Below are 526,285 nucleotides of genomic sequence, written 5' to 3'. Positions count from 1 at the left end.
TAAGGTGCATCCAAACTCAGAGGAAGGCCATGATAAACCACCTCTGAATACCTCTTACCACAAAAACCCTATGAACAGAGTATCCAAAATGCAACACGAGATAGTGCTGGAAGATGAGACCCCCAGGTCAGAAGGCACTCACCAAGTTACTGGGGAAAAACAAAGGACAAGTACAAGTAGCACTGTGACTAATGACGCAGCTGGGTCAAAGCCGAAAGGAAGCCCAGAGGCTGATGCACACAGATGTGAAAGGAGAGTCCAGAGTTGTATGACACACACAACGGGAACATGGAATGTGAGAAGCATGAACTGGGGAAAGTTAGAAATTATCAAGAAAGAAATGGAATGCATCAACATTATAATACTTGACGTGAGTGAATTAAAATGGATAGGAATGGAACATTTTCAATCAGGCAACTACAAAATATTTTATGCAGGAAATGAGAAATTAAGAAGAAATGGGGTTGCTTTAATAGTGGGAAGTGATGTAGCAAAAGCAATTAGGAGCTATAACGCAAGGTCTGAGTGAGTGATATCAATGAGATTAAATGGGAAACCTATTAACATAACCGTCATCCAAATCTATGCTCCAACCTCAAACGCAGAAGAAGAGGAACTGGAGAGATTTTACGCAGAAGTACAGGAAGTAATTGATCAAACACCAAAACAAGATGTCCTGATAATCATGGGGGACTGGAATGCAAAAGTAGGGAACAGAGAAGAACTAGGAATTGTGGGGAAATGGGGCTTAGGAGACAGAAATGAAGCAGGAGAAAGACTTACTGAATTCTGTGAAGCCAATAATTTGTTTCTTGTGAACACATTTTTTGAGCAACCAAAAAGACGACTGTACACGTGGACATCATCAAATGGTCAATATAGGAATCAAATTGATTATATAATTGGTAGCAGAAGGTGGAAGGTAGCAGAAGGTGGAAGGTTGGTAGCAGAACATTTGCAGGAAGGGATTCTGAGGAACTGAGACAAATAGTGGTAATGAGAGAGGAAGTTCTAAGCTTAATGGACGATATAAAAACTGACAAATCACCGGGCCCGGATGGCATCCACCCGAGAGTTCTCAAAGAACTCAAATGTGAAATTGCTGATCTGCTAACTAAAATATGTAACTTGTCCCTCGGGTCCTCCTCCATGCCTGAGGACTGGAAAGTGGCAAATGTAACACCAATATTCAAAAAGGGATCCAGAGGGGATCCCGGAAATTACAGGCCAGTTAGCTTAACTTCTGTCCCTGGAAAACTGGTAGAAAGTATAATTAAAGCTAGATTAACTAAGCACATAGAAGAACAAGCCTTGCTGAAGCAGAGCCAGCATGGCTTCTGCAAGGGAAAGTCCTGTCTCAGTAACCTATTAGAATTCTTTGAGAGTGTCAACAAGCATATAGATAGAGGTGATCCAGTGGACATAGTGTACTTAGACTTTCAAAAAGCGTTTGACAATGTACCTCACCAAAGACTTCTGAGGAAGCTTAGCAGTCATGGAATAAGAGGAGAGGTCCTCTTGTGGATAAGGAATTGGTTAAGAAGCAGAAAGCAGAGAGTAGGAATAAATGGACAGTTCTCCCAATGGAGGGCTGTAGAAAGTGGAGTCTCTCAAGGATCGGTATTGGGACCTGTACTTTTCAACTTGTTCATTAATGACCTAGAATTAGGTGTGAGCAGTGAAGTGGCCAAGTTTGCTGACGACACTAAATTGTTCAGGGTTGTTAAAACAAAAAGGGATTGTGAAGAGCTCCAAAAAGATCTCTCCAAACTGAGTGAATGGGCGGAAAAATGGCAAATGCAATTCAATATAAACAAGTGTAAAATTATGCATATTGGAGCAAAAAATCTTAATTTCACATATACGCTCATGGGGTCTGAACTGGCGGTGACCGACCAGGAGAGAGACCTCAGGGTTGTAGTGGACAGCACGATGAAAATGTCGACCCAGTGTGCGGCAGCTGTGAAAAAGGCAAATTCCATGCTAGCGATAATTAGGAAAGGTATTGAAAATAAAACAGCCGATATCATAATGCCGTTGTATAAATCTATGGTGCGGCCGCATTTGGAATACTGTGTACAGTTCTGGTCGCCTCATCTCAAAAAGGATATTATAGAGTTGGAAAAGGTTCAGAAGAGGGCAACCAGAATGATCAAGGGGATGGAGGGACTCCCTTACGAGGAAAGGTTGCAGCATTTGGGGCTTTTTAGTTTAGAGAAAAGGCGGGTCAGAGGAGACATGATAGAAGTGTATAAAATTATGCATGGCATTGAGAAAGTGGATAGAGAAAAGTTCTTCTCCCTCTCTCATAATACTAGAACTCGTGGACATTCAAAGAAGCTGAATGTTGGAAGATTCAGGACAGACAAAAGGAAGTACTTCTTTACTCAGCGCATAGTTAAACTATGGAATTTGCTCCCACAAGATGCAGTAATGGCCACCAGCTTGGACGGATTTAAAAGAAGATTAGAGAAATTCATGGAGGACAGGGCTATCAATGGCTACTAGCTGTGATGGCTGTGCTGTGCCACCCTAGTCAGAGGCAGCATGCTTCTGAAAACCAGTTGCCGGAAGCCTCAGGAGGGGAGAGTGTTCTTGCACTCGGGTCCTGCTTGCGGGCTTCCCCCAGGCACCTGGTTGGCCACTGTGAGAACAGGATGCTGGACTAGATGGGCCACTGGCCTGATCCAGCAGGCTCTTCTTATGTTCTTATGTGGAGAAGTTCAATACTTTCTGCAAAAACAAAAATACAAAATAATAGTCAAGAAATCAGAAGGCGGCTAGGACTGGGGAGGGCAGCTTTGAGGGAACTAGAAAAGGTTCTCAAATGCAAAGATGTATCACTGAACACTAAAGTCAGGATCATTCAGACCATGGCATTCCCGATACCTATGTATGGATGTGAAAGTTGGAGAGTGAAAAAAGCGGATAAGAGAAAAATCAACTCATTTGAAATGTGGTGTTGGAGGAGAGCTCTGCACATATCATGGACTGCGAAAAAGACAAATAATTGGGTGTTAGAACAAATTAAACCAGAACTATCTTTAGAAGCTAAAATGATGAAACTGAGGTTATCATACTTTGGACACATCTTGAGAAGACATGATTCACTAGAAAAGACAATAATGCTGGGAAAAACAGAAAGGAGTAGAAAAAGAGGAAGGCCAAACATGCGGTGGATTGGTTCCATAAAGGAAGCCACAGACCTGAACTTACAAGATCTGAACAGTGTCGTTCATGACAGATGCTCTTGGAGGTTGCTGATTCATAGGGTCACCATAAGTCGTAGTCGATTTGAAGGCACATAACAACAACAATCACAGGAACGTCTCAAGTGTTTTGCTGCTCTCAGTACAATGTATAGAGAGCAAACAACAATAAACAATGCACTTAAAATATAGTTATAAGCATAAATACTTGTTTTTGGTTGGCAGGTTGCAAACTTGCTTTGGATATAGAGCAGAATATGTTTGTGAGATGGAACAGCACCTACAGTCCCTGGCCTGAATGTGTGTGTATGTGTGTCAGTGTGTGTATGTGTGTGTATGTGTTGCCAGATTACAGATGTGGAATCAAGGGCGGCACCAGAGGTGGCCAGATCAGGCCCTGGCCAAGGGCCCCTGGAGTTCGAGGGGTCCCTGAAGGGCCCCTCTTTAGGGTGGGTGGGTAGCGCTGACTTCCGCAGCAGCATCGGCTCCTGACCACAGCTTGGAAAAGTTACTTTTTTGAACTACAACTTCCATCAGCCCAATCCAGTGGCCATGCTGGATGGGGCTGATGGGAGTTGTAGTTCAAAAAAGTAACTTTTCCAAGCTCTGCTCCTGACCCTGTCGCGGATTGCAGAGAGGGAGCTCCCAGGCACCCCCCTACTACTGCACAGACCTGCAATTTCTGCCTGCATGTCCCACCAACCTTTCCCTTGAAGTAAATGCTAGCTGCACTGTGGGCACATGCCTGCCATCAACCAAGATGGCAGTCGAGGCTTCCCTAAGGGGCTGATGCCCCTGCCACCATCTTGGTTGATGGCAGGTACGTGCACACAGTGCGGCCAGCATTCACTTCAAGGGAAAGGGAGGTAGGGCATGCGGGCGGGTGCCGGGGCCCGGGGCAGGCTGGTGCCCAAGGGCCCCAGCATGCCTGGCACTGGCCATGTGTGGAACCCTTCTACCAGAGCCTCAAAGTTCTCATGTTTTTCAAAGAGAACTTTTGTACTGAAAGAAGACGAGAAAAATGCCAAGCGTAGTCTGATCCTGAACCCTTTCCTCATAGCAGTGCTGTAAGTTCCTTGACCTTAACAAAGTGTCTTGAAGGAACACTGTTGCTATGTTTCTCAACATTTCTTCGCCTCAGCAGCTGTGAACCCAAACATCTCAGAGCTTGGAAAAGTTACTTTTTTGAACTACAACTCCCATCAGCCCATTCCAGTGGCCATGCTGGCTGGGGCTGATGGGAGTTGTAGTTCAAAAAAGTAACTTTTCCAAGCTCTCACCTAACCTAATTTAAGAAGGTGCAGTGTTCCCCTTCTCTGCTTGTTTTGCAGAAATTTTAGCATCTCTCATTTTTCTTCCCCAGCAGCCCTGCATGAGAAAAGTACCCACAATTTACTTAGGCTAGAGATAGGCAATCTGGTGCCCTCCAGACATTCTGGACTACAATCCCACTAGCCTAATCCAGCAGACCCATTTATCAGGAAAGATGGAAGTTGTAGTTCAGAACACCTAGAGGGCACCAGGTTGTTTATCCCTCACGTTAGACACACAAAGAGAAGAAATCCCTTTCTGCCAGAGCCTGCTGCCATTGCTGTAGGGGCAGATGCTTCTCTCATGGCTAGAGAGTGTGGGACTCATAACACACATGTACAGCTGGGGAAACAACAGTACCAGAGAAGGGGGAAAAAACCATCCCCTCTCCAGCCATCCAGCACACTGTCCCACTCAGACCTTGTGATTTGCTGGCTCTGCTAGGAAGTGTAATAACTTTTATCTCCCAAAATCTGTTGGCACCAATATTAGCACTGCACTGACTGACTTAATTCTCATATATTTGAATATGAGAGTGCAGAAGGCTTCATACACCTAAAGAGGCCACCAGATTCTCCTACATATATCAGACACAAGCACAGCTGGCACCAGACTGCAGCAGCGCCTTGAAGGTGGCAGCACTATTGCTGCTGCTAAGGGCTTAAATATGCCCAGCTGCATCAGTGCATTAGCGTGCTGCACGCACATGCCTGCCATCACCCAAGATGAAGTCTGTGTGAGGGGGTATTGACTGGGAAGGTGGCTCCTACTCTGTGATCCGTGCCAACATTGGGTCATGGGGCGTACACTCCGTGACTCAATGCTAGCACGGATTGGGAGCTGCACCTGCCCTAGCAACAGGGGCCCTTCTTATTCACAGGGGCTGCCCACTGGTGCCGGACATGAACACAAGTAACTTTTGTCTGGAAACACTGTTAATTGAAAAAAAGGGTGACAAGACTGAAATAATGCAACTATAATGTAGAATGCTTGAATTTAACATCCTACCATGGGGCAGTGCTGCTGAAAAAAGCAGTAATGTACAATTATTACCCACTAAGGATGGGTGAGAAATTCAATTCAGTTTGCATTTCAGGTGAAATCTATTAAATCCACACTTTCTGAAACACAGAATTGAGAATTGAAACACAGTCATCCCTCAAAATTCACACTTATTCAAATTTTGTGATGAATTTTGCCAAACAAATAATGTTTAAAATGCATTTATTAGAGGAAAGTCTTCATAAAAATGAATATATAAGTGAAAATAACATACAAAATTGATTATATGATGAAAAATTGCTTGCAAAAATGTGTACAGGAGTCAAAAATGTGTTTATTAGGAGAAATTCACACTAAAATGCTGGAGAATCTTCATGAGGATTTTTTTTTAATTGCAGTTTGCTGCAGAAATGTGGAAAACTGTATTTAAGGTTGGAAAAATGAGAAATTGAGAAAACTTAAACTGGCAGATCTTTCCATCCCTATTACCCACCCTTGTAGAGTTACTGCCACACCATACATTAAAACACATGTATACCACTTTAACAGTCATGAGTTTCCTCAAAGTATCCTAGGGACTGTAGTTTACCCCTCACAGAGCTACATTTCCCAGCTTCCTTAAAAAACTATAGTTCCCAAGAATTTTGGAGAGAAGCTATGTGCTTTAAATATGCTTTAAATGTATGGTGTGGTGTGGATGTGTCTGTAATAGTATGGGCTAAAAATAATAATAATAAAACCTTCATAAGTCCACACAGCAATTGTGGCAACAACTGCATTAGAGAAGATAAATGTCAATATACACAGGGAAGCATGCAGAGGACTACAACCTCAAATGATAAGGAACTTCACTCACCCAACCCAAAATTCAGAATCATGCCATTTTAAGCTGTTTTGCAGCTGTTTCATATTTGTTTTATTGGATTTTAGATGGATTTATTTCTTGTTATAAGCTGCCTTGGTTTCCAACCCTACTTCACAGGCTTGTTGGAAAAAATCCATATACACACGCACTGGAGATGTAAAAATACATACACCGTTTATAATAGTTTATTGTCAAAACCAGTTGGTCATTGCAGAACTTTTTTTTTTTAAATCAGTATTAGTTTCCTACCAAATAAAAGCATTGACCTTTGGGTGAAGGGTGGGTAATAAATTCTAATTCTAATAATAATTCTAAGTAAGCCCTGCCTAGTTACTAAAAAAAGGATTGGAGAGGGAGAGAAAGATCCTTTGCTAGGTTCACTCAAAAGTCCCATGGATTTACAGCACAACCCTAACCATGTCTACTCAAAAGTAAGCCCCACTGAATTCAGTGGGGTTTACTCCCAGGTATGTGGGATTAGCATTGCAGCTTTACTCCCAGGAAAGTGGGTAATGGATTAAAATTTTGTATTGGGAAGATTTTCAAAACAGGCTATGAATTAGACAAATAAACTGCCGTCTTCAATAGTCCAGTAAAATTTAAACTTGTTTGACTCCTTATAATTGGAAAAGTGTAACATATTGTACACTCACTCAACTTCTGATGTGCAGAAAAACAGGAAAAGAAAACTGTTTTCAAGATTTGCATTGGGTTCTAGCTCTTGCCTGGGGGTCAGCAAATCTCTTGTCAATCACAACCCTGACTTCACTTATTGGCTAAAAATCTGAAAGGGCGGAGGTTAGAGCTGCCAGCTTCTAACAGAAAGTTTCTAACAGAAGGCCCCAGCTGACATTTTGGTGTATATTTCTTGAACCAGACCACCTATACATTTAATTCTTTAAAAAATGAAAGCTACGAGTCTGGAGATTAAGGTGACTCACCTGGAGACCCAGAGAAGGCCCCCATAAACCAGAGTCTCCAGGCAAAAACTGGAGACCTGGCAACCCTATGAGAAACTGAGAATGAGGCAGTGGCCAGCCTCATAAGTATATCTTGAGATGACCTGACAGACTAGGCCCCTGTGGTTTAAGCCCTTTGTCTCACCTCACATTATTTTATGTAAACACTAGCATTGCCAATTTCCAATAGTCAACATGCAGGACAAAATTACTTAAAATGCTCGATGCCCCATTCACAATTACATAAATGACCCTCATGGACAAATAGGCTGTCTCCTCCTCCTCCAGGTTGCCCATATACTTGTGAGAAACATATATGTCCTGGAGAAGGCAGGTCTTCCCACAGCAGTTACACATGCCTTGGTTACATCCAGATTAGACATTTCAAAAAAAGTGTGCAGAAGATTCCATTTGCACAAAATGCTGCTGTTAGACTACTGATAGGAGTCCAAGTCTCTGATCATACAATGCCAATATTATATCAACTTTGCTAGCTCATGTTTTGTTTTCAGACTCAATCAGTAGTGTAGTGGCAAATTCAGAAGTGCAGGGTCCTTTCATGATAATCACACCACACTCCCTCACAGCCATACCCCCAGGATTCACCATCTCTTCTGCAATTACAGAATTATAGAACCTATAATGTGCATAGGCTTCTCCCCATTCAGTCTCTCTCTTTCTGGGGGCTAAATATTGCCAGAAAAATTTTGATTTTAAGAATTCTGAAATGAAGCCAAGTGTGGGACTTGAATTTGGAAGGCCAAGGTACTTTGCCTTGAATCTCACTCCTGACTTATCCTAGGAGCCAAGCAGCATGAAAGGGGAGGTGTGTGTTAGCTACTGAGAAGAGTTTTCTCAGTGACTGACTCACCTCCTTTCACTCTGATTGGCTCCAATCAGCATGAGAGGACAAGGAAGCATGTTGTTAACCAAGTGAGAAGACTCTTCTCAGTGGCTAAATGCTGACTGGCTCATACACTAGAACTCTGCTCCCCCAAAAGTAAGGGATCTATGATCCCCCATAACCCCAGATGGGTGGACCCCTGGGCTCAATGCAAAGTTCTGGTTTTGACCTTTAAAGTCATAAATGATTTGGGGATCAGGATACTTAAAGGACTGCCTCCTCTCATATGTACCTCTCTGTGTGCTTTGGTCTTCAGGAGAGGCTCTGCTCTGTGTTCCTTCACCATCTAAGGTATAACAGATGATGGGTATGCAGGATACAACTTCCTTGAAGGTGGCATCCAGATTATGAAACCCCCTGCCGCAGGAGAGAAGGGTTCCTTCCTATCTTTGAACTTTCATATAAAAATGATATTGTTTAGAGTCACCTGTCAATAGAGCACTCTCTGAGAATGTGATAACTTCTTATAAATTTATTATAAGGAGCAAATGTATTGCTCTTGTTGTTTATTTGGTCAATCTTTTATTGTTTATGTTGTTTTATTGGTATCTTATTTATGATGGTTGTTCAGGGTTTCATTAGAGATAGAAAGTGGGAACTAAATATATTAATATTTTAATAAAATATACATAAATACTCCTCAGAAGAATTGTTGTTTCAGCTTCTAGTGCATTTGTTAGGCTGGGCCCATAGAGAACAGTTCCGGTGAAGGATAACCTTTTGCTTCATTTAAGCAAATTGTATTATTCTTTCTCATGCCTTTTTGCATCCAGTGATACTGATGAGGGAAATACCCACCTATTTTGCACTACCTGCCTAGTCCATCTTGACAGAAATTATCAATGCAGAGTGGAGCCAGTGAAGATACTTCCCACGTCACAGTTGTCGTATGAAGCAGACCTCAACCAAATCAAACGAGGGTTTTATAGTATATTCCTCTTGCCGTGGCCTAGGCAAGTCTCCTGGAAGGCTGCACATAGCCATTATTATCAGTGAGGGCACAGTGTGAGAAACCTTGCTGAAACTAAAGAAATTTGGTATGATTTGTGATTGTGTACGCTGCCTTGAGTTCCCTCATGGAATATAGGCACGATATAAATGTAATATATTTATTTTTAAATTGCAGTGGCACCTAAAATACTAGTGTCCTGAAAGAGGCCTTTCTTTCTTCAGGACAGCAGCACTGAATGGAAAAATTCTCAACAGTCATTAAGCCAAGTGAGCACATGGAATCCACAAGCTGGTTCTACAACAAGAAGCTTTCACCAAGCCCATTCCCCTTAGAGATATTCAAGGAAACAAACAAGCACTATCTTACAGATTCCAGAGAAGCATACATTATAAATAACAGTACATTCTGCAGTTCTACCAGATGAGTGAATTCTTTAGGTTTCAGTTCTATTTCATTTCCCATCTTGTCATCTCTAATTTGGTCTTTTGAGACCTGATGTTAACCATTGCTTCAAAATGCTTGCATGGTACCAAAGGTCAGGTCTAACATATTGCCGGCTGATGATTCAACAGGGTGTGTGCAGATTATCTGTAAAGAAGTATGGATTTGACTACAGATTTTAGTAGTTGTCTTCAGAAAAGTGTCTATACATGACTAAGTAGCATAGCAATTATTTCAATTGACTTTTGAACCGGCTCCTCGTATGGTCAATGTAAGCACACAAACAATAAAGAGCACTGTTTAAAGCTGGAAATGAGAGAAATGTCCACAATGACTCATGCATAATTCCCTCAGATTAATTTGTAAAACATGCCGTTCCCAGTCCCCTGGAGCTGGAGGAGGGGGTGAAACTGTCAAAACACAGGGAATGAATGCACTAATCTGTGTGACCAAGTTTTGCACATGACTTGCTTACAAACTTTGTTTCCTTATTTTGAAGTTGTTTTGATAGACCCAATAGCTGCCTGCTGGAGTTTTAAGCAATTGATGGATCCACAACCATCACACTGTTTTAAGGCAAACTTTGAATACCAGAGGAACTGCAGTCTGAGGAGCTCTTGAGTCTGTACTTCAGTTATATCCACTGTTGCCTGAAAGCGCACAGAGTTCTAGGCTGTGTAAAATGAACATTATCCAACTAGCTGTGTGATTATTAAGACTTGATACGCAAGTTAAATTCATGAACTTGTAGCTGCAGAAGAGACACATGGCATGAATGCTGATCAGCATAATTATCACCTTGTGGAAGCAACAGCACTACCCATGTAACTGAGGTCAACCAGGAATCATGCCTGCACAGTCCAGTCCCCTGGTATAGTCAAAATTAGCTATATTACACTAGTGCTGCTTCATACACAGGAGGCTAGTTGGGTGCTTTGGCAGTTGACACCCAAGCTTTTTGCCACTGAGAAGCCAAACATAGTATGAAGAGCTTCTGATTTAGACTATAGATAGATAGATAGATAGATAGATAGATAGATAGATAGATAGATAGATAGATAGATAGATAGATAGATAGATAGATAGATAGATAGATAGATAGATAGATAGATAGATAGATCTGCTAAAATATATACAGAAATAAAATGCAACTTTATTCGTACAAGAAGTATGAACATATAATAAACATATGAATGAAATTTCTAAATTCCAGTTATTAGGGAACTCAGTTATCCAAAATGGAGCCTTAACATCAAGGCGATGTTACAAGCAATCAATAGTTTAATGCTAGAGACCAAATATATTTCAATATTCAAGGGGTGTTCCTCAATGGTCAATGAATTTCTCACACACAATGTTGTCACCAGACATTAGTGACAACAGCTGATCAATATAGATAAGGGGAGCTGACCAATCATTTCCTCCAGATTTCTGAGCATAGATGTCAGCTATCCACCACCTGCCATGTGTGCACAGTAATCTCATGGAAATGACTGGTCAGCTCATCTTATCTATATTGATCAGGCAAGTGACTTAACTTCTGGTGACAACACTGTATGTGAGAAATTCATCAACCACTGAGGAACACCCCTTGGGTGTATAAATTTGTTTGGTCTTTAGCATTGAACCATTCATTGTTTGTCACATCAGCTTGATGTTAAGGCTCTGTTTTGGACAACTGAGTTCATAACCACTGTATTTTTAGAAATTCCATTCATATATTTATTGTTTGTTCATATTTCTTTTAAGATTAAAGTTGTATTTTATTTTTGCATAAATGTAAATGTAAATTAGTGTAAATACACAAACATATATACACTACCCAATTTGGTACCCAAGTCCATCTTTTGAGATTGGGATTTGCATATCCTTTTTGTATGAATTTTGCTGGTTTGCAGGAGCTTCTGAATTGGGCCAAAGTTTGTACTTCATGGCATGACATCTAAGACTGCTTTCTTTAAAATCTGGATCTAGTGACCAAAGAATCAAGACACCTTGACTGACATGTTTCTTATTCATGTGTGAATATGGAAGAATCTGTCAACTAAACAACCAAGACAACTTATACCTGTATTAACATATAAAGCTTTGCCCCCGCACCCAGAAAGAACTCAGGACACAGACATTTGAAATAATATTTATTTAAGTATAACATATTTTGGAGAACATGCAGGCCAAATCAACCAAATAGAGTTTGAATTGGGTTAACCCAATTCAAACTCTCTGGGCAGGTGAAGTTTTGACTGACTCTGGTGAGGAAATCTTCCCCCTCCTCCCCCTGGACATGTAACCAGCCATAGGCTGGTGCTCCCCAATCAAGGATGAGGAAAACCCTCCTTGCTAGGTGAGCCTTGGGTATGCACTAGGGTTGCCAGCTTCAGGGCCTGAGGCTGATCATGTATCTTTAGGAGAAGAGAAAGTCAGCAACCAGCAACCAAGAGGTCTTCTGTATCTTTAAAAGTTGTGCAGGGGGAAGGGAGAATTCCACCTTGTGGTTTTTCCCATTACAATGTTGCAAAAACACTTGCACTTGGCTGACTTTCTCTTCTCCTAAAGATACAGGATCAGGCCTTGAACCTGACAACCTTATCGAGTAGGCAAAACAAAAGGGATCAAACTGTACATTTCCCCCCCAAAAATCCTACTCAGCCCCTATATGGAGACTAGCAAAGCTCATACTGAAAGGGTGGGAGGGTGGATGCAAAAAGGCGAAGAGGGAGATTTGGGGGTGGGGCTGGCTTTGAAGCCCTGTCCCACGCCCCCTCGCCAGGATTGGCCAGGAGGCCCATGTGACATCCCCTCCCCTCTGGAAGAAACCACTCTATGGGGAGGGGTGGAAGCAAATGCACCCCCACATAGAGGGGGACAATATTATCTGGGCAACAATACATTAATTGGGGGGGGGGAAATCACCATAACTGCCTACTAAGATTCAAACGTGCATTAAAACATTTGGAAATGGCTGTGTAAACCATGAGTCAAAGTTTTTTCACTGGGGAGTTTTACAGGATGAAAGTGTGTTCTGATGGGACTACATGTGACTAACCATAAGAAGCTATCGTCTTACCTTTGCTTCCTAAAAAGGAAATGAAACCACAAAACTTACAGTAAAACATTACAGTCATGCCATTGTAGATATTCCTCCTCTGGTATGCTGCCTCCAGCAGTAGTTAAATACCAGACAATTCAAAGCACAGAGAACAGAAAACATATAACACCTGACCAGTTTTTGATGGATGTTTCACATATTTCATATTATGGTGGTGGGGAAAAATGCCTTCTTAGTCCACTTGGCTAGTTCGTTTAAACCTAAAGTAAAAGCCTCAGATGTTGGATTTCTTTGTCAGTCTGGAACAGCTGCATAAATTACTGTTGTGTATAATCTGATTTGAAACCTGGTAGGGTCTGACTCAAAGCCCAAATACTGGAAAAACCAAACTGGAGGTCTATACTAATGTTTAATCTTGTGCTTGGATGCTGAAGATACTACCATTACTTAATATTTAACACCCTGTGACAGGTTCTGTCCTTGCAGGGAGGATCACAATGTACACTGGGCAGAGGGACAGGAGGGAGCAATCAAGGATTGATAAATTATTTCCTGGACTAAGGTAGAAAAGAAGCAGATGGCTCTGAAGGGGCAGGCATGGTGGGTTTGAGAATGTTTTGCTAAAATACTGGATCTTAAGGAGGAAAGGCAAGGAGGGGGGGATCTATATTCGGGATGGGCGAGAAATTCAGTTCAGTTTGCATTTCAGGCTGAATCTATCAAACTTACACATTCCAAAACAATGTGAGAACCAAAACACAGTCATCCTTTGAAATTCATATTTATTCAAATTTTGCAATGCAGTTCGCCAAACAATGTTTACAAAAACGCATAGGGTAAAAAGGGGAATAAAAATGAATATATAAGTGAAAATAACATACAAAAATGCATTATATTATGAGAAACTGCTTGGAAAAATGTGTATATTAATCAAAACTGCCTATAAAAATATGAAATTCACACTAAAAAAGGGAGAATTTTCATGAGGATTTTTTATTTTAAAAATTGCAAATTTTTGCAGAAATGTGAACTGAATTTAACATTGGAAAAATTAGAAACTGAGAGAACCAAGACTGACGTAACTTTCCATCCTTGCTCTCTACTATCCCAAGTATAAGAAGTGCACTGTCACAGAAACCGGAATAAGAAAATGAGACAGTAGCAACTCATAGTAGCTGAGCTTTTCTGGGACAGAGGGAGGAAGAAGGGTTAAAAGCAGGGACTAGCAGGAAGTCAGAAACAGAGAGGTGGATAGATTTAAAGATAAGCTCTTCTTTACATGCAATGCTTGTCAAGAGGTTGGGACTGGCTGATGCTCTGTAAATAAAAGGACACTCAGCGGAAAATCTGAGTTTGCTGCTACATAATGAGCGAAACAGTACAAAGCTAGGGTCTGGAGCTTGAAACAGATATGGAGTGTGATAGGAAGCCAGTGAGGAGATCTGAGGAGAAGAATGACTTGAATTAAATAAACGATTCTTTAGTAGGTGATAAGTGAGAGATTCAGCAAGAGATCAATAATGCAGACTAGGCAAAGGCAAGCAGTCAGTGCATGGGGAAAGATGTAGCAATGAGTGGATGGATGGAAAAGCAGAATCCTGGAGCTCTGTAAGAGAAAGAAGTGGCAGGATTTGGACAGAGGTGGGGAACTCAGAATTGGGGGCTAAATGTGGCCCTCCAGGTCTCTATAACTGGTCCTCAGGGCTTTGCCCAGGCCATGGCCCCTTTCCAGGTTATGCCCCTCACATCAGCCCTGCTATACACCCTCTTTCTTTCTGTCTTTCCTGGATGGAGAGATGCGTGTGTTTCATGGAAAACTTTGACTTTTACATGGCTATAATATGGTCTACAGCAGGCATTCCCAACTTTTGGGTCCCCAGATTTTGGTGGACTACAACTCCCATCAGCCCCAGCCAGTATGGTCAACGGTCAGGAATGATGTGAATTGTAGTCCAGCAACATCTGGTGACCCAAAGGCAGTGGTGGTGATGATGATGATTTCAATTTATATCTCACCCTTCCTCCCAGAAGGATCCCAGGGTGGCAAAGAAAAACACTAAAAGCATTCTAAACCATCTTAAAAACAAAAGACTTTGCAACATATTAAAACAAAACATCTTAAAAAACACATTAAATCATAACATCTTAACAACATACTTTTTAAAAGAAAAAGCTTTAAAAACATCTTAAAGAGCAATTCCAACACGGACACAGACTGGGATAAGGTCTCTGCATAAAAGGCTTGTTGAAAGAGGAAGTCTTTCAGTAGGTACCAAAAAATAACAGAGATGGTGCCTGGCTAATATTTAATTGGAGGGAATCCCAAAGGGTAGGTGCCATAACACTAAAGGTCTGCTTCCTATGTTGTGTGGAGTGGACCTCCTAATAAGATGGTATCTGCAGAAGGTCCTCACCTACAGAGAACAGTGATCAATTGGATTGATAAGGGATAAGATAATAGCGCTTTGTACACCAAAACCAGAACCTTTAACTTGGCTCAGTAGCTAATGTGCAGCCAATGCAATTCTTTCAGTAGTGGGGAAACATGTTGGCGAGACCCTGCCCCACTGAGCTGTTACCAGATCAATGTCAAGGGCAGCCTCTCATAGAACACATTACAGTAAAGGCTGTCTACAGGCTGGTCTACAGTACACAGGTGAAAATCACATCTGTTGCTCCGCTCACTTTTTGCCTCTGGCCCTGCCCACCACAGGCATGTGGCTGCAGGAAGGTTGTCCACTTGGACTGAAAAATATTCCCCACCCAGATTTAAGACCATTTTGACATGAAAGGAGAAAGCATATAAGAAATCTTGCCTGAATATCACTGTGACTGGTGGAGGTAACAGTTACCACCCAACCGTGACAGAAAAGTGCAGATGGAAAAATTATGAATTCTGTCCACATGATAGTTATCTTCATTAGATAACACCTTGGATGTCATCCTCAGTGTTATAGCGTTTCCTTTCCCCAAATCCTCTGCTTTCTGTGCCCTGTGGCAATCTGTCTTCCGAATGTTCTTCTCTGGTCCTCCTCTTTGCAGTTTCCTCTCCCCTTTAATTAGGCAGACAGTACAGTAACTGATGTGGCCTGAAGGCTGAGTGGCTGACCCATTTTCCAGAAAGTGGCTGTTTTCAGGGCTAGCTGAACAAGATGCAAGGACATTCAAATATCATAAAAGCAGAAGGAATACATGTGTGATGTTTGAAAGTATAAAGTGATGTTTCAAGAGGTGGCTGGACAGCCACCTATTGCGTATCCTTTAAGATGGATTTCTGCATTGAGCAGAGGGTTGCACTTCTACTATTCTTCTGTGACTATGTAGCTCATTCTGAAGGAAAATTGTCTGCCTTCCACAACAGAAACACTGATGTTTCTGTACAATCCAGGCTCCTTCTCAGTTCATCCATACAGGACACACAATGTGAACTCACAACTGCTTGATGTTGATAAAATAACATGAGCAGGGCTGCATGTAGTCCCAGGCTATGGTCCGAAGGCACAGGAAGCCACCACCTTGGTGAGGCTAAGCAAGTTTGGGTTTGACTGTTGCCTGGATGGGAGACTGCCTGGGAACATGCATGCCGCCTTGGGTTCCATGGTGAAAGAAAGGTGGGGTATAAATGTAATATATAAATGTATAAGGGTACAAGTTCAACTACTGGTATCTCCAAAAATAAAGGATCACAATAGAAGCGCTGTGAAAGAGTTTTGGCTACCTTAAGACTTTACACCAGTACCGGTCAGAGAGACAGGATTGGGCTAGATGGCATTAAGTAGCCCTGTAACCTTGAACCTTTTACATATTGTAAGTTAGATTTAGATTTATGGTTAGAATTCATACTTTGGGATACACTCAATCCATGCCTGTGATGAATACTCAACTATCTTTTTCAATAAATAAATATTTATGATGCAGACATGTGACCAAGGAGTTATTAAAGCATGCAGGATAAATCAGCTGGTTTCCTGGTAGTTTGCTTTGTGTTGTGCTGCTGCTGATAGGTGTCCACATAAGTTATGTTCTGAAGTTTATTCAATAAATTTCCACCAGGTTTATCTGTGAGCAAAACATCAGCCATTTAAAGTCCCCCTCTCCCTAAAATAAGGACAACTGGAAATCTGCTTTCTAAAAGTTAGTACTGCAATTGACCTCAGACAGTAAGCCTGCAAGGCAGGGACAAGACAACATTTTATTTATTGTGAAGTGCTTAGCTATACATTAAGTGCTCTAGAAACAAAAATAACAAAGGTTGCTTCTACATTAGTTTTTGGATTGCAAGTGCCACCCTTTCTTCACTCACTTTTAATGGACAATCCATACATTAGTTCTAAATTGTTGCATTCTGGTGTTTTTCTGGTGATTTCTGTGTTGCCCTTCCACTTCCCCCAACCTGATTTATTAGAAATTATGAAAACAAAATTTAAAAAGTTGCCATATCAGGAAGTTCAGTGTGGACAGGTAAACACTACTGAGAATTTTCAGGGCTTACATGCCTTTAATTGAAACCTTTCTGCTTTCAGATTCTGCCCCCTTTTTATTGTTTTTTATTGGCAGTGGGATAACAGATGAATAGCCTATTAGTTGTTCCTGGCATCACCTTTCTTAACTACCCATAAGTCTGTTCCTGCTCATGGGGGGTGGGGTTTAATTTCCTCTCATTTGTATATAACAAAGTAGAACTATTTTACCGGATAACGTTTAAAAGGAAAAAATGGTGGGAAACACGCAATGAAGGCTTCACGCCCATGTGAATAAGGACACAAAACAGAAACTGAGGCATTCAAGGGACAATTCACAAGCTGCACATTATGAATCCTCCTGCAGCACTTAACAGAGGGAAAGAAAGGGAGAGGAACTGCAACATGGAGCTTCTGATTAATGTCAGAAGTGGGGGACTTCTGAAGAAAGATGATTGAAGGATAGCTTTCATTAAAAAAAGTTTCTAGGTGGTCTGGTTCCTGAGATATACACCAAAATGTCAGCTACCCCCCTGCAACTTCAGTTAAATGAGCTCCTATCTGGCTGCTCAAACCCCACCCTTTCAGGTTTGTAGCCAATAAGTGAAGTCAGGGTTGTGATTGACAAGGCAGTAACTAGAACCCTTTGCAAATCAGAAAACTCCCCCCCCCGCTTTACTGAAAATCTTATCAATTGAGTAAGTATATACCTTTCAGTCTTTTTCTCTCATGTGTGCAGGAGTCAAACAAGTTTAAATTTTCCTGGGCAGTTGAAGAGGGCACTGTTTTGAAAACCTTCCCAATATGAAGCTTTAATCCACTACTTGCTTTTCTGAGAGTAAAGCTGCAATGCTAATCCCACATAACTGGAGTAAACCCCATTGAATTCAATAGGAGTTACTTTTGAGTAGACATGGTTAGGATTGTGCTGTAAATTGATGGGACTTTTGAGTGAACATAGCGAAGAATTGTGTTTGTGTTGTAAATCTTTCTCTCCCTCTCCAGTCCTATTTTTTAAACCAATTAGGCAGGGCTTACATAGGTATCACTGATTTTATTATGTAGGAAACTAATACTGATTTTTTTCTAAATGTTCTTCAATGACCAACTGGTTATGACAATAAACTATTATATGGGGTGTATGTATATTTACATCTCTACTGTGTGTATATATGGATTTTTTCCAACAACCCTGTGAGGTAGGGTTGCAAATTGGAAACCAAGGCACCTCACAATAAGAAATAAATCCCTTTAAAATCCAATAACCATAAAAATAAGTATAAACAGTTGCAAAACAGCTTAAAGTGGCATTCTGAATTTTGGGCTGGGTGAATGAAGTTCCTTATCACTTGAGGTTGCAGTTCTCTGCATGTTTTTCTGTTTGAGTAAGCCCCACTGAATACATTGGGACTTGCTTCTGAGTAAACAAACATAGGATTGCACTATAAATATCTTTACAGGTTGTGTACATAATAAACATATTTGATAGACATGCTTATATAAATATTTCTTCATACTGTGTCCTTATAAGGATCTGATATCACACTATGGTTGTACCGTATTACTTCCTCTACATTTTCAGTGTGCCCTTCTTCCTTGGGGTGTTCATGGTTCCCCTCTGTTGTTTTCATCCTGAGGAGCAGATTAGGCTGAGAGATGATGAGTACACATGGTCACCAAGTAAACATTATAGCTCATTTCCATGTTTAAAAATTAATTAAAACAATTTACATGCAGGCAAAGTGAATTAAGTAGATCCACACAATATGTTTATTTGTTTGTTTGTTTATTATTTGATTAATATCCCACCCTTCCTCCCAGCAGGAGCCCATATCCATTTAAAGCATATGCAACTTGCATTTAAAGTGCATGACTTCCCCTAAAGAATCCTGGGAAGTGTACTTTCCCCCTCACAATTATAGTTCCCACCACCCTTAACAAATCACAGCTCCCATGATTCTGTGGTGGGATTCATGTGCTTCAAATATGTGTTGAATGTTCTTTAAATGACTGGCGTGGATCTGCACTAGGTATGATGTGCATTTAGTAAAGAATTGAAAAGAACAATTCTACAAGATATATTTTTAAACAGAGAAGGGTTGTAGCTCAGTGGTAGGGCACATGCTTTGCATGCAAAGGTCCAAAATTCAACTTCTGGAAATGACTATTGTCTGGAATTCTGGAGAGTCAATGCTAGTCCATGTCATCAGTACTCAGCTAGATGGCACCAAATGGCCTCAGCGGTATAAGGCAGATTCCTTTCTTCTTAAAAATGGAAAGAGACCCAAGGGCTACAGTAACTCTAAAATTTATTTATGTATTTTAATGACAACATTTATATACCACTTTATTGTAAAAAATCTCAAAGCAGTTTACAGAAAGAATTCAAACAATAAAATTATTGGCAAAAAGAGTTAAAGACAAATATTTAAAACTATTCAAAATAATAAAACCCACAATGCGTTAAGAACAGATAAAAACATAATCGCTTCTACATGCCTGGGTAGGCTTGCCTAAACAAAAATGTTTTAGCAGGTGCCAAAAAGAGTACAATGAAGGCAGCTGCTAATGTCAATAGGCAGGGAGTAACATGGAAAGCACACTTTGAACTTGGCCTGGTAGTAAATCAGCAACCAGTGCAGATTTCAGAGCAGAGGTATTATGTGCTGATAGGGTCTCACTCATGTCAGCAATCATGCCATAGCATAATAATAATAATAATAATAATAATAATAATAATAATAATAATTTAATTTGTGGGTCGCCTATCTGGCCAATGGCCACTCTCGGCGACGTACAATTTAACAACAATACATTACATCATAATAAAATACATTCTGCAGCCCCCGGTTCAGGTTATGTTGCCTGAGGATTTCTGTGACTGTGGCTGACTGGCTGCCAGGATTTTGGTTTTTCGTTAGGAATCTTGACTGGTTGTGGGATGCTGAGTTTTCTGCCTTACTCATAGGAATCTTGTTGTGGCTGGTATGGTATTGCATTTAGGAAATCATCACTGTCTTTTTTTCTATTTGCATTTCATTTAGCTTTATCCTCACTCCCTTTCATCCATAGAAGCAACAAAAGTGGTTCCATGTGCTCTGCTCAACCCCCTTAAACCCACTGATTATGCACCTTGTTGTTTGCATGGTGGTTTGTTTCATGCCCAATAGTGGTAAAAGAGAATTCACATACTGGGCAGCATGGCTGCAATTGTTGTTCTCAAGCTGCTGCCTATGAAGGTAGATAGACCAAACCATGTGTGTTTTCTCCCTGTCGATTATTATTCACTGGAATTGGGTTGGCTGTCAAAGTGAGTTTATAGCAGCCCACAGGGAGACAGAAAAGTGTAGAGAATCTTCTTACTCTAACTCATTTCTCAGACCTCTTTATGAAATGACGGGTCAAATCTGTAAAGAAATTTGGAGCAGCCATGTTAAAATGTAGGGGCAGGGCATTCTAGGCAGGGAATTGCCAACCCTACTTGGACATAGATATGTTTGCAGAGGATCCCCAGTCAAGCTTTATCAACAGCACAATCAAAACCATATCTACTCAGAAATAAGTCCTATTGAGTTCTATGGAGCTTAATAAATGTTTACAATTGCAGCCTTCAGGGGCATCCATCTTTACTCCTGAGTGCTCCCATCTAACATCTTCACAACACTAGGCTCTTTTTTGCCTACAATGGCCTTCTGGTGACTGGCCTGGCCTGGGGGCACTTAAATCCTTTTAGCCAGAAGCAAGTTGGCTAGATTATATGTTCCCTACCCAGGCTCCATCTTTTAGCTAAGATTTCTATCTTATTTTCCAATCAGATGTTTTTGTTTGAATTGTATGTGCTTAATGTATCATGCTTTATGACATCACTCGGGCCCGCCCATGACATCACTCAGACCTGCCCCTGTGACATCACTTGGGCTGGCCTGCATGACATCACTTAGGCATGCCCCTATGACATCACTAGGACCCATCCCCAAAACCTCAGGGTTTGGGATACTTCCGACCTGGCAACCCTAGTTGGGCAGAAAGACATTGATGGATAATTGAGTACTATGTAAATGCATTGTGGTACTTCTTCAATCTTTCAGCTGACTGCACCAACACAACGCCTCAGCAATGTCACAGGGCCTAGTGTAGAAGGTACTATAAGAAGTCCCATAGGATTATGGTTTGTACCTGACTAGGTCTATGGACATTTGCTCCTTTTTTCCATAAAAAGTATGTTTTAAGGAGATGTGTGCAGTCTGCCATCCCACTCACGTATGAATTGTTTGTATCCAGTTGGAATACTAGACATCTAGTCAACAGGTGGGTTCACACATGCTCATTTATCACTTGGCTACAATATCCACTGTGGACTTGCATGTGTGAAACATCAGCTCAAACACAGATTTCATATCACTGGATATTACCTAGATTACAGTATTTCTCAGTGAGGACGGTGTACAAACTCACATGTGAGCTACAGCATATCAAGTAACTGAATTATGAGATATGAAGTGATGTAGACATTAGCTGCCCATTAGCTACTGGGCCAAGTTCAAGTTCATGGTTTTAGTGTACAAAACCCTATGCAGCTTGGGACCAGGATACCTGAAATATTGTCTTACCCCTTATATACCCAGTCAATCACTACACTTTGCAGGTAAGTCTGTTCCACACAACATAGGAAGCAGACCTTTAGTGTAGTGGCACCTACCCTTTGAAATTCCCTGCCCTTAGACAGGCGCCATCTCTGTTATCTTTTCAGCACCTACTGAAGACACTCCTCTTTCAACAAGCTTCTAAGCAGAGACCTTATCCCAGTCTGCATCTGTGTTGGAATTGCTTTTTAAGATGTTTTTAAAGCTTTTGAAGTCTATTTTTAAGATATTTTAGAGTGTTTTTAGTGTTTGTTTGCTGTCCTGGGCTCCTTCTGGGAGGAAGGGTGGGATATAAATTTAATAAATAAAAAATAGCAATAATACACCAATTCAGAACTAAGAGTACTACTGCAGTTTCAATAATGACAATGGAACTATAATATTTGGGTGAAATAGTCAGTGACATACTGGATAAGCACTTTAATATGTGTGCCAACAGGGCAGAGTCAACTATTTTATTTATTTATTTAAAATATTTAAACAAAGCCACCCTTCATCCTATTGAGGATTTCGGGCCATTGTACAATCAATTACATAACAGTGCAAATACAATAATAACATTCTTAGCACTACAAACAGCAGCTTGTGAACAAAAATTGTCATTATTGTTGTCAACGTTGCTTGAGCTTCTCCCTATCTCCATCCCTGCAAGGATGCAAAAAGGAGTTCATCAGCCTTTTGTTTTTACTTAACTAGTTTGCCATGTTGTCTGAAATGCTTAGCTGTAGTTAATGTTAACTATGGTTTGCTTGAAACCTGCCAGCTTGAAATCAAACTTTCTCAGAGAAGGAGACAGGAGTGAGGGTAGTATGTAGCCCAAAGTTAACAGCAGAACGTTTATGTCATGCCATATGACTTCTGAATGGGATACAATCTTGTTTGACATCCCATTCTCAATGAGAAATTATTTTTTGGGTGAAAAGAAAAAAAATTGCAATAACACTGATTTATCTGGTAGAAAGACATTCTTTCGTAAATGTAAGCTTACCCAACTTATTAGCAGAAATATCACTGTTTGATTGACTCTGATAAATAAATTCTGGCTATTAAATGATTGTTTGTTGTCAATAGTTTCTAAACATTAGCCAATAAATAGAAATTGACTGAATGCTCCAAGTATTTGGAGACTAGCAATTAATGTGTTTTTCTTTCTTTCTATGTATATGCAAGAAACCTTTTGCTCCATATACAGTAGGCAGATTATGAGGGAAGAATACATAAAGGAGGCTGTCAATTTCTTCTTATTCACAGGGGGATTGTTCTACCAAGAAGTTTTTACTTCTTCATGCTGACAAAAGTGTGAGATGAGTGGGAGAAGCAAACTGAAGACCCACTAATGGAAATAGAAATTTTCATCCAGTTTCTTTACCTCACAGGGGTGCTCTAAGCTTGATTTTATTATCTTCTCCATAGCACTTTTAGATCATTAGATACAAGTTGCTAAAATTTAAAACTATTGCATAAAAAAGTTACCATGCCAGAATATACAATGTGTCTTTAGGAAATCATCATTCTTTTGCATAGGAAAAGTTGTTTGACAAAACTCTAAATTATTTTCCTGGGAATATTTTCTGGCTTGGATGTGTTTATTCCTTTGTGGCATGCTACATCATGCTTGCATTTGTTGCCTATTAATAACTAGTGAACACAACAGTTTATTTGATTCCTTTATGAACTGTAGATGTTTCAGAGTTTTGACCCCATATAACATCAACAGGATAGGGAAAGGGGGATATGGCAAGAAGCCCAGTAAAAGGCAAGTTAAGTAGGACTGGGAATTGGACACAAAGACAATAAGCCTTCAAGCCAGTCTTCATTAAGTACTTTAAATCCATTGGAGAAAGATTTATGTTGTAATGAATGAATGAATGATTTTTTATTATACGGTCACAGACCCATCGTACAAAGAATTTAACAAACAGTATAAAAGGAATAAAAGCGTACCGTATTAAAATAACAATATTATCAGAAAGTCACATTAAAAGGGAACATTCTTTCGCATTACCTGGGCTAAATTAAGAAATTTAGCAACAGTTTCTGTCGTCTTATCGGCATCAGACATAAGAAATTGTAGATACCAATCAATGGATCTTCCAGGAAAGCGATTAATTATAGGGAAGATAAATCTAAAACGTTCAGCATGATAAATATTACAGAAGAAAAAGATATGGGTCAGTGAGTCAACTTCAGTGGATGAACAAGGGCAAACACGATTCACATAAGGGATACCTTGAAAGTGGCCCTCAAGGATCGCAGGGGGAAAACAGTTTAATCTCGCTCTGGAAAACAAAAGGCTATATTTTGGAATAGACAAATTTACGAGGTAGGCAGCATGGGCAGGGAATGAAAATTGCAAACCAAAAAACATAGGAGAGCAAGTGTTACAGGCCCTAGATCTAGAATATTGAAGATCAATATCTTTAATGCGTTGCTCAATGATGCGTTTGGCTGAACCGGAGCCCAATGAGGACAAGAGATCTATTGAGAGGCCAAGCATCTTTAGTTTGTCCTGAAAGTTTTTTATCCATGAGCTGGTATACGAATCTTTCCATAGCAGGTTTAAGTAGCCCATATCAGGATTGGTATAGGCTACTTTAATCCAGAATCTGAAGGCCAAAAGCCAGGTGGCGCATTCAGTAGAAAAAAGCCCTGCCTCCAGATGGAGGCTGGCAACTGATGCACAGCGAGGCATGCCAAAAATTGTTCTGGGGAAAGAAGATAGGACAGATTCAACCTTAGCATTAAAGCACGGAGCCCAAATTGGAACCCCATAAAGGAGTTGAGAAAGAATTTTAAATTTAAACACTTGAATCACTGCTGGGATATACTGCCAGCCCTTAGTAAAGAAAAAGCGAAGTATAGCCTTAGTAGTATTAGACACAGATTGCACCACAGAGAGGAAATGAGAAGACCAGGAAAGAGTTGCCTGAAATAAAACCCCCAAGTATCTGAACTGCTTAACTTGTTCAATTGTCTGACCCTTAACATTCCATGGGTGAACGGACAGGTGCTGGGAGAATACCATGATCTTTGACTTACTAAAATTAATAGCGGCGGCACGATTGATTAAGAATAGCCGCCGGCGGGATCACATCACCCCAGTGCTTGAAGATCTGCACTGGCTACCAGTTGTTTACCGAGCCCAATTCAAGGTGTTGGTGTTAACCTTTAAAGCCCTACACGGTTTTGGTCCAGTGTATCTAAAGGAGCGCCTCCAGCATCACCAAGTATGCCGCCTGACGAGATCAGCCTCTCAAGACCTTCTCTCGGTCCCACCAGCTAGAACAGCTAGACTGGTGCGGACCAGAGAGAGGGCATTCTTGGTTGTGGCCCCCACCCTCTGGAACTCTCTGCCATATGACCTACGCCATGTTCCCTCCTTGGTAGGCTTCCGCCAAGGACTAAAAACATGGCTGTTTCAGCGGGCATACAGAATCACTAGTTAATTTTAATTCTATAGTGTACAGATGTGGGTAAATTGAATATGTTATGATTGTATTTATATGTGTATTTTAAATTTTTTTGTGTGTGTAATAATTTTTTTATTATTCAAATTTTCACAAAACAAAATTTGGGTGAAGAATTTATTTTGGCAGGATCTAAAAAAAAATGGTGTTGTTCTTTATATTAACTCACAGTTGTCTCCTAAATTTATATTATTGGATGATAGTGGCAGATTTGTGGGAGTTGAAATCACCATACAGGGTACAAAAATTTTGATAGTGGGCATTTATGCCCCTAATGAAGATAAAACAAGGTTTTATACAGGACTCATGGAAAAATTATCAGAGTTTGCATATGATCATTGGTGTGTCATGGGTGATTGGAATGGGGTAATTTCACCAAAAATGGATAGACTTTCTGAGAAAAATATTAAAGAGACACAGGGCAAACTGCTGAAGATCTGCTTTGAATTGATGGAAAATTTAGAATTGGTGGATGCTTGGAGATATATAAATGACAATGCAAAGGAATTTACTTACTTTTCAGAAAGACATAAAACATTTTCGAGGATTGATGTGATTTGGATGTCTAAAAATTTAGTGAAAGACATTTCCAAGATGGATGTATTACCAAAAACTTTTTTGGATCATAACCCTGTGATACTGACTTTTAAAAAAAAAAATCTTGGATTTAGATGGAGACTAAATGAATCTTTATTACAGAATGATAAAGTAGTGCAAGAATGTAAGAAGAAATTAAAAGAGTTTTTTGAACACAATTTATACAAAGGAACAGATGAAAATATTGTTTGGGATACAAGTAAAGCATTTATGAGGGGATATTTTATTAAATGTAATTCTGAACTAAAAAAGAAGAAACAACAGAAAATGCAATTAATTTTGGAAGAAATAAAACAGAAAGAGGAAGAATTGAAAAAGAATCCAACTAAAGTTTTCATTATAAATCAAATTAAAATGTTACAGAAACAAGTGTCAATGTTGACAGTTAGAGAAATTGAAAGGAAATTAAATTTTGCTAAACAAAGGACTTTTGAATTTGCAAATAAACCGGGGAAATGGTTGGCATATAAATTAAGAAAAGAACGACAAAAAATCTCATTTTAAAGATACAAGAAGGAGAAGAGATGTTGACAGACAATGTAAAAATCCAAAAAGCTTTTCATCAATATTATTCAATGTTGTACAAATGTCAGGAAATTCCTTCTGAAAAAATAGAAGAGTATATATCTAAGCAGAATTTGCCTAAAATCACAGATTTCCAGAGACAAGCTATTAATGGTCCTATTACGTTAAGAGAAATATCTGATGCAATAAGTAAAATTAAACTAGGAAAGGCACCAGGACCGGATGGATTATCGGCAGCGTACTATAAGTGTATTTTAAATTTTAATTATGTACGCCGCCTAGAGTGGCTGTTTATTCAGCCAGATAGGCGGCCTAAAAATAAAATTTTATTATTATTATTATTATTACTACAATAATTCATAAAAGCATGTAAGAGGGGTTTTAGACCTATATTTGATAAGGACATTAAAACTGCATCATCAGCGTACAAAAGAAGAGGGCATTCGGCCCCTGCCAATTTAGGGGGATGGAAATTATTGGATGAGCAGCTATTTCTCAAATCGTTAAGAAAAAGGTTAAATAGAATAGGGGCCAAAATACATCCCTGGCGAACCCCGCTGGAGGCTGGGATGGAACTTGTCAGGCTGCCATCGGCGTCGCAGCGAACACGAAGAGTGGTATGTTGATAGAGGCGACTAATAAGAAAAAGCAGTCTCTTATCAATTGTGGAACGAGATAACGTAGACCAAAGTTTGGCCCTTGAAACAGAGTCAAAGGCCACTTTAAGGTCCATGAAAGCAACTGACAAGCTGTTGCCATGACAGCTTGTATACTTCTCGGCCAGATGAAATAATATTAGACAGTGATCCATGGGAGATTTTCCCTTTCTAAAACCTGCTTGCTCTCTGCCCAGAATGTTTTCCTCCTCAATCCATGACAGCAGCCTAGCGTTGAGGAAGCTGGCATATAGCTTACCCACGATTGATAAGAGGCTAATAGGCCTGTAATTAGAGGGGTCGCCCCTGTCCCCTTTCTTAAAAACTGGGATAATTACTGCCTCTAGCCAGGATATAGGGAATTGCCCTGAGTAATTAATATGGGAAAACAAATTGGCTAATAAGGGAGCCCACCAATCAATATGGAACTTTAGCAGTTCAGGTGGTAAGGCATCAATGCTCGGAGCCTTGCCAGGTTTTAGATTTCTTATCAATGAGGCTATTTCCGACAACACTACGGGAGGCCAAATAGGCAAAGGGGAGGAGTCCACATGGGTCAAAGGACTGAGCAACCGACTCCCGTCATCAGAGAACAGAGCAGCAAAGTGGCGTTCCCAGATTGCAGATAGGATATTGCATTGAGAAGAGTTAGACAAACCTAAGGCATCAGTCACTAAAGCCCAGAAAAGTTTCAAATTTTTATTTAGGGAAGCACCTATCAAGGCCTTCCATTGATTTTGTACTGCTAATCTCTTTTTAATAGAGATTAGTTGCTTATATTTCTTTTAAATAGTAAAATATTCAGGTGGTAATACATGAGCCTTGTTATCCCGATAGTGCTTATAGACCATTCTCAGTTGGTTCTTAGCCTCAAGGCAGTCCTTATCAAACCAGTAAGAGAAAAGCAATCAGGAAGAGGAACTAAAGGGATGCGGCTTGGGCCTTAAGGCCTCATATAGAGCAGAGGATAAAAGTGAATAATAATCTAAAACAGCAGAAACATCAGAAACATCGGGGGAGGCCTCAAGATGAGCATTCACAATTCGAGATCTAAGGGCCATACCCTGGGAAGAAGCAAGAAAATGGGCAGCCTTGTTAGAGGACTCAATAGACCAGCAAAACCTCTTGTAGCTAGAGCGAGGGTCCTTATCTGCATGTTGCGGGTAAGAGACCAAATGACCATGTTCACTAAGTGTAAATGTAAAATTTAAAGGAAAATGGTCACTATCAAGTTTGTCGACTCTGGCAAAATTAGAAATCTGTGCAAACAAAGATTGGGAGGTTAAAACATAATCGATCACGCTGCTGCCTTGGGTAGACGCATATGTGAATTCAGCACTGTTGGCTAATTCTACATGGCCGTTCAGGATCATCCAATTGAGGCGAGCAGCCAATTGTATCAAACAAATTCCGGCATAATTTACCTTTGGATCTTTAGAGATCCTTTCATGGCTAGGGATATAATTCACTGGGTTGACCTTGCCCCAAAGGGGAGAGGAAGAAAGAACGTTATTGTTGGAACCAATTCTTGCATTAAAGACACAGAGGATAATAAGGTATGCCCTTGGATGTGAAAATATCAGATCTAATATGAATCTCTCCAACTTATCCCAGATCAATTCTATATTCCTCTTAGAAGCAGCAGGAGGTATATATATATTAACCAACAGAAGAGATGTAGATGTAAATTGCAATAGACCCGCGAGGGCAATATTATCACACGAACCGACAGCCGTAAAATTTGCCCGGACGAGGTAGATATCAGAATCGACAAACCGGCCTTAGGTCTACCTCTGCCTTTGGTGGGCATGGCTAATAGGTCAGTTGTAGAAAAACCATTCAAATGGATGTTTTTGTTAGACCATGTTTCCTGTAGGCAGACTAGCTCGTAGTTTCCTAGAAAATCCAAGAATCCCAGGGAGAAATTTTTTGAAGGCCATCCGGCAATGTTCCACGGAAGTAACTTAAGTGAATCATTAGACATAGCTACCCTTCCCTGGGCAACCCTTGAGGAAGCAACACAGTACTCAGAGGTGAGGCCAACAGAGGGGACTATATAAATAGGGATTTGTCATTCTAAAGGAGTGATCTGGTTTAACTCTCCCACCTTGTCAATAAATACCGGGCCAATTCCACTCATAGGCTTACCCACCATCGGATGCGTAGGCACAGGAGGGGGAACCTTATTAGGATAATGGCCCAGTTCCTCGGGATCAAGATATCTAGAGTGAAGCCACTGAGGGCCCGATGTTAGGGCCGATGGTGGGACCTTAGAATAATAATAATAATAATAATAATAATGATAATAATAATAAATTTAATTTCTTCGTCACCTATCTGACCGATGGCCAGTCTAGGCGACTTACAAAATTGTTAAAATACAATTGATAAAATACAATAATACAATATAAAAACAATACATCTGCAGCAACAATATTAAAACTGGGCAGGATGGTTCTTAATAGATGTCGGGGAGACACAGGGACTATTAAATGGTTTCTGTTGGCGCATACAGGAGGCAGAGGAGGCATGGTTTTTGGGGAAAGAAAGAGAGTTAACAGAGGAAATTATCTGATTATGTTGATAGGTCTTGTATACCCTGTATCAGTATGTTAGTCCAGCAAGCTATAACAGCCTTAAGCTAATCAATATAGTCAGGATATAGTTGTGATTTGCCTGGAGGCTTGTATTCTCCTTTCAGGCCCCAGCATCCTTGGGTATGTCAGATCACCTCATAACCACCTGGAACCTTATCTAGGTGTTCTAATGAGGATATGATGGCTTGCCCAGTATGATGCTGGGCATGTATCTCGTTAGTTCAAAGGCATCAAAGGAGCCCAATGAGGCATATATTCAAGTATATGTTTATCAGTGGGTATTTCATAGTTGGCTTAAATCTAAGTTATACTCCAAAGGCAGGTGGATAAGTCAAAGGATGGTCAATGAGCAGATAGTGCAGCAGTTGCTTGTTAGTGCAGGCAGAAGGATGAGTCAAGTAACGGTCAAGAGAAAGATAGTATAGCAACTGCTTGTTAGCAGAGATAGAGAGAAAGATACAGTCGACATATAGTATGCCAAGGAAGGATGCCAGGGTGTTTCCAGTGAAGATAATATAGTTTTCTAGCAATTAGTCTGCTTTTGAAGGCGTTCTGTGAAAAGGTCAGAATAGCCAATTATAGGCAATAGGTGCCATTATGTAATCTTTGATACCTTAAAGTCATCATTTATGTATGTATTCATGCCAATATTGTATGTAATCCTACCAATGTTATATGCCAATTTTCATGCTATAAAAGTGTTTCTTGTGCCCAGTATGGGTGTTCAGTCTGACCCAGCTACTGCAGAGCTGTGAGACTGTTCCACTTTTATTGGGATACTTGGCTGTATGCTTGTAAGTTACTCAATAAATTTTAACTCTTTGTAAGCAAATTTCTTGTCTGCATCTCATCTCTGGTAACCCAAAACAACCTGGAGGTACACAGGTCTCCAACCCCGCCTCATGGGACTTAGGATTGGGTATTACATGGTCATTAATCAAGACTTGAGGCTGGAGCGGGATGGTCTTGTTATGAGAAAGGGCTTGGGTAAGAGTGTCACTTAGGGACGCAAGCCTAGCAATAATTTCCTGTTGGGATTGAAGTGGCAAGGACTGAAAGGATTGTAGTAATTCTGTTTCTTCTGGAACAAAAGCAAGTTTAGAAGCAATAGAATGGTCAGAATGGGAGCATATCAGATGCTGTCCAGAAGAGTTAGGATGCGGGGAAGCTTTAGAGTCACCCAGCTGAATAAGAGAATTGCAAGTATTCACCATTTGGGAGCAGCATGGGGTTTTATAGAATAAAGCTATAAGATTTTGATTCACAAACAGTCTAGATATTACAATATTTGCGTTAGAAAATAAATCTTTCCGCTTATATAAAAGAGATGCAGATGTCGAAGACATAAATGTAACTATAGCACGGGCATGTTGATAATCATAGAACAGGTACACAATCTCAGAGATATCATTAATCAGACCACATTGGGGAGCAATCTTGCCCACCAAATTCAGGAAGTGAGCCTTGCGTTGGTGAAAAGGGAGCCAGCCTTTAGGTTTAGGAAAATTTGAGAAAACTAATTTTTGACTGTTAAGAGACAGTTTCCACTTTTGCTGAGATGTGGGAAGCGGAGAATAACGCGGCACCACTTGAGCAGAGGGATCGGCCTCAAGGATGTGTTGCCAGGGGTCTTGTATTCCAGCAGTGATCGTCCTAGGAACAGAAGTAGCATTTAAAGAAGGCACTTCAGGCGAAAGATTGTCAAATTTCAAGTCAGGGGGAAGGGGTAAATCAGGAGCGGAGTGTAGACCATCGGTAGAGGAGTTCGACGCGTGAGACTGGCAGAGAGCCTTCTTTTTTTATGCTTTTAGGAGCAGTAGATAGTTGAGGGGGATCAAGTAGGTTAAAAAGTTTTTTAAAATTCATTCCTTTAAGTCGTTTTACATTCTTTGACCTGGATCCCCGAGACTTAATATTTTTTGACTTAGGTAGAGGAAGCACTTTATGCTTTACCTTGTGGGTGGCATGTTTTGGTGGTTTCTTGGGGGTTCTGAGAAGTAGACCATTCTTCCCCGGGGGATTTTTTTGATTCGTTAACCCCCTTCGAATAGCTAGAGGTCTTTGCGCAAGGATGGGGTTTATGAAATTCGGTTATCACCACCAATAAATCGTAACATTTAGATAAGAATTTTTTGACCAAGCCCAACTCTCTAATGAGTAAAAGCCAGGAAGCCTCCAATTTAGGAGAATCGAGAACGATGAGGCTCATCATCACTGATAGTTTTGATGGGGCAGGTTGAAGAGTAGGGTCTAGTGTGTTGTTAGATCGAGGAGAGGATGTAGGTGTCATATCTGTAGGTTGTGGCTGGATTGTTTCAGAAGAGAACGATCGACCAAATAAAGAAGGGGGGTCATAACTCTTATGAGAAGGAGATGAAGCAGACAGAGAAGTATGAGGGCTGAGAGGCCTCGCAAAGGGGGAGGGGTTGAGGCCCCCACTGAGGCAAGTTCGGATGTCAAGTCAGTCCCCCAGGAGGACCTTTCTGGGAGGTGCGGCCCACTCTTGGTATAATCCACTGACCAATCAAGGCAGAGAGGCTCCTGGAAGATCGTTGAAGCATCTTTATCATCCGGTATCCAAGAGCGTCTTCCCTCTCCCTCATCCACTCCCAGATGGCCCTCTTTAGAGGAAAAGTATGAAGAGATTTTAGTTTGTTTCTTACTTTTCTTTTCCTTCTTTCCCTTCTTCAAAGGGGTTAGGGCGGGGAGTAAAGATTCCCCTGACGCCTTGCTAGCTTGTCGAGTAACAACCATGGCTGCCGTCTATTAGGTGATTTACAGCAGAGGTATATTCCGGGGCAAAGCCCAATTAAGCTTACAGACTCATTGGGGAGAAAATAGGACAAAGGTTGGCGGTATCTTATTGTCCTGACCCTTTGTTCTGCTCCTGTAGTAATAATTCTTCAGCATCAGAGATGTAAGATGGACACGGGGGAGAGCTCTCAAGAATTTCAGGGACACAACAGTCAAAACCAGAACACCAGATCAAAAAGCAGGAAAAGCCAGTACAGCCAAGTTGTTTGCTTTCTCCAATCGCAGCCAAAGAGCCAGAGATAAGATATAATTAGTTTTATCAACGTCAAGGTAGTAGCAAAAATTCAGCATTCGGCGGCATTCGGCAGCAGCACACCCACCTCTCAGGGCGCCATCTCCCCCCCCCCCTTATGTTGTAATACATGCCACATGGAGACTTATGGATGTTAAAAGGAGTATTATATAGTCATATAAATCTATGGTGTGACCATATTCAGATTATTCTGTACAGTATCTGGTCACCATCTCAAAAAAAGATATTGCAATAAAAAGCAAGGTATATAAGAAAAATAGAAATGGACTGCCTTCAAGTCGATTCCAACTTATGGTGACCCTATGAATAGGGTTTTCATGGTAAGCGGTATTTAGAATTGGTTTACCATTTCCGTCCTCTGAGGCTGAGAGGTAGTGACTGGCCCAAGGTCACCCAGCGAGCTTCATGGCTGTGTGGGGATTTGAACCCTGGTCTCCCAGGTCGTAGTCCAACACTCTAACCACTACACCACACTGGCTCTCAAGATCTATAAAAGGGCAATGAAAATTATAATGGCTTGGATCATTTCCAGTTTGAAGAAAGGCTGAAGAACAAAAAACCTTTTCGTTAAAAAAAGTAGGCATTTTGTAGAATCATGAATGTTAGGGAAACTGAAAAGAGAGACATTATTTTCTCTCCACACAATAGACCTTGCCACAAGAAGTAGCCCTAGGTACGAGGTGTAGCTTCTGCCACAATGTGATGCTTCCATAAGTAGCATTTAAAAAATGGATAAAAGTTCATTGTGCATAAATCTATTGGTGGCTGTTAGTTATGATAACAAATATGAGTGGAAGCTCTATGTTCACACATGGAACAGTGGGGTTTTGAAAGAGGATAATCTGTGGGTGGATTCTTAAAGGTGCAGAGGTAGCTATTTGGAACCTCATCTGGAAAGCTGAAAAGTATAAAAACTGAGCTTCAGACCAGCACCTTTCTATGAGATAAGCATCTACTGCATAGCTCCCAGTAGTCTGCATTCACCCAGAGAAACCTCAGTTTTGAACACCTAAGCAAAGCTGTTTTGCCTATGTATCTGTGCAGGATAAGCCACCCTGACATCTTGATGTCTTTTGCTGTTCTCAGCAAAAACATTGGAAGCTACTCTGTAAACAAAATTTGATATCCAATCATTTGGGGTGTGTGTGTGTTGCTTTTTAACAATGTAACTTACTTGACACATTATATTGTGTGGCAATACTTAAGCCTCTTTTATTTTTTTAAAAGTTTCTATTTTGTGAAACAATTTTCAGGAAGATTTCTTAATTTGCACATGTCTATGGTGACAATATTTCTCTAGGTCTTCTGTGGATGTATGGTAAGCATTATTTTTATGGGCCAAGAAAGATGCTGCATGTTTACAAACCACACATGTCCAATCTACCAATAACACTATGAAAAAGGAACACTTTGAAGCAAACTCTGGTTTGAAATAAGCCTAATAACCAATTGGTTCCCCATCTGAAAAGGTGCGAGACGGGTGCATTTTATCACTCTACTTGTTTAATCTACACACAAGAAAGGAAAGTGGGATTGGACCAAGATGAAGGAAGTGTGAAAATTGGAGGGAGAAATATCAATAACTTAAGATATGCAGACGATACCATACTACTAGCAGAAACCAGTAATGATTCGAAACGAATGGTGATGAAAATTGAAAAGGAAAGCACAAAAGCAGGACTATAGCTGAATGTCAGGAAGACTAAAGTAATGACAACAGAAGATTTATGTAACTTTTAAGTTGACAACGAGGATATTCAACTTGTCAAAGATTATCAATACATTGGCACAGTCATTAACCAAAATGGAGACAATAGTCAAGAAATCAGAAGAAGGCTGAGAGAACTAGTAAAGGTCCTCAAATGCAAAGATGTATCACTAAACACTAAAGTCAGGATACATTCAGACCGTGGTATTCCCAATCTCTATGTATGCATGTGAAAGTTGGACAGTGAAAAAATGGGTAAGAGAAAAATCAACTCATTTGAACTGTGGTGTTGGATGAGAGCTTTGAGCATACTATGGACTGTGAAAAAGACAAATAATTGGGTGTTAGAACAAATTAAACCAGAACTATCACTAGAAGCAATTCAGTGACTACTAGGAGCCAACATGGATTTATGAAGAACAAATCCTGCCAAATTAATCTCATCACATTTTTTGATCAGGTAACCTCCCTTGTAGACTGTGGACATAATATATCTTGACTTCAGCAAAGCTTTTGACAAAGTGCCCCATGATATTCTGATTAGCAAGCTAGCTAAATGTGGGCTGGATGGAACAACTATTAGATGGATCCACAGTTGACTCCAGAATCGTACTCAAAGAGTGCTTATCAATGGTTCCTTCTCAAACTGGGTGGAAGTAACGAGTAGGGTACCACAGAGCTCGGTCCTGGGCCCAGTGCTCTTTAACATTTTTATTAACGACTTGGATGAGGAGGTACAAAGCATGCTTATCAAATTTGCAGATGATACAAAATTGGGGGGGCATACCGTGGAAGACAGAAACAAAATTCAAAGGGACCTTGATAGGCTGGAGCATTGGGCTGAAAACAACAGAATGAAATTCAACAGGGATAAATGCACTGTTCTACACTTAGGAAAAAGAAACCAAATGCACAGTTATAAGACAGGGGATACTTGGCTCAGCAATACAACATGTGAGAAGGATCTTGGAATTGTCGTTGATCACAAACTGAATATGAGCCAACAGTGTGATGTGGCTGCAAAAAAGGCAAATGCTATATTAGGCTACATTAACAGAACTATAGTTTTCAAATAGCGTGAAGTATTAGTTCCCCTCTATTCAGCACTGGTTAGGCCTCATCTTGAATACTGCATTCAGTTCTGGTCCTAGCCCTATGAGGAGAGACTGAAAGAACTGGGCATGTTTAGCCTGGAGAAGAGAAGACTGAGGGGAGATATGATAGCACTCTTCAAGTACATGAAAGGTTGTCACATAGAGGAGGGCCGGGATCTCTTCTCGATCATCCCAGAGTGCAGGACACGGAATAATGGGCTCAAGTTGCAGGAAGCCAGATTTCGACTGGACATCAGGAAAAACTTCCTGTTAGAGCCATACGACAATGGAACCAATTACCTAGAGAGGTAGTGGGCTCTCCGACACTGGAGGCATTCAAGAGGCAGCTGGACAGCCACCTGTCGGGAATGCTTGATTTGGATTCCTGCATTGAGCAGGGGGTTGGACTCGATGGCCTTGTAGGCCCCTTCCAACCATACTATTCTATAATTCTATGGTTCTATGATTCTATGAAGCTAAAATGATCAAACTGAGGCTATCATACTTTGGACACATAATGAGAAGACTTATTATTATTATTATTATTATTTATTACATTTGTATACCGCCCCATAGCTCTCTGGGTTTACAACAATTAAAAGCATTAAAAACAAATATACAAATATACAAATTTAAAAACACATGCTAAAATGCCCGGGAGAAGAGGAAGACCAAATAAGAGATGGATTGATTCCAGAAAGGAATTGTAATTGTAATTGTAAATTGTAATTCCCGTATATCACTGAATGTGATAGTGCGCACGCGCGCGCGCGCACCCACACCCACACACACACCCACACACACACACACACACAGATCCAGCTGTGGGATCATCACACAAACAACCTAGAACATTTTTCCCTTTCACAAGGACATGCAAAAGATTGAACCCAGGACCTTCTCCATGCAAAGCACATGCTCAGCCTACCACTGAGATATAGGGTAGAAAAGCACTCACTGTTCTGCTGGCCTGGGGATAATTCTGAGCGCCAGTGGGAGCCATAGATGTGGTGGGAGGCAGGGAGAAGTGAGTGGGCAAAGAGTGCAGGTGCAATGCCAAGGTGCCGTCTCAGCAAAACTGACGCCAGTCCTAGTGGGTAAGCCCCATTCAACAGGGTGGGATTTACTTCTGAGTAAACATGCACAGGATTGCAAGGTGGGGGGGGAGCAGCAAATCCCCCCTCCCTCAACCTCAGCTTAGCCCTTCCCTACTTGAAAGTTGACAATGAGGACACTGAACTTGTCAAGGATTATCAGTACCTTGGCACAGTCATTAACCAAAATGGAGACAGTCAAGAAATTAGGCTAGGACTGGGGACGGCAGCTATTGGAGAACTCACATGCAAATATGTATCACTGAACACTAAAGTCAGGATCATTCAGACCATGGTATTCCCCATCTCTATGTATGGATGTGAAAATTGAACAGTGAAAAAAATGGATAAGAGAAAAATCAGCTTATTTGAAATGTGGTGTTGGAGAACTTTGCACATACCATGGACTGTGAAAAAGACAAATAATTGGGTGTTAGAACAAATTAAACCAGAACTATCACTAGAGGCTAAAATGATGAAACTGAGGTTATCATACTTTGGACACATAATGAGAAGACATGATTCCTGCCTGCAGGAAGAGGAACATTGCGCTGCCAGGGAGGGACAGCCCCTCGTCATCTGCTGCTGCTGTGCTGCTTCCCCGGCTGTCACCACCACCACCCTTCCTGCTGGACTGCTGCTATTAACAGCCGCCATGCCCTGCAGGACCAGGTCCCAGCCTATTTCATCATGGCCGCTGCACTGCGCGAGGAGAGTCTTCGGCGTGGGACATTGTCGCTGGATGTATGCTGTGTGGTGTGAATGAGATTGGTGTGTGTATGTATGTGAGTCTTTGCTTGTTTTAACTACACTTTAATTGTATTTTATTGTATTTTAATGCTATTTAATTATTTGTTCTGTTGAGTTTGCTATTTATTTCTATGTTTTTGTATTTTATGTTGCTGTTTTACTCTTATGTACACTGCCCAGAGAGCCTTTTGGCTTTGGGCGGTATAGAAATTAAATAAAATAAATAAATAAAATAAAAGACAATAATGCTGGGAAAAACAGAAGGGAGTAGAAAAAGAGGAAGAACAAACAAGAGATGGATTGATTTCATAAAGGAAGCCACATACCTGAACTTACAAGATCTGAACAGGGCGGTTTACAACAGATTTTACTTGAGGTTGCTTATTCATAGGGTTGCCATAAGTCATAATCGACTAGAAGGCACATAACAACAAAAACCTTGAAACTCAGGAAGCTGCTTTAGACTGAGGATCATTGGTTCATCTAGTTCAGTATTGTCTATCCTGATTGGCAGCAGCTCTCCAAGATTTCAGGCAGGGGGTCTTTCCCAGAAATGTTGGCAATCGAACCTGGGCCCTTCTGCATCCAAGGAGGTGCTCTTCTAATGAGCTTTGTTTTGTTCCCCAAATGGTGAGCCCCCATTCAAAAGAGCCACCACCTGTCCACTGCTGAAGTGTATCCAGGGGGTGGAAGGTGGTGAGCAGCCTCGATGTCAAAGCAGGGGCAGAGAAAGGGCGGGCCTTGGCCTTGTTGGAGGCAGGTGTTCGTGGGGGCCATTACCGGCCCTGGGCTTACAGCCCCCCAAAAGTCTGGTGCCAGCCCTAGACCAACCCCTCTCATAACATCAGAGGAGCCTGGCTGCTGGGTCAGGCCAAGAGCCCAGCATCGTGTCCTCAGTGGCCAACCAGAGGCCCCACTGGGAAGCCTGAAAGCAGGCCTTGAGGGCAACAGCAACACTCACCCCCAAATGACATTCCCAGCAACTGGTATTCAGAGACATTTCCTGTCTCCAACAGCGAAGGGAGCAACAGAGCCATCATGGTCAGCAGCCATTGAGCCTCCAGAAACATGTGCAACCCGCTTTGAAAGCCATCCAAGTTGGCGGGCATAGAATCATAGAATAGTAGAGTTGGAAGGGGCCTATAAGGCCATCAAATCCAACCCTCTTTGGCATCCCAAAGTGCAGCCGCTGTTCCCACCCGCCCCATGCAAGGCGGCTTACTCTCCACCAGGACAGCCCCTTTCCCCCCAAAAATCTGGAGGTTGCAAGAAAACCAGGCAATGGAAGCAATGGAGTTTGGGCTCTGTTTTGCATGACATTGGACTGGAGTTGATTGCACGGAGAAGCCCTCAGGTTCTTAAAAGGGGTGGAGCCTGGGAGTTTATTCCCCCCCTCCTCCGTCCCCGCTTTCCCCACCTTCTTTGCGAAGGAAACTGACCAGGCCGGAACAGGGAGCTGCAATGACCAGAGACTCAGAAAACTGGTGGAAGACATGCAGCCTTCCGGTCCTCATTCAGAGGCTGGAACTGGTTTCATTGCCGTCATACCTCTTTCATCCCCCCTCCTTGTGTTTCTTTGGACCAGCACCCTTCCGCATTGCTGCTCTCGTTTGGGAACTGGAAGTGTTTCAGAATCTAAGGACCACCCTACCCCTTTGGCCCATTAACCATTAGAGTTCCATTGACCTTTTCCTCCACCGGAGGAGCCGCTTGCTCTCACATTCGTCACTCAATTTGAGAGCAAATCTAGCTCGAGGGAGTGCGAAGGAGCCAGCCTGTGAGGCGGCAGGGCGGGCGCTGAGGGAAGAGGGCAGTCGCTGCACTCGCTCCTGATCTTTCTCTCTCTCTCTCTCCTCCTTGGCTGCACCTGCTGCTTCCCAGCGGCGGTGCCTAGGGCGTGGGGGGGGGCAGCGGCTCGTGGTGTCACCCGGCGCGACCCGCACCCGCCGCACAAAGAACCTGCCCTCCTCCCCTGCATGCGCTGCGCGATACAGGTTTCCCAAGCCCTGTCTCCGAGGCTCTAGGCATGCTGGGTAGCGTTCCATGGTTACCGTTGCTATGAGGGGCCTAGCGCCCCCTCGCTGTCCTATCGCCAGGAGAAAGTTTAAGGAGATGGTGAAACAAACGATCCAGATCTATGCTCGGGTGAAACCCCTCGGCAAAAGGCAGCCGCCGGGGGTAGGTGCAGAAAAGAACCAACTGAGGGGGAGGGGGGGTGAGCAGAGAAAGTCCAAAGCCTGAGGCAGCGTGTTGTAAAGTTCCTGAGAGAAAGAATTAATACGCAGAGCTTGTGTGCAGCAGGGCGGGGAGGGGTGTATGTTAGGGTAGACCTTGAGACGGAGGGAACTCTGTTGTGGAGAGGAGCTGAAAGAAGACAGGGCGATCTGCTGAATTGTGCTTTGTACTGGTATACTACTGCTCCATGAAAGGATGTAGATGTGGCTGCTGCCTAGAAACTGAGTGTGTAAACAGCAGTTGGAGACGTGTTGCTGGTGACTTCAGGCAGCCCTGCCCTTCATGTGATTTTCATAAATTCTGGTGAATTGAAACTCTCATCAGAGAACTAATTTCTCGGTACCATTCTAAAAGAGAAAGCTTTCAATGGGATCTAAGCTATTATGGGAGGAAGCCAGTCGCATCATAGACTCTTATTTTGACATTAAGTGGTATATAAAATAAATAATAACATAAAATATCGGCATAAGAATGGGTTGTTGGTTACACGTGAACTGGGATTTCGATCATGACGTTCAGAATGCTGTTGTAAGATGATGATGTTGCTTTTTCCAAAGCAATTTTGAATGCAGTGATTATAATATATTTTTAAGGAATAGCAACCAATGAAATTATTCTTTGCTTGGGTTATCTCTAACAGTTATTGGGCAGGCAGCTTTGCAACTGAAACCCTTTTTCCTTACCCCCTTCCACCCACCATGATTAATTGGAAAAGCTTTACCTGCTATCATGTAGCTTTTCAACGTGCAAAAACCTTGCCAGAAAAAGCCATGACATCTGTCTGCACTTGGAAGGCCCCCCACCCCTTGCTGTATGGCCTCACTTTGTGGCATTCAGGTTTCTTAGCAGTCTACCTGCAAGGCTTCAGCTACTATTTATGGCTGGTCCTATGTTTGAGAGCTGTGGTTTCACTAGACTGAACGGATTCATTAAGACTGGAATCTTGTTCATACTTGATTGGAAGTAAGAACCATTAAACCAATTGGGGCTTATATCTGAGTTGGTATGCATAGGTCTGGACTGAATGGGTGGTTAAGATATGACTTCTAGCAAGTACATGAAATGCCCTGTCTTTATAACACTATAAACTACAAGTGAAAGGGATACATGTTTTTCCTACAAAGATATTTTCTTTATTATATTTGACCATAACTTGCAATCCAATGTGAATATAATCTCTTATTGACATTGCTGTTTTTATTACTGGAATTCCTTGTAGATGTAACCCAACCCCAACCCCCCCCCCCCAAATTTAAAGGCTTACTAGAAGTTGTCTTTAGAGTGTACAGTTTTTGGTATAATAATAATGTATGCTGTGTTCTGAATAAAACTGAGTTAGAATAATTTCACCAATACAAATAACATCTTCAGATACTTCATATATATATATATCATAGATATATTCAGTTGATCAAGCTGAGACGTCAGCATTCAGTTTGGAGATCATTGTACCACGTGATTTGGCAGATGGATTCGTCAATAACAAACGTGAAAGCTACAAATTTAAGTAAGTTAATTTAGGGTTGTTATTTTTGGAATTTTATATGTTCAAACATTTCAAATGGCAAAACGCTGAGATGCCTTCTGATAATGTTTCATTATGTTAACGTATCGCTTGTAACCTTTTCCTCCTCCCACTGAACCCTGTGCTGAAAAGAGGGTTATTACAGGGGATGTTCTAGGGTGGAAGTTTGAGAGGTTGTTGCAGCTCCCTAGTTTCTCCCAGATTGTTTGGGATTTTTAAATTATATCCTAGACTTCCCAGACTTTCAGTGCCTCTTTTAGTTTCAGCTCTACCCTGGTTACAAAGTTGGGGACCCATCAAATCATACAAAACCAAGCTTAGAGAGTATGAAGTTTATACACTCTTCTCATGTTCTCCATGGCAAGAAAATAAGGTGAATTGGATGTCAGTTTCCTTCTTCCCATATTAATAATGTTTCTAATACTGCTGTCAGAAAAAAACCCTCGTAACCATCTATGCTTTAATTTTTACTTCTGAATGACTGAAATTGCACAGTCATAAAATATAATCAAAGGTCATCTAGTCTAACCTCCTGGCAGTGCAGGAAAGTTGCTGTTATAGCATCTCTGATAGGAGATCATCCACCTCTGACAAAGGAGAGTCTATCATAAGAAGAGCCTGCTGGATCAGGCCAGTGGCCCATCTAGTCCAGCATCCTGTTCTCACAGTGGCCAACCAGGTGCCTGGGGGAAGCCCGCAAGTCGAACCCAAGTGCAAGAACACTCTCCCCTCCTGAGGCTTCTGGCAACTGGTTTTCAGAAGCATACTGCCTCTGACTAGGGTGGCAGAGCACAGCCATCATGGCTAGTAGCCATTGATAGCCCTGTCCTCCATGAATTTATCTAATCTTCTTTTAAAGCCATCCAAGCTGGTGGCCATTACTGCATCTTGTGGGAGCAAATTCCATAGTTTAACTATGCGCTGAGTAAAGAAGTACTTCCTTTTGTCTGTCCTGAATCTTCCAACATTCAGCTTCGTTGAATGTCCATGAGTTCTAGTATTATGAGAGAGGGAGAAGAACTTTTCTCTATCCACTTTCTCAATATCACTTATCACTTATGAGGCAGTCTGTTTCACTGTTGAACAACTCACATTAGGAAGGTCTCGTATTTAGCTGAAATACCTTTTTTTAATTTGAACCTCTTGGTTTGGATCCTATCTTCAGGAGCAACAGGAAAAAATGCTCCATCATTTATGTAAACAGCCTTCAAATATTTGAAAATGGTTATAATACCACTCTTTAATAATCCCTTCAGCTAAATCAGTCTTCTCCAACATAGTGCCCTCCAGATCTGTTCCCCACTCCTCTCTTAGGGCCCGATTATATTTTATGTTAATAGCATTGTTTTCAGTCATGCCAGAGGATTTTAAAAATGTTTTCATCAGGACTGAATTTGCAAGGAGGGGAAGTTTAATCCTTCCCTTCCAACTGTGATCCTGATGATAATTGCTCCCTTTGCTACAATTAGTCATAGGAGAAAACTTTCCATTGCCTCCTAATGGAAGGTTTTTTCACTACCATTAATTGCAGCCAGGGGGGCAATTTTTGTATTTCCATGTACTGTGCTCAATTATCTTGGTGGACAATTGCCCTCTGCACCTAGGATTAATTTTTTTAATACCCTGATGTGGCACAAGTCACGGTATTAATATAGCCCTGATAGTACCTAACACACTTCTTCCAAAGTTTACATTACTGTAAGATAAATTCTTACAATAGTTTATGTTATGTGAGTAAATCTGCTCCAGTGGTACCCACACTTTTAAAAGGGATTAAGGCCCACATATGTAGCATGCTCCTGTGGCACACTAGTCACAGGAGTTTAAAAGAGTGAGGTCCCCAGACATGTTCCGAAGATACATGATGTAGACTTTGGTGAAGGCAACCAGGATTAGGTCTGATGAGTGCCATGATAGGGGACTGCCTGCGAACCCTGCATATGCTGTCTTGAATTCCATGAAGCAAATACAGGATGTAAATATAACAAAAAAGCAATGATTAAGCTAAAGTTAACAATTCTGAGAACAAGCATTTAAACATTTTTTAATTTCATTGGGACTTTCCCTTTTTTCTGTGTTAGCCATATGTTTTCTTGGTACTGTTCAAGATCATATCAACAACTAAGTTAGATGAATTAGTACTGCGGATAACTTTACAAAACTCACTTTTGTAAAAGATGCTGTTAACTTTCTTCAGTGCTTCCATGCCTGAACTACAGTGCATGGTGACCTTCAATAAAGGGCAAACATTGTGACACTTAAATTTTTTATTTCAATAATCTGAAATAAAAGTAAGCATACACACCAAAGAACTGAGGCATGCTAGTCAGCTTCTGTGTTTTCTTTAAAACTCACTTCTTTAATGTGAATAGCTCTGTATTTCCATCCAGAAAGTGAGTGAAATCAAAGGAAGTGCATGGTTTGGGATCCTGATTTCCACCCTTTATATTGGGGGTAGGCAGTTGGCAAAATCATGGTCTAGAAGTACTCTTTTCCTTTCTTTTTTTCCAAGACTGCATACCTAGGTTGCAGTATGGATACTTATCTGAATAAATCCCACTTAATTCCGCTAAATTTATTTCTGAGTAAATGTGCTTAAGATTGCATTTTAAAGCAAGATTTCTGTCTGTTCTGTTTGGGAATGAGTAGATGGTTATTGATATTCATGGAAGATGCCATTTCTCATAACCATGCTCAAAGAATGCCTTTGTTAATTATTCTGCTATTAAGCACTAAAGCTTAGTGACTAAGTAGTAGCTTTTAGTATTGTGGTTTTAGATTTTAATTTTAGTTATTCTGTAGTACAAATAACATTAACTGTTGTATGCTGAAGTGAATTGTTATGAGAACCAGAACTCTAAAGAAGGCTTCCATGATATTTGAATTAGAACAAAATGGGATAATTCAGAATAGTGTGTATTAGAGAAGCAAAATATGTATTTGACAGAAGTGTTCTATAGAGCAATGTTCTCCTACCAGGAGTTCACTTGTCCAGAGGCTGCTGTAATCTTTAAATAGAGCTTATTGTAAGTATAGGATGGCTGGTATAGCACAGTGGGGAGGAGAGCCGGGCTGGGAGTCCAGAGTCCAGAGCACTGGCTGGGGCTGATGGGAGTTGTAGTTCAAAAAAGTAATGTTTCCAAGCTCTGCCTGGGCATAAAGGGCCAGCTAAAGATCACCCCCACAGTGAGTGGCTCAGGGGTTATGTGCCCTGCCACCTGTGCAGCCATGGGCAAGCTGCATAGTCCCAAGGAGCCCAGTTGCCCCCCCAGCTGGCAGTTGCGGACAAGGAAGGGGCTAGCTTGTACAGCTGTGGCAAGCTCAGTAGGCCCTAGCCAGCTGGGGAGGACTAGCCTCAGACGGAGGCAATGGTAAACCCCCTCTGAATACCGCTTACCATGAACACCCTATACATAGGGTAGCCATAAGTCGGGATCGACTTGAAGGCAGTCCATTCCCATTTTTATTGTAAGTATGATGCCACATTAAGATACTAAAACTTTAGATATTTAGTTGTATTGGATGTTTGAAATAGGGCACAATTCTTTTGAAGGATTTGATCTGCTAGAATAACTTCCTTAATGACTGGAAAGAATCTGCACTGTTTATATGGTCTATTTGATTCAAGTGTTGCTTATACAAGTTCCTCTGTGAGGCCATTTCAAAACACTGATCCCCATGACAGTAGTAAAATACAGTTTGCTTTTTTCTAAGCAGTATAATTTTATCAGAGGGTTTTATAAAGGGAGAGTTTATCAAAGCAGCAGTGTTTACAGTCTTTCGTGGATACAATAGCACAACAGCATAGTGTGGTAAAGACTACAGGGAAAACATTATACTGGTTATGTAAGTCCAGTGATGTAAACATTGACATAGTTTGAAACACTTTTAAAAAATAAAATAAAATCAAGTACTGTTTTACGTTTTGTGTGACCAATTGTTTACAATTTGCAGATTTCAGAAGGTTTTTGATCAGGAATCAAAACAAGATGAAATTTTTGAAGCCATTGCTAAGCCAGTTGCAGAATGGTAAGTTTGATTCTTTTAACAGATATGTGTAAGTTTTTTCATTAATTAAATCAAGGTCTGATAATCACCTGTGTTGCTTTTAAATGGGGTTATACATGGTTTTTGTTGTTCCCAGAGGTAATTTGAGAACAAAGGGTAAATGTGGCTCTTCAGTGTAGGTAGGTGCAAAGTGTTGCACACTGGGATAAAACAGACGGATCACATTTATGTTGATAGTTTCTAAAGAAAGTTCTCTGATAATTTCAGCTCTATGCAGCGGCAGTTGAAAAGGCAAATTCAGTGTTAAGTGTTAGTGAGAAACTCAGCCCGGCTGCTATTTTAAATATCATCCTAAGTGCCTATGCCTTGATTCCAAAACTCAGCAGCGCAACAGAAGCTCCATGAGAGAAGGAAGCTCCATTGAGAAGCAATGGGAAATTTACTGGTCAACGTATTAGAGGTGTTTAATTAGACATCAGCACTCCCTAGCATCACCCACCTCCATGTTTCCCTTTGCTTCCCGAGTTCTCCTTCCCCACCTACTTTTTTATTACTTTGTATTTAGTCTTAGAGAGCCAGTGTGGTATAGTGGTTGGAGTGTTGGACTATGACCTGGGAGACCAGGGTTCAAATCCCCACACAGCCATGAAGTTCACTGGGTGACTTTGGGCCAGTCACAGCCTCAGGGGAAAGCAATGGTAAACCACCTCCGAATACTGCTTACCATGAAAACCCTATTCATAGGGTCACCATAAGTCGGAATCGACTTGAAGGCAGTCCATTTCATTTTCATTCAGTCTTATTGGGTCTATGACCATAACTTAATAAACGAACGACCTCAGTCTAGTCAGGAGAACATCCATCTTCACAGTGCTCATGTTCTCTCATCTAGAAACTTAACACTAGCTCAAGGGTTAGTGCAGTGGGATTCCTCCCTCTGCTCCCCCCCCCACGCATGTCCCATGCCACCCCCAAATCTGCTCTGGAGGATTGGGGGAAACTCCAGAACAGATTTAGGGGTGTTTGGGGAGAGGAGAGGGTGAGACTGTTCTGTTGTGGAAGGAGAAGTCCTTATGCTGACAGAACAATCTGTCTAGTGCTATATTGAATACAAACCCAAGTCTCCACCCATATAACACTACTCTGAGATCCTTTGAAACACAGCAGCAGAGCTGAGCTGGTGTTTCTGCCAGTGTATTTCCATGATGCTGCCCACAATCCCACCTTTCTTCTCTTCCTCCCAATAAGCAGCAGCGATTCGCCTGCCAGGAGATCAGGTAAGCATCTCTGCCCCACCACGCTGTCTGCCACTGGCGAAGACATATTTCTGTTTTGACTATCATGTTACCACAGGCCTCATCTACATGTGTAAACAGATGTAGACATGTACCTGACCAACATGTATTTTGGTCTTTAGCTGAGAGTGATGAAGTGCCACAGCACACTTTAAATTTATACAATGGGGGATTAGTAATGATGCGATAAACCATAGCTGAGCATAAGAGAATGTGCAGTTAAGTACAAAATAGAAGGACCAGTTAGTTACAAAGGCAGCATTAAGTACTGGGTGAGCAATTCTTTGATTAAACGTAAGGGGCATTAGACATGAGGGCCCTAATGCCAGGTATGGGGAAGGGGAGCTTTGGCTGCTATTTTTAATTTAGATTTTCAAAGAAAATGTTACTAGCTTCTTGCATGCAGAGATAAATTTGCTGCAAGTTTCACATGTTGGTCTCTTACTTAAAAATTCACAATGGATAAAATCTGCGTATTGTTTTGTTACATTTCATAAATATTGGAATAAACTGCTGCTGTAACAAATCACCAATAGTTTCATATGTTATTAGATTTTAATTGCATCAAGGATAGCCTAGGGAGCTAACTAAAATTTATTAAAGTGTCTGTTCAAGATGAACAGGTGCCAGTTAGTAAGCAAATTCTTATAGCTGTACACTCCTTCGTTCCTTCCCTTAACCTGAATAATTGGGTTAGTAGCATTTTTATTATTAATTACATTTTTAATTTGTGTGAAGCAAAGATGCCCCCAAAAGTAGTGGGGGGGTACGGCTTTGGATTAAGTTTCAGGGGTAGGTTTAGCACTTAGCATTTACCTTAACTTTACACAGGGGCCAAGGATTTTTTAAATCTTGCTTTAAACATTTTTTTTAACCCTTGCACCCTCTTGTAGAAGTGTGAGGCTCTTTCCTGCCTCATAAGAACATAAGAAGAGCCTGCTGGATCAGGCCAGTGGCCCATCTAGTCCAGCATCCTGTTCTCACAGTGGCCAACCAGGTGCCCAGGGGAAGCCCGCAAGCAGGACCCGAGTGCAAGAACACTCTCCCCTCCTGAGGCTTCCGGCAACTGGTTTTCAGAAGCATGCTGCCTCTGACTAGGGTGGCAGAGCACAGCCATCATGGCTAGTAGCCATTGATAGCCCTGTCCTCCATGAATTTGCCTAATCTTCTTTTAAAGCATCCAGCTCCAGCACTTCCTGGGAAGCTTATGGGACTATGTTTCATCATGTTTTTATTTATATTTTGAAGTTGGCTTGTTTAGTAACTAACCTTTGTTGTAAGGGATGACTGCTGGTTTGCATATAACACTAAGCTGAGATCTTTTGAAACTGAAAGTAAACATGGCAGAATTACCAGTCACATGGGAGGTGGATCGGGGGGGTGGGGTGGGTGGCCTCAATGCTTTGCTCAGTGCTTTGCTCGAGCTTGCTTAGGCTTATCCATGTGGCACTAAACCATAGTTTTAGTGTTGCATGCAAGCCAGCTCTATGAGTGGGCCAAGTCTCATGTTATGATTTAGCATAATTTCTGGTCTATGACCATAATAAAGTTGTTGTTGTTGTTGATTTAGCATCTGAATCCTCCTTAGTTTTTAACTGACTGTCCTAGACATTTTTTTAAAAAAAATGTGTTCTTATTTTGGAATTTAAGGCTCATGTTCTGTCTATTTCCCCCCCCCCCCAATATGGCTTCACACACTTTTTGGAGAAATAACAAAATATATGAATTAAATTTGTCAATCAACAGGCAGCAGAATACGTTCTTACAGTGTTTGTATTCTTTTTTAAATTTGTTGTAATTTAGCCCATTGTTATATTGCTTGTTTCCAAATAGCTGAGTAACACTTTTGTTCTGTTTTTGTTTATAAAACTGCAGGATGTTTTCACTTGCTGGTAACTGCAGTTTTCTTGCAACATAGCTCATCTTTTGTACTATGCTTTGTAAGTGCAGTTAAAAAAACTTCTGTAATGCATAATGTTATTTTTCAAGTATATATTTACAAATGTGTACATATTCTGCAATATTCTTCTCCTTCCTGCATTGAGCAGGGAGTTGGACTTGATGGCCTTATTGGCCCCTTCCAACTCTACTATTCTATGATTCTATGAATAGTGCTTCAGCTGCTTTTATTCATTCTATAATTGAGTATGCCAAAATTCCTTTATAGGTTGTTAGAATTAGATTAATTGTTGCTATTTTGATATTGTGTGATTCTTTATAATGAATTTTGGTTTTATTATCTTAAACACACATACACACACACACACACACACAAACATAAAGATTTGTATGCCAGTTTGGCAGATCCATTTTCTGAAAGCTCAGACAAACCTGTTTCTGAAGAGAAAAGCATACCAGTAGTGAAGGAGCAGCTTTACTGATATGTTTCTAGGAAAGTAACACAACAGAAATCTCAGTGAAGTTTTTCAGCAGCATTCCAAGGTTGTTTGTCATATGATCACAGGGAAACTAAATTCACAACAGAATAAATCCAGAACAATGTCAAAAAATAATAAAAGGAGAAGACATGCATGATGCTAATTAGAGGTTTCCAGTGTCTTGCTGGCAAGATGAAAAGTTGATTTTTTTTCTTTCTATTTTTTTCTTTCTTTAAACTTCCCTCCTTCAAACTCCTTGTTGTAATATTACATTTTTTAAAATGTTTTTAAGACTGTAATCCTGTCCACATTCACTTGAGAGCAGGCCCCACTGAACTCAGTGAGATTTACTTCTGACCAGTCTGCATAGGATTGGGCTTTTAATCTTCTGATTTCCCTAGATCACATGGACTTCTTTAGGCTCATTTGAAATACTGTTTTACCTAAGCCTTTCCTAACCTGGTACCCTCCTGATGTTTTAGACTGTAACTCCTATTGTTGGATTCAGACTCCGACTCACTTGTGTGTTTTTCTTCGTTATGTTTAATGTGAAATCTCATTTTAGAGTGTTTCATAGATCAGCTTACAGATTATACAGGACCCTGAGTCTCTCTACACAGCATAACTAGGCATGGCTACTTAAGCTAAAGCATTGTTGCAGCAATTAGACACGTCTTTTGAGACCATTTAAATAGGCTTGGGGCAGGCTTTCTATTTGCGTGGGGAAGGTGTCTTTCTCCTCCTTCCCCTCGCCTCTCCGTTCCTCCAATCCTGCCCTCTTCCTTCTTCCTCCTCCCCTGCCCAGCCCTCCTTCCCTCCCCCCAGTCAGTTTTACCTATCCTAAGCATGATTGCATGGGAGCAAATCCCACTGAATTCAATAAACATGCAAATGATTAAACCTGTCCTCCCTCCCCTTCCTTCCCTCTGCTTTTCCTCCCCTCCCTCCTCCTCCTCCTCCCCTCCCCATCTCCTGTGGTCAGTTTCACCTATCCGAAGCATGATTGCAGGGAAGTAAATCCCACTGAACTCAATAAGCATGCAAATGATCAATGCATTCTCAGCAAACTTGCACAGGATCTCTTTTCTTACCTTCTGGATTAAAAAGCAGATGAATTCGCTAATAGGCAAAAACCCTTGCGGTTTAAGAATGTACCTATAGCCCAAAGATATTTCTATCAAACTTTAAAAAGCAGGGAAATCAGGCAGCTATAGTGAAGGGACCAGGGGAGCAGAAGACGTGACCTCCTCTCTGAGATATTGTACTGCCCTACAAATTTGTCAAAATGCAAACACAATTTGTGTTGGTCTTTCACAGTCCAATCCACTTGCTGTGTAGAATTTGGTAACATGCGCCTCTGAGCATATGGTGAGTAGTGGCAACACCTGCAATCAGCCCAAATAATAGAAAGAAGACATGTGCCATGCTGATCTTGTTTTAGCAGGAAGGAAGCAACAATATTAAGATACAGTTGATAAAGTTCAGATAGTCACTTTAAATATGTCTGATTTACTTTGCAATTTTAATGAAGTTTCCTATAGGAAATCATTTTCTTTTGCTTCTGTTTCTGGGAATATGCGAAGTACAGCAACACTTTGCAAAATTTACACTAAAAAAAAGTCCAAAAATAATTGTGGAATAATGGCACTGACTATTCTGCCAAATAGTCTCCAGTAGACATCAGGAGTGTCTCAGTTTGCACAAGATGAAACAGTGGAAGGTGAAATATATTCTAGCAAAATTCTAGGTGTGCTCTGTGTTTTATATTGACCGTGCCCACCTTGCCTTAAATGAAGTGGTTTAAACATAGCAGACTAAAAACATGCATCTTGGGCAGGCTGTTTTTCCAACAGCTAGGGTCACTCCTGAAGTAGCAACATATTGTAATCAGTCTGATTTTACATCAGACTTCAGTTTCAGATTCAGCTGTTAATGCACCCAAAATAGAAATAGGACATAACCTCCAATTTGAAACACAAAAGGCTGTCTTCACCATCATATGACACTGACCAATAAATGTGTAATGCCTTCAAGTCGATTCCGACTTATGGCAATCCTATGAACAGGGTTTTCACGGTAAGTGGTATTCAGAGGTGGTTTACCATTGCCTCCCTCTGAGGCTGAAAGGCAGTGACTGGCCCAAGGTCACCCAGTGAGCTTCGTGGCTGTGTGGTCTCCCAGGTCATAGTCCAACACCTTAACCACTACACCACACTGGCTCTCTGACCAATAAAAAGGCTTTGAAATTAATAAAAATAAATTTGGCACAGGTTTCTAGGATGAATAATGAGAGAAATAAAATTTTCTACATTAGATTCTCTCTAGAAACAATAGTAATACAGAAATGAACCAAAGTAAGAACACCAACATACAAAAATGTAATTCTCCTTCTTTGGAGATGGCAGGTATTGCCACCACTCACCATATGCTCAGAGGCACATGTTACCAAATTCTTCCAAGCTACAAAGGAAGTGGATTGGAATGTGAAAGACCAACCCAAATTGTGTTTGCATTTTGACAACTTTGTAGGGCAGTCCAATATCTCAGAGAGGAGGTCAGGTCTCCTGCTACCCTGGTGCATTCACTATAGCTGCCCAATTTCCTTGCTTTTTAAAGTTTGATAGAAAGATATGTGGGCTATAGGTACATTCTTAAACTGCAAGGTTTTTTGTCTATTAGCAAATATAATATTACATTCTGATCTGGTTCAGAAGTAACAGTGCTGCTCCAGAAAACCATGGCTTAGTGGAGCAGGAACAAGCTACAAGCTTGAGCATTCCCTCCTTTTCTTCTCACACGCTCTACTTGAGATCGACTTCCTGGTTTGGTAAATCACAGATTCCCTTGACGTCCAAAGTAGGAAATGGTTTAAGTGTAACTTAAAATCCTCGTATAAGAATCAGAATGAAAATATGGTTTGCAATGTTGGTTTTAGTTGGCACTCTGAACCACATTTATGAATGTAGAGCACCTAATAGCTTGATACAGCAATGAGAGAAGAACCATGTAATGATTCTCTGTCTTATTTAAAATATTAAATATGTAAAATTGCTCTGGAGAATGACAGCATGTCATCAAGACCCACCACTCCTAGTGGGACTTACTATAACAAGATGTGCCATGGCAACAGCCCTATGCACTAGCTAGCTGCTTGTAGGCATCTGAATTTAATTTGAAGTCACTGCATGCATCAAACACACAGTGGGCTGCGGGTGGGGATCCAGTACTGAATTTATTAAGCAGGTGTTGTTGTGTGGTCTGGATGGTCTCTCAGATGTGTTAAAGCAGTTATATTAAATAGCAGTAAGATTAAAATGAAAATATCTCAAAATTAAGAAAGTTTCTTATGGCTGGATGCAGATGTTCCCAGTTTCCTAATTATGGTTAGGAAATTGAGAATATGCTGTGGATTTGTTTGTGCATGTGAATTCTTCCCTCACTTCCATGGCTTTCTTTAGTGACGGGGGCTTACATGTACATTTCTCACTAACTAGGACTGCCCCGTGATGAGGGATGAAACCACATTTTCTGGTTTATAATAGCAGTCCTGGTTAACCATATTTAATGCTAATGCATGCATAAATCAAACGATGGAAGAGAGGATGAATTCGTGCACGCGAGGACAGTAGGGTGGAAGAGTGAATCTTCAGCCTCCTCCCATCCTTGCAACTATGATTAGGAGATTGGGACTATTACATTTGTGTCAGTTTGAAATATATTTTAAAACAGACAATATGTTCTTACTTGGCATCTACATCTAATGAAACACAGACTTTCACATTTTAGATATTCAAATATTGCATGAATTTGTTGCTTTCGCATGTTATGTAGGAGAATATGTGTCACTCTTCATTGCTTTTCCCCACAAAGAACAGATATCGCCCATTATTCTTTGTTCATTGTCCCAGCCATTCAGCTGTGGTGTAGCATATCACATTTTTCGTCCTCTTGAGCTTGTTTTGTGGCTCGATTGAGTGCAGCTGCAGCAGGTTGATTCTGGACATGTAGGTGATCTTTGGTGGTACAGTAGGTTGCCTTGCAATTTAACTGGCAAGACAAAATGGTTTCCAACACAGTGGCTACATGAAGAAAAGGCTTAAAAAACTTATTTATATTACCCTAATACTGAAAAGAAAGATATTGTCAGTTTTCCAGTTATAGATCATTTAATGCTTCTGGTATTTTAGACTGTAAATTCTTTGGAACAAGACTTGGTCATTTAGTTTTATGTTTATACAGCATCTGGAACAGCACGTTCCTAACCTGGCTAAGTGCACTCTGTCTCATATATTCAACCAGAAAATTTATTATTGGAGTTTGCAGAGTTTTGTGTTATTGTAGCTTACTTTAAAGAATGCTTAACCACAGTAAATTGTTGTAACACAAGTTTGTCTTCTTTTGAAATCACAACTTAAAGTGCAAATGCCAGACATCTTTTTTGTGGGTCTAAGTGATACATTGATTAACTTGAGTCCTGGATCAGTACCTTAAAAATGTTACGCACATATTCCTAGGATCCTGGTCAGCAACTAGTTTTATGGGAGAACAATTTTGAGGAAAGGGTGGAGATTGGTGGGCAAGCCAGGAAGCCCTGATGCCACAGCCTCCAGCAATAGTGTAGTGGCAAATTCAGCAGTGCAGGGTCCCTTCATGATAGTCACAGCCATGCCCCGCCCTTTTGCTGCTGGGTTGAGAATGCGATCCTTGTTCATGCCTTTTTCCACAACAACAGATGTCCCTAGGAGCCAATATGCATGAAAGGGAGTATTAGCTACTGAAAAGAGTTTTCTCAGTGGCTGCCTCACCTCCTTTTACTCTGATTGGGTCCTATCAACAAGAAAGGAAAAGGAAGCATGTTAGAAGATTCTTCTCAGTGACTAACACACTACCATTTCATGCTGATTGGCTCATAGGACGTTGGAGACATAGGGACCTGGCTGGGACCACTTCCCCAAAAGTAAGGGGTCTGATACCCCCTGAGGCCCTGGACGACTATACCGCTGTTCTCCAGTATCTCCGTGTACTTTTCTTGCCAACTGGCATTTGTCAAGGGTTTAAATTTGGCCATGGATGTAGTAGCCCTGATCTCTTGTCCAGGAGCTTTTTCTTTCCTTGTTAGTGCTCCAAAATATTGAGGACTTCAGACCAAAAGTCTGCTATCCAAATAGTCTACTTTCTTTGAACTCTGATTATTGCAGCATGAAATCTAAGTATTAAATGTGAATAAATAATAGTAAATAAATAATGTAAAAAGCCTGTGTTCAGTGGAATTAAAACTTCTGATAACAGTACTGTACATGGAGGAAGTACTCTGGGATGAGTTGGAGGGCTCCACTGTTTGTGCTGTGAACCACTAAGTCCCTGACTGTCTGTCCCCTCACCTGCTTCTGTGCTGAACCCTGCCCTACACAACAGCTGTGCAGGTGGGCATGCAAGAGGATGTAATGGTAACAGAAAATGACCCTGGAGCCGTTGCAGATTCTGGTGGAAACGAACAGATTCTGCAGTGCCACTGCTAATTTCCTAGTTATCACCGTTGACACTTCCTTCTCTTGCATGCCTGCTTGCCTGAAGCTGAGTAACACTGACAAGGTACTCCATGACTCAGTGGCTAGCTGCACATAAAGTGGAATAGGAGGTACCCAGACTAGTTGCTTTATTATTTTGCTAGGAAGTCAGAAGTATCCTGCCTCTTTCAAGATATGTGTATGTGTGCAGTCTTATTCTGAAGGATTACATCTCACATCAACAACCACATCTATGAACTATGGGAGAAAAAAGATCTGGAATATGAACTTGGGATTGGTAAATCAACATAAATGTCTCTCCCACTTGGGGCTCAGTAGGAAGATCTAAAACTAGTTCTAGGCAATGGCTTGGTGGTTGAGAAGCAATGATATACTGGAAGGAATTATCTTTTTATATCTCTTGGTAAGCAGTGGTGAAGCTATATAATAGACAAACATGTATCACATCCTTATTCTTATTAGTGTAGGTGGTTTGACACAGAGTTCTGTAGAATCTATTTGCAGCATGGTGGGGGAGGAAAATAATGCCCTTTTTGAATACCAGTTTGACATGATTATAGGGTTTTTATTTAGCATGTTTTGGGTTTGTTTTCTTTTCTCCTTTTTACCTCTTGCTAAAAAATGAAGTGTCAAAACTACAGTAATTAAAGTGTCTTCTTAAAAGACTTTTAGCTATGGGGCCACAGATTTGAATATGTATCAAGGATTGCTAAGTTGTCATCAAACTGATATAGCATAGTATCTTTTAAAATTTATTTTGACACAAATTGCAGGGCCCAACCATTCAAGCTGCTATAGATTATAGCAGGACATAAGAACATAAGAGCTTGCTGGATCAGGCTGGTGGCCCATCTAGTGCAGCGTCTGGTTCTTACAGTGGCCAACCAGATGCCTTTGGGGAACCCACAAGCAGGACCTGAGTACAACAACAGTGTCACCTCCTGCAATTTCCATCAACTGGTATTCAAAAGCATACTGTCTCCAACTGTGGAGACAGAGCATAACCACTGGGAAAAAAATCTATGATTTTTTTTAAATACAAAGATCAGATTTTTTATTTAAATCGGATTTCAAAATTTTCTTAAAACAGTTAGTAAAAGTCAAAGATATCATGAATACTAATTATACAACTAATTATATTCTGTGAATATGTTAACAGCAGTTTATGGAGATGGGAGATCATGTGCCCTGTAGGACTGATCAGGTTGTGTACATGAACTGCTTTCTCTTCTCAGCTTTGCCTCTCTCTTAAATACAAAAATAGAGAAGGTCAATGAATAGAGAATTTGGAGAGATGGAGTAGATCTGAACAAGGAGGAGACTACTGAAATGATAATCCAGCTCTTAACAGCAGTAGCTTCTACTGCAGGTGTAGATATACTTTTTTCTTCCTCTGGACTAATTCATTCTAAGTTGAGAAGTAAGTTGGGAACTGAAAAATCAGGAAAGGTTGTATTTCTTTTCCAGACAATCAACAAGGAAGACAAAGGTGGAAGAAGACTGAGTTAACTGTACCACCCAGCATTTTAAGTCTCTCATGTTGCCTTGGTTGAAATTGCATACATTTTATTTTTTAAAGAACTTCACATTTATATAAAAACTGAAATAGTTAACCATTTAAAAATCCATGTGAATGTTTTATTAATGTTGTTGTTTATTTAGTTTTCTGGTTAGTTTTCTTCTTCAACAATCTTATTAGTACAATTTAAAAGCCTGGTGGTTGTGATTCTGGCACATCATGACAAAAATAACATATTTAATTGAACAGTTGGAGCTGGTTCATCTCCTGAATGACTTCACAAGTTCATTCTGCTGTAGTACTAAAATGACCAAGTTATCCATTTTTTGAGGAAAATTAATCTGACAATTCAGGGAGCGCTATTTCCACCTGCCTTGCCCCACCCTCCAGTCCTGGAAGCCTTCAAAAGGGAGTTGCCTTCAGGAGAAGGACTATGAAGGGAGAGAGACTCAGTTTGTCATCAGGGGAGGGCTATTTCCACCTTCCTTGCCCCACCCTCTGGCCCTGGAAGCCTTCCAGTGCAGCTTCTTTCAGAAGACTTTCTGGCACTTTGGGTTGAGCTATGGGGGTTTGGGGGATGGAAGAGATTTTTGTAAGCTTGGGGGTTAGTTTTTAAATATTTTTGCTTTGGCTTTGTTGTTGAGTTTTATGCTCATTTATGCTTTGATGTATATATTTTTTTCTTAATGTAGTGATTATACTTTTTATTATGTGTTGTGCTATTGCATTTGGACTATTTGTGTGAACCTCTTTGAGCACATGTGTATTTGTGGAAAATGTGGTATATAAATAAATTTAACAACAACAACAACAACAATAGTAATAATAATTGCTTAGTGTGGACTTGCCTAATGAAACCTACATCTCTGAATATGTATTAAGGTTATATTAAACAATAATGTGCTTCTGCTAAAAATGGTGATTAAATAGAATCTTCCTCACTAGTGCTTTAAACTGTGATTTAAATCATTAAAATTGAGTCCTTCAGAGAAGCAATTTAAATCATGATTTAAATAGTGGTAGCCATTATTAGCCTTGCCTGCCATTAATTTGTTTAATCCTTTTTTAAACCATCCAAGTTGGTGGTATTATTACTATTATTATTATTATTATTATTATTATTATTATTATTATTATTTCCCACCCTTCTTCCAAGGAGCCCACAACTATATGCTGTGTAAAGAAGTACTTTCTTTTGTCTGTCCTGAATCTTCCAACAAATGCCAGATGTCCAAGCTGGATTAAGAAAGGGAAGAGGTACCAGAGATCATATTGCAAATATACATTGGATAATGGAATGGACCAAGGAATTTCAGAAGGAAATCACCCTGTGCTTTATAGATTACAGCAAAGCCTTTGACTGTGTAGATCATATTCTAGATTTGGTTTTTGCAACTGGACATGGAGTTGGTGATCTGAATGTGGGGGGCCTTACATCAGTCCCTCTCTCATGGACAGATCACTACTTGCTGAAGTTTAGACTTACAGTGGCTTTTCCCCTCTGCAAGGGTGGGGGACCTATTAAGTTGGTCCGCCCCCAGAGACTAATGCATCCAGATGGTTTCCAAAGGGCTCTGGGGAGTTTTCCGGCTGATAGGGCTGGTGCTCCTGTCGAAACCCTGCTTGAACTGTGGAATAGAGAAATGACCCGGGCGGTTGACATGATTCCTCCTGAGCGCCCTCTCCTGTGTAGAGCTCGTACGGCTCCATGGTATACCCCATAGATGAGAGCGATGAAACAATATAAGAGACGGCTTGAGTGCAGATACAGATGAACTCCTAGTGGATGCAATTATACACTGGTAAGTGCCTATGGTAAGCTGTATTTAGGGGCAGTGAGGGCAGCAAAAAAACAATATTTTGCTGCCACTATCAAATCATCACCCTGCCACCCAGCGGAGCTCTTCAGAATTGTCTGGGGGCTGTTACACTCTGGCCCCAGGGACATAGTAGAACCATCTGAGGCCCGCTGTAATGAATTTGCTAGGCACTTCCAGGATAAAATCTTTAGCATCCGCCAGGACTTAGACTCCAGTGTTATAGCAGGTAAATCAAGCGAGGTATCCAGAGCACAGCCTTGTCCCGATTCTTGGATGAGTTTCAGTTGGTACAGCTTGAGGATGTTGACAAGGTGGTTGGACAGGTTCGTGCAACCACTTCTGTGCTGGATCGTTGCCCTTCTTGGCTAATAAAAGCTACCAGGGATGGAACAGCCGGCTGGGCCAGGGAAGTGATTAATGCCTCTCTGCGAGAGGGGGTGGTCCCTGGCCTCCTGAAAGAGGCGGTACTAAGACCACTCCTGAAGAGACCCTCCCTGGACCCAGAAAATCTTAATAACTATAGGCCGGTAGCAAATGTTCCATTCCTGGGCAAGGTCCTTGAACGAGTGGTTGCGGGCCAGCTCCAGACACTCTTGGATGAGACTGATTATCTGGATCCATTTCAGTCGGGTTTCAGGCCTTATTTTGGCACGGAAACAGCCTTGGTCGCCCTGTATGATGATCTTTGTCAGGAGAGAGACAGGGGGAGTGTGACTCTGTTGATTCTTCTTGATCTCTCAGCAGCTTTCGATACCATCGACCATGGTATCCTTCTGGGGCGACTGGCTGAGTTGGGAGTGGGAGGGACTGCATGGCGGTGGTTCTGCTCCTACTTGGCGGGTCGCCTCCAGCAGGTGGTACTTGGGAAACATTGCTTGGCACCCTGGACTCTCCAGTATGGGGTTCCGCAGGGGTCAGTTCTGTCCCCCATGCTGTTCAACATCTACATGAAACCGTTGGGTGTGGTCATCTGGAGCTTTGGAGTGTGTGGCCATCAGTATGCTGATGACACGCAGCTCTATTTCTCCCTTTCATCTTCTTCAGGTGAGGCTGTCAATGTGCTGAACCGGTGCCTGGCTGCCACAATGGACTGGATGAGGACTAATAAACTGAGGCTCAATCCAGACAAGACTGAGATGCTGCTAGTGGGTGGTTCTTCTGACCGGATGGTGGATGTCCAACCTGTCCTGGATGGGGTTCCACTCCCCCTGAAGGAGCATGTCTGTAGCTTGGGGGTTCTCCTAGAACCATCTCTGTCAATTGAGACTCAGGTAGCCTTGGTGGCATGGAGTGCCTTCTACCAGCTTCGGTTGGTGGCCCAACTACATCCCTATCTGGACAGGGATAAGCTGGCTTCAGTTGTCCATGCTCTGGTAACCTCCAAATTAGATCACTGCAATGCACTCTACATGGGGCTGCCTTTGAAGACGATTTGGAAACTGCAGCTTGTGTAAAATGCAGCAGCCAGATTGGTAACAGGGACCAGACGGTTTGAACATATAAAACCGATTCTGGCCCGCTTGCATTGGCTGCCTGTATGTTTCCGAGCTCGATTCAAGGTGTTGGTTTTAACCTATAAAGCCTTACATGGCTTGGGACCACAATACCTGATGGAACGCCTCTCCTGATATGAACCCACCCGTACACTATGCTCAACATCCAAGGCCCTCCTCTGGGTGCCTCCTCCAAGGGAAGCTGGGAGGGTGGCAACAAGGGAGAGGGCCTTCTCAGTGATGGCCTCCAAATTATGGAATGATCTTCCTGACGAGGTGCACCTGGCACCCACACTGTTATCTTTTCGGTGCCAGGTCAAGACTTTCCTCTTCTCCCAGACATATTAGCATGTGTTTTAAATTGTGTTTTAAGTTGTTTTTAAAAGATGTGTTTTTAAATTTGTATATTTGTTTTAATATTTTTAGTTATTGTAAACCACCCAGAGAGCTTTGGCTATGTGGTGGTATATAAATACAATAAATAAATCATGAAAAACTATGGAATGCTTTAAAAGAAATGAGGGTGCCACAGCATCGGATTGTCCTGATGTGCAACCTATACTCTGGACAAGAGGCTAGTGTAAGGACAGAAGATGGAGAAACTGATTGGTTCCCCATCGGAAAAGGTGTGAGATGGTGTATTTTATCATCCTATTTGTTTCATCTATATGGAGAACATATAATACCGAAAGGGGATTGGACCAAGATGGAGGTATGAAAATTGGAGGGAGAAATATCAATACTTTAAGATACAGTAGGGCCCCACTCATATGGCGGGTCACGTTCCAGACCCCCACCTAAAAGTGAAACCTGCCGAAAAGCGGAACTCCATCAATAAAATGGTGCCCGACGCCCAAAAAATGCCGTAAAAGCAGGACAAGCGCTGTATGAGTGCGGCCTTACTCTAATTACTCTAATTGAAAGCCACCATTTTAGCAGAAGGCAGAAAAGCGGGCTGCCGAAAAGCAGGGCCCTACTGTATAGAGGCAATACCATACTACTAGCAGAAACCAGTAATGATTTGAAATGAATGCTGATGAAAGTTGAAGAGGAAAGCATAATAGCAGGACTACAGCTGAATGTCAAGAAGACTAAAATAATGACAACAGAAGATTTATGTAACTTTAAAGCTGACAAGGACATTGAAGTTGTCAAAGATTATCAATACCTTGGCACAGTCATTAACCAAAATGGAGACAATAGTCATAGAATCATAGAGTTGGAAAGGGCCTACAAGGCCATCGAGTCCAGCCCCCTGCTCAATGCAGGAATCCAAATCAAAGCATTCCCCATAGATGGCTGTCCAGCTGCCTCTTAAAGGCCTCCAGTGTTGGAGAGCCCACTACATCTCTAGGTAATTGGTTCCTTTGTCATATGGCTCTAACAGTTAGGAAGTTTTTCCTGATGTCCAGTCAAAATCTGGCTTCCTTTAACTTGAGCCCATTATTCCGTGTCCTGCACTCTGCTACGATCGAGAAGAGATCCCGGCCCTCTATGTGACAACCTTTCATGTACTCGAAGAGTGCTATCATATCTCCCCTCAGTCTTCTCCAGGCTAAACATGCCCAGTTGTTTCAGTCTCTCCTCATAGGGCTTTGTTTCCAGTCCCCTGATCATCTTTGTTGCCCTCCTCTGAACCCGTTCCAGTTTGTCTGCATCCTTCTTGAAGTGCGGAGAGCAGAACTGGATGCAGTATTCAATATGAGGCCTAACCAGTGCTGAATAGAAGGGAACTAGTACTTCACGCGATTTGGAAACTATACTTCTGTTAATGCAGCCTAATATAGCATTTGCCTTTTTTGCAGCCACATCACACTGTTGGCTCATATTCAGCTTGTGACCAATGACATTCCAAGATCCTTCTCACATGTCATACTGCTGAGCCAAGTATCCCCCATCTTATAACTGTGCATTTGATTTCTTTTTCCTAAGTGTAGAACTTTGCATTTATCCCTGTTGAATTTCATTCTGTTGTTTTCAGCCCAATGCTCTAGCCTATCAAGGTCCTTTTGAATTTTGTTTCTGTCTTCCACGGTATTAGCCATGCCCCCCAACTTTGTATCATCTGTATCACCGGAAAGGGCGACTGTGGGGAGGGTGGGAAGCCACAATATTAAGAGGCTAGGCGGCAGATGTTGGAAAGGCGTTAGTGGCAGGCCACGCCAGTTTAGGGGAACAAGGGATAGATGCATAATATCCGTTCCCTGTTCCGGGCCTGTTCATATGCAGAAGACAACTGGGGGAAGTGCGACTCCATCCAGCCTTCGACTGCTGTTGTGTAATGCCAGGTCTGTGGTACAAAAAACATCACTCATCCATGATATGATCGTGGATGAGAACGCAGACCTGATGTGCATTACAGAAACCTGGCTGGATGAGGCCTCGGCTCCTGTACTTGAGGCCATGTGTCCAGCCGGTTTCCAGTACGCGCAGCAGCCGAGGGTTGGTAGGCGGGGAGTGGGAGTGGCGGTAATCTATCGGGAGTCTTTGATTTTTGCCAGACCCCCTCTCCACGAGACCAAGCTTGTTGACTGCATGTACTGGAGGTTGGGCCCAAAGGGCAGTTTAGGGATTCTGCTTGTGTACCGCCCACCCCGCTGCACGGCAGACTCCCTGACCGAGATGCTCGAGGTTGTCTCGAGCGTGTGGGTACTCTCCCCCAACCTATTGGTTTTGGGGGACTTTAACCTGCACGCCGAGATGGCTCTCATAGGAGCTCCTCGGATTTCATGGAAACCATGACTTCCTGGGAACTGCACCTTAGTAATACTGAGCCCACCCATGTAGCCGGTCATGCTCTTGACCTTGTGTTTGTCTTGGGAGGGGGAGGGAGTGTTCTGAAAATGGGGACTGTTTCTTTTAACCCCGTGTCATGGTCAGATCACTATCTGGTAAACATGGACTTCTCAATGCTGCACACCCTCCGCAGGGGACAGGGACCTACTAGGAAGGTCCGCCCCAGACGCATGATGGAGCCTAAGGGATTCCTGAATGCGCTGGGGGATTTGGAGTTGCCTGAAGGTCGCCCGGTCGACACCCTGGTGATGGAGTGGAATAGGAAGGTCACCGGGGCAATAGACCGGGTGGCTCTGAAACATCCTCTCCCCCTGAATAGAACTCAGATTGCACCCTGGTATACACCACGGTTGCGGGGTCTGAGACAGGAGGTGAGACGACTAGAGCGCCGGTGGCGGAAATCTCGCTCCGAAGACGATTGGACACTGGTTAGAGCAGCAATAGCGGCCTACCAAGTGGCAACAAAGAGGGATTTCTTTGCTGCCTCTATTGCGTCGGCAGAGTGTTGTCCCAGGAGGTTGTTCCAAGTGGTCCGCAGCCTGGTCGGTCCAGTTGCGCAGGAACCCATGGAACATTCTAAAGCCTCCTGTGACGCATTTGCTAAACACTTTGCTGATAAAATTGAGCGCCTGAAGAGCACGATTCCGTATGCCGTGGATACAGGAAGTGGGCCAGAGTCGGCCAGTTGCTTTCTGGTCTGGTGGGATTGGTTTCAGCCTCTTCCCTCTGAGGAAGTGGACAAGGTGCTCTCTACTGTGAGGCCGACCACTTGTTTATTTGATCCTTGCCCCACATGGCTCATTATGAGCTGTAAAGAGAAACTGAGTGAAGGGATCATGGCAGTGGTGAATGCTTCCTTGGAAGAGGGAGCAATGCCATCAGCCCTCAAGGAGGCGGTAATAAAGCCCATTCTGAAAAAGCCCTCCTTGGATCCCCAAGAGTTGAACAACTTTCGCCCAGTTTCCAATTTACCATTCTTGGGCAAGGTGATAGAGCGAGTGGTGGCCAAACAGTTACAGACACACTTGGATGAAGCAGATTATTTAGATCCATTCCAATCGGGGTTCCGGACTGGACATGGAACTGAAACAGCCTTGGTCGCACTGGTGGATGATTTAAGAAGGGCGTTGGATAGGGGAGAATATGCATTCCTCGTCCTCCTGGATCTCTCAGCGGCTTTTGATACCGTTGACCACGGTATCCTTCTGGATCGCCTGGAGGGAATGGGAATAGGAGGCACTGTTTTACGGTGGTTCCGTTCCTATCTCTCAGACAGGCATCAGCGGGTGGCATTGGGGGATGAGGTTTCAGACCCTTGGCCTCTCAATTGTGGTGTGCCACAGAGTTCTATCCTCTCCCCCATGCTGTTTAACATCTATGTAAAGCCGCTGGGAGCCATCATCAGGAGATTTGGGCTGCGGTGTCACCAATATGCGGATGACACCCAGCTCTATCTCTCGTTCAAGTCCTCACCAGAGTTGGCTGTGGATACCATTTCCAAGTGCCTGAAGTCCGTAAGTGAATGGATGGGAGGAAATAGGCTGAAGCTAAATCCTGACAAGACCGAGGTGCTGCTCGTGGGTGACAAGAGAAGGTTAGGAGATATAGACCTGGTGCTTGATGGGGTGAAATTGCCCTTGAAGGACCAGGTCCGTAGCCTCGGGGTCATTCTTGACTCCCAGCTGTCCATGGAGGCTCAGGTTTTGGCAGTGAGCCGGGCAGCTTGGTATCAGTTACATCTAATACAGAGGCTGCAACCCTACCTTCCTGCCCACCTTCTCCCACAGGTGGTACATGCCCTGGTCTCCTCTCGCTTAGACTACTGCAATGCGCTCTACGTTGGGTTACCCTTGAAAACGGTCCGGAAATTACAGCTGGTACGTTTGATTAAGAACAGCCGTCGCCGTGATCACATCACTCCGGTGTTAGAAGATCTACACTGGCTATCAGTTGTTTACCGGGCCCAATTCAAGGTGTTGGTATTAACCTTTAAAGCCCTATATGGTTTCGGCCCAGTTTATCTAAAGGAGCACCTCCAGCATCACCAAACATGCCGCCTGACGAGATCTGCCACTCAAGACCTCCTCTCGGTCCCACCAGTTAAAACAGCTAGGCTGGTGCGGACCAGAGAGAGGGCATTTTCGATTGTGGCCCCCACCCTCTGGAATTCTTTGCCCTATGATCTTCGCCATGCCCCCTCCCTGCCAAGTTTCCGTCAAGCCTTGAAGACCTGGCTATTCAGGCAGGCCTACAAGATCCCGGGAGTAGATTAATTTTATCTTGCTACAGCTGTGGATGGTTTTAGATTAATTTTAGATTGAAGCTTGATTACCATGTTGTATTTTATATGTTGTATCTTATTCTAGTTTGTACGTCGCCTAGAGTGGCCGCTGACCCGGCCAGATAGGTGACCCAGAAATAAAATTTATTATTATTATATTATTATGATAGGCATGCTTTGTACCTCCTCATCCAAGTCGTGAATAAAAATGTTAAAGAGCACTGGGCTCAGGACCGAGCCCTGTGGTACCCCACTTGTTACTTCCGCCCAGTTTGAGAAGAAACCATTGATAACACGCTTTGAGTATGATTCTGGAGCCAACTGTGGATCCATCTAATAGTTGTTCCATCCAGCCCACATTTAGCTAGCTTGCTAATCAGAATATCATGGGGCACTTTGTCAAAAGCTTTGCTGAAGTCGAGATATATTATGTCCACAGCATTCCCACAGTCTACAAGGGAGGTTACCTGATCAAACAATGAGATAAGATTAGTATGGCAGGATTTGTTCCTCATAATTCCATGTTGGCTCCTAGTAATCACTGCATTGTTTTCAAGGTGCTTACAGACTGACTGCTTTATAATCTGCTCCAGAGTTTTTCCAGGGATTGATGTTAGGCTGACTGGTCTGTAGTTCCCCGGTTCCTCCTTCTTGCCCTTTTTGAAGGTAGGGACAACATTAGCTCTCCTCTCCTCTCCTCTGGCACTTCACCAGTCCTCCATGATTTCGCGAAGATAATAGACAGCGGTTCTGAGAGTTCTTCAGCCAGTTCCTTCAATTCTCTAGGATGCAGTTTATTGGGCCCTGCCAATTTGAACTCGTTCAAAGTGATTAGGTATTCTTGATCATTTGTCTATCAATCTCAAGCTCCAATCCTGCCCCTTCTACTTCATGTTTCCCAGGAGGGTCATAGGCCCTTTTTTGGGAGAAGACTGAGTCAAAGTAGGAATTGAGCACTTCTGCTGTTTCTTTGTCATCTGTTATCATGTTGCCATCCTCATTGAGTAGCTGTGCCACCATTTCTTTTCTCTGTCTTTTACTATGGACATACCTGAAGAAAGCTTTTTTGTTGCTTTTAGCATCCCTCACTAGCCTCAGCTCATTCTCAGCTTTAGCCTTCCTGACACCATCCCGGCAATTCCGTGATACCTGCCTGTACTCTTCCTTTGTGGCCTGGCCTTCTTTCCACTTCCTGTATGTGTCCTTTTTTGTTTTCAGGTCCTCTCTAAGCTTTTTGTGAAGCCACATTGGCTTCTGCTGTTTCCCCCCTTTTTTCCTTGTTGGAATTGCTTGCCATTGAGCTTTTAGAATTTCCTTTTTTAGAAACTCCCACCCATCTTGGACTCCTTTTCTCATTAGGGTGGCTTGCCATGGAACCATACTTATAATTGTTCTGAGTTTATTAAAATCAGTTTTCCTGATGTCCAGGGTATGCGTATGGCTACTCCCAGCATTTGCTTCTGTTAAAATCAAGAATTCAAGTATGGTGTAGTCACTTTCTCCCAGAGTTCCCGTAACTGCCACTTCATCCACCAAATCTATTGGTTAGAATCAAGTCCAGGATAGCTGATCCTCTGGTTGCTTCCTCCACTTTCTGTAGGAGGAAGTTATCTGCAACACAAGTCAAAAATTTGTTGCAGGGGCCCTGTTTGGCAGAACTTGTCTCCCAACAGATATCAAGCAATCAGAAGAAGGCTAGGACTAGGGAGGGCAGCTATGAGAGAAAAGATCCTCAAATGCAAAGGTGTATCACTGAACACTGAAGTCAGGATCATTCAGACCATGGTATTCCCAATCTCTATGTATGGATGTGAAAGCTGGACAGTAAAAAAAGTGGATAAGAGAAAAATCAACTCATTTGAAATGTGTTGGAGGAGAGCTTTGCTCATACCATGGACTGCGAAAAAGACAAATAATTGGGTGTTAGATCAAACTAAACCAGAACTGTCCCTAGAAGCTAAAATGATGAAACTGAAGTGATCATACTTTGGACACATAATGAGAAGACATGATTCACTAGAAAATACAATAATGCTGAGAAAAACAGAAGTGAGTAGAAAAAGAGGAAGGCCAAACAAGAGATGGGTTGAGTCTATAAAGGAAGCCACATACCTGAACTTACAAGATCTGAATGGGGTAGTTTATAACAGATGCTATTGGAGGTTACTGATTCATAGGTTCGCCATAAGTCGTAATCAGCTTGAAGGCATATAACCACAACATAGATGTCCCTGAGGTCTAGTGTTGAGAGAGAGAGAGAGAAATTTCTACTTCCCACTGGGCTTACTCAGGAGTCTTTGGTGAGGTACTTTGTTGAACGGTTTTTGAAAGTCCAAGTACACTAGTTCAACTGAATCACCTCTATCTATATGGGCTTATCCCCATGGGACCATTTTTCGTCATAGTAAAGGTACTGCTTTTACCTCCATTGTTTATTTGCACTGTCCTCAGTGCATGCTCAATGTTAGCCATAGCCACAAATACAGTGTTTTCCATTTACATAAGTACCTGTTCTTCCATGAAGGATCAATCATGCTGTTTCCTAATGACCTCACCCTCTAACTTTTATACTTCTACTTCCTCCGGTTGCTAGGGGACTTGGCATGGACTCTTATTTTTATTTTTTTTACTAGTGGCAGTAGGTTCCTTAGGTGCCAGAAGAGAAGCATCCCAAACCCTGAGATTTCAGGGGCAGGCCCTAGTGATGTCATGGGGGCAGGGCCTAGTGATGTCATTCAGCATGATACATTAAGCATCAACCACAGTTGCTTGGAGCATACTACTCAAACAAAAAATTTGTCTGATTAGAAATTAAGATAGAAATCTTAGCTAAATGAGGTGTTTCCAGGTCCAGCTGATGGGATCATTCCTTCTCACCTGCCTAGAGAAGCTGGGTAAGGAACATTTAATCTAGTTTACTTACTTCTGACAAGTGCCCTCAGGCCAGGCCAGTCAACACAAGGCCATTGTAGGAAGAAGGGAACCTAGTGTTGTGGAGATGTTAGATGGGAGCACTCAGGAGTAAAGATGGATGCCCTGAAGGCTGCAATTCTAAACACACTTACTAAGGGACTAAGCCCCATAGAACTCAACAGGACTTACTTCTGAGTAGATATTGTTAGGATTGTGCTTGACTAGGGATCCTCTGCAACAATACCCATATCAAATCAGGGTTGCCAACCCCCTGTCTGGAATGCCTTGCCTGTCTTTTAATGTGGCTGCTCCAAACTTCTTGACAGATTTGACACTTCACTGCAGAGAGAGGTTTGAGAAATTAGTAAGAGTTAAGAAGATTCTCTACTCTTTTCTGCCTATTCTGTGGGCTGCTATAAACTCACTTTGAGAGCCAACCCAATTCCAGTGAGTAATAATTGACAGAAGACACACATGGTGTAGTCTACCTTCACTGGTTGTAGCTTGGGAAAAACAGCAATTGAAGCCCCACTTCCCAATATGTGAATTCTCTTTTACCACTATTGGGCAAGAAACAAACCATCATGCAAATAACAAGGTGCATCATCAGTGGGTTTAAAGGGGTTGAGCTTACCACGTGGAACCACTGTTGTTGCTTCTATGGATATAAGGGAGTAAGGTCAGAGGTAAATGAAATGCAGATAGAAAAAGAAAAACAAAAGACGGTGAAGATTTCCTATATCTAATACCATACCAACCACAACAAGATTCGTATAGGACAGAAAATTCAGCATCCCACAACCAGACAGAGTTCCTAACCAAAACTAAAAAAATCCTGGCAACCAGTTAGCCAAGGTCACAGAAATCCCCAGGCGGCACAACCTGACCTGAGGGCTGCAGTTAGTGCAAAATTCTGCAGCACGATTGCTGACATGAGTGAGACCCTATCAGCACATAATATTTATTCTATTTATTTATTATTTGATTTATATCCCACCCTTCCTCCCAGCAGGAGCCCAGGGCAGTAAATAATACCTCTGCTCTGAAATCTGCAGTGGTTGCTGGTTTGCTACCAGGCCAAGTTCAAGGTGTGCTTTCGATGTTACGGGTTCCACATAGTACTTGTGGGGCAGTACTGACACTTTGGAACTACCTGCCTATTTACATTAGGCAGGCACTTCATTGTATTCTTTTTGGCATCTGCTAAAAACATTGTTTGATTAGACAGCTCTACCCAGGCATGTAGAAGCTATTATATTTTTTATCTCTTTCAACTCATTGTTGGTTTTATTATTTTGAATATTTTTAAATACCTGTCTTTGTTTTTGCTAATAATTTTATAATAATTATATAATTTTATATAATAATATATAATTTTAGCTATAAACCGCTTTGAGGTTTCCCCCCCAATATATAAATGTTGTAAATAAAATACATAAATAAATTTCAAAGTCACTGTGGCCCTTGGGTCTCTTTCCTTTTTTATACTGAATCAGGCGATTTGGTAACATCTAGCTCAGTAATGATGGCATAGACCAGCGTTGGCTCTCTAGGATTCCAGGCAATAGTCTTCTAGAGATTGAATTTTGGACCTTTGCATGCCAAGCATGTGCCCTACCACTGAGCTACAGTCCTGTTTAAATAAGTATCTTTTAAAATTGTTCTTTTCAATTCACTATTGATTGCATGGCATACTAGGGCAGATCCACATCATGCATTTAAAGCACATTCAACATACATTTGCACATGAATCCCACCACAGAATCCTGTGTACTTGGTTAAGGGTGGTGAGCACTATAACTGAGCGGGAAACCACACTTCCCAGGATTCTTTGGGGGAAGTCATGAGCTTTATATGTGAGTTGGATGAGCTTTAAATGTATTATGTAGATCTGCATTACTTCATAAACATTGCCTGCATATAAAACATTTTAATTAAATTTTAAAATGGAAATAAACTACAAAGTTTACTTGATGACTATGGGCTATGCACCATTTCTCAGTCTAATCTGCTCCTCAGGGTGGAGACAACAGAGGGGGACCATGAGCACCCTAAGAATGAAGGGCACATTTAAAATGTAGAGGAAATAATAATTTGTAAATAATAATTTACAACCGTAGTGTGAAATCAGATACATATCAAAACATAGTATGAAGAAATATTTATATATGTATGAATGTCAAAGATGTTTATTATTTGCACAACCTGTAAAGATATGTATAGTGCAATCTTATGCATGTTTACTCAGAAGTAAGTCCCAATGTATTCAATGGGGCTTACTCAAACAGGGAAGCATGCACAGGACTGCAATTCAGTGATAAGGAACTTCACTCACCCAATCCAAAATTCAAAATCATGCCACTTTAAGCTGTTTTGCAACTGTTTTATACTTGTTTTATGGTTATTGGATTTCAAATGGCTTTATTTCTTATTGTGAGCTGCCTTGGTTTCCAGCCCTACCTCACAGAGTTGTTGGGAAAATTCCATATACACACACACTGGAGATGTAAAAGTACATACACCCCATATAATAGTTTATTGTCAAAACCAGTTGGCCATTGCAGAACATTTTTTAAAGTATTATTTTCCTGCCAAAGAAAAGCAGTGACACCTAAAAATGTCCTGTCTAACTGTTCAAAAAAGAAAAAAAAAGAATCAGAGGGGGAGAGAAAAATTTACAACACAATCCTTTTCTATGTTCACTCAAAAGTCCCATTGATTTTTAGCACAATCCTAACCATGTCTACTCAAAAGTAAGTCCTACTGAATCTAATGGGGTCAACTCCCAGTATGTGGAATTAGCATTGCAGCTTTACTCCCAGACATGCTTCATATTGGGAAGGTTTTGAAGTTATGAATAAGACAAATAAACTGCCCTCTTCAACAGTCCAGTAAAATTTAAACTTGTTTGTCTCCTTAATTAGAAAAGTGTAATACTGCAGCATGCACACTTTTAAAAACTTCTGTTCAAAAATTACTCGAAAGATAAAATATATAATATGCCATTGTTGTAAGTAATTAAAAACCTGCATGTACACTTTTATTATAATTATAACTAAAATTGTTTGCTGTGTATGCCCACCAGGATCCTACTGTGATATTCTGTTGTAGTGCAATCCTATACATGTTTGCTCAGAAGCAAGTCCCAATCCTGTACAGGGAAAATACTCTTTATGCTGCTGAAAGCTATATTTACTGTGAGATAATCAGGAAAAGGAAACTGTTCTCAGAACTTGAGATGGGGTTTAGGTTTTGCCTGGGGGTCAACAAATTTTGTCAATCACAAACCTGACTTCACATACTGGCTAAAAACCTGAAAGGGCAGGGATTAGAGCAGCCGGTACTAACAGAAGTTGCAGGGTGGGCAGCTGACATTTTGGTTTATATTGTTTGAACCAGACCACCTAGAATTTTTTTTTTAAATGAAAGCTAAGAGTCCGGAGATTAGGTGACTCACCCAGAGACTCAGAGAGGGCCCCCCAAAACCGGAGTCCTGGGCGAAAACCAGACACCTGGCAACCCTATTCCACTCCTCCATTAGCTAGGTCACTGGTCAGGCACAAATTTCTGTATTTCTGCAAAACAGGGACAACATAGAGAACAGAATGTTTAGGCAAGGGTGGCACCCACAGTTTTTATCAATTCTTATCTGTCTCTCTTTGCCCCTACAATCCTGTTGATTGCTCTAGAAATCCACCCCTCTTTCCAGTAGTCTGTTAGGAGAATGCATGAAGTTGTGCAGTTAAAAAGAATTGGTGTATTCCTGCCCCCACCTCTTCTTCCTGGTAACTATCCATCATTATTTGGAAAACTTTGCTACTATCTTGGCTTTTGGTTTTAGACAACTGCATGTGAAAAATGAATATAGTTGGGAGGAACTCATGTAAGAAGAATGCTGCAAAACATAATACGCCACTGAAGAAGGTGATTCTGTTGAAATGCATTTGGCAACCACAGTCATTCAGAGATCTGTACCACAAAAAACATCTTACGACATTTCAGTCTTTTTCAAAAATCTATTTGAAGAAAATCATGAGATAGCCTGTGGTACATAGATATTTCCTTCTGGTTAGATCTTCATTAGGCTTTTCATATGTTGATGTTATATTCATGTGATACGGTTACTTTATGAATTTATTTGTCTCAGTTGTACTAGAGTGTTTGTTTAATTAATTGTTTTTGGATGTCTTGCTTTTTAATGTTAATATATAGAACTTCATTTTCATGTAATACATTTTTGCAACACTGCTTGTGGTATTCTGTATACATATTTTGATTATATTTATCTAAGGTTGTTATCCTTCACTTTTTTAGTTTATACAGTATTAATGTTTCATCAGTCAGGGATATTTTTCTCTTTGCTGTTTGCATTGAGACAAATGTTTGAACCAGTGACACAGAAATGTGGCCACCGGGACCACAGAACATACCTGTGGTTCTGGTTGCCATATGTCTGAACCACAAAGTTGTGCAGTGCACCGCAAGTTTGCATACACCACTTTAAAATTCCCAGTGGGGTAGGTGGATCACTTAATGGTTTTTCTTCCTGTTTTACCAATTGTAATATGCTGTGCTTGATGCTGTATATTGTATCTTTTTCAACTTTCAAGTCCACAAAAGCTACTTCATTGCCCCAGCCAGGTGAGGGGGGAGGGCTAGTCTACTGAATCATCACAAGAAACACATCTTTCTTTGCATGGGTTAAATTGGGTAATGAATAGGTCAGTTAACATAACAAAGATACCCACTGGACAAGTGCAGCAAGGTTTCTCTACTGTAGATCATAACTCTACTCCCAGATACAAGATTGCTGGCTTTACTGGACCAACAGACATAATCCAAACCCCCAAATCTATAACACTACCCCTTGAAAAAAGTCTATCTTATGTCTACAAGCAGACAACATATTAACACCTTTCCCTGTAGAGAAATAACAATGAAAGTTTTGAGGTTTTACAATGAATCCTCAAAAATTGCTGGGCCCGGCCTCCAAGAGGTCTTCTGTATCTTTAAAAGTTGTGCAGGGGGAAGGGAGAATTTCACCTTGTGGTTTTCCCCATTACAGTATTGCAAGAACACCTGCACTTGGCTGAATTTTCTCTTATCTTAAAGATACAGAATCATTCTCAGGCCCTGAGCCTGGCAATCCTAATGGGTGGGGATGTCACTATTTGGTTTTTTTTAAAAAACATATTGAATTGTTGGGGTGTCTTTACAGGCCACCCAGAACCTCTTGGTGGGCTGTATGTTGGCTGTGGGTTATGTGAACGCATTTACTGGATATAAGTATATTTAAGGTAACTTAGACTTAGTGCTTTAGGGTTCAAGCTCTAGTCCTATACTTGAGGCTTGTCGGAGTTTTCCGGTAGTGAATAATGTAGTGTTTTTTTTTTATGGCAGCAGGCTGATTGCTGAACTGTCTCTCAAGAGTGGTTAGACTGGCCCATTGACTGATGATTTTTAGGGGGACAGCTAAGGCCTCCTTCTGCTGAGTTTTCTGTGTGACTGAGTGTAATTAAACAAATATTGTTCTAATAGCACTTCTAAGTTTCTTCTTTCTAAGCCTTCCGTAAGGCTTTTAGTTTTAATTCCCCTCCCTCCTTGTAGTTCATGTATTATGTTCTCTGGTCTTGCTTTATTTGGTTCCAATTGTATTTCTATTTCTCTGATTTTAGCTTTGGTTTCTCTTACGATGTTCTTTTATTCTGCTTGTGCATTTTCTATCATTCTTAATTTATGATGGGCATGTTTGTTTTACCCTCTTTTTCTCATTGATTTTTCACTGATGATTTTATTTATTAATTTATTATTTATTTTATTATTTAATTTATATCCCAACCTTCCTCCCAGCAGAAGCCCAGGGCAGCAAACAAAAACACTAAAAACACTTTAAAACATCATAAAAATAACAGACTTTAAAATACATTAAAACAAAACATCTTTAAAAACATTTTTTAAAAGCTTTGAAGACATCTTAAAAAGAAAAAAAGGTTAAAAACATAATGTTTTTTTAAAACAGTTTACAAACATATTAAAAAGCAATTCCAACACAGACGCAGACTGGGATATGGTCTCAACTTAAAAGGCTTGTTGAAGTAGGAAGGTCTTCAATAGGCGCCGAAAAGATAACAGATATGGCACCTGTCTAATATTTAAGGGTAGGGAATTCCACAGGGTAGGTGCTGCCACACTAAAGGTCCATTTCCTATGTATTGCCGAACAGACCTCCTGATACGATGGTATCTGCAGGAGGCCCTCATCTGCAGAGCGCAGTGGTTGACTGGGTATATAAGTGATAAGACGGTCTTTGGGGTATCCTGGTCCCAAGCTGTATAGGACTTTGTACATCAAAACTAGAACCTTGAACTTGGCCCAATAGCAAATGGGCAGCCAGTGCTTTCAGCAGCGAGATGACATGTTGGCAATACCCTGCCCCCATGAGCAGTCTTGCCACCACATTTTGCACCAGCTGCAACTTCCGGACCAACCTCAAGGGCAGCCCCACATAGAGCGCATTACAGTAATCCAGCCTGGAGGTTACCAGTGCATGGACAACAGTGGTCAGGCTATCCCAGTCCAGAAATGGTTGCAGCTGTCTTACCAGCCAAAGCTGGTAAAAGGCACTCCTAGACACTGAGGTCACCTGGGCTTCTAGTGAGAAAGATGGATCCAGGAGAACCCCCAGACTATGGACCTGCTCTTTCAGAGGGAATACGACCCCATCCAAAGCAGGCAACTGACCAATTATCTGAACTCGGGAACCACCAACCCACAGTGCCTCTGTATTGCTAGGATTCAGACTCAGTTTATTGGCCCTCACTCAGCCCACCACAGAGTCCAGGCAGTGGTTCAGGACTTGCACGGCGTCTCCCGATTCAGATATTACAGAGAAATAGAGCTGGGTATCGTCAGCATACTGCTACACCTTGCCCCAAATCCCTGATGACTGCTCCCAAGGGCTTCATATAGATGTTAAACAGCATGGGGGACAAGATGGTACCCTGCGGCACCCCACAGCACAACTGCCAGGGGGCCGAAAGATAGTCACCCAATGCTATTCTCTGAGAGTGACCCTGGAGATAGGATTGGAACCACTGTAAAACAGTGCCTCCAATACCCGTCTCACCAAGTTGGCCCAGAAGGATACCATGGTCAATGGTATCAAAAGCCGCTGAGAGATCAAGTAAGAGTAACAGGGTCGCACTCCCCCTGTCCTCCTGATAAAGGTCATCCATCAGGATGACCAAGGCCGATTCAGTCCCATAACCGGGCCTGAACGCAGACTAGAATGTGTCAAGATAATCTATTTCATCCAAGAGTACTTGCAATTGCGCCACAACCCTCTCAATCACCTTCCCTAAAAAGGGGGTATTTGCGACCGGTCAGTAATTGTTGCAGACCAATGGGTCCAGGCTGGGCTTTTTCAGGAGCACTTGGATCACTGCCTCTTTCAAGGCAGCTGGAACCACTCCCTCCTGCAATAATGCGTTGGCCACATCCTGGATCCCCTTAGTCAAACCCCCTCGCCAAGCTTTAATAAGCCAGGAAGGGCAATGGTCAAGAGGACACATTGCTGGCTGCATCATCTACGTCATCAGGCTGCATCAACTGAAACCATTCCCAAGAAGTTGCAGCAGACATTGCACTGGACACCTCATTGGGAACTACAGTAGATGTGGATGGGGCATCAAGACTGCTATGGAGATGAGCAACTTTACCCTCAAAGTGCCTTGCAAACAATTAACAGTGGGCCTTCGAAGGGTCTAAAACTCCATTTCCTCAGTTGATGTCAACAGACCCCTGACAATGCGGAAAAGCTCCACTGGACAGATACTTGAGGATGCGATAGAGGCAGAGAAGTGGGCCTTCTTCGCTGCCCTCACCACCACACAGCAGCCACAGTTAGATGTTTTACTCATGCCCGATTAGCCTCACAGCATGTCTTTCACCATTGCGCTCTAGCTGTTGTCCAGCCTGTTTCATTGACCTTATCTCACTGGTGTACCAAGGTGCAAGCCAGGCTCCACAGTGCTAGAGAGGGCGCTCGGGGGCAACCATGTCAAGAGCCCGATGCTCCTCACTGTTCCACAGTGTGACAAGGGCTTCAAAAGGTTCGCCTGCTCTATCTACTGGGAACTCCCCCAGTACATAGAGCATGTTTTTTTAAGGACATAATGTTTTTTAAGAACATAAGTTGTGTTTTTTTAAGAACATAAGAGCCTGCTGGATCAGGCCACTAACCCATTTAGTCCAGCATCCTCTTCTCACAGTCGCTAACCAGATGCCCATGGGAAGCCTACAAGCAGGGCCTGAGTACAAGAGCACGCTCTCCAGCAACTGGTTTTCAGAAGCATACTGCATCTGACTATGGTGGCAGAGCATAGCCATCATGGCTAGTAGCCATTGATAGCCTTATCTTCCATGAATCTCTCTAATCTTCTTTTAAATCCATCCAAATGGGTGGGCATTATTGCTTCTTGAGGGAGCAAATTCCATAGTTTAACTATGCACTGTGTGAAGAAGTATTTTCTTTTGTCTGTCCTGAATCTTCCAACTTTCGGCTTCGTTACATGTCTACAAGTTTAAGTGTTATGAGAGAGGGAGAAAAACTTTTCTATATCTACTTGTTCCATGCCCTGCATAATTTTATACACTCTATTATGTCACCTCTGACTCGCCTTTTCTTGAAACTAAAAAGCCCTAAATGCTTCAAACTTTCCTCATAGGGGAGTTGGTCCATCCCCTTGATCATTCTGGTTGCCATTTTCTGAAACTTTCCCAACTCTACAGTATCCTTTTTGAGGTGAGGTGTCCAGAACTGTACACAGTATCCCAAATGCTGCAGCACCATAGATTTACACAACGGCATTATGATATCAGCCGTTTCATTTTCAGTACCTTTCCAAATGACCCTTAGCATGGAATTTGCCTTTTTCATGGCTGCCACACACTGGGTCGACATCTTAATTGAGCTATCCACTACAACTCCAAGGTTTTGTTCCTGGTCAGTCACCTCCAGTTCAGACCCCATGAGCGCATATGTGAAATTAAGATTTTTTGCTCCAATATGCATAACTTTACACTTGTTTACGTTGAATTGCATTTGTCAATTTACTGCCCCTTCACTCAGTTTGGAGAGGTCCTTTTAGAGCTCTTTGTAATCCCTTTTTGTTTTAACAACCCTGAACAATTTAGTATCTTCAGCAAACCTGGCCAACTCACTGCTCACCTCTAGTGCTAGATTGTTCACGAACAAGTTAAAAAGCACAGGTTCTAATACAGATCCTTGGGGGACTCCACTTTCTGCACTCTTCCATTGGGAGAACTGTCCATTTATTCCTATTCTCTGCTTCTTGCTACTTAACCAGATCCTAATCCACGAGATGACCTCTCCTCTTATTCCATGACTGCTAAGCTCACTCAGTAGTGTTTGGTGAGGTAACTTGTTGAAAACGTTTTGAAAGTCTAAGTACACTATGTCCACTGGATCACCTATTTTATTTTGAAACAAACTCAAACTCAATTATTGTAAGGTGACATTGGTTTGATGTTGGGAAATGTTTGTAAGAAACATAAAAAACTGAAAGATGTTGCTTACATAAGTATTCAACCCTCACACATTCATATTTGGTAGAGCCACCTTTCGCTGCAATAACAGCTTTAAGTCTTTTGGGGTAGGTATGTACCAGCTTTGCACACAGCGTCAGAGGAATTTTGGCCCATTCTTCTTGGCAGATTCGTTCCAGGTCGTTCTGGTTGGTTGGATGTCGCTTGTGCGCCACAATTTTCAAAGAGCGCCACAGATTCTTAATGGGATTGAGATCAGGACTTTGACTGGGCCACTGCAGGACATTCACCTTTTTGTTCTTGAACCACTCCAGTGTTGCTTTGGCCTTGTGCTTGGGATCATTGTCCTGCTGAAAAAGTGAATTTCCTCCCAAGCTTCAGTTTTTAGTAGACTGAAGCAGGTTCTCTTGCAGTATTTTGCTGTATTTTGCTCCATCCATTCTTTCTTCAATTTGAACAAGATGTCCAATCCCTGCTGATGAGAAGCATCACCACTGCATGATTCTGCCACCACCATACTTCACTGTAGAGATGGTGTGTCTTGAGGCATGGGCAGTGTTAGGTTTGCAACACACATAGCACTTTGAGTTTGGGCCAAAAAGCTCTATCTTGGTGTTATCTGACCACAAAACCTTTTCCCACATGGCAGCTGGGGCACTCTCCTGCTTTCTGGCAAACTCCAGACGTGCTTTCAGATGGTACTTTTTGAGTAATGGCTTCTTTCTTGCCACCTTCCCATACAGGCCAGTGTTATACAGAGGTCTTGATATGGTTCACTGGTGGACCATTACTCTACTCCCAGCCACTAAACTCTGTAGCTCCTTCAAAGTAACTGTTGGCCTCTCTGTGGCTTCTCTCACAAGTCTCTTTCTTGTTCAAGCACTGAGTTTTGAGGGACAGCCTTTTCTTGACAGTGCCTGGGTGGTGTGATGCAGCTTCCATTTCCTGATTATTGATCCAACTGTGCTCACTGGGATATCCAAACTCTTGGATATTATTTTGTACCCTTTTCCTAATCTATGCATTTGTATTACATTATCTCTCACTTCTGTAGAATGCTCTTTGGCCTTGAATTTCCTTCAGATACACAGCCTGACCAATGATCCTTCAACAGTGGAGTTTTTATCCTAACAATGTGGCAGCAACTTTAATGGTTCACAGGTGGAGGCCAATGATAAGGCGATTGTGTTCTCGATAGGGCAATTTCTTTCATCTGTGTAAACTGGGAGCTTCCACAGCACAGAGCTTGAATACTTATGCAAGCAACATGTTTCAGTTTTTTATTATTTATTTATTTAGTTAGTTAGTTATTAGATTTGTATCCCACCCTTTCTCCCAGTAGTTTTTTATGTTTCTTACAACCATTTCCCAACATAAAACCAATGTCACCTTACAATAATTGATTATGGGTTTCAGTGTTTCAAAATAAACTGTCATACAAAACGAAATTACAATGTACCATTTATAATTCAGTAATATGAGAGCATTGGTCAGGGGTCTGATTACTTTCGCAAGGCACTGTATATGTTGACTGTCTCAGAGAATTCTAATAGGTTAGTGAGAGAGGACTTTCCATTACAGAAGCCATGCTGGCTCTGCTTCAACAGGATTTGTTCTTCTATGTGCTTGCTTAATTTGTCTTTAATGATATTTTTTACCAGTTTTCCCAGGACAGATATTAAGCTAACCAGCCTGTAATTTCCAGGATCCCCCCTAGATCCCTTTTTAAATATTGACATTACACTTTCCAGTCCTCAGGTATGGAGGCTGATCTGAGGGACAAGTTTCATATATATATTGGAAGATCAGCAATTTCATATTTGATTTCTTTGAGAACTCTTGGGTGGATGCAATCTGGACCTGGCAATTTGTCAGTTTTTATTTTGTCTATTAAGCCTAGAACTTAATCTCTCATCACCACTATTTGCCTCAATTCCTCAGACTCCCTTCCTGCAAATGTTAGTTCAGGTTCAGGGATCTGCCCTATATCCTCTACTGTGAAGAGAGGTGCAAAAAATTCATTTAGCTTCTCTGCAATCTTCTTATCCTGCTCTAGCACACCTTTGACTCCCTTGTCATTCAAGGGTCCAATCTCCTAGACGGTCTCTTGCTTTGAATGTAGTTAAATATTTTTTTGTTGGTGGTTTTTATGTTCTTAGCAATGTGCTCCTCAAATTCTTTTTTGGCATCCCTTATTGTCTTCTTGCATTTCTTTTGCCAGAGCCCTTTTTATTTTCCTCATCTGGACAAGACTTCCATTTTTTGAAGGAAACCTTCTTGCCTCTAATAGCTTTTTTGACTCTGTTCATTAGCCATGCCAGCATCTTTTTGGCCCTGGTGGTACCTTTCCTAATCTGTGGTATACACTCCAGTTGAGCTTCTATTAGTGTGATTTTAAACAACTCCCGAGCATTTTGGAGTGATTTGACTCTTTGTACTTTATCTTTCAACTTTCTTTTTACCAATCTCCTCATTTTTGGGAAGTTCCCTCTTCAAATGTGATCATGTTGGATTTTCTTGGCAATTGGTCATTTACATGTATGTGTAATTTAATAGCATTATGGTCACTGTTCCTGATTGATACGACAACACTTACATCTTGCACCAGGTCCTGGGTGCCATTTAAGATTAAGTCCAGGGTCACTGTCCCTCTGGTCAGTTTCCAGGACCAGCTGTTCTGGGGCACAGTTACTTAGGGTATGTACAAATTTTGCTTCTTTGTTGTGACTGGAATACATATGTAACCAGTCTATGTCAGGATAATTTGAAGTCACCCATTACTACATTTCCTAGTTTGGATGCTTCCTCGATTTCATTTCTCATCTCAAGATCTCCCTCAGCATTTTGATTGGAGAGTTGATAGCACATGCCTAGGGTGCGGTATCATCACCCACAATGATTCTGTGGAGGAGTCTGATTTTTTTGGGATTTCTAGCTTGCTGTATTTAATGCACTCTTTCATGTACAGAGCTGCACCACCTCCAATACATCTTTCCCTGTCCTTCTGATACAGTTTATATCCAGGGATAACTGTGTCCCACTGGTTTTCTCCATTTCACCAGGTTTCTGTTATGCTCACCATATCAGTGCTGACCTCTAAGACCATGCACTCCAGTTCTCCCATCTGGGTTCAGAGGCTTCTAGCATTAGCATATAGACACTTGTATACAGTGTCTCTCAAGTGTCTTTGGCATTTTTGCTTTGGCCTGTGGCAATTTTACCTTTCTGAATTGCTATCCTGTGTCCCTGCACTCACAGTGCCTAGTTTTCGGCCTACTGCATTTAAGTTTTCATTACCTTTTTGTCTTTATCCCGGCAGAGATTTATTCCAATCTGGACCCTTTTCAGCTGCTGTTGGCTTTCCTCCCTCAATCAGTTTGAAAGCTGTTCTGCTACCTTTTTTGATTTCAAGTGCCAGCAGTATGGTTCCATTCAGGTTCAAGTGGCGAAGACCCCTTTTGTCCAGGCCTGGCGTGTCCCAAAATGTTCCCCAGTGCCTAACAAATCCAAATCCCCCCTCCACCCCACCACCGTCTCATCTATGCATTGAGACTACAAAGCTGTGCCTATGAGGCCAGCTCTGCACGTGGAACTGGTAGCATTTCAGAGAAAGCCAACTTGGAGGTCCTGGCTTTTAGCATCCTACCTAACAACCTAAATTTTGCTTACAGGATCTCACAGCTACATTTCCCTATGTCCTTGGTGCCAATATGCACCACGACCACTGACTCCTCCCCAGCATTATCTATCAAGCTGTCTAAATGACAGGCAACATCAGCAACCTTCGTGCCAGGTCTGCATGGCCATCATATACCCCACTATCTATGTTCCTAATGATCAAATCACCCAATACGAGGATCCCTCCACCTGCCAGAGAAGCGTCCTCAGCATGAGAGGATAGCTGCTCATCCACCAATGAATGGGTTCCTTCTGAGGGATTGTTTCCCTGTTCCTCGGGTAGACACTCTCCTTCCCTGAGACCCTCATTCTCCATGATAGCAGGAGAGCTATCATCCTTGGAGTGGGATACAGCTATAACATCCCTGAAGGCCTCATCCACTAAGCTCTCTGCTTCTCTCAGCCTCTCCAGCTCACCCCTTGGCCTCAAGGAAGTGAACATGTTCCCGGAGGGCCAGGAGCTCATTGCACCAAGGCCACACCCATGACTTCTGTCCAACAGATAGTTAGTCGTACATGTAACAGACAGTGCAAAACACTGGAAAGCCACCATGCCCCTGCTGGCTTCCTACATGCATAATTGTTTTTGTAGTTTTTTGAGTTAATTTATTGAAAATGAAGGTTTTGTTCAGGTCAAGGGACAGACAGGCAGAGTGGGGTGCCCTGGCCTCCTTGCCCTGCTGCATAACTCTCCGTGACACTTTGTCAGCTGGGGCCTTGATGCTTCGTCAGCTGGGTTCCCCTCTAGCTTCTGGAGCAGGCTACTTTTGTAATTGTTTTTGTAATGTCAGGTGGTCTTGTTCTACTTTTATGTCTAAGTCATTAATTAAACTGTTGAGTATTTTGTCCTGTTGCTTCATCCAACATTCTGTGTTTTTTCCCTTTGAGCCAGAGTCGTTCTTTCTTCAAATAGTTTTATTTCTCTGGAAAATGCTTGTTAGATATTAGGTAGGGGTAGTATATTTTGTTTCCCATTCTCATCTTCATTTGAGCCTTGCCCTTTTGAATGTTTCCTGGTACCCATTTTACTCAAAAACTCTGCTATCTTAACTTGATTTTCTGGCTTCTTTTTTTATGGGTGGCTATTCTGATAGAGCACTGTTGCATTTTCCCATGTAGAATTGTATTCCCATGTAGAACTATTGGGAAACCAACTACAGTGTCATTCAGTAGGTATACAAATGAATCTTCTTAGTGTTTTCTTCATATAATAATTCAATAATTAATTAGAGCAACAAAAGTGGAAAAGAAAAGGAATAAATTCCTTAACTAGTTCATTGATTTGTGATCAATTTCAAAGCAGTTCCTTAAAAAACAACAAATAGTTCATTCGATTTCCCCTTCAAACTTTTAAGTTAAATAGTTCATGTGAAAATAAAATCCAAATCCAACTAAATACAGTGATCATTTTCCAGTATGTGATTTATACTTCACAAAGCAATTTCATTCGGGTGCATTTATAAGCATTTTATTATTCCCAGTCTAAACGTTTATATAACCAATTTAATGCAATTTATTATGCACCTTCTATTATATGCTTTCCAGATTAGTTTTGAATTTTAGCAAAAATGACTCTTAATTTCAACAGTGGGAATTCTTTATTATTATTCAGCAACTTTATCGATGTCGTTCATTAATTTATCATATTTGATCCCCACACAATAATAAAATTGGTCCCCCCTCAAGCATTTAAAACATTTAATGTATTCAAGTTATAATTAAATTCATTCAGATCCAATAGCTTTTATCATCTGCTCTACTTAAAACCCCACAGCAGGTCAGTACCACAACAGTAAATTAAGTCTTCCATTGCAAGTCTTTAAATATTTAAGTCAGGTCCCAATTTGTTCTTTTGAAATAGTCACATGCCACCTATGTCCAAAAGCTAGTATCATTCAAATTATCCAACAAGTCCAAGTCTGCTAAAATCCTAGCTCCAGCCAGTTCCAAGGTCATATCAAGGAGGTGCCAAGGTTAATATCAGTCATCAATCCATCCAAAATATGACCATCAGCTAGTTCAAATTGTAATTCAAACAAAGTGATTAACAACCTTGTACACTATAGTTCATGGGCTCTACTACTTTTAAAAAGTAACAGCGTTGACTCACTCTTGCTTAAGTGGCTTGCCAAAGTGGCAAATCCCTGTGGCTGCACCCCTCCCACAGCACAGCAGACGCTGCACTCCAGTGCTGCACCTCACAAAGGAGGGGTCAGTGAATAGGATACGGCTCGATACCCTGCTAGCTCCCCCACTCTCAAGTTTTCCCAGCACTGCATAGGTCTCTTATTACAATGCTGGATCCTCGTCCACTAGCCAGGTGTCTGCAACAAAAACCTTGTCCTCAGTCTCACAGGTTCTGTGGGAGATTTTTTCCTTCTGCTGAGGTTTGGAGGGTAGCGTTCCATGTCCATGGAGCAGGTGTCGGTAGATAGGACCTGACTCAATCCCTGCTAGCTCCCACTGCTCTCTTTTTATCCTTTTAAATTCCTGCTTGCTTGTGGATTTCTTTTATTAGCTTGTCTTAATGATTTCTGGGTTTTATCATCTAATTGTTATGTTCATATTGTAAACTTCAGTTAGGACTGTTTGGGGGCTGAAAGGCTGTACATACATTATTTTATAAATGTTAGAGATTTCCAATATGAACCTAGGACCTGGGGAGTTAACCCTGTTGAGAGCATCACGTTTTCACATAAAGATTTGTATAGTTCCATGTACTTTATAGTACTTATTTAGGTATATATTTCTAAAAGAAGACTCCTTTCCAGAATCTTGGGGAAAATGTAACAAACAATCATTTGCATATCTGCATAGCATCCTACTCTGTCCCAAATTCATAAACAGCTTAATATGAAACTTTATAGCATTGCAAAAACTTGCAACAGTTTGTACAGCAAGGCCACTTTTTTGGATTATGGATTATCTTTGATGTGTTTTTGTTTGAAGTACAGAGATAATTAAGTAAATAAAGCAATTATGTAACCATGTTTAAACTCAACTGCTTCAGATAAAACATTTAGGTTTCTAGTCACATTGTGACACTGTTACTGTCAGAAAGGGGGTCTACTGAACAAGTGGTACTCTGGAGCTGGGCTTCTCTGCCCGTCTCTGCTCTTGCTAGTTCCTTCACTCTTTCTTCTCATAATGAACATCTCCTTGTGATGGAAATTGGCTGGATTTTTAAGTTTTGCCAGCATAACTAGATAAGTACCATTTTTAAAAAACAAGAAAGTCTTCCTACTCCTAATCTCAAAACAGTTTCTTAGTATTGTTCTATATCCTGTGGAAGGACTCTTGTATCACACACGTGTCAGATGTGTATTTTAGGTTACAGCTTAATGAAGTCACTCCCCTTCTATATTGACATGGTATGTGGACACCTTACTTGCATACTATTGTAGAATTGGTTAGTTTTCAGTTCTTTAATTGACTGATAAAACACCTTGTACTAATTTATTTTACTTATTTATTCATTGCATTTATATTCCACCTTTTTCTCCAAGGAGCTGAAGGTGACATACATGATTCTCCTTCTCCTCATTTAATCCCCACAAAAACCCTGTGAGGTAGGTCAGGTGGGGATTTGAACCCTGGTCTCCTAGGTCCTAGTCCAATACTCTAACCATTACACAACACTGGCTGTCTAACTGATAATTAAATAAAATAAATGTTCAGCCCTGTGACGGATTCAAACACATGGTCTTATCAGAGTGAAAGGGTTTCCTCGCTTGGTATAGAAATGGCTCTTTTGTCAGGCTATTCCAGTTTGGGAGTTTGTAACCTTCCAGCTTCTTTTCTTCTGAGGGTACATATGTGTCCTTGCTCCCAACCAGAAAAGCAGATTTAGGACTTGAAGACTGGGTTTTGCAAAAAAGCTTTATTCCAGGAGTCAGTACAGGAATGTAGCATCAGACATTCTAGGCATGAACCAGGTTACAGGCACAGAAGCAACATTGGAATGTTGTCACAACAATCTATCTATCTATCTATCTATCTATCTATCTATCTATCTATCTATCTATCTATCTATCTATCTATCTATCTATCTATCTATCTATCTATCTATCTATCTATCTATCTATCTATCTATCTATCTATCTATCTATCTATCTATCTATCTATCTATCTATCTATCTATCTATCTATCTATCTATCTATCTATCTATCTATCTATCTATCTATCTATCTATCTATCTATCTATCTATCTATCTATCTATCTATCTATCTATCTATCTATCTATCTATCTATCTATCTATCTATCTATCTATCTATCTATCTATCTATCTATCTATCTATCTATCTATCTATCTATCTATCTATCTATCTATCTATCTATCTATCTATCTATCTATCTATCTATCTATCTATCTATCTATCTATCTATCTATCTATCTATCTATCTATCTATCTATCTATCTATCTATCTATCTATCTATCTATCTATCTATCTATCTATCTATCTATCTATCTATCTATCTATCTATCTATCTATCTATCTATCTATCTATCTATCTATCTATCTATCTATCTATCTATCTATCTATCTATCTATCTATCTATCTATCTATCTATCTATCTATCTATCTATCTATCTATCTATCTATCTATCTATCTATCTATCTATCTATCTATCTATCTATCTATCTATCTATCTATGAATGAGAGGTGGGCGGGAACTTTACTTGCACAGGCCAACGGTAGCATTTTCTACCCTTTGCAGCAAGGTGGTGACTCCTTCTGGGGAGAGATTATGATTTTTTTAGCTGAAGCCTCCTTTTATCTATTCTACATGACCTTGGCTCCAACAGTTCCACTCTGTATCTGGAAGAGTTCAGTCTGTTCATTAGGGTTTATCTGTTCAGTAGCTAGCTCTGGACTGGGTGCCAGTGGGGATTCCTTTCTCTCTGTAGTAGATGAAAGGGGGTTGCTGACATCAATTAACTCACTAGACACAGACCTGCTAGAGGTTTCTAGAAGCATTTCTTCTGTGATTTCCTCAGCCACCTTCACAAAATATGTAACCCACTCTTGATTCTCCCAGTCCTGCCAAAGTTTCTCCATGAGGCCCTTGACAATGTGGCTAACACCATTTTAAAATGGAGTAAGCAACAGTTGGAATTCGTTTAACTTTTTATAGTACTTTACTAATCATAGTATGCAAATGGCACTTCAATCCCATTTCCATAATCTGATCCTAGGGAGGAAGTGGGTTCTAAATTGGTGTTTGGGGGCAATTTGGACTGTATGAAGGTGAATAAACAGAAGCTTAATCCAGGCAAGATTAAACTTGATAGAAAAATAAATGTGCAATTTGTTCTGTGCAGGTGAAACAGCAGGTGTACAAGTTGGGGGTATTCCTGGGTCCATTTCTGCTCTTGGATGCTCAAATAGCAGCACTGTCCAGGATAATCTTTTACCAGCTTCATTTGATGTGCAATTTGTGCTCTTTTCTAGACAAGTTGCACCTATCCTCAGTCTAGTCACTTCCAGACTGGAATTATTGTAATGCATTTTGGAGCTTCTTTGAAGACAGTCCAGAAACCTCAGTGGTACAGATTGGGACTGTAGGATTCATATGCTGGTTTGTAAACTGAGATTAAATCACAGTTTACCACTTTGGATGCAACAGGAAACTGTGGTTTAATAAATCCTCACAGTATTGAATTCCAGCAAAGTAGAAGTAGTAGTTGTGGGAATGTAAGGACACAAGATTCATTCTTGATCTGATGAACAATGACTTATTAGACCAAGATTGTTATATCTGAACTGGGCCTCCAAGATCCACTTCTCAGGCTGAGAAAAACTGCAAAGGCTTGCTTTGTCCTTCAACTATACTATCAAGTCCAAGGAGCTGACCATTCAAAGAATTGCTCAGTTTCAATGCAATGCCACAAAGTCCAAAAATGCAATGTTCAGCTAATCCTAAAGTTAACAAACAACTGTTTCAGAGCTTGGAAGTAACTAGTTACAAGCAACGAATTACTTGTAATTCTTTACTTTTTTGAGTAACGAGTGGGTAATTCCTTTACATTTTGATTGTAACAGAACTAGGAGTAATTTTACTACTTTTGTAGAGTAATTGTAAAGTTTCCAGAATTACTTTTGGGCATTACTTGGGGGGTGGGAGCTGGGGAAGTCTTCTGCTCCTTTGATTTGTGGATGAAAATCATGTGCCTCAAACTGGGCTTCTGTGCAGTGTCGCTCTTTCCTCATGCTCTGTGGATGGGTAGGAGGTGACAAGGGAGGAGGCGGAGAGTGAGACGGGGTGGAGTGGAGAAAACAATTATTTAAAAAAACAGATAGTGGTGGTGAAGAATGGAGTGGAGGGAAAAAGGATCTGGAGGTCAAGAACATGGATAAAGGAGGAGGAGGCAGCAGCAGCAGAATGGAGATAAAGAACTGTGGAGGTGAAAGATGATAACGCGTGTGTGCGTGAGTGAATACTTTGTTTGCACTTGGCACACAAAGTGGCCTGCACCACCCTCTCTGGCTACTGTGCTGCATTTGCAGTATTTTAACTTTTTTGCATCTCAGGGGAAAATGTTTGCTTGAGTGTATGTCCCTTAGTTGGTGGCAGGGCAGGGTCTGGGAGACAGAGATTATGCTGGCTGGCTGAATGGGGGGGTTGCACTTTGTTTGACATGCAAAGATCTGAGTACTGGCCTCAGCCTCCCTCCCCACCACTCTTACCAGCGGAGAGACCACCATTGCTATCTTATGAATAAAAATAATTATTCTACTACCTCTGTATGTGTTTGTTTATTTTTAATGTTGTTTTAGGCTACTTAGATGTGCAGCAGCCAAGGCCAGCACCTTGTAGGCATTTCTTTAAAGTAACTGAAATGTAATTGTAGTGATTACTTTCGAGGAAAAGTAAAGTAATCAGTTACTTTCAGAGCCATTGTAATTGTAACGGTAATTACTACTTTTTTGGGCCATGTAACTGTAACTGTAATTTATTACTTTTTAAAAGTAATCTTCCAAGCTCTGAACTGTTTCATTCTAACAACATGTATAACAAACAAACATGGCTTATTTTGCAAACTGTGGTAGAATATCTGCCTAATAACCAGGCAGAAAACAAATACTTCTGACAATTCTGCTATTTTTGTTGTGAGCAGATCCTGGCTTTCTTTGGCATTTTATTGTGTTCTTTTCTTTGACATTTTGCTATTGTAGATTATGCTGAGCCATCTGGCAAATGCTTAGGCTTCCAGATAAATGAGTTGGAAGCCCTTTGCCTCTCTCATGGCACCAAACTAGCTGTTGACCTGCACATGGTCCCATCTTCCTAGAGATGAAGAGAAAGGTTTTGCTTTTTTTTAGCTTAACTTATTTATAACTTTACTCATAAACAGAGAGTACATAAATATTGCTCCCCCTTTTACATAGCATATGTTGGATCTTTGAGCTGAACAAATCCATTACAATCTTTTTTGTCTAGTAAATCTTATCAAGAAAATAATTCTTCTTTGATTATGAAATGTTTGAAATGTTTCCATTGATACAATGTCAGGGGGATGACAGAATTATAGGAAAATTATAGGGTATATTTCTGCAACCTACAGCTGCGTTTGCATTGAGCTCTGTCTTTTGCATTTAGACGTTATGCTTTTTTGAGAAATCAGAAATGACAACTGGTTTGTTCTGAAATAGTGTACTCAAAACTCAGTATAGAATTAGAACTGTGCAAACATCTCCCTCAACTTCTTGGACCATTCTCTCCCCCTAATGACAGTGGTGGTGGGAATTTTTCATTGATGTTTATCAGGTGGAAGAAAGTATTTTGACTTTCAGAGGAAGAAGGAATCAATTATGAGGTGACCAGAGGAGTTTTTTCTTCCATTTTCTTCTTTTGAAAACTTTAAATCTTCTCCAAGGTGACGGGGGCAGCCTTCTTTTTTCCATACAGTACGCTACTCCTAGAAATGACACTGCATTGCCACACAGCATTCTTCCCGGGAACACCTATCCAGCCACATCACCTGGGTCCAAAAGGTGTCTTCCTGGCTAAGTGTCACTCAGTCCATTGGTTGAACAGGGCAGCTTGTTACCCAAGGTCACCTGAAGGCAAGCATCATAAATATGGAAGATAGTGCCCATATTCCTTTCTCCCCAATTTCGACAATGGAATGATCCTGCATGCTAAATCTACATTGATTACCTTCCTGTGTGGGTATTGGAACTATCTCCAATAGTCTTCTATAGATTAGCTAATTCTTTAATGTTTGATTATTTTCTTAAAGAACCATTCCACTGTCCATTTTCATTTCCGTGAAATGCTTCTTGTGTCCAAGGGGAAATAGAAGGAAAACAAGCTTCCCGTGCCCCCCCTTCCGAAGACAGGAGGGTGCTAGCAAGGGACGGAAAGATCTGTCAGTTTCAGTTCTCTCTGTTTCTCATTTTTCCAGTCTTAAATTCAGTTCTCCACATTTCTATAGCAATTTGTGAATTTTTTTTAATGCTCATGAGAATCCTTCAGCATTTTAGTGTGAATTCCTCCTCTAAACACATTTTTAAGCTGTTTTGATTAATGCAGACGTTTTTGCAAGCAATTTATTGCAATATAAAATGTTTTTGTATGTTATTTTCACTAATATATTCATCGTTATACACATTTTCCACAATACATGCAGTTTTGTAAACACTGGTTGGTTGGAGAACTGCAATGCAAAATTGGAATAAGTGTAAATTTTGAAGGATGGCTGTGTTTCAGTTTTCATATACGTTTCAGAAAGCATGGATTTGATAAATTCCAGAGCTTGGAAAAGTTACTTTTTTGAACTACAAAGCCCATCAGCCCAATCCAGTGGCCATGCTGGCTGGGGCTGATGGGAGTTGTAGTTCAAAAAAGTAACTTTTCCAAGCTCTGATAAATTCTATTTTAAATGCAAACTGAATTGAATTCTCCCCTATCCCTAGTGCTAGCTGGTGCTGTGTTGCCCAGACAGTTATCTGGCTCACAGTTCTGGATTCCCTTCCTTGCCAGAGAGGAAAAAAGATGGTGGCATGAATAGGAATGCCGCTTGTATAACTCATAGTTTCCTTTCCAAGGCAGTTGTGGGCAAGATGATTGCTTTGGACTCTTTTAGAACTGAACATATGGAGACTTTCCAGAAATACAGTAAAGTTTATTCCAAACACAGCTTTAGAAGCAGATTAGAATCTCCATAAAAATTAATAATGTACAATAGTATACATTAGACATTTGCTTATGCTTACTGCATTGAATACAGAGTACATCAGATTAATTTTATAACATGTATCAGAGCTATTTTAACAGTTTGATGGGACAAACAATGATAATTATGCTGATTTTGTGTAATGGAGCCACAGATTAAAGGTTTGAAGAAAAATTTCTTGTGGTCAGTCACACGTACCTTTTCAGTGAATTAATGTAGCCAGAATTAATTTAGTTCAATGAATAATTATTAAAAGCTGCAGAAACTACATTTTAGGAAACCTAAGCAATTTATTTGTAAGCACCAAGAAAAAGATGTATAGCAGCAGAATTAATTCACAAATTAGGGAATAATTCTTGGAATGCTGAGAGATTAATGACTATTATGGCTTTTTGGTGAGTTTACTTTGGGGGTGCCAATGCGCCCACGTAGGCCTTCATTTGCACCTGCAGTGTTTTTTCTCCCCACTGAAATTAAGCTTGAAAGAAGCATTCTATTTTTGCCAATAGAATAGGTTGCAGTGTATGCTTGGTTGCATGGTGTGTGGGTGGAGTGCCAGTGCCAGTTTATTTGATTTGCAAATTCATCCATAAAACCAAAATGGTTGGCAACTCTTTGTAAAGAAGCTAATTTTGGGATTTACATAACCCATTTTATACAGTTTGAGAAGGTAACAGTGGATAGTCAGGATCCTAAATATGGATGATTATCCCCATGCCATTACTATGATCCTCTTTGGAACTCTGTCTGATTATATACAATACCTATCGGATTGCTTTGCCTTATATTGTCTGTTACTAATTACTAAGATCTTCAGAGGAGTCCTTGCTGGCAATATACATGATCAATGGAATGCCACGTTATGACGTCTAGGAATCAGAAGAAGGCTAGGACTGGGGAGGGCTGCTATGAGAGAACTAGAAAAGGTCCTCAAATGCAATGATGTATCACTGAACACTAAAGTCAGGATCATTCAGACCACGGTATTCCCGATCTCTATGTATGAATGTGAAAGTTGGACAGTGAAAAAAGCGGATAAGAGAAAAAATAACTTATTTGAAATGTGGTGTTGGAGGAGAGCTTGTGCATACCATGGTCTGCAAAAAAGACAAATAATTGGGTGTTAGAACAAATTAAACTACAACTATCAATAGAAGTTAAAATGATGAAATTGAGGTTATCATACTTTGGACACGTAATGAGAAGATTCACTAGAAAAGACAATAATGCTGGGAAAAACAGAAGGGAGTAGAAAAAGAGGAAGGCCAAACAAGGGATGGGTTGACTCCATAAAGGAAGCCACAGACCTGAACTTACAAGATCTGAACAGAGTGGTTTATAACAGATGCTATTGGAGGTTGCTGATTCATAGGGTCGCCATAAGTCGTAATCGACTTGAAGGCATATAACAGCAACAACAACCAAACCCTCTGGAATACCCTCGCATGTGCAATTCAGGAGGTGGAAACAGTAGTTACTTTTAAATGCCTCCTGAAAAAGCACCTTTTTATGCAAGCTTTCCCTGGATATAAAGTTTTATTCATAATTCTGTTTTTATTGATGTGTATTAATGGTTTTATTTATTTATTTATTTATTTTGTGATTGGCATTTATATTTTGGTATAATCTGCTTAGAGATCATGTATATTGATTGGTATAAATATTATTAATAAAAAAATAATAAAATATTATTAATTGAAAATGTATTTATATACTGGAAGTCACAAACTGATACATGTGGGGTATGCGTGATATTTAATTGTAGAATATCAAAATTATATGTTTTTGTATGGTTCAAGAAAATGTAGATGTTCCTTTTTATCTTAAAAATGTAAGGAATATCCAGTCATGTCAATAAAGATTTCCATGGCTATACTAATCATAGAGTGAAGGTTTATAAACTGACATTTGTTATCCATAGATAACATATGATATACTTATTTATTCCTCCACTTTCAGTGCTCTAGCTGGCTATAATGGCACCATATTTGCTTATGGACAGACAGGCAGTGGTAAGACATTTACCATAACAGGAGGAGCAGAGCGTTACAGTGATCGGGGCATAATTCCACGGACACTATCTTATATTTTTCAGCAGTTGCAAAAGGTACATTCTCTCTGCTCATTTTTCTTTAAAAAATTAATTAAGTAATATAATTATATAGATAAGGAAAGAAATACTAATTTTATGATGCTTTAAAGCTTGAAATTCTTAACTGTTTGGGTATGTTATGTGATTGTTTTTAGATGTTCTTAATTATTTAGTATTTTAACTGCGTTTAATTGATTTTAATGTTTTAAGTATGTTTTTATTTTATTTTTAATTGCATTGCTTTCACTTTTTGGTGTTTGCCACCTTGGGCTCCTTTGAGACTAGTGGTGAGATATTAAATAAATAAAGACTCTTCATCGTGACAGAGATATAAGGTCCTGGAGCAAGGACAGGGTCAGTGCCAGAGGGTGGCCAGATCGGACCCTGGCCAAGGCCCCTGGGGCCCAGAGTGGCCCATGAAGGTAGTGCTCCAGTTCCACAATCTGCAGCAGTGTTGGCTCCTGACCCTGCCGCCAATCATGGAGAGGAAGCTCCCAGGTGCCCCATACAGTCAGCATGGACTTCAATAAGCTGGCACGCATGCCCTATCTACTTCTCCCGTACCTGTGAATGATGTGTGTGCTACGCATGCATGCCTACCATCAATCAAGATGGTGGTGGGGGCTTCCCTAAAGGTCTGATACCCCTGCTGTCATCTTGGTTGATGGCAGACATGCATATGCAGTGTGCATGTCATTCACAGGGACAGAAGAGGTAGATGGGATGCGCGGGCGGGTGGGTGTATGAACTCCATGCCACGTGTAGGGTGGTTGGGCTATGGCGCTGCAGGCCTGGGGCAGGCTGGTGCCCAAAGGCCCAGTCATGCCTGGCACTGGCTCTGAGTGAGGGGTAATGGGAGACCCTGTACATGAATATTTTCAAACCTTTCACAATAAACTGATTAAGATTCTGAAGAGGGCTGGTTGACAACCAGATACACAGTCCATCTTGAACCTGTATTAAAGTACTATTGCTGAACTGTATGCTTTCCCAGAATTGTCCAAGTTCTCTCTTATTTTTGTGGGCCCTTTCTTTACTGTGAAATCAGAATTTGAAATACTTGGTGCAGAGTGGTAAGCGGCGGTAACGCAGCCGAAAGCTCTGCTCACGGCCGGAGTTCGATTCCAACGTAAGGAGGAAGTCGAATCTCTGGTAAAAAGGGTCGAGGTCCACTCAGCCTTCCATCCATCCGTGGTCGGTAAAATGAGTACCTGGCATATGCTGGGGGGTAAAGAAAGGCCGGGGAAGGAACTGGCAATCCCACCCCATATATACGATTTGCCTAGTAAACGTCACAAGACGTCACCCTAAGAGTCGGAAACGACTCGCACTACAAGTGCAGGGACACCTTTACCTTTACCTTTACAAATGACAAGAAGTTGATTCACTGACTCTATCAGAGCCAAAAAGAAATAGGCAATTAGTTTTGTATAGCTGCACCTGCAGAACACATGAAACAGGTAAATCTGTAAACAGTAAAAATGTAATTAAAGTATTTTGTCCAGAATGCATTTTTCTCCAGAGACCCTTTTCCATCTGTTTTTAAGATCTGTTAAAAATGGTATCTGAATCGAAAGGACGAGTTAACAAGTTCCTATAGAAGAATTTGAAGGGTAAATTGCATTCATAGGGCAGAGTTTTACAGCTGCTCCACAGCTGCTAGTGAATTTGTTGGTCCAATGGTTACAGACATGGCTGAATTATGAGATACAGTGTTCTGTATTAAGATAGCTAACATTGTGTTCATAAATCCTTCAAAACTGAAATAAATCCTATTATTCATAATATGATCCTGAAAATGGAAATGGACTGCCTTCAAGTCAATTCCAACTTATGGCGACCCTATGAATAGGGTTTTCATGGTAAGTGATATTCAGAAGGGGTTTACCATTGCCTTCCTCTTAGGCTGAGAGGCAATGCCTGGCCTAAGGTCACCCAGTGAGCTTCATGGCTATGTGGGGATTTGAACCCTGGTCTCCCAGGTCATAGTCCAACACCTTAACCACTACACCACACTGACTCTCTAATATGATCCTATGCCCATATTAATGTATTTAGGATAATCCAAATCTACGCTCCAACAATAGACACAGAAGGAGAGGAATTGGAGAGATTTTACTCAGACGAACAGGAAGAAATTGATCACACACCAAAACAAGATGGGGGACTGGAATGCAAAAGCAGGGAACAGAGAAGAACTAGGAATTGTGGGGAAATGGGGCTTAGGAGACAGAAATGAAGCAGGAGAAAGACTTATTGAATTCTGTGAAGCCAATAATTTGTTTCTTGTGAACACATTTTTTGAGCAACCAAAAAGACGACTGTACACGTGGACATCACCAAATGGTCAATATAGGAATCAAATTGATTATATAATTGGTAGCAGAAGATGGAGACCTTTCTGTGAAAACAAGACCAGGAGCCTGTGGTACAGATCATGAACGGGTTATACTGAAAATCAAAGTAAAGCTAAAGAACAACAACAAATCAATCATAATGCCAAAATACAATTTAAATAGCATCCGAGAAGAATATAAAGATCAAATAAGGAACAGATTTTAGGCTTTAAACTTAGTTGACAGAGAACCAGAAGAACTGTGGAGTGAAGCAAGAGACATTATCAGGGAAGAATGCAAAAAGAGAATACCTCTAGTTAAAAAGAAAGACCTCAATGGATGACTGAAGGAACTCTTAAAATGGTTAAAGAGAGAAGGAAAGCAAAAGCAAAAGGAGACAGAAACACAGTTAGAACCCTAAATGCAACAATACAGCAACTAGTACGTAGGGACAAAGAGAACTATTACAATAGTTATTGTATAGAAATGACAACAAAAAGGGTAGAACAAGAGCCCTATTCCAAAAGGTTAGAGAAATGAAGGGGAAATTTAAACCAAGAGTAGGGATGTTGAATAATCAACAGGAGAACACACTGACTGACGGAGATAAAATAAAAGGAAGATGGAAGTAATACACTGAAGAACTGTATAAAAGAGATGCAAGGATGACAGATTCATTCATGGAGGAACCGTATGGTGAAGAACCAGAAATTTTGAGCAGTGGATAATATACAAGCAGATTGGTTGAGCCATCATTGTGAAGCCAGGAGAGTGGAAGCTCCATAAGGACATCTTCAAGCAGCTTTGGTGCGAGTTTGGGAAGATGGATGTGAATCTGTTTGCATCAGATCTGAATTATCAGCTTCAGAGGTATTTCACAAGGTTTCCATCTCTGAGAGTAGAAAGCACAGAAGCCGTGAATTCTCCTTGGCCAGCCGGGAACCTTTACATCTTTCCTCCAATTCCAATATTGTCTCAAGTCTTGAAGAACGTGTGGTTGGAGAAAGCTAGTGTCATAGTTTCCAAATCACATGAAGTATTAGTTCCCCTCTATTTGGCACTGGTTAGGACTCATCTTGAGTACTGCATCCAGTTCTGGACACTGCACTTTAAAAAGGGTGCAGATAAAGTGGAACAGGTTCAGAGGAGGGCAGCAAGGATGATCAGGGGATTGGAAACAAAGCCCTGTGAGGACAGAATGAAAGAACTGGGCATGTTTAGGCTGCAGAAGAGAAGACCGAGGGGAGATATGATAGCACTCTTCAAGTACTTGAAAGGTTGCCACACAGAGGAGGGCCAGGATCTCTTTTCGATCATCCCAGAGTGCAGGACACGAAACAATGGCTTCAAGCTTCAGGAAGCCAGATTTCAAATGAACATGAGGAAAAACCTCCTAACTGTTAGAGAGGTACAAGCATGGAACCAGTTACCTAGGGAGGTGGTGGGCTCTCCAACACTGGAGGCATTCAAGAGGCAGCTGGATAGCCAACTGTTGGGTGTGCTTTAATTTGGACTCCTGCATTGAGCAGGGGGTTGGACTCGATGGACTTATAGGCCCCTTCCAACTCTAGTATTCTATTATTCTATCGTTCTGCTGGCCCTATATTGGCCAAGATAACTGTGATTTTTGAAGGTGGTGAATTTAGCTTGGAGCCACTACGGACTCAGATCTGCTATTGTAGGCCCCTCTAGTTCATCCAGATCCAGAATGGGTGAACCTAACCGCTTGGAGGCTGAATAGAGAAAGTTGTTGAGAGCAGGTTTACCACCAGAGATCATCCATACAATTTTGGCCTTGTGTTGTCTGTCAGTGATAAGGAATTAATCAGTTTACTTGCAGCTTTTTTGCACTGGTGAGACAGGAGTCATTGCGTCTTGTAAGGCAGGGATAGATGAACTTCTGTCTTTTCTGCAGCATGGGCTGAAGCAAGGTTTGAGGCCAAATAGACTGCAGAGACAGCCTTCAGCTTTATCGTCAGTTCTATTGAAGTCACCATCTGAATCTCTTGGCACTCATTAAACAATTAAAACAATTTCTGAGAGGGACAGTGTTATCCAGTTCTCCTGTTCAGCACTGATTCCCAACATGGGACTTGCATAAAGTTCTATCTGTGCTCCAGAAACCATCTTTTGAGCCATCAAAGTCTGCTTCTTCATGGACTCTTTTTAGTTGCTGTAAAATCAGCAAGAAGGATATCAGAGCTAGGAGTAGTGTCTATTGCAAAACATTTTTGTGTATTTCACAAAGAGTAGTATTTAGAACTGATCTCACCTTTACTGTAAGTAAATACAGCTTTTCACCCACAGCAGGAGTTGGTGCTTTCCACTTTCTGTCCGTTCCTGGTCATCCTATCAATTATTGTAAGGTGAGTTTCAGTGTTTCAAAAAAAATACAATACGGCGCGGGACCTCAATATCTGTCGGAACGCCTCTCCCGCTATGAACCGGCTCGTACACTACGGTCTGCTACGAAGGCCCTCCTCCGGGTCCCGACTCATAGGGAGGCCCGGAGGGCAGTGACAAGATCAAGGGCCTTCTCAGTGGTGGCCCCCGAACTATGGAATAGTCTCCCCGAGGAGGTTCGCCTGGCGCCGACACTATCATCCTTTCGGCGCCAGGTTAAAACCTTTCTCTACTCCGAGGCATTTTAATTTTTTGTTAATGATTGTAATGTTTGTAATTTGATTTTAGCCTTTGCTGTTTTTAGATTGTGAAATTTGATTTTAGACTGATGTTTTTGTATTATATTGTATTTTATTGTATCTATGTTCACCGCCCAGAGAGATATTGCTAGTCGGGCGGTATATAAGTTTTAAAAAATAAATAAATAAATAATACAGAATGAAATTTCAGTGTACCATTTGTAATTCAGTAGTATGAGGGTATTGCTCACGGGTCTGATTACTTTTGCAAGGCACTGTATTCTTTCACTCTCACGGCTTAATTGGTCCAAGCTGCAACTGAGTTAAACCTTGTTGGTTTATAAGCCTTGGTGAATGCCTCTGTGTGGCAAAAAGGTGGCATAACACTATTCTGAATGCCTAAGTCCATTAAAATTTGATAATTTTAAAATAAGAACATTTTCATTTACTGGATAACTTCTGTTTACTGGAATACTTCATCGTGGTCTCGGTTTAGTCCCACATATGGTATGTGCAGAGCTAGATTCAGAATATTCTTGAAAGTTAGATTGTGAGCTGGCACCCATCTCTTCCTGAAAGGACAGGTTCTAGGATATGAGCATGACCTTAGAGGTGGAGTGAGCACCTTCCAACTCAGTGTTCTTCTAACTCCTGTATTGGCAACAACTAGTGGAAAACGTATCATTGTTAATTTACAGAAACATGTTGATTATCTTGAAGGAACAATATATTAAAGTCAAGGTGGTCAAAGTGCAAGCTCAGACTGAAGAGACTTAAAGAATCACTAAGAGGGGTACACAGTCCTCTTTTACACCTCCAAGCCCAGGTCTTGTGTATGATTTGAGTAATCTTTGCAGAAATACCATGCACAAGGCATTTTGGGGCATGGAAGTAGGGAGAAAGGGTATTAGATTACTTTTTGACACCAACTGAAAACATACTTTTTTCATCCGGGCTTTTGATTTCTTGGTCTATTGTGCTCTGCAGTTTACTTGTTGCATTCTGTTTCTGTGTTTTGGATTGGCTATTTAACACAAGTTCCCCAGCACCATGGACCCCAAACTGAAAATTAGCCATTTAAAAAGCTGCAGTACATAAGTACACATCTCCTGTCATTGCATCTAGTTTGAACTCCAAATAGAATGTGCAATTAGAAAATGGTCATTAGCAGCATGATTAGCAGCATGATTAGCAGCATCTTTAATGATGGCTTCAGACTGTGAAGGGAATTAATTCACTTTTTCCTTGTAGATCACGACTTCACAGTTCATTATTGTGAAATTTATATTGTTTGAATTTGCCTTGTAAGGAAGAGAAAATCCTGACTTCAGAAATCCCGTTCCGTGCCCGGGACTTATCGGCAAAGGGGCGTGTTTGCGGCCGCAGCCGATGTTCCGGCCGCCATGTTGGGGCTGTGCGTGCACACGGCGCGCTGGTGCGCCGGCGTGTGACGCAGCTAGGGGGCGGGGCAGCCAAAGGCCATTTAGGGCCACCCTGCCAGCTTCCTGCCGTCTGTTTGAATTCCGGCGGCAGCAGCAAGGCCTCAGCGGCGCAGCACGGCTCCTTTTGCGGCGCACGTGGCCTTGGGAGGCTTTGTCTCGGCTGGCCCGGGTGCTCAGCGCCGAGCCTCTCCAGCCTCATCGGGAGATCCAGAAGTCAGCAGCGCGGGATCGGCAGCGAGGCGGGGCTCAGCGAGGCTTGGCGGCATCTGTGGCATCGGGGCTTACGGGGCTCATGAGGCCCTGCGGTTCCGGCAGCGGCAGCAGCAGCGGATCCCAGGAAGCCTCAGTGGAGGCCTGTGGTGCAGCTGGGGTCTCGCGCCGGAAGAGGACCTATTGGCAGCAGACCCGGCGCCTCTGTGGCAGCACGAGATCGGGGCCAACGGCAGCGAGGACCACAGGCTAGGCGGCCTTTGGGCTGCAATTTTATTTGGGGCATCTTCAGGGAAGGGCGGATAAAGGGGTGCGGGGGTAACATAGTATAAGCAGGCCAGCCCCCCCCTCAATTTCTGGACAGGGCTGGGCCAGGGATACAAAACCGCTAGAGATGCCACCCCAAAAAGGGCAAGGGGGGCCAAAAGGGAAAGGAAAGGCCCCCAAAGGAGGGGGAAAATGCCCACCCCCAGCGGTAGTGGCTGCTAGGAGCGAGGAGGGGCCACCATGGGCTGCCATACTGGCTAGGCTGGAGGCCCTCGAGCATGACCCATGCCAGCCTAGTGCACCTAGGGCCCCACCTGCGAGGGGGAAAACAAAGGAGCCAGCACCCAAACATTATAGGGGAAAGCGCAGCAGCCAGTGAACAGGGCTGACGCAGGGGATGTTGCCTCCATCTTAGCAAGACTGGACGCACTGGAGGCCGGGCCCAGGGCAGAGGCAAGGATGCCTAGCATGGAGACAGAAGCAGCGCCCACCTGGCAAGCAGCCCCAACAATGCAGCCCACACAGGAACCTTCAGCAGACAGCACTCAGGGTGAGTCACCTATTGCGCCTCGCCAACAAGGGCAGTAGCAGTAGAGCTGGCCCCCATGGGGGTTCCCCTACTGGCCCTTTTCCCCACCAGCGGGAACCGAGGGATATGGACAGGCAGGGACCCTCGCAGGGGGGGGAGTGTTTATGCAGCATCCCCTAAGGGAGGCTTGCGAGCAGGTCTGGCACCCCGCTGCTGGGACGGCAGCGGAAGGGGGGAATCAGCCCTCCCTGTCTGCCAACCCCCCTGCAGAGACATCCGACCCCCTGGGATCAGTCAGAGAGGGGGCCATACCCTTTGGGGAGACATCGGCCCCACTAGGTTTTCACCTGCTGCCGGCTACAAAGAGAATATGGAAAGGGGAGTATGTCGACGTATTCTCACTCCTGTACAGGGAGCCAGTTGGGAAGGACAAGGATAAAGGGGAACAGGCAGAGCCTGATAGGCCCAAGAGGCGACGCACGGAGCGCTCTTGGGCTAACTGGCTGCCCGCATTCCTTACATACATGGGGGTGGTAATACAGAGGCAGCCTCATAGGGCCTCAGTACTGATCAAATACCTGGACATCATATATAGGGGCTACTCTGAGTTCCAGGGAACGGCATGGCTGGACTATGACCAGGCATTCCGTATGAGGGCGGCCTTTGACACCTCCCTTCCCTGGGATAAAAAAGAACCTGACCTGTGGCTGTAATTCATGTCACATTCCAAGCCCATGGCAGGCGATAGGGCAGACAGTGGCCATCTCTTGGTTCGGCAGGTGTCAGCAGCTCATTCCCGCAGGCCTGCGGGGCAGGGGGTTCAACCCCGCCTGCTTTGCTGGGAGTTCAGCTCACGCGGGCACTGCGGTCGAAGCCCATGCAGGTTCAGACATGAATGTGCCCTATGTGGGGGCCCCCACTCCTGTACTAGCTGCCCCAGAGGCCGCCCCTTCAGGGGTGGGAACAGGGACCCGCCTGGGGCAAGGAAGCCAGGAGCTGCAGGCGCAGCTCAAGGAAAGGGGCCCCAGCCCAATTAAACTCTCCGAGCTCCAACATTTACTCAGCCTCTACCCCAAAGTGCAAGACGCCCAGTTTTTAATCAAAGGTTTTACAGTGGGTTTTCGAATCCCCCATTTGGGTCCCAGGCGGCCTTTCATGTCCCGCAACCTTAAGTCAGCGGTGGGCAGGGAAGCAGTGGTTAGAGAGAAAATTATGAAGGAAGTCATGGCCGGCCGGGTATTGGGCCCCTTTGCGGCACCACCCATCCCCTCACTCAGAGTGTCCCCTCTGGGCCTCGTCCCCAAGAAAGCAGCTGGGGAATTTTGCCTCATACACCACCTGTCCTTTCCGAGGGGGGAGTCAGTCAACGACTTTATCCCAGCGGAGCTGTGCTCTGTCCGCTACACATCATTTGACAGTGCGGTACGGATGGTTAGGGATTGCGGGCCAAGGGCCCTTATCCCAGCGGAGCTGTGCTCTGTCCCCTACACATCATTTGACAGTGCGGTACGGATGCTTAGGGATTGCGGGCCAAGGGCCCGTCCACCCGCAGGACTTCGAGCTGTTGGGCTTGGCTTTTGCGGGTGAATATTACGTGGACAGGGCATTGCCTATGGGCTGCTCTATCTCATGCTCTGTTTTTGAGCGCTTCAGCTCTTTCTTGGAGTGGGCAGTCAAGAAGCGTGCAGGCTCGCAATCAGTGGTGCACTATTTGGACGACTATCTGTTTGCGGGTCCTGCGGACTCGGTTGCCTGTAGGGCCCTTATGGCGCATTTCGTAGGGCTAGTGGGGAAATTGGGCGTCCCCCTCGCGGCCGAGAAAACTGAGGGCCCGTCTACCACTCTCGCTTTTCTGGGCATCGAGATAGATACGGTGGCACAATGCTGCCGGCTCCCTCGAGATAAGTTGACGTCCCTGAAGAAAAAAATCTTAGAGGTGGCCGGGTCTAATAAGGTGACATTAGCCACGCTCCAACAGCTGGCAGGCCACCTGAACTTTGCATGCAGGGTGGTAGCGCCCGGGCGCGCTTTCATGCGGCGCATATATGAGGCCATGTCTGGCCTAACAAGCTCCCACCACCGCACACGGGTGACAGCGGCTCTTAGGGCCGACCTGTCGGTGTGGTCCACCTTCCTGCAGGAATTTAATGGGGTCTTCCTATGGAGAAAGGATCGCCTATTGGAGGCAGAGCTGCAGGTGCACTCTGATGCCTCAGGTTCCTTCGGTTTTGGGGTCATTCTCCAGGAATCATGGTGCCACGGCCGCTGGCCGCAGGGCTGGGTGCAGGCTGGCCTTACCAGGGACCTCACCTTTTTAGAGTTCTTCCCCATTGTCGTAGCAGTACACCTCTGGCCGGACAAGCTGGGTAATTCCTCAGTCCACTTTTGGTGTGACAACCTCCCCACTGTGCATGTCATTAACACCCTCTCTTCTAGAAACCCCAACGTCATGTGTTTGGTGCGAGCATTCGTGCTCCAATGCCTTCGCTATAATATCCAGTTCCTGGCGCGACATGTTCCGGGTATTAACAATAGTATTTCTGATGCTCTATCACGGAACCAGATGGAGAGGTTTCGCCAGCTGGCACCGTGGGCAAAGGCTCTGCCGGACGCGGTCCCCCCAGCACTATGGGAGATTGGAGGATTGAAGCAGAAAGGGCCATAAGCCTTTCCGTGGCGCCCAGCACTTTGGCCAGCTACCAGGGGGCAGGTAGGGATCTATCAGACTTCAGAGAGTCCAGGGGCTACGCCCAGGAGTGGCCCATCCCCGTGGAGCATCTTATGGAGTTCTGTGTGGAGGGGAAATGCAGGGGCCTTGCAGTCAGGACCATCAAAGGTAAGCTCTCAGGCCTCGCTTTCCTAGCGAAAGCGCAGGGCTTTCAGGATTACACGGGTGACTTTAGAGGGTTGGTCCCGCGAACGCCCACGCCCCCCAGATGCCCGCCTTCCCTTTTCCCCAGAGCTACTGTTTGGCCTGCAGGGACAGTGGAGGCACTTGTGTTCTTCTCCTTTTGAGGCTCTGCTATACCACGCTGCGGCTCTCACCCTGTTTTTCGGTGCCTTTCGAATTGGGGAGGTGGTGGCGGCTTCTAAGACCGATGACTCCCTCCGGGCTTTTCTAGTTTCAGACCTCAGCACTGTAAAGGCCGCCTGGTGGTATTAGCCCCATGCCAGCAGCGAGAACTCTGCCCGGTGACTGCCCTGCGTGCCTTTATGGTAGCAAGGGGACCGCAGTCTGGGTACCTATTCATACACGGGAACTCCCAGCCCCTTACCAAGTACCAGTTCTGGTCCGTGGCAAGGGCTGCTCTGCGGAACTTAGGTATGGACCACAGTAAGTTCGGTACACACTCCTTCCGGATAGGTGCGGCGTCCACAGCAGCCCTCTTGGGCTTCTCCAAGGACAGGCTTCAGGCAGTGGGCGGGTGGTCATCAGACGCATACAAGGCTTACGTTAGACCACTTGCTGGCATGCATGACGCCGGCACTCAGATGTCGCCTCCCCACTCACCCTAATGTCGTTGTTGTTTCAACAGACTGCTGGACAAGATCGGAGCAGCCATGCATCCTCCTCTGCGGCCACAGCATGGTTTTCTGGGCCGGCCGCAGGGCGGCGAAATCTCGCTTCGGCACACAACTGGGGCTCAGTCAATGTGCCTCGGTGCGGTGGCTGGGACGTCGGGGGATGCGTTGGGACGGGCTTTTGCCGGCCCTGTTTCAGCCGGCTGTGGAACTGGCGGTGCCCCAGGTGCTGGTCATCCACCTTGGGGGGAATGACTTGGGTCTGCTGAAGGGCAAGGCCCTAATTGAACAGGCATGCGGTGACCTCCGGGCCATTGCACGTCGCTGGCCGGGGGTGCACCTAGTATGGTCAGACATCCTGCCACGCAGGAAGTGGAATTGTACCGGTGACCCGCGTGGGATGGACAGGGCCCGGAAAAAGGTGAACAGGCAAATTCATAGCGCCCTCTGTGACTTGGGGGACTCCGTCATCCACCACCCAGAGGTTGGCCACGACAGGCTGGAGTTGTTTCGGCCAGACGGCATCCATTTGACTGACATGGGCAATGACATCTTTCTTGGGGACCTGCAGAGGGGCTTACACCATATTCTTATCGGGTGTGGGGTAAAGGGAGACTAAGCAGAGGCTTGCCCCCCTTTTGTGGCGTAGAAGTGCAGGGAAAGGTTAAAGGGAAAGGGCAGCTAGGTGACACCTTTAGGCACCTTTGGGGTGACAGGCGGTCTGGAGGCCTGCAGCTCAGGGCTACACGGCCCGGGGGCGGGGTACAGGCCGCCTTTGGGGCCAACGTGCCTCATCCGCTCGGAGTTTCAGGGCTCTGAGGGGCGGTGATGCGGGTTGGACCCCCTACACATCTTCAGGGTGTGGCTGGAGCCGGGGGCTGCCACAGGGCAACCCCGGGCACAGGCAGGGTCTGTTCGCCCGATAGCTGCAAGGAGGCTTTTCACCAGAATACTCCCGCACTTTATTTGCCTTTCTGCAGGTTCATTATTCAATTGTTCCTGTTTAAATAAAGTGGCCCATTATTTAACCCAAGAAATGGTGTCGGTGTTTTATTTCGGCAATAGGCCGCAAACAGTTGGGTTATGTTACATTCTGGCAGTGCTGAAGAGAAAGTGAACTTGCAGGGTATAGCTGATAGCATATCCTGGGTTTGAGCATTTTGATTTTTTTAAAAAGTAGAATGAAATAACATGCAAGAGTCATTCTAATTGAAGTACAACTTTGAAATATTTTAAGGATAGATTGTGAAGGTTTACATCATTATAGTAACATCCTTTATATAAAATGTATTATGCAATTTGGCAACCAGATGCATTCTGAGTGTACTGGGTAGAAATATAGAAATGTTTCTATAATATAGGAATATAAAAATGTTTCTATAAAAATGGGCTGTGGTTGAGTGGGTGGATGAGTGCTACCCCGTAAGTTTCCTTCCCCAACAGTCTTTGTCCTGCTTTTCTTTCACTTGGGCTCTTAGAGCACATGCTTTTTATAAAGACGCTCCCAAACTCAATCCTTGGTGTTTCCAGGAAGGGCTAAGAAAGACTCTTGTCTGAAACCTTGAAGAGTCACTGCTCATCAGTGTCAACAAAACTAAGTTTGAAGGACCAATACTCTGACTTAGTATAAGGCAGCTTCCCATGTTCCTTGGGACCTCATATCCTTGCTTCTTCAAGTCCTATAGTGCCATTTGTGGTGCTTCCATATTGCACTTCATTGTTGATTCAGTGCTGCTCATTCATGCAATTTTTGTGCAATGCCCATATCATTGTCTTCATCAAAATTATTTGTTATCATATTATCTTTCCATTTAATCTATATTTATTATTTCCATGGAAAATTTGATAAATAGATAAACTTGTGGAAATGGTAAATCCAGATTAAATGAGGAGAAAATATGGTAAGGCATTTTGATGCGTATGACATCATGTGAACCCTGGAAAAAACTTGCATGTATGAGCAGCACTAAGTCCATAATAAACTGCTGTGTGGAAGTTCCCTTAGTTGAGTTTCCAGACAGAAGCTGGGCTGCTTGTTGCTCATCTGTGTAAGCTCACATTAGTTGTTGACCCTTTGCTTTCAGACCTACTAACCATGGCAATTTTTCACCATTTCCTTAGTATAAAGTATGGTGGTTAGTGTTGGCTTGTGTGCGTTGTTGTGTGAAACAGCATATATTATGTTGGAGTTAAGTTGAGCAAGAAGACTTCTTCAGAGCATTTAAATCATGTAAGAGTCTTTATTGAAAGACATTAAGGCCAGAGGCTTAAGAGTAAATACATATAGAGATTCTTCAGTCACCCCCCCTTCTGGTACATCTCTCTCCATAGATGAACACAAAAGACAGCCTCTCAGCTCAGAGGCATAATTCAGAAGAGCACAACACATAGTCTCTGTTAGAACTTTCCCAGTCGTTATCAGATGGCTACCATAGCAACGACCCTGGCAGTCCGTTCCCAGACAGATCATAGACATAACTCCTCCTTAACCACAGTTACGTCTTCACACTTGCAGGCTTCATGGAAAACTACTAGAGACAGTAATGCCAACTGGTCACCAGCCCAACAGCCCCCCTTTTTCCCATAAAGACTGCAAAATACACATGAAATACATCTCCATAATACATAGTCATACTGTCATACATTTCTACAATACCTCTTGCAATACATTTCAGTACATTGCAAACTTACATCTCAGTACAGTTCAAAACTTGATTTCAGTACATAGCAGTACATTTCAGAACTTTATTCACTCAAACTTTGGTTCATTCCAAGCCTTGTCACCAGTTTGCCAAATTTCTCCTCACACAAAGGCTTGGTCATTATGTCAGCCACCATGTTGTTAGTGTCACAAAATTTTAGGTTAACAAACCCCTGCTGCACACAATCCCTTACGTGAAAGTATCTGACACTAATATGTTTTGTTCTCTTGGTATGAGCTTCTGATGTGGCTATCTTAATGCAGGTCTGATTGTCTTCATATACAGTAATCGGAAATTGCATATCAATGCCTATCTCCTGCATGAGCATTGCGAACCACTGTAGCTCATTACAGGCCTGTGACAGGGCCACATACTCGGCTTCTGCACTTGATGTTGCAACCACATTTTGTTTCTTGCTACTCCAGTCAATGCATGACCCGTGCCACATCACAACTATGCCAGAGGTTGACTTACGACTGCTCAGCTCCCCTGCATGATCTGCATCCACAAAACATTCAAGACCTCCTGTCTTTGCTCCTGACAAAACCAGACCCTTTGTCTTCGTGCCTTTCAGATAACGCACTATCCTTTTAATCCCTTGCCAGTCAGCCTCTGAAGGATGCTCTACCTTCCGGCTTAAAATACTGACTGCATTACATATGTCTGGGCGAGACACCTTCACCAAATATTGCAATTTCCCTATTATGCGCCTGTACTTCTCAGGATCTGTACAAGGCGTCTCCTGCACATTCTGTTGGAAAGCCACAACCATTGGAGTCTTCACAACATTGCATTCTGTCATGTTGCATTCTTCTATGATCTGATTTATTTTACTTTCCTGACTCAATGTTATGCTTCCGTCTTCTGCACGCACAATATCCGTGCCTAAATAGTGTGTGGCAGGCCCCAAATTCTTTGTGTCCACCTGCCTGCCCAGTTTCTCATTAAATTCTTGTTCCTCTTGCTGCTCATGATAAAGGTACATGATGTCATCAACGTAAACTGCACAGAACATGGTTTTCATCCCCTGTCTCTTTATATACACACATGGATCTGCCTTGCATCTTTGGAATCCTATTCCATGCAACACTCTGTCCAATTTCTCATTCCAGCAGGGTGCACTTTGCCGCAGTCCATATATTGATTTATGCAGTTTACACACGAACCCTTCCTTTGACACAGAACCCGGAGGCAGTTCCATATATATCTCCTCTCTTAAATCACCATGTAGGAATGCCGTCCCTATATCGTAGTGATTTACACTCATGTTCTGCATCGCTGCCAGCTTCAGCAGCACACGAATGGACTCATGTTTCACAACCGGGGCAAAAACAGCATCATAATCTGTCCCATGCTGCTGGGTGAATCCCTTGGCAACCAAACGTGCCCTGTACCTCTGTATTTCCCTGGAACTTGCTTTCTTCTTCTTAAACACCCATCTGCAACCTATGGCCTTTTTACCCATGGGTAACTTTACTAATGTCCATGTGCCATTCTTTTGCATGGCTTGTAATTCTTCCTGCATGGCCTGCTGCCATTTGTGCTGCTCTGCTTCAGGCATCAGCCTGATTGCTTGAAATGATGATGGCTCTTCTAGTTCTCTGTGAACTTCCTCCATCTGGGCAGTGAATACCGATGGCATGCCTTTTATGGTTGTCTGTTTACAGCCCTGACCGTCATTCCCTTTCCGCCCCATTGAACTCAAGGCATCTGCACACTTCACACCCATGGACATTTTAAACTGTGAATCATTAAGGCTTCCTTGCATGCACACTTCAGCCCCCCTCATTATAAAGCATTGGTCTTTGTGGAACAAAATTGAATAATTACAACTTACCAGTTTGCTAACTGATAAAACATTATGAGCCAATTCCGGAACGAACAAACAGTTTGTCATAATGCCAAGCTTGTCAAATTTAATCAGACCACGTGCTTTCACGGATTTCCGTGATCCATCAGCAAGTAAAACAAAATCCTGCTCATTTGTAGACGTGTAAAACAGACTCCTGTCTTTAATTAGTATATGGCTTGCTCCGCTGTCGACAATAAAGTTAATTTGTTCCAAGTCTTTAGACTTCTGTTTACAAACAAAGTTCACACTTCCCTGCTTCAAGCCTCCGTCCCTGGAGTTTCGCTTGACTGGACAATCTTTACGGAGATGTCCACGGGCCAAACAGGCAAAACAAGACTTCAGCCGCTGCTGCTCCCGCTTGTTTTCCTGTCTGCTTTCGGCAGCCTGCTCCGGTTCGGCACATTTCTCCACCTTGCTTCTGACAGCTCCCACCGGCTGGGCTCTCAGCGCCTCCTGCCTCCGCTGCCATTCCTGGGACAATTCCTGCAACGCGTCCCACATCTTTTTAGCTGACGGCTCATCTCTCACACACATCAGTAGAGAATCCGATAGAGCCAAGATTATAAACGCCTGCGCCCTCTGGTCTCGACGCTTCCAGGCCGCGGTCAATACCGCCGGGGTTTTTTCCTCAATCACGTCCCATAAATCCTCTGTTATCAGCAAAGCCCTCATCCTCGGCTTCCAGCTGGCAAAATTCTTCTCATTAAGTCGTTCCATCGGCAAGCCTCCCCCAGACAGGTTTACAGCCATGTTGCTCACCTCCGTCTGGTTCAATCACGCTGCCCTCCCTGGAACTCCGTCTGCCGTTCAGACCAGCAACTTACTCCCGTGTAATGCGCTGTGGAGCGTAACCATCCTCTGCTACCACTGTTGGCTTGTGTGCGTTGTTGTGTGAAACAGCATACATTACGTTGGAGTTAAGTTGAGCAAGAAGACTTCTTCAGAGCATCAGATGGCTACCATAGCAACGACCCAGACAGATCATAGACATAACTCCCCCTTAACCACAGTTACGTCTTCACACTTGCAGGCTTCATGGAAAACTACTAGAGACAGTAATGCCAACTGGTCACTAGCCCAACAGTTAGTAGGCATGCAACTACAGTAGGGCCCCACTCATACGGCGGGTTACGTTCCGGACCCTTGCCGAAAAGAGAAAAACGCTGAAAAGCGGAACCCATTGAATAGAATGGTACATGACACCCAAAAACCACCGTAAAAGTAGAACAAGCGCCATATGAGTGGGGCTTTAGTCTAATTGCATCTAATTGAGACTGCTGCATTAGCGAAACACCATAAAGTGAAGCGCCTTAAAGCGGGGTCTTACTGTAGTTCAGAGATGCAGATTGGGATTAGAGGACTGGTGGCTGATGTCATAAATATACTGCTGCCTATCTAAAGCAGTGAGAAATTATACTGTTCCCCATGTGGGTCCTAAAGAGAAGGTGCCTTTGTTGGGTTCTCTCCCAAATGAGATTGCAGGTTCTAATCAGCCTATTATTTTCCACTCCCCCTCATTTTTGAGACAGCCCCTGTACTGTCTGAGCCAACCAATTCAAGAAGAGAAGACAAAGAGATTTACTCAGAGACATGGAACATATTGTTATGAGCATGGGGTTGGAATGGATGATCCCTGTGGGTCCCCTTTCCAGCTTCTGATTTGGAATCCTATGCCTTGGGGTGAGGGGCTGGCTCTGCTGGAGTTTCTTTTGTTAAGCTAATAGAGTGGCCAAGTAGGAGAATGGGTCTATCAGTTGCCCAGCAACTGGTGAATGGGCCAGGAAGACCCTTTTGTCATTGAAACTCTTCAGGAGAGCCTTTCCCCCCCCTTCCTGGTGGCTAGCAGAAGTTTGTGCTTGGAGTGTTTTTTAGAATTGTCTAGAGAATGGCTGGGGACTGGAGGCAGACAGAGAGGCTGGCTCTCTGCCTCATGGCTATAGGATGCCTCCTGTAACACTGATGGAAAAGCTGGATATTGGACTGCTGATGCCTTGAACCCCTCCATCCTAAACTCAGGTTGGAATGTGTGTAAATAAATAATCCATATTTCATAAAGACACCACAGTCTCCGCTGACCTTCCCAAAGGAAACCAAACACTGGATGAGTGCAGGGACCCCGGAAATCTCACCGCTCAGAGATTGGGGAGGCATGCAACAATATATATATTTACAAATATGGAACCATTAAATAGGTGCAATAACATATTTTGAGGAAGGTTAGCAAGCACCATACATGACCGTAAAAGCCCTAATTGAGGGCATTTTCCATTCATTTTTGGTCTATAGCTCTTTTTCTTTTATGATGGTCTTACTATGTTCTGTTCTTTATTTTATTACTGTTTTTCTCATTTGATTATGAAAAGGCAGAATGCCAAAATGTTTATAATGGAAAATTATTAATTGAAACTGAAAATAATACTTAAAATAGTGCATGTAGGTCTTCAAAGAAAGCCACATTTCAGTAACAAAAGGGAGAGATTTCAAATATAACTTGTATTGAAATTATATTCAGAGAATGAGATATAGTAAGAAGGCAATTAGCACAGTATCTGTACTGGTAATCTAGGTTTTTAGGCAGCTATTGATGTCATCTTTTTATTTTTCTTCCAATTTAGGATAGCAGCAAAGTATACACAACACATATTTCCTACTTAGAAATTTATAACGAGTGTGGTTACGATCTGCTGGACCCACGGCATGAAGCCTCCAGATTAGAAGACTTGCCGTGAGTGACATGTTTAAAAAATCACAAATCTTTTCCCTGCTCCAAAAAAATCCAGCCCTCATTAGATGCCCTACTACATTGTTCTTTTTTAAAGCCCACAATTGCTTTCAGATGTATGTGTAATTATTCTTAATGTGTTTCCTTTCCCATACATTTTAGAAAGTAAATGTGCCAGCACAGCATTATATCAGATTAAATTCATTTATTGGGAACAAGTGAGTTAAACTCTTGATTTCATTGGGGTTGTGCAGTAGATTCTGACAAGAGTTCTGAATTGACAGAGATCTGACAATTTTACTGTATGAATACAAATGCTATTTGTATAATGGCTTTGCTGGTTTTGTGCATGGTCTTTTTCCTTCAGGAGTCTTAAATCTGTGGAATAACTCATAAAGAAATAGGTCTCAGCAATCTCAGAAATACAATATAGTTTTTCTGGCTAGGTAATCAAAGTAGGACTGGATCTGCATCAACCCGACCCCCCGCATATGCAAGACAGTGCTGTCCTTTTCACAAATGCAATTGCTGCTCATGTGGCACATTGTATGTAATACCACATTGTTTGCCCCTTATTTATAATGAGAGCCTGTGCTACATGCCACTGGCTAGCGCATAATAAGTGGAAAGATTGATTTTTCCCTCAGGTCCATGTATGGACATATGCACACTTGTGTGGATAGCTGTGCTGAAACAGTGGGTGTCTTATTCCCACACACAGTGTTTTCTCGTACCTGCTGAGTTTCAAAAATACATTACTTGTCCTTTTTTAAAAAAACTGGGCTTTCATACGAGCTCTATCATAGCAGCCAGCAGAGCTATTTTTACCTTATGCAGTCATCACCATACGTTAGTCAGTGGGAAGCATCTGGTTTACAGCTGACCCCAGCCCCAAAGGTCCCTAAGGAGAACCCCCCAACCCCTGTCAAGGCACACAACATGAACTCCTCACTAAACTCAGTTACCATAATGGAACTGAAATGGTCATGGGAGAATAAGGGGGATGGTGTGTGTGAGAGAGAGGGAGAGGGAGAATGGTAAAGACATTACCAGAGACAGCCAGCTCTGAGATGTGTTTGGTGCCTCCTTTACAAGCATTGTTCCCCATATCCCTTGCCATCAGGTGGCTGATTCACCACTTCCCAGTATTTGTTACACTGCCAGTGGCTTCCCTTTTCCTCCTCTTCCTCCATGTTTATATTTCCCCTTAGCTGTGCCATTCCCAGGAGGGTGAGCAGTCCAGCCTGCACCTTGCATCTGTTCAAAAGCCTCATGGATAGCATTGATTGAAAACCTATATTTGGAGCAGTGCAAATGCACAGGTGTGCATTGAGAAGAAGCATTCCCCCCACCCCAAAAAAGATTAATTTGATCACTGTTAATATTACTGTTTGGTCAGTGGAAATAAAATGGAAGATAAAACTTCTTTCCCACAGATTCACACGTCAAAAATGGAGCAGGGGAGGGAGGGAAGGAACAGGCTGCTTTTACCAAAAGACACTCTCACCAAAATTGTAATAAAACTGTGCTGCTTGTTCACATGACAGGAACAGGGCTAGTAAATGCTTAAAACTTGTCTGAGAAATTCCAGAATAAAGGGTCAGAAGTTGTCTCCATAGAAGTGGGACTGAGCATCATGTGCGCCATGAGGAGGCGAGCAGCGGTAATATCTGTTTTTAAAAAACCTTATGTGAATCAGTCCCACATTTTCTACAGATACTTTTAAAACAAACAGTTAGCATATGTGAATTGAAAAGTGCTGCAAAAATCCAGGTTTCTGGTAGCTCTAAGAGAATTAGACCTGACAAATGCTTCTACTCGACACTTGGATTTTTCACACTGCTATCTTGTTCTGACTTTTTTTACCAATAGATACAACTTCTTCCAAAGTGGCAGAAATATACACTAGTTTATTTAGATAGTATGGTCTATCACGTCCATGGTCTCCCGTGTCAAACTGTCTCCTTCCCACCCTGCCCCCCCAAAAAGTGACAGAGGAAACTAGTAGTACTGCTCAGTATCTTCTCATAATTCCAGTTGTTATTGCTATAGAAGTTGTTATATCTATAGAAGTTGTATCCATTTCAACACAGGTAAAAAGGTCTGAAATACATAGGAATTAGTCCTAACTTGGACCTTGATATGGAAAAGTACTGCTAAGTTATCCATAATGATGGAGAGGAGGCAGAAGCAGGGTTTTTGTTTTCTCTATAAACAAGGAATGTTTTCCATTTGGCAAAGTAGATGGAATTTGTAGACTCCTTTAAAGCTGGGTGGAATATACATAAAACAGTATTAGCCAAGATGTACTGTACAAAATCTTTAGTTGCATCAGCCAAGCTGTAAAACTAGTAAAAAAACTTAACATCTGAGTGGCCTGTTCTTGTAAAACAAACAAACACAAACACACACACACACACACACATGGTCTAGATGAGCCCTGAGACCATCAACCCCCAACCAGCAGTTGTCGTCTTTTCTGGTTTTCAGGAGTCTGCCTCTAGCTACTCTGAGATTGAAGTAACCTCCTCTTAGAGTTTGGTAGCCTGGTGCATATTCCTTGGGAATCTCTAATGCACATTCAGTCCTACAAGGCACATGAGAAGAATTAGGAAAGAAATTCAACTTCTGTACAGATGGATCATCCCAAAGAACTCACTGTCTATAGTCTTTATAAGCACCCTCCCTTTTCTTTACTGTGTCTGGGCTCCCTCTTTATGTCCCAGTGATTGCGGCCTATTGCCGAAATAAAACACAGACACCATTGCTTGGGTAAATAATGGGCCACTTTATTTAAACAGAATCAATTGAATAATGAACCTGCAGAAGGGAGATTAAGGGCGGGGCATTCTGGTGATCCAGGCAAAGCCTGTTAGCAGCTATCGGGCGACCATGCCCTGCCTGAGCCTGGGGCTGCCCTGTGCCAGCCCTCCAGCTCCAGCCACACCCTGAAGATGTGTAGGGGATCCAACCCGCATCACCGCCCCTCGGAGCCCTGAAACTCCGAGCGGATGAGGCACGTTGGCCCCAAAGGCGGCCCGTACCCTGTCCCCGGGCCGTGTAGCCCTGAGCTGCAGGCCTCCGGACCGCTTGTCACCCCCAAAGGTGCCTAAAGGTGTCACCTAGCTGCCCTTTCCCTTTAACCTTTCCCCGCACTTCTTCGCCACAGAAGGGGGACAAGCCTCTGCTTAGTCCCCCTTTACCCCACACCCGATAAGAATCTGGTGTAAACCCTTCTGCAGGTCCCTTAGAAAGATGTCGTTGCCCGTGTCCGTCAAATGGACGCCGTCAGGCCGAAACAGCTCAAGCTTGTTGTGGCCCACCTCAGGGTGGTGGATGACAGAACCTCCCAAGTCCCTAAGGGCCCTCTGAATTTGCCTGTTCACCTTTTTCCGTGCCCTGTCCATCCCTCGTGGGTCACCGGCACAATTCCACCTCCTGCGCGGCAGGATGTCTGACCACACTAAGTGCACCCCCGGCCAGCGACGTGCAATGGCCCGGAGGTCACCGCATGCCTGTTCAATTAGGGCCTTGCCCTTTAACAGACCCAAGTCGTTGCCCCCGAGGTGGATGACCAGCACCTGGGGCACTGCCACTTCCACAGCCGGTTGAAACAAGGCTGGCAGGAGCCCGTCCCAACGCATCCCCCGACGTCCCAGCCACCGCACTGCGTGCCAAAGCGAGACTTCGCCGCCCTGCGGCCCGCCCAGAACATCATACTGTGGCCACATAGGAGGATGTGTGGCTGCTCCGATCTTGTCCAGCGATCTGTTGAAACAACAACGACATTGGGTAACAATGGGGGGGGCCCTGGGGGGGCCAACATCTAGCCGCTGGCATCGTGTGTGTCAGCAAGTGGTCTAACGTAGGCCTTGTACGCGTCCGAGGACCACCCGCCCACAGCCTGAAGCCTGTCTTTAGAGAAGCCCAATAGGGCCGCCGTGGAGGCCGCGCCTATCCGGAAGGAGTGTGTCCCGAACTTACTGGGGTCCACGCCTAAATTCCCCAGTGCGGCCTTCGCCACGGACCAGAACTGGTATCTGGTAAGGGGCTGGGAGTTCCTATGTATGAATAGGTACCCTGACTGCGACCCCCTCGCTGCCACAAAACCGCGCAGGGCTGTTACTGGGCAGAGTTCTTGCTGCCGGCATGGGGCTAATACCACCAGGCACCCCTTACCATGCTGGTCCGTTTTAGACCGCCTGAGCCGCAGGAGGGCCCGCTCTGCCCTCCAGCTGAGGTCGGAGACTAGCAGAGCTCGGAGGGAGTTATCCATCTTAGAAGCCGCCACCACCTCCCCAATTCGGAAGGCCCCAAAAAACAGAGTGAGGGCCGCAGCATGATATAGCAGGGCCTCAAAAGGGGAAGAACACAAGTGCTTCCACTGTCCCTGCAGGCCAAACAATAGCTCCGGGGAAAAGGGGAGGCGTGCATCCGGGGGGCAAGGGCGCTCGCGGGACCAACCCTCCAGCATCCGGCGCACCCTAAAGTCACCCGTGTAGTCCTGAAAGCCCCATGCCTTCGCTAGGAAAGCGAGGCCTGAGAGCTTACCTTTGATGGTCCTGAAAGGCCTCTCCGTTTCCCCTCCATGCAGAACTCCATAAGCTGCTCGACCGGGATGGGCCACTCCTGGGCGTAACCCCTGGACTCTCTGAAGTTTGATAGATCCCTACCTGCCCCCTGGTAGCTGGCCAAAGTGCTGGGCGCCACAGAAAGGCTTATGGCCCTTTCTGATTCAATCCTCCAATCTCCCATAGCGCTGGGGGGAACGCCTCCGGCAGAGCCCTTGCCCACGGTGCCAGCTGGCGAAACTTCTCCATCTGGTTCCGTGATAGAGCATCAGCAATACTATTGTCAATACCCGGAACGTGGCGCGCCAGGAACTGAATATTATAGCGAAGACATTGGAGCACGAATGCTCGCACCAGAAGCATAACGTTGGGGTTTCTAGAGGACAGGGTGTTAATAACGTGCACTGTGGGGAGGTTGTCGCACCAAAAGTGGACTGAGGAATTACACAACTTGTCGGGCCAGAGGTGTACGGCCACGACAATGGGGAAGAACTCCAAGAACGTCAGGTCTCTGGTCAGGCCAGCCAGTGTCCAGCCCTGCGGCCAGCTGCCGTGGCACCATGAGTCATGAAGAATGACCCCAAAACCGAAGGCACCCGAGGCATCGGAGTGCACCTGTAGCTCAGCCTCCAACAGGCGATCCCTTCTCCATAGGGAGACCCCATTAAATTCCCGCAAGAAGGTGGACCACACTGTCAGGTCAGCCCTAAGAGCGGCTGTCACCCGTGTGCGGTGGTAGGATCGTGATAGGCCAGCCATGGCGTCATATACGCACCGCAGGAAGGCACGGCCGGGCGCTACAACCCTGCAGGCAAAGTTCAGATGGCCTGCCAGCCGTTGGAGAGTGGCTAATGTCACCTTATTAGAACTGACCACTTCTGAGATCTTCTCCCTGAGGGCCCCCAACTTGTCATGAGGGAGCCTGCAGCATTGGGCCACCGTATCTATCTCGATGCCCAGAAACGTGATAGCGGTGGATGGGCCCTCAGTTTTCTCGGCCGCGAGGGGGACGCCCAGCTCCCCAGCCAGCCCCGCGAAATGTGCCATGAACGCCCTACAGGTGCCTGAGTCCGCAGGGCCCGCAAACAGGTAGTCATCCAAATAGTGTACCACTGATTGCAAGCCTGCGCGCCTCTTGACCGCCCACTCCAAGAAGGAGCTGAAGCGCTCGAAAACAGAGCATGATATAGAGCAGCCCATAGGCAATGCCCTGTCCACGTAATATTCACCCTCAAAAGCCAAGCCCAACAGCTCGAAGTCCTGTGGGTGGACCGGGAGGAGGCGGAAAGCAGACTTGATGTCACACTTTCCCATAAGGGCCCCAACCCCGCAGTCCCTGACCATTCGCACAGCACAGTCGAATGATGTGTAGCGGACTGAGCACAGCTCCGCTGGGATGAAGTCATTGACTGACTCACCCTGTGGAAAGGACAGGTGGTGTATCAGGCGAAATTCGCCTGGTGCCCTCTTGGGGACGAGGCCCAACGGGGAAACTCTGAGTGAGGGGATGGGTGGTGCAGCAAAGGGGCCCAAAACCCGGCCGGCTACTACTTCCTTCCTAATTTTTTCTCTCAGAACTGATTCCATGCCTTCCACTGACTTAAGGTTGCGAGACATGAAAGGTCGCCTGGGACCCAAATAGGGGATCCGAAAACCCACTGTGAAGCCTTCGAGTAAAAACTGGGCATCTTGGACTAGGGGGTAAAGGTGGAGTAAGTGTTGGAGCTCGGCAATTTTAATTGGGCTGGGGCCCCTTTCCCTGAGCTGCGCCTGCAGCCCCTGTCTTCCTTGCGCCAGCCGAATCCCTGTTTCCACCCCTGAAGGGGCGGCCCCTGGGGCAGCTAGTGCAGGCGTGGGGGCCCCCACATATGGCACATTCATGTCTGAACCTGCACGGGCTCCGACCGCAAAGGCCACGCGAGCTGAACTCCCAGCAAAGCAGGCGGGGTTGAACCCCCTGCCCCGCAGGCCCGCGGGAAGCAGTTGCTGATGCCTGGCGCGCCAAGAGATGGCCGCTGTCCGCCCTATCACCTGCCATGGGTCTAGAATGTGCCATAAATTGCAGCCACAGGTCAGCCTCCTTTTTGTCCCAGGGGAGGGATGTATCAAAAGCCGCCCTCATACGGAACGCCTGGTCGTAGTCCAGCCATGCCGTCCCTTGAAACTCAGAGTAGCCCCGGTATATGATATCGAGGTATTTGATCAGTACCGAGGCCCTATGAGGCTGCCTCTGTATTACCACCCCCATGTACGTAAGGAATGCAGGCAGCCAGTTAGACCAAGAGCGCTCTACCCGTCGGCGCTTGGGCCTATCGGGCTCTGCATGTTCCCCTTTATCCTTATCCTTCCCAGCCGGCTCCCTGTACAAGAGCGAGAATAGGTCCACATACTCTCCCCTCCATATTCTGTCCTTCGTAGCAGGCAGAAGATGAAAACCCAGTGGGGCAGACGTTTCCCCAAAAGGTATGGCCCCCTCTCTGACTGATCCCAGGGGGTCGGATATCTCTGCAGGGGGGTTGGCAGACAGGGCGGGCTGATGCCCTCCTTCCGTCGCCGTCCCAGCAGCGAGGTGCCAGACCTGCTCGCAGGCCTCCCTTAGGGGATGCTGCTGCTGTGGTGTAACCTCCCCCCCGCCGGCGAGGGTCCCTGCCTGCCCATATCCCTCGGTTACCGCTGGTGGGGAAAAGGGCCAGTAGGGGTGCCCCCAGGGGGCCCAGCTCCACTGCCGCTGCCCTTGTTGTTGTGGCATGATAGAGGACTCACCCTGTGTGCTTTCCGCCGAAGGGCCGAAAAAAAAAAAAAAAAAAGCCGAGCCGAAGCTGCTGCTGCTGCGGCCGCCGAAATTTGAATTGGATGGCGGGAAGCAAGCGGGGCGGCCTTAAATAGCCTTCAGCCGCCCCGCCTCCCTGCCGCGTCACACGACGGCGCGCCAGCACGCCGTGTGTGCACGCATCCCTTCCAAGATGGCGGCCGGGACATCGACAGCGGCCGCAAGCTCGTCCCTCTGCCCGGTAGGTCCCGGGCACGGAACGGGATTATAGTTCCACATTCATGGACCATTCTGACTGCTCAAGAGCCTAATCAGTTAAGAGTGGTCTGTTGAGATCTGTTACCACAGACTAAGCTGTAGCTGGTTGCTATTATATCCAATCATACATGGTCACACTTACCTTTGATATCAGCATAAGCATTTCACTGGGTGGGATGGAGCCATTACACAAACTTCTTGACAGGTGGGATGCTGTTGCTTACCAGGATGGATGAGGCAGTGAGGAAGCTGGCAAGGTACTAATGCATCAGTAAGAGCACTGGATTGGCTCCAGTGGTGCATTTGTACTGTGTTGCCTTGCCCCACCCTTTCCCTACTGGTAAGTAATAGCAACCTACCTGCCAGGAAGCTAGTGTAGTGGTTCCACCCCACCCAGTGATCCACTTCTGGATATCTGGACTTTATCTTTAGTTTGGATCCTCAAGTGGCCACTACTGCAGTATTTCTGTTCTTCACATCACTGTCATTAGAGATACCAGAACAATAATAAACAGAATCATAATATCTCATGGTTATTTTGGTCTTCACAGTGAGTCAATGAATAAACTGGCTTGCCCATTCTGAGAGTTTATTTATATTGGACTTCCTGGCTACTAAAACCCTTATTATGTGCTGTTTCAACTTCTGTGGCAAGTTCTTTTGTCTGTCTGTGTGTGTGTGTGTGTGTGTGTGTGTGTGTCTGTCTGTCTGTCTGTCTGTCTGTCTGTCAGAACTTCATTTCTATGTATCCAGGATGATCACTGAAGTGGGGCTCTTCCATATGTCAAGCTGTACACTCCAGCATTTCATAGTACAAATCCACTTTCTGAAAATATTGGATTTTATAGATATTATGGGTAATAGACTGAGTGAGCTGGGGTAGGAAGTAAATAAGCATTATTTTTTGAAATACTACTTTGTTCTCCATACCATTATATGATCACCCTAAAACTTACTTTTTGATCTGGTACTCCAGTAGAAAAGAAATGTCATAATGCTGAGAAGTTATTCTATTAATAACTGGACTTTATAGTAATCTTTAGTATTCTTTAAAAATACTTTTATTCCTTGCCACCAACCTCGCTTAAAAATGTCAAAGCTTTATTTATTTATTTATTACATTTGTATACCGCCCCATAGCTGAAGCTCTCTGCACGGTTTATAACAAGCTTTGAAACATATAACTAGGTCAGTAATAGGATTACAGGTACTCTGTGAACATGGCTGATTTTTAATTAATTTCAACAAATTATGAGAACTGTGACAGAAAAAAGTCCAGCAGAAGTCTGGATTTGTTTACTTGTGTTTTAGACTTTGATCTCTGAATTCTCTGTTTTGTGTATCGCCATGAAAACTTAGGGTTGTTAAGCAAGCGTTTCTGAGTTCAGGACTATAGGTTTTGTAAGATTTTGTTTTGAAATGAGTTTATGGGAAGCAGCAGAATGGCATGGGGGTATTTTCAATTTAACATGGGGGAATATGAAAAATCCATGTTGGCTATAGTATACAGCCACTCTCATGCCTGTATAAACAAACATTGAAATTGGTTTCTTTTATGAAAGGAAGAGACGTTTTTCCCATTTGGTGATGGTATTGTTTCTAAAAAAGGGGAACAAAATCTTGGCAACTATATCTATTTGTTGTTTTAAAAGCTACTTGTTCACTTGCATCTTCTAATTGAATGTCACCATCCATATTGTTGATATATCAGTTATATAGAAACCACTTTCTTACATTCTCTCTGTGTTATACTGATTGTGACTAAGAAACATTGGGTGAGGGAGAGGCAATTCCTCAAAACTGAATTTCCTGTTTCCCTCCACCCCAAATGGAATCTACTTTGTGCACAGGATATGATTGGGGCTGATGTGTTTCCCATATTCCTGACTAAAACTTATATCTTATGTTTTGCTGTAACATCTATATAAAGCCACTGGGAAAAATAATCAGGGGCATTGGAATAATGTGTCACCAATATGTGGGTGACACTCAGCTCTCTTTCTCCCTGTCATCTGAATTAGGTGAGGCTGTGCAGGTCCTGGACTGATGCCTGGAGGCAGTAATGGGTTGAATGAGAGCCAAGAAACTGAGGTTGAATCCCAATAAGATGGAGATTGATATAAGCAGCAATGTGGCACTACTGTGTTTTGGTAGTGCTGTTGTGAACACCTGGAAAATCCTTTCTCACCAGGAGAGCAACCCCTGGGAGCTGGTTTCTGAAACCACAGGCTAAGATAGTTGGGTGGTGGGAAGGAAAGATAAATTACCATAGGTCACCAGATGCCTGGTGACATTACAAAACACCTTTTCTGTTTCTTTACCATGCTCAGACTAGGGGCAAGTTATGTAAAAGGTAAGGTAGAAGACCCGTTGCTCCCTACCCTGATTCCAAAGAACCTTAATTCTTGGAGAGATTATCTAGAGATCCAGGAAAGTTCATGATGGAGTGAATTTACATTTCTACAGCTGCTTTAGCCATTGCTGTCTCTTGGCCTCTACAGTGGCTCTATTACAGGGAGAGAAGAGCTCCCTTTGCTCATTGAAACTTTCGAATGGACAATGAATGGAAGGGAAGAAAATTCCTTTACTCTCCCACTCATCTCCCTAATAATTCTATCACTACTGCTATAAGCATCAGCAGGTTATGGATGCTACTGTTTTTGTATTTTTAATCTTGAACAATTCATGCCAGCAGTTTCCACACTTTGAGGAAGTGGAACAAGTCATTTTGAAGCACACATTTCATTAACTGGGAATGTTTGCCATTAATAGTCAAAGCTGTACAGTTGCATACTCTTGTTTAAAATGTGTTTAGAAAGAAAATACAAACCACAATGTACATTTATTAACAAAATATATTCTGAATTTTTAATAAAGCCTGTTATATAGTTGTGGCCAAAATACCAAAATTAAGTTTTACTCAGACTCTTATGTTTTTAATTTTCTTATAGAAAGGTGACAATAATGGAAGATCCTGACCAGAACATTCATCTGAAACATCTGTCTTTGCAGCAAGCAACCAGTGAAGAGGAAGCCCTGAACCTTCTTTTCTTAGGAGACACCAACAGGATGATTGCAGAGGTGAGAATCTTTAGCCAGTAACAATTCAATTTTTCTCTTGTCAACCTCAGAATGTTGTTGTTGTTATGTGCCTCCAAATCGACCACGACTTATGGCAACCCTATGAATCAGCAACCTCCAAGAGCATCTGTCATGAACCAACCTGTTCAGATCTTGTAAGTTCAGGTCTGTGGTTTCCTTTATGGAATCAATCCATCTCTTGTTTGGCCTTCCTCTTTTTCTACTCCCTTCTGTTTTTCCCAGCATTATATTTTCTAGTGAATCATGTCTTCTCATTATGTGTCCCGAGTATGATAACCTCAGTTTCATCATGTTAGCTTCCAGTGACAGTTCTGGTTTAATTTGTTCTAACGCCCAATTATTTGTCTTTTTCAAAGTCCATGATATCTGCAAAGCTCTCCTCCAACACCACATTTCAAACGAGTTGATTTTTCTCTTATCTATTTTTTTCACTGTCCAACTTTCACATCCATACATAGAGATTGGGAATACCATGGTCTGAATGATCCTGACTTTAGTGATCATGTTCAGTGATACATCTTTGCATATGAGGACCTTTTCTAGTTCTCTCATAGCTGCCCTCCCCAGTCCCAGCCTTCTTTTGATTTCTTGACTATTCTGTCCATACAGTAGCCTCTTGTCCAGAGTATAGGTTGCGCATCAGGACAATCAGATGCTGTGGCACCCCCATTTCTTTTAAAGCATTCCATAGTTTTTCATGAACTACACAATCAAAGGCTTTGCTCTAATCTATGAAGCAAAGGTTGATTTTCTTCTAAAATTCCTTGGTCCGTCCCATTATCCAACATATGTTTCCTATATGATCTCAGGTGCCTCTTCCCTTTCTAAATCCAGCTTGTGTTCATGCGTATATTACCAGAAGATAAATGCTTGAAAGATTATCACAGTTAATCATGCCAGACACAATTTCTCCAGTTTAATTTATTCAAGGCATCAGCAATTCTGAAGATTCCTTTAAATGTCTAAATGGTAATAAATCTGAATTAATTTGATATTGCTTGAGATCCAAGCAAACTCTGTTTGAAAACTGAGGGCATGCTCACATCATAGACCAATGTGAATTGGGCAAACATGATTTTGAAACTTGAGATGATCTGAGCAGACCTCAAACCCCTTGAAGAAATGAATTTCTATATGGGTATTACCACATAGTAATGCTGTCGGAAACTACCTTGTGATAGAAGAAAAGCTGTTTGTGAAGCCAGGAAGTGAGGGACAAAGTAACAAGATCACATGTTCATATCAAGTGTACTTTCTGTGATATGAATATGACCATGATGGATCTTCATGGCATGATGCGTATATCCACAAAGGCTCAGACAAGACTTCTAAAAACAATAATGGCTATTACTAAATAGTCTGAAACCTTTCTATTTTGCAGTGAGAAGAGCTCTTTCCCTTAAATCTATGAGTTCAGAACAGCAAAAACCATTTTAATGGCAAATTTTCAAATTCAAGGCAAAAAGATTTCTGATTTCTGGCACCTGGAAAGCAAAATTTTTTGGCACATTTGAAGCACTTATTTTGGCATGTGCAAAATGTCATGGTCTGGCTTTTTAAGAGTATGTGTATGTTAATATTTACTCTGAATATCTGGTTATGTTATCATCCAAACAAGAAAAATAGTTTTTTGTTTTTAACTGGTCAGTATTATTCCTGATGAAGTAGTGTACTACAAGATTGACTCTTGTCACTTTTTAATATGAGGTTACTAACTTCATATTGATAGAGACAAATTCAGAAGCTACTATGGTAACAGGAAAACATCTGCAAAACATAGTTTCTAGGCCTGGTGTACATAGTCAAGTTCTTATGGCTCATTTTCATGTCCTTACAGCAAAGCCAACATTTTCAGGAAAAGTTATTAAGAACGTTACATGCTTTTAAAATCGGAACACTAGAAGCAATCTCAAAACTTCAGCCAGCATTATAGCTTTCTTAAGAACATAAGAAGAGCCTGCTGGATAAGGCCAATGGCCCATTTAGTCCAGCATCCTGTTCTCACAGTGCCAACCACTTGCTCATGGGAAAACCGCAAGCAGGATAAGAAGAGCATGCTTCTTGAAGTTAGTAATAAGAATTGCACTTTAATTAGTGATTCTGAACTCATAATTCTAGATAAAAGAACCAGATTTGTTTGTAATTCTTTTGGGGTGAAGGTTGGTAGAATTACCCTTTGCTAAATCTTTTTTTTTTCATGGAAATGTATATTTTATAGGGCTGTGCAACCAATTTGTCTGAATCAGAAACCAAATCAGGCTAATTGTGCTGACTCCAGATTAGGTTAAGGCAGCTGAAAATCACTACAGAGAGGGTTGGATGAACCTGAATCAATTTGTAGTGATTTGTGCCAGTCTGGAACTAAACATCAGACAGACTGTCTCCAAAATGCTGCAGTTCTTAATTACTACACCATATAAGAAGAACACTAGAGTGGGGAGAGGGGGAAGGGGAGAGGGAGGAGCAGAGCTGGACTTTGCTCATTGAGAGCTCTAGTTTCCAATCCAGGAGTAGAATGTCACCCAACATTCTCCAATCACAGTGCTTGTGGGGAGGAATGGCAGACGTCTTAGAATGCAGCAAACTCATACTGCCTTCACTCTTTTGCAAGTTCTGTTTCTTAGAAAGAGTTTGGAGTTTGGCATTTGTTCAGCTTGTGTTTTGTTTCCTTCACAGTACCCTTACCCAGCCTTATATTTGTTTGTGTTCCATCCATTCTCAATCAATCCTATTCCCATCCTTATACAAAAAATAAAAGTGTTTCTTGTTTGTGTCTTAATTACTTAGGAAATGTCATTTTCCTTATCTCCCCACCCCCCTCCAATTTTGCCCTTAGGTTTTTAGGTTAGGTTTGCATTTTATTTATAGTCATGTTCTGTTTTCTGTGACTGTCTTTATTAGTACTTTGGTGTGTGTGTGTGCATGTGTACGTTTTGTGAGAACATTGTACACAGCCCAGTACTGTACAATCAGTACACAATCAGCACACATAAAGTGTAATATTATGTATATCAGTGCAGTACAGTCTTTTTAAAAACCTTTTTAACTTTTTGGAAAAAAGGAAACTTTAAAGGTGGCTAGCACAAAATCCCGGGAGTTACCTGTCTGATTTTGGCAGAGTTAATCACCTCTTGAGGGGCTACCATTTCTCCAGATTTCGTGCACCCATGTGAAAAAACAAAGTTAAGGCCATATTTGTTTCCTAATGCAAGTCAATGGGATTTCCAAAATAATTCTTTTTTCCAGGGATTGGGCTGGGTCTGGATTGTCCTGGGTTGGAACCAATCTGAATTGGTGCCCAAATTGGATTGGGGGGGGGGATAAATAGCCCTAATATTTTGCTGCTGTTTGAAGCATACATGTGATAGTGTGAAATTAAAACCATTATATTTTAAAATCTATGTTCATTAATTCCCAGTAATTATTTTTCTTCAGGAAACTTGTATGGCATTCTAACACTAGCATAGTTACTCTGGGACATGATGCAAAGATGCATTATGTTATAATTTGTGCACCTGAGGCAGAGCCATGTGCATAGTCTGAGTTTTGTGATGTTGGCACCACAGCTGCCAGATGTTCTCACCGCTTTAAAAATTATTTGTCTCTTTGGTAGTAAGAACTGCTCGATGTATGCATATTGGTTCTTCATACCGTGGCCATGCATTTCAGCTGTGAGCCTTGAAGTAGCTTTTTGATAACAAATTTCATTTTCATAGACAATTGGAAAATTGTCATAATTGAATTAATTTGGTGTAAAGCATACATGTAGTTTTTGAGCTGGAGTTTAGAGGGAAGAACTTCTGTTGTAGTTGTCTTGATTTTGTCTTTGTGCATTTGGCCTTTCCTAACCACCTATGCCTGAAAGAGCATATAGTATAACCCTCTTGGGCCAAATGCACTTGGGGGGTGGTATAGGTGAATGCTCCCCTGTCTAAATTTTGTGCTCCTGGAAAGCTAGCATGTTGAAAAGAGAGGTCCTAGTCTGATGTGAGAGTCCATTAAACAATCCTCTGCTTGTGTCCTGAAGTGACAGGGTCCCAGGAGACGTGTGTCATATGCTTTTTCTGAACGTATAAATGGTCTATTATATATTTATGGTTAAATGTTTAGCTCTCAAGCCTAGAATACCCATGTGATCTAAATTTCATGGGGAGCAGGAATGTTTTAGATCAGCCTTTCCCAACCTTTGGGTCCTCAGATATTGCTGGACTACAACTCCCATCTGCCCCAGGCAGTATGACCAGGAATTATGGGAACTGTAGTCCAGCAGCATTTGGGAACCCAAAGGTTGGGAAAGGCTGTTTTAGGTAAATCAGGTGGTTTAAGAAATTGCTGGACAATGCTACTGTTAGGTGGATTTGCAGCTGGTTGATGACTGTACCCAAAGAGTGCTCATTAATGGCTCCTTGTCAACCTAGAGAGAAGTTACAAGTGGAGGTTGGCAGGGTTCTGTTCTGGGCCCATTGTTGTTGAGCATCTTTTTAAATGACTTAGATTAAAGAGTAGAGGGATACTCATCAAATCTGCAGAGACAGAGATAGCTAATACATTAGAAGATGGAAACAGGATTCAAAATGATCAGGATGGAAAACTGGCCAAAAGTCACAAAACTTAATAGAAGTAAATGTAAAGTTCTGCATTCAGGTAGGAAAAACAAGGTGCACAAATATAGGATGGCTGACACCAGACTTGACAACAGTACATGTAAAAAGGGGCTAGGGATTTTAGTGGACCATAAGCTAATGAGTCAACAGTGTGATGTGGTGGCTAAAAAGGTAAATGCAATTCTAGGCTATATCAACAGATCACAAGAAATAATGGTGCCTCTCTATTTTGGTTGTTCAGACCTAATCTGAAGTGTCATATCAAGTCCTGGTCACCAAACCTTAAGATACCAGCAAACTAGAACATGTTTCAAGAAGGGTGTTGAACATGGTGAGGGGTCTGAAATCATGACCTATGAGGAAAGGTTGAAGGAGTTGGATATGTTTAGCTTGAAGAAGAGATAATTAATAGCCATCTTCAAATATTTGGAGGTCTTCCTGTCGCATAAATGGTGAAGCAAATTTGTTTTTTCTTGCTTCAAAGGGTAGGATCCAAACCAAAAGTTTCAAATTAGAAGAAAAGGGAATTAAATTGAATGCTAGGAGGAACCTCCTGACAGTACAAGCTGTTGGACAATGGAAGAAACTGCCTTGGTAGGTAATGGGCTGTCTTGCATTAGAGGTTTTTAAGCAGAGGCTGATAGCCATCTATCAAGGATGCTACAGCAGTGGATTTCCTGCATTATCAGGGGCTTGGACTTGATGACCATTAATGTCCATCCAACTCTATGATTCTATTTCAACAAAGTTTCCACAGGATTCAAGATAGCAAGACATAATGAAGCTACAGCTCATTCTTTACTAAGAAATATAATCAGGAAAGGAGTTGTGCTCATTTATCTGGCTTAGAGGCAACTTTTAAGGACTGTAGTCTTCCTGCTGTCACTTCACAACTTGGCAATTGCTTGACACAGAAATGACCAGTGGTGGATTTTCGAGTGGATTTCACTTTCTTTTTGCCATATAGCCAACACAAATGAAATGGATCTAAACTAAAGAGTGTGGTTTCTATTTACAGTGCATTCAAAATTATGTAGGCCTTTCAAGCTGAAAAAGGCTTTATGGTCTGTGTAGTTCTTTGCAAGATTTTATTATTCAACAAAAGAAGTAGAAATAATGATTCATAGCACGCACATACTTCAGAAATCTCAAACCTTGATTTGTTAGGAAGCTGGTTCAAAGTGGGCATGCAAATCTGTCTCCAACTCGGTGTTCAGTTTTCCTTTTTTCCTTAATACAAACGTAGCCTATTTTAATGAGAAAGGAAATATTTCAATACAGGATTTTATTGTTCTACTCTGTAGCCTCAATTTGGGAGCAGTGCATTTAGGAGTGCCTAGAGCAGAGTTTTGGCAGCATTCACATATGTTGTTTCAATGGAAAGTAAAGATTTTAAATATTTGAAGATGACTGTGGAGACTTATTCTTGAGATTTGTATTGGAGTTACTCTCTTTTAGATACTATTGTAAGTATTAGTTACTATTGTAGCTAGTATTTTTATTTTTTGCGAGTGCACATTTTAAAGGGCCATTGTAGTATTTTTTAATTGAAACACTAAAACAGATTTCCTTAGAGACAATCTGGCATTTTTAGAAAAGCTGATATATAATCCTTTTCCTATTGTCATTCCAAATTTTCAATAGACTTTTGTTCTTCCCCAGAATCTCCTTTATTGATCTTTTTTCACTACTAAAATGCTGATAATATATTGTTGCTGCTACAGAAAGACAGAATCAGCTTGAATTCTGTGAATGATTTTTGCATGTGTATCCTACTTGTTCATACGAAAGGAAGACATAATACACAGTGGCACTACAGAGGCATAGGGCGTAGGGCTGAGCCCCAACACCCCTCCTCCCCATGACAGTTCCACAGTGACAACTTCTTTTCTTTAAAAAATATTTTTACATGGCTCTTGGGTCCAGAGACACTTTGAGAAGTGAAGATGGTAGGAATGACTGTCTGGAGCTCTGGTCTGACTGCAGCAGCACATCTGCTGTGTAAAAAGTTAAAATAAAAGCCATTGTGCGGATTTTCTTGCCCTCCACACCACATGGTAATCAAGGGAAAGAAAAAGTAAGACTGACAGATTGACCTGGGAAGGGAATTAATGACATCTTTTCTCAAATCTTCTTTTGAAACTTTTTATACAGGTTGTTAGGCATACATGTGTACATTAATGAAACCTGTATAATTGGAGCATGTGCAAAAGCTGTCAAAAGAGTTTTTGAAAATTCACATACAGCATAAGGGCATGCCTGGGAGCTGCTTGTGCTTCTAGTTCACTGTTTTAGTGCTCAACTAGAAGAACAGAAATTGCCTGTTCAAAAAACTATATGGCATCAGAGAACTCTGCCTTGACATATTCCATTGGTCATCCAAACCATAACTTCTGTGTAATCCCATGAGCTAAACTTGAGTTAAAACTTGCCAAGCAGGCAACTTATTCTAAGTGCTTATGCACCAACGTTAGATGCTGATGAAGACATCAAGGAAAAAAATTATAACCAGCTGGACACTTATCAGAAATACATGAGGAGGATAAAATTATTCTCTTTGGTGATTTCAATGCAAGAGTTGGGCATGATTTCGATTTATGGCCAGAAACCACTGGGAAAGGAGTTGGCAATAGCAACCTGAATGGAATTCTACTTCTGACTAAATGTGCAGAGCATAATCTTGTTATTTACAAACACACTCTTTCATCAGAAAAATAAATTTAAAACATCATGGAAGCACCTCGGTCAAAACACTGGCATCTCCTGGATTATGTAGTTGTCCGTGCCAGAGATAGTCGTGATGTACTCCTCACTAGGGACATGACAAGCGCTGGTGACTGCTGGACAGATCACCGATTAATTCGATCCACTATGGCCATTATTATTGTTCCTCAACGTAGGCTCCAAGGAAGAAAACAAAGGTGTAAAATAAACATCTATGCCCTTCAAGGTCCTATTAAGCGAGCCTGGTTTCAAACAGCTCTCAAGAAACATCTACCTACGGAACTCCCTGAAAATGTTGAGGAACACTGGATTAAACTGAAGACATCCATTATTGCAGCATGTGACCAAACTATTGGATACCAAACTAAGAAACATCAGGATTGGTTTGATGAGAATGATAGTGAGATTGAACATATCATTGACAGGAAAAGGAAAGCCTTCCAGATATGGCAGAAACTGTGCTGCTAAGAAAAAAATCTATGCCAGTGCAAAGGCTGAGGTCCAAAGAAGAACTAGAGAACTTAAGAACGCCTGGTGGATAAAGAAAGCTCAAGAAATCCAGCATTTTGCAGATGCTCACGATGCACGGGGCTTTTTTAATGCCACAAAGGCCATCTATGGACCAACAAATTACAGTACAAATCCCTTACATTCAATGGATGGTAGCAAACTTCTTAAGGATAAAGAGTCTATTGCACTGTGCTGGAAAGAGCATTACCATGACCTCCTTAATCGTAGCTCTATTGTGTCTGGTGAGGTCTTCTCCACAACAAACTAGAGACGAGCTTCCACAACAAACTAGAGACGAGCTTGCAGTATCCCCTAATTTGGATGAAATCAGTAAAGCCATCAATCAAATGAAGAACAACAAAGCTAGTGGACCTGATGGGATTCCTGCTGAAGTCTTTAAAGAAGGTGAGCCTGAACTTACACAAGTTCATAAGCTCATAAAAAAAATCTGGATGAGGGAGGAGATCCCAGATGACTTTAGGGACACCATAATTATCACCCTTTTTAAGAAGGTGATAGAACAGATTGTGGGAACTATTGAGGTATGCGTGTTCTTGCTACCGCAGGTAAAATTCTTGCAAGGATCCTTGCAAATCGCCTCCTACCAATCTCAGAGGATGTCCTCTCTGAATCTCAAAATGGTTTCCACCCTTCCAGGGGGACAGTGGACATGATCTTCACTGCACAACAGCTTCAAGAAAAATGCAGGGAGCATGATCGACCTTTATATATGGCATTTATTGATCTGACTAAGGCCTTTGATACTGTGAATCGAACTGCTCTCTGGACCATCCTTCTGAAAACTGGATGCCCTGATAAATTTATGAATATTTTGCGACTCCTTCATGACAACATGACAGCAACAATTTTGGATAACAATGGCTTTCAGAGCCAGCCATTCAGAGTCAGATCAGGCATAAAACAGGGATGTGTCATTGCTCCTATCTTACTTGCTATCTTTATTGCTATGATTCAACACCTTACTGAGGGGAAACTTCCTACTGGTGTGGAAATCATATATCGAACAGATGGAAAGCTTTTTAATCTCAGTAGGCTGAAAGCAGAAAGTCATAGAACTCTGTCGTAGAAATTCAATATGCCGATGATAATGTAGTCTCCGCACATTCAGAGAAAGATCTTCAAACTATCCTGAATGTCTTTGCAGAAGCATATGAAAAGCTTGGCCTCTCGCTTAACATCAAAAAACCCAAAGTGCTTAATCAGCAAGTGCGAACCAATCCCTCTGTAGCACCATCAATCCAGCTGAATGGTGTGACACTGGAGAACGTTGATCACTTTCCCTATCTTGGCAGCCATCTCTCTGTAAAAGCTGACATGGATACTGAAATTCAACATCGTCTGAGCTCTGTGAGTCCCTCATTCTCTTGAATGAAGTGTAGAGTGTTTGAGGATTGGGATATTTGCAGGGAGACCAAAATGTTTATTTACAAAGCCATTGTACTACTGACCTTACTGTACGTCTGTGAAACATGGGCCATTTATAAACGCCACTCCCAACTACTTGAAAGATTCCATCAATGCTGCCTCCGGAAAATTTTGCAAATTACTTGGGAAGACAGACAGACTACTGTTAGCATTTTGGAAGAAGCAAAGATGACCAGTGTTGAAACAATGATCCTCCAACATCGAGTTTGGTGGCCGGCCATGTTGTTTGAATGCCTGATCACCATCTTCCAAAGCAGCTACTGTACTCCCAACTAAAGTATGGAAAACGGAATATCGCTGAACAGCAAAAGAGGTCTAAAGATGTTCTTAAAGCAAATCTAAAAAAATTTAACATGAGCATCGAGAACTGGGAAGTCTTGGCCCATAAACGTCCCAAATGGAGGTCGGCTAAAGGTGCTATGGACTTTGAAGCAGCACAAATGGGAATGGGACAAATGGATTTGAATCAGTGCACCCGTTCATCTAAAAAAAAAAAATGTAAATATTTTCTAAGAAGTACAGGAATAGTTTGAACTTTGTTTATTAAGTTTTGAGGCCAAGACAATGGGGGATAACTGATTGTGTCAATGTATAAGCCTAACAGTCATCCTTGTACAAAGGGACTTATTATTGTTCTTGCCCCTTATTGTTCACTGTCTGGAGAGCTGGATTTTGGGGGATGCATGAGAGGAGGAGAGGAAGGGGAAGTTCCATTGCATGAGCAGAAGTCTGCTATATTGGAAGCAGTTTGCCTCTTCAGTTCACTTGGCCCATATTGCTCGAAATACATTTAATAAAATGAGCAATAAGCCATGCAGTTTCTCCAGATTTTATGTGGATCCACATAGTGTGGATGGTAATTTTTCATGTGACCACAGTGATAAATGTGTTACTGCCTAAATTTATTGGCTGCCATTGTAAATGTTTGAATCTAGTATCTATCTTGTTTTAATTTTGGCAAAGGTGCATAGTTTCATAATTCCCCAATACTAGAAATATAAGGGGAGGGGAATCTGAAATAGCTCTGCAGCATTTTTTTACTGGACTCTGATATATTGAATATTGTTCAAAGCTACAAGTCTTATTATATCCAGACATTAAATAATGAAGAAGGGTTGACCTAGCGTGAACCACACTGGGTATTTTGAGATGGTATATGATAGAAATGAACCTATTTTGCCATGTAATAGCTGAAAGATATGCAGTTGCCGTTATGTTGTTCTGGGGGATGGGGGAGTGTAATGGTTGTCATTCTGGAACATAAAGCAGCCAATACAAGCTGGAGTTGTTTGAACTGAATAAAATGTGCCCCTTGTGTTCCTCTCATGATGTCAAGAACAATTGAATGATGGAATCCCTTTATACAAAAAGTTATTTGCAAGTCACTGGAATCCATCTATTTTTTCTAGATATAGATCTGCAGCAAAATCCATCTGTAATGAAATTGACCCATTCTGTAATCCCTTTTCATCTTAATGACTGTAGACACATATGTCTGGGAAGTTTTTAACAAGACCAACACAGTTTTGAAATCATCAGAAAATCTTTGTAGTGGGCTCTTAACGCCTTATTAAATATTTGTTTTTGTTTTTAATTTCAAGTTGTCCAAACAGTTGCAGAGTATATGCAGTGAAATTTCATTTGGAAGATGCACAAAAGGAACAATGTTTTTTTTTTCATTTAGTGGCAGTATTGACAAATGATTTTCTATTTCTGTCGCTTTGTGCCAAGTTATCTATGTGTATGGTATGAGCAAAAAAATCAAAGGCATGAAGCTACATTACAGTTATATCAATGTTCCATTATCATTAATTGTTTACATTTTTACTGGCTTATACACTTTGATGTTTTCTCTTTTGAGAATATATACCTACTAGAATTGCATCATAGAGTAGATAGCATATGATAAGGGAAAGCATCAAGTTAAATCTTGCTAATATAATTTAAGGATTTTTTATTTTTTTAAAAAACCTTGTTGTGTTCCAGTGCTTTTTATGGCAGAAATGCTTAGTTTACAAATAGCGGGGGGGGGGGGGTGTGGAGGAAAAAAACTCCATGTAGCCTAGGCATCCTAGGAAGCAGAGTTCCAATCTTTCTAACACAATACAGTAGGGCCCCGCTTTACAGCACTTTGCTTTACAGTGCTTCACTAATGTGGCGGTCTCAATTACACGCAATTAGACTAAAGTCCCACTCATACAGCGCTTGTTCCACTTTTACAGTGGTTTTCAGGCATCGCGCGCCATTCTATTCAATGAGTTCTGCTTTTCAGTGGTTTTCACTTTTCAGCGGGGGTCTGGAACGTAACCTGCCGTATGAGTGGAGCCCTACTATACTTCTACTATGAATAGAAATTCTGTAAGCCAGAATAGATCTCTCAGGAAATTCTTCAGTACTTGTTTGCCATTGGCCAATGTTTGTTTGCGAAATCCATAACACTGTAACTTACCATGGGCGGTATCCATAATGGAACTCCCCCCTCTTTTTCTCCACCACCCCCTAAATTTATTCTAGGGGTTCCCCCAGCCCTCTAGAGCAGATTTGGGGAAGGTGGAGAGAACGTTCTGTTGTGGAAGCATAAATCACTGCACTAATGGGACACAGTATTTGGATAGCACCCGACATCTGCAAGGTCACATTTATTTGCATATCCCATATACCTGCTATGATATTGTGTCAAAATTTGTACCATGTTGTAGATAGGTAAATTTTCCCTCTTAACTTTAGCAAAAGTTATTTAGGTAAATCCTTCTAAATTGTCTTGGCACAAAAAAGTGATGTAGCATTCATTGTGTTTGTCTTCTTAAATGTGCTTGATGGAAAAGCATAACATTGTATATGGAATATAACATTTGACAAGAATTGTACATACATGGGAGGGATCAAGAGAGATGAAGGCAACTGAACCAAAGAGTCGCTTTGGCCCAGAATAACCCAAGTAACAAAGTGCTCAGGGTGTGAGTCTAATAGAGGAAGACTGGAAATGGGCAGATGCCCGAATACAAATGTGTGGATATTTTATGGAAATATGTGGAGTAACTCAGTGGTTTGAGCTGCATGTGCCAGTGTGTATTTACCTAAGAAGCAGTTTTTTACCCTGCATTTAAATCACTGAGACTTAAGACGTAGTAAAATAAGAAAAAGCCACTTTATTTATAGAAATACATAGTAGATAGGAAAGGCATACTTAGTTCTAACTAACTAACTAAGTTGGAGGCGCAATGCCCAGACTTGAGTATTGCCTTCATGATTCAGGAGAGACAACAAAGACAGAGATGTCTCCTCTTTCCTTGGACAGTCGAAGAAGAAGACAAAGGAAGGAGAGGCAGATAAGCTTCTCTGAGCATATCAGTCTACAACAGAAGGAAGTTATGTACAGAAGAGCACAGTTAGAGGTAGACAAGCCTAGCCAGCTGGAGGACCCTAACTCTGTCTTCCTTCTGGAATACAAACAAAAGAACCCAAACAAGAGTTGCTCTTGCCCCACTCCCAACATGATAAACAGTAGGAAGCCATGAGCCAAGGTGATCTGCAGTGCAGATATGGCCCGTTTTTGCCTTGTTTTGTTTTGTGTTATTGTTTTATTTTGCTTTTAGCAACTCATTTTGCACTGATAAAAGAGTTATCACCATCACCACCATCACAATTTAAAACATATATTACCTACTTGAGTTAAATAAAAAAACTCCATTTGAATATATATGTCCGGGCTTCTTAGGCTAAGTTATTGGCCTTTGTCATATTAATTGGCTACCTCAGAGGATTTGTAATATTTAAAAAGCTAATTATTGTGCATTGTAAAAAATGAAATATATAAAGTGATTAATAATATACATGTATTTATTTAGCACATTTTACCCCCCTGCCCCTGCACAGAAAAGGCTCCCCAAACAGCTTATATTGGATCAACAAAAAGAAGATAGTTCCTTCCCACAGGCTTGCAATCTAAAATACATGACAGAAAGGAAAAAGGAATGAGGAGGGAAGAGGTAAATGAGCAAACTCAGGCACCAGTTCTTAAAGTTACATTGTAGTGACTTATGTAAGGTTGAAGGATTTGGGGTTTTCAGTTTATATAAAAAAATGCTAATGCTCTCCTGATGGAGATTTATAAAATTATGAATTGTGGAGAGAGTAGACAGAGAGAACTTTTCTCCCACTCCCAAAATGGTAAAATTTGGGGTTACCCAATGAAACTGATTGATTGTAGATTAAGAAAATACTTTTTTGCACAACACAGTAATTTATGGACTTTTCTACTGGTGATGGCTGTCAGCACAGATTGCTTTAGTAGGGAATTAGACAAATCAATGGAAGATAGGTGTGTCAACAGCTATGTATTAACCATGATAGCTCAACAGACCATGTTCAAAGTCAATTTGGACTGAATTCCAGATGCTGGGGGAAATAGCATTGGAGGGCTATTGTATTCATATCCTCCTAGCTTCTTGGAGGCCTTTAGTTGGCACTGTGGAAATGGCTGGACTAGATGGAACCTTGGTCTGATCCAGTAGATTTTTATGCAAGAGCCAGTGTGGTGTAGATTAGAGTGTTGCACTGGGACCTGGGCGACCAGGTTTACATCCCCACTCGGCCATGAAGCTCACTGGGTGACCCTGGGCCAGTCGCTGTCTCTCAGCCTAACCTACCATACAGGGTTGTTGTGAGGGTTAAATCTTGGGGGAGGGGAAGAACTATGTTTGTGTGCTCCCTTGAGCCACTTGGAGGAAAGGTAAGATATAAATGTAATAAATAAAATAATAACACACGTGTTCATAATATGTTTAAATGCATCTTCATGACCTGTGTTTTTAACTACACATTTATGTTTTCTATATGATCAGCAGATAAATCTCCCCCTTCCTTTGCAAGCCTTTGAGTTGGTACTATTGAGTTTATGAATTGTTTCCTTCACAGACTCCAATGAATCAAGCCTCCACTCGTTCACACTGCATTTTCACCATTCATATCTTAAGCAAAGAACCAGGTTCTGCAACTGTTCGACGCTCCAAACTACATTTAGTGGATCTAGCTGGTTCAGAGCGTGTTGCAAAAACTGGAGTTGGAGGCCAGTTGCTGACAGAAGCCAAATATATCAATCTGTCGTTACATTACTTGGAACAGGTAAAATTGACAGCAATTCATTTTACTATTACTTTGTAATGGTAGCTTGCTTTTAGAATGTTCATTTTCTGTTGAATTTGGAATCATGGCTATTCACTTTGATTCATACAAAGTATATAATGGGCCTCAGTGTGGTTTATCTTAGGTAGCAGCATGATAAATGTAATTTTCCTTATGCTATTTTACTATACTATATTTAAGATAACTTCCTGTTTGTTTGTTTGTTTGTCTGTTTCCCGTCCTTTCTCCCAGTAGGAGCCCAGGTCAACAAACACTAAAAACACCGAAATATCATGAAAACACTTTAAAATATATTAAAACAAAACATCTTTAAATACATCTTTTAAAAAAACTTTAGAAACATCTTAAAAAGCAGTTCCAACACAGATGCAGACTGGCATAAGGTCTCTACTTAAAAGGCTTGTTAAAGAGGAAGGTCAGTAAGTGCCAAAAAGATAACAGAGATGGGGCCTGTCTAATATTTAAGGGGAGGGAATTCCAAAGGGTAGGTGCCACTACACTAAAGGTCCGCTTCCTATGTTGTACGGAACGGACCTCCTGATAAGATGGTATCTTCAGGAGGCCCTCACCTGCTGAGTGCAGTGATTGACTGGGTGTCAGGCCCAGGATGGGACTCAGGAATCAGACTCGTGGTTGAAAGCAATTCAGTTTTTATTAAGGTAATATCCAAACAGAGACTGTGCCTTCTCATGAAGCAACACAGAGTTACAGGTCCTGCGACTTAGAGAGTTGACAGAGCAAGGAACTGCTTTCCCGCCTGTCTCTTAAGAAGGGGGCAAACGGGCGCGAAGCCTTTCACTCCTCCTTAACGGACCCTCAGTCACCGCCCTCCTTCCCCCTCTCCTTTCTTGTCTTTTCAACTGTCTTCGAGTACGCGGCGACGGGGGAAGTACAGGCCCCTCCTCTTCTGAAGTCTCCGACTCCGGTATGGGGGAAAGGGGGGGCAGTTTTAAAACTGTCTTGCGGCTTTTCTGTCTTGGGCAGCCCTCCCTCTTCCCCCGCCTGTTCTGAGCTTCGGAGCAGAGGAGGCGTGGGAACTTCAAGGGAAGACTCTGAAGCTGTAAAGCCTTCAAGGTCCCCATTGCTAGGTAACGCTATCTCTGGAATTTCCTCTGCTTCATCTTCGCTCCACTCTGGCGATGTGACCCCCTCCCCCCTCTCCGGTTCTTCTGAATCCAGTTCTGATGAATCCCCAGGACCCCAACCCTGCCCCTGGACATCATCCCCTCTCCCAGGCTCAGCCCCCCCCCTGACTGGCTTGGGGCGATGGGGAAAACGTTGGTGAAAAAGTTTTACCAAATCTGGAGCATGCACGTCAGTTTCAGCTTCCCAAGATCTATCTGCTGGCCCATAGCCCTTCCAATGAATCAAATACTGCAATTTGTTACGCCTTATTCTGGAGTCCAGGATTTCCTCAACTTCAAACTCAGTCTGATCATTTATCAGGAGTGGAGCCCCTGGAGGCTCCTCTGGCCGTAACTCACTGGGAGGGCTGCTTTCGTTAGCAGAGATCGATGAAACACAGGGTGCATTTTAAACGTGTCTGGTAACTTCAGTCGGTACGCCACGGGATTGATTTGAGCCTCTATTTCAAAAGGCCCCACCCTCTTGTCTTGTAATTTCCTACATTTGCCTGGCATCTGAAGGAAACGGGTGGACAGCCATACCTGGTCTCCTGGTTGGAGGGGGGGGGCTCTCTTCTGTGCTGATCAGCAACTCTCTTGTACTCCGTCTTGGCTTCGTTTAGCTGCTGTTTCAATGTCTGTTGCGCAGCCTGTAATTCCTTCAGAAAGTCTCCTGCAGCGGGCACCAACACCCCTTCTGAGCTGCTTGGGAAGGCTTTAGGATGAAATCCATAATTAGCGAAGAACGGGGTTTGCTTAGTGCTGGAGTGTAAGGAGTTGTTATAGGCAAACTCTGCAAAATGTAAATATGACACCCAGTCAGTCTGTTGGTAGGACACATAACAACGTAAATATCTTTCCAAAACAGCGTTCAGTCGTTCCGTCTGACCGTCTGTCAAGGGATGATGAGCTGAAGAGAGTTTTAGCTCCATCTGCAGCTGTTTCCACATTGCTCTCCAAAACTTAGCTGTGAACTGAGTTCCTCGATCCGAGACTAGACTGTTTGGCAATCCATGCAACCGGTAGATTTCCTTGATGAATAACTTGGCTGTCTCTTTTGCCTCTAAGGCCCCTGAACAAGGAAGAAAATGCGCCATTTTGGTGAGTAAATCTACCACTACTAGGATGGCCGTCATTCCTTGTGACTTTGGTAGATCAGTTATAAAATCCATGGAAAGGTCCTTCCAGGGTTCGTTTGGGACAGGTAGCGGTTGTAACAGCCCTGCTGGTTTTCCTGTTTGTGTTTTCGCTCGCATACAGACAGAACAGGATTTTACGTAGTCTTTAATATCCCGACGCATTTTAGGCCACCAAAAGTCCTTGGCCACGTTCTGAATGGTTTTGTAAATACCAAAGTGCCCCGCGGTGATGGAGTCATGGCATTGACGTAGGACTCTGAGTCTTAATTCCCCTTCTGGCACATACCTGGCTGCTTTAAACCATAACAGTCCATCCCGCCAGTGGAAACTTACTTCTGGGTCTTGATCCTGTCCCGCCTCCTGAATGTATCGTTGCATGCCTGCGTCTTCCTGTTGGGCCCTTTTGAGTTCTTCCCATGAAGGCTGACATGATCCCAACATTAATTTCTCTGGTGGGATCACGTACTGAGGCTGGTCCTCGGACTCGCTTCCTTTGAATTGTGGCTGTCTGGATAAGGCATCTGCTCTCTGGTTTTTGGCTTGGGCATGATAAGTAATCTTGAAGTTGAACCTAGTGAAGAACTGGGACCATCTTATCTGTCTCTGGTTCAGCTTTCTGGCTGTTTGTAGGCTTTCTAGGTTCTTGTGGTCGGAGCGCACTTCTATCTGATGAGTGGCCCCCTCCAAATATTGTCTCCAGTTCTCAAAAGAATCCTTGATGGCTAGTAGTTCCTTCTCCTATACTGTATAGTTCTTCTCTGCAGGCTTTAACTTTCTAGAGAAGTACGCGCAGGGGTGCAGTTCCTTCCCTTCTTGGTCTAATTGAAGAAGGACCCCCCGATGGCAAAATCCGAAGCATCTGCTTCCACGATGAAAGGGCGAGTTGGATCGGCAAAACGCAGAATGGGCTCAGTAGCGAATCTTCTTTTCAGCTCCTCAAAGGCGTTTGTAGCGTTCTCTGTCCATTGAAATTTCTTCTTTCCCCTTAAACAGTCAGTCAGAGGAGCTGTTAATTTGGAAAACCCTGGGATGAACTTTCTGTAATAATTGGCAAACCCTAGAAAACGTTGTACATCCTTTTTGGTAACAGGTTGGCCCCAGTCCAATATGCAACTCACTTTCCCTGGGTCCATCTCCACTCCCCCTGCTGAGATTCAGTACCCAAGGAAGTCCAAAGACTGGAGGTCAAATCCACATTTCTCTAGCTTAGCATACAGATGATTCTCTCTCAGTCTCTTCAACACAGTTTTCACATGCTGATCATGGTCTTCTTGATTCTTTGAGAACACCAGGATATCATCTAAGTAACAAATTACATACGTGTCCAACAGGTCTCTAAACACGTTGTTCATGAACTTTTGAAACACGCCTGGGCTCCCCGAAAGCCCGAACGGCATGACCAAATATTCAAACTGTCTGTAAGAAGTCAGAAATCCTGTTTTCCATTCATGTCCCTCCTTCATCCTGATCAGATTGTACGCTCCTCTTAAGTCTAGCTTCGTGAAGATTTTTGCTGAGCGCAGTCGGTCTAGCAGCTCTGAAATCAGGGGCAGTGGGTAACTGTTAGGGATGGTGATCTGGTTCAATGCACGGTAGTCGTTACAAGGTCTGAGCTCCCCCCCTTCTTCTTCACAAACAACAGGGGCGCTCCAGCGGGGGACTGTGAGGGACGTATGAATCCTCGCTTCAGGTTCTTTTCCAGAAATTCCTTCAGGGCCTCCCTCTGAATCTCTGTGAGAGAGTAAATTCTTCCCGATGGAATGCTGGCTCCTGGCACGAGATCAATCGCACAGTCGTAAGGGCGGTGGGGGGGGTAAAGTCTCTGCCTCTTTTTCATCGAATACATCTTTGAATTCCTTGTACTTCAAGGGGAGGATCACTTGCTCGATCTCTTGCACCGCCCCCGCTAAGGTGTTCTTGATTCCTTCTGGTTGACAGTTTTCCTGACAATACTGAGAGGTGAACCACACCACCGCCTCCTTCCAACTTATTTTGGGTTCGTGCTTTGCTAGCCAGGGCATTCCCAGAATCACCTCAAACTTCGAGAGATCTGACATGTACAGCGAAATGAACTCTTCATGCCCAGGAATTTGAAGTTTCAATTCCTCCGTGGCTTGTGTCACTCCTCCTGACTTCAGGGGTCTCCCATCGATGGTCTCCACAGATAGGGGAGCGTCCAGTTTCCACCTAGAAATTCCATAACGCTTGGCTAACTTTGCATCAATAAAATTTGTGGAGGCCCCACTGTCAATTAATGCAGTAGAATTAAACACCACTCCTTGGGAAGTTGTAATCCGAATAGGTAGAACCAACACTCCTTTAGAGGGAGGTTGGATCATTGGAGGGCCTTTATACAACGCTGCCCCCAGTCCACCGGCCTGCACGTGAACTGGGTATTTTAGTTTCCCGACGGCTCTGCTTTCCCCCCTTTCAGTCCACAGTCTCTGGCCACATGGCCCGGTCTCGAACAATAAAAGCATAGACGTTCTCGATGTCGTCTCTCCTTTTCTTCTTCTGACAGTTTTGGTCGAGCCCCTCCCTGTCCCTCGGTTGCATTACCTGCCGTTCCTGAAGTGGAAAGGGCCTTGCTGCGGGATGCCGAGGCTGAATATCTCGGGACCTCCTGTTTCTTTTCCAGGCGCCTTCCTTCCAGCCGGTGATCGATCTGCAGGCACAGCCGGATTAGCCCTGGCAGGTCAGTGGGGGGTGGTGGTCCTGGCCAGCTCATCCAGGATTTCAGCATTTAGTCCACTCCGGTACATAAACATCAAGGCTGCATCATTATAACCAGTTTCCTGGGACAAAATTTTAAAAGCGTTAGTGTACTCGGAAACAGTCCCTTTTGCTTGTTTCAGAGCGCCTAGCTGCCGCGCTACTGTTTCAGCTCTTTGCGGGTCTTGAAACATCTCGGTCATTTCTTGTATAAATCCTCTGTATCTTCCTAGGAGGGCATCCTTTCTCACCAGATACGGAGTCACCCATTTTGCAGCTTCTCCCTCCAGGAGGCTGATCACGAAAGCCACTTTAGCCCCATCACCCGGAAATTCTGCATTCCTGACATCCAAGTATAACTCACATTGAGCCACGAAAGTTGCCAACTGATCACTCTGCCCCGCATACTTTGGGGGTAATCCAATGGGAACCTTTACCACAGCGGCTGGAGGGGCTGCCCGCATCCGATCGATCGTGGCGTTCAAGGCCTGATTATCCATATTCAGCGCCTTGACTGCTGCCGGCAAGGTTTGAACGTCCGTCTGCAAATCAGCCACATTAGTCCTCAAAAGTCTCACTTCTTCCGTCTCAGAAGTGGGATTCGTTCCCCCCGCCGCTCCCTTTTCCATCTTGTCACGGTCAAGTGGAGAGAGCGTTGAGGGTGATTTAGGTGGCTCTGTCAAGCTGTCCGGCCCAGGATGGGACTCAGGAATCAGACTGGTGTTGAAAGCAATTCAGTTTTTATTAAGGTAATATCCAAACAGAGACTGCGCCTTCTCATGAAGCAACACAGAGTTACAGGTCCTGCGACGTAGAAAGAGAGTTGACAGAGCAAGGAACTGCTTTCCCGCCTGTCTCTTAAGAAGGGGGCAAACGGGCGCGAAGCCTTTCACTCCTCCTTAACGGACCCTCAGTCACCGCCCTCCTTCCCCCTCTCCTTTCTTGTCTTTTCAACTGTCTTCGAGTACGCGGCGACGGGGGAAGTACGGGCCCCTCCTCTTCTGAAGTCTCCGACTCCGGTATGGGGGAAAGGGGGGGCAGTTTTAAAACTGTCTTGCGGCTTTTCTGTCTTGGGCAGCCCTCCCTCTTCCCCCGCCTGTTCTGAGCTTCGGGGCAGAGGAGGCGTGGGAACTTCAAGGGAAGACTCTGAAGCTGTAAAGCCTTCAAGGTCCCCGTTGCTAGGTAACTCTATCTCTGGAATTTCCTCTGCTTCGTCTTCGCTCCACTCTGGCGATGTGACCCCCTCCCCCCTCTCCGGTTCTTCTGAATCCAGTTCTGATGAATCCCCGGGACCCCAACCCTGCCCCTGGACACTGGGTATATAACGGGTAAGACGGTCTTTCAGGTGTCCTGGTCCCAAGCTGTATAGGACTTTCTACATCAAAACCAGCACCTTCAACTTAGCCTGGTAGCTAATAGGTAACCAGTGCAGTTCTTTCAGCAGTGGGGTAACACGTTGGTGATACCCTGCCCCAGTGAGCAGTCTCGCCGCCACATTTTGCACCAGCTGCAGCTTCTAGACCAACCTCAAGGGCAGCCCCACATAGAGCACATTACAGCCATTCAGCCTGGAGGGTACCAGTGCATGGACAACAGTGGTCAGACTATCTGGTCCAGAAACGGCCACAGGTGTCTTACCAGTCGAAGCTGGTAAAAGGCACTCATATCCACTGAGGTCACCTGGGCCTCTAGCAACAAAGATGGATCCAGGAGCACCCCCAGGCTAAGAACCCGCTGTTTCAGAGGAAGTACTACCCTGTCCAAAGCCGGTAACTGACCAATTATTCGAACTCGGGAACCACCAACCCACAGCACCTCCATCTTGCTATGATTCAAACTTGGTTTATTGGCCCTCATCCAGCCCACCACCGAGTCCAGGGAGCGATACAGGACTTGCACAGCCTCTCCTGATTCAGATGTAACAGGAACATAGAGCTGGGTATCATCAGCATACTGCTGACACCTCACCCCAAATCTGCTGATGACCATTCCAAAGGCTTCATATAGATGTTAAACACCATGGGGGACAAGGTAGTACCCTGTGGCACCCCACAGCACAAGTGCCAGGGGGCCAAAAGACAATCACCCAATGCTATTCTCTGAAAACAACTCTGAAGATAGGATCAGAACCACTGTAAAATAGTGCCTCTGATACCCATTTCACTAAGTCGGCTCAGAAGGATACTATGGTCAATGGTATTAAAAGCTGCTGAGAGATCAACAGGGTCACACTCCCCCTGTCCTTCTCCTGATAAAGGTTATCCATCAGGGTGAACAAGGCTGATTCAATCCAATAACCAGTCCTGAACCCAGATTGGAATGGGTCAAGACGATCTGTTTCATCCAAGAGTACTTGCAATTGCTGCGCCATAACCCTCTCAGTCACCTGCCCTAAAAAGGGGGTATTTGCAATCAGGCGGTAGTTGTCATAAACCAATGTGTCCAGGGTGGGTTTTTTCAGGAGCCGTCAGACCACTGCCTGTTTCAAGGCGGCTGGAACCATTCCCTCCCGCAATGATGCATTGACCATATCCTGGATCCACTTAGTCAAAGCCCCTCAGCGAGCTTTAATAAGCCAAGAAGGGCAAGGATCGAGAGGACATGTTGCTGGCCGCGTCACCGCAAGCACCTTGTCTGTGTCATCAGGATGCATCATCTAAAACCAATCTGAAGAAGTTGCAGCAGACGTTGCACTGGACGCCACACTGTAGACTACAGTACATATAGATAGGGCATCAAGATTGCTATGAAGGTGAGCAATTTTACCCTCAAAGTACCTTGCAAACAATTCACAGTGGGGTTCCAATGGGTCTAAAACTCTGTTTCCTGGGGTTGATGTCAACAGACCCCTGACCATATGGAAAAGCTCCAATGGACAGCTACTTGAGGATGCGATGGTGGTAGAGGTGGGTCTTCTTCACCACCCACACCGCCACACAGTAGGCACGGTTATGATGTTTTAATCGTGCCCAATCAGCCTCACAGCACGTCTTTCGCTACTTACACTCTAGCCGTCATCCAGCCTGTTTCATTGCCCATAGCTCACTGGTGTATCAAGGTGCAAACTGGGCTCCGCAATGCCAGAGAAGGCGCTCAGGGACAACCATGTGAAGAGCCTGATGCTCCTCGCTGTTCCACAGTGTGACAAGGGCTTCAACAGGATCACCTCTGTATCTACTGGGAACTCCCAAGGGCATTCAGGAATCCTGTGGATACGATTAGTCTCCTGGGGCAGACTATCTTAGTCTGTCCACCACCCCTGCAGTGGAGGATTGCAGCCATAAGTCTAATCTTCATCAGGAAGTGGTCGATCATGACAGTGGGGTGATATCCACACACACCCTGTATCCACAACACCCCTTCCGCCATCTGGAGCAAAAACCAAGTGGAGGGTGTGCTCTGCCCTGTGTCAGGCCGGTGACAACTTGAGACAGCCCCATGGTTGTCATGGAGGCCATGAAGTCCCAAGCCAGAACACTAGAGACAGCCTCAGCATGGACATTGAAATCACCCAGCATTATCGTTCTGGCCTCCTCCAGTACTATAGCCAAGATGGCCTCTGCCAACTCAGTCAGAGAAGCTGCCAGGTAGCAGGGTGGACAGTACACCAACAACAACCCTAGTTTACTTTCTCCTTGGCCGGACACCAGGTGCAGACCCTCACAGCCAGCTCCAAGACAGGGTGGTTTCCTGGTGACAGAGATGGAAGTTCTGTAAACCTCAGCAAATCCTCCTCCCTTCCTGTATCTGCAGCCTGTGCTAGTGTTGCACCGAGTATCCCGGTGGGCAAAGCTGGGTCAGATCAACTCCTCCCAGCTCACCCATGCAGGTCTCGGTAATGCATACCAAATTGGCACCATCATCTATGATCAAATTATGGATGAGTGTGATCTTAATGTTTATCGATCTGGCATTTAAAGACAATCTCAGTGGCAGCTGTTTATTTTTTATTATTTTTTTAAAATTATTTTTCATTTTTCCATGACCGAAGGAGGGCAGTTGTATTTCATGGAAGGCCTAACAAAGATTTTATCCCAACTATTTCCTGCTCAGTCATAATACAATGACACCATGCCAATCCCTTATAAAAATGTAGATTCAGTTTCCTTTCAAGACTTACAGTGTTGAATTATACAACCAACATATACACTTTTCCACTTTAGTATTTCACTTTTTTGGTACTAATATTTCCCTATCATGAAGTTTGTTACACTTTTTCTTTGTTCCACAAATCTAAGATCTCTACCTTGAAGCACAGAAGAGTTGTATTAAAAATCCGTGAATAAATTATTACTACTGTGTGTATATTACTACTGTATTAAAATAGCTTGAAGAACATTATCCATTTGCCCATGTGTTCTGCTAAAAGAAGAAAACATATCTGCTAGAGGACAGATTTTTGAAGATTTGAATAAAGAGTATTGTTTCATAGCCCTGTAAATATTAATATCAGTGGAAGGCTTCTGTTGATTTTGGAGTGCTCATGAACAGTGTTTTCTCCCAAAAAGATTCTTTAAGGTATTTGTAAGCCACAGAAACTGAGTACATGTCAGACATTCAAGGAGAAAAGGATACAAAAATGAAAAAAATGTAGTGTGTTTAGTTTAACTATGTGCCACACACCTTTTCCTCCTTGGGCATATGGGAGTTTAAAGTAGTACATTTAGATTTGCTGTAACTGAGAAGTCTTTGCAAATAGTTTATTTTGTCTTTTGTAGCTAAATTGTTGCTCTTGGACTAACCACATATTGAATAAACATCCCCAATCGTAATGATTCTACCAGCATATCTTTCATTGTTAGATAGCTACAACATAAGTGTGGTGTCTGGAGTGTGTGATGAATCAGATGAAGGCAAAGAACCTGAAGATCAATTCAGATTAAAAAGTGATGTTGATAGCTGGATGTCCACTTGACTTGGAAGATGTTGACTTGTCTCTTCTCTTGCCCTGAAAAAGCAATTTCAAATCTTGAGGAGAAACATTTCTAATTCAGAATTATTTTCTTTTGCTGTGCATGGTCCCCAGGGTGATTAGCCATCTCAGGGCAGCTGGGCATGTTGCATTTCCATAGCTGGATGATCAGATGTTTGTAGGTCCTTTAGAGCAGTGGATCCGGGGTTGTAGTTGTCCACGCTCATGGAGGGTTGTTTAACTTTTTTGGGAGCAGAGTCCCAGCCAGGTACCTATGAATGTGCCAATCAGCATGAAAAGGCAGCAGTCAGACATTGACAAGAGTTCTTGTCCTTTTGTGCTGATTGGAGCCAATCAGAAAGAAGGAAGCTGAGTCAGCCACTGAGAAGACTTTTCTCAGCAGTTAACACATAGCCTCCCCTTTCATGCTGACTGACTCCTAGGGACATCTGTTTATTTATTTTTTTATTTAATTTATTATATTTATCTCCCACCGTTTCTCCCAGTAGGAGCCCAGGGCAGCATCTGTTGTAGTGGAGTGTGGGCTTGGAAGATGACAGTGAGAGCATGGGAAATGAGGGAAAGTGGAAAGGGGGCGTGGCTGTGACCATCATGAAGGAACCCTGCATATCTGAATTTGCCGCTATACTACTAAGTGGATCCCAAACTTCTGTTCCCATGGACCACTTGAAAACTACTGAGAGTTTTGGGAGACTATTTAATGATTTTCCTGCCTGTTGTAGCAATTGTAATGTGCTGTAAGAGATGCTGTGATTTTTGATTGTATTTTATTTCTTCATTTATTTCTTATATTGTATTTAATTATATTACAATTTGAATTCCATAGAATTCATATTGTCATATTGTAGGTGTTCTTCACAGACATTTCATGGACCACCTGAATGAAGCTCATGGACTGCTTATGGTCCGCAGACCACAGTTTGGGAACCTCTGCTTTAGAGGAATATTTGCTGTTCACCGTCAAAACTCCTGTGAAATTCCTGCAGAAGTTGGACTTAGCTATAAATTTGAAGCAATCAGCCATTGTTGCTACTCAAAAGTTAGCATATGTAGGGATTGCTTTCTGTGACTTCCAAAACATACTGGCAAGTGATTAGCAACAATCAGATGCTCACCAGTTTCCATCTATGAAATTCAACAACAACTAGGAACTATGGGCTTTACCTGGTCAGTAGTTCCATTGGCAACACTCAGCTTCAGGCCACTTAAGTTATTATCTGTCCAGGCATTCAGTTCTGGTGTCTCTCTAATGTGCAGTTGGACAATGTGCATTTTGCTTTCTGTCTCCTTTAGAGACAGTAATAACAAATAGGTCACTGTAGAAATGATATGCTCAAGTGGCAGTTAATCAGAAGGAGAATTAGCCCTTAATATCAATGTACTAGAATTGAGAATGGTCAGAAGAGCATTGGAAACCTTCATTCTATTGTTCCAGTGCAGTAGATTTACGTTGCAACCAACACCACCACAAGAACATTTTATATGAACAAATAAAGTGGAACAGGTAAAAAAGGCTATTTTAAGAAGTCATTGAGTTAACGTATTGGTGCATGGTGTCCAACACATTTCTAGGGGTGATCCATTTAGCAGGCAAAGACAATTTGTTACTGAAAATTCTCAGTAAAGAGGATATGTTAATAAATGAATGGTCTCTGAGTGAGACATCAACACACTTTCTGTTCTACTTATGGTGGACTCCAATTTATTATCCTCTTTGTAATGAGACATAATAAGAACTGTGTTTGGTTTTGTAGAAGTAAGTGCTGAGGGTCATTTTACAAAACAAGTGGTCACAAAGGCGTCAGCCCTTCAGGGTGGCCCTGTTGTATTTTATTATTTGGTAGGAGAAAGTGAGTGATGTATTATTAGGTGGTAACTGGAATGTTGTATGTTTATTTTTTGCTGCCTCTAGTGAGAGTCTGGGTTGTAACATTTTTGAGTGTTCTAAAGTTGCTTAATACCACTCTGTGTGAGAGACTGAACTGGTATAGAGGGGCAGAACAATCCGAATGCCAGGAAGCTGGTGGAGGAGGGATTGGCAGAGGAGGAGCCAGCAGAAAGCTCCACAGGATCCTCCTCCTGCTCGGGAGCCACTGCCCTGGCTGCATGCAAACTCTGTTCCGAGTCATGTGCACAAGCTAGTTGGGAAGGGCTTGCTCCAACAAACAGGCCTCCTGGGATGTAAGTGCTCCCCATAGGCCACAATGGGATATAATTATTGAAATTATTTTTACTGTGCTGCCCTTTTGGCCGGCAGAGTTTGCAGGGAGATCGGGACCCAGGGGGAGGGCTCTGAACGCAAGGAGGATCTTGCACAAGTCTCCCTGTGGCTCCTCCCACACACATCCCCAGAACGCCTCATTTTCGAGGCTTCCACCAGCTTTTGCCAGGCTGGTCCTGGTAGTAGCTCAGCTCAGCTCAGCTGCAGTGCAGGGCAGCTGCTGGCAGAAGCCAGTGCAGCTGGAAGCCTGCTGGCACAGCCCAGGCTCTGCAGCATCCAACTCACCCGGTGGAGCCTGGTGGAAAGGTGAGTTGGATTGTGCACCCTAAGGCTCTACCTGGGTAGGAGATGGGGAGGGAGGGATTATGTTGTTGCTGTTTGTGTGACGCTGTATTGTCCTAGATGGAGGTGGGTATTTTCATTTGTAATGTTTTCTTTTTTAATGTTTAAGAGAATATTTTGTCTTTCTCTTAATTATGCTGCTTCAAATGTGGATTATTATTGTATTTGTAACTAATTCTCATTTGTAGCATTTGTAATGTTCTGTTTGATTATTTAAGACAGTTTGTAAACTTTTTAGAGACTTCTTTGTTCATGTGAAGAGGCATAGAAATGATGATGATGAAGATTATTAATAATATTATATATAAAACAACCTTTTTTTTTGGATTTGAGCCCAACCCTTTAATGGTGAGAACCTTGGTCAAGTGAAAAACAAAGGCATGTGTAGCAGCAGTCTTATAACATGAATAATTTTCAATCTGTCCATGTTGACTGTAGAGTTTACAGCACATTTTGAATACCTTCTTTGATGAGTGAAGGTTTGGCACAATCTTCAATAAAAGTGCACTTAATAGCGGATTGGGGAATAATGTTATGTCCTGATTAACGTTTAACTTTGAAACCACTTTAAGCATAAACTCCAAAATCAGCTTACTTCATATTTTGTTAATGTCCACAGAGCTCTTAGTTTCTGTTTGCACCATAAATCTTAATTAGGGAACACTGCTCTTTTGCACTGCTACTCTGTAAGGGAAAACAAGAGGCTTCATGCTACTTCTCATATAATTTCTTGGTGGATCATAACTTCAGTCTGTTTCTGTTATGCAGCAGAAAAATGACAATGCTATTTGCTAATCCAGTTTCATTTTACAATTTTCATGCTCAAGCATCTTCAGCAGCACTAGATAGTGGGGAGTTTGTGTCAGATGCCGGCCAGCTGCTATGTAGTCCTGTTCACTAACCTTTGTCAAACATTATACTGTGAATGTTATGGAAAAAATCTGATATGGGTAAGGCAGAAGTGCAGAATATTTCTCAATACTGGAGATTCTACTCCTGAGTAAGAGCACTATACCATCCAATTTATAGGACTACACAGAGGCCACAAAGAAGAAAACATTTTACTTACCTGCAATCACTTGTGTACAGCATTCAGAGGAAACTCATCCAATCCCTTTGCTGATGCATTTGGAACCAGAAGCACTGGTCAAAGGCAAGGAAAAAAGGGGTAATGCTCCAAAGCTCTAGAAGAGTCCATGGTCTGGCCTAGGGGTAGCCAACATAAGACCCTCCAGATGTTGTAGGACTCTAGCTCCCATCAGCCCAAGCCATCGTGGCCAATGGTCAGGGATTATGGGATTATTTATTTATTAAATTTAAATCTTCCCCTTTCTCCCAGAAGGAGCCCAGGGCAACAACAGTCATAACACTAAAAGTATCATTAAAATCATATTAAAAACAAAGCATCCGCATTTTTTTGAAAAAATCTTTAAAATCTTTTAAAAAAACTTTTTTAAAAAAAAATATTTAAAACCAGTTTAGAATACAGATACAGGCTTGGATAAGGTATCTACTTAAAAGACATATTAGGAGGAAGGTCGTCAGTACGTGCCCAAAAGCAACAGAGATGGCACCTGAAGTCCAGCAACATCCAGAGGGCAGCATGCTGGCTACCCCTGGTCTAGCCTGTGCTGACACACATTCCATTTGTGTGACTTTACAGAGAGCTGCTCAAAGAACAGCAAGTAAGTGCATGGTTATTTTTTTATTGACTAATATGCCAGTATAATTGTTTATGTAATTTTTAAGCCTTGGCAGCTTCTTTGGTGCCAAAAGGTAGAGTAAAAAAAATTAATAAACTAATAGCATCACAGTTGGTACCACTGCAATAGTGTAGATGTTGGTACACTAGCAGAGTGAGTCTTGGGGAGCCAAAGTGTGTTATGTTTGCTAATATATTCCAATCAGAGCTTGAAAAAGTTACTTTTCCAAGCTCTGATTCCAATATTAAAGTCAACAAAAATGCTCAGTTTTAAAGTAAGAGTTTCTAATATTAGAATGTCTAAATAGTCACGAGCAAAATCATTGAGTTTTAAAATTTCCATTGCTGTTTTTATTGCAGGTGATCATTGCTCTGTCGGAAAAGAATAGATCTCATATTCCCTACAGGAATTCTATGATGACCTCAGTGCTAAGAGATAGCCTAGGAGGAAACTGCATGACCACAATGATTGCAACACTCTCAATAGAAAAAAGGAACATAGATGTATGTCCTCTCATTTCTTATTATACTTTGCTGTCCAAGAGTTAATGTTTTTAATTTATCAACTTAATTTCATTCTAATATATTTCAAAGCATAACACTGATGGAATTTTAGCCTAAATCCCTAGTTTGTGGTGACATGACACTGCCAGAGTATGAATCTTACATAGTGCTGGCTTGCAAACTATGACTTAGTGTGAGTGTGCAGTGTCCCAGAGAGGTCTTAGTGGCTGCTTTGCTCCTCTTACGGTGCTGCTGAGCTGCTGTGATCTAAGCAGTAGTTTGACTTACCATGTTGTCTAAACCTGAGCTCATGGTATGTCTCACTGGTGACAAACCATGAGCTGTAATCAAGGATTCCTTGTTGTTGTTTTTATAGCTAGTGGTTTGTCTGGAGGAGAATAAATTATGAGCCTAGATTCAGACGACACACTAATCCAACCATGGCTTAGTAACAAGGGGGCCGGGGGAGGAATGCTAAGCATTTTTAGGATGTCAGCTTACTTGCCATTGCCTTTCCTTCCGTATTTTATCATCAGGAGGATGGTGACCTGTGCATAATGGGAAAATCATAATGCTTAGCAGCTGTATAGTATTGTTTAGTGTCCAAAATACTGGATATTCCATAAAAGAAAGCTGTAAGTGTAGCCATCCACATATTGCTGATGGGGGAGACATTGAGAATAGTTGTTAAAGACTCAGGTTCCAGAGCTGAGGCTTCCCTACTCTGTCACAGTAGGAGATTACTGGAGAAGCCTGGGTTCCTTTCAGTAAAGCAACACCTTGCAGTACAATGAGGACTAACAATGAGGCTGCACCTGCTGTTACTATATAAGGGCACAGTTTCAGTTTGTTCCTTGCTGGAACAACTTCAGAGCATCACCTGAACTCTGCCTTGCCTTGTGTCCTGCTTGAATTCTTCCTCCTCAGCTTGACTTGTGGCCTGAACTTTGCCTTTCCTCACCTCAGAGCAAGACAAAAAATTTCCAGGGAGTTTGTTGTAGGGGTGAGATTTGAACTAGGGATTTTCCCTTCTATAACTCCTACACTACACCTCACAGGAGGAAATGCAAGTTTTTGCACAGATGTTTTAAATCTAATAAATGTTATCAAAATAATTATAGTCAGTACATGAAAATAAACAGAATGCAGATTATTTACAATTGTTATGGCAAAATACACAGCATAGTTCTATTTACAAGTCATGTTCACTACGTAGAGGTAGGGTTGTTACTAAATTCTGCTGTGCTGCTGGGGTAGGAACAATAAAGTGGTGGAGTGAGTTCATGTTACTGTGGTGCCACTGTTATATTATTGGTATGTCCTGTTGGTGGTACAGTTCATCTATGAGCAGGTTGCTAGCAGTGCAAGGAAGAAACATGGTTAGAGTTGGAGGATAGGAAGAAAATGATGGAGGGAATCTGCAGAAACAAGAGAGGGAACCTCAAAGATGCACTTAAGCGACTCTGAGACAATATGGAAGACTTCTTGTTTAATCAGGGCTCCTGAAGAAGAGTTGCTATAACATAAAATGTAGTTAAGCCTAAACACCACCTCCAGTTACACAGTTAGCATGTCTGTTGGTCTTTGTTGTTGATATTAGCTGGGCAGGGAGGAAACTTGCTGCAGTACTGAACCTGCCAGCAAGGGCTGGCGCACCAGTGTTACTCAGCTGACTTTCCAGTGCCTTGCTACCAGTTACCAAGAGGGGGAAAGGAAAAGCATGGGGAGCTTGATGCAGACACAGCAGCAGGAGCATCAGACTCACTTTGTCTCTGTGCCTGTGTTCCTCACCTCACACTGAGCTCCCCGTCTCTCCCCCTCTTCCTCTTGGGAAGCAGCAACGACAGTTGGCATTGGGAAGCCAGGTGAGCAATACCTGCCAGTGCAGCCCCACTGACTGCTATTGCAATCTGCTATTGATGCAAAAAGTAGCAGCTGGGCGGGCTTCGCTGAAATTGTGATGTGTTCCCACACACTATGGTTCCAATCCTGATCAGCCAACCCCTGCAACAGCAAAATTTAAAAAACCAAACAGTCAGACACACACATTTAATGTAATGTGTAGTTTGGCCCTTGATAAAATATATTTGGTCTATCTTTCTGTATGGGTTTATTCTGGTAGTGTGTACAGGGCTATATCAAAAATTAAAAAGAAAAAAATCGGCCCAATAAATTTCTGCTGGAATCTAAAGTAGTTGGTGTCAATGCACTTATTCTCAAGGAAGTATACATGAAACTGCAGCTTTAGTTTGGGACATGTGCCCCAAATGAAATTAAAATGTCATTTTTTAATTTTTGGCTATTAATGTTTATCAAAATGACTCTTTGGATAATTCAGTGCCCCACCAAATCCCCCTCAACCCCTTCTGTGCACTGCTCTGTGTGCAACCCTCCCAGACATCAAGAGAACATAAGAACATAAGAAGAGCCTGCTGGATCAGGCCAGTGGCCCATCTAGTCCAGCATCCTGTTCTCACAGTGGCCAACCAGGTGCCTGGGTGAAGCCTGCAAGCAGGACCCGAGTGCAAGAACACTCTCCCCTCCTGAGGCTTCCGGCAACTGGTTTTCAGAAGCATGCTGCCTCTGACTAGGGTGGCACAGCACAGCCATCACGGCTAGTAGCCATTGATAGCCCTGTCCTCCATGAATTTGTCTAATCTTCTTTTAAAGCCATCCAAGCTGGCCATTACTGCATCTTGTGGGAGCAAATTCCATAGTTTAACTATGCGCTGAGTAAAGAAGTACTTCCTTTTGTCTGTCCTGAATCTTCCAACATTCAGTTTCTTTGAATGTCCACGAGTTCTAGTACTATGAGAGAGGGAGAAGAACTTTTCTCTATCCACTTTCTCAATGCCATGCATAATTTTATACACTTCTATCATGTCTCCTCTGACCCGCCTCTTCTCCAAACTAAAAAGCCCCAAATGCTGCAACCTTTCCTCGTAAGGGAGTCGCTCCATCCCCTTGATCATCCTGGTTGCCCTTTTCTGAACCTTTTCCAACTCTATAATATCCTTTTTGAGATGAGGCGACCAGAACTGTACACAGTATTCCAAATGCGGCCGCACCATAGATTTATACAACGGCATTATGATATCGGCTGTTTTATTTTCAATACCTTTCCTAATTATCGCTAGCATGGAATTTGCCTTTTTCACAGCTGCCGCACACTGGGTCGACATTTTCATCGTGCTGTCCACTACAACCCCGAGGTCTCTCTCCTGGTCGGTCACCGCCAGTTCAGACCCCATGAGCGTATATGTGAAATTCAGATTTTTTGCTCCAATATGCATAATTTCATCCCCCACCCCACCCCACCCCAACTGCCAGGTTTCCCTAGCAATATACTGATTTTGCACATCACAGAATTGGTCTCCTAAGTTAGGTTCCATTTGCGGAGAAAAGCGTGGCAACCTTGGTTGCGAGCCGGAACTGTTCTTTAGTTACACCAGCTACAGCTCAGTGGTGAAGCACACACTATGCATGCTGCAGGGCTTTAACTCCAGTCCCCAGCATTTCTGGTTAAATGCTCACTTCATAAGTAGGCCAGCCTTCCCCAACCTGGGCTCCCTCTCAGACGTTTGGACTACAACTCCCATCAGCCCCAATATCATATGGGGGGAGCCCCAGGTTGGGGAAGGCCCTTCTCTGCCAGAAACCCAGGAGAGCCACTTATAGGCAGAGTAGGCTAGGCAAACCAATACCTTGACTCCGTGTCGGGCAAAACTTCCTTTATCCAGGAGTCAAACATTGTGAAGAATTCCAAATGACACCACGTGTAGTATCAATTAAGCCAATTAGTTTCTATTTTTTCAATGCCCACGTGGTAAGTCTGATATTGCAAGATCTTAAGCGATTACTGAACCGCCGCCAGGATTCTTCCAAGTCACTCCCAAATTTAAAAGATGATTGTGTTAAAGTCCCACAATTTGTCCCCGTTTGGAAGCAAAATTCTTAGTTGCATTTTATTACTGAGGACAGAACCAGGTAGCCGTTGCTCCAGACTTGATTTAAGGCAAAATTGCTTGCTTTGAAAGGCAATTCCCTTCCCCCAAGGAGGCACCCTGCACGCCAGGGCGAGGGACCCGCATCCGAGCTTCTGGCTCCTAGCCTCCGCCTCGGGGGCTGCAGCCGAGTTTTGACAGACCGCCTGGAACAGGTGAGCAAGACCACCAGCACCCGGGGCGGGGGGAGGAGAGGCGTTTGTTCTCCTCGGCGCATCCAGTGTCGGCGCTGGCCGCGGGGGTGATGGGACCAGCCCCCCCCGCACTATAAGTGGGTTGCGGAGGAGCGGAGCGGAGGTGCCTCGCCGTGACTCAGCAAGGGGTGCGCCAAGCGGCGCGGCCCACAAGGCCACTCTGTCCAGCAACCGTGGGTGTGCCGGCCCGCATGTAGCGCGTTGCAAGGAGGAGTCAAGGGCAAGCAGGACAATTGCAGCAGCACCTCCACCTGCGCGGCCAGAGGAGTGAGCTGCAGCCGGGCCCGGGCGTGCGCCTTGCCCCTGCAAAGGCTGGCCACCAGCGGCTCCCTCCCTACAGGCATGCATAGGCTCTGTGTTATTAATTTATTATTATTATTTTATGTAATCATTTTGTACTGGTTTATCTGCTGCAATTTGTGTCATTTCCACATGTAGTTTTCAGCCATAAATTTATTAATTCTTTATGGGTCCTCATAAATATGAAGAGCTTCTCAAAGCTATAGCTATGCCTTTCTGTTGTTCCTTCTGAGCTTGGTTCCCAGCCAGATCACCAAAATGTATCTTTGAAAAATAAATAAACCTCTCAGGCTTGTAACAATCTTATTTCATTTCATGATTGCAAGTGAATTGATATGCCATCAAATGGGGGTTTGTTACTGAAAGCAGAAGTCCCACATTCAGTTCATCCTCTCTTTTCTCTCTCTCTAATGTTTAGCTGCTGGAATGCACAACATGATGTGAACATGTCCGTTTTTCTGCTCCCTCTTATAGCACTCAGTGTGGAGCAGAGATGCAATTACCATATTGCCACATCATGCATTTCAGGAACTAAACTTTATGGGGGAAGCGGAGGAACTGGATGTGAGGCTGCTGGTTTTGGTGGAAAATCATATTTAGCCCAATCTAGTTCAGTTTAGATTTAGTAGACTATGTAGAGAATTTAAAAGTGTTTCTTTTTCTGCTACTGTACAATTCTGTTGCCATTGATTCTGAAGGGACTATATCAAGTCTGTAAACTGTTTTATAGATCACTGCTTTAGTTCATTAATTATAACACACGTACTTGTTCACATGATTGCATGTTAAGAAGATATTTTACACATTTAGGAATCGATATCGACTTGTAGATTTGCTCAGCGAGTTGCCCTTATTAAGAATGAAGCCATTCTGAATGAAGAAATTGACCCTAGACTGGTAAGAACTTGCAATGTTTATTAACTAGTTAACTAGCAGCCTTGTACCCAGTGTTGCTTGGGAATTCGAAGAAACAAAAAAATCAGTGGTTAAAGTCAGTGCAGTTTTAAAAGTGAAAAATCTTCTCCTTGATCTTAGGAGCTATCAAGCAGAATTCGGTTATGATATATTAAGAGGTGTTCAAATGCATAGCGAACAGACAATAGATAAAAACATAACAGATATTTTCATACTGAAAGTTTCATATCCTCATGGGCATGAGTTGGAGGTCACAGTTATCTCAAATTATATTCTGCCTGCCTTTCTTTCATGAAACTCTAGGAAGCATACATATAGTATTCCCAAGAAGTCTCCCCTCCAGGTGCCTTCTTGCCTTTTGCAAAGTATTGCTGTAGTAAAACTGGTTTGTCTGTGTATTTGTATGGATGAATCCACTTAGTTTTAAGTTTCAGTAGTATTTTGCCAACAATTTTAATGTGTGTTTGGACATATACAGAACTTCCAGATCTTTTATCCCATCTCTACTCACTATGTCAAAGCTTGTTTCAGGAACAAATAATGTCCATGTATTACTACTCACTACCTTCACATGTTAAAAGTGAACTTTTTGTTGGTTGGCTAGAATGCTCTTGCAGTTTATAGATGGGGAAAGAGAACACCTAGGTATTTGGGTTCCTTCACCTACTACATTTGCCTACCTAACAAAGCTCCCCTATATAAATTTAAATGTACTGCCTTATAAGTTGGAATCAACTATGAACAGGGTTTTCATGAGGCTGAGAGGCAGTGACTGGCCCAAGGTCACCCAGTGAGCTTCATGGCTATGTGGGGATTCGAACCCTGGTCTCCCATCGTAGTCCAACACCTTAACCCCTCTAAAAGGACACTCGAAAAAGAATTAGGAAAAGAACAAGCATTTCACTCTTCATTATACAGGTAATTCTCTTGCTGTAGCCTAAGCCTCACTTGCTGAATAACTTCTTCCAAGTTTCCAGTTAGCTGCACTTTACAATCCTTCCACCTGAGAGATTGAGAGGTTGGAGGGAAGGATGAGGGTCATTTCCATAAATAGGAGAAAATTGTAAGTTGGAACCCTGTATTTCCTTGGCTAACACTGTTAGCCTTTGTCTTATCAAAACCCTCAGATGTAGAGAATGACAGCAAAGCTGGCCTTCTGCCAGCACATCTGCAGTGGGATCCCCAAACCAGTAGTATAAGAACAAAACTAGATGTGACATCGGGATATCTCCTGCAGTTCATCCAAAATACATTTGCTAAATAGAATTTCCCAACAGAAACACATCTCTTTCCAGTTCTCAGATAACTTCACTGCAGCTGGACTGTTTCTGAGCACAATTAAAAGTGCTGGTACTTCCTTTTTAAGATTGTCTTTTGTGGTCTTTTTCTGGGACCTTGTAATCGAGGGAGGAGGCAACCAAAGAGGGACTTTTTGGTGTGGTGATCTCCCTTTAGAATGCCTTCCCCACATAGACTTGCCCAGTGTTACTGTTTTTTCTATGACCAGCAAAGACTCTTATTTTTCTAGTTTTTCTTTAAATCCCTGGCTGAATAGCTATGTAATGTTCTGCTTCTTCTCTTATTTCATTGTTTTATTAATTGATACGTGTTTTTATTTTTTATAAGGTCTTCATTTTTAATGACCTGTTAGCTGCCCTGAGAATAGCAATATCAAAGGTGTGTGATATATATTTTGAAATAAAAATAAATAAAATCTTATTTATTTCATTTATTAGTCATCTCATACCCAGTAGTCTCTAGGCAACTTACAACAGATTTAAAAACATACAATATAAAAAGTTAAAACTCAAACAAAAAGGTATAATTAAATGGCACACATCACAGGCCAAAGGCTTGAGTGAAAAGGAAGGTCTTTGCTTGGTGGCAAAATATAGATAAAGAAGACACCAGGTGTGCCTCTGTGGGGAGGGCCACCACTGAAAAGGTCTGTTCTTGTGTTGCCACCCTCTAATCCTTCCATGGAGGGCAACACGAAGAAGGGCCGCTGATGACGTACGCAGGATCTGGGTCAGTTCATATTGGGAGAGGTGGTTCTTGAGATACTGAGGTCTGAGCCACATAAGGCTTTATAGGTCAAAACGAGCACTTTGAATTGAGCCCAGAGGCTAACCAGTAGCCAGTGCAGCCATGCCACAATTGGTGTTGTATGTGCAGACAGATTTATTCTGGTCAACAATCTTGAGTTTTCTGTGTCTGAATGTGCATGTGTTGCATCAGGATTACACTCTGGCCTGGCTCACACATCACATTAAACCATAGTCTGTTTTAAACTGCAGTTTAATATGAACAAACACCGTGCTGGTGGATGGTGCTTGGAAATTCCCATGGCATTCCTCCTCTGCTCCTTTTGTCCTAATCCTGTTCACCTGCTCAAGAAAGCCTGGCACTCTCTTAACGTCTGCTGAGTCCTCAAGGTTTACCTTCACAGTACCCAAGACATACGGCTAACGGAATCCCTATTTGTATCTTTTCACCCGAGAACCTAGGGAAGAAAGTGGCAAAATCCACTTTATCTTGTTGGTTGTGCACCTGCATTACCCTGGCCTATGAGTCACATAAGCTTCCGGTGCCTCACAATATCACAGCGAATTCTACCAGATCTGCAGCTACCACAGCTGTGTTCGCAACAAATGCACCTCTTGCAGAGATTTGTAGAGTGGCGGTATGGTCTACTCCATACTCATTCATCAGACACTATAAGATAGACCATTATGCCTCTGCTGATGCTTCTTTCTGGAGGCGTGTTCTGCAACAGGTTGTTTCTCATGCTTAGGCAGCGGGTAGTCCCTCCTTACTAGGGCTGCTTTGGTACATCCCATGTGATAGCATGCTACCTGGGGAAAATGGACCATTGGTCTTACCTGAAAGGTGGTTTCCCCGGGTATCATACCGTCATGGCCCTCCCTAACAGAGGCTGCCTGGGTGTGTTACACTGTATGATTTTTTCATACACGTTGTTAGTAGTAAGGTTACAATTTCAATACGTTTATAATGTGTGAATGAGTCAAAACCTTTTTGTATATGTTTTGGCTGTTGCTGCTCTTTCTTTTGGGCAGTTGCCCTTTTCTGTGCTGGTCTACCTGTTCTGTGTATGTCTGCTGTTCAGAGGTATCACTTTGACCTCATCACGAATGAACTGGGGTGGGGCTGGAAGGAGCAGCCCTGGTCTTGACTCCTGTGCAGTCTTGCCTTCGGACACTAGATGGCGCTATAACCCACGTGATGGTATAATACCTGGGAGAACCATCTTTCAGGTGAGATCAACGGTCCATTTTGTCTGCAGCGCAGCAGAAGCAGGGAAGGAGCTCTCTTGTTTGTGTTAAACTATGGTGTAATGTGACATGCAAATAGGGACTCTGATACCAAACTCAGCTGGGAGAAGTTGTATTCTGTAGGACTTGGGTAGCAAGAACAGACATTGATGAACCTAATTGACTCCTCTCCAAGATCCCTTTTCATACAGAAATACAAAGGTCTAAGAACAAAGTCAAATACTGAAAGTTAACTTTAGTGTTTATACAATATTTATAACACCAACATGGAATATAAGAACTCACCTGTCCTTGTCATTTCTAGCTACTTCTTAGGAGGTTGATATGTGTTGTGACAATAGAGGTCATTCTTCCTGGGGCATAAAAACTTGATGAATTGCATACAAAGGCACAATAGTACCATGTCACTGTTTCTAGCCCAAGGTATCTTGCTTTTAGTGTCTTAACCCTTAATAATGTCTATTAGCAGCATTTATTGGCTTATTTGATTAGTTTAAATAAATAATCATTCAATTTACATTCTGATCTTCAGTTTAAAAATATTCCCAGGGTGGCTTACAACATAAATCTAAACAAAAAACAACAATAAATCAACAAGATATATATATATAATTAATAACAGTGTAACATCATCAGTGTATTTACGTGCTAGTTTTCCATGGTAGACCATGCCCAGTTTGGTTCACAACAGCAACAGAATAGAATATGACAGTAAAGTAAATATATCACAGATTAAAAGCCTAGGAAAATAAATCAGTCTTCCTTTGGCACCAAAAAGACAAATATATACATTACAAATGAGGCTCTAGTGGAGTGAATATTCCACAGTTAGGGTACTGCAACTGGAAATACCTTCTCTCCAGTTGCCATCCTCCTCATTTCTGATGGTGAGAGCATCTGGAGGTAGATCTCTGGAGGTCATTTAGAATGCTCTTACCCGTTGGCTTGTTTTTTTTAAAAAAAGTATCTTAATGCCTATTGGGTAAAATTCAATACTTGGTAGAAGTCAGTGTAAGTAAAATACATGGAAACTGGAAGTTCCACTGACTATTTTTGAAAGATACCTTTTCTTGAAAGTCCTAAATCAGTTAACACTTTGTTTCTACGGACCCCTCCAGTCTGGTGTTTTATTGTGAGTGTATTCTGCAACATGTCTTTGACACAATAATAGTGTATCAGTGGTGGATTTGTTCTGTAATGCTTCCCCAATGCTACCATATTATTTCTGTTCAGAGGGGCTATATCACATCAAAAGAGGAACAAATAATAAACCAGAATATCTCTGGTATCAAAAAGTTACAGGATTTCAGCAGGAAGTTACAGGATATACGCTGACTGAAAATGAAGCTGTGTGACTTTCCCAAAACCTTTGCAGGCACAAATAGTATTGAAAGCTACATTGTGTGTGACCACCCCAATAGTATCATGAGCATAAATCATCATGAAACATGCCATAAAAAGTATACCTGGGGGGGGCATATTACATTAGGGCAAGTTTCATTAGTTTGTGAGAATTAGTTTAGATAAGTACCAAAAACATAAGATTCATTCTGAGAAAAAAATTAATTGGATTTAACAAATCAGTTTTCATCTCATTAATAAAACTGTTGATGGCCATGGAGAAATTGGATCTGCCACTGACAATGTTTTCCTTACACAGTGGTTTGTTTTCATAATCTTAAAGATAATGTTCTAACCTAAATGTGTTAAAGTACTTTCCTGAATCTGTTTAACAGAACTAAGATGTACTTAATGTAACATTTTGACATGAGCCTGCTACTGAAAGATAATGCATCTAACACCTTGATTCACTACATGTTTAAAGGGGTCTGTGTGGGGAAGGTTACATAAATTTGTCTACATTTCAAAAACCTGGATATAGGTATAGCTTACAGACTAATTTTATGGAAATTGTGGGGTGGGCCAGAACAGTTTTCATGCTAGCCAGGGTGGAAGGCTTGTTTGTGTGTGGTTTTTAAAATTCCCCTCTCTCATACTTCCTTGTTCTTTAAAATTTTTCTCTCCCATTGGTTTTAATGAGAGGGAAAGTAGCTATGCCAGCTCCAGGGCTGGCTTTTATTCTGCTTTTTTCCTCCCCCTTTTATAACCCCCCTTTGTTCCCCAGTGCTAGAATCTTCTATCCCCTGTGCTTGCAAAAATTGGTTGAAGGCCTCATGGTACCTTGCATCATGTATTTAGCTGCTACTACACAGATATTTGCATAAAATGTCTTTGTAAGTGTCTGGGTAGAAGATAAAGTCTCCCCAAAAGATGGAACGAAGCCATGATCTACTTTTCTAATACTGTTGACCATTCAGTTTGAATATCTCTACACACTAATCTCTTGACCTTTCCCACACACACATCACACTTTCACATTCTGCCAACTCTGCATGGCCTTTCTCAGTTTAGTTCCTATATCAGCTCATGAGGTTTCTTATCCAGACATGATGTTGTATATTCAGTGTAGTGCTAAGTCTCTCATTCTGTCAGCGCAGTGGAATGTTCTCCTCTCCTCCCTCCATGCACCTTCTAAATCTGTTCTATGGTTCCTCCAACCCTTTGGAGCAGACTTGGAGAGGGCAGAAGTCTTGTTGTACAAGTGGAAAGCCTTGCACTGACTAGACATAGTAGTTCATATTTATATCAACTTTATATCCATGGAGATTCAGAATAAAAGCTTTGCTCATGTTGACTTAACCCAAGCCTTAACTCAAGCTTTTTAATTTCTGACTAGCGGCTTCTTTCTCCCCAGAATCATGCTTCTTATTTGACTTCCAAAGCATGCAATTTATTTAACTCATACTACTTTCTATTCCTGTTGAAGAAAAAAAGTCTGTGGATGTTTGACAAAATATAAACATGAGAAGTTGTACAAGGCCAGAGAGGAACCCCAACAAAGTTCTAAATCATGACTTTGCTATCAGGCGATAAGTGACACCTGTTTTATTGTTGCAGATAATAGTGCGATTAAAGAAAGAAATTCAAGAGCTAAAAAATGAGCTGGCCATGGTGACTGGAGAACAAAGACCGGAAGAGCTCACACAGGAAGAGCTACAACAGTAATGTTTTGGCCTTGTTTGCTTTCTCTTCTCTTCCTTTGAAATGTTTGTTCTGTGACATAATAAGAATCAGTTCAGTTCCTAGCATGCTCATTTTAACATCCATTGATTTCAGTAGAACTTACTTTCATATAATATATTTGAGACTGGGATATCAATATTTAGCTCCTGTGAAACAATGGCAAACTACAGTAAGGGTCAGATTAGAGTGATTGCTTGTAATGGAATGCAGTTAAGGGAATGTGAAGACTGGGAATGTTGTCGTACTTATTATTATCATAATTAATTAATTAATTAATATCCCACCCTTCCTTCCAGTAGGAGCTCATTATGGGAAACTTGCCTGAGGGTCTTCTTGACACTGGAGACTCTATTGTCTGATAATGCACCTGAAATTCCAGGTAGTCACAGGCTTGAGATGTGGTTGGCAGGGGAAGAATGAGAACTAGCGGATGTCTGGCATGCACTTCTATTGGCTATAAGGGACTGATGGGAAGAGGAGCAAGCAGAGAGGATGAGTGGGGTTGGAGCAACAGCGCTGGTTGGGGATGTTCTTGCAGGGTGGTAAGCTGTATCTCTCTGTGAGGAGAGAGGTAGGTAATGGTAATACCCTTCTTGCTGGTCTGAATTCCTGCAGTTCTTCTGGGGGAAGGCTGAGATTCCTGTTGGGAACAAAAGTATTATATTAGTTAAGGAGAAATTTTCAATTGTAATAGTTCACATCTCAAAAAGCATTCAAGAAATGTTCTTTGTGTTGTGAAGTGTTACAGAAATAATTTCTTGTGGGCCAAAATAAGCTTGAACTTATACGTGATGCCATGCCCAGATGTTTACTATTGTGGCTCAACTTTGTATAAGCAGAATATTCTTGGCAGCATTTGTGAAACATATGGATTTGTAGACTTAAGCATGCATTTCCATGATAGCAGGCTGCAATTTTTTTTTCATGAACAGCTGACTTAGTCCTCATGAGGGAATAAATTCTGTAAGTCTCAAATAATATGTAGGCTACAGCTTGGCCATCACTCCCCCAATCATAAGTATCCCTCTGCAACAAGGATGGCTAACCTGTGGTTCTCTAGATGATTTCAGTTCCTATCAGCCCAGCCTCCATGGCTGATGGTCAGAGATGGTAGAAGTTGTAGTCCAAAGACATCAGGAACACCACAGCTCTACCATAGCAGTCCCACCTGCTCATTCAGAATTTTAGCAAGTCTGTTATTAAGAAGTAGTGAAGGGGCCCAAACCCTGTGTGTTTTGTGCTTAGGCCTGGATCTCCTGACCCCCCCTTTAAAAAGCAACGCTTTGCTTAAAGGACAGTTGAGCACACTGCAAAGTATAGCTCTGATGAGACCCACAACCACCTGCCATCTTAACTTGCCCAGAGACTCACGCAATGGCTGATGTCATGATCCAAGGCTCTGACTCTCCATCCTTGGGGGAAGATGCCAGGGATTCAGAGGGCATCTCAGATTGGGAGGAGGTTTTACCCTCAGGACCAGCCTGTGATAGTTCTGATTCCTCAAAAGTCCCAGGACCAGAGAAGCCCATGATGCCAGTGCCTCTCCAGCCTGAAGCGGCCACATTGCCTTCTTTATACTCTGAGGACTCCAGCTCAGAAGTCATAATGGAAGCCCAGCCTCACCCAGATTGCTGGAGTTAACAGTTTCTAAAACCTCATATATCTGATTCCAGATACCTCTGCAGAAATGCCAAAAGTTGACGTATTGTCTTTGTGTGTGGTCCTACAACCTACTCCTAACTGCTAAACCATGGTTAAGAAATTCAGAGCATTATGTCTGCACAGGGCCAATGAAAGCTACACTGACTTTAAACAACAGTACATACAGCTGTAGGAAGAGGGCCTTCGCCAGGTATGGTAGGTAATTAATTTCCCAAATATGAGACTACACAGAGAGTATAAAAAAATGAACCCCAAGCTACTATATTTTGACTGAACAGGAAGAGCTACTCATTCATCTTTCCAGTCTTTTCTATTGTAGCAGAGCACACAGAGTTTATAAAGCTTATGAAATAAGGGGATGTATTAATATACTGTATGTACCTAGTTATTGCTAACTTATTTTATCTGTAGAAGTGCTGAAGAATTAACTTGTGGTTTTAAAGAGTGTACTTTAGATCTACCATACTGGCTGGTGCTAACAGTAGTTAGAGTCAACATCTGGAGGCCCATACATTCCTCATTCCTGTTTTAACACAACCTGGAAATCAGGGATCTGGATCAGATGTTTGATACAAGTCAAGATCTGCTCAAATAGTGAACCAGGAAGTTGGGATAGTTGGAAGAGATCATTGGTTATCCTATTCTGCCACCAGGAATAACAGGATTCCCTGGTTTTGCATTATACCTGAGAGATGATATATAGTATTTTCTAAAAACCTCCAGGAAATAAGATTTCATAATTTTTGGGACAACTTCTTCCATTGACCAGTAGTTAGGAAAGAGTTCCTGATACTTCTTACCTTTTATTTAACCTTTTAGTTATTTTTAACTGTGATCATTGTACCCTTGGGATATTTCATACAGGAGGCATAAAGGAACTCTTCAGTTTAGTTTGTCATGTGAATTTAAAACCCACATTGGTCAAAATGCTTGTCTGCATTACAAATGCCTCCTTGCCTTCTCCTGGTGACATAGGAAGCTGTCTTTTGGTTTAAGACACAATTGGTTCATCTGATTCACTATTGTTGGTATTGACAGGCAGGGGCTCTGCTCTGATGATAATAGCAACAGATGTTATCATAAACTGAGTAGAGAGGCTCAAAGGCAATCTAAATATGATGTATGAAAAAGGCCCTTATCTTTTCCCCGTTGTTAGTTTATGCTTTCTGTGCCATTTCATTATACTTGGTCTTCTCTAAATTATTATAATTTATTGTTATTTTGTTTAATGTGTGGTGATCTAAGCTGGGCACGGTTTGCTAACAGACACAAACTATGGTAAACAAAGCAGCAGAATTATTTCCTCTGTGTTGCATACACTGGCGTTATTCACTCAAATCCAAATTTCATTTGCCTAAATTGCAACTGCATCACATTTTGTCTCATACATAGACTTAAATATACTTGTAACATGATCTAGGAGATCAGGATCTTGTTAGGAGCTGACATGTGTGAACTGTCAACAGGTCAAGGAGCCAAGCTGAGGCTGTTGCTGGGGAATTTAGTGCTGAATCAGGAAGCAAAAGCTGATGTGGAAAACCAGCAAGAGTGAGGCAGGAGTCGAGGTCAGGTAGCCTCTGTGGAAGGCAGCCGATAGAAATGGGAACAAATCTAGCAGATAGGAGAAGCAAATCAGAAGCAATTATCTGGATCTCACATAGTTAAGAGTGTGATTCATTCAAGTACCTGCCTACAAGTGGTGACAGCAAAATGATGGTTTAGTAGTATATGACAGATTTTAGATTTTTTGTGTTAAATTAATTCAGATGACTACATACAAATCTAAATTAAACTAATTTTATAGGATAGGGAAAGGCTTATTACATAATGTAGAACTGACATATTGTATGCAGAATGATAGCATTGCTGCTATTTATTAAGCATACCTGGGGCACTTCACATCTCACACAGAAATGAATCCATGGGTTTATTCAACTAAGTCCTGCTCCGAATAAACCTATTGAAATGAATGTTCCTAAGTTAATCAAGTTTATTAACATGTGGGCCTACTCTGAGTTGGATTAGCATTGGATACCATCCCATGCGTGTACACTCAGTTAATTATGATTTCCTGATCAGTGTACCTGTGTGTGCAAATATTGTTGGATTCACACTTCAGGTATACACACAAAACATGAGACGCACATATCTAAAACCACAATGTATTAAGTGGTCCTAGCAATAATTGCTTCCAGAGAAACAACAAATAAATAAACGAATAATCAGTGGTCCGATAATGTTTTGAATAGAGAGTCTGAGGAGGAGGAGGTCTGAATTCAATTCCTTGTCAGCAGTGAAACTTGCTAGGTAGCCTTAAGTGAAGCTAACCACTATCACAGCCTAACCTATTTCACAAGACTGGAGAAATCTAATGTATGGTGTGTCCACCAGTGTGGTGTAGTGGTTAAGGTGTTGGACTATGACCTGGGAGACCAGGGTTCGAATCCCCACACAGCCATGAAGCTCACTGGGTGACCTTGGTCCAGTCACTGCCTCTCATCCTCAGAGGAAGGCAAAGGTAAACCCCCTCTGAATACCGCTTACCATGAAAACCCTATTCATAGGGTCGCCATAAGTCGGGATCGACTTGAAGGCAGTCCATTTCCATTTCATCATTCTGATCTCCTTGAAGGAAGAGTGCGATGCAAAGTGTCATATATTGGTAAAATTGAAACTATTCACATTTTCTTAAGAACATTAAAAAGTGTTCTGATGAATTAGAACAAAGGGCTGTATAGTGTAGCATCCTGTTCCACACAGTAGCTAACTTGCTGTCTCTGTGAAGCCCACAAGCAGGACTCAGGAACAATAGCTCTCTCTCCCTCTGTTGTTCCCCAGCAGAACTATAATCAGCTGTGGAGTACAAATACGTTTTGTAAAATTCACATTTAGAAAAATCTTCTATTTTTATTTTTTAAATACTTTGTATTTTTTAACTTGCCAGTATTTTAACTATTTTTTAATTTGTCAGTACTTATTTCTCAGTGTAGTATTAATGGTGGAAGAAAAATCCAGCATATTTTCAATTCTCTTAGGTCAAAATTTCTTAGAAAGAAAATAAATCTTCCTTTAGTTAATTAGAATAGTCTATTTAATATATAATTTATCCTGGAAGACATTGACAACACGTTAGACCAGCAGATTGTTACTTGTACACTGCTTCAGTGTCTTGTGCTATGAAGTGGGCTATAAGTTCGTTAAATTTTAATAAATGATGTCCAGCAGCATACAATAATAAAATTCTGGCTTCAAAGTGTTGTGTTTCTGTGTGACACACAAATTCTAGGAACACCAGAACAAAATTGGACCATAAAGAGTGTTACTGTATAATTATACTGGAATACTGGGGAACAATACTTCAAAGCAACAAGTGAACACAAAGGAATTGTGTCAAAATAGTGATGGGGACACCTCCCCTCTCCCTTGTCCTGCTCATAAACCTGGATAAAATACCTAGACATCCATTCAGCTAACCCCAACTGTTTATATTGTCTTTCATGACATTTGCAATGGAATGAAAACCAAATGTTCTGATTGTTTTTAGAGAATGGATCTGCTTACAAAACGTAAATAAGCTGTCGTAAATAAAGTTGCAACCTCTGTAAAATCTTAACTTCAGTTTCTGCTTTGATTAATTATGTTATGTGCATCCCATGTGAGATATATTCCTAAGTGTGTTTAGTATTGGAGTTGTGTAGCCAGGCTTGGTGCTAGCGGGTGGCCATGTGGGGCACTGGCTGAGGGCCCAGGACTGCAGGGAGTCCACAGCGCCTCATGCCCAACACTGCCACTTCCACTCCTCTCTAACCACCCAGAAGCAGCAAGGCTGCTGAGTGAGCAAGGAGCAGAGCAAAAAGCTCCAGTTGCTGCCAGGAAGAATGAGCTCTCCATGAAACTTCCGCCTCTCCCCAGGCTGCATTCTGCCTGCCAGGAGGGGGCCCTCCAGTAGAACAAGCTTCAGACAATTAAAAGCAATGATTTACAAGAGGGGGGAAATACAGGTCCTGCCGAGCAGTGGGCAGGCGCACACCATGCAAGCAGGCAGATGTTGTAGCAGCAAGCAGTCTGGGTCCTACAGAGCAGCCCCTTCCAGTTTGCTTACTTGCCCTTCCTTCCTTTGCAACAACCAGGATGTGTCTTTGTCTGAGGCAGTTACTCCCTGGAAGTTATTTTGTGCAAATAGCACTGCACAGTGTATGGGTGAATGTTAAAGAATCCCCCACCCCATGGCAAATGCCAAGAATTGCAAACAGGCTCAAGTCTAGGTACTTGTTAAAACTCATTGTATAGTTCAATTACAATACAATAGGTACATGTCTACTCAGAAGTAAGTCTCTTTGTTTAATGGTGCTTACTCCCAGGTAAATCAAATTTCGTATAGGGTTGCACTTACTAGCCCAGATGAGGACTGGAAGAAACCTTGAAACTGTACTAATTTGCAAGGATGGAGAAAAATATGGCCCTTTATAGTAGAAAGATGCATCACACTGGTTAAGACAAGTAAATTTTGATGTCTATAATACAAAGACTAAGGCTGCAATCCAGTACATTTCTACTCAGAAGTAAGCTTCATTGGGTTCAATGGGACTTACTTCCAGGTAAGTGTGTATTGGATTGCAGCCGTAGTCTCCTTTTGCAGCCATTTTAATTCTGCCTTCTGTATCTTCACAACAGCGATGTGAAGTAGGTTTAGATTGAGAGATAGTGACTGTAAAAGGCAGTCAATGAGCAAAAACAATGAGTAAAAAATTAAAATGTGAACATGCTCATTCTCAAGAGTATTTTTGTTGCTTTATGTCAAGGCTTTGTGTGTGTGTTTATGTCTAGGGTCTCATCACTTCTTTTTGCCTGTTATATTTTATACAGTTATAGACATTCTTTTTTAAAAATACTAAAATATATTTTCAAATTGTCCAAATTCTGTGATGGTTATTTTTCTTTTAACTTGAGTTCTTTGCATGGTTTAAGGTTGGCATTGCAGGAGAGCAAGCCTTTTCTAGAATGGGGAGAGTTTCACCAGTTAACGTTTTGTCTGTCAGACAGCTATTACTTGTGTGTGCCCCCCCAGATTTACTTTTGATTTGTGAATGTAGTGTACATTACCCTTCCCTCCCTCTTTTATCTTTGCTGCAACCCTGTGAGGCAGCTGAGGCTGAGGCAATACATGTACATAAGCAGCAGTTGGTTGTTGTCGTTGGTAGAGCATTAATAAAGTGCAGCTCCTGAAATTGTGGTGGAGTCCAGTCCTATACATGTGTTAGGTCCAAACCCAACACGCGAGCCGTCACTGTCTACCCCAGCTCACATCCACCCGGGAAGGGTGCGGAGTTGAGTGCAATTAACCCACTATCAGAGATCATTCAAGTCAAACACAATTCCTTTGCAAAGGGGAACCCGATACTTACAAGCCAAGGGCCGTTCAGAATGGGAACCCCGTTTATTGATAGGGCAGAGAATATATAGCCTTTCCCCGAAGGTTACAATGTTGGGGAGCAGCGTCATAAACAAAAGAAACATTTGATTGACACTATAACCTAAAGATATGTAAAAGGAGGTGAAGGGGTACAGAGGAAGAACATAAGTAGAAACATCAGAATATCTTTCAGACTATGGGTCTGCATATTTCGCATGTCCTTGAGATAAGCGCTCTGCGACTAGAAACAAAGAGAGATACAGTGAAGGGGCCCCAGCTGCAACCGGGCGCCCCCTTCAGTGGCGACAGAATTAATATTGCTAGTCTTGCATTACAAAGGGTTTTACATGTCAAGGTTTATAGGGCAATAGGGAAACTTTAACATTTCTTTTCATGTTATGCTTGCAACTATGAGCGAGGCAATAAGCTTGAATGTGATACAGAAATACAGGAGGAGGGGAGGTTTCCAGCTTAAACCGGCTTTTATTATGCGAGCCACTGGAAGGTTGAAAAGGGGTCAGGTCACCAGGAAATAAACCGTTGTTTTATATCAAAAGTCATCCATGGGTCATCTTGGATTTGATCTTAACACTGTTTGTGTTAATATATGGACAAGGTGTAAAGCAAAACTATAGTGTTTAAGCCAATTCAAATTTCAACCCAACACATGTCTGCTCAGAATTAACCATTGAGTTAAATGAGTAAACGTCTAGGATTGCAGATTAATTTCTCCCTCTGAAAGGAACATGCTATCAGACACAGAAATTAAGAGAGACACTTTTCTTGATAGTGTTGTGAGTTTGGGGGGTTGAGATGGATTATTCCTATGAGTCCCCTTCCAGCCTCTGCGGCTGGGGGGTGAGAAACCCGCTCTGCTGGTCAGATGAGTTTCTTTTGTTAATCTAATAGAGTGCCCAGGTGGGGTAATGGGTCTATCAGGTGCCCATCAACTGGTGAATGGGCCAGAGAGACCCTTTTGTCATTGAAACTCTTCGAGAGAGCGTTCCCCCCTCCTTCTGGGGCCAAGGAGAGGCTTGTGTTTTGAGTTGTGTCTGAGAAAGGCTGGGAACTGGAGGCAGGCAGGGAGACTAGCTCTCTGCACCATGGCTTTAAGATGCTTCCTGTAACCCTGATGGAAAAGCTGGATATTGGACTGCTGATGCCTTGAATCCCTCCATCCTAAGCTCAGGTTGGAATGTGTGTAAATAAATAAACCATATTTCATAAAGACACCACAGTCTCCGCTGACCTTCTTCCCAAGGAAACCAAACCCGGGGCGAGCGCAGGGACCTGTGGAAATCTCACTGCTTGGGCAACAATATGTTTGAAACCAATGTAGGTGGGTAGGGAGTTGTGTTAAATCTAATTGTGTAGTCTATAACAGGGGTAGTCAACATGGTGCCATCCAGATGTTGTTGGACTACAACTCCCATCAATCTCAGACAGCATAACCAATTATCAGGGATGATGGAAATTGTAGTCCAACAACATCTGGAGGGTCCCATGTTGGCTATCCCTGGTTTTTAAAGCCTCACAAGTAAATTTTCTTCTTTGTTGCAAAACATACAAGAACATAAGAAGAGCCTACTAGATCAGGCCAGTGGCCCATCTAGTCCAGCACCCTGTTCTCACAGTGGTAACCAGATGCTCCTGGGAAGCCCACAAGAAAGACCTGAGCGCAACAGCACTCTCCCCACTTGTGATTCTGAGCAACTGATATTCAGAAGCATACTGTCTCAGACAGTGGAGGTAGAACATAGCTATTGTGGCTAGTAGCCACTGATAGCTTTATCCTTCATGAGTTTGTTTAATCCTCTTTTAAAGCCATCCAAGTTGGTGCCCATCACTGCCTCTTGTGGGAGGGAATTCCATAGTTTAATTATAAACTGTGCAAGAAGTAAGACTACATAACTTTTGATATGTACATTTTCTGTTTACTTAAGTTATATCTGTTAAGTTCTGCCTCTGACAGTTCAATCATGCATCTGCATCTGCTCAGAAATAAGCCCCAATGAGTTCAATGGGACTTACTCCCAGGTAAGTATGTACGGGACTGAATTACCTCTAAGTTACCTGTTGACAAAAAAGTTATGAAGATACTAACGTTTGCATTTTTTTTTTTACAATTGGGGGTTGCACTGTTGATCAAAATGTGTTTTAGTTGAAAGTGGTAGAGCCAAAAGGAAGGAGTGTAGTTTGAAGAGGAAAGGACGGGGCCAAGGGCCCCACTCTAACCTGTGCCACAGGGCCCCCAGAAATCTGGAGCCGGTCCTGAGTGCAGCTCAGTCCTATGCATATTTCCTACAGAATAACTTCCACTTTTCAGTGGGACTTTAAAGTAAGTATATATAGGATTACAGCCTTGGGTATATATTTTGTGTAACTCCCTAAAGATTGTTATTTATTTTTAAAAGGTTTTTACTTTTAAAAAATGTATTGACCATGTAAGTACTTTATAAAACAATTCCAGGATTTTGAATTACTGCCTTTGGATGCCATTGTCAGACTCCTTTCTTAATATGAAGCTGATCTATAAATGTTCATTTAAACTAGTGTTCCTTGTTTCGTAATAGCTGCCAGCAACTGTGCACATTTGAGAAATAGCAACATGCATCCTGTCTAAAGGAGATACTGCTATATACTTAGAGGCTTCTGTATTACAGGGTTTTTAACACTGGATTGAAATGGAATATTTTTCCTTTTTACATTTTATGAGGAGCATGCCAGAAGTAAAGGGAGAGGCCTTTTTTGTTTGGACAATGTTGGTGTAAGTTCTTCCGCCAGATGAGCTCACTAGCGAGTTTGTCCAGAAAGTCAGGATTTCAAATCAAAACTGCTGTGTTCCATAGCACCCACGTTTCCAGAATCTATGCCAGTTGGAACTCTTTAAGGCACAGATTAGAAGTGCTGGCTTAGCGTTTTAGTTTATTAATATCTTTACCTTACTACTTTTGTTTTGTCAAACAGAATATAAATAGTGTTACGAATCCATAAGTTAATGTATCTTCTACAAGCTTTGGGCTCTATACCAAGTAGGTTAGATGGAACCTGAAAATAGGATTAGGAGGGTTCATAACAGGCTGATTTAAACATCAACTTTGTTTTATTTGTTTATTATATTTATACATTGCCTTTCCTCTCAGGAGCTCAAGACAACTTACATGATTCGCCCCCTACCATATTTTATCCTTACACCACCACCACAAGATATCATTACCCATTCTTCACCCAAACGCCCCAAGGCGGGTTACAACAATTTTTAAAAATACAACATTAAAAATAATTTAAAAACAACTTACAATCACAAAATAGGGTGGGTTCTAAAAATACATATCTCAAGTGTCAAAAGAGATAGGGTTAGGCCAAGTGAGAATGACTGGCCTCAGGTCACCTAGTGAGATTTTAATCACAATTACAAAAGTACACAAAAAGAATGATGAAATCCACTTTTCAGTGTTGCTGCAGCCAGTAGTTAAACACTATAGGCATTACATATTATTATTATTGTTAGATTTTTATCCTGCCCTTCCTTCTAAATGAGCCTTGGGCAGCAAACAACAAAACAGTAAAAAAAATTTCAAATATCCTCACAGCTAAATAATTTCAAGATTGCCTGGAACAATATATTTCAGCCATCAAAAGCCTGTGTGAACAGAAATGTTTTAAAATTGTTCCTAAATGTTAATAATGAGGGGGGCAGGTGCATCTCACCAAGGAGGGAACTTTGTAAGTGGGGAACTACTACCAATAAGAACCTTTTTCTTAGACATGTTCAGAAAAAAAAGTTGAGGATCTGTTGGCTGTGCATTGAAAATAGGATGTCCAGCATCATGGCTGAGATTGACACATGTATACCTTCCAATCTTTAAGAGTATATTACTAAAATAAAATGTAGCAATACATTATTATTATTATTAGTAGTAGTAGTAGTAGTAGTAGTAGTAGTAGTAGTAGTAGTAGTTATTCCTCACTTCCGTGAAAAGTGGTTTAGAGATAGTTGACTGAAAGTCATTAAAACTAATGACAAGAAAAGAGATTATATTAATTATACATAAGGGCAGAGCTTGGAAAAGTTACTTTTTTGAACTACAACTCCCATCAGCCCCAGCCAAGCATGGCCACTGGATTGGGCTGATGGGAGTTGTAGTTCAAAAAAGTAACTTTTCCAAGTTTCATTTCTTGAGGCATTATGCTATCATGTCATGTGGCTTAAAAGCATCCTTTAGCCTTTGTTTAAAAACTATTTATACCACATAATGATTAGCATGTGTATAATTTTTAAAGTTCAGAGCCCACTCAGGAATGTATTTTAATGAAAATGTGACTTAGAAATACAACTTGCTGAAATTAATACACCATTTTTCTCAGTGCGATCAATTAACTGAGTTGTAATTTTTGGACACATCTGTCAGTCCCCTCTTCTAATACTAATCTCCATTAGTCTGTTGTGCTGCATTGCTTCCAGTAGTACTACTAGAATGTTGAAAATGGATATGGACCGCCTTCAAGTCGATCCTGACTTATGGTGACCCTATGAATAGGGTGTTCATGGTAAGCGGTATTCAGAGGAGGGCTACCATTGCCTCCCTCTGAGGCTAGTCCTCCCGAGCTGGCTAGGGCCTACTCAGCTTGCCACAGCTGCACAAGCCAGCCCCTTCCTTGTCTGCAACTGCCAGCTGGGCTGGGCTCCTTTGGACTATGCAGTTTGCCCACGGCTGCACAGGTGGCAGGGCACATAACCCGGGCAGCTCACTGTGGAGGTGATCTTTAGCTGGCCCTTGACACCCAGGAGACACGAGCGGAGATTTGAACTCACAGACTCTGGACTCCCAGCCAGGCTTTCCTCCCCACTGTGCGATGAGTTTATTATCACCATCAGTCAGTGGTGCTGTGCAGGGTCAATGTGTTCATTTTGCATAAGTTTAATCTCTTAACTGTATTATCACTTTACTCAGCAACGTTAAGCTTTTTGTGTTATTGCTAATTAATGCTGCTGTAAAGGGTCATTTTGCATACATTTACTTGAATTGTCACATACAGTATTTCTACATTCCATTGCCATTTAATTCCATTTTTACATTTTTTCTCCTTATATATACCTGACATGTAAGAATTGCATTCACTGATAAAGTGGGCTATAAAGCTTGTGCCATAATAAAATTAATTTTTAAGGTTCCACAAGACCCTTTGTTGTTTTTGCTGGAATTCTAGCAATTCTTCCACAAGAAGAAAGACTTGCATGACCTGCCACACAGTCTTGAGCTATCAGTGGAAATCTCTAATATGAAGATTTACACAACAGAATATGAATTAGCAAAAATGTGCTGCTGTTAGCTTTTGAAAAAAGGAATTCAGCTCCCTATAACAATGTTCACTGTTGAGAGTACGACTATTGCGGGACCAACCTATAAGATAGCGTTTTGCTGCTTTTATTTAGCAACATGAATGGTTCTACATATGCAAAAGTAGTAGAAAATGACAACTGTACAGTAGGGCCCCACTCATATGGCAGGTTACGTTCCGGATCCCCGCCAAAAAGCAGAACTCATTGAATAGAAGGGCGTGCGACACTCGAAAACCACGGTAAAAGCAGAACAAGCTCTGTATGAGTGGGGCTTTAGTTTAATTGTGTCTAATTGAGACTGCCGCATTAGCGAAATGCCATAAAGCGAAGCACCGTAAAGCGGGGCCCTACTGTAAAGCACAATTACTTTGCCTAAAATTAAGACAGCAATATCTTTCTTAGACTGTAATCTTTTGGGGGGAGTTACTCATTCTTAATATTTTTATGTATAGTGACTTACTAATTGCACCATACTTGAGATTGATTGATGGTTAACCCTTCACTCCTGAGCTGCAACTCTCCCAAACACCCACACACTTTTAAAAAGCCTTCTGTTGATGCCAAGTCTAATTGGACTGGGGGGAGGAGTTTTTGGTCAAAGGTTCACAATGCAAAGGGAGGGAAGGCTTAACCTTTCCTTAGTTGCAACTCCCCCATCACCCCTATGTGGCAATTAGGTTCACAAAAAATCTATTGTCTCCAGTAAAAGGTTTTTTTTCAAACCTAAAACCTTTGGGGAGTGGGGCAAGGAAGGAGTAGTGAAGACTGGATAGGAGAGTCCAATGGGTCACATCTAGTCCAGGGTTGCCAGTTCCCCACCCCTAACCTAGGAAAAAATACTCATTCTTTTCTCAATAAATTGTCTATTTAGAATCCCCACATGTTATGTTCTACTGCTTCTCACAGGACTTATATGGAAACCCCTTTTTTTACAATTACAGTTGTGTTTCAGTCCCTCACGTAGGTAAATTAGACCTTTAGTCTTTGTAGTGAAATTTAATCAAAAACTTTATGAAATGTTTATTTTTGAGTTCATGGTTTCAAAATTCATGAGGGGGAGTTGTGGTAGTGGTGGTTTTTTAAAAAGAATATCTTGCCCTGCCTGCTACAATTGATTGAAGAGCATTAAAAAGAAAGGAATGCATGCTGTACTGAGCAAATCAAGACTTCCTTATCTGTCCAGTAGATTTTGAGAAAACATCTACATACTTAAATATATTAGAAAAGCTGCTTTTGCTGGCAACTGTTTTTAGGAAATGTTGTGTTACCAAGTCCTTAGTTGATGATGTTAATAGGGAGTCATTAAGTAATCTTTACTTCTGCACATGATATATCGGGGTTCATTGTAAAAGGCAAGAACAACTATAAATGAATCACATTTTACAAATAAGGTGAAAGTGCGGGCTTCCAAAATTCCTTTTTGCATTGAAGACTCTTCTCTTGAGTCTCATGGCCCTTCACTCTACATATTATTGAACATTTTAAGTGCAACCCTCCTGCACTTGTAAAAAGCAGTTACAGTAGGGCCCCACTCATATGGCGGGTTACGTTCCAGACCCCCACCTAAAAGTGAAACCCACCGAAAAGCGGAACTCATTCCATAGAATGGTGCCCGACGCCTGAAAAATGCCATAAAAGCGGAACAAGTGCCGTATGAGTGGGGCCTTACTCTAATTGAAAGCCGCAGTATTAGTGGAATGCTGCAAAGTGGGCCGCCGAAAAGCGGAGCCCTACTGTATTAATCCGATATTGGATGTAATGGTTTTTTGAAAAAGTACTTTTTTTGTTTCCAGTGTACTATAAAAATATGAAATGTTATAAAGCATTGTTGAACATAGTACTCGGGTACAGTTTTAAATTCAGAAACAAGTTAAACATTCAATATTTTGTTTTTAACACATTATTTTAAGCTATGATGTCATAAAATTAGAGTTTTATCCATGTTGGGGTGATTTAGATTGTGTTAGGAGTGCTCTGGCTAACCTCCACTTTGGTTCATTTGGAGTCAAAGGGATGGCAAAGCTCTGGAGTATTCTGGACTACATTTCCCATCCTACACCTCCTATTTTCTCACTTGTGCCTAAGTACTGTGAAATGAGGACAAGAAGCAAGAACTATCTTTTGGCACTTTTGGAGGAACATGCAGATGGTGAATTAAATATTATCTCATTTCTCAGCCGATTTCCCTCATGCCCAGCAAAACGATCCCATTGTTCAATGATAGCATTAGAAAGCAGAACTAGTTTTTCTCAGAGAGTGAGCAAGAAACACACATACAGCATGAGATCACCCCATACCCCAACCCCTCCTTTTTCCAAATTGCTTGGTAAGAGGAAAAAAAGGGTATTTTAAGAGCGGGTTTTGAATCCCAAGATGGCAGACTGAGTTCAAACATGTGTAACTATCCTCTCAAAGAACACAGTGCAGGACTGCAGGCCACAGAATGGGAAGGGAGTCTGTGCCTCAGTGCAAACTAGGGATGGAATCCTTTCCTTTTTTACATTCCATTTGTAAATGTGCCCCCCAATGGTTTTTAATGATCTGGTTCCCTTTTCCTCTGACATCTTTTCATTTTTCTGATCTCCTCTGATATTTTTTTTGGTTTGCAGAGAATTATTGATATTGTAATAGCTATTTATTCATGAGTCTCCACTGGTATCAATCTTTATTCTGAGCTCTGTAATTATTGCCTGTTTATATTCCTTTTCAAGTGCATTTGCAGAGCAGATTAAGGCAGATAATCAAGTCAGTGTCCCCCTCTGCTGTTTACAGTCAACACTTCATTCCCTCTGCTGCTTTCTATCAGTTATAATCAACACTTCATTAACATCAGTGACAGGGAATACACATTTGAAGAGCTCACATAGACAGTAGATCGATAAAAGTATCACTCACACTATCGATGATTTCAAAGCGAAGAATAAATCCCAAACCAGGCATGGAGAGTTGCACTTCATAATTCTCTCTGCAAAAATAGAGAATATCAGAAGTAATAATTAGAAAATTTGGTTATTGCAGAAACAGAGCCCATCACTTGAGGCAAAGAGATTCCTTCCTGACTTTTTGGTCAGAGCTCCTTTGCATCACTTCAGCTGTATTCCACTGCCCACTCCTTGGGACTAGGATAGGTAATCTCTGCTACCTGTCATTCCTTATAGCAGTAGGGGCCTTTTATCTCTTTAGTAAATGGGTTAGTGTACTAATGATAAATGCTGCCATGCACCCAGTAATTTTGTATCACTATTCTGTTTTCTCTCAATAAAAGAAAGCTTTGCTTTACTCTGGTTTGGACCTGCATGGCAATATAGACTCTATTTAGGCACATTTCAGGGTAAAGAGCTTGGTTTATCCCTAGCAAAAGATTTCCATTGGCTTAAGGAGGTGTGTTTAATGGGACATGTTGGTGGCTGGTTCACACACTCAGGTTCCCAATAGCCACGTGTATTAACAATGGCTGATACCTGGATGTTCATTACTTCATTTTCTACCACTCACTTTAGTTGCAGACTTCGTGTCCTGTTGCTTGATGCTTTCACTAATAATAGCAATTTATTATTGATCCCTTGTGTGTAGAACTATCTATACCAGCAGTATAGTATATGAGGAGGTACAGGCTAGGGGAAAAAGTTCTACATATTTTTAACATCCCTGGAGTAGAACATCCATTATGACTGCAAATTCATAGGAGGGTTATTTATTTATTTATTTATTTATTAAACTTATATAAAATGGTATACAAAGTACTGGACTGCATAGTTATGCTTTGTTATGTTTCATGTATGCTATTCTTAATCATAAGAACATTTTGGACTGACATTGTTTGTAAGGTATGATTAATTTATGGCTGCTGTTCTTTTTTATCACAGTCCACTGCTATATCATAGTGTGCAAAACTGAGGAAACAACTATTCATTTTTGCTTCCATGTTAAGTCAGTACACTTCCCTTTTTCTAAAACATTTCCCAATACCAATTTTTGTCCCTTCCCTGGCAAGGTCTTTCCCATACCAGAGGAAGTTTAATTTTCTGACATTGTAAACCTTTTCATCAGTTCTGAATTAGAATATCAGTGATGCAAAGGTAGCTATGTTGGTCCATAAGAAAAAACTCATAACCCGCACATGGTCAGTACCTTTATTGGAACCAACCAAAATTTTGACTGTGCTGTTCATATGCTAAGACTCCTTTTCTCCTTAATGTGGGGTAAGTATCCTACATGTGCCACCCTGGGCTCCTACTGGGAGGAAGGGCAGGATATAAATAAATAAATAAATGGTGCTGTGCACATCAGTGTCTCAATCCAGATAAAGAAGACTGTGTGGAAGTTAGGGATGGGACACATCTTTTGGTTTCTCAGTTTCTCGTTTTTCCAATCCTAAGTTCAGTTCTCTATATTTTCCACATCAGTTTTTGTGATTTTTTTTAGTCCTCATGAAAATTATCAGCATTTAGTGCAACTTTGTCCTAATACACACATGTATATTTTATATGTAATTTTTCCCAATATACACATTTTTGCAAAGCAATTTCCCCTAATACTAGAACACATTTTTATACACACTTTACCCTTATTATACAATAATATTATTGTGCTATGAAAACAGTTCTTACTTACTTACAAGCGGGTAGCAAGTTCAATTTCAGGACAGTATATGTTTGCCTTATTTAAAACAAAAAGCTTATAACTTTTTTAAAAATCAAAACTTATTTTTGTAAAAATATTTTTTTAATAGAAAACCTTCACTTTGGGTGTATTGGAAATAAACTTGCTCTCAGTCTGATATGCCTGTTTCTTTTTATCTTCTGAAGATTATATTTTCTTAAAAGTTATTTACTCTCTTTTTTGTGTATTTAGAGTAGGCGACCAGATTAAAAGTTTTTTGGAAGATACGGATCCTGAGAGCACTTTAGAGTTTGGAGCTGATATGCGGAAGATTAAACATTGTTTCAGCCATTTAAAGGTATGCTTCATTGGCTGCCATTTGCAAGGGTGAGGAAGGCTTCAACACAGTAACAACATGCCATGTGTTTTGATTTACTAGGCATTCCTGGGAGAGAGGGAGAAGGAAATAAAAACCCCAAATCAAAACTCCATAAAGCCATACAATGAAGCACTAAATACATTGTGCATTCCTCACAGGAGAAAAGAAACTGCTTTTGGTATGCAAATTGTAATCTAAAAAACCTGAGTTTAAGAGGGCTGGTTTGAATGTAAAGGTCCTGGATTAATAAACCATGGTTTATTAAGCTGGGAATGAGCAACATGCCCATGCATTCCTACTTCCTCTCCTCGTGCATCTCCTCATGCTTTGGTCATGGCTTCTTCAAACCATTATGTCTTAGACGGGCTACTGTGGCTTAATGTCCTTTTCCTAATTGTGATCTGAAACCATGGTGTAAACTGGGGATCATTAAGCCAGACGATGAGCTTTCATTTGTTTAAACAAAGTAAGTCTGTAGCCCTCCTAGAAATAAAATTATGTAGCAAAACGTGCAGATACCCAGCCTGGCTGCTTCTGCTGTCAGTATTTTTAGTCAACAAGCAGTAGTGACTAGTGAGGTGGTGCAGGTGGAGCTCTGTCGGTCTCTTGGCTTCCCAACACCATGGGGTCGCTGCCGATCACTGAGAGGGAGAGGTGCAAGGTGCAGGAAGCTCAGTGCGGTGTGGCACACTGCAGCAGGAGCGGCAGCTTGGCTTTGCTGCCTTTTGCCAAGCTTCATCCCTCTCCCTCTCAGTCAGTGGCAGCGATCCACAGTGTTGGGAAACTGGGAGAGCAATGGAGCCCCACCTTCACTGCCCCACAAGCTGCTACTGCCAATAAGTGAAAACAGAGCTGTGATTGAAAAGTGTGTTATTTGGACACCAAGCAATACGAATGCCAAGGGTCCTAAAGAGCTGGTGATTTCTCTTCCCCTTTAGGGCACTTTTCCTGCTTTCTTATTTTCTAGCAGTCCTGTAGTTTGCCCTTCCTTTTTACCTAGCAAGCAGGATGCATCTTTCCTGTGGTGTGTCCATCTGAGAGCAGGTACCCCCTAGAAATTATTTTCTGCCAGTACTACTACACAATAAGTGTGGTGGATGCTAAATAATTCCTGTCCCCCCAAATGGCAAATGCAAAATGTGAGAACTTTGCGAAGAGGCTTAGGCATGTCTCCTGCTATGCAGGAGATAATGTCCAGGTACTCATTAAGAATTTACTGTATAGTTAACTTAGAGTACTATAGTAAAAATGTATACTTCAGAAGTAAGCCTCTTTCTATTTAATGGGACTTACTCCCAGGTTAGTGGATACAGGATGGCAGCCTAACCTGTGATTTGGGGAAAAATAGATTCTTCTGCCCTTAACTGCTGTATCTCCACAATGAGGACCAGCAGGACATAGTTGGTTTCCCATAGTAAGCATCATGTTGTCAGGGGAGAAACAGCAAAGACTGTTTGTTGTTATGTGCCTTCAAGTCGATTACGACTTATGGCGACCCTATGAATCAGTGACCTCCAAGAGCATCTGTCATGAACCACCCTGTTCAGATCTTGTAAGTTCAGGTCTGTGGCTTCCTTTATGGAATCAATCCATCTCTTGTTTGGCCTTCCTCTTTTTCTACTCCCTTCTGTTTTTTCCCAGCATTATTGTCTTTTCTAGTGAATCATGTCTTCTCATGATGTGTCCAAAGTGTGATAACCTCAGTTTCATCATTTTATCTTCTAGTGACAGTACTGGTTTAATTTGTTCTAACACCCAATTATTTGTCTTTTTTGCAGTCCATAGTATGTGCAAAGCTCTCCTACTACACCACATTTCAAATCAGTTGATCTTTCTCTTATCTGCCATGCTGTCAATGGCAGCCATTTTGTTACTGGTGCCCTCAGCATTCTTAAAAGTCAAACTGTGCCCCTGGTGACCCCTGGTTTAAATTGTGGTTTTAAGAAACTATTATTCATGTGCCAAAGCCAGTGCATTAGGAAGACAGTAAAAGCAGGGAGTGAGCTCAGTTTTAATTCCTGGCTTAAGCAGTTAGGACTTGGTGTGCTGCCACCATTCTTTGGTGGTTCCTCCGTCCCCCAGCTACCACCACAGGGGCTTCTGATGTATCATTTTGTCTTTAAGGGGCAGAGACAACAACCAAAAACAGCATGTTCAAGATAAACCGTAGTTTGCCTTTTCTTTATTCATTGTAAAGAATTTAGTTGATAATTATTGCTTTAATATTATATAAACCGCTTTGAGGGGTCCATCTGAAAAGCAATATATAAATATCTTAAACGGACAGACAGACCATGGTTTATTAAGCCGGGAACCATATGCCCATACTGACCCATAGTTGACTAGACATTTTACTAATGGGAAGTCTTCCAGAAATACAAGGCATGAAGGTGTGTGTAGAAGAAGGGGGTCAGTGGTAAAGGAAATTATGTGTAACAGAGAAGCAGGAAATAAGCTGAGATGAGAGAAGAGATGACACTAGGAACTGAGAGTTTTAAACGTATGAGAAACTGTTTTTGAGAGGAAACAACAGAGAGCAAAACCTTGAGAAAAAGGATGACATGATCAAGCCAAAAGAGGATGAAATTAGCAGAAACATTCAGAACTGACTGAAGGAGAGAGAGATGGCGGGTGTGAGGGCCATACTGGAAGTCATTGCAGTAGTTAGCAGTGGTAGCATTTGCCTTTTACCTAGATTAAAAAAAATTGTACAATTTGCTTCTTACTGAAAAATCAAGAAATAAGAAAAGAGTAACAGAATGTCAAATCAAAATAACCCAAAATTGTTTTTGTTCCATTTAATAGAAATTGATTAATGATGCAAGGCTACCTGACAACCATCTGTTTGCATCAGACATACCTGGTGACAAAGGTGCTAATAATTCTATTGGAAATGAAGAGTTGAAGAAACTGAAGGATCTTCTGCAGCAACGAGACAATGAAATCAGTATCCTTGTAGGCTATAAGAAGATGGACAACAGTGTTCAAGTAAAATGGCCATAACTTTAATTGTTCATGTCACTTCAAAAATGTGATGTGACTAAAATTGGGGGTGGGGTGGGGATAAGCTTCTTATTAACCCAAGATACTGGCCTGGCTTTCCATGCTGGACTTGTGCTCAGATGGACTGCACATGCCTGAGCACCCTGCCTAGGGGAATACTTGGTACAGGTTCCACCATCAAAGGCCACTTCTGCAGTTGCCCAAAATCTCAGGTAACCTTTCCCTGGTTAGACCTGTTCATGTCAAGGAGCATAGGACAGTCACTTCCCTAAACCCAAGATGGGCCATCATCTCCCTCATTATCACCATTCCTTCTGTCATAGGGAGAGGGCAGCTCTACCTGACTCCCCTCCCTCGCCCAACCAATATCTTCACCTCCTTCCTAATGCCCAGACTTATGTTTTGCAGGTACTGGTCATATCTTGTGGGAGAGAGTTAAATGCTGTCCCCTGGAAGTGGACATTCTCTTTGACTATGCATGGCTGCCTCAAGCTCAGATGGCAATGTCACCTCCTGTCTCCTTTCCCACTGATCCATATTAGACCTTTGGATGTGAATACAAAGCAGTTCTAACCCCCAGAAAATGTCATCTGGGGCTAGAGCCTTGCCTATAGCATCCCCATGTGACTTCTTAGAGCTGTGAAAAATGCTAGCAAAAAGGCTGCTCTAAAGAGTGTGCTCTCATAGGGTAAAGAGCAGACAGCTGGCAATGCCTCAAGCATTGCTGTTAATACTGCAGGGGAAACTGGTATTCTGTACTAATTGTACCTTCTCAAGACCAACCTTCAAGAGTCGTATGTGCCCTGAAGTCAGCACAGGAGTCCAGAAAACCCATGGCCCTTATATGGAATGACAAAGCTGTGAACTTGCCATTGCTAGTTCTGGGATACGGCATACCTTAGCATATCAGAAAGCTGCACAGGCCAAGACAATGTGGCCCCATGCTATTGAAACTCCCAGCAAGTCCACAGACTCCTGGCATAGGCAGCCTGCATAGAAAGAATGAGGGACAGGTTAATGGCCATGTTGGCCTCTACATCCCAATACTCCAGAGCTTGTAAAGCGTTCTCACTAGATCTTTGTTGGCCTCTAGTGCCATACCCCAGAATCTGTGGAAATTAAATTAAATTAAAGCATTCTTCATTCTCCACCCTTGGCACATGCCTTGTTGTAAACAGGATATTGTATTCAGAGCATCTCAAAACTAAATTCTGTACTAGTTTAATTACTCTGCCTGACTTGTAAGACTAAGCATTTAGTTCCTGGACCACTGCTCTTGTCACACCAAAATAGGAGTGATCTGTTTTGAAACTCACTACCACATATGCAACAGCAGCAGCAATAACAGGGAAGAGCTCCAAACATGCCAAATCCTGTATCACTCCACTATCCACCCATAGCCATGTCTTAGCACACCACTGGCCTTGCCAAAATATGCTCATGCCCATTCTCCCTGCCATTTCAGATTGCACCTTAAGTTGTACCTCCCTTCGGAAGAAGACACCATTATAACGGCTCCCTCCAGAAAGAGATGCCATTATTATTTTAGAAGATCTGCCATATCACCAAATCATTGCATATGCCCTTTTTTACTCCTATGATGTGACCAGAGGTCTTGACTTGCCTTGTCACTGCATATAAGTGGTTAAAGAATACCTTGCACATTTCTACTACCCAACAAGCAAATTTCAGGTGTCCTCACAGAGCCTGGGAATTCCTGAGGGTGTCCTACTTATGCACTGTGGACTTGACCAAGTTCCTTAACATTTGCAATGTGTCATGTGGCAGACAAGAAACCCCTGCTACAGAGTTTAGCTCCACCTCTGGGAAGATCAGTCTGATTACATGGCCCTCAATCTTTTCAATGCTGTGGGCACACATCTAACTCTTCTGCTTACTGATGAAAGGTCGCTGATGTGTTTGGACATGCCCTAACCCTTGGCCCTGAACACCCACTCCCCGGCAACTAGCCTTATTTGTAGACAGGGCAGCCTAGCTCCTTCATAAATCCAAATGTGGCTGTCCAACACTGGAGGCATTCAAGAGGCAGCTGGACAGCCATCTGTCGGGAATGCTTTGATTTGGATTCCTGCATTGGGCAGGGGGTTGGTCTTGATGGCCTTATAGGCTCCTTCCAACTCTACTATTCTGTGATTCTATGATTCTATGTCCTGAGCTTGAGCAGCTCAGAAATAGCAGGTAGAAGCAGGGCCGGTTCTAAAGGGCGGCCAGATTGGGCACTGGCCTGACGGCCCCTGGAGCTACAGGGGCCCCCTCAGCTGCCCCTCTGCTCCCCTTCCACAATCTGCAGCCCTCCCACACCCCCATCTACCTGTCTGCTGTCTTTTACCATTGCCCTTAACGAAGATGGCAGCCGTGATTTCCCTAAGGTACTGAAGCCCCTGCCGTCATCTTAGTTGATGGCAGAGATGAGCGCGCATAGCACACACATGTGCCATCAGCAAAGATGGTGGTGGAGACGTCATCCCCTTAAGGAAACTGCAGCTGCCATCTTCGTTAAGGGCAATGGTAAAAGACAGCATACAGGTAGGTGGAGGGGCGTGCGTGCGTGCGCACACACATGCCGAGGCCCAGGGCAAGCTGATGCCCAAGGGTCCCGGCATTCCTGGAGCCGGCCCTGGGTAGAAGGCTCCGAGAGGCTAGGAAATGTTGAAAGTTCAGGTCAGCCCTAATAAAACGCTTAAGATAAATAAGTTCCCCAATTAAGTAAAATAAAAACATGTCATTCTGTAGTGCATAGTCAATCAAAGCCTTTTCCGTAAACAAAAGGGCTTTGAGAAACCTGAGGAGCAGCTTTGGCTATCAGGTAGGCTGGAGAAGTGTTTTTTGCGTGTATTTGGGATGTGTGTGAGAGAAGGGCTTCTCTGGGTGTTTCGAGGGCTTGGGGGGCTGTGGAGGGCTGGTCCCAACACAGTTTCAAGTTTGTTTGTTGTTAATGTTAATCAGCTTGTCATTTCATACAAAATAAACTGCAATTAAGCAAAAGCAGAAACTTCTGAACTCCTATGTATGGAAGGAGAAGGGAGGGCTGAGTACACAAACCCAAAGCTTGTCTAGGCTCATTCATGTCACATTAAACTATGCTTTTGCATGACATCTAAATGCAACCTGTGAGAGTTTGTAGAATGTATTCATTGCTTACATGGTGCAAAGAATAAACTGGTGCCTTAGCTTGCAGTTTCCATGCTTTTTTGTATGTGGGTCAATTTGTTAGCAGCTTAACACTTCTCTTGAATATTAAAATTTCTGTATGATCAATATTGGTATATTTTATGCAAGTTTGGAATAGGATGCATGGCACAAATACCTTGGATATAGTTAGACTGTAGAGGATGTAAGAATGAATCTTTCCCTGTAAGCCTGGATAGGATACCGTCTGAGAACCACATGTAACCTGTGTGAGCTCTTCGAAAGATGAGCAGGGCATAAGGTGAAATACATAAAAGTAAAAGATATAAAATAATCTTGCTTTCTATTGTTTCTTGTCACAAAGTAGCTTCAGGAACCTTCCTTAAAAAGAACATTAAGATATATTAGTAAATATGTTAAAGAAGGAAAAAAAGAAAGCACAAGATGCCCTTCTGCAGCTCAGTACTTCTTCTAAGGAGATACCAACCTCAGAAAGTTCCTTGCCTTTGAAAAATGTGGAAAATGAGCAGATCTTTTCTGTCACTTTGGAAAATAAATCCGGTTTTCTTCACAGGAGCACAGGTTAGTGATTTCATTGTATTCTCAAGTATTTCATTACCATGTGCCATCCCTTGAGATGCTGTGCTTAAGTTTAGAATATAATAAAGGCTGGAAGTAGAATTTCTACATCACTTCTCCATTCTTTTGCTTCTGCTTGATATATGCAGAAAGTTTGTTTGCCCTACCTGTCACAAGTAACTTTTACTCTCTGGAAAATATTTTTTAATAAAAGTCCTGAACCAGTGCCTGGACTCATTAATGGGCCAGATGAGAGTCAATAAACTGAAACAAGCAAAGGCCCTGTGGATGAGTGATTCACAGCTCAGGGAAATAGGTCAGTTGCCTGTACTGGACGGGGTTGCACTCCCTCTGAAAGAACAGGTGCGTAGCCTGGGGATACTCCTTGAACCAGCATTGTTACTGGACGCTCAAGTGACCTCAGGGTCTAGGAGTGCCTTTTACCACCTTTGGCTGGTACACCAGGTACAACAATTCCTGGAGTAGCTTGGCAACAGTATTCCATGCATTGGTAACATCTAGAGTTGATTGCTGTAATGCACTTTAATGTGGGTCTGCTTTTGAATTTGGTCTGAAAGATGCAGTTAGTGCAAAACACTACTGCACAGTTGCTCTCTGAGGCAACCTGTTGACAACATGTGACACCCCTGTTGAAGCATGGCATTGGTTGCCAATTTGCTACAGAGCTAGAGTCAAGCTAGATTACCACTACTGTATGTATAAAGCCCTAATACAGTTCTGCACCAGGGTATCTGAGAAGCTGCCTCTCCTCCTACATCCCACCCCGTTCACTTAGATCTGTGGATGAAGATCTGTTGATGGTGCCACACACCCCTGCATTAAAGCAGGTTGAGACCTGAGCACATGCTTTTAAATGTTGTGGCACCAGTTCTCTGGAAGTCTCTTACAAGTGAAACAAGCCCCAACGTTATGTTTTTGACATTTGTTGTTGTCTTTGCTCCCAAGCCTTCCCAAATCAGTTTTTTTTAAAAAAAAAACAACCTCAATTTTGTATTTCTTGTTGATTATTGTGTTTCGATACTGTCTGATGATCTGTCTTATGTTTTACCATTCTGGTATCTGAATGTAGAGTGGTTTGTTGTTGTTGTTGTTATATGCCTTCAAGTCGATTACGACTTATGAATCATTTTTGGATATATTCATAGGGTTTTCATGAATAGAGGTCTTCAGAGGTGGTTCACCATTGCCTTCCTCTAAGCCTATGGCACCCAGTATTCCGAGCTGGTCTCCCATCCAAGTACTAACCAGGCCTGACCCTGCTTAGCTTCCGAGATCAGACAAGATCAGGCGGGTCCAGGGTAGTATGGCCATAGGTGAGGTAGAGTGGTTTAAAAATTCTGAAATAAATAAATGAATCTCAGAGCTTTAATAAACCAAAATGTACTCAGGATGGCTGTTCAGTATACGGCTTACACTATTTATGAAAACAAGCAGCTGACTGAAACCGGATACAAGTTAAGAATTCTTTCTGAAAGAAAGAATGTTTATTTAGACATTGTGGCTGCACTCACACATAGTGCTACGGTAACCACGGCTTAGCATTATGAAGCTAAGCTGCAGCAAACCTGAGCATAGTATTTGGCCCACATGCTTCTGCCTTCCTTCCCATGCGGTCAAGAGAAGAACTTACGCAGGGATTAGTTTGTTGTCACACAAACTAGAAAACCTGGTAAAAAAACAAAAAACACCTCTGTTTAGTTTAAGAAACCAACTTCATCACACATGGTTTGAAGTTGGCTTCTTTTGAAACCTCTCAGATTTTACTTTAAGTAAGTTGTTGAGTCAGGGCTATAAGAAGGAAAGTCAGTTATTCTCTTTTACTGGCATTTAGTGGAATCATTGGAACAAGACGCCCAGTCATGTATGTCCTATTTATGCACATTAAAAGGCACTAAGTTCATAAACATGCTTGATCAGTTACTTTGCCTGCAAAGTCATTTTTTATGTAATACTGTTTGTCATTAGTGCGCTGCCAAAGATTCCTATGGCTGTTACAGGGGTTGTTGATTTGTTTTTATGGTACAATATATTTATTCTTGTTTTTAACATTGTTGTAAGTCACTTAAAGACCTTCAGGCAGCAAGCAATTTAATAATAACAACAACGACAAACAATAGGCCAAAATTTCAATGATAAATTGGTATTTAGGGCTGCATCTGCACTACAAATGAATTTGATTCTGTTCTATGTAGTATTAGTTTAAGACATTGATTTGATTCACAGTACCAGGTGCTGGTTTTGGTGTTGTTTCCAATTACTTAGTTCTGCCTTTATAGTTGGTCCCTTCGAATTAGTTACTGTCAACCCAGATCCCAACTATAAGGGCGAAGTAATATTTCTACAATATAACTTATTTTATTTTATTTATTTTATTTTATTTTATTATACTTGTATACCGCCCCATAGCCGAAGCTCTCTGGGCGGTTTACAGTAACTAAAAACATTAAAACAAATACAATTTAAAACAGATCTTATAAAAACAATTTAAAACACAATTTAAAAATTTAAACAATATAAAACACATGCTAAAATGCCTGGGAGAAGAGGAAAGTCTTGACCTGGCGCCGAAAAGATAACAGTGTTGGCGCCAGGCGCACCTTGTCAGGCACATCATTCCATAATTTGGGGGCCACCACTGAGAAGGCCCTCTCCCTTGTTGCCATCCTCTGAGCTTCCTTGGAGTAGGCACCCGGAGGAAGGCCTTTGATCTTGAACGTAGTGTATGGGTGGGTTTGTATCGGGACAGGTGTTCCATCAGGTATTGTGGTCCCAAGCCGTGTAAGGCTTTATAGGTCAAAACCAGCACCTTGAATCGAGCTCGGAAACATACAGGCAGCCAGTGCAAGCGGGCCAGAATCGGTTTTATATGTTCGGACCGTCTGGTCCCTGTTACCAATCTGGCCGCTGCATTTTGCACAAGCTGCAGTTTCCGAACCGTCTTCAAAGGCTGCCCCACGTAGAGTGCATTGCAATAATCTAATTTGGAGGTTACCAGAGCATGGACAACTGAAGCCAGCTTATCCCTGTCCAGATAGGGATGTAGTTGGGCCACCAACCGAAGTTGGTAGAAAGCACTCCGTGCCACCGAGGCTACCTGAGCCTCAAGTGACAGAGATGATTCTAGGAGAACCCCCAAGCTACGAACCTGCTCTTTCAGGGGGAGTGCAACCCCATCCAGGACAGGTTGGACATCCACCATCCGGTCAGAAGAACCACCCACTAGCAGCATCTCAGTCTTGTCTGGATTGAGCTTCAGTTTATTAGCCCTCATCCAGTCCACTGTCGCAGCCAGACACCGGTTCAGCACATTGACAGCCTCACCTGAAGAAGGTGAAAAGGAGAAATAGAGCTTCGTGTCATCAGCATACTGATGGCAACGCACTCCAAAGCTCCGGATGACCGCACTGAATGGTTTCATGTAGATGTTGAACAGCATGGGGGACAGAACTGACCCCTGCGGAACCCCATACTGGAGAGTCCAGGGTGCCGAATAATGTTCCTCAAGCACCGCCTTCTGGAGGCGACCTGCCAAGTAGGAGCGGAACCACTGCAATGCAGTACCTCCCACTCCCAACTCAGCCAGTCGCCCCAGAAGGATACCATGGTGGATGGTATCGAAAGCCGCTGAGAGATCAAGGAGAATCAGCAGAGTCACACTCCCCCTATCTCTCTCCCGACAAAGATCATCATACAGGGCGACCAAGGCTGTTTCTGTGCCAAAACCAGGCCTGAAACCCAACTGAAATGGATCCAGTTAATCAGTCTCATCCAAGAGTGTCTGGAGCTGGCCCGCAACCACTCGTTCAAGGACCTTGCCCAGGAATGGAACATTTGCTACCGGCCTATAGTTATTAAGATTTTCTGGGTCCAGGGAGGGTCTCTTCAGGAGTGGTCTCACTACTGCCTCTTTCAGGCAGCCAGGGACCACCCCCTCTCGCAGAGAGGCATTAATCACTTCCCTGGCCCAGCCGGCTGTTCCATCCCTGGTAGCTTTTATTAGCCAAGAAGGGCAAGGATCCAGCACAGAAGTGGTTGCACGAACCTGTCCAACCACCTTGTCAATGTCCTCAAGCTGTACCAACTGAAACTCATCCAAGAAATTGGGACAAGGCTGTGCTCTGGATACCTCGCTTGATTTACCTGCTATAACACTGGAGTCTAAGTCCTGGCGGATGCTAAAGATTTTATCCTGGAAGTGCCTAGCAAATTCATTACAGCGGGCCTCAGATGGTTCTACCTTGTCCCTGAGGCCAGCATGTAATAGCCCCCGGACAATTCTGAAGAGCTCCGCTGGGCAGCAGAGTGATGATTCGATAGTGGCAGCAAAATATTGTTTTTTTTGCTGCCCTCACTGCTCCTACATACAGCTTACCATAGGCACTTACCAGTGTATAATTGCATCCACCAGGAGTTCGTCTCCATCTGCACTCAAGCCGTCTCCGATATTGTTTCATCGCTCTCAGCTCTGGGGTATACCATGGAGCCGTACGAGCTCTACGCAGGAGAGGGCGCTCAGGAGCAACCATGTCAACCGCCCGGGTCATTTCTGTATTCCACAGTTCAACCAGGGTTTCGACAGGAAAGTTAGCCCTATCAGCCGGAAAACTCCCCAGAGCCCTTTGGAAACCATCTGGATCCATTAGCCTCTGTTGGCGGACCAACTTAATAGGTCCCCTACCCTTGAAGAGGGGAAAAGTTGCTGTGAGTCTAAACTTCAGCAAGCAGTGATCTGTCCATGACAGAGGGACTGATGTAAGGCCCCCCACATTCAGATCACCAACTCCATGTCCAGTTGCAAAAACCAAGTCTAGAGTATGCCCTGCTACATGTGTTAGGCCAATGGCATATTGGGACAGTCCCATGGTTGTCATGGAGACCATGAAATCCTGAGCTGCCCCGGATAAGGTGGCCTCGGCATGAATGTTGATATCCCCCAGAACCAACAGTCTGGGGGATCTCAACAGTACACCCGAGACCACCTCCGTCAGCTCAGCTAGGGAGTCTTTTGGGCAGTGGGGTGGGCAGTAGACCAACAGAATCCCCAGTCTGTCTCGCTGACCCAACACAAGGTGCAAACACTCCAGACCAGTAGTCACTTGGACAGGGTGCTTGCAGAGGGAGATGGAGCTCCTATAGACCACAGCAACCTCCCTACCTGACCCTCAGGTCTATCCTGATGCTGGACCAGGTACCCTGGTGGACATAGCTGGGAGACACTGATTCCTCCCTGCTCACCCACCCAGGTCTTGGTTATACATGCCAGATCGGCTGCCTCATCCACAATTAAATCGTGAATGAGGGAGATCTTATTATGCACCAATCTGGCGTTTAGGAGCAGCATCCGGAGGCCTGAGAGCTGGCTGATAGGGCAACCAACAAACCTGCAGGTGTGGGGAGGACCGGAATAAGGCAAGCCATTAATGGCCTGGGCTGCGTTCCCCTTACCTGGCAAGTCTTTCTCAGAACGCCATATCTCCCTCTACCCATCACTACACTAATTGGGGGCCCCTCAAGTCTCCCCACTTGGCTCTGAATCCTCTCTCCCAGGCACATGATTCAAGACCCACAAAAAGGCAAACAAAGCAGGAGCCACCTCAGCTGGCTTACGTATCCCCTCCGAGGAAGGGACAGGTGGAACAGTATCGGCCACAGCTGGCTGAGTACCTGGGGCCTGGTCCTGCAAGGTGCCAACCTGCAGAGCAGAAGCCCAAGAGGGAGAGAGCGGTGATGATAGCCAAGCAGCACAAGCAGGCAGATGGCTCTCCCTCCCTGGGCGGTGATGGTCCTCTTCCCCCTGCAGGCACTTAGCTATTGCTTCAAATAATGTTTTCTGCTGTAGTAAAAGACAGTAAATTTTAAATAAATGCAAACTTTAAGACTATTTACAGTTCATTTAGAAACTCAAAATATATAATAACCTACCACACAAGTCATATAATTTTAATTGGCTGTAGAAGAAATCTGAATATTATAAAGGTGTAAATATTCTTTATCAAGAAACAAGATATAAAACACCATTTTCTTTGTTAAATTTCATGGTTTCTTTGTAAAATTGTTGTGTGAAGTGAAATGAAATGATGTGGACGGTTCACTAGAGAACTTTCTTAGGGTACAAACATTTAAAGAGTCTGTTAAACTAAATAAATTTTGGGGAGAAGGGCAGGGTCTAAAACCTTCCTGTATTTTACTGAAGTGTTGGGAAAGCCTGAAATCTAAATGCCAGTATTGAAAAAGACCATCTTGTTCTCTTTAAAATAGCAGTGGTCTTAGTGTGTTTATGTTGTTTGGGCATGTGTTCTAAATAGTCACCTGGAACTATTCAATGCTCCAGAAGTCCACACATGACTCATTGTACCCTTTAACCATTTGAGATTCAAAACAAAAGCATGAGTGCTGAAAGGCATATGAGTTAGAAATTTTCATTAAAAAACCCTGTAGGATTAAGATACTTCCACCATAAATAACATTGTGGGTTTCTTAAGGCGCCATCAAGTATTAAATGGAGAGCCAGTGTGGTGTAGTGGTTAAGGTGCTGGACTATGACCTGGGAGACCAGGGTTCGAATCCCTACACAGCCATGAAGCTCACTGGGTGACCTTGGGCCAGTCACTGCCTCTCAGCCTCAGAGGAAGGCAATGATAAACCCCCTCTGAATACCGCTTACCATAAAAACCCTATCCATAGGGTCACCATAAGTCGGAATCGACTTGAAGGCAGTTCATTAAAAAAAAAAGTATTAGATGAGGAAATAAAGTTCTGTATTGAGCTGAGTTGGATCCCAAAGGATCCTAAGACAAACAGAAGAGGGGAAACTGTCATTTATGTGACATATTTACATTTTTGGAAGTTGTAGTCAGTTCAGAGCAAAATGACAAAAATGTACTATGGAAAAGAAAAACTGAGTTGGTAAAAAAATTAAGTTATGAGGTTGGACCTAGAAACTCCTATTACTAAAACTAAGTGGTTAATAAGTATTCTCAAAAAGGAAGAACTTCTAATAGGCAATGATAGCTCATGAGGTGGAGCAATGGAAAGGAAGAGCTGAGTGGCAACCAAGGGGAAAACAGAATCTCCATATCCTTAGCAGGAGGAGGTGCAAGATGGCTAAAGAGTGTAGCAAAAATGCATTGGATAATTAAAGACATGAAGCTAGACCTTCTCAAAGTGTGAGTTGCAACCCACAGATGTGTCCCAATATTTCTGGTTGAGATACATAATGAGGGCCTTTTTTCATGTCATGGAGTAGAAGGTACCCCAAAGGTCATTTAGTCAAACTCCCTGCAAATGCAGGAATCATTCATTCAGCATCCATGGTAACCTCTTGGCCTACTGTTTGACAGCACACCATTACTCATGTGTGACTCTTTTAAGAGAGAGGCTTGGTTTCTTCCTTTATGTGTTATGCTTAAATTCTGTTCAAATAGTTACTGCCTATATTATACACCCAAGAGTGGCTGTATATTATAGCCGGCATAGATTCTTCACATTCCACCATATTAAATTGAAAATACCCCCCATGCCATTCTGCTGCTTCCCATAAGCTCATTTCAAAACAAAATCTAACAAACGTTTTCATGGAGATACACAAAACACTCGGAGAATCCAGATTTTAAAGTCAGAAACATGAGTAAAAAGATCCATACCCCTGTTGGACTTTTTTCTGTGAGTTCTCAAAATTTGTTGAAATTAATTAAAAATCAGTCATGTTCACAGAGTACCTGTAACCTTATTACTGATGTTGCTGCACAGTCTGACCTTCATCTTCTGCAGTTTAAAAGTTAAAATAATGCATGGCTGATTTTTAATTAATTTAAAAAAATTAAGATTGAAGCCTATGATAGGGCAGGCATGCTCAGTAAGAACCAACTTCTAAAAGCCAGAAGTCTAAAAGCCAGACTAACAGCTGTTTAGCTTGGCTGGGGGCCACACCTACGCTGGACATTTATTCCACTTTAAACAGTCATGGCTTCCCTCAAGAATCTTGGGAAGTGTATTTTGTGAACGGTGCTGAGAATTGTTAGTAGACTCCTATTCCTCTGACAGAGGTCCAGTGGTCAGAGCGGTTTAACAGTCAACCCCTTGTCCCAGAGAATTCTGGTAACTGTAGCTGTGTGAGGGGAATAGGACATCTTCTAGCAACTCTCAGCATCCTTCACAAACTACACTTCCCAGATTCTTGGGGGAAGCCATGACTGTCTAAAGTGAAATAAAAGTCTGGTGTGGATGTGGCCAGGGACAGCTTTGGTTTAAATTTGAATGGGAGACTACATGTGCCTGCTGTAGAATAAAAAGGTGGAAGAAACCCCCCAAAATAGTTTATTTATTATTTATTTTATTTATTACATTTATATCCCACCCTTCCTCACAGAAGGAGCCCAGGGTGACAAACAAAAATACTAAAAGGACTTTATAACATCTTAAAAGCCTTGAAACATATTAAAACACAACATCTTAAAAACAACTTTAAAAAGCAATTCCTGCACAGATGCAGACTGAGATAAGGTTTCTACTTAAAAGTTTGTTGAAAGAGGAAGGTCTTCAATAGGTGCTGAAAAGATAACAGATGGCACCTATCTAATATTTAAGGGGAGGAAATTCCAAAGGGTAGGTGCCACAACACTAAAGGTCTGCTTCTTACGTTGTGTGGAATGGACCTCCTGATAAGATGGTATCTGCAGGTGGCCCTCACCTGCAGAGCGCAGTGACTGACTGACTATATAAGGGATAAGATCATATTTCAGGAAAAATAATGATACTGTTAACAATGTTTGTTTTCAAAAGGAAAGGAGTTTCCCTCTGTCCAGTGACCTACCCAATCTCCTCCCCTCCCCCCACTCCCCCCCACTCCTCCCTAACCCTACCATTCCTTCCCTCATCCTCCCCTCCCTCCCCCTTCCCCAGTTCAGTTTCACCTATCCTAAGCATGATTGCACAGTAATAATTCCCATTGAATTCAGTAAGCACGCAAATGATCAAACCTGCTCTCCTCTTCCTCCTTTCTCCTGTCCCTTCCCTCTTGCCCCTTCCCTCTCCCTTCCTATTACCAAATTTTCCAAGCTACACAGGAGTGGATTGGACTGTGAAAGAGCAACCCAAATTGTGTTTGCATGTTTACAAATTTGTATGGTAGTACAATATCTCAGAGATGAGGTCAGGTCTCCTGTTCCCCTGGTGCCTTCACTGTAGCTGCCCAATTTCCCTGCTTTTTGAAGTTTGATAGAAATATCTGTTGGCTATAGGTACTTTCTTGAACGGCAAGGTGTTTTTTTTTCTTATTAGTGTTAACTACTGATGTGACTTTTTTGTGCTTTCTGTTGGCTCTCACTTCAAAACAACTGAGAAGCACTGATTGTTAAATAGTCAGAATACAGCAATTTTACTCTTACTAGTAGAATCATAGAATAGTAGAGTTAGAAGGGGCCTATAAGGCTATCAAGTCCAACCCTCTGCTCAATGCAAGAATCCAAATCAAAGCATTCCCAACAGATGGCTGTCCAGCTGCCTCTTGAATGCCTCCAGTGTTGGAGAGCGCACTACCTCTCTAGGTAATTGGTTCCATTGTCGTATGGCTCTAACAGTTAGGAAGTTTTTCCTGATGTCCAGTAGAAATCTGGCTTCCTGCAACTTGAGCCCATTATTCAGTGTCCTGCACTCTGGGATGATTGAGAAGAGATCATGGCCCTCCTCTGTGTGACAACCTTTCATGTACTTGAAGAGTGCTATCATATCTCCCCTCAGTCTTCTCTTCTCCAGGCTAAACATGCCCAGTTCTTTCAGCCTCTCTTCATAGGACTTTGTTTCCAGTCCCTTGATCATCCTTGTTGCCCTCCTCTGAACCTGTTCCAGTTTGTCTGCATCCTCTTGAAATGCGCAGACCAGAACTCTACGCAGTATTCAAGATGAGGCCTAACCAGTGCTGAATAAAGGTGAACTAATACTTCATGCGATTTGGAAACTAGTTCTGTTAATGCAGCCTAATATAGTGTTTGCCTTTTTTGCAGCCACATCACACTGTTGACTGTTGTGATATTGAGCTTGTGATCAATGACAATTCCAAGATCCTTCTCACATGCTGTACTGCTGAGCCAAGTATCCCCCATCTTATAACTGTGCATTTGGTTTCTTTTTCCTAAGTGCAGAACTCTGCATTTATCCCTGTTGAATTTCATTCTGTTGTTTTCAGCCCCAAACAGCATTAAGAGCCAATAATGGGTGCTCCTAGGCAGTCAGCAGTCACACCTATGCACAGTGGTTACTTTAGATGCCCTCTGCCTCCACAACCTCTCCACATCTCCCACCAGTAAGTATATGGGGCTCCTCAACCAAGAGGATCTAATGGAGATGGGTTACCTAGTAGCAGCAGCCTATTTCTACTTCTTCCTATCCATTGCAGTACCTCATTAGGCAGCACTGTTAGTAAGAGCAAAATTGCTGTATTCTATTTCTTTAGCAGTAAGTGTACTTTGTTATATACTTGCAGTTTCATTACCTTTTTTATTGTGAAACATTTGTTAAGCATGATATGTATGTGCATGAAGAAAGTGGTTAACCATATATTATGCATTCTTAATGAAGTCTTACCAGTTCTGAGATACTTCTGAAGTAGCCAGAGGATGTGTAGGCATAGTGTTGAGACACTTACCACACAATTTTTCACCCCCACCCCAGATCCCACTGATTTTGCCAGCATTGGCAAAAAGCAAAATATTAAAGTAGACACAATATTAGGCTGAGCGGAGAGGTTTACACCTCTCAGCTGAGCCCAGTGTCCTGATGAGGATGTAAACTGAGTCCACCCCAATGGTCATTGGATAGATCATTTGATGAGCAGGGAAGGGGCAATAACCCTCATTTCATCTACACAGATCAGCTCAGGAGGGGTCTATGCATGTGTGTGCGCCTGAGTGTGTGCATCTCTGTGTATGTGCATGCAAGACCTTGGGTATGCCACACTGCGTTTTGACCCACACACACACACACTAGTATGCAGTCCCCAGGGAGTTGGCCATGGGTGAATGCAGCCCTTGGGCCAAAAATAGCTTAGCCACCACTGCCATTTATACAGACTTGGTCTATGTAGATATGTCCTGCTGTCTCAAAGCCTGGTTCTATATTCCACAAATTGCCAGAGGTTTTCCTTTAAAAGTAAAATAACTGCTATGGTTCTTTGCAGAAGGTCTGCATTGATCCCTTTCCTTCTCAATCTCTCTCTTGTGATAGACTGAGAGGATATTTCCTCTTCTCCACAGCCCAGGAGCTATCTTCAAAAGAAGATGGAGACAGAATGCTTCCCTTCCCCATGGTGTGAAATCTGGAGCCACTCAGGGCAAAGTTTTGTTTCCACCACAACATTGGTCATAAATGCAACCTTTGGCTTTTCTACAAAAGAAGTGAATGGCAGCTATTCACTTGTATAGGAAAAAGTAAAAAGGGACATATAGGGACACCATTGGGGTGGGAGCAAATCAAGCCCCTTGGCGACTCCAGATATCCAATCTGTTCCTTCTTTCTACAGTCCTAAACTGGATTGTTTCTTGGAGTGACAGAATGTTAGGTGTGTGAGATGAAATGTTGGGAACTGGTGGCTATATATCATTTTAACACGCAGTAGGCTAACCTGGGAAACCTTTTAATGTATCTCATCAATCCCTTTCATTTTCAAAGGCCCAGTTCGGACATAACATTAAGCCAAAACATGGCTTAATGCAAATGAACAAATGTGTGGGTGCCCAGAGAGGAGACTGTGGCTGCTTTGTTCCTCCCTGCTCAATTTGCTACTGCATTGCACTAAGCTACATCATGTTTTGGCTTAGTGTGTTGTCTGAATCTGGGCTTGTAATTTAGGATTCTCCACACAAGGTACCAGCTGTAACCAAGGTTTGTTCTATGGTTTACAGCTCATGATTTATCTGGGAGAGCTATACCACAAGCTTAGGTTCAGATGACACACCAAGCCAAACCACAGCTTAGCTCACCACAGCAGCAAAATGACCAAGGAGAAGCAAAATGGCTGCAGTCTCCTCTCTGGGAGTCCACTTATTTGCTCTAAGCCATGGTTTGGCTTAGTATTAAGTGCAAACAATGACAGAGTTAGAATTCAAAATGTAAGACCCACATTTAAGTTCACCATGATACTACTTGAATTAGGACCATGTGACTAAGGCTGCAGTCTTAAACATACTTACTAAGAAGTGAGCCCATTAAATATACTGTAGTAAGAATTACTTTTGAATAAACACAGAGGATTGCATTGTCTGTTGTGCTGTTTTAAGAAAGCTCCTGGTCAAGGCCTCTCCTCTCATGCTTCATTATTGATCGATATTACGGTTTTGATCAAGAGTAGCTTGGTTCTGAGCCACTAGTACAGAATACCCAAGTAGACATTGTATGATATTAAAGGTAAGATTTTATATAAAATCTTACCTTTAATATCATACAATGTCTACTTGGGTATATATATAAATAATTTCCACATTTCACTTATTTTATGATTCCAGTTTACAATCCAGGAGATATTTCTATGTTATTAAAATGTTTCTTCCTAATTTTTCATTTTATGGCATATAATGTTTCCATTTATATTTGTCTCCAATTTGAAATAATAAATTGTCAGAAGGTGCTTTTTTCCATCGTAATAATTTTTTGCTTTCAGATTAGAATGGTATAAACCAACGTGAGGAACCTGCAGCCCTCTGGAAGGTGGTGGTGGGGTTGAGGGGGAGATTTGGTGACAGAGAGAGAGAGGAAGCTACTCAGTACACAGTGGTGGCTGGTGCCTACTGGACCTGGTGGGGTTGCTAAGAGGTCACAGGGGCATGGCCAGTGAGAGGTCACAGGGGTGTGGCCAAGTTGTTCTGGTTTCCTCCCCATCCTCTCTTGCAAATATATTGTACATACTTAAGCACTGCTATTTTACAAATACATAGCACCTAACTAAACTGAAAAATGTCTTACTTTGGTTCAGAAGGGGTCCCTGCTGCCATAGTTACTTCTCTGCTGGCAGAAAAGCTGTGTGGCCCCCACCCTATCCTCCTCCTCTGCAAAGAAACAGTAGATGCTTAAACATTGCAGTTTTATTAATATGCACATAAGTGTTGGTTCAAAAGCAGTCCCTGCTGCCACAATTTTTAGTGTGGATTTGTGTAAACCCCCAGTGAATTCCATGGGGATTGCTCCCTAGTAAGTATGTGTGGGATTGCAGCCTGAACTGGTTAGTCTTAAAGGTGTCCTACAGGACAGTTAACAAGGGACCCCATACATTTCAAAAGACCTATGAGAAAATACTATGTTCCCCCTTCCCCAGCTTATTCATTTCTACAATGTAGAATAAAATACAGGAAAATTAAGTGGACTTGGACCTTGGAGACTACAGTTTAAATTAAATTACCACTCAGCCATGAAACTCACTGTGGGACCTTGGGTCAGTCACTATCTCTCAGGGTTGTGAGGATAACATACAGAAAATGAGATCCATGAATGCCACCTTGAGCTCCTTGGAGGAAAGGTGGATTGGATATAAACATAATACTGATAAATAAGGAATAAACAAAACAAAACGTTTCTCTCCATCCTGCCTGCCTCCGATTTTGAATTGAAGGAAGGTACCCAGGTTTGGAATCATGAAAAAAACTTAACCTAAATCAAAGAAAAAAGAAGCTGGAACACAACCAGGACATTCAGGCCTACAAACATTGGAGTTTACATGTAGGTCCTTGGTAAATCCAATGCCCGGCTATCTGCTAGGACAAGCTTGCCTAGGTGGGATGTGCAAGCAGGGTGCAATCCATGATCTCATACTACATAAAGGCTCTGCACACTGAGTTCTTCTCTGCACCATCCTACTTTTTGTAATAACATTTTAAGTTTGCCAAAGTGTTTTATATTCTTTTTATCCTCACAATAACCCTGTAAAGTAGATCATAGTGCAATTTTAGCAAAAACACAAGAACAGCACTAGCACTTTAAAGATCCAAAAAATGTATTATGGTATAAGCTGGTGGGGGAGCTAAAGTCCATTTCATCGGATGCATAATTTTTGGTAATCTATGAAATCTTATGGGATAATATTTTTGCTAGTCTATAAAGTGCTATTTAATTTCTTGTTTAATTTCTTCTATAAGTCATGGCTAGCTGGCTACCCCTTTGATTGAAAGGATACCAGAGTAATGTATCCAACAAGAGCCAATGACAGATAGGAGGATTTTTAAGTTAAGTCTCAAAATCCTCTGGTGTGCTTGTTTTTCAAAGATATAAAGACAAGGAGATTCTTGCCAATTGGCGTACTGAGGTGGTGGCAATATTTTACCGAATCAAAGTGTGATGCAGCCTAAAGGGTTTAAGCACCACCATCTCCTTGCAAACCACAACTTTGTCTCACAGACTTGAGTAGAGGAGACATGATTAGGAACTATAAACCTCAGAAATAAATGACATGAGCATGCATAGAGTGCACTCACGAGTGAGGAACCTCTGTTTATATTTAGTAAGGTGATCCCACAACAGGCATCCTTTGTATAATCTGTTCAGTATTATAAAAATACACACAGAAATAGGAACTAATTTGGTTGGTCCTATTTCTTAGCAGAGTTGTAAAAATACAAGCAGCAGAATGAGAATATAAACGAGCCCCACCTTTCTCTATATAAATAACAACAGACACAATCCTTTAGGTAAAAGAAAAAAACGTTTACTCACAAATTCTTCATATGTTCAGAAACATAGGTTCTAGCTTAGATGAAAGAAAATAGTCTCAGTCCATCTTAGTCTTCGGTATGGATGCTCTCAGAGAGAGCATCTGTGCCATGCAGCCTCTCTCAATGGTGGATAGATCAGCAATGGAGAATATTCAAAAATCCACCAGGACAAAGGAGGAGGAAGTCAGGTAAGTAAACCACACCCATTAGGAAGTTACATCATGGTAAAACAGGTACATGGAATATTTCCCAAATATCCCTTAAAGTGACCATGCAATATTTGTTTACTCTAACATAATCCCCACAGTAGAAGAGCCTGCTGGATCAGGCCAGAAGCCCATCTAGTCCAGCATCCTGTTCTCACAGTAGCCAGCCAAACACACCACATTCTTAAACCTAAAGAAAAAGAAATGCAACAGTTCCATACTTCTAAAAGACACACACACACATTTATATCTGCATTTCCAAACATGAATACAACACACAGAGCATTATTTTAAAACCTAAAGAAAATCAGAAATGCAAAACCTTCTCTCAAACCTAGAGATCCACACAAACCTCACAGTTCCAACACACGTGTTAAAAGTTGCAGCACACACAAAAGCCATCCACCATTTCTCTTTCCAATCCTTCTCCCCATTCATGTAAATAAATGCAAATGATTAAGTAAAAATAGATTTACTTTATTTATACAGTAGGGCCCTGCTTATATGGCGTGTTCTGTGACAATCAACACATTGAATTGAACTTGGAAATGAATCAACAGCCCAATCCTGTCCTGCACACCCAATTTCAGTAATAGACAGCCACTCAGAACCTGGAGATTGCTGAACTGAACGGGGGAATTGGCAACTTAATGTCTTAAAAATGGACAACTTTAGTGCCTAGTATAGCACAGTGGGGAGGAGAGCCTAGCTAGGAGGCCAGAGTCTGTGAGTTAAAATCCTCGCTCGTGTCTCCTGGGTGAGTGGCTCGGGTTACGTGCCCTGCCACCTGTGCATCTATGGGCAAGCTGCATAGTCCCAAGGAGCCCAGCTGCACCCCAGCTGGCAGTTGCGGAAAGGGAAGGAGCTAGCTTGTGCAGTTGTGGCAAGCTGAGCAGGCCCTAGCCAGCTGGGATAGAGTAGCCTCAGAGGGAGGCAATGGTAAACCCCCTCTGAATACTGCTTACCATGAAATCCCTATTCATAGGGTCGCCACAAGTCGGGACTGACTTGAGGGCCGTCCATTTCCATTTTTTTTAATGCCTGGTATTCAGAGATAAAAACATCTGCTTGCTGCCTTCTGTCTAGTCAGTCCTGCAAGCTACTGGCAACATATACAAAACTCACAGATCATTACAAATGTAAACCAGTAAACAATATTAAATTTAAATGCCTTTATAACATATATCTGTCAAGCAAGTGATAGCTGACTGGTTTGACTGGAATGTAGAGAAAACCTTTATATCCTTACGAATTCTTCCTTTGGCAAATAGAAGAGCGATCTGTTACTGATTTAATTTGTGCTGCTCTCTTTCCCACTTGGTTAATTCTTTTCACTCTCTTATCTATTTCCAATTGACTCATAAAAAGAGAGGCTGGGTAATACAGGAAAAGTCAAATGAACTCATAGACTCCATTTGATGGCAAAAACCTCCTCTTGGAGCAAAGCATTGAAAACACTGGAGACATCCTTCTCCAGATGAGTTGAATGTGTTATTCTGGAATCCAAACAAGAAGGCTGGAAAAACATGACCTTTAAATCTTATAATACATTCATTGAGATCTGATTACACATGTTGATTAGAAATAAATACACAGAGGAGGTCAGACAAAGTAGCCAATAGCAACCTCTCCAACATTCATAAAACACTAAATGAGGACCACCTATCTTTATAATCTGTTGACTTTGGCCTAAATTTTATCTGCCTTTTTAAAAAATAGCTTTACTGTCTTCATTCCGCTTCTCTATCATTGGGTGTGTTTGTGTTTATGGAATATCCACTATTTCCAATGAAAAAAATGATCTAAACAAGAAGTAGAGGACCTTTCTTGTTCTTTTACGTAGGCAAATGCTACGGGAAGGTACAGCAATTGCTTATTGCAGAATTTATGCTGCATATTCCTCATATGGGGAACTCATATGTTCAGTGTGTCCTGGAAACAGCTGATTTCCCTGCTGCAGTGCAGATTGACAAAGCAATACTATACATGTTTACCCTCAAGTAAGTTCCGTGTTTCTAATGGAACCTAGTCACTAACAAGTATGTTTAGGATTGCAGCTTCAAGTTTAAGAGTGGATAATGTACAAATACTGAATTGTACGTTTTTGTAGGAGAACATTTTTTCTAGACTCCTCCCCCATAAAGGCCCAGCCTCAGCAGTCAGCATGGTTATGTATAGTCCAGGATCTGTGGTTTCAGCAGCGGCTGCTGTGGTGTGATGGAATCTCCTTCCTGAGATTGCCATCATCACAGCTTACCCGGACGGGGCTGGGTGATGACAAAATTGGGGCTCTGTGGACTGACAAGCAGAGTCAATGCAGCTCCTGCTGGTGTGTCTGCACAGCTCCAACCTTGCTGCTGTCCTGTTCCATGGCTGCTCATTCCAGGTAAGCCGCAGTGATGCCGGTGTTGGAAGAGCGACTTCGCAGCTCCCCCCCCCCCAATCTCACTGGCCACTACTGGTTATTCTTGGGGGAAAATTACTGAGAGTTTTTTTTCCCCAGATGGGAACTTTAGTGGAAATAAATATTTATTCCTCAGTCTACTTTGGGGGTGGGGTTTAGGCTGACATCTTATTTAATAATTGTAGTTCAATTGTTTTTCATATTTAATAAATTTGTGTATTGCCAGATGGTCTGAATTTTTTTTCTGTCAGCCTCTAGATGTCCTTGTAGTAGTGGCAAACACCTGGGTGATGCTTTATAAGCTAGCTCTGATCCCTCTTCTTGCAGGCTATGTTCGTGGTATCTGTGGCAGTTGAGCTCATGGTAAATTTTGATATTAGCTCAATACTAGTAGAAAAGCCACAACTTAAAACTCCACACAGCAAGAATTTAGCTGGCAGAAATATAAAGGATGAAGAAAGCCAGTGTGGTTAAAAATCTAACATGAATTGATTCCTTTTTATTCAAATCATACATCTTTAATTGGCACAATACTGTATCACAAAGACACAAATACCAATAGTGTGAAAATAAGCAAATAATAAAGATAAAGAGCTGGTATTCATTTCAACAGTTTTCAAATCAATCCATTATTATACAATTTTATAAAAAGAGCAATTTCAATTTTGCCTAATCAACATGGTCAGACATCTGCTGGATCCCACTGCAAACCAGATTTCCCAAACTCATCTCTGACCAGGACTTAGCTGAGCTAGAGAAAGACTGCTTTGTCACCTTGTCTTTCTTTTTCGACTGTTGAGGGCCACTACCCACTTTTAGTCTATCACTGCAGAGACCTCCAAGACACAGCAGCAAGGAGAAAAAGACTACTGGTCATCAGCAGAAGCACTGGGGAAAGAGTGAGTGGACCTGAACCTAGCTAGCCAGTTCAGTCCATATGTGTATATATACGGGGGGGGGGCACCTGGAGCTTCTTACCCTGGGCCCTCATGGAGTTTCACATGCAGTTCTCCTAATTTATTACTCATAATTTATTTTATTTGTATTTTACCTGTCCTCCAAGAAGTTCTGGTGTGACATACATCGGCTATCCCATTTTTGTCCTCACAACCACGCTGTGGTAGGTTAGAGTGAGAGAGAATGACTTGCCCAGCACCCAATGAACTCCATAGCTAAGCACAGACTTGTGATTTATCAGAATATTCACAAAACAATCCATCTCAGAGGTACATAGAGCAGAATCCTTAAAACTTGGGCCCCCGGATGTTGTTGGGCTAGAAGCTTCATAATCCCTAGCCAGTTTAGCCAGTGGTCAGGGATGGTGGGATTTGTAGTCCAACAACATCTGTGGACCTAAATTTGAAGAAGGCTGCAATAGACAAAGTCATGCCCATTAAACTACTACAAAGACGATTTAACTTTGGAGTATAAACATTCCTAAAGAATAAAGATTGGTGATTTCTTTGGTTAGTGGTTGCTTTACTTTGTGTAGTGATGCTCATATAGTGAGCATCACATCCTGAAATTATCTCCTTAATCTTGGCAGAGAGGGGACTTGTCCTAGATTTAAAAGTTCTGCTACATTGTGAAAGGGACCTATTGCTGAAATCAATGGCAAATCCCCAGTTAATTTTTAAAAAGCCAGATTTCATTCAACTGACCAATAAAAATAGAAGCATTAAGAAAATAACTCCCTTTAGGATGCACACCTTAACATGGTGAGGAGGGTTGAGTGTGTTGAAGAAGCTGAGAGCAATGCCGTCAGGAGTCTAGATCAAGAGGCTAAACTCCTAGCAGGGGCACCCAAGGCAGAATGGTCAAAGCTGAGACACTAGACTAAGATGCATCCAAACTCAGAGGAAGGCAATGGTAAACCACCTCTGAATACCTCTTACCATGAAAACCCTCTGAACAGAGAATCCAAAATGCAACATGAGATAGTGCTGGAAGATGAGACCCCCAGGTCAGAAGGCACTCACCAGGCTACTGGGGAAGAACAAAGGACAAGTACGAGTAGCACTGTGACTAATGACACAGCTGGGTCAAAGCCAAAAGGAAGCCCAGAGGCTGATGCACACAGATGGGAAAGGAGAGTCTGGAGTTGTACGATGCACACAATAGGAACATGGAATGTGAGAAGCATGAACCAGGGTAAGTTAGAAATTGTCAAGCAAGAAATGGAACGTATCAACATTAAAATACTTTGTGTGAGTGAATTAAAATGGACAGGAATGGAACATTTTCAATCAGGCAACTACAAAATATTTTATGCAGGAAATGAGAAATTAAGAAGAAATGGGGTTGCTTTAATAGTGGGAAGTGATGTAGCAAAAGCAATTAGGAGCTACAACGCAAGGTCTGAGCAAGTGATATCAATGAGATTAAATGGGAAACCTATTAACATAACCATCATCCAAGTCTATGCTCCAACAGCAAACGCAGAAGAAAAGGAATTGGAGAGATTTTATGCAGAAGTACAGGAAGAAATTGGTCACACACCAAAACAAGATGTGCTGATAATCATGGGGGGCTGGAATACAAAAGTAGGGAACAGAGAAGAACTAGGAATTGTGAGGAAATGGGGCTTAGGAGACAGAAATGAAGCAGGAGAAAGACTTACTGAATTCTGTGAAGCCAATAATTTGTTTCTTGCGAACACATTTTTTGAGCAACCAAAAAGACGACTGTACACGTGGACATCACCAAATGGTCAATATAGGAATGAAATTAATTATATAATTGGTAGCAGCAGATGAAGAAGTTCAATAATTTCTGCGAAAACAAGACCAGGAGCAGACTGCAGTACAGATCATGAACTGGTCATATCGAAAATGAGAGTAAAGCTAAAGAAGACCAACAAAGCAATCATAATGCCAGAATACAATTTAAATATCATCCCAGAAGAATATAAAGATCAAATAAGGAACAGATTTGAGGCTTTAAACTTAGTTGACAGAGAACCAGAAGAACTATGGATTGAAGTCAAGGGAGAATGCAAAAAGACAATACCTCTAGTTCAAAAAAGAGAAAGACCTCAATGGATGACTGAAGAAACTCTTAAAATGGTTAAAGAGAGAAGGGAAGCAAAAGCAAAAGGAGATAGAAACATGGTCAGAACCCTAAATACAATAATACAGCGACTAGTATGTAGGGACAAAGAGAACTATGCAAAGATGTATCACTGAACACTAAAGTCAGGATCATTCAGACCATGGTATTCCCAATCTCTATGTATGGATGTGAAAGTTGGACAGTGAAAAAAGCGGATAAGAGAAAAATCAACTCATTTGAAATGTGGTGTTGGAGGAGAGCTTTGCGCATACCGTGGACTGCGAAAAAGACAAATAATTGGGTGTTAGAATAAATTAAACTAGAACTGTCACTAGAAGCTAAAATGATGATACTGAGGTTATCTTACTTTGGACACATCATGAGAAGACATGATTCACTAGAAAAGACCATAATGCTGAGAAAAACAGAAGGGAGTAGAAAAAGAGAAAGGCCAAACAAGAGATGAATTGATTCCATAAAGGAAGCCACAGACCTGAATTTACAAGAACTGAACAGGGTGGTTCACGACAGATGCTCTTGGACGTCACTGATTCATAGGGTCGCCATAAGTCGTAATCGAATTGAAGGCACATAACAACAACAAAGAAAATAAATTGCTCAGCAGTGTCATATATCACAGACAGGGAATCCTGATAAGTTTCTTTTACAGAAGAAAACTGAAATTTTCATAACCATGATATTCAGGTCTAGAAAAAATTCTTAGTTATGAACAAAAATTGAAAACAGAACTTCAGAGCTCTATCCTGATATATATTGAAGGATTTTATCATTTTGAGGCAAGTTGGTTAACTAATATTTACCTTTTGTTTGAAATTCTTCGTAGAAGATTTTGGTGTTCCTTTATTCTTAATAGAAGTGCTGTAAACTGAAAATTATTGGGAAAGAGTTTTGATTTGTATGTGCATGTTTCCTAATTTGCAGAGGCTTTCCTCATCAAGACTCACTGCAGACATAATGTTCCCAAATTCCCAAGTTCCCAAAATTCTAACCATGGCTTGCATGTTTTCTCTCTCATTCACTCACTCACTCACTCTCCCTTCTGCTGGATGAATATTCCCCTGCTTAACCAAAATTACCCTCATAAGCATAATTTTAAAGCAGGGTTTTGAAGTCCTGCAGCCCCCATATTACTAGGAAACCTCTTTGTGGGGCAAAGCCAACTGGAGCTGAGGAGGGTCCAGTTTGGAACAAATTTCCATCCTGGGATGAAGATTTTTTAAAAATCACTACTGCTATTGGCAATCTGCCCCCATATGTCTTTTTTATCTTCCTTGGAAAAAGTGGACGTTAAAGTTGGCTTGCATGAAAACCCATGGAGCTACTTCACCTTAAATTTGGCCAGGTTAATACCCTCTATAGGAGCTACCATGTCACCAAATTTCATGTCCCTGTGTGACAACAAAACTGTTATGTCTGTTTTAATTGAAAACCCCTGGAGCTATCCACCTGCAACATGGCAGATTAAATCTCCTATATAGCAGTTACCATGTTTCCAAATGTTACGTCTCTAGGTTGTAAAACAAGGAAGTTGTGGCTGCTTTGGTTTTGCAATGTAAGTCAATGGGATTTCTGGAGAGTTGTAATATTCAGATTGGATCCGGATTCAGATCCAAATTATGACTGTGCACTGTCTCCACAGTTGGAACAGTATGCTTCTGAATACCACTTGCTGGAAACTGCAGAAGGGGAGAGTACTCTTGTGCTCAGATCCTGCTTTCGAGCTAGATGGGCCATTAACGTGATCCAGCAGGCTCTTCTTGTGTTCTTATGTAACCCGATTAGTGTTAACAAATCGATTAGCTAGGGCTGATGTGGATATCATGCCACATCATGGAAGGGAAAGGAGAATGCATGAAGAGCAAGCGAGGCTGTTGTGAGCTCCCAGGCTCTTAATCATGGTCAGGAATTTTTAAATATATATACATGAGGTCTACATTTCAAATATTTGATCATTGACAGGCCCAGTATCTGTATGCAGCATACTCAGGCAGTTGCTGGGGTCCATGTATTTCCCTACAGTCCACTGGGACTGGCACCTGCCTTCCTGCTGCCATTGGTCCCCACCCAGCATTGTCACCATCATTTTGGGCAGTATAGCAGCACCATAGTTGCCAGTAACACCCGCCCCAGATGTCCTCACTTGGTGGTGTGTTTCAAAATGGGAGCCAAGCAGATGTCATGTCGTATTTCAGAAAAAGCAATGTTTGACATCAGGTCTTGCTGTCTGGTGCTGATAGGAGCCACGATGAAAAGTGCCACCGCCAGGTTGGACATCCAGGGTGAGGAGTGACTAGCAGCTGCAGTGCTGACAGTGGAAGATTGCCAGGCTGAGGGGAAGTTTAGTGCTGAGGGGCCTCTCAACACACAATGCCAAGGGCCTACTCAAGCTTGGTACTGGCCCTGATAATTGATTCTTACCAGATTGCTTTGGGAATCTGAAGGACTCTTTACCTTCGGTGATTATTATTTCTTTCTATGCTATAGTGTGTGTTATTATTTGATTTGGTGATGCAATGGGCACAGATCCATCATTTACATGAATAAGAGTTGTGCAAAATCATAGTTGCTCTTTTGTACTCAAATCCATTCCAAAGAGATGTAAGCAGGAGAAGTAGAAAGGGGGTAGAATATCATGCTGAGAGCAGTGAGCTATGCTACAGATGATCTCTCCAACAATAAAAACTGTGGGATGGAAAAGAAACTGGATGCAAAACTTAACTGTCATTACAAACAAACTTTTTAAAACCAGAAGTGGAATGTCCTAAGTTTCTGTTGGGAATATAAATGTTTCTCTGAATTTGGAAATACTGAAAAGAGATATCGGAGTTGGGGTTTTCTAGGCAGACATCATTTTCTGTTTAAGCAGGTTTCTTTAATTAACTAGATTCTGGTACAGAATTGTTTACAGCTGTAGGATCTATCGCAGCATGCTGCATGTTGAAATAGGATAGTATGACAAGTAGTTTCCATAATGTATCATAACTTTTTATGTTACTAGAAATAGGCAACTTAAAAGTATCAGACAACTATGCAGGTGCTTTGGAATAATTATTATATTTTATTAGCAAGGCTGTAAGACAGTAGAACAACCTGGTCGTCTGTATCCTTTTTTTGTCCAAGAGAGGCTTCATTCCCACTTCTTGCAAGAAGTGTATAAAAGTGCCTTCAAAGTGCATGCTTGTCTAAGGCGTTTGCCAAAAGAGCCTCAAGAGCAGCCTTACTTTGTACTTCTCCCTGACAGATGCATATATCCAGAGTAACAAGGAAACCAAAATAGTCATTCACATTGCTATACATACTTTTCCCGCAACATGAATGTGAGTCTTTGTCTTAGGGATAGTTCATACACTAGTGGGCCAGAGATTTGTGTGTGCAAGTCAGACTATAAGCATCCAATGAACTGCACATGTGACTTGTGGCATATATACGTACATCCATATTTACAGATATGTGTTTTCTGTCAAGTGGGGAAAGAGTAATCAGAAGTATAGATATGTTCATGGTCACATATTAGGGTGTACAGGAGGAGATGCACAGTCCTAATGCCCCACCACACCTAAATAATTTATTAGAATGTTTATGAGAATGACCCCTTAGAAATGTAATATGTGACATGGACCTAAATAACTGAAAATTAGTATGTGTAAAACATGTCATGATTCATTTTTTAAACTTTAGGGGCTGTAGGAGCAAGCCACTTAATGTTTGAAGTCCAATTGATTTTAATAGCAGTAACACCCTAACAGTTTTTTGTTTGGGAACCCAGTTTGTTTACTTTAACAATTGACATGGGAAATAGCTTGAATAGAATACACTTCTGTTTGTGCAAGGAAAATCTTGAATTTACACTGATGCACTCTTCCCAGGGCAATCCTTCCATCCTATGTGTCACATACCATACTGTTCCAGAGGGTTCCCTGACTCTCAGGAATATTTTTTTGTGGAGATGCAAGTGCTACAGCAGAAGGGTGGAAGGTAGGGATTAACAAATATGTCAATTTCGCTTTTTCTCAGTTCTCATGTTTTCAGTCTTCAGTTCAGTTCTCTCGTTTCCACATCAGTCTCTTTCAGTTCAGTTCGCTCCATTTCCATATGTCTGTGACTTTATTTTTTATAAAAGTCCTCATGATTTATTATTTCACCTAATATATCCATTTTGTACACGTATTATGCCCAGTGTGTGCATTCTTGCAAAACATTTCCCCCTACTATGATGAAAGTTTTACCATTTATAACACAAATTCCCTAATATAATAATTTTTGTGTACACTTTCCCCTAATATATTTTTTTTGTATGCATTTTTGGTCAGAGAACTACATCACAAAATTCAGAGAAGTGCAAGTTTATAAGGATATCTACATCTTGCTTCATGTATTGGTTGGGGAATTGCAAATTAGTTAGATTTGCATGAAAATGAGAACTGAATTAATGTCTCCACCATCTCTACTGGAGGGCCCCAATCTGTAAATGAAACTCAGCCTTTAGTTCTGTAAATCTAAGCAATTATAAGTTCCACTTCTCAAGAAGTTGTAATGTCAGGGAGATGTGTTATATATTTGAGAACTTTAACTTTTTCTTCGTTGCAGCAATTGCATAAAGTGGAGAAAGATCTGGGTTTTGGTAAGCAGCTGTGCCTTTGTACTTGGGACTGTAAGGGCTTCCATGTCTGCAAGTCTTCTCTCTTTTGGAGGGAGTGGGGATTTAGAGCACAGATGGGGAAATGTGGCCATCAACTCCAGCCAGCATGGCAAGAATGACCAATATAAGGTCTATCTAGACAGACAAAATGTGTACCAAACACACACAAACCATGTGTGCTACCTGACCAACATTGACTCTGTAGCCCTGAAGTAAAGAAGAGCTCATTTCAAAATGTAAAAATCCTTTCCGTTAAAAGTCACTCCTATTCATGCCCCCATCTGAAACGTACCTGTTATTTTTGTTTGGCTTTGGTCAATGTTTTGAACATTTATTGCTACATTTTCACTATGGCATTGTAGTCCTAAACTGGCATAGCATTACAGCCTTGGTAGCATAATGTCAAATATGCAATGTTGACTGGCATAACTCTTCAGAGTTGTTGTTGTTGTTAGGTGCCTTCAAGTCAATTATGACTTATGGCGACCCTATGAATCAGCGACCTCCAATAGCATCTGTTATAAACCACTCTGTTCAGTTCTTGTAAATTCAGGTCTGTGGCATCCTTTATGGAATCAATCCACTTCTTGTTTGGTCTTCCTCTTTTTCTACTCCCTTCTGTTTTCCCCAGCATTATTGTCTTTTCTAGTGAATCATGTCTTCTCATTATGTGTCCGAAGTATCATAATCTCAGTTTGATCATTTTAGCTTCTAACAATAGTTGTGGTTTAATTTGTTCTATGACCCAATTATTTGACTTTTTCGTGGTCCATAGTATTTGCAAAGCTCTCCTCCAACACGACATTTCAAATGAGTTGATTTTTCTCTTATCTGCCTTTTTCACTGTCCAACTTTCACATCCATACGTGGAGATTGGGAATACCATGGTCTGAATGATCCTGACTTTAGAGTTCAGTGATACATCTTTGCATTTGAGGACCTTTTCTAGTTCTCTCATAGATGCTGATGGTGGCAGTTCTTGCGTGACACAGCATACGTTACTTTGGAGTTAAGTTGAGCAAGAAACTTCTCAGATGCATTAGATCAGGTTAAGAGTCTTTATTAAGACATTAGGGCCAACAGGCTTAAGAGTAAATACATGTAGAGTTTCTTCAGTCACCCCCCCTTCTGGTAAACACAGAAGACAACCTCTCAGTTCAGAGACAATATACAGAAGACACAACTTACAGACTCTGTTAGAACTTTCCCAGTTGCTATCTCACGTTACCATGACAACCGCTGGCCTTGGATGTCTGCTCACTCTCAGGCCAGGAGATAACAGTTACTTCTCCAAACTTGCAGGCTTTATGGAAAACAACTAGAGACAGTAATGCCTATGGGTCACAGCCCAACATATCCCCCTTTTTCCATTAAGACTGCAATACTTTCCATTGCATCTATAACTTTTCCATTTCAGCAATAAATTTCTACAATACAAAAGCAATACATTTCAATACATTGCATCATACAGATCCATATTACATCTCAGTACATTGCAGTACATTTCAGAACATCTCTGTACATTTAGCTAGAACTTTATTCAATCAAATTTCAACTCATTCCAAGGCTTGTCACCAGTTTGCCAAATTTCTCCTGACACAACGGCTTGGTCATGATGTCAGCCACCATGTTGTTAGTGTCACAGAATGTCAGGTTAACGAACCCCTGCTGCACACAATCCCTCATGTGAAAGTATCTGACACTAATATGTTTTGTTCTTTTGGTATGAGCTTCTGATGTGGCTATCTTGATGCAGGTCTGATTGTCTTCATGTACAGTGATTGGTAGTTGTATCTCCATGCCTAAATCCTGCATGAGCATTGTGAACCATTGCAACTCATTACAGGCCTGGGATAGGGCCACATACTCTGCTTCTGCACTTGATGTTGCAACCACAGTTTGTTTCTTGCTACTCCAATCAATGCAAGATCCGTGCCACATCATAACTATGCCAGAGGTTGACTTACGACTGCTCAGCTCCCCTGCATGATCTGCATCCACAAAACATTCAAGACCTCCTGTCTTTGCTCCTGACAAAACCAGACTTTTTGTCTTTGTGCCTTTCAGATAACGCACTACCCTTTTAATTCCCTGCCGGTCAGCCTCTGAAGGATGCTCTACCTTCCGGCTTAAAATGCTGACTGCATTACATATGTCTGGGCGAGACACCTTCACCAAATATTGCAATTTCCCTATTATGCGCCTGTACTTCTCAGGTTCTGTACAGGGCGTCTCCTGCACATTCTGTTGGAAAGCCACAACCATTGGAGTCTTCACAACATTGCATTCTGTCATGTTGCATTCTTCTATGATCTGATTTATTTTACTTTCCTGACTCAATGTTATGCTTCCGTCTTCTGCACGCTCAATATCCGTGCCTAAATAGTGTGTGACAGGCCCCAAATTCTTTGTGTCCACCTGCCTGCCCAGTTGCTCCCTGAATTCCCTTTCCTCTTGCTGATCATGATACATGTACATGATGTCATCCACATAAACAGCACAGATATTGGTTTGTGTTCCATTTCTCTGGACATATACACATGGATCTGCCTTGCACCTTTGAAATCCCATCCCTTGTAACACACTGTCCAATTTCTCGTTCCAGCAGCGTGCACTCTGCCGCAATCCATAGATAGACTTATGTAACTTACACACAAACCCTTCCTGTGATACAGACCCCGGAGGCAGCTCCATGTATATCTCCTCCTTTAAATCACCATGGAGGAATGCCGTCCCTATATCATAGTGATTAATGTGCATTTTCTGCATCGCTGCTAGTTTCAGCAGAACAAGAATAAACTCATGTTTCACAACCGGGGCGAAAACAGCATCGAAATCTGTTCCATGTTGCTGGGTGAATCCCTTGGCTACCAAACGTGCCCTGTACCGCTGTACTTCCCCGGAACTTGCTTTCTTTTTCTTAAACACCCATCTGCAACCTATGGCCTTTTTACCCATGGGTAACTTTACTACTGTCCACGTGCCATTCTTTTGCATGGCTTGTAATTCTTCCTGCATGGTCTGCTGCCATTTGTGCTGCTCTGCCTCAGGCATCAGCCTGATTGCTTGAAATGATGATGGCTCTTCTAGTTCTCTGTGAACCTCCTCCATCTGGGCAGTGAATACCGACGGCATGCCTTTTACGGCTGTCTGTTTACAGCCCTGACCGTCATTCCCTTTCCGCCCCATTAAACTCAAGGCATCAGCACACTTCACACCTATGGTCATTTTAAACTGCCCCTGTGTCATGAATCCCTGGGAGACAACTTTGTCTCTTCTCTGCACAAAACATTTTCCTCTTTCAAACAAGACTGAAAATTGACAACTCACCAGTTTTCTGACTGACAATACGTTATGAGCCAATTCTGGTACAAATAAACATTCTGACAGTATTCCAAGCTTATCAAATCTCACCAGTCCTCGAGCCTCCACATTCTTCTGCGATCCATCCGCAAGTAAAACAAAGTCCTGCACATCTTCTGAAGTGTAAAACAAACTCCTGTCTTTGATTAATATATGGCTTGCCCCGCTGTCAAGAATCCAGTTAACAGGTCCTAAATCTTGAGACTTCTGTTTACAAACAAAGTTCACACTTCCCTGCTTCAAGCCTCCTTCCCTGGAGTTTCGCTTGACTGCACAGTCTCTTTGAAGATGCCCACGAGCCCCACAGGCATAACATGATTTCAGCCGCTGTTCCTGCTTGCTTCCGGCTGCCTCCTTCGGCACGGCACTTTTCGCCTCCTTGCTTCTGACAGCTTCCATCAGCTCGGCTCTCTGCGCCTTCTGCCTCCGCTGCCATTCCTGGGACAAATCCTGCAACGCGTCCATCATCTGTTTAGCTGACGGCTCATCTCTCACACACATCAGTTGAGAATCTGATAGAGCCAAGATTATAAACGCCTGCGCCCTCTGGTCTCGACGCTTCCAGGCCGCGGTCGGTACCGCCGGGGGGTTTCCATCGATAACGTCCCATAAATCCTCCTTTACTAGGAAAGCATGCATCCTTGGCCTCCAACTGCCATAATTCTTTTCATTAAGTCGTTCCATTGGCAAGCCTCCAGACATGTTAACAGCAGCCATCCTGCTCACCTCTGTCTGGCACAATCAATCACGCTGCCCTCTCTGGAACTCCGTCTGCCATTCAGACCAGCAACTTACTCTTGTGTAATGCGCTGTGGATCTGGGCCCATAACCCTGTTGATGGTGGCGGTTCTTGCGTGACACAGCATACGTTACTTTGGAGTTAAGTTGAGCAAGAAACTTCTCAGATGCATTAGATCAGGTTAAGAGTCTTTATTAAGACATTAGGGCCAACAGGCTTAAGAGTAAATACATGTAGATTTTCTTCAGTCACCCCCCCTTCTGGTAAACACAGAAGACGACCTCTCAGTTCAGAGACAATATACAGAAGACACAACTTACAGACTCTGTTAGAACTTTCCCAGTTGCTATCTCACATTACCATGACAACCGCTGGCCTTGGATGTCTGCTCACTCTCAGGCCAGGAGATAACAGTTACTTCTCCAAACTTGCAGGCTTTATGGAAAACAACTAGAGACAGTAATGCCTATGGGTCACAGCCCAACACTTTCACATCCATACGTGGAGATTGGGAATACCATGGTCTGAATGATCCTGACTTTAGAGTTCAGTGATACATCTTTGCATTTGAGGACCTTTTCTAGTTCTCTCATAGATGCCCTCCGCAGTCCCAGCCTTCTTCTGATTTCTTGACTATTGTCTCCATTTTGATGAATGACTGTGCCGAAGTATTGATAATCCTTGACAAGTTCAATGTCCTCATTGTCAACTTTAAAGTTACATAAATCTTCTGTTGTTATTACTTTAGTCTTTTTGACGTTCAGCTGTAGTCCTGCTTTTGTGCTTTTCTCTTTAACTTTCAACAGCATTTGTTTTAAATCATTACTTGTTTCTGCTAGTAGTATGATATTGACTGCATATCTTAAATTATTGATATTTTCACACCACCTTCATCTTGGTCCAATCCCGCTTTCCTTATGATATGTTCTGCATATAGACCAAACAAATAGGGTGATAAAATGCATCCCTGTCTCACACCCTTTCCGACTGGGAACCAATCGATATCTCCACATTCTGCCCTTATAGTAGCCTCTTGTGCAGAGTATAGTTTGCACATCAGGACGATCAGATGCTGTGGCACCCCCATTTCTTTTAAAGCATTCCATAGTTTTTCGTGATCTACACAATCAAAGGCTTTGCTGTAATCTATAAAGCACAGGGTGATTTCCTTCTGAAATTCCTTGATCCGTTCCATTATCCAATGTATGTTTGCGATATGATCTCTAGTACCTCTTCCCTTTCTAAATCCAGCTTGGACATCTGGCATTTCTCACTCCATATATGGTAAGAGCCTTTGTTCTAGAATCTTGAGCATTACTTTACTTGCATGGGATATTAAGGCAATAGTTCGATAATTACTGCATTCCCTTTCCTTGGAATTGGGATATATATTGAAGACTTCCAGTCTGTGGGCCATTGTTTAGTTTTCCATATTTGTTGACAGATTTTTGTCAAAATTTGGACAGATTCAGTCTCAGTAACTTGTAGCAACTCTACTGGTATGCCATCTGTTCCTGGTGATTTGTTTCTTCCAAGAATTTTAAGAGCAGCTTTCACCTCACATTCTAAAATTTCTGGTTCTTCATCATATGGTTCCTCCGTGAATAAATCTGTCATCCTTGCATCTCTTTTATATAGTTCTTCAGTATATTGCTTCCATCTTCCTTTTATTTCATCTCAGTCAGTCAGTGTGTTCTCCTGTTGATTATTCAACATCCCTACTCTTGGTTTAAATTTCACTTTCATTTCTCTAACCTTTTGGAATAGGGCTCTTGTTCTTCCCTTTTTGTTATCCTCTTCTATTTCTATACAATAACTATTGTAATAGTTCTCTTTGTCCCTACATACTAGTCGCTGTATTGTTGCATTTAGGGTTCTGACTGTATTTCTGTCTCCTTTTGTCTTTGCTTTCCTTCTTTCTTTAACCATTTTGAGAGTTTCTTCAGTCATCCACTGAAGTCTTTCTCTCTTTTTAACTAGAGGGGTTGTATTTTTGCATTCTTCCCTGATAATGTCTCTGACTTCAATCTATAGGTCTTCTGGTTCTCTGTCAACTAAGTTTAGAGCCTCAAATCTGTTCTGTATTTGATCTTTATATTCTTCTGGGATGACATTTAAATTGTGATTTGGCATTATGATTGCTTTGTTGTTCTTCTTTAGCTTTACTGTGATTTTCAATACAACCAGTTCATGATCTGTACCGCAGTCTACTCCTGGTCTTTTTTTTTGCAAGAAACAGATTATTGGCTTCACAGAATTCAATAAGTCTTTCTCCTGCTTCATTTCTATCTCCTAAACCTCATTTTCCCACAATTTCTAGTTCTTTTCTGTTCCCTACGTTTGCATTCCAGTCCCCCATGATTATCAGCACATCTTGTTTTGGTGTGTAATCAATTTCTTCTGTACTTCTGCGTAAAATCTCTCCAATCTCTTCTTCAAATCTCTTTGCCGTTGAAGCATAGACTTGGATGATGGTTATGTTAATAGGTTTCCCATTTAATCTCATTGATACCACTCACTCGGACCTTGCGTTATAGCTCCTAATTGCTTTTGCTACATCACTTCCCACTATTAAAGCAACCCCATTTCTTCTTAATTTCTCATTTCCTGCATAAAATATTTTGTAGTTGCCTGATTGAAAATGTTCCATTCCTGTCCATTTTAATTCACTCACACCAAGTATTTTAATGTTGATACGTTCCATTTCTTGCTTGACAATTTCTAACTTACCCTGGTTCATGCTTCTCACATTCCATGTTCCTATTGTGTGCATCGTACAACTCCAGACTCTCCTTTCCCATCTGTGTGCATCAGCCTCTGGGCTTCCTTTTGGCTTTGACCCAGCTGCGTCATTAGTCATAGCTCTACTCGTACTTGTCCTTTGTTCTTCCCCAGTAGCCTGGTGAGTGCCTTCTGACCTGGGGGTCTCATCTTCCACCACTACTTCATGTTGCATTTTGGATTCTCTGTTCAGAGGGTTTTCGTGGTAAGAGATATTCAGAGGTGGTTTACCATTGCCTTCCTCTGAGTTTGGATGCATCTTAGTCTGGTGTCTCAGCTTTGATCATTCCACCTTGGGTGACCCTGCTAGGAGACACTACCCTAATGTTTTAGCACAGTGGTCTTATAGTCAGTCATGTTGTTCGACTATCATTGTTTCAGGTACATATTCTGAAGGATCAGTTTGAGATTGCACACCCAATTGTAAAAGGTAAACTGACAAAGCATTTACACAAATAGTCCATCTTTGTTGTTTTGTATCAAGGCACATTTAAAATTTCATTTCTTTCCTTGAAATAAATATAATTAAAAATAGTGAAATGGCATTGAAACTTAATCAAGATCACATTTTCAAATTCATTAAGTGACAGTGCTTGTTGGAAACATTAAGGTTTCTAAATTAGATTAAAGCTCCCATTTTAAGCCTTAGAGGATTTGAAACGTTGCTTTTAAATCTAAATTAATTTCTACAATCCGCTTTAGTTGTGTAATTCCCATATAGCCTTGTGTTCTGTTTAATGAGCATTTGTACCTAAGGGAAATAATCAGGCATGCTTAATGAAATGCCATGAATGTTTGTAGAAGATTCATGGAATTTCATGAAATGTTTCTTGTGTATTCCAGTAGTCTGTCTGTAAAGAATGTTAAGTGCATATTTTTCCTATGCAAAAGATTAGTGAGAAATCTTCCTGCTCATGTGGTGAGTTTTTTCCTGTTATTTGATTTACAGAGAGAAATTCTCTGCTTAAAGGGAACCTCATAAAATTTCTATTCACCAATGAGGCTATAGAGGAAATTGATGTTGCTAGTTTTGGATATTGACATTTTCAAACACTCCACAATACACCACATCCATACTGGATGAGTTCCAGTGACACACCACATCAGTTTTGCATATATCTTCAAGAAAATATACCCTCTTTAAAAATATACCCTCTTTAAAAAACTTTTATTGTTTAAGAAACCAATCCAACATTTAAAAATAAAAATTGGAAAGCAAATGCCCGCTTCTATTTGTTATTTTTTTTAAAAAAAAAAAACAAGCTAGAGGAGATTGGTAATGGGGAGGGTGTAATACCTTTGTGTGGTTCCTGAGCAGGGTGACAGCCTGTGCAGTGAATTCTATGATAGGAGAAAGTTGTCAGATGCCTTCAGAGTGGGAGTCTACAACTGGCAGAAGGCTGGTCCTCCCTGGGTGTGAGAGGGGAAGGGGGAGTAGATGTGCCCTGTGTGAAAGATAGTGGGTGGTGTAGTCCCAGTAACACCGTTCCCAGTTCTCTCAGAACCATACTGAGATCTGTTATTGGTGGGTTGTTGTTGTTTATATAGTGGTTAGGAGGTGTCTTGGGAAGGAGGGACATGGGTAATGCCAGCCCAATTTCAGTGATCATGGGTAGAGGGAGGTATAGCCATGGGGAGGTGATGGACTACCATGGAAGATGAGGGCAAGGCTATCTACACCTTGTTCCTTGCTCCCACTCTTCCCATGGATGGGTTCCTGGTTGCTCATCTGCTGTGCCCACTGGCCTGTGTGTGCTGCTGTTTAATGCCAGATCGGTACACAATAAGACTACAATTATCCATGATTTGATCATGGATGAGGGTGCAGATTTGGCGTACATTACCAAGACCTGGGTGGATGAGCTGAGAGGAGCTGACCTGACCCAGCTTTCCTCACCTGGATACTTGGTGCAATACCAGCACAGGCTGCAGGGATGGGGGGGAATTGCTGTGGTCTACAGAACTTCCATCTCTGTCACAAGGAAACCACTCTGTCTTGGAGTTGGCTTTGGGGGCCTGCACCTGGTGTCGGTCCAAAGAGGCAGTAAACTGGGTTGCTGCTGGTGTACCATCCACCCTGCTGCCCAGCAGCTTCTCTGACCGAGCTGGCGGAAGCCATTGTGGCTGTGGTACTGGAGGAGCCCCTCATTATGGAGCCCAGTTTGCACCTTGGTACACCAGTGAACTAAGGGCAATGAAACAGGCTGGACGATGGCTGGAGTTCAAGTGGCAAAAGACATGCTGTGAGGCTGATCAGGCAAGAGTTAAACATCATGAACATGCCTACTCTGTGGTGGTGAGGGTGGCAATGAAGGCCCACTTCTCTGCCTCCATTGCATCCTCAAGTAGCTGTCCAGTGGAGCTTTTTTATATTCTCGGGCCTATTAACATCACCTCCAGGAAATGGAGTTTCAGACCTTTCGGAAGGCCACTGTGAATTGTTTGCAAGGCACTTTGATTGAGGGTAAAGTTGCTTATCTCCATAGCAATCTTGATGCCCTCTCCACATCTACTGTAGTCCCCAGGGAAGGTGATTAACAGGGTTGTGGCACAGCAATTGGAAATACTCTTGGATGAAACAGATTAACTTGACCCATTCCAATCTGAGTTCAGGACTGGTTATGGGACTGAATTGGCTTTGGTTGCCCTGATGGATTACCTTTATTGGAAGAAGGACATTTAGTGAGATGGGTATTGGAGGTACTGTTTTACAGTGGTTTCGATCCTACTTCCAGGGTCATTTTCAGATAATAGCATTGGGTGATTGTCTTTCAGTCCCCAGGCAGTTGTGCTGTGGGGTGCTGGGCCAAGTTCAAGGTTCTGGTTTTGGCATACAAAGCCCTATACAACTTGGGACCAGAATACCTGAAATATTGTCACCCCTTATCACTGCACTGTGCAGGTGAGAGCCTTCTGCAGAAACCATCTTATCAGTAGGTACATTCCGCACAACATAGGAAGTGGGCCTTTAGTGTTATGGCACTGACATTTTGGAATTCCCTCCCCTTAAATATTAGACAGGTGCCATCTCTGTTATCTTTTCAGTGTCTGTGTCTGTGCTGAACTGTTCTTTAAGATTTTTTAAAGTTGTTTTTTAAAGATGTTTTTAAGATGTTTTGTTTAAATATGTTTTAAAATATGTTTTGTTTTAAAGTATTTTTTTTAAAAGATGTTTTAAAGTGCTTTTAGTGTTTTTGTTTACTGCCCTGGGCTCCTTCTGAGAGGAAAGGCGGGCTATAAATTTAATAAATAATAATTTATGTATGTGCATAAACATATGTATAAGAAATGAAAACATCTCAGCATTCAATGTAAATGAAATAAATATGCAAATTAAATAAAATATAAATACATATTTTTAATACTATTACCCATAAGTCTAACATGAAATCCATCCAGAAATAAGTTTTACAGTGTTCCTAATAATGTGTGTTGAAGATTATTTTCTCGTCCCTTGTTGCATCAATACATTATGAACATAGTCCATTTTTCAACATATACCCTCTTGATCTTAACATTATTCTTCCAAGCTTATATGATGAAAATGGCTGCTTACAGTATTATAGCACTTCATTAATGTTCTGGATATGTTCTAAATGCCAATCAGGACCCTTTGTAACATGATGAAGTCAGCACAATATTTATTTATTTAGTTTTGCTGAGGTGAAGTGGTTTTGGAATGTTTAGACACACTGAAACATACTGAAATTGTGAGATGACATTGTGGTTGAGCCAGGTTTTTTAGGCCTTTTTAGGAACTGCTGAGTTGGAAACTCATTGTATGATGAACCAATTGCAGGATTGCTTCCCTGCACCAGAAGTGCAGAAAAAAGTCAGCCTAGTGATTTTGCCTACCAAATATGGTTGTGAGAATCATTACTAAGACTTTTTCAGCTTGCTTTTGTAGCTGTGAAGCACACTACTTTTCACAGTAGTCATGGTGAACATAACATAATAGAAATAGAGACTTTCACAGCCTTCCCTAAATTAAATATACTCTCCAACACAAGCATTAATGTTGGGAGAATGTTTGGAAACCTATGGTAACATGAAGGGAATGTGTGAATTGGAGTTCCTTGCACATACACTGAATATGTATTGTGTATGATTATGGACTCTAAAAAAAAGATTTTTGCTCATTTGTTCTAGAATAGCTACTTTCTTATTTCTCCACTAATTTTGCTACCTTAAAAAGGGATGCTCATATAATTTTGTAACCAGATGAAAGCTAACCTTCAAGCTCATCAGACTTCTGCCAGATTCTGTACAATGAATCATAATAATTATACATGGGTGAGAGCATGTCATAGTTGTTTAAGGATAGGATGTTTGCAACAGTGTGAATCTAGGACAAGAAAAGAATTGTCTACAGCATTTGGAATCCATTTATTTTGGACAGTGCACCAAAGACTTTTCATTATTCATTCCTTCAAGGGAAAAATGATTTCCATCAAAACAACTTAAAGCTAGTCAAGGAAAACTGTTAAAGAAATGAATTTAAAGCACTTGAATCAGGAAGAAAAAGTATCTAAAGAGTTACCCTGACGCTTTGCAAGCTGTAACCCTTAGGTGACATGGTACCTATAAAAACATTTCAAATGGCTTCAAAGCCTTGGGGTTCATTTTGAATTATAGCTCCCTAAAGGCTGCCTTAGCCCCTCCTGCACTTTTTCCTGTTTCTGTGAAAAGGCTAGTTGCAATAGTTCTTTATGCTTCTGTATATCTTAACCATTGAGATATAGATTAAATGTAAAATTTTCCTTCAGGATGACAAATATAAACCCATGACAGTACCAATAGGGCCTCAATAGATCAGTAGTGTTTCCTATGACTAGCAAGACTGTTGCATATTGAGGAAAGAGACTATGATTTGTATATCTACTACTGAAGTATAGACATCTCTCCTGTAAATTCAAGATAAATGTAAATGTACTGCCTTCAAGTCGATTCTGACTTATGGCGACCCTATGAATAGGGTTTTCATGAGGCTGAGAGGCAGTGACTGGCCCAAGGTCACCCAGTGAGCTTCATGGCTATGTGGGGATTCGAACCCTAGCATAGTCCAACACCTTAAACACTACACCACACTGGCTATCAAATTCAAGATACCATAGACATTTCCATTATGTTTGTAAACTGCTGGTCACTCGGCATTTTCCATCTTTTCTCTAAATTTGCTATGACAGCAGTATCTATGTAGATTGCTTTTCCTATTTCTGCCAGCTCTGATTTATCCACTAAGCTGCTTTTTTGTGTGCGTGCAAAATATAGGTTTTCTTTAGAGAAGTTCAGAGAAAACAAAAGGAACAAAACAAAATTGTAAGAAAAAATGGAATTTAAAATAAGTTTTCTAAACCAAATGTGTATTTATAACAACCTAGTTCCTTATATTGGACTTGAAATATTCTTGAAAATGAAATGTGCCTTTCTCTGTGCAATTCAGCTCTTTCAGTGCCAAAAGTATGTGCAGATTCATTCAGCTGTCTTTGCACAAGAAATTTCTACACTGTCAATCCAAAGTGTGATTATCTTGATGTAGGCTGCCATTTTTTCAGAGCTTTAAATCATGCGTACAGTACCATTTAACATTTCATTTAGTAGCATAATTTTGAAATAATTAGAAATTTCCTTTACATATTTGGCCATGTCTTAAAAGAACCATTTTTATTTAACATTATTTATTTAAGATGTGTATGCTGCTTTTCATTAAAATCACAAAGCAGTGAACAATATAAAAACAAAATTACAATAAAACCAGCACATATACCATAAGAAGAAGGCTAGGACTGGGGAGGGTCACTATGAGAGAACTAGAAAAGGTCCTCAAATGCAAAGATGTATCGCAGAACATTAAAGTCAGGATCATTCAGACCATGGTATTCCCGATCTCTATGTATGGATGTGAAAGTTGGACAGTGAAAAAAGCGGGTAAGAGAAAAATCAACTCCTTTGAAATGTGGTGTTGGAGGAGAGCTTTGCACATACCATGGCATGCGAAAAAGGCAAATAATTGGGTGTTAGAATAAATTAAACCAGAACTGTCACTGGAAGCCAGAATGATGAAACTGAGGTTATCATACTTTGGACACATAATGAGAAGACATGATTCTCTAGAAAAGACAATAATGCTGGGAAAAACAGAAGGGAGTAGTAAAAGAGGAAGGCCAAACAAGCAATGGGTTGATTCCATAAAGGAAGCCACAGACCTGAACTTACAAGATCTGAACAGGGTGGCTCATGAGAGATGCTTTTGGAAGTTACTGATTCATAGGGTCGCCATAAGTCGTAATCAACTTGAAGGCACATAACAACAAATATACCATAACAGCAGCAACAACAAATAGAATATACATGTAGAAAAATAATCATAAACACAATAAACCACAGCAACAAATTAAGGGGGGGAAATAGTATTAACTACTAGCAAAAGCATAGGAAAATAATAGTTTCCAACTAGCACTGAAATACTATCAGTGTCAGTGCCTGCTGCAACTCAGATGGTGCCACACCAGAAACTGTGTAATATATTATGGAATTTTGAAATGTTTCCTATTTTTCCATTCAAGAGCAGTTGCCTTTCCCCATATTGAATCTGAAGACCCAGTCGTAGACACCAGGAAAACAGGTGCCCTACCCAAGTGAAGCAGCTTGTGTTTTACAGGGATCTCAAGTTTTAGTCCAGGGTACTACTGCACACAAAGAAAGAGGAATGGGCCCACCCATCTAGATGACACCTCAACCAGTTAAGAAGAATGTTGCATGGACCAATAGCCTGGTTCCCACATGGATCAACCCACCTTCCTCTCCCCCTTTCTACCCATATGTCCAGCTCCCTGTTCTGCCCGACAGGCAAAATTTGCCAGCTGGCATACCAGTAAGTCTCATTGCAGATGTTTGCAGGGAGTGAGAGAAAAGAGAGAGTGGTGCCATTTGAGTGTTCTACCAGTGCTCATGCATCAGCCACTGCCTTCCATGGGGATGGAGGAGACTTCAGTTACTATATCTCTTTCTCCTTCGGCATTACAGTCAGGCAGCTTGTTCTTCTTCATGCATCTAGGCCATGATTCTTCAAGGTAAAAGTGCTCATGGGTGTTTGGGCAGCAGTAGCAGTGGTTGGAGTGGACAGCATGGCCCTTGCCAACAGAAAGTGCACCTATGTATGTGGATGAGTGCCTTCCCTGTGTGTGGGAGGATACTGCACCCTGTTGGAGAGAAAGAGTGTTAAGACAATATAATTCAGACAAGACACAATATTCATATATAGGAAAGATGACTGGGAAAGACATGGAGGACAGTCATAACAGTTCTATATTGTGGCATGGCTACTCCCTTCTCTTGATTACCTGTGCAGGGTGCTCTGTCCTGATACTCCCTAGTTAGTAGAGTGGAGGTTGATTTTGGATGTTTGTGTCTGAAGTCCTGAGGAACAGTTTCTGTAAAAGTTTTAGGAAGAGAAGTGTTAGCAATGTGCTCAAGTTCCCATGTACATCTTGGAGTTAGGCAGTTTTGTGCAAAGTGCCTATTCCCCATAGTTTCCCCTCACCAAAGTTCTCCCTTGTGAGCTCAAAGTGTGCACAACCTGAGACCATACCTGTGTCCTGTCAACTTAGTTGAGGTTTCCGTTTGTGGGCTTTATATCCTGATGATGGTGTGCTGTGACTGGGTGCTGAATTACACCATATTCTATGCTCTATCTTCATGGTGACATGGGCATGATGAAATTCTACAGGGAAATTTCTTGCATCAACCCTGGGGCGGAGCTTTGAAAAGTTACTTTTTTGAACTACAACTCCCATCAGCCCAATCCAGTGGCCATGTTGGCTGGGGCTGATGGGAGTTGTAGTTCAAAAAAGTAACTTTTCTAAGCTCTGCCCTGGGGTTGTGGTAGAGATTTGCTGTTGACCAGGGTGTGGCCATAGTTTGGACTATAGGATATTGCCGCCCTGGATTCCTACTGGGAGAAAGGGTGGGATACGGGAGAAAGGAGCACTGTACCACCCATGACTTTGTCTTTACCAATAGAATATATTCACTGACAAAGTGTTTGACCAACCAGCATAGCTGTCATGGCTGCTTTCCTCTGATATAGTGCACCTTCTGCCAAATCATATGGCGTCTGAACCAGCTGTAACACATTGTTTCCTTTCACTGGCACTAATTCTAAATTTCCAGTTCTGTAGGCCATTCAGATTGCCAGGAAGGGCTGCAATAGAGCATAAAGGTGTCTTGCGTTAATGTTTTCTCAGTGGAGAACTATATTTATAGATGAGGTTAGACTTGCCAGAGACAGAGACAGTGGAGTGGACAATCCATTGTGCTATTTGGAAGAGTTGGCAAAACATATAGAGTTGCTCCTTTTAATTGGTGGCTAGTGAGAATAGCTTTCTACTCTATATAATATAGAGTTCCAAACCATTATTCAGAAATGGATAAGTTAGAAGAGCTATTTTGTGTCTATCTTCTTTTGTTCCTTTCAGTTGGATATTATAGAATCATAGAATAGTAGAGTTGGAAGGGGCCTATAAGGTCATCGAGTCCAACCCCCTGCTCATTGCAGGAATCCAAATCAAAGCATTCTCGACAGATGGCTGTCCAGCTGCCTCTTGAATGCCTCCAGTGTCGGAGAGCCCACTACCTCTCTAGGTAATTGGCTCCATTGTTATGTGGCCCTAACAGTTAGGAAGTTTTTCCTGATGTTCAGTGGAAATCTGGCTTCCTGCAACTTGAGCCCATTATTCTGTGTTCTGTACTCTGGAATGATCGAGAAGAGATCCCGGCCCTCCTCTGCGTGGCAACCCTTCATGTACTTGAAGAGTGCTATCATATCTCCCCTCAGTCTTCTCTTCTCCAGGCTAAACATGCCCAGTTCTTTCAGTCTCTCCTCATAGGGCTTTGTTTCCAGTCCCCTGATCATCCTTGTTGCCCTCCTCTGAACCATCCAAGTTAGTGACCATCACTGCCTCCTGTGGGAGTGAATTCCATAGTTTAACTATGCGCTGTGTGAAGTGCTTTCTTTTGTCTGTTCTGAATCTTCCAACATTTAGCTTCATTGGATGTCCATGAGTTCTAGCTTTATGAGAGAAAGGAAAAAAACCTTTTTTCCCACTTTCTCCATGCCATGCATAATTTTGTACACTTCTATCATGTTACCTCTTATTCACCGTTTCTCTAAATTAAAAAGCCCTAAATGTTGCAACCTTTCCTCATAGGGCAGTTGCTTCACCGCTTGACCATTTTGATTGGCCTTTTCTGAACTTTTTCTAGTTCTACAATATATTTTTTTAGGTGAGGTGACCAGAACTGTACACAGTATTCCAAATGTAGTTGCTCCAGAGATTTGTGTAATGGTGTTATATCGGCAGTTTTATTTTCGATTACTTTCCTAATGATCCCTAGTATCAGTAGTATAGAATTTGCCTTTTTCACACCTACCATGCACACTGGGTCGACATCTTCATCGAGCTATCCATAATGATCCCAAGGTCTTGTTCTCCTGCCTGTCTCCTGTGCCTGCTATTTATCAGGAGGTTTGTTCTGCACAATATAGGAAATGGACCTTTAGTGTGGTGGCACCTACCCCGAGGAATTCCCTCCCCTTGAATATTAGGCAGGCACCATCCCTGCTATCTTTTCGGCACCTTTTGAAGACTTTCCTCTTTCAACAAGCCTTTTAAGTTGAGACCTATCCCAGTCTGCATCTGTGTTAGAATTGCTTGTTTATGTTTTTAATAATGTTTTTAACCCATTTTTAAAGATTTTTTAAAGCTTTAAAAAATGTTTTTAATGTTTTGTTTTAATGTATTTTAAGGTCTGTTTTTAAGAGGTTTTAAAGTGTTTTTAGTGCCTCTGTTTGCCGCCCTGGGCTCCTGCTAGGAGGAAGGGTAGGATATAAATCAAATAAGAAATAAATTAAATAAGTAAATAAAATCAATATTTATTAGGGATAGTTAATAATTCTTAAAGGCCAATTCACACATTGCTTTATAGATATGATACTTATTGCTATCACATGGCCAGGTAAAAGAATGAACTATATATATTTGATCATGTTTTTTTTAATCAAATATTTTAATTTCCATAAAAATTAACAATTAGGCAAACTAATCGTGGATTTATGAGGCAATAGCCCCAGAATTCTAGAAGGTTTTACTCTTTCAGAATCTAAATCTAATCTTCCTTATATTTCTAAATCTAATTCATATTTATTCATTTATTTGTACCACTTAATATCAAACATTTCTAAGTGATTTACATGTAAATGTAAATGTACTGCCTTCAAGTCAATTCTGACTTATGGCGACCCTGTGAATAGGGTTTTCATGATGCTGAGAGGCAGTGACTGGCCCAAGGTCACCCAGTGCACTTCATGGCTGTGTGGGGATTCAAACTGTGGTCTCCCAGGTCATAGTCCAACACCTTAACCACTATGCCACACTGGCTCTCTAAGTGATTTACATAGAAACAATAAAATACAACATTCAGTACAGTTACTGAAAAACTAGCTCAAAATGAGATAAAAACAAAATGCAGCAGTAACAAATAAAAATGAGCAGTATATAGAACAAAATTTAAGAGTCAGAGTCCAGGAAAGCTTGGGTAAACATGCAATTTTAAAGAGGTTTAAAGGTCATTACTGTCTTCATCTCATGAATGGAGAACTGTACAGCTCGGGACCAGGATACCTGAAAGACCGTCTTACCCCTTATATACCCAGTCGATTACTGTGCTCTTCAGGTGAGGGCCTCCTGCAGATACCATCTTATCAGGAGGTCCGTTCCGCACAACATGTGTTCCAAACCCAGTGAGGAACTTCAGAAGCGCAAAAAGGTTTTGTGCTCATTTTGAATTACTTCTGTACCAATACTAGTTGTACTAGTTGCCGCCCTGGGCTCCTGCTGGAAGGGTGGGATATAATTCAAATATTTTATTTTATTTTATTTATTTATTTAAAATATTTCTATCCTGCCCTTCTACCCTACAATAGGGCACTCAGGGTGGCTACAATAAAAACGAATACATACATAATAAAATGCACAATAAAAAAACACAACAATAATAATAACAATAATAATAATAATAATAATAAAAGTTTGTAGAACACATGGTCCCTGATATACTGTATTGCTGTCTCTTCAGCTACATCAACAGCATCTCTTATAGAGCAAAAAGTGCTGGGATACCTGTGACGGATGTGGTTGGAATCCGCCTTACTCTGTCTCCACCCAGTCGCAGTTATTGAAACATGGGAGAGGGGAGGTGGAAGTAGGATATGAACTGGAAAGGAGGTTTGATAATAAAGTCTACGCTGAGAGCAAGGGTGAGTTAAGGGACAGTTCAGTGTCGGCAACAAATGTATCATTTATGGCTGTGAACCAGCTAGGAGCTACGGTACAGTACAGCCCCGCTTTTCGGCGGTCTGCTTTGCGGCATTCTGCTAATACAGCAGCTTTCAATTAGAGTAAGGCCCCACTCGTATGGCACTTGTTCTGCTTTTATGGCGTTTTTCGGGCATCGGGCACCATTCTATTGAATGAGTTCTGCTTTTCAGCGGGTTTTGCTTTTTGGCGGGGGTCTGGAACACAACCCGCCATATGAGTGGGGCCCTACTGTATTTCAAAATGGATTTAAAAATAAAATTAAAAAAAATTCCATTTTGAGTAAACCTGCTGCCTAGATCTTGGTTGTGTCTAGGGAATATTGAGGAAAATCTGTATTGGGATTTTCCTGGCTCTGGCCACACACTCAAAGAGATACTGGAACACACTTTACTGTTTATTTTACTGTTCCTTTGACAGTCACCTCACCACACTCCAGATAATCTGGTTGTGGGCTAGAATTGGTGGTTGAGGTGGAACAGGCTGCTCTAGTGGTGTGGGGAAAGAAACAGGGAGGGGGAAAACTGTCGTACTCATGAAGCTCATTGGAGACTTGTCACAGTAACTTAAAGTCCAAGAAATGTCATTTGTTTATAAAGGCAATAGCGTACTTCTTCAGAGGTATGAAATGGAATGAAAAGGTGATAAGGTTGAACTTACAGTTGACAAAACTAGGTGAACAAGGTGAAGTAATAGGAATTGTTTCTCTGCCAACACAGACGTTCTGGCAGAGGTGCATCTGATGAAGCAGACTCGAAATGCTTATGCTACGATTTGGTCCTTTGGCTTGTACCGACTAAAACAACTTCTGTTCTGAAGTGTATATCCTAGAGCAAAGTAGAACATAGGATTCAAGAGGGGAAAGAGACAGCTTGCTGTTGATGAGCATTCTATATTATAAACTGAGCAGTATGAAGTTAGACATATATTCAGTTTGTCAAGAGTTATAGGGAAAGAGTGATTTCTGACACAGACAAAAAATGAATACTTATTTATTTAGATGTGGTGACACCAATGGGTGGGGCTCACAAAGTTCTTGTGGCTTTGACTGCAGATTTTACTTGGTATCCACTCCCATTTGCCTCTGCCAAGCCTGCCATGCTTCAGTCCAGCTCCATTTTTCTCCCTGTACCTACTAATTTAGGAGCTTTGTGTTAGTATGTGTATGCATTTAATAAAGTCACAGCTGGAAACTGTCAAGTAGTCCCACAGAGCATTCTTGTGCATGTTTACTTAGAAGTACAGTAAGTCCCTATATGTTTATTGGGGCTTCCTCCCAAGAAAGTGTCCAGAGCACTAGGGGGAAGAAATTCAATTCAGTTCACCTTTAAAGCTGAATTCATCAAATTCACACTTTCTTAAACAATATTAGAACCAGAAAAAAGGTTGTCCTTTGAAATTTGCACTTATCTGAATTTCATGATGCAGTTCTCCAACCAAGTAATGTTTACAAAACTGTGTATATTAGGGGAAAGTGTGCACAAAATGAACATATTGGTGAAAATAGCATATAAAAATGCATTATATTAGGATAAGTTGCTTGCAAAAGATATGTATGTTAGTCAAAACTGCATACAAAAATGTATTTATTAGGACAAATTCACCGTAAATGCAGAAGATTTTAGTGAGGATTTTAAAAAATCACAAATTGCTGCAGAAATGTGGAGAACTGAATTTAAGATTATAAAAATGAGAAATGGAGAGAACCTAAATTGACAGATCCTTCCATCCTAACTAGGACTGGAGAGGCGAAGGGAAACACACTCATTAGCTTTTCCCATTAGGACACCTTGGGCCACTGGATGTCTTCACTCCCTGACTCCCAGGAATAACAACAAAGTAAGGGGAAGACAAACATGGTCTCATCCTTCAGCTAGAGAGAGAACAGCTGAAGGGAGCTTACTTCCTCTCTCCCACCTGCCTGCAAGAACACCTGGCTGCAGTTGCCAGTGACACTCTGGCTCTATCCATTGCCTAAAGAGTAGGGATGGGCAACTCTGTTAGTTTTGATTTCTTTCACTTTCTCATTTCAACAGTCTTAAATTCACATTTCCATATCAGTTTGCGATTTTTTAAGTTCCCATGAAAATTATTTGCTGAATTTCTCCTAATGCACACATTCTTCAATGCAATTTTGTCTAACATACACATTTTTGCAAAGCAGTGTTCTGTAATATAATGCATTTTAATGTTATTTTCACTAATGCATGCATTTGTATGCACACTTTACCCTACTATGTGCTGTTTTGTACACATTATGTGGCTACACATTATGTGGCTGGAGAACTACACTGCAAAATTTGGAGAAGTGCAAGTTTTGAAGGATTGCTATATTTTAGTTCACATATTGTTTCAGAAAGTGCAAATTAGGTACAGTAGGTTCACTTTTAGATGCAAACTGAATCAGATTTCTTCCCCAGCTCTGGAAAAGAGTCACCAACAGCTATTAAGCAAGAACACCATCAAAGAACATCAGCCTGGCCCCCTTATAGCTCACCACTTTGTTCTTCTGGCCTTAAAGAATTTTATCTCCTCTTTTATCTTTTCCTTCCATTCAACTTCACTCTCCTTACCTTTATTTTATTTTAAAAATTTATACCCGGCTTTTCACTATCTGGGTCCCATAGGGGCTTACAAAATAAAAACATATACAAATCCTTGTGTGTCTTCTGTTTTTAGTTTGTAAGCCTATTTGCAAGCCTCTCTCTCTCTCTCTCTCTCTCTCTCTCTCTCTCAATGTGAGCCAGATTGAGATACAATAATTGTCTGAAAAGCTGGATAACATACAAATAAATAAATGTGAACTAGCCAAGTTCTTCCTACATTGTAATGATGCTTAGTTCAGTATCTCCAAAAGATTGTAGTTCTAACCACACTTACCTGGAAGTAAATTCCTTTTTGCTGAGTGGGATTTAATTCCAATTTGTTGTATTTTGGACTGGGGTATGTTTTGTTTGGCACATGCTTTAGCATTCCTTTGATTTGATTTGATTTAATTGGAAAATTTCTATACTGCCCTTCAGTCCAAATGGTTTCCAGGGCAAATTACAAACAAAATATAAAAATAATAAAGTCAGCATAATAAGTCAGAATAAGACAATATCACAATAAAAAAAATAATCAAAACCTGCAGTTAACACAAGTTCAGACTCAAAATGTAAAGACTACTTCCATTCAAGCAAATGCAAACAGAAGCCCTTGCAGACTTTGCCACAGGGGTTATTGGTGCCTGATGCATGTGAAGGCCTTGGGGATGGGGCTTGTGTGCATGCCCCTGCCCCCATCCATACTTTGAACATTTGCATATTCAGGCAAACACCTGAATGTGCTTAAGGTTTTCTCTTGCCCTGATAAGTATGTCTTCTCCAAGCCTCTTTGAGGAGGGAGATTCATAACCTGAGCACCATCACCATGTGAATTACTTCAGATTGTGAAATTATTTGGAGGGGAGCATTTCCATATTATTTCAATACATGAGCAAGTTGGTATGGGAACAGGTGTTCCTTCAGGTATCCAGGTCCAGGCTTGTAGCCAGGGGGCGGGGGAGAATGGAGGTGCTGCCCTCCCTAGGATTTTTTGGGGAAGTTGTCCTCTTTTTAATTTGTGACATGACAGACAATGACAACCTCCATTTAAAGTTTGATAGCTTGTTTAAGAACAGGAGCAATTTAAGAATAGGACACTGAAAAATTCAGTGAATAAGGCAGGGTGAGTACACAGCAAAAGCCTCATCTGGAGGAGCCCCCAAAAGTGTGCTCACTCAAGACTTTCCTTGACTGAGGGTGGATTTTTCATGCTCACAATCATCCTATAATTACTTAAGCAATCCTAAAAAGAACAAACTGTATAGGAACATGACACTTGAAGAGTTAAATATTAGAATTTTGTATTATGGGCTAGAGTTAGACTCCACCCCTTGTACTTTCCTTTGCTCTTTCAGTTTCAGTTGTGCTGTCCACCCATCCAGCAATAAAGAAGCATGTTTGTTTGCCTGCAGTAAGAAGCAAGAGTTTGTTTATTATGCAGTCATTATTATTAGAGCAGGATTGGGTGCTTATTGCTAAAGGGTGAAATACAAAGATAACTTAAAAGTATTCTGAAAAAATGGCTACACTTTACTATTTTAAAGCACTCACTATATGCACACTCATAATGGCTAGTGTTTCTTCTTTTTCTTCTTCTTTAATTGATGGCAAAGGATGAAGCAGCCCTAGAGGAATAGAAATACTGCTGTGTACACTATCATTAGCTAGCTGGCTGGCTGGACACCTAGACTGTAACTCAGGCCTAATTTCAGATTTTCCCAATATGTGCAGCTCAGCATGAGCCCTTTCCAGAGGGTTTGGACATACAAATCAACCCAGCAGCCAGTTAAAAAAAATCCAAGTGCTTTCCACAATTAGTTTCCAGTTGCTTAGTTCATCCTTTATATAGCCGGTAGTTAAGTTTTCCCTTGATTGTCTGACAGAAAGGAAAATCTAAACGCCAGGAGCAAGAGTAGAAGAAGGGACTCTCAAGGAGGATTTAACAAACACACCCTATAGTATTTATTTTCTCTCTGCCCTTCCCTAAACTTGTAGTATGGACAAGTTTGTTTTTCAGGTGGAATCTAAAACTGAGATACCTAATGCAGCATCAAAGCCAAGCTCAGGAGCTCACTGTCTTTACCAAAGTTGTTCAGTTCATGAAGAATCAGAACACAAGGACAGACCAAAGGTGAACTGTAGCTGTAGGCAAGGCAAGCTTTTGAGCCTGGTATTCCTGAGGATCTCTAAACAAAGAGTGAGACAATTCTACAAATGAAAGGTAACACTCCCTCTGGATGGAGGAGGAGTGACGAGGAAGCTCACTGCCTTTCCCTTCCCCTGGTCTGACTCTCACATCCTCTCTACCAGGGATGGGGGGGGGAATTGTCTGGTGCTATGCGCCTCTCCTGCCCTAATGCCCCACCTAGAAATGTGGCTGCCTCACCTAACAAGAAAGGCTGGCTACAGCGCTTCCCAGATCCCAAGACATGTCAGGCTTTAAAGTCAAGCTCAGATACTGTCTGGAATTTATGTTGCCAACATCCAGTCTTAGTTGGTAGCTTAGCATCTGTGTTTTTAATGTACTGCAACTTCTGGGCAGTCTTTAAAGGTAGCCCAAAGTATAACACATTAAAGTAAATCCTGGAGGTTACCAGGGTATAGATTATTACAGCCAGGCTATCTTTATGAAGAAGAGGCCACAGTTGAGTCTTTAGCCTCAGCTGAAGGAAGACACCCTATCCTACAATGCCATTTTGATCTCTTGCAACAAAACCAAATATAGTAGCACCCTAAGACTATGAAATCAATCCTTTACCGAGAGCCCAACACAGTCTAATTTGCAAGAACAGATGAACTACCTACTCACAGCATCTCAGTGTTGCCTGCATTGAACTTCAGTTTAATTTATTGGCCCTCATCTAGCCCATCACCAATTCCATATACCAGTTGAGCCATTCCATTACCTCATCTGACTCAGATGTTAGTGAAAAATAGAATGTTGTGTCGTTTACATACTGATGACACTATTATTATTATTATCATCATCATTATTATCATTATTATTAAAATTTATATCCCACCCTTCCTCCCAGAAGGAGCCCAGGGAGGCAAACAAAACACTAAAAACTCTCTAAAACAGACTTGAAAATATATTGAAACAAAACATTTTTAAAACTTATTAATATAAAACATATTTTAAAATATCTTTTAAAAAAAGCTTTAAAAAAATATTCAACAGACACAGACTGGGATAAGATCTATACTTTAAATGTTTGTTGAAAGAGGAAGATCTTCATTAGGCACTGAAAAGATAACAGATATGGTGTCTATCTAATGTTTAAGGGGTAGGGAATTCCAGAGTGTTGGTGCCACAACACTAAAGGTCCAATTTCTATGTTCTGTGGAACAGATCTCCTGATAAGATGATATCTGCAGGAGACCCTCACCTGCAGAGTGCAGTGATCAACTAGGTATATAAGGGGTAAGAAGATCTTTCAGGTATCCTGGTCCCAAGCTGTATAGGGCTTTGTACACCAAAACCAGAACCTTGCCGGGTAGCTAATGGGCAGCCAGTGCAATTCTTTCAGCCTTGGGGTGACATGTTGGCAATGCCCTACCCCCAGTGAGCAATTGTGTCACCACATTTTGCACCAGTTGCAGCTTCCGGACCAACCTCAAGGGCAGCCCCACATAGAGCACATTACAGTAATCCAGCCTGGAGGTTACCAGTGCATGGACCACAGTGGTCAGGCTATCCCGGTCCAGAAACAACTGCAGCTGTCTTATCAGCCAAAGCTGGTAAAAGGCACTCCTAGCCACTGAGGTCACCTGGGGCTCTAGGATGGATCCAAGAGCACTCCCAGACTATAAACCTGCTCTTTCAGAGGAAATAGGACCCTATCCAAAGTAGGCAATTGACCAATTACCTGAACTTGGGAACCACCAAGTCACAGCACCTCCATCTTCCTAGGATTCAGACTCAGTTCATTGGCCTTCATCCAGCCTACCACCAAGTCTAGGCACAGGTCCAGGGCTTGCACAGCCTCTCCCAATTCAGTTGTTACAGAGAAAAAGAGCTGGGTATCATCAGTGTACTGCTGACACCTTGCCCCAAATCTCCTCATGAGCGCTCCCAAGGGCTTCATATAGATGTTAAACAGCAGACAAGATGGTACCCTGCAGCACCCTATACCATAACAGCCAGGGGGCCAAAAGACAATCACCTAATGCTATTCTCTGAAAACAACTTGGATGTAGGATCAGAACCACTGTAAAACAGTGACTTTGATACCCATCTCACAAGGTCGGCTCAGAAGGATACCATGGTCAATAGTATCAAAAGCCACTGAGGGATTAAGTAGGAATAACAGGTCACCCTTCCCCTGTTCTTCTACCGATAAAGTTCATCCATCAGGATGAACAAGGCCGATTCAGTCTCATAACCAGTCCTGAACCCAGATTGGAATGTGCCAAGATAATCTGTTGCATTCAAAAGAACTTGCAATTGCTGTGCCATAACCTTCTTAATCATCTTTCCCTAAAAAGGGGATATTTGTGACCAGGTGGTATTTGTCACAACCCAATGGGTCCAGGGTGGGCTTTTTCAGGAGCAGTCAGATCACTGCTTCTTTCAGGGTGGCTGGGACCACTCCCTCTTGCAAAGACATGTTGACCACACCCTGGACCCATGACCATACCCTGGACCCACTTGGTCATACCCCCTTGGCAAGCTTTAATAAGCTAAGACGTGCAAAGGTCTAGGGGACATGTTGGCAGTCGCATCATCACAAGCACCTTCTCCACATCATCAGGCCGCATCAACTGAAACTGATCACAAGACGTTGTGGCAGAGGTTGCACTGGACACCTCACTGGGTGCTCAGGGGCAACTGTGTTAGGAGCCCACAGCATCTTGTTGTTCCACAGCACCACGACGACTTCAACAGAGCCACCTGTTCTATCTACTGGGAACTTCACCAAGGCATTCAGGAATCTAGTGGATTCCATTAGTCACCAAGGGTGGACCATGTTAATATGGAGGGGAAGATTGGAGCTGTGAGTTTAAACTTCACCAGGAAGTGGTCTGACCAAGTCAATGAAGTGACACCCCCATCTCCAGGCCAACCTTTCCTCCATCTGGAGGAAAACCCAAGTTGAGGGGGTGCCCTGCTGTATGTGTTGGACTGGTGACAACTTAAGACAGCTGCATGGTCGTCATGGAGGCCATGAAATCCTGAGCTGGAACACTAGAGGCAGCCTCAGCATGGACATTGAAACCACCCAGGACTATCATTCTGGGCTCCTCCACCTTTTTATTTATATTTTATGTATTTCCTCCAATGAGCTCAAGGTTAAGTACAAACATGGTTCTCCCCCTCCCAATGTTATCCTCACAACAACCCTGTGAGGTATGTAAGGCTAGAGAGACAGTGACTGGCTCCAGGTCACCCAATGAGCTTCATAGCTGAGTGGAGATTTGAACCCTGGTCTCCCAGATCCCAGTTTTACACTCTAACCACCACATTATACTGGCGCTCAAATCACCTCTTGCCGTAGTTTCAGGCAGATGCTAAAGATCATGGGAACAAGATACAATCCTACGGGAGACCATAACACAATTGCCATGTGGTCAAACTCCAGTTCTCCTGCCCTATCCTCTGGAATCACCCTCCCCCCAAAAAAGTGGAACCACTGAATATCATGCCCCAAAGTTGGTGAGCTATCCCAAAGAATACCATGGTTGATAGTAGTAAAGATTGCTTGGAGGTCCAGGAGTATTTGCAGGGTTGCACTCCCCGTGTACTTCTTCTGGCATAGGTCATCCATAAGTGTAGCCAAGATAGGTTCCATGTCAAAACAAGCCTGAAATCAGGTTGAAATGGTTTTCTGGCTACCATCTACTTAAGATCCTTGCCATTTAGAAAATATTTGCTGACACTGAGAATTGTTATAATTAATGTCACAAAGTAGCATTTTGATTATCATTGTGATCTTAGATGGGACTGCAATCTGAAATTTTGATGAATGGATCATAATACATAATTAAGTTCAGATTTGCGGCTATACAATTTGGGTGTTAGTCACTAGCTTGGATACCTTTTAAAGCAGGGATGGAAAACCTGTGGCCTTCCCGATATTCTTGGATGACAACTCCCATAATACTTGACCACTGGCTATGCTGGTGGGAGCTTGATTCCAGAAGAAATTGGAAACCCATCAGTTCCCCATCCTTTCAAACAAAGGATTAGACCATGGTAACTCATGTGGTGTGCTCCATATGCTGTTAGACTCCATCAGCTCTAGCTAGCATAGCCAGTGATCAGGTATGGGAGTTGTAGTCCAACAACATGTGGAGGTAACGTTGTTGGGTATCCCAGCATTAGACAGTTGCTATTAGTTATAATGTCTCGGACATCAGTTAAAGGTAGTATGCTTCTGAACACCAGTTGCTGGAGGGAAGCAAGCAATAGGGGATGGCTATCACTTCCTGTCCTGCTTGCAATCTTACAAAGAGTCTGACCACTGTTGAAAACAGAATGCTGGATTAGATGGAATTTGGTATAATCCATAAAGGCAGTTCATATTTGATGTTATTTTGGTGTAACTAAAAACTCCAGGGGGGCTTTTGTAATATTGGCGATGTTAAAGGGACATTCTATGGCTATGGAGTCAACTACACTAAAACAGTGATTACATAAAAGCTGCATGATCCATCTCTTCTTATGCCCTAGGGCATCTCAGGGCCCATCCATATGACTGTATATTCTGCAGTGTTATAGCTTTGTGTCCTCATTCATTCTTCGTCATCCATATGATGTTGCAAGGTAGAGCGGATTTTTGTGTTCACAAATCCACATTAGAAATACCACCAAAATACCAATATGCTTTCCTATACCGAATCAATTGCATTAATGTCTGTGGGCTCGGATGCAATGCCACTGACTTTCCTGCAATAGGCGGTTCATGGGCATTCCTCTGTCATATGCCAAGCCCCTTGTCTCCTTCTCACCCAATATCATATCGACAAACCTGTGCATGTGTGGAAATTAAAAAAAAAAATTCTGAAAAAGCGCATGAAAAGCAAACAACCATTATGGACCAATCACTGAAAAGGGGTGGACTTAGAGGGGCAGCCAATGCTAAAACAAACAAACAAAAAGCCCACAGGTATGGATGCTTGATAATCAGGTTTTCACAATAATCCAACCACAAACAGAATATGTATGGATCTTGAAGCCACCAACCAAATATGGAAAATGCAGTTTTTGTGGTTAGTTATGGATGGGCCCGCAGTGATCATGAGAATGCTGAAACAAGAAAAGTAATTATTATGTCATAATGATGGCAAGTGTGTGTGTGTGTGTGTGTGTGTGTGTGTGTGTGTGTGTGTGTGTGAGAGAGAGAGAGAGAGAGAGAGAGAGAGAGAGAGAGAGAGAGAGAGAGAGAGAGAGAGAGAGAAGAGCGCTAATTGCACGAATCAGTCCTTTAGATGTTGGGGAAATGATTCCTACATATGTTTATAATTAGAACTAACTCTTATTAACTCTATTAAGAAGGCTAGCCTATGTTCTATTTAAAATACCACCAAAGCATATGCTGAGGACCTAACATGGGATTCAAGTAGTGCTTAAGCCTTGTGCCTGACCTTTTGCATTTAGTTTCATCATGAAGCGCTTTGGAAGTTAGCCTGATAAAATGTGGTTAGCTTGTTTTAAAAGTTCCTTACTGCCTGCCTCTGAGATTATAATCACATGTGAACAGTTTAAATGTAATGGTGTTAAAAGTGATATTATGGTGCCAAAGATTAATTCAGCTCATTGAATCTGGGCACCCACTTTTTCTTTTGAGGGTTTGCATTTTTCTTAAAGGCTCCATGTTCTGCAGTATAACACTGCAGGGGTACAATGAACTGCCTTGTTTTATGCATTTTCCATTTTGGAAGTAGAGCCCAGTGAAGGTAACCAGATGTATTACACATGCTCTTTGCAAAGATGTTTGCTGAAGCTTATAGCAGGGGAGTATTACCGCTGGGCTCTCCCCCTCTTGTAACGTCTTGATTTTTCTTGGTTCATTGTTCTCCAGCTATGCAACTTTTACTGTTTTCTGATCTTAGCAGATGGAGATGATAATATCAGATAAATCCTTGTGGAGAATCAGTGAATTATGGCTACATGCAAACATTTCTAGTACTTTTTGTTTTACTACAAAGCAACTTCAAATAAATCGTCTTCAGCTTGGCTTGAAAAGTGTCTGTCTATGGTTTTGGGTTTTTTGTTTGATAGAAAGGGAGAAAGTTTATGGAAGTGTGCAGGACAATCCTATGCATATTTACTCAGGCTTCACTGAGCTCAGTGAGATTACTCCCATTATAAGTGTGCATAGTGTTGTTGCTCTAGTAATTTAATGACAGTGTTAATGATGGACTTCAGTAGCAATCCAGAATCTACCTATTCCAGAGCAATCCTGTTGGCTAGACTTTTGTATGTGTGGGTAAAAGCAGCCCTGTGTTTGCTTCCCATCTTAGATAAACTTGGCCTGTGAGTGGCTATTATATGCAAGGAATTTACATCTAAGCAGTTTCCTTGCTCTTATTAGCCTTAGGTGAGTGATTCACATGCACCGAGAAATCTAAACATTACTGTTAATTTTACAGAAACCACACTGATGAATACATTTCCACTAGCCACTAGACATTGTGGTCTGGTCCGTGCCTGGATGGGAGACTGCCTGGGAACCATATGTAAGCCGCCTTGGGTTTCAATCGTGAAAAGAAAGGCAGGGTATAAATGTAATAAATAAATAAATAATATTTAGCCCCCTGCTTCCACTTTTCCTCCCTGTCCACTCTAGCAAATGGCCATGCTGTATATAGATTCTCAATAACTATATCAAGAGCTAACTCATGAGAACAATTTTACCAACTGTTGGACTAAGAACATAAGAACATAAGAAGAGCCCGCTGGATCAGGCCAGTGGCCCATCTAGTCCAGCATCCTGTTCTCACAGTGGCCAACCAGGTGCCTGGGGAAAGCCCGCAAGCAGGACCCGAGTGCAAGAACACTCTCCCCTCCTGAGGCTTCCGGCAACTGGTTTTCAGAAGCATGCTGCCTCTGACTAGGGTGGCAGAGCACAGCCATCATGGCTAGTAGCCATTGATAGCCCTGTCCTCCATGAATTTGTCTAATCTTCTTTTAAAGCCATCCAAGCTGGTGGCCATTACTGCATCTTGTGGGAACAAATTCCATAGTTTAACTATGCGCTGAGTAAAGAAGTACTTCCTTTTGTCTGTCCTGAATCTTCCAACATTCAGCTTCTTTGAATGTCCACGAGTTCTAGTATTATGAGAGAGGGAGAAGAACTTTTCTCTATCCACTTTCTCAATGCCATGCATAATTTTATACGCTGCTATCATGTCTCCTCTGACCCGCCTTTTCTCTAAACTAAAAAGCCCCAAATGCTGTAACCTTTCCTCGTAAGGGAGTCGCTCCATCCCCTTGATCATTCTGGTTGCCCTCTTCTGAACCTTTTCCAACTCTATAATATCCTTTTTGAGATGAGGCAACCAGAACTGTACACAGTATTCCAAATGCGGCTGCACCATAGATTTATACAACGGCATTATGATATCGGCTGTTTTATTTTCAATACCTTTCCTAATTATCGCTAGCATGGAATTTGCCTTTTTCACAGCTGCTGCACACTGGGTCAACATTTTCATCGTGCTGTCCACTACAACCCCGAGGTCTCTCTCCTGGTCGGTCACCGCCAGTTCAGACCCCATGAGCGTATATGTGAAATTAAGATTTTTTGCTCCAATATGCATAATTTTACACTTGTTTATATTGAATTGCATTTGCCATTTTTCCACCCATTCACGCAGTTAGGAGAGGTCTTTTTGGAGCTCTTCACAATCCCTTTTTGTTTTAACAACCCTGAACAATTTAGTGTCGTCAGCAAACTTGGCCACTTCACTGCTCACTCCTAATTCTAGGTCATTAATGAACAAGTTGAAAAGTACAGGTCCCAATACCGATCCTTGAGGGACTCCACTTTCTACAGCCCTCCATTGGGAGAACTGTCCGTTTATTCCTACTCTCTGCTTTCTGCTTCTTAACCAATTCCTTATCCACAAGAGGACCTCTCCTCTTATTCCATGACTGCTAAGCTTCCTCAGAAGCCTTTGGTGAGGTACCTTGTCAAACGCTTTTTGAAAGTCTAAGTACACTATGTCCACTGGATCACCTCTATCTATATGCTTGTTGACACTCTCAAAGAATTCTAATAGGTTACTGAGACAGGACTTTCCCTTGCAGAAGCCATGCTGGCTCTGCTTCAGCAAGGCTTGTTCTTCTATGTGCTTAGTTAATCTAGCTTTAATTATACTTTCTACCAGTTTTCCAGGGACAGAAGTTAAGCTAACTGGCCTGTAATTTCCGGGATCCCCTCTGGATCCCTTTTTGAATATTGGTGTTACATTTGCCACTTTCCAGTCCTCAGGCATGGAGGAGGACCCAAGGGACAAGTTACATATTTTAGTTAGCAGATCAGCAATTTCACCTTTGAGTTCTTTGAGAACTCTCGGGTGGATGCCATCCGGGCCCGGTGATTTGTCAGTTTTTATATTGTCCATTAAGCTTAGAACTTCCTCTCTCGTTACCACTATTTGTCTCAGTTCCTCAGAATCCCTTCCTGCAAATGTTAGTTCAGGTTCAGGGATCTGCCCTATATCTTCCACTGTGAAGACAGATGCAAAGAATTCATTTAGCTTCTCTGCAGTCTCCTTATCGTTCTTTAGTACACCTTTGACTCCCTTATCATCCAAGGGTCCAATTGTCTCCCTAGATTGTCTCCTGCTTTGAATGTATTTATAGAATTTTTTGTTGTTGGTTTTTATGTTCTTAGCAATGTGCTCCTCAAATTCTTTTTTAGCATCCCTTATTGTCTTCTTGCATTTCTTTTGCCAGAGTTTATGTTCTTTTTTATTTTCTTCATTCGGACAAGACTTCCATTTTCTGAAGGAAGACTTTTTGCCTCTAAGAGCTTCCTTGACTTTGCTCGTTAACCATGCTGGCATCTTCTTGGCCCTGGCGGTACCTTTTCTGATCTGCGGTATGCACTCCAGTTGAGCTTCTAATATAGTGTTTTTAAACAACTTCCAAGCATTTTCGAGTGATGTGACCCTCTGGACTTTGTTTTTCAGCTTTCTTTTTACCAATCCCCTCATTTTTGTGAAGTTTCCTCTTTTGAAGTCAAATGTGACCGTGTTGGATTTTCTTGGCAATTGGCCAGTTACATGTATGTTTAATTTAATAGCACTGTGGTCACTGCTCCCAATCGGTTCAACAACACTTACATCTCGCACCAGGTCCCGGTCCTCACTGAGGATTAAGTCCAGGGTTGCGGTCCCTCTGGTCGGTTCCATGACCAACTGATCTAGGGAATAGTCATTTAGAATATCTAGAAACTTTGCTTCTTTGTCATGACTGGAACACATATGCAGCCAGTCTATGTCCGGGTAGTTGAAGTCACCCATTACTACCACATTTCCTAGTTTGGATGCTTCCTCAATTTCATATCTCATCTCAAGGTCTCCCTGAGCATTTTGATCAGGGGGACGATAGATCGTTCCCAGTATTAAGTCCCTCCTGGGGCACGGTATCACCACCCACAACGATTCTGTGGAGGAGTCTGCCTCTTTTGGGGTTTCGAGCTTGCTGGATTCAATGCCTTCTTTCACGTATAGAGCGACTCCGCCACCAATACGTCCTTCCCTGTCCTTCCGATATAGTTTATATCCAGGGATAACCGTATCCCACTGGTTTTCTCCATTCCACCAGGTCTCTGTTATGCTCACTATATCAATGCTCTCCTCTAAGACCAAGCACTCCAGTTCTCCCATCTTGGTTCACAGGCTCCTAGCATTAGCGTACAGGCACTTGTAAGCAGTGTCTCTCTTCAAGTGTCTTTGGCACTTGTGGTTAGGCCTGTGGTAATTTTGCTCTTCTGAATTTATATCCTGTGCCCCTGCTCTCACAATGCCTACTTCTAGGCCTACCCCTTTTAAAATTTCATCATTTCTTTGGTTTTTATCCCAGGGGGGAGGTTTATTCCGAACCGGACCTTTCTCAGCTCCTGTCGGGTTTCCCCCCTCAGTCAGTTTAAAAGCTGCTCTGCTAACTTTTTAATTTTAAGTGCCAGCAGTCTGGTTCCATTCTGGTTCAAGTGGAGCCTGTCCCTTTTGTACAGGCCCGGCTTGTCCCAAAATGTTCCCCAGTGCCTAACAAATCCAAACCCTTCCACCCGACACCATTGTCTCATCCACGCATTGAGACTGCGAAGCTGGGCCTGTCTGGCTGGTCCTGCGCGTGGAACTGGTAGCATTTCAGAGAAAGCCACCTTGGAGGTCCTGGCTTTCAGCATCCTACCTAGCAACCTAAATTTTGCTTCCAGGACCTCACGGCTCCATTTCCCCATGTCGTTGGTGCCAACGTGCACCACGACCACTGACTCCTTCCCAGCACTGTCTACCAAACTATCTAAACGACGGGCGATATCCGCAACCTTCGCACCAGGCAGGCAAAACACCTTGCGGTCTACACGCCCATCACACACCCCACTGTCTATGTTCCTAATGATCGAATCACCCACTACAAGGATCCCTCCACCCCCTGGAGATATATCCTCGGCACGAGAGGATAGCTGCTCATCCCCCAAGGAATGGGTCCCTTCTAAGGGATCGTTTCCCTCTTCCTCAGCTGGATGCTCTCCTTCCCCGAGACCATCGTTGTCCATGATAGCAGGAGAGCTATCATCGTTGGAGTGGGACACAGCTATAACGTCCCTGAAGGCCTCCTCCACACACGTCTCTGCCTCTCTCAGCTTTTCCAGGTCCGCCACCTTGGCCTCAAGGAACTGCTAAATTGACTCTCATAACAAGGGCAAGGCTGGATTCTAAGCAAAAGCTGCTCCACACTGTTGACTTTGGAACATAGATAGCACCCTTGTGACAAGTCAGACCAATGATCCATTTAGTTCAGTACCGTCTCCACTGACTGGTGGCTACTTTCCAGGGTTTCAGACAAGGAGTCTCTGCCAGTCATACTTGGGGATCCTGGGGTTGAACCTGGGACCTGCAGCATTCTGTTCTACTACTGAGCTATGACACTTCCCCTAACTTCTTGGTTTTGTCATTAACAACGTGGTTGGGCCTCGTACAGAACTATGCTACCCTGTTAACAAGCTCTCCATGCAGCATTTTTTCTCAGACGAATTTGAAATTCCTATAATATAGGAGATTTTCTGCAGTCCCATCAATATTCTGCTGACTTTCAGTAATGTCTGTAGTAAACATTGCAAGACAATTCTTTATTCCGTAAAACATCACCTCTCTTTCTGAAGCACAGTAGTATCGATATTTACATGTATATGCTTGTAGAACTCCTGATCAGGCCTCAAACCCTCTTTGTGGGGTTGTTCCCCTATAAAAATAGGCTAATGAAATAACAGCTGCCCCCTACAGGGATTTCTACAACTAGTTCTAATATGTTTGATGTTTGATAAAGATAGTAGATTTCATAAATATAAAAAACAGTGGCTTCATACAAATCCACAGTAACTGGAAACACTGCATTTTAGCTGTCTTTATGGCCTTGAAAAATATTAACAATATTTATGGTCACTACGGTATAATGGTTGGCAGTTGGAATGCCATTTAACATTATCTGGCAACACAATTGGAAAACCTCTGTTTTTCTCCCTGATTTCTATTAGTACTGCCATTGGGTGTATTTCTGATGTTCATTCACATATACAGAATTGTTCCCAGCAAGGAGTGAAGGTTGCTGTATACAAGAGATAGATGGAAGAACTTGCAGGCCGATAGGTAAAAGTTTCCAGAGGAATGCAAAGGTTTGCTTGCTTTTGCTGATTTGTAAGAGGAAAAGAGAAAGAGATTAGCCTACTAATTGAGCTGGGAGGATTTTCCAGGCTAAGGGTAGCAGGAAAGGAGGCACAAAATCATGTGTGGGAGGAATCCATGTGAAAGTTGTATAAATCTTCATTATTAACTAAAACAAAGTTCATCAGCAAGGGAATAATCTCTTTCTACCAGCTCATCAAGTTTCCCACATTTCTTGGCATTTCCTTGTGTTGTGCTGACTCTGCTCTACGTTTCTCCCAGTCTCTCCATCACTATTCTCAGGATGTACAATTCTTCTACACACTGTCTTACAGTCTGTCTAGACACTATTTCCTACACTCCTGATTTGGCTCTCTGAGATTTGATGTCCATCTCCCATCTCCTCATAGTTCTCTTTGCATGCTGTTTTCAGAATGCAACAGTTTCAGAGGCATTTTTGGCATTTTTTAAAAACAAAATATCACTAACTCAAAAACATTTGTTGCCCTTCCTGTTCAAGCAAATTATTTTGATGTGAACATAGGAAGCTGCTTTCTACTGAGTCAGACCATTAATCTATGTAGCTCAGTATTGTCAACACTGACCGGCAGCAGCTCTTCAAGATTTCAGATAGGGTTTTTTTCCCCAACCCTACTTGGAATTGCTGGGGATTGAATCTAGAACCTTCTGCATGCAAAGCAGTTACTCTTCCACTGAGCTATAGTACTTCCCTGATGTTTTAGACAACTGTGTAAACTGTGCTTTTTCTTAATGTTAAAGTTTGAAATGATTAACATTAAGCCTTCAGAATAAGCCTTCAGAAGCTGAAGCAGAAGCAGAAGCTGACTTTCTCATCCTCACTTTTTCCTGCCTCTGAAAAGACTCTCCTGAGGGTTGCAGGGTGGGAGTTGCTGAATGGGGTGGGATGTGCTGGGGAGGACTTTTCAGGGGTAGAGGGCTTTTCTTTGGATCCAATTCAGTCTCTTACCAGGTGGCCAGAGGCAAGTAGAGAAACTTTCCTTAAAACTAGGGTGTCCTTAGAAGAAGGAACATACATGCTGCATATAGAAAATTTTAAAAATGTACGGTAACTATTACACAGACTCTGTAACACATGTTAAATTCAGGTCAGGGTGAACTTAAAGTTGCAAAGAGTCCATATATTTTTACCTAATTCATTCTTAGTCTGTATCTTAGTTGGCAATTGAGCGAAACTAGACATGGGTTTAAACAGGTAGCAGGCAACTATGTATCTTGTTTTTTCTGAAGTAATTACAGATGGCAGGGCAATTCTCACTGTGAAGGTAGCATGGGAAGGGGAAGAGCCAGTTGGTGCCGATGGGGATTTTTGCCCAAAGGCTCCTAACTGTAATTAACTAAGGGAAAACAAGATACATAGCTGCTGCTACGTATTGAAGTGTGTCTTCCAGAAAGACACTTTTACACATGAAGTTGTCTAGACAAGCCAAGAGCTGGTATCCGTGTGAAATCAAAGTTTCACTTTAACAAGGAATTTGACATGTACAGTTTACTTAAAAGAAAGACAGGAAGATGAGTGACCAGTTTAACGGCTTAATATAATTATTGAAGTTTCCTGAGATTTTGACAGATGTCTGACAAGTTTGTTATGCAACCACCTTGAATTTTTGAGAAAATGCACAACCTGGCATTTCTACCTAATATACAGCACTTTGGATTATGTGAAAACCTAGTTGGGAAGGAGCAGCGTTTGAGGGGTTGTGTGCCAAACTGGGCAGGGAGCATTATAAAGCATGCTTCTGTAAGGAAAGGTGATCACACTTAGATTGCAGTTTGATAAGGTTGCATGGGGATTAGGGGTGGGCAAGAAATTCAGTTCAGTTCACATTCCAAGCCCTATCTATCAAATTTGCACTTTCTGAGACAAAATGAGAACCGAAACACAGCTGTCCTTCAAAATTCACACTTATCCAAATGTTGTGATGCCGTTCGCCAAACAATGTTTACAAAAATGCATATATTAGGGGAAAGTGTACATAAAAATAAATATATGAATGAAAATAACAAAATGCATTATATGACTTGCAAAAATGTATACATTAGTCAAAACTGCCCACAAATATGTATTTATTAGGAGAAATTTGCACTAAACGGCATTTTCATGGTGGCTTTTTTTATTTAAAAAAATCACAAGTTGATGCAGAAATGTGGAGAACCAAATATAAGATCAGAAAAATGAGAAACCAAGGGAACTGAAATTGACAAATCTTTCCATCCCTAATGGGGATGAAGGGCTACAATCAAATTATGACGATACACCAAAATAAAGTCCACTGAAGTCATGCAAGGAGGAAAATCTGCTGGCCAGTTGAGGTTTCAGATTAAGGCTTATCATGATGGGAAGAGAAAGCTCAGCATGACCCCACATAAAACTCATTGTTTATTTTGGACCCCAACATGAAACAAGAGTATTCTGTTTTTCAGTTAGCATCAAACACAATTTCTGCCCTTTTCCCTCCAGCTCATTTGGCCTATACAAATGTGAAATTGCAATAAGTTTTTTCTCTTAGTTCTCATTTTAAATGGGTGGAGTGCCACTGCATGCTTTTTGCCATTCATGCATTCCATGTGGGACCTCCCCAGTTCATGTTATTGGTCTCATATGTGCTTGTACTGTTTATGTAAAATGAAGTGTAATGTTTTTAAGTATATTTGCAGTTAAAAGTTTGTACCTTACATTTTCCTATTTCCCTGGGTGTAATGTGAATTCTATTTTTTTTAAAAAAGGCACTTTAGTCTGCAGTTAATCTCACTACAATCAGTAAAGCTATTAATGGGAATCAGTGCTTATATACATACATATAAGACTGGCTAATTTCAGTAGCATGGTGCACCATAAATGTTTGTTCAGTATTACTTTTAAATTGTCACTATTACTTTTGGGTTTAGGGAAAGTGTTGGCAGCAGTGGTTTTCAACCTTCTGTTTTTCTAGAGAACCCTTTTGACATTGGTTTTATGCTGAGGAACCCCTGAACATCGGCAATTGAACCCCTTGGCACTGTAAAATTATAGGGTGTGGTGTTTGGGGATATTCTTCATGTATGGCATCCATGCCAGTAACATCTACCAAACCTATCTGAAAGTGCATCCCAACCACTGGGGTTATATTAAGATATATTATATTAAGATAGTAGAACACAAACTTTGCATACAGACCATCCCAGTTTCAATTCCTGCCATCTCCAATTGAAAAGATCAGATAGCCGGTAGTGGGGAAAATCTCCGCGTGAGAAGCCTCTGCCTGAGTAGTCAATACCGGGCTAGACGGACAAGTAGTCTGATCTGGTATAAGACAGCTTTAAAGATCCCTTCATAAGCTTCCAGAACCTCTGGCTTCCTATGAACACAGTTTCAAAACCACTCATCTGTAGTGCTGTGGGCTTCTGTACCACTATATGCAGCACAACAGGCTGTTGACCAGTTCTGCTAGGCTCATAAGGGAGGATTGGAAGTAAGGTGTGAAAACAGGTGTTCTTCAGATGCTGCACTTCCCATCCAGGCGAAAATCTAGCTTCCTAGCAACACGGTGCTTTGCAAACCTTTGCAGTTTGAAGCTCATAAAACCCATGGATTTTGCAAACTCAGAATGAATCTGTAATCTTTTTGGCATGATAACTTCCTTTATTTATTAATTTGATTAATATATTTCATGGCATGGTATGTAGAACCATAAATGGTAAAGAAAGATGCAGGGAAAATATGCACTTTTCCTTCCATGAAAATTCCAATAGTTTTCAACATATTTCCACTGCTTTGATTTTTAACACTCTGGTTTTAATTAAGGAGACATTAATCGCTGGTTTTTAAAAAAGGCAAAGAATCCAGACTTACAGATGTTCAAGTGACATGAAAGAAAATTGTGTCTGTCGTTTTAACCATACCACTCTATCTATAAATGGCAGTTTAGTGTCCACAAAATATGTAATCTGATTCATTTTTTATAACAGTGGCTGACATGTTGTTTAAAAGAAAAAAGACCAAGAGGATCCTGGGTGGTTCAGATTATGTATTTAATGGATCATCAGTGTTAGTAAATTAGCAGCATTTTTAATTTCTTAGAAGGGCCATAGCTCACTGATGTATCATCTGCCTTTTATGCATAACGTCCTAGGTTCCGTCTTTGAGATCTATACATAGGGATGGGAGAAGCCTCAGACTGATCCTGGAGAGCTGCTGCCACTCAGAGTAGATAATGCTGATCTAGATCAGCCTTTCCCAACCTTTGGGTCCCCAGATGTTGCTAGACTACCACTCCCAAACTGATGGAGAATTTTTTTATTTTCTCCTGTGGAATCTTTGCTGGGGGTCCTTTAAGTAATCAATAACACAGGCTTAAAGCAAAAAGGTAGGCCTTTATTTCTACAAGCATATGCAGGGTCAGGAACCCCCCCCCCCGAAAGTCTGGAGAGGACTGCAACAAGGTACAGTATGTACAGATCCTTTATACCTTATTGAATACACATGTGACATTTGTTTACCAATCCCTCTTCATAACAGTTCTTCCATCTTGAAATATTTCCAACAAACCAGATAGCTTTATTTTAATGAATTCATGGATATTCATAGTTTTACAGATACCTCCCATCTTATTGTCTTCATGTCTTCTTAGATTGATGTCAATCTGTCCCCTTAACTGATATTACCACTATTCTACTGTCATAGTTACTGATGATTTTGTACTATACATTCCATTCTGTCATGGCTCCTGATCAGTCAAGCTGGTGAAGAACATCTCTAGAACATTACAACATGTTCTTTGATAATACCATGATGTAAGGCCAAGTTCAGTTCAATTAAAGTGACTGGAAATTCTATGTGAAATTCCGCTTGTAACTACCTTGCTATAGAGAAAGGTTAATTTTAAATCACCATATTATAGCTGAAAGCCACACAATATAAAGAATGAATAGGGAACACAGTAAAGGAAAAGGGGTAACTCTGAGCCAGCCACTCTCCATCAAACACAGAGGGATGAAGGAGGTAGCCCACTCCAGAATTCCTCTCACCTCGAGAACACACTTATTATATTTATGAAATAGGATTATACACATCATGCTATTATAAAATCAATATCAAGTTCAAACTTTTTCTCCCTTCCACTTTGATTCTGTTATGAAGACTTTTCCATACGAAACCAGAAATCTCTAATAATCCGCTTTCCCAAGATCAAATAGTACAAAAGATTGTACGCACTTTGTTTGGGACAGAATTCTCATTAAGGGTAGTCACTCACAATGAGGTGAACTGATTTTCATTCCCAAGCTTCTAGGATATTATGATCCTCTGGGTATATTTTCTTAATTTTATATATTTATATTAAGCAAACATATAAACAAAAAAAAGATATATGAATTCTCCAAAATCTTAACTAAACTCCACATTTTTACCATGGAAATTTAACCAGCCTTCCCAGAAAGTTGCTTTTCCTACTAAGCATGCATGCTTGCTCATCAACAATATATCATCAGTCATAAGTTAAACATACTGTCAGGCCTACCCGCTTCTCATGAGCTGTGAACTTTAAGATGAATTTGCTTTTTCTTACGATCCCAAGGCCTCTGGCCTTTTGCTTAATTTTATTATATATATGTATGTATGAATTATAGAAAAAATCCATTTTTTTCTCCATCAAATCAGTCCAAGCCAGAATGGTCAATGGTCAAAAATTATGGGAACTGTAGGTCATGACCATCAGGGGACCCAAAGGTTAGGAAAGGCTGATCTAGATGAGCCAATGTTTTGACTCAGTGTGACAGCTTCCTGTTTCTGCCTGTGTTCTATGTAGTCTGATTATATGTACTTTCAATTGTGCACAAAAGGACCAGTTCATCTTGTCTTTGTGGAATGTTTCTAAATAGTAATAAAATATTAAACCCAATTACTTCTGCAAATGATGCCATTCTGATGTATTCTCTGAGCAGGAGTGGGAGGAGAAATGTCACTTGGACACCAAGAAGCCTTTGAAATTTTCAAGAGAGATTATGCTGATAGCATAACCATCGAAGACAATAAGCAGCTCCTTAAGCAAAGGTAAGATTTCCACCAAGAACATATTCTGTGGGCAGAAATACATGACTTTGATTGGGATATAGAAAGGAGTTAAGATAAGGTGTTTAGATTTAAGCAAATAAATGATCTGATTATGTTGTGGTCTGTTGTACAATTGGATACAACAGCCATTGTATTAGTATGGCAGCTCAGGAAGGCAAAGCTTTTAACAAAGAGGTGGATGAAGTGGGAGAGTGGCAGGGCAGGATCATCAATTGTATCCAGAAATGTTACAAGAAGATCAGAAATGTTATGTCTTAAGCAGATACTCAAAACCTAATCCAAAGCACTCCAAAGAGGACAGATACACATATCCAAGAGGCAGATGCCACATGTCAACCATGTAGCATATTGATATGAATGGGTACTTCCACAGATCACATCACATACTTCTCAATCTCTACACTGTCACCTGAAGACAGCATCATACACAAAAGGCAAATACAGAGGGAACCTTGTTTACTATCAGTCAATTCCTTGCTCCTGAGCCTGGCCATCTTTCAAAAGTGATGAGACTTTATATGACTGACTTTCAGTGACTGGTATTATTATCAAGCTTCTAATAATTTTGAAGGTAATGTTTTATTCCATTGTGTATTTTGAAATACTGTTAATTCCCTGACCCTTGAAGAATTGGGCAGTATAAATGTCTGAATAAGTACATGCATATTATTAATTAAAACAACATTCTTAAAAGGGAAGTAGAGTAGGGGTCCCCAAACTGTGGTCCGTGAACCACTAGTGGTCCACAAGCTTCATTCAGGTGGTCCACCACATCTCTACATTAAATATTCATATTGATTTTTAATTGTATGTTATTGCTTCTTTGGTTTTGTTATATTGCATTTTATTAAATTACAATTTGAATTGTATGAAATGCAAATTGTAATACAATAGTCCAATATAAGAAATAAAGAAGCTGTAAAAATTAAAATTTTAATTAAAATTAAAAATCATATTACATGTAGCACAGCACATTACAATTGCTACAACAGGCAGAAAAATCATTAAGTGATCCACCAAGTTCCTCAGCAATTTTCAAGGTGTCTGTGGAGGGAAAAGTTTGGGAACCACTGCTCTAGAGTTTATACAAAGGATTTGTTAAGGTTCTACTTAAGTAATACATTTATAGTCTTAAAAGCGGGTGTAAAACTTGATTTCAAGTTCTCTGTCTTATCTGTTTTTGTGAAACAGTGTGATCAGCTTCCAAATTTTATGTATCAAATTGCGAATACAAATTTGGAGCAACAAAAATGCCTGTATATATAGAATTTGTTGGACAATTAGTGCTCCTGACAATGTTTTTTTTATTGCATTAATTTATATAAAAAAGTGAGGCTTACAATAGGCTGTTTACCATACTCCATGTGTGCAGTATTTTCTGCATAGCTCAAGACTTGGCAGGTCTTATAGTTATATAGCATGACGGGCTCACTATATGACTGACTGTTTGAATATAATTTCCTTGGAGAAAAATTCCACCATAATATACATTTTGTAACTCAGTCTTTGGGAGCATAATTTCAAATGCCATCCTGAAATCCTTAAAAGGTTGAAGAGTGGTATTAATAAATGTTTTGAATAAAGGTGTACCCTGCTTTTCCTTCAAAAAGGAAGCACAAAATGGCTAACATCATACAAAAACAAATAAAATAGTGAAAGGTAAACAACATGAAACATTATTTGACAGTAAGAATGGTATTGTACACCTATAGACATTCAGTTCCACATTTTAAAAACACTAATTCAGCTAATAAACAAACATAATAAATAACATATCAACAAAAAGGTGACAGTATAATAAACCATATTTTAGGCAAAAATACAGACATCCTCCCAGTCTTGCAGCCAATACACTAAATCACTTTGATATATCACTAAAGGGAAAAAAATCTACTCTAGAGCCAGCAGATGCCAAGAGAAGAGTGAGGCACAACAAATAAATATAGTAATAGCACAGAATAAAAAGGGCCACCTAACCCCAAAACACCCTATGTCAAAGCTGATCACAAGGTAATACAATGTGAGTTGCTGGAAACCACAAGTGGGGAGAGTGCTTTTGAGCTCAGGTTCTGCTTGCAGGCTTCTCGTGGGCATCTGGCTGGCCTCTGTGAGACCAATTTGCTGAACTAAATGGGTCTTTGGCTGATCCAGCAAGCCCATTGTATGTTAAAGCAGTTGCCAGCCAGTATTGGCAATACTGAATTCGATGGACCAATGGCCTGACTCAGTATAAGGCACCTTTCTGTGTTCCTGTGCAGTAGTAGGAAGGGTGAGTATCCAGTTGTTGTTTAATTGACAGTTGTTGTTTCACCCTATTATACAGCCACAAGAGTGGCTGTATACTATAGTCAGCGGGGATTTTTCACATGCTGCAATGTTAAATGGAAAATATCCCCCCATGCCATTCTGATGCTTCCCATAAGCTCATTTCAAAACAAAACTTTACATAACTTATAGTCCTGAACTCAGAAACGCTTGCTTAACAACCCTGTCAATTTTCATGGCAATACACAAAACAGTCAGAGAGAATCGAGAGTTCAAAGTCTAGAAAGAGTGAAAAAAACTCAGAGCCCTTTTGGACTTTTTTCTGCGCGTTCTCATAATCTGTTGAAATTCATTAAAAATCAGCCATGTTCACAGAGTACCTGTAATCCTAATACTGACCTTGCCCCATTCTCTGACCTTCATCTACTGCAGTTTAAAAGTTAAAAAAATGCCTGGTTGATTTTTAATTAATTTAAGAAATTTTGGCTGGAAGCCTATTATAACACGGGGCATGCTCAGTGATTTGGATTCTTGCATTGAGCAGAGGGTTGGACTTGATAGCCTTATAGGCCCCTTCTAACTCTACTATTCTATGATTCTACTAGTAAGAGTAAAATTGCTATATTCTGACTATTTAACAATCAGTGCTTCTCAGTTGTTTTGAAGTGAGAGCCAACAGAAAGCACAAAAAAGTCACATCAGTAGTTAACACTAATAAGAAAAAAAAACACCTTGCCGTTCAAGAAAGTACCTATAGCCAACAGATATTTCTATCAAACTTCAAAAAGCAGGGAAATTGGGACTTCCGGGAAGGGTGACTTAGCCTGTGCCTGCTTTTGAGACGGGCTCCTGCCTCAAAAGAAGCTTATTCAGATATATCAGTCAGTTTTTTCTTTTTTTTTGACTGATTAAACTTCTCCCGGGTAGGGAGAAACGAAGAGATTAACCTCAAAGCCTATTTTTGTTGGGACGACCAGATCTCATTAATTTATGGGACGAGGTCCAGCCGACGAAGGTGGGACGGATTTTCAACAGCAAGCTCTATCTGTTAAAGCGAACGTTCATCTTATCTTCTAAGAGAGAACGCATTAACAGGCAAGCACCCTTCTTTCTATATTTTTCTTTTACTTGACTTAAATTGTTGCTGTTTAAAAGAGATTTGCCAGATTGATCGGTTTTTGACATCTCACTGGGGAGCCGTAACTTCTCTCTGCTACGCACTAATTAATAGCTTATCTCTGTTTTTGTTGCAAAAAGCTGTCCTGGATTTGCATTCTAAAGATACACACAGAAGAGGGATTTCTATTCCAGATTTTTATTTTGAAAAATATTATACTGTTTTGAGACTACTCTCTTTTTGGTCTATTTTATTTTGACGAATCTGTTTCTTGACGATTGCCATTAATTGTTTCGATCCTGGGAACTGCATTTTGTTTACTTAACTATTGGAGAGATAAGGCTGTCTGCTCTGTTTATACTGTGATGTCACCAAGTTTGGAGTATTAACCCAATTGTTGCTGAAATAAGAAGTGGTTTTCCTATATTTTTCTTTTAAAATGGCAATTAAGAAAGTGGCTGAGAATCTGGAAATAACTATGTTTCAGAAAATAATGGATGAGATTGAGATAACGAAAATTGAATTGAGTAAAATGAAGCAGGAGATTAAAGATATAAGGGTCCCTGTGAGAGAGGTGACCCTGGAAGGGGTCCCTGTGAGAGAGGAGACCCCGGAGATTGGAACAGGGGTCCCTGTGAGAGAGGAGACCCTGGAGACTGGAATAGGGGTCCCTGTGAGAGAGGAGATCCCGGAGATTGGAACAAACGTGGAACAGGAACAAGATTTGGAGTCTATGGACTTTAGAAATAAAATCTATTGTTTGGAACTCAATGTTATCTCTGAAGAAATTAATGAAGATTCTAGAGATAAAGTTATCAATGGCATGGATTATCTTCTGGACTGGAATGATGTGATGGAGCCCAATATAGAGAAAATCTATGGAATTAACTGCAGCCATGTGACAATGGAAAAACTTTTAAGAGATGACCCAGTGTGTTTTGAAAAAAAGAACAGAGATATGATTTTACAGCAGTATTTCAGCAACCTATTCAGAATGGATGGCAAGAAAATATTTGGGATAGAGGTAATTCCCATCAGACTCTTACTATATGACTATGGCTTTGACAGCAAGATTATTATGGAATACTGATAATGGAAGATTGGATATTGAAATTACTGGACTTAACAAGACTACTGAAGATGGAAGATGGAAAATGGAACTAATAGAGATAATAGAACAATGGCTACTGAAATTACTGAACCTAACAGATTCTGATGTGATGGATTAATTGAAATGTTTATTTTGACTATGGTTATGACAATAAGATTATCATAATTAGTAATGAGATGGATTAATCGATATGCTTATCTGGAAAAAAAAATTGATAGATATATTTCTTAAAGAATTGAAATCTCTCTTTGACTTTTTGTGGAAAGAATAAAGTAATGTTTATGAGATTTGATGATTAAGTAAGATAACTACTGGAGGAAAGTGATTTTATAATATGACTTAAGAGACAGGATTGCTATATATTATAGACTTATAACTGATTTGATCTTTGACAAATGGGAAGTCAATATTTTACTCTTTATTTTTTATTTTTGTTTTTTTTTTCTTTTTTTCTTTTTGTTTAACTATTTTTGATTTTGTTTTTTGTCTTTGAATGTTTTATGATTTTGTTTTGTATGTTTTATGAAAATTTGAATAAAAATTATTGAAAAAAAAAAAAAAAAAAAGCAGGGAAATTGGGCAGCTACAGTGAAGGCACCAGGGGAACAGGAGACCTGAACTCCTCTCTGAGATATTGTACTGCCCTACAAAGTTGTCAAAATGCAAACACAATTTGGGTTGGTCTTTCACAGTCCAATCCACTTGCTGTGTTGCTTGGAATAATTTGGTAAGATGTGCCTCTGAGCATATGGTGAGTGGTGGCAACACCTGTAATCAGCCCAAATAATAGAAAGAAGACATGTCCTGTGCTGATCTTGTTTTAGCCAGGAGGAAGCAACATTATCAAGACAGTTGATATAGTTCAGATGGTCACTTTAAATATGTCTGATTTACTTTACAATTTTAGTGAAGTTTTCTATAGGAACTAATTTTCTTTTGCTTTTTTTTCTATGAATATGTGAAGTACAGCAACACTTTGCAAAATTTATACTAAAAAAACTCCATACATAATTGTGGAATAATGGCACTGACTTCTGCAAAATAGTCTCCAGTGGACCTCAGAAGTGTCTCAATTTGCACAAGATAAAACAGTGGGAGGTGAAATATATTCTAGCAAAATTCTAGGTGTGCTCTGTGTTTTTAATTGATCGTGAACACCTTGCCTTAAATAAAGTGGTTTAAACATAGCAGGCTGAAAACATGCATCCTCTTTTTTCCAACAACTAGAGTCATTGCTAAAGTAGCAGCATATTGTAATCAGTCTGATTTTACATTAAACTGCAGTTTCAGGTCCAACTGTTAATGCACCCAAAATTGAAATAGACCATAACCTCCAGTTTGAAACAAAAAAGGCTATCTTCACCATCATATGACATTGACCAATAAAAAGGCTTTGAAATTAATAAAAATAAATTTGACACAGATTTCTAGGATGAATAATGAGGGAAATAAAATGTTCTAGTTTAGATTATCTGTAGAAACATTAGTAACACAGGAAAGAAACAAAGTAAGAAGAACACCAACAAACATACAAAAATATAATTCTCCATCTTTGGAGATGGCAGGTGTTGCCACCACTCACCATATGCTCAGAGGCACATGTTACCAAATTTTCCCAAGCTACACAGGAAGTGGATTGGACTGTGAAAGAGCAACCCAAATGGTGTTTGCATTTTGACAACTTTGTAGGGCAGTACAATATCTCAGAGAGGAGTTCAGGTCTCCTGCTCCCCTGGTGCATTCACTATAGCTGCCCAATTTCCCTGCTTTTTAAAGTTTGGTAGAAATATCTGTGGGCTATAGGTACGTTCTTAAACCGCAAGGTTTTTTGCCTATTAGTGAATTGACAATTGTTGTTTCACCCTAATCCATCTTCCAGGGAAGCCAGTGCCTCTTATATGTGGGATTGTACAGAGACCAGAAAGAAGAATACACATGTTTAACCCCAGTTGTTTTTTAAATGACACTCAATGCAGTCAGACATCTTGCTTGGCTTTCCCTATATAAGATTAAAGTGTCTAATGCCTCGATGGTGATGAGAAGGACCTGCATAGGAAGGTGCTAACTTCGCCTCATACCTCATGCTTCAGGCACAAAAGAGAGGGTGAGTGTGTTCTTTCACTCTGAGGATCCAGAAAGTTCCAAATTATGATCTACGCAAATACAGTTTGATGTGTGTGAGCACATAATGGAGACACTTTGTTGGACCAAAAAATAGCACACCAGTACTTTTAACAAATAAGTAATAAATGAACAGAACACCATTCAAAGAACAATAGTTATTTTAAACAACAGTTTTCTTCCTCTATATTAGCTCATGCCTCTTTAGAGAAACCACACCCACACCTTAAAACTCGCAGCTTCTTAATATTCTGGCATTGCATATTGGCTCTATTCCGGGAGTTCTATGTGATACGACATTCATGGAATTTTTTTGACCTCTTTCTTCTCCCGTTTCTAACTCTCCTGTGGAAATTTATCATCTAGTGCATTAGGTAAAACACTTTGAGAGTCTTCAGTAAAAAGTATTAGAATAGGAGAGATAATTAATATTCAGATCACAGAATTATGGTGACTCTTCAGGAAATTCCATCACAGCTCCAAACAATGCCTGTTCAATGATTCATAATTTTCCATCTCTACATTTGGCATTTAAATATGGCAGATTTCCAGAACTCATTGGACACAAGGAGAAGCATGGGAATTCTGGAGATAAACATAGGTACTTAAGACAGATGTCTTGCATCTCTTTTCATAGTCTTTTCACACATTATACTCTTATCCTTCTTGTAACATCTGTTTTTGATTTTTCTTTTTTGGGGGTTATGCCTTCTTTTATTATATTGTTTATTCTGATAACTATCTTTCATTCCACCAGAGACGTTATGTTCGGAACCATCACATACGTGATCAATCATTATCTTCAGCCAGAGTGACAGATGCTCAACACTTTTGGAAATGATTTATTCATGAAATACATGTTATAGAAGATTTATATTCTATCTTTCTGTCCCATTTAAAGGACCTTCAAGGCTGCTACTAGTCATGATAAAAACAGTCTATACAATACAAATGCAAAACTACCTTACATGGCAGCAGTTGAGAAATCAGATTTCACAGCATATCCAGACCAAATGTTCAGGTCACTCAAGAGATAGTTCATAGACAAATGCATCATTTTAACCACCAACAAAAAACAGGGAGTGACAAAATCAGTCAGTCTACTGGGGCAGCAAGTTCCACACCCTGGGTGCCTGCACCAAGAAGGCCCTGTTTAATATTCCCATCCTCCACTACTCAGATGGCAGGAGAATGTGAAGCCATGCCATCCTCAAAGATAAAAGTGTATGGGCTAGATCATATGGGAAGACGCAGCTCTTTCAGATACCCTCTTTCCCAACTGGTCGCAAATTAGTCTACTATATTTATCTATTCTTTGTGTTGTATTCTGAAAGTTTTCTTTCAGAATGGTATAAATGTACATTCTTGCTTACCATGGATATAATAAAAGGGAAACCAGGGCATGTGTTACTATTTAACACTGCAGAAACATGAGGCAAGATAGTAATTCCATCTTTTGTTTTGCACCACCATTTGCAAATCCTGAGTTCATTACCGTTCTATTTTTTTCAGAATCCATGATTTTGCAGAGGATATGTTTCTACTACAATGTATTGTGTGGCCCTAGTAATAATCATGTAAATAATCATGCATGAAATATAGTCCTATCATGTCTATGGTTTCACTAACAAACTATATTCTGAGTAGATATATATAGGAAAGCGCTGCACATCTAATATCAGCATAACGCATTGTCACATTCATGGAGATTTCTGTATATGTCAGGCAAACAGAGCAATGACATCTTGTTGCTATTTGCAGAGCACATTAGCAAAAGAGGTTTGGAACTCCCAATACATCACACTTGTTCAAAACAAACTCCTCAGTTCTGCTCTGTAATTTGGAGCATAGCTGCTGAACCACCACTTGTACAGATACTCACTGACCCAGCCACTGTTCAAATTACTAAGTAAGGATTATATATACAACACATTTCAAAGTTAACATAACTTTATTCTAAATGTAAACCTCTTGTATGCCAATATTACTATATGCAGTAGGATTGCCATGTTTCTCATTCTATGCTTGGCATTTGGTTCGCAATTATTTTTACTCCACTGTATTTTCTCTCTTTGGCTTCTTCCTCCATTCCCTTTAAAAACGTTTGGGTGGATTTTGCCATAGACCACTAGAGCAATTTATATGTTTTGTAGCACTTGGAGATATTTGCATAGCTCCCTTTTATAGATTTCCTTAAGCTATTCTGTGGTAGTGGCACTGCCCACCACTCCTGACCACACTAGTATTATCTCTTCAGGCACCTTATCTTAAGAACATAAGAACATAAGAAGAGCCTGCTGGATCAGGCCAGTGGCCCATCTAGTCCAGCATCCTGTTCTCACAGTGGCCAACCAGGTGCCTGGGGGAAGCCCGCAAGCAGGACCTTCTAGTTTGCTTCCAAATTGCTTCCAAATTGCTTGCAACTTGTCAGTATCCTTAATCATAAAACCATAGCATTGGAAAGAATAAAAAAGGATCAAACCAACCCTCTGCCATAAAAAGAAATCTACCAATACCTCCCACAATCAGTGCACATGATCCAGACTACACTGTCCTGCAAGTAGAGAACAAATGCACTGCAGAAGGTGCATAAAGGAATCCTTCATTCCTTCATGAGTCTGATGAAGTAGAAAAAAGCTCATCCCAAAAAATCCACAACTTGAAATCTTGTCAGCTGAGCTGTATTCCAGACTGCTTAACTAACTCCAGAGAGGTAGCTGAAGAAGTGGCTACATGAAGAGTGTCATGGCTAATAGATATATTGTGGCCTAAGGTTTGGTGTTCTAAATCCCACTCCAACAAAATGTTTTCATTTGGGAGATATATATACATACACATGGGTCAGTGGTGGCTTGTGAGATGCTGCAGAGGATAGCAATGGCTCATGGCTGCTCAACGCTAACTGAGCAGGAAGAGGGTCCCCACACCTTGTTGCATGGTGGCAGTAGAGATAGGGATAGTTAAGCTGCACTGTACAGATGTGCTGCTGCTGAATTGCCATCTGCATCTGACATATATATATGTGCTTATAGGACAGAGGTGACTAACCCGTGACCCTCCAGATGTTGTTGAACTCCAATTCCCATCAGCTCCAGCCAGCATAGCAAATGGTCAGGGAAAATGGGAGTCATAGTCCAATAACATCTGGAGGGTCATTCAGCAGCAGCACACCTGCACAATCCACCTCCATCTGCCCCTGTCTTCGTTGTTGCCATATGATATCCATCAATAAGTGAATGCTTAGGATGGCATGGGAGACTAGAGAGGTAGGAAGAAACAGGTGAGTTGCTGGAAAGAAGATAGGCCCTTTCCTCCTGGAAGCCAGAAAACCTATTGGCTAATATGGGTCTTCCTTTTGTGAGGGAATCTGGAAGCAGGCTGTGCCCTGTATTCCTCTGTGAGGAAAACAGGAGGATCCAGGAGATTGGTTGCTGGAGCTGTATATGTCCAAATGGTATATAAGCAATATATAAATTAATAAATAATAATAATAATAAAGTTTAACTTATTAGTTCACCTTATCTCTGATCCAGTTATGTAGCGTATCAATTTCATCAACCCTGCCTCTAAACCCAGGTTGGTGAAATGTCTCTTTTTCACAGTTTGCAAGTAGTCCCTTAGATTATATGAAGCACATAAACATAATTTTTAAAATGAGCACAAATGTTTCCATAACTTCTGCCCTGCATGCATCAGAAGCAGACTGTTGAGAAATCTCCCCAGTAAAGCCCAATTATCCATATTGGGTTCTGCCCTTAAAGCAAGTGGATATGTGCAAATAAGGATGTGGAGTCCTAAAGTACTAGCTGCTTACAATATGAAAGAAAAAGTGACTAATTGAGAGGAGACTGTTGCCCAGGCTGTGCCTCTCATGTGGAAAAGTGCTATTTCTTAGCTTTGTTCCACTGCTCATTTTGATAGACAAAAATGGAACTTGTGGGTTTTGCCAATAGCTTCTGCTAGACCAACTTTTGCCCAGATAATCAGTTAAACCTAAGTCTCTGCTAACATTTAAATGTTATATCTTTAGTCTGTACAATGATGATTATACACATCTGAGTAACCATTCAAAATTTCATGACAAGGGTACTGCCATGGCCACAAAATCCTAACAGTATGAGTCATCCCACAGGTGTCCATTGCATTTATTGCAATGATCTTTAAATATACTTTTAATCCCTAGTTCCGTCCTGTAGTGCAGCTTTCCCCAACCTAGTGCCAGCCCTCCATACGTTTTAGACTACACAACAATTCACATTAACCTTGATCATTGGCCATGCTAGCTGAGGCCATTTTAGATCCAAATCAACTCTGACCATTGGTCATGCTGGCTGGGTCTGATGGAATCGGACTCATAAAAATCTGGGGTGATATTCTAACTACTAACCCATCCCATCAGTGGAAGGATTAGTGCTATCACAACAGGACTTTCCCCCCTCTCTGCACCTCTTGTCCTCCCCAGATCTGCTCTGGAGGGTTGGGGAAACCCCTAGAACAGATTTAGGGGGTGTACGGGGGAAGAGGGCAAAGTCCCATTGTGCTAGTGATAATCCTTGCACTGACAGCATCCTGACTTAGCACTACATTGGATACAACCCCTGGAGGGCACCAAACTAGGGAAGGCTGCTGTAGTTGATTTTCCACTGGCTTCCTTTTGTTCAGCTATGAAATAGCTAGACCTGTCCTCTTAGCCTATTTTAGTCTTCAGGTTAGTTCTGCGTTGTTCAGAAATGAGACATAACTGTTAGGATATTTCTGTGGGGTTTCAGCATCCACAAATATTTAACACCATCTGCAGAAATGGGGCCTAATAATAGTAATCATAAAAATGTAGAAGGAAGCCAGACCATAAATCACATGGTCTTCAGAGTCTGTATTCTAATGCCCAGAATATGGGAAACAAACAAGACAAACTGGAACTCTTAATACAGGAGGGTTAATGTGACTTAATAGGTATAACTGAAACTTGGTGGGATGACTTCCATGACTGGAATACAGCAATTAAAGAATATAACTTGTTCAAAAAGAACAGAATGAATAGAAAGGCAGGGGGAGTCGCACTATATGTTAAAATATATATATTCCCCACGCAGAAATACAGGAGGACGAGCTTGGTAGCTCCAATGAGAGTATCTGGATTAAAATAGATGGAGCAAGGAATAAAAGGAGCATGATGGTTGGAATCTACTACCGGCCACCCAATCAAGGAGAAGATGAAGATGAAGCTTTTGAAAAGCAAACTGCCAATGTTTCGAGGAGGCATGATATAGTAGTAATGGGGACATCAATTACTCCAATATCTGTTGGGAGACAAATTCTGCCAAACACAGCCCCTCCAAAAAATTCCTGACTTGTGTTGCTGATAATGTTCTCCTACAGAAAGTGGAGAAAGGAACTAGAGGATCAGATATCCTTGACTTGATTTTAACCAGTAGAGATGACTTAGGCTGCAATCCAATACAAGTCTACTCAGAAATAAGCTCCATTGGGTTCAATGGACTTACTCCAAGGTAAGTGTGTATTGCACCCCTTAGTGGATGCAGTCGCAGTTACAAGAACTCTGGGGGGAAGTGACCATGTTATACTAGAGGTCTTGATTTTAAAAGCTGAGAGTATCCATATGCGTATCCTGGACTTCAGGAAAGCTGATTTTTACAAACTCAGAGCGATGAAAGTAAGGTCCTATGACAAGTGACCCTAATGAGAAAAGGTGTCCAAGATGGATGGGAGTTTCTAAAAAAGGAAATTCTAAAGGCACAATTGCAAATAATTCCAACAAGGAAAAAAGGTGGAATACAGCAGAAGAAGCCAAAGTGGCTTCACAAAAAGCTTAGAGATGACCTGAAAACAAAAAAAGGACACATATAGGAAGTGGAAAGAAGGCCAGGCCACAAAGGATGAGTGCAGACAGGTAGCACAGAAATGCAGAGATGGAATCAGGAAGGCTAAAGCTGAGAATGAGCTCAGGTTAGCGAGGGATGCTAAAAGCAATAAAAAAAGCTTTCTTCAGGTACATGCATAGTAAAAGAGAGAAAAGAAATTGTGGTTCATTTACTCAAGGAGGATAGCAAAATAATGACAGATGACAAAGAAAAAGCAGATGTGCTCAGTTCCTACTTTGGCTCAGTCTTTTCCTAAAAGACCCTCCTTGCAAACATGTAGTACAAGTTCAAGGCGGAGGATTGCAACTTGAGACTGATAGACAAATGGTCAAGTAGTATCTAATTACTTTTAAACAAGTTCAAATCTCCGAAGTCTGATGAACTGCATCCTAGAGTAATGAAGAAATTGGCTGAAGAACTCTCAGAACCACTGTCTATTAACTTTGCGAAATTATGGACGATGGGTGAAGTACCAGATGACTGGAGGGGGGCTAATATTGTCCCTATCTTCAAAAGGGACAAAAAGAAGGAACGTCAAAACTATAGACCAGTCAGCCTGACATGAATCCCTGGGTAAATTCTGGAGCAGATTATAAAGTGGTCAGTCTGTAAGCACCTTGAAAACAATGCAGTGATTACTAGAAGCCAACATGGATTTATCAAGAACAAATCCCACCAGACTAATCTTATCTCATTTTCTGATCAGGTAGCTTTCCTGGCAGACTGTGGGAATGCTGTGGACATATCTTTACTTCAGCAAAGCGTTTGACAAAATGCCCTATGATATTTTGATTAGCAAGCTAGCTAAATGTGGGCTGGCTGGAACAACTATCAAGTGGATCAACAGTTACAGAATCATGCTCAAGGAGTGCTTATCAATGGTTCCTTCTCAAATGGGGGGAAGTAATGGGTGGAGTACTGCAGGCTTCAGTCGTGGGCCCAGTGCTCTTCAACATTTTTATTAATGACTTGGATGAGGAGGTTCAGGGAATGCTTATCAGATTTGGAGTTGATACAAAATTGGGAGGGATAGCTAATAACCTGGAAGACAGAAACAACATTCAAAGGGATCTTGATAGGCTGGAGCATTGGGCTGAAAACAACAGAATGAAATTAAACAGGGATAAGTGCAAAGTTCTACACCTGGGAAAAAGAAACCAAATGCACAGTTGTAAGATGATTCAGCAATACCACATGCAAGAAGGATCTTAGAGTTGTTGTTCACAAGCTGAATACTAGCCATAGTGCCATGTGGCTGCAAAAAAGGCAAATACTATTTTAGGCTGCATTAACAGAAATATAGTTTTCAAATCGCATACAGAATTAGTTCCCCTCTATTCAGCATTTGTTATGCCTCCTCTTCAGTACTGCATTCAGTTCTGGACACTGCAGTTTAAGAAGGATGCAGACAAACTGCAACAGTTTCAGAGAAGGGCAACAATGATGATCAGGGGACTGGAAACAAAGCCCTATGAAGAGAGACCGAAAGAACTGGGCATGTTTAGTCTTCAGAAGACAAGATATGATAGCACTCTTCAGGTACTTGAAAGGTTGTTACACAGGAGAGGGCCTGGATCTCTTCTCAATCATTCCAGAGTTCAGGACACAGAATAATAGGCTCAAATTACAGGAAGCCAGATTTTGGTTGAACATCAGGAAAGACTTCCCAACGGTTAGAGCAGTACAACAATAGAACCAATTACCTAGGGAGGTGGTGGGCTGTCCAACACTGGAGACATTCAAGAGGCAGCTGGACAACCATCTGTTAGGTATGCTTTAAGTTAGATTCCTGCATTGAGCATGGGTTGGAGTTGATGGCCGTATAGGCCCCTTCCAACCCTACTATTCTATTCAGAATTTGTTAGGGATATTTTTTCGATACAATACAATGTGTGTGTTCCAGTGATCTCTATTTAATGGTGATGGTTCTAATTATTTGTTGCCAGTCCTTGGTAGGTCACCCATACTTTGTTGTATTTTGCCTTTTGAGGAGATTTTAGGGTGCCTTTAACATGTATTAGCATAAGTTACTAGTTTTCCATCCTTCAGATTTTAGCCTATTCCCTAAGATCTCCAGAAGTTACATTTCAGAGTTTGGAGATGCATGCAACTTGTATTTACTGCAAAATCATGAACACTAAAGGACAGTTCAATGTTCCAACTAACATGGCCACCACTGCTCTGGAGCTTAAACCAGTGTAACTAATTAGACTGTGTGCTCTCCCAAGCAGTGACATCTAAAGCACAGTAATACCAGTAGAAAAAAAGAGACAATTAAGGCAATTTCCTCAGAGCCTAACACGGGGGTGGCTAGTCAATGACCCTCCAGATGTTGTTGAACTCCAATTCCCATTAGCCCCAGCCAGCATTGCCTGTTGTTAGGGATGATGGGAGTTGTAGTGCAGCAACATTTGGAGGGTCAAAAGTTAGTTACCCCTTCCTTGGCAAATCCATCACAGGGCCTTTTCAGTGGTGGCTCCCCATTTGTGGAATGCCCTCTTCAATGAGGTGCATCTCTCTCCTTCACTATTGACTTTTGGTTGAAAGGAAGTTGAAAACATTCCTGTGTTTACCCAGGCATTTGATGACTGGAGGGGACTGTTCCTGGCAACCTGGAGATGGAAGGATGTTTTTAAACAGTAACTGTATTTTAGAATGTTTTTAAACTGTTTTGAGAATGCTTTTGTTTTTGTTGCTGTGAAATTGTTATGTTTTGTTGCTGTTAAATTGTTATGTTTGCCAGCCTGGGATCCTTCGGAAGGAAGGGTGGGATATACATTTAAGAAATAATAATAATAATAATCACCCGCCAATACAACAATCAAATATGCACATCAGGAGAAATTTTCACTAAAATGCTGATGATATTTTCATGAGGAGGTGTTTTTTTTAATGGCAAAATGTGGAGAACTGAACTTAAGTCTGGAAAAATAAGAAACAGAGAGAAACCAGATTGACAGATTCACCTATCTCTAGGCTGAACTAATGTATATAGGGAAAGGTGCTTCCTGAAATGCACAGCCCCAAGCTCTTTGGGGCTTTATCATTGTGCCTGGAAGCTAATAAGTGAAGCATTGGTGTAATACGCCTCCTGCAGCAGAAGCCACTGCATTCTGCACCAGCTGCTGCTTGGAAATGCTCATCTATAGCGTAGAATATGTGTAGAATATATTACAAATTTAAATCTGTGAGGTTATCAAAGCATGATCCTTGTTCTCCAGGAAGCAGCTAGGATATTATGCCTAGCTAATACAAATAACTGCACAAATGTAATTCCCACATTCACAGTTATAATACAGTCATCTACCAGAGTGGAAGAAGGAAAATGTAATAGATTATGGAAACAGTAGTGCTTGTTAGTACATAAAGTTATAAAGAATGTTTGTTTTACAGTTAGAACAGAATTCCAGAGCACCACTTTGGCCAGACCACTGGGTTAACATCTATAACCTTGCAAAATGAGTCACAGGACTTTTTTTCATGGTTTTCCTTTTTAGCACTCCTGAGCAATACGTGGGTTAATTACATGAGTACAGCATGGAGGAAAGTACTCCAATCTACCAAATCACTGGTGCCATTTCCTGCAGCATGCATGCTTTCCCCTTGGGTTTCCATCCAAGAACTTATTTGGGTCAATCATGTTGTCAAGCAAGCCAAAATAGTATGCATGCAAAACTTCTTTTAGTTAAAGCTTAATGAGGAAACCAGACGTGCATGGTTGATGCTTTTTTAAAAAAAATGATTCTGGAAAGGAGCAGAATTTTGGTTAGAAATATGCTTTAAAAGAAATGTAAATTTATTTGTTCTTTGTTTGAAATTGCCCAAGCCAACTTTGTTGATAGTTGGTTTTTGTTTTTGTTTATTATTGTAGTTCTTACCACCGTCACCTCTTTTTTTTAACATTAAAATAATTCAGCAGGTATTTTGAAATTTGCTAGAACAATTTTTAAAAGGAAAAATGCAATTGCTACAAACAAAGACTGTGCTTTAAAAAAAAAAACAGTAAAGGGAGGTGAGGAGTCTGAAACTTTCACCAAAATAGTATTTTTCAGAATGTACAATGAAACAAAAAAGGTAAAAAGAATGTTTTATCACGTGATTCTGAAACTGGGTGTATATGGGGAGGAAAAACAAACAGAGGCGAACCAGAAAGCAATTGATTCTTACTTGCATAAAAAACAGATTATGGAACAAGTAAATGAAGGACATCTCACAAGTTTGTTATTGTTATCTGTGAAGTTCGTTATTGCTATCTGTGAACAGTGCATGGTAATTACTGTAACATTTTTTCAAGGGGTGTTATTTGGTCATGGATTTTTAAAAACTATCTCAGTTTGAATGTTGTTCAAGAATAAACTCAGATACAGTTTAACTTAATAGGCAATCCACACATAGAAAAGAATGTTGATCTGTTGAACAGTATGTACCCCTAGTTTTATTTTTCAATAATCTAACATGTACTGTTTTGATTACTAGGTTTGCTGAAGCAAAATCTTTGGGAGAAAAAGTAAACGAAATAAGAAACAAAATCAGTAAGTATATCAGTGCATATTCTGTGCTCTGTTATGATGTCTACATGTCTAGCTTACATTAGTGAAGTAATTTTAAAGGGCTTTTAAACTCAATTCTCATCAGAGAAAGTCTGATGCTGGATGCTACTGCTAGTTATCACATCTGCTGATCTTTCTTGACCTCTTAAGCCCCTGCTACCATAGTTTATTTTTCTGGCGAAAGAAGCCAGCCAGAACATAGTGAAACAGTGTATTGAGAATACAGTAAGATCTCGAGGGCTTTATGTAAGAAGAAGAACGCTGAGAAATTCTTGGCTGCAAAGCAGCAAAATAGATCTATATAACTATGACCCATCAAAGGTATAAACATTTTTTCAGCCAAATCTTACCTTCAACCAGGAGTGCTAAAATCCAGATGCTCAACAGTCACTGGCATTCCCCCACCACCACCTATGTCCTGAAAAATCTTGTTGAAAAAAGTTTGGGGGGGAAACAGGAAGGGGGGCATTTCTGCTTTTAATGCTGAAACATATCAGACTGGGTTGGAATGTTGCCAATCCAAGTTCATATCTATGCTTATCTATGAGGCCCATAGGAAGCTTTGCCTGATCTATCTTTACCTGATTTTTGTGAAGATAAAGTGCTCTTCTGAACTCCTGGTAGAAGGGCAAGATACAAATGTAAATAGTAATGATAAAATAATAATAAAAAATTAGATCCAGAATGATTAAAGTAGGATTTCTGGTAAAGATTTTTCAAAGTTTCTGTAACATGCAGTCATTTTTCAGTATCTCAGTAAGAATCAAGGAAATGAGCAAAATACCATAGTGTGTGTTCTAGTTGCAGAATTCTTAGTTTTAGGGTGAAAAATTGTATTATTTGCCTAATGATTCATCATTTAACCTGGGGGCAAAGACAGACCTACATTACAAATATGGTGGAAGTGGTTTGAACACACATCAGCCACCCTGCAGAGAAATGCCTCAGAATGCAGCCAATGTGTGTATAACCATTTCTCTCATACTTAGGATGTTTTGTCTGTCTTCACCCTGTGTTTCTAATCACAAACTAATTTACTCTACGGACAAGAATTTTGCTCAGTAAGCGCTCTCAAAATTTCATTTCTTTTTCTTTCATACAGTACAGCTACTTCTAGTCTAATAGGTTCTCGGGTTCCAAATTATCTAGACTTATGGGGAGGGAAATCAACCTATATAGCGGAACTTCTCAGTACCAGTCTTTGAGTCATTTATATGCTGTTTCTACCTACTGCAGAATTTCCTGCTTATACATTATGCTGGTTATGTTGGCATTTCTCTCCATGTCTCCTACTTCCTGTGCTTCCATGCCTAAGGTGCACCTTTTCCTTGCAGCATTCTTCAGGTGATACAGTATTAGACTAAGTCAGATGGATTTGAATTGCTTCTCTGTCCCTTTCTTACAGCAGCCTTTTTTAAAGTGTGTATTTCCATGGGAAGTCTTTCATATTCAAGGTTTATGTTCTAATGTACCATAATGTGGATTATAAGTAGTCCCAGGTCACTGAGGTATAATTTGATATGAGATTTCTTGCACCACCTTCACACCATGCATTGTGTGAATTGCAGCAGCACACCCTGGAATTCCCTATGTTTATTTGTAGATGAGCAGGTTGAGGCCCCTCAATACTTCCCAAAAACCCGGTGCAAAAAAAGAAAAGAAGAATACTTGCTGGAACTGCACAGATATTGCACGGTATTAAAGCCATCCCAAAACAGCTGCAGAGGCAAGGGGGGAAAAAAATTGGAAGAAAAAAACCCATGATACATTACTATCAAATATAAGCTTATTTATATCGTAGTTGGTTTCAATGAAGATTAAGCATTTACTTAATTTTGCTATTAAAGTCAAAAGAACTTACATGCTTATCTTTGGCTGGATCATACTCCTAGTATTTAGTAATCACAAGTGTAAATGGCCATAAGAATGTAGCTATTGTTGTCTGTATTTCCCCACCCCACTGTCGATGTCCCTAAGACCTAACTTATCTCAGTTTCAATTCATTCAATTAAAGTTAGCACCCTACAACCAAAGTGCAAATCCCCTGGATCAAGAAGGTGTTTTTTTTCTGGATTCTTCAGCTGAACACGAAAGGTAGACTGGGTAGACAACAGGAACATTATTTGTGACTTGGTTGCAGAAAACATAAGCAGAGCATCATTTATTGTGCCATGCATGGTTACTAATCTGCCAAAATTATATTGGAAAACCAGACTACAGGAATTGCAGCCATCTGTGGCCTGCAGCTGTATGTTTAATTTATTTTTATTGTTGTTTTGGTTTCTTTAAAGCATTCCTGACTGCCCCAGTGTGCACAATTAAGGCCAGAGCACATAAGTATCAGTTTCTATTTTTCCAGCCAACACTTAATAATAAAAAATTCTCTACCACAAAGGTCATTGTAGGACCTTTTGGTAAGCCACTTGGTGCAATGTAAAATCCATTTATCAGTCTTGATGATTTGCTGTGATTGTGACAGACAGCAGTTAGTTATAGCTTGAACTTCTATCATATATACATAATCATCTCAGTTTTCAATTTGAACTACTATTAGTTTGCAATAGAGGTATACAAAATATTGCAGCCACTTCCCAAGTGTTCAAAGAGTTATAGTTGCATTTGGAATTAAGCTAAGACATGAGAAATGAGTTCTTAATTGTCATATATTGTAGTTATTGTTTTCCTAACTTCACAAAAGATTTAGGGAAGACAGTAGAATTCACAGGCATTGAAAGTGAAGGTCACTTGAAGTCTAATTACTGCTTCAAAAGATTGATTTAATTTCTATCTGCTGTTGCAGCAAATGTTGGAGAATATAGTATAAATGTGCCCTCACTAATAATAATTTATATAACACTTTAAATTGGCAAACTTCTTTTACATTCCCCATTACAATAACTCTGAGACCAGTAATTATTATTCCCACTTTACAGATGGGAAACTGAGGCTGATTTATCCAAAGCCATACAATATTAGTCTTGTTGTTCACACATAACACTAAGCCAAACTGTGGCTTAGCATGAACAAGCAAATTGTGGCAGCTTCATTCATCTTCTGCTACTGCCATGCTACTGGGAGCTAAGCCATGGTTTGGCTTAGTGTTACATCCAAACCCACGCTCATTATTTGTCTTGCTCCAAACAAACCATGAAGAGTAAGCCAATAACAACCCTTGGTTACAGCTCATGATTTGTTTGAAGCAAGACAAAATACAAGCCTGGGTTTGGATAGGATGCCAAGCCAAGCTATGGCTTAGCTCCCAGTAATGCGGCAGGAGCAGGGGAAGAGTGAAGTGGCCATGATTTTCTCACTGCATCCAGCATACTTGCTTGTTCACATTAAGCCGTCATTTGGCTACATGTTACTGTAGTCCCTCCTTTTAGGTTCAAAATAGGAATATCATAATAATAAACTCTGTGTGGACTTCCCCCAAAAACTGTCTTAGGCCCGGAAAAAAAAACTGAGGCAAACCTGGTTTGCATGCACATACTTTCGTCCTGGGATTTCACATCTCTAAGAAGGAGCACATTGTACCAGTTTTTCATGAGTTTTCAGAAATCTTCCAGCCGCACAATTCAAGATCCCAGTTTAGACCTAAAAAGCTTGGGTAACCAAAGCAAATTACCTTCAGTTGTGTGCATAGTCTTTAAAATAATTTGACAACATATCCTTGACTTTACCACTCATTGTCCGAACAATAAGGATGGGGGCTTAGAAAGGCTTTCTAGGTGGCTGGCCCACAATGGTGCATTCCCTCCCCTTGGATATTTGTTACAGACTGAACTGGAAACCTCCATCAGAAGTTAGCAAAGGACTGATTAATTTAAATGATATCTCATAGTGCTTAAAGTAAAGCCCTGTATTGTTGAAACCTTAGTGAAATCAAGATCCTAGCTGAGGACAGAACCTGGCCAAAAATTCTGAAACAGAGCTTTAAAAATAAGTCAGCTGAGCTCTACTGTTATTGAGTTAGTGATCAAATGAGCTGATCACACAAAACATGGAACAGTAGGCAGACATACTTGGTGCTTGTAAGATTTTAGTAAAGATTTCCAGTGCATTACTTTAAATGTGATGTTTACTCCACTAATTGGTACCACCTTTCCAGGAGGAAAAAGATGAGTCCAAATGGTATTTGAAAGCCCAAAAGGAAGCAGCTGTTCCTTTTATTCTGCTCAAAAACCAGTTGATGCTATAATTAAAGCTGTGTGTGAGAGAAAAGACAAGCCTGTGTGGGAGGAGCAGTCTTTTAGTTCAAATAGGCTTTCCAGAAAAATGCATCTTGGTTAGTCAATAAGAATGACACATACTTTCATTGCTGTGGCTGATTTATACAGGATCAAAAATCCCCACTACTACAAGATACTGTAAAACAATTGTACACATCATTCTCGATTGTCATACTACATAGCAACAGAGAAAAAGAATGTGGACATCTCACTGTCTAGAAATGTTCAGCAGGATTACTTTCAACCTAGTCAAGATAAGCTCCATGCCTTTTGTGTATAGATGTTGCAATAAATAGATTTCTTTTCTTGCCATAAATATTGCTGTAAAGATAGTTCCCACTTAGGAACATAAGGAGCTACATTATATCAAGTCAGACCTATCTAGCTCAGCATTGCCTACACTGACTGGAAGCAGTTCTCCAAGGTTTCCAACTGGGGTCTTTCCAGTCCCAGTTGTCCTGGAGATGCTGGGGATTGAATCTAGGACCTTCTGCATGCAAAGGAGATGCCCTACCACTGAGCAACAGTCCTTCCCTTCTTCTTAGTCTCTAACACCGGTTCCTCATATATACCAGATTATAGACTTAACATTTCAGGTTCTCACAACTATGTCTCCTTCTTCATCTCCCCTTATTCCCCATTTTGGTTGTGCTGCTATGAAAAAGCTCATTTACTTCAGTCCCCTTTGATCCACTTCTAACTTTGTTCTCATTCTCTCACATATGCACTGAGAGAGACAGTGTTTGGGTCACAAGGAAGAAATCAGAAAGAATTAATCACAGGTGTCTTCACCTGCTATTAATATCCTGTTTGGGGCTTGCAGGACTCTAGTCGTTTTTATCCATCTGGCATGCGAGACATCAGAAGAAGTAATTTTTTTATTAAAATCTGTGGTTAGTAATATTGTCTCTGCAGAATAACTTAAGTGAACTCAAGTGAAAGCATGGTTTGAAATGAAGGAAAATAAGAAAGTCAGGACTATACAAATAAAATGGAGCTGTCCTGGCAAATAAGAGGATAGGACTGGATGGAATAAGACCATTGTAGAGTACCTCAAGGGGAGCACCAATAGTAAGGGTGTAAACATTTGTTGGAAGTTGTACAGTGGCATTGGGGGAAGGGAATATGTATGGAAGTGAAGGTTTCCAAATTATTCATCAGACTCAAATTTGGATCATACAGAAATTAAACAGGAGTCTTGTCCAACATAAAAAAACATGATCTTTCTCCCTCCTAGATTCAGCCATAGAAGCATCAGAAATGATTTTAGGGCTACATTTTGAGCAACTGACTTCATCCAGGAAAGCTAAATGAAGTAACATTTTGAAGCAACTTGTTGACAAGTTGGGAAAAGTCTCTTGGTACTGTCTTTGTGTCATCTTTTAACGGTATGAATGGCACAATTCTTGAAGCAAGAGCTAATTGTTCAGGACTCAGAACCCCCCGAAAGATAACAGCAGCATTGCGTGAATTTATATATCACAATGATGATATAGCTTAGATTATTCATGCATGAGCTTAAAGCATCACATGTCCTCCCATAGGATTGGGCCACATTCCTGTAAATATTTTTGTTATCTGGTGAAATTTAATTTAAAGTGGCATGTTCACAGAGCTAGCCTAAAGAATTTTGGCACCATAGGTGAAACAAGATCTCCCTCACTCTGAGTTACCTGACTAATATTCATCTTATCGCTTGTCAGTGTGTGTGGTTCTCCTTCACTATATATTAACACAGGGTTCCTAAATCTCTTTGGGATCTATGCGTACATTTGGAATTTGTAAAAGGTGTGACCACAAAATGGCTTTTGAGGGGGGGGTAGCCAGTCACAAAATAGGTGTTGTGGATATGGCCAGTCCAAAATTTGGGGACTGCCTCCCACTCTGCGCCTGTGCTTTCTCTGTGTGTACATTTTCAGTCTTACACACACAGAGAAAACATGGGGGGGGAGAGAGAGAGAGAGGAGATACAGACACATACACTCAGAACGATTTCCCTTTGTAAATCAATGATGTTTCCATTTACTAGGGTTACCAGGTCAGAAGCATCCCAAACTGTGAAATTTCAGCGGTGGGCCCTAGTGATGTCATGGGGCCAGCCTTAGTGATATCACAGGGTGGGCCCACACAGCAGGCTGCATTCCATTGCGGGGGGGGGAATGAGGAGGAACTTCCTCCTTACCCCCAGATGGCATGCAGCCGGCTGTGAAGCCGGGAGCATGACAATGGCCCCAAATCTCCCTTCCTCAGGTCACGTATGGGAACTGAAACCTGGAAAAGCTGAGATTCTGCAAACTGATTTAGGCTTCAGCTAGTATCCTGCCTAACTTAAGAGCTGAAGAGCAAAGAAGGAGGCACCCCAAATGCACCATAGACAAAGAGAGGGGAGCCCTCAAAGTGCCGAGCCAGCAACCAGCCAAAAATGAAAGTAGTAATTGTTTATTGCAGCCCAACGTGTTTCAGGTATCAAAAAAACCCCTTTGTCAAGGGCAATCTTGTGCAAGTAACATGTTGCTATCTCATCTGTGTCTTTACACTGGAGCCCACCACCTCCCTAGTTAATTTCTTCCATTGTCATACCGTTCTATCAGTACGTTTTTTCTGATGTTCAGTTGAAATCTGGCTTCTTGCAACTTGAGCCCATTATTCCATGTCCTGCACTCTACCCTCTCCTGCAAAGGCAGCAATAAAACCCATGCTGATAACTGTACAAATGCAACCAGGGAGCGAGGTAGTGTTGTATTGGGGGTAGCTATTTTCTGATCCTTTTAGAATCAGTTAAACCAGGAGACAGGAAAGCTTGTGCTGTCAAAAAAAAAGGCTTTAAATTAAAATATGTGCTTGAAATGGAGGTGCATTGCTGTGAAGGAACAGGTAGCCGGTAGTATTTTTCCACTTTTTAAATAATACCCAGTGGGAGTTAATGCATGGGCCAGAATTTGGCATGAGCTGCATGTGCACTGATTGAATCTCTTGATTATCATGGACAAGAGGAGAAGCACTCATAATTTCATGTGTTTCAAATAATGTCTTAAAAGAACTCCAAAACAGCATAAGGGGTTTTTTGGGGGGTGGAGAGTAGTAATCATGGGCACTACTCATTAGGGCTGCCAAGACAGAGATTAGATATGCAGGAAATATATAGATATACAGGAAAGAGGTGGGGTGGGTGGAGAATATTCAATCTGGTTTCTTTGCTCTCATATCGCAACAAACCCAGATTTATCACATACAGAAAATTGTTTTCTACATCACAGATGTTTAAGTGTACACCGAAAAATGTAACAAGTGAATGGGACAGTAAATGTGTTTGAAAACAAATAGTGTGTCTTCACATAGGTATACTTAGCACAGATCCAGGATGTGGAAAAGGCTTCAAAATGGTGTGCTGGATTAAAGTGAAATTTCTTTCGATTCTGCAGCATATAATGTATATTTTGTTCTTGGAGTTGTGGAGTAAGCACTTCTCTCTTTTCTGCAATTCTTTAGAAATAATAATAAAAACTCAAAACAGAAATCAGTCGTATCTTGATTCATCTGGAGCTATTAAGAGTAGCCTACAACATCAGCAGAAATATGTAACTGACTCAAAGGACAGTGAACCCTTAGCCATACGGCACTGTGGTTTTTGTTACAGATTTTTAACCATGGTAATGGGCCAGTTCTATATTTAATCCAAGGACAAACAGATGTGATAAACAAGTAAGGGACAATATCCAGATGCTGTCTCTCTAACTTAAAAACATTCTTGACAAGCTTATCGTTTATTAGGATCCATGCAGAATCATTGAACTGTGAAGCTGGAAACAAACTAAAGGGTCTGCTGTCGATTCCACTTGCCTACAAGAGAGGACCCCACATATCCTAATAATTTAATAAGAAGAGCCTGCTGAATCAGGCCAGTGGCCCATCTAGTCCAGCATCCTATTCTCATAGTGGCCAACCAGATGCCCATGGGAAGCCTTCAAGCAGGACCTGATTGCAAAATCTGTCTCCCTTCCTGCTGCTTCCAGCAACTGGTTTTCAGAAGCGTACTGCCTCTGACTATGGTGGCAGAGCACAGCCATCATGGCTAGTAGCCATTTATATCCTTATCCTCCATGAATTTGTCTAATGGTCTTTTAAAGCCATCCAAGTTGGTGGCCATCACTGCCTCTTGTGGGAGCAAATTCCACAGTTTTATGCATTGCATGAAGAAGTACTTTCTTCTGTCTGTCCTGAATCTTTCAACATTTACTTCATTGAATATTCACGAGTTCTAGTGTTATAGAGGGAGAAAACCTTTTTCCCTATCCACTTTCTTCGTGCCATGCATAATTTTATACACTTTTATCATGTCACCTCTGACTTATTTATTTATTTATTTATTTTTATTTCAAATATTTCTATCCCACCCTTGTACCCTACAACAGGGCACTTAGGGTGGCTCACAATACAATCATGCCCAGTAAAATCAGAAAAACATTAGAAAGGGGTGAATAAAATCAGTTACAGGCTCTACCTTCAGTCCCTCCTGAAGGCTGTCTGGAACAAGAAGGTTTTCAGAAGTCTCTGGAAAACCATCAGGGAGGGAGCAGAGCGGGCTTCTTGGGGTAGGATATTCCAGAGCTTGGGGGCCAAGGCTGAAAAGGCTCTTTCCTGCATGCCTGCCAGTCTGATATCTTTCATTCCAGGCATGCAGAGGAGACCAGAGGCAGCCGATCTTAAATCACAGACAGGTCCATATGGGCGTAAGCGGTCCTCAGGTACATCGGTCCAAGTCTGTTTTAGGCTTTAAAGGTCAGAACCAGCACTTTGATTTGGGCCGAGAAACAAACTGGGAGCCAGTGGAGACAATAAAGCCCAGGGGTGATATGCTCCCTGCACCATGATCCAGTTAATATTCTGGCTGCTGCAGTTTGAACAAACTGCAATTTCCAAACCATTTTCAAAGGCAGCCCCAAGTAGAGTGCATTGCAGTAATCAAGCCTCAATGTCACCAATGCATGTGTCACTGTGGACAGGTCAACTGCTTCCAGGAATGGGTGCAGCTGGTAGACCAGTATGAGTTGGCCAAAAGCACTCCTGGTTACCGCAGCCACCTGATATTCAAGCAGCAGGGCAGAATCCAGGAGTACTCCCAAACTGTGGACCTGCTCCTGCAAGGGGAGTGCAACCCCATCCATAGCAGGTTGCAGCCCTATACCTGGCGCAGTTTTCCTCTTGACCAGCAACACTTCTTGCCTGGATTAAGTTTCAGTTTGTTAACCTATATCCAGCCCTTCACAGCCTTGAGGCAGCACCTTAGGATGAGCACTCCCGCCCTGCAATCAGGTGGTAGGAATAAATAGAGTTGTGTGTCGTCAGCATATTTATCACATTGAACTTCAAATCTCTGGATGACCTCTCCCAGCAGTTTCGTATAGATTTTATTTATTTATTTATTTATTTTATTTGTATCCCGCCCTTCCTCCCAGCAGGAGTCCAGGGCGGCAAACAAAGCACTAAAAAACTTTAAAACATCATAAAAACAGATCTTAAAATACATTAAAACAAAACAGCATTAAAAACATTTAAAACAAACAACCTTAAAAAAGGGTTAAAAACATTATTAAAAAACATATTAAACAATATGTTACAATAGATGTACAATAGACAACAACAGATGTTAAAGAGCATGGGAGACAGAATGGAACCCACCATAGGCCAGTGGGGACCTGTCCATCAGATAGGACTGGAGCCACCCTAAAACGGTCCCTCCCAATCCCATTCCAGCTAGATGGCCCAGAAGGATACTATGGTCAATAGTATCAAAAGCCACTGAGAGGTCACTGAGAGCAGCACCAACAGGGATGCACTCCCCTGGCGACCAAGGCAGTCTTTGTCCCATGACCACGCCTGAAGCTTGATTGAAAAGGGTCTAGATAATCAGATTCATCCAGGAAAGCTTGGAGCTGAGCAGCCACTACCCACTCAATAACCTTGCCCCAAAAGGGGAGATTAGAGACTTCGTGGAAGTTATTAAGATCTGCAGTGTCTAACGAAGGCTTCTTTATCAAAGATCTTATCACAGCCTCCTTCAACCATGTTGGCATAGAACATTCCCTTAGGGAGGTATTAATTAAATATGCCAACCAGCCAGCCACTCCCCCTCTGGCAGATTTAATTAACTAGCATGGGCAAGGGTCAAGAGAGCAAGTTGTTGTTGTTGTTGTTGTTGTTGTTATGTGCCTCCAAGTCGATTATGACTTATGGTGACCCTATGAGTCAGCAACCTCCAAGAGCATCTGTCGTGAACCACGCTGTTCAGATCTAGTAAGTTCAGGCCTGTGGCTTCCTTTATGGAATCAATCCATCTCTTGTTTGGACTTCCTCCTTTTCTACTCCCTGCTGTTTTTCCCAGCATTATTATCTTTTCTAATGAATCATGTCTTCTCATTATGTGTCCAAAGTATGATAACCTCAGTTTCATCATTTTAGCTTCTAGTGATAGTTCTGGTTTAATTTGTTCTAACACCCTATTATTTGTCTTTTTTGCAGTCCATGGTATACACAAAGCTCTCTTCCAACACCACATTTCAAATGGGCTGATTTTTCTCTTATCCGCTTTTTTCACTGTGCAACTTTCACATCCATACATAGAGATCTGAAATACCATGGTCTGAATGATCCTGACTTTGGTGTTCAGCGATACATCTTTGCATTTGAGGACCTTTTCTAGTTCTCTCACAGCTGCCCTCCCCAGTCCTAGCTTTTTTCTGATTTCTTGACTTGTCTCCATTTTGGTTAATGACTATGCCAAGGTATTGATAATCCTTGACAAGTTCAATGTCCTCATTGTCAACTGTAAAGTTACATAAATCTTCTGTTGTCATTACTTTAGCCTTTTTGATGTTCAGCTGTAGTCCTGCTTTTGTGCTTTCCTCTTTAACTTCCATTAGCATTCGTTTCAAATCATTACTGGTTTCTGCTAGTAGTATGGTATCGTCTGCATATCTTAAATTATTGATATTTCCCCCTCCAGTTTTCACACCTCCTTCATCTTGGTCCAGTCCTGCTTTCTGTATGATATGCTCTGCATATAGATTAAATAAATAGGGTGATAAAATACACCCCTGTCTCACACCCTTTCCGATTGGGAACCAGTTGGTTTCTCCATGTGCTGTTCTTACAGTAGCCTCTTGTGCAGAGTATAGGTTGCGCATCAGGACAATCAGATGCTGTGGTACCCCCATTTCTTTTAAAGCATTCCATAGTTTTTCATGATCTACACAGTCAAAGCTTTGCTGTAATCTATAAAGCACAGAGTGATTTCCTTCTGAAATTCCTTGGTCTGTTCCATTATCCAACATATGTTTGCGATATGATCTCTGGTGCCTCTTCCCTTTCTAAATCCAGCTTGGATGTCTGGCATTTTTCGCTTCATATATGGTAAGAGCCTTTGTTGTAGAATCTTGAGCATTACTTTACTTGCATGGGATATTAAGGCAATAGTTTGATAATTACTGCATTCCCTGGGATCCCCTTTCTTTGGAATTGGGATGTATATGGAACGCTTAGTCTGTGGGCCATTATTTAGTGTTTCATATTTCTTGATAGATTTTAGTCAAAATTTGGACAGATTCAGTCTCTGTAGCTTGTAGCAACTCTGTTGGTATGCCATCTATTCCTGGTGATGTGTTTCTTCCAAATATTTTAAGAGCAGCTTTCACCTCGCATTCTAAAATTTCTGTTTCTTCATCATATGGTTCTTCCGTGAATGAATCTGTCATCCTGGCATCTGTTTTATAGAATTCTTCAGTGTATTGCTTCCATCTTCCTTTTATTTCATCTCGGTCAGTCAGTGTGTTCCCCTGTTGATTATTCAACATCCCTACTCTTGGTTTAAATTTCCCTTTAATTTCTCTAATCTTTTGGAACAGGGCTCTTGTTCTACCCTTTTTGTTGTCCTCTTCTATTTCTATACAGTAACTATTGTAATAGTTCTCTTTGTTCCTATGTACTAGTCGCTGTATTGTTGCATTTAGGGTTCTGACTGTGTTTCTATCTCCTTTTGCTTTCCTTCTCTCTTTAACCATTTTAAGAGTTTCTTCAGTCATCCATTGAGGTCTTTCTCTCTTTTTAACTACAGGTATTGTCTTTTGGCATTCTTCCCTGATAATATCTGTTGACTTCATTCCATAGTTCTTCTGGTTCTTTGTCAACTAAGTTTAAAGCCTCAAATCTGTTCCTTATTTGATCTTTATATGCCTCTGGGATGTTATTTAAATTGTATTTTGGCATTATGATTGCTTTGTTGTTCTTTAGCTTTACTCTGATTTTCGATATGACCAGTTCATGGTCTGTACCACATTCTGCTCCTGGTCTTGTTTTTGCAGAAAGTATGGAAGTTCTCCATCTTCTGCTATCAATTATATAATCAATTTGATTCCTATATTGACCATTTGGTGATGTCCATGTGTTTAGTTGTCTTTTTGGTTGCTCAAAAAGAGAGCAAGTAGCGGCCCTCATTTCTCCCAGAGTCCTGTTTACATCCTTAGGCTTTACAAGCTGAAAAGTAATATAGAAAAATGACCAGAGGAAGCCTTGAAGACATCTGGCACAACTGTAGTTAATGAGGAGTCCAAGGCAGTCTGAATGTGGGCAATTTTATCTGCAAAGTGCCTCACAAACATGTCGCAGTGAGTTACTGAAGGCTTGGGATCCAGTGTAGGACCAGAGCCGAAAAGACCCCAGAGCACCCGGAAAAGCATCGCTGGACGACACTGAGCGGACGCAATGGTGGCAGAGAAGTGAGCTTTCTTTGCTGCCATCACTGCCACATGATAAGCTCAAAAATGAGTTCTAGCCTGTGTTTGGTCGGAAGCAGATTGAGTTTTTCTCCATCGTCGCTCTAGCCATCATTCCTGCCATTTCATCAGGCCCAAGGTTTGAGTAAACCATGGAGTATTATTAGCCCTCCCTCATGGGAGAGAGTGGTTTGGAGCGATAGTATCCATCGCCTGGGTCACCTCCCTATTCCAAAGATTAACCAGGACTTTAACAGTATTGCCAGTTGTGCTGGGGACATCCTCCAGACCATTCAGGAAACCACGTGGATCCATCAGTCTCCAAGGGTGGACCATCTTAATCAGTCCTCCACCCCTGGAAATGTTACTGGGGGCACAAAGCCTGAACCTTGTCAAGTGGTGATCTGTCTATGACAACGAAGTCACTAAGAACTCCACCCTCCGATCATTCTCTTCCTGTCTCAAACAAAGTACCAGATCAAGAGTGTGTCCTGCCACATGCATTGGTCCAGATGATATTAGAGACAGCCGCATGGTTGTCATAGCAGCCATGAAGTCCTGAGCCGGACCTGTGAGCCCAGCATCAGCGTGTATGTTGAAGTCACCCAGTATAACCAGCCTGGGGAATTCTGAGACCAGCTCCACCAGCTCAATTAGAGAAACAGTTGGGCAGTGGGATGGACAGTACAGCAACAGAATCCCCACTCTGTATCTCTGGCCTTAACACTAGGCACACACACTCAAAGCTGGAGGTATTAGGGACAGGATCCATGACATGGGAGATGGATTTCTTGTAGACAATTGCGACCCCACCTCCCTGTCCCCTGGATGTAGGCTATTGAAGTGCCACGAAACCTGGTGGATATTGCTGGGAAAGACCTACTCCACTTTGGTCTTTTAGCCAGGTTTTGGTGATACAGGCAAGGTCAGTGCTTTCATCCAGGATTAGATTCTGAATTATAGTAGTTGTATTATTAGTCACTGACCTTGCATTCATCAGCAAGACAGTAAGATCCAGGGGATTCCCAGCATGGCTACCAGTGTCCCAGGGGTTGGAAGGGGGACCAGAAAGGATGCATGCACAAAGCTGTCTTGCATCCCTTCACCTGTAATGGCCAGTCTGCCTCTCACTGCTCTTGCTTCCCCTGTCCAATATTACCTCAATGGCAGCCTCCCAATTACTGCCACCCTGACACATGTTAAAAGGAGCCTGATACTGAAAGATTAAAATTAATTAAAAAAAAAGATAAAATAAGAGAAGAACCCCCTCTCCTATAGTCCTCTATAACAACCCTGTTCCCACCTCCCCTCTCTCCCCTACACCCAGCAATTTATATAGCCCCACTTGCTCTCTTGGTAGACTTCTCAGCAGCGCTGTAGCATCAGTTCGCTTTATCGGGAGATTATTCCACAACTGCCGGATTCGCGTTGGGCGATTCCTCGGCAACTCCAAGTGCAACGCTAAGTGCACACTTAGCAACACACTTTGCACACACCAAGGCGCTTGCCTTGGCTGGAGGTGGCTCTTATGAAGGGGAGCTCTGTACCCCTCCCTGTGGCAGTTGTTCTTGCCCTCGTTAACTCCAGCTGGCTTCAGGTGACACCCAAGGCAGTCTGCAGGTAAGATTCTTGCCGGGAGTTAACAGCTGACACCAAAGGAAGCCTGCAGGTGGGGTTTTGCAAGAGGCCACAGCAGCAAGGTGTAGTTTCTGCTGAGTTTGTCTTTCACTTTCCTCCTTTTGCCTTTTATCTAAATTAAAAAGCCCTGATTGCTGCAACCTTTCCTCATAGGGGAGTCACTCCAACCCATTGATCATTCTGGTTGCCCTTTTCTGAGCCCTATCCAACTCTACAATACAATTTTTGAGGTGAGGTGACCAGAACTGTACACAGTATTCCAAATGCGGCGGCACCATAGATTTATACAACAACATTATGATATCAGCAGTTTTATTTTCAGTTTGGACCATGCTGCTCCTTTTACACAGTTCTACAGGGAACAACATGGACTATACCAGAGACAATAATAGATTTTGATGGGCTGGGCACATTATGTTCTTTAAGGACTTCAGTGAGTGGCACTTCTCCATCTAAACAGAGTTCTGAAGTTTGGCTAGAAAGACTGGTAGAAAATACAGATAACAGCTGCATCATTATTAAGAAAGGGGATAGGTGTTTAATATGTTTTAAAAGATGTTTTATTTGAATATATTTTAAAGTCTGCTTTTAAGATGTTTTAGAGTTTTTTTTAGTGTTTTTGTTTGCTGCCTTGGGCTCCTAATGGGAGGAAGTGTGAGATATCATTATTAGTAGTAGTAGCAGTAGTAGTAGTAATTTACAAAGTGTCTTAGCCCTATGACTAGGTGTGAATGCTTTGTAACTGTCATTTGTTTGTGATGTAATATTAAAGTTCTGAGTGCAATGCAGCTCTATTATTGTATTTGATGTTGTCACACTATGTGGAAGAGGAAAGAGAGCCAACCTCCAGGCCTTGATGTAGCTCTATAGGACAGCATCTCTCTCACACACACACAAACACACACATAACATACACACAGGTGATGAAGAATGGGGCAAAGTATAGATGGTTGTTGGCCCCCCAGAAGTCATGTGGGTTTGGTCTTTTTAAGATAATGCTATTACTGACTACACTTCAAGCTGTTTTGGAGATCTGTTGGCCCCAGACGATGAGAGTTGGAATAAACAAAGTGATACATTTTATCAGAACAACTTCCATTAGTTGAAAAATTATGGTTTTATTTATTTATTTATTTATTTGATTTATATCCCGCCCTTCCTCCCAGTAGAAGCCCAGGGCGGCAAACAAAAGCACTAAAAACAATCTAAAACATCATAAAAACAGACTTTAAAATATATTAAAACAAAACATCTTTAAAAACATTTTTTTAAAAAAAAGCTTTAAAAATCTTTTTCTAAAATGCTTTAAAAACATTTTTTTTATTTCAAATTAGACTTCTTAGCCCACTGTGGAAGCCCCTTAGCCAGCTAGTTAATACATTTATTACTTTAAATGTAACAAAAATGTTTTGTTACCATTCTATTGGGAATTTACCTCAAGAAATAGCTGATAATAACCTACTTTTTATTCTGCCTGAAGAGCCCCTATGTTTGTCTGATATATCACTTTATCTGTTATTTCATACCTGACATTTCTAGTCACACTGCACTATTAAAAAATGGAACCTATTAAAATGGTAAAATTCATAACCTATACAGAGTTTATTATTTTACATGTTTTAGTTTACCATTATATTTTATGACTATTTAATAATTAAAATTTATTTGAGTTGATAGACAATACTAATATGGAAGTTATGAGGAAGGATAAGCAGGGCCATCTGCTTCCATCCTGCCTTCTGCTGTCATTCTAATTGAACCTTTGGAGTCATATTCCAAAACATCTGGAGGGCACCAGATTGGTGACAGTTGTTCTAATCTACCATGATCAGAAATGCTAGACATTATTTGTTTAAGAGATTTTTAAACTGCCTTTCAGGACATATTGCCCTTTCAGGTGGTATACAAGCATTAACACATGGATTACTATGGAGGAATATCTTGGGATGATTCTAATGCAAAGCATGGTCTCATATGATGCCGCCTTGAATGGATAATTGTCTTGAAATGTTGTGTATCCATTCTGTTTTTTCATGTTATCTAAAGAAAATCATTTTTTAAAAAGCCACATCAGTTTAAAATCCCCAATGGCCAAATTGCTATACCTGTAAAAAGTCGATACTGTGGGAAACTCTTTGGGTTGAACTCAGAGGTTTCCTTCCTCCAATGGAAGAAGTAATTGACAGGACTCAGGACTCCTGTATTATTTTTACATGATAAGGTATGGTACTAAAATAATCATTAGGGGATAATCAAACTGTCATTGGCCCAGATAACAATGCTATCAGTCATGAAATTGCTTCTTCTTGAAATGGGGTATTGATTTTGCTTGTGCAATTTGTCGCTTATGATGCCACGCAACCATTTGCAGATAGAACTATTCAAACAGGAAGCCAAACCAAATGAAAGCTTTTCCTTTTCCTACTAGTTGTTAATTAGAGACATGCAAGTTCAGAAGAGATACATAAATTTAAATCAATGTCCATGCTAATCTTACTAGTAAAGTTCAAACTAAAAACAGACTGGGCTCTTCATATTTCCCCCCCTATTTTATCTTCACTGTTCCTCCATATCTTACATCGTCCATCAGAAGTCTGCACACTAATTTTGTAAGTTTCATCTCTTTTCCATAGTTTGGGATGGTATTTTTATCCAGAAACTGAGGCCAAAACCACCAGATTTATCACAGTCCTAATGACAGCTAGCTGCATGCTGAGTGAATTTCTCAATTCCCCAAAATTACTTTTTTGCCAGAACATGTGGGGATGCAGCATTCAATGTTTTATTGGTACTGTTATCTGCAAATAAAGAATGACTCTTTTGGAAAAAATGATTTGGTGTCAACTGTGGGAATATTTTTAGCAGCTTATTTGGTGAGGCTTCAGAAAGTATAATTAGTGGAGAGAGATGTTAGTACAGTTTAAGGTCAGTTTTATGCAAGCTTCACTCAAAATCTGTCTTGTCTATACTTCACATTATTGGGATCAAAAGGTGCATTTCTGTAAGAATGTATGATCCTTCATTGTTCCTCGGGTAAATATTTGTGTTTCTGAAAGTTATGGAATTGTCAGTACAAAATGCTAAAGCCTGTCTCTAGTTTGTATGAAAAGGTCTGTACACACAGCAATCATGGAATCATTTCCTTATTTGTTACTAATAAACCTTCAAGTTTGTCTTTTTTTCCCCCTGGTGTTAGCATCCACATTAGTTCCTACTATGTTTCTGCTTATCATTATGCTCCTGCTTGCTGCGCTGGGCTCCTGCTGGAAGGAAGGGCGGGGTATAAATAAAATAATAAATAATAAATAAATTTATTTTATTTATTTAGAAAGATTTATAGATACCTTAATCATCACACAAAGCTTAATAAAATTATCAGTGAAACACAGCTAAAACCCACAAATGTTAAAAAATATATAAATAAAATAATTATCAATAAAACACTGACAAAAATCAGTAAAACATTTTAAAACAAATATAGAAACTAAATTATATGTATGGGTACACTTGCTGAAATAAGAAAAAGTTTTCAGAATTTGTCTAAACCAATATAGCAACCACACTTGCCTAATGTCAACAAGCAGGGAGTTCCAAAGTACAGGCCCTGCTATATTAAAAAGTCAACTCCTGCAAATTGGAAAGATCATTATATGTTACTTGTAAAAGTGTAAGTTCCACAGATTGAAGCAATTGAATAGGAGAAGGGGGAGGGGCAAGAGGAAAATAAGGAGGCCTAGAGGGGAATGAGTCAGCTAAATATTCTGTGTGCTATAACTGCAATAAAAAGGGACACTTTGCAAAGGCATGTTTTGCAGGCTCAATTGTGAGACAAATTTCAACACACCCAGTTGGCTTCCTGGGGTCCCTGACAGAGGATCAAGCAACCAGAACTTAAACCTGGATGAAACAAATCAAGGTCAATGAACAACTGGTAGAATTTAAACTGGACCCAGGAGCAGAAGTTATAACGATCCCATTCTGTTTAAATCAAAGTTCAAGAAAAACCTCTTTGAATCTGACAAAACTCTTAGTGGACCTTTTACCTGTGTTTTATAACTGGGGAAGTGTTCAGCACTGTTTTGCAAAGTGCTCACATCAAAGAAATGATTGATGTGGTGAACGGACTTGAACATCCCCTGTTGGAACTCAGAGCATGGGAAGACTTGGTATTAGTCAAAACACCTGGAATAAGTTGTGTCAACCACAAAAACAAGGGTAAATCCATATACAGATTACGTAACCCAGAGACTGGATCTGATGAAGACTCCATATGAGATCCAGCTAAAAGAGGATCCAAACTCCTTTTCTGTCAGTGTTCTACAATGTATACCCATTCCACTTCTGGACAAAGTCAAGCAGAAACTGGAGGAAATGATTGAAACATGAGTCATTAAGTCAGTTGATGAGCCCACTGATTGGTGTGCTTCCATAGTGTTTTTTAACAAGCCAAATGGAGATGTGTGCATTTGTGTGGACCTTACCCAGTTAAATAAAATGTGAAAGAGAACTGCATCCAATGCCAAGTGTGGAACGCACCCTTGGTCAGTTAGGGGAAGCAAAATTTTTCTCTAGTGGATTTTGTCAAATCTCATTAGCACAATGTTTCATGAAACTTACAACATTTGTGACTCCTTTTGGGTGATATTGCTTCCAGGACCTGCCCTTCAGGATCACCTCAGCTCCAGAGCACTTTCAGAAGAGGATGAGCCATCCCCTCAGATGCAGTGAGGAAGTTCTATGCCACATGAATGATCTGATCATTAGTGGGACCACTATGGAACAGCATGATGCGAGATTACAATGGCATTATAGTGGCTGTCAGAGGCAATTGTCACTCTTTTTTTTTTAATTAATTTTTATTCAAATTTTCAAAACCAAAACAATACAAAAAGAAAAAACACAAATCCATAACTAATACAATAAAAAGAAAAAAAATATAAAAAAATTGACTTCCGATTTGTCGTAGTTCAGCTATAAGTCTATAATATATAACAAGCCTGTATCTTATAGATTATAAAATCACCTTCCTCCAGCGGTTATCTTAATTGGGTACAAATCTCATTAACATCATATTTTATTCTTCCACAAAAAGTCAAAGAGAAGTTTCCAATCCTTGAGATATATGTCCATCAATTTTTTTTTCTAGATAAACATGTCAATTAATCCAACTCATCAAGTCTACTAAGTCCAGTAATTTCAAATCGCTCTTCTTCCATTATCCGTATTGGTTCCATCTTCCATCTTTACGCGCCTAATAATCTTGCTGTCATAGTCATATAATAAGAGTCTGATAGGAATTTCCTTTTTCACAGATATTTTCTTGCCATCAGTTCCGAACATATCACTGAAGTATTGTTGCAAAGCCGCATCTCTGTTCCTCTTTTTTATATGATACACTAGCACATCTCTTGAAGATTTTTCCATTGACACAAAACAGGGATTAATTCTGTTAGCTTTCTCCATTTCAAGTTCCATCAAATCTTTCCAGTCCAGGAATTTTTTTGAACCGATAATATCTTTATCTCCAATCTCTTCAATTCCTTCAGTGACAGCGGTGAGTTCCAAACCGTAATATTTGTCTCCAGAATCCATCACAGCCAGGAAATCCAAATCTTTTTCCATATCCATATTTAATCCAATCTTCATAGTTTGAACCTTGCCTTTAATTTCTCTTTCATCCTTTTTTGGTTTTCCAGATCCCTCTTTATTCTCCTTTCTCATAGAATCCTGAATTTCTTTCAGCTCCTGTCTCATTTCGTCAAATTCAATTCTCCACGCTTAACTATTATTTCTCAGTTCTTGTTTTATTGAGTTAATCCCATTCATTATTTTCTGAAACATGTCTAAAGATAAAGTCCCTTCTTGTACATCCATGATCTTCTTAATTGTCATTCTTAAAGCCAAAGGAACAAAACTCCTTCAATTTTCAATGTCCCAAGCAAAGAGCAGTTTATTTCTTTATCCAGTTACAAAGGAGTTAATCTTTCAAACCAACTGGCGTCACACTCTAGACAGCCCTTATCTCTTATATGCCCAGAAGTGCAAAAACAGCTTTAGTTCACAGCGTCCAAAAAACTAGTAGCAGAAAAGATGAGCAGATTCGTCAAAAAAAAAAAAAGTAGATCAGAAAAAATAGTCCCAGACATATATTACACCAAAGTCTTATAAGTCAAAAAGAAAACCCTCATCCGTTGTAATCTTTATAATGCTATTTTCCATGTCAGCTTTTTGCAATAAAAAAGATAGGCTATTTTTATTTTCTTCCCCCTTAGTTCCGTGAGTAAAAAAGAAGGAAAGTTTTGGCTCACCCAGGTTTTCTTAATTGCTGATTCTTTGACAAATCTCTTTAGCTGTGTAGATAAGAAAGTGATAAGCGTAGACAGGAGAATGCTTGCCTGTTAAACCGTTTTTCTAAAAAAAAAAAACGGGTCACTTTTTCAGCTGAGCTAGCTAGAAATCCTCGCTCTGTCCGAGCTGCTGGAAGACCTTCTTTCACAGACAATTCTGACGAATTCCAGTCTCCAACAATCACAACAAAGCTGTGTGGGAAATCTCACGTTTCTTCCTTATCCGGAAGAAATTATCCCCAGTCAAAAAAGACCCTTCTGACTGGATTTAAAACTGAAAAAGTTTCATCCAAGACGGGAGCCGTCTCAGAGGCTGCACAAGCGGAGGGATCCTCCTGGGAAGTCAGAGGCAATTGTCACTCTTAACTGTTCAACCTCTTAACGGGGTTCAACAAGTGTGTGTCTTAGGGCATATTATTGATGGTGATAGGATACATCCAAACCCTGAGAAGATCACAGCAATTAAAAAATTCCCAGGTCCCAAATCTTTCCCAGAGGTCCATCAATTTCTGGGTATGGTGAACTTCTTGGGGCAATTTTTGCCCTGCCTATCTGATCTTACTGGCCCGCTCAATCAACTGTTAAAAGTGGGCAATGAATATGTCTGGGACCCATGTCAAGAATGATCCTTTGCAACAATCAAAGAGGCCCTGACGGCAATTCCTCTTCTAGTCATATTTAATCCTTTGAAAAAAAATGTTATTTCTGCAGATGTTTCATCCTACAGTTTGGGAGCTGTACTGCTATAATTCCAGGATGACGGGTACTGTCAGGCCCAGGATGGGACTCAGGAATCAGACTGGTGGTTGAAAGCAATTCAGTTTTTATTAAGGTAATATCCAAACAGAGACTGCGTCTTCTCATGAAGCAACACAGAGTTACAGGTCCTGCGACGTAGAAAGAGAGTTGACAGAGCAAGGGACTGCTAGCCCGCCTGTCTCTTAAGAAGGGCCCAAACGGGCACGAAGTCTTTCACTCCACCTCAACGTCCCCTCAGTCACCACCCTCCTTCCCCCCCTCCTTTCTTGTCTTTTCAACTGTCTTCGAGTACGCGGCGACGGGGGAAGCACGGGCCCCTCCTCTTCTGAAGTCTCCGACTCCGGAATGGGGAAAAGGGGGGGCAGGTTTTAAACTGTCTTGCGGTTTTTCTTTCCTTGTCTCTGTCTTGGGCAGCCCTCCCTCTTCCCCCGCCTGTTCTGAACTTCGGAGAGGAGGAGGCGTGGGAACTTCAAGGGAAGGCTCTGAAACTGTGAGACTTTCAAGGTTCCCGTTGCTAGGCAACTCTATCTCTGGAATTTCCTCTGCTTCGTCTTCACTCCAGTCTGGCGAAGTGACCCCCTCCCTTCCCTCCAGTTCTTCTGAATCCCCAGGACCCCAACCCTGCACCCTGACATCATCCCCTCTCCCATGCTGTGCTCCCCCCCCTGACTGGCTTGGGGTGATGGGGAAAACGTTGGTGAAAAAGTTTTACCAAATCTGGAGCATGCACATCAGTTTCTGTTTCCCAAGATCTATCTGCTGGCCCATAACCCTTCCAGTGAATCAAATACTGCAATTTGTTACGCCTTATTCTGGAGTCCAGGATTTCCTCTACTTCAAACTCAGTCTGCTCATTTGCCATGAGTGGAGCCCCTGGAGGCTCCTCTGGACGTAAATCACTGGGAGGGGCTGCTTTCGTTAGCAGAGATCGATGAAACACAGGGTGTATTTTAAACGTGTCTGGTAACTTCAGTCGGTACGCCACGGGATTAATTTGAGCCTCTATTTCAAAAGGCCCCACCCTCTTGTCTTGTAATTTCCTACATTTGCCTGGCATCTGAAGGAAACGGGTGGACAGCCATACCTGGTCTCCTGGTTGAAGGGGGGGGGGCCTCTCTCCTGTGCTGATCAGCAACTCGCTTGTACTCTGTCTTGGCCTCGTTTAGCTGCTGTTTCAACGTCTGTTGCACAGCCTGTAATTCCTTCAGAAAGTCTCCTGCGGCCGGCACAAGCACCCCCTCTGAGCTGCTTGGGAAGGCTTTAGGATGAAATCCATAATTAGCGAAGAACGGGGTTTGCTTAGTGCTGGAGTGCAAGGAGTTGTTATAGGCAAACTCTGCAAAATGCAAATATGACACCCAGTCAGTCTGTTGGTAGGACACATAACAACGTAAATATCTTTCCAAAACAGCGTTCAGTCGTTCCGTCTGACCGTCTGTCTGGGGATGATGAGCTGAAGAGAGTTTTAGCTCCGTCTGCAGCTGTTTCCACATTGCTCTCCAAAATTTAGCTGTGAACTGAGTTCCTCGATCCGAGACTACACTGTTTGGCAATCCATGCAACCGGTAGATTTCCTTGATGAATAACTTGGCTGTTTCTTTTGCCTCTAAGGCCCCTGAACAAGGAAGAAAATGCGCCATTTTGGTGAGTAAGTCTACCACTACTAGAATGGCCGTCATTCCTTGTGACTTTGGTAGATCAGTTATAAAATCCATGGAAAGGTCCTTCCAGGGTTCGTTTGGGACAGGTAGCGGTTGTAACAGCCCTGCTGGTTTTCCTGTTTGTGTTTTCGCCCGCACACAGACAGAACAGGATTTTACATAGTCCTCAATATCCCGACGCATTTTAGGCCACCAAAAGTCCTTGGCCACGTTCTGAATGGTTTTGTAAATACCAAAGTGCCCCGCGGTGATGGAGTCATGGCACTGACGTAGGACTCTGAGTCTTAATTCCCCTTCTGGCACATACCTGGCTGCTTTAAACCATAACAGTCCATCTTGCCAGTGGAAACTTACTTCTGGGTCTTGATCTTGTCCCGCCTCCTGAATGTATCGTTGCATGCCTGCATCTTCCTGTTGTGCCCTTTTTAATTCTTCTTCCCATGAAGGCTGACATGATCCCAACGTTAATTTCTCTGGCGGGTTCACGTACTGAGGCTGGTCATCGGATTCGCTTCCTTTGAATTGTGGCTGTCTGGATAAGGCATCTGCTCTCTTGTTTTTGGCTTGGGCATGATAAGTAATCTTGAAGTTGAACCTAGTGAAGAACTGGGACCATCTTATCTGTCTCTGGTTCAGCTTTCTGGCTGTTTGTAGGCTTTCCAGGTTCTTGTGGTTGGAGCGCACTTCTATCTGATGTGAGGCCCCCTCTAAATATTGTCTCCAATTCTCAAAAGAATCCTTGATGGCTAGTAGTTCCTTCTCCCATACTGTATAGTTCTTCTCTGCAGGCTTTAACTTTCTAGAGAAGTACGCGCAGGGGTGCAGCTCCTTCCCTTCTTGGTCTAATTGCAGAAGGACCCCCCCGATGGCAAAATCCAAAGCATCTGCTTCCACGACGAAGGGGCGGGTTGGATCGACAAAGCGCAGAATGGGCTCAGTAGCGAATCTTCTTTTCAGCTCCTCAAAGGCGTTTGTAGCGTTCTCTGTCCATTGAAATTTCTTCTTTCCCCTTAAACAGTCAGTCAGAGGAGCTGTTAATTTGGAAAACCCTGGGATGAACTTTCTGTAATAATTTGCAAACCCTAGAAAACGTTGTACATCCTTTTTGGTGACAGGTTGACCCTAGTCCAATATACAACTCACTTTCCCTGGGTCCATCTCCACTCCCCCCGCTGAGATTCGGTACCCAAGGAAGTCCAAAGACTTGAGGTCAAATCCACATTTCTCTAGCTTAGTGTACAGATGTTTCTCTCTCAGTCTCCTCAACACAGTTTTCACATGCTGATCATGATCTTCTTGATTCTTTGAGAACACCAGGATATCATGTAAGTAACAAATTACATACGTGTCCAACAGGTCTCTAAACACGTCGTTCATGAACTTTTGAAACACGCCTGGGCTCCCCGAAAGCCCGAACGGCATGACCAAATATTCAAACTGTCTGTAAGAAGTCAGAAATCCTGTTTTCCATTCATGTCCCTCCTTCATCCTCATCAGTTTGTACGCTCCTCTTAAATCCAGCTTCGTGAAGATTTTTGCTGAGCGCAGTCGGTCTAGCAGCTCTGAAATCAGGGGCAGTGGGTAACTGTTAGGGATGGTGATCTGGTTCAATGCACGGTAGTCGTTACAAGGCCTGAGCTCCCCCCCCTTCTTCTTCACAAACAACAGGGGCGCTCCAGCGGGGGACTGTGAGGGACGTATGAATCCTCGCTTCAGGTTTTTTTCCAGAAATTCCTTCAGGGCCTCCCTCTCAGTCTCTGTAAGAGAGTAAATTCTTCCTGATGGAATGCTGGCTCCTGGCACGAGATCAATCGCACAGTCGTAAGGGCGGTGGGGGGGTAAAGTCTCTGCCTCTTTTTCATCAAATACATCTTTGAATTCCTCGTACTTCAAAGGGAGGATCACTTGCTCGATCTCTTGCACCACCCCCGCTAAGGTGTTTTTGATGCCTTCTGGTTGACAGTTTTCCTGACAATACTGAGAGGTGAACCACACCACCGCCTCCTTCCAACTTATTTTGGGTTCGTGCTTGGCTAGCCAGGGCATTCCCAGAATCACCTCAAAGTTCGAGAGATCTGACATGTACAGCGAAATGAACTCTTCATGCCCAGGAATTTGAAGTTTCAATTCCTCCGTGGCTTGTGTCACTCCTCCTGACTTCAGGGGTCTCCCATCGATGGTCTCCACAGATAGAGGAGCGTCCAGTTTCCACCTAGAAATTCCATAACGCTTGGCTAACTTTGCATCAATAAAATTTGTGGAGGCCCCACTGTCAATTAATGCAGTAGAATTAAACACCACTCCTTGGGAAGTTGTAATCCGAATAGGTAGGACCAACACTCCTTTAGAGGGAGGTTGGATCATTGGAGGGCCTTTATACAACGCTGCCCCCAGTCCACCGGCCTGCACGTGAACTGGGTATTTTAGTTTCCCGACGGCTCTGCTTTCCCCCCTTTCAGTCCACAGTCTCTGGCCACATGGCCCGGTCTCGAACAATAAAAGCATAGACGTTCTCGACGTCGTCTCTCCTTTTCTTCTTCTGACAGTTTTGGTCGAGCCCCTCCCTGTCCCTCGGTTGCATTACCTGCCGTTCCTGAAGTGGAAAGGGCCTTGCTGCGGGATGCCGAGGCTGAATATCTCGGGACCTCCTGTTTCTTTTCCAGGCGCCTTCCTTCCAGCCGGTGATCGATCTGCAGGCACAGCCGGATTAGCCCTGGCAGGTCAGTGGGGGGTGGTGGTCCTGGCCAGCTCATCCAGTATTTCAGCATTTAGTCCACTCCGGTACATAAACATCAAGGCTGCATCATTATAACCAGTTTCCTGGGACAAAATTTTAAAAGCGTTAGTGTACTCGGAAACAGTCCCTTTTGCTTGTTTCAGAGCGCCTAGCTGCCGCGCTACTGTTTCAGCTCTTTGCGGGTCTTGAAACATCTCGGTCATTTCTTGTATAAATCCTCTGTATCTTCCTAGGAGGGCATCCTTTCTCACCAGATACGGAGTCACCCATTTTGCAGCTTCTCCCTCCAGGAGGCTGATCACGAAAGCCACTTTAGCCCCATCACCCGGAAATTCTGCATTCCTGACATCCAAGTATAACTCACATTGAGCCACGAAAGTTGCCAACTGATGACTCTGTTCCGCATACTTTGGGGGTAATCCAATGGGAACCTTCACCTCAGCGTCTGGAGGGGCTGTCCGCATCCCATCGATCGTGGCTTTCAAGGCCTGATTATCCGTTTTCAGCGCCTTGACTGCTGCCAGCAAGGTTTGAACATCCATCTGCAGATCAGCCACATTAGTCCTCAAAAGTCTCACTTCTTCCGTCTCAGAAGTGGGATTCGTTCCCCCTGCCGCTCCCTTTTCCATCTTGTCACGGTCAAGTGGAGAGAGCGTTGAGGGTGATTTAGGTGGCTCTGTCAAGCTGTCCGGCCCAGGATGGGACTCAGGAATCAGACTGGTGTTGAACGCAATTCAGTTTTTATTAAGGTAATATCCAAACAGAGACTACGTCTTCTCATGAAGCAACACAGAGTTACAGGTCCTGCGACGTAGAAAGAGAGTTGACAGAGCAAGGGACTGCTAGCCCGCCTGTCTCTTAAGAAGGGCCCAAACGGGCGCGAAGTCTTTCACTCCGCCTCAACGTCGCCTCAGTCACCACCCTCCTTCCCCCCCTCCTTTCTTGTCTTTTCAACTGTCTTCGAGTACGCGGCGACGGGGGAAGCACGGGCCCCTCCTCTTCTGAAGTCTCCGACTCCGGTATGGGGAAAAGGGGGGGCAGGTTTTAAACTGTCTTGCGGTTTTTCTTTCCTTGTCTCTGTCTTGGGCGGCCCTCCCTCTTCCCCCGCCTGTTCTGAACTTCGGAGAGGAGGAGGCGTGGGAACTTCAAGGGAAGGCTCTGAAACTGTGAAACTTTCAAGGTTCCCGTTGCTAGGCAACTCTATCTCTGGAATTTCCTCTGCTTCGTCTTCACTCCAGTCTGGCGAAGTGACCCCCTCCCTTCCCTCCAGTTCTTCTGAATCCCCAGGACCCCAACCCTGCACCCTGACAGGTACATCCATCCAGTTGCCTTTGCTTCAATGACCTTGTCATCGTCAGAAAAACAGTATGTTAAAATTGAGAAGGAGGCTTAGGCCATCACCTGGGTGTGTGAACAACTCTGTTACAGGACTACTTTTTATGGTTAAGATAGACCACAAACTTCTTGTTCCCATTTTCACTACCCATTTTCATTGGATGATCTGACCTCTCAGTTACAAAGGTTCTGGATGAGAATGGTGCGATACGTCTTTGATATTACTCACGTACCAGGGAAGAAATTTACTGTTGCAGATACACTTTCTAGACACCCTCTGGTGATATGTGGAAATGGGGAACTAGAACAGAAAGTTGCAAAATATATCCAGTCCATTGTGGCAGGCCTTCCAGCCTCAGACAAATACTTGCAGGAAATTTGGAGGGCCCAGGAGACGGATCCCATTTTGTATAAGATTGCAGAATATAGTGCAGAAGGATGGCCAGAGAAATGCTTACTTGACCAGGAGTGTCTGAAATTCTGTCAGGTCCACCATGACATCACTGTAAAAGATGGCTTGCCTTGTCATTCCAATGAAAATGCAAGAAGAAAAGTGTCAGGCCTGGTGAGGGAATTGGTGCCCAAGACTCACAACAATAATAGAAGAGGTGCCGGGTTTGCATTCAGGAGGGTGGCACTCGCCATGAACCACTGATGACTTCAGAATTTCCTGAGAGGCCCTGGCAAAACGTTGCATTAGATCTCTTTCATTGCCAGGGAAACTAGTACCTTCTGCCCACAGATTACTATTCCTGATTCCCTGAAATAGCTAGTTTATCCAATCTGAATTTCCATATAATTATCCAACATTGCAAGTCCATATTTACCAGACATGGGGTCCTAGAGCTGGTCAGGAGTGACAACGGACCTCAGTTCCTCCCTCTTAAGACTTCAGAATTCCAGAGATTTGCAGAAGAATATGGGTTTCAGCACCAAACATCTAGTCCCAGGTTCCCTCAAAGCAATGGGTTTGTGGAAGCAGCTGTTAACCATGATAACTGCCATAGAGTCCAACCTCATGATAAACTGGAGCCTGGTGAAATAGTTAGGGTTCATGATAAAAGAACTTGGGGATGGTAGCTGAAAAGCCTTGCACTACAAGGTCATATTGGGTAGTTATCGCAAAGGCTAAGCTTAGAAAGAATAGCATCCATGTGGCAAGATCCTGTAGAAACAATTCTCCTGAGTCTCATGAAGCTAGGCTACAGCATATCCACTGTCAGGAGACAAGGAGACTCATCCATTGGTACAGGGGCAACTGCATGAGGAAGAATTACAGAGACCTGGTGAACTAGAATCTCCAACAGCATCATACTGAACCAGAAGTGGTCGGGAAGTTAGGCCACCACAGTGGATGGATTTGTAAATCTAGAAGGTGCCAAAGGAGAGGAACCAAATTGGGACTTAAAGAAAAGGGGGGAGATGTGTAGTTAGTTTCTGAGTCAAGGGGAAGTACTTGAGAGGAGTGGGGAAGAGCAAGAGGAAAATAAGGAGGCCTAGAGGGGAATGAGTCAGCTTGGCTTCTTGTGTACTGATACTTAAATAAAGCTGTTCTAGTTTGAGTTTACCTGAAGTGCTTGGAGTTGTTTCTAAGAAAGGCAGCCCTATTAGCAGGGCCGGCTCCAGGAATGCCGGGGCCCTTGGGCATCAGCTTGCCCTGGGCCCTGGCATGTGCGCGCATTCACGTTTGTGTTCACACGTGCGTGCAGCCCCCCCACCTACCTGTCTGCTGTCTTTTACCATTGCCCTTAGAGAAGATGGTGGCCACTGTTTCCCTAAGGAGATGAAGCCTCTGCTTCCATCTTTGTTGATGGCACGCATGTGTGCTACGCGCGCGCATCTCTGCCATCAACTAAGATGGCGGCAGGGGCTTCAGTACCTTAGGGAAACCGTGGCTGCCATCTTCGTTAAGGGCAACTGTAAAAGATAGCAGACAGGTAAGTGGGGAGACGTGGGGGTGTGGATCACGGAAGGGGAGCGGAGGGGCAGCTGAGGGGGCCCCTGTAACTCCAGGGGCCGTAGGGCCAGTGCCCAACCTGGCCATCCTTTAGAACCGGTCCTGCCTATTAGGCAACAACACAACTCTGTAGCCATATGGAGAAACATTTGTGTGATCCAGATAAAATATGATAGCCATCAGCTACTCTCATGATTGTAGCAGGAAACACTTCTAATTTTTCAACATTATTGAAGGAGAATTAGTATTTGATGGCAGTTGAAGTAAAATTGAGGATATAGATATATGATATTGAGTAGATGATGATATTTGAATTGAACTAAAATATATATAGTGGCATTTTGATGTAGGTCATCCAGTCTACTTTGAGACTGATACCCCTGACATCCAGGCAGGGGAGCTGGAAACATCTGAAGTATGAATCCAAATTTAGTTTTAGTTCTATATCTACTTGCCTAGGAATAAACCCCATTGAACTCAGTGGTACCTAGATCTAAGTAGATGCGTATAGGATAGCACTGTTAGAGACCATGTTTCCTACATTCTTCCAGCTGACTTTGGTTGATTGGCATTATGAGCACATCATGCAAGGATTTGGAGTTCAGATATCTGCTTCACCTAGTTGCAGGAATTCATGTGTGAGCACACTTGTACATACTGAGATTCACTAGTCTATAGTGGGAACTGCATATCATGTTCTACAGTCTAAATAGTTGTCCTGCGGATATAGCTTGATTAAATATCTGTGTATCTGCAATGAAGCATACTAATCCTAAAATCTAGATGCATGTATTGCTGTTCATCTAGAGAAGATTGTATGAATTTGTGTTACATGCCTAGCAGCTATGTAATAGAAGAGCAGTGTTGGGCCCTTGGGAAATATGATGGTTAGCCTCTGTGGCTGGGCAGAAGTGTTTGTTACATTATTGATGTGCACACTTGGCCAGAGGTGCAACCTTTAGTCTGACCTATTGGTTGAACATCATATTTAAAGACATCATTAATCCATAGGCAGCTTCTGTCAGCACTGCTTATAAAGAAAAATATTGGGTACAGTCCACCAGGAATATCACCTCTAGAAGCATAATTGAAATGAATGGGGCTTCACAAGAACACAACTATGGGTCATTTACACTGGAGTTGAACTCTATTTTAAAGACAAAAGCTTTTCCCATCATGATGGGAGTTTAAAGATCACACTTCCTACCTTCCAATCGTTTTCCTTTCATACTGAAGGGAAATAGCCAGTCACGCAGCTTCCTAATGACCACACCCTCTTAAAGTCAAACTATCACTTTCTTTGGTAACCTTGGCAACCGAGCATGCTCAGTTTGTTCCAGAATAAGTTTCATAAAAAAAGAAAAAAACCTCAAGTTTGATTATTTGTATTTTCAGAATCCAGCGGAAATACAAATATTTGTTTGAACAATATTACGCTTTTTCGTACAAGTTAGGAGGGAAAGGGGAAAAAAAGCACCGTTTGCAGCAAGCTTGCAGAATGGGAGCCAGCAGGAAATGACATAACGGAGGAGGAGGGAGTGGGCGTGGACTCACAAAAGCATCAGAGCTAAGTGTCTACAAGTCCCTAGAGGTACAAAGCACAGACAGTTTTTCTTTCCCTTTTCGGATTAAACTTGTACTTATTTGCTGCAGATTAAAGCACCGGGACGCCTTCCCTTTACCTCCTACGTCATGTGATTGCTGCGAATTAAACGGGCATGCAAGTAGAACCCATCTCATTAAATTGCCATGTGAACCGGCCCTATAAAACAAGTTAGATGAATGAAGAAGAATCTTTTGCTCTTGGGCAGCCAACAGAGATTCACTTGGAGAGATCAAGGGAACAAACTCATTCCTTTCTATCATGTAATACAAGAAAGAAGAGTAAGCTGCATATAGACACAACCATAGCAAAATTAGCCAAATATAAGTGAAGAAATACATAAGGGCTGAGTAGCTACATGCGTATTAGGGACATCTTATTTATTGCAAAAGGTCTACAATGTGAGCACTTCTTTGTAGAAATATACATTAACAGTATGTGTAAGTAAGTAATCATGAATGACAATTGCATGTGCTGGGAGGCTATATAAAGTATATGCAGTGATCTGCCAACAAGTAAACTTATCACAAAGACATGGTATTCTGTGACCAATAGTCAACACCAAGGTTTTCCATTTGGCTACGACTTTCCCTCTTCTCCTAGCTGAGAGTGCACTTGGCCCAGCCAGCACCCATCTCTTTGGCAATAATCGTTTAGAAACACATTTACAAGGTACTTGTGTTTCCATTTATCTCTATTGATTCTAGAGGTTTTTTTCTGTTGATTTAATGCCACATTGTTTTCCATTTTAATTCCACATACACAGCCCAGTAGACCTCATTTCACAGTTAGCTGTGCTTTGGGAAAGCATCAGGTTGTAACTGGTGCCCACTTCTGGACACAGTTCCCTCACAATCTATGGGGGAGAGTTAAGTTGACTTTAGCAACAGCAGAGAGATCAATAAGGGGATTGTGGTAGGATGATACATAACACAAAACTCCCCAGACTTATCATACAGCTACCTACCAATCACGCAGTCCATTCCATGGCCACCTCCCCCCACCCCAGGGTTTTAGTCTAGTATTGGAGTGTGCAGTTCTGGAGGAAGAAGCTTTCCTTCCTTGGTTTTCTTACCCTGGGTGGGGTGGGGTGGAGGATACAGAAGGAAGTGGATTCTAAATTGCATAATTTTGTGAGAATTGCTGATTAAGTGACAGCACTGACCATTTCAAAATTAAACCAACTTCATGCATTCCCACTGAATACTTAATTCTTGAAAATTTATAATAAAAACAGGTTAAACTTTTTTCCCCAGTCCACAATTATAATCAATAATTTCTCACAGTCTTAAAGGCTAGAAACTTCATTTGTTAAAACAAAACCTGATATTCTGCAGAGAAAGATATTCTCCAGATTTCTGTGTACAAATTCAAGACTGATTGTAGAATATACAGACTTGTCTGTTTGCCTGACAGAAGTGGGTAAAAGCAGGGCCAGAGTGAAGGTGTGATGATGGACCACATTAAACCTTTGTTGAAAGCCTCTCTATTTTATTCTTCTTGGATGCTAAATGCCAAATCAAGAGCAGAAGAAATAAGAAAATAAGAACATAAGAAGAACTTGCTGAATCAGGCCAGTGGCCCATCTAGTCCAGCACCCTCTTTTCACAGTGGTCAACCAGATGCCTATGGGAAGCCCCAAAGCAGGACCTGAATGCAAGAGCACTCTCCCCTCCTTCAGCTTCCAGTAACTGTTATTCAGAAACATGCTGCGTTTTACCATGGGGTCAGAGCGTAACCATCATAGCCAGTAGTCACTGATAGCCTTATCCTTCATGATTTTCTAATCCTCTTTTAAAGCCTTCCAAGTTGGTAACCATCACTGTTCCTGAGGGAGCAAATTCCGTCATTTAACTGCACTGTATGAAGTACTTTCTCTTGAGTGTCCTGAATCTTCCAACATTCAGCTTCATTGAATAACCATAAGTTCTAGTGTCATGAGAGAAAAAAACTTTTCTGTATCCACTTTATCCATGCCATGCATAATTGTATACACTTCTATCATGTCACCTCTTACTCAACTTTTCCCTAAACTAGAAAGCTCCAAGTGTTTGTGCCAAAGCAATAATTGAGTAAATCCTCCTTTTTTTTATAGACATTTAAAGGTTGTCCAGAAATTTTAATCTCTCTGATCTGTTTCCAGCACAATCAAATTGCAAAGTAATCATAATGCTAAACTCATTAATCAGAAAAGACAACTTCCTACTTTACTCTCATTGTCAGCAAAACAAACTTTTGCTGAACCTTTAATTAATAACAAATTTAAACAGCACAGGAGAAGTTATCCTAGTAGAGACAGTTCAGTCACTGTATATATATATGCTCTTAGACAAGAAGTCTTCAGGGTTACCCTATGATATAGCTTTGCTTATATTATAGTTGTTTTTATGAAAAAATGCATTTATAAAAGTGTTCCTTGGCTAAATAATAATGCAGTTATCAAAAGATTTGATTTTTTTTTTTGCATAGTTCATTGTGAACTATGGCTGCTATTACATGCAATATACTAACATAAGCAGCTTTTTAAAGAGGAACTTTGTTTATTAATTCTTTTGGAAAATGTTCTTGAGTAAATTGTTTTCCAAACATTTCAAAGCTCTAAATGCAGATTGAGCTTTCATTTTACTGACTCTTGTTCTTAATTGAGCGGGCACTGAAAATAGCAAAGCATACGAGTCAGAATCTGGGGTTTTCAAACATCTTTCTGTTAAACATCTGTTTTTATTTGTGTAATACCATAATATTAAGAATATCAGAGAAAGAGGCATTTGTAAATCATTGTTTTTTAAAAAACAGTCCAACCAACTTCTCATCTAGGAAGATATGAATATCCTTTTTTATACTGAGCTTATCCAATGATAAGTAGCTGCCACCAACCCCCTGCAAACAGTTTCTCATCCAAACTGAGGGGACCCACTTTGAGAGACAACCTAGGAGGGTGCACTCTAATGGCTGCTCTGTGACCCACTGTCCTGCCTGAACTCCCTGAAGTCAGACTCAAATGCAGATGTGTGCTTTTATAAGTTTAATAAAAAGCTTCATCTCAGAGCACTTCATAAATCAGCTTACAGGTTACACAGGAATCAGCATCTCTACGGCACTTAACTAGACATGACTAGACCGGGTTAAAGACAGTGTTGCAGCAGTTAGTTACACTCCCTTCACACCCTTAAGTAAGGATGGGAGGGTACCCTACTTGTGTGAGCTCAGTGTCACTGAGGAGAGCATGCACACAAACATTTGCTCCTCTTAAGAGGGATGGTAAAAGCCCTTTGAGATTGCTGCCACCTCCACCTCCTGCGTGTGTATGGTGAGGGAGGCTGTCCCACTTCACCAAGGTCCTCCCCCTCTAGAGGTGGGCTTTGAGGCGGCAGCAACACAAGCAGGGAAGGGAGTGGAACTACATTTGCAAGGTCCTCTTCCCAAGGAGGAGCAGGGTTGTGCAATTATTACAACAGCAAGGACAAGGAAGAGGAGCTTGCTTGGTGAGGCAGCTTCCTGAACAGGCAATGCTGGCTCAGAGGCAGCAGAGTTTATAGGGGCTGAACTGTCCCTGTCCAGGCAAGCTCCAGCGCCTGAAGGGTCATCTCCTGCACCTTCTTCCAAATCCCAGTCTGCCTCCTTCTTGTCATAAAAGGATTTTTTTGGGGGGGGGAGGGGAGTAAATCACAGACACAAAAGCACCAAGCAGCCAACTTGGTGAAAGAAATCAAAAGGTAAATATAATTCTAACTTCTGTCTTCTGGCTCAGCGTTTATGGTAATTTACTGAACCACTCCTAAAGACTTTAGGAAGTCTTTTCCTCTATTCAGCACTGGTTAGGCCTCATCTTGAGTACTGCAGTTCTGGACACTGCACTTCAAGAAGGATGCAGACAAACTGGAACAGGTTCAGAGGAGGGCAACGAGGATGATTGAGGGATTGGAAACAAAGCCCTATGAGGAGAGACTGGAAGAACTGGGCATGTTTATCTAGCCCTGAGAAGAGAAGACTGATATGATATGATAGCACTCTTCAAGTACGTGAAAGGTTGTCACACAGATGAGGACAAGGATCTCTTCTTGATCATCCCAGAGTGCAGGACACTGAATAATGGGCTCATATTATAGGAAGCCAGATTTTGACTGAACATCAGGAAAAACTTCCTAACTGTTAGAGCGGTATGCCAATGGAACCAATTACCTAGGGAGGTGGTGGGCTCTCCAACACTGGAGGCATTCCAGAGGCAGCTAAACAGCCACTTGTTGGGTATGCTTTAAGTTGGATTCCTGCACTGAGCAGGGGGCTGGACTCGATTGCCTTATAGGCCCCTTCCAACTCTGCTATTATTCTAAGCTACTAGGCTAAAAATTGGCATACTCACATCTCAATATCAAAATTATGGACAACCCGTTCTTTAGATGGGTAATGTTTGAATTTTCCTCACAGGAAAAGCCACTCTTTTTCAAAAGGGTTTTCTTGATAGATGGAATTTTGTTTTGGGGTTTTTGCCCAGTCAGGCATGGTGAGCAAGGCTGTGTGACACTTGAAAATAAAAACAGAGGTGTTAGCTTTGAAGCTGGCTCTGCTAGATCAAAGTGTTATTGCCCCAGCTGGCTGTAGTCCTATCAGGAGATGATGTTTCTTAACGATCAACACTTTATCAGTCTGCTTTAGGAGGAAGTGTATTGGGTTTCATGAGACAATTGGTATGAGAAAACTCCTAGGCATATTTGCTAGTTCCGGGGATGCAGCTAATCCAAGATGTACTTATGGTACCTTGGGGTTACTGTTACATTTATAACAGCTAGTCTAAACTAACCAAAGGGGGGAGAGGGCTTCATCACATTTAGTTCTAATACGTGTTTAATTTCAGGATAAAAAGTATTACGTTTAGAGGTGGGAGGAGGGATACTGCCATTTACAGCTGTTCTTTTTATTGTAATATACTGATTATGTTGGATGGTTTAATTTGCTGGAGATTGAAATAGTGGATATACAAATACATGTAGCACATTTCCAAAGGACTGGCCATCAACTTTATCTCAGAACACACACTATTCCATTCTAAATTATGATCAATTCCATTTTCCCATTCTTTATTTTCCAGCCATATAACTTTACAGTTTATATGTTGGAAATATATATTAAGGTTTTCTAAAGTTGTGCTTTCACTTAGCCTTCCATGCTTCAGAACTACATCTTTATTATCAGAACAGTTGCTGTCTCCCTGTGGAATTATTTCCTCACTTATATCTTAACAATACAGTTATTTCCCACTGATTCATTTTCAACAATCCTCTGTCACATGCTGCTGTGAAAACATTATGGCTATCCCATATTCCCATGCATTGAATAACCTCTCAGACCACTCCTTGTTTTGGCCTCTTTTCTTCTCCCATCTCCCATATATATATATGAAAATGAAATTATTCCCATGTGTACATTGTTATGAAATATGTTCATTCTCATGCAGCACATAGAATAAAAATAAGTTCTAGCCAACTCTTTCTTTTCAGGAGTGCAGCCATGGTTAAAACCTATCCTGGAATCCTTTGTGCTGTCACATTTATCATGAATTTCCTCCAGGAAATTTGGAACTAGAGTGGGTTTTCCAGCATTAACAAAAATTGATTTAAAATAGAATTACTAAGCTGTGGCTTCATCCCATACATGGTATGGATATTTGTCATCCAACAACAATCTGATGTAAAGTGCAAGTGTGAAAGCACCCAAAAATGTATCTGAGTTCTATTAACAGAAAGAAAATTTTGTACTGCTTTAAAACATGCAAACTGACTGAGTTTTTGATTTGTTCCCTTCTAAAGTTCAGTCTTTACTACAAATTGTGGCTTAACTATATAACTGACATCTGAAATAGGTAGTGTACTAAATCAGAGCTATAGATGAACAAGACTCTTGATAACCATTACAAAGGCCTGATAGGTGTTGGAGAGGTAAGGATTTAAATTGACATGGATTATTTGGGTACAAAGGTATAATTAAACAGAAAGAAAAATCTTAATTTTGGATTATTTCAGGAGAATGTGATGCTTCTAACAGGCTCAAGGCAGGCTTATATGGAAACACTATTAAGGGAAGGTCCATCATTCAGTTATAGAGCACATGTATTGCATGCAGGAGATTCCAGGTTCAGCCCCTTGCATTTCCATTTAATAGCATAGAGGAGGTTGTGGGGGAAACCACTACAATACTGGGCTAGATAGCAGATGGTGTGGTGGAACTGGCTGTGTTGCTGCCACATACTGGGATGGAGAGTGGCACAGTTCAGACAGGCCAGTGGAACCAATCAGGTGCTCCTGCCAGCTAATTTGCACTACATCAACCTCACTGCCATGCCCCTTCTCCATCCCAATATGCTGCAGCGACTCAGCTGGACAGAGGTCAGGTAAGTAGTGCAGCCACATGGCACCGTCTGCTGCTGGCTAGATGGACAAATAATCTGACCTGTTATAAAGCTGCCTCCTATGCATTTATGAAGCAGTGCTACACATATATGATGTATATGCAGTTACCCTGATCTTTGCTGCAATGGTTTCTTTAAAAAGTAGTGCCCTGTTGTAGATAAAAATATGGGTGCATTTATTCCACCCATAGCTAGGCATCCATGAAGAAAGGCCTGAGAATAAAATGCCTGTCTTTTTAGAAATCCAGTGAACTAGTACAATGCCCTATCTTCAACATGTTTCCTCATGGCAGCCTATCACATTTCAAGCATCCTCCATGCTCATAGACCAGATCCCCCCTGATGGTTCTACTAGGAGTAGACTGGAAATTTCACCTTCCTGGGTTGTTGAATTGTGTCGATGGCCCATCTCTCCTATGCCTATGTGTTGAACATGCTATGTTCCAACTGTCAACAAACTATCCCTTGCAGCCTACCCAAACTCATACTAAGTTGGAGAATCCTCCTGCTGAGTCAAACTCCTCTTCTGATTCTGCAGGGTTAAAAATGGGGATTAATCCTTGTGAACATAGGTAATCTATTGACATCATTTTGATCCTTGCTCATTGCAAAGGAGTTTGTGATTCCTCTGTCTAGCATAGGTTAGTAAACTGTTTTGTTTCTCTTTTATTGCTACCTCTCAGTTTTCCTACTCATCCCTAATCTTTATAATGCTTCCTAATTTTCACATCTCAATTTCACACTACATGCTTTGATCAGGGAGAGATAAAGGGAAAACAGGCTGAATTTGCTCAGTGGTGACTGGGAGTTGACTGATAGTTGCTTCCTCCCAGATCGAAAATTACATGAATTGATGCATCATAGGCTGTCTGTGGCCTTATGACAGCTGGACAACATGCACAACACCAGTTTCCTACAAACAGCATCTCTCTGTGAGGCCAGTCCATGCGCCATGTATGTGAACCATCCCTAACTTTAGTGTGAAGACTCCAGGAAGTAGACCATTGATCAAGATGGGACAACTAATGAAAGGGTATTGGATAAGGTGAAGGCTTCAGTACCTCATTCTGCATGAAACTGAATTGGTGCACTCCTACAGGTATTAGAAAATGTATCTCATCAGACATTTACATCTGCCCTTGGAACATTCAAGTATTTTAGGGAAACTTGTTTAAATGGTGATTATGAGACTGGGTGAATGACTATTTTCCATTGCAAATTTTATAAATGAGTTCCTGGAAGTGCATTTGTCTTCCACTCTTCTTGGCTTGCAGAGTTACAGGATGCATGTGTATTTTAAGAGCAAGACACTACATTTCCATGACAGTGACTGTGCTGCTATTCTGGGACTGAATTTTCAGAGCTAGTTATTAAATCAGTGCTTTGAGATATACAAGAAATAAATGGTTTCTGATCATCAACAAAGTAAAGAGAGAGTGTTCAGGAGATCCTGTCCCTAATGACAATGGAATATACTCTGTGATAATTTTCTATGCAAGGAAGTAACATACATGAAAGGTTGTTAGCCAGATTATTTTAATTATTGATCAAACAAACTTTACCTTTTGCACAGACCATTTGAAAGGAGAGATAACCCAGCGGCACATGCAAAAAGCAGCTCAAGGTGAGTAAGTCTTTGCTCTTTTCATACAAGGATTTTCCTTCACACAAATATGCCGTTAACTTGTTGCCTACAGTCCTCATGTTCTCAGGGGTCATGCAGCAACATTTTCATGGCTGCTTCTTGCATCACGAACAAATCTAATAATTAATTAATAATTAACAATTAAACAAAATATTTCTCCTTCTCCTTACTTGGCTCTTTTGAGTCTATACATCAGTGCTGATAGAGAGATAAAAAAATAAAGAGCTGGTCCCACATTTATTGACAGCTGCAAGGGCATTGATAGCGAAGCATTGGAAAGTATTCAATTTGCAGGGTTTAGATAACTGGTATACGAAGGTCTGGCAAACAGCCCTACTGGAGAAAATATCTCACAAGCTGAGGGCATCTAGGGGACAAACTACATAAGATCAGTTTTTAGCAATATGGCAGGACTTTATTACTTATACAAAAGATGATACACACAGGTAACCAATACCATCAGTTTATGTAGAAATATGGCAAAAATGAATAAAACTTTGTGGTTACTGGGTAAAGGGAAAAGGGAAAAAAAGAAATGAGGTCAGCTAATCAGTTGTAAAATCCAATCCCCTGAATTCATGGAACAAACTGGTAAGGCAATTTAGCACACCTGTAATGTTCTAAATGAATAAGGCAAAAACCTTGTTTTTATTATGTACCTGGAATTATGTTTTGTCTGCTCCTGATTGTAACTTATGGTTTGCAAATTAATTTAGTTTAGTTCTGTTTGGTTTTTTTCTATTTCTTCACCACTCCCTCCCCCTCCTCCACCTCCTGTCTTCTCAAAGGGAAAGGAAAGGGGGGGAATTCTTCTCCTTTTTAAAAATTTTAATTTGTTCTAGTTGGATCTTAATGAACTGTAATGTTGAAATAATGAAATAAAAGAATTTCACCATAGTTACTGACAGCAGCAGAAGATTTAGCCCTTTGACCTCATTGGGGCTACTCTTCTCCACAAACTAAGGATCTAGTCTGCTGGCTTCAGTGGAGTCATGTTGATGTATGCCTAGGTTTGTTTTATTTAGTAGTTGTCCTAGGATGAACTTGTAACACCAAAGCAGTTAGAAAAACATGTGCACTCTGTGTGTTTCCAAACGTCTCCAGAAACACATGGAGCCTTCTTAAATGTTTAATTACTGTTCATTCTTCACAGAAACAGCTACAATAGGGCCCCACTCATACGGCGGGTTACGTTCCAGACTCCTGCCTAAAAGCGAAACCCGCCAAAAAGCGGAACTCTATCAATAAAATGGTGCCTGATACCTGAAAAATGCCGTAAAAGCAGAACAAGTGCTGTATGAGTGGGGCCTTACTCTAATTGAAGATCGCCGTATTAGCTGAACGCCGAAAAGCAGGCTGCCGAAAAGCGGGGCCCTATTGTATAGGAAAGAATGCTGCATTAAATAATAACTTACTTGATTTAAATAAAGGGAACAGCACGGAGCTGCTGACTGCCAGTTGGAATTTACAGCACTGCAATATATAGAGGGCAGGCCACAGATTTTCATAGTACACATTTGTATCACATACATGATTGTTTTGTTAACACTGGATCACATAGAGTATCTTCTATTTGTTTTCTTCATTCTTTGTAATATTGTGGCCTGATGTTTACTGTGCGTTGAAGATCATTCAGTGCCTCTTTTGTGTGCGTGTGTGGATATGTGTGTGCGTGTGTGCAGTCAGACAGAAACAGCTGTTGGTTCTCATAGGAACTGCCTTAATAACCACAAAGGCATCAAGACATTCATGAAAGAAAACTGCTTGGTAGTAAACCTAATTAAGACTATGGTTGAAATATCCAAATATAAAATGAAGCATAATTTCCATTTGAAATATTGGTGCTAACATTTTCCAGCTGCCCTCTTATTTAAAACTTTCCTCTCAATGGAGATATTTTACTTACACTTTGAATAATGATTATCTGTTTCCCCTCACAGACATGTTTTGGGTGTGGATTTTTCATTCAGGAAACCTTCACACTCAGCCATTTTTTAAAAAAGAGATTCTCATGATTGTCTTTCCTTGCATGTACAGGCAATTAATATTTAGATACACATCTGGGGATTCCTAGTGACAAACAACAAACAGTGCAGGGACTAATTATTACCAAAAACTGGGGGAGGATGTGAAGAATTTTTTTTTAATTTACAGTTTCAGTCTTTAATACCTAGACTCTAGTTTCCAACACTTTTGAATATTTATTCATTTGTTCATTTGTTTGTTTAGAGGATTTATATCCTGCTGTCAGGGTAGCTTACAAAAACAAAATATACTATCAGTCAATTAAAAGCAATATTGTAACTGAGAGGTTGTCTTAGCAACAATTAGGAAATATGAAAATGAACTCTACAACCTGTAACGCAGATAAAAATCAATATTTCAATATTATCAGTTCAGACAATAATCTTTACTAATTAGCTTCTAAGCAAGCAGCGTTGTCATAGAATCCTTTCCAACACCAGACTATACTCCTGCATAAATTTGAAGTACCTGAAGACATGCGAGCTTATGCTTATGCTGAGCAGTAAATTAAAGATCAGCAAGTAAATAGGAATAATGTATATTCTATCTTTAGAGTATTTAATATGCCACTAGAAAGAAGAAAACCTTGGTGTGCAGCAAGGCTTGCCTGAACTTTAGAATATTTTGAGTATACAACGTATATGGAGTCCTGCCAAAAATAGTAGTAGTAGTAAAAATATTTATATACTGCTTTTCAACAAAAAGTTCTCAAGGTGGTTTGCAGGGTAAAATATATCATGTTTGAAATGTGATTGTATAAAAGAAGATAGCAACAAACCAATCATTTTCATTTCAAATTTTAAATAAAGGAAATTCTCCCCAGTGCTTGCAAAAACAAGAACTGGAATTTGAATATGTGAAATAAAGAAAATGGCTCTTCTAAATATGTGCTGAGTGCATTCTACAACACTAAATACTAAATTTCTCTCTGTTAATTTGGCATTAGGAATAAGGGATTTCAGCCACTGCCAGGGGACAGACATGTAGCAGCAAAAGCAAAATATATCACATAGTAAGCAAATAATTTTTCCCAAGCTGATGGATGTGGGGTGAATTGTTCCATTCCTATTGGTCTTGGGGGGGGGAAGGTTGCATCCCCCACTGCACTGAATATATATAGAGTCTGTGTGCATGTATATATGTATACATGTGTGTAGATACACAAACACACTTGCATCCATCGATCCCTGGGGAGGAAATGAAGTGGGTTGATGTTTGGTGGGGAGATATCTGCCAGTCATTTTGAAGAAGGAAATGTATTAAAAAACAGTTCTTAGCCTTTTCTGCTGAGCAGAGGCTGTGCCAGGCAACAGGATGAACAAGGCTGCATTCCGATGGGAGCAGGACCGAAAAATACAAATGTTAATACCTCAGCCTTTTCTATAGAGAGGCTTGCTTTTATATTTTGTATTTGTTCAGGGAGGGAGCATTCGGTGGATTTAAACCCCTTTATTCCATCCTCCATAATGGCAGGTAGACCCTCCCATTGCATTCACCACTTAAGACACATACCCTGACTCAATCAGAAAATCTTTGCAGCTTTTCCCAACCAGTGTGCCTCCAGATGTTGTTGGACCACAACTCCCATCAGCCTCAGCCAGCATTGCCAATGGGAAAGGCTGGGGTAAGGGGTGGAGCTGCATGTGTTCATGAAGTGAGCATGTGCAGTTTTCTAAACAGGTAGATTCTGCATATGTAGCAGGTAGGCAGGCAGGCAGGCAAAAATTCTTGATTTTCCCATGACAGCTATGGTGTCCCTCATTGGCTAAAAACAATGAAAGGCAGGACTAGGGTGATTTCTCACAAAATAGGCAAAAAACTGCCTCCACATTTTGCCTTGTGTCTCTGGATCTACAAGGGCTAGAGACTTGGTTTTTTAAGAAATGAAAGCTGGGAATCAGCGTCACCTAATGGGCTAAGTGCGTACCAGGTAGCATGGCTAGAATCCTGGTAAAATCTGGCTAACCGGGCAATATGGCAACCCTAGTATTTAAGGGAAACTCAAAAGTAAAATATTCCAAAATACTCTTATGTGGCTTTGCAGGAGGGTGTGTGTGCAAATCCAAGGCTCTCTGTGGCTCATTCCTACTTGTGCACATCATGATACACCATGGCATAGTGTAATGTGTGAATGTAGTTATAGATGGAGAAGGTGAACCCCTTGATTTATGGTTATTGACATTACTGTTCATACTGAATATCTATAAGAAATTATTAGGATTTCTTAAACTTGCTATTTGTCATTGCCAACATGTGGTATTCTGATCTCTTCCTTCTTCTGGGGAAGCAAGCCAACAATCCAGCTGTGCCCCATATGTGCTCCAGATAGATAATTGTAGTGTGAGAGAAGACACTGTTGTCTTAAATGACATCAAGGCAAAGGATGAGGTGCCTAAAAGTGAATTACTGTAGCCCAGAGCTGTATTCACTTGGTATTATTTGCCAATGAACCTTCACTCATGCTCACTTTTTATGAAGGTTTCACACTCTCTTTAAGTTGTGCTAATGCAGCCAGAGATTTCAGGTTTTTTGTTGAATGAGTGAAGAGATCTGAAGAACAGGATGTAATAGGTTGCCAGTCAAGAAACAAAACCAGTTCTGATTTGAATGAAAATTGAACAGGAGTTGGATTTTCTTAGTATTTCACATCTTTAATTTTATTTCAGTACTATAGTACATTCCTCTTTTGAATATTTTTGTTTCAAATTTGAAACAATCCACATCTGTCTGAGCAAGTTGGGTAATGACAACTATCACATAATCCTTTTGATTCACCTCCTAGAGTGACCTCTACTGGCATTTTAGGCCATTTCATTTGTATGTGATTACAGAGAAAATCATTTTCCCAATGTTACCATAAGTTCAGAATAACACTTTTGGCATCGCTTAGCCTGGGGGTTATTTTTGGAATTCTGAGCCTAAAAAGACGTTATCAGATGATGTTTGTTAAGAGCATTGATTTTCCATTAATCCTGGAACAAGATTTTGGTACCAACTCTGGATGAGTGCCGCAAAAACATTCCATGAATATTTGCCTGAGGGAACATTTAATTTTTTTGACTGATTTAAATCTTTTGGGGTTCATTTTTCCTCAGTGCCATGGCAAATTAGTTTATTGGCAGGAATCTGCAAAAACAGCAACATAAGGAAAAATAAATAGTCATAGAAAGTAAATTTTGTTCATTTAAATGATTGTTAGTATATCAACCCTGAGTCCAAAATATTTCTTTGTGATCCATTTGAGGAAAAGAAACAATACCATATGTTGATTTGTCCAAGCAAAGTTAGATAAATATTGTAACTATCTGCTTCAATTAGCTGCATGGAAATAACTGAGAATTTGTCATAGCAAGCATGTTATCAAATAATTTGTAATATGAATAAATCTAAGAACACGGATATTTGTTTTAATCAGTAACTACTCTCAATACAAATTTTATGTCAACAAATGTATTTATCACATTTTACATTGTGTTAAGGTATATGGTTTAATCTCAGCAGATTTTGAGGATCTTAGCTACACTCTCTTGGTCATACTATAGTGTCTTTCCAAGAGTGAATACTGCTATAATCTCAAGGAGTGCAGATCTATAGGAATTGAAAGTTAAACCGTGTACATTTTAGTAGACCAATCAGTTTCATATATGTACAGTGGGCTAGTTCTAACGTAAATAAGAATGGAATGGAATAGCTACTATGGATATATAGACACACCATCCATGTCAGTTGCTCAGAGATTATGTTGTGACCTTGTCTGTGAATCCAGCTTTTGGATGATCTTCAAATCTGAGACATGATTGTTTAATTGAACAAAACTTTGACTGAACACTAGTTAGAGCTCATTTTCGAGCCTACCATGTGGCGGTGATGGCTGCGAAAAAAGCTTACTTCTCTGCCACCATTGCGTCTGCCCAGTGCCGTCTGGCAATGCTTTTTCGGGTGGTCCGGGGTCTTTTGGGACCTCACCCGACAGCAGACTCTGAACCATCAGTTGCTTGCTGTGAAATGTTTGCAAGGCACTTCGCAGATAAAATTGCTCACATTTGGATTGACCTGGACTCCTCGTTAATTACAGTTGTGCCGGGTGTCCCCATTGCTCCCTCTGGTCATTTTTCCATGGATACTTTTCAGCTTGTAAAGCCTGAGGATGTGGACAGGACTGTGGGAGAAATGAGGGCCGCTACATGATTGCTTGATCCTTGCCCATCCTGGCTAACTAAATCCACCAGATTGGGAGTAGCTGGTTGGTTGACATATCTGATTAACAGCTCCCTAAGGGAAGGCTCTATGCCAACATTGTCGAAGGAGGCTGTGATTAGACCTTTGTTAAAAAAAGCCTTCATTAGATCCTGCAGATCTTAATAACTTCCAGCCAGTCTCTAATCTTCCCTTTCTTGGCAAGGTGATTGAGAGGGTGGTGGCAGCTCAAGTTTTCCTGAATGAAACGGATTATCTAGACCCTTTTCAATCAGGCTTCAGGCCTGGTCATGGGACAGAGACTGCCCTGTTTGTCCTGCTTGATGACCTACGGCGGGCATCGGACAGGGGAAGTGCATCCCTGTTGGTGCTGCTGGACCTCTCGGCAGCCTTTGATACCATCGATCATGGTATCCTTCTGAGCTATCTTGCTGGGATGGGTCTAGGAGGCACTGTTCTACAGTGGTTTCGTTCCTACCTAGTGGACAGGACCCAGAAAGTGGTGCTGGGAGACTACTGCTCGACCCCCTGGCCGTTGGCCTACAGGGTACCTCAGGGTTCCATTCTGCCTCCATGCTCTTTAACATTTATATGAAACCACTGGGAGAAGTCATCCAGAGATTTGGAGTGCAATGTCATCAATATGCTGATGACACTCAACTCTATCTCTCCATTCCATCTGATGGCAAGGTGGGACTGCTCGTCCTAAACTGGTGCCTGGAGGCTGTGAAGGGCTGGATATGGGCGAACAAACTGAAACCTAATCCAGACAAGATGGAAAAACTGCCCCAGGAATAGGGTTGCAACCTGTTCTGGATGAGGTTGCACTCCCTTTTTTAAAGAGCAGGTCCGCAGTCTGAGAGTTCTTCTGGATCCTGCCCTGCTGCTGGAGTATCAGGTGGCTGCGGTAGCCAGGGGTGCTTTTGGCCATCTCAGAATGGTCTACCAGCTGCTTCCGTTCCTGGAAGCAGCTGACTTGGCCACAGTGACACATGCATTCATGACATCAAGGCTTGATTACTGTAACACACTCTACATGGGGCTGCCTTTGAAAACGATTCGGAAACTACAGTTGGTCCAAAATGCAGCAGCCAGAATGTTAACTGGAGCATGGAGCAGGAAGCATATCACCTCTGTGCTTTATTGACTCCACTGGCTCCCAATATGTTTCCGAGCCCAATTCAAAGTGCTGGTTTTGACCTTTAAAACCCTAAATGGCCTTGGACCAGTGTACTTAAGGGACCTCTTACATCCATATGTTCCTAGCCTGGATTTAAGATCATCTACCTCTGGTCTCCTCTGCGTGCCTGGAATGAAAGAAGTTAGATTGACAGGCACGAAGGAGAGACCCTTTGCAATTGTGGCTCCGAGACTTTGGAATTCCCTGCCCCAAGAAGCCTGCTTTGCTCCCTCCCTGATGGTCTTCTGGAAACTTGTAAAAACTATTTTGTTCTGGAGAGCCTTTGGTTGGGACTGATGGGTCAGCCTGACACTGTTTTAAGTTTTTTATCTTTTATTTTTACCTTTTAAGGTCTTTTATTCTCACTTTCTTATATGTGTATGCACATATATACATGTATGTATGTTTGTATGTGTCTGCATAATGCATTTTATGTATTTTAATAGTATTTTATGCATTTTAATTTACTGTAATGTTTTGTGTTTTTATTGTGTATTTTATTATATGTGTGTGTGATTTTATTGTAGCCACTCCAAGTGTCCTATGGTAGGGTAGAAGGGTGGGATAGAAATATTTTAAATAAATAAATAAATAAAATGTTTTCTTGGATGGAAATTTAGAATGAACCTGACTGTATGTCTGTGGATTTGTAATAGAGGTGCACAACTCAAATAAATGTGAGAGAAATGTTTACAGTTTTACTATCTCAAGAGGGCTGCATCACTACATTAGCTGCATCACTACACGAAAAGCATTTTGTTATTACCATTCTAACTCAGTGTTCGCTTGTTAACCCTTTTCTTCTTTGCACATCATATTGAATGCTCTAAGCCACTTTCTCTGTTAAAGCTCCCCCCTTTTCTCTCATCACCACATAGTCCTCTTCTCTTCTGTGCTCTTCTCTTTTTTGCACCTCCACAGATCAGTACTCTTATTAGTATCTCCGCTCTTCTGTTTCCTTAGCCATAGTTGTCTCTGTAGCCCTGTTTCTATTATCTGCCTGTTATCAGCCTCTATCTCTTTTTTAAATATATATTTTATTGGGTTTTTAAGGACATGGCAAGCAACAGGATAAACTGATAAACATTACGATGGATCACATCAAAACAATGCGTAGAGTGGCAGCCTCTGTTACCTCTGCACCCCATAGCATTCATTTATCTCTCTGCATTTACTTCTCCCCTTTTTCAGTTTCACCATCTGAAACACCTCTCTGCACCCCCATATCTGCACTATACCTCTCTTTCTTCACTCTGTACATCTTGCACTTATCCTCCATCTCTTCGCTACCCCTTGCCATTCTCTTTCCTCATCACAGGTCTCTCTGCATCCCATACAAAGTCTTTTTCTCTCTGCATCCAATAGTACTCACTCTCTCTACACTACCACAGGTCTCTCTGATCTGGACCCCTTTCTCTAATAGCCCTTCCTGCTCTGTCTGCACCCCCTAAGACACGCTTCTCTGTGCACTGTGTATCACACTCTTTCTCTCTCTCTGCACTACCATCTCTCAGACCTGCTTCTTATAAACAGCAAATAAAGCAGCAAACGCACATCTGAATGATAACACTTCATTTCAGGTAAATGCTCCATTGAACAAAAAAAATCACAGATGTAGAAAACAGCAAGTCAGAGAGAAGACTAGACTACAGCCCTTTCTTCTGACATACACACCATGAGCACACTGATTGCCTACAGCAAATAGTTTCCATTGGCTACACCTGGAGGGGAACAGGTTGATCTGCCAATCATTTGTGAAATATCTTTGAAGCGAATGTTTTTAAAAATGCACTCAAGCTGATCCCACCAGGTTTTACAGTAAAAAGGGACTGGGTTTGACTAGTGTCATCTGCACCCATTTTCAGAAAAAAGAGGTGGAGATGCACCCATAGTTTTTGTATCCAAAAAGATGGAAAATTATTTAACTCATGCGATCCCTGTCCAGTCACTAGTTATGTCTGCAGCTAACAATTAAAGCACAGTCATGGCTTTCCCCAAAGCATCCTGGGAACTGTAGTTTGTTAAGGGTGCTGAGAGTTGTTAGGAGACTTATGTCCCACTTGCAGAGCTGCAGTTTAAGAACATAAGAACATAAGAAGAGCCTGCTGGATCAGGCCAGTGGCCCATCTAGTCCAGCATCCTGTTCTCACAGTGGCCAACCAGGTGCCTGGGGGAAGCCCGCAAGCAGGACCCGAGTGCAAGGACACTCTCCCCTCCTGAGGCTTCCGGCAACTGGTTTTCAGAAGCATGCTGCCTCTGACTAGGGTGGCACAGCACAGCCATCATGGCTAGTAGCCATTGATAGCCCTATCCTCCATGAATTTGTCTAATCTTCTTTTAAAGCCATCCAAGCTGGTGGCCATTACTGCATCTTGTGGGATCAAATTCCATAGTTTAACTATGCACTGAGTAAAGTTTCCAGAGTTCCCTCCGTGGGAATAGGAACTAATTATCATACCGCGCTGGGAATTGTAACTCTGAGGGAAACGGGTCTCCTAACAACTCTCAGCATCCTTACCAAACTACAGTTTGCAGGATGCTTTGGGGGAAGCCATGACTGTTAAAGTAGTATAATAGTACTTTTAATGTAGGGTGCAGCCGTGGCCCTAGCCCTTAGTTACCAGCACTTTTTCTACTTGCTATCCACAGCTCACTCTGCCCTGTCTATTATTCCTCTTTCCCCCTCTTCACTCCCATAGGCCTCTCTGCAGCTCCACATGTTCACTTTCCCTCCCTTTTTCTTGCCACAGTGAGCTCTCTGTTACCCTTTTCTTCCAACATGTTTATTATCTGTTTCTGCATCCCATCCCCATCTCCATTAACATAAAATGTAGTTTGCGTGATATTGGTAGTCTGTGCAGTAGGCTTGAAAAACAGATGCCTCTCCCCCATACATCTCTGAATCCAGAGACGTTCAGACATAGTGGTGCAGACTTCTACCTCTTTTTGATGGGCTTGGGCATGCTTTAGATGTTTATGTAATTATGTGGGGAAAGGCCATGGACAATAGAAATTTGTAATTCCCTCATGGGAACACAAGAGACTGGAAGGGGGCCATAGTCAACCTGCAGAATGTATGATGTGCAGGTCAGATTTATAATATCTTTGAAGTTAAAACTCAGTGAAGCTAAACTGCACTTTATCGGCATAGTAGTCTCAAAGTAAATATTCTTTACATTTGGTAATTGGCCAAGTACTAAGAATGTTGCTGCTTGTAGTGCCTGAAAAACAGTTGTGATAAAATCTAATAACTATGTTGTGGGGTTTTTTTACTTAGGCGTAAATGAAAACCAGAACAGAAAAGCAACTACAGAGGAATCTTATAACTGTGGACTCCGAGGTCTTAGGTCTATACATAATAGCCCTTATCTAGAGAAAGTTAGGCACTTGCCAAACCCTGATTTCCCAAATGTAGCCATAGAAGTGTCTCCATAGACAGAGATGGTTTCTTCTTTTTAGGCATTCTCTATTTCTTTTATTGGTTTTGGGTAATTCCCTGTTGCAGCAGTGGTATTAATGTTGGAAGAAGGGGAGAAAAAAAGGGTTTTGAACAAGAAATTAATCACACGGAAGAAAAGATGGAAAGCTATCAGAAGGACTCTAAGGAAGTAACTCTGTAACCCAATATATGGCAGCTCAGAAGCCTGAGCAGTGTGCAGCAAGAAACTGGATAGCTAACAGAAAAACAAGTTTTATGAAAAACAAAAAGGAACAATAGAATTTATTTATTTATTTATTAGATTTGTTAGATGCCCATCTGGCAGAGGTTAATCTGCCACTCTGGGCGACGTACAACAAAATTCAATACAATCCATGTAAAAACAATTCAAAAAGCAAACAGTATAAAATTTAAAAACTGAATAAATCCCCACAGAACTACCCTCTGCCACCCTAATCCCCTTCCCAAGCCTGGTTAAAGAGCCAGGTTTTCAAGGCCCAACAAAAGCATAACAAGGAAGGGGCCTGACGGAGGTCAGTTGCCAAAGAATTCCAAAGTGAGGGAGCCACTACTGAAAAAGCAATTCTGTTACCAAAAAAATGAGGAGTTATGAGAATAATGTGAGACAGTATAATGTAATATTAATATATGTATTTCTGTGCAAATTTACCTGGGATTAAGTCTAATCCCAGGATTGATTTCTGAGTGAAACTGCTTAGATGTGCACTTCATAAGAGAATACATATTTTATTAAGCATTACTTGAAATTTCAGTAAATAAAGCATTAATAAAATCCCACCCCAAATCTAGATCTGATGAGGGATTTGAGACTTTAAAAAAAATGTCTATTGACTAGGGATGTGCTAGAATTACACCCAGTTTGGATTTGGGAACAAATTTCCCATTAATTTGCTTATTCACTATTGTTGTGGATCGGATTTTTATTTAGTGATTTTCTGCTACTATTTTCAGAAACTTTTTTAAAAAAAAAATCAGTGTCTAAAATACTGATATTGATATTTTTATTGAGTTTTTCTTCAGTTTGCCAATATTCTTTCTAGGGGGAAAAATGGATCAGTAAAAGCAGGAGCTTGCAGACAAAGAATGAACTTGAATCGATACCAGACTGTTAGGTCGACGAATGCTTTTGAACCCACACTGGCCAACAGATCCCATCCCTGCTATTTACTTTATTATTCCCTTCCAAGGGACCGTATGACAATCCAGAAATCATACGCTATAAATTCATGAATAATTCATGTTTTAGTATGCTTACCAAGTGTAAAAATAAAAGCCCAATTCTGAACCTCATTCTGAAAACCTGACTTCTGTCCACATTTCGACAGACTTGGAAGCCATTGATGCTGTTTTAATGACTCAATTGCATTAAGACTTAGCCTGTAGCTTTCAAACTATTGGTATATATGGAAAAAGAAACCTAGGCATAAAGGCACATTTGAGACATGGGAAATCATGATTTCTCACTCTATAAATTCCAGTAAATCTCATTAAACTCAGTGGGATTTACCTCTGAGTAAACATGTATAGAAGTCACTACAGCACAGTGCTAGAGCACTTGCGTTGTATGCAGAGGGTCGCCAGTTGTCGGGAGGATGAGCTGGGCTCCTGGGGGGTTGTCAGAAGAGGATTCAAATGGCTGGCAGAGGGAGGAGGGAGGAACTTACCCTCTGTGGAGCAAAGCCGAAACAGAGGACATGCCAGAGATAGGGTCGCCTAGCAACAGGGAGCCTGAGAGCCTTGAAGTTTTAGAATCCCCCCCAGACATTCCCAGGCCCTCCCTTCTCCGCAGCTCAGAGCAAGAGGGAGGGCTGATCACAGCAGAAAGGCGGAGAGATGGTTTACCCTCAGCTCCTCCTTTATCACCCATAGGGGAATCGGACACTTCAGAAGAGGAGGAGGTGATGCCTCCCCCCTCACCACGCACACGCAGACGGTTGAAAAGACAGGAGAGAAGGGGGGAAGGCGGGCAGTACCTGAGGGGGAGTTAAGGAGGAGCGAAAGGTTGCGCGCCCGTTTAGCCCCTTCTTAAAGAACAGGCGGGAAGCAGCCCCTTGCTCTGTCAACTTTCTCCCAATGTCGCAGGACCTGTATCCCTGTATTGCTTCATGAGAAAGCGCAGTCTTTGTTGGACATTACTCTAATAAAACACGAATTAACTACAACCTCTGGTCTGGTTCCTGAGTCGCATCCTGGGCCTGACAGCTTGACAGAGCCACCTAAATCACCCTCAATGCTCTCTTCACTTGACTGGGACAAGATGTCAAAGGGAGCAGCGGGGGGGACAAACCCCACTTCTGAGACGGAAGAAGTGAAACTCTTGTGGACTAAGGTAGCTGAATTGCAGACGGATGTCCAAGCCCTGCTAGCAGCAGTCAAGGCGCTGAAGACGGATAATCAAACCTTGAAGGCCACGATAGACCAGATGCAAACAGCCCCTGCAGCTGCCGCAGTAAAGGTTCCCATTGGATTGCCCTCAAAATACGCGGGACAAAGTAATCAGTTGGCAACTTTCGTGGCTCAATGTGAGTTATATCTGGATGTCAGGCACATGGAGTTTCCAGACGATGGGGCTAAAGTGGCCTTCGTGATTAGCCTCCTGGAGGGAGAAGCTGCAAAATGGGTGACTCCGTATCTCGTGAGAAAAGATACTGTCTTAAGAAGGTACAGAGGATTTATACAGGAGATGACCGAGATGTTCCAAGACCCACAAAGAGCTGAAACAGTAGCGCGGCAACTAGGCGCTCTGAAGCAAGCTAAAGGGACTGTTTCCGAGTACACTAACGCTTTTAAAATTCTGTCCCAGGAAACTGGTTACAATGACGCCACCCTGATGTTTATGTACCGGAGTGGATTAAATGCTGAAATCCTGGATGAGTTGGCCAGGACCTCCCCCCCCCCCGCTGACCTACCAGGGCTCATCCGGCTATGCCTACAGATAGATCACCGGATGGAAGGAAGGCGCCTGGAAAGGAAGCAGGAGGTCCCGAGATACTCAGCCTCGGCATCTCGCAGCAAGACCCTTCCCTCTGCAGGAATGGCAGGTAATGCAGCTGAGGGACAGGGAGGGGCTAGGCCAAGACTGTCAGAAGAAGAAAAGGAAAGACGCCGCCGAGAACGTTTATGCTTTTATTGTTCAAAGCCGGGCCACGTGGCCAGAGACTGTGGACTAAAAGGGGGGAAAGCTGAGCCGTCGGGAAACTAGAACACCCAGTCCACGTGCAGGCCGGTGGACTGGGGGCAGCGTTGTATAAAGGCCCCACAACGATCCAACCTCCCTCAAAGGGGGTGTTGGTCTTGCCTATTCGGATTACAACTTCCAGAGGAGTGGTGTTTAATTCCACTGCCTTAATTGACAGTGGAGCCTCCACAAATTTTATTGATGTAAAGTTAGTCAAGCGTCATGGAATTTCCCGGTGGAAACTGAACGCTCCCCTAGCTGTGGAGACTATCGATGGGAGACCCCTGAAGTCAGGAGGGGTGACACAAGCCACGGAGGAAGTGAAACTTCAAATCCCCGGGCACGAAGAGTTCATTTCGCTATACGTGTCAGATCTCTCGAACTTTGAGGTGATTCTGGGAATGCCCTGGCTAGCAAAGCATGAACCCACAATAAGTTGGAAGGAGGCGGTGATGTGGTTCACCTCACAGTATTGCCAGGAGAACTGTCAACCTGAAGGAATCAAGAACACCTTAGCGGGGGCAGTACAAGAGATCGAGCAAGTGACCCTGCCGCCAAAGTATGAAGAATTCAAAGATGTGTTTGATGAAAAAGAGGCAGAGACTTTATCCCCCCACCGCCCTTACGACTGTGCGATTGATCTAGTGCCAGGAGCCAGCATTCCATCAGGGAGAATCTACTCTCTCACAGAGATTGAGAGGGAGGCCCTGAAGGAATTCCTGGATAAAAACTTGAGACGAGGATTCATACGCCCCTCACAATCCCCTGCTGGAGCGCCACTATTGTTTGTGAAAAAGAAGGGGGGGGAACTCAGACCCTGTAACGACTATCGCACATTGAACCAGATCACCATCCCCAACAGCTACCCGCTGCCCCTGATCTCAGAGTTGTTGGACCGACTGCGCTCTGCAAAAATCTTCACGAAGTTGGATTTGAGAGGAGCGTACAATCTGATCAGGATGAAGCAGGGAGATGAATGGAAAACAGGGTTCTTGACCGCTTACGGACAGTATGAATACCTGGTCATGCCGTTCGGACTTTGTGGAAGCCAGGAATTTTTCAAAAATTCATGAACGACGTGTTTAGAGACTTGTTGGACACATATGTAATCTGTTACTTAGATGATATCCTGGTGTTCTCAAAGAACCAGGAAGACCACGACCAGCATGTGAAGACGGTGTTGCAGAGACTGAGAGAAAATCACCTGTATGCTAAATTAGAGAAATGTGGATTTGACCTCAAGTCTCTAGACTTCCTTGGATATCGAATCTCAGCGGAAGGCGTGGAGATGGACCCAGGGAAAGTAAGCTGTATATTGGACTGGGGCCAACCTGTCACCAAAAAGGATGTACAACGGTTTTTGGGGTTTGCCAATTATTACAGAAAGTTCATTCCAGGGTTTTCCAAATTGACAGCTCCTTTGACTGACTGTTTAAGGGGAAAGAAGAAGTTTCAATGGACAGAGAATGCCACCCAGGCCTTTGAGGAGCTGAAGAGAAGGTTCGCTTCCGAGCCCATTCTGCACTTTGCTGACCCGACCCGCCCTTTCATCGTGGAAGCAGATGCTTCAGATTTTGCTATCGGGGGGGTCCTTCTGCAATTAGACCAAGAAGGAAAGGAGCTGCACCCCTGTGCGTACTTCTCTCGGAAGTTAAAGCCTGCAGAGAAGAATTACACAGTTTGGGAGAAGGAGCTGCTGGCCATCAAGGACTCTTTTGAAAACTGGAGACAATACCTAGAGGGGGCCCCTCATCAGATCGAAGTGCGCTCCGACCACAAGAACCTGGAAAGCCTCCAAACTGCCAGAAAGCTGAACCAGAGACAAATAAGATGGTCCCAGTTCTTCACCAGGTTTAACTTCAAGATCACTTACCAAGCCCAAGCCAAAAACCAGAGAGCTGATGCCTTATCCAGACAGCCACAGTACAAAGAAAGTGAATCCGAGGAACAGCCTCAGTACGTGATCCCGCCAGAGAAATTAATGTTGGGATCATGCCAGTCTTCGTGGGAAGAGGAACTCAAAAAGGCACAACAAGAAGATGCAGACGTACTAAAATATGGGCAGGAGACGGGACAAAGTCAAGACTCAGAAGTAACCTTTCACTGGAGGAATGGACTATTATGGTTCAAAACAGCCAGATATGTGCCAGAAGGAGAATTAAGGCTCAGAATCCTACACCAGTGCCATGATTCCATCACAGCGGGACACTTTGGGATTTACAAGACCATTCAGAACGTGGCCAAGGACTTCTGGTGGCCTAAAATGCGTAGGGATATTGAAAGCTATGTAAAGTCCTGTTCTGTCTGTCTGCGGACAAAAACACAAACAGGAAAACCAGCAGGACTGTTACAACCGCTACCTGTCCCACATGAACCCTGGAAGGATCTCTCCATGGATTTTATAACTGATCTACCCAAATCCCAAGGAATGACAGCCGTTTTAGTCGTGGTAGATCTACTCACCAAAATGGCGCATTTCCTCCCTTGTGCAGGGGCCTTAGAGGCTAAGGAAACGGCCAAGTTATTCATCAAAGAAGTCTACTGACTGCATGGGTTGCCAAACAGTGTAGTCTCAGACCGAGGAACTCAGTTCACAGCCAAATTTTGGAGAGCAATGTGGAAACAGTTGCAGACGGAATTAAAACTCTCCTCCGCCCATCACCCCCAGACAGATGGGCAAACGGAACGCTTGAACGCCGTTTTGGAAAGATATTTAAGAAGTTATGTGTCCTATCAACAGACTGACTGGGTATCATATTTGCATTTTCCAGAGTTCGCCTACAACAATTCTCTACACTCCAGCACTCAACAAACCCCATTCTTCGCGAATTATGGATTCCATCCTAAAGTCTTTCCAAGCAGCTCAAAAGGAATGTTGGTACCGGCAGCTGAGGACTTCCTAAAAGAATTGCAAGCAGTGCAACAAACACTGAAACAGCAGTTAAACGAAGCCAAAACAGAGTACAAGCGAGTTGCTGACCTGCACAGGAAGGAGGGCCCCCCCCTTCAACCAGGAGACCAGGTATGGCTGTCCACCCGTTTCCTCCAGATGCCGGGCAAATGTAGAAAATTACAAGACAAAAGGGTGGGTCCTTTTGAAATAGAAACTCAAATTAATCCCGTGGCGTACCGGCTGAAGCTACCTGACACGTTTAAAATACATCCTGTGTTTCATCGATCCCTCTTGACGAAAGCTGCCCCTCCCAGTGAGCTGCGGCCGGAGGAGCCTCCTGGGTCCCCACTCCTGATAAATGAGCAGCTTGAGTTTGAAGTTGAGGAAATCTTGGATTCCAGGATCAGACGCCACAAGCTGCAGTATTTGATTCACTGGAAGGGCTATGGAGTGGCTGACAGATCATGGGAAAATGCAGATGATGTGCATGCTCCAGAGTTAGTAAAACTTTTCCATCAACGTTTTCCTCACCACCCCAAGCCAGACAGGGGGAGGGGGGCACAGCTTGAGAAGGGGGATGGTGTCGGGAGGATGAGCTGGGCTCCTGGGGGGTTGTCAGAAGAGGATTCAAATGGCTGGCAGAGGGAGGAGGGAGGAACTTACCCTCTGTGGAGCGAAGCCGAAACAGAGGACATGCCAGAGATAGGGTCGCCTAGCAACGGGGAGCCTGAGAGCCTTGAAGTTTTAGAATCCCCCCCAGACATTCCCAGGCCCTCCCTTCTCCGCAGCTCAGAGCAAGAGGGAGGGCTGATCACAGCAGAAAGGCGGAGAGATGGTTTACCCTCAGCTCCTCCTTTATCACCCATAGGGGAATTGGACACTTCAGAAGAGGAGGAGGTGATGCCTCCCCCCTCACCACGCACACGCAGACGGTTGAAAAGACAGGAGAGAAGGGGGGAAGGCGGGCAGTACCTGAGGGGGAGTTAAGGAGGAGCGAAAGGTTGCGCGCCCGTTTAGCCCCTTCTTAAAGAACAGGTGGGAAGCAGCCCCTTGCTCTGTCAACTTTCTCCCAATGTCGCAGGACCTGTATCCCTGTATTGCTTCATGAGAAAGCGCAGTCTTTGTTGGACATTACTCTAATAAAACACGAATTAACTACAACCTCTGGTCTGGTTCCTGAGTCGCATCCTGGGCCTGACACCAGTGCAATTCCTGGTGTATCTTTAGTTAAAAAATATCAGCAGATAATTTGGTATCCCTCTTTCAGAGACCCTGAAGAGCTGCTTCCAGTCAGGGCAGACAATGCTGGAAATGATGGACAAGTAGCCTGAGTTGGTACGAGGCAGCTTCTTGTGTCCTATGGTGGATTGGGCTCTATAGCTGTAGTTCTGTGTGCATTTACCTGTGAATAAACCCATGGAACACTGTCAAGTGAATATTCACAGAATCCAGCTGCACAATGTATGAATGATTGGAGAGAGAGAGAGGGTAGATTTTTTCCCCTCACCCTCTCATAATACTATAACCCAGGGTCTCGTAGTAAATTGGTCTCATAGCCATCTTATAGCTGATTGGCAATAGGTTCAGGAAAGAGAAAGCAGTTCTTCATCTAATGCAAAATTGACTATGGGTGTAAAATGAGGAAACGGTCAGAAATATTAATGGCAAATTACTTCAGCAAGAGCAATTAACCATTATAGTTTAATAATCAGAGGCTATTCATGCATTTCAAATGCAGGGGATACGGGATATCTATTCCCTTAATGGCCTATCTTGGGAGCTTCCCAGCAATCTCTCTGGTTGCTGTTGGAAACAGAATGCTGGACAAATTACCTCAGTGTTCTTCACCGAAATGAAAATCTTAAGTCATGATTTTCATTTTTATTGAGATGAGGATCATTGAGAAAAAGAATCAAGATAGCCACCAGTTTAGTTTATTGTAAGCCTTGCTTTGACCATGTCTATTGATTGATTGATGGATTTATATCCCTCCCTTCCTCCCAGCAGGAGTCCAGGGTGGCAAACAGAAGCGCCAAAAACACTTTAAAACTGATCTTAAAATATATTAAACAAAACATTAAAAACATTTTTAAAAGCTTTAAAACATCTTTAAAAAAGGTTTTAAAACATTATTAAAAAATATTAACAAGCAATTCTAACATAGACGCATATTGGGATAGGTCTCAACTTAAAAGGCTTGTTGTTATATGTCTGTTGCACATATATACACAGAGTGTATCAAAGGAGTGATAAATGCTTCACTGGAGGAGGGTAAAGTACCATATGCTTTGAAAGAGGCAGTGGTGCATCTCCTCCTAAAGAGGACCTCCTTGGATCCAGAAGTGTTAAACAACTATTGCCCAGTGGCAAATATCCCCCTTTTGGATAAGGTGCTCGAGAAGATGGTAATGATCCAACCTCAGGCATGCTTGGAGAAGACGGAATATCTGGATCCATTTCAGTCTGGCTTTAGGCCCAGCCATGACACTGAAACTTCCTTGATTGCCCTGATTGATTACATTTGTCAGGAGAGATAGGAGGGAGTGCAACCCTGCTCTCTCTTCTTGATCTCTCAACAGCTTTTCATACCATTGACCACAGCATCCTTCTGGAGCAGCTCAGGGAGTTGGAGGTTTGGGGGCACTGTACTTCAGTGGTTCTGCTCCTACCTTCAGGGACATTTTCAAAAAGTCGTTATGGGAGGCAGGTAATAATAATAATAATAATAATAATAATAATAATAATAATAATAATAATAATAGTAGTAGTAATGCATAACAACAAAGTATGCCTTTGTCTTGAACAATGCTGTTTTCTTCATATGCAAATTGAAGGTTTAATTCATTAATAACTCAGTGTGGTGTAGTGGTTTGATTGTTGGACTATGACCTGAGAGACCAGGGTTTGAATCCCCACACAGCCATGAAGCTCACTGGGTGACCTTGGGCCCATACTGCCTCTCAGCCTCAGAGGGAGGCAATGGTAAACCCCCTCTGAATACTGCTTACCATGAAAACCCTATTCATAGGGTCTCCATAAGTCGGGATCGAAGGCAGTCCATTTCCATTTTTTCATATATCAATGACAACTCATATTTATCCGTGTAAGATTTCTTTAACAGGATGATAGCACTGGAAACTAAGGCTGTGGACAGGTTTGTTAAGATTTGCTCTTTGCTAAGCCTGCAGGTGCAATAGAAATAGTATTATCATCTTGCTATTTGTTTGGATTTGGAGGCATTTTCATTCAATTTAAAGCAAATAAAAAACAAAATAACATTTTTTTGGCTCTTGTAAATTGTTTGAACAATTTAGAATACATGTACTGCAGAAATGATCTTCCTGCATCTCCCACACTTGGGATATTAAGTCCATTTGCAGCTGCTGAATATGTGAAGTGCCCTCACTGAAAATATATTAGGTTGTATTCAGCATAGTACTAAGAGATTGTTCCATGAGCACAAGGATTTCTCCCTGCACAGTGGAATGATCTCCCCCTCACCTCCCCCCACATGCCCTCTAAATCTGTTCTGGATGGTCCCCTATTCCTCCAGAGCAGATTTCAGGATGGCATGGGGACAGGAGGAGAGGAAATTCTGTTGCACTAGTGTTAACCCTTGAGCTAGTGCAACTTTTTAGTTGAATGCCACCCATTATGTTGAGATTGTCAAGAGAAATAAAATCAACACATTTGTTGATTATTTGTGATAATTGTTTCACACACAGAAGACAACACTGAATGTTGTGATGAACATGTATAAATGTATTCACTCTAGTTCGGTTGGTATTGAACCACAGTTGTAGTGAACAACTGGTTAATGCCAAATAACTAGAATAAACATGCGAATATCTTCTTCTAGAGCTCTAATTGTCTGGGTGGTTGTTCTTTTTGAAATAAAAGCTGGTATTTAGTTCAGCATTTTAAAAATAGTTTTATGTCTCATGTTAATTTTGAAATCTAGCAGAACATTTTTGGCCAAGGTTAATTTTCCTACCTTGTAGGCATAAGAAGAGCATGGATGCAAATCTTCATGATGTATCAGTTGCACTAATTCATCTCATATTTTCTCAGGCATCATTGAAATTTTATGCTGAGTCTTTGGTTTCTAAATGCAGGGAAATTTCATATACTGCAGCATGTAATTGGCAATTTCCCACCTAGCTTGTGCACGTTTTTGCCTACTGAAAATGCCATTGTGGAGCATTGCCTTGTAAAGTGATTAACCAGAATTGTTGTTTACAAAAAACAGGCTAAATATAAAACTTCCTAAACTATATATAGTCTAATATTTGTTTCAGCAAAAGCCCCATATCCAAAATTAATAATCTGAATGTCAAAATGTCACTGCTTACTAAACCTGCAAAACTGATCTGTCTCCCCCAGACAAAAGCAAACCTCAATTGCAGCTCATGGTTTGGCTGGAGTGAGATAAACCAAGAGCCCGAGTTCAGACATGACACTAAGTCAAACCATGGCTCAGCCCTGGGTAATACAGTAGCAGCAGGACTGGCAAAAGAGTGCAGCAGCTGGGATCTTTCTTCTGAGAACCTATATATTTGCTTGTTCACGCTAAATCACGGTTTGACTTAGCAAAGTGGGTCATTAAGAAAGAGCAGCCAAAGCTTAACTGCAGATAAACTAATTTTCATAGAATTTTCATATAATGTACATCTAAAGATTGCTTTAACTTAATATTGGATACACACAAAAAATTAATCTGTCAGATTTTACGAGAAAATCTGATTTTACATTCTGAGTGTCTCTGATGAGAAGGCCCTTTCCTGTCCCCCCATCCTCTGCATCTCATCTCAAGGGGACATATGGAGGAAAGTCTCCCCCAATCACTCTAGTCTAGTATGAGGGCAGGCTGATGTGGGATTTCTCCTAATAGGAAACAGATAGCCTAAAATGTGTTACAGAAGAGAAAAGGTTGATTTATACACATATTCTGACAACCATGACCTACCCTACTTGTTCAGTTCCCAGCCTGCAAGTTTAGTTGACACAATTTCTTAACGTTCTACCCAGTGCCATACCCATGGATAAGTAGCAACATCCTGGGATTGCTGCATTGAGCTTTTTCCACTGAGAGGCCTCCTCCTGAGAGAAATGCTTTTGCAGAGTCACCATAGTAGGCAGATCATAATACAACTTAAAGAGTGGGAAATTAGATTCTGACTAAAGTCTGTAGTGGCCCTATTTAGTAGCACCACAGAGCAGCTGTCAGGGATGCTGGAGCTTTCTCACCATTGACAGGCTATTGCAGTTCTGCTGCTCCACTCCTGCCACAGGTTTAGTCCAGAAGGAGACTCTGAAGTAGAGATAAAGCTATTTGCTGTGCCTGCACCTCCAAGGCAAGTGATAGGTCTTCCAGACTCCTGCTGAATATAAATACTTCCAGGGCTGTCTACAGTCCATTATCTGAAAAAATAGGGTTATTTGGCCTATTCTTCAGCTGACACCATGCCTGAACACTGGCCCTGGTTTCATCCCTGATACTCTGCGAGCAGGAGTACATCCTGGTTTATTTTCCTGGTTTGTTAGCTAACATTAAGCCATAAGTTCCCGGATTGGGATGTAATGACGAACTCATTGCGCAAACCAGGATTTTTGCACCAAAGCCTGCATGTGACAGAAGGGATAGGAAGTACTCAGCCAAGACACTGTTTCAAGGTTTATGAAACTTTGAACGATTATCCAAATTGGCCCATGTAAGCTCAGATTTTATTTTGTGACCACTGACCTTTCTTGGGACGGAACGTACTGAGACAGTAATTTTCAAAGCACAGCTTTGAATCTTCCTGTAGCATATGGCTGCCACTTATCTATGTTGTATTCTACAGAGCACATGAGCTCTCATCCTTTTTGGTGGAAGGTTCACCTGCTTGTTCTCTTAGACCTTCAAAGTGCAGCCTACTTTCTGGGAGGTTTCTGCTTAACTGTGGAAGCATGAGCAATACACTCTTTTGAACTCTGCAAGAACTCTGTCTCCTTTATGATTATTATTTATTTACTTATTTAAAATATTTCTAGCCTGCTCTATTTTTTACCCAGAAACTCAGAGCGGTGAACAACCTAAAGCCAATACATAAAAAAGAATAAAACAGTAAAATGCCAAATGTACATAAATCAATTACAGTTGTATCTTTTGATACAATAATTATATACTCACTACCATAATTTATTAAAATTCCTATTCTACATATAGTTAAACGCAACCCGAAAAAGGAATGTCTTCACCTGGCGGCGAAATGCCTCAAGTGAAGGAGCCAACCGAGTCTCACTCGGTAAAGCATTTCAGAGACTAGGAGCTATAACCGAGAACGCCCTATTTCTGGTTCCTGACAAGTGAACTTGTGAAACTGGAGGGATCGTAAGAAGTATTTCTTCCAAGGACCTCAACGAACGGGAAGGTTCATAACGAGATAACCGGTCAGACAAATAGACAGGGCCCAAGCCGTGTAGGGCTTTAAAGGTTAATACCAGCACTTTGAATTGAGACCGGAAGCGAAGCGGCAGCCAGTGGAGTTGTTGCACTGATGTTGCACTGAGCCATAGCTGCCTACATGATGGTTTCTACTTATTTGAAATAACTCACTTAGTTAAAAAAGTATCTAGAAAATAGGTACAGCTATTATGACCCAAAAAATATCTCATTGCTCTGTTCTGCTTTCAGAACAAGTACTGCGTTAAAGATGTAGGGAAGCAACTGTCTATCAACACTTCTATAAACAAATGGGATTTTTCAAGATTGAGCCTATCAAAGTGCATGCTTGGGATTAGTTTGTGGGAAGCATAGAGGTCCACTTGCCAAGCATGTTTCCAGTTTTGCATTGTTTTGTTAACCCAGTGTGATTTTGAGTCTAGGAACAATAAGTTTCCACATACTCACTTTGGCTAGGTCTTTGGTTTTTAATACTTTTTGGAACAGTACTATAAAATTGTCATCTCTGTACTTTGTTCGGATCTTTTCCAGCAGAGCTTCTATTGCAGCTAATATTGTTACTAAATTGGTCTCACTTGTTTCATTCTTCTTGTATCTGGAAACCATCTGCAAGGCACTGGACTTAGTTCTAATAATGTCTCAAAGAATGCAACACTTAATTCAAAATCTTTACATTTCATCAAGGATGTTAGAATTCTAGCACTGCTAAACAGCCTGAACTTTCAAGCACTTGTACCAGAGCAGTTTGTTCCTCAATTTCTCATGTTCCATTGAACCACAGTCTTTTTTGGGGGTTGTGTGTGGTTGAAGGAGACTCCATTAATATATCACAGCTGACAACTACAAATTCACTTTTGGCAGATATTGTGTGGATATGTACTGATTCCACATGCATGGTTATTACTCCAGATTGGGAACTATTTGGCTCTTGAACCTTTCCATTTTGAATTGTATCAGAGCTTGGAAAAGTTACTTTTTTGAACTACAACTCCCATCAGCCCAATCCAGTGGCCATGCTGGCTGGGGCTCATGGGAGTTGTAGTTCAAAAAAAGTAACTTTTCCAAGCTCTGTATGAAATATTAGTGTCAGTTGCATGTATGCAACTCACTTGCACTAAGTAGTATATGGGGAGTGGGTAGGATTCAAATGTGCTTTCTAGAGTTATCAGAACTTCACCTGGAGATGGTTCTTGTCTCATGAGAAACCACCCACATTCTGACAAGTATAAGCCTAGTCAATATGTAGGGTATGTTTTGAAAATGTATAAATATGTAGGAAGGTCGTAAGAGCTACGTCTATAGATCAATCATTCCCTCCAGAAAGGGAGAGTTGTTGTTTACAGTCCCTTTCATGGTAAATATGCTTGTAAAGCAGCGGTTTCTTTTTATGTATCATCTACATATTAGGTAGACAGCTGGTCTGCAATGCTGCTATCATACCAGGTAACAGATTATTTCAAGCTGCCATAAACCACCAATTTAAAGAGAAATGGACTCTGTGGGCCCACCTGTAGCTCATTAACCAATTTGTGGGGATTGAACAAAGGGATTTAAAATCTAGGGATTATAGACATCAATCAAATCAGCTGAGGAAATATGTAGTTCTGTACATATGACCCCCTTGTTCTGCTTGACTTCTCTACTGTATTGTTTCTTTGTTATGCAGTGATTTGAATATCTCCTCTGAATGTGGAAAAACCCAGGTTCCAATCTCTTCTCAGCTATGAAGCTCAGTCTTAGGCAAATCACTAACCTTCAGCTAATGTACCTCACAGAGAGATGTTGTAAGGTTAAAAGGCTGCCATGAACAACTGCATGCTTCCCTAATGTATAGCACAATTTTTAAAAATTGTGTTGTATTTTAAATATATGCTATGTATTTATCACCGTTTCAGAGATCGTTATGGCTTCAGCATAGACAAGATTGTATGCTGTGCAGTAATTTGTTTATTTATTTATTATTTGATTTATATCCCACCCTTCCTCCCAGCAGGAGCAGGAGCAGGTGCAGGAGTAATAGTGCTATACTCCACTTTTCTTTAAAAAAAATACTCAAGGAAGCAATATGCATTTCTAAAATAATGTTAAAACAACAATAATACATTAAAATTATAAAATCAACAAAATATATAAAGAGCAGTAGCAAAAAACAAATTGAGAATGATGCAGCAGGATTGCTAACACAAATGAGGTCCATACAGCACATTACACCCCTGCTCAAAGATCTTCCCTGCCTGTGAATTTGTTATCTGGCCCAATTCAAGGTGGTGTTATGAGTATTGTGATGTTCTAGGGATATCGCTACAAGTGTAAAAGCCTGCAATTGCTTTAAACCAGTTTACTCGAAGTACTGCCTTACTCCATATGTGCTTATTCGACCGCTTCAGTCTGCAGAACTGGCACTTTTACAAGTGCTACATAATGCTTGTTCCACTCTTGTGAGAAATCAATCTTTTATGTAGTGTGGCAGCACCTATTCTCTGGAACCCTTTGCCTATTTATCTTAGGCAGGTGTATTTTTCTTTTATACCCTTTAAAACTTTTTTTGTTTTTTTGTTTAGGCAAGACCTAGAGATATCAATTTTATTATATCAGTTTGTTTTAAAAACCAGTGCTGTGCTCCAGATTCGCCCAAGGTCCAAGGCTCGAGCCAAATCGGGCCTATTCAAACATATTCAGGCCTCGGCTGTGTTGGGTTCTGACAGCCACGGATCACTACAGATTGGATTTGATGGCCCAGAGCAACCTAGAACTATCAGAGGACAGAGCATCAGGCAGAGAAAAGAGGCACCTGCAGCTTTCCTTCTTGTTTGAACACCACCAGTGCCCCACAGGATCCCTATAGGTGCTAGTTTACAAGGCTTTTTCCTGCAGGAGGAATTGATTGGGGGAGAGACATTGCAGCACCCTGCAGAATCAATCCCTGCTCTGAAAAGTTGTTCAGCCCACAGAGCAATGGGGGGGGGGGTTGCACGGCGCTTTCCTGCAAGAAAGCACTTTACAAGCCTGCATCACACAGATTCAATCCTTCAATTCATCAGCTGTTGAGCACCCAGAGCGATTCTGTGCTATGGAGGTTTGTAAGGCACTTTCCTGCAGGAAAATGCCTTGCAACCACCACCACCCAGGATCACTCTGTGGGCTCAACAGCCGTTCAGCAGGGAGGCCAATTCTGCAGGATGCTGCAGTATCTCCACCCCTCCAATCAATGCCTCCACTGAGGCTTCAATGGGGGGAGGAGGCATTGAAGCAATCTGCAGAGTTAACCCCCATCTCAGTCAGAAGGGGGAAAGGAGATGCAAGGTCTCCTTCCCCCTCCCCTCTCCCAACTATATGTTTAATTAGTGTTTCAAAGCCCTAATTAAACATTAGCCCCACCCCTGAAGTTACTCGGGACTGGATCCATAGTAGGGCTGAGGGGTGGTCCCAAGGTCAACCCAGGGAAGGTTGGCCTGATGCCCCCCCCAGATCAGAGCCATGGGGTAGGGAGGGCTGTGCAGAGTCATATTAAAAGCTATTCATTTTATGTATATTTTGATAAATTCATTTATTGATAAAACTGCTGTTTTCAAAGTCTTTTTGTTATTTTTAATGAATATTTTATACTATTATGTAAACTGCTTAGAGGGTTTTTTTATTAAGCAGTTTATAAATCCTGTTAAATAAATAAATAAAATCATATTGTGGAGGGAAAGCCTGCTGGTAAGAAAAGTCTCAGGTGCTCATCTAAAAGCAAGCAGCAGTGGAGCCAGGTGAGTGTCTTTTGTAGGTCATTCTGCTTTTTTTTAACCACAAAAGTGGCCCTATCTTTTGTGGCCACCCACTATACCTCAAGCAGTGAGGGAACATGGAGAATTGCCTCCAAAAATGATGTCAAGGAACAAGCAGATTTGTGTGGGTGGAGCCAATTCTTGAAAAGCTCAGTGAAAGTCAGTGAGAATCACAAGTATATAAACCAATTTCAGTTCCAAATGTAAGTTGTTATTTTTCAGAAGTTGTAAAAAGGTGAATTTTCCAATGTAGAATTTAACATCATGCATTTAGTTGTATTATTATTGTTGTTGTTGTTGTTGTTGTATCCTGAAACTGCTTCCCCAAATTCTGCCATTTTGGGGAAATAAGAGCCTGTTCAGGCACTGTACCCTGTTCAGCCTGTGTTAATATCCTTCATGTGTTGGTGGATAGGACAAACTGTGGGAGCATGCACAGCTAATTCCACATGTGCAACACCTTGATCAAGCAGGGTAAATTGTTCATGCATTGCATGAGTTGACAATTATGGATGGGCTTTCTTCTCCCTAATTATAAGTGCAATCTCCCGGATCATGCAAGACATCATTTACATGCTGTGGGATCTGGTACTACCCTCCACCACACAAACTACATAACCCCATGCCTGACTGTGGAGAAGGAAGATTGGTTCAGAGATCCCTGAAGAATATATAAATCGGCCTTCTACTGAGTTATACCTTTTGTCCATCTTTCTCAGCATTGTCTGCACTGTCTGGCAGTGGCTCTCCAGAGTTTCAGATGAGAGTCTTTCCCAACCCTGCCTGGAAATGCCAGGGATTGATCCAGGACCTTATGTATGGAAAACATGTGATCTGCCACTGGCCTATAGCCCTTTGAGACATGAGGAGGAATAAGGTGGTAGATGGCCACCTCTCTTTAGCTAGAACTCATGCTAATATCAATATACAGGGCAGCAACTCAGAAGGATGACAGGGCCCATATTTGAATTGGGAATGTGGAGAGGAACCGAGCAGACAGATAGGAAGCAGATGCAAAAGAAGTTGAGATATTATCCAGGGAGCATGCACAGTTTGGGCAGGCTGATCAAAGAGGTAAAGGATGCAGGCAGCAGTGTTGGCTGTTGGTTTGAGAAGATCTGAAACACTGACCTGGAACCCTGAACCAATCACAGACCTTGGAGCCAGGGTCAGTGAAGACACTGTGACTCAGTAACTCAGCAGGTTGTACAACTTCTATATTCAAGGTTGGCTGGTGTTGACAATTGGAAAAAGAATGGAAAGCACGGAAGAATACTTATTCAAAAGAGACAAATGGGGAATTGTATGTAGGGTATATTGTCCAATCCTTACTCAACATCAGTCAGACAATGAAAGATAGATTGTGATGGTAACAACAGATTGCCACAGTTTAAGTACAGCTAGTGTGTTCCTCCAATGTATTTCATGAACATTACACATGAACATTTCTTGAACATTTACATTACAGAGCTAGAGCATTCAAGCTATTACATAGGCAATACATTTCTGCATCTAACAGATGACCTTTTAAGTTTGCATAGGATTTTTATAGGTGTAAATTTTTAAAAACACACATCGAGACTAGTTTATTGATGAATTACATTATTTCTTCAATTTAATACATACAGATGTATAGAATTGCACTAATTACTGTGGTTTTTCTGCTTGCTTTACTTTCATGTAATTGGTTTTATTTTGAATAGTTCGAAAAGCTGTAAGTTACCCATAGTAGCAAAGGGCATTCTGTATGTTTCTAGTCCTCTCTGATCCTGAAAATTTTGTTAACATGTGGAATGGAAGATTTATATGCAATGACATTTTTGGCTTTTACCCTGCATTAAACATTTGGTCTAAAGTACTTTCAGTGAAATTATTATAAATTGTTAGATCTCTTTTTTGATTAAGCTTCTGGGTTTTATAAGTAAAGATTAATGGTTGTCACTGGAATGCTGACAAGCAAAGAGGGATCATGATTGCCTGTTGTTCCAGCCAGAATTCCATTTCCTGAAGCTAGGGTACACTCCTTTAACCTAGTAGCAGGTTTACTTACAATTTGTTTTCTTGGCTAAAGCAATGATTGAAATGGAAGCCAAATTTTATTGTACTAAAAATCTTTTGTTCTATATTTTTCTTCTTTAGCTAAGGTACCAAATATGTTTTCTTCAAAATCTTGACCAATCTGCACTAATTTTAGAACCAGAAACTTTTATCTTGGTGTTCTTTAAGCTATTAAATAACATCATTTCCTTGCATTACTGAGTTCAATTGCTTTAACTCTTTTTAGAGTGACAAATATGACTATTGACACTTAGCTTGCTACGAGGCTCATGCTGCTCGGACATAATTTAATATATCTATTAATTTAATGTTTTTTAAAACGTATCAGTTGCTTTTCCTGGATAAAACCAAAACACTCAAAATAATGTACAATAATATCAATAGCATACATTTGAAATACAATTAAAACAACACAAATTAGAAAGCACAATGGACATGAAACATGAACGTATAACAACTGAGATATTAGTTCACAACCCAACTGCTGAATATAATCAAGGAAGATCTTTACCTGCCTCCTAGAGACCTGCAACACAAAGCTCAATAAATCCTCTTTAGAGAAGGATTTCTGGACATTGCACACCACAACAGTGAAAGACAGAACACAAAGCTATGCCACTGCTTCAAATATCAACAAATAGCAGGGTTCATCTGTTTGAAGGTACTTTTGGTGAGCACATAACAGGGAAAAGAGTGCAAGCAGATACATTTGCTGAAGTAAATACAAAAGCTTAGAAATTGTCTCAGTTGAAGTGCTATCAGTGATTCCACTGGAGGATATGGTAATCCCAGGAACAGGATTATTAACAACTACGTAGCAGATCAGTGGGGGGAAAGGGCATTGAGAAATTGCTGGATATCAGTGCCTGGTGACTTCCCCTGCCTTTCTTTTCCCTGGAACAAGCAGTATGTCCAAGTAGGGTATTTTAGTTCCAGCTAACTCTAAAAATCAGTAAAGATGGGGCTGGGAAATGATGAGAGCAGCAACATATGACAGCACTCCCCACCTCTCAGAATACCCTGGAGGTCATAGGTACCCCTCATAGGGTGGTGTCTTCAAAGCTTGCATACAGTAAGCCCTGCAGAACTGAGGATCAAACTACATACTACCTTAAATGCATGTTCACATGTGGTGTATCTGTTTTTAAATCATGCAAGGGGTGCAATTAAGATGGGACCATAGTGTGCAGGGACGAGAGGTTACCCTTTCCTGTAAGGACTGCAGCACAGGAAGAACCGTTAAACTTCCCTCATCTCATACTGTAGTCATGGTCCTGACCCGCTGAATGCTATTTTTTTTTTAAAAGAAACCATAGATATACATTAAGGGCAATTATGCATTTACTGTAATATATAGCTTGGCCCTATGAGACAGATTTGTATGATAAAAAATTAGGCACATTTTTATTTAGAAATTAGATGTTAATTTGCCTTGAGGTAATTCCAGAATGGGGGTGGGCTCTCTTTAAATTCACTAAAAATAAACTGCTGTAGCAAGATTGAAATTTTATTCCTTTGTTATAAATGGAACATTTTAGGTTTTTAAAAAGTTGAATGTGATACTCCTTACTGCCAGACATATAAGGCAATTATCATTCCAGCGTATAAACATTTTTTTAGCTCTACATTTTACAACTACTACTAACACTGATTATATCTTGCAGCTGTTGTCAGTCCTCGAGAAATGAATGAACCTGATCCAGTAGAAGAGGCCCTTCGGGCACAAATTGAACAGGAAAAGATAAGGTTATTTTAGTTATCACATTTTTAAACCTTTAACTTAGATACATGTGGTTTTTATATGCCATTAAGGATTGTGTTATATGTATCATATATACTGTTAAGTTGGCTTCAGTTTACATGAGCTATAGTTCAACAGTGAAAAACATACAGTTAGGTAAATAGTTAGTCAGTAATAGTCAGTTATAAGAACTTCAATTTTTTTTCTTTTCTCCAATCTGGGCTACTAACATTTGAGGAAGGAATTTCATGTCCTACCAGACAGAGGCAGTCTTATTAGACTTCTGCATGTGCAGTTTCTATTTGTTTACCAGTTTTGCAGTCAAAGAGGGGGGGATGTGTATATTAAACCTGCTTATGTGTGAAATTTCCCTCATTGGATGTGGGTATCCATTAGTAGTGCCTTGGATTAACACCAGGATTGGGAAGGCAAAGAGATGAAAATCACAGTTTTTGCACACAGGATACAAGGCACCAAAGCCATTTAAGAGCATTGCTTTGCTTAGATTCTTGGCCTGCTACAACAGGGTTGCCAGGTTCAGGGCCTGATCCTGATCCTGTATCTTTAGGAGAAGAGAAAGTCAGCCACGTGCAGGTGTTCTTGCAACCCAGTAATGGGAAAAACCACAAGGTGGAACTCTCCCTTCCCCCTGCACAACTTTTAAAGATATAGAAGACCTCTTGGTTGCCAGGCCCAGCCTCCAAGAGGTTTTCCATATCTTTAAAAGTTGTGCAGGGGGAAGGGAGAATCCCACCTTGTGGTTTGTGGAGTGGATTCCCTTAGGGAGTCCCCCCTTCTATTACCTTTTTTTAAATTTGTTTTATTATTTTCTGTTAAACCAATCTAGAGGAGATTGGTGGTGGGGAGGGCATGTGGTGCATGTGTAGTTTCTGCACAGAGTGAGTGCAGTGAATGATAGGAGAAAGTCGCCAGATGCCTTCAGAGTGAGAGTCTGTAACTGGCCCTCCCTTGGTGTGAGACAGGAGGGGGAGTAGATGGGCCCTGAGTGAAAAAGTTTGAATGGGTATGACTGTTCCCAATTCTCGCAGAGGCCTACTGGGATAATTGGCTCAGGCAGGTTTTGTTGGTGGGCTCGTGTTGGGTCCATATCAGGTGTTTAGGAGGAGTCTTAGTATGGAGGAGCATGGGTGATGCCACCCCAGTTTCAGTGATCACAGGTAGTCGGAAATATAGCCATGGGGAGAGGGTGAATTATCATAGAAGACAAGGCAAGTCTATCTGTGCCTTGTTCCTTGCTGCCACTCCTCTCATGGAGGGGTTCCTCGCTGCTCAAATGCTATGCCCACTGGCCTGTGTGTGTTGTTGTTTAATGCCAGATTGGTACACAATAAAACCACTCTCATCCATGATTTGATTGTGGATGAAGGTGCCGATTTGGTGTGCATCTCTGGGAAAAGGTGTTTCAATAGCCCCTTGGGCAGGTGTTCTGTTTGTGCAGGATGGAAAATGGTGGGGGGTAACTTCACAGAAGGAATACAGGAAGTTGTCTCACCCTGTTTGCCCATCTAACCTGACTACTTTTCAGGGTCTCAAGCAGAGGGACGCCATTCCCTTTAGCAGCTGTTTGAGATTCCTTTTATTTACTAATTTCCATGATTTGATCGTGGATGAAGGTGGCGATTTGGTGTGCATTACCGAGACGTGGGTGGGTGAGCTGGGAGGGGTTGATCTGACCCAGCTTTGCCCACTTGGATACTCACTGCAACACCAGCACAGGCTGAAGGGATGGAGGGGAGGATTTGCTGTGGTCTATAGAACTTCCATCTCTGTCACCAGAAAACCACTCTGTCTTGGAGCCGGCTGTGAGGGCCTGAACCTGGTGTTGGGCCGAGGAGACAGTAAACTAGGGTTGCTGCTGGTGTACCATCCACCCTGCTGCCCGGCAGCTTCTCAAACTGAGCTGGCAGAGGCCATCTTGGCTGTGTTGTTGAAGGAGCTGTGTGATTTCAATGTCCATGCTGAGGCCTCTAGTGTTCCGGATCGGGACTTCATGGCCTCCATGATGACCATATCACTGGCCTGATACATAGGGCAGGGCACACCCTCAACTTGATTTTTGCTCCAGATGGAGGAAGGAGTGGTCTGGAGATGGGGGTGGTGGTGGATGTCACCCCATTGTCATGGTCAGACCACTTCCTGATGAAGTTTAGACTTATGGCTCCGATCCTTCCCTGCTGGGGTGGTGGACAGATTAAGATGGTCCGCCCCTGTAGACTAATGGAATCCTCAGGATTCCTGAATGACCTGTGGGGGGTTCCCAGTAGATAGAGCAGGTGACCCTGTTGAAGCCCTTGTCACACTGTGGAACAGCGAGGCGTGTTGGGCTCTTGACATGGTTGCCCCCGAGCGCCCTCTCCAGCACTGTAGAGCCCGGTTTGCTCCTTGGTACACATGTGAGCTAAGGGCAATGAAACAGGCTGGACGACGGCTAGAGCACAAGTGGTGAAAGATGTGCTGTGAGGCTGATCAGGCACAAGTAAAACAACATAACCATGCCCACTTCTCTGCCTCCATTGCATCCTCAAGTAGCTGTCCAGGAGTCTGTTGACATCAATTCCAGCAAATGGAGTTTTAGACCCTTTGGAGGCCCACTGTGAATTGTTTGCAAGGCACTTTGAGGGTAAAGTTGCTCGCCTCCATAGCAGTCTTTATGCCACATCCACATCTACTGTAGTCCCCAATGAGGTGTCCAGTGCAACATCTGCTGCAACTTCTTGGGAGCGGTTTCAGTTGGTGCGGCCTGATGACGTAGACACAGTGCTTGCAATGATGCGGCCAGCAATGTGTCCTCTCGACCCTTGCCCTTCTTGTCTTATCAAAACTTGCCGAGGGGGTTTGACCAAGTGGATCCAGGGTGCAGTCAATGCATCATTGCAGGAGGGAGTGGTTCTAGCCACCTTGAAAGAGGTGGTGATCTGACCACTCCTGAAGAAGCCCAGCCTGGACCTGTTGGTTTGTGACAACAACCAACCGGTAACAAATACCCCCTTTTTAGGGAAGGTGATTGAGATGGTTGTTGCGCAGCAATTGCAAGTACTCTTGGATGAAACAGATTATCTTGACCCATCCCAGTCTGTGTTCAGACCTGGTTATGGGACTGAATCAGTTGGTCTGATGGATGACTTTTATCAGGAGAAGGACAGGGGGAGTGCGACCCTGTTACTCTTACTTGATCTCTCAGTGGCTTTTGATACCATTGACCATGGTATCCTTCTGGGCCGACTTGGTGAGATGGGTATTGGAGGCACTGCTTTACAGTGGTTCCGATCCTATCTCCAAGGTTGTTCTCAGAGAATAGCATTGGGTGACTGTCTTTCGGCCCCCTGGCAGCTGTGCTGTGGGGTGCCGCAGGGTACCATCTTGTCCTCCATACTGTTTAACATGTGTATGAAGTCCTTGGGAGCAGTCATCAAGAGATTTGGGGCGAGGTGTCAGCAGTATGTTGACGATACCCAGCTCTATTTTTCCATAATATCTGAATCAGGAGAGGCTGTGCAAGCCCTTGACTGCTGCCTGAACTCGGTGGTGGGCTGGATGAGGGCCAATAAACTGAGTCTGAATCCTGGCAAGATGGAGGTACTGTGGGTTGGTGGTTCCTGAGTTCAGATAATTGGTCAGTTGCCTGCTTTGGATGGGGTCATACTTACTCTGAAAGAGCAGATTTGTAGTCTGGGGGTGCTCCTGGATCCGTCTTTGTTGCTAGAGGCCCAGGTGACCTTAGTGGCTAGGAGTGCCTTTTACCAGCTTCGGCTGGTAAGACAGCTGCAGCTGTTTCTGGACTGGGATAGCCTGACCACGGTTGTCTACACACTGGTAACCTCCAGGCTGGATTACTGTAATGCGCTCTATGTGGGGCTGCCCTTGAGGTTGGTCCGGAAGCTGCAGCTGCTGCAAAATGCAGTGGCGAGACTGCTCTCTGGGGCAGGGTATCGCCAACATGTCACCCCGCTGCTGAAAACATTGCACTGGCTGCCCATTAGCTACCAGGCAAAGTTCAAGGTTCTAGTTTTGGTGTACAAATCCCTATGCAGATTGGGACCAGGATACCTGAATGACCGTCTTACTCCTTTATACCCAGTCGATCACTGCGCTTTGCAGGTGAGGGCCTCCTGCAGATACCATCTTATTCCATTCTGCACAACATAGGAAACGGACCTTTAGTGTGGTGGCACCTACCCTGTGGAATTCCCTCCCCTTAAATATTAGACAGGCACCATCTCTCTTATTTTTTCGGTGCCTATTGAAGACTTTCCTCTTTCAACCAGCCTTTTAAGTTAAGACCTATGTGTCTGTGTTGGAATTGCTTTTTAGTACGTTCTTAAACCTTCTTTTTTAAAATGTTTTTAATCTTAGATGTTTTGAAAGCTCTTTTTAAGTAACGTTTTTGAAGATGTTTTGTTTTAATGTGTTTTAAAGTGTTTTTATGATGTTTTAATGTTTTTAATGCTTTTGTTTGCTGCCCTGGGCTCCTGCTGGGAGGAAGGGTGGGATATAATAATAATAATAATAATATAGTGAACTTTTCTTTTTTTCTTTTCTATAGTTATAAAACAATGTTTACACGCTTGAAAGGGATGAAGATAGAAATTGAGCACTTGCAGCTGCTTATGGAGAAAGCAAAGGTGAAATTGCAAAAAGACTTTGAAGTTTGGTGGTCTGAAGAGGCAAGGAACTTACAGGTATTGTGGTGACTTCATCCTCACTATTTAAAATTAGTTTTATACTTGTTAGATTAAAAACATGGTTTAGAATATCTATATATGACAGGATTAGAGGTATTTTTTCTCCAGTTCTATTCTGATATATGTGCATATATATGTATGTGCACAGAGCCAGTGTGGTGTAGTGGTTAAGGTGTTGGACTACGACCTGGGAGACCAGGGTTGGAATCCCCACATAGCCATGAAGCTCACTGGGTGACCTTGGGCCAGTCACTGCCTCTCAGCCTCATGAAAACCCGATTCAGAGGGTCGCCATAAGTCGGAATCGACTTGAAGGCAGTACATTTACATTTTTTACATTTGCACAGGAAGAGGTCAAGGTTCAGCCACTGATGACTATAACAGGGGACTTTAATTGCATGGATCTAAACTTATGTAAAATTCTAAGTCTTTTAAATGATTCAAATCAGCCAACATCTACTGATCCAGTTTGAAAGCCTGAAACCTGAGGTTTGACATTTTAAAACCAATCCTCAACACATTATCATAATGCATCAGGAATTTTTGGCTACAGTAATAGGATGGAAGGAAGGGTGCTATAGAAGTAGACAAATGATGTTGAAGATTAGAACTGTAGAGTAGGATTTTAAAAGCACTCAGCATTTGATTTTAATGCGATAGGGGTGAGCCCACTGTTTTCCTTTTTTAACTATTCCATCCTACCTGTTTAATGTTTGTTTAGAGCCAGGAAGAAAAGCCACATTTGCAAAATTCACCCAGTGTTTTAAAGACTCATCCCTTGCTTCTTGAAACCCAGCTACTTCCATGTGGTACCAGGTAAGTTGGTTATATATGCATGCATGGAATTGAATGGAGCTGGGGTTTGGAGATATATCCAAAGGAACACATAATGGTTTCAGTTCCATTCCGTGCAGTGAATCCGTGATGTAGGTTCAAACAATGAGATTTGTAGAAATGGGTTTAGAAGCACTGTTGCCCAGAGTATTTACATGGTTCCTGGGCATTAGAAGAGAAGAAAGCAGTTCCATAGAATGGAGTGTTCAACAGCAGCCTGTGACACTCAAAGCCAAAATGTGCATCTGCCAGCCATTGCTGGATGTTGTCCTATCTCTACTGGCTTCATTTTTGTGGCAGGGGTGGGGCACCTGTGGCCTTTCATATGTTGCTGGCTCCAGCTCCCATCATTCCTTACTATTGGTCATTCTGGATGGGGCTGATGGGAATTGGGAACAACTTCTGGAGGGCCACAGCTCTACACACACACACACACATGGAATAGGTCTATGGTGCTGCTCCTATGCTTTCCCCTCACTTATGCCTACCTTTTCAGCTACTCTGAGATACGGGGCTGAGCACACTGGTGAAACCACTCAACAGTTCAGTAGGGCAATCCATTTCTCCCAAACAGGGCAATCCATTCCTCCCAGACTGCTTGCTCTATGGTTTATCTGGAGAGTCATAACTACTTGATATTGTAGCTAAGCCTATGCATACAGCTCCTTGTCGCAGGATTGCAGCCGTCGTTTACAGAGCTTCCATAGCATTGAATTGTACCATCTGTTGTCAGATAATTAACTGTACATTTGCAAAAGCAATGTCAGTAAAGGTTGACTCCTAGCTTTGTTAGTGTCATTTTACGTCAATTTCTATATGTTTTCAGCTATATGCTTCAGATTATCACAGTGTCAGAATAAATTTATACAGGCCAGTTCAGAAGAGCTCTAAAGCATACGTGGAGCTCACTCACAAGCAAGGGCTCTTGCACATTTATTCATTTGTTTACAATATTTCTAGGACACCTTTCTAGGCAATTTCCATCCAAGGCTGGTTACAACCATAAAAAAGTCAAAATATCAACAATACAACAACCATAACCCATCAATCCCACACCCACAAGAATAGCTAGTAAAAATACTCTGCCAGCCAGTTAAAAAGCTTTCCACCGCAATAACAAGCCATAATCCAGGCTGTCAAAGATCAGTCATAAATAAGCCAGTAGGAAGAGGTGTGTCTTTAGGGCCTTCTGAAAGGCTTAAAGCTTAGGAGTCTGCCATAGATCCACTGTCGGGGAGTTCCAAAGCCATGGGCGACTATAGAAAAGGCCCTCTTCCTCATGGCCACCAATCTCACTGATCCTGGAGGTGGACACCTAGAAAGGCCTCCATCGGAGAACTCAGTGTGTGGGCAGGTGGCCCATCAAATAGCTTTGGCCCAAACTTTGCAAAGCTTCAAAGGTTAAAACCAGCACTTTAAATTGATCTCAGAAACACGCACACAGCCAGTGCAGCTGATACCATAATGGCATTAGTAAATCCCAGCGCCTCTCCTCCATCAGGACTTCAGTGGCAGCATTCTGAGTCAGATGAAGTTTCCAAACCATCTTTAAAAGCAGCCTCACATACAGTACATCACAGTAGTCAAGCCAGGAAGTGATCAGGTCATGGAGCACTGTGGCTACGTCAGACATCTCCAGATATGATCATAGCTGGCATACTATCCAAATCTGGTAGAATGCACCCCCGCCTGCTGTCAACATCCAGGTATCCCCAGTTAGTACTGAGTCCAGAAGTGCTCCCAAACTACATATGTGGCCTTTCAAGGGAGTGGCACCCAATCAACAAATAAAATAAAAAGTCTCCAAGGCAGATTGTCCTATTCTACAAGAGCTCAGGACACTCAGAGGAAACCCAACAGTGGCCCATCAAGAGGCTAAGGCAGGAATTCCAGGCACACAGAACACCTGCAGGATCAGTAGTGGTTGGTGGGCCAGTGAAGGTGGGGTGGTGTTGCACACCTAACTTCAGGATGCCGAGGATTGCTGCTCCTTACTAAGAGAGAGATGGACAGATGTGGGACTGATCATGTCGATACTTTCATTCCAAGTGGCAGCCAGGGTCTTGACAGAACCACTGGCTAAGTCTGCAGGAGACTTCAGAAAACCTTCAGGATTCATTCATCTCCTTAGATGAACCATAACTATTGATCCACCATCTCTGCAAAGGGTCGGGACAGGCCTGAAGCCAAGTAATTATCTCTCCATGTCATCAAAGTCATTTCTAGCTCCCACCACAGATCCTTTCCTTCCCTGCACCCCATATTGATACAGAAGGCCAGGTCTAGAGTACTGCCTGCCACATATGCTGGGCCCAATTTTATTTAAGAGAGGGTCATGGTTGACATGGCTGCCATGAAATCCTGAGCCACTCCCCATGGATGTCCCCTGAAACTAAACATCCTCAACATCATGCGAGCTCAGACAGGGAGAGTGCTAGGCAGCAGAGTTGTTTGTATGGTAACAGAATCCCTGTACTGACTTCTATGCCAGACGTTCAAAACTGGTTGCCTGCAAGTTCAGGTACCTAGCCAGTAAGATATTCTTCCTATACACCAGAGCTACCCCTCCTCTCTGCCCCTCCAGATATGCCTGTAACTTTACTTGGATACCTGGAAATCTGGGAGAGGCTTACTCCTCCCCATTTGTCCAACCAGGTTCCTGTTATACAGATCAGGTCAACATAATGCTCAAGCGATAGCTTGGAAATGAAACTTGCCCTTCCATCTGTCAAACTGACATTTATGAGCTGCACCTAGAGATTGGAAGGAGCTTCAGAGAAGCTCCCTAATCATTGAATCTAGGAGGATGTTGGAAGGGGATGGAGCCTGCAGTTGCCTTTCCTTTGACCAATAGCACCACCTCCTACGCTCATAGCACCCTTTTGCCCACACATTTATTGTGGTCCCATGATGTTTCCCTCCCAAATAGATCCCCACAATGTGGCTACAATATCCCTCAACAAGGAGTTTGAGTGCTGAAGAGCAATCCCTTCATAATAACACACTCAATTTCACTTCTTATCTGGGGTCATCCAGCCACTTCCCCCATGACTCTGTTAGGGTACCCACCCCCAACACTAAACCAGTCTCTCAATCTGGCTCAATGTCCATTAGAGACCTCCTGCTCTCACACAGAGGCATCCAACACGCGCTCCCTGCCTCCACAAGCTACTCCTGGTACAAAGCTACCTCCTCCTCTGAAGTAAACTCGTCCTCTTGAAGATCAGAGTGTGTATAGGAGCTCCTAACTACACCAGAAAAAAACAAAAAATGAGTTCATTTCAGTTTTGGGTTGACTCACATGACTATTTCCGATGTGATAATTGCAATAAAATGTCTTGTTAGAGACCAGGTCTAAACGATAGACATATTCTTTGATAATTAATTTCATCTCTTTGAGAACTGACCCTTGGTTTGGCAACTGTATGGATGGCTGGGTTCTTCTGTTGTTGACTTTGGTTCTTTTTCTTGGCTGCTAGATTATCAGGTAGCTTGGAAGTTATGGTTATGAGGCATGTAGGAGATAAAAAGCTAAAAGCATGAATAAAACGTTATATTCTGTGTGGACCAGACTGTGTAGTTCTATTTTCATTTGCAGATATCTAATATCATCTATGCCATTACACTCTTAATGACCTTTTTAAGCTCTCCATGGACTGTATTCAAGGCATTTTAGTGTTACTGTGTGTTAAGCCTGTTAAACCCATTTTATGCAGCTATGTTCTCAGTGTGATGCATGAAGAATCTGTAATGGAGCTCTTGACATTGTGAGAAGGAACAGCAAATTTTATATCCCACTGTGCTGAACATTTATTCTTGTGCCCTTGAAGCCTGTTTGAGGCATTAACATTTCAGAGGCAAAGTTTTTAGTTTCCTACATTTAGGAATATAAAATAACAAAATGCTTGCTTCCCAAGGATTCCATTGAACCTGAATGACACAGTAACCTTACTTATTCATTCCCGTAATGTATAGGATGAGCCCTTTTGGCTTTATATTTTGCCTCAACTCTATAGCCCTGGAGCACAAAAAGCTCTTTGTTACCAAATCCACCCAGAAGCAAACTGGCAACTTACTCGCAGAAAGGGATCTAACCATCGTCTTCCATCAGTCAGCTAATAGTAGTAGTGAAAGTGGACATGAATTATATACTGCATAAATGTGGGTCAGTATAGCTAGAAAGTCATTTGTAAGTGGGACTTTAGACAGCAGATGTATAGCTGGATATAATAGCTAAAATTTAGTAGATTTGATATGAGAATCATAAGAATGTATCTCTAACATAGTAACGAGAACACTATAACAACAAGAGTCTTCTGGCACTTTAAAGACTAACAAATGTATTGTGGCATCACGAAAGCTTATGCCATATCCACGGTTCCCTGCCCAGTAGTGTAAGGACTCTTGTGCTAGCAAATGAGTAAGCTTGCTCAATAGAGGAATCCAATGCAACAGTTGCACTAGCGGAAACTTGTTGCACAACAGACTGTACAGTCCATTGTGCAACAAAGTTACCAGCAACCTACTTATCTATTCTTTTTTGCAACAACATTCCACTGGCACAAAAATTTTTGCCAGCAGAACAAGTTTACCACTAAATGACTTTAACTTAATGTTGCACTAGATACAATCTTTAGTCCTTAAGGAGCTACAAGACTCTTTTTTTTGTCCCAAAAGACTAGCACAGCTACTCCTTGGAAATTGTTACAATGCAGGACACTATAGCTAGTCATGGCAACTTATGTTGTGAAGCAGGGATGGGGAACCTGTGGCCCTCCAGATGTTGTTGGACTCCAACTCCTGTCAGCCCCAGCCAGCGTGGTCAGAGATGATGGGAATTGTAAGTCAGCAACATCTGGAGGGCCACAGGTTTCCTGTGACTGCTGTAAAGGGTGCTTCCTACACTTTTCAAGACTGGGAGTAAAGGAATGTATGTTTTAATGCATGTTGCAAACCATGGATTAAAGTAGATAGTGGCAGTTTCAGTCATTCTGAAAATCTACATATTACTCAAAGTGTTTTCTTTGTGTACAGGCAATATCATAATGGTTTGTGGCAGATATTAAGCTTCCCAGAAATATTTTAAAATCATAATAATATAGACAGTGATCCAGAAAACATAACATGAATGCAGTGGACTTTTTCCAGACCCCTTTCCTACAGCAGTGTCCATACCCTTTCAAATATGTTTATGAGGGTGAGGTGGCCCTTCAGTGGAATATCTAACATAGCAAGAGGAGGAAAAATTGGCAAAAGCCCATATGCACACAACAGTGCTTTAGGCATACTCACAGATCAGTTTTGATCCTAGCCATACTTTAGGGTGCTTCCAGGATGTTTATTGAGCATTCATCCTGATTTGTTTGCAGGGAGATTGGATTACATTGGCTGTTTTGTTGGAGTGGGGCAAGAGCAACTCCTGTTTTGTTCTTTTGTTTATGTTCCAGAAGGGAGATAGAGTTAGGGTCCTCCAGTTGGATAGGCTTGATTACCTTTACCTGTGATGCTCTGACTGACTTCCTTCCGTCTTTAGACTGATACGTCTTAGGGAAGCTTATCTGCCCCTCCTCCTTCCTCCCTTTCCTCTCTTCTCTTCTTCGACTGTCTGAGAGAGAGACCTTTGTCTCTGCTCTCTCTCTCCTGAGCCATGAAGGCAACTCCCAAGCCTGGGTGTTGCGTCTCCAACTTAGTTAGTTAGAAGTAGGTATGCCTTTCTATCTACTGTGTATTTCTATAGATAAAGTAGCTTTTCTTATTTTACTAAGTCTTAAGTCTCAGTGATCTCAATGCAGGGTAAAAGCTTGCTTTCTTAGGTACATGCACACACACTGGCACACACACATTTCAGACCACTGTTACTCTCTGATTAATTAACAAATTAACCACAGCATGTTTAATGAGCATTCATTCTGATTTGTTTGTGAGGAGGTTAAATGAAGTTGAATCAAAGCAAATGTTATTCCAATTTTCCAGTGACTTTTCTCATCACTTTCCTTGTTGCAAAAAGTCTGATCTTTTGGGAAAATGAATTTATTATGCAAGACCTCCCAGGCAACTCTAATTGTACAACCTGCATTTGCTGATATGTGACCGAACCCCACCCAAAAATAGCAACAGTCTGGAAACATCATTAATATATGTAATATCAGTGCAAACAGTTAGGTAATCAAATCATGTGACCAAAAGTGGGATTTCCAAATTGGATATCATGTTCTGTAATAAATAAAGGAAAAGTTCTGGATGAAGGCTGCAAGTTTATATACACATACCTGAGAGTAAACCCCATTTAACACAGTGGGACTTACATGGATAGGATTCCACTATTACTATTGCATATTGTTAAGTATGTGTTTTTAGAGTATATCAAATGCTTACATAATTGACAGAGTGCAAATCCAATGTGAGTAATCTGAACTAGAACCAGACAAAGCATAAGAAGGAAATCTTCCAGTTGGGGATATAGCCTTAGAGAGAACAATGATAATTCTTGTTAACTGAAAAGGGATTATAATTTTTGAATTAATAAATAGTAGGTATGTTCATAAATTAACAGAGAGATGAATCTCTCCATATTTGGTTCCCATTCTTTGAATGTGCATAACCATACTCGGAAAGTAAACAGAAATTGTGAGAATCTTAAATATATTATAAAAATAAGAATATGTTAAAGGACTGCCAGGGCATTACAATGAGATTTAAAACAAGATGAAAAATAGTGAAAAAAATGCACCACATTTCAAACACCTGAAAACTCAGTGTATATAAAAAAAACTTTTCTTCTACATTACACTTCATTGCAGGATAGCTGTGAAGTGAGGCTGGGGCTAATGATCAACACTGAGTGCATTGTTAAGAAGTCTTAAGAGCTTGTAGACATTTTCCAACAATGCTACAGCTGAATACTCCTTATAAATTACTTGCTGGAAGCGGCAACTCTCATCCAGTCAGAGCAAATTGAGTTAAGTGTAACGATAATGATGAAGAATTTTCTCAGAGAGGAAAGATGACAGATCCTTTTTGTTTCTGACTGTGTTTGAGGTCTGTATTTCCCTCTACAAACCTAAATCTGAGCAGTAAGAAATTCAAATACATGAACAAACACTTTTCTGAGAGAGTCCCCCTCTGGTGCCCCCAAACTGCTTTTCAGAATTTGGTGCAAGAAAATTTCAAGGGAAACTGCAGCTGGTGCACAACATGTTATCCTTCCCCCACCCCTTAAGTTTCCTTTTTATAATGCCCTGGGCTCCTACTGGGAGGAAGGGCGGGTATAGGAACTGGGCATTCTACAAAGCAACTTAAACTAATGCACACAGTAGACAGTGGGCTTGCCTGTTAATCTGATTGCCAGGGCTGGCTCAGTTACAAAGGCAAAGGTCATGACAGACCATGGCTTTGTTCATTTCACAAACAGATACCAAGAAAAGGGCAAAGTACAGGGTTAACTTGGATGACCGCCTCTGCCTTATATCTTCTTGCTATATTTTACCAGGAACATTTGCCTGTTCAAAGAGATCTATCTTATTCTTGCAAACATAGCTTCTAGTGAAGCACATTCCAATTCCCAGCTGTTTTTCCAATAAATGGTGCAAATCTATATTTGCAGTGCTGTCCTGTTAAACTGAGGATTTTTCTTTACAAGAAGACAAAATCAGAGCTTGGGCTGTAATTGTACTTGCTGCTGTCCAATGCTGTGATTGCAGGAGATTTAGGCTGTGAGCACACTAGTCGCCTACAGAAAAGTGTTTTCATTGGCCACACCTGAAGGAAAAATGAGTTGATCTGCTGATCAGTTGCAAAATCTCTTTGAAGATTTTTTTTTAATGCACTCAAGCTGATCCCACCAGGTTTTACAGTAGAAAGGGGCAGGGTTTGACTAGTGTTGTGTGCCCCTGTTTTCATTAAAGAGAGGTGGAGACATACTGGAGCTGGCAGAACAGTAAGTGTGTCTCTATCCTTAGACACTCCATGGTTAAGGGGCTTTGGCTTGTTCCTGCTTTCTTAGCTGGGTGGGCAGGAAGCCCTTTGCCACGATGGAGTCAAAAGTCCACGACCTTGTCTTCCAGCCAAGAAGATTTTCTTGGCTATTGTAATACTGTTAAGAAACAATATTTCCATTCCCTCTTCAAAAGTTTTTTGCCAGAAGTATCTATTTGGAAGCTAAAGTACATGAACCTAAGCCTAGAAAAGCAAAAATGCCCCAAGGTTGCCATCTAGTGGTTAAATCTTGGCTCAGAATAATAGGTTCAGATTTCGAGTTAATGCCTGAAATGATGGCACAGTGAATCATGTGTCATCCCAGATGTTAAGGAATTAAGTGTGATATGAGCACTTTGCTTTGCTATGGAATTCTGTGTGACATTCTTCTAACCAGTCGGTCTGCAAGTGATTCCCTAATGAGCAGTGCCACAACCATATTTTGGTAAGAGGAAAAACAGTGAAGGAAAAAAGGAGACCCAGTAAGCCAGTGAAGGGGCAAGAATAGGTGAGAAAAAGAGAAGGCCAGGGATGGCTATGGGAAATGTGAACAATAAAGAAAAGTGAAATGAGGCTCACGTTGAGGATGGAATTAAAGTTTGGTCTTTGATCTCGAACTATTCTAATCTGAATGGAATTTTGTCCCATTTGCTTAATTCTAAAAGAACAATTAGTGATCATTTTCTTTATATTGATTCACATAATCTGAATCAGGTAAGTATTTCATTGTTTTATTAGCTTTCTATTGGTAAAAATTATACCTTGTAAAATGCAACATTGTTTGTAGCAGTCTGAAATAAATCCAGACATTCTTCCTCCCCCAGGGTTCCAAATAATAGCAGAGCCAGCTTCAATGACGAGCCTTCTGTGAAAAGCAGTGTGAGCAGACTAAGTAACTCAACTTTAAAAGCAAGGTATGCAGTACCTTCATGTTGTGCTCAGAATCCAGCAAATATACTGAAGCTCTCTTCAGAAATTGGAGGGGGGGAAATGGAAGACATGGAGGGGAGTTGTGCACACTGGCTCTGCCGCCAGTGTTATTATCACTACCATCCTCTGCTGGCTTCATTCCTAGGACTCCACACATTGGGTAGAAAACCTGAAAGGGGAACCTATGTGCATTCAGCATAATATGAATAGGCTCATTCATACTCAATCAGGAAACCCAATCATACAGAAAAGTAAACCCTTCCTCCCCACATCCCACTTTCCTCCTGATCTGGATTGGGTCCCCCACACAGCTATTTTTTCTTGACTAGAGGCTCTGCCCCACTCACTTTGATCGCCAATGCTGCTACACCTCACCCTACAGCAACCCTAAACCACCCCAGGGGTTGCCACAGCTCCCCTGCCCTTTTTTCTCCTCCCCAAAAAAATCACCCCAGGGGTCACCAGAGCTCCCCTGTCCTTTTCTCCCCCCCTCCCCAGAGGTCATCAAAGTCAGCCCCCCACCCACCTGGTGAGACTGGCCTAGGCAGCAGCCACTGAACTCCTGGCCTTCACGTGCACATAGGTGGGGCCACTGAGCTCCTTGCCTGCTGCCATGCCCCTCCAGGCCTGCTGCTGCCACTGCCGCCACTGCTTTCTGGGCCTGCTACCATCACCGCACTTCAGACCAATTTTTTTTTTTTGTAAGACTCTTTGCCAACCTGCCCGAATGTGACATCATGATGGTGTGACAGCATAACATCTAATAGAGCATGGAGAGAAAAACCAAGCACTTTAAAAGTATGCTTAATGTAATACGTAGTTTGGCCCTCATAGTGGCTTGTCCCTGAAGGTGCAGTGAAAGGAAAATTCTTATCCGTGAGCACATACATTTTCTTTGCCTTGAGGACTTAACCTGGACAATGCTTTACAATGCTTATGTCATTCCTCCAGCAGCCCTATGAGATAGCTATGTTAAGGAGCTTTTGGGATTTGAATCTTGGGGCTTTTCAGTCCAAGTGGTTTTTGTACATGGACTGTGCTGTTAGTTAGTGCTTTGCTCCGAGCAATATTCTCCCTGTTCATGTAGCCATAAACTGCCCTGGAAGCTTTGCTGAAGGGCAGTGTAGAAATATTGCAAATAAGTAAGGATAGCTGGAAAATTGATTTTCTCCTAATTTTTAAGTAACGTAATTACATGTTGATTTAAAAACAGATACAAATGTGTAATTTGCAAATCTAGTGTTCTCTCAGATTATGCTAATTGCTGTCAGAACAGAGCATAATCCGCCAGACAGGTTGCTGTGTAATCAGCTGTTCCATCCAAGAGTCCTGCATAAACCTAGCTGAAATAAAGTAGCACTGCACTTTGTGGATTAGACCTATATCCTGAAGGCCGGAAACTCAATCTTGAAGATAGGAAATCAGTCTTCTCTGAAAGAATGAGGGCAGTAAATCTAAGCAGTAGAGAATGTATCTGAAAGCTTAAATATACTTGGTTATTGCAGGATTCCACCAGGTCCAAGTTCATCTATCCCCTTCACAGGAGACCAGCAAACAGATGCTGACATTCTAGCTTTCATTAGAGCCAGGCAGAATCTTCTACAGAAGAAAGGTAAGCCTTGCTAAGCATGTTATTTGGCCAAGTCATGCTGTCTGTTATAGCATTAAATATATAGGAATATGATGCATTCTCATCAAGTTATAACAAAGTGTCAAAGCCTACATTCCATAAATGTGCCATATGTGGAACGTTTTCCACCATTAATCCATGTTAAGATAAAATCTGTCTTCACGATTGGCCTACTCATTGTTTTTAAGTGCACTGTTACATTGATCATTTAGGATACGTTTGTAAGGTTGGAATGACTTGTCACTAATTGAAGGAGTATATGATATAATAGTAACCCTGCCCCATGATATTTCATCTTACTATAGTTCAGATTTGGGGGTGTTTCTATATTACCCTTAAGGACATAAGAAGAGCCCTGGGATCAGACCAAAGGTCCATCTAGTCCAGCACCCTGTTCTCAGAGTGGCCAACCAGATACCTAAAGGAAGTTCACAAGCAGGACCTGAGCGCAACAGCACACTTCCCACTTGTGCTCCCTAGCAATTGATCCTGGAAGTAACATCATGATTAGTAACAATTGATAATCTTAATCTTATCTTATCCTCCATGAATTTGAGTTTATAATAAGGAGTCAAAGACTCTAACATAACAAAGAGTCAAGGACTCTAAAGCATACACCAACACAATATATGTATTATACAGCCACATAGCCAACATGGATTTTTGCATTCCGCAATGTTAAATTGAAAATACCCCCCATGCCATTCTGATGTTTCCCATAAGCTCATTTCAAAACAAAACCTTACAAAACTTATAGTCCTGGACTCAGACATGCTTGCTTAACAACCCTTTAATTTTCATGGTGATACACAAAATACTCAGAGAGAATTGAGAGTTCAAAGTGTAAAAATGGAGGGGGAACAGACCCCTTTTGGACTTTTTTGTCAGAATTCTCATAATTTGTTGAAATTAATTAAAAATCAGCCATGTTCACAGGTACCTGTAATCCTATTACTGATCTTGTTCCATACTCTGACATTCAACTTAAGCAGTTTAAAAGTTTAAAAAGATCCTAGTTGATTATTGATTAATTTAAGAAATTTAGCATTGAAGTCAATGATAAGCCCGGGTATGCTCAGTAAGAACCAACTGTCAGTGTTCTAAAAGCCAGACTCACAGCTGCTTGGCTAATCAGACCTTTATTTCACTTTATACAGTCATGGCTTTCCCCAAAGAATTCTGGGAAGTATAGTTTGTGAAGGGTGCTGAGAGGAGACCCCTATTCCCCTGACAAAGCTCCAGTGGCCAGAGTGGTTTAACAGTCAGCTGCTCTGGTTGAAGCTCTGTGAGGGGAACAGGGCATTTCTTAGCAACTCTCAGCAACCTTCACTAACTACACTTCACAGGATTCTTTGGGAGAAGCCATGCAAATGATCAGACCCACCTTTCCCCTCCTTCCCCTCTCCTCTCCCTTCATCCTCCCTTCTTCCTCCCCTCCCCCTTCTTCTTCCTCCCCTGCCCACTCCAGCCCTCCTTCCCTCCCTCCCTCTTCTCCTTCTCCCCCCATGGTCAGTTTTACCTATCCTAAGCATGATTGCATGGGAGTAAATCCCACTGAACTCAATAAACATGCAAATGATCAAACCTACCCTTCCCCTCCTGCCTGCTCCCATCCTCCTCCTCCCCTCTGCCCTTCCTCTCCTACCCCTGCCCCTCCTTCTCTGCTCCCCATCCCCCTGTGGTCAGTTTCACCTATCCTAAGCATGATTGCAGGGGAGTAAATGCCACTGAAGTCAATAAGCATTCAAATGATCAATCCATTCTCAGCAAACTTGCATAAGATCCCATTTCTTACCTTCTGGGTTAAAAAGCAGAGAAATTCCTAACAGGCAGAAAAAACTTGCAGTTTAAGAACTTACCTATAGTCAAAGGATATTTCTATCAAACTTTAAAAAAATTTTAAAAGCTGGTAAATTCTTCCAAGCTACACAGAAAATAGATTGGACTGTGAAAGACCAACCCAAATTGTTTGCATTTTTGCACATTTGTAGGGCGGTACAATATCTCAAGAGAGGAGGTCAGATCTCCTGCTCCCCTGGTGCATTCACTATAGCTACCCAATTTCCCTGCTTTTTAAAGTTTGATAGAAATATCTCTTGGCTATAAGTACGTTCTTAAACTGCAAGGGTTTTTTTTGCCTAATAGTGAATATAGATAACATAAATAACCAGTAAATAAATCATTTAAATATCAAATAATCAGACTGTAAAATATTAAAAAATAATAAGCAGCACAATCTTGGAATCAACAGTCAGGAAATGCTCAGACCCCCCCCCCAACAAATGTTTTCAGTAAGCATCTGAAACATACTTCAGATGGAGCTTTCCAGATGGCAGTGGGGAGAGCAATCAAGAAAATAGGAGACACCACGGAGAAGGCTTGTTTCCATATGGCTGCTACTAGACAGCAATCTGCGGGTCACAGCACACTCAGTCAAATCTTCTCCAATGATCTCAGTGATTGCATGGGTATATATTGGGGAAGGCAATCTGCTAGATAACCTAGTCCTAAATTGTGCAAGACTTCATGTGTCAATAACAAGACCCTGAAAAGCGCTCAGTAGCTAATAGGCAGCCAGTGCAGTTCCTTTAGCACTGATATAAAATATGTGCATGGCTGCTTCAGCTGGATACCCCAGTCAGCTGCTGCGTTCTGTGTTAGCCGCAGGTTCTGAGCCATGCTCAAGGATAGCCCCACATAGAGCATGTTACAGTAATCTACTCATGAGGTTAGAATGCATGGACCCACATGGATCTTGTGGGACCCAATTCCATAATATAACTATATGCTGTGTTAAGATGTATGTTCTGTTGTCTGTCCTCAGTTTCTTAGTGTTTAGCCCCTGGGAGAATGACAGAGAAAAAAACTCTATTCACTTTCATCTCACTAGGCATAATTTTAAAGACCCCTTTCATGTGCCCCATAGTCACTTTTTTAAAAAAACTAAAAAGCCCCAAATGTTAAAATAGAGATAGGGAGGCTGATCTTAGGGACAAATTATATATTGTTAGAAGATCAGCAGTTTTATATTCGAGTTCCTTGAGAATTCTTGACTGGATGCCACCAGACTCAGTAATTTGTCAGTTTTTAATTTGTCTATAAGGCCTAGAACAGTGGTTCCCAATCTGGGGGCCGTGAAGTAATCCAGAGGGGCCACAAACAGTAAAGAAATGAATTGTTTTTTTAAAAAAGTCTTCACTCCCTAGACTCTGTCTGCTCCCCACTGCTGCTGCAGACAACACCTTCCCCTTGCTCCAAACGAGAGGGCAGGACTTTTGCTGAAGCGCCAGAGTATCTTTCAGGCGTGCTGAGGCCGTGGCTGATGCCAAAGCAGGCTGAGGGTGGAGCTACCAGGAAGAAGAGGGGAGTAGTATCACTGACTCCCATCTCCTTGCACTGCTGCTGCTGACGCCCTTACTGAGAATGAGAAGAGAGGACTTTTCGTGAAGCAAAAAGAAGCAAGGCTGTAAGGAAAGGCTGCTTTCCCCCTTCCTTCCTAGCAGCCAGCCTGATTCAGGCTCCTGATTCACTGCCATTTCCTTTTATAAATTATTCTTATTTGCGAGGCTGCCCAGATCTCGCCTTCAGCCCAGATGGAGCCAAGGAGCTGTGAGGAACTCAGGACTTGCTCACCCCCCATCTCTGAGGCTAAGTGTATGTGCCAGCGTCCCCCCTTTCTTCCACCTACACTCCACCCCCCAATCTCTCTCTCCAAGATGCTGCGGCAGTTGAGGGTTCCCGCCTCCCATGTGCCAAAATGCATGCACGCCTGCAGATGCTTGCAGGAGGGGCAGGTGTGTTTGTGTGTGTGCATGTGCTGATCTGTCTTCTGCTCCACTCTCATTCCCCAAGTGCACGCTAACCAAGTCATCAGTTCTGATGATCATCTCAAGGCCTGAATGCACTAACCCCCCTCCTCAATCTATCCACCGTTTTGTCTTCACAATCTAGCATACCCACCACTACCACATTGCTGCTTCTTTTATTATTGTTGTTGTTATTATTATTATTATTTTAAAAGCTCAGCAGGTTGACTGAGGCTGGGGTCCTCATACTGCAGCTGAAATTATATATATATTTATTTATTATTGCATTTATATCCTACCTGGTTAAGGTGGTGAACATAGTCCCTCCACCTTTCCATTTTATTCTTACACCAACCCTGTAAGATAGGTCAGGCTGAGAGACAGTGTCTGGCCCAAGGTCACCCAGTGAGCTTCATGACTGGGTGGGGATTTGAACCTGGATCTTAGTCCAACACTGTAACCCACTGGCGTTGGGAGACAGGACTGTGCATCTTCAGACTATGTGTGTGGGGGGAGGCGGATACCAATTTGATGAACCTTTGCATTAAAAAGAGAAAGCAACACCTCCCTGTCTCCAGGGAGCTTTTGATGGAAAGAGATATTTGGAGATGTGATTTTGCCACGCATCATTTTTTTAATTAACAGAGGCTAAAATTACAATTAGTGGAGGGGGGGTTCACAATTTTTTTTGAGCTTATAAATGGGGTCCCATACTCATAAAAGTTGGGAACCACTTGCCTAGAATTTCATCTCTTGTCACCACTGTTTTCCTTAGTTTCTCAGATTCCCTTCCTGAGAAAGTTAGTTCAGGCACAGGGATCTGCCCTACATCTTCCATTTTGAAGACAGTTTCAAAGAATTCATTCAGCTTCTTTGAAATTTCCTTTTTCCTCCTTTAGCACACCTTTTACTCCCTCGTCATCCAATGATCCAACTGCCTACCTAGCCAATTTCCTGTTTAATAATAATAATAAAATAATAATAAAATTTTATTTATAAGTCGCCTATCTGGCCGAGTTAACGGCCACTCTAGGCGACATACAGTGCATAGTAAAATACAATATCAAATACCATAATAACAAATTAAGCTAAAAACCACCCGTCCAGTTAATAACAGCATAAAAGTTAGTCCACCCCAGAGATCCTATAGGCCTGCCTGAATAGCCAGGTCTTCAAGGCTTGACGGAACCCCATCAGGGAGGGGGCATGGCGAAGATCGGAAGGGAGGGAGTTCCAGAGGGCAGGTGCCACAATCGAAAATGCCCTCTCTCTGGTCCGCACCAGTCTAGCAATTTTGACTGGTGGGACCGAGAGGAGGCCTTGTGTGGCTGATCTTGTCAGGCGGCACAATTGATGATGCTGGAGGCGCTCCTTCAGATAAACTGGGCCGAAACCGTGTAGGGCTTTAAAGGTCAACACCAACACCTTGAATTGGGCCCGGTAGGCAACTGGTAACCAGTGTAGATCTACTAACACCGGAGTGATATGATCACAGCGACGGCTGTTCTTAATCAAGTGTGCCGCCGCATTCTGTATCAGCTGCAATTTCCGGACCGTTTTCAAGGGTAACCCCACGTAGAGCGCATTGCAGTAGTCTAAGCGAGAGGAGACCAGGGCATGTATCACCCGTGGGAGTAGATGGATAGGAAGGTAGGGTCGCAGCCTCCGAATCAGATGTAATTGATACCAAGCTGCCCGGCTCACTGCCGAGATCTGAGCCTCCATGGACAGCTGGGAGTCAAGAATGACCCCAAGGCTGCAGACCTGTTCCTTCAGGGGTATTCTCCTGTGCATGGAAAGATGATATCAGGTGGGTAACTAGCTCCACCTAGTGGTTGAAGGCAAAAGAGTACTGCTGACGTTTTACTGTAGGTCCGTTCCCAGTCTGCGCCTGCTCCGTCTGCAGTTTTTCTCTTTTGCCTTCACCGAATCTGGTTGATTCCTCTCTGTCTCCGTCGGTTCAGGCTTGTATTGTTTGTTTTTTAAGTCTTACCGGTTTCTGCTGTTTCTTGCCCTCAGTATATGTTTTGTCTTCCCCTGCTGTTTAAAGTTTAAAGTTTAAAAACAAAAAACAAAAAAGCTCCTTGTGTCTTTCCTCCGGATTTTTCTCGGTGGCGAGGAGCATTCAGCCCCTCCCCACGGCTCCTGGGGCCGTTGGCCTCTTCAGGCTCCATCCCCAGCCGAATTTGCTACCATTCCTCCTAGTCAGCAACTCATAGTGTCGGCAGCATTAGCCTTAGAGGCGAATTTCACCGGAGCTCGGAACTCAGGCCCACGCCTCGGATTTTCGCGCTCCCTTTCAAGCGGCTTTGTTTTCCCTGCTTCATAGCGGGGAGGGGCAGACGCACAGACGCCATAGCAGGCCGGCGGCAACAGCTTCTAATCTTTCTGCTTTACCTAGCCGCTTATTAGACAGCGTTGTCAATCATTACCAGCGGGAGCCTTCCATTCATATTTTCATTAACCCCGTAAGTCCCGCAGTGTGTGCCCGCTATGGGGAAAGCCACACACAAAACAAAGCACCTCTCAAAGGGGTCGAAAGTGCTTCCCCGCAAGCCAGCGACAGGCGCAGTGCCAGAACTCAGTCCCATCCTGGGATCAGAGCAGGCTCATTCTTCGGGGGATCATTCTGAAACAGTGGTGGCCCGCCCCTCTACCGTCAGGCACGAGGTGGCTGAGGCTCAGGTTTTGGCGGGCAGGGTGGCTGCAGAAGGCAGGATTCCTGTTCCACATAAGGGAATCTGTAGAGAAGGTCAAGATTCCTACCACCACTCAAGGGACCAGAGGGACCTGGAACCCCTGTCTGATGGGGAAGGTGGCCAGTCTCACCCTTCCTTAGACGCTATTTTTTCTAACAACTCCTCGCCCGAGGCCTTCACAGGGTTTTTGGAGGAGCCAATCCCTGTCCAACAAATTCATGATGCTGGTGGGCACAGGCTTTATCCATCTCACACTCAAGCCCGCCCTATTCAGCTGCAGCTTTCAGCACATTCAATTCGGCAATTAAAAGAACAGCTTAAGGATGCCCTTTTAATGGATCTGACTAGAGATTTGTCTTCTCAAACTGCATCAGGCTCACAGCCCTCAAGGCACCCGAGGGCGAACACATGCCCTTCCCCGGGCCGCACATCCCCAGACCCCTATGCTGCATCGCAGGGCAGACACCTTCAGCTCCCAGAACAGGAGCTTATAGACACAGAAAATGACTTGATTGTGTTGGATGAAGAGGAATGGAGTGGGGAATCAGAATCTGAGGAGATTTTATCTACTAGAATATTTCAAGAGGCTCATTTCCTTCCTCTGCTATGCAAAGCGATGGAGGCTCTTACCCTCACCTCTACAGAGGATCCTCCTACTCCATCCACCTCGAGAGTCTCAGCAGTATGTCCAGATCCAAAGCCTAGGTCTAGAGTATTGAAGCTTCCTTCTCTTCTCCCCAAGGTGCTCAAATCAGAATTTGACATTCCCTTGCAATTCAAAAAATCAGTTTCGGTAGCCAACAAATATTATACACTGGAACAACCGATCATGGATCAGTTGAAAGTCCCGCTCATAGACGCGCCTATAGTCAATCTATTGAACCCATCATTGAATCCTAAAGACTCAGACGCTCACCTTAAGGATCCTACTGAGCGCAAGATGGACCAGGGACTTAGAAGAGTGCACGAGGCTAGTGCGCTTTCAATCAGGGCAGCAGCAGCCTCTTCTGTGTTTGCTCGAGCCTCCCTACTGTGGTTGGAAGACCTGCTAGATGGCCCACAGCAGGATGCAGCCCAGATACGCAAATCTCTGCTGAAGGTCTCTCGGGCAGTTACCTTCATGGCAGATGCGTCAATGGATGCCATGCAGTTTGCAGCTAGGTCTCTCACTGCAGGGATCTTCACGCAAAGGACCCTTTGGCTTCGACATTGGGATGCAGACCCTGCAGCTCGTTCGAATCTTGCCTCGGAACCCTACGTGGGTGGCAAATTATTTGGGGACACTGCCCTCGCCAACATATTAGAAACCAAGGAAAAGAAAAAGTCCATGCCATCCACCAGAAAAAGGGAGGATGGAAGGACCTTTCGCCGCTCATTCCATCCATATCACTTGTCGCAGTCCTTTCGGGGCTCACATCCCTTTGGAAGACAGAAGGACGCCCGCTCCAGCCGTCCCTTCTGGAACAGACAGCGCAACCAACTTAAGTCCCAGCAACACCTCCCAGGTCGATCCAGCCTTGCATCCCAAGCACGTGGAAACAGAAATCAGTTCTGACGCCTCCACCTCGCAGGTGGGAGGCCGTCTCCAATGCTTTGCTCACCGATGGGAGGACCTATCCTCCGATTGCTGGGTCCTCCGCACTCTTCGATACGGCCTTCGCCTGGAGTTTTCCTCCACCCCCCCGGCGAGATTCCTTCCATCCCCTCTGTCAGCAAATCCACACAAAAGGGGCAAAGTTTTGAGATCAGTTTCCCATCTCCTACGCATGGCAGCTATCGAGGCAGTACCTCCAGGGGAGAGGTTCCGGGGAAACTACTCTCTGTTCTTCACCGTCGACAAAAAAGACGGTTCATCCAGGCCAGTATTAAACCTCAAGACTCTAAATTGCTTCATAAAGTACCGCAAATTTTGGATGGAGACCTTACTTTCCATCAAAGAAGCGCTGAGGCTAGGGGACTTCCTCTCATCTATCGACCTGAAGGAAGCCTACCTGCACATTCCAATTTTTCCCCCTCACAGAAGGTATCTGCGCTTCGCGGTGAGACAAGACCATTATCAGTTCAGGGCCATGCCCTTTGGCCTGTCGTCCGCTCCCAGGACATTCACCAAGATAGTGGTTACCCTGGTGGCACACCTCAGGACACAGGGGATTCATATTTTTCCTTATCTGGACGATTTTCTGATCCGCTCACCATCATTACACAAGGCATGGGAGGACCTCCATGTCACCCTGACCTGTCTAAAGGATCACGGTTTCCTGATCAACGAAGCCAAGAGTCATCTCTTTCCGTCCAGACGCATCACACATTTGGGAGCGACTATAGACTCTCAAAATGGCCTCATTACGCTATCTTCAGACAGGATCAGCAAGATCCGCAAAGTGGTGTTGCATGTCCTATCCTCCACCTCTACAGACCTGATGGAGTTGGCAGCACTTCTCGGTTTGATGGTATCCACGTTCCAAACGACACCATGGGCACGTCATCATTCCCGCACTCTTCAGTGGGCGCTGCTGCCATTCCAGAACGACATAGCATCCAGGCACCACCGCATGGTCACTCTGTCGCCACAGGTTCGTCAGTCGCTGTTCTGGTGGACCCAAGAGCTCAACCTGACGCGAGGCGTCCCTTTCCAGGATCCACTCCACACCCTGATAACGTCCGATGCCAGCTTATCCGGATGGGGAGCCATCTGCGACGGGCAGATGATTCAAGGCACGTGGTCGGCTCAGGAATCCACACTGCCGATCAACCTACTCGAACTATGCGCAGTTCGTCTGGCCCTCAGGCACTTTGCGAACACCAGACGGTTATGGGCAGTGCTTGTCAGAACAGACAACGTGTCGGCCAAATCGTATTTAAACCGTCAGGGAGGCACACGCTCCCTCATTCTTCAGAAGGAGGCCTTTCTCCTCTTCCAGTGGGCGGAGCCCAATATCATATCGATAGTGGCAGAATACCTCAAGGGGGAGGACAACAGCCAAGCGGACTGGCTCAGTCGGGAGAAGCTGATTCAAGGAGAATGGAGACTTCACCCACAGTCCTTTCGTCAAATAGTGGAACGTTTTGGCCACATTCAAGCAGACCTCTTTGCCACCAGTGCCAATCGGCAGGTGCAGAGGTTCTTCTCCTGATACGCGTCACCAGGCGCAGAAGGGATAAATGCCTTGACTTCCCAGTGGCAGACTATATGCATTTCCTCCAATTCCAGTGATTTCCAGGGTATTCAAAAAACTTCGTGCCGAAAGGACAGCACTTCTATTGGTGGCTCCATGGTGGCCAAGGAGACCTTGGTTTCCAGACCTTCTTGACCTGTCGGTGGAAACACCATGGAAGATTCCAGTGCGAACGGACCTGCTCTCAGAGTGGTGGGCACTTCATGTCTGGAACTTGAACGGAAGAGACTCTTGAAAAGAGGCATCTCTCCGCAAGTAGTAGAAACCATGATGGCTTCTAGACACCCATCCACGCTCAGAATTTATGAAAGCACTTGGAAGGCCTTCTCATCCTGGTCGCAGAAACAAGGGGTTCTTCCTCGAAAGGCGGGAGTAAAAGAAATCTTGTCCTTCCTGCAAGATGGCGTATCTTTGGGTCTCAGACCAAACACCCTGAGGCGCCAAGTTTCAGCCTTATCGGCAACCCTCTCCAGATCCCCGGATAAGCCAATCGGATCTCACCCCTTCGTCAAGCGTTTCCTCAGGGGAGCAACGATAACTGCACCTCCTACGGTGCATCGCTACCCAACTTGGGATCTGCATAAGGTTTTGTCAGCCCTTCAAAAACCTCCGTTTGAACCCCTGAGTCAAGTTTCTCTCCGTCTTCTTTCCTTTAAGGTCTTGTTTCTCGTGGCCATTACTTCGGCCCGTCGAGTGTCTGAATTGAATGCCCTGTCTGTCCATAAAATTTTTTGTGTATTCCATAAGGATAGAGTAGTCCTCCGTACTGTCCCTTCCTTTCGTCCCAAAGTGTTGTCTGCCTTCCATTGTCAGCAGGAGCTGGTCTTACCATCCTTCTGTCCAAATCCTGTCCATCCTTTAGAAAAAGCCTGGCACTCTCTTGATGTGAGAAGAGCCCTTAAAGTTTATATTTCCAAGACTAAATCATTTTGGAAAACAGATAATTTGTTTGTCTCCTTTCACCCAAAATCCATGGGGAATAAAGTCACCACATCTACACTAGCCAGGTGGATCAAGGCATGCATTTCCTTGGCATATGCCTCTCTAAGATTATCCTGGCCCGCCGGGTTGGTAGCTCATTCTACTAGGGCGGCGGCCACATCAGCGGCCTTTTCCCATAATGCCTCTCTGGGGGAGATATGTAGGGCAGCCGCATGGGCCACTCCCAATACCTTCATTAAACATTATAAAATAGACTCCTATGCTTCAGCCAAGACAGCCTTTGGTAGGAGGGTGCTACAGCATGTCCTCTCAGATCACTAGTACCCATAGCCCAGCAGTATTCCCACCCTACATGGGTCAGCTTTGGTATGTCCCACCTGATATCATCTTTCCACGCACAGGAGAAGAGACATTTGGTCTTACCGTGAAATCGGTCTTCTCTGTGCATGTCAAAGATGATATCAGGGCCGCTCCCTATGACGGCTGGGCTGCCTGTCCAAGCGCTGTTAGACCTTGAGCAGAGAGTGTACGAGTACTGTTGTCTTGTCTTTTTGTGGTATTATTTCATTTCTTTCTGTGGGCTTGTTATTAAAAAACTGCGGACGGAGCAGGCGCAGACTGGGAACGGACCTACAGTAAAACGTCAGCAGTACTCTTTTGTCTTCAACCACTAGGTGGAGCTAGTTACCCACCTGATATCATCTTTGACATGCACAGAGAAGACCGATTTCACGGTAAGACCAAATGTCTCATCTCACCCCATTAAGCACCAGCAACGAGCAACATCTCCCACGAGCATCACCTCGGTCTTATCGGGATTTCGTTTCAGCCTATTCTCCTTCATCCATCCACTTACGGATTCCAAGCACTTGGACATGGTATCCACAGCCAACTCAGGTGAGGACTTAAACGAGAGATAGAGCTGAGTGTCATCTGCATATTGGTGACACTGCAGCCCAAATCTCCTGATGATGGCCCCCAGCGGCTTTACATAGATATTGAATAGCATGGGGGAGAGGATTCTAATGTATTTAATTTTTTTTATTATTGTTGGTCTTAATGCTCCTTGATTTTGTTTTTGTTTTGTGCATATCTTATAGCCTGCTTACATTTCTTTTTTTTTCTTTTTTGTTCTTCTTATTGGGCAAGACTTCCCTTTCCTTAAAGAAGCCTTCTTGCCTATAATAGCTTCCTTGACTCTGTTCATTAACCACACTGACCCTGGTGGTACCTTTCCAGATCTGCAGTGTACATTCTTGATGAGCTTCTATTTTTGCAGTTTTGAATAACTTTTCTATGACATAGGGCTGCTCTCATATGTTCCTTCTGTGGTTGCTTCCATGCTGCTTTAGTGCTGCTGAGACATTGGTTTTCTGCAATCGCCAAGAAACAGCATTAAAAGGGAGATTTAATGTGGCACTATGTTATCCAACAGTTTCCTTTCCCATGAAAAGGGGACGGTGCTGTGTTATCCAGCAATGCCCATGGCCAGGAACTTTCTATGAACTTTTTGCAGGAGAAAGTGGCATTTAGCAAACATTTCTTCCAGCATTAATAAGCATGAGCATGCTGGCAGGATGGGAAGCCCACAAATAGGACTTCAAAATAGTTGACCCTTCTGCTGTTCTCCTGTAACTTGCATTCAGAAGCATATTGTCACGACCCCCAGAGTCCAGCCATTACTACAATACTGAATCAAAGGCTACAAAGCCACTGTCTGAGATCTGGACCAAGTTTCTGGTTCTTAGCCTGATACCGGTGATCAGGGGCTGATTGAATCTGAGGCTGACTGGCTGGCAGGCAGGCAGACAAAAGGCAAAGGCAGCCATGTTGGCAAATAAGAAAAATGCCTTTATTAGGATCAACCAAAATGTCACAAAATAGAGAGCAAGCTTTAGAGTTCTCCATAACTCTTCATCAGGCCGGATGTTAAGCGAAAGGTGTGAAGAATAATCTGGCTTGCTGTAAAAGCCATCAGATCTGCTCTAGGCATATTCATTGTATGGAGTGTAGGAAGAGATATCCCACTCAGCTAGATTAGGTTCTCCTAGACGCTATGGAGGTTTCAAGTTGAACCTAGGAATGCTGGCACAAAGAAATACACACAATGGCTGACACCCTATTTTTGAGAATATAAAATTAAGCAGTTACTCAGATGTTTCCAGCCTAAAGTGATTTCTTGTTAGCTACAGAACAAAAGTAAAGAGAAGCATAATGGTTTTTATATTAGCAAAAGTGGAGATAAATTTTAGGTAGTGTACTAAAAGAAAAAAATCTCTAGCTTTGCTAATGTAAATGCTTATACGAGTAGTCCCATTTATGCTGTAAATGGCCCTTACCTGCTCTTCTTCATTCAAAGGTTCTTTGGCCAGTAGACGAAGGATACCTGAGCCTGGGCTTACTCCCCACACTTTCTCACATGTATACACTACACACTCAGGCTGTGTTGTGAGAACCTGCCCTTGGATGATGAAGGCATTACATTTCATTCTCTTAGGATGGCAATTAAAAACGGCAAGTGACAGAAGACATTCAGTATTAAATAGTCAACGGTGGCACCCAAAGGTAACAAGGAAGTTATTAATCTTTATAAAGAAAAGAGAGAGATTCTCTCTAACAGCAGTTCTGTAGGGATGGGAACAAATTATACAGAACGCATGCAAGCAGCTGTGATTCGTGAAGCAATAGGTTTCCATCACCACTCAAGTGCTGATGACAGCATTACTCAGCAAGCTATCAGCACCTGCCAGATGGTGTTAGCATTATCCCACAGTGGAGCTTTAGTCTATCTCTGTGGTTATCAGCAATAATTGTTGGATGTAAATATAGAGGCTGCAAGAGCAGCCACCTTCTTCCATCCAGAGCAAACATTCTAGACACTTAGGCTTTGAGATATCACGTGTCTCAATTTTGTTGTCAAGCTCCTTCTGAAGATATCATTATGCTGAATTGTATGGTATTCCCCAACAAACCATCCTAGAATAAATCCAATGTGCTTAATTGTCACCTTATTTCAGTACGCCAAGAAAGCCTGGCCAACAAACCAGAAAGGGTGCAGAGGAAACAACAAAGGGTACTCATACCTTTACAAACACCTAGTAGGGCTATTTCAAGATCGGTTTCAGTAATTATGTAGCAGGTGATCTAAAGAAGTCATGGTGAGGCAGTGGGCAAAGAGATTTAAGCTGCAAAGACTTTTTCTGACATTAAACAATAACACGTTCAACATCCAGTTGCCTTGGTTAGAGAAAACATCTGATATATAATTGGGTGATCCTAGAGTTATCCTATGGGCTACTTCAAATGTTACAGATTTCCTACAAGGAAAGTACTTCTACGTGGAAAAAAGCATGAAAACTGAATGTGAGAGTGAGTGAGGGGATTAGATTTGATTTAATATTTATACCCTGCTTTTCTATTATGGTAATACTAAAAGTGGCTTATAATGCAAAACAAAAATACAATATATACTGAATACAATACAAAATACTATATAAAATAATAAAATAACATATTATATACAAAAATATGAACAATTATATTCTGGCTGCTGTTGCTCTTGCTGTCCTCAGTGAAACAGAGGTTCTTGGACTTCGACCCAGACTCTCCCCATAAGATCACCCCAAAATGCTGTCCTTTCCTGGTATCCTCCCAAAAATAGCCATCCAAGGCACTAGCCCTGCACACTCGTGGTCTCCCTTGGGCAGCCCTGGCTGTTAATCTGTGTCCCCTTCATGTCACACTCTAGCTGGAAGGGCAGAGAATAAAGGGAAGAGTATCAAGAGCTATTGGCTAGGATCCAAATATAATGAAGTTCACAATAAAAAATTCCCTGCTGCCTCCTCTCCTCTGAAGCTGCCTGCGCCCTCAAAAAACGCCTCTCTGGAGGGTGTGGGGGCTTCTGAACAATGTGGAATAGGGCATAGGGGGCTGTTGGAAGAAGGGAGAATAATTCAAAATTGGGTGGACCTCTGCCTGATTTGGAGCAATTTCTGCTGCTACTCATCCTGCATTGTTCAGGAGTGCTTCCAAAAGTTGATAATAGGATACAGGTGGAAGGTGGGCACATGGAACTTTCCTTCTGTGAACTTCCTTAAATTAAATAATTTTAGGATTAACTAGTAGGAAAGGCTGGGTGGTATTTGGGTGCTGTTTAGTCCTAACTATGTTAGGAGCCTAGAAGATATGGTGGATTCCTGAGGGTGGCTTGGTCAGGCTAGAGTTCAGGACCTTGGATAGCTCAAAGCAGAGTATTTGTTCAAACAAAGTAGAGACTTTTTATGCCTCTTGGGCCAGACTACTTCTAGCAGGCTCCACCTCTTGCTGAAGAGTGAGGTGTCTGGTCTGGAGCCTTGCACTCTCCGGCCAGCTCTTGCCTTATATGTTGTTTACACTGGTAAGCAAGCACAAGAATGGGTAAAGCCTCTCTTCCAAAGAATCTGTCTCAGGGAGTGCTAGGTTCCAGTTTGAAGGGGCTCTAGCTCATAGCGTTCATGGCTGATAGGCTCTGGCTCAGACTTAGGGTTGGGGCCCAGGCCTGCGCCTGGCGTTTCTGAGGTTGCAGTGCTGGTCTTTGTGATCTAGCTAGAATCTCCTCCTCTGCATCAAAGGCCTGGCTCCTGTTCTCAGGATCAGGGTCATGACAGGTGTTTTAGGAAAGCATGGGAAAGAACTAGCCATTTTAAAAAGCGTTTGGAAATTTCCTTTTGAAACAATAGTGGTTTCTTTATGAGATTGATAAGGAATGACATCGACCACCTATATTTACAGCTCCTCCTCCCAGTGACTATCTTCCTCTCTTGCAATTCAACAGAAACTCTTTCCAGTTTATCCTATTGAGGAAGTGGGTGGAGGGTTAAGATGAGTAGTACCAGCACTGCTAATGCCACAGTAGATAGATTATTATAGAGCTACCTCCTCTCCTGAAGTCACCAATGTCTGCTTTTAAAGCATATTTACAATTAATCTCTTGCTACTCCTTGAAACATATTGCAGGGTGGCTGAGGCATCTACTGGTAGTACCCAAATGCTAACTCAAGAGACACATGTAGCATAAACCTCGGCTTGAGAGATTTAGTGATCTATAGGGATTGCATTCCCTCTCCAGGACCCCTGTCACGATAAGGCTTGGTTTATCCATTTTTTCCTGGTATTAGGTCTCAGGACAGACTGGTGATTCTACTGGTCTTCTGACCATCTGACAGCCCAATAGTCTCCCTGTCTGAACTGATGGAGAACGTCTTGGATGTGGTGTTGAGGATTCCCAGGATTATACTTTTGGGGACCTCAAAATACACATGAGGCTGTGTTGTCAAGTCTGCTCATGGCTACATGACTGAACTGTCCCAATGTACTATCAGCCCAGCTCATGTAATAGGTCATATTGTGTACCTGACATTCTTGTCTTGGCAAGAGAATGGTGATTTGACACTCTGTTTCATGTTTGGGAATTGTGGGACCTTTGGGACTGTTCCGCCCCCCCTGGTTTGAGGTCACTAAGGTTGGTATGGGACAAAACTTGGATCATCTGCTGATACATTGAAAAATAATAATTCATGGTTTTAGGCTGCTTACAGTTGAGAACTGTAAAGAAGAAGGCCAGTCTTTGTTTTTTGTAATCTGACATTATTAGATTAAATATGCGTTTCAATTGAATGATTTGTGACTGATAACTTTATCTTTATCCCTTTTAGGACTGGGAAACAAATGAATGTTGTCATACAACAAGCTGCCATTTCAGAATTTAAATTAGCAATACAGAGCAACTGTAACACCAAACAAATAGACCTTTGAGCTGCAGCTGAATGGCATTTAACCTGTGACTTCACTACCTTTTCATAGCAAAGGACCAACAAAATCTAAACAACTGGAGAGGAATCTGATGTTATTGGGAATCTGATGGCCAATGTAGCTTGTAAATATGATTATTTAGCAATTCTAAAAACACTTCTCTGCTTAGCACAAGCAGGAAAATTCTTTGCCAGGGATTTTAAAATAAAACAATCCCTTGGAATCTTATGAAAGAGTTGCCTAATTCTCAGCAGGTTGGATTTACACATATGTTAGGGTGTTGGTTTTTTTCTTGGCTTTGGTTTGTTTTGGCTCAGTAGCACTATGCAAAATCAGCAAATATTTTTATCCCATTTCAAGTAGAGGTGTTAATGTCAGCAAACCTTTTTTAAAATTTGTGAAAAGCCAGCTTTCATATATCATGAATTAGATTGCTAAATCTGATCTTCATTCTACAGTGAAATTTTCATAGCTCAGTGTTTGCAAAAGAATGAGGTTGTCAGTTAAATTGTAGCCCCTGGAGTACTAGACTATCAACTAGACAATTCTGCATTTTTAAACTGCTGGATTATTTTTCCAAAACTGTTATTGCTTTTTCTGTATATAGGATTTCTGTGATTGCCCTTGAGATGCTCAGATTCTGTAAATGTGTGGACCCTCTTCCCCTCTGTTTTTAGATATAACATATTGAGTATCATTGGAAACATTATGCTCAGAAATCAATTTCTGTTCAGGGCCTCACTTGAATGAAGACTGCCATATAATGGAAAATACTGTGTTGTTATATACAGTAGAATCACCAAAATAACATCACCTGACACAAGCTGAGACTTTATCAGCGTAAAGGAAAATTGTAATGTTTATCCTGAATTTATCTTTCTTGTACTAGAAAAGTTACTACTACTAGAAAACTACTAGAAAATGATCTTTACTTCAGAGGTTCACAGAATTTATTACTGTGGGCCTGTGAAGCGTGTTTGCATGTATTTAATGTGTTTATTTGTGGGGTGACTACAGCAAAATAAAGATACCCTCACTCAGACAGGGAAAGAGAATAAAAGAAAAAGCAATAGCCATATGCAGTTAGTCAAATGAATATTTCATTTGAGGAGTTGATTACACATTATGTACAAATGCACATAGCAGATCCGGAGGCTAATTTTTGTTTTGTTAGAGAAGTAGTTATGAGCTGTGGGCGGATGTAATTTGGCACTCAGAAGCAATATATGCAGAAAAGAGGCTATTTAACCTTTTGCCTGTCTGCAGTCTCTCTGCTCCAAATCCATTTTCCAATTCCTTGGCCTCATGTGGGGTGGAGCGATCTAGGGAAGAGAAGGTTTGGACAGAGAAAGGATTATGTAGTCCCTCTCTCACCACTACTACTCTGCTCCTAATTCTTTCTTCTGAAACTGCTTTTTTAAAAAAAAGAAATGAACCACAAAGTTTCCCAAGGGAGAGGTCCTTTAAAAGTTAGGTCTGTGCACCAGATTTGGCCAAGTTCCAATGCCAACTGGGCCTATACGGAGGTTTTCAGGCCTCAATCAAGTTGAACTGAGACAGCCACAGATTGCTATGGGTCAGATGGGATGGCCTGGAATGATCCAGGGCTGACAGGGGGCAGGGCATCAGACAGGAAGCCTTCATGTGGGAAAACCCACAAAAAGATTGAGACATGCCAGAGAAAGTAGGCACAATGCTGCAGCTCTCCTTCCTGCCTGAGTGCTGCCACACAGAATCAATGCCTGTTGAGCAGAGGCATAGAACCTGCAGGCTGCCAGTGCTAGCTTTGCAAAGTGCTTTCTTGCAGCACCATGCAGGATCTCTCCCTCTGCTCATCAGCTGTTGAGTGGAGGGAGTGATCCTGTGGGGTGTGGATGCTGCTTTGCATGGTGTTTTCCTGCAGAAAAGCCATTTGTGAAACACCACCCCACAGAATTGACAGGGAGGAGAGAAAGCATCTCATTTTTCCATTCTCCCAGCTGTATAATTAAACATTAACCTCACCCCGCAAACTTATTCAGGACTGGCTCCAAGGTGGGACAGGTGCCCCACAGAGTAACACAGGGTGGGTTGGCCTGATGCCCCCCCCCCATCAGAGCCACAGGGTGGAGTGGCGGGCTGTGCACAGCCCAGCTAAAAATCCCTGTAAAAGAATCATAGAATCATTGAGTTGCAGGAAACCTTATGGGCCATCTAAGCCAACCGTCAGCTCATTGCAGGAAATCTAGAGATACAGTGCCTGCAGCAGATGGTTCTCCAGCCTCTGCTTGAAGTCCTCCAACAAGAGAGAAGTTACCCTCCCCTGGGTAATTGTCAAACTGCTCTTAACATCAAGAAGTTTGTCCTAGTGCTCAGCTGAAATTGACTATCCTATAACTTCAGCCTGTTAATCCTGCCCTCTGAGGCATGTCTTTGCCCTCTTCTGTGTGCAGCTTTTCAGGCATTTCAAGAGTGGCATCATGCTCCCTGCCCTTAGTCTTCTCCAGGCTAAATTTATCCAGTTTCTTCATGGGGCCTGCCCTTGATACCACCAACCATCCTCATTGGCCTCTGCTGACATTAATGTTGATTCTAGTTGGCCATTGAATCCATAATTATCTCATAAGAAGATGGCACAGAGAACAGTCACCACATAGCTGTAATCTCCACAAGGGGCATGATGGCCAACTGCTCACACAGCCATTCATGTTTAGGCAGTTGACCAGCAATTCATCTCATGGCTCAGTCAACACAGACATGGTATGAAAAAAATGTCAGCTAGAGTTTGACAGAAGTGCAGCCTGTGTACGATTTCTAAATTGCCACCCACCAGGTTTATATAAAGTTTTGTCAAATTATATTAAGTGGGTATTTATTTTTTTATTTGTTTTAACGAAATTTCTATACAGCTTAATTGTAAATAAAACCTCTAAGCGGTTTATAGCGGGTATTAATGGAATATACAAAATGTGGTGGTTCTGGGGGTTCATGTTCACTATAGTCCCCATTGTGGATGATGTTCCTTTCCTGCACTTGGAGAAATAGTGGTTCAGAGTTATAAACACTGACTAGTTATCTACAAGAAATCTGAGTGAGAAACATGAATTGCAACCACAGTCATGCAGCGTGTCTTTAATGGGGCCTACTCCAAGTTAGATATGCATAGGATTGCAGTTCTGGCATGCTATACAGAAACACATTATTTCCACCGTCATTGGAAAAATGACTGTGCTTACAAGCAGAAGTTACCATTCTGAATTTAGTTTATGTTTGTATTTCAGCCTTCTTAATCACCAGTGGAAATGTTTTCCTAAGTAAATAGTCTCTCATGCACACTGAATACTAACCAGTGACTATGATATTAAGCCAATGGCTGTGTAAACTTGTCAATATAGTAAATACTGTTTATCGTTTCCAGGCAGGGCAAATTACTCTGACTTGAACTGCTTTATTTGCAGAGAAGCCCTGGGTGAGAGGAGTACTGTGATGAGCCATGATTATTGGGAGTAATAATTGCCCCTTCAACTTTAAGATTCTTATCACCGAGGGGAAGCAAAAGAAGAGAAGTACATCAACATATAGGAACATAGTTACATGATGCTAGCTTATGGAAGCTAATTTATTAAGATGGTTTATAAAGTTTCACTCTAAATGTAGCAGATGAGTGTTCCAGAGATTTCTTCTACTGCCCAAGTGGGGAGTTAGAAGTATTTGGTGATTTTCTTGGAGTCTTTAAATGATAGAGCAATTTCTTGAAATACATATATACTACACTAGAACAAATGAAGTGCATGCTCCATGTTTACAAATGAATAGAGTTTAAATTTCCAGTCAATAAAAGGTTGCCAATTTTCTTTTTAAGTGTACAGTATTATCTTCCTCCTTTAGTTCAAATATAGTGTTTTTTCAAAAAGAATTGCTTAGCTATGGGTTTTGTCTTCCCATTGTCACATTTTTCTTCCCTGAGATAATCTAGCTATATTCTTCACAAACTCCCCTTCCTATACTCTACAACAGAATTTACATCGCACACAAATTTCCAGTGTTTTTTTAAAATAGCATTAATATCACAGTTCCAAGCCCAGAAGCTTTCCAAGGAGGAATCCAGAAATACTTGCCCTTATTCTCAGATAACTTAATGGGAATTACTTTTCCTTCAGTAACACCCGTCAAGCAAAAAACAGAAACAGGCTTCCAGATACATACCCCCAGTTGGATGAATAACTATGTGTACAATTAGCTGCTATCCACAGCTTTCAGTCATTAGATGGAGCTGAACAATGCATGGGACATTATTTTAAAAGGGAAAAATTGGCTATGAGCAATTCAAAAGGGGAAGTGGATGGATGCCTTGCTCTCTCTCCCCCCCCCCCAAACTAACAACTCTCTGGACTCTACAGGTCACTTTAACAAGTGGGCAGCTCCTGGCTCTTTCCAGTAACTGGCCTGACTTCAAGCCAGGGATGCAAAGGAAAAATTGGGAGTGCCCTCTCCCTTTGCAAGCAACATGCAAAACTTTTTGGACTTGGTGCCTTTCAGCTTGAATTCATGCATTATTAATACTCTTCGCTAGTCTAAAAGGGAAGCCAAATTTTAGTATGATTTTATTTTGTCTGTGGTAGGCTGCTTTGAGAGTCTTTTGACTAGAAGCTAAAATGATGAAACTGAGGTTATGATACTTTGGACATATAATGAGAAGACATAATTCACTAGAAAAGTCAATGCTGGGAAAAACAGAATGAAGTACAAAAAGAGGAAGACCAAACAAGAGATGGATTTACTCCGTAAAGGAAGCCACAGACCTGAACTTGCAAGATCTGAACAGCATGATTTACGACAGATGCTATTGGTGGTCACTGGTTCATAGGGTCGCCATAAGTCATAATCACCTTGAAGGCCTGTAACACACACACAAGTATTCTAAATAAATATAAATAAAATGCTGTTTTTAAAATGTCATGGACTAATATTTGAAAGGCCCTCTTGCAGTGGAAACTTTTTAGTAACTCTGGAGAGAACCTTTTATGTCTTCCTTATCTGGACTGCGATTTTTCTGGATCTGAGTGCCCTATTTTAGATTGATGGTCATTCCTGGAGAAAGAGAAAGGAATAATGCAATACCCCAAAAATGTATGATGAGTCTTTACAGTAGCTGGCCTGAAGCATTCGGTGGTTGTTGGTTGTTATTTTCAGTTTGTTTTGTATTGGGTATAACCTGATACATTTGTATTCTGTCCTCTAAACATATATACAAACAACAACATCGGGCTTTCAGTATTGCACTGGGAGGGAAGATAACTAAAGTTGCAATGCTAAACCCCACATACTTGGGAGTAAATGATTGATTGATGGTTGATTGATTGATTGGGTTTATTTATATGCCACCTTTCCACAGTGACCTGTGCCCAAAGTGGCTTACAACAAACGCTCAGAGTATTTATATCCCGCCCTTCCTCCCAGCAGGAGCCAAGTTAGGAAACTGAGATTATGGACAATATCATTTACAATGAAATAAATAGCCTTAACGTAACCAAACAAAATTAAAATTTCTCAGCTCTGTTTGAAGGTGCGTGTTTTTGTTTTGCATCTATGTAAGCTTACTCTGTGTGGCATGAAGTAGTTTTAGAACAATCCCAGAAACGCAGTTTGCATAACTGCAGACCCAATTGCATGGTTCCTTCCCTTTTCGTAATAATGTTGCTCATTTAGGGTTGCCAACCCTCCAGGTCTAGCCTGGAATGACCAGGAATTGAGCTCTATTTGCAGTAGAATTGCAACCCTCCAGGTCTGGCCTGGAGTCCAGGAATTGATCTCCATTTCCAAGAACCTCTTGAAGCCAATCCTGGAGATGTGACAAGCCACCACTGTGATCTCACACTGGCCTGTCATCTCAAGAGGCCTAAGCAGGAAAGTTCAGGAGATACAAAGAGGGGTGGGGAGGGAAAAAGAGGGAAAAACCATGGAAACCAGTCCTGGGTAAATGTTGCAAAATAGAGTTAGGATACTGGTAGACATACAGAGACAATCGGGAGTAACAGAGAGAGGAGAGGAGCCTTCAAGAACAATTCACATTATCGCTCCTACTGAGAAAGGAGATGGCCTCTCTGCACTCTACTGGTCAGTCGTACAATTTTTTTCTTAAAATTAAATTCAAATCATGACAGACGGTGGTGGTGAAGGACCTTCAGACAGTGGCACAGTAAAAAAAAAATGTTTGTGTAGTTTTAATGATGAATGGTGCAGGAAGATGCATTCAAAAATTGGCTTCACAAAGTCAACAGAGTTACAACAGAATGGAAGGGTTTTCAGTCAAGCATGAGGGAAGAAAAGCCGTGAGAAGCCATGCTGAAAGCATAAAACACTGGGTACCTGCTGGGAGGAAGGGCAGGATATAAATAAAATAATAAATAAATAAAACAGAAGAAATGAGAGGAAAAACAAAAGAATGCCACAAATCTCGTCATTTTTTTTACCAAAAGAGAAAATCAGCGTATCAGAAATTAAAACAGTTTAATGACTACTTGATATAAGTGGGATATAAATATATAATCCACAATTGTCTCAAACATGTGATGAAGGCTTGAGTTTTGGTATAAAAGCACTTATCCTCAAGGTTTACAGTGAGTTTATCTTCTCAGCCAAGCTCAGTTTGTAAAGCACCTAGCATCTCTTTGATTTTGCCAGTTTATGAGGAGCAGACGACAAAAAAAGAACAAGAAGAAACCATCAACATGTTGTGTCTTTTATTTATAACCTGCCCTTCCTCCCAAAGAAGCCCAATACACAAACTATCGCTAGTCGGGCGGTATATAAATTTAATAAATAATAAATAAATAAATAAATAAATAAAAGATAGAACAAAATTATTATGTATTCTGAAAATTATTATGCTGCCTCCAGTCCTCCACAGTGTCAAGCAGACATGGGCAGGAAACCAGATTTTGACTGAACATCAGGAAAAACCTCCTAACTGTTAGAGCAGTACAAGAATGGAACCAATTACCAATGGAGGTAGTGGGCCCTCCAACACTGGAGGCATTAAAGAGGCAGCTGGGACATCCCCCTGTCGAGTATGCTTTAAGTTGGGTTCTTGCATTGAGCAGGGAGTTGGACTCGATAGCCTTAGAGGCCCCTTCCAACTTACTATTCTATGATTCTTTGACATAAACCATTCATTTTCAGAAAAAGAGCTGAAACAAGGTATGGGTGCATGAACCAAGACTCAATGAATACTACATGCAATTTAATCAGTCTCATTTTCTCTATCACTATAAGTTTCTGCTTTTTTATGTTGCTCTGTACTTTCTCCTGCTCCCAGTCCTTAGAGGCCTAGTCAAGAGGATAGAAAGATTCACCAATTATGCCATCAAGAGGAAGTCCACAACCAAAGAAGGCACTGAATCTTCTCTCAATGTCAGTCAATGTCAGCGCAGAAATGCATCTTGTTCTTGTGTTTGAGAGTTGTAATCTCAGTGTACAACTCAGGACTTACTAGTCCTCAGTGTGCAGGAATTAGTGTACAACCCAGGACTTACCAGTCCTCAATGTGCAGGAATTGTAACTATCTGGTACTGTACATAGTGTTACTAAAAATTCTTTCTTTTACTTGTTTTTTAAAATCATTTGGGAGGAGTAAATATATTAATACATTGTCCTGCACATTTTATTCATCCTAAAAGAAAATATTTTGGGGTGGGAAACAAAAAATTCAGAAAAAAAACCCTTTCCCAAATTTTCCTGGTTCTCCCCGCCCCCCGGTCTTCCCTTGTCTAAGGCACTCACAGTCTCAAAAACAGTGAAAAGCCACAATCAAAAACAATTCTGAATATATACCTAGAGTACTAAAAAAGAAAATAAATGCCTTAATAAAAATTACACATCATTGTTGTACATTATATCATACATGGAAGGATATAAATAAGACTACACTTATTTTTACTTAGCAAACATCTTATTATGCATCCTGTAGCAGTTCATGTAGAGGACATTGCTTCAAAATGCTAAAAAGATTCTTATAGACCATTTGTGTATGAAAAAACATACAAAGAATACCAATTTCACATAAATGCGGTTATTCACATTTCCATCAGTTATTCAATATTAAGCAGCATCAGGATAGTCAATCTGAAGTCCTTCAGATCCTAACTCTCCCTTAATGTACTACACCACTGGGGTCCAACCTCTTAGGATTTCTCTATATTTCTCTTGGTGCCTTAACAGCACAGTTAATTTAACAATTCTAATTGTTTCCATACTTCAGCTCTACTTATACCTAAAATGCTTGTAGGCCTGACACTAACCAGACCAAGGAACTTTTGTTAGAGAGTATCTAAACTTTTCAGTTGAACTAAATTCAAAATGATAAACTTATATATTAACTATTATGATAAAGGAGAAATAGCCTCACCAAATTAACCATTTAAAGGCTGAAAATGTGTTTATGTTATTATTATTAGAATTTACATCCCATCCTTCCTCCCAATATTAGCTAACAGAGCAATCCTATACTCAAATTACTCCAGGACTGGATATAATGATGCTGCTAAGTGAGTGGAAAGGCAGCCATATCCAGCATATGCTCAGCCAGGGAATGGGAAAACACAACTAAAAAACACACCCAACCAGAGAATACAAAAACAGTGGGGGGAAACAACAGACACGCACACACTTCACAGCATCCCTAGAAACTCCACCACAGCCAAGCCACTTACAAATGCCTACACGCCACATGGACATGAAAAGTTTACTGAGAAGTTCACAAGTAGGTTACAAGACCTAGGAGTGGCCAGTACAGTTGGACGGACCCATAAATAGATAGCCATATGCTCCCTTAATATCCCCAAGAAAACATTTTACACATACCCCTGATGTGAACAATACACATGGTTGTGGAGCATGCATTCAAGATGCTGAAAATGCACTTCTGGCGCTCCACCACCACACTAGCTATGAGTAGGGACTGCTGAGAGGGCAGCCAAGTTGTGATGGTGCATGCCATGCTGCTTAACCTGACCCTGGGATGAAGGCAGTCCATCATGCCAGCAGGGCCAGGAAGGGGTCTCCTGATATCCCTCTGGTCACTGAGAAGGATCCATCACCAAACCAGGACCAGGATCTGCATGGCATTGTGGTCCAACAGCACATCATCAGGGATATCTTTGGACATTGAGGGCACATACATAGCAGCTAGAAATTATTTTCAACACTCCTTCCATTCAAGAAGCCATGTTGTTTATCAGACTAAAGCAAAGCTGTTTGATAATTAAACAGCTGCTATGAAGCCTGAAAATATAACAAATTGCCAAAGTCTTGTTCATTTTTAAAAAGATATGTACATAAGGATACTTAAATACAGAGGCATATGGACTTTTAAAGAACATAAGAAAAAGACAATATCCTGGAGGATTGTGCCCAATGGCTTTTTCTTTTATGGAAGAGTATGAGAATGGATGGCTTGTAATAGACGAGGCTTTGTTAAACAGATGTAATTTGGGTTTGTCATTTCATTTGCCCCTTGGGCCATTTATCTGGGATACTCATTTTCTGTCTTACATGGACGATTAAGTCTTTAAAAATAAATATTTCTCATACTCTTTCTGCTGAAACCTGATTATTAAACCAACTCATGATGTTTCTTATCAAGGAGTCTTTGTTTAAAAAAACAACTGTATGGAATATTTTATTTTCCATTAATTGATTTGTGGTACCTGCTATTTTGAGATGCTTTCAACGTGATTCCTGCCATTAAAGACAATAATCCTGTCAAATGTCATTAGAAATCATTGCATTTCACCTAACAAATTGATTTGTTCCCATATCAGCAAGCCAAGCAGTCATTGGTTTTAACTATGAAAAGCTCAAGGACTGCCATGTTCTAACCTGAACAAGGTGCTAAATTCAGTAAAAAGCTCCCTGGTGCTTTGAATCGCAGGCAAAATCCCTGAAACTGGGTTTTCACCCAAACAAGACATCGCTGGCGCCACATTCTCAATTATCACCCTCCATTTGATTCTACTCTGTTTATTTTTGGCAGTTACATACCACACAATTAACCATATCCTCTGCGCAGTTCACAAATCTAAAATCAATAAAATAGAAATACAATCAACAAAAACAATAATTATATTTATTACTGACAGTGGTTCTCCCAAGGCCTTGTGTGAAGTAAATGTAAATGTACTGCCTTCAAGTCAATTCCAACTTATGGCGACCCTATGAATAGGGTTTTCATGAGGCTGAGAGGCAGTGACTGGCCCAAGGTCACTAAGTGAGCTTCATGTCTATGTGGGGATTCAAACCCTGGTCGCCCAGGTTATAGCCCAACACCTTAACCACTACACTACACTGGCTCTCTTGTGTGGAGTAGGGAGTTTCAATTTGCCTACCTGAGATCTTTCAGGTAGGAATAATGGGAAGTGAAAAGAGGCCTGAATGCAAAGAGCATGCCCTACCACTGAGCCAGGTAAGGCCCTTGCCTGACTGATGCTAAGGAAATCTGGATGTGGTCATTGCCTGGATGGGGGACTGCTTGGGGACCACAAAGGCATCACCTTGCATTCCATGACAGAATAAAGGCAAGATATAGGCTGCATACACACCATACATTTAAAGCGCATACCCCAAGAATCCTGGGAACTTTAGTTTACCCCTCACAGAGCTACAATTCCCAGCACTCTTAACAAACTACTGTGCCCAGGATTCTTGGAGGGGGGTATATGATTTAAATGTGTGTTTTTTAATGCATGGTGTGTATGCAACCATAAATGTATACGCAAATTATACAGCCACAAAAGTGGCTGTATACTATAGCCAGTGTGGATTTTTCACATTCCGCAATGTTAAATTGAAAATACCCCCATGCCATTCTGATGCGACCTGGGAGACCAGGGTTTGAATCCCCACACAGCCATGAAGCTCACTGGGTGACCTTGGGCCAGTCACTGCCTCTCAGCCTCAGAGGAAGGCAATGGCAATGAATACCATTTACCATGAAAACCCTATTCAAAGGGTCGCCATAAGTCTAGTCGACTTGAAGGTAGTCCATTTAAAAAAAAAGTTTTGTTTTAATGCATTTTAAGGTCTTTTTATTTATTTATTTATGAGATTTGTTAGACGCCCATCTGGCAGAGGTTAATCTGCCACCCTGGGCAACTTACAACCAAACACAAGTACATTTCATATAAACATAATCAAAATCCTAAAAATTAGAAATTAAAAATTGAAAGCTTAAACATTTAAACCCCCCAAGATCTGCAATGTGCCACCCTAAATTTGAGTTTAAACCTCCCAAGAGCTGCAATCCGCCAGCCTAATCCCCTTCCCACACCTGGGTAGAGCCAGGTCTTTAAGGTCCGCCAAAAGCATAGCAGGGAGGGGGCCTGACGGAAGTCAGTTGGCAAAAAATTCCAAAGTGTAGGAGCCACAATAGAAAAGGCTCTAGACCTTGTCCTCACCAACCTTGCCTCTTTTACTGGGGGTATAAGAAGTGAGCCATTCAAGGACGATCTTGTAAACCGGCACCCCTGGTGCGAATGAAGGTGACTCTTTAAATTGAGTGGACCAGCCTCATGAAGAGCCTTATAAGTTAAAGCCAGGATCTTAAATTTGGCCCGCGCAACCACAGGTAGCCAGTGCAATTCCTTAAGGACTGGGCTTATAAGGTCACGGTGGCGACTGCCCTTAATCAGGCGAGCCACCGCATTCCGCACTAGCTGCAGTTTACGAACCGTAATCCAGGGAAGACCAACATATAAAGCATTACAATAATCCAGCTGGGATAAGACCAGAGCATGTACTACTTTGGGAAGCAAGTGGCTCGGGAGGTAAGGGCGTATCCTTTGGACAAGATGTAGTTGATAAAGCGCCGCCCGACTGACGGCTGCTACCTGTGCCTCCATAGATAGCTGGGAGTCAAGAATGACCCCCAAGCTCCGGACTTGATCTCTTAGGGGCAATAATACCCCGTTGAGCATCAAATCAATAATCCCCAATTTCTTTTTATCACCCACCAACAGAACCTCAGTTTTATCAGGATTCACTCTGAGCTTACTCCTGCTCATCCAATCCTTCACCGACTCCAGACACTTAGACAGCATTTCTATTGCCACTGGTGAGGAAGATTTAAATGAGAGGAAGATCTGGGTATCGTCTGCGTATTGGTGGAATTGCAGCCCGAATCTCCTAATAACATCTCCCAGCGGCCTGATATAAACATTGAATAACATCGGGGAGAGGATAGAGCCCTGTGGCACCCCACACGTGAGAGGCCAGGGCTCCGAAACCTCATCCCTCAGTACCACTCTCTGGTATCTCCCAGAGAGGAAGGAGTGGAACCACTGTAGAACGGTGCCTCCAATCCCTAACCTCTCTAGGCGATCCAGCAAGATACCGTAGTCGATAGTGTCAAAGGCTGCCAAGAGATGATGTTTTTAATGTTTCTGTTTGCAGCCCTGGGCTCCTGCTGGGAGGAAGGGCAGGATATAAATCAAATAATTAATAAATAATTAAATTTCCATTTTCAAACATGATTGCAGAGAAATAAATCCCATTGAACTAAAAAAGTATACAAATGATCAAACCCACCCTCCCTTCTCCTCCCTCCTATCCCTCCCTCTTGCCCCTTCCCTCCCCCTTCCTTTGCCCCTCCCTACCCATCACCATCCCCTCCTTCCCCCTCTCCCCCTCCCCTTCCTCCTCCCCATGGTCAGTTTTACCTGTCTTAAGCATGATTGCACAGACGTAAATACCATTGAACTCTATAAGCATGCAAATGATCAAACCTGCCCTCCCCCTCCCTTTGCCCCCCTCCAATATGCTCCTTCCCTTTCCCCTCCTCCTCCTCCATGGTCAGTTTTACCTATCCTAACCATGATTGCATAGGAATAAATCCCATTGAACTCAATAAGCATGCAAATGATCAGACCTGCTTTTCCCCTCCTTTCCCTCTCCTCTCCCTTCCTCCTCCACTCCCCTCTTCCTCCTCCCCTGCCCACTCCAGCCCTCCCTCCCTCTCCACCTCTGGTCAGTTTTACCTATCCTAAGCATGATTGCACTGGAGTAAATCGCACTGCACTCAATAAACATGCAAATGATCAAATCTGTCCTCCCCTCCCCCTTCTGCCTGCTCCCATCCCAGTCCTCCCCTCTACCTTTCCTCCCCTCCCTCCTCTTCCCCTCCCCATCCCCTGTGGTCAGTTTCACCTATCCTAAGCATGATTGCAGGGGAGTAAATCCCACTGAACTCAATAAGCATGTGAATGATCAATCCATTCTCAGCAAACTTGCACAGAATTCCATTTCTTACCTCCCGGATTAAAAAGCAGGGAAATTCACTAATAGGCAAAACACCTTGTGGTTTAAGAACGCACCTATAGCCCACAGATATTTCTATCAAACTTTAAAAAGTAGGGAAATTGGGCAGCTATAGTGAATGCACCAGGGGAGCAGGAGACCTGACCTCTCCGAGATATTGTACTGCCCTACAAATTTGTCATAATGCAAACACCATTTGGGTTGGTCTTTCACAGTCCAATCCACTTCCTGTGTAGCTTGGAAGAATTTGGTAAAATGTGCCTCTGAGCATATGGTGAGTGGTGGCAACACCTGCAATCAGCCCAAATAATAGAAAGAAGACATGTGTTGTGCTGATCTTGTTTTAGCAGAGAGGAAGCAACATTATTAAGACAGTTGATATAGTTCAGATAGTCACTTTAAATATGTCTGATTTACTTTGCAATTTTAGTGAAGTTTCCTATAGGAAATCATTTTCTTTTGTTTCTATTTCTGTGAATATGTGAAATACAGCAACACTTTGCAAAATTTACACTAAAAAAACTCCAAACATAATTGTGGAATAATGGCACTGACTTCTACAGAATAGTCTCCAGTGGACATCAGGAGTGTCTCAATTTGCAGAAGATAAAACGGTGGGAGATGAAATATATTCTAGCAAAATTCTAGGTGTGCTCTATGTTTTTAATTGTTTGTGCCCACCTTGCCTTAAATGAAGTGGTTTAAACATAGCAGGCTGAAAACATGCATCCTCTTTTTTCAACAGCTGGAGTCATTGCTGAAGTAGCAACATACTGTGATCAGTCTGATTTTACATCAAACTGCAGTTCCAGATTCAACTGTTAATGCACCTGAAATAGAACATAACCTCCAATTTGAAACACAAAAGGCTGTCTTCACCATCATATGACATAAGAACATAAGAAGAGCCTGCTGGATCAGGCCAGTGACCCATCTAGTCCAGCATCCTGTTCTCACAGTAGCCAACCAGGTGCCTGGGGGAAGCCCACAAGCAGGACTTGAGTGCAAGAACACTCTCCCCTCCTGAGGCTTCTGGCAACTGGTTTTCAGAAACATACTGCCTCTGACTAGGGTGGCAGAGCACAGCCATCATGGCTAGTAGCCATTGATAGCCCTGTCCTCCATGAATTTGTCTAATCTTCTTTTAAAGCCATCCAAGCTGGTGGCCATTACTGCATCTTGTGGGAGCAAATTCCATAGTTTAACTATGCGCTGAGTAAAGAAGTACTTCCTTTTGTCTGTCCTGAATCTTCCAACATTCAGCTTCTTTGAATGTCCATGAGTTCTACTATTATGAGAGAGGGAGAAAAACTTTGACATTGACCAATAAAAAGGCTTTGAAATTAATAAAAATAAATTTGACAAAGAATTCTAGGATGAATAATGAGGGAAATAAAATGTTCTAGTTTAGATTCTCTGTAGAAACATTAGTAACACAGGAAAGAAGCAAAGTAAGAAGAACACCAACAAACATACAAAAATATAATTCTACATCTTTGGAGATGGCAGGTGTTGCCACCACTCACCATATGCTCAGTGGCACATGTTACCAAATTCTTCCAAGCTACACAGGAAGTGGATTGGACTGTGAAAGACCAACCCAAATGGTGTTTGCGTTATGACAAATTTGTAGGGCAGTACAATATCTCAGAGAAGAGGTCAGGTCTCCTGCTCCCCTGGTGCATTCACTATAGCTGCCCAATTTCCCTACTTTTTAAAGTTTGATAGAAATATCTGTGGGCTATAGGTGCATTCTTAAACCACAAGGTGTTTTGCCTATTAGTGAATAAATACGGGCCCTAACCCAAGATAATCAGTGTGATATTTATTTTGTGCATGGTTCTGCTTAATAAAAAGCATGCAAAGACATTGGCTCCTTCAGGAGGGAGGGCAGGATATAAATTGAATCAATCAAAATAAATGTAAGCACATGAAGCACATGCTTTAAAAGCAGAACGATACTGTTTTTAAAAGGAGGGGGACCCAGTATATTGCTTTTTCCCCAGAGATCTCCCGTGCACTTTTAACACACAAGACAATTCCTGACTAACATAGGAGGTTCTCTGTCCCTTTCTGTTCATGAAAACCATTGCTTCCTTCCAGTCACATCTGTGGCACCATCTGAGCTAACAATTAACCTTCAGCCTGCTTCCCACACACACCTCACTTAGACTGAAAGGACAACCTAGAGAAGGGAAGCAGCAAAGATGAGAGGCTCAGCGAGGTACAGACATTACTGAGTAAAAAAAAAAAGAATGCCGCGCAAAGCATGCTCACTGACTTCACTGTGATGTGCAAAGTGGGGCTCTCCAGTTTTGTATATTACAGGCCACAGCTACTGAATTTGGGGGGAATTCAATGATGTCTTTGCTTTGGGAAATATTTCACAAGTAGAGTATCCTTTTACTGTTGTCTAGTGGTTACAGCAAAGTGTTGAGTAGCACAGTTCCTGCAGGTTGACACTGGCTCTGCCATTGCCACAAGTCACTTTGGGTAAGTTGATAACTTTTCGTTACAATCTGCGCGTCCAGAAAATGAAAAATGACCATTTCAGGAGTACTTAGAAAAAGTTGTCTCGCTCACTCTTACCTAAAACTATGTGAACATCTTCGTATGACAAACTGCTACATCAAGTAGGTATTTAGCCATAAGTGCATTGGTCCCAGCTGAAGGAACGATAAAGGGGTGTGTGAAAGCTGTTTGCATTAGTCTCATGGTGTCCGGACCTGATGCTCATAAAGCTGTTTAAACAGCATCTTAGCAGCGTGAGCTGAAAATACAGCCGTGTGATTCTTCCGTGCCTCATGGAACAGGAACATTAACCTAGTGAGTGCTCCGCTCAACTAGATCAGCTCTGCCTTCCCAGCAACAGCCATGCCCCACCTCACAGTGTGCAACCGGCAGCTCAGCTGGACTCTGACCCTGGTGCTGGGGTACCTCTTTTACCTCCTCCTGGGGGCCATGGTGTTTCAGCTGCTGGAAAAGCAGGCAGAAGCCAAGACTCGGGACCAATTCCAAATGGAGAAGCTCAAGTTCCTGCAAAACTATACATGCTTGGATCGGCAAGCCCTGGAACAGTTTGTGCAGGTAAGAAGAGCAATCAAGACCCAGCGTCTGCTCAAGGAGCACACTTGGTGGTAATGTCTGCCTTATGCTGCTTCAGATGTGTAGAAAATCTTGGCATAGGACATGGGGTTGGACTTGGTCTTCCATATCTTCCGGACCTTGGATGCTATAGTAGTAGAGAGGATTTGTGGCTGAAGGAGCTGGAAATGGTTGACTACAACCAACAGAGAATGGCTAGGAGATTAAAAGAGATAATACAATAATGAGAAACTAGTGCTTTCTACACACCTTGATATTTTTTTTTAAGTTCTTGCTGCTAATTCCTGTTCAGTATTTATCAGGGTGGGTAACATGTACCTTGAAATAATACTGTTGTCCCAATTTCCCCCTTCCCCCATGAAAATAGGTTTTACAGTAGTGTGTGTGTGTGTGTTTTATTATGCCCAAAGGCCTCCCTCCACAATCTCTTTTTGTTGCGCTGTAAAAGCACATTGGTTTCTGATTTGCTGCATGTCTTCCCTCAAGGTTTCACCTTCTGGTGAGTGGATGCTGTTGTTTCCTAACTTTCAAATTCTAGTATTTTCTGGATAGGAAAATGTTATTCTTTCCTCGTTCTCACCCCCCCCCCCCCCGGAGTGCATTCATCGTGATTGTGATAGCCCTTGGAAGATGGTTGTATGACCACAACTGTGATGCCCCTCTCTCTAAGAGTTCCATGTACATGAAACTCGTGAACAGGCCCTATGTGTGTACGTGGGCTCTGTATGCATAATTTTATTTACTTTACTGATGAATCGCTTCATCCCAGAATGATTTACAAAGTAATAAAAACATATAAAACAGTTATATATTAAAAAAACAGAACAACTGCATATACAAAAATCATTTTAAAACAATTATATAAACATATATATACATACATTAAATCAATGCAAATCTCTCTCTCCCTCTTTCTCACATCTGCTATGGAGGTCAATGAAAACAATAGCTACATCCCTAAATTGTTTGCTCTCTTCCAGTAACGTGGTGGCAAATTCACAGGAGCATAGAATAGTAGACTTGAAAGCGGCCTCCTTGGCGATCTAGTCCAACCCCCTGCTTAATACAGGAATCCAACTTAAAGCAGACCTGACAGGTGGCTGTCCAGCTGCCTCTTGAATGCCTCCAGTGTCGGAAAGCCCACCACCTCCCTAGGCAATTGGTTCCATTGTCGTACTGCTCTAACAGTCAGGAAGTTAAACCTTTTCCTGATGTTCAGCTGAAATCTGGCTTCCTATAACTTGAGCCTATTATTCAGTGTCCTGCACTCTGAGACGACCAAGAAGAGATTCTGGCCCACCTCTGTGTGAAAAACTTTTCAGTAATTGAAGAATACTATGATATCTCCACTCAGTCTTCTCAAGGCTAGATAAACATGTCCAGTTGCTTCAGCCTCTCCTCAAAGGTCTTTGTTTCCAGCCCCCAATAATCCTTGCTGCCATCCTCTGAACTTGTTCCAGTTTGTCTGCATTCTTCTTAAAGTGTGGTGTCCAGAACTGGACTCAGTACTCAAGATGAGGCCTAACCAGTGCCGAATAGAGGGGAACCTAGTACTTCATGCGATTTGAAAACTATACTTCTGTTAATGCAGCTTAAAATAGCATTTGCCTTTTTTGCAGCCACATCACACTGTTGGCTCATATTCAGCTTGTGATCAACAATCCCAAGATCCTTCTCACATGTGGTATTGCTGAGCCAAGTATTCCCTATCTTATAACTGTGCATTTGATTTCTTTTTCCTAAGTGTAGAACTTTGCACTTATCCCTGTTAAATTTCATTCTGGTTTTATCAGCCCAATACTCCAGCCTATGAAGATCACTGTGAATTTTTTTTCTGTCCTCCAGGGTATTAGCTATCCCTCCCAATTTTGTATCATCTGCATATTTGATAAGCATTCCCTGCTCCTCCTCATCCAAGTCATTAATGAAAATGTTGAAGAGCACTTTGCCCAGGACTGAGCCCTGTGGTACCCAGCTTGTTTCCTCCCCCCACTGTGAGAAGGCACCATTGATAAGCACTCTTTGAGTACGATTCTGTAGGTAACTGGATCCACCTGATAGTTGCTCCATCCAGCTCACATTTAGCTAGCTTGCTAATCAGAATATCATGGGACACTTTATGAAAAGCCTTGCTGAAGTTGAGATATATTATGTCCACAGCATTCCAACAGTCTACAAGGGCAGTTACATGATTTTTAAAAAATGAGATAAGTCTGGCAGGATTTGTTCTTGACAAATCCATGTTGGCTTCTAGTAATCACTGCATTGTTTACAAGATGTTTACAGACTGACAACTTTATAATTTGCTCCAGAATTTTCCCAGGGACTGATGTCAGCCTGACTGGTCCGTAGTTCCCAGGTTCCTCCGTTTTGCCTTTTTTTAAGATATGGACAACATTAGCCCTCCTCCACTCATCTGGCACTTCACCCGTCCTCCATGATTTTGCAAAGATAATGTTTCCAAGAGTTCCAAGAGCCAATTCCTTCATTACTCTAGGACGCAGTTCATAGGGACCTAGAGATTTGAACTTGTTCAAAGTAACTAGGAATTCCTTCACATTTGTCTATGAATCTTGCAGCTACAATCCTGCCCCTTCAAACTTGTACTTCACATTCGCCAGGAGGGTCATAGACCCTCTTTGGGGGGGAAGACTGAGCCAAAGTGAGAATTGAGTCTTTCTGCTTTTTCTTTGTCATCTATTATCATTTTGCCATCCTCATTGAGCAGCTGTACCATGTTTTCTTTTCTCTGTCTTTTACTATGGATGTACCTGAAGAAACTTTTTAGCTTTAACTTTTAGCATCACTCACTAACCTCAGCTCATTCTCAACTTTAGCCTTCCTGACACCATCCCTGCAATTCCGTGCTACCTGCCTGTACTCTTCTTTTGTGGCCTAGCTTCCTTCCACTTCCTATATGTGCCTTCTTTTTCCCCCAGGTCATCTGTAAGCTTTCTGTGACACCACTTTGGCTTCTTCTTCTGTCTTCACCCTTTTTTCCTCGTTGGAATTGTTTGCCATTGTACCATCAGAGAATTTCCTTTTTTTAGAAACTCCCACCCATCTTGGACTCCTTTTCTCATTAGGGTTGCCTGCCATGGAATGTTACTTACCATTGTGCTGAGTTTATTAAAATAGGCTTTTCTGAAATCCAGGGTACGCGTATGGCTACTCTCAGCTTTTGCTTCCTTTAAAATCAAGAACTCAAGTATAGCGTGGTCACTTTCACCCAGAGTTCCCCTAACTGCCACTTCATCCACCAAGTCATCACTACTGGTTAGAATCAAGTCAAGGTTAGCTGATCCTCTAGTTCCTTCCACTTCCTGTAGGAGAAAGTTATCAGCAACATAGCTTATCAGCAAAGTCAGGAATTTCTTGGAGGGGCTGTGCTTGGCGGAATTTGCCTCTCAACAGATACTGGGATGGTTGAAATCCCCCATTACTACTACATCATGCCTGAAATACTGGCAATTTGCTTTTCAAAAGTTTAATCCACATCTTCTCCTTGATTGGGTGGTCGGTAGTAGATTCCAACCACCATGCTCCTTTGATTCCATTTATTTTAATCTAGATACTCTCAGTGCAGGGTCCCTTCAAAAGTGCAGGGTCCCTTCATGACAGTCACATCACACCCCTCACAGCCACATCCCCTTTTCCACTTTCCCTCCTCTCCCTTGCTCTCCATGTGGTCTCCGAGTCCACATTCCACTACAACATATGTCCCTAGGGGCCAATCAGCATTGAAGTAGAGTCAGTGTTAGCTAATGGGAAGAGTCTTCTCAGCTGAGTCACCTCCTTTCAGTCTGATTGGCTCCAATAAGCACAAAAGGACAATTACCCTTTCATGATTATTGGTTCATACGTAGAGACCTGGCTGGAACCCTGCTCCCCAAAAAGTACGGCTTCTATGACCCCTTGCTACCCTGAACTACTATACCACTGCCCACATCTCATGCAACTCTCCTTTTCAACAAGATTCAATGGGATGACATTTCCTCCATTAACAGAAAACAAAGGACATTAAGTAAATGGAGTTGAGAAAACCATAGAAATGCAAAAAAAAGAGTAAATGGTTCTGCACATTCACTGACACCTGGCTTTCCATGATTCTGAATGAATTCTCAAAAGTATGCAGAATATTTATCTAGATTTAAAGAACTGTGTATGAAATAGGAAATGTCAATGCTGTTGCATAAGGAACAATGGGAAATTCAACCCTACATTTAATCTAAAAATCCCAGTTTTGCCAAGAATTTCCAGATATTGTTTCTGAAAAAATAAGACTCTTCTTCACCATTTGAAATGTTTAAAGGGATTTTCTATCATTTAGTTAGGCTCCTATCTGAAACCAATGGTTTTCACTGCGCATAATAATCAAAACAGCATTTTCAGAATCATTTTCCCAGGGCTACATGTTTAACCAAAGGCCCCAGAACTTTTATGTCCACAGGCAAACAATGCAGATCAGATTCTGAAGGGAAAAAACCTGAACATTTTCTCCTCTTTTATATAAATTCAGTAAAGCCAGAATGTTTGCATATGTGCAGTCATTAAAAGGAAACTTCCTGAGGTATGCATGCTGCAAGGATTACTGAGTTTTCTCTAGTGCTGGCTGTACTGGTGAAAAACACTAGAGGGCACCAACATTTCAACTACAATTCAACAGCCGGTCAATATCTCTCACTTAGCAACAGAAATAATCCACAGTCTATTCTATAATATGCACTGATGGAAATCCTTTTCAGCACCTTTGGCTTCATACTATTCTGTTTTGACCAACATACTCATTTGATGTAATCCTTCTTGCAAAACCCTCACTTGGCATCCTTGAGTCTGCAAAGATGGATCTCTCAGCATCTGGATCTGTCTGCTGGGTTGCCCTGTTGGCACTACCTTGATTTCTGTGGTATATGAAGTGGTTTCATAAGGTAAGGCCTTTTCTTGGGCCAGAGCCAGAGCCAAAGATAAAGCATTGGGGTGCTTATTCACAAACAGTAGCACAGAACCCTTAATGTAGGACTGGGGCACCTGTGGCCCGTCAGACGTTGCTGGATTCCAACTCCCATCAGCCCCAGCCAGCATGGCCGATGGTCAGGGAAATGGGAGATGGAGTCCAGCAACATCTGGAGATCCACAGGTGCCCCAGCTCTGCTTTAACAGGGCCAACTAAAAAGTCACAAGCTTGTGAGTTCAACTCATTGTTGGACTGGATATTAAAATAACAAGTTATTGAGAAAATCCCCCAAAATACAATGTTCACATGCAGCTCTGCAGATAATATCCTCACTGTACATTTTGTTTATAAAGCTGAATCTCTGAACAATCAGTGTTGATGATAAATGTGCCTTCAATAATCCATTTCATCAAATACATGAGAGCAGGGATGGGAAAACTGTGGCCCTCCAGATGTTGTTGGTCTCTAGCTCTCCCCAGTTCCCGCAAATATGGCCAATGGGTCAGGGGTGACGAGATGTGTAATCCAATGCCATCTGGAAGTTCACAAGTTCCCATCTGTGCCTTAGAATGAAGCACGCACAGCAGTGAGCAGTCATATCATGGACAATGTTTGGGATATCTGCAATCAGAACACAACTGACGCTAGAAGCTATATATTAAATTTGACAGGTACATTTCCCCTTCTTTTCCTCAATCTATTCTGGCGCTGAGTAGATGCCCCTTCCATTAGCCTACTCAGATGATAGTCTTTATCACAAACAGAGTGCAGGTGCAATGCAGACGTATGTCTACAGTCCACATAGTTCCAGTAACAAGCAAGAAAGCCTAGCCAGGTAACTGTTTTAGTATTTTTACATATATAAAGCCACCCGATTAAGCTGTGCCGGAATCTTGGTGCATCAAGTAGTTCTGCTCCGAATGATTTGCAGTCGCCTCTTTCAAACTCTACTACAAAAGCAGCTGTCAACTGGCAATGGCAGTGATCAAACCTGTGATTGTATACATGTACTTTACTGTATAGCTACTAGTGTCTCCCAGGTCATGATGTGACAACGATCTTCTTTCCCTCCACCAATAAATGTTTCTACTTCAGGTCATTATGGAAGCCTGGGAGAAAGGTGTCAACCCTGAAGGAAATTCAACCAACCCCAGCAACTGGGACTTTAGCAACAGCTTCTTCTTTGCTGGAACTGTTGTCACCACAATAGGTAAGGTGAGCTGTGCATTTTGTGCGGGGGTTTTTCCCTTGAAAAATATTCTTATTGGACTTCCGCAATATTTTCAGGAAGAACTGAATCATCTGTGACTGATGGTACAAAGCAATCCTGGCAAATCTGCGTCAGAAGGGTCTCAGACATTGCAAGGTGTATTTAAAAAGCCATATATTCAACCAACACCCATTTTTACGTGTACCTTTTCCCATGACTAATTGTCTAGTCCTGTAGAATGCAGAAAAAAAGTCAGTGTTGCATGTGTAAAGTTTATTATTTGCATGCTCATGGAAGTCTGAAAGCGCCTGCTTTGTAAATACTCAGCATGGACCATCCATGCTGTGGTCAGTCCTAAAACTCACTTACCTGAAATCAGTAGAACTTACTTCTGAATAGACAGCTATATGGTTGCACTGTTGTTCGCTTTATTTCAATGAGTGAGTGACAAATGCACTTCAAATAAATGCAAATGTGTAACTTCAGCTGGAAAATGGCCCTTGTCAACAGTATGTGACAAGCCATGGGTAGGCCTTAGTCCCACAGTATAGAATTCTTATTCTTATTATTAATTACCTTTAACACAATCATCTCAAGGCAATGTACAACAAAAACAGTTAAAAACACACATACCCCTCAGCAGATATATTTAAAACACAACAAAACCAATACAAAGCAGACACTCATGGCAGAGACCCATTCATCTGACTGAGAAAGACCAACAGAACAAAAACGTCTTCACTTCTTTCCGGAAAGTGCAGGTAGTGGGTGGCTGTCATTATCTTGATAGGAATGCTGTTCCACAGAACAGGGGCAGCCACCCGGAAAACTCTGCTTTGAGTTAACTGTGGAGCAGAATGTGGCTGTTGTTCTTTTTCATCTGATGTGGTTAAAGCAAACGTTGAGCCCCATGAAAAGATTGTGACTCTTTTCTACCCTTTCTGCTTTTCTTCCAGGTTATGGGAACCTGGCCCCCAGCACAGTGGCCGGGCAGGTGTTCTGTGTATTCTATGCCTTGTTTGGAGTCCCCCTTAATCTGGCATTTCTCAATCAGCTGGGGAAAGGGCTCACTGTTCACTTGATCAACCTGGAGACGTGGGTCCACAAGCCAGGCCGAGCCCGGGTACAGCTGCTTGTTTATCATTGTTACCCTTTCCTTCCGTTTCAGAGGTCATTTTCATGTATCATTTTAGGACAGGTAGGGATGTTTTGGACTCATTACCACTCAGAGAGCCATTCCTTCCTCTACTGAGGCCAGGGATGTCATGGGAATTTGCTGGTTTTAGACTTGGGGAGGTCAGTAACAACCTGTGTATAATTGCATACATTTGTTCAAGACCACAGAAACTCCAGAAGATACGCTGCTTTCATTGTCACAGGACAAAGCTCGGGATGTCCCGGTACTGCCCTGTTGAAAAAAATGCAGCCACTTCACAGTTATAGGGGCTGGGTTGGAGGCCATTGGGGGGGTAAGGATGACCAGAAAGAATCAGAGAGCTCTTGCTGAAAGCCAAGAACAAGTGTGCGGAACCATCTTCAATCTGAGGGCTGCATTCCCACTCGGGCAACCTTCTGGAGGCTGCACGCCAATGATGGATGGGGTCAGAGACAAACAGTGAGCTGAGGGATGAATGCTATGCTTTCCTTTGTGCAGTAGACTACATTACAGGCACACAGACTCCAGCAATTTCTCCACGTGCGCAGAAACACATTCCTCTCTCCAGGCCTTATCCCAAATCAAGCATGCCTTACACCCAGGCAACAGCACTCAAGAGGACCTGGAGCAGGTGCAGTGAGGGATATGGCCTGGGGAGGGGCATAGCCTGGGAAGCATCCTGAGGACTAAATAGAGATGCCTGAAGAGCCACATGTGGCCTCTGTGCCTGAGTTTCCCCACCCCTGGCCTAGAGGTTGCCAGCTTGGATACCCAGGGAGCAAGAGGGGCCCTCTTCATTTCCATTACCACTCTGCTCTAGGATGGCAAACAATAGGCCTCCTCCAGTCTGATCTGGGGCCCAATTTGGCACTGAAGAATTGCTCTGATTGAACCTGGGATGATCCAGGGCTAATGCAATCCAGATCCATACCCTGAACCAAACTGGGGCCCTTGCAATGTTTCATTACGGTTTTAAATATGTGGGGGGAGATGTAGGCAATGTGCCTGCATCTCTTTCTTCCCCTCTCCTTCCTGCCCTTTTGAAAGCCTTGGATTGCTCTGGGTGGACCCAACCTGATCTGGGACAATCCAGAGCTGCATCAACCTGATCTGAATCCTGGAACGTCCTCATTCAGCTTGGGATCAGAGATTCGGCCAGAGTGGTTGATAAGCCCCATCTCTTCTCTCTAGCCTGGAATTTGGGATGAAAGTGGAGGGGTTGTGTCTGACCTTGTGTTAAGCTTCATCAGTGCTCAGAAGCAGCAAGACGTCTTCCTACCTTCTAGAAATTTGTTCTGAAACTAGTTCTGAAACTCATCAGTGACATCAGAGATGAAAATCTACCTTGACCCTCAAGTCAGCGATCAGGGTCAGGCTCTATGGCAACCACAAATTCAGCTAGCTTCCAGGGCCAGACAAAATTTTGCAACATCTGCCTTGAGTTTTAGCTGTTCATATGGACATTCCAAAGGGATATTCCAGGGACAATTGCATGTGTTCCTTCTAAAACTGGTGGCCCACACCAGCCTTTTCCCTTCTGGGAAAAACTATTTCATATAGTCACTGAAATACATGACACAGGAAACAGCTATGTATGAGAAAGGAATCTATGAATCATCATTCATAGAAAGCCCAGCACCATCAACCCAGTTGAAAACAATCTGTGTTGCTGTATGCATCCCTCAGCAAACTGCTGTATCCAGTGGTGGCTGGTGGCTCCATGTCAGTGGGGAGGAGAATTCACTCCAGGCTTTAGTCCGAGCTTTCAAGGACCTGTCCAGTTTCATCGCTTCACTGACATGGAGCTGCCAGCTGCCACTGGCTGTGTCACAATAGATAAAGGGGTACACCCAACCCCCCTCAGATTGTCATACCGAATGGTTGCATAGCCACGTAAGCTAGTCCCACCGCACCCTCAGCTACACACATCATACACTTGCTGAATGGGTACCACTTGGTACCATAGCTGGTCAGTGTATTGGTAGTGAGGCTAGCCCACACGGCAACACAGTCCCCTCATATGTTGGGTGAGTGTGGGAGGAGGGTCATGTGTACCCCACACCCAAATAATAATAATACCTTGGTTGAATTACAGATCAGGATAAAGCCAGAAATTACATGATATCATTAGGGCTCTCTGCCTTTGGCACTCAGCCTACAATCCTATATACACTTACCTGTGAGTAAGTAAAAATGTATAGAATTGCATTGTTAATCTCTTAAGGTACAAGACGTTTTGAAACTCTGGAAGCAAGATGAAAGATTGCAATTTTGTAGAACACAATTATAAAATATCATACAGATGATTCATGGCATTTCCCTGTAGAATATGGTTTCTAGGTTTAAAGACATAATTTTAGAGGGAAGGGCACTTTTTGGTATTTCCCCCAAACAGGTTTTTCTTCATCTTTTATTTTGATTTAGTAGGAACAAAGATTCTATCCAAAAGCATTCATAGGACCTGCAAAATTTGATCTTACTCTAGTTGCCTCCTCAATCACAAACTTTATCCAAATTACTGAAAAATACTGCATATTAAAGTTCTTGCAGCTGGTTGAATCAGCAACCCTGTCCACTGCGTTCCTAATTAATTGTTGCCTAACCCCATAAAATGCTTTCTGGGCTTGGGCTTGGGTCCTTGTCCTGTGCCACCAAGCATCAACCTTATTGCCAGAATCCTCTTAAGTTTGTTCCTTGAATCCTCTTCATCTGTTTTCAGGATATGTGTATATATATTATGTATTAATTTTAATTGTGAATACTGTACTTTTACTGAAAGTGCAATTGCAAGTACTCTAGGATGAAACAGATTATCTACCCATTACAATCTGGGTTCAGGCCTGGTTATGGGTCTGAATCGGTCTTGGTTGCCATGATGGATGACCTATATCGGGAGAAGGATGGGGGATTGCAACCCTGTTATTCTTACTTGATCTCTCAATGGCTTTTGATACCATTGACCATGATATCCTTGTGAGCTGATTTGGTGAGATGGGTATCAGAGGCACTGTTTTACTGTGGTTACTATCCTATCTACAGGGTCAGTTTCAGAGAACAGCATTGGGTGATTGTCTTTTGGCCCCCTGGAAGTTGTTCTGTTGGGTGCCACAAGGCACCATCTTGTCCACATGCTGTTTTAACATCTATATGATGGCCATTAGGAGTGGTCATCAGGAGATTTGGAATGAGATGATACCCAGCTCTATTTTTCTATAATACCTGGATTGGAAGAGGCTGTGCAAGCTCTGGACTGGTGCCTGGATTTGGTGGTGGGCTGGATGAGGGCCAATAAACTGACTGAATCCAAGCAAGATGGAGTCTCTGTGGGTAGGTGGTTCCTGAGTCCCGATAACTGGTCAATTGCTTGCTTTGGATAGGGTCGTACTCCTTTTGAAACTGTAGGTTTATAGTCTTGGGGTGCTCCTGGATCCATCTTTGTCACTAGAGGCCCAGGTGACCTCAGTGGCTAGGAGTCATTTACCAGCTTCAGCTGGTAAGAGCTGCGTCCATTTCTGGATGGGAATAGCCTGACCACTGTTGTTCATGTGCTGGTAAACTCCAGGCTGGATTACTGTAATGTGCTGTATGTGGGGCTGCCCTTGAGGTTGGTCTGGAAGCTGCAGCTGGTGCAAAATGCAGCAGCACTACTGCTTACTGGGACAGGATATTGCCAACATGTTAACCCCCACTGCTGAAAGAATTGTACTGGCTGCCCATTAACTGATGGGCTAAGTTCAAGGTGCTGGCTGTAGTATGTAAAGCGCTATACAGCTTGGGACTAGAATACCTGAAAGATTGTCTTACCCCTTATATACCCAGTCAATCACTGTGCTCTTCAGGTGAGGGCCTCCTCCACATACCATCTCATCTGAAAGTCTGTTCTGCACAACACAGGAAGTGGACCTTTAGTACTGTGGCACCCTTTGTAATTCACTTTCCTTAAATACTAGGCAGGCACCATCTCTGTTGTATTGGGCACCTACTGAAGACCTTCCTCTTTCAACAAGTCTTTTAAATTGAAACCCTATTCCAGTCTGCATCTACATTGGAATTGTTTTTAGGGTGTTTTTGAAATGTTTAAAAGATTTATTTTTCAAGATTTTTAAAGATGCTTTTAGTGTTTTTGTTTGCCACCCTGGGCTCCTTCTGAGAGGAGGCCGAGATATAAATTTAAATAATGACAATGATGTTTAGGTACCTTGTTTTATCGTGCCATGGACTGTGGACTAATAAACACCATTCTATTCTTCATCTGCTCTTGAATTCCACTCCCCACCTTACCAACCCCTTCCTTTTTTCCCCCTTTTCAACACATCTCTTATTTTATTTATTTATTATTTGATTTATATCCCACCCTTCCTCTCAGCAGGAGCCCAGGGGAGCAAACAAAAGCACTAAAAATACTTTAAAACATCATAAAAACAGACCTTGAAATACATTAAAACAAAACAACTTTAAAAACATTTTTTAAAAGCTTTGAAGATTTTTTTTTAAAAAAAAAGGTTTAAAAGCATATTAAAAAGCAGTTCCAACACAGAAGTAGACTGAGATAAGGTCTCAACTTAAAAGGCTTGTTGAAAGAGGAAGGTCTTCAACAGATGCCGAAAAGATAACATAGATGGCACCTGTCTAATATTTAAGGGGAGGGAATTCCACAGGGTAGGTGCCGCCACACTAAAGGTCCGTTTCCTATGTTGTGCAGAACGGACCTCCTGATAAGATGGTATCTGCAGGAGGCCCTCACCTGCAGAGCGCAGTGATTGACTGGGTATATAAGGGATAAGATGGTTTCAGGTATTCTGGTATGAAGCTGTATAGGGCTTTGTACACCAAAACTAGAATCTTGAACTTGGCCCAGTAGCAAATGGGCAGCCAGTGCAATTCTGTCAGCAACAGGGTGACATGTTTGCGATACCCTGTCCCAGTGAGCAGTCTCGCCACCGCATTTTGCACCAGCTACAGCTTCCAGACCAACCTCAAGGGCAGCCACACATTGAGTGAATTACAGTAATCCAGCCTGGAGGTTACCAGTGCATGGACAACAGTGGTCAGGCTATCCCGGTCCAGAAACGGCTGCAGCTATCTTACCAGCTGAAGCTGGTAAGAGGCACTCCTAGCCATGGAGGTCACCTGGGCTTCTAGTGACAAAGATGGATCCAGGAGCACCCCCAGACTACTGATCTGCTCTTTCAGAGGGAGTACAACCCCATCTAAAGCAGGCAACTGACCAATTATCCGAACTCGGGAACCACCAATCCACAGCACCTCCATCTTGCTAGGATTCAGACTCAGTTTATTGGCCCTCATCCAGCCCACCACTGAGTCCAGGCACCAGTCCAGGGCTTGCACAGCCTCTCCCAATTTAGATGTTACAGAAAAATACAGCTGGGTATCATCAGCATATTGCTGACACCTTGCCCCAAATCTCCAAGGGCTTCATATAGATGTTAAATAGCATGGGGAACAAGATGGTACCCTGTGGCACACAGCACATCTGCCAGGGGGCTGAAAGACAATCACCCAATGCTATTCTCTGAAAACGACCCTGGAGATAGGATCGAAACCACTGTAAAACAGTGTCCCCAACACCCATCTCACCAAGTCAGCCCAGAAGGATTCCATGGTCAATGGTATCAAAAGCCGCTGAGAGATCAAGTAAAAATAACAGGGCCTCTTATCTGATATTGGCTTCTGTTTCATGTTCTACCTTGAAGCTTATTCTCCGCTGCTTTGGTATGTGATCAAGGATGATCATGGGTTGCATCCAGCAAAGCCATCCTGTCAGCGCAAGAACTTCTGCCTGCATTCCAAGATTTCCTCCCCTCTCCCCACACATCCCTGCACACACGCCCTAAATAAAATCTGCTCCAGATGATTGGGGGAAGCCCTGGAACAGATTGGGGGGGGGACGCAGAGAGAAAAGGGAGAGGCAGTCTCGTTGTGCTGACAGAAGCCCTTGCACTACCAAGACAACTTAGTTGGATACAATCCCTCCGTACTTTGGCTCACGACTACAACCATTTTGCCAAAAGTCTGTGGAAAATTATGTAGAATCGTGTAGATAGGACTGTGCCTGCAGTTTATAAAGAAAACAATTCTAAACTTCAAAATTCTAGCTGATTAACAGATTCGGTGTATATCAATAGTGGGGTACCTTAGGCCTCAGGGCCAAATGCAGTCCTCTGAGCCCCTCTATCCAGCCCTCAGGACTGAAGCACATAACCCTTTACCAAGCCACCAGCCCTGCCCTCCACCCTCCTCAACTGATTGTGCCTGGAATGTGTCCTTCAATTATGATAATGCCTCTTGCTTGCCTGGATGGAGGGGTAGGGGTGTGTGTCCATGCGCACAGAAACTCCGCTGTTTGTGTGGCTGGAATGTAGCCTACTGTACAAAGGTAAGAGTCACAGCAGTTGCTCTGCCCACTTTTGCCCTTGGCTGTGCCCATCAGTGGCATGCAGCCCGTGGAAGGTTGCCCTCAACGGAATGTGGTCCTTCAGCCGAAAAGGTAAATGCACAGATGTCCACCTGAGAGATGAAATCAAAGTGGTGTCACGGAAAAGGGTTAGGTAGACACCCAGATTTAAATTAGTCTTGGATAATTTGCTTAACTTGGAAGCAATGATGGATGATAAGTATGCTTTGTTGTCTTTTATGGGTGCTGGAGAAATACTGTCATGCTTGGAAAGACTTATTGAATTATTAGGATCAAAGTTGGTAAGTGAGGATTTTGGGGAAGAAGAAAACAGACCAACCCTTGGAGGCATTAATTAATAAGCATTCACTTTCTTTAGGTCTAATGTGCTTGGGGTTGTTCCTGTCTAGGTATAATTCAAACCTCTAAATATCATTTCATGGAAATTGATATTTATTCTGTCCTTTTGTTGTGCAAGAGTCACTCTCCTGGGTATGTGGTAAGGGCCAACTACCACTACCACCGTTTACATAGACTTCTGCTCCATGGAAGAGGTTTTCAGCAACCTCCACTTGGGGACTATAACATATGACGTGAAGCAGCCTTTAGACAGCAAGGATTTAGGAGAACTCTGAATTCTAGCAACTGGATCAGGTCATGTCATGCAGAAGCATATTTCTTCTAAACTGCCATTTCCCTCCTCATGTTTCTCAGATGGTTCAAACTCTGACAATGGGATTCTTCCTGATGGTCGGTACTTTGCTTTTTCTGGTTTTCCCCCCTATGATCTTCAGTTACGTGGAAGGCTGGAGTTACGGAGAAGGTTTCTACTTCACCTTCATCACCCTCAGCACCATTGGATTTGGAGACTATGTAGTAGGTAATGGAAAGAATGGTGGTGGTGACATATTCTGACCCTGAGAGCATCCTCCCTTCCCAATTATCTTTGATTAGGAGGAACTCTAATGAAATCCGTGAGAGCAATCACAGTGCAATCAATGCATGTAATGTCTGGATTGTTCATGATCTCCCTTTTGAAGTTGCTAATAAGTACCAAAATTGGTTCATTCGTTCATTCACCAAATAGTGTTTAACCAACTCTATTAAGAAGGAATGATAGTTGGGGGGGACACACAATGGTTTAAAATGTGCTCTTACTTAAACCACATACAGCCTAACCACCTTTAGCATAATACCAGTGTCAACGTTAACTAAAACAAATGGCCATTGGTTGTAACTGATATTTACTGTGGCAATGAGTGGGTCTCCTTATTTCTGGAGACAGGAACAGGTCCACACTAAGCAGCACAGGATTTGGCATACAGTGCTCCCTTTTCCCTCTCATTGTTGGATGAGATACTTTCACCCATTCAGTGCATTATCCAGGTCCTCCAATCCTGACAGGAGTAACTGGAATCAGAAGCATCTTGCTGGTTATGATTGAAGGTCCACCTAGTCCAGCATTCCATCTTCAGCATTCACCAGCCAGATGCCTCTGGGAAGCTCACAAGCCCAGCATTAATTTGTGCAATAAGAAACTACAGGATTTCCTCTTTTATAGACAATAAACACCATGCACATGGAAGCTTCTCTGAGTCAGACTCTTCAGTTCCTCTTTTTTTCCTAGTACCGCTTCCTGCATTTCTGGTTTGCATTAATGCTGAGCCTGCAGCCTATGAAACTTTCTTGCAGAAATGCCACTACTGTACTTTTCCAACTTGGTTAAAGGGCCAAGCTGAGATCATGTGCGACCCAAATTGTTCTGTCTTGGTCCATCAGGGGAGGGACCACAGCTCAGTGGTAGCACACGTTTTGCATGCAGAAAGTCCCAAATTCAAACTCACCTACCATCCCGAATCTCCTGTTAGAAAATCAGGAAGCAGATTATGAGAAAGACACCTCGCTGCCTTAGATCCTGTAGAACCGCTGACATTTGGAGTGGATAATGCTGGACTAGATGGACACAAATATTCTGGTATTGGTAAACTCATTATCATGTTATATGATAAAATCCTTTGTCTTGAATTAACCCACAAAATGACATTCTTGATGAATTGTAATCCCGCTGTTTCACACTGTATTCTTCCTTTGGAGTTCCTTTGTTCCTGAATGGCAACCTTAAGGTCACTTGCAGAGTGTCCTGTAAGGCTGAAATGTTCTCCTACTACTGGTGTTAATTCAATCATTTCAGCAATTATCACTAATCTGCAACTGTAAAAGAGTAACCTATTAACATACCTTTAGGCTCTACTTCTCACTGACTATAACTATTTCCATCTCATTGCTATTAAACTCCCACCTTATAATTTTCTCCTTTTTATATACCTGCCAACTAAGATTTCACTTTATGCATCTGAAGAAGGCATGAGTTGATGACAGTTTATGCCATAATAAATGTATTAGTCTTTAAGATGCCCCAGGACTAATTGTTTTTTCTTCAAGACACTCTCACAGCTACCCTTCGGGAACTTTTTCCTATGTTCCTGTCATCAGAGTAGCAAGGCTCAGGGAGAATGTGCTGGTGGTTGTGTAGGGGCAGTTCCATGTGGATCTCACTCATGCTAGCAGCAGACCTGGTGGTAACACTAGAGGTGGTAAGTAGCAGCCTGGGAAAGTTGACATAAAATTGTAAACCAAGGGAGAATAAAAATGGGCAGAACCAGGCAGACCACACAGATTTTGCAAAGGCCAAAAACACACATGCATGCACATACAAACTTATCCTAGATATGGGGAAGAAAAAAATATGTTCTCAACTCATAATTAGTATCCTGGAAAATATCACACCATCTCTAACCTATGGGTATATGTGGGATTACATCAGTGCATGGCTTTGTACATGTGCGCATACAAGTTGTGTTGTGTGCATGATGTTCATTGTGTTGGCATATATTCATTCTGATCACAGAGAAACCAAGTCTAACATATGGGTCTTCTTGGGTTGTTTTTTTCTAGGCACAGATCCTAACAAGCATTATATATCAGTATATAGAAGCCTGGCAGCAATCTGGATTGTTTTTGGTTTAGTCTGGCTCGCTCTGATCTTCAATCTGGGAGCTGATTTGATGGAGAAATTCCTACGGCTTAACTGGCAAAAGCCTGACCCAGGCACTGCAGAGACAACTGCTACCAAATTAGAGGATAGCCCTGATCAGCCCAGGATCCATATCCCTAGCTGAGAGTTGCTTACAGATAGGCATCTAACAAACAAACAAACTTGCATGTTCCTTCCCTTATACCTACAAAGTAAAGTTTGTGGGTGAAACATATTGCATCAAACAGATGAGTGGGTCATTTCATAAGGAAAAGGATGTTTTTTAAAAAGAAGAAATGCTTTGAGAGCATGTACAGAAAACAGCCCAAAGAATCCCTTGGAGGAAAATGAACTGAAAGTGTCAATGCCACATGTTTTCCACTCATCCAATTCTTTGAGCAAATATACAGTCTACCATTACACCACATCATCTTCATAGTTCACCTCGACATTTCAGCTGGTGGACACAGCTGTTTCCAGCAGGAATGAAATAGCTGACACCATCAAGTTTCCTGCACACCATTTGTAGAGGTCCATTTTTCCTCCAAAGCTGATATGAAGAGAAACAAGGCACAGTCACTTCTTTCGGCTTCCCTGTTTTTCCTTAAGCAAGCTGTAGTCTGAAATCTCTTAAGCAGTTTTGACCATTTTGCATAGAACAAGATATACGAGCTCCCAGTTCCAACTGTTAAGAAAGTTTTGGACAGGTTGTGGTCTGAAGTTCCTAGATCTCTATGAGAGTTTTCTGCTCCTCCACCTTCCCTTACTCCATTACGAGATAGAAAGGTGAACAAACTTATTTTCTCCATTGCCACCACTATAGGATTGAGGGGATTTGCTGTTTAAGGCCCCACCACACCCAAAAGTCTAAACTACCAACCTAGGAGTCCTTAAATCCACAATGGCCCATTGGAAACCCTCACTGTTTTCTCTCCAGTGGTCAGAGAACAAGATTCTGGGAGTCCAGTCATGCTAGGCTAACCCACATTCAATAGATTTCCTTCCTCCTCACCTTCTGAAAAGTGTGGGTTGGGCTGGGCATTTAATGGACAGCAGTAACAGCACAAAGCCAATGTTTAAAAGGTTCATCTTTTACTTAGCACATAGAAATGCCAATAGCTAAAATGAATGATTGGGATATAGATTTCTACTTCCACCAATAAACAGTGAGAGACAATACAAGTTGGAAGACATGCTTCCTCTTGTCCCTGCTTCTGCACATACACTAATAATGGGAGAGAGTAGGAGCCTTGTGTGCGACATTCTGCTGTTTTTAGACACTGCACTTTTAAGCAAGGATCTTGCCAAGTGGCTGTATGCATGTACACATTGAAAGGAGGGGAGGAAGACAAAGCCCTGCAAAACCTGTTAGGAAAGGCCACTGAACGAAGATGATTCGGTATCATATTGCTACCTTGTTGGATCTCCCGGATAAGTGGAGACAACTGTCAGGAGCTCTGCAAATACTAACCTAAACCACAGAATCCTCATAAAATGCTGTTGAGTGATCCACTGTCACCAGCAAGGCAGAATTCCTCCATCTACTTCCAAACAAGGGTCTTCAACAAAGACCACCAGAACAGTCTCCATTCTATAACTGTGCCAGAAGTGAAACTAGCACAGATCCAAGGATCCAGCTGCATCTAGATGATTTTGAGGCTGACAGGTAATCACTGTTTAAATGTGGTTTCCCAAAAATTGATTAAAGATTGGATGATAACTTGCTGGCAACTCCACAAAAAGTGACATTTTGTTTGGGTTTTTTTAGGGTAGCCATGACAATCACTCCTTAGACTGTCAAGTAGCCTAAAGGAACTCCTTCCCTAAAAAGCCTTGATGGAACCAGCCATCTCAGGATACCCAATCAAGGCTCATGCACATCACATCAAATTCTGGCCTATGCATCAGCTTTTTGGATTCCTCAATCCTGGTTGTTTGCTTAGCAGCAACCCTGTAGAACAAGGAGCAAAGCATAACCAATGAAAAACCACAGACTCCAAGCTGTAACTGAAATTAACGCACCGATTTATTATACATAGCTTAAAATTACTCTTTTTCCTTCCTTCATACTGGCTACTATCTGTCTTGTTTCCTGCGTCACGTGCTTTACCTAGCTGAAGGCCATAAGGCCTGACCAGCCTGAGCATCTGCCTCAGATTGGTAAAGATTTTTCTTGATTCCATATACTAGGGAATCTAGAGTTAGTATATACTGTAAGTAGGACTGGAGGGAGTTAGGTGGAAGATAATCATGTTTGCTTTGTCAGTGCTATGTTTGATCATAATTATAATGTCAATGTTACTGGTTCATATTTGTTTTATTGTTTTATTGTGTGTGTGTTATGTGCTTTCAAGTTGATTACGACTTACGGCGACCCTATGAATCAGCAGCCTCCAATAGCATCTGTTATAAACCACCCTGTTCAGATCTTCTAAGTTCAGGTCTGTGGCTTTCTTTGTGGAATCAATCCATTGCTTGTTTGGCCTTCCTCTTTTTCTACTCCCTTCTGTTTTTCCCAGCATTATTGTCTTTTCTAGTGAAACATGTCTTCTCATTATGTGTCCAAAGTATGATAACCACAGTTTCATCATTTTAGCTTCTAATGACAGTTCTGGTTTAATTTGTTCTAACACCCAATTATTTGTCTTTTTTGCAGTCCATGGTATCCGCAAAACTCTCCACCAACACCACATTTCAAATGAGTTGATTTTTATCTTTATTCCTAGTTCATCTCATTATTAATCATTAGTTGACTTTATACTATTTTATATATTCCATATATATTCTATCAGTTCTATAATACCATTAACTTTAAATACATTCTGTTGCTTAAAGTGATTGCTTAAATTACCTAGGATTTCATATTATCTTTGTTTTATATTCTGTTCTATCAGTTCCATAATACTATTTTGATTACACCTTTAGGTTTTTGTATAATAAACAGGTGTATTCATTTCAGTTACAGCTTGGAATCTGTGATTTTTCATCGGTCATGCTTTGCTCCTTCTTCCATTGGGTTGCTGCTGAGCAAACTAAACCAGGATTGAGGAATCCAATGAAGGCTGATGCATAGGCCAGAACTGGACATGATGTGCATGAGCCCTGACTGGATCTCCTGATTAACAGGAAAGGGTCCGGTTTGTAATTGAATGCCTATGCTTTCTTCAGGACCTTTTCCATAAAAGTAACGTTTATGAATTTTGCCCATTCAAACAGGACAAAATTGAGCCTCCAGAATCTTAGGCTTAGCCAGAACCAGCAAACGTCTGACCTTCAAGTTGACCTGCATATGCCTGATTTTATCCTTGAAGATATCAATGGTCCTTGTCTATTTCAAGATAACAAGGACATAAGGCTCATCGAACCTCCAGCTCCTGACCTAAGCATCTCATTCAGAGACACGCGTTATGCTGCAACACAGAACAAAAAGTTTACATCTACGAGGCTTGTCTGACCATTTCAGTAATTAGAGCTATATAATATTATGGGATATTTTTTAAAATGAGGTTTGATTAACAGTCTAAATTAATTCATACTGCTTTATCTGAATGCTTGAAGTTCCTTGCAATACTTTAAAATTATGTTACACTGCTCAAGGATTTTTATTTTTTTTTGCAACTGTGGTTTTTATAAAACGGCCTTTCAGAGACAGAATACAGTTATTCTAATGCAGGGATGTGTAACTTAAGGCCCTCCAGATGTTGGTGGATGACAATTCCCATCATCACTGACCATTACACATACTGGCTGGGGCTAACTCAGAGTTGTAGTCCTACAGCATCTGGAGGGCTACAGGTTCCACATCTCTGTTCTAATGTGTACCATCTAGCAAAGGTGTTGTTGTACTTTCCTGCCTCCTATATCTGTGCTTTGACATCAGTCATTTAACAACATGCCAATCTAACTTACTTGTTACAAAATGTAGCAATCCACAATCACTTTGGTCTTCTCCTGGATCATAATGTGTTAAAGACACTGAATAATAAATAATGCAGGGTTCAACACAGTGTAGAATATCCCTCTCCAACAGATCATTTGACATATATCACTTGGTTGTAGGAAAATGGTAAACCCCTTGAAAAACCCTTTCCTACTCTTTTTTGCAGAGCTTGGAAAAGTTACTTTTTTGAACTATAATTCCCATCAGCCCCAGCCAGCACGGCCACTGGATTGGGCTGATGGGAGTTGTAGTTCAAAAAATTAACTTTTCCAAGCTCTGCTTTTTTGTAACTGGCAAGTGGATTCACCCTTACCACAAAATCTGAACATTTTTTGGGGGGGGGATACATTTTTTATTATTTTGGAATTTTATCAAACAGGAACAGTAAACTAAACATGGTTTGCACATCACATGAAGTATAAAAACAAATTAAGATGGGGAAACAAACAGTTAATAATAGATAAGGCATGCTGTCATGCATGAGTAAGGCCCTTAAAAGGTCATTCTGAATAATTTGATGTTATCTGCAAACGTGGACTACCACACTTTTCACTCCTGGTCCTTTAAGAACAAGTTAAAAAGCAGCTATCCAAAACCAGATCCTTTAGAGATCCCACTTCTTGCATTCCTCTATTGTGAGAACTGCTAATTTATTCCTACTCTCTACTTCCTGTTCTTTCACCAGTTACCAATCCACAAGAGGGCCCATCCCCTTACCCTATGAGAGCTAAATTTGGTCAGGAGCATTTGTTGAAGGCCTTTACAAGTACATTGTCAGGGCTGAGCAATAGGTAGCCATCCACGTTGAGACAAGGACCACATTCACATCATACATTTATTCCACTATTATTCCCCTTTAAACAGTCATGTCTTCCCCCAAAGAATCCTGGGAAGTGTAGTTTGGGAAGGGTGCTGAGAGTTGTTAGGAGAGCCCTATTCCACTCACAGAGTTACAACTGTCAGAGTGATTTAACAGTTGGTCCCTCTTCCCAGAGAACTCCCGGAACTGTTTAAAATGGAATAATACTGTAGTGGAATAAATATATAGTGTGAATGTGGCCAAAAGGAGTCAAGACAGAAACAAGCACAGTGGAGCCCCGAAGATTTTGTTGCCCAAGCAAAATCTCTCTATATACAGGAAGTTTTTTATAGCTCTTCCTGTCCAGAAGGATACAATGGCTGGCCTAGGAGGGTTGGAGAAGTCATGAGACATGCCACAAGATGTTCCAACCCACTGTTCTAAAAATGTTCAAAAAGCTCACTGCATGGGGAAGCTGTGTTAAAGCCCAAACCTCCAAGTTCTAGCCCCTCTGGCTTCTGACGCTTGTATCCCTCATTCATGTTCATATGCGCATATATTAGTAGTGAAGCAGTGGCCGCCTGTGCTACCCCCTTTGCCCAGTTGGCCCTGCCAAATGTCACAACTGTTTCTCTCATCCCCTTCTTCATCTATGCAGCATCATCCCGGGCTGTTCTAGTGTTCCAGCAATCAACGATAAACCCTGTCCTTCCCACAATCAATCTGGCTGAGGGTCACTAAAGCATGTTATTCTGAATTAGGACTGCAGCTGCTGAATACTTGCACCCTGCCCCTCCACATATTTTCAGTTCCTGCTGCAAGTGAAAAATTTCAGACGTGCTGGTGTTGTGTGCTTCACTGGCAGACCTAGCCCTGGTTCCTAATGCAGGATGTGTCAAGGAAGATCCTCTCAGAGTCACATTAGTTTAAGGGTAGCCAATGGAGTACCCTCCAGATGTTGTGAACTACAGTTCTCATGATCCTAACCATAGTTTATGCTGACCAGGGCTGATGGGAGTTGTAGTCAAAAATATTTGGAGGGCACCAGGTTGGCTGCCCCTGCATTGGTTCATCATAAGGTGCCACAGAGATGGGATGCGACAGGGAATGGAAATGCTCTTGCAGGCATCTTTCTTCACAGCCGGTAATCCAAAACTTCCCTGCCTACGGTTCAGAAAAGGGCAATCAAAATGGTCACAGGGTTGGAGCAACTCCCCAATGAGGAAAGGTTATTACATTTGAGGCTTTTTAATTTAGAGAAAAGGCAAGCAACCTTAAAAGGAAATTTTGGCGGTGTATAGCATTAGGCAAGATGTGGAAAAAGTGGATGATACTAGAAGCTGGGATGGTTCTATGAAGCTGAATGTTGGAAGATTCAGGACAGGCAAAAGAAAGTGCTTCTTCACACATCTCATGCTTATACTGAACTCGCTCCTACAAGAGGCAATGACGTCCACCAACTTGGCTTTAAATGGCTACTATTCACAATGACTTGGCTCTGCCTCCGCAGTTGAAGACAATAAGCCTCTGAATACCAGCTCCTGGGAATCGCAAGTGAGGAGAGTGTGGTTGCATTCAGGTCTTCCTTCCCATAGGAATCTGGTTGGCCACCGTGAGAACAGCATGCTGGACCAGATGGCTCTTACTTTGGGCTGATCCAGGGCTCCTATCTTCATTTTAAACTGGGCAGGGGGTAGATGAATGCCTCCTACTGAAAATAGTGAAATGTCTGTGTTGGTCTCCCTTAAAACTCTCTAGGCATGGTGGCTGATTTCCTGTCTCCTAGAGTGGTAGATTGGTTAGTGTGTTGGACTATGACCTGGGAGACCAGGGTTCAAATCCCCACACAGCCATGAAGCTCACTGGGTGACCTTGGGCCAGTCACTGCCTCTCAGCCTCAGAGGAACGCAATGGTAAACCACCTCTGAATACTGCTTACCATAAAAACCCTATTCATAGGGTTGCCATGAGCCGGAATCGACTTGAAGACAGTCCATTTCATTTCAGAGTGGACATGTGCCCTGCTTTATAGAGACCAGCCCTCTGTCTGAAGGGCTGTCAGAGGGCAGTCCTCTATTTGAAGGAGTCTCTCTTTGAAGGGCTATCCAGTCCGGTTTAAAGATAAAGAACCAAAAGAAGGGAAAGCAGGAACCCTCTGCCCCAAAGTACAGCTAATGGTGACACTTTACCTTCTGGCACCAACTCAAGACTCACTTCTTTGACCAGGCCTTGAGGAGGGGACTTGATGGTGTGAGGCCAGCTATGAACTGATGAAGTAGCGAGGGAACTGTTAGATTATCTGTAACTATTTCAGTTGTGTTTTAACTTTATATTGTAATGTATCCTGTTGCATTTGGATTTGTTGTATATGTTTTATGTATATATGTATATGCTGATGGGATAGAAATAGAAGAAAATTAATAAACACTGGGTGGACCATATTGCAAGAGAAGATGAGGGAAAATTAATATGTTTCAGTATAACTTTGCAACCCTGTGTTGACCCCAAAAGTGATTCGCTGTTATTTCATATACACATGAACATTCGTCTGGTCTACGATGAACTTCAACAGTGCTGTCCTAACCCCCAGATACATTGGCTGGGAGAGGTTAGGCCCCTAGCTGAGTTGGCCTTAAGCCAGTGTAAATTATTTATCCTGGCCTATCTATTTATGCAGGCTGAGAGAAAGCCCTGCTGATATAAATTAAGCTAGCTGAAGTTATGCTGGCAAAAAAGGGGGCTGCCAAGGGTGGGAAATGAGCATGCTGGGGGCAATGTTGCGCTGCATCCTAACTCCCTTCATTTACTGGTCCTGCCCCTTGAGTGTGGTGTAACTGATACCCAGGGCTTTTTTTGTGATAGCACTCACCAGTACAGAATACCAGCATCTCTTTTTTTGCTGCCCATGGCAGCCATTCTGTGCTGGCACCCACAGCACTCTCTCAGGATAGGAGTACTAGCATCTCTCTCTTTTTTAACACAAAATGCACTGCTTATACCCCCCAAAATGAAGGTGTAATTAAATTCTCTCTATGAGAGTCAACGAAAGGGCAGAAAATAAAAGTTTATACTGTGCTCCTCCCCTCCACTCTGGCCACTGATCTCCTGGCCAGAAGCAGTCTTAACTTAAACCTGCCTGGTTAGGATTGCTCGTCCTGTATCCGGCTACCTGCTTCTCTCAACATTTGCTAAGTTGCACGCAGTTGCTTATCTTTAGAACGGTTACTCTGCGGTAAAGGAAATAGGCTCTGCGTTCTGCAGGAGCACTCCCCTCGCTAGCCCTTTCCTTCCACGGGCTCTTGTCCGGGTGCGGCTAAAAGCAGGGGACGGGAGTGCTGTGGCCCTCCAGGTTATCGGAATCAGCCCCTGCCCACGCAACCAACGGCCGGGGATGACGGGAACTGTAGTCCAACAACCGGGGGTGCACAAGTTCCCCACCCCTGGGCCAAAGCCTTAACAAGCCCGAAGTCAAAAGTTAACCCTGCTCACACACAGAACATGGAAGTGGAGGCGGTTGCCAGTTTTAGAAAAGCGCAAGGCGATGCCTACCCTTCCTTAACTCCTCCCAATGGATAAAAGAGCCGCCTGCGTCCTCCTTCTCCTCTTGAAGGAGACGGGGCCACGAGGGCAGCTTGGAGTCACCCCTGCGGCCACTTCCCCTCTTCGTCGTCCCCCAAGTAACTCTGCGCCACTCCCGACAACTTCCCCGCAGGCCAGGAGATGTGCGGCGGGGCCTGCAACCGGGCGCCCGCGGGGCCTGCCTCAACGGCGAGGGCCTGGTGGATTCCCCCTACGCCGATGCTGCTCCTCGCCTACCTGACCTATCTGCTGCTGGGTAGCGCCTTGTTTTGGGCACTCGAGTCGCCCGTGGAGCGCGACTCGGCACTCCGGCTGCTGCAGGAGAAGTGGGACCTGTTGGAGAACTACACCTGCCTCGAGAGGGAGGACCTTGAGCGGCTTGCCAAGGTACGGAGGAGGCGAGCCGGGGTCCCGCCACGGCCGAGAAGAGCGGCCTGCCTGAGGGAGGGAGCGAGGGCGGGGAGAGCACCCCTAGGAGGGGGCAAAGGGGGAGGAGGACGACGATGGTTCGGTTGGGCCGAATCCCACAAGGGAAGGGAGATGCCGCATGGTGCGCGTAAAAAAATGAGAGCTGCTATGGGGAGTTGAGGAAACCTTACCCCTGCATCCTCCCCACCCCAGACTTTAAGGGAGGTGTCGTTTGTAGATGTTTAATGAGGGCCGTTACAGCTGAGAGGAAGGCATTTTGCACACTCTCAGTGGCACGCTTCTCTTCACATGTTCCAAGGCTGATCCTGGATCCGAAAGCAGGTGTTCGGGGAGGGGGCGCACAGCCCTAGCAGAAAGAAAGGTTGATTGAGTACTATAATCACATGAATGTGGTAAAGGTGACTGGGTTGGGACCCCGGAGGAGGGAGGAAGTCTGGAAGTGCTTCCACAGAAGGAAAACAGTTTAAAAGGATATGGACACCATCTCTCTGCTACTACGTGGAATACTTGGCTCCAGCGAAGCGTTGCACATCCATGAAAATAGTGGGTCTGCCCTGTCATTTGGATGGAAAGGTGAGGAGAGCTCCCACAGAAAGAGATTGGGAACTTTCTGTGGAAACAAGGGAAGCTGCCTGCTCAGAAATGCAAGGCTGGAAGAATCCCACATTACATCTGAAACTTAACGGGACAGGTATGGGAAAACATATGGTCCTCCAGATGTGGTTGGGCTCAAACTCCCATCATCCACAGGTCATGCTGGCTGGGGCTGATGGGAGCTGGAGTCCAACAGCATCTGGAGGACCAAAGGGTTCCCATCTCTGTGGACAACGATGCTGTGTAAGGAGCACTGTCCAGTTTCTGGTGGAATACTTAGCACCTGCTGGTTGTTGGGATTCTTGTAAAGAATTGTAGGCTAGCTGGACCTGCAAGGTAATATTTATGCTCTTAATCAACAGTACATCCCCAGGAGTTAGCTTATCTGAACACTTTTCTGCCAAAATTGTTTTACTGAAATGTGTTTTTATGTTATGCTTTTTTTGGCTCTTTAACTTTTTTTTGTAAGTCTCTTAGAGATGTCTTGTAGTGACTAATAAGTCAAAATAATAATACAACAAAATAACAATAAATAACTTATTAATAATAGTACAGATTACATCTTAACTTTTGAGAGGTCACAAGCATTGCATTGAAAGGTGACCTTGTGGAGTCATGGAAATCCCCAATAAATGTTACCTGGGTCCTAGAAGCTTTAAGTAAGGAAGCCCTGTCTGATGTCTAAGACAGGGATAGAGTACCTGTGGCCGTCCAGATGTTGGATTCCAAGGCTCATCAGCCCCAGCCAGCATGGCCAGTGGTCAGAGATTATAGGAGTTTGCAGGGTTGGACATGAACCCTGGTCAAATCTTCCCTTAATAGGACTGTCATTGAGATGTTGAATGCATGTGAGCTAGGGCAGTGTAGCGGCTAAGAGTTTAAGTAGGAAGTCTTCAGTTTAGATGTTGCTTCAGCCACAAACTTATTAGATAGCCTTGGACAAATGGTTACCTCAACCTCGGACATCCTTGGATGCCTGATGCAGAGAATTAAAGTGGTGCCATCTCCCCATGGTAGTAAAAATCCAATCACAAACAAAATAATTAACTATTTGCAGCCTTCCCCATCCTTGTGCTCTCCTGATGTTTTGAAGGGCACTAGGTTGAAGGATGCTTTATTGATACCCCACATTCTGCTGCCTGAGCAAGGCTGCTTCACCCTCTGGGTTGGCCCTGGTCAGCTCCTTCTCTGCAATATGGAGATAATGCTACCTTATAGGGTTGCAGGTTTCCCATCCCTTTTATAAGACCTCCTGAGAAATGTATTTGAAGCACTGTGCTATATCAATGTTAGCTGTTATTAAGAGTAGGACCAGTGACCCAAGTATTTTAAAAATATTCTCAGCACTAGATTATGTAGACATTCTCCCATATTTAGATGTGACTGTCTCTGAAGTATTCATGGGAATCTTAAGAGTATTTACTGGGAAAGAAAAAACAGCTGCTTTTTGACAGTGTTGATGGATTAAGTGGACAGTGCAGATCTCATTGGGCAATTGCTTCAGTTTCAGAGGCCTTTCAGCTTAGTAGCCAAAATGAAGTAGGATATAGAAGTGTTAAGTCGTGCTTTGTGCTTCACATCCGTTTTCCTGAGCTTAACATTCTTTTTTATTATTATTGATGCACCACCTAATGTGTTCCGCTTGCTTTACAGGATAAACACAAAGGCACAGCACTTGCACTATAAGTGGGGTTTTAGATACGATTTGGTACATGAAAATAACAAACAGCACAGTGAATCAATGGGGAAGGATAAGGGTTATAGAAGCAGATCAATAAAAAAGAGAGCAGAGAACTGAAATGCTGTTTTCCACTTATGGTTTTGCTGCTAAGTCTTTTGATAATAGAAATTACAAGCTTGGCTCATTCTTTTGAGTCATCTGGTATGTAGGCAACCTGGGAGACCACGGTTCGAGTCCCCACACAGCCATGAAGCTCACTGGGTGACCTTGGGCCAGTCACTGCCTCTCAGCCTCATGAAAACCTTATTCATAGGGTTGCCAAAAGTCGGAATCGACTTGAAGGCAGTACATTTACATTTTTATTTGGGCTTCTATTATGCCTCTGGCACAGCGTGGTTTAGATTTTATGGCTTGGGCTCCACCTGCACTATACATTTAAAGCAGTATCAAACCACTTTACGCAGTTATGACTTCCCCTCCAAAATTCTGGGAGCTGTAGTTTACTAAGGGAGCTCAGACCTGTTGGGAGACCCCTATTCCCTTCACAGTGTTCCCTGGGAAGAACAAATGAATTAAACTACTCTGAGAATTGTAGCTTTGTGAGGGGAATGCTGGTCTGCTGACAGTCCTCAGCACCCTTACCATTCCAAAGCTTCTTCAGGGGAAGCCATGACTGTTTAAAGTGGTGTGATACTGCCTTAAATGTATAGTGCAGATGGGGCCTTAGTCTTTGGGAAAATCTTGCTGCGTTGGGGAGAGGAGTTGAGCTGAGCTTAGGAACTTTTTCTTGTCCTATTGTTCTGTGGTCTCCTCTTTTCCATACCAGGGAGCAACTGAGAAATTAATTGAATGGCTTCCAATGATAATATGGGAGGAGGAGGATCCATTTGACACACCGGTCTGGTTTGCATGTCACAGTAAGCCAAACCATGGCACCCACTTTACTCCTCCTCAGGTTTTTTAGCTCAGTGCAGTACAGCAGCTAAGCCGAAGTTTGGCTTACTGTGTTGTCTAAACACAGGATCATGGGTATGCTCCCTCCTCCTGAACCACAATCTGTAGCCAAGATTTGCAACCTCCTCCCTGGAAGTCAGTGCCTGACTTAGCATTATGTGCAAATGCGGCCACTGAGTGGGAATACTTACTTTTTTTTTTGGATCCTGACTAACCCTAACCTAGGAGACAAAATATTTTAAACTCCAAAAGTCTCCCCAAAGCTGCTACTATTTTCAGTTTGGCTTTCTTGTACCCCCTTCAGCTGGTATGAGGATAATCTGTTATTTTTGTATCCCACCCCTGCTTTGTTAAATAGTGCTTCAAATCTTGATTCAAAGTCAATGATATCAAGTCCACATGTAATGGTTTGAGGATGGGTGGAGAATATTCTTGTCTGCAAGGCAGAGCTGAGGAACCTTAACTTGTTCTTAGTGTTATGGATATGCCGAGTAACTCAGCAGTCCGAGCTGCATGTGCCAGTGTGTGTATTTACCTAAGAAGTGAGCTTTTACTCTGCATTTAAATCATGGAGACGTAAGACTTAATAAAATAAGAAAAAGCTACTTTATTTCTAGAAACACATAGTAGATAGGTAAGGCATACCTAGTTCTAACTAAGTTGGAGGCGCAATGTCCAGGCTTATTGCCCTCATGGTTCAAGAGAGAGAACAAAGACAGAGCTGTCTCCTCTCTCTCCTCAGACTGTCAAAGAAGGAGACAAAGGAAGGAGGGGCAGGTCAGCTTCCCTGAGTATATCAGTTTACAACGGAAGGAAGTTATGTTCAGAAGAGCACAGTTAGAGGTAGGCAAGCCTAGCCAGCTGGAGGACCCTAACTCTATCTTCCTTCTGGAATACAAACAAAAGACCCAAACAGTAGTTTCTCTTGCCCCGCGTCCAACACCCCTTCTCAATGAATGCTTTGTTCAGCCCACAAGGTTCATCTCGCAGCTTGCAGTATCTGATTCTGCCCAACACCTTTGTCAGAGCATCTGCAGTCATGTCTTCCATAGGACAATGCTCCATCTTGTGTAGTCCTCTGTGGTAGGTATCTCTAATGAAATGGTGTTTCACGTCTATGTGCTTGGTTCGTGAACTCATCCCTTCTGCCTCCATGAGTCTGATACATCCTTGGTTTTCATGTGTTATGACAGGCCCAGGTATAGAGATGCTTAATTCTTTGAACAGTTCAAATAGCCATGTCAACTGCTTGCTTGCTTCAGAAGCTGACACATACTTTGCTTCTGTGAAAGAGTGTGCTACAGTCTCTGGTTTCTTACTTGCCCAGCTGATCACTGAATCTCCATAGCAGAGGATGTTTCCACTGGTGGATTTTACATCTGTAGTGTCTTCAGCCCAATCAGCATTTGTATATCCCACTAGTTTGGAATTTTGGGTAGCCGCTAACTTCAGTTTCATAGTTGCAGTGCCCTTCAGATAGCTCGCCACTCTCTTGATTGCTTCCCAGTCCTTATTGATTGGTGAGCTGGTTTTTCTGCACAAGTATCCCACTTCTGTCACCACATGTGGCCTAGTAACAGTGCTGATATATAGAAGTTTCCTGATGGCTTATCTGTAGCTCTCATTGTCTTCCTATGGTTGTTTGTTGTGGTCCGGTTTCAGGTATCCTACTTCCATTGGAATAGGTGCTGGATGTGCATCCTTTGGTCCTAGACTCTTGAGAAGATCTTGGATCTTTTGTCTGACTCAGCAAGAATGATCCATCATCTTCTCTTTCAATTTGTATTCTGAAGTGGTGAGTGACATCACCTAGGCACTTCACTTCAACGTCCTTGTTGAGCTGATTCACTAGCTGTTGCTTGTCCACAGTAGGTCATCTGCATAAATCAGTAAGTAAGTCCACCTGTTGTTCCTGAATCTGCTGTACAGGCATGGCTCTGCTCTGCCTTGTACAAAGCCTGCTTTCAAGAGCATTTTGCTCAGTTTCTCATTTCAGGCTCTGGCAGGTGAATTTTTGAAGTTTACACACTACGGTTTCTTTTCCTGGAACTTCAAACCCTGGTGGTTGTTGCATGTAGATTTCCTCTTCTATTCCTTCATGCAAGAATGCTGTTTTTATATCCATGTGCTCCACCTGCATTTTCTTGTTAGCAACAACACTCAGAAGAGTTCTGATGGTGGTGTGTGTGACCACAGGAGCAAATGTTTGATCGTCGTCTTGTTCATACTTTTGATAGTATCCTTTGGCTACTAGTCTTGCCTTGTATCTCTCAATGTTTCCTTCAGCATCTAGCTTTTTCTTGACTATCCACTTGCAGCCTACAGCTTTTTTTCCTTGAGGAAGCTTGGTCAGTGTCCAAGTTTTATCCTTGTGTAGAGCTTCCAGCTCTTCTTTTGCTGCCTTCCTCCACCTCTCAGCTTCAGCTTTGGGTAAGGCTTCAATTGCTTTCCAGGTCTCTGGGTCTGGAAGTTCATCTCTCACGAGGTAAGCAAGTCTTTCTGGTGGTACACCTTTGTTGATGCGCTGAAAGCATCTGGGTGCTAGTGCTTCAGCTGCCCCTTCTGACTCTGATGCCTCTTCTGGCTCAGACTCCTCATCTTCCTCTGCTGGTGTATTACTGTGATCCCTTCTGTTGTAGAAGAATAGCTCAGATTCTTCTTCAATTTCGCTGTCATCTATTTGGTGTAGTGCCCCTTCTGATTGGTGTGCACACTTTCCTTCATCAAAGTGGACAGCTCTGTATACTCCAACTTTGCCAGTTTTGGGATCTATGACTCAGTATCCCTTCTGTGATGAAGAATATCCAATGAATGTTCCTTCCTTGGCAGTGTTGTCAATTTTGACCTCTTTTGTTTCAAGATGTGCACGAAGGCCTTGCACCTGAAAACACAAAAGTGAGACATGCTTGGTGTGCATCCATGCCATAACTCAAAAGATGTCTTGTTGGTTGCAGCTGCCAGAAGTCGGTTCTGCAGATACGGTGCAGTAAGCGCTGTTTCACCCCAGTATTTCTGTGGTAACTGCATCTTCCAACAAGGAACAAATCAAATGTCCAAGAGGCCAGTTCATGCACTTTGTCAACCCCATTTTGTTCTGGAGTATAAACAACAGTTGTCTGTTGCTCTATGCCTTCCTTATGTAAGTCTTGCATAGCCTTGGACACACAGTCTCCTGCATTGTCAGATCTTATAATTTGTGGCTTTCTGCCAAATTTATTAGTTACAATTCTGATATAGTCCTTCAATTTTTGAAGTATTTGATTTTTCTCTCTCAGTAGATACATTGTAGTATACCTCAAGTAATCATCTATGAAAGTAAGCATGTAAAATTTTTCACCCTGTGATGGTGTTCTAATGGGTCCACAAAGGTCTATGTGGATTAATTTTAGAGGTTTTCTTTTCATTTCATTTTTCTTAGGAAATTTTGGTTTCACACTTTTTGTCTTTATACAACATTCACATTTTTCTATGGATTTACATTGTCCAATTTTAATACCTCTAGCCAAATTTTACTTCTCTACAGCATTGATTCTGGCTAAGCTGGCATGTCCCATTCTTCTATGCCAAACATGTACGCATCCAGAATTACAGTTTTCTTTGACTGTATTTGCATGCATAGTTTCAAAATATTGCCATCCTGGGCTCCTACTGGGAGGAAGGGCGGGGTATAAATCAAATAATAAATAAGAATATTCCAAATTCAAAAGTCAGTTTTTCAATTTTGCAGTACAACACACTTCTCATTGGTCTAAAACTTGACACATTTTGTCATATAAATGAAGTTTACCTCCAAATTCTATTATTTTTGTGGCACTTATTAAATTACTGTATCTTTACAAGTTGGAACAAATAGGCATTTTTTCAGTTCAAGCTCTCTGGTGCCCTCTGGCATTTTGCAAAGTACTCCACAGTGCCTATTTCTTGCAAAAAGAAAAGGTCTCCTGATGCTATAATTACATTTTTTGTATGGGGGCTAATGTTCTTAAAAAGATTTTTATTATTTATTAAATGTGCAGTACAACCAGTGTCAATTAAAAATCTGGTTTTATAATCATTCTTTCCATCAGATACATGGTAATTGGAATGTTTCACTTTAGTTTAGCAATTTGTTTTCCTTTCAGCTTGCTTCTCTTTAAAATCAATACATTCTCCTCTCTCCCTTCTAATACAACCTCTTTGAAGGTGATTAGAAGATTTCCATTTGAAGCAATTATTTTTCTTTATCTGTGCTCTGCTGTGGCTTTGGGCCATGAGTCATCTCTCTGTCCTGCCTTTGTTTGCTGTTTCTGCACACAGTAAAATTGGCTTTTTCAGACAGAGCTTGTTCCTTTCTTTCTTTATAGTCCTGATCTTTTAAGATATGCCATCATCTGATCCAAGTTCTGATTTGATGTTCTAGTATGCAAGCCATGGTACAGTGATGTTCACTTAGAGAGGACGGTAGTATAGCTTTCTGCAAATCCTCATCCAAAGATTTTCCACAACTTTCTAATTTTTGGAGCAGACTTGTAAATATGTCCAGATGTTCACTCAGACTGTGTGTGTAAGATTGTCTCAGCAAGTACAGCAACTTGCAGAGAAACATCACATGATTTTTAGATTTTCTCTGATATGCTTTCTCAAAATTTCCCCATATTTTCTTAGCATTTTTACAGCCCATGCAAACATTTAGTGCCTCATCTGATAAAGCAGAAACAAGAAGAGACTTAACCTTGGCTTGCTTGCGTTTCCAGGAGGCAGTGGCTACTTGAACTGCTGAGGAGGATTCAGGATCAGTCAGGACTCCATGTAGATTCTTCCCTTCCAAAAGTGTGGTCATTCGAAGACTCCAAATCGCATAAGTCTCTTTATCCAGCCTTGGGACGCTTGTCTTAAGTGTTGATTCTTCAGCCATGATTTCCTATCTAGCCAGCTGGAGGACCCTAACTATATTCCTTCTGGAATACAGACAAAATAACCCAAACAGGAGTTGCTCTTGCTCCACTTCTAACAATCAAGCAAAGCCCTGCAACCTACAAACTTTTTTATATATAGTTCCATTTATCTATAATAAGTAAATGTCTCCAGTTGCCTCTCGGGTTGGAATTTATGTGGGAGAGGAGGCAACTGGGTCACTGTAATTCTGTGGTGTAGAAAATGGATTTGTAGAACATGCTTATAAAGCAGAAGCCATATGCAGTTTACCAAACTATGGCCAAAACTACATATTACATTATTTGTATGGTTGACCCTTGAGTGCAAGATTTTTCTTGCACAAATAATCAGAGCATGTGTACACATCCCCGTAGCTAGATCAAGAACATGAGAGGGGACTTTAACCCTTTGTCCCCTGAGGTGGTACCAGTTGCGACTGGACCTTACAGCTTCCATTCATTCCTATGGGCAAGCACAAGGGTGGCTGATCTGAATTGGGATCATGAGTAGTTCTGAGGAAGATATGTATGCATGTTTTTCTTGGAGACATATATGTGTGTGTGTACCTGGGTGTGTTTGTTTTATTTAGAAGAATGCTTTCATGCAAGTTTTGTTTGTGTATGGTTGCATAGGGTTGATTCTTTTTCCCATTATCAGTGTGGGAAGGAAGTTTTCCTGTAGTGTAGAGTCTGCGATAAGGAGGCAATTAGGGTTTATGATGTTTCACCTATGTACCTGAAAATTCATCTTAAGATTAATATTCATCTCCAGTACATGTTGTTACTTATCTTCTTTAATAAGGTAAAGAAATAAGAACTTTCATTTGGAAAGGGCAAGGTCCAACTAACTTCAAAACAACATGATTGCCCCTACCACCTGATAAGAGGGTGCTCAGCTGCAAGTATTCCTATAAAGAAATTTTGATGTCACATGTGGCTTATAGTATAATCTTCTGCATGGCTTCTTAGAAGACCCTCAAAACTATCACCCAAGAAGTTCTGGTTCACATGTCACAAATGGTTTAATTAGGTAAAATAAACTATGGTGTAATGTGAGCACACAGTATACATGTACATACTGCTGAAATCATGGGTGTTTCATTCCTGCCTCACTGCCAGGAAACAAGTCATGGTATTGCTTAGCATTACATCCAAACCTGGGCTTGTGGTTGGTTTCTGTCAATAACCAAGGTTTGTTCTTGGCTTACCACTTGTAGTTTGTTTTGAGGAAACCAACCATGAGCCTGGGTTTGGAGTAACGCTAAGTCAGGCCATGGCTTGTTTCCCAGCAGCAGGGGAGGACCATAGCGTCTGTGATTTTAGCTGTATGCATGAGCATGCTATGGGTTCACATGAAACCAAAACACATTCTAACTGGTTTAATAATGAGATCTGAACAAGGCATAAGTCTTGTTCACACATTATAATCTGTTGTGATATTTCCACAAAAATATATGAACAGCATGTTTATATGACTTAGAACAATTAAAAATGCAATGCTGCTTGTGAAGACAATGTCATTCCTATTTCATTATCCCAAGCAGATAAAGATTACTTTACAGATTTGGAATTTATTTTTATGTAAAATCAAGAAATTACAGTAAAACCAAAATAGTGATGTTTGCCAAAGGATCAATGTTTAGCAAAACCATTTTTTTGACCTGCAGAATAGAGAAGACTGGGTGCAAAGTTGTAACCATCTGAAATTGTGTTATCAATTTCCCCTATAATACAATCTCAGAACATTTCTGACCATAAAATCCATAGTATAATTTTTGCTTAAGATGCCAAAGTGGACCTAGGATTCTTCAAGTCCTGTTTGGTATATTAAAATTAAATCCAACCATAAAAGGGTTACTTATCTGTGGGAATTATTTTTTTAAAGCTATTTTTACTCAGCTTAGATTTCAAACTATGTCCACAGAATATCTGACTGGTAAATTCTTTAAGGGGACAGCAAATATCCATCTCTGTGTACGTGGATTAAGCCAGATTGAAAGCATTGTGCACTGTATCCTGTATTGCCCTATATAGATTCCTTTATTCAGAATTTTCTAGCCGGTCAATCAGATGATTTCAAAATAGACAGTTGCTGGCCAGTGTGGACAAGTTTGTTACCAATAATGTAACTTCATATGCACTAACAGAAAGAAGGTTTCGGGGTACCTTTTTGACCGAAAACAGTGAAGGGGATTTTTAAAAATCTAAATAAACTTTACAGTTTTACCTTACTCTTGGACTGTCTTGTTTTTATGAGTTACATTGTAATGGCCACAAAAAACTGATCTTTTCTCAGCAGTAAGTTCTCCTGAGTTCAGTAGGACTTACTCCCACCTAAGCATGCATTGAATTGTACCTTTAGCCAGCTAAAGTATTAATAGTTAAGAGTTATCAGTGCAGATATGGTAGCTGTTACTTTATTTTAGGGAGGATTTACATGTCCATTTATCATGCCAAAGTGGGCATGTTCAATTTTTCCAAAGTGGATGCCTATCAGTGGCATAATATCTCATGTGACAGAAACTGCTGAAGGTAGCCACACATCTTGCTACAAATGATTTTCTCCCTTTATGTTTACAGTGGTGTGCTGTGTCAGAGGCCAAGGCCTCCTACTTTTCCCTTGAAAGGTGGGAACCCAGCAGTGTTAACTAGCTTCCAAATTCCAAGGGCTGGCTCTACAAATAAAGAACAGGGTCTATTCTCCTCATTTCAGCCTTTTATTATAAAAATATATTTTCTTGTATATTACTAAAATGGGATGGATCAAAAATCAATAGTCCATGCAAATATAATTAATTGCTTAATTTTGCATCTCTGTTAAAGTCCCAACATCTTAATATTAGTTTGGCATTGGAAACTTTGTTAAACAAATGATCACCTCATGCGTGAATAGGAAATGTGAATCAGGAAATAAAGGCTTCTCTGCATAGTCAAAGGATTGCCATTTATAAGGCAGCTATCTGTTTAAATTTATATCCTATCTTTTCCGCAAGAAGCTCAAGGTGGTCTACATGATGCTCTTCTATCCTCACAACATCCCTGTGAGCTAGGTTTTGCTAAGAGTTAGTGACTAACTCGAGGTCACCCAGTAGCAAACAGCAGTGATTGTGCATTATTCTGGGCAAACAGCCACATGTAAAGCGCATCTCTCTGCTTCTCCACTCCCCACACATCTGGCTGTTGCAACTACTGTGGGTGGAGTAATGATGTCATGTGGCTACTGCTGCTGTTGATTCCTTTCCATGGTCTGTACACTGAATAAATTGTCTGCATCTCAACTTCAAGCTGAATATTTCCTATCCAGTTTATATGTCCTTCATCATATGGACCCAGGCTTGGGATAACCGTTAAAAGCACATAACAAAAGCGATTCTTACATGCAGCTGCACAGTAATTCAAGAAAAGCCTGGGCAAATAATTAGGTCTCTATCTGGTGTCATCATGTTAAAAGTGCCAGTGCCAGTGGTGCTTCTAGGGGGAGGCCATTTCATAATCATAACCACCATGGAGAAAACTTTGTCCCATTTTGCCACATAACATTCCTCCTGTGAAGATGGGACAAAAGAAGAACACATGCGCACACACGTGCACACACCCCAGATCTAGCCCAGGTAGAGGTATTCCTTCAGATCTCATTTGTATCTTGATTTGTTGTCTATCTTGTCCTAATGCTGAGGTTATGTTATATGAAACATTAAGTGAAGAACCTTTTACTGAAAGCACATGATTTTAAAAAGTAAGGTAATGGGCTTGAGAAGACAAAGGTGAAAGACAGAAAGATGGGGGTATTTGTGGCAGTGTCCCTGGTCATCCAAGGATTAGGGATGAGGTATCAGAATGCGGATAATACCCAACTCTACTTTTCATCTAATGTAAGTAAGGCAGCACGCATGGTGAACAAGCTTATGGAGTCAATAATACATTGGATGATGAGGGCTCATAAACTGAAGCTCAAATGCAGATAATGGAGGTGCAGTTTATGGATTACTCAAACTGCATTCAGACAGCACTTTATTCCATTTTCCTGTTTCCTTACCTGTTACTTTTCACATTTCATGTGATCTTTCGCATAATGTAAAAGCCACTTCTGCTGATCTAGCAGAATCAAGAGGAAGTTTAGTGTTCATGTCCATGTTAATTGCTTCCAGACAAAATATGTTTTCAACCTTGTTAACCCAGAACATTGTGGGAACTTGGCATTTTATTCTTCCCATTGTTTTCTTGGGATCATGCCATTGCCGCTCACATAACAAAATTTGAATCGGTATTCCAGCATACAGAAGCTCACATGTGCACAAAGGAGTGAGTGGGTGGGTTCTTTTAATATGTCCATTGATGTCCACTGATGTGTAACACCACATCCACTGGTGTGAATTAAATTTAGCATGACATGGCAGTATATTGATGAACCACAGGACTATAATGCAACAGGTACTGCAGTGTGAAAGGAACATTAGACGTGCTTATATTGGAGTTGCACCTACTGATTTGCACACTTAAAATCTTCAGGCTAAACTAGATCCTCCTATGGCTTCTTTCCATGTAAAAGGAGAAAAAGTGTTGAGAGACTCTTATATGTGCCTCCCATACAGTGTCTAATGAGACCTTGTGTCTGCTTTAAGTCAATTTGTCCTCTGTCAACAAGGAGATTGCTTTTATTAGCAGGATTGCAGAGTAGCTTTGGGTACCCTACAGATCAGTCTGTTTTTGTCCATTTATTACAATTTATACCCACTGTTCATCCAGGGAGCTTAAGGTAGCATATAGTCCCTTTATCCTCGCAACAACCCTGTGAGGTTGCTTAGGCTGAAAGATAATAACTGGCTCAAGTTTACCCAGAGAGTTCCATGTCTCTTATGGACACTCGTATTTTGCCTTTTCATGATCCTAGAGGTTGATTGTGTGAAGCAGAAAGAAGGAGAAACATGTAACTTTATTTTTTAGAAATTCTCTGACCTCATATGTAAGGGACAGACTGTGGCTCAGTGGTAGAGCATCTGCTTTGCCTGCAGAAGGTTCCAGGTTCAATAATCTCTTGGTAGGGCTGGGGGAGATCCCTGTCTGGAATCCTGGAGAGCCGCTGCCAGTCAGTGAAGGCAATACAGAGGTAGATGCACCAATAGTCTGATTCAGTGTAGGCCACTTTCCTATGCGTATCAGTCACCTTACACCCAACAGGCACACTATATTATCACTTTTCCACAGAACACAAATATAACCTCCTTTCTCTAGTCTCCTGAAAGTCAGTTGGTACTTTCCCATTCAGAGTTGGTATTATTTCTGTTCGCTCCCACCAAATTCCATTGCGGGACTTGTGCTAGTTATTTAAACTTAGAGTGAGGAGGCAGTCCATGTTTAAATGCCTGCCATGCCAGGTAGACAGATAATGTAGGTTGGCTGAATGGCCTAGTGAGCAGAAATTCTCACCTGGGTTCCTTCTTATCTCCTTGCAGGGCATCATCCAGGCCTACAAGAGCGGACTTTACCTTAACGGAAATACAAGCCTGGGCAGATGGGACTTTGTTGGCTCCTTCTTTTTCTCTGTTTCTGCAGTAACGACCATTGGTAGGAAATATTCTGAGAAATTTGTGTAAAACAGTTATAGAAACACAGCCTTTTTGCCTTCTTTCCTGGCACAGATAGGATGCAAAGATAGCTTACGTATGAGCAGATTCCTGCATTGTTTTGTCCTGCATTCTTGTTCTGAATTCCACACAGAGACAGTAAATCCCAGATTATGGGACAAAAACACCCAATAATGCCTGATTTGTTTCAACTTGTGGGGCAGGCTACTAGGGGACAATGTGAAGTTTGAGGGCAGAAAAAAATTTCAGGAAGGCTGAACTTCCTGTCCATTGGTTGAAAATGAGATGCCCCATGTTCCTTGGCAAAAGAACTTCATTAATCCACACTGGATTTGTGGAGGTAACTGATCCTTAGATATTCCATTATCCCAACCTGATTTGGGTAGAAAGGGTGATAGGAAGAGTGGTCACTCCCCTGATAAAGTTTCCCATGATAGTCTAAATTTGAAGATCTTTGCGGAGCAGATAGCAAAGGCAGAGGAAAATGATGGCATAAACTCGCATAAACTAAACTTTTAATTGGTTGCCAACATTGGTTCAGATTTGGTATTCTAACACATACTTGTGTATTCAGTCACTAGCTTACCAGTGGGTTCCAGTGCTGCGCTGGCTAGTCTTGACATCAGATAAGGAGCAGAACCTTTTCAGCGGTGGTTCCTGTGTTAAGCAATTCTCTCTCCAAAGCAACTTTGCAGTCCAACTTTATTGGTTTTCAGAAGATCGTTATAAACCATTTGTGGATCTTAATTTGTTTTTCCCTGAGGTTTCTTGAAATGACATTGTTCTTCTGATTTAATAGTTGTGACATTTATGGCTTTATTGTGTTTATTTTATTGGATTTTTATTGATGGTTTTTGTATATTAGCTGGGGGCTCCTTTAGGAGTCATGGAATGGAATGTAAATTTCATAAATGAAGAAACTGTATATCTTTATAACTAAAGTGCTGCAACCCTTGCTTTTCAACCATTTCCCCTGATATTCTTTCATTTTTTCTTTTTGAAATATTGCATGGACAGTCCTAACGTGGGGTACGAAGGCCAGTTATTCATTGTAGGGATTGCCTAAGGGTGGTAATACATTCTCATCTTTGTATCATACTACTTAGCTCTCTTTGGGGGGTTTTCTTTATAGATGTAAATTTATGCACGTACCACACAAACCACACATTGTTGCTTCTAATCTTACGAACGTAAATGCTCAAACAGCCTATAGAAAACGTTTTATGGGCTTGAGAAAAATAATCTTCTCATGATAGCTTCTATTTCTTCAGGTAGTACATTTCTCACATTTCTAAATGTGGGCCTGTGGTCATAAATGCTATGTGTGTCTGAGGCTCAAACTACGCTCAACACCCACAGCCCCATCTGTGTATGCCTCAATTGCATATAAAGTGGGGCTGCAAATCCAATTTGTTAGAGCAAAGGGGATACATGGGTGAGGGGAACTGAACCCTCTTTGCACTCAGTGCTTGCCTCCTTGTAGCCTTTCCCCAGGGTGCTTTGCTTCCAACTAGCCTTGCTTCCAAAATTGGAATTAAGCTAGACATAATGAGCTAGACATAATGAGGTAAGCTGCAGGGGAGAGGCTCTATTGCTGTTAACTAATAATAATAATTGGAGCAGTTCTGCCATCAAATGTAGAGTGAGCCCGAGCTGCTTTACTTGTGTTTGTGCGAATATTTTTACATTCCATAGTGTGTGCATAGAAACTGTGCAGCAGATCTCACACTGAAAAGTACAACACATACAGCTGTGCACATGAAACTGTAACGCAAGAAGCAGTCTCCTTGTTTCTTCATTCTTATAAGCCATGTCACAAGATGGCAGTACTACATCATTCTATGTCTAGCATTTTCCAGTTCTCACATCAAGTTTTTAATTCTCACATCAAGCCAGTATTGATTTCAAAGCGGGCATGAAACATTTTTAAATTGTGGCTTTTCTGAAGAATATAACAATCCAGACAACAACAAAAAGTATAAAAATAACCATCAACTTACAAAGTTTTTATCTTTATTCAAACTTTGTTCCATATCATCAGCCAGAAAAAAAATAATTGGGCAGTATTCAACTAGCTTTTTGGTTGGACAAAAATTAACTCTAGTGCAAGGTGATTCCCCCCTCGTCCCCCTGCATATGCTGTCTCCCCAGATCTGCTCTAGAGGGTTGGGGGGGGACCCAGAGTGGAATTAGGGGCCATGTGGGGGGAGGACAGGGAGAGATTGTTCTGCCACACAAGGAGAAATCCTTGTGCTGATGGAACCTTAGCCTTAGTGATACGTTGAATACAGCCCATTATCCCCTACCACAATATTCTGCAATTAGAAGAGGGTATATCTCCAAAATTAATCTTTGGAGAGATTGGAGGCCCTTGCTAAAATTAACCAGGGAAAAGAATTCAAGCCATTCTTCTAAGAAGGTATCCTGCTTAAGTTCTCCTATCACCAATTTACACCAGAGCCACTCCCAGACCCTGTTATACCACAGTCTTGGGCAAAATCCCTCCTTGCTTTTCCAAATGTGTGCAATTGCTGCATGTGGAACTAAGCAAATGTACTGTAAGATATGCACCAACCCTTTATTGTGCCCTTAAAATAGAGATATCCCTGTTACCTCCTTAAGAACTGTAAAGATCAAACACCAAAAACCTTTGACATCCTGCAACCCTTTCAGCATAGTGGTGACAGGATTCTATTAATGTGTTGCAATCAAAGTGGGGTCAGATACCATCGGTGGGTTAACTTTAAGGAAGTTCCTTAATTCTGGCATAGACAGAGCAAAAGGAGATCTCTAGTCCACATGGTTTCTCCAGTCCCCTTCAGGGATCTGTATCTTTAAGTCTTCCTCCCAAACCACTATTGGGCCACTTCTCTCTCTGTAGAGGCAATCCAGCACTAACCCATATACAGTAGAAGCTGCACCTTGCATCCCTTCCACACCCTCATTATGCACATTCTCAAATCATTTTATTTAGTTAGTTTATTAAATGTATATCCCACCCTTCTACCTAGAAGGAGGAAATATGGTAAACTAAGGAGGTGGGCCCTGAGAGCTCAGTAGTATTCAACAAAGGAGGCTACCCAGGAGAGACATACACGGTGGGGTGCAGCCGTAACAATACCCTCCCAGCAGCAGCAACACTGCTACATACCAGCAGGGGGAGGGGCAAGGCAGCAGTAATGTAATGTCAGGTCTGTGCGGAGGATGCCTTGCAAGGAGATCAACCTGGCCTCTTCCATCTACCAAAGAAGCAGCAGCTGAAAGGAGATTGCTGTCCCCCTCCCTGCCAGAAAGACCATTCTGCTCCAGCTGCCAGTTGCCCTGGAAAAGTAAAAGGAGGAGGAAAAGACTCTCTGGCCCCATCCATCACCCAAAGGAACAAGAGCCACCAGCTGCTATTCACGGAGGAACACCAGCAAGGGAAGATCTGCCTGGTCTGAACTAGATGTAAATGCTGTCTTATAACTCACTACTTTGTTCTGCCCTGGAAGAACTGATCCCTCTTCTACCTCGTCCCTGTTGTGTCTGCCCTTTTTTTAGCTTGTAAGGTTGATAGCAAGGCTTGTCTCCCTCTTTTTGTTTTTTAATTGATATGAGTCACTTTGGGAGATAAAAATGGTCTGAAAAGCAGGATCAAAGTGCAGTAAAACTGATAAATACATGTGCCTTCCCATTAAGAATCCCACCAGATCCCCTCTACTTGAGCCAAGTATTTCTCAGCTCATGCAGATGGGTGGCAGCAGCAGTGGCAGCTTTAGCTGTGTAAAGCCAAGGTTTGAAAGAACTACAGCAAGCTTCCAGCTTGAGTGGGCACTTCCTGGATCAAGCAGAGGGGTACTTTGCCACATGGAACCAAAGGACCCCTTCCCCTTGACTTAAGGAGATCCTTTTGATTGTCAGTGTAAATTGGGTGTGAATCTGAGTGTATATCTACCTGTGGACGTTGCATGTCTTTGTATGGAATCCAGATGAGCATCCCCAGTCACATTGGGAGGTACATGTTCATTGCATGGAAGACCATCCTGTGGAGGCAACAGCATCTGTACTCAGATGTGCATCTGGTTTACACCAGTGGTTTCCAATCCAAGAAGTTACACATGTATAGATCACTTTAGTTGGATGTGGATGAAAACAAATAGGAGGCTGGAGAAGAAGGAAGAAAAATTTCTTGCTCTTTGTCCTGCCCCCTAAGAAAGTTTTTAAAAACATTCTATATAACATGTTTATAGTAAAGTAAAAAGGATATTTTTTAAAAGGGTTGAGCACAAAATAAGAACTGTGTTCCCCCTCTCCCCGTGTTGGCCATCCTTTATGATTCTGTTACTACCCACTAGATGGCAGTACAAGCTTAGTAGGAAGGTTTTGGTATTGGGCAATTAGCTTTCCAGGAATCCAGTACTGTGCATGTACCTTTTGTGACAACAGAAGAAGTAAGTATATAATGGCAGTGAATATTATTTCAAGACCTGCTGGCTACACATCTAAAAGAAAACTGAAATTAGTTATGTTTGAAGGTTTCCCAGTTCGTGTTTCAGAACTGAACAAAAAAATCAATTTTAATTTTTCTATGCAACATAATTGATTTTAATACTAATACACTTGACTTTTTTAGACGATAGAGATCCTGTCTGGATGTGGGGTTGGGGGTTGGAAGGTTATGTAGCCACATTCATCTTCTCATGATTATATCCAGCAAATCAGAGGAATGAGTTATTCAATGGTTATGTGAACAAAGAGCACATGGCAAAGAAATATATCTAATACTGAGCTGCTGCATAAGTGGGTACAAAGGCCCAGAATGGCAGGGAGAGAAACTGACGGGCATGTTGTTCTCAATACCCAGCCTTTCTCAATATTGTTCTCAATACCTGGAATATACCCAATATTCTTTTGTCTAGCTTCTTTAGCAAGGGGAACTTTCAGCCTGCATGTTGCAGAATAAATAAAGAGATAGGCAAAACAATCTCATCTAAATTCAGACAAGGCTGGATCTTTTTGGAGAATCCTTGGATAAGAACTAAGGCTTTCCCCAAGAATTCTGCAGGGTTGGGGAGAGGAGGAAGGAAAGCGACATATAAGTGAACCCATGAGAGCCAAGGGCTGTTTCTAAGCTGTTCCTCACTCTGCAGTAAAATATCTGAACACTCTCAATGCGTCCTGATGACAGGAATGCTGGGAAGTAAAGTTTTTTTATATACCTTCACCGACTAGAGGAAGATTATAGAATCATAGAATCGTAGAGTTGGAAAGGGCCTATAAGCCCCTCGAGTCCAATCCCCTGCTCAATGCAGGAATCTGACAGTCCCAACAGGTGACTGTCCAGCTGCTTCTTGAAGGCCTCCAGTGTTGGAGAGCCCACCACCTCCCTAGGCAATTGGTTCCATTGTTGTACTGCTCAAACAGTTAGGATGCTTTTCTTGATTTTCAGGCAAAATCTGGCTTCCTTTAACTTGAGCCCATTATTCCATGCCCTGCACTCTGGGATCAGGGCTGGTTCCAAAGGGCGGCCAGGTTGGGCACTGGCCCGAGGGCCCCGCAGCTACGGGAGCCCCTGGGGGGCCCCTGAGGGGCCCTCCCTTCCCTTCCACGATCCGTGACATGAGCCGCACCGCGGATAGCAAGACGAGCTTCCGAGCCACCCACCACCCACCACCATCCCCTCCGCTTCACCTACCTTTCTCTGCTGTTCTTTGCGGCTGCGCACACTACGCATGCAGGGTTGCCATCAATGAAGATGGTGGCCGAGGTTTCTGTAAGGGACTGGAGCCTCTGCCACCATCTTGGTTGATGGCAGCAATGCGCGCGCTGCATGCCATCAACCAAGATGGCGGCAGAGGCTTCAGTCCCTTACGGAAACCTCGGCTGCCATCTTGATTGATGGCAACCCTGCACGCGCAGTGCTCGCAGCCGCAAAGCACAGCAGAGAAAGGTAGGTGAAGCGGGGGGATGGTGGCGGGCGGCGGCGGGTGGCTCAGAAGCTCATGTCTTGTGATCTGTGGCGCAGCTCATGCCATGGATCGTGGAAGGGGAGCGGAGGGGCCTGGGGCAGGCTGATGCCCAAGGGCCTGGCATTCCTGGAGCCGGCCCTGTCTGGGATGATCAAAAAGAGATTCTGGTCCTCCTGTGTGTGACAACCTTTCAAGTACTTGAAGAGTGCTATCATATCTCCCCACAGTCTTCTCATCTTAAGGCTAAACATGCCCAGTTCTTCCAGTCTCTTCTCATAAGGCTTTGTTTCCAGTCCCCCTGATCATCCTTGTTGCCCTCCTCTGATCCTGTTCCAGTTTGTCTGCGTTCTTGTTCAAGTGTGATGTCCAGAACTGGAAACAGTCCTCAAGGTGAGGTTTAGCCAGTGCCAAATAGAGGGGAACCAATATTTCACGTGATTTGGAAACGGTTACTTCTGTTAATGCTGCCTAAAATAGCATTTACCTTTTTTGCAGCCACATCACACTGTTAGCTCATGTTCAGCTTGTGATCAACAACAATCCCAAGATCCTTCTCGCATGTCGTATTGCTGAGCCAAGTATCCCCATCTTATAACTGTCATTTGGTTTCTTTTTCCTAAGTGTAGTCCTTTGCACTTATCCCTATTAAAATTCATTCTGTTTTCAGCCCAATGCTCCAGCCTGTCAAGATCAGTTTGAACTTTCTTTCTCTCCTCCAGGGTATCATGCAGAGAAGTTACAGCCATTGGCATCCCTCCTGAAACACATATGTTCCCTATAACATTCCATGGGCCTGTAACTACTACTATGATGACGATTTATAGTGCTTTACCTTATAAGACTCAAGGCAGCTCATAAGTATTACTTCAGTAAAGAACCCTGAAAGGTAGGCTAGTGTTATCTAGTAGGTCACCATGTCCCATTATGGATTCCAGCTCTACTGGGTAAATAACATCTCATTCTTTTCTTTCAGAACCAGGCAACATCCTGAGTTAACTTTGTGGGAAAACAGATGGTAAAAACAAGGAGCTGAATACTTTCCAGATAACATGGGAACAGCTTTCAGATTCTCTTGAGTAAATATTTCCTGCAACAGCTACCAGACACTTTCTCCCCCTTATGCACCTCTCCCACTTCATACCACCTTGAGGCCTAGCATATCGCTTTGAACCTTCACCTCTCAAGTCTCTCTTGGGCCTAGCTAGCACGTTGCCTGGAATCTTTACATTAATTGTTTTTAATATTATGTCTCAATACATAAATCAAGTTAACATTCATCTGACAAATTTATGCATACACACGTGTGTGTGTGTATCACACCCCCACATTCATTATACCACATTTATGTAAATCATAATATCTTTAACCCAAAAAGCTGACAGCGAGAGGGTTTAGAAAATGTAAAATTATTGATGATTAATTTGAAATGAAGCTAAAGATGTTCCCAGTTACTGCACCGATCTCCCCACATAAAACAAATTCACGCACAGGCGTCTTCCATAACAAAAGTCCCATGGCGATTGGCAAGTGGCGACGGGGGCAGGACTGTGAAATCCAGAAGCCCCCAGTCATGGTCTGGTACGTCAGCAGTGGATACAGATTCAGACGGATCCATAGTTAAAGACTATTTTGTGGAAGACAATCTTACTCGGTCACGAGTGATCGCCAAGAAGAAATTAGTAAATCATGTCTTACCAGAAAAACTTTTGCTTTTTTGTGCTATCTGTTGAGCTCGATATGTGATCTTGAGTTTAACACTTCCCCCTCTCCCTTGACACCTTGGCCAGCCATTCCATTGTCCATGAACATCCTGTGATACCACTGCAGTTCAGCTACAGGTTATAGCTAGGAAGGCCTAATGGCCAGTTTTAACTGCATAAACTAGTAAGCTCGACGTCTAAGGCCCTTCTCCGGGTCCCAACTCATACAGAGGCCTGGAGAACAGTGATAAGATCTAGGGCCTTTTCGGTGGTGGCCCCTGAATTATGGAATGCCCTCCCAGATGAGATACGCCTGGCGCCTTCTCTGTCATCTTTTCGGCGCCAGGTAAAAACCCACCTCTTCACCCAGGCATTTTAAGCTTTTTATTTTAATTTAATCTTATGTTTATTTTTCTTTTACTCTGTTTTTAAATATGTTTTATAATTGTATGCGCAATACACACTTGCTTGTATTTTAAATATTTGTGGTTTTATCGTGTTGTACACCGCCCTGGGAGCTGTTAGCTATAGGGCGGTTTAGAAATGCAACTAAATAAAATAAAAAAATTATAGCCAACTAGATTCTACTCAAAGCAGAATCACTGAAATGAATGTTCCTTAATTTTAATGGTTTTACTCTGAGTATAACTAATGTTGGCTACAACCTGTTTTTTCCATTGTTCTTCACAAAAAAACAGTTTTGTTGTGGTTTTTTTTAAAGTATTCTCTCAATTTTTGCAAAATCAAAAAATAAACTTGCAGATTCCCTCCTGCTCGTATCACCTTTGCAAATACTGTCACAGTTCCATTTGGGGAGGGGGGAAGCTATTATCTCAAATTTGTGAGGGAGGGCATAGCCTCAATTTTCTAAATCTTTTCCCAGATTCATGTTGACTGAAGGCAAATTCTCATCCCTGACATCATGTTTAGAGAAAGATATTGTGAAATAGGGGAGTGGGTCAGATTTTTCCATCTACCACCTGTTGATAAATATCGTTCATATAGGGTGTTTTGCCTTGAGAGCTTCTCTTAGAAATGGTTATGTATTACTGTGATTAATAACAAGAGATACTGAATTCTTATAGCAACCCTTTTCAGCCTTTGCCCTTCTTCAGCTGCCCTGATGCGATTCAGAGGTTGCTGTCGCCAAGGTGGTAGTTACAGAACATTGAGGATGAAATATTCGAAAGTGTTGCATTTGCTGTACCTGGGTGTTGTCAGGTATTTTCCAGGTTGAGGCCATTTGGTGATAAGTCCATAGTTCCAGAAGTTTGACTTCTTTCCAGTGTTCTTGGCTCAGACAACATCTGTTTTGCAATAACTGATAACACACACATTATACATGTCCAGACATACACGTTTCAGATACAGTAGGCCCCACTTTTTGGCATTCTGCTAATACGGTGCCAGCGAGGCGATCAGCTGGAGGGGGAGCTGGAGCTCCCGAGATCAGCTGGAGAGCACTACAGCTGATCTCCTCTTCTGGAATGATCAGACTCCCGCACTCAAGCTGATCGCACTGGAGGAGGGGAAGATCAGCTGTAGCACAGCTGATCTTCTCCTCGGGCGATCAGACTCCTGCACTCCAGCTAATCGTGCCGGAGGAGAGGAAGATTAGTTGTAGTGTGCTACTGCTGATCTTCTCCTCCTCTGGCGTGATCAGCGGGTTAGGTTCCAGACCCCTGTGCTACAGCTGATCCGCTTTTTGGGATTTTTGCTTTTCGGTGGGGGTCTGGAACCTAACCTGCCGTATGAGAGGGGCCCTACTGTATATATATTCACTAATAGGCAAAAAACCCTTGCAGTTTAAGAACGTACCTATAGTCCACAGGCTAACTGGAACCTGGAGTAAGGCTTTCTCGGCAGTGCCACCTCAGCTGTGGAATAAACTCCCCTTTGAGATTAGACAGCTGTTATGCTAACTGGGTTCCGGCAAAGTTGAAAACTTTTTATTTTTTATTTTGCCAGACCTTCAAGTATTAGTAGTACCCATTATAACTATACTGTTTTTCAGATGTGACAATATTGAGAGTGAGAGTGTTGGATCTACTCTTTAAGGCTGGAATCCTAATCCCATTTACTTGAGAGTAAGCCCATTGAATTCAGTAAGACTTACTTCTGAGTATACATGATTAGGATTGTGCTATTAAAGATTTTAGTGATTTAGTCTGTGGTTACATGATTGTATTTCTTGTGTATGCCATTTGATGTTGTAACCCACCCTGCAACCTTAGATGAAGGGCAGGATATAAACTTTAATAATAAATAAATATACCTTGACAACTGAGGAGCACTCTTCATGTATCTGATGCAAGTGGACTCTAGTCTACAAAACTCATGCCATAATAAATTTGTTAAGTCTTTAAGATTGCACAAAACTCTTTTTTGTATTCACAAAGCGGTGTTGTGAATACATTGTTGAGAATTTAAAGGAAGCATTCTGGCACTGGTAAGCTTTTGTTGTTATGTGCCTTCAAGTCAGTTATGACTTATGGCGACCCTATGAATCAGCAACCTCCAATAGCATCTGTTATAAACCACCCTGTTCAGATCTTGTAAGTTCAGGGCTGTGGCTTCCTTTATGGAATCAATGCATCTCGTTTGTCTTCCTCTTCTGTTTTTCCCAGCATTATTGTCTTTTCTAGTGAATCATGTCTTCTCATTGTGTGCCCAAAGTATGATAACCTCAGTTTCATCATTTTAGCTTCTAGTGATAGTTCTGGTTGAATTTGTTTTAACACCCAATTATTTGTCTTTTTCGCGGTCCATGGTATCCTCAAAGCTCTCCTCCAACACCACATTTCAAATTAGTTGATTTTTCTCATCCACTTTTTTCACTGTTCAACTTTCACATCCATACCTAAAGATTAGGAATACCATGGTCTGAACGATCCTGACTTTGGTGTTCAGTGATACATCTTTGCATTTGAGGACCTTTTCTAGTTCTCTCATAGATGCCCTCCCCAGTCCTAGCCTTCTTCTAATTTCTTGACTGTTGTCTCCATTTTGGTTAATGACTGTGCTGAGGTATTGATAATCCTTGACAAGTTCAATGTCCTCATTGTCAACTTCAAAGTTACATAAATCTTCTGTTGTCTTGATGTTCAGGTGTAGTCCTGCTTTTGTGCTTTCCTCTTTAACTTTCAACAGCATTCATTTCAAATCATTAATGGTTTCTGCTAGTAAGTATGGTATTGTCTGCATATAGACCTTATTAAGTGAGAGTTTTAAAAACTCTTGTATTGATTCAGACCATCACAGGAGATATAATGGAATCTCAATTAGTTGTGCTTCAGTGATCTCACCAGTATCTGGTTTGAATGTCTTTAAGAGTTCCAGAAATGACTACTTCAACATGCTACTCTTCACCAGACTAGAAACAAGTATTAATATTTTGACAGATGTGTCCCCTAACAATTATTTTATTCCAGATTAGAGTATTAGTTTTGCATAAATGCCTTCCATGACTGTGTTCTTACAATTGCCACTTCAAGTCCCTGCCTTGCCCTTTAAAGAGCAGAGAGAGAGGTCTGCCCTTTTACTGTCACTGTAACCTCTGATTTGATTGAGTGATCAAAGAACTGGTTGAAGTGCCATTCATTTAAATTGGCCTGTTCTGTGGCATTTTATGGACATCCCCTGTCTATCATATCTGTGCATCATGCGGTTGCTTTTAAAGCTATTTTTTTTAATGGACTTTGCCCTTTTCCCACATAATCCTGTTTTAGAACTGCTTCTGTTTGTGTATTGTGGATTGATGTCATAATGTGTGTCTTTATTATGGTGCTTACCAACTTCACTCCTTATGTTAACAAATGTCTATGCCAATATAAACTAAGCTGATCAAAGAAAACCATACTTGCGGTGTAGTAACACAGGCCTTCAGAATTTCCCTCTTCTAGAGAGCTCCACGGCACCCATTTTAAAATTCTTTCATGATGTTAAAATGGAATCAGAACAGATCTACATGGGTTCAAAAGAAAGCTGTCTCTTGGGCTACATTTTTTCAGAATGCAAGGTGGCATGTTTGTCTCTGGGCATTAAAATATTTGCTTTTTTTAATGTGGCCCATCACTCTAAATGGTGGAAACAAAGGAAAATGAACTATTCCCTTTTTCTGTCTTGCTGCTATCCAGAATTTAAAAGGTGGGTAACTAAAACCAGCTACCGATCTTTTGAAACCCAACATGGGGGAAAGCATGCTAACAGTCTAGTCTATTGTACACAGTTGTTGCAGAGGACCTGTCTGACAAGTTCCCAAGAACTGCCCTCTTAGGAGCTGTGCAAAGTCCTTCTCTGTCCCTGGGCTCCTAGAATCCAGTTTAAGAACTTTTTAAATTTCAACATAGCTATAGCTCTGCGAATGTGTCTGCCATAATAGTGTTCTCAACTGATAAGAGTAAGTGTGCTATTAAACCAGGTGACTTTTATTGTCAGCAATCATTGTGGTTATACTGAATGCTGTTTTTTACCATGCTGCATGCCACAGTTTCTGCAAGCTTGGCTCAAGCCCCCATTTCCTTTCTTAAGAGCTTTGTTAAGTGCTGCTGCACTCTCTGATTTAGCTTCTGCTGTCCTTGTTGCTGCTTGCTTAGTGCACAGACGCTGTTTTCAGTTGTCCTCAGTTCTTTTGCTCGGGCCCTCACAATCTCTGCTGCTCTACATATCTTTAGGGTCTTTTTTACCCTAGTGTGAGATCTTCCTTATGCAATAGCTTTTCTCATATTGCATTCTCCACAAATAATGGTTTCTCTGATCTGAGAGTCTATCAGGGACCTAAATGCACAGGTCTTGCTAAGGATTTTTAATTCTGTAACCACCTTGCAGTGGTTCCCAAACTCTTTCCCCCGTGGACCACTTGAAAATTTTTGATCATCCTGGTGGACCATTTAATGATTTTTCTGCCTGTAATGTACTATGGTAGATGCTGTATGATTTTTCATGGTATTTTTATTGCTTCTTTTAATTCTAATATTGTATTTTAATTCCATAGAATTGTATTCCATAGAATTCAAATTGCAATACAAGAAAGTGCAATATAAGAAATAAAAGAAGCAATCAAAATACCATGAAAAATCAATATGAATATTTCATATGGACCTGCCACAGACCACCTGAATGAAGCTCACGTACCACTGGTGGTCCACAGACCACAGTGCAGGGACCCCCCTGCTCTATAGGTTCATTAATTGTCTGCATGTGCGTAAAGAATCTATGCCTTTCAAAGGTCTCATTCTTTGGGGACATATAATACTCCTCGCATGTTGACATTACTGCACTGAACACGTTTTCTTCTGCTGCAAACTGGAAGTTATTGTAACTCTCCAGTGCTTCCTCCCCCTCTACACAACAGTGCTGATGATTTTATCAGGTTTCCCTGTGGTTGCCACATAGAGTTCAAATTTATGCTTGGATTTTCTCCAGTTTTCTGCAACATTTCCAGACATTTGCAGGCTGGATGGAGTTTGTAAAAGCTCCATTGTTACCTTTGTGCTGAGAAAGCTGGTTCTCCTGCTAAATTGAGACTAGGCCACAGGTCTTTGGGTGGGGCTTTTCTTCCCCACAGTAATCAGCTGTCTCAAGGCAGAAGAAGGCTACACACTGCTTCACAAGCCTTGTGGCCTCTGCTTCTGGCACAATGTAATAAGTGCGGGTTCAATAGCTTTAGCCAAGAGTTAACGTCGTGTTTTTATTAATTGGCAGCTATGACGACTCATTTTCTGCTGTAGCTCTTTCAGCCAGCCTGGCTCCATCCAGGAATCATCTCTAAACTCCCTTGTCTCGAAATTACTACAGTCACTACAGGTCATACACCTAATTACTGGATATGGGAACTGCCCATCCACAGCACCTCTGTCTTATTAGGATCCAGCTTCAGTTTATGGCTGCACTGGTTGCCAAAATAACTTGGTTGGGCTTGGTTACTTGCACCCTGACTGGGGGCATGTCACCATTTGCTACTCCACCTCAGGCAGAAGAACGTCTTGGGCTAGCCCTGCCCGGGAAGTGTGCCATGATGCCATAAGATGATGTACATTAAATTTGAGTTTTACCGTTTCATCACTGCTTCTTTTAACTGCTCTTTTTATTGACATTGATTTTTACTTGGTTTTATGGTATTGATTTTTAAATTTTTGCTATTTATATTTATGTTGTAAACTGCTGAATGGTGGTATACAAATACTTAGATTAAAATAAATATTTTGTACTTCATTCCTAAATTTGATTGCTTAGACATAAGTCCCATCAGTATTTCAGTGGCCCTTTCTAAGTATGTACTGGTTAAGGCTGCGTTGCAGCTGTAGTTACATCAGTGCTTTTATTTCCCTGAATAAAGCTGATGTGCCCATAACTGGTAGACATGCAGTACTCACACAGAGGTGTTAACCCAAAATGTGAAACCCTACTCACCTCATTCCTGCAATCCCAGAATCAGAATCCCCTGCACATATCTATTATTTCTGCTATTTAATAACCTTTTGATATTTTGGTTTTTAATATATGCTGGCTTCACATTTTTTAGCTTACCTCTGATATGATGGCGAGCATCTTGCTTAACTTGATGGAAACTGGGATTCTCCAACAGGAGCCCGCAAGTCACACAGAAATACCTCAAGGGCTGCCTATAGACTGTAAGCTTCATGACACATACCTTTAACCTCTAACCCCCGTCTTTTACCAGATAACACTGAAACAGATGTAAGATTAAAAGCACACCTGTGATAATTCCTTTTAAACTAATTGTCAACCTTCCCCTTCCAGGCTACGGTAACTTGAGCCCCAGCACAGTGGCTGCACAAGTCTTCTGCATCTTCTTTGCTCTTTTTGGCATCCCTCTGAATCTTGTCCTCCTGAACAGGATAGGACAGCTGATGCTGTCTGGTGTTCAGCTGTGTGCCTTCCGCTTAGGTGAGAAGTTCCACTGGCAGGTAAGCAGTGAGGGGTTTTTTGGGTCATTTTAGCCAGCATGGGTGAGTTGGCATAGATAAAAGTGGTGTGGCTTTGACTTACATTTCTTGCAGACCAGTCAGCTGGCCTGATATTGTAACAGAACTGTGTCTTAGCTGACAAAATGGTTTGTGACTCTGATGCACAATTCCTCTTCTTGCAATACAGCCTCCTAGGGATAACACCTGCTTCTCTCCATGTTTAAGTGACCAATTGATGGTAATACTTTAAAACCACTAATAGCGCAATCCTAAATATGTTTACTCAGAAATCAGTCCCAATATTGATCTCTACTAGGCTTCATGCTTCAATGACTAATCTCTCTTCTCTGGATCAACTTGCAATAACAGTGATGATTAAATCAAAATACCTAATTATGCTATTTATAAATGTGTGCCTGCCCCCTCAACATCTTCGCTCTCAGATAAATCTGAGATTACAAGGTTTAGAAACTTATATCGTGGATTTACCACAAACTATCCCCGATATGCAAGTTCTCACTGGGGGAGATTTTAATGCCAGATTTGGCCCAAATAATGACCTCTACGCATATCATCATGTCTGTCCTCCAGAAAGGTCCACTCCTTCTTTGATAAATATTCATCAATCCAAAGACAATACCTGTAATTATGCAGGGCTTCAGCTAGCTCAGATAGCACAACGACTGGACCTTTGCATCCTAAATGGCAGTGTAACAGGTGATATCCCAGGAGAATTTACATTCTGGTCAGGTGTTAGGGTGAGTGTCATCAGTTATATGATTTCCACCCGTAATCTGCTAAATCTTGTGGTCCAACTGGAAATAGATAGCCGACTAGATAGCAACCACCTTCCACTAGCTCTGACTTTGAAGCCCCCAGAACGGCACATGTTTGCAGTATCTGCTTTTCAGCCAAATACTGAGGCTGATATTAGAACCACTACGATAACGTGATCCACGAGGATCGACAGGTCCATCACACAGCTATTACACACTGATCAGTTTCCTCCATCTTTTAGCAGGCCCAAATCAGGGGATCTTAGATCACTGTGATATAGTTAAAGAGTTAAAGGTCCATCTAACAGCAAAAAGCACACAGAAGCTACAAACCAACCAGCTTAGATCTAAGAGTTGGTTCGATCAGGAGTACATTGCAGCTAAAAACGCTCTTGTTAGGAAATTTAGGCTGTGCAAGAAAAATCCCTAGGCTGTACCATCGAGTGATTTAACCTCCTAGAAAAAAACAGTATAAAACCTTGCTAAAGGCAAAAAAGAATGCACAACGAGCAGCATGTGAACTGCTTATCCATGCAGTCAAAGCTAAAGATATGGCCTCCTTTTGGCATCTAATGGCAGTCTCACCTAGTTGTGGCCCATTGAGTATGGACTGCCATATGCCACTTGAGTCCTGGGAAGCCCATTTTTGTGGACTGTACACAGAGGAGGAGATACCAACCCTTCAGTCAGAATGTACCTTTAGATCCCTACCTGAATGGCCCCCTGTTTCAATCTCTGAGATAGTTGACTTGGTAAACCAACTAAAACCAGGCAAGGCACAAGGTTGTGATTCCATTCCTGCAGAGCTAATCAAAACAAACACTGAACGGTGGGCTCCAATTGTGGCAAATCTCTTTACCTACATTGATAAAAATACTCATATTCCCCCTGATTGGGGTTTGGCTGTTATCATCCCCATCTTTAAAAAAGGAAGGAAGGACAATCCAGCAAATTACCACCCAATCAGCTTATTGACTATAATCAGCAAGCTTTATGCCAGACATCTTTACTGGAAACTTCTGTAGTCCTGTGAAATGTAGCGTGCCCAGCACCTGGTTGTACCCGGTACCGACCTGTCCCAGGCAATCAGTTGAATTGATAGACACAGACGTTTGAAGATTTTAAGAGTCTTTACTGACTTAATGAAACAAGCATTAAACACACACTCCAGCTTCTCCTGACTACTGCTAAACATCCCCCACACTTAACTTTCGGTTTCTCCAGGAATATATACACTCCTCTGCCCTTGCTAGCCACATCTGTTGTGCCGACCTTGGCAGTCCTGAATGGAGTTTAACCCTATAAGTGTCAGTTCCACACTGTCTTTCTGTAAAACTACACAGTTGGTCTTCTGCATGGCCTACAGTTCCCACCTTTTACATAAAGACAGTCACATTACATTATTATTTCCCATTACACAATGTAACATACATACATTTTTCCCTTACATTTTTCCAGTTTCTGTTTCTCTTTATTTCTCACAATACAGTTGAGGTTTTACACAATCCAAATACAATGTGTCATCATCCATTTCTGTGCATATGTTTGGATCCTGGCCTTTGACTATGCCTATTCTAAATCTGTCCGGAGGTTTACCCAAATTTATTCTGTCAGAACGCCTCAATGGTAGAGTTTCCCCTGTTTGCCTTCCATCTGAGCTATCTGGGTGTTCTTCTTCTTCTGCTTTCACCTCCTGTTCTACGTCCTGTATTGTGGGTGCATTTGGTGAACCATTCAACTTAACATATGTGTCTTGTTCCCATCCCTGCTCCTCTTGCACCTTTATGCTTCTGCTAAGTACCACATGTTTCAGACTTGGTAACCATACCCTATAACTTGTGTTCTGGAAACCTAGTTCATTTCCCTCCTGTGCTCTGTGGGCCAATTTCCCTTGTCTTTTGCTTTTGGGTACGTGCACCCAGCACCTTGCTCCAAACCTTGCTATGTGTTGTAGCCTTGGTTTTCTTCCTGTGAGCTTCTCATGTGGTGACATTCCTAGGGCTCTATGCAACAGCCTGTTTTGAATGTAAGCAGCATACAGTATGCATTTTCCCCAAAACGCATTTGTCATCTCTGAATCATTCAGCATAGCTCTCGTAGCTTCCTGCAATGACCTATTTTTTCTCTCTGCGGTTCTGTTTTGAAACGGAGAGAATGGGGCTGTAAAGTTCTGTTCTATTCCTTTGTTTTCTAAGTATTCCCTTAATGCTTTGCCTGTGAACTCACCCCCCTGATCAGAACGTATCCTCCGTATAGTGACACCATGCTGCACTTCAATGTTCTTTATAAACATTCGTAGTTTTCCCTCTGCTTCATCTTTTCTCTTAAGCAGATAAACGGTGCAATACCTTGTAAAGTCATCCACTATGACCATAAAGTACTTAGCACCCCCTTGTGACTTTTGAAATGGTCCTGACAAGTCAATATGCACTAATTGGTATGGTGCGTCTGTAGTGCATTTCGCCTCTTTGTTTATGTGTGCTACTGTGGCTTTGGTTCTATTACATGTTTCACAATCAACATATTGCCCACACTCCTTCAGTTTCATATACTCGCTGTTACTTGGAGTTTTCAATATTGTTTCATAATTTGCATGTCCCAACTTTCTGTGCCATTGATGTATGCAGCTTGTATGTGGCCTTTTACATGCACTCATTACACACCCTGCATGTTTGCATTGAATGTAAAACAGCGAGTCTTTCAGGATCCCCTGCATACAGACCTCATCTCCCTTCAATATTTTACATTTCCCTGTTTCAAATGTAACAATGTAACCCATGTCTATCAACTTCTTAACAGATATAATGTTACACTCCAACTGAGGCACAAATAACACATCAGTCATGATTGTATTTAACATACTTAACTTCACGGAACCTCGACCCAAAATCTCCCTTTTCGATCCATCAGCTAGAACAACAACTTATTTCACAGGTTGCGAAGTGTGAAACAAGTTCATGTCCCTAATCATGGTGTGGGTTGCTCCCGGATCTAAAACCCATTCATCATAGTCTCTTTTGCCACAGCTTGTCTCTTTCTTAGTCTCAGCACTCACCAACTTAACGCTTGAAGGCTTCCAGCCTCGTTCTCTTCGCTTGGCTGCACAGTCTCTCTGTAGATGTGCTGTGGACCCACAATAGTAACACGCTTTCAGTCCATTTGATGCACCTTTGAAGTACGTCTTCTTACTTCCTCTTTGCTCTGTCTTTTCTTTTGCTTCGATTTCTCTTCTTCTTTCCCATTCCTGAAGAAGTTTTCCGCCAACATAATCCTCTGATAATCCTGCGTCAGGCATGGCTTCCATCCATGTGACAAGAGAATCCCAGGTTTCATCTAACGATGACAGTATGATATAAACCCTTTGTAACTGTGAGTATTCTACGTTTCTCTCCTGTAGTTCAGCAAACAGTCTTTTGAATTCCAGCAAATGCTCAGACATAGTGACATTCTCAGTCAGTCTCATTTGATATAACTTTCGCGCCAAATAAATTCTACTGCTGGCTGTTTGCCTGACATAAATCACGTTTAAAGCCATCCACATGCCCTTCGCTGTCGGCTGGTCTTTCACATGCAATAACTGTGAGTCAGATAACGCCAATATGATATATGCCCTTGCCTTTTCATCTCTGCGTATCCAAGCTTGCTGCGGAGCTAACGGTGGGGCCGCATCAATCACCTCCCAAAGGTCTTCTTTCATCAGAGAAGCTTGCATTCGGAGTTTCCAACTGGCATAAATCTTTTCAGTGAGCCGTTCCAGTGGCATTCTGGCTGTCAGTGAAATAGCCATCTTTGAGCAACACACTTCTGCTCACCTCTCGGCCGCGTTCTCACACTTCTGGCTTGCTTGCTTCTGGTTTGTTAGCCCTCGACCCGGGCTCTCTTCTTTCCGCTTTACTGGTTATACTGGTCAGGCTTACTGGTTATACTGGGCAGGCTGGGCCCATAACCCCTGTAGTCCTGTGAAATGTAGCACGCCCAGCACCCGGTTGTACCCGGTACCGACCTGTCCCAGGCAATCAGTTGAATTGATAGACACAGACGTTTGAAGATTTTAAGAGTCTTTACTGACTTAATGAAACAAGCATTAAACACACACTCCAGCTTCTCCTGACTACTGCTAAACATCCCCCACACTTAACTTTCGGTTTCTCCAGGAATATATACACTCCTCTGCCCTTGCTAGCCACATCTGTTGTGCCGACCTTGGCAGTCCTGAATGGAGTTTAACCCTATAAGTGTCAGTTCCACACTGTCTTTCTGTAAAACTACACAGTTGGTCTTCTGCATGGCCTACAACTTCGAGCCTGGATGGAAAATATTCTAGCTGATCAACAGGCTGGACTCAGAGCAGGCCGATCCACAATGGATTAGGCATTAGTCTTGCAGCACCTGGTAGAGAAATACACCAGTAAACCCAAAACATATTTGTTTGCAGCCTTTGTTGACCTTGTATCCGCCTTTGATTTTATCTCTAGAAATAAACTCTGGCAAAAATCTGAGGCCTGCACAATGGACTGTCACTTATTACTCTTTATGTATAAATTACATGAAAGAACCTTTTTAAAAATCAGGTGCAATCCAGAGTGTCTTCTTTTAGGCCCTGTTCCATCTTCTAAAGGAGTAAAGCAAGGGTGTATACTAGCCCCATTGTTGTTTAACTTTTATATAAACTCTCTACCCATAGCCTTGACTACTTTAATACACATCACCCAAAGCTAGCCCATAGGCAACTATTGGTGTTATTTTATGCTGACGATGCAGTAATGTTGTCCGAGTCACCTACAGGACTGAAGAGAGCCCTGCAAGCTCTTGCTCAATACTGCCATGATGAACAGTTACAAATAAATTACCAAAAAACAAAGGTCATGGTTTTTGCTGAAAGACTGAGGATGTATAGATGGTCAATAAATGGATATATGATTGAACAGATAAAGATCTTTAAATATCTGGGTGTGGTCTTTCAGGCAAATGGCAGCTGGAAGGCGCAAGTGTAGTACGCCGCCCAGACAGCCCAAAGGAGTGCTTCTGCTATACTAAGTTTTATCAGGAGAGGCCCTTCTCTCAATACCCACATCTTCTCAAGTACGACTAGTGGGGACGCGTGAGAGGGCCTTCTCGGTGGCTGCCCCTAGGCTTTGGAATTCCCTTCCTAGGGAGATAAGAATGACCCCCTCTTTGCAGTCCTTCCGCCGACAAGCAAAGACCTTCCTATTCCAACAAGCCTTTGGAATTGAAGGCTAAGGATAGGGCATGAAGGGTGCTGCACTGCTAATGTCTATTATATCATTTTTAAACTAGTCTGAACCCTTTTAGCTATATGTGTGTATGGTTTTAATGTTGGAAATAGTTTAATCTTATTTTAATGTAGACTTTGTATGTTTTTAATTATATGTATTTTTTATCTGGAAGCCGCCGTGAGTTCCAGTTTTGGAAAAATGGCGGGGTATATATAAAGATAATAATAATAATATCTGCACTAGAGGAGGATTTTATGTACCAGCGGCAATAAAGTTGTTTGAAACCAAATCATTAACCCAGCTTCTATATGGAGCACAAATCAGACCTTATTCCAGTTTTAAACCTCTGGAAGTAGTACAATCCAAATTTTTGAGGGCTGTCTTCCAAGTACCTCCCTGTGTTCCAAATGTTGCTTTACTACTAGAGGCAGGTCTCCAGAAGGTCGGAACTAGGGCCTGGCTCACCACCTTTAACTTCTGGCTGAAACTAATCTTTATCCCAGTTAGTTTAGCTCCACTAACTTTACAGGATGTGTTCCAGTCAATGTGGAAGCAAACCTTGCCTGAAAAACTTCACTTATATGGACTCTCCTTGGGTTATCTCATCTCCCAAGGATATAATACAGCTAGAATGATTCTCAGACAACGCATTGCTGATGTTGAACACCAATATGATCTGGGCTTAACCTCCAACTACACCTCAATTGACAGAACACTCCAGCCTAATAAACTTGCAAACTACCTTTTTGTACTCTCGGTTCAAAAACATCACAGAGCGTTCACAATAGCACGTTTCAATGTCCTTCCTTCAGCAGTTATGGAGGGGAGATATTGAAAAATCCCTTGCCATTATCATAAGTGCCCTTGTGACTCTGGAGAGGTGGAAACTGTGACCCGTGTTCTCCTGTACTGTTCATTCTATCGTGACTTACATAGAACTCTAATTGAACCTCTCTCACTGAAACCCTCAGGACGATCAGAGGCAGTCTATGTTTCTTTACTCCTTTCTGACCAAAATACATTTATTCCTTTTAGTGTTGCCAAATTTTGCACTGCAGCAAGTAAAACTTGCCTGGAACTGACCCTAACCATTTTGTGACCTTCCCCTCCCCCTTGCAACTTTATAATCTTATGTCTTAACAATCTTATCTTATAATATCATGTTTTAACAATTTAATCATTTTATACTTCTGTATATTAGGATAATCTCCTCTTATGAGAGTTTTATGTCTCTATTTTATGCTGGTCATTGACCATAACAATAAATATTTGGTTTGATTTGATTTGAAAGTGCAGGCTTGTTTCAAGATTCTCACATAGGTAGTGTGTGAACATCTCTCTGATTGTCTTTGCTAGTGTTCTAGCAAAGACACTGTGGTTTATACCAAGGCTTTCAATTCCAGTGTCTCCCTTTCCACTTACTACCTTTGAACAACCCCATCTCCACCTTATCTCTTTCTCTGCTGTCATTCCTCCACCACCACCCGCCTCATTATCCATGTGACTTCTTTCTTCCATGCCTTGTTGGTCTACTAAGCCTTCTGAGCTGGGGCCATGTCCGATCCTTTTTCTGCGTCATCTGTCACACAATTGGCACTGTGGAGATGGTAAATTATAGCTATTGTTACTATTAGTATCAGTACTAATATACTTCTTAACCCTCTGTGTAGTATTGGGGGGATCTCACAAACTTTCCAGTTGCTGTGATTAGGAAGAACAATTAAGAAATGTAGACAGTATTAGGTGAAGGCTTAATATAGAAGAACAGACTGCTACGATTTACAGCAGCTGGGGTATCTTGAGATTCTTTGTCCTTCCCCCGTGGCTACCATTCTCTGCCCCCTGCTTCACTCCTTTTCCCTTAATTTGCTTTAATCTGCACCTCTGCCACTCCCAAGCCTTGTCATAAACTTTAAACTTTCCAAAGAGAGAAAACTGGGCAAAGTCAGTTGTATGCTGTGATACAGGATCGGCAGTAGAGACTCCACAAATGCAAGACTTGCCTAGGAGGAAAAAAGATGTTCCAGCCTAAGTTGTGAGTGAAAAGTTACTTCCCCTCCTCTCTGACACAAAGGATTGACCATATGGGCAGCTGCCTGGAATTTCTCATAGTAACCCTGTCTCCCTAATTAGGGTGGCCAGGTACAAAAGAGGACAGAGCTACTGCACCTTTAACAGTTGTGTTCCAATTGTGGGGTTCAGCAGGTGTAGCTTGAATGGCAAGTTGCACCTACTGAAATTACCTCTTCTATATCAGAGATGCAGGGGCCCTGCCCTCTTTTGCATCTGGCCACGCTATTCAAAATCCATCTCCCCCTAGCAAGTGTGGAAGTAATAGTTGTGCCTCTTTCCCACTTAAAAAAAGCTGTCCAGAAAATAATAAATCTCTCCTTTGCTGCTTTTAAACATTCATTGCCCTACTATAATTTGCCAACTCATTTAGAAGGAGATGTTCTCCCCTTCGGCTCAGCTACTGTCATCAGCTTGTTATACTGCTGATGTGGAATTTAGATAGAGAGAGAGAGAGAGAGAAATGCAACTTGCAGGGTGATTTTGGAGATGGAAAAAGAATCTCCCTTCTACACACAGACTGCTTTAGAACATTTTGGTCTGATGCTCTAATGATAATGCTGAAAGGTGGCACAAAGCTTGCGTGAGTCATAGCTTCCACTCAAAAAACAAAACGGTGGGGTAAAATATATCAGGAGGGGCAAAAGAGAGACCTCACCAAAATGTAATACAAGGGTCCAGATTGAATGCCAGTGTTAGGTAAGCTGTTAAGAGGGTTTTTTTTCCTTTCATGCAAAGGTTGGGTTATTACCTGCTCCCTTTCTCCCTCCATGTTTCCCCCCTCTCATATTATGTCTGGCCAGGCCTTGCATTCCTCAAGTTATCTACTGGCGTCTTTAGCTCCCAAGTATCCAGAAAACATGACGCATGTACACAGTCCTGTCTCACTCCCTGAACTAGGCTAGGATGAAATACTGTGCACTGTATTCTTGAAAAATTATGAAACTTTTGCTCCCTAGTCCTGGATACAGCAAGACACCAGCTATTTCAGACAAGTCCCAGATCCAGCACCAGTTAAAGATCTGACTCTGTTCCAATGACTGTGCCTCTGGTTAGCAAGAACCTGTATTCATTACAAGTCAAAATCTAAAACGTTCACACCCACAAAATCTGTGTTTATTGCAAGCGTTAAAAAGTCATGCCAATGAAAGGAAATTTGCCTGTTTTGGTTGGGGATATTTTATTTTTAGCTTTCAGTAGTTGATGTTTCCAGCTATTTTATCAGCTTCAGCTGATATGCCAGCTGTGGCCATACTTGGGTGGAGATAACCCTGCCACAGTTTCTCACTCTTTGGTATCCTCCCATTTAGATTATTTCAATGTGTTGTATGTGGAGCTACCTCTGAAGACAGTCTGGAAAATGCAGTTGGTCGAAAATAGGGCTGCATAATTATTAACTGGGACTGGGCAATTCAGTCATACTATGCCAGTCTTTTATAAGCTGCACTGACTCTGAGTCTGTTTGCAGGCCCAATTCAAAGTGCTGGTCTTCATCTTTAAAGCCCTTAATGGCTTGGGACTATGATGTCTGAATATTTGCCTTCACTTCAGAGGTCCTGTTCCAGGTGCCCCCACCTTGTGAAGTCTGGTGGGTGGCCACCAGGGAGAGGCCAGGTGTAGAATGCCCTCCTCAGAGGCTTGCCTGGCACTTTCTTTATGGTCCTTCTGATGCCAGATGAAGACACATTTTTATTTTCACAGACCGTTAAAAAACACACATGATTTTACTGTTTTGAACCACTGTTTATATGTTGTGTAACTTAGTTAATCATCTGGTTTTACTATCTCTGCTAGAAATGTTTAGGCTGCAAGCTTTTATTATATTGTTAATTTATATATTGCATTTTACTTTTATTTTATCATTACTTTTATTTTATATTTTATTTTTGAGACCCACCTGTGTGTGTGAAGTCATATAGTTATAATTATATAACTATAGTTATAATTACATAACTACATAGATATATATTTAAATTAGATTCCAGAAAGGTGCACTTACCATGAAGAGGGGAGGAAAGAGGGAAATCTTAGCAATGCACCATTCTAACATCTCCAGATCAAAAGAAAAGAAAATTTACTATAGCAGATTTAAATGAAAGCTGGAGATTTATGTCCTAAAATTGATAGTGCTGTCTCCTTTAATCTGTGAGAACCTTCCTTCAACCCACTTTTGTGGCAATTGGATGCAATTAGTCATGCATCTTTTAAATCTGGCTCAAGTAGCATTGAATTTCCCTGGAAGATCCAAGTTCAAATTTAAGCTAAGCCATGAACTAGTGGGAAGAATAATATTCATTTTCTCATCTGTAACTTGAGGTCTCTGAGTCATAGGCTGACCAGTCAAGGCCAAACCCACAGAACTGTAAGGGATTACAAAGCTGCTACAAGGCCAGACAATCTATCCACCAGTCTTCTTCCACAAGCCAACCTATGCAATCCAAGCCACAATGGACAACAAAGAGATGGTCAGGTCCACTGCAGCAATATGTTTACGGAGCAAATAACTTGAGATTACTTCAGTTGATTAAGAGGTATGCTAAAGTCCCCAACTCCTAGGCACTAGAACACCATGTAGAGTCCTTCTCAGGTTTCTGTGCATGTTATTATTTTTTTGAACTTTTCTTCACAGTCATGAGGGCTTTTTAATTTTTAATTTAAACAAAATCAAATACAAAAATAACAGATCAATAAAACTGTTAGCTAACAAAGTTTTACAGAAAAGAAAAAAGTAGTCAGATATAAATGTATGTTCAATTATATAATAAAAAGAAATGTATATAAAATTCTAGTAGGCACATTGGGATTCTTTACACATTTGGTTAACAAATACTTCATAGATTAGATCCAGAAAAAGAATTAGAAAAATATGACATTTTTAACATCTATTCAGAGAGTTCCCAAGATCTTAAGAACTGATATTATTATGAACCATATTATTCCAGTACATTGCAAATAAGCTCCATTTCTACATAAAATACTCTTGTGATTATCTTCCTTCCCTTGTTCTGTCTATAGTGGTAAGTTTTACAAGATTGACTATATACCATACTTTAATAATCATTCATGAATTGTTGTAGTAATTGATTTTTTCCAATTTCGGGTTATAGTCAATCTGGCTGCCGTTAGAGAAATGAGTGTACATCTTCTATCATCAAATAAACTTTTAAAAAGGATGTCAGCTGAGATCCTCTGGGGTATTAAGAGGAACAACAGATGATGTGCAGGCACCCCAGTTACAATCCACAGCCATTCAAAATTGTAGTATAATCCACAGCCATTCAGAATTATAGACAGTGACTTGTTCAAATGTTAACACTTGTCAGAGGTAACCAATGTGGTACCCATCAGATGGTGTTGGACTCCAGAACTCATAATCCCTGATCATTGGCCATACTTGCTGGGGGGTAACAGTTCAGCAACATCTGGAGAGCACCATGTTGGCTATCCCTGATGATGTCTTGTCACCTTGACCAAACTGGTGGCCTCCAGATATTTTAAACCATGCTGGCTAAGATTCATGGGAGTTTTAGTCCAAAGCATCTGGAGGACACCAGATTGACGTGACTCTTGAGACCATACTTCTGACCACATGCATTTGGGCCAGTTTTGATGTAATGTTCCTGTCTTAACAAACCATAGTGCAATGAATGTTGGACTTCCACCTCCCCTCCCTTGCCTCGCCTCCAGTTGCATGTTGACTTTGGCACTTTCATCCTGCTTATTGCAACGGAAAAGGAAAAATGTAGTTTAATGTTAGTTTACTAACCAGGAACTTAAACCAGGACCAAATCATGGTTTGTAAACAGCCTTTAAACCACAGTTCCCTATTTTGGACACTATAAAATTGTGGTTAAAGAGGTCAGGAAGAGATATCCATCTGTCAAACTGCTTCAGTGATTATTTCTGTTTCTTACTAGAGAGGGACAGCTGTCTTGACGCGGATCTGCTCGCTGGTTGCTGGCCTTTTACTGTTTCTTCTGCTACCTCCTCTGTTGTTTACTGACATAGAAGGCTGGACCTATGAAGAAGGGTTCTATTATTCTTTCATTACTCTTAGCACAATAGGCTTTGGAGATTATGTCATTGGTAAGTAGTTCAGTCTATTATACACTCACTATTTTGGGGGCTTGGATAAACCAATAGGCTTATTAGTTTGTTGTTTTCTTTTTCTTCAGCAAGCTCATACATATGTGTTCTCATAATGGACAAGAAGTGACCTTTTCAAGTTTAAGTCCATTAATGACAATGAATAATATCCCATTTCTTCAGTTGAAAGCCAAAGCGTAAACATTTGTTTCTTCTGCAGTATTAACTGAAAGAGGCAGCACTACTTACTCTGGAAGGGCCCTTTGCTCCAGAGCGCTTATGTACTTGGTTACACAAACCGTTTCTGAGAGGACCATTTTGGATTCACTTCCACAAACAACTTTATTGCACTTTCCTGTGGTGCCCTTTTAAGCTTAACTTTCCTGCCTAATTGTGTGAAAATAAGCACCTAATTAATCGTTCAGCAGGAATGAAAAGGTTTGAAGCAATTCCCATGTGAGGTGTTTCTCAGACAATCCCATGTGAGTATGCATGTGCATGTGTGTGCACGCACATACACAGGAGGGGGAAGAGAGAGAAAAGCTGGCTTTTCCTAATGAACCAGAAGCAGCTCTAAATTGAGAGAGGCATCCATGCATGGTGCATTGCGTGGAACATGGCATTAATTCCAGTGAGGGAGTAATTTGTTTGAAGAAGAAGAAATGTATATTATATATACTTTATAAGATCATTTAAAATATTATTTAGTTAATACAGAGTAAATATATTTCATTTCCCCAAGTCCCAAGTATTCCAAGTATTCCCCTAGACGAGTCCCGAGTATTCCAAGTTCTAGCACTAACTGCATTATAGTGTGGGCTGGGCCTTTCTTATTTTGTTTGTACAAAGATGTAGCTTCCTCTTCTTTTAATTCAGGATAAGGAACTTTTTCCCCGGCAAGGGCCCAATGCCGGTGGTGGGCAGGGCTGGAGCCAACAGTTGATAGAGCACACCCTTTTCTCTCTGTCTCTCTCTGCCAAACTCCTCTTTCTTTCTGCTAGCCCATTTTCCTCTCTTTGCTGTTGTTATGTGCCTTCAACTTGATTACAAGTTACGGCGACCCTATGAATCAGCAACCTCCAATAGCATCTGTTATAAACCACCCTGTTCAGATCTTCTAAGTTCAGGTCTGTGGCTTCCGTTATGGAATCAATGCATCTCTTATTTGGTCTTCCTCTTTTTCTACTCCCTTCTGTTTTTCTCAGCATTATTGTCTTTTCTAGTGAATCATGTCTTCTCATTATGTGTCCAAAGTATGATAACCTCCATTTCATCATTTTAGCTTCTAATGATAGTTCTGGTTTAATTTGTTCTAACACCCAATTATGCTATGGCCATGCTACCCTGAACACGCCCGATCTCGTCTGATCTTGGAAGCTAAGGAGTGTCAGGCCTGGTTAGTACTTAGACGGAAGACCTCCTGGGAATACCAGGTGTCGTAGGCTTAGAGGAAGGCAATGGTAAACCACCTCTGAATAACTCTTGCCATGAAAACCCTATGAATTATATCCAAAAGATTCATAGGGTCGCCATAAGTCGGAATCGACTTTAGGCATATAACAACAACAACAAACACACAATTATTTGTATTCTTCACAGTCCATGGTATCTGTAAAGCTCTCCTCCAACACCACATTTATGATGAGTTGATTGCTACTTGCATGAAAATAGGCCAAGGAAGTAGTGCCTGGGCTTCAGGTTGCCCACCCTTGTTTTAGATCAAGGTGGAGAACCTGTGGCCTGTGGGCCTCCCCATTTTGCCCATAAGGTCATTTCTGCCAAGCCACTCTCAACTGTCCTACAGCTGACATCATATATGATGACGTGTGAGACAGGTAACAACTTGGGGGTTTGCAGGCACCACTGATGAGTGGTGCATGCAAAGTCCTGTACTTCACAAAACTATTGGCTAAATTCTTGGGTCTTGCTGAGCCCCTGTGAGGAACTCCAGTGTGCTTTGAAAGGGCCTTCCAAGACCCAACAATCAGCTGATTGTCACATCTTGTGAAGTCCCCTTTAAAGTGCTCTGCAAGACCCATGTGGACAAAAAAGGTGATTGACAAATGGGTGTTTGGCCATGGATGAAGGAAATAAATTCCCCACACCTGCTTTAGATCCCCATGTATAATTACATTGAAAACAAATACTAATATCCTAACAGAATGTACAATGTTAGACTTAGGATTGAGTTTGCATCAAGAGCCAGGTCAACCTGGCAATTGTAATGTGCACCTTGAATCAAAAGGGGGTGCAAAGTACAAATTTTACCTTGCAGTGATTGACTCCTTCTTTTTCATAATGCCATATATGGGCAATTGAACTAATCATTAGGAGTCATATCTCTTAGGTACACTTCCCTGGTTCATTTGTGCAACACAACCTTGGATATCACAGTTCGGTGTGTTCTTTGCATGGTTTTTGACCTGGGTGATGCCCCATCTACACTCAGATGCTCTAGACATTGCAGGGTTTGGTTTTCTCAACCATCAGAGCATTCTAGCTACTGCCTAAATCCTGTTTGCTTCAGTTCATCATCAGATACTTAACGTATAATTTTAAGATTGTCTCTGAAGAAAGTGATTCTCCATACTTATAAATTGCTTGAATGTTGTTTTTCTATAGGCATGAACCCTGAACGCACTTATCCAGCCTGGTATAAGAATGTGGTGTCTCTGTGGATTCTCTTTGGAATGGCCTGGCTAGCCCTGATCATCAGTCTTTGCATCAGCTTACTAGAGAGCTCCAGTGGCCTCTGCCAGTGCTGCAGGAGAAGGAGCAGAGAGGTGGAGCAAGAGTTTATAAATGGCAACCAAAATGCCAGTTTGGGGCCAAAGGATGGGCAGAATTGCAACATGAAGGACACCAAGCCTGCAGGACCAGATTGAATTGCATATATGCTTTGTGCCACTTAAGCGTTTTGACTCTTGCCAGAGGGAATCATCTGTCTGGCCAACCCATCACCGGAGCACCATTTGATGGCACTAGCAGATGTGTGGCCATCTGGAATCATCTGAGTTCAGCTGACACTCAAACTACAGTGGAAATCAAAGTGTGCTCCTTGGGTTGGCCAAGGGCTGCCTTACACATGATTTCTTTTCTCCATGAAGATAAACCCTTGTGTAGGAGGAATAAAAGAGCATGTGCCATCTTAGCAGAAGAGCTTTTATAGTGCTGCAAGGATAAGAGTTGGAAAACCATGAACATCACTGCCCCGTTTTGTGTATTTGCAGCTGGCAATGTATGCATGGGGTTCCCCCCTCCCCTTATCAAGGTTATTTCTGTGTAGATAAAGTGTGAGAGATAAATGGTACTGAAAACGCCATTTCTGTCACAACATGCTACATTTGTAGGGTTATTTGTCTAATGTAAGATTGAATAGATGTTGCCACAACTCTTGTCCTTAATAAAAAAAACATTTGTACTTTCCCCAAGGAAGAATGGCAGCTTCTGTTGCATAAAGGAGACATAGGTAACTGCCAGGAGGTCAAGGTAAAGTCAGCCAATGCCACACTCTGGAACTGACCCTGTAGGTAGGAGCAGAACCACGGCAACACAGTATGCTTCCCGCTCCAAACACACCAAGCTCCTCCAATACGATACTATGGTGAATGGCTGGTGAGAGATTGAGCAAGGGCAACAAGGGTGCACTCCCCATTTCCCTCTGCCAGCCACCACCCTCTTGAGCAGCTTCCCACAAAAAGGGGGCATTTGCAACCCATTGTGAGTTGTCAGAAACGTCAGGGTCCAGGTTGATCTTTTTAGGAGCAGCCGCAATACAGCCACTTTAAGCATGGCAGTTACCACTCCTTCACACAAAGATGTGTTAGTCACTTTGAGGACCCACCCAAAACCCCGCACCCTAGCATGCTTGGACCAATCACAATGGGCAACGATTGAGAGGGCATGTGGTAGGTCAGGTATCTGCAGACACCTGGCCCATGTATCATGTGAACTAGTAATGGAGTTGTTGAGGAGCTAATAAGGCAACTTGCATGGGTTGGAACAAACATTCTTTTTATAGGACTTATGTTTTACAGCCAAGTTAAAACATCCATTTTCTAAAATCTGGCTCTTTTCACACATTGTTCTTGGGGTAACATGGGTCCTGTTCTGCCATGATAATAGAGCAGAAAGAGTATTTCATAACCTTGACTAAATGGAATACAACTTTAGGCTTTTAAGGCCAAATAGACCTGACATTAAATGCACCTTTGTGTTTAATATGTAGAGGTTTTTTAAATGCAAATAGGAAGAGGGTTGATGATAATTATGGGGATTGCAGGAGATGTGGAGGGAGAATGTAACCCTTTCCTCCCCTGCTGCAGATCTAAGGAAAATCTTTCTCACCCACCCCTCTGAAGCTGGTGTTTGCTTTGTGGGAAATCCCCTATTCATGCCAGTGGGAGATTCCCACTCAAAGCAATTATCAGTGGTCTCACTAAGCCGTAGGTTGGTTCACTGTGTTGTGCAAATGAGACCAGTCTTGTGTAACACCTTTCTTTTAAAAAATTGTGACCAAGAATTGGCCAGAAGCACTATATGTTCAGTATATGCATGTGTTCATTTGCTATTTGATTAAATTTGTTTTATTTGGCATTTGTGTGGATTAGGATACAGTCTTAAACACACTTGCTTGGAAGTGAATTCCATGAACTCTGTGAGACTTGGTTCTGTTAAGCTCATTTAGTGCAAACAATGGTCACTAAAACTCTTAAAAAGGAGAAAACCTTGGGCTCAGCAGCTTCAACTGCTTTGGACATCACGTTAGTGGGTTGCAGTGAATAGAATGTTGATCTGATGGCTGATCTACATATTACCTTTGTCACACAAATCTTCACACATTCTGTTGTTAACAGTACACCTAAGATTACACGTACACACAAAAAAATCATCATCATCATGATACTTAGCATTCATTTAGCACTGTCAAGTGTACAAAGCACTTCATATGCATTACTGTATCTAGTTTTAATCCTTTCAATAACCCTGCAAGTCTAGTCCAGCATTGTCTGCTCTAGGTGGCTGCATATTTCCAGGGGCTCATGCAGAGGTCTTTCCCATTACCTGCTCCTTAATCCTTTTAACAGGAGATGCCAGGGATTGAACCAGGCAACGTCTATATAGAAAGCCTGTGTTTCACTACTGATCTTCCTCCTTTGGTGGCATATTTTGAGAGCGTATGTTCTGAGAACTAGAGTTTTCCAAATACAACTCAAAACTGTTCACAAATCTTTTTTACCCACAGGAGAACATAGGAGATGTATAATGGGTCATACTTGAATAATGGGTTCACATGTAGCTTTAGTCACAGATTTAAAAAACCCCTTGAGATATTTTAAAGCAAGGGACTTCCGGGAAGGATTGCTTAGCTTGTGCCTGCCTCTGAGACGAGCTCTCGTCTCAGAGGAAGCTTTTTCAGTTTTAAAACCAGCCAAAAGGGTTTTTTTGACTGGTAAAAACTTTCTCCCAGGCAAGGGAGAAACGAAGAGATTATCCACAAGCTTCGTTGTGTTTGTTGGGGGACTTGAATTCATTAGGAACGAAGGACCTGCCAGCAACGTCGGACGGAGCCAGGGAATTTCAAGCAAGCTCAAACTGATTAAGCAAGGCGTTTTTTTTTCTTTAAAGAAAAACGTATTCTAACAGGCAAGCATTCTTCTATCTACTCTTATCATTTTGTTATCATTACAGTAAAAGAGATTTGTTAAAGGATCAGCAACAAAGAATCCCTGGGTGAGTTATAACTTTCTCTCATATACACAGAATTAAGGAGGAAGAAAATCGAAATAGCCTATCTTTGTTTTTTATTGCAAAAAGCTGGCATGGAATTCAGCATTTTAAAGATATAAACAGATGAGGGGCAATTAATCTAAAGAGGAAATCTGATTTTATGACATTTGAGACTATTTTCTCTGATCTACTTTTTTTTTTTTTTTACGAATCTGCTTACTTTTTATGCCACTAATTTTTTGGATGCTGTGAACAAAATTTGTTTTGCACTTTTGGACACATAAGAGATAAGGTGGTTTGTGCTGTCTAGAGGGTGATGTCAGCAGGCTTGGAGGATTAACTCCTTTGTGACTGGAAAAAGAAATAAACTGTTCTTTGCTTGGGAATAGTTAAGAATGACAATCAAGAAGGTGGCTGAGACCCTGGATGTACAGGAAGGGGTTCTCTATCTAGATATGTTTCAGAAAATAATGAATGAGATTAAGCTGGTGAGACAGGAGCTGAGACAGAGCAGACAAGAGATGAAAAGTGAATTTGGCAAAATGAGACAGGAGCTGAAGGAAATTCAGGATTCTGTGAGAGGGGAGGTGGATGAGACCAAAGATATGGCTGGACAAATAAAAGAAGATGAAAGAAAAATTAAAGGAAAGGTTCAAGCCCTGGAGATTGGAATAGATATATCAAATATGGACTTGGAAAAAGATTTGGATTTTATGGCTGTGATGGATCCTGGAGACAAATATCACTGTTTGGAATTCAGTGCTGTCCTTGAAGGAATTGGTGAAGAGATTAGAGATAAAGATATCAACGGTTCAAAAAAATTCCTGGATTGGAAGGATTTGATGGAACTTGAAATGGAGAAAGTTTACAGAATTAATTCCAGATGTGTGACAATGGAAAAACTCTCGGGAGATGTGATGGTGCATTCTGTGGAAAGAAGGAGCAGAGATGCAGCTTTACAACAACATTTCAGTGGTACATTCGGAATTGATGGCAAGGAAATATTTGTGATGAAAGAAATTCCTATCAGACTTTTATTATATATGACTATGACAGCAAGATTATTATGGGTGCAAGGATGGAGATGGAAGATGGAATTAACACTGAGAATGGCTATTGAAACTGTTGGACCTAGCAGACTTGATGAGATGGATTAATTGACATGTTTATTTGGAGAAAAATCGATGGATATATTTCTCAAGGAGTGGAAGCCTCTCTTTGACTTTTTGCGGAAAGAATAAAGTAATGTTAATGAGATTTGATGATTAATTAAGATAACTACTGGAGGAAAGTGATTTTGTAATATATTAAGATACAGGTTTGTTATATATTATAGATCTATAACTGATCTGCAACAAATCGGAAGTCAACATTTTATTTTATTGTATTAGTTATTAATTTGTTTTTGTTTTGTTTTGTTCTGTTTTGGTTTTTGAAACTTTGAATAAAAATTAATGATAAAAAAAGAGATATTTTAAAGCAAAATGGGGTGGTGGTGGTGATTGAGCATTCACCACTTTTTCCAGACCATATGCAAGTATATCACAATCAGGGGAAGGAGTTTGAGAACTTAATTGCTGAATCAGGCAAAGGTTCATTTGGTCTAGTACTACCTTTTCACTATTACGACCACTAGATTGTCCTGAGAAATTCAAAAGTAGGGTATGATACCCATTTGTTTATCCCCAGCAACTCATAAGTAGTGGCATCAGATGTCATTTTTAGATGCTATTTTTAGATAATGTGGCTAAGAGCCATTTTATTGGGTCTCAGTGTGGGGCCAGCCTTACCTTACCAAAGCTACCAGAGGTTGGAACAAGATCCATAATGATGGGGAGGAAAAGGCATAAGACTGAGCACAGAAAGGAGCCTTGGGCTCCCTTCCTAACCCCATTGAACACAGAAATTTATTCCATAAATTTTGCCTGGAATTTGGAAAGTCTGTGACCTTTGGGGAAAGGCCATAGCTCAGTGGTAGAGCGCCTGCTTTGCATGGAGGAAGGTCCCAGGCTCAATCCCTGGCATCTCCTGGTAGGGCTCAGAATGTCCTGCTTGAAACCCGGGAGAGCCCCTGCCAGTCAGCAAAGACGGTATTGAGTGAGATGGACCAATGGCGTGACAAAGTATAAGGCAACTTCCTATAATCTTATGTTGTTGGCATCTAACCCCCATTACAGGTTATGGGAATTGTAGTCTGACAGCAGCTGGAGAGCCACAGGTTCCCCATCACTGGTCTAACCAATTTGTGCTTGGGCCCATCACATTTTGTGGGTTATGGACTTGTTCCCTTCTACTGCTTTTCTCCCATATTTATGCACCTCTTCCACCACACTGGGACCATTATCCTATCAGTTTCCATCTGTACAAGTACACTTACACTATCCTGTGTTGGTTAATATTATTAAATGACTTAACAGCATTTAGCTCTTTCCCCCAAATTCTAGCTTTTCTATCATTAGGCTTTGTCCCATTGTGGTTTGATCATCTCACCTCATTTCCAAAGATCCCTTCAACATGTTGGATTTTCTGTTGATCCGTGCAAGTTTCTGCCGTGCCCAGGGCTTGTAGCAGGATGAAATAGCCATAGCAGAAGGAGATTTGTATCGTCGAGGGGAGGGAAAGATCACCCACAGAATAGCTGTCTGCCAAAACATGGAAGGTTATTCGTTCAAGGGTGACTAAAGAAAAACATACCCACTCTGCTGCTTGTCACAGATGACTAGGATTTTTCCACAATCTCCATTGGAAAATTACAGGAGATATTTTAAGGTCTTTAAAAGGTTTCTTCTGGTTTCTCGATGTATGTGGTTTTGTTTAAAGAACCACGCAATTACATTTTAATATAATGCTTATTGAAAGTTCAAGACCAAATAAATAGTTCTCACCCTGTGAAAATATACATTAACATTCAAAACAAGTAACCGTAAAGTTTAAGGAAGTTCCAGCACTTGTTTCCCAGTTTTTAGACAGCTTTTTAGATTGTTCAAGCCCTTGAAATTGAATAAAGTGTGTTGCACAGCAACATTCCACCTGGATGCAATGGTGACAGACAGGTTATTGGCTTGGTTCACACATCACGCTGAGCCAACTGTGGCTGAGCACAAATGCATGAGCTTGCAGACTAGGAGGGGAGATTGTGGCTGTTTTCATCTTTCCTGGTTATTTGGCTTAGCATGTTGTCCAAACCCAGGCTGCCTCTAGACCACTGTTCTTCAACCTTGGGTCTCCAGATGTTGGACTATAACTCCCATCATCCTCAGACAGCATGGTCAATGGTCAGGGATACTCTACACAAACCATGTGCCATAAACCATAGGACAGACCATAGTGGTTGGTCTGAAGACAGCTAAACCATGAACCTAGATTCAGATGACAAGCCAAACTATGGCTTAGCTGAGTGGAGCGCAGCAGCCATTTGCTTTTGTGTTGGCTTAGCTGAGTGGAGCGTAGCAGCTCAATCTGCTGTCTGGGCCCACACACCTGCATGTTCATGCTAAACTATGATTTGGCTTAATGTGACTGGAGAATCAGACCAGTGGGATTCCCATCACTCTGATTGGGACCTATTGCCATTTGGCTTCTCCCCTCCCAGACTTCCCTCCATTGGTGCATTCTACCTGGCTGCATGTTTGGGAGAGACAAGTGGGATCTGCAACAAGATGGGTTTCAGCCAGCCAACCAACCATGTTCTCTTCCAGAATATTCCATTCTACCACCACCTCATTTTTCAGTATTCACCCACCCACCTGCCAACAGTCAATCAGCATTCCATGCCCACTGACTGTGTTCCCTCACTGAGCTGTTTTGAACTTTTGCTATTTGGGGGGGGGTCTCCCTAAAGTTTGTTTGTTCTTCTGCAAACCTTGTAGTTTACCCAAGCTTGTAGAAATCTCTGTCATGCATGTGGATGGTGCTGTTTTGGCTGCATAAAGATAGGTTCTCAGGAAATGAGTTTGCTGTGTAAGGTGACCCAACAAGACTTCCTCCATGATGTCACCTGGAGGCATCTGCCATTTGGCTCCTCCCCTTGCAGAACTGTCTCCATCAACAGCCATTCTACCTAGTCATTATGTAACTGCAATGTGTAACAAAAAGAATCGGTACCAAAACTTGCTTATTTACCTCTTCCTTCTCCATTCCTTTTGTATCACAGCTCTTCAAACAATGTTATTATAAAATACAAACTGCCCTGAGTCCTTTAGCAGAAAGGCAGAATACAATGTAGTAAATAAATAATACCTCTGTATTCATATGCAATCCTAAATGACCATTTTTTTCACACATATCTGAGTTCTTTACCAATAATCAAACAATTTCCGTTCATCTTGTCACTTGAATTACTTGCATTTTACAAGCGTGTCCTTTCCTTATTGTTTTAGGGAAGGGAGATCTTGGTTCAAAAAGATTTTTCTCAAGCTCTTTTTTTCTCTTCCACCTGCAGGCCTCATTATTTACATACACCCCATCCATCCCCTTTCAAAGAGCTCAGAGTGGTTTGCATGTAGTTCCCAGATAATCTCACTTTCAGGGTGCAAGCTCTGCTTAGTTTCCACAGTACACCTGCACCAGGTGCCTTCAGACTAAATGATGTCATTCAAGACATGGGCCTGGTTTGCATGACTTGGTAATCCAAACTATAGCTTACTGGGACTGCATGAGAAAGGAGTTCATAGTAGCACTGTTCCTCTCTGGTTTATTTTGTCCACATGTTACACTGAGCTCAGTGAGGGTTTGGTTTAGCATGCCATCTGAACCCAGGCTCATGGTTTAAGCTCTCTGGGCTCATGGTTAAGTGCTCTCCTCAGTAACCACAAGCTGCAGAAATAAACCTTGGCTACAGTTCATGCTTAGTGAGCAAACTATGGCTTAATTCAATGCAGTGCAGGAGTAAAAAAGAGGGAGGAGGGCAGTGGTTATGAGATCCTCCCTTGTGAGATCCTGGTAAGCCATAGTTTAATTTACCATGTCGCCCAAAACCCACACCACTGTCTGCTAGTTTATAACTGAAAAAATATTGACTTAAAAAACCAGCTGTGTTTTTGCACAGCCACCACCACATTTAATAGAACTGATAGTAATGGAATGCCACCTTTCACAGCATTGAGCAAGGGGTTCCGGACTCACTGAAGTATCATTATCATATGTGTTGTATCACCCTTTGTTGGAGGCACTGATGATGATGTTCATACCAGTTATGGTAGAACACTAGTGGTTACAGCAGCAGCTGGTTAAGTGAATCACTAGTTCAAACCACCAGCTACAACTGAAAAACAAGGGTGACAGCAAGTCCCTATCCTTGCAAGACGCTATTGGAAAGCCATGGTGGAGGCAAAGGGTGCCCCAGTCAACACTGTGCAAATAGATGGCTAGCCACCCTTGCTGAAGCAAGCAGTCCATTTCCACTCCAAGTGTGGATAGCCACTCAGCAACCCCACACTTGCATGGTATTCACTAGGGCTCCTTTTTGGAGGAAGGGCAGGATATAAATTTAATAAATAAATAAATACATCATCTCTCAATACTTTCTGGTAAGAATGCATTTCCCCCCCTCTACTACACCAGTGTGGTGTGGTGGTTAAGGTGTTGGACTAGGACCTGGGAGACCAGGGTTCAAATCCCCACACAGCCATGAAGCTCACTGGGTGACCTTGGGCCAGTCACTGCCTCTCAGCCTCAGAGGGAGGCAATGGTAAACCCCCTCTGAATACCGCTTACCATGAAAACCCTATTCGTAGGGTCGCCATAAGTCGAGATCGACTTGAAGGCAGTCCATCATCATCACTCTTGATCACTCTGTAGCAGCAACTGGTAGTTCCTCCTAGCAATCAGCTGCTGCCAAGTAGTTATTGGTGCAGTGACTATGTATAGTCTGTGTACGACTGTGCAGAGTGCCAATGAGCCCTAGTGAATACCATGCAAGTGTGGGGTTTCGAGCCTATCATGTGGCGGTGATGGCAGCGAAGAAAGTGCACTTCTCTGCCACCATTGCGTCTGCTCAGTGTCATCCGGCGATGCTTTTTCGGGTGGTCCGGGGTCTTTTGGGCTCTGGCCCTACATTAGACTCTGAGCCCTCAATTGCTCGCTGTGACATGTTTGCGAGGCACCTGGCAGATAAAATTATTTGCATTCAGACTGACTTGGACTCCTCATTAACTACAGTTGTGCCAGATGTTCCAGAAGCTTCCTCTGGTCATTTTTCTATGGATACTTTTAAGCTTGTAAAGCCTGAGGATGTGGACAGGATTCTGGGAGAATTGAGGGCCACTACTTGTTCCCTTGACCCTTGCCCATCCTGGTTAATCAAATCTGCCAGAGGGAGAGTGGCTGACTGGTTGGCATATTTTATTTATTTATTTATTTATTTATTGCACTTGTATACTGCCCCATAGCCGAAGCTCTCTGGGCAGTTTACAGCAATCAAAAATATTAAAACAAATACACAATTTAAAAACATATTTTAAAAACAATTTAAAACACAATTTTAAAATTCAAAACAATATAAAAACAATTTAAAAACACATACTAAAATGCCTGGGAGAAGAGGAAAGTCTTGACCTGGTGCCGAGAAGATAACAGTGTTGGCACCAGGCGCACCTCGTCAGGCAAATCATTCCATAATTTGGGGGCCACCACTGAGAAGGCCCTCTCCCTTGTTGCCACCCTCCGAGCTTCCCTTGTAGTAGGCAACCGGAGGAGGGCCTTTGATCTTGAATGTAGTGTACGGATGGGTTCGTATCGGGAGAGGCGTTCCATCAGGTATTGTGGTCCCAAGGCTTTATAGGTCAAAACCAGCACCTTGAATCGAGCTCGGAAACATACAGGCAGCCAATGCAAGTGGGCCAGAATCAGTTTTATATGTTCGGACCGTCTGGTCCCTGTTACCAATCTGGCCGCTGCATTTTGCACAAGCTGCAGTTTCTGAACCATCTTCAAAGGCAGCCCCAGTATTACTGCATTGCAGTAATCTAATTTGGAGGTTACCAGAGCATGGACAACTGAAGCCAGGTTATCCCTGTCCAGATAGGGACGTAGTTGGGCCACCAACCGAAGTTGGTAGAAGGCACTCCGTGCCACCGAAGCTACCTGAGCCTCAAATGACAGGGATGGTTCTAGGAGAACCCCCAAGCTACGAACCTGCTCCTTCAGGGGGAGTGCAACCCCATCCAGAACAGGTTGGACATCCACCATCTGGTCAGAAGAACCACCCACTAACAGCATCTCAGTCTTGTCTGGATTGAGCCTCAGTTTATTAGCCCTCATACAGTCCATTGTTGCAGCCAGGCACCGGTTCAGCACATTGACAGCCTCACCTGAAGAAGATGAAAAGGAGAAATAGAGCTGCGTGTCATCAGCATACTGATGGCAATGCACTCCAAAGCTCCGGATGACCACACCCAACAGTTTCATGTAGATATTGAACAGCATGGGGGACAGAACTGACCCCTGCAGAACCCCATACTGGAGAGTCCAGGGTGCCGAGTAATGTTCCCCAAGCACCACCTGCTGGAGGCGACCTGCCAAGCAGGAGTGGAACCACAGCAATGCAGTACCTCACTCCCAACTCAGCTAGTCTCCCCAGAAGGATACCATGGTCGATGGTATCAAAAGCCGCTGAGAGATCAAGGAGAATCAACAGAGTCACACTCCCCCTGTCTCTCTCCCGACAAAGGTCATCATACAGGGTGACCAAGGCTGTTTCCATGCCAAAACCATGCCTGAAAACCGACTGAAATGGATCCAGATAATCAGTCTCATCCAAGAGTGTCTGGAGCTGGCCTGCAACCACTCGTTCCAGGACCTTGCCCAGGAATGGAACATTTGCTACCGGCCTATAGTTATTAAGATTTTCTGGGTCCAGGGAGGGCCTCTTCAGGAGTGGTCTCACTACTGCCTCTTTCAGGCAGCCAGGGACCACCCCCTCTCGCAGAGAGGCATTAATCACCTCCCTGGCCCAGCCGGCTGTTCCATCCCTGCTAGCTTTTATTAGCCAAGAAGGGCAAGGATCCAGCACAGAAGTGGTTGCATGAACCTGTCCAAGCACCTTGTCAATGTCCTCAAGCTGCACCAACTGAAACTCATCCAAGAAATCGGGACAAGGCTGTGCTCTGGATACCTCGCTTGATTCACCTGCTATAGCACTGGAGTCTAACACCTCCCTAAGGGAAGGTTCTATGCCAACATTGTTGAAGGAGGCTGTGATAAGACCTTTGTTAGAAAAGTCTTAATTAGACCCTACGGATCTCAGTAACCTCCGCCCAGTCTCTAATCTCCCCTTTCTGGGAAAGGTGATTGAGAGGGTAGTGGCTGCTCAGCTCCAAGTTTTCCTTGATGAATCGGACTATCTAGACCCTTTTCAATCAGGCTTCAGGCCTGGTCATGGAACAGAGACTGCCTTGGTCACCCTGCTTGATGACCTATGCTGGGCATCAGATGGGGGAGTGCATCCCTGTTGGTGCTGCTGGACCTCTTGGTGGCCTTCGATACGATCGACCATGGTATCCTGGGCCGTCTAGCTGGGATGGGATTGGGAGGCACTGTTTTGTGGTGGCTCCGGTCCTACCTGACGGACAGGAGCCAGAAAGTGGTGCTGGGAGACTACTGCTCGACCCCCTGGCCGTTGGCCTATGGAGTACCGCAAGGTTCCATTCTGTCTCCCATGTTCTTTAACATTTATATGAAACCGCTGGGAGAGGTCATCAGGAGATTTAGAGTACAATGTCATCAATATGCTGATGACTCTCAGCTCTATCTCTCCCTACCACCTGATTGCCCGGAAGGAGTGCTCATCCTAAACGAGTGCCTGGAGGCTGTGAAGGGCTGGATGTGGTCTAACAAACTGAAACTTAATCCAGACAAGATGGAAGTACTGCTGGTCAAGGGGAAAACTGCACCAGGGATGGTGTTGCAACCTATTCTGGATGGGGTTGCACTCCCCTTGAAGGAGCAGGTCCACAGTTTGGGAGTCTTCCTGGATCCTGCCCATCTGCTTGAATATCAAGTGGCTGTGGTAGCCTAGAGTGCTTTTGGCCAACTCAAACTGGTCTACCAGCTGCGTCCGTTCCTGGAGGCAGTTGACTTGGCCACAGTGACACTTGCATTGGTGACATCAAGGCTTGATTACTGTAACACACTCTATGTGGGGCTGCCTTTGAAAACAGTTCGGAAATTGCAGTTGGTTCAAAATGCAGCAGCCAGAATGTTAACTGGAGCACAGTGCAGGGAGCATATCACCCCTGTGCTTTATTGACTCCACTGGCTCCCAATTTGTTTCTGGGCCTAATTCAAAGTGCTTTTTCTGACCTTTAAAGCCCTAAACGGCCTTGGACCAATATACCTGAGGGACTGCTTACACCCATATGTACCTGCCCAGGATTTAGATCATCTGCCTCTGGTCTCCTCTGCGTGCCTGGAATAAAATATGTTAGACTGACAGGCACGCAGGAGAGAGCTTTTTCAGCTGTGGCCCCTAAGCTTTGGAATACTCTACCCCAAGAAGTTTGCTCTGCTCCCTCCCTGTTGGTTTTCCAGAGACTTCTGAAAACAATTCTGGAGAGCCTTTGGGAGGGACTGAAGGTAGAGCCTAACACTGATTTTATGCCTTCTACATTAAATTTTACCTTTGTAGTCCCTTTAGTACCACTCCCTATATATATGTATATATGTATGTGTATATATATATATTGTATTTTAATTGTATTTTATGTATTTTAATTTATTTTAATGTTTTTGTGATTTTACTGTTTACAGTTTTGTTATGTATGTGTTTGATTTTATTTTTGTAAGCCGCCCTGCATGCCCTATTATAGGGCAGAAGGGCAGGATAGAAATATTTTTAGATAAATAAATAAATAAAATACTAGCAGAAATTAGTAATGATCTGAAACGAATGCTGATGAAAGTTGAAGAGGAAAGCACAAAAGCAGGACTACAGCTGAACATCAAAAAGACTTAAGTAATGACAAAAGAAGATTTATGTAACTTTAAAGATGACAATGAGGACACTGAACTTGTCAAGGATTATCAATACCTTGGCACAGTCATTAACCAAAATGGAGACAAGAGGCAAGAAATCAGAAGAAGGCTAGGACTGGGGAGGGCAGCTGTGAGAGAACTAGAAAAGGTCCTCAAATGCAAAGATGCATCACTGAATGCCAAAGTCAGGGTCATTCAGACCATGGTATTCCTGATCTCTATGTACAGACAAGTGAAAAAAGGTGATAAGAGAAAAATCAATTCGTTTGAAATGTGGTGTTGGAGGACAGCTTTGTGGATACCATGTACCACAAAAAGGCGAATAATTGGGTGTTAGAACAAATTAAACCACCAGAAGCTAAAATGATGAAACTGAGGTTATATTTTGGACACATAATGAGAAGACATGATTCACTAGAAAAGACAATAATGCTGAGAAAAACAGAAGGGAGTAGGAAAAGAGGAAGACCAAACAAGAGATGGATTGATTCCATAAAGGAAGCCACAGATTTGAACTTAGAAGATCTGAACAGGGTGGTTCATGACAGATGCTCTTGGAGATCACTGATTCATAGGGTCGCCACAAGTCGTAATTGACTTGAAGGCACATACAACAACAACAAATTAATTCTAAATCTTTCTGGAGTACAAAGACAATGTGATAACTTTGATATCATCTGCAGAGATGTAATTTAATTGTAGTTCCATTAAATTATCTTCCTCGAGTATCTTTTTATTACAGTCTCCTTTTATAAACCAAAAAAGAAATTCATAAATGTGTTACTAATGCCACCTTCATAGGGTCGCCATAAGTCATAATTGACTTGAAGGCACATAACACATACAATAGCTGTGGTGTGTGCATCCTGTTCAGTGTGTTTACTACGCACAACTAAGTACAATTGTATAGCACTAAGTGCAATATATAGGATAGCATTTCTATGACCAAATCGCTTGTCTAAGGTAATTGCCCCCAGATGTTCCATCGCCATACTTTTAAAGCACATCCAACGCAGACTTATAGCACATGACGTTCTCCCAAAGAATCCTGGGAACTGTAGTTTTCCCCTCACAGCACTACAAATTCCCAGCATCCTTAACAAACTACAATCCCCATGATTCTTTGGGCGAAATCATGTGCTTTTTAACTATATGTTGGGTGTGAACCTGCCAGTCACTCCTGCTTTTTAAGCAGCATTCCCACGACATATATGCTTTTATGCCTTTTTTAATCAACTGAGGTATTTTATTTTTGTATCTGTTGTCTTCCCCTCCTCTGTTCTCCTTTCCTTCAACTTTGGTGTCTCTTTATTTGGAGTATAACCCTACAAGCAAAATTTGTGGTGTTGGTTTTCCAAAAATCTATGCTCTTTTTAATTCTACATCTTTATAATAAGCTGTCATGTTACAGCCTATGGGATCAGTTTCAGTTGCTGCAGCCTGATGACCTGGCCAGGACCCTTGCAGCAGCGAGGCTGACTACATGTCCTCTCCGTCCCTGCTCACCATGGCTGGTAAAGTCTAGTAGATTAAGTGGATGGGCCCAGGGAGTGGTTAATGCCTCTTTGTGGGAGGGAGTTATGCCCACAGCCTTGAAAGATGCAGTTGTGCAGCCCCACTTGAAGACGCTGTCCCTGGATCCAGATGTTTTAGAAAACTGCTGTTCAGTCTCTCATATTCCCTTCCTGGGCAAGGTGACTGAGAGGGCGGTGGCTGGCCAGCTGCAGATATGCCTGAAGAAAGCAGATGATCTACACCCATTTTAGTCTGGTTTCAGGCCTGGTTTTTACACTGAAACAGCCTTGGTTGTCTTGATTGATGACGATCCACATGTTGGAGCGAAAATCTGAAGAAAAGACTTTGCTGTATAGACATAGACTCTCCCCTTGATTTAGAATCCTGATTGCCCGGACTCTCTAAATCACACAGGGAGCCTATGTGTATAGGGCAGGCTCCCCTCTTCAGATGCTCCCCTCCCATGTGTAAATGGTGAAGGGCAGCGGCAGCAGCAGAGTCAACAGGTGCAGCCTTGCTCTCTTCCTCCATGTGGTTATAATTGCCAGGAGGATAACACCTAGAGGGGGATACTGTTTGTCATTATTTCTCCTTTCCTCCGGCAGCCCTCAGTGCTCCTTCCTAGGCTGGTCCAGAACTGCAGGTTTTCAGAGAGTACAACAGAAAGAGGAACAGTGAGAAGGGCACCCCCCACCCCACCTTCTATCAGCAGGAGTGTCTCAGGAGTCGTGTTCCACTTCAGGAAGTGGGGATCCAAGCCTATATTAGTTTGTGGTGTTTTTATTTAACATTATACAGCCACGAGATTGGCTATATACTATTGTCAGCGGGGATTTTTCACATTCCGCAATGTTAAATGGAAAATATCCCCCCATGCCATTCTGAGGCTTCCCATAAGCTCATTTCAAAACAAAACCTTATAAAACTTATAGTTCTGAACTCAGAAACGCTTGCTTAACAACCCTGTCAATTTTCATGGCGATACACAAAACAGTCAGGGAGAATTGAGAGTTCAAAGTCTAAAAAGAGAGAAAAAAAACTCACAGCCCTTTTAGACTTTTTTCTGCGAGTTCTCATAATCTGTTGAAATTCATTAAAAATCAGCCATGTTCACAGAGTACCTGTAATCCTAATACTGATCTTGCCCCATACTCTGACCTTCATCTACTGCAGTTTAAAAGTTAAAAAAAAAATGCCTGGTTGATTTTTAATTAACTTAAGAAATTTTGGCTGGAAGCCTATTATAACGCGGGGCATGCTCAGTAAGGACCAGCTGTCAGTGTTCTAAAAGCCTCACAGCTGCTGGGCTTGGCTAATCAGAGGGCCACACCCACACCAGACTTGATTTCACTTGAGACAGTCCTTCCCAGGATTCTTTGAGAGAAGCCATGATTGGCTTTGAGCCATGGCTTTGAGAGAAGCCATGATAAATTCTTTTAAATTGTTTTTAAAAGATGTGTTTTTAAATTTGTATATTTGTTTTTAATGTTTTTAGTTATTGTAAACTGCCCAGACAGCTTCGGCTATGGGGCAGTATATAAATACACTAAATAAATAGATAAATAAATAATGATTGTCCAAAGTGTAATAGAGGCCTGGTGTGGATGTGGCCAGGGACAGCTTTGTTTTAAATTTGGGTGGGAGGTAGGGTTGCCAGGTTCAGGGCCTGAGACTGAGCCTGTATCTTTAGGAGAAGAGAAAGTCAGCCAAGTGCCAATGTTCTTGCAACACTGTAATGGGAAAAACCACAAGGTAGAATTGTCCCTTCCCCCTGCCCAACTGTGAAAGATACAGAAGACGTCTTGGTTGGCAGGCCCAGTCTGGTCAGTTTTACCTATCCATCATGATTGCATAGGAGTATATCCAACTCAATAATCATACAAATGATCAGACCTGCCTTTTCCCTCTTTCCCCTTTCCTCTCCCTTTCTCCTCCCCTCTTCCTTCTTCCGCCTTCCCTGCCCACTCCAGCCTCCGTCCCTCCCCCCCAGTCAGTTTTACCTATCCTAAGCATGATTGCACGGGAGTAAATCCCACTGAACTCAATAAACATGCAAACGACCACATCTGTCCTTCTTCTCCCCTCCCCCTCCTGCCTGCTCCCATCCCAGTCCTCCCCTCTGCCTTTCCACCCCTCCCTCCTCCCCCTCCTCCCTTCCCCATCCCCTGTGGTCAGTTTCACCTATCCTAAGCATGATTGCCTGGTGTGTGTGTGTAAATCCCATTTAACTCAATAAGCATGCAAATGATCAATCCATTCTCAGCAAACTTGCACATTTCTTACCTCCCGGATTAAAAAGCAGGGAAATTCACTAATAGGCAAAAAACCTTGCGGTTTAAGAATGTACCAGTTGAAAGACCAACCCAAATTGTGTTTGCATTTTCACAACTTTGTAGGGCAGTACAATATCTCAGAGAGGAGTTCAGATCTCCTGCTCCCCTGGTGCATTCACTATAGCTGCCCAATTTCCCTGCTTTTTAAAGTTTGGTGGAAATATCTGTCGGCTATAGGTACATTCTTAAACCGCAAGGTTTTTTGCCTATTAGTGAATTAAATCTTAGTTCTGTGGAATAACAAAATGGAGAGGGAAAAAGCTCCTTGCACACCCTTACTTCAGAGTACAGACTGCCTTACTTTACCATTTCTAGAGCAATTTTGGGAAAGCACAACATGTAAACAAACCCTTGGGTGCTACTTCCCCATGGGCCACCAGTTCCATTACTTCACCACCAGGTTTAATTCAAAGCCATCTCTTATGCCTTGAACTCTGTGAAGATTAAGTTTTGCAAAACATTTCCCCTCCCTCTGCCCCAAACCAGAAGCAACCAGGTCATGGCTGCATAGCTCTGACATGGTAAACACATCCCTTTAACTCCACTGGATTTAGCTGGCTGGGAGGTGCTCTCTGTTTGTTTTCTGCTGATGTGTAAATTGTCCAACTCTTTCAAACCAATCCAGTGCTTCCAGCATCTGGAGACAACATCAAATCCATCTTGATAACTGTTATCTCAGTTGCCTTGCAACATGGAGTCCTGTCCTTTGGAGGATACTTAAAGGTAAAGTGCTTCTTGCATTCTTGAGATGGTATCAGCCAGGAAGAGTTCAAATCCCATGTTGACTATAAATAACTGTTAAATGAAGTAGCGCCAAGCTGGAGATGTTGTCAAACATTACTGTAACCATTTCTTTTCAGTGTAAAGAAGTTAACTGAAGCTGTTTGTCTAGAACAGTCTTCCCCTGGAAGCTCTCCAGCTGTTTTTGCACTACACTTCCCATCAGCAACAGCGAGAAATGGCCATTGCTGGCTAGGAATGATAGGCGTTTCCGTTCAGAACACCTGAAGGAAAATAGGTTGGGGAAGACTGGTTCAGAATATTGTTTGACTTGGGCTCTTTGGCAATAGCACTGGAATTACTCGGACATAACCTAGGGTGGATGGGACTTGCTCTTTGAGTGATTCCAACCTTTGTTGTGTATCTTGTAGAAATGTCCACAAGGCGGGGATCACAGCAAACCTAGGAAATAAGGAAGATTTACTTATGATATTATTATTATTATTATTCATCCACAGTGTACACGGTGCTTTACAAAGTAACATGAGACAGGCCCATGCCCCAAGAAGCATACATTTATACACTGCCTTTCTGTCAACACACTCAAAACAGTTTCAGCTCAAAAGGATGGCATGCAATCTGAAGCATGATACAAGAGAGAGGGGGAATTTTATATTGCCGCTGCTCTGTTTTAAATTGTTTCTTAAATTGTGATATTCTTGACTTAATATTGGATTGCAGGTCTGAAGTGTTTTATGCTCCTTCTGTAATCCTAATATTTATGCAGATAACACACATAGACCCCAACAACCGCCCACTCGCCCATCTGCCATTTGTCCCCCACCTGCCATCCTTGCTTCCCTCACCCCCTCACCCCACTGGCCTGAGAGGGAAGGATAATCTTCTAGAATGGGCTGTAGAGGCTCATTTTACTGAAGTTCTGGTGGAATTTCACAAGGACTTTCTTGTGGTGCAATGATGCAGGGTCATTGTGTTTTACACTGCCCATTTTCAAAGAAACATCCACAAAATCTCTACCAAAAGGCAAAATAGGGGACAGGGTAAGAAAAGTGCTTTACTGGGGACAAGTATGAAAAACAGAGGTTGCCCCTGGTAAATAAGGACCATCACTGGATCATACTTACCTGACCCAGGTCGGTCTTTATTGGTACTTGCTCCAGGGCTACTGGAACTCTTAAGAAATTAATGGACAGAAAACAATGTTCTTCATAGAAAGGGAATGTTTTCATAAAATTTAGCTGCATTTTTTCCTTCTTCCATTTTAAAAGAACTTAAAAAAAATAAACATTCCCTAATATGAACTACCTCTAGTGGGTGTTTTTTCCTTCGCTGTTGTAGGGTTTCCTGTATACATTGGGGCTGACAAAAGAATTGCACTGAGCTGCAGCAGAGCAGGGTCTATAAACAGTTGGCCTTCCTGTTTGTTTATGAAATTTTGCACGGTGTGGAGAAAGTGAGCAGCAATATGTTTTTCTCCTTTTGTCCTAATACTAGAGTCAGGGTTTAGCCAATAAAACTGAACGACGAGAGATTCAGAAGAGACTAAAGGAAGCACTTCTTCATGGAACACACAGTTAAACTGTGGAATTTGCTTCCACCAGATGTAGTGATGGCTGACAACTTGGATGGATATCAAAAGTAATTAGTCAAATTCATGGAGGATAAGGCTATCAGTGATGCCAGCCATAATGGCTATATTACCTCCAGTATCAGAAACATCTGAAAAATAAGTTACACCCATCAGAGCAGGCAAATGTTTTCGGCCTTCACTCCATTCAGGCACATGTGATTTCCAGATCCTTTCCAAGCAGCATCAGATTTAAAAACAGGTGTAGTTGTCCAGGAGGGTCTTAGACCCCTTACGTTTTTGGGCGCAAAGTCCCTATGTCTCCAGCATCCCATGAGCCAATCCACACGAAAGGGGAGGACGTTAGCCACTGAGAAGAGTCTACTAACGTGCTTCCTTGTCATTCCTTGCTGACTGAAGCCAATCAGAGTGAAAGGAGGTTGGGTAGCCACTGAGAAGACTGTTTTCTTTCCATATACAAACATAAGATTAGCCCTCCTGGCTCAGGTCAGTGGTCCATCTTCTCACATCATATATTTATTATTTATTTATTTATTTATTATACTTGTATACCGCCCCATAGCCGAAGCTCTCTGGGTGGTTTACAGTAACTAAAAACAAATACAATTTAAAATACATCTTTTAAAAAACAATTTAAAACACAATTTAAAAATTTAAAACAATATAAAACACATGCTAAAATGCCTGGGAGAAGAGGAAAGTCTTGACCTGGCGCCGAAAAGATAACTGTGTTGGCGCCAGACACACCTTGTCAGGAAGATCATTCCATAATTTGGGGGCCACCACTGAGAAGGCCCTCTCCCTCATTGCCATTCTCCGAGCTTCCCTTGAACTAGGCACCCGGAGGAGGGCCTTTGATCTTGAACGTAGTGTACAAGTGGGTTCGTATCGGGAGAGGCGTTCCATCAGGTATTGTGGTCCCAAGCCATGTAAGGCTTTATAGGTCAAAACCAGCACCTTGAATCGAGCTCGGAAACATACAGGCAGCCAGTGCAAGGGGGCCAGAATCGGTTTTATATGTTGGGACCATCTGGTCTCTGTTACCAATCTGGCTGCTGCATTTTGCACAAGCTGCAGTTTCCGAACCATCTTCAAAGGCAGCCCCACGTAGAGTGCATTGCAGTAATCTAATTTGGAGGTTACCAGAGCATGGACAACTGAAGCCAGGTTATCCCTGTCCAGATAGGGACGTAAGTTGGGCCACCAACCGAAGCTGGTAGAAGGCACTCCGTGCCACTGAGGCTACCTGGGCCTCAAGTGACAGAGATGATTCTAGGAGAACCCCCAAGCTACGAACCTGCTCCTTCAGGGGGAGTGCTACCCCATCCAGAACAGGTTGGACATCCACCATCTGGTCAGAAGAACCACCCAGTAGCAGCATCTCAGTCTTGTCTGGATTGAGCCTCAGTTTATTAGTCCTCATTCAGTCCATTGTCACAGCCAGGCACTGGTTCAGCACATTGACAGTCTCACCTGAAGAAGATGAAAAGGAGAAATAGAGCTTCGTGTCATCAGCATACTGATGGCAATGCACTCCAAAGCTCCGGATGACCGCACCCAATGGTTTCATGTAGATGTTGAACAGCATGGGGGAGAGAACTGACCCCTGCGGAACCCCATACTGGAGACTCCAGGGTGCCAAGTAATGTTCCACAAGCACCACCTTCTGGAGGTGACCCACCCAGTAGAAGCGGAACCACTGCAATGCAGTACCTCCCACTCCCAACTCAGCCAGTCGCCCCAGAAGGATACCATGGTCGATGGTATCGAAAGCCGCTGAGAGATCAAGGAGAATCAACAGCGTCACACTCTCTCTCCTCTCTCTCTCCCAACAAAGGTCATCATACAGGGTGACCAAGGCTGTTTCTGTGCCAAAACCAGGCCTGAAACCCGACTGAAATGGATCCAGATAATCGGTCTCATCCAAGAGTGTCTGGAGCTGGTCCGCAACCACTTGTTCCAGGACCTTGCCCAGGAATGGAACATTTGCTACCGGCCTATAGTTATTAAGATTTTCTGGGTCCAGGGAGGGTTTCTTCAGGAGTGGTCTCACTACTGCCTCTTTCAGGCAGCCAGGGACCACTCCCTCTCGCAGAGAGGCATTAATAATCTCCCTGGCCCAGCCGGCTGTTCCATCCCTGCTAGCTTTTATTAGCCAAGAAGGACAAGGATCCAGCACAGAAGTGGTTGCACGAACCTGTCCAAGCACCTTGTCAACGTCCTCAAGCTGCACCAACTAAAATTCATCCAAGAAATCGGGACAAGGCTGTGCTCTGGATACCTCGCTTGATTCACCAGCTATAACACTGGAGTCTAAGTCCTGGCGGATGCTAAAGATTTTATCCTGGAAGTGCTTAGCAAATTCATTACAGCGGCCCTCATATAGATGCCTATGGGAACCCCACAAGCAGGAGAGGAGAGCAATAGCCACCTCCAACTATTTTTCATCAGTATTTTCCATTTTACATATCTTTGGCTGTCTCAACCACTGAGAGGTAAGGAAGTTGACAACAGTGTGGATGTTTCTTAGTGACTGTGTATTGTTCCCTAAATGAATATTTCACCTGCAGAAGTGGGCTCAGGGACAGATTCTCAGTAGATTTGTGCATGAGAAACAGAATTACTGGATATAATGAGATAGAGACAAAAAGGGGGGTTGGAGTGTTGAGTTGGTTGAAAGCGATTCACCTTGGAGCATCTAATGTTTTCTTTCATGATTTGCTGCCTTTTGAAAGAGTGCCTAGTTGCTTCCAATATGCTCTGCTTGTATATTTGTTAATTAAGCAAATATTACAAGAATACTATAAGTATCCAGTGCACTCTCTTTCAGAAGAAACTCAGGCCAAAAGCATTGGGCTTGGAACTGTCAATCACTCATAAAGGTGGGGGAGCATGTCCTACTATATTACAAGGAAAAAATGTAATGGATGAAGTAGTTCTTAAATGACAGGTGGAATAAAACAGAGGGAACACACACACACACACTTTTCTCTTGTGTCTTTATTTAAACCATCCCCAACAATTGTATTGATCACTGTAAAGACTGCAAGAAAAGATTAGTTGCTTGGAGCAACTTTTCCCAAGGAGATCCTAAGTAAGTTGTACCCTGTTCGCAGAAGCCCCACAAGCACTGGAACCATGCCAAGCGAAGTGAGTTCAAGGGAGAAATACTTCTCAGAAATGTTATCAGTCAATAGATGACTCGCTACAGAATGGTTCTCTGCCTTGTGGCACATGCTTCCCACATGACTACATGAAAATTCACTTTGAGGTTAATATTTTTAATCATTGACAGCACAATGTCCTGCTGATTACACATACTTCATAGTTATGTCGTAGCTTCTTCTAGGTAACTCCATTTTTGCTTTGTCATGGACTTGGAGGAGACAGTTGGTTTGAAACTGAGGTGTACATGGACATAAGAACATAAGAAAAGCCCTGCTGCATCAGGTCAAAGGCCCATCTAGTCCAGTGCGCTGTTCTCACAGTGACCAATCAGATGCCCATGCAAAGCCCACAGGTACTGCAGCAGTGCTTTCCCCACTTATGACTCCCAGCAACTGGTATTCAGAGGTATACTGCCTCCAGCAGTGGCCATCGTGTATGGAAACAATGGGTGAAATTACCATTTGCAGGGGAGAAGCAGCACATGGGTGATGTAATTGTTCTATCTGCAACTTTTCCCCTCAACCACTTCCCTAGTACTGTGCCCCACTTGATGTGGCAAACATATTTCTGGGGCACATTGAAAGGGAAAGTGTTTCGCATACCTAAAAGGAGCACACATGTCTAAAGATCTATGGAGATAAGTCTTCATTCTGGAACTGGGGAGAGTTCTTGGAGAGAAGTACAATGATGTAGAAAAAGGAAGTCAGAAGTAGTTCTGACTATGACCCTCTTGTGTGTAAAATCAATACATGAACAGAGATGAGCATGCTAAGTTTTATTATTATTATTATTATTATTATTATTATTATTATTATTATTATTATTATTATTATTACATTTATATCCTACTCTTGCTCCTGAAGGAGCCCAGGGTGTCCATCCCCATCACCCTCCATGAGTTAGAGGGATAACCAGCTATACTTGTGGGGACTCCCCACTTCAAAGGTTTGCCCTCCAACTTGTGGAAGGCAACAGGGACAGCATCAGGAGGGTGGGCAGAGCTTAGTGGTGTTTGCCCTTTCTCATGTGTTGCTTTTACACGCAACTAGAATGTCTGAAAAGCTCCAAAGTGTGTTTTGAATCCAAGAGAGATGGATGAACTGTGAAGGAGGGTTCTATCATAGGTACATAGTCGAAAGTGGATTTGTGTTCTTCTCATTTGGCGGTCTTGTTGTAGATTTCAATGCTAGCATGAATGGTACCATACAGACAGAAATTTGTGATACAATTAAACGATTCCAAATCAGTCATGTCATTCCTGAAAAGTTGTTCATGAACCATTTTTTGACAATTCTATACTGGCAACAAAGGCCAGGAGCAAATGGGATTAATTCATCCCTGCTAAAGAAATCTCTCTCTGGGTTAGCACTTAACCCACATTCATAACATGAACCAGGAACTTGAACAACATCCAAAATATTGAGGGAAAATACCTGAGGTTTCCTCATTCCTCTCAAGTCATAGTGTTGATTTTTTATTTCCTGATGGCATGGCTTTACTGGTCGAACAATAATTTAATCACCAAGAATTCCCATGGTGCTAAATCTACCCACTGACATAGAAGATTAGCAACTTAAAAAGGAGGCGGCTGGAAGTGGATCTTGGGCCAAACCAAGACTCACAAACATCTTCACAACAGCTATTTACCTTTTCAGCTAATGTAGCAATTAAACTGTTTGATGACAAGAGAAAGATTGCTGCTCAGGGCACCATCACATCAGAAAACTGGATTATTTACAAATGCTGGTGCCACATTATTTATTGAGTTTCCCCAGCTTGCCTCCAAAGGCAGTTATTGGGGCGTGTTAAGCACACCTAACATTTTTCACATACTGCCTCTGACAGTTGTGATAAAACATAGCCACCGTGGCTAGTAGCCACTGATAGCCTTTTCCTCCATGAATTGGTCTAATCCTCTTTTGAAGCCATCCAAGTTTGTGCCCAATGTTAGTAAAGTTACTTAAATAATGTGACGGAGAGAACATAACAACATAAGAAGAGCCTGCTGGATCAGGCCAATGGCCCATCTAGTCCAGCATCTTGTTGTCACAGATCCCTACTGGAAGCCGGAAAGCAGGAGCACAACCTAAGCTCCTCTCCTCTTATGGTTTCCAGCAACCGGTATTCAGACGCATTACTGCTCCCCGCTATGAACTAAATAGCTCCTACTATTGTTGTTATTTTCCACCTGATTACAAATTCGCCTTGGGAGCTTGCACTGAAAATGCTGACAGGATTATAAAGAGCAGGTTCATCTGATAGCAAAACAAAGTATATCCTGGACAGCTTGGTTATCTATGGAGCCGTTCTGCAAGGGAAGAAAGGGTAAAATAATGGCAAACCACACGTAAATCCACATCCTCCAAAGGTTCACTAACAAAAACAAGCATATGCTTGTTGCTCTCCAAATACTACCTGTGCTACCCTGACCCCCATCATCTTGCTCTGCTGAAGGCTTTATCCTCCTTTCTGTATGCTGCAGAATACTCCTACACACCCATTGAAATAATGTGTGAGGCGGTTGTGGGCATATGCAAGTTAGCTCTGTCCTCAATGTATGCTTCACCATCCATACATTTGGCTGATGTGCAAAGGGGCACTGCATGCATGCTGATGTACATCTGTAGAACCCCTTCACCTGTCAGTCAAAAGCCCTGGTGGTGCAATGTGTGGCCACTGCAAATGGGGAGGGGGCTAGCTTACACAGTCCCACAATCCCCGTTGTGCATTCTTTCAACACATGGGGGGCAGCATCTGCAACCTCCCTTAGGTTACTAACAGTTCCAACAGTAATATACTGTAGCAGCTGTCAGATATGAAATAGCATGCTGCATTGTGCCTTGGTGTTCTTGCGCATGCATGCATGGGTGTTACAGACAATGCATCTCCTCCTCACTCCAAGCAGTGGAAGCTGGTGGCCCCAATGCCAGTGCAGCAGTGAAGTTGCTCCAGGTTTTAGTCCAAACTTTCAAGGAGTTGTCCAAGATGCTTCAGCACTTAGGACAGCTCATTGAAAGTTCAGACTAAAACCCAGAGTGGATTCACTGCCCCACTGACATAGGAGCCACCAGCCTCCACTGATTCCAAGAGACCTGGAAAAGAAGCTGAAGCTTGAAGAATGACACATCAAGTAATTCATGCTAACAATAACAAGATGAATCAAAGCTAGGGCCAAAACAGGGAGACTAAAGTACCAGGAATACTATTGGAAACTACGACCTGTCCCTAACAAACTGAGATACTTGGAATCTATGTAAAAATCTCTAGGGCCTTTCCAGATGATCATTTTATTACACAGAACTATGAAAACACAGTGTCAGAATCCAAGACTGGCTCAGACTGAAAGGGTATACAACAGTCTCACAAGTGGGCCTGGTTCAGATATTCAGAATGTCTTCTGCACGGTGGGGACTGAGGCAGAGTCTCAGGTTTGTTTTTGTGTATAGTGGTCATCACACAAATAATAGCATCTCATGATCTTTGCAATCATGTGTATCAATGTATGCTCAGTTTGCATGATCCTTGCAATCCTTTAAACCTTGAGAATTGAACTCTGGTTATTCTTGCTCCAAGTACAACATTACGTCTGCAGGGTTACTAAGAATAATGCACAGATTAAGAACTATGATAATTCAATGAAACCTCCTCCTGCAGTTTAACTGCAGAAAATGCCTTGCTTTTATGTTTTCTTTCCATTTCCTATGGTAGGTGGTCAGCAGGAGTTCTGAGTGGTTTCACAGGCTAATAATGGAGGCCAATTACCAGGAACTATTGGATGTGTTAATTATAATTCAGCACCTATCAGAAGAATTAGCACCCACCTCTTGCAATTTTTTGTCAGCTGAAAATTATCTCCTTTTACAAAACGTTTAAATTTAGCATCAGGAAGGATGGAATCACATAGAACTTAAACAGCTAGCAGCAACAAGTTGTATTTTCTTTGCTGTTGACTTTAAAAAAAAATCAAATTGTCAAACTTACAAAACCTCACAAATCAAGCATGTAAGAACACAAGCCTTCTGGATCAGCCCAGTAGTCCATCTAGTCCAACATCTTGTTCTCACAGTAGGCAACCAGATACCTATGGGAAGCACGCAGAATCTAAACCCAAGAGCACTCTCCCCTCCTGTGGTTTCCAGCAATTGGTATTCAGAAGCATACGGCCCCTGACAACATTAACTGTACAGAAAAAACAGCGATTAAATATAACAGAAGAATTAAAAAAGCAAATAAAACAATGCAAAGATAAACTAATAACAAATAAAAGCACATAACTAGAAGTTCAAACAAACTTGCAGCATAGGACTGATCACACATTTACAATAACCAAAATAACCAAAACAAACGTTCTTCAAAGCAAAAGGTACACATTCAGCAGCTTCATTAAGAAGAAGCATTAAGAAGAATCAGGAGTAAGGAATGGAGGTATATTTAAATCTTTGGGAAGTATCTGGCTTTTTGTAAGAAAAATATTTAGTTAGTTAATATACTTCTCCCATGCCTTATCAATAAAGTATTTCCAAGGCGACTTACAAAATTATAAGAAAACAAATCAAATATTAAAACAGAATAGTATACTTTGCCCAGGCATTTTAAATGTTTTCATTTTCATGTTTTTAGTTGGTTACTGTCAGTCTGTTCTGCTCGATCTTTAAGCTGCTTCTATTTGCGTATGATGATGTTGCTTTAGTGTTTTGCTTTATTGCAACATTGTAGCTTTACTTGGGCCTTTTGTTATACTGCCCAGGTACCTTTTTATCACAGTTATAACCATTTATAAATACAAATATAACATAAAAATAATAATTTAGATTATTGTTATTAACTGAAACAGATGATGGAAAACAATTTGGAGAGAGTGCCACTGAGTTCTAGTTAGTTTCCTGGAGCAGTGCAAAGTACTGGTCTTTAAAGCTCTAAATTGTGGGTGGGGGAGCAACCTGTGACCCCAAGGCATAAGTTCATGTGGGTGGCAATAAGAAGAAAGAGGGCGGAATGCCCCTCCAACACCCATACATAGCCCCCAACAGATTACCCCGAGGGAATGTGGCATTTACCCACCCCTGCCCTAAATGGTGTGGGACACTTAAGGGAAAGCTTTCCTTCCCACATGACTGACCCCCACTTGATGACAGTGATGGAGACCCTGCTTTTGGAGTGAGATGCTTAGTGAGATGGCAGCACCTTTAAGGTGGAAACCTCTGCCTAAAGTAGCTTCAAGCAATCTTATTTTTAGGCAGCTGGCTAAAATATTTTTATCACTTTAATTGCTGTTTTAATAAAAAAGAAGCAGAGTTTGGAAAAGTTACTTTTTTTGAACTACAACTCCCATCAGCCCCAGCCAGCATGGCCACTGGATTGGGCTGATGGGAGTTGTAGTTCAGAAAAGTAGCTTTTCCAAGCTCTGAAAAGAAGTAAGTGCTTTTTTGGTGAAACAATCTGGTAGTGGTACTCATATCTTGATAAAAGTACCACTGAACACCAGCACAAAATGGCTTCAGTGGGCAGCAAAAAAAGATGTGCTCAGAGGCCACATTCACACCATACATTTATTCCACTATTATTGCACTTTGAATAGTCATGACTTCTCCCAAAGAATCCTGGGAAGTGTGGTTTGTGAAGGGCACTGAGAGTTGTTAGGAGACACCCTATTCCCCTCACAGAGCTACAGTTGCCAGAGTTCTCTGGAAAGTGGGACTGACTGTTAAACCACTTGGGAATGGTAGCTGTGTGAGGAGAATAGAAGTCTCCTAACAACTCTCAGCACCCTTCACAAATGACACTTCCCAGGATTCTTTGGGGAAAGCCATGACTATTTAAAGTGGAATAAATGTATGGTGTGAATGTGGCCAGAGTACTGTCACAAAAAGCCACATCTAGATCTAGATCTATAGGTATTCATTTTTTATATTATTTAAGTAATTTGTAAGATGTTTTGAGAGTTTGTTTGTCATGGAACTTACCTATCCTGTTTGCCTGTGCATCAGAATGTAGACCTTGACACACACCCCCAATAAAGAATTTTGCTGCTCAAGGGATCAGCAAGCTTTGCTAGGGTTGGGTTGGTCCTGGGTTTGTGACTCAGAATTCCTGTTTCATGAGCTTTTTTATTTTTAAATAGGGAAGACACATCTCAGACCCACCACCCACCACCTGTTGGATTTCACACTATGATTTCCATGCATGAATCCAAGGAAGAGGAACTGGTGGGTCGGAAGGCAAGGAGACCAAGAGTGGTGAAGCTAGAGCCAATAACAGGCCACACCACCTAATTCTGTTTTTGTCTCCATCCTCCTCCCTGCTGAGTTCTGTGAGGGCAGCACTGAGACTAAGGAAGAGGAAGCTCACAGACAGTGCTACCCGCTGGGTTATTTGTATCTGAGGAGGCAGGCAGGTGAGGGCTGACTGAGGTTAGTGGGGCAGTGCCCCATTTGCCCTTAGGGACCAGACTCAACAGGATCCAAGGCATTTAGATGATAAGACAATCCAGAGCAAGCACCAGAACACTCCAGAAATCCAACTTAAGTAGTTTATAAAGTAATCAATAATATGAGAGAGATGATAGGTTGCACAAAAAAACCAGGAGTGGCCACACTTGCCGCCACCTTGCCCTGCCTCCCCTCTGTTCCAGTAAGGAGCAGGGACAATGCTGTCAGGAGGCCTCCTCTGTAGCACCACTCCACTCTGCCCCACGGGCCACTCCTGAGCAAAATGGTCTAACTAACTTTTGGGCTGGATTCAATAGATATGCAGCATCCATTGCTGAAGGAGGATCCTGGGACTCAACCCTGAGCAACTTCAGTTGAAGGCAAATGGAGACACAGACCAAGAACATCTAAAACCATCCTATTTTATGGATTTTTCCCAGATGGATGGATTGGGGTGGAGGAAAAACTACCCTCTAATCAAAAGCAGTAAAAGGGGTGTGGGGTGTTTACCTCTTCAGAGATAGAGCACTTGATTTGCATGTTTAGTCCCTGGTATCTCCAGTTAATTGGATTGGTTAATAGCAGCTTATAGGAAAGACATCTGCCCGAAGCCCTGGAGAGCTGCTGCTAGTCAGAGAGGACATTACTGGGCTAGGTGGACCAAGAGTCTGAACTGGTAGAAGCAGAGCTTGGAAGATTACTTTTAAAAAGTAATAAATTACAGTTACAGTTACATGGCCCAAAAAAGTAGTAATTGCTGTTACAATTACAATTGCTCTGAAAGTAACTGATTACTTTACTTTTCCTCCAAAGTAATCACTACAGTTACATTTCAGTTACTTAAAAAATGCCTACATGGTGCTGGCCTTGGCTGCTGCACATCTAAGTAGCCTAAAACAACATTAAAAATAAACACATACAGAGATAGTAGAATAATTATTTTTATTCATAAGATAGCAATGGTGGTCTCTCCGCTGGTAAGGGTGGTCGGGAGGGAGGCAGAGGCCACTACTCAGATCTTAGCACATCAAACCAAGTGCAACCCCTCCCACTCAGCCAGCCAGCATAATCTCTCTCACTCAACCACCTCCCGGACCCTGCCCTGCCACCAACTAAGGGACACTCACTCAAGCAAACATTTCCCCCTGAGATGCAAAAAAGTTTAAATACTGCAAATGCAGCACAGTAGCCAGAGAGGGTGGTGGAGGCCACTTTGTGTGCCAAGTGCAAACACAGTATTCTCTCTCTCTCTCTCTCTCTCTCTCTCTCTCTCTCTCTCTCTCTCTCTCTCACACACACACACACACACACACACACACACACACTCACACTCACTCACTCGTCATCTTTCACCTCCACAGTTCTTTATCTCCATTCTGCTGCTGCCTCCTTCTCCTTTATCCATGTTCTTGACCTCTGGATCCTTTTCCCCTCCACTCCATTCTTCACCACCACTAACTGTTTTTTTTTAAATTTCCACTCCACTCCGTCTCACTCTCCGCCTCCTCCCTCATCGCCTCCTACCCACCCACAGAGCATGAGGAAAGAGAGGCACCGCACAGAAGCCCAGTTTGAGGCACATGATTTTCATCCACAAATCAGAGGAGCAGAAGACTTCCCCTGCTCCCCCCCCAGTAATGCCCAAAAGTAATTCTGGAAACGTTACAATTACTCCACAAAAGTAGTAAAATTACTCCTAGTTCTATTATAATCAAAATGTAAAGGAATTACCCACTCGTTACTCAAAAAAGTAATGAATTACAAGTAATTTGTTACTTGTAACTAGTTACTTCCAAGCTCTGGGTAGAAGACAGCTTTCTGTGTTTCTATATGGGTAACACAAGCAACATTAAGATCCATCAAAAACAGTTGCTCTTGCTTGTTGGCAGTGTTCATAGTATTGAGACTGCTGGACATAGTTTAACTTGCTGCTAATTGTTTGTAGCACTGTGGCTTGATCAAACTGCTGGCCTCAATGTGCAACCAGAAAGCTACATGGACCACTGGTCAGGATGAACCGGACAGTTCTTATAGTTCTCAGAGTAACACCTACACTGGGCGTAGCATCACAGGGTGCTTGGGACACCGTGCAAGAGTTGGTACCTGTGCCAGGTATCAGAATGCAGCATCATTTCATTATCATAGTTTACATGCTAACATATTTGGGTTTGGGTGTGTGGATGATGGTTAGGTAGGTGTATGTTTGTACAGATGAAAGTCAACAGATGAAAGAGTTCTCTGGAAAGAGGAGACACTGTTAAACCACCTTGACAATTGCAGCTCTGTGAGGGGAATAGGGGTCTCCTAACAACTCTCAGCACCCTTCACAAATTACACTTCCCAGGATTCTTTGAGGGAAGCCAGGATTGTTTAAAGTGAATAGTGGAATACATGTATGGTGCGAATGCGGTTTAATTTAACATCCGAAAGTAGTACAGCAAATTCACTTCATAATTGATCAGTGATGTGGGTTCTCTAGAAAAAATTTGAATTGTAACATTTTCCAGAAAATAGGGGGTCTGTTGTTGCTGCTGTTCTAAACACTTAGGGCACAATCCAACTTGTATTTGCACTGGGCTGGGCTAAAATGGATGTAGTGGACCCCTGGCAGAGCTGGCAGGCTCCCGGCACCACCAGACTGTGTCGGCAGAAGCCCCTCATCCCGACTGAGCCTTGATGCTGCCAGGACTCTGCTGGCTCAGCCAGGGATCCACCAAGGAAGCCCAGCCCAGCGGATGGAGAGCCAGGAGAAGCTGGTGGAAGAACCATAAGTGGGGCATTCCAGGGATGTGGCAGAGGTGGAGCCGAGCAGAGCGGACTTCACTATATCCAACTCCCCTTTGGAGTGCTCCCGTGGGTCCCAATCTGGCCAAAAGTTCCGCTGGCAAAAAGGTCGGCGTAGGCAAATAATTACAATGGGTGTCAATGGGGAGAGCTTATTCCTTGGTAGGAGTATTTTACCTCTCGGTCCCCGGGTGCAGCTCCCAACTGAGCTAGCATTCAGCTGGCCTGATGGCTCCTGAAAGACAAGTGGATGCTGCAGAGTTTCCTGCCAGCTCCACCGCCGCCGCTCCCCCTCCCGCCGGCTTCCCATGACTTGGATAACTCTGTTAAATAGGTATATCCATATCAAAGGCTCAAATCCTTTTTACTCAGAAAAAAAGACTGTAAAAAAGGGTGGCTGTTTGACCTATGCTTATACCATTGTTGTAGCTATATATGAGGTACACTAGGGGCTCTGCCCTTGCTCGCTTCACTTGCCAACCCTGTCTACTGTTGCCAGCACATACACACGCCCATGGGTCACCAGCAGTCCCCCTCCCTTCCACAGGTCACCAATGCTCTCTCTCCCTTCCCCTGCACATAGGTCATCAGTGCTCCTCCCTCCACACAGATCGCCAATGCTCCCACCTCCACCTCCCCCCACAGGTCACCAGCCCTCCCCTATCCCTCCCACAGGTCTCCCTCCCTCCCATGGGTCTACCCCTGCCAGGACTAGATGTCATTGCTGCCGCCACCACCACCACCACCCCTCACAGTGCACATGTGAATGCTGCCATGCAGACTTGCGCCTGTGCAGAAACATGTAGCATAATGCTTACGAAATATTATACAGGAAGAAATAAATAACCGTAACTCCTTCTAGGAGGAAGGGCAAGATATAAATTTGATAAATAAATAAATAATACACTGCTTGCCTTTTAACAATTTTATCTTGAAGTTATTCAACCATGTGCATCTGAACCTCCGTTGCTGTAAATCTTTAATCTCTTTTGACACCCACACAGCCCACACCCCAAGACTTGCATGGAATGTAATATTGTCAGTCTAAGATCAATTGATGAAAGACCTAGAGAACAACATAATTGGTTTACAACTCATGAACATGGAGTTCTTTGCAAGGTTTAAGGTTGGCACTGGCAGGCGGGGGAGAGACAGCGGGACTCTTGCGCCTTTAATAGCTTTGTGGCAAGCAGAAATTCAACAGGTTAAGCCTTTTCTGGTATTGAAGTACAATTATGGTAACATTCAACTGGTAACATTTAGTCTTGTTTGAAAGTGTTGAAGAAGCTTATAGCAATGCCGTCAGGAGTCTAGACCAAGAGGCTAGACTCCTAGCAGGGGTACCCAAGGCGGAATGGTCAAAGCTGAGACACCAGACTAAGATGCACCCAAACTCAGAGGAAGGCAATGGTAAACCACTTCTGAATACCTCTTACCACGAAAACCCTATGAACAGTGTATCCAAAATGCAACACGAGATAGTGCTGGAAGATGAGACCCCCAGGTGAGAAGGCACTCACTGAGCTACTGGGGAAGAACAAAGGACAAGTACGAGTAGTGCTGTGACTAATGACGCAGCTGGGTCAAAGTCGAAAGGAAGCCCAGAGGCTGATGCGCACAGATGTGAAAGAACAGTCTGGAGATGTATGACGCACACAACAGGAACATGGAATGTGAGAAGCATGAACCAGGAAAAATTAGGAATTGTCAAGCAAGAAATGGAAAGTATCAACATTACAATACTTGGTGTGAGTGAATTAAAATGGACTGGAATGGGACATTTTCAATCAGGCAACTACAAAATGTTTTATGCAGGAAATGAGAAATTAAGAAGAAATGGGGTTGCTTTAATAGTGAGAAGTGATGTAGCAAAAGCAATTAGGAGCTACACTACAAGGATCTGAGCGAGTGATATCAATGAGATTGAATGGGAAACCTATTAATATAACCATCATCCAAGTATGCTCCAACGGCAAATGCAGAAGAAGAGGAATTGGAGAGATTTTATGCAGAAGTAAAGGAAGAAATTGATCACACACCAAAACAAGATGTTCTGATAATCATGGGGGACTGGAATGCAAAAGTAGGGAACAGAGAAGAATTAGGAATGGTGGGAAATGGGGCTTAGGACATAGAAATGAACCAGGAGAAAGACTTACTGAATTATGTGAAGCCAATAATTTGTTTCTTGTGAACACCTTTTTTCAGCAACTGAAAAGACGACTGTAGATGTGGACATCACCAAATGGTTAATATAGGAATCAAATTGATTATATAATTGGTAGCAGAAGATGGAGAAGTTCCATACATTCTGTGAAAACAAGACCAGGAGCAGACTGCGGCACAGATCGTATCGAAAATCAGAGTAAAGCTAAAGAAGAAGAACAAAGCAATCATAAAGCCAAAATACAATTTAAATAACATCCCAGAAGAATATAAAGATCAAATAAGGAACAGGTTTGAGGCTCTAAACTTAGTTGACAGAGAACCAGAAGACCTATAGATTGAAGTCAGAGACATTATCAGGGAAGAATGCAAAAATACAACCCCTCTAGTTAAAAAGAGAGAAAGACTTCAGTGGATGACTGAAGAAACTCTCAAAATGGTTAAAGAAAGAAGGAAAGCAAAGACAAAAGGAGACAGAAATACAGTCAGAACCCTAAATGCAACAATACAGCGACTAGTATGTAGGGACAAAGAGAACTATTACAATAGTTATTGTATAGAAATAGAAGAGGATAACAAAAAGGGAAGAACAAGAGCCCTATTCCAAAAGGTTAGAGAAATGAAAGTGAAATTTAAACCAAGAGTAGGGATGTTGAATAATCAACAGGAGAACACACTGACTGACTGAGATGAAATAAAAGGAAGATGGAAGCAATATACTGAAGAACTCTATAAAAGAGATGTCAGGATGACAGACTCATTCATGGAGGAACCGTATGAAGGACATTCAGAAATTCTAGAATGTGAGGTGAAAGCTGCTCTTCAAATACTTGGAAGAAACAAACCACCAGGAACAGATGGCATACCAATAGCGTTGCTACAAGCTACTGAGACTGAATCTGTCCAAATTCTGACAAAAATCTGTCAAGAAATATGGAAAACTAAACAATGGCCCACAGACTGGAAGTGTTCAATATATATCCCAATTCCAAAGAAAGGGGATCCCAGGGAATGCAGTAATTATTGAACTATTGCCTTAATATCCCATGCAAGTAAAGTAACGCTCAAGATTCTACAACAAAGCCTCTTACCAAAGCCTCTTAAGATACGCAGACGATACCATACTACTAGCAGAAACCAGTAATGATTGAAAACGAATGCTGATGAAAGTTAAAGAGGAAAGCACAAAAGCAGGGCTACAGCTGAACGTCAAAAAGACTAAAGTAATGAAAACAGAAGATTTATGTAACTTTACAGTTGACAATGAGGACACTGAACTTGTCAAGGATTATAAGTACCTTGGCACAGTCATTAACCAAAATGGAAACAATAGTCAAGAAATCAGAAGAAGGCTAGGACTGGGGAGGGCAGCTGTGAGAGAACTAGAAAAGGTTCTGAAATGCAAAGATGTATCACTGAATGCCAAAGTCAGGATCATTCAGACCATGGTATTCCCGATCTCTATGTATGGATGTGAAAGTTGGACAGTGAAAAAAACGGACAAGAGAAAAAACAACTCATTTGAAATGTGGTGTTGGAGGAGAGCTTTGTGCATACCACGGACTGCGAAAAAGACAAATAATCAGGTGGGAGCCTGGCTGGGAGTCCAGAGTCTGTGAGTTCAAATCCCTGGTCGTGTCTCCTGGGTGTCAAGGGCCAGCTAAAGATCACCCCCACAGTGAGTGGCTCAGGGATTACATGCCCTGCCACCTGTGTAGCCGTGGGCAAGCTGCATAGTCCCAAGGAGCCCAATTGCCCCTCAGCTGGCAGTTGCGGACAAGGAAGGAGCTGGTTTGTGCAGCCGTGGCAAGCTGAGCAGGCCCTAGCCAGCTGGGGAGGACTAGCCTCAGAGGGAGGCAATGGTAGCCCCCCTCTGAATATCGCTTACCATCAACACCCTATCCATAGGGTCACCATAAATCGGGATTGACTTGAAGGCTGTCTGTTTCCATTTGAGAATGATGTTTCCATCATGAGAAGATATGATTCACTAGAAAATACCGTAATGCTGGGAAAAACAGAAGGGAGTAGAAAAAGAGATGGATTGATTCCATAAAGGAAGCCACAGACCTGAACTTACAAGATCTGAACAGGGTGGTTAACAACAGATGCTCTTGGAGGTCACAGATTCATAGGGTCGCCATAAGTCTTAGTTGACCTGAAGGCACATAACAACAACATATGCAAATGTATGTCCTCTTTTGCAAATAGTTGGAGGAATCAATGCCCAGAAAATCACGTCAGCACCCAACACATTGGCATGCTGGAAGATCTCACAATGAAACACAGTTTTGACAGAGATCTAACACACAATCCAGTGTATCTGAGGAATCCAATTAGATGCCGTACTAAGACATGCTCACCTTCTTGCGAGTAAGTCCTATTGAACTTAATGGGGATTTCTTCTGAGTAGACATGTACAGGAGAGCGGGTCAAAGGTACTGTGGTGTTCTTGGGATCCTTTGGAAAGTCTTTGCCTCTCCCTTTTCTCATCCAGCCTAAAAGGCCATTAGGTAAGCCAAATTAGATGGATGTTTAGTTGGTTCAACTTTACCACTGAGACTAACGCCATCCTAAAATACCTAAAGCATCAACAGCACCATACCTAAAGGATTAAAGAGCAGGAGAATTTCTGTGGGATAAGTCTAACAGAATTACCAAGTTACAACTCTGTCAGCTTTCTTTCTCCACCCATTCTACTTCCTTTGAGTGTGCTAATTCTCTTTTTTTAGTAGTTTAGCTGAGGGCCAAAATATTAACATGGGGTGAGAATATATGGTTATTTAGAGGGGCCTCTGCTGCGCCTCCTGGTGGGCTAACCTGGCAGATGCAGATAGCAACACTCCAAGCAGTGCTGGTTAGGGTTGCCAGGTCAGAAGCATCCGAAACCCTGAGATTTGGGGGGCAGGCCCTAGTGATGTCATAGGGGCTTATCTGAGTGATGCCATGAGGTGGGCCCGAGTGATGTCACAGGCCAGGCCCAAGTGATGTCATTAAGCATGATACATTAAGCATAAACCACACTTGTTTGGAATATACAATTCAAACAAAAACATTTCTCTGACTGGAAATTATGATAGAAATCTTAGCTAGAAGAAGGTAGGGAATATTTAATCTAGCCAACTTGCTTCTGGCAAAAAGTGTTTAAGTGCCCTCAAGCCAAGCCAGTCACCAGAAGGCCATTGTAGGAAGAAAGGAGCCTAGTGTTGTAGAGATGTTAGATGGGAGCAGTCAGGAGTAAAGATGGATGCCCCCAAAGGGCTGCAGTTCTAAACACACTTATTTATTATTATTTATTTATTATTTAATTTGTATCCCGCCCTTCCTCCCAGCAGGAGCCCAGGGCAGCAAATAAAGTGCTAAAAACACTTTAAAACATCATAAAAACAGATCTTAAAATACATTAAAACAAAACAGCGTTAAAAACATTTAAAAAAACAACTTTAACAAAGGCTTAAAATCATTAAAAATATATATTAAGCAGTTTTAACACAGACGCAGACTAGAATAGATCTCAACCTAAAAGGCTTGTTGAAAGAGGAAAGTCTGCAAAAGGCACCAAAAAGATAACAGAGTTGGCACCTGCCTAATATTCAAAGCAAGGGAATTCCACAGGGTAGGTGCTGCCACACTAAAGGTCCGTTTCCTATATTGTGCAGAACGAACCTCCCGATAAGATGGTATCTGCAGGAGGCCCTCACCTGCAAAGCGCAGTGATCGACTGGGTATGTAAGGGATAAGATGGTCTTTCAGGTATCCTGGTCCTGAGCTGTATAGGGCTTTGTACACCAAAACTAGAATCTTGAACTTGGCCCGGTAGCAAATGGGCAGCCAGTGCAATTCTTTTAGCAGCAGGGTGACATGCTGGTGATACCTTGCCCCAGTGAGCAGTCTCGCCACTGCATTTTGCACCAGCTGCAGCTTCCGGACCAACCTCAAGGGCAGCCCCACATAGAGCGCATTACAGTAATCCAGCCTGGAGGTTACCAGTGTGTTGACAACAGTGGTCAGGCTATCCCAGTCCAGAAATGGCCACAACTGTCTCACCAGCCGAAGCTGGTAAAAGGCACTCCTAGACACTGAGGTCACCTGGGCCTCTTGCGACAAAGATTGATCCAGGGGCACCCCCAAACTACGGACCTGCTCTTTCAGGGGGAGTACGACCCCATCCAAAGCAGGCAACTGACCAATTATTTGAACTCAGGAACCACCAACCCACAGCGCCTCCGTCTTGCTAGGATTCAGACTCAGGTTATTGGTCCTCATCCAGCCCACCACCGAGTGCAGGCAGCGGTCCAGGGCTTGCATGGCCTCTCCAGATTCAGATGTTATGAAGAAATAGAGCTGGGTATCATCAGCATACTGCTGACACCTCACCCCAAAGCTCCTGATGACTGCTCCCAAGGGCTTCATATAGATGTTAAACAGCATGGGGGACAAGATGGTACCCTGCGGCACCCCACAGCACAGCTGCCAAGGGGCTGAAAGACAGTCACCCAATGCTATTCTCTGAGAGCGACCTTGGAGATAGGATCGGAACCACTGTAAAACAGTGCCTCCAATACCCAGCTCACCAAGTCGACCCAGAAGGATACCATGGTCAATGGTACCAAAAGCCTCTGATAGATCAAGTAAGAATAAAAGGGTCACACTCCCCCTGTCCTTCTCCCAATAAAGGTTACTAAAGGACTAAGCCCCATAGAACTCAATAAGACTTACTTCTCAGTAGATATGGTTTGGACTGTGTTGTTGGTAAAGCCTGACCAGGGATTATCTTCAAAGATATCCATATTCAAGTAGGGTTGGCAATTCCTTCCCTGGAATACCCTGCCCCTACATTTTAACATGGCTGCTCCAAATTTCTTTACAGATTTGACATTTCACTTCAGAAAGAGGTCTGAGAAATGAGTAAGAGTAAGAAGATTCTTTACTCTTTTCTGTCTACCCTGTGAACTGCTATAAACTCAATTTGACAGCCAACGCAATTCCAGTTAATAATAATTGACAGAGAGAAAACACACATGGTTTGGTTTACCTTCACAGGCAGCAGCTTGGGAACAACAACAATTGCAGCCATGCTGCCCAGTATGTGAATTCTCTTTTACCACTATTGGGCAAGAAACAAACCATCATGCAACCAACAAGGTGAGTCATCAGTGGGTTTAAGGAGGTTGAGCGGAGCGCATGTAACCACTGTTGTTGCTTCTATGGATGAAAGGGAGTGAGGTTAAAGGTAAATGAAATGCAAACAGAAAAAGAAACAGAAAAGACAGTGATGATTTTCTAAATGCAATACCGTACGCGCCACAACAAGATTCCTATGAGTAAGGCAGAAAACTCAGCATCCCATAACCAGTCAGTATTCCTAACCAAAAACCAAAACTAAAAAAATCCTGGCAGCCAGTCAGCCACGGTCACAGAAATACTCAGGCAACACAACCTGAACTGGGGGCTGCAGTTAGTACAGAATGCTTTGACACGATTGCTGACATGAGTGAGACCCTATCAGCACATACTACTACCTCTGCTCTGAAACCTGCACTGGTTGCCGATTTGCTACCAGGCCAAGTTCAAGCTGTGCTTTCCATGTTATGGTTGCCTGATAGTACTTGTTCTGCTCTTGTAAGAAATCAGTCCTTTAGTGTGGCAGCACCTACACTTTTGAACTCCCTGCCCATTGACATTAGGAGGTGCCTTCATTGTACTCTCTTTAGCACCTGCTAAAACATTTTTGGTTAGGCAAGCCTTCCCAGGCATGTAGAAGCTATTATGTTTTTATCTGTTTTTAACTCATTGTTGGATTTATTATTTTGAATACTTTTGAATACCCATCTTTAACTGGTTTTGCCAATAATTTTATTGTTTTAATTCTTTCTGTAAACCGCTTTGTGACTTTTTACAATAAAGTGGTATATAAATGTTGTAAATAAAATACATAAATAAATTTTGGAGTCACTGTGGCCCTTGAGTCTCTTCCCAATTTTAGGAACAAATGGAATCTGCCTTATACCAAGTCAGGCCATTTGGTCCCATCTAGCTCAGTACTGATGACATGGACTAGCATTGGCTCTCCAGGATTCCAGGCAATAGTTTTTTCCAGACATTGAATTCTGGACTTTTCCATGCAAAGCATATGCCCTACCACCGTTTTGATTTCCCACATTGCCCTGGAGTGCCAATATGTCAGCAGCATTGTGGGAAATTTAAATAGTGGCTAGACTTAGTTCCCACCACCCCCATACCAGTGCTGCTCAGAGTACTGGGTCAGGAAAGAAATTAAGGGGGAGAACAGAAGGCGTCACTGGGATTCTGAAAGCACCACAAGGATAACAGGTGCTGACATTGGCCCTGGTACCCAGGAAAGTGAGAATAGGACAGCAGGGCCTGGAGTGAAACAGTGAGCTTGCCCAACCTGCCTTGAATCACATTAGCTGCTGCTGTTGTGAGAGTTTTAGTCAATGTGTTGAAATCTAACGTCTTATATAAGTGCCAAGTATTGTTATTGTGAAATTGTGTTTTCCATGAGGCATACAGTGGCTTTTTAACAACAAGCTAAATTTATTCATGTGGTAGCTCCAGTGACTTGAATTTCTCCTGCTATGTCTGAGTGTTTCCAAATGTACAGAAATCTGGAATGTTGCTGGGCTGACAAGGAGGTAATGATTTTTAATATGTGAAATATGATATCCCCTGATATACATCCATGAGTTGAATCTCCACCAGTCACCTCTTATCTTGCAACTTTGACATTTCATTGCATCATTAAACAGACTTTTAACTCTCAAATGTAGCAAGTGCCTAAAACCACCAAATCCACATAAAACAAGCCTAACCTCAAAAGATTCCCTCTGACGTCCTTCTTTAATGGCATGGCTCACTGATCCTAAGATCCTTCCACTGTGAAACTCTCTATGTGGTTCCTAAAGATGGGAATCAAAACAGACATTTATCAATAAGCACCATACCATTTGGGAGACAGAAAGTGCTTGTAAAACACAGTCAGCTGTTGATGCTGATCCTAGCACACTGCAAATATGTAAGGGTGGTGGTGGAGCTCATTTCAAATTCTATCCATTTTATTGATTATGTAGAATACTGTTCTTCAGCCTTGGGTCCCCAGATGTTTTTGGACTACAACTCCCATTATTTTTGGCCATTGGCTAAGCTGCCTGGGGTTGATGAGAGTCATAGTCCAACAACATCTGGGGACCCAAGGGTGAAGAACAGTGATGTAGAAGGTGAAGCTAAATATATTTCTCAAAGCCAAGCTATGCAAACTGCAGAATCACAAGGTACACCTCTTGCTAAGGTATATCACTTCAGCCTGCATGTGGAGGATCATATTTCTGAGTACTTTGTAATATTTTTTGTAATATTTTTTAAATGCTAAATGATTAGCATGTATTGCCTGCTGTTCACCCAGAGGTCTCGGAGCGGGTTACAACAACCTTAAAATATAGTATTAAAAACAATTAAAAACAACCAGAATCACAAAATAGGGTAGGTCCTAAAAATATATGTCTCAGGTGTCAAAGGCCAGGGTAAAGAGGTGCATCTTCAGCATTCGCCTAAAGTTGTACAGTGAGGTTGCCAGATGCACCTCAGTGAGGAGGGAATTCCACAACTTAGGGGCCCCCACTGAGAATGACCTGGGCCACACATACCCTGAGCTTCTGAGGGTGGTAGAATTACCAAAAGGGCCCCCTCTGCTGATCTCAACATCCCAGTCTGTAGGAAAGGAGGCGGTCTTTCAGATATTTGGGAGCTAAGTCATTTAGGGCTTTAAACTCTAGTGTGAATACTTCGAATTGCCCCTGGAAACAAAGTGGCAACCAATGCAGTAGTTTTAAAAATGGAAATGGAAATGGAATGCCTTCAAGTCAATTCTGACTTATGGCGACCCTATGAATAGGGTTTCCATGGTAAGCGGTATTCAGAGGTGGTTTACCATTGCCTTCCTCTGAGGCTGAGAGGCAGTGACTGGCCCAAGGTCACCCAGTGAGCTTCATGGCTGTGTGGGAATTTGAACCCTGGTCTCCCAGGTCATAGTCCAGCACCTTAACCACTACACCACACTGGCTCTTTTGGTTGTTTTAAAACAGGGGTTATATGAGATCTAAAGGAGACCCCAGAGAGTAATCTGGCTGCTGTATTTTGGATCAGTTGAAGTTTCCACGTCATCTTCAAAGGCAGCCCCATGTTCAGCACATTGCAGAAATCCATTCTGGAAGTTACCAGAGCATGGAGTGCTGGGGCCAAGTCATTTCTGTCTAAAAGGGATAGAAGCTGGTGTCACAGATGGAGCTGGAAAAAGGCACTCCTAGCCACTGATGCCATCTGAGCCTCCAGTGACAATGTTGGTTCCAGGAGTACCCCCAAACTGTGGACCTCTTCCTTCCAGGGGAGTGCAATCCAGAACATGCTCTCTCTCCATCACCCGGACATGAGAACTCTGGACATATGACACCTCTGTCTTTTCAGGATTCAGCCTTAATTTATTGGTCCATTTCCAGCTGATTACCACCTCCAAGCACCAGTTCAGCACCTCAACTTCCTCTCCTGATTCAGATGTAATGGAGAGATGGGTGTCATCTGCATATTGATGACACCTCACTCCAAATATCTTGATGACAGCTCCCAGTGGCTTCATATAGATATTAAATAGCATGGGGGATACAATGGAACCCTGCAGAACACCACAGGACAGCTCCCACTGTGCCGAACAATAGCCTCTGACAGCTACTTTTTGGAAGTGGCTCTGGAGGTATGAGCGGAACCACGAAACACAGTGCCCACTTCCTGAGATGCTCCAAAAAGATACTGTGGTCAACAGTATCACAAGCTGTTGAGAGATCAAAGAGAATGAGCAGGGTTGCCCTCCCCCTTATGTCTCTCATGATAGATGTCATCAACTAAAGCGACCAAGGCAATTGCAATGCTATGGCCAGGCCTGAAGCCAGACTGGAATGGATCCAAGTAATGTTTCCTCCAAACATGCTTGAAGCTGAACCATCACCACCTTCTTGGGTACCTGGCCCAAAAAGGGAACATTTGCCACTGTGCAATAGTTGTTTAACACTTATGGGTCCAGGGAGGTAGACCAGACGTTGGAGATCTGTGACTTAGGAGATAGACATCAGTTTTTCCCTACTAGAGCTATCAGCAAATAGCAGCTTGAGGGAGGATAGCAATGGGAAAAGAGTTGTGGGAGAAAGGTTAAACTCCCTCCCCATCACTGCAATCCAAATCTGAATTTCCACCTCTGCTGCTTTTAAATAGAAGAGATGGGAGATGTAATCATGGATCTCCATCATCGCAGATAATAGGGTTCTAGCCTAGTCTTCTCCCTGACATGCTAGATTTCTAGGTGCAAGGACGCTAGGTGCTGCCGCCCTGGGCTCCTGCTGGGAGGAAGGGCGGGATATAAATCAAATAATAAATAAATAAATACATAAAATAAGGACTTTTGCTATGTTTAAATATGGGCGAAAATTTCAAACAAGTGAACTCTGCCAGCAGTCTAAATGGACTGAATGTTATTGCACATTATGTAGCATTATATCCCTATGAAGGGGAGAAGGTCCTGCTGGGAAGAAGGGCAGGATATAATTAAATAAATAAATAAATAAATAAATAAATAAATAAATTCACATCTGTATCCTGTAAATCAGGGGTAGCTAACATGTTGCCCTCCAGATGTTTTGGACTACAACCCCCATCATCCCTGACCATTGGCCATGTTGACTGGGGCTAATGGGAGTTGTAGTCCAAAACATTTAGAGGACATCACATTGGATGCCCCTGCTGTAAATGTCAGGTTGCATCCAAAAGCTCCTTTCCTCCAGAGGAAGACTTGTTGGAGGAAGGAAACCTTTGGACCCAAGGAAGCTGCTTTCTACTAAGCCAGACTATCTTATCCATCCAACCCAGTGTTATCTCTTCTGACTGGCAGTGACTCTCAAGGGTTTTAAGCACAGTCCTTTCATTACTTGCTAGCTGAGATCCTTTCATCCATGGGGATGCCCAGGTTCACCTTCTTTATGCAAAACATGTCCTCTACTACTGAGCTATGAGGGGTTCTTCCTTCAAGAAAGATTTTCTTTCATGGAACGTATGCAATCAATATTTGCCATCTCCTTCACATGTTGCGACTAAGAAGCAAAAGCAGAAAATGTTTATTGTATTATAGCAACTAGCCATTATAATGCAATAGTTGTGCTAATCTGGAAGATGTCAGACATCTAGATCCTGTACAACCATGGCATTAGCCCAAGAAACAATCCAAGTTGATCTGGAGAGGCTCAGAAGGTTGCCATGCCTTCAGGTACGCCTGGGGGATGCAGCACTGTTAGTTTTTTTACAACCGGCCCCCTGCCAGCCCCCTCCAGGAGTCCCTCTCTGTCTGTTCAGCCAATCAAGCCACTGTAATTCCCTATGGCCAGAGAATCCAGCAAGGTCAGGAGTCACTACACCTAATCAGCAGTCAATATGAATCTCCTTGCATGCTATTGTTGTGGGGAAGAGAGAAACACGAGGTGGGAGAGTGACAGCAGGAGTTAAAGAGAGGGAAGTTTACTGAGAAGAGGAGGGACAGCCAAGCCTGATTTAAAAGGGGGGTTGCATCAGAAACTTACTAACAGGAAGGGCTTTCAAACAGACCCACACAGACCCATAGCAGCCAAGATGAAGACAGCCACATGGGGTGGAAGGGAGGATGGGGCTAAGACGGAGGCAAAGCAGCATTTTCTCACAGAGAAGGGGGACAAAGGAAGGAAGGCTGCTTGTAAAATACAAGGCGCATTGCTTGTAAAGCATTTTTCCTCCCTTAATGCAGATTGTCTAGGGGAAAGTGGAGGATGTGGGGAGAGAGACAAAGGGCTAAGAAGAATGGGGGTATTTTCACAGACATCACTGTGTGAGACAGAACTTCTCACAGCTGATCTACAAAAAGCAGGTTTGTTCCCCTTGTAAAATACAGGCAGCCTCATTCTTCTTAGCCCTTTGCTCTTTCTGTCTTTCCCCACCCTTCGTGAGGCTCTCTCTCACCCCGCTCCACTTTCTCACAGACAATCTGCAAAAAGCACAATGGAGGGGAAAAGAACTGCTTTACAAGCAATTCCCCTTGTATTTTACTGGCAGCTTTCCTTCTCCCTTCCTCTGCCCCCTTCTTTGTGAGGAAATGCCACCTCAGCTCACTCTCCATCAGCTCTTCTTAGCCCTCTTTCTCTCTCTCCCCATGCACCCTCTGTTTTGGCTGCAGTGAGTCTGTGCAAGGAGAAAGAAACACGTGTCAAGCAATGCCCCTTGTATTTTACAGGCATCATGTGCCAATCCTGATGACTCATGAAGGGACCTTGGACTTCTAAATTTGCCACTACACTACTGCATGCCTTCTTTCCATCCTTTGTTTGCTTTTCAGTTATGAGTGCAAAAATGATCTTCTAACGTACCAGACATCTTGAGCCAATATGTAGCTATACAGAAGACAAGTGTGGCATTCACTGACCTAGCATCCTGCTGCATGAGACAAGTTGGACGAGTCCATCCAGTTAGGCTGCCATGCTTGAGTTGTTGTTAGTTATGCCAACATGGGTTGGCAATGACTGTGAAAGCTGGAGTCAACTCAGCTGGAAAACCAGAATACAGAGTGGCTGGATAGCTAGCCAGATGGGCGACTAAGAAATTCAATAAATAAATAAAATAAATAAATATAGGTCACTAACTAGACTGTGAAAGTGGAAGGTCGATAGAAGGATGCTTTGCTTCCTTGTTTCTATAAATCTTAGTGTATCCTTTCCTCTTCTTTTTAAAAAAAGACCTCACTTCAAAATACTGCAGCCACATCTCATGCGCACACACATATACACACATTTATTCATACATACATATACACGGGATAGTGCTGCACATAGCCCGATCAGATAATAGCCGATAAATCAGTTTCTTGTGGTAGGGGAGGGAGATAGCATAGATGGCAGGGGCACAGGCCCATGGCACACATTTGCATATCCTAGCCATCATTGCACAGGAGTAAATCCCATTGAACTCAATAAGCATGCAAATGATCAGACCTGCCTTCCCCCTCCTTCCCCTCTCCTCTCCCTTCCTCTTTCCTTCTTCCTCTCCTCTCCTCCCCTCCCCTCTTCCTCCTCCTCCCCTGCCCACTCCACGCTTCCCTCCCCATGGTCAGTTTTACCTATCCTTATGTGCTCCAAGGCACATGTTACCAAATTCTTCCAAGCTACACAGGAAGTGGATTGGACTGTGAAAGACCAACCCACATGGTGTTTGCATTTTTACAAATTTGTAGGGCAGTACTATATCTCAGAGAGGAGGTCAGGTCTCCTGCTCCACTGGTGCATTCACTACAGCTGCCCAATTTCCCTGCTTTTTAAAGTTTTGATAGAAATATCTGTTGGCTATAGGAACATTCTTAAACCGCAAGGTTTTTTGGCTATTAGCGAATAAATCTTTAATCTTGAAGGTGGCACTACAAGACTCTTGGTTGCTGTAGTTCTTGAAGGAATCACATGTTTTTTCACCATGTGTGAAGAAAAGATAAATTTGCCTAAATGTCAAGCCCACCCTCAAAATTTTTATTTTATTGATTCTCTGCCTACACTCCCAGCTGTCAGTGCCTGTGAAAACTCAAGAAATGTTGTCTTAGAATTCTTAAGATACAGTATATACGTCATATATAGTTCATGGCATGCTTTGGAATCTTTCTGTTTTTTATGAAATTTTGTAATGGTGTTTGGGATATGGATCACATGTAAAATAACACAAAATGATACCGTGTGCATTTTTTTCTAACTCTTCAAGGCCCCTAAGGGATTAGATTGCTCCACAAAAGTGAATGGGTTATTGAAAGTTGCATGGTACTGGGAGGCTGTGTAAAAAGAATCTGGCTAAAATTAAAAGGAGGGGGGAGGTCGGTGATGTGGGTATAATTATGCATTCAGCATGAGTGGATGGCACCAGTATGTACTGCAAGAATGGGACTTAACAAAGGGACAAACTAGATGTGACCCTAATCATATGATTGGCCCTTCGGTGTCTTTCCCCCCCCCCTAAATAGCACCTATGGAGAGCATGGGGGAGATAATGGAAGCAATCCAGATGAGGATAGTGGGAAGGGAAGAAGGCAACACAGGAACTTGCCTTATACCAAGTCAGATCATTGGCCCATCTGGCTCAGAAATGTCTACACTGACTGGCAGTGGCTGTCCAGGGTTTCAGGCAAGAATCTTTTCCAGCCCTATCTGGAGATGCCAGGTGTTGAACTTGGACCTTCTGCATGCAAAACAAATGCTCTAGCACTGAGGTATAGCAGCTTTAACCCTCTGCCCCAGTGGTTCTAATATGGATCACATTCCACATTAGGGTTGCCAGGCTCAGGGCCTGAGACTGATCCTGTATCTTTAGGAGAAGAGAAAGTCAGCCAAGTGCAGGTGTTCTTGCAACACCGTAATAGGAAAAACCACAAGGTGGAATTCTCCCTTCCCCCTGCACAACTTTTAAAGATACAGAAGACCTCTTGGAGGCTGGGCCCGGCAACCAAGAAGTCTTCTGTATGTTTAAAAGTTGTGCAGGGGGAAGGGAGACTTTCACCTTGTGGTTTTTCCCATTACAGTGTTGCAAGAAAACCTGCACTTGGCTGAATTTTCTCTTCTCTTAAAGATACAGAATCATTCTCAGGCCCTGAGCCTGGCAACCCTACTTTCTTGTTCTATACTTTTGGATGCTTCCTAGGATTGGGTGTTTGTTTTGTTTTTTGTAAAACATAATACAGTTATTAAAATGAACAATTCATTTTGATAATGCTAACAACATTATACATTTTTTTCAGTTCATTACACAAACAGTCAATGTCAATAATTAATACATGTATAAGTCAGTAATATTTATCAATTGTTAACATTTATAAACCAGAGTTAGATGTGATAAAACTTTCCAGTGCTGTCAGGTATTAATAAATGATCTAACCAGCCACTGGTTGCTCAAAGGTGTCAAGTGCAGGGAATAACAACCAGATTTCTTACAGTCTACAGCAGATGATCCTTCATGTGGCCTGCCCTCCTTCATAAGAACATAAGAGCCTTGCTGGATCAGGCCAAGGCCCCATCTAGACCCACATTCTGTTCTCACAGTGGCCAACCAGTTGCCTAGAACTTGAGCACAACAGGTATTATCAATTGGGGATAACTCTATGAAGCAGATTCCTGTTTCTGGGACACAAAGGCTAAGAACAAGCTAAAGAGCCAGGACAAAGGTTACACTGGCCACAGGGATGGCATAAAAAGCGGCATATCTGTAACATTCCAGTTATGTTCACTTTAATAGACACAGCACTTTTGGAATTTGGTGGTTTTGAGAATCTCAGTTACATGATGAGGGTGTTCTGGGATGTTTCTGGGATCCAAAGGATCCCAAACTCTCCCCATCTTCCATCATGCCCCCAAACCAGGGAGAAATTTAGATATGCTTCAGAGCATGTCTAAACTCTTTTTTCCATTTCTGCCTCTTCAAAAGGAAGGAAAATGTTGTAAAAAGGTTTTTTTAGAAAGAAAGAAAGAAAGAAAGAAAGAAAGAAAGAAAGAAAGAAAGAAAGAAAGAAAGAAAGAAAGAAAGGCTTTCTGTATCTTTAAAAGTTGTGCGGGGGGAAGGGAGAATTCCACCTTGTGGTTTTTCCCTTTACAGGTTTGCAAGAACACCTGCACTTGGCTGACTTTCTGTTCTCCTAAAGATACAGGATCAGTCTCAGGCCCTGAACCTGGCAACCCTAGTCTGACTGCCTCTCCATCACATTCTGTTGCCTAATGTAAACACTGACACTGTACGAAGCCTCCATAGAGTCAAACGTTGTGCCTACTGAACTTTGTGTCTGGTTATTGAAACAGTTCTCATCTATTCTCTGTCTTTTCCTCTGAAATATAGTTAGTCCTCTCCTACCAATAAGAAACTCCTGAGTCAGTCCACACAATTATTAAAATATAATTTCCCTTCCCTGGAAAAATCTCAGTGTTGTTATGGTCATTGTTAGGACGACAAATGAGACTCTGGATATAGTTTTACCCACAAATGGGTGCGATGTCATTCCTCTTTGTATTTTGACCTTGATAATGAAGGGCTCTGGCATGTCTCATGGGCAGCTGGTCTTCCATCATCCTTTACTAACCACTTCATGGACAGACTCCTGATACTTTTTGCCAGACTGAGTAGAATAACTCTTTGCTGCTTTTTTTGTTTTTTTAAAGGCCTAGGGAATTTTAGCCGGGAAATTCCAGAGCAGCTGCAGGCTTGAGAGGGCCCCTGGCAAAGTGACTTCTGTTGGCCTGCTATATCAGTGGACTCAGTCATAGGCTTACCTGGTGCTATATGGACATTTCAATTTTACATCATGCCCCAAAGAACTGACATGGTGTCATTCCAGGGCACTGAGGGAAATTAAAATGGCCACTTGCCACTGCCAGGTAAATCCAGGGCCAGGGGCCTAAGCCAGACATCACTGCTCATGGATTCTGCTGGGGCCCTGGTAGCTATGCCAGGATGTTGATGCTGGCTATGGAAATCCAAATTTCCCATTTCCCATATAAAGCAAATTGGACCAGTAGTTGAGTCCAGTGTCATCCCAAGTGTGCCTAGTCAACATGGTGCCTTCCAGATGGTGTTGGCCTACAACTCCCATTATCCCTAATCATTGGCCATGCTGGTCTGGATGAGGCTGTTTCAGTTTGAGGACATGGCTCTTCCATCATCCTTAGACTCTGAGGATGATTCCCCTACCTGTAGCCTCTCCTGCTCCACCACTACCATGCAGGAGGACGCGACCATAGAATAGGCTACAGGTTCTTTAAATATTGCAAAGCAGTCTCTCAGAAGGGTGGAGCCACTGGAAGGTCAGGCCCTGCCAGCCGTTTAAGGCCTCAGATGATCTCAAGCCTTTGCTGGGACATTTTTCCTTGCACAGACCATATGACAGATAGGATGTGTTTCTGCAGTGCTTTGATTACAACAGTATTGCCCTGTAACACAGAAACTGCTGTGACCTGGTACTTTGCCTTCATCCCAGTTGACAGTCACACAAAAACTACAGCTTCTACACCCCGTTCCTTCCTTCTCATTTCTTGTTTCTCTTTTAGCTTCTTCTGTCTTGATCCTTATATTTCTACTTATCTAACTGAAAACAGAAGACTATTTTGTTTTTGTTTTTAAATCTTCTTGCAAGAATGTAAAAAGAGGGATGTACTTTAATAATGTAAAGCCTCTCTTTATCTTGATAGTTTTGTACTGCCTGAAAGAATAAATGTTAATAATATATTAAAAGTTTTTGTTCTAATTCTATTTATTGAATTTAAACTTTCTTACTTTAAACTTATTACTGTTTCAGATAATGAAACACCTTAATAAACTATTGATAAGGATGGGGGATAACAAATCTATCATTTTAAAGAAATATATTAAAATATACTAGGGCTACTAGAGGCCGGGCCAGCTCCAGATTTCTGGGGGCCTCTGGGTACAAGCGATCAGTGGGCTCCTTAATCCCCTTGCTTTCCTCCTCAAACCACACTCTTCCTCCCTCTTGGTGCCACCCCTTTAAAGTAACACAAATCTTCACCAATATGGTAACCCCTTATTGTCAAAGAAAAGCAATACAACATTTTGAACTTTTGAAATGATAACTGCCATTTCTTCATCACTGAATGGATGCACCACTCCCACACATCTAAAATTAATTCCTAAATCTCTCTACTATAATCTCATTTCACACTTCTTTTTTAGGAGAGAAAAAAGTAACTTTTGTACAGGCATAAATAAATAATATTTGATATTATAGCAACATCCATAAACAGGGTCTGCCAGGGAGAGGGTCCCCACTGAGTTCCTGGGTCCTTGGCCAGTACCCCACCTGGCCCACTGCTGGAGCCAGGCCTGACTAAAGGTCAGACAGAGATGTCTTGGATGCCAGGTCTGTCATGTGGTCAGTCAGTTGGCCATTTTTCTTCCCCTAAGGGCCTATCTCAGACAATTTAATAAGGGATTGTTGCCTAATCCTCATTTGTCCGTCACTAGTGGTCTCCCCCATAAAATAAAAGCAAATGTTTGGATGTTGTGTTTTAAAGCTTTGTTACTGTCAGAGGGAAGGTGCCTTCAGACTGTCACTATTTTGCGGGTGGATTCAAGTGCAAAATGGAAATTTAGGTTTGCCCAATTACAGTGGATTAAAGCACTCTGTTGTCCTAGTGCAACAAATTCACTTACAAAAATGACTTTTTGTGATTAAGAAAATGATAAGGAAATGCAATAAAAAGTGTGGGATGAATGAATGATTAATGGCAGGATGTGGAAATACTCCCCAATCAAATCAGGATGAAAGCTCATTGCTGTATAACTGTCCTGTAAACAAATCATAATGAATGCTCAGTAAAGACTAGACATAGACTGACCACCGTGTAAGCTTTGTGCAAGAAAACCAGAATGAATGCTGAAGAATTAGGTTGTCTGGAGGAGTCCAGAGTGTATCTTTAATGTTATGTACTTTCAGTACTGATTCTCGCAACTCAGCTATTGTAATGCCCATTTGAATTATGCATTGATTGCAGTGTTAACTTTTACCTACAGAGCAACTGTTTTGAAACTCCTTGGTTGGAGAAAAAGATCTATAAATATACAGTACTACAATATACATTATTGTGTCTGAATTGCATGGCTGAAGTTCTACTACACATAATTTTACTTTCTGCCTTCTCCAGCAACGTCTTCCCTGTTGCCTCCAGGCAATGGTCAATACATTCCAGAATGATGATACAACAGGAACTGAAGATGAGCAGTTCCACTTGAGCAAAGCCACATCAGAAGTGACTTCTGCCTTTGATAGGCAGCCAGAAGGATTTTAGTTCCCAGTTACTGAATTCCACTATCAACAAATTCAACACTAAAAGGCGCAATAATTACACACTGGGTGCCTGGCACAATGATGATAATTGTCCATAATCAAAGCAGGCTTCCCATCTTTGACATCACTGTGGTTTCTGAGTCGCTCTGACAGCAAGGCCAGAGGACATTGTCAAAACAAAGAAATGTAACTGGCAGCTAGACAGAGACCATCTCACTCTTCTAATCATAAGCCTGCCCTAATGATCTCTACCAAGGTCCAACCAACAATTTTTTTAGCTTCTCCGAATTTTTTGCTTATCTTTTATCAGCACCTTATTTCTCCCCAGTATGTACTAGAATAGCACGTTGGTAAGGCTTCAAAGCACTGCATCACCTGACATCATTGTGAGGCCATGCGATTGACAGGTGGGCAGTCCCATCCATCTGTCAAATTTGGACCACTGGGGCAGGGGGGTATGGAAAACAAGGAACTGGCCTGCGAGACTGATCCAGTTCCCCACCACTGATCAATACTATTGTGGAAAGTTTCATATTCTTTTTACACTTTACTCCATTCAGTAAACAATAACAAAAATCATAGTAAATATATGCTTTTTTCTTACTTTTTTGTCTGTAGTTTTATATCATCATCATTTATATTCCGCCTTTCCCCCGGAACTGGGACTCAAGGTGGCTTACAAAAATCAAAACAAACACAGTTAAAAACATATCAATAAAACATACAGAAGTTAATTAAAATGTAATTAAACTAACTATAAAATTAAAACCAATTAAAACATAGTTATTAAAAAAAACACAAAATACAAATCAGTAAAAACAGCACCCTATTTAATAGCCCTTACAGTCAGTTCCCAAAAGTCTGTCGGAACAGGAAAGTCTTCAGCTGCCAACAGAAGGACAGCAGGGAAGGAGCCAATCTAACCTCCCTAGGAAGGGGGTTCCAGACCTGGGGGCTGACACTGAGAAGGCTCCCATGCTCCCATCAGACTTGCCTATGACAGTTGTGGGACCAAAAGACGGGCCTCCCCCAATGATCTCAGGACTTGGACAGGCTCGTATCGTGCAGCTGAAGATACTTGCAATTGAAAAAGACATTGAAAGCAGATGAATGGAATGAATAGAGCTCTTTGTGCTCAGCACACACACAAAATTCCAGTCTTCTAGCTACAGTGTGTACAGTAGATTCTACACCAAGTAACCCAGAGTGGAGAATGCATTGGCTCTAGGCCTTGCATTCCCATGTGCAGCTATTTAGTGCATCAGGGAGATGGAGAGGAGCTGGAACACTTCTTTCCCTCCATACCACTGTTGTTCTTTCCACCAGCACTTGCTAGGTAAGGAAAGGGAAGATGGAGAGTATTTGCGAGGCTGGTGCAGAGGGGAGGGCCACCAGAAATGGTGGGAGGGAAGCCAAGAATTCTTCAATAGCTTAGATTTTGATCTGAGCTGGAGAAGAATGCAAGGGCTTATGAAAGCTCACTTTTCCCTGGAATTCTCCTCCCAAAATTCTTCTCTGAGCTTGGCTGGCCTGGAAGAACTTTGCTAGCATCTCTAATTATTGGAGTGAACAAAGGGCCATGGAGGGCACTGCAGCCCACCTTTGACCCAGCACTCATTAAAAGAGGGGTCTACAAATCTGATTTGGCCTTTTTTACTTTCAAGTGGTACCATTATCTTACTAGAGGATACATTTTTCTCACAATTTTAATTCAATGTTTTCTTTTAAATTCATTCTCTCTTTAATCCCTTTCTCTCTGTATCCCATAGCACTCATTCTTTCATGCATACGCTCTCTACAACACACAAAGCCTGCAGTGTCTTCAGTTACAACCCCTCTTTTTTTACCCTACACAGATCTCTCTGCACCCCCATTTCTCAGTTTCTCCTCACCTTTCTCTTGTTTTGCTCTCTTCCCATTCCTGCCCCCACACTCTCCTCTCCTCACTCAATACAGCAGCAACAAAATATGAGGCTTTCACTCTTTGAGCAAGTCACATCCTGAAAGAGTGTCCAATAAGGGTGAGTTTATGTGCTTAAGTTAATGTCTCTCTATCTCAATCTAACTCTTTCGCTGTGGAACCCACTACAAAGAAATGTGGAATGATACTAAAAAATAATGAAGTGGAATGTAATCCCTGAACAGTGTTAATAGGTTTGCTAGTCTCATTATAATGAGGCACCACTTGAGTTAATTAACAGTACTTAGCACATACTTCATGATTCTTTGTCTGGCCTTCCATTCAATTAACACTTCTCTTCTTCCTCTTCCCCTTTCCACTGAATTATATGGAGGTCAGAGTGACCTGCCAATACTTAAAATCCCCTGATCTGAGGGGAGAGTTGAGTGGCCTACCTTGAAAAACTGGCCAATGCCTTTGCCTTAGGGGAGAAAACATGAATCTGCAGATGTCATTATGGGAGAAAAGAGGCTGTATTTCCCACAGGTATGTCTGAAGTGAGAGCCGGTATGGTATAGTGGTTAAGGTGTTGGACTACAACCTGGGAGATGAGGGTTCGAATCCCCACATAGCCATGAAGCTCACTGGGTGATCTTGGGCCAGTCACTGCCTTTCAAACTCATGAAAACCCTATTCATAGGGTCGCCATAAGTCAGAATCGACTTGAAGGCAGTGCATTTACATTTTTATGTCTGAACTAGAGACCCAATGTGGCGTACTGGTTAGAGTGTTGGTCTATGACCTGGGAGACCAGGGTTCACATCCCCACCCAGCCATGAAGCTCACTGGGTGACCTTGGGCCAGTCACTGCCTCTCAGCCTCAGAGGAGGGCAATGGTGAACCACCTCTGAATACCGTTTACCATGAAAACCCTATTCAAAGGGTCACCATAAGTCGGAATCGACTTGAAGGCAGTGCATTTACATTTTTATGTCTGAACTAGAGACCCAATGTGGCATACTGGTTAGAGTGTTGGTCTATGACCTGGGAGACCAGGGTTCACATCCCCACCCAGCCATGAAGCTCACTGGGTGACTTTGGACCAGTTGCTGCCTCTCAGCCTCAGAGGAGGGCAATGGTGAACCACCTCTGAATACCGCTTACCGTGAAAACCCTATTCATAGGGTCACCATAAGTCAGAATCGACTTGAAGGCAGTCCATCCAAAATGTCTGATCTATTACAGTACCTGTAGCATTATCTTTTAAAGGGCCAGTCTGAATCTGCTTCAAGCTTCCTGTAAATTGGAATCTCCTATGTCGGGACAGTGGCGGCTAGTGACTCTATGTCAGTGGGTCAGTGGAATCTGCTCTAGATTTTAGCCCATACTTTCAAGGAGCTGTCCAAGGTGCCCCTTAAAAGTTAAGTCTAAAACCCAGAGCAGATTCCACTAACATGGAGCCACCAGCTGCCACTGGTTGGGGGAAGGAAACTTTTTTTAGCCCACAGGTTACATTCCCTTCTGGGCAGCCTTCCAGGAGTCACATGCCAATGGTGGTGGTGGGAGGCTAGAAGCAAAACTAGGTGGAGCAATTAATGTAAAGTTTACTTTTATACAGTAGGCTAGTTTCTACACACACTCACACATCCCTCTCTATCCTCCATTCAGGCAAGCAAGACTCATTATCAGAGTTCAATTACATATTCTAGAAAGGCAAAACCAATCCAAGGAGCAAAGCTGGTGAGGGGTGTAGCCTGGGAAAAGAAGGTGTGGCTGAGGTCCCACCTGCCAGACAGTGAGGACTGGGTGGCTGCATTTGACCACCTCTGGCTGATGTCACCAGTGGATCATAGGGCATGTAGCTAATTTTCCCAACATATTACCTGATTGAAAAGAGGTATCTTTGAGCATATGTCTGTGTGGTGTCTATTTTAGGAATTGAAAGCATTCAGTCATGACCTCAATATGCAAACACCTTCACAAAACCCTTGAATCTGTGGTGGCCATGTTTTGTTCTTCACAAATTTTGGCTGTCATTCACAACTGCTTGAAATTGCTTGCATTTGTAGCTGGATAACAAAAGCCAATCTGTGTCAAATATGGGATGTTTTCTTTATTTTCTTTATTAGTCTACATTTATAGCCTGGCTTTCCTCCAAGGAGTTCAAGGTGGCATACATGGTTCTCTGCCTCCCCATTTTATCTTCACAACACCCCCTGTGAAGTAAGTTAGAGTAAGAGACTATGACTGGCTCAAAGTCACCCAGTGAGCATTATGGCTGAATAGTAGGATTGCCAGGTCAGAAGGATTCCAAAACCTGAGATTTTAGGGGCAGGCCTGAGTGATGTCATGGGGGTGGGCCTGAGTGATGTCACGGGGCGGGCTCAAGTGATGTCATTAAGCATGATACATTAAGCATCAATCACAGTTGCTTGGAGCATACAATAAAAAAAATCTGATTGGAAATTAAGCTAGAAATCTTAGCTAAAAGATGGAGCCTGGGTAGGGAACAATTAATCTAGCCTACTGGGTTTTGGCAAGAAGGGTTAAGTGCCTTCAGGCCAGGCCAGTCATCAGAAGGCCGCTGTAGGAAGAAAGGAGCCTAGTGCTGTGGAGATGATGTTAGATGGGAGCATTCAGAAGTAAAGATGGATGCCACTGAAGGCTTCAATTCTAACCAGACTTACTAAGGGACTAAGCCCCATAGAACTCAACAGGACTTACTTCTGAGTAGATATAGTTTGGACTGTGCTGTTGTTAATGCTTGACTAGGGATCCTCTGCAAATACATCTATATCCAAGCAGGGTTGGCAACCCCCTGCCTGAAATGCCCTGCCCTTATCTTTTAATGTGGCTACTCCAAATTTCTTTACAGATTTGACTCTTCACTTCAGAAAGAGGTCTGAGAGATGAGTAAGAGTAAGAAGATTATCTACCCTTTCTGTCTTCCCTGTGGGCTGCTATAAACTCACTTTGACAGCCAACCCAATTCCAGTGAGTAATAATTGACAAGAGAGAAAACACACATGGTTTGGTCTACCTTTACAGGCAACAGCTTGGGAACAACAGCCCAGGGTCTGACTCTTGCACACAAGAGGAAAAAAACTTTAAGCCATATTATTTATTTATTTATTTATTTATTTATTTATTGTGCTTTTATACCGCCCTTTAGCAATAAGCTCTCAGGGCGGTGTACAACAATAAAAACAGGTTAAAATACAAGTGAGTATAAATAAAATGCACTGTAAAACATATGTGAAAACAAGATTGCAACAACAAAAATTAAAATTAACATTTGAAATTTAAAATTTAAATTTAAAAAGCCTGCGCAAAGAGGTAGGTCTTTACCTGGCACCGAAAAGATAACAAAGAAGGTGCCAGGCGTATCTCGTCAGGGAGGTCGTTCCATAATTCGGGGGCCACTACTGAGAAGGCCCTAGTTCTTGTTATTGCTCTCCGGGCCTCGCTATGCATTGGAACCCGGAGAAGGGCCTTCGACGTCAAGCGCAGTGACCAGGTAGATACATAGCGGGAGAGGCGTTCCGCCAGGTATTGCGGTCCGATGCCATTAAGGGCTTTATAGGTAAGAACCAACACTTTGAATCTGGCCCGGAAACATATTGGTAGCCAGTGCAGTTGGGCCAGAATAGGTGTTATATGGTCAAATTTCTTTGTCCCAGTAAGAACTCTGGCCGCAGCATTCTGCACTAGCTGAAGTTTCCGAATCGTCTTCAAAGGTAGCCCTACGTAGAGTGCATTACAGTAATCCAATCTAGAGGTTACCAGAGCATGGATAACTGTGGCGAGGTTCTCCCTGTCCAGGTAGGGTCGTAGTTGGGCCACCAGCCGAAGCTGGTAGAACGCATTCCGTGCCACCGAGGCTACCTGAGCCTCAAGTGACAGGAGCGGATCTAATAAGACCCCCAAACTACGGACCTGCCCCTTTAGGGGGAGTGTAACCCCGTCTAGGGCAGGTCGGACGTCAACCATCTGGGCAGAGAGCCCCCCCACCAACAGCATCTCAGTCTTGTCAGGATTGAGTCTCAGTTTGTTAGCTCTCATCCAGTCCATTATCGCGGCCAGGCAGCGGTTTAGTACATCAACAGCGTCACCTGAAGAAGATGAAAAGGAGAAGTAGAGTTGCGTATCATCAGCATATTGCTGAAAACGCACTCCAAAACTCCTGATGACCTCACCCAGCGGCTTCATATAGATATTAAAGAGCATGGGGGATAGAACTGAACCCTGCGGGACCCCATATTGGAGTACCCAGGGATTCGAGTAATGCTCCCCAAGCACCAACTTCTGGAGACAATTCTCAAGATAGGAGCGCAGCCACTGCCAAGCAGTGCCTCCAACTCCCAAATCCGCACGACGCCCCAGAAGGATACCATGGTCGATGGTATCAAAAGCCGCTGAGAGATCCAGGAGAACCAACAGAGTTACACTCCCTCTGTCTTTCTCCCGGCACAGGTCATCATACAGGGCGACCAAGGCTGTTTCTGTACCAAACCCCGGGCGAAAGCCCGATTGAAATGGATCTAGATAATCAGTTTCGTCCAAGAGAGCCTGGAGCTGGCGAGCGACCACACACTCTAAAACCTTGCCCAGGAATGGAACATTTGCTACCGGTCTATAGTTGTCAAGGTTTTCAGGGTCCAAGGAGGATTTTTTTAGGAGCGGTCTCACCACCGCCTGTTTCAGGCAGGGTGGTACAACTCCCTCTCGTAAAGAGGCATTGATCACCTCCTTGGCCCATCTGGCTGTTCCATTCCTGCTAGCTTTTACTAGCCACGAGGGGCAAGGGTCCAGAGCAGAAGTGGTCGCCTGCACCTGTCCAAGCACCTTGTCCACATCCTGGAGCTGTACCAACTGAAATTCATCCAATAAAACAGGACAAGACTGTGGTCTGGACACCTCATTAGGTTCAACTGTTACAATATTGGAGTCAAGGTCCCGGCGGATGTTCATGATCTTGTCTTGGAAATGTCTCGCAAACTCATTACAGCGGGCTATTGATGGTATTATTGCGTTCTGAGGACCAGAGTGTAAAAGTCCCTGAACAACTTTATAAAGTTCCGCTGGGCGGTTAGAAGATGACTGAATGGAGGCAGCAAAGTACTGCTTCTTCGCTGCCCTCACCGCTTTCACATAGAGCTTGGTAGAGGCCCTCACAAGTGCAAGATTACATCCGTCGGGAGTTCGTCTCCATTTGCACTCAAGCCGTCTCCTTTCTTGCTTCATCACTCTTAGCTCTGGGGTAAACCACGGAGCCACTTGAGCTCTGCAAAGGAGAGGGCGCACTGGGGTGATCGTGTCAGCTGCCCGGGTCATTTCTGTATTCCACAGATTGACCAGGGTTTCGACAGGAGCATCAGTTTTATCAGCCGGAAAACTCCCCAGAGCCTTCTGAAAACTCTCAGGATTCATTAGTCTCTGGGGGCGGACCACCTTAATTGGTTCTCCACCCTTGCAGAGGGAAGAAAACATTGTGAGTCTAAACCTCAAGAGGCGGTGATCTGTCCATGACAAAGGAATAGATGTAAAATCCCTCACTCCCAGATCACCATCCCCCAATCCAGTGGCAAAAATCAAGTCTAGAGTGTGCCCCAAAATGTGCGTAGGGCCAGTAGCAAATTGAGACAGCCCCATGGCTGTAATGGAGGCCATGAAGTCCTGAGCTGCCCCAGACAAAGCGGTCTCGGCATGAATGTTGAGATCCCCCAATAGCAAAAATTTGGGGGATTGCAACACCAAACCCGCGACCACCTCCGTCAGCTCAGTTAGGGAAGCTGTTGGGCAGCAGGGAGGACAGTACACCAACGGTATTCCCAGTCTGTCTCGCTGACCCAACGCAATATGAAGACACTCCAGACCATTAGTCACCTGGATAGGGTGCCTAACAAGAGGGATCGAACTTCTATAGACCACAGCGATTCCCCCTCCCCGACCCTCAGATCTACCCAGATGCTGAACCGAGTACCCAGGTGTGCACAGCTGGGAGAGATTAATGCCTCCCAGATCGCTCACCCAGGTCTCGGTAATAAACACCAGATCGGCCGCCTCATCCACAATTAAATCATGGATGAGGGAGGTTTTATTATTTACCAATCTGGCATTAAGAAGCAGCAACTGGAGATCCGAGAGTTGGCTGATAGAACTACCAGCAATCCTGTGGGTGTGGGGAGGACCGGAACACGGCACAACCACCAGTTGTCTGGGCCGAGTTCCCCTAAACTGGCATGTCCTCCTCACAACGCCATACCTCCCATTACCCGTCACTATGCTAATAGGGGCCCCCTCTGGTCCTCCCTCCCTGTACCCTATCCTCCTGCCCAGGCACATGATAAAAATAAAAATAAAATAAACAACAAAACTCATAATCTTTACACAGTCACACCCTCACTCATACAACCACTCATACAACTAGACAGTAACAGCAGCAGCGACGGCGATTGACAAACAGTAGTAATGGTAGCCGTCACAACAGGGGCCAAGAACAATAAATAGGCCCAGAAGCGCTAGATGGATGGATGGAGCCGACCCAGAAAACAACGCCGAGTCCAAACCCCACTCGAGGCCGCGGCTCCAGGGGCCGGAGATGGAACCCAACTCTGCAGCGCTCTCTCCGCCGCCAAGTCGCTCCTTCACAGTACTCTCTCGCTGCGGCTCTTGTCATCGGGCGCTCCCCCCGCGGCGCTCTCACCACCGCCGGACGCTCCTCTGCAGCGCTCTCACCGCTGCTGCACGGTGCTCAAAACAACTCGAGACCGCGGCGCCAGAGGCTGGAGATGGAACACAACTTCTTCACGGCGCTCTCTCGCCGCCGCTCTCGCCGTCGGGTGCTCCCCCCAACGCTCTTACCGCCGCCAGGCACTCCTCTGCAGCACTCTCACCGCTGCTTCACAATGCTCTCTTGTCGTCGGGCGCTCCCTGCGTGATGCTCTCACCACCGTCAGGTGCCTCCGGAGTTTCTCGCGGCGCTGCCACCGCAGCCAGGCTTGGCCAAGATCCTCCGTGATCCCCTCACGCCTGGCCACTCTCCTGCGCGCCTCAAGCTCGGCGCTCTCACCACCGTCGGGGCTGATATTCTCGGCGCCAGAGGGGGAGGCAGAAAGGTAAGAAAGGGCCAGCCTCCACAATGTTCTCACACTCCTCACTTCTTCGGGGCATCTCGTGTGGCGCTGCCACCACCACCAGGGCACCCAACCGCTCACCTTAGCACCCCAAAAACTCGGCGCTCTCACCACCGGGTTCTCGGCGCCGGAGGCAGGAGACAGGAGAGAGGAGGCAGGAAGGCAGGTCGCGTCCAGCGTTCAGCGTTCAGACGGCCCCCCACAACGTTCTCCCACTGCTGTAGTAAAAGGGGGAGGCAGGGCAGCTCTCGTACAAGTCCCCCAAAAGGTTTTAAAGTGCCCTAAAGTGTTTTAAAGTGGCAAATTTAGATGTTAAAATACGGCTTCCGGAGCTAAAGCGTCAGCCTCCTATGCTGAAGATCTCCAAGCCACCATTTCCTGATGTTGCAATGAAGTCTAGGCGCTGCTTGGGTCAACAAATCACAACCCTGGCTTCACTTACTTGCTACAATCCTGAAAGGGCGGGGTTAGAGGAGCTGCTAGAACAGATCTGTTAAACAGATTTAAGTCGCAGGGGGCAGCAGACGTTTTGGTGTATATCTCGGGAACCAGACCACCTAGAAACTTAATTTTTTAAAATAATTGAAGCTGAGAGTCCGGAAATTAAGGTGTGTTACCCAGAGGTGACCCACAAAATCCAGAAACTATACCCAAAAACCGGACACCTGGTAACCCTACTGAATAGGGATTTGAACTCTGCTCTCCCAGGCCGTAGTACGACACTCTAACCACAGTGCCACTCTGGCTGTGGCCTTTCCGCTTATGGCAGAACAGCTTAAAATGTCAGCTTGGCTTGACAAAGAAATTGCCACTGCCACAGTCCAAGGGAGTTCTAAGAACAGATTGCCCTCCCTGAAAAGTTGGCTAGCAGTAGGGTGGCCATGCGTGCTACTTTACAGAGGACAATCCTCTATTTGATGGAGTGTCAGAATGCAGTCCTAAGTGAAGGACCATTCTGTCCCAGTCCAGCTTTGAAATGAAGAACTGTACAAAGGGAGAGTGGGGGCCTTGAAATTTCCCATCAGCAGTACCTGGGCAGCAGAATGAGCAGGCACACAGGTCGTCTGGGCACTATCCTTCTATGGTGAGATGCATTATATTTCTATTTAAATTCCTGCACTTATTTTTATTTCTGGTTTTTTTGTGAGGCATTTCCTCTTTTGGGGGGGAATGAGAAAGTGGCCATCCTGTGTGGCAGTTCTGTGACTGGGTCTCCTGTTTGTTTAGATTTTATTTTATTGAAAGCAACTTCAGGAGGCTCCTATTTTGATTGGAGCAATGGTGCCGGGAGAGGTAAGTTTAACTCTCTTCCTCCTTGCCCCAGTGTCTTCCAAATCTAAATTTCTCACCCACTCAAAGTCACTGTTTGACCGGTACCTAAGAAAAGATTAACAGCAGCGTGGGAAGGTGATATTCATTGGGAAAACAGCATATGTGGAAAATTCAAATCCTCTATCACAGTATCAAATCCTCCACCACAGTATCACTGCTCCAATCAAAATCAATCAAAGCCCTTTAAAGTAAAAAAGTAAAACCTAGTCTGAGATCTGGCCACGGAGCTATTACATCCCTTTTGACCCTGAGACTTCATAATGTGACAGTTTGCAACTTCTCCTGCTGAAGATCATTGTGTTTCTGTATGTGGCTTCTCATTATCAATAGAGGGGAGTCTTAAGGAAAGAGGTTTCTGTCCATTCCAGGGACACTTCCTGTGTTTTCAAGTGTGCATTGGTGGGATGACTCCCATGACTAGAATACAGCAATTGAAGAATATAACTTGTTCAAAAAGAACAGAAGGAATAGAAAGGCAGGCGGAGTCATACTATATGTTAAAAATATATATTTCCTGCACAGAAATACAAGAGGATGAGCTTGGTAGCTCCACCAAGAGTATCTGGATTAAAATTAATGGGGCAAGAAATAAAACGAACATGGTGGTTGGAGTCTATTACTGACCACCCAATCAAGGAAAAGACGAGGATGAAACTTTGCAAAGCAAATTGCCAATGTTTCGAGGGGGCATGATGTAGTAGTAATGGGGGACTTCAATTTCCCCGATATCTGTTGGGAGTAGGGTTGCCAGGCCCAGCCTCCAAGAGGTCTTCTGTATCTTTAAAAGTTGTGCAGGGGGAAGGGAGAATTTTACCTTGTGGTTTTTCCCATTACAGTGTTACAAGAAAACCTGCACTTGGCTGAATTTTCTCTTCTCTTAAAGATACAGAATCATTCTCAGGCTCTGAGCCTGGCAATCCTAGTTGGGAGACAAATTCTGCCAAACACGGCCCCTCCAATAAATTCCCGACTTGTGTTGGAGATAACTTTCTCCTACAGAAAGTGGAGGAAGCAACCAGAGGATCAGCTATCCTGGACTTGATTCTTATAGGACACTGGGCCCAATGTCCTGTAGGACCCTGCAGAGTTCGGTAGCGGAACGGACAGTATTCAGCAAGCTTATGTGTGTGTGTTTGAATCTTTGCTAAGATTCTGCCTTCCTTGCAAATCAGTCAGACAGAGACTTTAAGCTTTAAAATAAGAAAGAACTACTTTATTCTGGAAGTACATGATTGATAGGAAAGAGTCCTATATCTAGCTAACTAGTTAAGTTGGAGTAATGAGCACTGAGCCCAGTACTCGCCCTCACGCTGGTGGAGAGGGAGAGACAAAGGAAAGATGTCTGCTCCCCTCTTGAGAGAAAGAAGAAGACTGGGAAGGAGGGAAGGAACTGGGATCAGCATCCTCTGCATATCAGTCTAGCAGGAAGGAAGACAGCAGGAGAGCAAAGGACAGGTATAGCCTAGCAACCAAGAGGTCTCCTCTCTAGCTACCCCTTTTAACCCCATGCAGCCTCAACTCACAAGTTGGAGTTGAACCTCATACATTCCAACAATTCTAACCAATAGAGATGACTTAGTGGATGAAGTGGCAGTTACGGGAACTCTGGGGGAAAGTGACCACGCTATACTTGAGTTCTTTATTTTAAAGGAAGCAAAAGCTGAGAGTAGCCATATACGTACCCTAGACTTCAAAAAAGCCAGTTTTAATAATTGAGAAAAGGAGCCAAGATGGGTGAGAGTTTCTAAAAAAAGAAATTCCAAAGGCACAATGGCAAACAATCCCATCAAGGAAAAAAGGGGGAAGACAGAAGAAGAAGCTAATGTGGCTTCACAGAAAGCTTAGAGATGACCTGAAAACAAAAAAGGACACACACAGGAAGTAGGAAGAAGGCCAGGCCACAGAGGAAGAGTATAGACAGGTAGCACAGAATTGCAGGGATGGCGTCAGGAAGGCTAAAGCTGAGAATGAGCTGAGGTTAGAGAGAGATACTAAAAGCAACAAAAAAGCTTTCTTCAGGTACATCCATAGTAAAAGACAGAGAAAAGAAATATTTCTGAGCTGATAGTTATAGGATCATGCTGTAAATCACCTGCTTGCTCAGGAGGACTGGAAAACAACAACAGGATGACTGTCATTAAGCCCCCGAAGACCACAACACATGTCTGGCAAGTTGCATTCACCTCCATGGGTCAGAGGTTGTGCTGGAGTGTTCTAAAGCTTCTTGCACTGTATGCAGTGCAAGCAGTAAATCATAAAACTGCAATACATTCATCTCAGTTTTCTCCAAAAGGTTTGGGTGTGAATTAGAAAAGGAATGGAATACAACTCCCCTCCTTCAAGTTTTTAACTGGGGCTCTGATAACATAATCTACTTTTAATACATTTTTGAAAGACATCTGTCTATAATATTTATTTTATCTTTCTTGTGGTTCAGTTCTATGAATATATAATCTGAAGTAAATCTTGCAAATTTCAGTGGGGCTTACTCTCAGAAAAGTCTGTATATAGGATTGTAGGCTGCAATCCTATGCACAATTTCTAGGCAATGAATGATATTGAATACAGTGAGATTTACGTCTTGATAAAAATATAAAGGACTGTGCTATTAAAGATCAAGGGGGATGAGTAGTCAACAGTCATTATCCTTTGGGGGAATGGTGCCTTACCTAATGCACATTTTCCACTAAGTGGAAATTTCCTCATTCAGAGATACATTATTCATTAATTCTGTTCAAAAGCTTTAACAGATGCTGAACTGTCTGCCTCTCGTAGATACCTGTACAGCTTTGGCTATGTAAAAGATGCCAATTAGAATGTTAGTCCTGAAAATGCTTGCCTGTTTAGGTAGAACATTATTAGCATATTCTTGTTACCTAACACTGGGCTTTCTTCCAGGAAGAGATAAAGGCAGGGAGATCATCTTCTTTCTGTTCAGTTCTACCAAATAAACAGCATTCCTCATGCCATGTGTTACTGTTTGGAAGTGGGGTGATCTGGTTTTCTTCCTTATTGTGATGTCCCCCTGTAACTGATCAACAATGGAAACAAGGCCTAGTCTACACATGCAGCAGAATAAAATGGCAGGGTGGGCTATAAGCACATCAGAGAGTAGGTGAGGAGATACCATTTTCCATACTTTTCCATGTTTTAAAAAAAGTTTAAAATAGCCAGGAACAGATATTCTAGCCCAGCTTGCTTCCTTTATGCAAATGTTCTATGTCCAGGTAGAGTCCCCACCCCTCCTAACATAGGGAAGTATGTAAAAATGTGATCCTCCCACTTGAAATAGGAAATCGTACAGTTTGTTCTCCCATCTTGGAACTCTACTGCCACGTTTCCACCTCATTCCACTGGATGTGTAGAATAGGTCTTTATTCAAGAAGAACTTTGGAGAGTTCAGCCGTCTCTATAAATAATGTCACAAAATTTCAGGCAATAGCAGTTGGATCCTAAATATACCAGTTCACCCTGATCAGATTCACATTGCTTCAAGAACCAGAGCTTGGAAGTAATTCATTACTTGTAATTCATTACTTTTTTGAGGAACGAATGGTTAATTCCTTTACATTTTGATTGTAATAGAACTAGGAGTAATTTTATTACTTTTGTGGAGTAATTGTAATGTTTCCAGCATTACTTTGGGGCATTACTTGGGGCGGGGGAAGCAGGGGAAGTCTTCTGCTCCTCTGATTTGTGGATGAAAATCATGTGCCTCAAACTGGGCTTCTGTGCATCGTCGCTCTTACCTCATGCTCCGTGTGTGGGTAGAAGGCGATGAGGGAGGAGGCGCAGAGTGAGACGGGGTGGAGTGGAAAAAACAATTGTTTTAAAAAATGGATGGTGGTGGTAAAGAATGGAGTGGAGGGAAAAAGGAGCCGGAGGGCAAGAACATGGATAAAGGAGTGTGTGTGTGGTCGGTCTCTGGCTACTGTGCTGCATTTGTAGTATTTTAACTTTTTGCATCTTGGGGGAAAAACGTTTGCTTGGGTGAGTATCAGTTGGTGGCAGGACAGGGTCCAGGAGGTGGTTAATTATTATTATTATTATTGTCTTTATTTATACCCCACCATTTTTCCAAAACTGGAACTCATGGCGGCTTCCAGATAAAAAATACAGATAATTAAAAACAAACAAAATCTACATTAAAATAAGATTAAAGTATTTCCAGTATTAAAACCATACACGCACATAGCTAAGAGTTCAAACTAATTTAAAAATAATATAATAGACATTAGCAATGCAGCACTCTTCACGCCCTATCCTTAGTCTTCAATTCCAAAGGCTTGTTGGAATAGGAAGGTCTTTGCTTGTCGGCGGAAGGACTGCAAGGAGGGGGTCATTTTTACCTCCCTAGGAAGGGAATTCCAAAGCCTAGGATTATGCTTGCTGGCTGAGTGGGGGGGGGTTGCACTTGGTTTGATGGGCAAAGATCTGAGTAGTGGCCTCTGCTTCCCTCCCCACCTCCCTTACCAGTGGAGAGACCACCATTCTATCTTATGGATAAAAAGAATTATTCTACTACCTCTGTATGTGTGTGTTTATTTTTAATGTTGTTTTAGGCTACTTAGATGTACAGCAGCCAAGGCCACCGCCTTGTAGGCATTTTTTTAAAAAAGTAACTGAAATGTAATTGTAGTGATTACATTTGAGAAAAAGTAAAGTAATCAGTTACTTTCAGAGCATTTGTAATTGTAACGGTAATTACTACTTTTTTGGGCCATGTAATTGTAACTGTAATTTATTACTTTTTAAAAGTGATATTCCAAGCTCTGTCAAGAACTGAGCTAAGGTAATGGTTGGTGGTATAGGCTTCCACTGACATATTGAGCTCAATCATCATCTTGTACAGCTGTCATAAGGACAAAGAGCCAGCTCAAGACATTTTGCTGCCTGAGGCAAAGAACAAGATGGGGCCTCTCCCTGTTTATTTTATTTATTTATTTTATTAGACTTATATACCACCCCATAGCTGAAGCTCCCTGGGCGGTTCACAACAATCAAAACATCAATACAAAAAAACCACATATATTTAGATAATTTAAAACAACATTAAATTTTTTAAATTCTTAGAAAAATTAAAAACAATTTTTAATACATACTAAAATGCCTGGGAAAAGAGGAAGGTTTTAACCTGGCGCCGAAAAGATAGTGATGTTGGCACCAGGCGTACCTCATCAGGAAGATTGTTCCACAATTCGGGATGTATGAAAGACAGCCAGATTGGCAGTTGAATCTTACTTTTAACACTGGCAATGGGACAGTGCACTGCACTGCACTTGACAGCCAACTAGCTTAGAGAGTGCTGGGCAGGCCACATGGCACACATAGCTCTGTTCACGCCCTGCCCTCAGAATCTGCAGCCTAGGGCCTGTAAGGCTATTCCTCCACATGGCTAACAGGGTCAGGCTGTGACTCTTGGCAGCTGCACATGAATCTAGAATGTTTGCTCCTTGATCCTGATCCTTAAGTCACTAGAGCTAGGAAGTTTGAGCCTGAAGTTAAGCTGGCAGAAAGTACAACTCTGTTGGGCAGATAATAGCAAAAGTCCAGGTTCCTAGTATTTATGCTGGCCTGGTTAATTCATAGACTTCACAATTCCTGCCACTCATTGCACACCTCAATTTCTCCTTGCTCAATTAGGCCTACATTAGCCTCAGGATCTCTCGTTCAATTCCTGGAGTTTCTGGAAGTTAGCAATGGCAAGCCCCAGGTCACCAAATCTGGGCTGCCTAATTTACTTTTATTTGTTGATTATGTAAATCAAATTTAGTAATTGTACATATTGTCTGCTCCCAACAAGCATCACAAAAAGCTGGGGGAGGAGTGGTAGAACTATCTTCAAACCAGCTCTTATTTGCTTGCCCCAGGAGCAAGTTGAAATGACATCAGGAGGTGATTGAGAATAGTATTCCCTCTCCTCCCCCTGTGCGTGCTCCATGCCATCCCCAAATCTGCTTTAGAACAGATTTAGGGGTCATGTCAGAGGAGAAGAAAGAGAGATTTCATTATGCAAGGAAAAATCCTTGCAGTGATGGAAAGTTCACCTTAGTGCTACGTTGAATACAAACCACAATTTGGTTGTTGGTTTTGAATATTATTGTATTTGTTTTGTTATCCTCTTTGGACTTCCTTTTGGAAGGAAAGCGATCTACAAATATTAAAATGAAATGAAAATTGAAGAGTGATTTCATTTGTTCTGCCTGACTTTCTTTTCTGAGAATACACAAGAGGAGGTACAGACAACCCCTTCATGTATTGAAAGAAAGCATGAGAGTGACTGCAGGGTTCTGTGGGCTAGCCAATGTGTGCCATGCCCATGCCATCCATCACTCAACCACTATGTGAAGGGTCTCTATATGCAAGCATCTGTGACCCACCACACTCATTCATTCAATGTGGGAGTGGGTGGAGTTCATTTGATCCTTCCTAGTCAAATACTTTGCAGAGAAATGTGGCAGGCTGAAGCTGTGTCCCACTGTCCCTGCTTTTGCTGTTCATAACACCAAATGTTATGTGGCTTTAGATTGTTGTTGTTAAATTTATGTACTGCTTAACTGCCAAAATGGCTTCTAAGTGGTTTTCATGGCTTTATATCTGCACCTCAATAAATGTAGAAGAGGTTTTTAGTACAAGGGCCTTTTTCTTCTCCTTGGTAGATTTGTACTAAAACCAAAACATTCTCCTTTAGCATCTAGAATTTAGCTTTGGCTAAAAGGAAAATGGCACATCCAATAGTCAGAAGTAAGATTGCTAAATATTTCTGCAATACTCCCAGTGTTATGGCATATTGTAAACCCTGCTGGATTGGCATAACTGCTCCAGCCACCTGTTTCTCACAGAGACTAACCAGATAGTACTACCTAGACAGGCGTTCCCAAAGTGTGGCCTGAGCTTCATTTGTGTGGCCTGCAGCATGACTGCATTAAATATTCATATTGATTTTAATTGTATATTTCTTATATTGTGTTTATTGAATTACAATCTGCATTCCATAGAATTCTAATTGTAATACAATAACATATAAGAAAGAAAAGCAGCAATAAAATATTGTATTTTTATTACAATAATTGTGTTTTTATTGCTTCTTTTCTTTCCTGTATTGTGTTTTATTTGTGTTATGGGTTGAATTCTATGGAAATTGTAATACAATAAAGTGCAATCGAAGGCCCTCCTCCGGGCGCCTACTCAGAGAGAAGCTCGGAGGGTAGCAACAAGAAAAAGGGCCTTCTCAGTGGTGGCCCCCGAGTTATGGAACGATCTCCCCCTTGAAGTACGCCTGGCGCCAACGTTAATATCCTTTCGGCACCAGGTTAAAACGTTCCTCTTCTCCCAGGCATTTTAATTAATTATGTTAATCATTTTTAATTATTTAATCATTTAACATTATAACATCTTTGTATCTTATACTTTATGCTTTTAGTATTTAGTATATCAGTATTTTTAACATTAGTATTTTTGAGTGTTTTAATTCTATATGTGTTTTAATTGTATACTGATGTATTTATTCTGTTGTGAACCGCCCAGAGAGCTTCGGCTATGGGGCGGTATAGAAATTTAATTAATAATAATAATAATAATAATAATAAAAGAGGCAGCTGAACTGTCACCTGTTGGGTGACCCCTTCTATCTCTATCATTCTAAAAATGATAAACAAAGCAATAAAAATACAATTAAAATCATACTGCATCTAGCACAGCTCATTACAATTGCTACAACAGGCAGAAAAATCATTAAGTGGTGTACTAAGACCACAAGCAATTTTCAAATGGTCTGTGGGGGAAAAAGGTTGAGAACCACTGGCATAGTGGAAACCTGCTGTAGTTGACAAGGAGGTCCATAAATATCCTGCTTGTGTCTGCTTCATTGATCTGTACATGCAGTCAAAGGAATTATGCAGCTGGATTTTACTGCATCTCTGATAAATTAACCATCACAGAATGCTGGAAGGTGGGACCAGGCTTTTTTACTGTATGATCATGCAGAATACTAGGAATAAGAAACAATGAGGTTGAGACATTTGTACACAGTCAGAAATCCAAACGATAATGGGGAGGCAGAATCTCAGACAGAGCAACTACTAAGCTCATGCTGGTAGAATAGAATGTATGGGAAAGGGACTTTTTTTTGGTTTTCTATTCCATCAGTTTTGTTTGTTTTTTGTTTCAACAATTTCCTCTCCCATTCATCCCAGTGGCAGGGAAAATAAGGGTTGTATCC

General features: G+C 42.3%; 3 protein-coding genes and 2 pseudogenes across 12 annotated transcripts; 4 read left to right on the top strand and 1 right to left on the bottom strand.

Moving 5' to 3' along the window:
- The first annotated feature begins 39,112 nt into the window (after positions 1-39,112).
- KIF6 (kinesin family member 6) lies at positions 39,113-371,132 on the top strand. 10 transcript variants are annotated; one of them, XM_061624905.1, is made up of 24 exons: positions 39,113-39,528; positions 40,983-41,092; positions 45,065-45,139; positions 91,533-91,680; positions 109,783-109,892; positions 120,440-120,569; positions 134,792-134,998; positions 149,553-149,696; positions 155,005-155,091; positions 161,361-161,464; positions 178,760-178,865; positions 181,692-181,833; positions 185,439-185,621; positions 251,297-251,405; positions 268,399-268,454; positions 307,486-307,536; positions 338,428-338,509; positions 343,069-343,204; positions 343,929-344,023; positions 352,840-352,929; positions 354,451-354,557; positions 365,873-365,932; positions 366,028-366,095; positions 367,558-367,741. In XM_061624905.1, the coding sequence occupies exons 1-24, from the start codon at positions 39,394-39,396 to the stop codon at positions 367,648-367,650; spliced, it is 2,628 nt and encodes an 875-aa protein (XP_061480889.1). In that variant the 5' UTR covers positions 39,113-39,393; the 3' UTR covers positions 367,651-367,741. The 10 variants fall into 10 exon arrangements, with proteins under 10 accessions (XP_061480889.1, XP_061480891.1, XP_061480892.1 ...); XM_061624906.1 differs by lacking the exon at positions 367,558-367,741 and adding an exon at positions 370,892-371,132 and having other exon boundaries at positions 39,117-39,528; XM_061624907.1 differs by lacking the exon at positions 365,873-365,932 and having other exon boundaries at positions 39,114-39,528.
- Positions 186,836-186,954, bottom strand: LOC133384588 (5S ribosomal RNA; annotated as a pseudogene).
- Positions 371,133-387,152: 16,020 nt separating the features above from the next.
- Positions 387,153-404,297, top strand: KCNK16 (potassium two pore domain channel subfamily K member 16). Its single transcript, XM_061626421.1, has 5 exons — positions 387,153-387,365; positions 393,433-393,547; positions 394,504-394,670; positions 401,833-401,998; positions 404,074-404,297. Exons 1-5 carry the CDS (start codon positions 387,153-387,155, stop codon positions 404,295-404,297), a joined length of 885 nt encoding a protein of 294 aa, XP_061482405.1.
- A 7,895-nt stretch (positions 404,298-412,192) lies between these two features.
- On the top strand, positions 412,193-458,013 carry KCNK17 (potassium two pore domain channel subfamily K member 17). The gene is made up of 5 exons (XM_061624902.1): positions 412,193-412,857; positions 426,495-426,606; positions 441,037-441,203; positions 453,204-453,372; positions 455,995-458,013. Exons 1-5 carry the CDS (start codon positions 412,612-412,614, stop codon positions 456,255-456,257), a joined length of 957 nt encoding a protein of 318 aa, XP_061480886.1. The 5' UTR covers positions 412,193-412,611; the 3' UTR covers positions 456,258-458,013.
- On the top strand, positions 454,699-454,817 carry LOC133384653 (5S ribosomal RNA; annotated as a pseudogene).
- Positions 458,014-526,285: the final 68,272 nt, after the last annotated feature.

The sequence above is a fragment of the Rhineura floridana genome, chromosome 4, assembly GCF_030035675.1.
Source record: "Rhineura floridana isolate rRhiFlo1 chromosome 4, rRhiFlo1.hap2, whole genome shotgun sequence".
NCBI lineage: Eukaryota > Metazoa > Chordata > Lepidosauria > Squamata > Rhineuridae > Rhineura > Rhineura floridana.
The sequence above is the reverse complement of the archived record's forward strand: the minus strand, read 5'-3'. Positions and strand labels throughout refer to the sequence as shown.

Excerpts from the sequence above, each read along its gene's own strand:
- KIF6 (XM_061624903.1), top strand. The coding sequence starts at position 39,394 with ATGGTTACCGTTGCTATGAGGGGCCTAGCGCCCCCTCGCTGTCCTATC. Across the intron at positions 134,999-149,552 it reads CGTTACATTACTTGGAACAG|GTGATCATTGCTCTGTCGGA; the intron begins GTAAAATTGACA and ends TTTTTATTGCAG. Across the intron at positions 155,092-161,360 it reads AAGAAATTGACCCTAGACTG|ATAATAGTGCGATTAAAGAA; the intron begins GTAAGAACTTGC and ends TTATTGTTGCAG.
- KCNK17 (XM_061624902.1), top strand. The coding sequence starts at position 412,612 with ATGTGCGGCGGGGCCTGCAACCGGGCGCCCGCGGGGCCTGCCTCAACG. Across the intron at positions 426,607-441,036 it reads TTCTGCAGTAACGACCATTG|GCTACGGTAACTTGAGCCCC; the intron begins GTAGGAAATATT and ends TTCCCCTTCCAG. Across the intron at positions 453,373-455,994 it reads CTTTGGAGATTATGTCATTG|GCATGAACCCTGAACGCACT; the intron begins GTAAGTAGTTCA and ends GTTTTTCTATAG.
- KCNK16 (XM_061626421.1), top strand. The coding sequence starts at position 387,153 with ATGCCCCACCTCACAGTGTGCAACCGGCAGCTCAGCTGGACTCTGACC. Across the intron at positions 387,366-393,432 it reads CCCTGGAACAGTTTGTGCAG|GTCATTATGGAAGCCTGGGA; the intron begins GTAAGAAGAGCA and ends TTTCTACTTCAG. Across the intron at positions 394,671-401,832 it reads ACAAGCCAGGCCGAGCCCGG|ATGGTTCAAACTCTGACAAT; the intron begins GTACAGCTGCTT and ends CATGTTTCTCAG.